Consider the following 571,043-nt stretch of genomic DNA (forward strand, 5'->3'; position numbering starts at 1 on the left):
GCAGACAGGAGGCCGATAGCAGACCTCCCGCACCAGCGAGTCTTCCCATCCTCTTCGCAAGAGCCGGGGACAACACAAAACCTGCCCAATATAGAACACCATCGAGTTTCCTCTCACCTGGCAGTGAGTGGACCATGAGGGTCGACCTGGGGAGACAACTTCAGTTTCCCAGGGAGATTGCAGAGACCACGCTCCGACCAGACCTGATCATGTGGTCAGTGCCCCGCAAGACCATCCTGCTGGTGAAACTCACCGTCTCGTGGGAGCAGGGAATAGAAGCTGCCAATGAGCGTAAGCGCGCCAAGTACTCAGACCTGGCAACCGAATGCAGAGAGGCTGGATGGAAAACCATCACATGCCCCATCGAGGTGGGATGAAGGGGATTTATCGGGTCCTCGGCAGTTCGCTTGCTCCGCGACCTCAGATGCACTGGAGCTGAGCGTCAGAAAGCCATCAGGGAGCTTGCAGAGGAGGCAGAAAAAGGTAGTTTCTGGCTGTAGCTGAGGAGGAGAGATAGTGGGTGGGGGCCTAACAACTAGGGCATCAGTGGGGATCCCTGCCATCGCTCCGCCACCAAGAGATGTACTGGGGTTAAAGGAGTGAAACATCCATGACTGGTGGTTCCCAGCTGATGACCCGCTCAAGCCTAGGGGTGTGCTAAGCACACTTGCTCAAGGCACTGGTGAAGGTGCGTCAGGCAGCAATGCTTAGCAGGTAGAACATCAGCATGTATGTTCAAATGAAATATAGGAGGCAAAAAGAAAAGAGGTGTGTCCAATAATTCCAGTCAAGTACTAATAGCTGGCTTGTACTTGGGTTCCCTCAGGCTCAGGACAGCGAAGTGTTTTAAAATAAAAAATGAAAAGAAAATTGGCAGTAAATGATAAAAGGTTCATTTTGCCCCAAAATCTAAAGGTCCACTATCTTCGGTGTAGAGCTAATAGTGTGTCCTGATTTGGGGTCCCTGGGTCACGACAGGGAAGAACTAGGAATACTGACGCTGGCCTCTCTGATGTGAGCCTGTCACAGTGACCTTTGAGTCTCACTGGACTGATGTGACAAATTTGAAGGAATTCCCTCAAAGCCCGGCCTCTGGCCTCTGCTGTCAGTGGCACAGAAGCAGAAAAATAACCCTCTATTTCTGTAAAACATAACTTCTCAAGGGATTCCCAGTATCCGAAGATAATTCAACTTGTTTATTCATTTGCCAAGGAAGCTCAAACTTTATAAAGAGTGATCAATTAACAGAGTGATCGAACCCCATCCACTGGGACTCAAGGACACGTCGTAGAGGTTGACAACCAACATGTGCCAGTTCCAGTACATCCATCCATTCATTCATTTTCTTCTGCTTATCCAGTTAAGGGTCATGGGAGGCTGGAGCCTATCCCAGCAGCCTTCAGGCGAGAGGTGGGGTTCACCCTGGACAGGTCACCAGTTCATCTCAGGGCCAACACATAGAGACAGACAACCACTCACAGTCACACCTACGGTCAATTTAGAGTATCAATCAGCCTCGTCCCCTCTTGATGTCTTTGGACTGTGGGAGGAAGCTGGAGTACCAGAGAGAACCCACACAGGAACAAGGAGAACATGCAGACTCCACACAGAGACCCTGTGCTGGAGCCCGGAACCTTCTTTCTGTGAGGTGACAGTGCTAACCACTGCACCACCGTGCCAGTTCGTTTTATATTAATTTTAAGGCGTTAACCCATGACTAAATCATCCTTCCATTATGAAAATTCTACAAAAAAAAAAATTGTTTCAATCAAGAAAGTCTTCCACTGCTTCTGAAAAAAATTATCTACGAAAAAAATTTTAATTCTAAGACCAATGAAACCATAATAGGTTCTTTTGCAAATTTAATATGAAAAACTAACTTTATTGTTGTGAAATCTTGCTGACAGTGACAATAGGAATCATCACCTCTGTGGAGATAAGTAAACTCACTGCATCAAGTATTTTCTACGTTGGTGACAGTGTTCATGTGTGTAATGGTATTCTGGGTCAGGGTGATCTTGATGGCCTTTAGAAATAATGGTTACTAGAATGAAGCGGGTCTGACAGTTTCATTAATCCATATTACTGCTATCATGGTGCAAATTCCTATAGAAGTTCCGCTGCTTGTCAACCTAAATGTAATGACCTACACTCTAGTCATTGCAGGCCCCCAAATCTAATAAGAATCAGTATCATGATTTAATCTTCTAACTTCTACATTAGGAGCACTAGTTCACCAGGTGTGACTTGTCAAAGTGTGAAATGTAATTTAATGTTTTAACTCAAATTCAGATCCCACTGCTGACAGTAGAAAGCTTCTGACATGAAAACAATTCGTCACTTTTCTGAAAACAGCTTTTATTTTCGTAGCTTTTCATGCAACATAGTGCCCATTTTTCTACTGTGGGTAAATAAAAGTTAACTAAATGGATCTTTTAAAAAAAAAACAAAAAACAAAACCTGTTCCTACGTAGCCCAGAATGATATATTATGTTCAATCACACCCTGCCGGGCAACCAACATGATCACTGGCTTAAAGACCAAGAGACAAAACTGGAACTTGTTTATCACATTTATTTAACCAAAAATGTGTCTTTTAGGAAGAGCTGGAGGCGGCGACTGCAGCACGTCTGGGTTTGGGGGTGGTGCCTTCTCGGAAACCATTCCTGGAAAAGAGGACAAATACAAAATGTCACCAACAGCAGGTTTGACTCAGCAGGTCTGGGGAAGTTAGTCACTCGAACTGCGATTCCAATAAGATGCCCACTGCTATAGATTGATTCATAGATGTGTTCCTGATGGAAATATTGAACCAAAATGTCAACTACTTCGATCAGAAGGAAATTTCTGGCTCAGTATCAGGGGATCAAACTGGGGACCGCCCAGTAACAACTGTGCTTCTCTAACTTTAAGCCGGTGATAATTCTTTAAAGCAAATCTAAAATATTTATTTCTCAGTGACTTGTTATGACAAGAGGACAAACAGCATGTCGGTTGTGTGTCTGGCAACACTTTGAAGACAAATGTCATTTCAACAAAAAAAGTCTGAAGCACAAATATTGTCTGGAGGGAAAAAACAGGGGGATAAATGAGTTCTAAATGAAGAGATGATGTTGATCACACCGCTCAGTATCACTAATAGCTCGTTCTTTAGCCACATAACTAAAGCTGGTGGAATGACCACTAAGTTATACTTCAGTGTCCCAGTTGACAAGCAAATTAGCAGAGCTACACAGGACGTGCCAATTATTCAAGTACTGCACAAGAGGGCATATTGAGGAAGACGAGCAGACACTCCACTTTACTTACTTTTAACTTTTTGTGGGCAAATATATAAAAAGGTGGCCATTGCAGGTGATGGAAAAGCATCGACACCGCATCATGGATTCAAATTGGCTGAATTTACTCATCCACTGCGTCGTTTCAGTGGCGAGAGCATTGAGATGACAGTCAACTTCAATATCTAATGAGGACGATAAGATTTTGCTGCCCACATGTGATCCATTTGCCATCTTTCTTTACGCTCCGTGTTGACCCATCCTGTGTTCCACTGCTGCTCACCTCAGAGAAAACGCTGATATCATGCTGTGATCATTTGTTCAGACATTTATTTCTACCATCACTGGTGAGCTGCATTCAGGAGTCAAATATCAGGGTTGTGGAAATGTTGCTACCAGAACACAAATGTTTTGCTTGGCCGCTGACTCAAGTCCACCATTGGGTGTTGAATGTAGTGGTGAGCTTCCAGATGTGTGTGATCTATTAACTTGGACTATTTTCCTTCTCTTCAGTTCTCTACAACAAAACAAGCAAGCAACCATGTTTACTGTCTCACAGTATAAAGCTGCATTGTTGGATATTTTCACTCCAACCAGCAGTATTAGGAGAGGACTCTTCTCTGGCTTTGTAAACATCTGTCTGGAGCGTTTATGTTTGGGAGAGAATACATGATATTTGTTCATGGTGCAACATCAACATTGTAGGATGGCCAATTGTTAAAAGGGGGCATAAACTAGCAAAGTTAAGACTTCCTTTTGCCATTTCAGGTCAGACCACTTACACGAATACAACTAATGGGATTTTTACTTTTATCAAATGTTTGTAGTGAATATTTGACAGTCAACTTACACCAGAATCATGATTAAATAAAAGCATTGCTCATGTCTTCATGTTTTGGAAAATAATTCTTGGTTGTTACATAAAACTCTAAAAGCATTATTAGTGTCATCAAAGTGACATTCCAGCGTCTCTTCCTAATTTGAAGGCTTTCAACTAAGATGCAGTAAGTTGTGGCAAAGACTGACAACAGTTTTGCTCAGTAGGAATTAGGGCTCGACCGATTATAGCCCGTTTGAGAATAATCGGTAATCGGTCTAAACTGGCCGATAATCGCCGATTTTTTCCCCCCAGAAATAAAATGCAGGGAATAAGACATGGTTTCACTTCGAAAGGAAAGGGCTTGTGAATATTTTAATTTTGTTCTCATAATTCTTGCCCCACACTACCTTATTCTTTTGCAGTTGTTTGTTTCAAAGATATAAGATGAGCAAAACAGTTGTACGTTAACTTTATTGTTTGCGCTTTATTTTAAAAACAAAACAAAAACACCACCACCACCAATGGTGCCTTGACTTTCACTAGGGGCTTGTGAATATTTTAATTTTTGTTCTCACAATTCTTGGCCCACACAAAATACCTCATTCGTTTGCAGTTGTTTTTTTCATTGTTTGTTTTCAAAGATGTGAGATGATGAACAAAATAGTTGGATGTTAGAATTACTGTTTTGGACATTATTAATGTTATTCTTTTAAAAAGCTAATGGTTCATAGTTGTTGGCCTAAAGTTAAGGAAGGTTATTGTGTTAATTTATTGCTTGCTTCAGCAATAAAAAGGATTTGAAATTAATTTTCTGCCTCTAATTTACATCTTTGTAGAAGTCTGAAAAGCAGCCATTTGTTATATATATATATATCCTAAATCAACACAATTTTAAAATTTAATTAAAAAAAATCGGCCAATTATCGGAATTTTTTGCCCTCCAATAATCTGCATCAGCTTCAAAAAATCCATATCGGTCGGGCCCTAGTAGGAATAACCAGCATCACATCAATGTGTAAGTGTCATCCCTCTGTTTCAGTCAGAGCCTGATGCTGCTTGTCAGAAGTGATCAAGTGTCAACATACCAAGTTGTTTGGAGGAAGATCACCACTGCCATGATTTTAGCCTCCCTGCTCGCTGTAGCCTGGAGCTCCCAGTCATGATGCCATGTTTATAGTGAGGCTAAAAACATGGTGTCTACATAACTTGACATGTTGAGGCTTTTGGACACCTGGGACACTTCAGACAAGCACCACGGTGGAATGACAGATCTTTTATGTATTTATTGCACATGTAAAAGTTGATCACCATTCCCTTTAATTATCTGGGAGATAGTGCAACATTTTTTTCCTGTGAAACTCCACTGTTTTGTACAAAACCTATTAGCATTTTTATCTTGAGGGGGAATGATCCCTTAAAGATGACAAGAAAAACAAACAATAGTCTACAACACAGGGAGTAATTCCTGTATTTACACTTGGCTCCTGCCAAATCAAGATTTTCACCTCGGTAGTGACACATTCTAGCTCACTTGGATTTTTCTGTGTAAAAACAAACTATCAAGGGTGGAGAACGCTCAAGTTAATGAGCTCTAGCTGAGTAGATCAACAAAGGTTAGGTGTGATGAGCACTCTTGGAGAGCTCACCTGAATCTACGGTAGACGACCTTCAGGTGTCTAAGACGGCCGGTCCCAGTGGTGTTCCTCCTCTTGGCCTTAGCGCTCCAGTTGTCTGCAACAAAAGAGTAATACGTAAACATCAGAGCAGCCCAGCCTTTCAATGCTGAACAGTAACTAGGCAATACCTGCATTGGCATGGGCAGTTTCTCGTTTTTTAGAGCATTCATATATTATATGGATCCAAATTTCATTGACGTACTCTAAAGACATATTTAATACAACATGCCAGCTGACATTTACTGCTTCAGTACTTATCTTCCTCCCATTCTCCCACTGTTAAGATAAACTCATTAATGAAGATACTTTTTTTTGGTTTAATTTCAATGTAATATGGAACCAAACTGCTCAGGAAGCTAACAACCCATTGAATAGGGCGTTTGTTAATTTTTAAACCACAGGAGGGTTCATTTTTAGTTTTATTCTATGTAAAATACCATGTTAACATTTCAAATTAAAAGGAGATACATTGTCTCAAAAAAAAAAATGTAGAAAACATCCTTGAAAGATGCCCCCCCAAAAACAACAATCAAGTTCACATAATCCTTTTACCTTTTCATATCAGAATTGAAATGTCAGTCAAATTTAGATTTAATCGTACAGCCCTGCTCTTAACATCCTTCTGTTCACATATGCACTCGCACTAATACCTGCATTTTAACCACATACATTAAAAACGCTAACGCAGTGCACTCAGTATAAACATAACTACAAGTCGCGGTCATGACATAACACCAGAAAAACAGGGCAAGATAACAAGGACTTGTCATGAGTGACGTACACTTTCTCTTGCGCTTCTCAGGGTAGCCACATTTTCCACAGGTGGACTTCTGAAGATGGTAGGCCTTGGACCCACAACGACGGCACAAGGTGTGCGTCTTGTTCCGGCGCTTACCAAAAGATGACGTCCCCTTGGTCTGAGAGGTGAGAGGTGAGAGGTCAGGCGCAACTCACCAGGACTTAAACACACATAACAACTAACAGTCTTGTCTCAGTAAGGAGGTTTGAATCACAGTAAATCATTTGTTCAGACATTTGTATTTTTAAACATCACTGACAAGACTCAGACAGTAAACAGTCAAATTGATGCTGGTGTGAAGGCAGCAGCAACAATAACCATCGCTGCTTCTTGACATTTAAGACCGGAAGACTAAAGGAAAAAAATCTCAGACCGGAATCCCCGCCATTAAAGTGTCACAAGGGACCGCTCATAAGTGTACAGAATTCACCCCTGGTACGGTTGCAAAGCAATTGCATTCTGTGCTACATGAAGCAACTAGCCAAACATGCTAATTGACGCGCTACGCTGATTTTAGTCAGTTCCTGATTACGGTTACTAAACGAATAACCGCGCATGTTGAGCAACAGTCGGTAAATAAACGTAGCAGAAACAAACTCAGACTATATGGCAGTTCTTAGTTAGCTTCTGTAGCGTAGATGTTAAGTTTTCACCAGGCGCCGGCGCTACAACGGAATGCTATGTGCCGAATGGCTACACCAGAAATAGCGTTAAAGTTCACTAAAATTAGGCCTCATCTACAAGAAATACCGAAATCAAACGATAACGAAGCCTAACTAACATCAAAATATTAACGATCCGTGACACTTAAACGGCAATTTTTTAAGATGTCAAGAGATTTCATTCAGCCAACGTTGCTACTTACCATTATCGTCCAGTGGCTGTGGGAAAAGAGACCGGAAGGGGGACTTGCGCTGCATGAAATTCCATTCGTCTTGCTTCCCGTGTAACACCGTAAAGTTTCCCCCTTGATCTACATTGATATCTTCATCTACTCATGATTATCATGGATGGTTGGATTGAACAGAAGTTTAATGCGTTTTCTTCAGACCTAAGGATGTTTCTATTATTTAAAGTTACACTTACAATAAAATATATAATACATTACGAGAAGGCCTACTGTTCAATGTTTTTTTTGTTTTTTGTTTTTGAAATGCAACTACTGCATCTAAATTCTTACAAAGCCATTACACCACTACTCTTCCGGTGTTAAAATGGCCAGAATATGGACATTTTTCTTTAAATGAAGTTTAACTGCTGGACACAAGATGTCTCTGTGGAGGCTTCAAGCTTCTTCATTCTGTAGGTGTGTGTTTTAAATGTTGGACCAGGTCTGGACTCCAAACTATTTGTGATGTCATAAATTATGTTTTCAAGGCTGCTGTTGTTAAATTAGTACAGTGTTTAAATACAAATTTTGAAACATCCAATACCTGAGTGTGTTATTTTTTCGCAAACACTTTGCCATGGAATAAAACATCAAAATATCTTAAACTAGTGTTGCACAGGCCTTATTGAAAGGGAATTAACCAAAAAAACATTTAAAAAAAAAACCTCTGACCATGAGCTGAAGGAACCAGATGCTAATTTATTTCACAAATCTTGCAGAATGAGCAAAGGGGAAAGAGTGTCCTTTTCAGCAGATGTTAAAATAGCATCAACATCTGCATATAGGCAGTATCATTTTGCACACTATACACTATATTTGTAAGTGCAGGGGCATTACAATAATTATTCAGGACTTGGCTTTCACATGCATGTATATGGTTAAAAAAAAACTATATAACTCTTGCAGTTTGGTGCTACAGTGAATGACTGCAGAAAAGTGCAGGCAGTTTGGTTCAAATGGATTCACTAGCAAGTCATGCTCAGCACTGTCATGTATAAACGCCTGAATGTAAGTGTTACGATTCATGTTTAGCTCAAATTAATGTGTTTGTGTATTACTGAGCAAATGGCTGGATAGGGAAGTTATGGATTATACTGATGATGAACTTGATGATGAATCATTGTAAATTGACATTTAAGGGCAGTTTTACTTTTTGTCAGCTGCAAGTCACCTTCAAGCTAAATATATGTAGCTGTCTCTTCCTGCTCTCTGGAGTCACAAAGAGGTGACACATGAGGGAAAAATGTCTTTGCAAACTCCAGAAACAAAGTTGTGAGTGTGTGTGTGTGTGTGTGTGTGTGTGGGAGGGGGGGCACTTTTTAGCTGAAGTATTTCCTCTAACAGTTTTGCAAAGTACCCCCTCAATTGTCTGAGGTAGCCTGAAGTGAAGTGTACATTTCAAGTGTGTGATAATCTGGAGAGGCACCTTTACTATTTGAACAGCCATGTGCTATTTCAGGTTTTTCTTCTGTCACTTCTGCCCACAACTCTGCTGCTACAACGCATTCTGTCAAAGAAACCCATGCACCAGATGGGCATTGGTGACATTCTGTCAAAAAGCTGTCAAAGAGCACACACTAGTGGAACAAATAAATGACAGTGATATAGTTATCACCCACAGCGGAAAAATAAGACATAAGCTGGTTGCTTGGCTCCTGTCAATATCAAAGTGGTTTGTTTTTTGAAATTAACACACACACACACACACACACACACACACACACACACACACACACACACACGGTATATATATATATACCATGTGTGAGTCATGGTTACATCAAATAATGTGATTATCTCGAGTATTTCTTAAAAATAAACATGGCTGCTACACTACTACTCATATATATATATATATATATATATATATATATATATATATATATATATATATATATATATATATATATATATGAGTAGTAGTGTAGCAGCCATGTTTATTTTTAAGAAATACTCGAGATAATCACATTATTTGATGTAACCATGACCTTGGTGTGGTTGTGGTTAAATAAGAAGCATATGAATGGACGGCGGCGCGCCCCCGGCTGCCTGGCTGAGAAAAGGCGCATCCTCCTTTCATATTTCAGTCACGCAGCTTTGCTCAGATTTGAGATGGAGCATGAGGGATGGATAGTTGTTTTCTGTCGCAGCTCACATCGGTAATTTAATGAAAAGCAGCGATCTTTGCATCGATGCTTTATCAGATTTAAACATTCCCGGATTGATTTTAGACAGGCTGCCTTCTTATTTGCCGCGTTATTTTCTGCATTGCCTGCCTCTGATTGCGCTACGTCGACGCTACAGAAATCAAGACTTTCCCTCGGGTTATTTCCCCGCTTCTAGATTGCAAGACACACATTTATTTTTGGCAGATTAATTGAGATTATCATGATGCTGTGGTACCAAATGAGTAAAGTAGACTAGAGAGGTGATGGATAATGTCCACTTTAGCGGGTTCAAGACACCTGCGCTCCTGGTCCTGAATGCAACGGAGAGAGACACCTAAACGGGTGTCACCGTCAGCCCTGGATGCTGCGCCGAAGAATGGGATACGCCGACCCATCGTCGGGTAAAGACATACTCGGCAATAGATCTCTATGTTTCATATTTATTTGCGCATTTGGACTCGTGACACTATTACAACAAATTCTCTATGGGAAGAACTACATTAAGAGGTAAGTGATGATTTGTCATTATGAAGCAATTAGAGATCCGGCTTGTTTATAATCACAAATAATCAAGAATGAATGGTTTAAAGATAGATAAGGAATGCTCAATTGATTAAATGTTCAGTATAAATGCTAGCGTGGATGAACTACATGTCGGGATGCACGGGGGTAAACAAGCTTCAATGGCTGGAGAGAACAATAGCAATTAACCATCCATCTTTTTTACCAGTAGCATAGAAACAATTTCCATTGGATTTCTTTTTCTGAAAATGAAGCATCACACATTCATGCCATACACAGTGTTCCCGCTGTGTATGGTAATGGTTTCCCTTTCTTTTTCCAAAGATCTTTATTTGATTTTGTTTCAGTCTTCTTGACTGGTGGTAGCCTACATCTTACAGAGGCATCCGATTATCATAATGTAACTGAGAGCTATTGGAGCTGATGATGATGATAATGATGAGCAAGGAATATGTCAAAGATGATGTGTATTTCTTATTGGTTCCTGTTAAATAAATCATGTTTAAGCTGCAGGAAGTGCACATCCAGCCACTGCAGAGCCAGGTTTTATAATACCTCTGCAACATTATCGCTTGTACATGCAGGTCCTTGAGCTGAACCCTGGTTGAAAGTTGCATTTTAAACCATTTAAAAACCCCTTATGTTTATGAAATTGTAGAACCACTTTTTTTCCTCTCCATTCTGAGACAAATTTCAGTGTGAGACGAGCAGATGTTGAGAAGCCGGGATGTCTGATGGTTCAAAAATGTCCTGAAGAACACCAAATCTCCCCCTAAATAAATGAAAAATCAGAAAACCTTCTCCCCACCTTCAGATATTTTACAGACAGCTCATATGTTTACTCCAAGGCAAACATGCATGTGCTGCAGTCTCAAATCTCCCCACAACGAACCCCTCCCCTGCCACCCTGCTGGGCTAGACTATGTGGATTCATGGCATCTGAACCTCTGCGGTCAAGATGCATGAATTCAGACCTGAACGCACACCTTCTTCGCCTGTGCCCCCACGCTAGATCCTAGCACTCAGCCAAGGAGAGTGGGGGAACAAGCGACAACGGAAACCAGTGGGCTCAGCGGCGGCAGCCATTTTGCTACAGTCTGTCTGCACACACACCTCAGTGGGGGAGAGAGAGGAAGGAGACGGCCAGAGGGGGAGGCTGAGGGAGTGATGAAATGACTCTGTGTGTGTGTGTGTGTGTGTGTGTGTGTGTGTGTGTGTGTGTGTGTGTGTGTGTGTGTGTGTGTGTGTGAAACAGAGAACAAGGGAGAGAGAATGTCAGTCAGAAGTCAAGTGTCACCCAGCCTTAGACCCTAGCCCACAATGACGGGGTGTTCATGTGCTTCAAGGAATCAATGGAAGCATCTGTACAAACTGCCCTTTTGGCATGATCATCTGCAGAGGAGGCATTTGGGTGCAACTGTGGAGGTCATAACATCCTCTTCCAGCTATAAGGAGGCCAACTGAAGTCAAACTAAGCTGTTAGCATTCTTTGATAAATCTGGCCATGAGTTATACAGTAGAATTCCAAAATGGCAGTGCAGGACCGAGATTGGATCCTGATACACCGTCACAGTGAGTGACACCCTTTTTTATTTGCATTTCAACTCTGGTTTACTTGAAGAAGAAAATCAAAGAATACTTGAAGTGAAAAAGAGAGCTGGTTAGTAGCTTTGATTCCATTCATAGCTGCAACTGATAGTTTCCTTCATTAAACATCAGAGAGAGACGAGCACCACAGTTATCTAGGTGATGTTTTCAAATTGCTCATTTTGTCCGGCAAAATTTCCAAACATACATTTTACAATGGTGAAAAAATAAAGACCAAACCCCAAAAGAAGTGAGCTCTTATTGATGCATGATGTACTGTGAGACACTTATGCAACGTTCTGAGTGTCGTTCTTTGTTTCCACTTCCTGCGTGCATTTGAAAGAGCTCTACTGATGCGCAACATGGAACCTCACATCCACGATTAAAGCCATTTACAACATTTATTTTTCAAAGTTAATGAAGAGAGGAAATGAGAGAGATAATTGAGTGGAATCTGTTCAAGACAGTGAAGTACCTCCCATCATGTTGGAGCCCTTATGGGAAGTACCCACACTAAACCATCTCTGGCTGGCCTATGCTAAAAACCCACAGACCCACTCACCAAATCCAATAATATAAAAGTTCTTCCTGCTGTCGTGTCCCATTAACAATGCCCAAGGCCAGAATCAGTGTACCTAAGTGCTGTAGAGCGACTCTGTGCTTGTTCTTTGCCTGATCTAATGTTTGGATCAGGGCTTGAACTGTCCTCATAATTGAGTCAGTGGAGATTAATGGGCTCTTAATGTTTATGTTAAAGACGCCGGATTGATCTGTGTGTCAGAAGTAGAGATTGAACAGGGCTTCACTGGTAGCCACAACATTTGAAAAAAAAAGATCGGTTTTATATGATTTAAATGTGCTTTTGATCCACCCACAGCACTGTAGAAGCTTCAATATTATTACGGTGATGATTAAGCTCTATCTTTTTACGCTGCTTTGAGTATATTAACTGTACTGTTTTGCTCTACAACATATCTGTTACTGGGATGTTGAAGTGACTCCTATGAGAAGCCAAATGTCCAAATGTTCCTACACATCAATATTGACATGAGTACTCAGTGATGAATGCTTGATCACATAATGCACTCAGAAAGGCTCTTTGAGTTCAGTCTCACTGCTGAATTTAGCCCAACACCCACAGACCCATCACAGAACTGAGCCTCAAATGAATACTTGTGTAATAATCAGCCAGATGAGAGGACTAAGTCACCGTCGAGATATGTGATTATAGTAAGGAAATAAGTTTGAGGCCTTCATATTGGGTTTGTTTTGATTGTTGTTCTCGACCTGTCTCTGAAGAGGATCCACTCAAAAACCCCGATCGCATAGAAAAGCCTGAAATGACTGCGCAGTAGTTACATGACATCTGTTAAAATGACCTGCCAGTGCTGTGCAGAGAAGACACCTCGCTGCCTGACACCTCACAAGATGATTGCACCCTTACGTTTTTAGCTTCCTTGTTTGTGCATCCTGTGCAGTGAACAGTGACCTGCACAAAGCAGATTACAAAAGTAACGCAGAAACAATTTCAATAGTAAGATAATTAGGATTTTTGGACAAGTGGGAACACAAAACACATTATTCAATAGAGTAAGGTTATGGGTTATACTTGACTGTGCATCTATATGTTAGCGCCAAACTGGCATTGTCAGAGTTTCTTAGTTTTTAGTTGCTGTTGGTAGCCATCACTTGCCATTAGCTGCATGCAAAATATTTGTGGCTGTCTCTTTCTGCATTTCTGGAGTCAAGAAGAAGTGATGCAGGAAGGTTTTGTCAGCTCAAGACACATATTTGTGAGGGTTTGGTTCAGTATGGCTTTAAAGTTGTATATCACACCGCTGTGATCCGGACTCAAACTCATACATCTCCTGCTTGAATTTTGTGCCCACAATGAAAAAAAGTCCTAATAAACTAACAGTGGCAATCTATGTCACCACGTAATTATTGCGCATTATGTTCCACTATTACATAACGAGTTAAGATGTTGTGGTCACTTCTTGTCTTTCCTGTGAGGTCGCTGTAGTCTGAAGCCTGGCATCACTATTAACAGCCTGCTGCGCCTCATTTCTGTTGTTGGTTTATTTAGAATGCAGCTATTTATAACATCTTGTTTGTAGAGCTATAACCCAGTTGCACCAAATGGCTTCCTCTGACAAATTCACATTGGTATTCAGTTGCATGATTTTATATTCCACCTTCATGAAGTCGGGAGGGAGAAAGAAGACAGATTTGAAAAAAAGTTGTAGCAGTAGAGGCAAGCTAGCCTCACTTTTGTCCTTCTGTATTCATTTCTGAGAAACTAAAATGCTTGACTCTGATTCCCATTATGTCCCAGTCAGTAGAACCCCTGATCACATCACCTAGGTTCTATTTCACAAAGCTGTCACAGAGCCACAGATGGAGTTTAGCGGCTCAATAATACTCCCCGAGATGAGTAAACTGATCTATTTGTGTAACAGCAGGCCTCAAATCTAACTGAAAACAGGGTCTAAACCAGTTTTAATGCTCTACATCTGGACGATCTGTTGGTATCTCCTCAGTAATTACTCAGAGGTAATTAGGCTGTTACATTGGCACCAGTTCTTCTTCCCTTAAATCACTTCTGTCACTAAAATGTACAAATGTGAAAGCCAATATTGAGTGTGAATGTTGATGTCAGGGTAGTGGCCATCAGCCCAACAGAGGAAACACAAACTGGTGTCATAAAATGCCTAGAGAAGTATTCTAAACATGCTTGACTGTTTTCTTGAGCCAAAAAGCTCTTAAATGTATATGTGTGTGAGTGCAATTTTCCTCGTGTGAGTGAACACATGGGCTTGGTTGTGTATGTCTGGCATTTTAAGGACAATAAATCCCAAATAAACTGACTCATTTTCTTACTAGTGCGCAACAGTTTAGCCGACTCAAAGGGGACGAGACAGGAAATTGGACCGGTCCTGTTAATTTCTCGGATGATGGATCTCTGAAGCCTGCCAGAAATGGAAGGAAAAGGTATTCCAGCGTGACTGACTGCACAACACCTCTGAGAAAAGAGAGTGAGATAGAGTGACACAAGTTTCAAATCCATCAGTAGTGACGACCCAGCCCTGCATGTGTGGACTGGGCCGCTCATTTGTCCACCTGTCTCCTCAGATACTGTAGAAAGTACACAAGTTGCAGGACATTTACTCTTTGTTGATTCAGGGATTTAGCAGGGGTGATGTCATAGGAATACAAAACACATTTAAATCTAACTTAACCTGTCTGCATGTTGACAGATGTTTCCGTCAGAATTTTCAGCCAGATTCACAGATCTCCGTAATAGTCACACCCTGCCTAGCCGATATTAAGAAGAAAAACAAACGCTCTCACAGGTAGGCCAGTTTGAAGGCATTTTTTAGTACTTTCACAGAAACCCAAGAATGCCTCTTTCTTTTTCATTGGTCTGAAAGGTATATACTCATATTTTTTTCAGTGGTGGTTGCACTTCAGATTTGCTCTTGCATGTTGTCTGATCCAGTCCACCTCGTCCCCAGATCCCCAAACCCCACCCCCACCCCTCTTCAGAAGCTGGTTGAACCACGGCCTCCTGTTGATGTACTGGCTTCTCTTCGTACCTCTGTGTCCCATCAAGCACCCATCTCCAAATGCCTTGTCCTGCTCAACCTGTGTCTCATGTGTTCTGCACAGCTCTTGTGTGTATGCCATGTACATAGTGTGGACACGTCTCTCTGCTCCCCCTATCTCCCTTCTCACATCTGCATTGTCTCTCTCTGCGACCTGGATTTACCCCTTTTTCCACTTTACCGTCCTTGTTACAAGAAGATAGGAATGTGCCAGATTCTTTCCCTCAAAGCTTCAAATGCTCAATGCACTGGGCAGTAGATATCTGTGGTAAAATGCTGGTTACTCATCCTGGATTGGTTTCCAACCAGCATTATACAGATAACCTATACGGAGATGAAATTCATCTCACGTAGTGAATTATTGTTTTACAGAACTAAACAGGGAACACTTGCAAAGGTTTTATCATCTTAGCTAAAACAAACATGACTGGTTAATTTACAATATGAAATGTATCATATAAGACAAATGCTCTTCTCAGGAAAATGTTCAGAAATACACTGCATCATCAGGTGGATGTAGACAACCAGTTTCATTCTTTCTTCCTTAATTGTAATTCCATCCTGCATCCTTTTCCTTTAAAACGCACCATTCTGCATCTTTTTACATTAATACATCTCTCCATCATAACGCCCATGATCCCATGACCTTTTTTTAAAAAAAATTACGTCTAAATTACGTCCACAAATATGTTACAACATATCTTAAAAAAATACACAATTCATCATCCTCACAAATACTGCACAATCAAAAGTCATGAAAGATACATATTATGATTGTATCCCTCCACCTTAATTCAGTTGTTAAACATGCAAAAAAAGACATGATTATAAAAAAAAAAGATATGGATTATTTTCATTCAGAAATACAATAGAAAAGTGTGTTTACTGTCAGTCCATTAAATGATTAACATTCTGTTACTGTTAAAAATGCTTAGAAATGTACCAGCAGGCAAGAAGGTGCATATACTGACAAACCATAAGATTAATGACCCTTTCATGATTGCCTTTCAAAAGTCTGTTTTAAAAAATCCTGATGTTTTATGATGAATCAAGGCCATGTGTGCTAACTTGTGCTATACTGTGGTCTCCTAATCTGAAGTCTGGCCATTTTCTTTGGTCAGGAGAACAGAGCAGCTGTCAGAGGGTGTCTGTCCCTTGGCAGGCTGGGTAGGGCCCTTCTCAAATCTACACTCCTGTTTATTACTGTTAATGACTATTTAATGGCTTGATGATATCCCCTGCAGGGCATCACTTGTTGTCAGCAGAGGGAGGCATTTTCTGGGAAAAAAGTTTCTCTGCTGATCAATATCTTTATTTATTTAAAACAGGCCATATGTTAGCAGCCAGAGAGAGAGAGAGAGAGACCGATGACTGCAGCTTGATGCCCCAACCTAAAAGGAAAATTATGGATCGGGGCTAAATAGAGCAACTCTCTGGTTGTGATGCAATTTACATTTGGATGAGATTTGTTTGGCTGATGTAAAAACTGATGTATACTTTACAAATTTTAGAACCTTTGCGTTGTCTCACATTTGTGGAGCAGATATTGAAAGTTGTCATTTCTATGTAAGTTTAAGTAATATTCTATTTATATACTGAAACCGTCATCTGGTTTCTGGCAACTGAATCATCTAAATATAATATGTGAATTAATGTGGCTTGATTTAAAACATCTGTGACGATTGAATGGAGTCAGAATCTGTCACCTTTGTTAACATAAAATAAACTCATATTAGCACAGCAAGCAAGACTGTTGCAACAAGAAAGGGAAAAAAAAAGAATGTAATGAATTAAGGAAGTCTGTTAAATAGCATAAATTCCACTTAGAATGTCCAAGATGAAGTCTGGTATTTCTTTGTGACAACATTAATTTATTTTTAACATAGTCTTGAAAGTGATAATTGACCTGAATCAAATATTCCACATGTATCCTTTTCCAGAAGGGCAAAATGCAGTAATTTTTTTTTCTTTTTACAATTCTACAATTTCATTTGGCAGATGGTTTTTCGCCAAAGCGACAAAATGCACATTAACTTGATCAAAACAATCTCAATCAAAACAAAACAAAAATTCCTAATTTATCCTTTCAAATGCCTTGATATCCCCACTCAAGAATACCCAGAAAACACACAGACACACACACACACACACACATACACACACGCACGCGCGTGCACACACACACACACGCACATCCAGACTGCACCCTGATTGCATATAAGTACAATCTTGTGCTGCAAGATATGATGATGCACATATGCCAAAATAAGTGTAAATGTGTTCTTCATAAGTTCTTTCAACTATTATTGGAACATTTGGTTAAATCTATGCCAAATTTATAACATACTTATTTGTGAGTACATTAATGTTCCTGTTACTGCAGAATACTTGTTTCAAACGTGCACACATTTCTGTTAATGATTTGTTGCTCTTCTGTTATTACTTTAGCACACAAATTACTAAAAAAAAAAAAAATCAATTTGTCAGCCAACACACGACAAAGCATTTACTGAAGATAAAAATTAGAATATAAATCTTTTCCTACCTCACAGAAAAGCATAGACACTCTCATATTCATCTATGCTACTGCCTCTTTCACACTAACTACACAGAACACACATGGAATTCTAATTTAAGGAATTACCAGAGTTAAATCATATGAATTATGTTTCTTTCGTTAGTTTATCACATTGGTTTAGACTAAGATGTATCAGAATCTGGTGCAAGTGTCCAGTGATATGTATACAGTAATCCTGTTTGTGACACCTAAAGTCACTTGCATCACTTCTGTCATTTGTCATCCCACTATGCTAAACTGATACTCTACTGTGTCATGAAGTCAAACCATTCTTCTGTAAATATAAACTATTCTTTATTGTGCTTCTTTTATATATATATATATATATATTCATATATTGCATTGTATCCTGTTTGTATTCTGTTGTTTCTTCTGTGTGTGGAGCACTTTAGCTGGAGGATGACTGTGTATATCCCTCCAGGTATCTGGAAAACTATGATGGCCCATTTGATTACAACTCCACTGCATGCAGGGAGCTCAGGCAGGAGATTATGGATGTCAAAGTCCTGACAATGTGAGTGTTTATCTATGACAACATTTGTGGGCAATGACCTAATTTAGAACGAGATCTTTTTTCTAAGCTGATCCTCACACACCTGTCAGGTAGGTATAATACAGCCAATTTATGTATTGTGAATTCTACTGCCGTTCCCAAATAAATATTTATATTTAAATATTTGGCTTTTGGAAGACGAGGATCTGTTTGAATCCTAAATTGCAAACAAAAATATTAGCTTTGGGACTGTCTGTAATAGTAGTAAGTCTGTTTAGCTTGGTGACTCCATATTTATCAGCAGGGTTTAAGGATTAGGACCACAAAAAAAAGAGAGTGAAATATTACATGTCTCTAGGCTCTGTAGGACTACACTCAGACTGGAGGTGCTTTTAGATAAATGCTGACATCAGTATTAAGAGTGCAGATTGGACAATTATATACAATTATATTTTTTGTGAATAACTGAAAGCCATTTTTTTCCGATGAAGTATCTCATCAAAAGTATCTCATCATCTCCACTGTGACTGCAGCCATAAATTCACATTTTCAAGCAGGAGACTGCAGTTTTACTGTGGGTCCGGCTGCATCCACCGTCTAGGTGTTGCATTCAGAAACTGTCAGGAAATGAATACACCAGCACTAAGCAGGACGTAACTAAGTCTGACTCAAATTAATGTCTTTGTCCACTCCAAACCTCCAATGTCAAACCCATGGGTTTTATCCTGTGGGGACCATGAATGTCTGTGTAAGATATGGCAGTCAGCACTGATTATAATATGGCAGTAATTGTGCTTTCTATTAAGCTTCACAGTTAATGAAGAATTTCATAGCAATTATGACTTTTAGTTCCCAAATAATTTATGGTAATTACAGACCATGAAATACATGCATGTTAGAATTCATTTTTGCTGATGAGCAGTTTTTGGCTGAATGGAGCAGAGATTAATCTTAATTGATTTTGTGAGTCTTTTATTTTCTTTTACAGTTACAGAGCACATAAATAAGCAATTTTACTGTGTAACTTTAAAACAAACAGAGAGAATAACACACGGATCCTCTCAAAGCTACATCCCGTCATTTCGTCTTTCACTGCGTGTGACAGCAGCTCACAACAGCACATTCTTACATCATGATGTAGATGAATGGAAAGACTTACTACGCTACTACAGATGAGCAACGTTCTTACTCGTGCATGAATCAGAACATTGTCCAGTGACCCTTAGTGCTTCTTCCTCAGGCTGTTAGACTCTTTTTGTCTCTCACATTTTTTGGCACTTGCTGAGGAGTACTGAGCCAGAGAGCGTCTGCTGTCACTCTGCCAGATAGTATTGGTGCCGCCCGGCCTCCCAGAGCAAATCACTTCCGCGAATCATCTCCAAGGAGATGTCAGTTCAAGGACAGCTATTTACAGACACGCGAGATGAAGCTGCTATTATTGAATTCCATTGGTATCAGTACCAGAGTAATCACTGAATGTTGCTGCTCCATTTGAGTCCCATTGTTTGTTTTTGAGTTGATTTTATGATGTTTTTTTTCCAATCTACTACCCTTGTAGAAACATAGCTAGTCGGAAAAGATATGGCCATGGGTATCCTTCCTCACCCCACAAGTCTCTCTGCCTGTCTGCCAGGGTGAAAACCTCAGAGCTGTTTGAGAGATGGCGAAACCTGCAGGTGTGTAAGTGGGAGCAGAGCAAGGAGGAGACCAGCAACTTCAAGTAAGCATCGCCAATCACAGCAAATCGATTGATTTTGGACTTGATTGTGCAGGGTTTTTTTTTTTTGGTGCTTTGTGCAAACGTGAGAAACAGCACATAAACCTACAGCAGGTCCTCACAACACAAAAAAAAAGAAGAAATGATTTTGACCTTGAGAAAAGTCACACACTTGAATCAAAACAAGCTTAATATATTTTAACTATATGTTCTGTGGAATAGAACATGTCAGTAAATAACACAACAGCAACTTTTGATGCATTTATATCTTAAAAACACCAGTTGCAAGTGAGCAGTTCAATGAGACTACAAAAGTCCTCACACCAAGAGCAGCAGAAGAAGGATTCTGAATTATGGGGATGTTTAACTCATAATTAATGATTTACAACTCCTTAAGCAAAGACAGCACAAAGTTTGTCTCCTCGTCTCTGCAGAAATGCATCATTTTGCTTTCGACCGCCATGATGATAGCTCCCTTTATAAACAGGAGTGGGATCAAGGGAAGATGCAGAGAACACCAGGCCAGTTTGGGCCTGATTGGCTTGTATACATGCCAGAGTACTTCGATTCCCATTCATATTATTATTCACATTATCAAGTATGATTTCAGTCAGACTAACGAATTCAGACATTTGGACATGCATGGCAACATCCTTCCTCATGTATGTTTCTAATCATTGATTAGTGACTTTTTGTAATTGTTCGCATGTTTACCATTTAGCAATCTCATTACGAAAGTCACATATTAGATTTTACTGGACTAGTCTCACTAAACTATGGCTCACTCTTGTTTGTTGTCCTCCTACAGGATGTCTCTGTCTCGCTGTTGTAACGCTCCCTCATTTCTGTTCACCACCAAGAGGAACACTCCTGCGGGGACCAAGCTTAGATATGAGGTGGACACAAGCGGCATCCTCCCCATTACCACTGAGGTTTTCAAGATGTTCCCAGATGTAGGTTAAGGCATCATTTATGTTTATGGATACTTGCTGTATGTTCTAAAATATTTCCTTTTTCTTTACTCTGCCAGTAGCCTGGTGATACTACCAGACCCACCTTCTGTGTGCCATTAACAAAACATGTCTGTCTCATCCAGGATATGCCGTATTCCAAATCACAGTACAAGAAATGTGCTGTTATTGGAAATGGTGGCATCATCAAGAACAGCAAATGTGGAAAGGAAATTGACTCAGCAGATTTTGTGTTTAGGTACACTAGATGTAATCTTTTAGTGTTTTTTTTTCTGTGAGGGCTGCACAATGATAATCACAAGGATGAGAATGATGGTTTATTATGACGGCGAAGAGAACAGTATTATTGCAATTCTCAGTTTCACGTTGAGATCATAGAGCTAACAAGCAAACACAATAGGGTCTTCGCCTGAAGTACCTTCCGGCTCAGGCCCTAATAAGAAGACTTGAACCGCTGATAATTATGCCACCATCGCCTGCAGTCTCATGGAAAAACAATCACATTCCCATTTCATTACATTTGCCCGTGACTTCAGTTGGTATCACTTAAAAAAAAAACCCAGTACTTTCAAGCTCTCACAAATAGGTGTCGTGAGGTCCTGCAGACATCTTTCCCTTTTGCATCATTTCATTGTGACTCCAGAATGCAGGAAGAGCCAGCCATGTATACTTAGCATGAAGCTAATAGCCACAAACTACAAAGAACAGCAAAACAATGTCAATAAATGTCTTTAACGCTCAAGCGCATCCTTCAGTATGGCTCAATGAAGAAGAACCTGTTTCCTCAGCACAGGCACAGCTTACAGAGATAAACAGTTGCATATTTACATTTTCACGTCCTAATCCTAATCTTTTCTTGATTTTTTTTTTAAACAATAGGCCTTTGTCTCCGGCAGAGTAAGACAAAAGTTGGCTTCTCATTTTATAATGACTCGATTTGCCAGCTCCTATTTCTGGCCCATTTTATCAGCTGTTGGCTCCATGAATTTGTTGAAAACTCCATCCTCAGATGACTTTTAAACCTCTTCCCATCATGTGCCATACAAATCTGGAAAACATATGACCCCGCTTTCCCCTCAGTACTTTGTCACCCTCTACAGTTGCAAGGTGTTATTTGGGAAGTTTTTACTTTTTATTATTTTATTAAAGAGCTATTTGGCCTAACAAAATACCAAAAGTTCCGACAACCACTGAATTGAGGAGTCTGAGCATATTTTCACTGTGATAACTGGACAAAATATTGGCTTCGGTTTTTTTGTTTGTTTTTTTTTCCAAACAATTCAAAGAAAATTCTTAGTAGAAGGACTCACTGATGCATCCAGCAAACATGGGGTTTGTGGATTGTAAATTCAACATGGTAGAGAGAGAGGTTTTTTTTTTAAACAATAAAACTGGATGTAACTGTTAGGTACTACTGTATTTTTGTAAGATAGTTGGCAAGCTTCAGTCTTGTTCGACTAGACAAATTAACAGTTCCTTAGACTTTTAATCTTGTATCTTTGTTTTTGGAAAGGCCTGAAGTCATACTTTACCCCCAAAAAAGAGCGTTATCTTTCAAGAAGTTACAAATAGGTGTCTTGAGCTCATGAGAATATTTTCTTGCAACTGCATCAATTCTTTGTGACTCCAGAATGTAGACGGAGGTAGTAACATACAATCCTGGCTTGAAGCTAATGGTGAATGACAGCTAACAACACCAAAACTGTCTAAAATTGTCCATTTACAAACTTTCAAGAGCATCTCCTGGTATAATCCATGTCCTCTTGATCTAGATGTTTGCTCCGTGTCCAACAAACACTTAGATTTGAGCTACAAAAATAAAGAAATAAATAAAGGATAATTCTTTGGGTTCATATTGCTATTATTAGCCATTAGTCACCAGTGGCTTCAAGCCATAGGTGGATGGTACTTTCTTCATTCTGGAGTCACAAAGAGGTAGGGCACGAGGCAAAAGGAGGGTGTTGTGAGCGTGAGACAGCTATTTATGACAATTATAAAGGCACTACACACTTTTTGGGTAAAGTATCAATTTAAAGCAATGCACCACCATGTGAACCACTGATATATGGAGTCACACTTCTCATACAACCACATGAACATCACTACGGTGTGGAGAGAAGTCCATAGCTTGATAGGCCTGCTGAGCTTAGTTACAGCTGCAGTGCAAAGCGATGATTGGACAGCAGCTGCTCGGGGGAAAGGGTTGAGTAACAGTCAATTGAGATTGGACGCCTTCTCCTGACCGCTTCTACAGTACTATGTGATTAATTGTGCAGCTCTATATCATGTACCACAAGCATGCCTAGTTTAAAAAAAATCTAATTAATTAAATGCGTAAGGAATTCCTTCAATGGCTCACTCTGAATGTTTCTTGTTTTGTAGATGCAACATACCCCCTATCAATGAGAAGTACTCAACTGATGTTGGCACTAAAACAGATCTGGTGACAATAAATCCGAGCATTATTACTGAGAGGTACTGTATATGGCTACTTTGTCAAAGGGGTGATCAGATCTCCCTCCCTTTAAGCTTTTGTCATTTTGTATTTCACTTTCTTCTGCAGATTTCAGAAGCTGGAGAAATGGCGGCGTCCATTTTATGAAGTCCTCCAGAATTACGAGAACTCCTCAGTGGTTCTTCCTGCTTTCTACAACACCCGTAACACAGACGTATCCTTCCGGGTCAAGTATATGCTGGATGACTTTGACTCTCAGAGAGGTGTCTTCTTCTTCCACCCACAGTACCTGCTTAACGTGCAGCGATTCTGGGCGGTGCAGGGCGTCCGGGCTAAACGGCTCAGCAGTGGCCTGATGCTTGTGACGGCTGCCTTAGAAATGTGTGAGGAAGTCCACCTCTATGGTTTCTGGGCATTTCCCATGAACCCCTCTGGCATCTTCATCACTCACCATTACTATGATAACGTCAAGCCACGACCGGGCTTCCACGCAATGCCACATGAAATTTTCAACTTCATACACATGCATACCCGTGGGATCATTAACGTTCACACAGGTCAGTGCACGTGATCCCTCATTATCGCGCTTTAACGTGAAACATTTTTAGTTTGTTTTTATTTCGGTGAATGACACGGTTCACTCCTGTTTAAAAAGAGAGTTGGCTTTCTCTCATGAATTCAACTACATGTTGAAAATTTCTTGATTTAATTGCCAACATGTTTCTCTTTTCGATGTGCACCTTAAGTTGCTTTTTTTAGTCAATCACATCCTTATATGATCCTATCTGACTCTGACCATAGGATGCTTATTTTCAATGTGAAAAGTGGTCTTCATAGTGATGTTGTTTCTGTGAAGTTTTCTAGTGGCTCTGCTGTACAAAGATGTTGTTTTCTATCCAACATTGCACAGATAGTATGCTGAATTAGGGCAGTGATGAGCCCCTCATTCCCCTTCTTCTTCCTCCTCTCCTTCTCTTTTATCTCAGACACTCTGTGCAAGTGGCAGCTTTTGATGTTTGTGTAAAACTTAGCCTGCACCTTGATATTAAGGTGATATTTGAAAAAAAAAAACATATAAAAAGCAACATCCAATTGTCTACTTTTGTAATATATTTCCTATTCACCTCATTCACTGGGTGAATATTTTAAACTACTGAATTGGCCTGTTTTCTGTGGCCTTTACTTCCATTTGAAATTTCCTCTGACGTTTCTGGTGAAAAGGTGTGTGTGTGAGTTGAGGCAAGGATGTTTTTCTTTCCTTTTTGGCTTGTCATGGTTTTGGACAGACGTCCTGGAAAATTTTTGCAATGACACCACCTCAGCAAAACTTTCAAGGCTGTCCAATTCGTAAAGAAACAGAGAAATGTTGAGTGACCCAGCCTCTTGCTTTCATTCATGTCTTAAGCCATGCTGCCTTATAAGATACCAAACCCCCCTATATTATATGCAATGCACACATGTGCATTGCTTCATGTATATAGTCAGACCAAATGAGTTTGACTCTCAAAAGACTTTAGGCAAAGATCTTTGTGCAGTTCTCAATTTATAACCTACTGGATTAGTGAAGTCGTTCTCCCTGTAAGTCATAATCATGTAATGCTCTGCATGACGTTACTCTTAGCTTTGTGTGTGCCTGCTTCAATGATCACGGAAATATGTTTACACTTAAGCCTCTACTGACACTCACAGTGCTTTTGGAGATATTATCTTAAGATTGTTCAAAAGAATTGTATTATAGTGGATGCAGTTCGCAGATGATAATAGATGCACGAATGAAGATGGTTGCTGTCCCTTTGTGAAGTGCAACAACACGTATACTGTATTATTTCACCTTCCCTTGACTTGTTCAGCTTGCACTCTAAAAAGCATCATGCATTTAAACAGACACGTTGTTTCTTTCGGTGACATTTGGAGATAAATACCACCAATGTAATTAAATATTTTGTCATGACATTCCTCATGCTCTGCTGTGCTCATGTCCATTTTTATCTTTTATTGCAGTGCAAAAAAGATTTTTAACATAACTGGTTCTTTAATCATTTATATGAGTTAAGTGATTATAAACCCCCCCAAAATGTTGGCTTGACCACTAAATTGTTGATATAAATGCAACGATGGAGATGCAATGGAAATGGTCTGTGTACTGAATGGAGGTATTATGTATGCTTCTTAACTGACTCTGGATCTTTCTTTATACTTGTATTGTGTTTGTAAATAAACTTCTTTGGATTTTCTCACTTGTATATTTGTGGATATTAATCATTATTGTGTATTGATGTATCACTGGGATGACGGTGGGATACAGACTATTTGAAGCCTCAGTTAAAGGTGTTTGGTGCAGTGCTTGCCAACTTGATTAGCAACTGACAAAAATAAACTCAACATATCTAAAGTTATGATAAAAATGGCTGTTAATTACTATGATTGCAAGAAATAGCATGTAAACTAATAAGCTGATACATTTGCTTAAAGTGATGTTTGACGTACTGTAGCTAACTTGAATTATAGAAATAGCTACAGTAATGGATATGCTAGCTAAATAGTTAGCTATCAATAAACAGTTGAAATAAGTCATAGCACCGGCGCTGTTTTTGGTGTCCGGAGTATAATTACTGTAACCGTCAAAGTTTGTCCGATTGGAAAAGTTCTAATGGTGTTTGAAAGCTGAGAATTATGGGTGTGCAATTAAGCACTTGATGGATCAGACATGGTGACCTTCTTCTCCATTGTCCACCCCTTCTACGGCGGGGACATGGTGGAATGCTGGCAAAATACAGGTGAGCAACACCGGAGAGTCTCTATCCCCAGACCCACAGCGGTGACTGAATACAGCAAGTATATGAGAGGAGATGACACCTCTATTCAAATGCTTGGAATCCGATCAGTCCACCACAAAATTAAGAGGTGGACCGTCACAGTGTTCCATTATCTTGTGGATATCTGTGTGACCAACAGCTTCACAATCCACAAGGAGGTGTGTGCTAACCAGCAGCAGGCACACATGACCCGGCAGCAGTTCCAAGAAGAGCTGACTGTAACCTTACTTGGAACACCACTGAAACGCTGTCCTCCTCCTCCACCAGCCACTCAAAAAATGACCGGTTAGATTATTCTGAACAGGTATAAGTTCACATTTCAAATGTCAAATCAAATCAAAACTTCATGAGTAATAACAAAATTTGCTCCCATAAAAGCCACGAAAAAACAAATCCGTTTTTGTGTTTTTCTTCTTTTAAATTGCTGACAATTCCATATAATGTGCAATAATCATTAAGCAGATGTTGAAAAGTCACGTTCAACTACTCCTAGGAAAAGGGACCAAACCTCTCAGACTCTGGGCGTTTCCTGACCATTTTACAGCTGTAATAACAACATATGTCCAAATCACCATATTTAGCCTCAGTAGGTAAAGGGTTAAATTGTTGGTCTAAAGCTAAAAGTAATGCTTTAGAAATAGTTGTCAAACTGTGAAAGAAAATTGATTGTTGACTGTAAAGTCATAAACAGGCAATATAATATTTAGTTTGCTCAAAGTAAACACAGATTGGCATAATGTTGAAATTGTAAAAATGTCTGATGTTTTTTATGACAGTATATTTTTTATGGTGACAAATTCATCCAGTTAGGAACAAGAAGCAGGGGGTGACAATAATTCAATCTGAGATTATGAGGGTAGAGATATATATATTTTTTAAATTAGGTAGCACAGTGGGGATTAATGACCTGGCGGTATTATGGAGTGATGAGTTTGTTATGGGCGTCGTCCTAGGGTGTCAATTAGAACACACAGCAGTCAATTAAATAAAAGGAACACGTTAAGATGGGTGTTTTATTTTGGCTGCCTGATTCCATCTACTGGATCCGATGAGGTTTGACCTTGCTGTCATCTGTGAGTTGGGTAATTTGATGTTGAAAGATCAATATAGCCAAACTCTGCCCTTGATGGCTACATCAGGTGTCAGGTGGCAGCAATAAGGCTAATGGGATGATTTGGCTCGCCATCAAGTGCAGATGTGTGTGCTGGTGTGACTGGGCTGCAACATGAATTTTAATAGAAGAATGCTATAATATAGGAAAGGAGACGTATTAAAAAAATCTGTGCAATCAAAATATCTTGCAAAGGGCTTTGGCAGCATTGTTCTTTGTATTGTTTTTCACTCACAAATAGAAAAGAGCATCTATGTCATTGTTGTGAGTATTTCATGGATATTTCTAATGTGCATGCAGAGGGAGGAACACAGCCCATTTCAATATGTTTCGATCAGGAAAATTGACTTGTCTTGAACCAAACAAACACGCTAAATGAAACTGCTCTGGATTTCATTATGTATTTCAGGAATTAACTCAACAAATAATACTTAAAGGAGAACCCAGAGGTCAGTAGTTTAAAAAATAAAAAAAATTCAGTGCACACACAAAAACATATACAGTATATATATATATATATATATATATATATATATATATATATATATATATATATGAGAACGTTCATGTCCAACAACTGCACTAATGGAGGTGTAATGGACTTCCCCTTCTTACAGTTACTACATCTTAGATAAGCCCTTTAAAGATATAGTATGTCAATTTGATTAAATATGACATAAAATTGCAGTTAAGCAATATTGCAGCTTTGGATCAATCTTGTTACTTGGCCTGAAATTAATATCAAAAGTTATGTAGTTATTTACATTTAGTAAATCTGAGGACACAATGTTGCAAATCACTTACTTGACAGGACATTTAAACTTGTTTGATATGAGACTAAAACGCACTTAAGTACTTGGTTATAGCAAAGCAAATTAGCTGGAGGTGTGTGTGTGTGTGTGTGTGTGTGTGTGTGTGTGTGTGTGTGTGTGTGTGTGTGCGTGTGTGTATACGCGTGTTTGCGTTTCTATCTATCTGCCTGCGTGTGAGTGCAGGTTAAAGCGAGACACCCCCGGCCCGTAAAGCGATCCTGACACCATGAATAATGGAAGGTGCCGTCTCTGCACAAGGCTCCCTTTTCACAGGGCTTTCTCCCGTGGGTCACGTGAGTGCTGTAATTTTTCATGAGTAGTATGTGTTGGTTGTATGACCATACTGCACATGTAAGAGACGATCAGGGAGCTGTCACTCCCTCTGCATCCCCACAGCCGCACACACCCAGGCCGCTCTCATCCCCACAATCCTAGAGCCTCCTCACCGCCAAGGGTCAAACGAATTGTCTTACACTATTAGAAACTCAAGGCAGCACTTACGAAACTAAAAGCCAGGTGAGAGGATGAATAAAAGATGCCAGTGAAACAGAAAAAATCCACAGCTTCAGGGGAAACCGAAGAGGTTGATGACGAAGTGGAGGAAACGGAGCCAAAGTTAAAGGAGAGGAGCAATGGTGTGACCCGTGGGGACACCACAAAAGGAGAGACGAGTCGGAAGAAACTCAAGAGCGCAGAAAGCTCTGACAATCAGGGGGCTCCTGAAAAAGACAAGAAGAAAAAGGAGGGTGAAAAGGTTAAAAAGAGGAAAAAGAAAACAGATGATGATGCTGAGGATGGTACTGTGATTGAAAAGGAAAATGGAAAGAGTGAGCAGAACAATAATGACCCTGCCACTGATTCCAAAAAGGAGCTATCAGAGAAGGAAGAAGTGACCGAAGGAGCAAAGGAGGAAAAGAAGAAAAAGAAAAAGAAATCCTCAGAGAATCCAGAGGGACAAGAGGAGATGGGGTCCAAGGACAAAAAGTCGAAGGACGGCAAGAAGAAGAAGAAGTCAAGCAATGATGATGAGGAGCCCTTGATAGAGGGGCACGAGGAAGAGGAGGACCCGAAGAAAAAAAAGAAGAAGAAGACAAAGAAGGGATCTGCAGACAGTGATGAAGATAAAAAGAAAAAGGGGAAGAAATCCAAAAACAAACAGGTGGACTATGCTGTCATGTACCAGGACGAGCTGCTGAAATACCACACTGACTCCTCTGACGGATACGAGGATGAGTACTACAAAAAGAAAGGTGATGTACCATTGTAGTGCAGCTATAGAGGCCTCGTTGCGGGCTCAGCCTGGGTAAGTCACGGCCATACAGACAAAAAGTGAAACAAGCAAGTGGAGAAGCACCACAGGGAAGATTTGGTAGCTCTGTAGGGTTGGAGTCTGATTAAGGTCATCAGAAAGATTCATTTATTTATTTGACAACGTCTTCTTCTGGTGAATATTGGATTATTGCTGTCCATGTGAAAGCATTAGAAAGCAGCGCTCTCAGCCAGCATCATCAAAACATTAAATGATCAATATCTTTTGAGGGAGTGGTGTTCACCCCCTCCGGCGTATCACTTGGTCAGTACAGGTTTCAGCTGAGCAGGAGCACCCGCGGGAATCCCTCTGTGATTGTTGTTGGGTGAAAGCTCAGTTATGTTCCACATGATTGGAGTCTTACAGCAGCTCCAGGGCAGACAGGTGCTGGGTGCTGTCCCAGACCCAGGAGCCAGAGGCCAGCAAGGGGATGTAATAATTACTCAAGTACTGTTACTGCACTTACATTTGAGTTTCCTTTACTATACTACTTTACTCTTCTACTCCAGCTTCCTCCCACAGTCCAAAGATATCAAGAGGGGATGAGGCTGATTGATACTCTAAATTGACTGTAGGTGTGACTGTGAGTGTGAATGGTTGTCTGTCTCTGTGTGTTGGCCCTGCGATGGACTGGTGACCTGTCCAGGGTGAACCCCGCCTCTCGCCCTTAGCTGCTGGGATAGGCTCCAGCCCCCCCCCCCCCCCCCGTAACCCTTAACCCTTAACAGGAATTAGCGGAAGACAATGGATGGATGCATGGATGGATGGATGGACTTTTCTCTTCTATACCCACATCACACAGTTATAAGCTCAGTAATACACAAACTAACTATTATCCGTCCGGTCTGACGCAACTGAGCAAGTAAAAGCTGGTTGGTTGAACTGAATACACCACCTGGTTTGACACCGTGCAAATTCCCAAGACTGGAGAACAAGAGTTGTTATGCTTTATTTAGTTTGAGTAGTAAGTATCATTTTCTGGAAGGGATATGTTTGCTACCTCATTGGCTCACTGAGGAACTTACTAAAACTCTGCTTTACCAGGCCAGTGTCTATCTGATCTTATCAAGGCCCTTTCTTTCCCTTTAATCAGCTTTTATTAGCTCTGCTCACTGTTAATTAGATCTCCATGTCCCTTTGGTCAAAGTGCTCTTAATCAGGTCTCTGCCTCTCATTTTCCTCTTCTCCTGGATGGTTTAAGACAACTCGTCAGTGCTTGCAGCTTTGTGTGTTTGTCCATCACTACATTTATCCTCTCCTATCCTCTTTATGCATTCCTTGTTGGTTTTTTTTTACATCGATCTAAACATATTTCAATGTGTGAATCCATTTACCTCATCTCTTTTCTTTCCTTCTTAAACAATACATCAAGTCTACAACAATACATGCGATTAAATCAACCCTTTTTTGTGTTCACATCGTACATCTATTTATCCTCTAATTAACTTTGTCAGCGTTAGGTCCCCACAGAGTGTCACATGTACATTCCAGTCTATATCTTGCATAACCTCTGGGGAGAACAGTAATGCAGCAGGACTATAGAGTTTCTCTATAGGAGGCCTGCCCGTCGAGTCAACAGCTGACTAATCTCCTGCTGAACATTTAATGTTGTTGTAACTCAAACAACAGCAGTTTGACAGTTGCGACTCTCCTGGTGTACAGTTGAAGGTTAGCCTCTGTGAGTCCCTGTGTGATTTCTGCTGAGGAGTGACTTCTGGTGTGCAAAATTCCAATACACAAGTGAGGTTGATGTTTCAGGCTGTTCCACTTCCTTCCGTAGAGACTTGGTCAGAAAAAGACACACATTTGTGAAACGTGATAGAAGCTTGGCGGGTGCATCAACATGGATTCACGGCAGATTCGCCGCATTGAGTTCCCTGGTATCTGAGCATGCCAGGGAACATAATCCCTCCTAATGTCTATAGATTTCTGAACACTGTCAGCAAATAAAACTTTGGGCTTATCCTTTTGATTTCACTCCTGAAAAGTTTTGTGGGATGCTACACATTTTCTGTCTCCCAGTCATGGGATTGTGTATTTCAGTATTCTCTCACTTTTTTTCTTATGTCCGTTTTCTTCTCTGTTTTAGTGTACGAAGTGGTCACTGTCACTGGTGATGTAAAAGGAGCTGGCACTGATGCAAATGTGTTTGTTACCCTTTTTGGAGACTTTGGTGTCACACCCAAGGTTCACCTGGCAAGCAAGTGAGTTCTGATATGGATCAATGTTGGTGTACCAGTGAATTACAGAATGCTTTGATAGTTCATCTTTAATTTAGAGGAGAATGAGCCAGTTTGTGGGTTTTTTTTTCAACTTATTACATCTTTTTTTACTCTGTTGCAGTTGGTATAAGTAAGCACAGCAAAATCATTTCAAGGCCAATATTCTCTATTATCAGCTGTTAACTGTTAACATTTTCTATTCCTCTCTGATCTTTCAGCACAGAAAAGAGGTATTTTCCAGTCAACCTGCTGAAGAATGGTTATGACTCTGTCTTTGTGTTGGGTTGTATTGTGCATATACTGTACAGTAGCTGTGCGTTCAGGGAGCTGGTAATTGGGAAAGTTCTTATTTGATAATATTAACAACAAAAAACTGACAAGACATTCGCCCACTGCATATATGTTCTATTCCTACTGTCAGAATACAGAAAAGTGACAAACACCCTCTTGATCCTTCTCTGCGGAGCAGCTTTTCACATCAGTCACCTGTCGGGGTTAGATCCAGTTCTCTGAGCTCTAAAAAAAACGTCCCACTTTCCAATGGATCCCAACTTTGTTCTGAAAATCTTCCAAGAATATTGTGTGAAATGGTCTAAATATGAATATTTTTAGTGGAAGTTATAAATCATTTTCAAAATCATTCTTACTTAAGGTGGGAAAAAAACATCATGAAAAAGGTTAGAAAAGGATCCTTTAACAACATCCACAGAATATTGCTGTTGAAATGTTTTGTCTTAGTATACATTGAACCTTATGGGAAAATTATATGAATTATTAATACCTTAAAACTTTACTTTATGGGCAGCATGGCTCAGGGGTAGAGTGGCCGTCTAGCAACCAAAGGGTCGCTGGTTCGATCCTCGATCCCGGTGACCATATCGAAGTGTCCTTGAGCAAGATACTGAACCTATAATTGCTCCTGATGAGTAGGTTGGTGCCTTGCATGGCAGCCTCCACCATCAGTGTGTGAGTGTGTGTGTGAATAGGTGAATGAGATGACACTGTAAAGCGCTTTGAGTGCCGCTAAGGTAGACAAGCGCTATATAAAATTGAGTCCATTTGAGTCCGTTTACTTCACCAAAACAGTTTTTTTTTTTGCCTTTCAGGTGCTTGAGCAATGTGTCTTAAGCTAACAAGTATTTTTTTTCCCCCTTTTGCATTACAATACTTCTTTGGTAATCCAGAATACAGAAGGAGCCAGATATGTATATTTAGCGTGAAGCTAACGGTGAAAGCTGTAAAACAGCTGAACTGTTCATTCACAAACTCTCTCTTGGATTATCTATGTCTTCTCTATCTAGCAGTATGCTCAGAAATCCACTTTCTCAAATATGAACGACTATAAACGTGCAAGCTGGTTACACTCAGTGCTAATGTGAACATGCGAAAAACAAGAGTGGGAAAGTACTGTAGGTATTTATACATCTCCTGCTAGCTGGGATATTGCTGGTTCAACTCTTAATAGGATGGAACTTTCCCACTTCCCTAGTGCTCATGAACGAACTATCACTGTATGAGAGAGCATTCCTGTTCAGCATGAACCCAAAAACCCACTTAACTCCATTTTCATTCAAATAATCTTTTTTTTCTTGACTTGACACTGGAAATTCTTCCCGGATCACCTGTTTTACAGAGGATTGCTCATGCCGCAGGAATCTCTCTGCTATACAGTTATATACAGTATCAGACCGAATATCTGGAGTAAGGAGGAACTATGTGACATGGCTGGTCTTCATTTCCATTCAGAGGCAAATGAAAGAAGACCACGATGTCATTTCTGTGGATGATCAAATGACTCTCAGGGCATCTTGTCAGCAGCAGGCTCCTTTTATCTCTAGACGCATTGATTGACAGATAGGGTTACTGAGGATAGGATAGGATATACCAACTTATTGTAAGCCACATTGGGCCATGTCACCCACACCTGGTGGTGGTCTCATTCATCCACTTCACTCAGCATCAGCATGCCATGTATTCAGTATCTCCATACTGTGACTGCGGTGATGGAATACCATACATGGACACTGATGAGTCACTGTCATGTAATAACTAGAGAACATATGAAGGAGTTTCGCCTTACTCCAATGTATATTAAGCCCTGCCTGTATTGTGTAATGATCCAAATAACACAGCATGATACAGGTACAGGAGGGTTGATTCAGTCACATTTGCCTGAACAATCATCATAAATGCAACTCTTTGGAAATTCAGTGTAATTATTTCACATTGCATGGATTCCAAAGTTTGTATTGGGTTTGTTTTTCTTCATAATCAACACCTACCCATCATTCTCCCACAGGTAACTATGCAGGGAAACAGAATTAGGGCATGCATTCATGTGCATTGGACCGTATTTAATTCTTGGCAGTTTTTGTAGCATACGACACCATGCACCTTAATTATACAAGCCTTGGCATTGTCTGCCAGTTGAATATTGGAGAGAACAGATGGATATGTGGGTCAGAGACAAAGCCAGGTATTGTCTTTTAATGGAAAAGAGGGTGTCTGATTCACTGAGGTTGGCAGAGGGGGTCGGCTGTGTGCGCAGGCTTGGTTCAGGGGGGTGGAAGTACACAAGGGAGAGGAGGAGGTGTTGAAGTGGCTGAGGCTTAGAGGTTTCAGATTATGCCACTGCCCTGAGACCACCAAGCCGGATCACTCATGAGATGAAATTTACTGCGTCACAGTTCTTGTTTGATCGTATCTCTTCACCACCACCCCCACACACACACAGTAATCTCTTGTTCAAATAGAGTATCTCACAAATATACTTTCTACTCAAACTGAACTACTGACATTTCTATGTTTCCGTTTTTGCAGAAGCCGAACAGCATTTGAGAAGAATAAGACGGATGTTTTCCGAATAAAAACACACAACGTGGGGCCCCTGAAGAAGTTGAGGTAAACTTACTCGGGATGAAACAGCCATTTGTTGTTTCCTGTCAGCAGGTCACTGACAACGTCCCAGCTTATGCCTCATATGCTTTATAGTTAAGTGGACCTCACACAGGATAACAGCAGCTTACAGGGTCACATGGGAACTGTTCTCACTTATTTTACAGCTGTGCAGGCCATCAAAGGATTTCACTCAGTGACAGAAGGTTAAACCCCATCTGTTGTTTGATGATAATTCTTTACTCTGGAGGTGTTACATCGCCATCGCCACCATGAGTTCATAGACAGCAGTAATTCTACTATGGACCTTATTTTTAATTCAGGTCAATTTCCTATAGAATTTGCCATTCATATTCCCAGACTCATGATGTTACATTTCTACATTCTACATCAGAGCTCTCTTCCAGAAATGACCTGAAACCATTTTTGTCATGTTGCATCCATGGTACGTTTGTATTGTTCTTGTGCTGATACTGCAGAGGACTGTGCACAGAGGCAAGTTTATAAGACTCTCTGGAAGCTGACCTGTGTTTTTTCTGAGGCTTTTTCCTTCAGGAATATTTTAGAATTTGCTCTTCATCAATCTTGACCTTCAAAAGGCATTTTGAAAACAACCAAAGCAACAATAAATCCTAAGTAAATGTACTTACAAGCTTTTTTACAGAGCTTTCAATCATTTCAAAATCAATCAATAAGCATTTCTGTCTAAATGTTAAAATTAAGATATATGATATTTCTTCGTTAAAATATGACCGATGTGATCCGTTCTACTGAGTTGCTCCAAATGTTTTCAGAACAAAAGAGATCTCCATTTCTCTTCAAGGTAGCAGTGCCGTTTGAAATGACCTCTGTAGTTGTGGTAACTTCATCAAATTTTTAATTTAGTACTCTGTAATATAAAATGTCCTGTTATCACTGAAATCTAGCTCTGCATGAAGATGTTCCACATGTTAGCGGTCAAGAAACAGACAAATGTACCCTTTCACCCCAGGCTAATAGCCAGATGTTCTTAATGCCTTTAGGGGTAAACTCTGTGTTTGTCCAAGAAAAAAAAGAAAACAAAGCCAGATATCTGTATGAGGAAAGAAAGTGTAATTCCTAAATTCTACTCTGCTTGTTTGTCAGGTCCATCAACTGAGCAATTATGCAAAATCCCTCTGCAGATGAAGACTTTCTGATTGAGTGAAAGCTTCATAAAATGAGAAACACGTTCCTTTTATCAATATTCCTTCCAAGGTCAATAATGAAGTTTAAGGCTATTAACAGAGAGAGAAGAATAAATTTGGAGGACATACACATGGGTTTCTGTTTTTCTGAACAAGTACATGGTGGGGTACTAAGTCTTATTGCTCAGTTCAAACATATAACCACTACTGTAGAGTATACATGACAACTACTACTGCACAGAACTACAAAACCTTGTTGACACTGAATCAGTGTACTTACAACATAGCAGCTATTTGCAATTTGAATGAATTATTCATGGAGTTACTCTACCCTGTGTGACTGTAAACAGTGCCAACATCCAGTGAATTCATGGGTTGCAAGTCTGGGTGAATGTATGTCACACTAGGACTCTTGATTTCTCCAGGATCGAGCATGACAACACTGGAATGAACGCCAGCTGGTTTTTGGACCGGGTCGTGGTGACTGACATGAACCGGCCGCATCTGCGTTTCTATTTTGCCTGCAGCAACTGGCTGAGTCGAGAGGAGGGTGACAACCTGTTTGTCAGGGACCTGCTGGGCAGCATGAACCCCATGGATGTCCCAAAATGTAGGTTACTCCAGGACAAATGCAAGCAGACGCAGAGGCTCTAGGTTTATAGACTCAAATTAATCATCATATCTTTGAAAATAATTCAATGAAGCTTCAGCTTACATCTCATAGTTCTCTGGCCAAAGCTGTTGCCTCTGTCTCCTAAAATTATTCACTTTAATACTCTGTCCACTCAGTGATATACAGTAATGGACCAAGTAAAGATTTTTTTCTTTAAATCTAGACAGCCTTTAAAAGATGCAGTTTTGTCAATATCAGCATGTGGATCACACAATATAGGTTCAATGATACTTAGTCCATGATATGATTTTATAACAATATGTTGTGATGATGCAATAGCTATTATGATACTGACTGACTGAAAATGTCAAAATAGAGCTTCAAGTATAACTTCCTGTGTACCACTTGAGTAGATGAGCATCACATTGAATTGACAAACTGAGGGGATATCATTTCATTCAGAATGAAACTAGTGAAGTTGTATAGTTACAGTACCATTAAAGATAGCTGCCATACAGTAACATCTTTTTGAAAATAAAATGCATATAAGTTCTACATGGGTTGTATGATTGAAACACATTATATTGCAATACGATATCAGTACTGGAATATCAATGGAGTATCGTGAAAAACAGTATTGCTATATATCACTGTACTGCTTTCATTGCACAGCCCTACCAGTAACACCCAAAGGCACATGCTAGCCTGCAGCTCTTAGGATTGTAATTAAATTCCCACAGGGTGTAATTGTCAGGCAAAGCAGCACATGTACCGTCGTTGCAATGTGATCCAACACCTCAGTACCTGCAGTCAGTCAAGCATTGTGAAGCCGGTGCACAGATAAAGACAGGCTGTGCTGTGAGGGAGTGGTCAGTGCAATAAAGCTGTAACAAACACAGCACATATACACACAAGCTCATGAATATTTAACCTGGAGAGCATCTGCGTGTAGAGTAGCAAGGAACCTGCCTAATGACAATGTAAGTCAACTGGTAATAAATGACGTGTTTATGTACGTATGTATCGTGTATTATGTATTGGTCCTTGTTCTGTCACAAGTACTGTTATTGATCATCATACGCTTTGCTTTTCATAATAATATCTGCTTATTCTACTTGTTTTGCAGTGAATAAATACATAGTGAGTGTGTTCACTGCAGACATGAAGGGAAGTGGAACTGATGCAGATGTCTTCCTGAATATCTTTGGAGAGAACGGTGACACAGGTAATACTGATTCACTGCCAGGGTTGGAAATAAGCACCCACTTGCTCATACTGTAGTATCGCATGAATTTGCCCAACCTACTGTCGCAAAGGCAAATAAATAAAAGAAGCACGAGAGCATAAATATATGCAATCGATGATTGACTTGTGACATTCTAAAATGTAGACAGGGACACAAAAAAGTTCATTTCCAACCCTATTTATCACCCAGCTTGTTTTTGCTTAGATGTGACAAACATGAATGCAGTAGTTCCCTCCCTGATTTCACTCCCTCTCCAAAATGATTATAATGAAAGGAGAGAGACGCTTGGACAGTGACAAGGACAACTTTGAACGTGGTTCAGAGGACAAGTTTACGATAGAGGCTCCGAACCTGGGACGGCTGAGGAAAATCACCATTGGCCACAACAACAGAGGTTCATCAGCTGGATGGTTTCTAGATAAGGCATGTGCTCTCCAAGATCCTAGACACACATTTTACTGTATACTCGTGCACACGTACAATAGAGGTGACCTACAAGTGAAAGGAAACATGTAGTAGCAAACACAGTTATACTTTTTGCACTCTATTGAAAGTCATTCTTCCACTTAAAATCCTTGGCAATTGCAGTGAATAGCAGTGATTATCCTGTTACAGTGGCAGCTGTCGGAAAGAGGCATATAGAAGCAGTACGTGAACAGTCAGATCTTGAAGTTGATGTTTAGAAAAATGGGCAAATGTAGGGTTCTGAGTGACTTTGACAAAGGAAAAATTCTGTTTGCTAGATGACAAGGTCAGAGCCAAAATAGCAAGTGGTGGGCAGTTGTTTGTGTTACCAAATGTGGTCCATGGAAGGTAAGCTGATAAGCTGGTAAGCTGGCTAGTTTAACCTCATTGATGAAGTGGTGGGAGCGCAAGGTATCTCGTCTGATCTGATCCCAAAGATGAGCCTTTGTCTTCATGGTGTATTCATCCAGGTCCTTCCTTTAAAATGACATATACCTGTGCATGCACTGGTTGTGCTATATTTGTCTAGGTGGTGATTGATGACATGGGCAATAAAGAAGTGTATGAGTTCCCAGTTAATCGCTGGTTTGCTATGGATGAGGACGATGGGAAAATACAGCGAGATGTGTTGGTTGGTTCAGTGCAACCGATGGGTGAGCATTTACATCTACATCGTAGGATTGATACCGTTCACAGGAATTTAACATATGTTGCTGTTTTCTGCTCCTTGCGTGTGTAGGAATTGTATACAATGTCCAAGTGATGACTGGAGATGTGAGGGGTGCAGGTACCAACTCTAAGATCCACATGGTCATGCACGGATCCAAGGGTTCAAAGAATAGTGGCAAAGTCTTCCTGGAGGGCGGTGCTTTCGAGCGGGGACTCATTGACATTTTTAACGTGGAGATTTGTGAACTCATCAGCCCTCTCAGCAGGGTCACCATCGGACACGATAATGGTGCTGTCGGTGCAGGATGGTACTGTGAAAAGGTAAATCATGCCCAGTATAACACCTTGATGACTCTTGATGACTTCATTCACCCAGCAAGCAGCAATGTCTCTTCTAGGTGGTGATATATTGTCCATTCACGGGAATTGAGCAGACGTTTCCATGCGGGATGTGGCTGGATGAGGATGAGGGGGATGGACTGATAGAGCGGGAGCTCTATGAGATGGTCTCTCTCAGGCAGAAGAAACAGAAAAGCGAGTGAAATCCCTCTTCTCACACGTCTTTGCTAGAGAGTCAAATCAATCAGTTCTGTCAAATCACTTCAATTATATTAGGGATTTGCATTCAAAAATATACAAATAACATAAGCCAGAAATTGCCAGCAACACCTCCTTTCGGTTTTTGAACATAAACGGACAGCTTTTGAGCAAAGTACTGCCCCCTTCTGACAGTATCACCAGGTCATTTCACAGAGGATTTGGCCAAAGTGAATGAAGTGGAAGTAGCATTTTGCTTGTGTACTTTTTCATTTTTAAATAGAAGAAATACAAATTTAAGACGGTATATTGTTTCAACAAATGTGTCTTTTAGCTGAGCAGTTGTTACAAGCGAGTTATCATTGAAGTACAGTGAGAAAAAGGGATTACATGTGAAAAGGATTGGTTGAAGGCCTGATGGTAGAAGCAGGGAGCCCAGCCAAAAGGACACGGTTCAGGTGGGAGATTACAAGTGGCTGCACCAGTACCTCAGCTGTTATAGAGATGATGGCTGCATGCACTCTATTAGATTAATTTATGCTGTAATTAATATTTGACTAGTTAACATTCTCACATTTCCCGTGAGGGACTAATAAATTAGACTTGAATTGAAATGAAAAATCAAAACCCATCCTGATAGAAAAATCAATCAATTAAACATCTCACAGATATACATCCCAATTTCAAGATGAGCTGGTTGAGAAGATTTCAAATGATTTCATGTTGCTCTGTCACTCCAGAGTATCCGTGGTCCTTGTGGATTTGGACCTCAGATGTGAAGGGGGCTGGAACAGATGCCCAGGTGTTCATGCAGATCTACGGACAGAGAGGCAAATCTGATGAGATCAAACTGGAAAACAACTCAGACAGTTTTGAACAGGGCCAGCTTGATAAATTCATGGTAAATTCATTGCATTTCCTCTCCCTTTTCATTTAGTATTTAGATACATATAAAAATAACAGGTACAAATTCAGAGATGTGTCCTTTTAGTGATTATTTTACTTACATTTCTGGAACTTTTCTAGGTTGAAATGCCAGATATAGGAAGACTGCTGAAATTGCGCATCTGGCATGAAAAGAGACATCCATTTTCTGGTTGGCATTTAGGGAAGGTGAGACCTGTGGCTCCTGCTCTTTTAAGTGCTTTCACTTAAAATTAATCCCACACCCGATCTCTGAAACAGAGAAAGGAAACATGTGTAAATTAGGCTGCTAAGTAAATTATTTCAGTCAGATAACCTATCTCTTTGTGTTATTATTATATGAGAGTCAGAAAGGTAGAGGATGAACCAGAAATAAAGATGTGTAAAAATGTACGACTGTCATTTTTGCAGGTCACTTTGTTGAAGACTCTGACATCAGAGAAATACAATTTTGTATGTGGCCGTTGGCTGGATATCAACGAAGACGACAATGAGATCGTCAGAGAGCTGCCAGCTATGGGAGCCCTCAATGATGAGCCGCTACCTTGTAAGACAAAAGACCGTTTTCAATTGTTGGTCCTAAAAATGCATTGCACTGTAACTAACAGTTAGGCTAAATTCACAGTCTATATGGTAAATCAATAGTTTGATAATTTGACAGGGCATCACTGTACTTGTCAGGTTATTGTCCACTCAAAATCATCCATCAACAATTAAACAGCGTGTCATAGCTCAAGACACACATTTCTGAGTCCCCTTTAAGTCTCCCTTCTCTGAAATCCCACTTTCTGCTGATAAAACACTTTCTGGAAGCCAGCTGAGGGGCAGCGTCCCTGTGCTCAGCCTGCAGCAGATGACCTGTACTCAGACACCTGTGATCAGCTGACGTCAGTTTCACATGAAAGTAGAAAATACCAAGCCGGAAACCAAATATTGAGATCCTTAAGATTTGTTTAGAGGAAATATTTTCCAAGTTTGCCTTATTACTTGAAACAAGGATAAACATAATAAGAGCGAGAGAGAATGTAGTATCTGTTCTGTCATTCAACTCTGAATTAACAAATGTCATATGAATATAACAGTGTGTGAGTGTCTTTGTTCTTCAGTGATTAAGTATCGCGTCACCATCTGCACTGGTAACGTCAGTGGCAGCGGCACTGATGCCAGTGTCTTCCTCAATGTTATCGGTGACCTGGGTGACACAGGGGAGCGGCTCATGTTCATGAGTAAAAACAATGTCAACAAATTCGAAAAGGGCAATGTGAGTGTCATATTAAACCTTCAGCGAATAGATAAATGCTGTACGGGGGATGCAGTCAAACCAAGTTCACTCTCTGTTTCCATTCAGCATGACGAGTTCCTTATCGAGTCAGTGTCCTTGGGCCAGGTACGCAGGGTACGTGTTGGTCATGATGGTCGCGGTGGAGGCTGCGGTTGGTTTCTTGATAAGGTGATGGTCAGGGAGGAAGGCCAGCCAGAGTCTATGGCCATTGAGTTTCCGTGTTTCAGGTAAGATGCAAATATCTAAGAAATACCTCCAATACCATACCTTACCTCCAACTGGCTGCCTGCTAGCTGTAGCATGTGAACTAACATTCAGGTATGATGTGCAAGAAAGAGATACAACCCAATTCTGACATCGTGCACCTATTCATTTGCTGCTGGTTGTACAAACAGTCTTAAAAGCCTCATCAGTGGTCCTGCTTTGTGTAGGAGTTCTCTCAGTGGAATGGGTTTAAGCAGTTAGGCAGCTGATGGATGAGTTTCCCATTACAAATAGGGACTAAATGCACAGTGGTGAGCCAGCTCTCTCCTCCAGTAACTGGAACCAAGGCTCAGGTGTTGAGTTACGTCTGGATGGAGGCTCCTCCAGTCGCTGTCCCCTTAAACCTGATGCAAAAACAACTTAGGACATACATTTCATATTTTAATGGTTTGTGCTATTTGTATGTCCTGTTTCAGTAGTATTCCAAAATATTGTTGATTTTTTTAGGGCGGCGGTGACCTAATTTCCCTCCTTACATCAAGAATAGGTACTTTAAATAATTACTGGAATGGCAAATATGATACGTCAATGTTCCATTGCTTTGATCAAATCTACTCTGTTTTTGTATGAGTTAGTTTATTAGGACACTAAAAATGTATCATACCATACACCATACAACAATACTGGTAAAATAGAAGTTATAAATGAACAACTAATTCTTTCTTCATAATTCTTCAGCTGGTTGTTGAATATTCAGGTCAATTTCATCCTATATGTTTAATGTTCCTGGATCTAATTATTGAGTTTGACTTTACCATTCTCCAGGTGGTTGGATCGTAATGAGGACGATGGGCAGATCGTCCGTGAGTTAGTTCCAGCTGGTGATGGCCTTCGTCTCTTTAGTGAGTAAATAAAATGTATTATTGGCTCATAAAATATATAAATATTATACTATACTATACTATAATATTATACTTATACTATATAAATAATATCAATAGATGATTACTAAAGCATTTATTAAACATCAGTTACAATGTTGTAATAGTCATTCAGATTATGTTTATAGACTGTTTACCAACTATTACTAAAAATAACAACTATATTAAAAACACCAGCTCAATCTATTTAATATTTGTATTTGTTTTGCAAAGATTTTTTGAGGTTAATAATTCATTTGCTGATCATTTTTAAATATTCAATGTAATATGTTATCTGTGTAACAATAAGCCATCTATGCAATTTAAACGCTTTATATTGTTATTGCCTTTTTTATTACAAAATATTTTAATGTTGAATTACATAATCACACAAATGAACCATTAAAAGTACAAGTAATTTCATTTTATTGTTCGTGAACAATAACGTGCTTATTAAATAAAGCTTAACTTACAGTCATTTTGCCTTCTATTAAGCGAGCTTTAAGTTTCTTTCCATGTTCTTTTCAATTTTACTCCTCCTCAGATGTCAGCTACCACATAGCGATCAAGACAGGCAGCGTGAATGGCGCCAGCTCTGACTCCAGGGTGTTTGTCAAGCTGTATGGTGAGAAGAGTGACACAAGCAAGATGATACTGGCGGTCTCTGACAACGACCTCAGGAACTACTTTGAGACCGGACGCACCGACATCTTCACCATTGAGACCAGTGACATCGGAAAGGCAGGTTCTTAAATGCACACCTCTCTTGATTCCTAACTTTAAAGTGGTTCAGATATTTGCTTGACTCTACTTACTCCATTTTCATACATGTGTGCAGATCAGCCGTCTCCTCATCGGTCACACCAATGAAGGGCTGCGAGCTGGATGGTTTCTGGACAGTGTTCAGATCTCTGTTCCTGTTCATGGGTTGCAGTACATGTTCCCAAGCCACCGCTGGCTCTGCAAAGATGAGGCTGATGGGAAAGTGGAGGTGGAGATCTACCCCAGTGAGGTCCTGGACATCGAAAAATGTAAATGGCAACGTTGTGTGGTCAAAAATTCATAATTTAAACCCTTTTGTGTTCTACATTTCTCTGAGCTTTTTGTGATTTTACGGCAGTGATCAACTATGAAGTAACTGTGGTCACCGGGGATGTGCGGGCAGGCGGCACCAACGCCAACGTTTCCTGTCAGATTTATGGAGATAATGGAAAAACTGAAGTTCTCACTCTGAAGAGTCGCTCCAACAATTTTGAACGTGGCACCACTGAGATTTTCAAGGTCTGTATGGAAACTTCCTTGTTGCAAATCAATATCTGTAGATTGAATTATGACCAGAGTTTCATAACTACAACACAGATTGAGGCTCAGGATGTGGGCAAGATATACAAGCTACGGATCTGTCACGATGGGAAGGGTATTGGAGATGGCTGGTTCCTGGAAACAGTGGCCATCAAACGACTGACGATGGCAATGGTGCGAGTTGAGGTGAAGAAAGAGGAAACCAAGAAAGACAAGAAGAAGGACAAGAAAAAGAAGAAGAAAGAAGAAGAGGAAGACGCAGTGGTGGAAACAGTTGAGGAGCTACAAGAAGTGGTGGAGACATTCAATTTCCCATGTAATCGCTGGCTGGCCAGGGATGAAGAGGATGGGGAGCTTGTGGTTGAGCTGCTGATGGAGGACAATGAAGACCTGGAGGGTGAGACGAGTTTGAGGGTTAATCATCATGTGCAGTATGAAAATGCCACTGATGATGTTGTCGTCTTAGTGAACTTCTATGATGTCCATGTGTTCACTGGGACTACATGGGGGGCGGGGACTGATGCCAACGTTTACATCAACATCTACGGAGAGATTGGTGACACAGGGGAGCGACGGCTGAGGAAGTCAAACAACTTGAACAAGTTCGAGAAAGGCCAGGTGAACTTCGTCAGTGCTACATATGCTTGTCCTCATTTGATCATCCATCTAATTCTTGACTTGAAAGCAAAGTGTATTTCTTACCATCTTTAACCTCTTAACTTTGACCAGAAATGCACACCATGTCGACAAACTCAAGCACAAATCTTACTGAGTGTATCTACTTTTGATCACTGGTGCTGATTTGGCTTTTCGTCTGTTAGCTGGATAACCACAGGAAGATACGGAAGCATGCTACAACTTACGTTGAGGGACATTTAGTAAGATTTAGTCATATCAAGTAAACCCAAAGCATAGCCAACTTAAATTTAAAATATTTGTCATTTGATTTGAGAATGTAGTCACATGACAAATTGCATGAATAAACTTACGAGTGGACAAGGTGAGAAATTACAGATCATGCTTTCTGTCAGCTCTTTGTTAATTAATCTCATTCATGCAATAAAGTTTAACCCACCTAATTTGCTCATCCATACCCCCATGTCACCACTCTGAGCTTGGAACATTGCCCAGAGTCTAATTGAACTCATTACATTATCTTTTCTTAAAGTGGTTTTGGCCTCTGTGGTGGCCTCCCCCTTGCTGTGTTTTATACACTCATGTTCTTTTCATTGATACTGCTTTCTTGGCTGAGCCTCAAACACATGTTGGGGATCTAAAGAGCCTTTCAGGTTAAATAAAGATCAAATAAATAAGCAATGAGATTCCCATGGACTGCTGGACCTGTGACATTTCTTGACCCATTGTCAATGGCTTGTTGTTTCGTTACCCAGGAGGATGTTTTCGGCATCACAGCGGTTGACCTTGGGACCCTGAAGAAGCTGAGAATCCGACATGATAACAGCCAGGCCAGCGCTGGCTGGTTTCTTGACCGGGTGGAGATCGTTGACAACAAAGATGACTCCACGTAAGTCATAACTATGCCAAAAAGAGAGATTTATTCATATTCAGCACCACGTCTTCAGGCAGATCATGCGTAAGAGCAAAAAGTCAATCATTCATAGACAAGAAATGGTAGGCAACGTGCTGAGTCATCGACAAAATCAGTGCCTCAGCTTTCAAATCATCCTACATAGCAAGCAGAACCTTTTACATTAAAGACCACACAGTGCCACTGTGTGGTGGGAAGTGGTACTGCAAATATTCTGTTATGCCACAGCCAGACTGAGGAAACTTGGGAACAAGATAGACATTTTCTCTAAGTATTTTCGGACATGATATGCATTCAACCAGCCTAAGAGGGAATTCAGATTTAGATATTTTCCTCTATCTTTGTTATGTTGTGTTTTAGGTACTTTTTCCCCTGTAAACGCTGGCTGGCAGTGGATGAGGATGATGGACAGCTTGCCAGGGAGCTCGTTCCTGTGGATGAGGCCTTTATGAAGAAGAGGGATGATGACGATGAGGAGGAATCTGAAGCCACGCTTGGGCTTGAACAGAAGGGTGAGAGGAAAATGATGATACTCTTGAGAAGGTGATCAGTTGAACATGGTACATATAAGCCTGTGGAGGAACATGAACGTACTCTGATTTGTTCTCATGACAGCCATGTCAACAACATACACAGTAAGACTCAAGACTGGTGAGAAGAAGTACGCAGGAACTGATGCTGATGTCTTTATGATCCTGTATGGCACCAAGGATGACACAGGTGAAACTGCACAACATTATACGACTGTACTTGCATGTGTGTTTAGATGGTTTAATGATGTTATTATGTACACATCTGCAGGAATAATTAACCTGAAGGCTTCAAAGACTCATAAGAATAAGTTTGAGTGGGGTTTGATTGACGAGTTCACGGTCGAAGCTGTGGACCTTGGACCTCTGAAGAAGCTACGTATTGGACACAACAACTGTGGTAGGACAGGCTCCCTGCATATATACTGTATAACACAATTATTCTCAGAGAAAAGTAAAATATTTTGAAGTGATTTGATAAGATAGAAAGTTGTGACACAAATACTGTCCATTTACCATATTACGATTGTTTCAGGAGGAGGATCGGCTGGCTGGTTTCTTGACTGGGTGGAGATTGATGCTCCATCTGTGGGACAGAAACTGCGCTTCCCCTGCGGCCGCTGGTTGGATAGAGGGGAGGACGATGGCGCCATCGTCAGGGACCTTTTCCCTAATCCTCTTCAGACAGAGTTGTATACACCATGTAAATCGAACCACATCACTCTCACAAATATTAAAAACACATCATGCACATAGTAGGTTAACACTTCACCGTAAGGACACATTAATAACACTTAATTAATGCTTAGGTATGTATAAGATTACTAAATAGTCATTACTTAAGCTCAATTAACCAATTATTAATGCTTTTTCTGACACTGATTAAGTTTTCCCTCCATCCTCTCCATAAACACCACAAGTAAATGATTGTTAGAAACATTAGTTAACAGTTAACTAATGGTTAACTAAGTTTTAACTCACCTTTATTAATGTACCATTATGGTTAAGTGTTAACCATAACTGTTTGTACATTTATTTTTATTTTGTAGTTGTTCCTTATGAGATTAAGATCTTCACGAGTGACGTGTTTGGAGCCGGGACAGATGCAGATGTTTTCATCGTGCTGTACGGCCGGGATGCAGTTTGCACCCAGCAGAAGCGTCTGTGTGTCAACAAGAGGGAGAGGAGGATGTACTTCGAAAGAGGAGCTGAGGACATGTTTATTGTTGAGGTGAAATGATGGTCTTGGGTGTAAACAAGTTCCCTGATTCTGTATAGAATAAATACTCAAGGTCAATGCAGTACACTAGTACTTTGTGTCACTGTATCAACACAACTTGAGAGTGCAAAAAGTCAAGGATTGCATTACACACATTTAGCAACTCTACAATTTTTTTTTTTTTTCCCGTGAAGTTAGAGGATGTGGGAGATGTGATTGAGAAGATTCGTGTAGGCCATGACAACCGTGGGGTCAACCCGGGCTGGCATCTGGACCGAGTGGAGATCAGACGTCTGCTCAGGAAAGGAAAGGTATACATCATTACAGTTTTGCTTGTTTTTGTTGCATTGCATTTGGAGTCCAAGATAACATCACATTACATTACCCTCCAATTAAATAGGTATGGTAAGAGCGAGACAAATCAAAATATACAGTATATGTAAATATAATTTCATTGAAAAAAAGAAAAAACACACAATAGATATAGGGTTTACATCGTTCATCACAATGTTATCAAAATTGCAACATGGCCCAATGCAATTTTCAAACTGCAGGAAGGCACAATTTTGTGTAAAAATACCATTTCAGATTAAATACTGTGTCCTTCTCCTGCCTAAAAATCATATTATTTAGTTTATGAAAAGCTATTTGATACAGACCCCATCAAAAATCATACTATTGATGTCAAGAAACATTCCCTCTAATAACACAAATCATATTGCAACTGCAGTACCACTCAAACGAATTGCACTTTGATATTTTTCTCAAATTCATGCAGCTCATAACCAATCCACAAATCGACACTCATATGAGGATAACTATATCACCACTGGACATCATCAATCATTAAATTAGACAAAAAAACAAATGTGAAGAGCCGATACTGTTAAATAAGATATGAAAAATAATTCACAATGATTGTTACTTCAATACTAAATAATTACTGCTGATGACTCCTGATACTACAGGTCCTATCACTGGTATGAGACAAGCTCTACTTTTGGTCAGTAGGTGGAGATGTTCTCCTCACAGATTGATGAGGGTTTTTTTAGAGATGTGTTATTTTTGATAGCCAAACAAGAGCACAGGCTCAGAAAAAGATGGGACACCGTGTTCACCAATCCTAACAGCCACCATTATTCTATCCGTAGGGTTCAGAGACGGTCATCTTCCCGTGTGAGCGCTGGCTCGCCAAGTCAGAAGATGATGGAGAAACAGTGAGGGAGCTGGTGCCCTCTGATATCATCACTGAGAAACTTTTGCGAGACGGAAGTCTGAAAGTCACTGAAGTGGAGGTGGAAGATGCCCTGGAGAGTATGACGAAAATCAGTTTATTTAACTGCATTTATACACCGAAACATGTAGAGTCTGTTGTGTCCTGTCTGTTCTCCAACCTTTCTGAGCATTAGTTTGGAAGGAAGGGACAATTTTCCCCTCAGGTCCTCTCTATGCTGGTCTCTGTTATGACAGTGGCATCAAACAGTGATGGAAAATTGCTTTCTTTTCACTCGATTTTCTGCCAATTGCCTCAAAGCCATCCCCTGTGTGCTTGTCTGTGATCATCATCTCCGCTGCAGCTCACACATACACAGTGTCAGTGATGACAGGTGATGTGTATGGAGCCGGCACCGACGCCAACGTCTTCCTCACTATCTACGGGGATCTCGGGGACACTGGAGAGAGGAAACTCAGCAAGTCAGAGACCAACAGGAACAAGTTTGAACGAGGATCTGTAAGTGTAGATTGTGTGGCAAATATTCATAAGCTGTGTTTTCAAGCCTCTGCGACAGCCATGGGCTCAAGGTGTTGTTCGCAGGTCGTCCTTCTAGTCTGTTCTTCATAACGGGAAGTCTCAGGGGCGACTGAAAATACGTTGGTATCAAAGGTTACTTTCCCCTCACATCCACAATATCTGATCCATTCATGTTCTTGTTGTCTGCTTTAACATCCACTGGGACAAGAGGAGTAACTGAAAAGATTTTTGGTGGTCAAAGGTCAAGGTTGCTGCACCCGCACATGCACGATATCTGACTCATTATTATTATGACCTTATATCAGGAACATCTTGAGTACCTTTTTTTCAATTTTGGCACAAACTTGCAAAGGTAATCAAGGATTAGCTGAGAAGATAAAGGTAATTGCTCAAGGTCACAAATTACAGATTGCTTACAACTGCAGTGCTGTATTTCTAGTCACTCTTATTTGACATTTGACACAAAAAGAATCCTGAAATAACACATACAGCATTAAAAATACTCACAATGGCAATAAAACATATGATATTTCATGTTTTGTCTTCCCAGGTGGATAAGTTCACAATAGAGGCAGTTGACCTCGGTCAAGTTTTTAAAATCAAAATCCGCCATGACAACAGTATGATGAGTGCCGACTGGTACTTGGACCAGGTGGAGGTGGTTGATGTGGATACAGAGGAGGTCTTCCTCTTCTTATGTGAACGATGGCTTTCCAGGAAGAGGGAGGACCGACGCATTGAGAGAGTCTTTTATGTCAAGGTAGCATGGAAAAAAAGAATTCTGTAATTAGGGCGAACTAAACGTAAAGCGCATTTACAGTGGATTGTACGAATTGCTATCATCTTAATGGCACAATGAATATTTTATTGTCGTGAACATCTTTATCACCTAGACTTTGCGTGTTGCCACCGATTGTATCATATATCTATGTTAATATTTGATCTCTGCCTGCCTGATATCCTCCCAGGGTTACGAAGGAGTGAGAGAGAGCCTGAACAGTAAAAAGAATTCAACCTTGAAGAGTGTTGACAGTAACATGAACAAAAAGAACAAAAAGAAGAAAGAGGAAGACGTGGAGCTCCCGAGTAAGACGACTCAGAGAGAATTATCATCAGTGCATGCCTGATTCATCTGCTCAGTGGTTGCTTGTCATGAATATGCTAACACAGACGTAATCTCATGCTCTCGTGAATGAATAAGTGCTTTTCCTGTGCAGTCATACCATACCACATCACCATCTGCACTGGACTGGAGCGAGATGCGAGCACCACCAGCAGGGCTTATGTGATCATTATTGGGGCCAATCACAGCCAGACAGAAAGGTTGTGGCTGGACCTGCCAGATGACAGGAAGGGCTTCAAGGCCGGCTCTTTGGAGAGATTTGAGTGCCACGGTGCAGACGTTGGGGAGATCAAAAAGGTCGAGGTGAGGGAAGAGGAAGCTGTTCTCTCACACTGACAAACACACACACATGAACACACAGAAAAATCCACCCACGTTCCTTGAAGTGATTGTTGCTCCCTCCTTGCAGCTCGGCCATGATGGGGCGACTCCTGAGAGCTGCTGGCTGGTTGACGAGCTTGATGTTGCTGTGCCAACCAAAGGGGTCAAATACATCTTTTCTTGCATGTGCTGGCTGGCCAAAGATCGTGGAGATGGTTTGACTTCTAGAGTCTTCAATGTCCTGGATGCTGAGGCAATTTCCATCTGCCAAAAGGTATGTAAACATGGAGAAAAAGCTTCAAGTGCCTCCATAGGAGGCATCACAGTCTGATCAAATGAATACAGAGTAGAGAAGATGACATCTTTTCTTTTGTGATCGCTGGAAATAAATTTAAATTTTAGCCAGCGATAGAGCGTAGTCCTAAATTGGCATCACTCAAAGTCAATGAATTCTTACCTGAAATAAACTCTGTGCTGCACACTAGTTTTATGTGTTTGTTCTCAGGAGTGACACACACCAGTAAAGACTTCCCTCATGAATTTTGAAGTCGTGCATCCGCGGTGTAGTTCATAACAGAACTTTATACCTCTGATGATTGCATGTGCACTGTGATAATCATAAAAGAGATGTTCTTTGAAAAGATTATTATGTGCAAAAAAATGTGTACGTCTCATAAACAATGAAAAAATGCTATGGCTTCGGACAGGGGCTAAGCTAACTTCTGGGCCCCCCCCCCCCCTTCCCCCCCCCCCCGGCAACAGAATCTTCTTCAACCCAAAAATTCAATCTGACAAATCTAGTTTTGACTCAGCTGGAACTTCAATTGAATTTAATGAGTAATTTTTTGAGTACATAAAAGGATCCCTCCAGATAGATTGCAGACGCTGTTACAGAGCATGTGTTATTTCTCCTCTTTTGAAATAAGATGTGATTTATAGAAAGATACACAGTCCCTGTGTTTTGATGCTTGAATCTGTATTACCACTAACATGAAAGGTTTTGCTCATGCAATTGATATGTAATTTAAACAAAACAAAAAAAAAACATTTATGGTAGAGTTACTGCAGATTGCATTTTAATTGATAAAAAATTAACATTTTGAATAACTCATGGCCAAACAATAATCCAGGTTGCATATATCCTGAATAAGACAGAAGCTGACATTTGCTGGTGCATTTTTGATGACAAAAAAGATCTGGACCTGGATTGTTTACAGCATTTTTTTTGGGGGGGGGGGGGGGGGGGCAAAACACCAAGACTTATTCTTTGTTTAGTTTTACAGAGGTCTCATGTGATGCAACTGCTCAAATAAATGTTCATATATTTTGATGGCTCCTTAATAGCTGTTAAAATTCCAAGAACAAGATGAACAGAATAAGATAAACAATTATGTTAAACTGGTTTCCCGCTATGTGTCTACCTCTGTCAGGGATAGACATTTTAAAAATGAAGAAAACATCTACAACATCTTGATCAAACATTTTAATCTCATTCATTTGTAAATGTTCCTGGATGTATTTCAGCTTCAAACATATGAAACTACAGTAAAAACAGATTTTTCAAATAACAGTCATCATGGATGATTACAGAATTGCTGTCACACCTAAAAATATGTGCATGTAATTAAAAATCTCACCCTTGTAGACTGATAAATGAGGCAGATGGATATGTGAGGGGAAAATGTGGTCTTTCTTACCTCTTCCCGTCAGATCATTTACGAGGTGACGGTGATAACAGGAGATGTGCAGAATGCGGGAACAGACACTCAAATCTACATGTCTGTGTTTGGGGCCAACGGCAGCACTGAGGAGATGCTGCTGCAGAAGAATGAGGACAGGTAGCTTCTGCTCACACACGTTATGTGTCATTTTGAAGAGATGGGAAGAGGATTAAGAGGGCATTTCATTGCATTACAGATTAAAGAGCTGTGTTATGTTTGTGGGGGATTACAGGTTTGAGCGTGGTCAGGAGGATACCTTCAACATGGAGATTGATGACATTGCCCCACTGAGGAAGATGAGGCTTCGTATCGATGGCTCTGGCAGTCGACCTGACTGGTTTCTTGATAAGGTCAGCATACTTGAGAGCCATACATCGTGTTTTGTCAGGATTAACTTCAAGCTAAATATATGTGGCTGGTTCTTTCTGCAGTCCGGAATCCCAAGGAAGTCATGCAGCATGGAAGATAAACTTCTTTATGAGCTCTAGACAACTATTTCTGAGTACTTAAAAGGCACCCCTTTTTGGGTTATTTCTTGAAATAACTTATATTATTTATTGTATTTATTTAGTATTTTGAAGATGTTTAGCTCTTCGGAGACTAAATGTTACTAGAAAAGGAGGGAGATCATATGAAGACTAGTTGGAGAAAAGGAAACCAGATCTCCTCAACAAATAACCCATGAAAGCAGGTGATTAAAACATTGTCAGTGGTACATATCAGACACCAGTTAGTGTTGTCGCCTGGTTTTACATCCTGTAGGAATCATTCATGCTATTGTATGACAGACAGACACAAACACAGATCTATGGCTGCCTGCATGTGAACGCTCAATGTTTTGCCAACCCACAAAGACACATACACTTATACAGAACAGAATTCCTGGAGTGAGCATATTGACCCATTTTACAGTGCTGTTGTTGATGGCATTTTACACACACACACACACACACACACACACACACACACACACACACACACACACATGCAGACAAACAGGCTCAGTCATGGGTGCTGTGTGTCTCAGTAGAATGATAAACAGAGCTTTATACACCCTGCTGAAAAACATTTTGCATTCTGTGTGAATTGGTGTGAATCTTGTATGCATAATTCTGCACTATATTCAGCTGCATTAACATTCGTTGCCTCCATGAAATGGCAAAGTCCTTTTTATTTTTCTCTGACCCTGTGAGGGCAACATCACCGCTCACCTCTAAATTCAGTCTGATCTCTCCGGCCGACTGCTTTGATGAAATAGAACACATTTCCTTTGCAAATGTCTTTTCTGGTAACGGCACTGTGCCTGCAGAGCAGACGAGCAGTCAGGAACAATACTGAGCCCTGTCTGTCCGTGCCTGGGACTCAGCGACTGCGAACATCTCCTTGACGTGACCCTGCACAGAGCCTTGTGTGTTCAGCATCCCAAGCAGATGTGCTGCCTGTGTGGATTGCTGGCTCTGTGTATTGAAATAGACACAACAGTGCACCAGGCAGACTGCCAGCATGGTAATCTGCCCAAATAAATATGCAGAGTGGGGAGCTGTTAGAAGTGTGGCTGACTGAGCTGAGTCTCTGCCCCCCACCCAACCCCACCCCAACCTCCAGGATGAATGTTCAGATGCTTTGAATGAATCTGGATTTATCTTCATACTTGTATCGTATTTGTGTCCAAAATGTCACAATGTCTGATGCTGAAATCATTTTTGTAAAGTTTATGTCAACTTTGTCCAGTCAAATGAAAGTCGGAGTGCAATTTGTCACTGAATTTACAACTTTCCGGTACACACATGTAATGAGGGAGGGACTTGTTGCAGATAATGATTGGCATTTACATTATCCAATAGCACTGAATGAGAATAGCATCCTCCCCATGATAGAAACTGTGCATCATCGAGTTGTGCTTGCTAAACTGGCCACTTCTGTCTCGCTCTCTGCTAATGAATGTGGATGAATAATTTGATTGTGGACCTCATCAGACATTCTAAATAGTATCAGACCAAACTGATGACATAACTCAAAGCATTTTCTCCTCTGCTTTATCCTAAATCCTACAAACTGCTCCTTCATAGGTCAAAAATGCTTTTAACTTGAACGTTCATAAATATTTCAATCGTGTGGCTCCTTAAGTCATTTTTGTGGGTGTTGTGTGAAGCTCTAAATAGTTTATCAGCCGCTTTTCTCACAATGTAAGTCTACAGGGGAAAAGTGATGGATGGGGGCGGGACATAAAAATCAGAGAAAGGATTTTTATTGAAAGAAATATTAGGACACGCCCCTAACTGTGGGATGAGTCATCATTTTTTGTTGTTTTTTTTTTTGCAGGAGGTAAACAGATGGATTTTGGTGGGGGAAAAAAATCTGATGAAAAATCAGATTTTACATTTCCTTGGCATTCAAGAGATAAATGAAGAATTTGAAAATTGTGTTTTTTAATTTCTTCTTTTTTTCTTTTTGCTTTACTTGGATAATTAAGTCATATTTTTTTTTGTTCCATAGAAGTTGACATAACTGTTTGTAGCACTATAGATCATATGAATTTTCAAGGTTGCACTGGGACAGTTGATCAGAAGACTTGATGTTGGGATGACATTTGTAAACCTGAAGAATTTTCTTTGTGTATCAAGGTGATCATGCGTAACCTGACAACAGAGGAGGTGTCCGTGTTCACATATGAGGAGTGGCTGTCCAGGATCCGTGGACCCAAAAGAACCATGATCTGTGAAATGGCTGCTGTTGTGGATGAGGAGATGATGGTGGAACTCACTACTTACATCATCCAGGTTAAGACTAGTGATGCTGCAGGTAAGTCTTCAACACATGCAAGTTGATAAGATTTAGGATTTCTCTGAGATGTTCTATTGAAATCCTGTGAATTAACACACATCATGCGAGACTGTGCCCCACTGATGTTTTCCTGTGAACACAAAAAATGCAATTGACTCACAATTGTATCATTTTAACTTGGAACAAAGCAAACAAGAACATGCTACATGTTACACATCATGAGCTAATTGACGCAGGAGGTTCAAATACATACGTATATATGGATATAGATATAGATATAGATATCCAACCAAAGAGTGTGTTTCAAGTCTATTAACGTTTCTTCTCTGGGTCAAAGTCAGGTCAGACAACAGCATCCTCTCAGTTTTTCTGAGGGAACTTGCCCAAACTGCATTAGAGATTTAATCTGTCCATTGGCTCACTCCCCCCCCCCCCCCCCCATCTCTCAGCAGAGCACTTGCACCCAAGTCCTGGAGGTGATAAAAATCAACAGCAGTAATAAACTTCTTTCTTCCTGCACATGGCGGCACAGTGATGGAGTGGTCAGCACTGTCGCCTCGCAGCAAGAATGTTCCGGGTTCAAGCCCCAACTCGGGCACGGGATCTTTCTGTGTGGAGTTTGCATGTTCTCTCCCTGTGCCTGCGTGGGTTCTCTCTGGTACTCCGGCTTCCATGACATTCAAATGAGGACCAGGTTAATTGGTACTCCAAATTGACCGTAGGTGGTCTCTGAGTGTGAATGGTTGTCTGTTTATATTAGTTGGCCTGTGATGGACTGGTGACCCGTCCAGGGTGAACCCCACCTCTCGCATGAAAGCGGCTGGGATAGGCTCCAGGCGCGCCCCCCCCCCCCCCCCGACAACAACAGCCTCGTAGAGGTGATTTGTATCTGTAATCACATTCTTGCAAAAGTTTAAGGCTGCGTTGGCTGAATATGATCACTCCTCGTCCTCGCATCACCTGTCCTTGTGTAGAGGATTGTGTGAAGCTGACAGAATAATTCATGTCTTACTGCAACGTGGTAATGAAAGAAATCCTCTTCAGAAATCCCCACGCAGCTTTGCTCCCTCTTTTCTTCATGGAGTGTTTTCTGCGGCTCAGTACTGCTGCTGATCAATACGATAGCTTGGCGAGGAGTCTGAGCCGACTTCAAAGTACCGCTCGTTGCCCTTGGCGCTTACTGGAAGCTAAGATGTAGTCCTGCACCACCACTGAGGCTGTGGGAGAAAATAATGAGCTAGGCTTACACACACACACGCACACACACACACACACACACACGCAATGCAGAGCACAAGTTAATGGACTACTTTGGCTTTTTATAAGAGAATCTGATTAATTATGTGAGGAGGCACGTTAAGATTTTAGAGAGGTATATGACATAAAATCTATTACTTAAGGTAAACGGTGTTCTTCATAAAATACATGCAAACGCTTCTTATGCTGCCAGTATGTTTATGGTTTGTTGTGATTTGACATTTTGAATGATTTTGTGCTCCCTGTCACCTCTCACACATTCATGAAACCGCTGCAATATAATAATAAAAATCAGAGGGAGGAGCTGATGAATAACTTGAAGCAGTCTTGTTATATACCTGGCAATTCAATACCGTAATAGCTGAGTAGTTTGGAAATACATGCAATTATCAATTTATACTCTTAAACTGTTTACAGATGAGGTCAAGTGTATTTGTATGTCAGGATAATATAAGAATATGATTAGAAATGACAAAGAAGTTCATCGAAACACTCTTGTGTATTGCTTAGATCACAGTTGTCCACTCACAGTCCCTCTAGGCTAATAAGTCTTTTTTTTTTATTAGAAAATTGAAGCTAGACACTGATGAGGTTGTCTAAAAAACAAAATCTTTTTTCTATTGATCTGTTGTTTGTCTTAATGGGTGATTCTCTCTTGTCTCCTCAGGGGCTGGCACTGATGCCAATGTGTGGATCATCATTTTCGGGGAGAATGGCGATACAGGGACGTTGGCATTAAAAGAAAGTCATAAGTCCAACAAGTTTGAACGCAAACAGGTGGATACGTTTCGCTTTTTGGATATCCTAAGCCTCGGAGAGCTCTCTAAAGTCAGAGTCTGGCACGACAATACAGGTCAGACACTCAGATACATTAATAACTGATTATATCTGCACTTTGAAGGTTCAAGTTACAAATAAATGCATAATATTCTACTGAACAGGAGATGATGTAGAGTTTCTATGTGTCTGATTTGGATAAAACCTGAATGGAAGCTGCTGTTGAACAGTAACAACTGCTGCATGGTTATTCATGCAGCTGGGAAAAGGGAGATTTCTTTTCAAGTTTTTTGAAAACTCCCCACATGTTCATAAAACTGAGTTTGTGAAGTCGATATTTAAATGATTTTGAAGACAAATTTACAAAAGTAAAATGTGAGGTCACAAACACCGACACTGATGAGAATGTCCCAAATGAACTCGGAGCAGGAACTTTTTAAATCTTTCTTCTCCAACTTTTCATGTTGAGTGATGTCAAACCCACTTGTCTAAACTCTCAAAAACATCCATCCCACTTTCCTTTCAGAACATTCAGAGTTCCACTGACATCTAGAGTGTTCTCCCACCTCAGAGGTTGGATCTTTCCCAGTTGTTCACTATTAGTCTAGTTTAATGGAGATCCAAACATATGACACTGATTGGCCCAAACGGTCTGTGCATGGTTGGCCATTCTTAGCAGTTTTTGTACTGATATTGTCACACGCAGGTCCTTCTCCAGGATGGCACCTGGACTACATAGATGTGAAGGATGAGATCATGGACAAAACATTTCGCTTTCCCTGTGATCGCTGGCTTGCCAAAAATGATGATGATGGACAGATAATGAGAGAACTGGCATGCGCTAACAACGAATACTTAGATCTCGATGAGAAGACCAGTAAGCCTATTATGATAAATAGGATTCATTTGATTCCAGTTATCCAAAACACTACTGAGGCAATCACCACTACCTTTGTCCATATTTCCTCTGAAAGAGTATGAAATTTGTGTCTCAACTGGAGACACAGCTGAAGCTGAAACCAAAGAAAATGCCTGGATTGTACTTGAGGGAAGGAAAGGCCGATCAAAAGAATTTGTAATGGAGAACTCCTCAAAGAAGAAGAGGTTTTTGCGGTAGGTACTTGCTGCAAGATTAACCCAACAAGCTGCACACTTTGCATGAAAAAGCTTTGAGAATTGTGCTTTCATTCTCTTGAATTCTCGCTTTAAACTTGTGATGATACTCCCAACGATCCCACCATCCACTATCATTACATATTGAACATTAATTCCAACTCAGGACAAATTGGCAAGGACGTGAATTTAAAGTATGTCTGCCAATCGTATTCCTCTCATTTTAGGGGAAATGTTGACAAGTTTGACTTTTCGTCGAAGAACCTGGGCGACATCGTTGGCATCTGCCTGGGACATACACCCAAGGATGGAAAGAAAGTGAAGGGGGAGTTTTACTGGCACGTGTTGGAGGTTGTAGTCACTGAAAAAGAGCTGGGAAACAAGTAAGCAGTTTTGTTTTGTTGTACTATTTGTTTGTATCTACAGACTACAATCCCACTTCTCTGCTCCATCACTAGGTACATCTTCAGTTGCAATGCCCCCATCCCTCTGTCTCCAAAGAGGGATGATTTCTTGACCTTTGAGTGCACCAAGGCCATTGAGAGCTTCGCCAGTAAAGCTAGAAGCTTGGTGCCAGTAAAGTATGAAATCATTGTCATCACAGGCGATGAGAAGGGAGCGGGAACAGATGCCAATGTCTTCATCACGATCCACGGCTCCAATGGAGATTCAGGCCGCCGGCAACTGCGGCAGAAGTTTCGCAACCTTTTCGAGCGTGAGCAGACGGATCGTTTCTTGTTGGAAATGCTAGACATGGGAGAACTGCAGAGAGTTTGGGTAGAGCATGACAACTCTGGCCTAAACCCTGGCTGGCTGTTGGATCGTGTGGAGGTCACCAACACAGCTAACGGGGTCACCACTATCTTCCTGTGTAAGAAGTGGTTGGACACTAAGAGAGCTGATGGGCAGATAGCTAGAGTCCTCTACCCAAAATACTAAAGAAAAGTAATATTTTCCATCATACAAAGCTCATTTCTGCATGTTGACCAAAGATTATGAGATTCTGCTCTGGCAAGTTTATTTCTCAGGAAGTGCAACAGTACAAGTTTTACATTCATAGCTTTTTAAAAAAAAATATTATGCTACCTTAGAATATATCCCGTAATGAAATACTGTGACATTATCCGCCTTAGGGAAGCTGTGATGTGCCATTCTTTTTAAATTAAATAAGTCAGGGATGGTTTTCATTCAGTGGCTTTGTTATAAAGGAGGTTTTATAAAAGAATAAACTCATTTTTAGTTCTCAAAATCTGCAGCTGTGTCTCTCACTGATGAGTCCCGACGACATCAAAAACTCAGAGCGTTAGCGCTTCAAAGCTGGACAAATGAATATTTTAAACAAACAATGGATCAAACATTTTTCATCTTTCAGTGCTGGTTTATTTTCCCACAACTTTACTGTTTAGGTTCATAGGCTGTTCTTCATTCATTTCCTGCAATAGGCAGTTGTTTTCAAAGCCTGGATAAACCAGACCATCAGAAAAAAAAATACTAACAGCTATTCTACATTGGTGACCACTTGATAATGTTGGCAACCAAAACCAAGCTATGTATTATTTTTTGCTAGCTAATATGAGATAATGCTAATTTTGAGCTGCACTGAATGAATATCTCTATTGCCAGTATGCTAACATGTTCTTGCTAACAACTATACTGTATGATGTTGATATTCATATTGCCATAAAGTTAACTGCACATTTAATGGCTAATAAAGATGAAAAACTTTCCAAGAAAATCAAAAATGGCAAGGCTGAATTACAGAAAATTTCAGCATTTTTACTGTTAACGCCAATTGCAGTTTCTTGTGTTTTGCTAACAGTTCAGCTAATAGTCACATTTGATAATTGAGGGAAAGCAGAACAAAGAGACTTGTCCATTTTATCCAATTTATTACAAAAAGAGCACATACAAAAGGATAATATACAAGCCATGAAATAAAATTAAAAACAGAAGAGTTTGGGTTTAGCAATGCAACTTTTGAAATCATTATCATTATTATTAGTAGTAATAATAAATAAAGTACAAAAGTCCACCACATGTGAATCTAACATTTATCCATAATATGCTCATCCATATCTTCATCAACACACTCATCACCATTAATGCGCTATTGCTTTAATATTAATGATAAATAGTTCTATTTTCAGATAAAATACCCTATATTGAAAAACATTGCGCAGTCACAGCTAAACAGCAGATTTTCACACGAGGATGGCGGCAGCCCTTTCACTGGCACTTTTTGGGATATTTTGTCTTCAGTTTTGTTTTTCAAATTCAAGCAGCAACAAAATTTATATTTTTTTCTGTTATATTCTTTGTACATATTTTCACCATATACTATTAAACCACTATTGAAACCTGAGAAAACATGCATTTTTAGAAAAAGGTTGTGCTTTATAATCCTTGCCTTCCTTAGTCTGTGAAAGGAAATGGAGGATAGACTCTGAGAGGAGGGATGGACGGTACAAGTGAACCAAAATGGAGAGAAAAACATGATTGAAGTGAACTAAGAGGTAAGTGGAGTAGTTGTAAAAGTGAAACATGCCTCTTTGTTGTCAGAATTATTTCCACATATGTCACGCTTGAGTACGCTTGTGAGGATAATGGCTTTTGTAGCTCCTTCATGACCCACTCGTTCAGTTAATTGTGCAACCAATAAGGCATGGTGGCTTCATGGATTGATTGTTATCGATGGTTTCAGTCATATGGAAATATCTCCTAACACTAAAGCGAGGCACTTGTTATGCATAAGTCTACAAACTAATCAGAAAAAAAGGAACATCCAGAGAAATTAAATATAAGACGGGTACAAAGAGTTAAAGCAAAGAAACAGCACAGATGATCATGATTAAGACCCATAGTGCATCGTGAGAAGAAGAGCATACAAAGTAATAATTAGTGATAATTAAAATATCTAAACAACATTTTGTTGCCAGTGAGAGGGTTCCCATATTTAAAACAGTGAGTGCAAAACTAATAACTAAAACCAATTCACTTCATTGCAGTTTGTTCACTACATCACAGCATGGGGGATCAGAGAAATTGCATTGAATGGAATGTAACCAAGATCCACAGCACCACATGAGAGACAGAAAGAGAGAGAGAGAGAAGGATGGAAAGAGAGAGAGAAAAAGAGAGAGAGACGGAGAGTGGGCTCAGTTGCTCAGCCTTGGACAGTAAACATCGCACAGCCAGCGTGTGGAGATTTAACAGCAGGGCAATTTTTTTTTTTTTTTTAACATTAATGTTCCAAAAAGTACAACTGCATGCAAAGCATTCCCATTTAAAACAATGCAAAAATGAGGTAATCGTTTTTCATAGCATTTTTGTGTTATTTCTAAATAAATAAATTCAACCCCCCCAAAAAACTATATAAAATTAAATACCACAATATCTACAGTTAGTAATAAATTATGATTGTTAAATACTTAAGGCATCTCAACTGACAACACCCTGTGTAAACTATGAAAACTTCATCACAGATGGCTCCACTACAGGAGGAGGCAATGTCAACACTGGCAGTGCACAAGACAGAGACTGATGGTTGGACCACAAGTGTCTCTGGGCCTATCATTTACTATCACAGTGCATAGGACAGTGAGGGTCCTAAAGGCATCCATTGACACGGTCCTGTGGATCTAGAAAAAACAAAATAACTAATTAAATTTTAAAAAATACAAATAAAAATTCAAAACTGGTAACAAGTGAGTGATCCCACTTGTTTTAACAGTTGTCCTGCTGTTGTGTCGTCTCATGTCTGTGTGCACTGTGAGAGAGAGGCTGCCTCCGTCGTATCACATTCTACTTGTTCTAGCAATACAGCATAGCAACCAGCATAGCAACCACAAGGGGAGGTCTGTCACACGAATACACAAGATCAAGACAAGCTCCTCTCCCTGCTGAAACACTGCATGAATCTATACCTAAATATAATGCAAGGAAAAACTTTTGTTGCTATCACTATTGTCACATGTGCTTGTTCTTTAGGCAATAAGGTCAACATCAAAAAGAGGATCCCATCGTTGCCACCAAAAGGGACAGGATGCTCACACGCTACACGTCAGGGGGGACAGCCACTGACACATCTTTTTCTTATACTGTTTTGTTTGTTAGTGTGGAGAAGATAGTCACAGCTAACTAAGTCATGCACAACCGTCTCTGTACCGTTATAAACTGAAGAAACGCTACCAAAGCTGACAGCCTGAGGCGATGATGAAACATGCAGTTTTAGTACACACTATTCTACCACTGGCCCAGCGCCAGATTAAGATACAGGTACAAGAGCAGCTAAATCTTCCTCCCACCTTCCCCTGCAATGCGTGATAGTTCCTGTTTCTCTCTTCTTCTTTTTTTGGCTTTGTGTTATATAAGCATTCCAGTGGCTATGCTAGTAACCCAACTACAGTAAATTAGTGTTAAGTGTTGCCTCCATCCATTGAAACACACTTGTTAGACACATTCTGCATACAGCACTGCAGAGCACGTCAAGCTACACTGTGACAAGATGCATTTTGGCAAAACACTATTTTGAATTGGACAACTGGGCTCCGCACCTACCTACAACACCACCTCACAGACACCAACCCAAGGTAAATGTACAACTGTATTGCAAAAAGTCAAAGCTGCATGATAGAATCAAAACACTCACTCGGTGCTTGCTCTCAAGAAGTGCACCAGATTTCACTTGTTGGTTACTGCTACTCTACTATGACCACAAATGATCTTTAGGTAAACATGGCATCGGAGATTCTGTTAAGCTTCCTTGTGTGGCAGAAGGAAAGGAGAGAAATATTGTATATAGCTATATATAGAGAAAGACAGAGAAAAGAGAGAAAGTAGCCAGCTCAGTGTGGGGGTTATGTGTATTCCACTCTCAGGACATTAAGTCATGGCTTTAAGGACATGCTACACAGCCTGAGGCTACCTACAGTACAACACCACAACAGCAACAGCACCCCACTTATAACCAGCAAGCTACAATTAAACCCTGTTTACATGAGTATGTGTTTGCGTGTCTTTTGCTTCCAGAAGGATGTGCTTTTATATACCGATAGTCCTCTGTGGCCTCTCATGCAGTGAGTTATCCTGGCTTGGCTCAGTGAAGCGACAGTCAGAAAGGTGATGATGTCACATGATGTCTAGAGACATTTGGCAAAGCACCCAACTGGGAGAAGGGCCGGCAAGCCGGGGTGGAAGAAAGCAAGAACCTCACACGGGTGATTGACAGGGAGAGGGTGCATTTTAAATCTCATCAGCTGTCAGGATTCAGCTGTGTTTCGATGTCAACTCGACAGATTGGACACTTCCTGCTGGTGGCCAGCCATTGGTCCACGCAGCCCTGGTGGAAGAGGTGCATGCAGGGTAATCTCCTGGGGGGAGGAAAGCAAGAGAGACATGAAGTTAATGTAAATCTACATTGGTGAGTTTTACTTTGATTACACTTATATGCATGCAAGACGTTCTGACGCCAGCAGGGACTTATTTTAGTCCGTTCAGGCATATAGAGACCACCTCTGATGAGTCAGCAATCCTACAAGGTTCTTAGACAGCTGAGGCTTCATATGTCATAAACCGAGCCCACTCCTCTGTCTCCAGGAATTCACTCCACTTCTACTTGGTTTTTAAAATGTGCTTATATCAGCTGTTAAGATTTTGAAATCTCTCTGGGATGAAAATATTTGATTCTGGGATTACAGTATAAAAGAGTATTTCTGACCTGACATCCTCTCCGTCCTCCAGCATTGACAAACAGATGGTACATTTCTCATCCACGTCTGTTTCCTCCTCCTCCCCAATCTTCAGCTGCAGGGGTTTCCTCTATTAGCAGGTCAGATTGCAGAGCAACAAAAAAATGAGCCATCAGAGCTGAATCGGTAGATAATGTGTCATCAACATCTGCTGGCTTCTGTTTTACCTTTTTGTATTTGTGTGGGAAGGTGAATCTCTCTATGGTTGTCTGAACAGCACCTCTGCTGACACTCCCCAGCCGATCCTCCAGCTGCAGCAGTTCCTGATGAAAAGGTAGACAAAGAGTTTGGAATATGAAAGACCACTGAGACCAGAACGGCCACAAAAAGGATCTGTCAGTGAGATTGTAAGTGTGTTTCCAAGGTCAAGAGCAAATTCTGAGTGTCCAGTTTTGAGCCAAAAAGGACAATAAGGGGCACTGTGGGGGCTAAATGTGCATTTCTGGCCTCTTACAGGTCAATTGTACCTTTGTGGACACATTCTTCAATAGTGTACCTGTAATTACAGAACTGATCTTGTCTCTTACCTCTATTACAGAGTGTGTGAGCAGGTTTGATGTTCTATTTATATGAAATTATTATTAACATGTAGATTTACCTCATAACTCTCTCGCACAGCAGTAGCATGCCTTGATGGATTTAGACTTTGCAGTGCCAGCAGGTGCAGCTGAGGGTACGGGTAGTTTCTGATTTCGTGCACAACCTAGCAAAAGAGAATTCCCCGTCATATTACGGCTCTAAACTGTCATTATAGATAGTTGTTAGAAACACAAACCAGTTTTGAAGAACCCTGTAGGTGACACAGTAGCAATAAACATGCTGCAAACTGGTGGTGCATTGGCAGTGTATGTTTAACTTACATGAGACCTCACACTTAAACAATTGAAGTGAATGGTAACCAAGTGAAAATATATATATTTAAAGTGCATCCATACTGCTTGTCTAATATAATGCAAGTGTCCTGCACCTTTGAAATGGTTTAAAAAATATCATTGACGCCATGTTTTTACAGTTCACTGTAGCCTGTAGCTTCCAGCCATGACGCCATGTTTTTAGTGAGGATTGTTGCAGTTCTGTGGGAGACTACTGCAATGCCTTTTCCTGTGAAACTCCAGCAGTGTTTTGTGGACATATCACATGACCTACCATCAGCTCGTGAATTAGGAAATAACTGAATTTTCATTTTTAGGTGAACTATCCCTTTAATTATGAACACGTTGGAAATAGTGTATAAAAATAAATAAGATCACATACCACTTGTGCAGAGGAGGTGTTCCGGGGGAAGTGGTGCATTCGAGGGGAGGCAAGGTAATGCTGATAGTGCTGCGGAAGCTGCTGGAGGTGATACTGGTGGTGAGGGAGGTTGGCGTCTACGCTGAGATCCCTGCAGGCGGACAGACAGGCAACTAAATCAATGCTGTCAGCTATGCTGCTCAGCGTGACAGACAAACAGATGGGGCCTGAGATGGAAGGAGGGGATGATTTCTCATCTCTACAAGACTCTAGTTAATCTCCAACAGTGACTCACTCACCAGTCAGTGCCTTCGGCCAAGTACCGCGGCTGCTGGGTCATTGGCTGGGGGACATGGAGGGGAGGCGAGTACTCATAGCCTGAACGCAGACGGTGAGGGTTCAGGGGGAGACGCTCCTGGGTTCTTCTATGTGAAATGATAAATCACATTTCAGATTATAATGTTTGACTGTTGGGTTTATCTGAATATGCATGCAGTCATATTTCTACCTGGAGTGTGGGAGAATCCGGCGGTGCTGAGCTTCGAGAAGCTGCTGCTGGATGAGGTATTGCTGGTGTAAGGCCTGAGGTAGGAATGGAGGCCCTGGCACATCCTGGAACTGAGGGGCTGCAGGCAGGGCAGTGAGGGGCGGATGATGTGCAGGAGGAAGGTGGGTGGCCAGGCCCGTTTGAGGGGGCTGGCTGGCGTGTCCTAGAGGGAACTCAGCTGAGATGGGCGCCTGAGGTGCGCCCAGATGAAAGTGTCGGCAGGAGGTAGCATGGCTGTGCTGATGCCTTGTGAAGTGTGCTCCTATGAGAAATATTGGCAAGTGATCAGAACTGAGTTCTTGATTAATTTGATCCCCACAGAAAGACACACGTCATGAAAAGACAGAGGTGAAAACATGATGGTCTCTCACACATTCAAATGAACTGCCAATCAAAAAAATATGAGACCTGGCACAGGAAGAGAGAACAGCAGATGGAGGACATTGAGACTCCTGTGGAGCATCATCTGAACCCAGTGGCCTGCATCTCAACTTGCCCAGGTAGAGGCTGCGGGAGGGGTGGACCCTCTCTAAGAGCTGGCTGTGGCCCTTCCCTAATAATGGCTGCCATTTCAAGAAATAAATATTACACTTTCTCATTAAAACATTTCACCATTTCTCACATTTACCACCCTGTCTTTCCTAACAGAGGGGAAGGAGAGATGATTGTGTGGTTTCCCACGCAATCACTTCAGCACTGAGTTGCACAAAACAATCAATAGGAATTACTCAGTGCTAAGAGAAAGGAGGGCTGTGAGGGTGCTTATGTGGGGTCAAACACTCTCTATTTCAACTTCCAATTAGAACCCTCTATCTCTCCGAACCATCACTCAGACGGCGGGGCCAGGAGGCAGGGATGTGTATAATGAAGTACATGAGAATTGTGTTTTTCTTGGTTCTGAAACCTCTACACTTTCAAATTATTTGTCGTTTGAGGGGGAGGGTGGTTGTGGCTGCATGTTTAGCATTTATGTCAAATTAAATTCACAGCAGATGGCTCACTGAGTCCAGATCAAATGACAAACGACAAATGGTCCAATTTGAAATAAAAATTCAAAATAAAATGTAAAACATCCCAAGCATTCCTTACATGAATGTAATTACTGCTGATATTAAACATGTCCTTGCTTGTTGTGGTTATCCCCTGGGGACATTGGAAGCCAGTGAGCCTTGAGAGCCATGAGCACACGGAAAACAACATTTGGCTGAGGAAGTAGAGCAGAAATGGCAGTCTTCTGGTTTGGACTGTTTTCTGAAAATCCTGTGACCCAGTAAGACTAGACTATTTGGCTCTTCTACTGCACAAACCTCTGATATTAATATTTGACATATTGCAGTGGTGCAGGCAGTAACAGACCTGATGTCATTATTGTTTTATTTCTGATCTTGCTCTGACATAAAATTCCAGATTGGTGCAGAGCAGACCCCCACCCATCCACACACAGACTCCCATCAACCTCTCCTCACCCCTGAGCTACTGCACACACCGCCCCTCCCCCACGGTGAGGCTGCAGCATGGCGTCCCTGTGTGAGTGACAGACTGTAAGCACCGCCTACCAGCGACTGCACCAGTCTGACACCCCCCATCCCCACCCCCACCTCCATCACTGCAGCTTTACAATTGCACCTCCTCGCTAAGCATAATCCTGCCGTCTGCCTGGTCCAGTCGTCTGCCATCATGTCTGAGCAGTGTGCGGGGTGTAGTTTTTCTTTGCAACCCATTCATCACTACATCAGCTGAAATTATTTATCAGGGTGATATAAGCCACTATGTTGTGCAGCTTGCATTATAATGTGCATTCAAACGTATGAAGGCACATGCCTGTACACCACTCAGTGACCTCAAAGCTGCACATCAGTCAAATAAGGACAAGATGCTTAGTGGAAGATGAAAAATGTGACATTAAAGATGGCTGCAGCAGTATGGCACGCTACTATAGACATGTGCTTTTGTGCTATTTAAAGGTCTGTTGCTGTCGTTTTTGGAGAAAGTTGCTGAGCACAGACAGCTGACTGCCACACAACTTGTGTCTGCACAGAAATAGCCGTTAACTTCCTTCCCAGCTCCACCCTCTTGGTCACTTCTGGTTCCTAAAAAAAAAAAAAAATCAAGGTGGCGACAGACAAGAAGCCAAACGCGAGTTCACAAACAGGTGACATCACTGCGGTTACATCCCAGGAGTGTAACTAGGTCAGTTGTCCCCAGGCAGGTTTAAAAGTGCCCTCTAACCTTTAAATAATCTGCTACTTTGTCAAAAAAGTGCACAGGGAATCATCTTATTCCCAGAGACTCAGCAGGCCACATCCACTCCACCTTTAATGATTATTTTAAGATTAAATTATGAAATACTTAAGATTTATGACACTGGAGCTGTGCTGCAGCTTCTAACCCTTTTCCCCAATTTAAATGTTTTAAAGGTAGCAAATGATTTTTGTGGATTTCAAGAGAGTAAACTTGGAACCAAATACTGAAGAAAAAAAAAAAAATCAACCAGATAGTTTTCAAGTCCCGTCTTTGTACACACAAAATAAAGAATATGAATGTTACTTACTGATGATAGAATATTATCTTCCAAACTTTTTAAAGCATTTGATTCCTTGTTAAGTATCTTGATGACTTTAGAGGTAGGGTAGTGTTCACAACTGAACCAACACTGGTACACAATGTTACTTTCTCTATGATCCCAAACATGTAAGTTTCCAGCCGTGCTACCAACTTTAGAAACTCAAAATCGGTCAGTTCCTCAGCTTTTAGACATATTTTGTGTTGGAGCAGGTGCTTCCTCTGGTTAGGCACACCGCGGAAAGCTCTCTACGTCAAGACTTGAAAACTAACCACACTTCAGACTGCCTTCGGCTGGCTGTTACCCTGACTAAGTGTTGGATTTGAACATATCAAGGTCTCAGTCTCTCCACTGTATAACCAAGAGGTGCTCTCAGCTCTTTGGTGATTCATTAGTCGTGAAACAATATCTGTAATATCTGTGTAATTCAGTCGTTACCATTAAGAGTTGGGTACGAAACCCCAATGATTGTGTTATTGCTCTCTGCAATACAGATTAAACATAGTGTGCAATAGGTCAAAATACCAATACTTCAGTGTATCCTGATACAACTACTTGGCATACTTTTTCAATAACTGATAAAAGAGTGAAAATGAATATAAAACCATAAGCTGCTAGCTTTTCCTTATATTGAAACAGATTGTTTATCCTGTCACTTTGTGTAAAATTATGCTAGACAGAGTTTCAGATGATAATACTGTGATAAAAACATAATTCCTGCTTTTTTCCCCTTCGATGAAAGATATGTTGGATCATAGTAATCGTCTTGCTATGTTTCTATTATCATAGTGACATCAAAGTATCATCTTGTGAGTTACTCTGATTCCCACTCCTAGTCTTTAACAGTAGATATGACAGAAATACACACTTGAACCAAACCAATTTCTCAATGTGCTTCACATTTAAGGACACTTAGGGAAACCAGAGGACAGAGATGAGCTTCAGGAGAAGAATTTAGCCCAGTGTTTGAAATCTGTAACAAGGAGCGATTTAAATCGACGCTTAGGGTTTTGATGCTGCAACTCAAATTAATGTTTGGAGATAATTTACTGGGTAGACTTTGATTAAACTAGTATAGTGTGTCATAGACTTCAGTTTATGTTGCGAGGTTATCTTTAAGGTGGTGCCGTACTGAGTTGTACTGAGAGGTGGTCCTAATACCCTGCTTTGTTTAAAAGGAATGGAGAAAACATCAGGAACACCACTAAGCAACACCCGACTCTTAAACCTCAACAAAAACTGTTATCATTCATTTACAATCCTTATAAACAGAACAAAACTGGCAGGGTTGGTGCATTAGTGTTATCGAGGCATTCCTAACATATAAAGTGGTCCCATTGTAGAACATCCAGTTCTCTCTTCTCAAAGTCAATGACATTTCCAAATGGGTTTTTGGTTAAAGGCCTGAAATACTCCTTGGTTTACAACAGCATAAAGCATTCCAATATTGTGTTCTATGAGATAAATCATGAGTAAATATATGGCTTTTGAATTCTGAAGCGTTCATAAACTGGTGGTTGCTAATAAGTGGCTTAACAACACAACCGGCATCATCATGCCATGAGTAACAGTAGAGAGAGACGCTAATTGTGGTGATGCTGAACTCACGTTTCTGTTGCGTAGGTCGTACATGACGAAATTTAATTCTCATAAACTTCTTTTCTTTTTTGTCACAGAGATTATTTCCCATTAGCTGTTGGTCCGAGGAACCCATGTTGTCTTCGCTACGGCACTCTATTAGCGAGCGATTGCACCGTGAGATGATTCATTTCCATATCGTTAACAGAATCACACGGAGAGGCCTTACCTCAGCCAAGGTGAATCAAAAACATCACCAACTTGACAGAGGTAACAACTGTCCGATATCTTTGGTTGAATATTTAGGAAATATAATATTTCTTTTGTTATATGAAGAAAACATAAATTCTGATCAAGGAATTTTATCCAAAAATATATTGAGCAGAATTGGGAGGACATTGATCATATGGTACAAGACTGCACGTACCCCTGACAGAGATTTTGTTTTCCAACATTAACACCAATGAGTGGATGTGAAGGAGGCTGTTTTGCTTTCTAAACTGGATTAGGAGGCATGATAGCATGTCACAGGAAATATAAATGTCAGTGTATATCAGAATAAACATGCTGGTCCTTTTTTTTTTCCTTCTGAAAGGACAGAAAATTTGATTGCCCCTACTCCAAAGTAAGCAGAGCAGCAACTTGAATAAAGTCTGTCAAAGACAGCTGAGAAATGAGCGCACATACAGAGTGAGGGGAAAATGTCTCAGTGACAGCACAGTGTGGAGGGAGGAAGGGGGGGAACACATGGAAATCAGCAAAAAGCACACTGAAGGTTAGGAAGAAAACTACAGTCTTTATTGGAAAATATTAGTATGTGTGGCACTGTGTGATAATAGTAATAATAGGAGTAATTTATCCTACATAACCAGAATAATACCATGCAAATAAAGACCAAAGGCAAGGCCTGACCATGCTCTCTGTAGGGTTAACAGAACAGAAGCAGCATCCAATGAGTAGATGTGTATGCTTACAGCACATTTCAGTACAGCAGGGACATCTCTACACAAAGATTACATTGGAATCTGCTGTTCAATGTGGAAAAACATAAAGTATAAAAATGACCATGCATTAGGATCTAATACAAGAACATAAGGTAGAAAAAACCACAACCAAAGAATAAAAAAAGACATTTTTGATTCTAAAAAAAAAAAAAAAATTGAAAAAAAAGGAGTTCTACAGCAGTGCAGGATATACACATCCCTGTAAAATGGATAGCATTCTGAAGTGCATGATCGTGGATAAAAGAAGGGGAATTTTTCACATGGCAAGATGAGATAGACCTGCCAGTTTGTGGTGACAAATCAATTTAGCTAGAAGGAACAAAGGCTTTCACACATGGATAGGATTATGAGCCATTTAGAGACACCACTAGAACGGGTGCAGTGGACCATCACAAGCAGAAAAATAAATAAATAAAAATGACTTGTGATTTTAGTATCGGCCAATTGGTGAATGTTAAAATAAACAGGATTACTGGGCAGAAATGGATTAGAGAAAAAAATGAGCATATATTTGCTTCATAGATGACAAAGGCTACAAAGTACAATGCACCTTTGCAAAATATAAGGGAATGGAGATATTGAGAGTTCGATCAAGCCTGGCTGTAATCGAATCAGGGAGGATCAAAATGTATCCACTTTACAGAAATTTACAGCAGAATGTAGTCTATCCACACTGAATGGGAGAATCACAATGACAGTCTGTAGTCAAATCTAAAGGCTACAATGGGTTATTCACTAAAGAGCAACATGACAGTTTAAATCAAGACAAACTGTTGTCTACAGAAGGTGTTATTCTTTAGTCGGTTACACAGAAGGATACGGTATGAGTGGGAACTCTGTTTTAATGCCAATGTCGTCTTCAGATGGAAAGAGGAAATGAGGAAGAAGGGGGTTCACAATACAGCTAGATGCAGAGAACAGGCAGAGGCTACGGCAGACAGCAGCAGATGATCGTTAGCTACACAATGGAGGGGGACAAAGGTCTGAGAAATGCGGAATGTAGAGCCAGCCTCGATACTATGGAACAGGAAAAAAGAACACAAATAAAAGCACAATGAAATCATTGGTGCTACTGCATGTAGTTTAACACAGAAGTACTGCTATTATTGTTATTATTATTATTAAAATTATAATATTATTATTATTATTATTATTAGTATTACATGATCATCACAGATAGCCTACTGCTGCAATGGATGATAGTGTGGTATTATTATGCCCAATTGAACGACTTGCAGGTTGCAGAACAACCTAGAGTGTAGGTTCCCATCTTTTAGTGAATGTCTGGGGCTATAAATGCCACCACTGGACAGCCTACTCACAACAGCCGGCTTCATCCCCTGATCTGAAGAGCTGCTGGCCGTTACATGATCTGTCTTTAGGTCGTTAAATGTATCGAGCTTGTTAAATCACGGCAACACAAATGAACGCATCCTCCACGCACACAAAGAGGGCATGTTATTTTGTCAGCAGCTGCTTGCAAACACATCTATGTGTCTTTCTATCTGTGGCTATTAAAGCTACACTTTCGACTATATTAGGCTCCTGCTGTGGTACCGTGACATTAGCTAGCGGCGTCGGTGCAGGAACACGGCGCAATAAACAGCTGAGGATAAAACCGGGGCTGCCATTTGACAGCTGCGGTCATTTGATGCGGCTAACAGCTCCTGAAACATCCAGCCATGAATCTTGTAAAGCATTTATAAGATTAACTTCGGTAAGAGCGCTTGAACAGACTCGAGTTCGGCTAAAATAAAGCGACGCTAGTTAGCCAGACAGCTATCTAAGCTCGTTATGAAGCTGCGTGTTTACTAGCAGGTGTCAGCTCTATTTACATCATTAAAAAAAATCATTTAAGAGACCGACCCCCCCCCCTAAATTATTGAAGGTTATGATTAAAAACAAGATAAAGCTAGTCATACCTCTGTTTCTAACAGAGCCGAAGACAGGGAGAACCAGATATCCAACATGTACTAACACCATCCTGGGTCCTCCTTTGTTGTGTGCGTAGCCAGTGAGACAGATGGTCCATGGAAATGATCCCCTCCAGTCCCCTGCACATTCAAACGGACAGGCTGCTCTGCCTGCACACACACACCCCAACAACCAATCACTGGACCCCGCAGATATCAGGACCCTCCGGCTTTGGCACCCAGCTCCACCAATGAGTTAACCGCCGGGGCGGGGACGTCTGTCCCGGACAGCCCGCCTCCCTCGTTTCGGTCCAGCAGCCTACGTAAGGTTGTGATAACGTTACAGCCTACACACATCCGATTAGATTTCTTCCCAGTAAACTGTATATATTTATTCACTGCTGGCACATTTACCTTAGAAATTGTGGCCTCAAATTAAATTGAAATCCTGATCTGACACAGTGTTATTTAGCATTTATATATATAACTTAAACAACGAATTAGCATGAAAACATTCATTCACTGACCTCACTACACATCATTCGTATCCAATTTGATACAAGACAGTGAATCATAACACAGAATACCTTATAACGCCTGTTTGACATTTGCTGCATTTGTTTCTTTGGAAATGTATTACTCACTCATCCACATCTCTGAGACAAATATTGTACTTTTGACTGCACTACATTGCTGTGAAGGTTTTTTTTTTTCTTCCTTTTTTCTATTTCAAGCATGACGCTTTGACATCAGCTGTTTTGTTTGTTTTAAGTGTAAATGGCTGCAAGCTGTGTTCTTCACAGGGAAATTTTTTTAATTGCATTTCTATGCTGAGGTTTTTTTTTATAGCTGTTTCTACAAGAACATCATTCACGGCAGTAGGTTCTTTTCAGGGAGCTACAGGGTTTTCATAAACGCAGTAATGTACTGATATTAAAAAAGAAAATGTGCTTTTGAACCCTTAAGTACTTTAAGAGCAACTACTCTGATTCTTTTACTCAAGTTAAAGTTTGACTGAGAAACTTTCACTTGTCCTAACATTCGACCAGGAGAATCATTACTTCGATTCAAGTGCTTGGGTTGTGTACTTTGTCTCCCAATACATGTGAAGTGAAGCCAGGGGGACCAAGCAAAACATTTACTTCAGTGCTTTAACCAGATTTTAGCGATGTCACTTTTGTATTTTTACTTGAGGAGGCTGTTTCACGCAGGATTTACTTGGTTGTCTATTTGGCAAAACCATATGGAAATATTTAGCTGTCATGTGATACACGCTGGAAAAAATGTCTTTTCCCTCTGAAGCTTACATTTTTAAAGAAGTGCCTGTGAATTAAAATTTAGGGACACAACCACTAAAAAATGCAGCAGCGACCCATCATTATTGGCTTTATTTGCTCTGATATCATTTTGACAGTCTAGAGGAGCTGCCCGAATGTTTGTACATATGTATATTATAAAATAATCGTATCCCAATTCAAGTTAGTTGGAGAAGCAAACTGACTCGACCAAAAATCTGAATGTTATTTGAATTTTCAAAGAGGTGTTTTAGCGCCGTGCATGGCTTTGCTTGAAATGTGAGAGTAAAGATGACAGCAGTTGAGGAGAGTTGTCTGACCGGATGGTGAACATTGCATTTCATGGCTTTTCTGACTGTTGAAGATATCTCATGTTCAGTCAGTTGCACAATTTCATACATACATTACTGGGATGCTTGCAAAGCTGTGAAATACATGAAGAAACAAATAATTAAGAAGTATGAGCAATAGCAGTATGTGCACTCCGAGCTTCGCCTCATGGGCCCATTGTTAAAAAGACCCGAGGAGTCAGCAGGGACTAGTGTTGGATGCTATATCATGTAAGCCATTATATATTTTTCAGCTAAAATTCCTCTGTGAGAAGTAAATTAACAGTTGTTCAGAAATATTGCTTTAATTCCACCAGAATTTATTTGAAAAATCCTCTCTTCATAAAAAATGATGCACCATTTTCCTTTAAATCAGAAAACTGTGTCCTGAATCTGCCTTGAGATATCAGCCTGAGGGGGGAGGGAACAGATGGACACGAAGAGGCTTGGGGGTGGGGGGTTAAAAACTCTTCGTCCCATATGTCCTCATCTTCAAGTTCCCATCATCTAAAAGCTTTAAAGGCCTGCAGTGCAACACAAAGAACTTTTTACAATGGTTCTCACCATCAGTGCAGGTTTTTCGTGGCCTTTAAATAAACTACCACATTATATACTACATAACGGTTGTAATACACAATTTATGGACCGCAGGTCCAACTTGAACACAGATCACCCAGCACCTACAGTAATTCTGATACCAGAGCTCATCTTCCTTGTATATTATCGTCATTAATGATTTGTTGCCATTATCTGTAAAGTTACGTAATGTGGCTGTTTGAAAACCTTACAGCACTTATTTAGGAAGAGACCCACCAATGCATTACAATGACGTATTTCAGAGAAATTTATTTCAACTCTAATGTGAGTGTGTATTTTATCCTGGTGTTTCAACTTTTACCTGGTAACTGTGTCCGTCTTCCACCGCTGAAAACGAATGAATCTGGAAAGAGAACAGCTCTCTTCTCTCACGCGTTGGCAGCTAATTAAAAGATGGATTGTTATTGTTAGGTGGTGATCGTTCAAGCAGACATCAGCAAGTTAGTTATCACAAACCTTTAACTGCCTCATCCAGCTTCTGCAAGGAGAGAGATATTTTGAGAGTGAGCCAGCACATTTGCTCCCGGTGAAGCCATGGCTGCCTTGTAAAATAAAAAAATAAAAAAATAAAACAAATTTGCATACAGCTGACGTTCTGCCCTGGGGGTGAAAAGAGGTGGCTCAAGGGCTTTGGTTGCAGAAAAGAAGTCCTGCTGACTGCATTGCTCCACTCCCTCATTGTCCTCTCTTCATGTGAGCTCCATATGTCCCCCTAGCGGCAGGTGTCACAGTGTGACCTATGACCTGGCAGGATACTTTTGTGGTTGAGGGTGAGGCTGTATTGTTCACAGTGAGAATTTTGTCTAGACTGTGTGGCCTCCGGATAAAGGACAACAATGAGACATCTCATTAAGTATTGCACCTATGATGCCGATTATTCTCATCCACAAGCACATACCCGCACAAAGCAGGCACCTCTTGACATTCGTAGTCATCAGTATTATTGCATGTGTGTTTGTGCTAGTTTTGGTACACGAAGCCGAAACACAGGCACTTTATGGCAAAAAAAAAAAAAAAACAGTCCCAATGCAAGCCTGTGTAAATCCATAACTACTGTAATGTTGGATCCTGTGGGCAAAGAAACTGACATTCAAGTTAAAACTCTGAGAATTAAAATGTTTGGCGTGTTTATGAGAAGAGACTGTTGGAATGTCCCCCTGTAGTTCTAGTCCTGATATTTTAAGTCATGGTTTTCATGAAGTTTTTATGTTTTACAAACTGTGACTTATTTGATGTTTTTAAAAATGGTGGCGCCCATGGACAAGTTTTAAAAAACATTTGGTGTTTAAGCTTTATCATTTTCTTAATTGTCCGTTGAAAATGTTGACATTATAATGGGCAAATAACGTTCAGTTCAGTTCAGTTACAAGCTTTTTAACACCATTTCCAAAGTTAGCCAATGTAAAAGCCATCTTACATTAATACTGGTGCTCATGTCTGAGTACCACTTTAACGCTAAGCTTTTCCTGAATACCAATTCATGACACAATTTCACAAGTACCATTTAAAGGCAGCATATGACTCTCTGAAGAGCCATCTTGGAGGCTGGAGGTGGCAGCCAGGGCCAGACCTAGCATATTTGGTGCCTTAGGTGAACTTTAATTATTGTTCTACTTCTTGCTCTAGCAGGTAGTCCACGCGGACTATGATTTGTTCATGACGATCTGGATACTGATTTGGCGACACTGATGTGTGGTTAGCTAGATAATCTTGCTATTAAACATGCTGTCAATTTAAAATCACATCCTCTCAGTCATACAAAATGCTATTTTGAATCTCGCTAGCATAAAATTAGCTTTCTTGCTAGTAGCTCAGCCATGGCTCTATGAGCTGAGTTTACGACCCTCTGGTGAGCTATCCTCTCTGCAGCTGAGCATCCAGCACACCACACTGATACCATATGCCAGTGTCCTCTCGACAGCACAGCAGTAGAAGGCAAATAGCAGCTCTTTTCCTGATTTGTTTTTCCTGAGTTGCCTCTGCAAGTGTAGACGATGTATCCACAGCTTGTATTCTGATCTTAAGAAGCAGAAACTACATTCAAAGGTTTACTTCAGAAGAAAAATAAAATTACAAGATTCACTTTTGAGCTCAAGTTGCCAGCAGGCAGACAATCCATTGACTGATTAATTCAAACTGAGAACTTATTTTTTTCTTCCCAAAAGTTTCAGTGTCATTTGACCAAGTGAGTAAACATATTTCTACAATTCAAATCACGACAATAACATTAATTTCAAACTTGAATTCAGCCAGGAATAAAACCCAAAAGACATGTCTCTTAAATAACTATTTATTTAGTTTTAAAATATTTTTGTTCTACAGACATAGGTTCAAGGAAGGTATGCAGAAGCAACAAAATAAACATTTTTTTTTGTTAATTTAAAATACTGACATTGAAATAAAACAAAAAATAACATAAGCAAGGCTAAATAACCGGTAATGGAGATAATATCAAGATGTGAGGTTAAAGATGTGACCACACATGCTATGTGCAACCATAACCGAGCATCACTGCTCAATTTATTTCAACTAAAACTCTAAAAAGACTTTATGCCTTCTTATATTTCAATACAACCCGAAGAAACAATCGTAAAATGGATTTTGCAAGCAAAAGTGGTCTTAAAGAAATGCCTTAATGGTGGAAAGAACTGCCTAATTTGGGGGAAAATATTCATGTCATCTCATTCACAACATATGCAATGACTTAAAAAAAAAAAAAAACTATTGAGGAACAAATTTACGCAAAATTCAAATCGGGAAAAGAACATGAGAACATTACTAGAACATTAATCCCATTTAGACTTTGGTATTTTTATTTTAGGACTTTCCCTTTCTTTGACTAGCAGAAGTCAAACGGCATCACTTAGGAAACTAGATTTAACCTATGCTGAAATGGTGTGTTGGGTCGCTGATTAGTTTACCAGCAGTACTGCATGAAAAGAGGAAAGACCACAGGGAAGAAGAAGAGCCAGCAACAGTTCATACGGTAAAAGTCTTCTCATAATGCCCCACACGTGGGCACAAACCACTTTTAGGCCTTTTTATGTACTCTAAATTCACATCTGTTATTAAAATATTAAATGTTCAGATAGCAAAATCCACTTTTTTTTAATACGGTAAAAGAATAAGCTTTATACGATTCTAAAAGAAAATAGTGCACATTTCAAGGCATTCAGGACATCTTGCTTTGCAGTATTCAATGGAAGATACATTTCCTTAATTATTGTAAAGGTGTCCACAGAGGTTCAAGGGAGTTGGCATTCACCCGGGAGAACGATGCAAATAGTCAGCACTGCAGGGTCATACATTCACCGATAACCACGTCGCCTGGCTGGGACGTCCTCAGAGAAATGTTACAAAAACAGGACATTTATATTGCCGATATGCCAGAAATTCTACTGTGGTGGAAACGAGTGGCACTTTTGTGGCGTGTGCTCCTGTGTGGCAACACACAGGAAACAAAAAAAGTATAACTTGCTGCCTCACTATAACGCATTTGTGGCTTAGATGCCTTCAGACATTACAGGTTCGATCAGTTTATTTAGAGGTAACAAAATATAACCTGTTCCCACAAATTAATCAAAGACCAGAAACAAGTTAGCTGACAAGCTACACTCGTGTTGCTTCAGAATAACTAGAAGGAACAGGGTAGGAAGGAAGTTACTTGTATCCACACAGCAAATAAATTAAGGGAATAAATTAGATTTCATGGCCTAAAAACAACAATTGTGGCAACAGGTTATATCTGGGGGTCACAAATTGTTTTCATCTGTCTTCTTAAGGGCTCTGCAGTGTTGCCATTAGATTTTAATCACTTTTTTTTTGGGGTGGAGAAATCTGTCTGTCGAGAGGAATAAATCTATTTTAATATTGTAGTCACAAACAATGGCATACAGCACCTTAGCCCTGGGTGGCCCAACGCTGGCCACTGCAGCAAAGCTATCAACACAGCCTGAACTATGTGCAACCAGTGGTGAGACTTTTCAGAATAAAACTGACCAGTTACAAGCACACTTATCCATCTATCTATGGTATACTGTACAAAACAAAGAGCACCAGCTGCCATTTTGTCTTGACCGCAGGTGTCTGCAGATTAAAAAAAAAAAAAAAGCAGGATACAGTCTGAATCTATGCCATTTTAAAGTCTGGGGTGAAGCAGGCCATGTTGGGATACTGACCTGCTCCCAAGCAGCATCTTTTTAACTGTACAGCTTGCAAGCACACAACAACAAAAAATGACCACCTACATCCGTTATCAGAAGGAACTGAGGTATCAAAAGAAGGAAGGATATTGCTATCATTGACAAATAAATCACTCTAGTACATTTCCATCTGCACTTGGACGTGCTGTGCCATTTTTTTCCACAACTAAATTCATAGCCGACAAGTCAAGAGAAGGGAATCGCTTCAACAGAATGGCTTTGATACATGTGATTGTTCGACAGTAATTTAAAAACAAACAGTGCTCTGTAGCAGGAAGAGTCCATCAACGGTTACAGGCGAAGCTGCAACACTAGGAAGGATTTTAGCCGTGACACAGAGGCAAGGCGAGAGGGGTGAGGAGTAGTAAGAGGAAGAAATAAGAGTCTTCAGTGTAGAGGTTGTTTAAAGTAGGTATTTGTGTCCGGTGTCCTCGTCTAGTGTGAGGTCCACCACCTCTGGAGGGGACACCCAGTTGGGCTGAGGGGAAACAGTAGTCCAGAGCTGTGGTTGATTTGTGCTGTTTAACTGCTCTACTGAGGTCTCCTTCCAGGAGGACAAACTCTTTATCACGCCTCCGCATGGATGGGCACATCTGCTTTCAAGGAAAAAAAGTTGAATTGTACAAGCTAAAAACATGCTAGGCAGACAATTCATATGATCAGACAAACAGAGTCCCCACTGGCACGCTGTCTTTACCGTGCTTTCTTTTGCACTCCGACTATTTCCACCTCACTGTCTGAGGAGGCAATGTTAATCTGGCCCTTGTGTTGAGAACTTTCCTTGTGCGACAGCTCTGCCTCCACGTGGCCTGAAACAAATAAAGAGGAGCATAGTCACACATTGTAAGAGTGGCCAGAGCACTAGAGAGCTTCAGGCCTCGCTGACACATGAAGACTGCAGCTGCTTTGACACAGAGAAGAACAAAACAATGATGAATCTGACACTTGTGTCTGAGAAGCTGACGAGACTGCATGAAGTGACACATTGGACAAATTGTGGAGTTTGTTTTCATGTTTTGACAATGCCAGCAAGTCAGTCATAAAAAGTCTATTCTTGAAATGAGGTAGCAAGACTTGTATAGCACCAGAAGCAAGCCAGCAGAATGTAGAAGGAAGGCAGTAGTGCTTCAAAGGCTTCTTGCTGAGATTAATAAGACCATTTCCCCAGAAACGATGATAACACCCATGCCTCTAAATGTCCTGTCTTCACTAAGAGGAGAGGAAATTATCAATTTGGATACACTGAGTTTGTAACTGACCTGAGATAGAGCCCAGAGCTCTTATACACCCAGAGTGAGCAGCCATATCCTGGCCTCTGTGTGTTTTTAGCTCATGCTTTATCACCGTGGGCCGGACTGTCTCCACATTCATACTCTCCTGGTTAGAATCAGTGTCTGAAATATCATAGTGACCCACTACTGGAGGCCCGTCTGCAGAAAACAAAGAAAACACTTCATTATTCAAATCATGTCTGGGAATAGCGACACTGTGAGACTGTGTCCCTCATCTTTCTATTGACAGCATCAACAAGAAATAACAGGAAACACCCATTTTCCCAGTTGCACAGACTAAAATCGACAGAATGCTACCAAGATGACATCGACTGTAGGCCAAAACAGAAGTTAGCATTGCTGTCTCACACTCCTCTTCATCCGCCATGGAGTGTAAAGCGTCACAGAAAAGTTTGAGGCTTAAATATTTTATTTCATAAGACAATATTGAAAAGTTATCCCTTTCACCATTTTTGAAGTGGAACTGCAATCGTTACACGTATGGCGCTAACGCTACGTCTGAAAAAAGCCGCATCTTGTTAGTTCGCGCTTCTTCTGCTTTCATCATGATTAATATCTACTATTGCTTAGCCACTTGTTACCAACCGCCGTTTGTGTGACAAACACTTTGAACTTCACTAGAGTGATATTTCATGATGGATTTTATGTCAAAGAACAAAATGTTAAAACCACATGCCTTATTTCAGACATTTCACCAAAAACCCATTCAAAAATCTCATTTACTTGACAGGAGCCGGCTGTTAAATGACACTAACTTCCAGGTCATAGGGCTCATTTCTACCCCACACTGTAAAATAATCATTTTGGCCTTTCCACTTTTATTGTACTAGTGCCATAAAAGAGGAACAATTCAAGAATCCTGGCTGTATAGATAAAGGTTAGTATTTTTCAACGCAACACTACTACACAGTGGTAGTATCTGTGGTGTATGAAAAGCCTTTTTGCAGAAGCCATTTTTCTCTCCATTTATTGCTTTTAAAATAATAGCCATTCACATAAAAACTACACTAAAATACAGTCATTACAAAACACATCAAAGTAATCGGTGAAAAGAAAAGCGGTTGGATAATAAAAGCCAAACAAAACACCTCTGGAACAGAGGGGACATGTGTCTTTGTTCTACCCTGTAAAAGGAGTCTCTAGGACACACTGCTGTCCAGACGTGTGTGTGTGTGTGTGTGTGTTGGGGGGGGGGGGGGGGGGTGAGCGGAGGGGGTTCATCTGGACAGTATGTACTGTTAGAGAAAACAGCCCATGAATAGATGATTGGGCTGAAAGAGGCAGGTACCAGGGTTACTAGAAAAACCAAGCACTTGCCGATGTAAAGGCCATGTGATAGAGATAGAAAAGGACTTGTGTAAACCAGGATAGTCTCTTTGGTAAACAATGGACTGTCCTTAGTTGATTAAATGCACACTGTTTGTGATTGTATGCACAAGGCTCCCTTCATTTTGTGGACAAAATAGTTGATTTAAAGGTAATTTCAGGTTTAACAAATGCAATACGGCAAATGTTAGATCCACTCTCTCTTTTTTTTTTTTTTTAAAAAAAAAAGGTAAAATAGTAAAGTATTTATGCACCATAAAACAATATTGACACAATTTGAAATAAAACTACTATGCCGAGAGGAAAAGATAAAATATTCCGTCAGTCAACATTTATCAGCATAAGCAAAACTTGCAAACATGCTGCTGAAGAAACTAATTTGGCTTTGCACATTCGATATATAAATCACATGCAAGCAGGTGGGGAGACTCAGCTTGGTAGAACTGACAGTCAGGGCTACATATACACATACAGAAAAAACATCCCATCTATAAATATGATTAGATTCCTTCATCAAGGTCAGTCATGGGAAGTATTAGCAGTGTTAATAACTGTAGTAGTAGTTTGTGGAGAGGGTTGAGGAGGAAGGTTTCCGCCTCAAAAGACCACAGGATATGAACCAGAAGCCACCTGATCACCCAGATCAGTCTGTTTGGAGGAAACCGGTAAACATTATCATGCATGCACTGCAGCTGCATTGCTACTGTTCGGATCTATAGGTTTTATGTCTGTGTTTCAGTTTAAAGTCAGGCTGTGAATCATGTAGTGCCAAGCCAAGCTGGCAGACCAGTGCAAATAAAACATTAACTAGACGAATATTATATCAGTAAAAATTTGAGGCTCTTGACATTGCGGCTAATAGCCACAACAGAGGAAGCCATGCTGATGTCCATAATCTATCCATAGGCAACTAAAAATACACACCGGGAGTCATCTCTCCCTCACTAGTTTCTTGTTTCTGCACAAATGGCAGCAATAGCAGCAAATGTAACAGAAGAGAGAACGATTATAAATGTAAAACACATCTAATCTAAATAGTAATATGATTTTAAAAAGCAAAGAGATCCTGTAAGTTAGTATATTGCGTTTATATTTGTAGGTAAATCTATGTTTTGAAGTTAGTAAAGCTATGCCACCAAAATAAAAAGGGTGTAAGAAGAGTTTAAAAGTCCTGAACCATTTACAAGCAAAGTGCTAGTTCAGAAGAATGTTTAGTGTTTTTAAACCTGATTCCTACAGTAAGAGTACTATTATGCTCGATCATTCTCAGCTTGAATTCAGAATGACAAGGCACATGCTATTATGCAGCAGCACCCCACCTAGCAGTGCACGGAGGCTGTCCAGCTGCTGTAATGCACATTCTGTATCAATGACATAATCATCTTCCATTTATGTGTGCGCACAGCTGGTACAGAAAACAAAAAGCCATACAGTAAGCAATACAATAAGAGCCCTGACTCAACATTCTATTGAGATATACCCAATGTCCATGTCACAGATTCTGCATTTTGATGGATTCAAAATGTCAAATCTCACAGTGATTCAGTGCCAGCAGATGTATCAGGCCTCAGGTCTGCAGTCATTTCAAATGACCAGCTCAGGCCCCGCTGCTGTTGATGGTTTATCTGTATGACGTTGCATTGCTTAACTATTAATACCAATTGCCGTGGTTCCTGTGTCATCTAGCTCTACACTTGGTAAGACCAACGTAAGAAACTGCAAGGAGTGAAGCAGAAGTGAAATCTAAACATTCAAGAGACCAGGGTCTGGAACACCTAGATTTCCGTTCTGCGTGACCACTTCAGGTAGGATGTTGTTGTTGTTTATAGGGGCGGTGGCGAGACTGTTGTTCTCCCGTGCCAACATGTAGGCAGCCATAGTCTCTGCGGACTCTGAAGATGGCAAAAAGGAACTAGGAGGAGATGGTCGCGCCCCGTGGGATGGATGCTGCTGCCCTTCTGGGGCATCACTTGAGCGTTTGGACGAATCGTTGTCCGAGTCGAGGTGTGCAAGCTTTTCCATCCAGATGCGGAAGCGCTCCTCAGTCTGGCGCTGCATCACAGCGATACGCGTCATGGCCTCCTCCAGTACACTGCTGATGCCGTTCCTGTCCCACGAACCGGTGTCCAGCAGCCCATGAATCTGGGCGCCCACTCTGGATCTCTCCGATGCACGTCTGAAGCCAGCTTTAAAGACATTGAGGCCAAGCCATAAGAAAATACAGTAGCACTTTCATGCTTCGGAGGTGGACTTTTGTATTAAAGAGAAAATGACAGTTGGTTTTTGGTTACGTGCAGATCGATTCTTTCATGCTGATGGACTACATCATGCAGTTGTAGCACTCAAATCTGTGTGCGGGATGTAAAAATGGTTGGATTTCCTGTACAACAAATCCCTAATGGAAGATAACTGGACGTGTCCGGCGACTGATTTGGTGGCTGTGGTTTAGAAAATGTGTTAACTGATGAGACTTTCAATTAAACACACCCATCTAAGGCAAATGACTCATGATGCAAGGTCATCAGATATGTTTCACTGCTCCTTGTAAATATGAGGAGGGGTTAGTATGGACCACAAAGATCTCTGGCAAAATAAAAGTGACCTTTTTAAAAGTTAATCAAACAAATCCTTGACACACCACACGCTATGTTCTCAATTTATAGGAAAACAAAAAGTAAGCAAGAACCAAGGCAAAGCTCCTACAGTGAGCGCATCAGAATTAAGTAAACATATTGGCTTTTCCTTCAACAGCAGCAGGTGATAACAGTCCTATCAATGCCACACTGCTAGCAGAGACTGCTGGATAGCTCAACTAGAATCCACAAACAGATTACCTAAGAGAACAAAAACTCATATTAGACCCAGTTTAGTTTCCAGCTATCTGCAGTCAAGAGTTGCAAATGGATGAAGTAATGACCTGACTACACATGACACAGCTCACCATAGTAAAGAGAACCACTGCTGTGCAACTCATAAAAACTTCATCACCTTTAGCGCAGGCAGAGTGAAGCATATAGACTGGGGTTGGGGGAATAATTGAAAACAGTTTTGATGAGAAAAGAAAGGATATAATTCAGTACCTTTTCTTCAACGAAACAAAAAAGATGAACTGCAAACTGATCCAATAAAATAGCACAATATAGGATTTTGAGTCTCCGGTACTCCACTACATTCCTACCACCACTCCAAGGCTGGACAGTAGTGAGGTAATACACCATTGTCTATGAACAGTAAAAGCTGGGGCTATAGCTGCCACACTTAGAGAATTGCAGAACTTGTAGGTCAGCTTAAACCAACTCTAGTACTTTCCATGAGTTGAAGAATGTTCACTAGACTTCAACAGCATGCAAATGGTTAGACAACACAAAGTATATTACTACATGTGACCGGGCACAGACCCCTTTTAACAGATATTCGAAATATCTACAGACAGAATGAAAGAAGACAGGTGATGAGTGAGAAAATGACTATAAATGACATGACTGGTAACATATACAAAGCAGTGCGAGTACTGGTCTGATATAACAAATGTTTTATATGACCCCATATGTTCACACTATATGTGGAAAGAGAAAAAAATTGATTTGCTTCAAATATTTCATGTCATGCAGTCTTTTAGTTGGCTCTTGAAGTCTACCCTCATACCTAATGAGTGTTTCTCTTCCTATGTGATAATGTTTTACATGAGATATCTGCAGTTACCCCTAAAGCTACTGTTACCCTGTAACCCTGGACCGTGGTAAACCCGTGTGGGAGAACTCCTGTGCTGAGGGGGTGTGTTTTGGGCAACGACCTTTACCTGGAATATCTGTCTTGATTGTCTTGCTACCTCCTGAAGTATCATCATCCTCGTCCTCAGAAGAGCTGGTGCTGGAGTCACATGTGAGCTCACTGTCACTTGTACTGCTGTCCTGCAGCAGGTTATACTTCTTCCGTGCCGCTGCCTCTCGTTTTTGCCTCAGCAGACGCATGCGCTCCTTATGTTTCTGGCTCCGATGACCTTTCCCTTTTGCCAGCTTCCCATTAGTTTGTTTTTCCTGCACTCCTGCTGCTGCTACCACAGTGGGCTGGCAGCGATTCTTCTTTGCAGCCATTGCATTCGGCGGATTCTCGCTTTCTGAACGTGACCGACGAGACTTCCTGCCCCCTGCTGCTGTGGCAGATGTTTGCTTCCCTGTTGCCTGGCCAGGATCATCTGCAGCTTCCATATTGCATTCTTCCTCTTCTCCTTCACCTACAGCTGGAGTAGCACCTTCTTCCCCTGAGGACAGTGTGTCTGAGTCAGCAAGATGGCCACTGGATGAGGGGGAAAGCATGCAGGGGTTTGAGGAGTCACTCTCGTAGACATTACGAGAGACAGGTTTGTCACTCCCTGTAGAGGCATGCTGGGACTCTGGGGAGTCTCTGCGGAGCTCCTTCATCAGGCATGGCATGGAGAGGAGACTCTGCTCTCCCTCTGTATGCAAGGGACTATCTGCCTCTTTTTCCCTCTGCGGTGAGCTGGTGCTTGTGGTGGTCTCAGTTTTTAGAGGTTCATCCTGCTCTCCCAGAGCAGACACTGTAGCTGATTGTGCTTCATCAAGGCACTCCAAGGGGCACTCCGCATCTACAAATTCCTCTGCCTTCTCTGAATCAGCCATCTTCATGCTAGTTGAGCCCAAAGCCCAATGGTCCAACAAATATGGACCAATGTGCCTGGACTGGCACACACCTGCAGGGATGAAAACATGATTGTTAATTTTCAGGTCTAAATATGTGCAACAACACAGGATGCCCAATGTCACATTATGAGTTGTGAAAACATCCTACATAATATCCTAAATATGATAATACAATGCCAACATGGCTTACTAGTTTCACAAATACTTGTAGATTCAAGAATGTGAATATATAGATTACATCCGATATTTACAAACATTAACAAATTCACCATTATAATTATCATGCAAGCCCCAAAATGGAACATTTACATTTTCATAGATCTTCATTTCTATGTGAATGTATAGATTAGTTAATCTTTTAATCGTTCTTTATTTTTAAAGCACAGAAAAAGTTCTACATTGCGCATTTTAGTGTTGTATCGAGGTGCTACCAGAGCAATGAAACATTTTAACCAAAATTATCATTTAACCGTATTATTCAAAAGCACGTAATATTTACTCGGTTAAACCAAGGAAATACACGTTAATTCTACATATATTATAAATCAAATATCCTTGCTTGCAACTTCAGATTTATGAAAAGAATGTGGCTGAAAATCTTGAGCAGATTGAACTGTGTCCGTGTGCACTACGGGACATTTAATATTGCCTGAATGAATGACTTTATTTAGTTGTAACTGTCGCTAGCAGAGGCTAACAGAACACTGGCTGCGCAGTGAAGCTCATCTCGGTCATAACCTTACACTCCGCAAACTTGGCAAGAAGGCGACAAGTCACGGAAAAATATTCAGGTTGCATGACAGCTGCTTTGCAAGATCCTAAAAATGGAACCAGTATCTAGCCAGCCAAAGGCATATGAGGCAGGATAATGTCTGCCGCTAACAGCTAACGCTATCTTGGTTAAAGCGATAGCTAACTTAGCATTCAGAATCGCCTGAGCTAGTTACAACTTACCGCTGTGTTAGTTATATTCTTCTTTTCCCAGTGTCAGACTTTTCAACATCTTCGTTAATTTGTTTTCTCTCTACCTTGCAAAGCATAAATACGTCACTGCCGATTATATTTTAATTCGTTGCAACTTGGAAGAATTTCAAATGTTTTGGCGCAGTGAGCTCGCACCTTTGCGAGCCCTTTTAGCAGTTAGCAGTTAGCAGTGTATATTTTAAAATGTCTCCATCAGCCTTTCGTCGTTCACAAAGCTACATGCGCCACTTCCGGTCTTTTTTAATATCCGAGCGCCTCTGCTGGAAAAATGTGGGTACTGCATGACAAGGAAATGAAGCAGGACAGCAACGGTCAGCAGGGGGACGCAAAGGCAAACCAGTAGTGTGAGTTGTACAAAGGTAAACTACAACTTTGAGGTCAAATCCACAACATGATATGATACATAAAATTTAAAAAAAGGAAACTCAACATACTGTCACCACGTAATGGCTTAAATCAGAATCAATCATATTTCATTGATCCCCAGGGGATATTCTTGTGTTGCTCCCATTCAAGTACAGAATTATAGAATAAGAAAATGTGAAACAGAAATGCATAGATTTGGGTGAAAAAAAAATAGAAATTTCTACTTGTACCGTTTTAAAGTAAGTATGGTGGCCTCGGAGCAACACATGTTCTAAATGATGCAATTACCTCATTCCTTTAGGCTCAAGTTGGCTTCTTTTGATGAAAAAACAATTTAATCAAGCAAATTAGCCCCTGTAAACTCAATGTGGGCTGATTTTATTTTTATGAAGTATTCCATTTCAGGATAAGGTCTGATAAAGCAGAACCCCTGTTGATATCGTGCTTAAAATTAGACAAATTACTGGGCTTAGGGGGAGCTGGACTTGGTTTATCCACAGAGGTAATCAACTTTAAGAGTTAGAGAAGAATCAATCTAAATATTTGAAAAGAAAAGGCGTCGTCGTGGATATTTAAGTACTTCCGGGTCAGCGTGACCTTTCTTTCAGTCGGTTGTGTCCGCCATCCTTCTCTCTCCTCTCCGGGAGCAGGACCGACCCCACCGAACACAACCATGCTGTCAGTACGCGTTGCAGCAGCACTTGCCCGTAGTCTGCCTCGACGAGCTGGATATGTAAGCAAAAGTGAACTCCGTGTTTGATTTTATTGGTTTAATTCACAAAAGCATGAATTCATTCCCAGGGTAAATCATAGCGCAGCTGTGCATGCGGGCGTCTTAGCACCGGAGGACGCGGTGCTATTTCCTGCCGTTAACGTTGAAAGACAAACGCATCATTACACTATTTAGATGACAAAACGGACTCGCTCTGTATTAATTATTTCTTATACTATTTTCCAATGACTATAAATAAGCTAAAGTGTAGAGACGCTGTATGTTATTAAAGGTCATGTTTGTCACACAGCATGCTAGCACCTGCTGACAATATAAGTTAGATTCATGTGTAGTCCGGTTGCATGAGTTGAAATAAACCAATAATGTGGATATTGAAGCTTTCTGTTGACTGTTAGAGCTGAAGGCCGCCCGGCGACTGCAGACTTCATGACCTGTGGTCCTTGTCAAACCTCGTCATGGGTTGCATTTATTGTCAGTGGTTTAAAAATATACGCATTTGTATGTAATTCATGGTTTTCGGTCACATATATTTACACTGCCTGACGATTGGAGACTTTGTCGACTGTGGACGATGTCAAAATACAATTCTCTAATGCGTCAAACAATAACCTTTAAATCACTGCTGAGTGGTATTAGTTGCTAACTTGTACAATTTCATCGAGAACAAAACACGTAACACTCGTGAAGACGTATTTTTGCAGGAATGATTTGTTTTCTTGCAATGGCTTTAAAGAGGTGTTCCTAATAAATGTTGTAAAAGAGAGGATTTTATATATCCATCCTTTTTATAATATGCTTGATTACGATAGACTGCACTTATTTGGAATGCGTTTAATTGAGTATTTTACTGTTTCCTGTTGTCATGAAGGTATCTAAGAACGTTGCTGCAGCTTGTGTGGGAGTCAAGAATCTGCACACTACCAGCCCATGGCTGCAGAAAACAGGTAAGTCTTTTGGAAAATGTTTAAAGGCCTGCCACGTAGGAAAATAAATATACTGTATATATATATTTTGGAAGTATATTTAATAAACACTTTGTATACATTAAAGGCACAGCAGAGGTGTCTTCCATCCTGGAAGAGAAGATCATGGGAGTTGACACCAGCGCAGAATTGGAGGAGACCGGCCGTGTGTTGTCCATAGGAGATGGTATCGCCAGAGTGTACGGTTTGAGGAACGTGCAGGCCGAGGAGATGGTGGAGTTCTCCTCTGGTCTCAAGGTGCGGCTGGTGATGACGTAATCCTTTCTTTTCCTGAATAGATTGATGCTGCAGTTTGAAGAGAAGGAAGAAAAGAAATAGTCTGTGGAAAGGCACTGACTCCTATAAATTACTGGTTATACTATTTATTTTCCTTTTATGGGCCAAACTCCTTACTGTTTCTTTTTTCTAGGGTATGTCTCTGAACTTGGAACCCGACAATGTTGGTGTTGTGGTGTTCGGTAATGACAAGCTGATCAAGGAAGGCGACATTGTGAAGAGAACCGGAGCTATTGTTGACGTGCCTGTTGGTGAGCAGCTCCTGGGCCGTGTGGTTGATGCTCTGGGAAATGCCATCGATGGAAAGGTGAATAGGAAAATGAACTGAATGTCTGTAATGCAGCTTTGTTAATGTGTTGGTTGTTTTTTTATTTAATATGTTAAAGGTTACATCATTGCCATCTTTGATCTGTGAAAAAACTCAGTATCAGGATCTGATTCCAGTATTTCACATCAAATATCCCATAGCTACAATTCATGTATAAATTAGACAGTATAGGAAGCTGAAAAGATTACGTTAGAAAAACAGGTCTTGTGATACTAATTCATCTTGCTTGGACAAAGAGAATAATATTAATGATTTAAGGTTCTGAGTCATCCACAGACTTCTGTCAGAACTACAGTTACATACTTCTTTTTTTAACAGAAGTTGGAGACAGAAGTATCATTGCCGGAACAGTGAGATACAGCGGGTTTCACCTACATAGCTATGACAGTCGAGTTCTGAATTGTTTCCAAGCTTGTGATGTCTTTTGATTCAGTTCTGATCAGGCAAATGAAAAGAATAGGTGAAGAATAGGACCCCTTATCCTTTCTGCTCGCAGGGTTCCCTCGGCTCCACGGTCCGCCGACGTGTGGGTCTGAAGGCACCTGGAATCATCCCTCGTATCTCTGTGAGGGAGCCCATGCAGACTGGCATCAAAGCTGTGGACAGTCTGGTACCCATCGGTCGTGGACAGCGTGAGCTCATCATTGGAGACAGGCAGACTGGGTAAGAGGACTCTGAGTGACACTTGAGTACTGTTTCACTGCTGTAAATGCTGATAAATACTGAAGTCTATATCATAATTATGCATTATTGTTCTTCGTCCATTTGCATTCTAGTTGTCCTCTGTCAACTGATGCATAATGAGATATAAATTTTCTCCTCAATCTAATTATTTTCAGGCCACAAGAAATAACTTTGTTCCCGTGATTCAATTAAGGGAAGGGAACACGTTATTTTATAAACTTGTGGCCTGAAGTAATTCATTTGAGGACAAAAGTTATATCTCATGGCCTCATATTAGTATTTGACTGTGTCCAAAAAAAAAAACTGACCTCTCCAGGTCTCCATCGTTTCCTTCTGTTTTTATAATCAGCTTTTTAAAGATATTTCAATATATTCCAATATTGTGCTCTGAAATTGAGAGCCATCCATGTATAACATGGAAGCACCTGGAGAACTGAAGTGTGTGAATGTGATTGCCAGCAAAACCGCGATCGCCATTGACACGATCATCAACCAGAAGCGCTTCAATGATGGAACCGATGAGAAGAAGAAGCTGTATTGCATCTACGTGGCTATTGGCCAGAAGAGATCCACCGTGGCTCAGCTGGTGAAGAGGCTAACCGATGCAGATGCCATGAAATACACCATCGTGGTGTCTGCTACGGCCTCCGACGCTGCTCCACTGCAGTACCTGGCCCCCTACTCCGGCTGCTCCATGGGAGAGTACTTCAGAGACAACGGCAAACACGCCCTGATCATTTATGATGATCTCTCCAAGCAGGTCAGCCTTTTGGTTCCTTTTCCATTAACATATTGAATCAAGTTGATGCACATAAATTGGACATAAACCTTGTGATAATGCCCCTGCAGGCCGTCGCCTATCGTCAGATGTCCCTGCTGCTCCGTCGTCCCCCCGGTCGTGAGGCTTATCCAGGAGACGTCTTCTATTTGCATTCCCGTCTGCTAGAGAGAGCCGCCAAGATGAACGACAACTTTGGCGGCGGCTCCCTCACTGCCCTGCCGGTTATTGAGACACAGGCTGGTGATGTGTCGGCCTACATTCCAACTAATGTCATCTCTATCACAGATGGACAGGTAATTGTGTGACTGGTTGTAATGTTTGATTTTATTTCAAATCCTGATCCTATTCCCCAAATTCTCTCTCCCTCCCTCTCAGATCTTCTTGGAGACTGAGCTCTTCTATAAGGGTATCCGTCCCGCCATCAACGTCGGTCTTTCAGTGTCACGTGTCGGATCTGCTGCCCAGACCAGGGCCATGAAGCAGGTTAGTTCTGCTTGTCAGGTCTGAGTGGAACTGTCTCTGCTGCGATTATGGCAATCAATTCTGACATTCACAACAACATTCGCCATCAGGTGGCTGGTACCATGAAGCTGGAGCTGGCCCAGTACCGAGAGGTGGCTGCCTTTGCTCAGTTTGGCTCTGACCTGGACGCCGCTACTCAGCAACTGCTGAACCGTGGTGTTCGTCTGACTGAGCTCCTGAAGCAGGGACAGTACTGTGAGTATTTACTGCTCGTTTTAGGCTGCTGAAAAGGTGTGTTGTCGTTCATCGTATCCACTTTGATCGCATCCTTCATCTTTCAGCTCCAATGGCAATTGAAGAGCAGGTAACAGTCATTTACGCTGGCGTGAGGGGACACCTGGACAAAATGGAGCCAAGCAAGATCACCAGGTTTGAAAAAGCTTTCCTGCAGCACATCCTGAGCCAGCAGCAAGACCTGCTGGCAGCTATTAGGTAAGTTAAACAGCTCCTAAGCAGTATAATCTTTCCTTCTCTGCTTTAGCTACTAGGAATGACCACAAGTAACGTTTCCCCTGATCGAGTGATTGAGGAATCTACTCCCCTCGAGTAATTTCTCCAGAGGGAAATCTGCTTTTACAACTCCATCTTAAAAACATCCAGTCACTTACCATTTGATATTGAGGTTTTTTCCCCAATATGTAATAGATTTTATCATAGAAATTTGAACCCCCTTTTCCATGCACTAATTTTAGTCAACATTTTTAAGCCATTTAGTGAGTTGATCACCTCAAAAATTAGCCCTTCACGTAAACATTAATTCCTCTGTCACACAAAAATCTGTAAGATGTGAGTTCATTGGTATGATTGTGTTTTGTAACCAATCCCTTTGCATTGCAGGGCTGATGGCAAAATCTCAGAAGCATCGGATGCCAAACTCAAGCAAATTGTGTTGAATTTCCTCTCCAGCTTTGAGTAACGCGATATGCGGTGTGGCCTGGTTGTTTTCATGTTTGCATAGTGCTGCGTCTGTTTTACTTTCTATGAAGTTCAGAAAATTCAAGTGGCACTTGATCTTTAATGTACAGAAATCTCTCCAAACAGAAAATAAAGTATTTCAACTGAAGGACCTGGTGGCTTTTTTGTTTGGAGCGCCCTCTGTTGGAGAGGAGCAAACCTCAAATATATTGATTTACCTCTAAACATTTTTTGGTACTACAGGATTTGTTTTTTTTAATGAACACTGCTCATGTACCCTGGTGTGAGTTGTTCAGTTTAACTTGACAGTTGTAGATTTTTATTTTGACGTATTAAAATTAACTTGTTTAGGTATCAAAATAGAATAACAGCAGGTTACGAACAACTGTTCAAATTAAAGGAAACTAAGAAAATACTATTAACTAATAATTAGGATTGGATGAGGGGTGCAGTAAACAAAATACTTCCTACTCTGAACCTGACGAATTTGACAATCTTAAATATTTTGTGTGTAATTTCTTTAACCATTTTGCACTTTTTCTAGGTTTGAAATAAATTCCAATGCCATTGAGTGAACTTCCCAAAGTAACTAATTGTGTGACAAAACTTTAAACTTTCCAAGTCTACTGCAATTATGACTAACTTCAATTAAATACTAGACAATTTAAACAACTGCAACAAACTTAGAGGGAAAAACTCACCTTACTAATCATCCTGTATTATTCAAGTCAACCCATTAGTTTATCCATACACCACTTTAGTATATCCATTAAATATAAAGAACATGATCATATGTAAAGTTTATTTGTTCGTGATTCAACTCATTTAAATCTTAGTGAATACAATGTGACGTAAAGTGGACAGGACAGAACTGTGATGAACTAAGAACATAGTTAGCTAGAGTGGCTGCCATTAACAAGTAAATATGAGAAGGATGCAGAGAAAGTAATTCAAGTGAGAGGTGCAGCCTAAATAATAAAGTGAAAAGTGAGGTAATTATTTCACTACTTGAGCAAATTCAGTGGAAGTCAGAGTGATCAAGTGAGACAAACTAAATCTTTCTGAAATACAACACATACATATTATTTAAATAGAATTAAATAAATAAATAGACATTAAAACTGTCACTGTTTAAACCCAGTACTGTTTGGTGTACACAGCAGGTCTATGTTTATGTTTGGGCACGTTATTCTGTTTGACGTAACAGGGGTCATAATAATCCCACTCCAGCGCTGAGGCCAGCACACCATTGGACAAACCGTCGCTGTCTGCTGATAAGATCCGCAGCGAGACGCCTGAAAGGAAAAAACAAAACAAAACACCCATTTACTTCAGAGATTTTGGTGGCCTTGTGGTTCCTACCACTGTCAGATCAAACTGAGGGGTTCTTCAGTTGAAACTGACAGTTCACCATGAGATGAGGGTAAAACTCTGGAGTATGGAGGACTACTGCTTTCTCCTGAGGAAAAAAAAAAGTCTTCTGAATTAATGACTTCATTAAGTCGCCAACTCCATCATACGTCTGATTAATGAGAAGGAGAACGATAAGAAAACAGTTGGGGAAACAATATTTCTTGTTTGAAGGATTTTTTGGCCCACATAAAAATTGTGGAAGCAGCAGAGCTGCCAGACATGCACCTGATCCTCATGTGAATGTGCACGGAAGTTAACGCCGTGTTGATTTTATATGGTTAAAGGGAAAGAAGAAATACAGATGGCACATGATGCAGCTGTGCCACATGTCCTATTTAATAGAGGTCTCTTTAAGATGACAGCTTGGAGGCACGGCTGTCTCATACTGTTTGACGCCTCTTTCTCGCCTCATCTTGGTCTCTGATGAAAGCGGAGGAGGAAGATGCACAAGGTGTCTCACACAAGACTGAGAACATGTGAAGCTTCTTTTGCAATTAGAGCTTCAAGCTTTGATTAACAGAATTACATTTCTCATTCCTTGTACTGGAAAGATCATGTTCTAAGACTGCATGCAGCTCCTTTGGGAGGAGTTAACATTGGTTTGCAGTGTGTGACTTTACACTAGAACAAGACTTCATTAAAGATGAATTATGTTTCTCTGTGGGGAGGCAACAACAAAGGCTGTTCTGATCAGAGTTATTTTCCCGCCCACATGCCTGTAATGATTAGGTTCAGGTGAAGGAGTCAGAACCAAACCTGCACTTGCTCCAAAGTCGCTGTCCAGCCCAGAACACACTGCGGATGTGTTCAGACAGGACGCCTCCGACGGCGGGTTGGTGTACTCGCACTCCATGTCTACTTTGTCAAACACGCGCACTGCAACACCTGGATTCACATCTGTCAGCATCTCATAAGCACTGCTGCGATGAATGTGACCCACATACTCCATCTCCTGCTGTGGGGAAAATGAAAATACTGTTAGGTACCAGAGATTGTATCATTTCTTTTTATAGTTTAGGTCATCACTGGGTTTTCTTTTTTGTTATTTGCAACTCACTCATCCTCTTTTCATCATAACATCATGTAAATTCAACCTGCAGCACTTTAAATACAACTTAAACATTTACTGCTCTGTGTTTGGGTGTTGAACTTGCGTATTACACAGTTCAAGTTGCTTCAGTACTAAGTATAGAATGATGCTATGCTCAAGTTCACATTTTATGTTTTGTATTGTAAACCTGCTTTGAGTGAACAACAGACTGAAGCCTACTGCTCCTCTGGTCTATATTTTCATGTTATTAAACCCGCATGAATGTGTGAAACGGCAAAGGAAACCGAGTCTAAAATTGGGCTCTCTTCTTCCAGAGGCGCTGACATGAAAGGCGGAACCAATATATGGCTCAACATTCCAGTCGAAGCCCTTAGAATGATACACTGCTACTCATTAAGAGTAGTTCAAAAATACAAACCAGCTGGAAGCGCGCTTCAGATCTGACTTAAACAAGGTTACCGTGATACTGGATACAAACTCAATATGCAGCACGTGGCATGAAATAATTTAATGTCACGTGATCACCAAAATGAAGTTTTGAAATCTCTCTAACTGTCAGAAGACATCCGAATATAAACATTTTGGATGTTAATTCTGAGCGATTTCTGTGTATTGTTCAGACTAACACGTGTGCTGAGGAGTTAGTGTGTACATTTGGTGGAATGGGATTCTGTTTGGCCTCCAGGTCTCAGTTCTGCTCGAGTTCTCTCCCTGGGGATGTTCGAGTGCAAGGGGGCCACTCACCATGGGAGAGTTGGGCGGGACGAGGTTCATCCTGGTTCCAGCCTCGGAGTCACTGGACTGTGGTAAAACCGGTGCGCTGTTACACCAGTCCGCCTTGCTGATGCTGTGCGGCCGTGACCCGGAGGGCAGGACCAGTCTCGGGGTGAAACTAGCCGCGGAAGAGGTTGCCCGGATAGTGCTTGGGGCCCTCGGGGAACCTGAGCCGGTAGCGCCATCTGGCCTCAGTAGCCGCATCCTGTGATCCACCCTGGCCCTCTCCCTGGAGGAAGCCCTGGAGGAGGTGACGGGGTGCGGCAGGACGGGCTCCGACAGAGACAAGTAGACTCTCCTCCCGTCCTGCGGCGGAGAAAAGGCCGCTTCTGACGCCAGTCTGGCCCTCTGCAGGGCGGAGTGCAGAAGCAGCTCCTCCGTATCCTCTCGCTTCTGTCTGCTCCTCTTTGACAGGATCAGTAATTTGTAACCCAGGAAGAGGCAGTTGAGCACAAGCAGAATAACAACGCAAGGTATGAGCAGAAGGACCACCAAGGTCAGGTTTGTCACGGGGTAACCTTCGGTCGCGTTTGATGGGGTGGTCTGACCTGCTTGCGACATTTCATTCCAGAAGATATAAAGGGCGAATATTGGAGAATTAGCTGATCTCAGTTGAGGTTTTGCGCTGTCTTTGTGTGCGCAGGTGCTTTGACGTGTCAATCAGGGAGGACGACTTTGAGAGTGAAAGTAGTTTTTCAGTTTCCTCAAAGCAGCCTGTTACTTATACAGTCTGTACATCAGCCTTGTCTTCACCATCGTAGACACACACGCATTTCACTCATGAAAACAAAGCACCAGACGCCTGTGCGACACAATAGACAGACACACATACACACGCGTCAACAGGTGGGGCTAATTACTTGAACATAGCAACCAATTACCGCTAGATGGTAGCAGTGGGCCAGACTCTGCAGCAGAAGGTACCCTGGAGGGAAAATATTCCCATGTTGAAGAATTGTTTTGGAACTCTCATTTTACAGACATTAAGTCCTATAAGATTCTTCATCAAAAACTTGAATGTTTTCAGATTTTTATATGTTGTCAAATGTATTTTTAACAAACCTGGGCAAGGCAGCTCCTTTGGCTAATCTACAGTTGTCCACATTGCGTTAAATTCTGGAAATACCTGAAGATTTATCTGTTAATACATTATATCTTTGCAACTTTATTTATTCAAAACATTTCATCCACTTAAAGTGTGTTTCCTAAAACAGAAAAGAGAACATTTCCTGATGATCCAGAGGGCTCAAAGAATGGAGGCAAGTCAGAGATGCACAATCCTTAAACCAGTAAGTGAGTTATTGACAAGTAATGCCTTTTTTCTTTTTAACTAAATTCCAATGCAAAGATCTGGCCGTTTCTCTCTCCGTCTTCATGTACCTGAGTTGCAGCATTTTGGATGAGCTTACAGCTGCAAAAGAGCTTTTTGTGGGGGACTGCAGAGAAGATTATGTCGGTAATTAAATCTGTTAGACTTGAAAGCATTCATTATTTTTTCCTTGACATTTAGACGCGTCTCCTCTAATTCTCGCTGTATTTTTAAGATGATTCTATGCAAAACAACACGTGATCGTAATTGAGTGGGGAGACATATTTTAGAAGGGCAACGTGTTTTAAGATGAATGTTTTACCTGAGATAACCTCCAGCATGCATATGCAGAGAGGGACGTCTCTAAGGCCTGGACCAGTGTTTCACGCTCATCATCTCTTGCATGTTCAGTTCCACATGGAGGCGGAGGTTTAGTCTTCCCAGATCCAGCAAAATAAAGATCGATCCTTTGTTCCACCTGTCATTGTTTATTTAAACAAGTGTTAACCCCTCTATGTCATCACATCCTTCACTTTGACTGTGTGGGATATTTGAATACTGTGTTGTGTAAAAGTTTGACCTTATCTTACCTTACCTTAGCTTACCTTACCTTAGATTACCTTAGCTTAGCTTAGCTTTCCTTCCTTATCCTTATCTGACTTTACTGCTTCTGTGCTGATGTTCATCCTCCTCTCCTCCGTTTTAGAAATTTCATATTCATAAAGCCAAGTTCCTTGACTCAGTCCTACATTTTAAGTAATTTTAGATTGAAATTGGATTTGTGCCTTGCATTAAATAATATTTGAAAAGGCCTGTCAGTTGCTAGTATTTACTCAGAAGAGTTAACCTTGAAAAGTCTGTCACTGGAACAAAGAATCTTTTTCGGTTGGATTTTTTGATTTGAATAATTTAAGATATATCTGCCTTTGCTGCCTTTATTTTTTCTTTCATGGATTTTTTTATCATATGAATGCTTATGTTTTTCCTTCCTTTATTGTCATTGGAACTATATGACATGACTCTTAATTCACATGGACACTATATATCAATACCCAGTAACTTTTCGTATTTTGAAGCCGGTTCGCACAGGCCAACTAGAAACCAGGAAAACACAACACAAAGTTAATTTTTTTTAAATTTTATTTTTCATGCCTCCAAATATACAAGAACAGCTGGATCAATGCAGAATATATACAAACATTTCATATAATGCCATAGAACATTTGACAAATGAATCTCTCTTAGAGACAATGTTTTTCTTTTTGTACACAAAGTAGATCTTTGTACACAAGTAGGCTTACTTGTAGCTATTGTAATAAATCAATGCAAAAGTCAGTCATATGAGCACCATATAACTAGAATAACATGATCTTTTCCCCGCCACGTTTCTAGCATTTAGGTTTAAGGAAGTCTATACAGACTTGGAATAGCACACTGATATCCTGCTGTAGGTATAACAGTACAGAAAAGCTTTTCATTCAAGAGAAATGCTCAATGGACGCCCTCAGATACCAAAGACCCCATTTGTCAGTTATCTCACTGCTCATGCGGCATCGTAGTTGTTGTGCGTGATGCCCAAAGTGTGCGCACCTGCACAGAGTCATCACCTCTGGACTCACTTCAGTGCCATTTTCCAAACACAATAAGAGGTTGTGAGTGGTTGTGATATTAGCACCTTGAGCAAGGCTGTGTTTGTGAATTTCATACACAGATAGTGACACTGTGTCTATCAGTAGAAAAGCAGGCTAGCACTGGGCCAGGCTGTGCTTGATGATTTCACGGGACTGAGGTGGGATCCTGTCAGGGAAGAGCACCTGGAACTCCACCACCAAGTCCCCTCGCTGGGATGGGCTCTTAGGCAGAGGTAGACCCTCACCCCTGAGCCGCCGGACAGCACCAGGTTTGATGACATCGCTGCATGGTAGAGGCATCATCCGGTTGTCAAGTGTAGGGACATTAACTGTGCAGCCACATAGAGCCTGGAGGGGAAAGAATAGGGACACATTTAGAAATCAGGACAGGTTTCATAAACACTTTCTGAATGAAGTACATTTGCGAGAAAAAAGATCAATTAAACGCCACTGCAAGTGTCATGTTATATAACTGATAAATATGGAGTGTCTGTCCTTCGTAAACGATTTTCTATGTTATGCAATGAACTGATGTTACAGATGTTATAATCACTGCTTTATATACTGGCAGTGTGTGGGAGTGAAGTGCTTCAGGGACTGAAAGAAGCCATCGGAAGATGGAGGAACTCTTTGAAATGCCAGTCTCTGTGACTGCTACCCAGCTAATCTGTGCGTGGGTTGATAGAAGTGAGGGCCAGAGACAGAGCGAGCCAAAAAAGCCGCCTCTCTGCATGCTTGATGGTGGCAGCGGAGTCTGCAGCATAGTAGTGGAGAGGGAGAGTGAAGTGCAGTTCGTGGGGGCGGTCAGTGCTGAGGCTAAATTTAGCTTCTGCTCTCTCTCACTCTGCAGGGGCTGATGAGGTAACGGAGGCTTTGGCAAGCTGCTGTTCTGTTCGTGGGGGTCTGTCAGCCTGTTCTAAGCTGCCAGCTCAGATGCTCATACCAGAACACTGTGTTCTGGCTTTAGAATACAATCAAAGAGATTACTGCCCTAAATCCGGCACAGTTCACAACTTCTGCCTTATACCTTGTTGATCAGTTATCGATTTTCTATGGTATTTTGGAGAATGCGTCATTCAGTAGTTACGTGAACAAACAGAATGGACTTAATCCTCTCTCTCTGAGTAGGTGGAAGTGGTTGGTCGTATATCTACGTATAGATCAGTCAGGTGTTTTGTGATATAACATTCTAAACGTGTGATTCATAGCAGCAATCTCAGGCATCTCACCTCTTTGAGGGTGATCTTGGCCGTGTAGATGATGTTGGACCCCTCTCTCTTGTACTGGGGGTGGTCCTTGTCCCTGAGAATGAAGGTGATGTCTGCTGGGGTGTTGTTGGGCGTTTCGTCTCCCTCCCTGGGGAAGGTGATCTTCGTCCCTGCTTTCCAGCCTTTCTTCACCACCACGTTTAGCACCTTGTCCTCAGATCGCAGGCTGCGGCCGTCTGAGTTGAGGCGGCTACGGGTGACTTTCACATGCTTGGTGCAGCCGTGCATCACCTCCTCCAGGGTCACTAGCAGGTCGTGCACCACCGCCTTGCCCTGCAGACGCCGCGTGCCTCTTCGCAGCCCGCTTCCTTCATGGCTGGTGAATCCACCCACATGGCTGAAGGTGAAGCGTCTGAAGGGGTTGAAGAGGTCATCTTCACTGTCAAAGTCGTTGCCAAAGAAGATGTCGAAGTGGTCGGAGCCATGAAAGAAGGAGGAGAAGGTGCTGTGGGGATCGCTGGGGAAATTATTGCGAAAAATGTTGCCTGGGCCCGCCATGGACATTCCATTTTTAAGGCCTGAAAACACAAAGAGAAAAAAAAGGAGGTTAGGCCAGTTCTTTTTTTTAACTCTGACATTATTTATTTTTTCATTATTCTGCCTCCTTCTGAAACATTGAGCTATTTAGGAAGTTTGCACCCTGAATAATTTATCAGCCTCACAGCTGTTTGTGCTGCACATCTTTAGCTGGTTTAATAAGGATGGGAGTGTTTTAGTCCCCATTCTCCTACCGCACCCCAGTATTATCCTGAATAGTTGATTAGCCTGATGGATGTGACCACAGCTTCATGTTACACTTTTGAACCACAAGATTTTCTCACCTTCTTCTCCAAACTGGTCATAGATGCTCCTCTTTTTAGGGTCAGTCAAGATCTCGTAGGCCTCCGCGATCTCTTTGAACCGATCCTCCGCGTCAGCATCACTGTTCTTATCTGGGTGGAACTTGAGAGCCATCTTCCTGTAGGCCTTCTTGATCTCATCTTCATTGGAGTCAGGAGACACACCCAGGACTTTGTAGAAGTCCTTGCCAGGGGGTTTGATGGACAAGCAGGGTGTGTCTTGTTCAGACTTGATGCTTTCCTGTAGAGACAAATAAAGCCATGCATTAGACCGACTCATGTCACATTATTTGCACATGGCATTTTATATGTTATATGACTCAACAAGCAAGACTGGTGCTAAATAAGCATCCATATTCATTCATAGAGCACACAGCCCTGATGTCCTGAGCATCCCCTTAACAAGCTGCTCTGTTAAACCCTCTTATTCCCAGTGCTGCTGCTGCTGTGCGACAGCATAGATTTGCTTAATTTTATAGGCTGATGCACAACTCAGCATGAGAGAAGGGGCGAAGAATCAGACAAAAGACTTCCCCCCAACGACTGAGATGCTCCGCAGCGATTGGCTGAACAAGAATCACGGACTTTTGCATTTGAATGAACCCACAGCAACAGAATATATGGTTAAAATCAGAGCAATGTCGGTTTATTAAATAGCTTTAAAAAAAAAAAAAACATTAGGCTACTTTTTCATATAAATCACGGTTCTACTATGACATTTATCATGCAGGTGTCCACAGAGAAGTAAATGATTATTAAATAACAAACATATGAAAAGCTTAGGAAATGTTCAGTCTGACTTACCGCGGATGAGGAGGATCCTGAGCTGTCTCCCCTGTGCATAACCCGCACTTTGCACCTGACATTGCCATTTTTGTGCTTGACACCGAACTGGGTCCAGATGAGAACCATGATGTTCTGTTTGAGATGAGAGGGTTGTTTGTGAGGCTACTTGTGTCGCTGTCCAGTCGCGCTGGTGCTGAAAAGACTCCGCTTCGTCCTGTTCGAGCTCTCCTCGGCTGTCTGATAAATACTGCCGCGGCAGCTCCTTACTATACGCTCATCCACCCACGCAGCGTGACCGAGCTTTCCCCGGCTCCGCCTATTTCCTGACGCACGCTAGGGGATGCCGGTGTCCTCATTTTGCACGCTGGAAAACGATTGGAGCTCCGCCGATGATCACGCGGATGTTGCAGCCTCTCTCTCCATCTCGAGGCTCGTTTCCGGAGATCTAGGAGGCAGAATTGAGCAGACAGTCACGACAAGGAGCAGAGAGACAGAAGAGATAATAAAAAAAAAAGACTCTGCAGGCTTCCCAGACAAAGTCCAGACAGTCAGCTGCGATCTTCAGCCTGTCCTCAAATGACTTACAAAGTAGCCTAAACTTACCTTTAGTAAATCGGAAGCTGGAGTTTAAAAGATTTTTGCCATGAAATGCACATTGAGATATTTTGTAGATGCCTTTTTTTGGATGCTGGCAATTCATCTAAAGTGGCACATTAATGCAAGCAGGGATCCGGTGGTGTCATTACTGCATAATTTTCTCTGCTGATTTTCGTGCGCTCAATTAATTTGAACTGACTAAAAATTGCACTATGAATATTAAAGTCAACTTCACCCAAGTGGTATACGTAGTCTTCCAGATGCTCACAAATCTTGAGCTCACAAATATTTTTTATCACTTCTTCGTAATTCCAGAATACAGACAGAGCCAGCTACATACATTTAGCTCGAAGCTAATGACGCCCCGTACCACCAACTGTGAACAACAGCAAAACTGTCAGTTTTCTAGCTCTGCACTGCAATGCATCATCCAGTGTAGTCAGTATCTTCTTCATCCAGCTGTATGCTCAGTAATCCATAAACACTTAAATTTGAGCTAAAAACAAACAAGCTTACTGGCCTGCATGTGGAAATTTGCAGGATTTTTCTAGACCTGCTCAGTTCTCTGTTAATAGCTGCAGTAGAATATGCTCAGAACATTTGCTTGCAAACAGGAACTTTCTTTGGTATTTGCCCTCTGGTTGTGGAATATCTGCCAAGCATGGCCCATTGTGGTTTCCCTCAACATTATTTTGCATCCTGGCTCAGCCAAACCCACAATAATTATAATTTTTTTTCTACCACAGTGCAATGATATGATGTGCTGCGGGGACGTCTTGCTGCATGGGACTACCACAGCTGTAACTGAGCAATAAGTTCCAAACGTCCCCCAGATCATCACCAAATTTGTCCACATGCTGGTTAAAGAGAGTAGAAATGGAGAGAAAATTCCCCCCCACCAAAAAAAGCAATTTGCAGCTTTATAATGATTATTGACCAACCATCTTCTGCATATGTGTCCAGAAATTAAACCTTCCTTCCCTCAAGTAGAGTTTTACGATTAACTGAAAGTCCTCAGTGCAGTTGCACTTATCTCCCACGTAGAAGTCTACAGTCCTGCAAGACAATTATGTAGAGTTATTTAACACTTGCACATTGAATGCAAATGAGTCATTTGATGGGCGCCAGCTGCATTGGTAATTGGCAGCATTGGTAATTGGCAGCTTCAAGTTATGCAACTGAATGTGCTAAAAAATCCATTTGATGTTCAGTAATCAGTCGTACACCTTCTTCAAGATTTCATCCCTGAAGCCTGTGGACTGAATAAATGATGCTGATTACATTCCAGGATCCATTGTTAGAGCCCTGGTTCACAGAAAAAAAACTGTGTACTTTCCTTTCAGGTACTCACAAATAAATGTCTTGATTTCACTAAGATGTTTGTCGCAGGGTTCATCCAGGACGGGTCGCCAGCTTGTTACAGGGCCAGTTGCTTCAAGCTCATTTCATTTTGCCGATTCCTTCTGCATTCTTGAGTCACAAATTAGTGATGAAGAATCAAGGGGGGAAAAAATTAGCACCCAGTAGAGAAAATACACTTTTTTGGTGATATACGGATAAAGAGTCACCTTTTGAGTTCATAATACCAACATTACATATTCTTTAAATGAGAAAAACTGATATTTGAGATGTAATTTTTAATAAAAGCTATAAATAGTTACATCCTGTTGACTTAATTCAGTCTGTTGATGAATATAACAAATCATCTGTTTGAGTTCTGTGCTCACTCACATTGAAGAAGAGTCATTTCTCCTATTTCCAGATCATTCTAAACGATCACTACAACAATTGGATGAGCAGCAGCCGGCAGTGCAGCTATGGATATGGAAATCAGCAGGCAGTGTACATACATGGACATACTTCCTCCAGTCGTGTGGTTCATACATCCAATGGGGGTTGGAGTTTCCTGTGGATTCTCCATCTCGTTTCAGGAAATGGAAGACAAATTTGGTTTGAACATGTTGAGCCAGGAGCGTCACGCAGCTCTTGCATACTATTCACAGGCTTAGCCGGGCTGAGTGAATGTGTTCACAGCATTCATCCTCGGTGCCCACGGGAACAGTCTGACTGTGTGTTTGGTTTGTTTTTTCACACTCATAGAACACTTACAAAGCTGCCTGTCAGTCTCGGAGACAATCATGCTAATTACAGTTCCAAGCTGTACTGGCAGTGTTATTGTTAGGCAGCCAGGAGGTGGACAACTAAATACAGCCTGGTGTTTTTGTACTGTGGGGTTGTTAGCAGTTGTTCTGACAGCCTCAGCGCCCACAGGTTTTGTTCTTCTGGCTTATTAGTAAGTCAAATGTAGACTTATCTTTAAGAGAGTCTAATGCTTTTGATATTTGTTTAGAAGGAAAATATATTCTAACATTTATATTCATGTCATTCAACCAGCATTTGATCAGGCAGTTTTATTGAGATAAAGAAATGTTCACTATCAGCAAACAGAAACAAAGAAATTCATCAAAACTGGTACAAGAATTTTTAAGAAATATTGGATCTTAAAGCTTTAAGAATTCTGTTGCAGGAGTGGTTTGCACCTGAATCAATTTAAAAGGTTTATGGGGGATACTGAAGGTTAATTATATCATGTAGATTGTAAATTTGAGAGGGAGAAGACATTTGCGACACTCTTCTACTTCTCTCTGGCAAATACAAGACATTTTGAAAAATATTTTCACACAGACGACAGCAATGAATATGCAATGTGTTGTTTGTGATCAAATAAACTGCAGTGTGGTAAACAGGGTTCAACTGCTGCATTATAATGAGGCCGAATTACAATACTAAATGTTGCCATAGGCAAGGACAGATGTGAATATTGACTGAACAATGGTTATACAGCTGGAAGGAACAGATACTTGGTTCCAATTTTTTTTTTTTTTGTCTCAAATGTTGAATATGAATCTTAAATGACAGTCTGGTGTCAAGCCAAATTCCTGAGTAGAGGCTGCAAGAGTATTTTGGGTGTCATTTAAAGAGCAAATGCCAGGATAGTCAGAGTCATCAGTGGGGGGGGACCATGTACTTGGACTTTTCTGCATTTAAAACCAATGGAAGACACATTGAGCCAGGACCTCAGCTGGGATACATAATGGTGTCATCAACGAAAAAAATGTTAACTGACACAGTAATTAAGAACAATTTAGTATAGTTTAAACTAAGACTGGACCCCAGTGATAGGCCCTGCCTGCTGGTAAGCAGATTCAGTTAAACACAGCTTAATCTAAACCTGCATTTGATCCGAGGATAAATTCGATAATGAAAAAAAAAAAAAAACACCACATAAAAGCCAAACTGAACAGATGGAATTTTATTCAAGTTTAAAAATACCAACAATTTCAGCTCCTCTTATCAGAAAGTGGTACTACAAAAATAGCACTCACTTTTCTGTGCTTGTTCACTCTTTCAACTGTGGCCTATAATGATGTGTGACAGGCTATTTTTAAATTTCAGACAATGAAGTAAACAAGCAGTCGGTGCTGCATTATTAGCACCTCCCTTTGTCTCGTCCTGAGTGCAGGTTTCCATGTGGAGAGGTTTTCAGCAGTGGTTCAGGTCCGTGAATCACACTGACACAGGGTGATGAGACACCAACCTCATCTCACTTCTTCTCCCACTGCTAACACTTATCCTGTCCTTCAAAGGTCGCTGGATGAATCAACATTGCGTATAAGGCCAAAGAAAAACTTCTGTCTAAGGTCACTTTTATCTACAGGCTATCAGAAAAAAAAACAAAAACAGGAAAAGTCTTCCTCTCTCGTTACATCGAGCAGAAAACTCTTCTAATGCACATTAGACATTCAAGAGAGAAAAACAAGTCATATTTTATCACCCAGCGAGAAAATGAGATGTTCTCATTTTCCACTTGGTCCCCTTCCCTCGTCTGGCACCTTCTCACCCCTTTGTGCCGCAGCTCCCACACATGTCTGAGAGTGTGACAGTGTCTTATGAGCGTTACTGGCTAGACTTAAGCCATGTGCGTCGGAACACCACACACACACACACACACACACACACACACACACACAGGCAGATGGCACACATAACACACTGATATACTCCTAAAAGTAAATATAAATGCAGACAAGGACCCAGACAGAGCTCCGTGATATAATCAAAACAAAGTCCTCTCAAAAAGGTTGAAGAAGACAGATAGTACAAGAATATGGAGTTGGAGAAAGATAAGAAAAGAGTTTATAAAAACTGAGGAGAGAGAAGACATGCACAAGAAGTACGCTGAAAGAGAAGCTTGGAGAAATGATGAGAGGAAAGCAATAAGACAGAGGGGAGTGATGGATTATGCCTGGCAGAGAAGGCTGGTGTGTGTGTGTGTGTGTGTGTGTGTGTGTGTGTGTGTGTGTGTGTGTGTGTGTGTGTGTGTGTGTGTGTGTAAATATATACTGTATGTATCTGTATATATGTGTATGTATATGTTTATATACAGTGTATATATACACAGTGTATATATATATATATATATATATATATATATATATGTGTGTGTGTGTGTGTGTGTGTGTGTGTGTGTATGTGTATAAAAACAAGAAAAATAGCAATTGTTTAACTCATACTCTTACACTGCAAAGAATAATAAACATTTTCAAAAAGGGTATTCATAAACAAATTAAAAGGAGATATTAACATAAAACAAATATTTAATAAAAAAATGCTATTTCTTAAAGGATATTGATAAAGGTAGATTCTGAGATTTTCATTCAAAACTGTGGTTATCTTTTCTTGTAAAGTGCTGCCCTCTGCTGGGTAGAGGAAACGTGCTGCGGAGGAAAATATCGATGAGATATTTCTCACCACAATGGCAGACATGGTCATATAACAATTCTAATTATGCAAGAGGTGAAATACTGCAATTATTTCTGACCGTGCCATTTCTACATTTCCTGCAATTAGACACTGAAGGGGGAAAATGTCAGTACAAAAGAGCATTTCCTCTAAACTTGCAAACACACTGAGACCCTCCACCATTACCAAACACACATTTGGCCCCTGGAGCTTCTTCTTCTTTGTCTTTGTGGTTGCTGCTTCACTGATTGAGACTTGTAAAGGTGGTTTAATGGTGGTTTTTTCCTTCGATGTAGGAGGCCACAGAGAGGGGCAGGCTGCAGATGGCTGGGATCTCAGAGGAAACAAGGAGGAAGATGAGAGCTGACAAGCAGAAAGGCCAGGTAATGCAAACTGAAAGGGGATTTTATTGGTGAGGAGATCACGACACGTGACATCAGAGGTATGTTTTTCAAATTGGGTTTATAGGATTTGACTTGAGAGGAAAGTTCCTCTCTTACCGCAGACATTTGAGGCCCCTGAAGTCATGTATGGACAGGCAAGAAGAACAACGCATTTCATCATTTTTATCTGACAGAGCAAGTAAATGTGTTTTCCATGTTAAGACACAGACGAGACCTCTAATCCCAATGAGAATGTCCCTGCGAGACATATGAGAGAGCACAACATGCTGTGTGATATGTATAATCATCCCAGACTATAATAAAGCCCAATTTCAGAAAACATGCCACACTTCATTCACCGTAACGTCACGGTGCCCTTTTAAGATCCAAAGCTCCCGCTGTTGCCTCTGCAGACATTATGCATATTTTAATGCAAATAAGGGAGACTTCACTAGACAACATGCCAAGCAGCCGCAATGGCATGAAGACGTGTAGTGGGTGAGGAATGCTTCAGGGTCGAGAACTGCAACAGCTGCACTCCCGCCCAAGAAGAGCTCTCAGTGGAAAGCTTCCATGTACTTGCATTAAAAAAAAAAAAAAGATGTGATTTGGCTGGAAACAGCTGACGGCAATCAATATCCTTCCTTCCTTCCTTCTTTTTATGGAATCATTAGAAAGACTGGTCGCTGTTATTCATACTTGCTGTCACTTAAGTTGATCTCAGCTGTTCACATGAAACCTTCACACCTGCTGGATGGTGAATCCGTCACTTGGGGCTGCAAGAGCCCAACAACATTTTGAAAAACTGCATTGAGGTTGCACTCCTCCATGATGTGCACCTGTTACAGAGAGCTTTTACCACTGTTTAATGTTTGAAATGGAGTTTGCCAATGTTTGTTTTTAATTACATAGCCTATGTTAGCAGCATGCTAGCATGACATGTGACCATTGTTATTGAGAACATTTATTTCAGAACATCTTACTGACTTTTATCAGCTCCAGTCAAGGTGTTAGTGGAGATCAAGCTGGGTAAAGATGATGCTTGAGAGTCTTAAGTTGACATTTTTGGACAGTTTTGTTGTCGTTTGTAGTCGTGGTGATAGGGCGCAAATAGCTTCAAGCTAAATATGTGGGTGGCTCTTTCTACATTCAGGTGTCACATTGAAGAAATGTAGGAGGTAAAAACATCTTTTTGAGCTCAAGACTTTGTTGAGTATGTGGTAAGCTAAATTCATTCTTTGGATGATGTATAGCTTTAATGTTTTAATATGCATCAATGGATTTGTTTCAATGGATGAGTTAAATTTCATGATGGTTAAACAAACTGCAGTGAGACAGGGTTGAAAGTCTCCTTCATCCTCTTTACCGCCACACTTTTCCACTGCTCCTCCATGCAAACTGTCTCAGTGTGAGCACAGTTCCCTGAGGTGGAAACTGACGAGCGTGAGCTAAATTATAAACGTCACTGTCAGTTTACCCCGTTTGTCAAATCTTTCTATTTTCATCATTTTTTGATGGAGCAATCAAAGAGCTTCCCGCTGCGCTTGTCAACATCCTCAGTCACTGTTCTCTGCATGAAAGACTGTTTATGATGTTGCTCAGTAAACTGTGAACCTCTTGATGTCTCAGCTCCATCAGCATCAAACCTCTTCCCTTCTGTGCAACAAAACCTCCCAAGAATAAACATGGAAGGTAGATGCAAAAGTCTGTCCTAAAGTTTTTCTTAAACTACCTGAGAAAAATCAAACAAACGATCTCACTCATAATTTAAATGTTTATCCAGAATAATTCCCGTACTGTTGTGATGCCATCTGCTTTTAGACATGTAGATTTCTTGGAGTTGTTTGCTTAGTTGTTAACTTGTTACGTGCTCTGACTGAGGTCATGTCCTTATCCTTGGATCCAAGTTGCTGGGATGGATTTATCCAATTGTGTTTGGAGGGAAATAGCTTCCCTGAATTGTGGCTGCAGCTTGTTATGTCAAATTAAGTTTGAGTAAAATTCTGTTAAACTGTGATTTTGGTAGATTGAATGCAAAAGCTGTTATTTTCTGTTCCACTTTGTCTCCCAAGTCTCTCCAACTAGCTAATCACGTAACATCGGACTTCATTCTTAAAATGCTCTCATGCACAAAGTTGTCCCTATCCATTTAGGCCTTATTTTTGTTCAGTCTTCTTTTTGAATTCATTCTTATTGACAGGAAGCAAAGCCTTTTGTGTATTGTAATTCCTCGCCTCTGACATCTGCTGTTACCTACTTCTTTTAAAAGTCAGTCACCCAGACTTTAGTGGTACAACAGATGTACAATAGATGACAGGAGCAAGGAGATACAAAAAGACACCAGGCTTTACTTCCTGCCTTAAAGACAAAATGAAGGGCTGTTGTCCTATTGCATAAGAACAAATGTGTGTGTCATAACATGCCATGAAAAAGAGTCAGTGTTCTTAAGTATTTCCTGAAAATGCATCAAATACCCTATGAAGTAGGAGAATAACTTCAAGTGAATTTTGGATTACATAAGAAAAACATTTAATCGTGAAAAGGGCGGAAGCAAATGGCAATTATTCCTGATAATGACATTTATTATTATCCATACATAATAATGGATAATCAACTTGAATCTTTTGGTAAACTGTAAAGGCCTTTATTTCAGCCAAGTTTAAAACAGCATATAAATGAAATGATTGAAACCTCGAGCTCCAAATGATTGGAGATAGAAAGATACAATGAGCTTTAAGTTAAAACAAGATACTCAAAACCTGGGGTAAAAAAAAAAACAAACGAAAACAACACAACCTCCTTCTGATCACATCTATATGATTATAATGATACACAGAACCTGCAATTTAGGAGCAATATACTGTTGACTGATTTATTATTTGAAAACATGTAAAAAAAAATTGAAAAGCAATAAAGCAAACTTGGTCTATCTATGCTTAAATATAAATGATGCACTGATTGTCTGTAAAATGTCCATAATGAGCCATGTTGTGCTGCATTATGTTTTATAAAGTTTTTCTGTATAATTCCAGCCTTTCCTGTATCATGTTTTAACAGAACAAGCTGGGTTCATTCTGAGATGTTCAAACAGGATGGCATGTTTGTGAAATGGAAAAACTGACATGATATTATTCACATACAGTACAAAGATGGTGGTCATATATGCACAGAAACTGTACACGACAACACAAACACATAGAAACATACCCGCTCCCACAATTTCAATCTCACACACCCACACACCCACACACACACACACACACACACACACACACACACACACACACACACACACACACACACACACATCTCTGCACACAGAGGCTTTTCTTTTTATCTTTTTTTTTTTCATGGAGCTCCACATCCATGGTGTCAGATTTTAGTTGGACATTAGAGCGAGTCGACGCCATGCTGAGTGCTGAACTCCTGGAAGTCCTCAGGGATGGTGTCTGTGGAGGAAATGGGAGGAAGAATCAACCAACTCAAACTTTGAAACCAGTGTGAGTAAACTAGATTTACTGGTAGATCTATTGTGGAGGAGTGCACAAACTTTTAGCAGAATATTCTTGTCTGTCATGTTTTCAAAAGCCTGATAGAAAGATGGACACTTCTTTCTCCGCTGTACTGCATCAGAGAGCTCAGACCCACAAAGACTGGCTGCCCGCTAGTTAGCTTAGCACAATGAAAGGTACTGGAGGGGCAGGTTAGCAGCATGCATTGCCTGCTTTACCAGCTTTTAAGTTTTTTGCTATAAAGTTTAAAAACTGAGAGAGTTTAGACTCAATTTTAGAATCCAATACATGCACAGCTGGAGCTACGTCCCTAATTGGACTATAACTCAAAACTTTAACCGGCAACACCAAACGTTTGAAGAGCGACTGCTGCTACTACTCATGGCTGGAAAAACAAAATTCCAAACCTTATCCATGTGAACCAGACGAAGACTTACAGGGTTGAGTTATGCTAACCTGCTCATCCACTACCATTCATTATGCCAAGCTAGCAAGCGCTCAGTTTTGGGTCTCAGCTACTTAATGTTCGCTCAGAGTAGAGAAAGGTACATATCTTCTTGTCTGACTCTGATGGCAAGTTATTGATTGAATGCAGAATAAACCCTTTCTGCCTGCAGACAAAAGCCACAAGATAGCAACTGTGTTTTGACCAGTTAAAACTTTATCTACCAAAGACCATGTTCAACCTACCAGACAGAAATATGTAGTAAGAACACACTGGTTTCAGACACTTCTCCTTACCATTGCAACGGTATTTCAAATTGGACCAGATGATGTTCTCTTGTGAGAAACAGAACACGCCCAGACGTCCTCCTCTCATGGTTGTGTCAATAGTCACGCCAGAGTCTGCGACCAGCTCAGTGCCCTCGTAAAATCGAGCCCTGATCAGAGCATAAGAAAAGATTTGATCATTTTATCCGATGACCTGAAATAAAACACAAATGAAGGGACGCAGGGAGATGTGGTACCTGATGTATCCAACCTGTGGGCGGTGCTGCAGATACCAACGGTAGGACACCTTGTCCTTCCACCCAACATTTCTTGGATCCTTCCACAGCAGACGGACCTGGTCTTGGGTGTCTCCGGTGTGCCACAGTGAGTTTCTCAGATGCTCTCCAGGGCCTGATCGTGATTTCACAGCCTGACAAACCAAGACAGAGTGGAACAGAGAGTTGAGAGATGACAACAATAGCACTGGTTAAAAATAGTATGAATCTGCTTCAGGGCGTTTGTTATTGCTTATTCACCTTCAGCTGGATGCCGGGTTCAGCCACAGCTCTGAACGGTGTCGCCTGCCAGTAGGTCTGTTCAGTCTGCTTCCACATAACCACATAAAAGGAGGATGAGTCTTGGTACCCAAAGATGAAGCCGGCGTAGTCATCGTCAGTCACTGTATTCACATGAAACGTTCCCTCAAAGTCCACGCCACTGAAAGCCGTGTAACCTGACAACAGAGAGCACAGAATTCTAGTAAATTAGATTTTTTTTTTTTATTTCAGAAATCAACTCAAAAGAGGAAAATTGTCTCACCAACAGCAAGTCCTGGGTCACTATTCATGGTCTGAATTATCTCCATTCCCTGTGTGTGTGTGTGTGTGTGTGTGTGTGTGTGTGTGTGAGAGAGAGAGAGAGAGAGAGAGAGAAAGAGAGAGAGGGTAAATGAAGCGTACACTCACAAATTTGTAACCTGCATACATAACAAACCTGAGGCCAGTGTTGTCTCACCTGGTTCAAAACAACCCAGTTGGGGTCAATCTGAGCATCGCCTTCAGGGTCCAGCACCACCGTCTGATAGGCCCTGAAGTCAGTCAAGGTCACCTCAGCATTCTCAGGACAATTATCAATCCTGTCAATCACTTCGTCCTGGTCAAAGTCCGACTCACACACGTCCCCAATTCCATCATCTGAGGGACAAGAGAGGATGTTGAAGTTGTCTCACCCTTGTCTCTCGTGCGTTCATTTAAAAACAATCACAATGTTTGCTGTCTTGTCATGATTAGGAAATTTGTGGGGAGCCCTCACAACTAGTTCCCTCAGTTTAATAAATTAGTGGCAACGAGATATATCTTGTTCCCTCAGTTTAGTTAGTTTGAGGCTAAATGTTTCCTCAAATTGAAACAGGTTGTCTTATTATCACTTTGCAGAAATATAATTAAATTGAAGGAACGAGGTATATCATGAGGCCACAAATGAATTTAAAGCATTGCCTCACATTTGGTCACCTCAAAATATATATTTTTAAACTCTAAATGCCTCTAAATCAAACTATACCACAGAGCTTCAATGCAGGAATGTAAAATATCCCAATTGCAGCAAACATAGTGTCATTGTACAAATGGCATTTGACTGCACATCAATTTGATTTGATTTTGGTTTTATCTCCAATAAGGTGAACAACCTTCTGACAACACCAAACTGTTGAGCATAAACAAAGAAAATTCCTCAGTTTCTTCATCATGGTCTCAGAAGAACACATAAAATCAAACATTATAAGGATACTGTTGAATGTACAGGTCTAAAAAGCCTCATGGTCTCTCTTTGCACCGCGTCACTGAACTCTCCGTCAGGTCTAGCTGTCCCCCTGAGCACATTTTCAATCTACTAATGTCACGATGAGTCACAAATTTGCCAAATGAGTAAAGACACAAAAACGGTGCTTTTAAATCTCCTGCAAATTGCCACTTCAAGGTTATTTCGCTTGATCTGTGTGGGTGTGAAATTGGGATCAAACTGCACGTAACACTCGGTTCATCCATTGCATTTTACGCTGAGTTCAGGAACATTTATAATGTGCAGCTCAGGGGATCAGCGGTATTATTTACAGTACATGTGTGAGTCCTGGTACTCACTGTTGTCATCAGTCTGGTCAGGGTTTGGAACCAGGCGACAATTATCTGGTCCAGGTGGAATTATGTCCGGGATTCCGTCATTATCATCGTCATCATCGCACTCATCGCCCACCCCGTCTTTGTCAGAATCCAGCTGGGAGCTATTGATCACGAATGGGCAATTATCCTTGGTATCTTGGTGACCGTCGCCATCACTGCAGGGGAAGTGACATCATCCCATGATGTGAAAGAGATACAGAACTACAAATTTCCTTTTGTAGTTTTATGGTGTGTTCTAACAGAATTAAGTTAATTTGCTTAAATTGCATGTCCAAAACATATATTTTCTTAACAAGGAGTTTTGTTTGTTTTGTCTGGAAATCCAGGACTGGTTGATTGATTGAATAGAGCACAGAGGCGGCATCAGTACCTGTCTTGGTTTGTGTCACAGGAGTCTCCGACCAGGTCGTTGTCAACGTCAGACTGAAGGGAAAGCAAGGAGGTTGCTAAAAAAACATGTTCTAACGACACACATCCATCTGTCTCTCTGACAGTGACTGACCTGGTTTGGGTTGGGGATGTCGGGGCAGCTGTCGCAGGCGTCTCCCACCCCGTCTCCATCTCGGTCCAGCTGGTCTCTGTTCTTGACACGCTGGCAGTTGTCCAGGAAGTTCTTCAGGCCTGCCCCCCGATTACCCAGACAACATGGTTAGAGTTTGATTAAGCAAGCGAGCTTCCTTTTAACGCTGGGTAGACATGTTGTGCTGAAATTGAATTTTAAGTCCTTGTAGTATTTCATTCTTAACAATCTTATTTAGCCTAAAGTAACATTGTAAGTATTTCTTTACATATTAACATTGAAATATGATTATTAAGCCAGTGTGTTAAATGAATGAAAGTCAGAAAGACAAAATTTAGGATTGCATCTGTTTTGAGATCAGCCGGATCATTTTACAGCATGTTGTTCATCATTTCACCACTGGGACACACTGTTGCACCAGCAATGTAAGTGGATGGATGCTTTCTTTTTGTAACTCATGGCAGGGAGGCAGCATCAGCTCTATAAATGCATAAAGGTCAAGGAGTAGCAGTACAGCAAAACTATCTTCTCTCCTGTGGGGGGGATTTAAGGTGTAATCATCATGCTGTTCAATGATCAAAGCCTGGGCTCTGCTGACTTTTTTTTTTTATCCGCTGGCTTATACAAACATCCAACGGAGTGATGTGTTTCTACATGATTTGGAGAGACTGTCAAACCTGACTATATGAGAGCCATTCTTCTATAATTTGACGTCAGAATATGGTAGAAATGTGAAAGAAAGCAACAGCATCATTAGTTGAAACAGAGTGTGCCTTTAGTGATGCTAGTTATATAACATGAACGTCAGTGTTAGTGATGTAATTCCTCTCCATACCATCTCCATCCATGTCGTCATCGCACTCGTCCCCTTTACCATCGCCGTCAGTGTCCCTCTGGTCGGGGTTTTCCACCAGGCGACAGTTATCACAGGCGTCACCGTGGCTGTCCTTATCGCTGTTCCTCTGGTCCACGTTGGGCTTTAACCAGCAGTTGTCCTGAGACAGACGACACAAAGGTTCCACTCACAGCATGAGTGTTAATGAGAGTGTGTGCCAGGGTCAGGCTGTGAGCTTGTGTGTGGTCCTATATGTTGATGTTGAGAAGCGATTGTCCACAAAAAGTACGTGCTTCACAGCAGAAATGTTGACTAGTTGATCCAACAGAAATCTGCCCACCAACACCTCTAAAGCTCAGTAATTAGCATCTGGTTTGTTTAATGTGCACAACTGTTTCATGTAGGTTATATTTGCAGTCTCAGTGACTTCCACAAATTGTTGTGTTTACACTTTCCCTTTTTGTGCAGATTCAACAAAGGACATAAAACTGGTTAACTAATGAGCTCTAAAGGTGCCTGTTTGCAGTTTTTTTTTTTTGTTGTTTTTTACAGGTAGGTAGTTTTCCTCCAGTTACGGGCCAATTTTGTCTATCTATAAAGCATAATCAGTAGCAGACACAAATAAATCTCTCAACATGCAGTACAACTGTGGGTCAATTTGCCAATATTTATTATATGCCTCATTTCACATTTAATGAAGCACTCCACCTTGACCTTCCTGTACCTCTGCATGCTCCATTTACACAACATCACATAAAGTAGCCATCCCAAGCAAGTAAGCAGCTAAGAGAGCTAATGTTGCTAAGTGAAGAAGCTTCATCCTTGTTCACTAGCTATCATTGTGTCAAGCAAAATTGCAACGGGGTTCACATTGGTTACTGCCTCATGCTTCCAAGTTCCCAAAACCTCAAGTTTTACAACTTTGTGTTAGGTTAAGCTACGCTAAAGAAAGAAACGCTAAGCTAGCTAGGTTTATGGCAAACAAACAAAAAAATCAAGACTATTTAGTCAGCTAACTTGACGAAAGACGACTTTCTCAAAATGATGAACCTCTTATTTGAATGTAGAAAAAAGGAAGCTAACCTCTTTTTGAACATTTTGTTCAATGAAACAAACAATCACGGGTGTCACATTGACCTTAAGTGACATTATAATGAGTTTTTTTTTTGTCCCTTTTCTCTGGCCTTTTTAGACTGATCAAGTAATGGAAAAATCAAACAAATACTCAATACACAAAACAGCTCATAAATGAAATAATTAATTGCATGCAATTGTTAAAAGACTTCCAACAACCTGCTCATTTGGAATACCATCACCATCTGCGTCAGGATCACAGGCGTCTCCCTGACCGTCCCTGTCAGCATCCTCTTGACCCGAATTAGGGACATAGACGCAGTTATCCTGTGAAGAGACATTAAAACACAGTCATGAAAAATGCCTGGTTATCCCTGGAAAGTTACAATTGCTGACAACTTTTGTCTTTGTTACCTTTCTACAGCTAATGTCCTTGCACTTGAGTTTCTCATCTGGATATCCATCAATGTCAGTATCCTTCCCGCACAGGTATCCATTACCGGCCCAGCCGATTCCACACTGACAAGATAAATGAAAGTCTTCAGGAGCTCTGACAGCATGTGTGAGTTGTGCTTATGTACAGTATTGTACTGTTTAAGGCTGTGTGAGAGATGTGGAGCCCTACCTGACAGGAGACAGAGCCATCCCTCTCTACGATACACTGGGCGTTGATATCACAAGGGTTGGTCAGACTGTTACCACAGCTGATCTCTGGTTTACAGCCCTTCAGCTGATCTCCTGTAAAGCCTGTTTTACAGTTGCCACAGTTGTAAGAGCCCTGTGGGGGAATGAGGACATCTGGTTTCTTTGGACTGGAATTGGAAAGTCATCACATCGATGGAATAAGATGCCCTACTTGTACGTGTGCCGCGGTCAAATAATTTGCTAACTTACCACAGAGTTGTGACAGATTGAGTTCGCAGCGCAGCCTCCGTTGTTGGGTCCTTTGCATTCGTCAATGTCATCACAGACCTGAAATGTTTCATATGAGTCAAATTTAAAGTGTGAAATCATCCAACATTAACTTTTGTTGCACTTCAACTTGTCACCTTCCCTCCAGGGCAACCCGATCTCACTGAAACATGTGAAATACCCACCAAAATGACCTCTAACACCACATCATGTGGCGCTGGTACAACATCTGTTAAAATTAAATGGCAACAGCATGGAAACAATGTCAGTAGGATCCTTTTGTGGCGGGCACACGAAATTCCTGGATAGTTGATGTTTTCTTTAAGTTTAGTGAACCTGATGTCATTGCTATCCACTGACGTCTTTATCGAATTCCACATTTTTACATTCTAACCCATTCTGAGCCATCACCACACAATGCAGTCATTGATTCTCATATTTTCTGTAAGACTGCCCAGCTTCCATGTCCAAGAGCTTGAGCTTGCAAAACTTTTTGTAGCCCATAAAGAAGTGAAACCATGGTTCTACCTGTTTGTTGGTCTGAGCGAACAAGATTCCAACACCCTCCACTGGCAGCCCGGTGAAGCCCAGTGGGCAGGCTTCACAGCGGAAGCCCGGGGCTGTGTTGACACACTTCACTCCAGGGAAGCAGGGGTTAAACTGACACTGCAGAAAGGAGGACACCAACTCTGTTGAAGTTGCAAAATGTATGTGGTTCTCACGGGGCTTCTCCCCAAAAGCTTTCAGGTTTGATGACACTTTTGCTCATGCAAAAGAGAGAATGCTGAAGGGTTCGTTAGTAGAAAAGGGGTCAGTCACTACAAACACGAAAAGACAGACAGGCAGACACACATACACATCCTTGTACTTCTGTTCTTGTGAGGACCACCACGGACAGCAGTCAACTACCAACTAAACTACTTTAACTTGTAGCTTTAGCTCCTGAACCTTACGATGACATACTGTATTTGCTTCTGTTACGTGTCTTTAGACTTTGTGTTCCATTTAAAAAATCCCATTGGATTGTGTTTCTAACGCATCAAAAAGCCATTCTGTCAAATTTTATAATAAACCTTTTGGTGCCTGGTAAAACGCTGTTCTAAAATCCAAATGGTATTTAAAGTCCTATGTTACCTCACTCAGAACTCAACACAGAGAAAATAACCTCCCCACAGACATGAGTCCAAATAGGATTTTTTAATCCATACAGCACTGAACATTAGAGTGTGTGAGGTTAATTGGCAGACCTTCCGTTTAAGATGCACATGTACTGTATCTGTGATTATAACCACTTTGATTCTTGGCTGTGGACGTTACTTGCATGTCATTCCCCCAACTTCAAATCATTTCCTGTCACCTCTCTGCTGAGTTCACTTTGAATGATTTCAAAATGATTCAAAATTAACATCCCCCCCCCCCACACACACACACACACACAAACACCTTTTTCTTTTTAAAAGAAAAAAAAAAGAAAAGTTTATAACAACTGTCTCACTGGCAATTGGGAATGATGATAATTGGGGGAAAAAATGCTACATTTTAAACATCATCCTCCATCAAGGTACTATGTATCTACCTTTTGGCACAAAAATAAATAATACATGGGATTTGTTATAAGTAGACAGAATATAATGAGTTTACACTTCTTTTACACACAGACTGTATGCTTAAATGCCAGATGTGTGGCCGGCTGTGTCAAGTTTCATGCTTTGCCGCACAGATGCTCCATATGTTTCATCAGGGTGGATATTATAAGATAGCGTAAATTGGTTCACGTTTGACCTCACGTCAGCTCTATCTGATGTTTGCAGTAGTGCAAAGAATGGTAGTCAATGGTTGTCCAGTTCAGTGTGAAGTCATCACATTTGCACAACATCTGTTAGAAGAGAAATCAGCAAATTTTTCAAAAAGTTGATGAGTTGCTTGGAATACAAGTACATACATAGATCTCGAAAACACGTGTGGATCACACACTGATCTCACACACACACACACACACACACACAAACTAAAACTAACCTCATCCACGTCATCACAGTTGAAACCATCTCCAGTGTATCCATCCGGGCAGGGTCCACACTCGACTCCATCTGCTGTCTCTGTACACATGTCATCACGGAAACAGACACCTGGACCACACCTTGGTTTCACCACTTCAGTTCCACCCAGACCTTTAAATGACCAAAGAGACAAAAAAAATTTACTCAACTGACTTAGTTTGTTTTGTACAACAATAAAAACGTGGGCACCGGTGACGTGACTGTTACTGGCAATTATCTTACCACACGCCTGACACTCTGAGATGGTGTTTCTGAGAAATGAGGTCTCTTTGACCTGGAAAGGGTCAAACATAAACAAGTTTATATAGTGTGGCAAGGTGTTAGGCAGATCAGGGGTCAGCAGGCAGGGTTTAAGTGGCTCAGAGGAATTGTTGAAGGTAGTTACCTGCTGAATGAGGACGTCCTTCAGCTCATTTATCACCTTTGTTAACTCCATCATTTGATTGGACAGCTGCTTCGTGTTGACCCCTAAGAGAACAGGGCTGTTTATTTAAACTGCGGAGGGGGGTTCTCTTAGCTGTCAACTCATTTTTTCCTACGGCTCTGATTGTTTTCCTGGGAAATATTTGGTTGTCTGACTTCCACAGAAAGAATCTCACCCAGTGTTTGGACAGAGTCTCTTTGTTGGAAATGGCAGTCTTGTAATGAAGCAACATTCTCAAAGGAATCTCCAACCACCAGCTTGAGTTCGTCTAAACTCTCCTGTTGGAACGGAATTTCACAATTCAGCCATCTGTAAAACTACTCAACAGAAAAGTATGCATTATTGTATGGAAATACAGAATGTGATGAGTCACCTGCTCTTTGGTTGGCATGGTCTTAAGCTCCACCATACCGTAGCCTGCTGGCAAACCCTGGAAGGCAGCAGGGAGATCCCTGACTGTCTCCACCAGCCTGCAGTCCAGATGCAGCTCCACCTTGCCTGGCCCCTGCTGCTGCAGCCCCCTCAGGTGGAACAACAGTTTGTGGATTTGGCCGTCTGCCAGCACCAGATTGTTGAAGGTTACTGAGCTCATCCTCTTGTCACTCCGCAGGTAACGCAGCACAGCTATGGGGGGATAGGACCAAGGACGGCAGGAAAAAAGAGAGACAGAGAGATGAAAAAGGTGAATAGGAAGCATTGGCACTAAGAAAAACACTATATAACTGCCTTGAGTGGAATCATATAAACCTGATTTTTTGGTTTTATTTTCTGCCCTTAATGCAATTTCATTTTTTTGTGTTCACAGCAGTGCATGGTCCTTCAGCTGTGAGCACTAACACCTAAATTGCACTCTTCTCTGTTATAGTGGTGTAGACTAACGTTTTGAGAGGCAGACATCTGAAAACCTTCACAATATAGCTTGATATCACAAAGGGTTATTTATCTAATCATGCCTCCCCACTCTCTCGTAAAAAAAGAAATTGTCATGGTGTGCAAAATCCATTAGGGCACGAGAGATACGAAGAGATGATTAAAATGAAATTAAAAAAATCCAATGTGACCGGCAGAGGAGGTTAGCAGGAGCAACCAAAAACTAAACGAAATTAAACCATCTGCAGGAATGTAGATTTCTGAATTCGAAACACCCTGTTTTGTTGAAATATGAAGCAAATTCATCAAGACATAGAGGAAATATTTCATCACCTTCTTAAAATAATCGCCTAAGTCATTTTTTTCAGGTTTTTCAGAAAACACACACAAAAAAAACAGGAGACTAAACATCATAAGGAGTTGATTTAGGCAAAAAAAAAAATCTTTGTCAAAAAAAAACTTAGGCAATTATGTTAAGAAGGTGAAAATTTGTAGATGTGTCTCAATTAAAATCCAATATGGCTGCCACAGGAGGCAACAGCCACCACAACTGATCAGGGAAGCAGAGCGACGAGCAGTAGAGATTACAGTAGCATTCAGTTCATGTTTTTCCCTCTCTCAAGTCAATATCAGCAATGTTGATTAATTGATTTTTCTGTTGTATAATAACAGAATATAAAATTAATGATGTATGCAACTTTAAACTGTAAAAATGGCTCATTCATACCTCTGTTGTGCGACCCCATCACAGTGAACTCCAAGTATTTGCTGTTGTCCCTGGGGTTGTAAAGGCCAAACACAGTAGTTCCAGTCTTGGGCCTCAACTTGAAGGAGGTGAGGATGAAAGCCTCGTTCACCCCTTGCTCAGCCAGACCCCCCTGAAGCAGGTCTGGCAGGCAATCAGGCGAGGTGAGCAGATCATAGACTGTTGACAGGGATGAGAAGGGAAGAGGCGGTAAAGCACATGAGTAATAGATGCTGAGAAGTGAATATTTACAACCTGCAGCCTCACTCAGATCCCGAGTAAACACATCCTGAGTCGAGAAAAAAGATGATGATGATGTTGGTGTGGTGTATGTTGCTCTTGTGAGACGCCGTGTCAATCAGTCAGCACAAACTTGGCAGGCAGAGTTGGCTCAGAGGATGGGAATTTGAAGGTAGAGATTTGCACTGTGACTACACAGTGTTTTTCATTGTGACTGAATTTCTGGTAAATGGTTGATAAAATATATGTGAGCTTTCATTTTCAAGGCAGAATTTAAATGTCTGGCTGCTTAGTGGCAGTGAAAGACCAGAGAAGCTGTACACTTGTGGTTAGTCCTCCTTTAATAAAGTGACTGGAGAGCTGGGCAGGCACGAGAGGATGTGAGGTGAATCTCTAGTCCACCAAGTGCACACATCATGAATACATAAGCATCCTAAAAGCAGACTGCTGGGCCATCCTTCACGAGGGAACAAAATTGCTCCCAAATGCTTGAAACGGATTGCTTGGCATGATCTTCATGTGAGATCTGTCCTCAGATTTCTCCACTGGCCACTGTCCCATCTCTTTCCCCTGGCACGTGATGTATTTCAGCACAAATCTACTTATATGATACAACTGTGACAACCACTGCGACCTCTAATTATTAGGTTAAGCAGGCCATGAGGTACGCCCCCTTTTTCTGCTTCTCTTCACCATTAACAGCTGCGTATGAACATAGGAGGAAGTATTTCAATGCTCTACCTGATGTTCATTCTGTTTTCTGAACTAAGGCTAAGACTATCAACAAGTAGGACATTCCATAGAAGTACGGCTGTACCAGAAATGTTCTTATTAGTAACCAGGAACAGTGGTAAGGGTCCTATCTGAGGAACACAGGCAGCAGCGAGGTTGCAATTAGTATGTTTAGGGAGGCTTTTAAAAGGAATTTGGTGAAATTTTGAATTAAAATTCCATACCCTACAGGTAGCTAGTGAAGTGTTGCAAGTATGAATATGTTATGTTCTTGTCCAAAAATTTGTTTAATGTTAGACGAGAGATAGCTTTGGGCTAGAGTATTATAATCACAGAGATGTGATCGAATAAAAGCACGGCTGACTCCCTCAATATCCATTTGAGACAGAAAATGTTTAACATTTACAATGTTCCTAAGCTCCACAAAGCAAGATTGCACAACCATCCTGAGTTGTGGGTCCAAACAAAGCTCAAAATAAAAAGTCAGTCCACTCCCAGAAAAGAAACCACATATTTGGCCACTTTTACTTTACCGTGTGAAGCAGCTGGTTTCATGAGATCACAACAACTCAAGATCAGGCAAGACAACATACAGTCAGGCTTCAAATTTCCTGTCTGAACCGTCAGTGGTTTGGTCCAAACAGCAGCCTTTGAGGGTTTAACTATAACAATAGCATTAAGTGACTGCTCATTCAAAACAATGATGGTGGCTTTGGATGATGTTTTTATTGCATCAGTTATATCAGAACTTCTTTGAAAGGAGAGCTAAGAATTGTATGGAAGGCTTTTCTCGATGGAAGGATATCCCGCTGTTCCATTCATTTTTACTTTAATACAAGGCATAACAGCACCGTAAAATTGCTGCATTCAGAGGGCTGTGTTGGTGCTAGAGTGAGATGAGCAATAACTTGAGAAATGTTCAGCAGAACATAAAGTTGTGTGTCATAATTTATGCCTACAGATTATCTCACCAAAAGGGAGCATATAAAGCACTGGGCCAAGAATTGACCCTTGGGGAACACCTCATAAGAGGAGGGCTGTAAGGTGAATGGAATCTCGTATCAGAAAAGAGAACAATTTGTTTGAGAGCTATAGGCAAAACCAAGTGAGCACATTGTCCTTGATACACTGTTGTCAACACCATTTTATCAAAAATAAGATGCTTTTGATATTTGGACATCTTAAATAGTTCAAAATCATCGACATAACTGAAAAAAGTGCCTTATTTTTGACTCAATTGTGACTTGGAAAGTCACAAAAAGATCAAAATCCAAAGAGAAAATATTCATTTAAATGCAGATTTCACATTTTAGGGTTAACACACATACACACACACACACACACACACACACACACACACACACACGCGCGCACACTCGCACACACGCATACATGCACGCACACAATTGTTTAAAAGCACAAGGTTGCACTTTTCATAAGTCTTCTGGACAGGGGGCTTTGTGGGGGTCAGGCTTGTCTTACACCAGAGATCCTGAGAAAGTGCCTCATTTCACCCAGTGATTAACCTCTGATTTTCAAGCTTCATGCACTAGCTGAAAGCTGTAGAGTAAACTGGTGTCTTGTGCTCCCTAGAGCCCAAATCTATCATAATTAATTAGATCACTATAAAACATAAAAAGAATTCACAGTTGAATTTGCTTTGTTGTAGTTTGATTAATGGAGGCTGCAGTGGTTCCATTTGACTATATCAATGCTTTTGGTTCTTAGTTGACAGAAACAGTGAATTTCGCATTTTTATATCAGTCATGAGTTTTGCTATCAGAGAAGTAAAGGGGTTCTATTTTGTGATGTACGATAGGATAATTATGATTATATTGTTGTGTAAGTGACATTGTAAGATGTGCTCTGTCCCTTAGAGTCTTTGCTCCCTGAATAGACAGTGAATTTTGAATTTCAGTTGTCATTTCTACCCGTGAAGCCATCCTTGAAACACTAATACTGACCAATAACCCTTACAGAGACAGAATGGCTGTTTTGTGTTACTAAAGTCCTACTTACTGCGGCTTTAAATTGGTCTCACTTGTTTTGAGCACAGTGAATACGAGTCATTTTCTAGAGAAATGATAGACAATGAACTCCATTAATCTGGACTTGTTTATGGACTTTTCATTTGGCATGTATTGCCAAACGATTGCAGGGATTAATGGGTTCATGAAAGGTGTCCCATCAATCACCACAAAGATTTGTAAGAAGCTGTAAACACCAATATTTCCACACGTCGTCTACAGCTCCAGTTTATGTCTGACCTTCATAAAAAAATGTGTGTGTGACTGTGTAGGTCAGAGACAGAGAGACAGAGAGAGAGAGAGAAGGCTCTGTGTGACTTGAGTTCAATCCTGCGCCCACATCATCACTGATTACTTCCATGTGTGTGACCTAGCTGGAACTTACTTTAAATTAATATGAGCCAGAAAGCTAAACCTCCTGGGCAGAAGTCCGTCAAGACAATTTTGCTTTGATGGACAAGAAAAGCGAGGTTGACTTAACTTCAACTGAAAAAATGGTGAAACTCTTCAGTTGAAATCTTTGCAAAATAAATAATAATTATAATATTGCACTTTTACACGTCATGATACATATCATGTCTGATTCCTCTTGTTTGTTGGGTCAGCATATGATATTCCCCTTCACAGTATCATCCACGATGCATTCAAGTGTATTAACAATGTTGGAGCATTTCAATGTCTTTTGATGGCTAATGAAAATGAAGTGTTATGTTACAACCAAAGAAATATAGTATTCAAATAACAACCGAAACATTTTTGAGTATGAAAATCTAAATAATACACATTAAAACCTAAAAAGATTATTTTGCCTTCCCAGCAACAGCCAGCAATATTGTAATTCCTAGTATGACACTTTATGACAATTCTAATAATTTATATAAAAAAAAAAACAGCAATTTTAATCACTCACCCAAAGCCTGAGCTTCCACGTGTGAGCTCAGTTTTAATAGCATCTGAAAGGCCAGTATAAAGACCGTCCACACACCCATTCTGTCCTTCCAACTGGTCAGAGATCAGCAGTAGTGGCTTATCTGTGTGTGACACAGTTGCAGTTTCCGTTATGTCTGCGGCGAGAGGTGAGTTCTGTTCCCTTTTCAGAGTTAAAAGTAAGACATGCCTGTCCTATTAAGTCTAATAGAAGCTCCTCACAATGTGAATTTGGTGTGAATGTGAAGAGAGGATCACAGGAGTCGTGCTGAGGGAGGAGCATCAGGGCCAGAACCTGCTTTTAAAACTTTCCTCAGACGGCCACATGCAGAGAAGGAGTGACCTGGGGAAACTCTATTGCATTGGCTCCCACTGGCTGCTACCACTTCCCACAGACTCTTTCACAAATGTTCAGTACATCAGCAGCTTGGCCACTGCTTTAACATAAACTACCCTGGATATTTGTTTGATTCATTCATAAGGTGAATGACTAAAGGAATTCGCACCTCTAGCGATCAAACTATTGTTTATAGTTTCACACTCCATTTGAAACACATGGATATTCTTTCATTTTCCTTCCAGGGATCAGATGTGACACCCTTCCCATGTGTCCTTGTCACCCCCATCCCACCCCCACTCCCTCCATCCCAGGGCAAAGTCAGGAAATGAGCACTCTCTGGAGCTATTAAAAAGCCACGTTAACCAACCAGCAGACAGGCAGGCTAACACGGCCTGCAGGTCGTCAGCGTGTCTGGCAACTTGCTACTTGCCATATTTGGCACCAATGAAGAGGCTCAAGTCTTAATGATATTTGTTTTTCCTTTTCTCTTTTCCTGCTACAGCTTATTTTTTTTAAGCCAGCCAAGCCTTATTCCATGGATGAATAACTGCTATTAAGGATGAAGAAATACCGAATATGTATTAATGATGTTGAATCACCCCTAATTCAATAAAAGCAGAGTCTCAGAGGCTGCAAGCCACTTAAAAGGATAAACACAAGTATCTATATCAATGAATTGCTGTTAAATGAGTCATAGTTTCCGTACATCCTTCACAGGTACCCTGGTGGTCTGTGCACTGCTTATCCAGTGTTTTGGTGTGAGCTGATATGGCCTCTATCCAGAAACTGTACTTACTGACAGGATGGACTTATATTTGCCCTACAGATTGGTTTTCAAAGTGATCCATCCCAGGAGTTTGGGTTCTGGATGAGAGAAAGCCCCACGGAGCTCAAAGCGTGGTCTGCAGCTGTGGCCAGGATCTCGATATACCACATCGGTCTGCTGGAGGACCCAGGCTGAGTCACATCATAGTGTGGCTGATGAGGTCAGACAGTGAACACTGCAGCTGGTTTAAAGATTAAAAAAAAACAAAAAACCCAAATGTGTCTGACAACATCTCCTGACTATTTTTATTAGTGATGCCGATACGACCGAATCCTGAGAACCTGATCTTCCGCACTTGTAACTCAGCTTCTCTTTATATGGTTAGTTGGTGAAAGACATTAAGGATTACAGCATTGCTGTAACCACACTGACAACATACCAATGAGTAATACGCAGCCGACCTAGAAAAATACTTTATTCAGCATTTGGGGAGAGTGGGTTGGTTTGCTCTCAGGGAATAGTAATTTTCTAAATCTTTGAACCAAAAAGTAAACAAGACAAACTAGTCAGACACAAGAATGATTAAAGGTTCATAATAGGAAGCCTGTGGTACATTAATAACAGGATGAGGGACGATTTGCAATGTAATCCAAGAAAAAGAGTTTTATTTAGTCTACAAAGTAAATTCTTGTACATTTACCTTTTTTATATACCCTCTCTTAAGAGTATTTCAAGTTTCTTGGGAAATGATCAATCCAGCTGGCACCAGTTGCAGTACAAATAAAATTTAGGCATTAAAATCCAACATTTGACTTCAAGTGATATTACAGATTTAGTGTTATGGGATTGTATGAGGTAGTCATTAATCGTTCTCTTGCTCAGCGGTGAACTGCTGAGGACTTAGAACTGCAGAAAACTGTATTTTATTCACCAAACATCCATATAACTTCCTTGTGTACCTACAGATGCCAAACACTCATTACTCCACAGATTAATTGGAAAGCTGAGCTTCAGCTCCAGGCTCTCTGCACAGAGGACACACTGACCCGCATCTACCAAGGGTAAGACCCTTACTACGGACAACTATCTCAAACAACCCCAATTCACTCATCAAATATCCCTTTCAGACCAAAAAAATTAAATGTCAAGATGTTTCAAATTGACATTAAAGATAAAATTTGTAGCAGATCTCAACAAGCTGTAGAAACAAATGAGGGAATGCTAGCTTTAGCATTAGCTGAGGGTGAAATTCTCAATTTTACCGCTCAAATTTGTATTCCAACCCTCACCGATGGTCACAAGCTTTCGTTAGAGACTGAAAAAAGGACATTGCTGACTTTCTTTTATAGCTTGGGTGTTCTGGACTCCAGCTAGATTATTGAAATGATGATGGGGAAGAGCTTCAGAAAGTGATTCCGTGAGTACAGGCACAGACCTCTGGAACAGCCATGACAACAGTGTACCAGTGTTATAACGGTGAGGAGACACTGATCTGCTTACAAACAGTATCTTTAACACTGTTAGCTTTGAAAGGCATTTAATATTTGTAATGTTAAACAATAAAAATAGCTTTCACAATAAACAACAGCAAATTAACACTGACGTTAGCGGCCCCAACAATTGATTTTAGTTGTCTGATGTTACTACCTAAATTCAAAAGTATCAATGTGACATTTTCTGTCATAACTGAGGAAATATTCACTATTTACTGGGACAACTGAAACTGACATTAAGCCAAATACAGTTAAGAAAATAATAGATTTACTTTAAAAAAAAATATGCCTCCATACCAGAAATTCTCTCATAAAATGACTTACTTCAGAATGCTTGTGATTAAGGGATGGAAACAGACTTTACCACATAGCAACCCACAGCTGGAGGTTACCAAAAGTCTCCTCACTAGTGTCCTGAAAACCCAAGTGTTCATTAAACTGTGGGACTCAATGCCTTACAAGCTCTGCACTGTCCTACCTGATGAAGTTATGCAGCAGCAGCAAGTCAGAGAGGTCCGATCCAACACTTCATTAAATCCACTGCATCTATCAAAACCTCACCCCTGTCTGGTGGAAAGGACTCAATCCAAACCAGAAATTACAGCAATAAATTGCATGAACTTCTGGTATTAGACAGACTATAACACAGAACCCAAGGCAGCTTAATAAATCCACCCACATCCTGCAGCATATTTAAAATGCAAACTCTTGAGCCAAATTGGTATGTCATGGTGGATGAAGCTGTCGAGTTTCCTGGAATGGTCTAACACAGCACAGAGTGCATGAATACAAATTATACATTAAATGTTATAGATCCAAAATTAATCAAAAAACTCATTGTGAGCTAATATGGAACGGAGCATGCTTAGCTGTAGTTTTATTTCGACCTTGGCTTTGAGGTTCAAACCAAAGTTGATCTCACAGAAAATATGCGAGGTGACTGCGACCTCTTTACACCACATTGTGTGGTGGCGGCAGCATTGGTATGTAATTTGTTGAAATGACATGGTAGCGCCACAGAAACAATGCCAAAAAACAATCAGAACAGTGCTTTTTCAGTTCCAAACCCCGCAGCAGGGGTCCTGTCTATAACGCCATGTCTCACCACATTAACCTAAATGATTATATTTTAAATATATATATATATATATTTATTTTACTTTAACCAAGAGGTTTTTGTCCCTTAGCCTAACTTTGCAGTGAGAGACTCTGAGTTTACAGAACTGCATTTCAGAAATTTAAACCGAGATAAGATATTTTACAACCCACCGAAAAATAAATCATTTGTTTATCTGTTACTCACCATCTGACTTCTTGGTAAATCCTGAATTCAGAAAACGCGAGCCACAATCATAGAGAAAAACTGAGCAAAGCTAAATAAAATGTCCATTTATAAACTTACCCAAATGTCCCCACGATTTGAAGTAATCTAATAGCAAGTAGTTAATACACAAATGAAACATAGCCAGACCTTAAAACTCACACATTGTAAAACCCTATTTCCATTTTATTTCAATAAGTTTTCAGTGAATAATGATAAGATCCATCCATCTTCAGTTGCTTATCTGAAATCAGGTTGCAGAGGTAGACGCTCCAGCAGGGAACCACAAACTTCCTTTACCGTAGCCAAATCAACCAACTCTGATTGGAGGATCCTAAGAAATTCACAGGCAACACAGTCCCTCCAGAGGGTCCTTGGTCTGTCCCTTGGCCTACTCCCAAGTGGACGTGCATGGAACACTTCCCTAGGGAGACAATCAAGTGGCATGCTAACAAGGTGGCCAAACCAACTCAACTGGCTCTTTTCAGTTTGAAGGAGCAGCAGCTCTACTCCCGAGTCCCTCAAGGAGGACTGATCTTCTCTCTTCATCCATAAGGGAGGGAACTACCCTTCTGAGGAAACCTACTTCGGTTGCCTGTATTCATGATCTTGCTGTTTCAATCATGACCCATATTTCATGACCATGTGGAATAGAAACAAAATAAAGATTGACTGGTAGATTGAGAGCTTTGCCCTTGAGCAAACACATACCTGCCCCCGCCGCTCCGATTCTGCGGTTCATCTCACACTCATTAGTCCCCTCACTTGACAACAGGACCCTGAGATACTTGAACTTTTTCACTAGGGAAAGTAAAATGCTAAAATAAAGTTTTCTTTAAGTTTCCTACATTACAAAAACACCTGCACACTTCAAGGTGGAACCGGATTTCCCTTGTCCACAACTAAAGGATACCAACTGAGTTCGCGTTGGCATTGTTTCCATGTTGCTGGCATGTCCTTTTGATAAGTACTGAAGAGGCTGTGATCATTTTCATGGTCATCTCACATATTTCCTTGAGATCGGGTTCCAATATTTGCCCGAGTAGAATTTGAGCTAAATTATTATAAGTGCATTAATAGAATTTTTCCGATCATTCGAAACCAAACGGTGGAAAATTACTGCAGGCTGATGAAAGCATTGCGAAATTTGTTCAATTCCATCTACCTGACTGAATCACTTGCTTTCACATGCTTCTGTGAAATCATTCAAAATGGTTGTGGACTCTGTAACATAAACCTGAACACCCTTCTTGGAAAAAATGGTTATTACGCTGGGAGATTGATGATAGTTATGCAAAGATTTTTTTCAGAATAGCCTCACTGCGATATTGTTTCTAAAACAACAACGTGGTTTCAGTGTCTCACTACATTTTCACAGAATTATGCAATGGTACTCAATGAAGGCCCCCGGAAAGTAGCCGGTAGAGGTTACCATTGATGGTTTTACCATGTGTGAACTAAACTGATTCTCAAACCATTTCAAGCGATCCATCTGCTGCTTCAGTCACACACAGGCAAGCTGCATTTACGCTCACACACTCCATGTCAGCGCATGTGTCATGTACACCTACACACCTCATATTGTAGACTGAGAGTGCTGTAAATTATCATGGATACACGAAACGAAGTTGGTCACACAGCTCAATAAATCTTTCTCTATTTCACACTTTTTGCATACCATGGGGATGACGTATTTTTGCAGACCAACCTGGAAGTTAGCATCTCATAGGTTCCCTTGACCAAAAGCCAAGGTGATTTTTACATAGGCTTTTAGATATTTGCAGAAAATATCGTCTGAAGCAAACGAAGGTTGATGACAAATTTTGTTCAGTAAGGTAATATCAAATGATGTCCACTTTTGAAAATTTTCAGTGTAGTGCTTTCAAGTACAAAGCTAACATTAGGCTAAACAAACAGCACCATTGTTGGATGATTCTGCATTTATTCTGCATTCATTCTAAATAAACAGGAAGAGCTCTTGTCATGCTTTGCCACATTTTTAATGTAGTATTTACTGTTTGCTGCAGCTTGCACATGAGATTAGAATGCACCACACTCACTAACTCACCTGTTCTTAACCAGTTAGAGCCGGTTTGGCCACACATATGGAAAAATACTGATACACTATGAGGATGCGCCCCCCCCCCCCCCCCCCCCCCCCCCCGTGCGGGTGAGCCAAGAAAGTTTAAAAGACTGTGTGACCCGGAAATCAGGGCTTGTTAAGGTGGTTAGACAGAAGTCAAAGCGCTGACTCTGTTTCTTTTCTCTGTGTGCCAAAATAAATATTATTGGACTAGAGATTAGAGAAGTTGATGAGTATTTTGTTAACCTTTCCACTAAGCTATAACGATCCTGGGCAAAAGGAGAGGCATTAATTCCTCTTTCAACACCATGGATGTAAGCCTTCAACATCACCACTGCTATGCTCCTCAATTCTAATTACCTCTTCAATGAGATGACTTTTATAACCTTGACTGCAATTTTATTTTTGGGCAAACTATTCCTTTAATGCCATGGAACAAAATGTAAAATAATCCTCCCTTATTTCAGGCATTTTAGCAGGAACCCTTTGACTTTGAAAAAAAAGACAAGTTCAACAATCTAACTTACTTCCAGGTTTTAGGACTCATTACTGCATCTCTCTATTCACCCCAAACACAACCTTTTTCTGTGTTTCTGTTGTCTTTCTCTTTTCACTTTCATTTGTTCCTCTTCGCTATGTTGTACAAACAAACAGTGTAACAATATGGCCTATTTATTTCAGCCCAGCATTAAGAACGGATTCTTCTATTCATCAAACAATCGCTTCAGGATGTGGGGACAAAACACATCAACTGTGTACTAAGCAGCTTGTTTACACAGTACGAACAGCGCTGCATTGTACTCTATTGAGTCTTATTCCAGGTGTTCTCATTAATCCTTCATACTTCTGGCACATTGCGTTCATGCGTGTCTGGACTAGAAAGGTCCACAGTGGGAAACAGCACATAGTGGGGGAGCACACTGGGTCATTTGTTCAGATTCAGTCAAGTTCACAGACAGACTAACCCCGCGTCACTGGGAGGAAGAAGATAGTAATGTACTAAAGAGGAGACATAAAAAAAAAAAAAAAAAACACCTGGAAGCTATTATTACCCTTTCCCGGTGTGTAATCTAGCAAAGCGGATACAAGATGACATGCACATGTTTGGGTACATGACAGCAGGAAAAAAAGCAACTCTTGAACACACAGGAAGTTATCTGACTGCCCCTGTTACACCTCTGCTCTGTGTCAGATATGCAGTTGATTAGTCAAGTTGCTGCTGCATTCTGGAGAATATGAAAAATACAAGAATCCGTGTTTAAAAGTGTTACCGTGAGGTTGTTCTGATAGAAATCACATCTGAAGAACCGCAGTGATTCAAACGCTAATTCTGTGTTTACTGAAGCAAATATGAAACATCACATATATCAAATTTAAACCTCCAGAATGCAAATTCACTAAAGAAGTGTTCTGTTTTTGCGTAGGAGGGCTCTGGTTTGGTGAGCTGTTCGATATTATGTTTCTGAATTTTTGAGTGGGTGTACGTCATTCTGCTATGTGTAATTTTAACCTATTATTCTTTTCAATACATTTTTCATGAGGGGGAAGTGGGCCACATGTGGTAAAGCAAGGATACTTGAGATGGGGGCTCAAATTAGCGACCCTGTTTGAATGTTAGGCATGGACACTATGCTAGTTCAGCAGAATCCTTTTGTTACAGACAACGTTTTTTGAAACTTTACTCTTTGTTTCCTGTTTATCAGTATAGGAGCAGGAAGATAATGTATTTCCCAGACAGACAGATGTCAGATCTCTACAGTGAAGTTCAGGAAATGAACAGATTTCTTTCACACGGTCTTCGGACTCTGTCTCCTCTCTCTTCAAAAGCTACAAAAGGACGAGGATAGGTTTTAGATTCTCTAACGTGACACCAAATGTTGAGCCCCACTCTGTATTCCATTCCTGTATTCCATGATAAAAGTGGGCAATTTAACTTTTACACTTGGACAATCACATGTGACATTTAGGGCTGTTGTAATTGTGCCTGTCTCAGAGAGGATATTACAAGGTTGACAGATCTTAACACAGTCCCCCGCTATGGAGAAGTCGCCATGGTTCACTGCAACAGTGTGAGAACATGGTGATTTACAGCCTATCCCACCTGTGACTGCCTGTTTGCTCCACGCTGAGGATAAATGTTTGGCCAGTTGAACCAAGGACAATCCAAGAGCCAAAATTCTTAGTTTAAAGGATATTTCCAGTGTAGTATAACTGAAGTCATAGTTTTGGCATCCATATCTACTGATTATTCTAACATTGTACATAATAAAATTTGGAAATTGAGATCGGGAACTCTGTGATGTCAACAAGAAAAAAAACAACCCTCTTTAACTAAATAAGTGACATGTAACGGTTAAGTTTCTCTTTTCAGTGTAAAATTCTGGTGTTACACTGTGACATTAACTAAACCTGTCAAGTGTTTAGTGTAAATCACACGAGACGAGTCTGCTGTGGGTAATGATGCTGCATTCTCGTGCTCCTAAGATGGTCCCGTACTGGTTGTTCAACTTTGGTGTGCTTTCAAGTCAAACTGTGGAAGCAAAATAGATTTATTGTATTTTATTGCTTAGATATTATAAATATGCACCCCGCCCCACACACAGTAACACACAGTACATAGATTGTTTAAAAATTTCTTATCATTAACGTTTTCATCCATCATGTGTCAGCATGATGTCACAACTCATGTATTAACTTTCTCACCAACTCGCCAAGTTGTTTTTCCAACTAGAGTCAGTGTTAACACGCATTAACCCAGTCTTGAATTTATTTTTCCCAGTTACTTTGAAAGCATGTGACTGGCACGTAGGCCTCTAGGGATTCTGTGAGCTACGTCACTACTAATCATGGTGTTACTGCTTTGTTGAGAAATGAACACAGGTGTTGCACCATCTGGATCCAGAGGAAGTTATAAGTGTACATAAATGACTAAAATTGGTGCAATGTTATTGTTGATTAACATTAACTAACATTACAGGCTAATGATAGCATCTGGCTGCAGTAAGCCTTCTCCATAATGCTAGCTAACATTAGCTGTAATGTTGCACAGCGTTCAGTGCTATGAAGTTGGGGAGCTCTTTGCCAGTGTGTTCATGGTGTATTATTCCAGTCATTAAAATAAAAAGTAGGGTAAATCCAACATTTCTGCTCCTGTGTAACTGTGTATAACCACAAGAACTGCAGGCATGAGGGTCAAAGGTTGGCCGACAGTTGGTCTGTAAAAGGTAGTGGACTAGAACAGAGTGAGCATTTTACAGCCTGCCTTCAATTTCTCTTTTAAATCACCAAGAGGAGCAGGTTGATATGCCTAACTTGCTGATGTTTGGTAGGTATGTTTAGACTGTTTTTCAAATATGCTAACATTTCCTAATTAGCGTTAAACACAAGCTGCAGCAGATGGGAACGTCATTAGTTTTGTAGATATTTGGCTGTAAATCAGAGTTCGGACATTTAAAAGGTGAAACAACTGATGTTGCTACATTAAACTATGATGATTACAAATCATCCTGAAGGAAACAGGAGAGTAAGTTTCATGACAATCCACCCAGTAGTTCTAGAAACATCAAATGTCATCTAGTTAAAAAAAAAAAAAAAAAAGACAACCTGAGATCATGAATGTCTGGACAAAATTTGGCCTATCAATCCTGTGGATTTTCCACTGGATGAGTGAAAACTGCTGGTGGCTGGAAAATAGGTCAGGGGATCAGACTCCATCTTTAAGCTACCATGAATTTCTGTACCAAATTTCCTGGCAAACTGTGAGTCAGAACGAAGGTGATGGACTGATGAGCTGGGTGTTTACAATAGAAATAAATTGGGAAAAGTTTAGAATCTAATCATTCAAACCTTGAATGGCAAAGAAGAAAGCCTTGCTGGCAGCGAAGGATGATGAATGGACATTTCCACAGCATGTGCAAATCATTTCATCTACCAACAAAGTAGTCCTTTTATTCTTTGTTGTGTAAAATTGATGCCAAAACATGTACTAGTAACTAGGCATGGTTTGCATGTGTGCACGAGGGCCTGTTACGTGTGGCTTGTGTCTGTGAATGGAAACCAGGTGCTTTTGTGTTCTGCCAGGGCTGGCTTGTTGTTGCATCGTCAGCTTAGTGTGTCTAGAAGTAGCTTAATGAGCTCAACAGGACCCCTCACATCAAACACTCTGCTAATGGCTGATAAACTCATTGGGCTTGGTCAGACCGGACAACAAATGGGCACATTTACATCCAAGGCTGCTGGCAGCAAAATGTGTGCTTCTGAGGCCCACCATTCAAAACCCAGACCAGCTATTTTCATGAGATGTTAGGAGGAAACGGGTCTCCGGTTTACGGGAAAGCAATAAAAGTCAAATCCTTGACTGGTCAAAACAGCAGCTTGTTAAAAAAAAAAAGAAAGAAAGAAAAGGAAGACTTATGTGAGGCAACCAATGACAAAGGCAGATGGAAAGACAGACTGTTCTAATGTCATAATATTTCTGCATTCGGTGAGACGACAGGATGGAGACAGTTGAAAAAACATCAGTGAAAATCACACAAAGTCCCTATCAGGTCAGAATGACAGAGACGTTTGCAGCGATTAGCTTCTTATGAAAACAAGAGATGGTTTCAAACAGATGTTGTGGTTCATTTGCAGGTTGTTAACAGCACGGTAGGTTGTAAAAGAATTTCCTCTGAGTGTTCCATGATTGCTTACAAATAATTTCTGGGCAACCAAACCCAAAACTTTAGTAGGAATGGGCTACACTTACAAATGTGCTTTGAGGCAGAAACACTTGCACGTTCTCTGCATTTTGAAAATTAAAATACACCAGAGTAGAGAGAAATAAAAACACAAACAGACACGTGAAGGTTTCACAGAGTGATGTTTAATGGGATCGTGATTGTCTTTGTCAAAGGTCAAATATTAAATTGGTTTATGGGACAAAAAGCACAACCAGAGCCACTCCTACATTCACTCAGCCAGCTAAAACTCTACATTAGATACACCATCCAAGAACATGAGCTTCTTTTAGCAGCTCAGCTCACAGAGGGCCATTACTTTTGACAAATGACAGACATTTAGGTTTTTTTTTTCAAAGGTTAGGCAGAGGGCTACCACATATTATCTTTCTCATTTCATCTCAACACACTGTTCCCGACTAACCATTTTCATCTCGTCCTATCAAAGGGCGTTTATTGTTCTGGCCGGGTAAGCGGTTCTTATTCTCTTTTATCGGGGCAATCTCTTCACTCTGATTGTGCTTGAGATCAGTGTTACTCTCCCAGTGAGAAAAACTGACCTCAGCCTGACTTGTTGGTCACCATCCATCCACTCCCCCGGGCCCTACAACGTGCACACACTGACAGAAAGACAGACTGCTGGGTAGACAGACGGACAGAGAAACAGATACAGACAGGCAAGGTACTATAGTTGCCCCAGGATGAAGGAGAAGGAGGCGAAAAAATGTGGTAGAGAGGGCGTGACCTTAGTGGCCAGACTTTTAACCACTGGGGGCGCTGGCCTAAAGCCACAGTCACAGTGTGCTTGTTGTGGAAGCAGCCAAACGCTTTCCTATGTAGATTCTAAAAGAGAAGAGAGAAAGCAGAAATGAATAAACACATTGCTAAACTCCTCCCCTAAACAGGGATTGTCTAATCAGTGCTTAGCAACTCTATCTAGGCACAGCAGGCCTGTCAAGCTTTGCTCTCCTCAACATGGAGCAGTATGGCTGTTGACAAGTTTGCAAAGCCTTCTAAAAACCATAAATCATGCTTGAAATGGATAACCGTGGCATTTATCTGCTCTAATCTGGCTAACTTCTTCTAAAGGGCACATCATCAGTAAACTATATCGTTAATTTGACATTAATCTTTGGGGTTAAAAGTTATCAGGTTTATGCTAATGTTAGCACAGGTTTATGCTAATGTTAGCAGCTTTGGCCTGCTCTATATTGGATTTGGTGACTTTTACTCCACAGAAATCTCACCAGTTTCCAAAGAAAGCATAAGGATATGCTATTTAAAAATGCAATTCTTATACATGCTAAGTAGAGTAACGTAACAACAGTGTATTATCCTTACACCCACTTGCTCTACATTCACTATGATATGTTGTCTTCATGTATTGTTAAATGATAAGCACTTTTTGTCTGAGGCCTGTAGATTCAAAAAAATATTTGTCATTGCGTATTATACTTGAGACCCAGAATTATTTAAAAAATCTGCAGAGATTACAATTTAGCCCAGATGACAAAGTTAAAATTGGTTTAATTATCTAGAAAGCTAATTGCCAAAAGCTACTTGTGACATGAAACAGTGGTTTATTGTTTTGAGAATGGATCCTTCCCATAAGTACTGTGAGGGACTAATAATTAGCTGATCAAGGTAGGACTAACGTTTTAGTATATCCGTGCAGCATTCTCAATTTCACCACTCATAATTTTTTTTTTAATTTTGCTCTGCTCCATAATTAAAACCCAGTAATGATTTCAGTTTTCTTCTCGATTTCTCTCATTTTATTTTGTCAAGAGGAAGGAGGTAAATCTTCAGCTGTCATTGTGGTAAATTGCATATATGTTGTTTAAGAATGGACATCAGTAACTGCGGTGTCATTGCCCCGCAACGTGAATATCAAATAGATGTCTCACCCAACACCAAGTGTGAGGAGATGTGAAGCCAGAAGTGATGGAACAAGGATGAGGAGAACATCGGATGAGAAGATTCCTCTCTTCATCACATCTGTCTTCCGAACGCTGAGGGAGCCCTGCTGTTTGGGGTGCTGGAAGACAAACTCTCTACAGAGAGGAGAGGTGGGTGAGGAGCCAGAGAAGGGAGACAGGGTGAATACGGAGGACAGAAAGAGGAAAAAATGAACAGATCTAATGGGAGAAAAACACTAGTGCTGAATGAAAGATTAAAAAAGTCAAATACTGCAATGAATAGTAAAGAAGGTGCCTGGCACTTTTCTCAACATTCAAAAGATAATTAATCAAAACAGACACTCCTTAAATCATAAGATTCAATGTTTTGTGATTGGTTGTCGTTGAAAGATACCTTAAGGTTGAATTATTGGCAAAAAATGCTGAGTTACATCTATTATCCTTTCATTTTGAATGAATTTATTTGAAACATTGCGCATCTGGCTATTTCTTTAACAGAGGTATGGATATCATTCTATCACAGTAAGCATAATAGAATGAAATGAAAGCACATAAAAGAAGCCGGTCTTACTTTGGCGGCATGTTTTCAGGTCTACTGGACCAGTCCCAGACCCAGTCAGTGTCCCCTCGCCGCTCACTTTCCTCCTGCTCACAACACAGGGGAAGGAGAATGATCAGTAACAAAAGTAAAATACAACGAAAAGAAGAAACAGAAGAAATTTGCAGAAACAGTAAAGATTATGTTCTATCCCTGAGGATCAACTGAATCCTAAAACTCCTTGTACCAGGTAAACAGTAACAATAGACAGTAAGTGTGCCAGTCACATGAAACAAACATAAAATAAAGATGAACCTGTATGGTGACACAGTCGCTGTCGTGCTCACTAGGGGGTCTTGGGGAACCAGTGGACTGTGGAGTCACCACCTGTGGGGGACTGCAGGCAATGAAGAGAGAGTTAAATCCTTTAGTATTTAAATATTGGGAGATGTTCTGTTGCAGATGAAAAAAAAAAAAAACACTGAGAAAACGTTGCGGAACATCGAAAAATCAACTGCTCCCTGAATGAACCTGTGCAAGCAGAGCTGGAACCCTCAAACAAAGCAAAAGCCTCCATCCAAACAGGTCACATCATACCTGTCTCTACTCCTCTCACACTCCAGCTGTGCCTCCAGAAGGATTCTCTCCAGCTCCCCCTGCAGGGCAGAGGAGATGCTGTCCTGGGGCCCCGTCAGACTCTCCCTGCGGCTCACAGCTGCTATCAGCTCCTCCAGCTCAACCCAGGAGCCTGATGACCAGACAGTGGTGTCATGATAATAAGGTGCTGGACAGTACAAGTGATGATGAGAGGTGAGAAATAATTCCAAATTACTGACTTCACCTTGAGACATATTGCGAGAACACGATCCAATGGTTCTTTGGAATATTTTGCCTCCAGTATAAAGATACAGATGCTTGAGTGTGACGTAGTTTGGGGGCAATGATCCTCATTCACAAATGTATTCACCTCTGGGTGCATCTGTTTGACATTCTGGTCCAAACTATGAATGTCTTTCCTTAATGGCTTACCCAAAATGTTTTTCTGTGTCTGTCTTTGGCTTCAAAACCAACATGGAATATTACAACATGTCTCCTTTAAATTTGATGCAGTGCAAGTAAAATGGAAATATTGCAACCATTATTGCATGGCAGCAATACATAGACAAGGAGCGGCTGTTCAAATTTTCCAACTGGCAACTGTCAAACCACAAGTGACAGTTGTGGATATATTAATGCAGGTGTGTGTACAGCAGGTCCAGAGGGCTCTGGGTTTTTTTTTCGTTTAAATGAAAACAAACATGGAAGTGTGTATTGCTAAAAAAGAATATCAAATCACCAATTTGGGATTGCTTTGTTTCAAACTGGACACAAGCCAAAGCACTTAAATCATTCTGCAATCTTTGCCAACGTATAGTGACGGCTACAGATTCTACATCCAGACTAATACATTTCATTTTAGAATGAAAGCAACCTCTCATCACGAAAATGTGTTAGCACCGTTTCAGAAATAATCAAGCTGGCAGGCTGTTGACATTTCTTTTCTTCTGGAGAAGGGTCATGAAATAAAAGTTGTGATGAATCAGCGAAGGACACTTTGTGACTAATAAGAGCCAGAAAGGGGGAGAACGTGGGTGTCTGTGTCATTTCCAAAAGTCTCCAAAAAGCATGGAGTTTTCAAACTAAACAGGGGTCCAAAAGCCTCTGTAAAATAACTAAACTGAGGGAAGAAGTTCTATCTTGTGGTCAATGATTAATTAAATTGAGGGAACAAGTTATATCTTGTGGCCTCTAAATAGATTTTTTTCTCTCTATACCAACAACAACAACAAAAAATCTCTCTTTGCCCACTTCAGGGCTTTGAGTTCTCAACCACATCAAGATAGGGATCTCTTAAAGATGTGAGAGAGAGGTATTTCCTTCTAAAAGCGTCTGATGGTGTGATCAGCGAGTGGACAGGTGCTTGTTTTTATACGTATTTTGTGACGTAAGCCCCTCTTCAGGTGTCCTGACATGACATCGGATGACCATGACGGTGAATAAATGAATGAATGCGTGAGCACTCAGGTTCACTGGGTGCATGAAGAGATTTACACAGGTGCACACATCTGAACACATGCATGCACAGCACAGTGGTGTGTGTGCGTGTGTGTGTGAGTGTGTGTGTGTGTGTGTGTGTGTGTGTGTGTGTGTGTGTGTGTGTGTGAGATGCATAGAACACAAATAAACAGTAGGGCAGGGCTAACTCAGACTGACAGCATGCTTGCTTACGTAAGATCTTATTTCTGGTAGAGATTAGCCATTCACCCTCTCACTTCCCCTCCTTGTTTCTGCCTCTCTTGTCATGCTGTCTAGATCACTTTCTGACATAGGCACCATTTACAAAACATCAACATCTCATCTGCCTTCCAAAAGCACCCCTCCTCCTCCTCCTCCTCTTCATCTTTAATCTTTGTTTTTACTGGGTGTATGTCACTGTGTACTCACATTAACAGGAGCATGAGTGGGCAGAGGGCTGGATGGATGGAGGGAGGGAGGGGTGGGTGTGAGGGAGGGCAGAGTGGGGAAGCTGTGCCATTGCCCTAGTTATTTCTCTACAGAGAGTTATGACATAACAACTGCTTTGCTTATCTATCTGTCGCCATCCTGCAGCACTGATTTGGTTTCTATGGTGCAATCCTGTGCACATTCATTTGCTCTGCTGCCAAATCAGCTTTACGTAATGTGGACAAGAGCTGGATGCTAAATGACTCAATGAGCTGCAGCAGATTCTTTTTTTTCTCTCCCTGTGTTAGAGTTATGAATGACTCCCTCCAGTTACTTCTGGGTTTGAATCCAGCAGCAGCAGCATCCTATGTGCTGAGCAAAGTGCAGGCAGCATACTGAAGCTATAAGCGTCAGGAAATCTCCACAGCTTAATTGGCTTACAGAGATACAAACAGGTGAGTCAGGGAATCCGTTTACACAATGAGTCAGTGGCAACAACAATGACAACAATTAAACTGACAGTGCTGGTTTATCTCTGTGGCGTCCTCTCACACCTGAGTCTCACATATTCATAGTGTCTGATGAGCAGCTGTGGATATTTGCATACTAGGAACAAACTAACTCACTCATGAATGGGGTCATGTTCTATTGTTTACACATGATGGGTATTTGCCTGAGCTTAAAAACTCTGCAGCTACTGTCATAATCTCTGTTTTTTAAGCTACATGAGAGCAACAAAAAAAAATAAAAAAAATCATTGCTGTATTCATAAATAGCTAAATGTAATGTTACGAGAGCGGCCTGGCCCGTGTCCCACCATCACTCACCGTAGAGTCCGTCCTCTGGTGTCTGCGAGCCGGGCAGAGACATGCTTGAACGCCGGGGGCTGCTGGAGGTCGGAGGGATGCTGAAACTGACCGAGAAGGACAATCAGGTGAAAATGAGTCTCTGTCCTGTATGCTTTTCTCCCAATCACTGTTGTGTTTGTTGTTGTCGATAAAAAGGGCACCGGTCACCGACGCTGCGCTAATCCGCCTCCCCTCCCTCTCCGCACCCCTCCCGTCCCCACGTGTCGGGAGGGAGGAGGTAAACAAAACAAGCGGAGAGCTCAGCAGGTAAAACAAGCGCAGCGCCAATGTGTCTTCGTCACAGTTTTTTTTATTATTATTTAAAAAAGTGGATTTAAATATGAATGGGACAAGTGGTTATTTAATGCAAGATGATTATTCAAAAAATTTCTACACAGCAAATGTGAATAAACTCTTTTGAGTTTAAGATTATTATTATTATTATCATTATTATCATTATCGTTATTATCGTTATTATTATTATTATTATTATTGAAAACATGATAACTGTCAAATACATAATTACTAAGCTGCACATTTTAAGATATTTTTAAGAATATTTGCATCCACAACAAGCTACGAACGGTCCACCGTTATGATCTTGTAATACCACTTTGCTCCTCAAGAGGAGCCGTTGTAGTATTAAAAGATCCACAGTTGTACGCCGACGGGCTCCACCCCCCCCCCCCCCCCCCCCCCACCCCCTTAACATGAATGAGCAGAAGAAAATGCATTGATGGATGTTAGCCCATAGCGTACGCCGACCTCTCCGGGACAATAACCCGGCGGCAGCGGGGGAAGCGAGACATACCAACTGCCCTGATCTGTCACAAAAAAGGAAGAAACTCACCAATGTCATGATTCCAACCGAAGCTTAGATCATCAGTGAGTGTTGTGATGTACATCTACTGTAGTAAACAGAAAACGTTACCTTATGCTCATTCTAAAAAAGCTAGCATGATTCCTTTTTCTTCTTCTATGTTTTATGCCGCCAGCGCTTTTGAATTTTCTGGGAATATGCTGCCCCCTATTGATTTGGAGTGATTAATGAAGTGCTAGCTTGTTTACATCGGCGACAAAGTCTGCTTAAAATTAGATGTGAGTACCTAATATGCCATTTTTTTAACCCATGTGTACCATATCCGGTGTTGGAAGAAGTAAACATTCCTTTACTTAATTAAAAGTAAAAAAAATGAAAAAAATACCCACAAAAATAGTACAGTGGTAAAAGGAAAAGTCTTCGTTCAAAATTCTGGTGTGGCAGTAGTGACTACAAGCTTCATGCCATGTTCATAATTACAGTAGCCTAAATAAATAAGTGATATGTTGCTAATATTTGTAGCTATAATAGGCATATTTTTAAATGGGCTTCCACTGTTTGAAAAAAAAATGCAGCTGCAAATATTCTTGACTTATATTGTTATTTCAGTTTTTGTGAGTCTGTTATATCGTCTCTGCAGTACCAAAGTAGTGAATACAAAATGGTATTTTGTCACACAATCTAGCCTTTGACAAAAGGAATCGCAGCAGGGAAAATTGCGATTTTTATTAAATTTTGATTAATTGTGCAGTCCTATTTTTAAAACTTTTTAATCATCAAACTATGGCCCTCTTCTCGTCAAAAGATTTTAACACCCCAAACGTTTCCAGTTTTCATTGAAATTTGCCACTGCGGTGATAACTTGTTTCTCCAGATGGGCCTCATTTTCACTTCTTCAATGCCAAACCTGCAGCTCTGAGTCTGCTCCTTCACAGTTGGAACTGATACTTGCTGACATGGACAGTGTTGAGATGGTTGGAGCTGTTGTCCTGTTGGCCGTCTGTCTTGCGTTTGTGTTGTGACTGTGGGTCAGACAGACCTCTTCCTGCCTTCGTTTCTCCAGTTCCTCAAAGGACTGTTGAAACTGTCCATATTGAGACCTTGGCTGGCTTTGTAATTCCTTTAAAGTAGAAGCTACCGCTTTTAATGGCGGTCTGCCTTTGTTAATAGCCTTTTTTTCTGGCCATCATGATGCTATTATTGAGTGCTGCGGGGATGAAGTATTTATTTATTTATTTATTTGGCTAACCTGAAAGTTAGCGTCCCCATGAATTCCCACAATCGAAACCCAATGGAATTTTTTTATACTGGCTATTGGATCATAACCAAAACTAGGGTCTGAAGAAGTTTATGAGACTTTTACATTATTTTGTTTTTTATTAGATAATCACATATGAACACCATTTTTATGATTTTTTTTAATGTAAATTCAAAAGTAAAAAATGAACATGAATGTCCAAAACTAGCTTTGCGCATTATAATGTTTAATGTCTAACACAACCTCTGTAGTCTCATTTAACTACTTGTTTGCATTTTTTAAGACACAAAAAAAAAACCTTCAAAATTGACTGGCATATTTCATTGCTAGCGTGAACCATAGGCTTTATTTCAGGCATTAAAACAAAAACCCACCAACTTTGAGATGAGGAACCAGAATACGTCACAGTTATTTCCATGTTTTAGGACTCATTCATGGGCCACTCTATAAATGACCCCTATCAGTGGAATATTGTCTAGACGATGTTTTAGAGGTTTTAGTAACAGACGCTGCTTTTTATTCAGACAGCTTGTAACTCAGTTGCAGGGATCATTTTCATCAACTTTCATGGTTTCATTTACTTTCATTGCAGAAAAGCAGCAGTGTGTTAACCTTCTGGATCCATAAGAATTCATTTTTTCTGACTCCTGAAATGTACATGTAAAAAAAAAAAAAGCAACCTAAACCTTTGCTGTCAATAACAACAGCACGCCACCTGACAGTACATTTGTTTGTCATCATTACAACTTAGTGGGTTTTGTATTTACTTTTTTAGCCTTGCCCAACACGTCTCGTCTACTGATTGTAGATCTGTATGCAGGATTATTAAAATATCCACTTTAATATCACGCTGTTATGAAAGTTATGAAAGGGCTTTAGGTTAAGATTGCTGCCAAAATCGAGCAATGTTCAAAAAAGCACTACCTTTTAACCTCTGGCTGTGAAATATGCTTTGATGGTTGCTTTTAGAACATCAAATAAAACCCACTCAAGTGGATCCAAAGCAAATTGGGTTGTTCATAGTTTTTGCATCATCATCTTTTCAGTATCATATACCCGGAAACATGTGATTGGGATCAATATTACACCCCAGATTTTCCTGCTTGCGTTTGTATCAAATGAGCTCTGAGGTCAATGATTCATCTATTTCTGCGGCATTCCCTAGAGACGTTTGACATTAGTGACATCACCAGCACACAGACGCAATGCCGGGTTTCAGTCATGTTGCCAAGAGCAAACAAAGAACATCCTTGACAAGAGGATGCGCTCACAAACAGCGCCCTTCATCTTAATGTGTTTAACCTTTAATGCTTATATAGTGTATTCATAATGTGGCCAACACAAAATCAATAAGCAACATTTGAAAGGAAATAGGTCTTTTTTTTTCCCCCTGAATTATTTGAAAAGTGCTTTGTGTAACAACCTTGCCAACAATATGAACAACATCACCACCTGGTGGAGAGAGCTTTCCAAAATGCACCCTTTCCTGAAACAATCTGATTTACCCGCATCTAAATTAAAGCTGTTACATGTTATTCAGTTTGAGGCATTTTGTAAATCCCTTTTTAAGCATTATTTGAGTAGGACAAACAAGCTGAACATTAAAACTGATGCACTGTGTCCTCTTCTACATAACACCAGCCAGAAAGTTCTCTACTTTCACACTCCAGCTCCTCACCCATTTGTTATGTTGCCATGCAGCATTCCTCTTTGACCTCCAGCTTTGTATCGAGACAAGAAGAGACACAGAAACTCATTATTCAACCCAGAAACAAAGGAGGAAAAGTTCCCTCATCCATCAAAAGAACTTAAGATATTTGACAATGTCCTGGGCCCTGCTCGGATCAAACAGCGAGATGCCAGCTGTTCTCGGGTCCAGCAAATGGCTGCCCACCTTGTTCATCCATCATGCTGGAAACTGAGATAGCAAAATAATAAAAACCTTTTCAGGTAATGGCCACAGTTAGATCTCACCATTAATCACGGCTTACAACTTTGTTCTGACTATGATTGATGGTTTGATCTTATTGTACATTAAAGGAGCTGCTTAAAATTTGCTTTATGTAGCCAGTCAGACACAGAGACAGATTAATGAGTGCCAGTGAAACTCGTGGTGTTTTGGTGGCTCTGTGGGTGCTGTGAAAACACAATCTGATTGGATGTATGCTGGTAGCCTTTGGATTCGTTTGATTAATAATGATTCTTTATCCTGGGTTCACCCCGAGAGGATAGAACAGACTAATAGAGAATACAAAGAGATTGGATATGTTCATTAAATATGTGTGAATATCATCTGCTCCAAAAATCCAGATACATGGCGAACAATGAAATTATGTCACAGGGATTAGCATAGTCTGCTCATTATGTGATTTTGCTAAATATGGAGAGGCTTGTTTTGTTTGTTTTTTCTTGGAAAAACTGATTTAATGGTGCGCGTGATTTTTTTTTTTTGTTAAACACGCTTACTTGCCAGACAAGAAGATATGTACCCTTCTCCTCTCTTCGCTCTCTGTATGCATCAGGGAGCTAAGACCCACAGTTTACTGCTAATTAGCTTAGCACCATCGATGGTAGTGGATAGGAAGTGTTAGCATACCTTTGTGTAAGTCTTCAAATGAAGATGTGGGATCCTGGTTTGTCCAGGAGTAACATCCCCTCTTAAAAACCAGATGTAATTGACAGGAACATTTACTCTTCTAGTTGTCAACAAATGTTTTGTTTTGTGGGATTAAAAGTGCTGCATGGAATCACTGCGCTATTTTTGCCTTAGGGGGGCTTCAGACTCTGTACAAGGTTTGACACCCTCTGTCCTTAGACCCTCCATTTGAATGAGGAAAACGAACCTAAAACCTTTTATAACAGGGACAAAAATGTCAGATACCTCAGGGAGAGCCTTAGGGAAAGGATCCCTCTCCCAGATGAGACAGACATGCATTAGATCCACAATATGTACTCCATTTAATGACACAAATTTATGATATGAGATAGATTTGGACATTGAGCAAATTCAGATGTTGCCAAGTGAGCCCTGAGCCATACCCAGCTGGCCACCAATGCTGATATTTGGCTGAATGTAGGTTATAATGTCAGATGACCAAAATTCAATGTCAGGGTACTGTCTGAAGGTGAGCTGTTCCTGCTGGGATAGAACCTCCTCTCCACTTAGGACACACAGCTTGCAGTCGGTATGCATCGTGCCACGCAAAGAGCAAGAATTTTCAGGTATAAAACTGTTACCATAAAAGTTATTTCTAAAGCTATTTTTGATTTCACTCTCAATGCAACCAAGTCAACAGTTGAAGTCTGTTGTGGCCTATTAGCATTCTTCTTTCTGTTTCATGTCACAAAGCGATGTGCCGACAGATTCTGTGTCTCAAAGTCTCTAAAACTACAAAGAACTGCTTTTTAGCTCTCCCAAGATGCCTTGACCTTCACACAACTCCTCCGTATCCACCAGTGGGATAGTTGAGATGGTGGAGCGCTTCAAACGTCGTCAAAATATCAAAGAAACTAAACTCCTCCACCTTCAAACACTGCTGGCAGAAGCTCTTTATTGTCTGTAAACTCGTGTCACTCTGTAGCCGTTAGACTGCTCACGCTGTTTAGGAGCCTCATAGAGTCTGTCCTCCTTTCATTACCCTCCATCTGTTTCTTCACTGTCTCTGCAACAGCAGCAAACATGCGTCCTTCCAAAGATCACTCGTCTTTTAGCTCTCGGTGGAGCACATGGCCCTGAATACCCCCTCAACCCATATGTGTCACTCTTCTTCTGCAGGTGCAGATCCTGGGGCTTGTTCTGAAATGATTTGGATAACTTGTAAACATGTAAGTGAACAGCAGATTTTTTTTTAAGCCGATGTATTCTAGATATTTAAACAAAGATGTCAGTAATTTTGTTTCTAGGAATTGACACAGGGGTTTTCAGCCAAACTTAATTTATTAACTTTCTAAGATACGTTATTTTATGGGGTGGCACAGTGGTGTTGTGGTCTGGACAGGCAGTTGACGATGGATGGATGGATGGATGGATGTTATTTAAAGGTACAGTGCATCGTGCTGTGATTTCATAGCGATGGGTCTACCCTTGGGCTTTTAATGTTGTCAGACCAAAGCAATCAATTTCTGACAGCGAAACGAGCCATTTTGCAGGGATTTTTTGACTCTAAAAACAATTTATCCACCAATTTACAGCGACAACACTAACAACAAAGAAGGCTAATAACAGTGCAAGCTACTTCTTGTAAGCCCTCTGCTAACTTGAAAGCAAATAAGTAATTTAGTGTTGCAGCTCAAATGTTCTCAGACCAAATTGATCAAATTCAAGATTGTGACATAAGTCATTTTGAAGGAGTTGTGAGACACTCAAAGTAATTTAACCGGTAGCTTCATGGTGGAGCCTATGACATAAGCACATGTTGACAGTCGTTTGCAGTGAGTAATTCTGCCAGAAGGTGGAAACAAATACTATGCACTATAGCTTTAAACATTATTGCTGTAAAGCTTGTAATAGACATACATGGTTCTCTGATTATTTACTGTTGTGATGCCATGAGGTTGAAAATTTGTGTTTTTGAGTTGAGAGCTTTATAAATTAGCCTCCATTTGTCATTTGACACTGGCATTCATGCCCCCCTCAGGATGAATTTTAATAACTATGGTGACCCTTCAACTAATTCTCTAGTGCCACCATCTGGTAAAAGTCTAATACTGTATCACATAAACATGCATTGAAGCTTTTCAGTGCTTGACCACGTATGTACACAGCATATTGTCTGTCCATAGATTTACCATCTCATTACTGTGGCCAGTGGCATGTTCAGCTGCTGTCACTGTTAATTCTGTGGAAATAATTGTCATCTGTCCATGAAATTATATTTCAAATTCATTCAAATGATGATTCCCAGAAATAGGGTCTGAAAGTGCAAAAAGTAGAACATCCGAGAGATATAAAAACAAGATCCACAGAATGTTAATGTAAGTCTGTTAGAGAGAAGGGAGATGGGACAAGATAAGTGATCAGAGCTGATAAAATGGGATGGGATGTCTCAGCCCTAAAGGCATTTAGGTGTAGCCTTTATCTCTCTATCTGTGCTGTATAGAGTGGTTTCTACTATCCAGCCTCAGGTGACAGCAGCCAGTGTGGTGATGATGACGTCGATGTGAAACAATAAGAAAATACAACAAAAAATCAATTTGTTCTAGTCATCAAGCCTGGACAAAAAAACAAAACAAAAAAAACATGCATGCCAAGCTCTGAACTTCAGAGAGAAGTCAACCTGAACAAATCTGAACGTAGAAAAACATGATTCTGTCTTTTATTTTCATGCACGGATGCAAATGTGTTCATTTTGAGCAGCGTGAAAACACTGTTTAACCTTCGACGAGTGTCGATCTGCCTCTCCTTCAGAGGGCCATTGTCCATGTGTCTCTATTATCCTGCTGGTCACGGTTCCCCAGCTCTGCCCCTGCTCATATGGGAGATATCTGTAGAATAATTCTACCTGTCTGTTCCTATCTCCCTCTTCCTCCTTCTCCCTTCCTCCCTCTCTCTGTAGATGACCTTTCTGCATTCCTCTACAGCTGACCTTGGTGTCCTGTCAGTGCTGTCCTTTTCCCCACCTCACACCACTAGCTGCTCTCCACCAACCCCCCTCCAACCTCCCCGTGCCCCTCATTTCCACCCCTTCTTCCCTCTCTCCGTCCCTCGGTTCCGCCCCCTGGATCACTTTGCTCCCCTCTCTCCTCCCCTCACTACCTCCCTCTCTGCTCTCTGCAGCTGTACATACTCTGCTTTTTAATTAGACAGACTCACTAGCTCCACCTCCCCCTGCCGCCAACCCTTCAACCCCCCTCCTCTTTTTGCTTAAAAGAATAGGGCTTGCATGGCGACACCGAGAGGAGGTCATGATGGAGAGATGGATAGAGGAAGGGGGGGAGGAAAAAAAGAGCGAGACAGGGAGAACTGAGGGGAGCATCTGAGAGGATAACTGCCTGTTTGCTCACTCTTGTCTTCGTGCTCCCCCTCCTGTCCATTCACTTTCACTCACAGCACAAACGCTCAGACAGCTAGGTAGACACAGCGGAGCTCCGAGCTCTGAGGGATGGATAAAAAGGTTCCCACGTGAAAAGACATGAATCTACGGCTGAAGAGGAGGGTGAGCTAGAAGAAGACACAATCCAGAGAGAAAAGGGAAAAAAAGAGGTGAAGAGGAAGAAGAGACAGAACAACAGATGGACTCTACACAGAGGAAAAGAAACAGTGTGAAGCTTGCCGAGCAGCAGTGACAGAGGTGGCAATAAAAGCAAACATGAATGCCAGAGGGATGGAAGAATGGGAAGAGGAGACGTGAAGGAATAAGCAGCAGAGAGGAGCGTGCGTTTGTGGGGCGAAAAAGAGAGACAAGACAGAGGAGAGATGTGGTATGTGTGACTCAGTTCTGTGTCCTGATGGAAGAGAGTGTAGCAATCTCCCCATCAGCCTTCTCTCAGCATCACCATAGAGATAACCAAGTGAGAAAGATGAGAGCACAGGACCGATGTGTTTGGATTCCGTGCAGTTGATTAGCGATGAGTGTCCTTTACTTACTGTTTTGTTTTGACTCTTTTTTTTTTTACACTCTGCAGAATTTTGCAAGCAAGCTAGGCAGAGTATATCCCTGCATGCGCACACACACGTGCATGCATGTTGTTTATGTGTTTGACAAGTGTGTATATAGATATTTGTTCCCACAAAGGAGGGAGGGGGCTCATATGTTCATGGTGCTCCCATGTTTGTTTATTTGGTGTGTGCGTGCGTGTGTGTTTGTATGTGTGTGTGTTTGCATACTGGGATTTGCTTGACTGCAGGTGTGGGAGTTATTTTCCAAGATTGCGCAGCTTTATGAGAAGCTTTAAAGAGTGAGAAGCTTAGATTCGTCTGTCAGTGATGTAGCTTTGCAGATTCCAGCAGCGTGCTTTCATTGCATATTTGTCATAAGGACTGTGGGGGGGGGGGGGTCTGAGGGGGGTGTATGCAGAAAGTTTGAGGAGGAGGAGGAGGAGGAGGGAAGGCTCTGAGTGAGGGGATTCCATTTGTATGGAGCCGTGTGTATTTCGTGAGTTTTTAATTTTGTAATGTTCAATCAAGTAACTCATCAACTGTGACGCATTTAAATCATTTTATTATGCTTCAAATCACAAGAATGAATTTGAGTGTATATTTGGACAACCTTCATGTTTCCCAATTAACTTATCTCATAGTTATCTTTAACATGCATGCATGGACATGTAATTGCATTTTCATATGCATGCATGCAGTTCCATACAAATGTATGCAAATATGCACTCACCATCCACAGCTGTACATTTTCAGTGTGAAGAAACGATACTTTTAAGTTAAGAGACACTTTTTCAGGCTACCCACTGATGTTTTATCTCATAAGTGTGTCTTTTAAGGGTCTCCAGATTTCTGCTTTTGCCCAGTCTACCGTCTTAGCCACTTAAATAACGCTCTTTATTTAACAGAGTTTCTCTCACTTTCATTTTCTCTCTCCTTGCTTTAAGGATGTGTCTGTTTGCTGGCCAGGGGTTTTCTGGCTTGACAGCAGCTTATGTTTATAAGTAACACAACATGATGTACTCTCAGGACATTAGTTTGGACAGGAACATTGCAGCACGACAGCCCAGGAGAGAGCAACCCTCAGGGAGTGAATTGTGCTATATGGATACGTAGTGTGCCGCTATGCACTGGACACGTCAGTCATACCACCTGCACCTGCTCCAACTATTTGAATCCCAAATCTCGAACAAGGAAGAGAGACAAAAAATCTCAAGTTTTTAAAAAACTAACCAGCCAGAGACAGTTAGACTGCAGAGTGAGTCAACGACAGTGTTGACTCTGGATTTCTTTCACAGATACCCAACCATCCACACATTTGCTCACAGTTGTTTAAGTATGCTTATCACAAACCAGTGGCCTACATACAGTGTAGGGCTTTGATATTAGACAGAGGATTTTGGTCAAAAGAGGACAGATGGAACAAATCATTTCTGGCAGTCACATCCTAAAAGTTAGAAGCGATCCAGCCATCCTTCAAGGAAACTGGAGCAAATAGGGTGGCTACAATGTGCTCTTTAGCAATGAGCCGGCCTGTGATTTAGCAGGTTTGAGTGCAAGTGCTTATTAACAGCTGAAAAACCTCGGGATACATAAGTTTACGTATTTAGTACATTTCCTACAACAGGAATGGACTCAATCTGAACAAAAGAATAATTTCAGCAATACAGTAAAAGATGGCGAGGAGGATTAATCATGATAATTATAAAAAAAGATTTACTCTTTTAATCTAAACTGCTCAAATAAATACTTGACAAAAAGAAACATGAGTAAGCATTATTATAGGGTTATTATTATTTTTTAATTGTGATTAATCATACAACTATAAAGTATACAGCTCTGACAATTTCAGATTTTGATGAAGACAAATGAATCCAATTTTATGCCTCTTAATGGCATCCACATTTTTTCCCGAAATCCAAAATATTTATTACATTGGTATTTTTTTTAACAGAATTTATCATAAAGGCTTAAACCAATAAGCAGGAACAGGCTCTTAACACTGACATGTATGAAATCAAACAGTGGCCCCTTTAGACATCCTGCAAATACAGAGAGAGGTTGATTTGGAATCCAAGCTGAAGCAAAATTTGACTTTGTATTTTCTAACATGAAATATTTTTTGAGAGTATTGTGGGAGGGGGGCATGCTTGATACTTAAGCAACAGCAGACTTTCTCATGATTATCGGAGATGAAGCAGGAAAAAAAACCCATCTGGACGTGACTTATTTCAAAGCTCTGCTGCAGCTATAGTGCTTGGAGAAATATGGCTTGCTGTGATGGCTGAATGTAACTGGCCAAATTGGATGCCAGTACACAGTCATAAACAAACAAACCGGCGTTTACCTCTTGTGCCTATTGCATTACTGTCCGATAGGAATAACAAGGGCTGTGTTCACTGTGTTGCGTTGGATATGTAATAAATTAAGACCCACAATTTAATTTGCGTTTGTTTCAGTAATTCGATTTGTTTTTTTAAGCATGATCAGGCGTAAGATTTCATCAGTCTGATGAAGCTGCACACTATTCCCTGCTTTTTATCTGTGCACCCTTTTGCTTTAATCCTTAACGTAGCTCAGATTTCTTTTCACAATGTGCAGATGATGTTGTGACCCCTGTTTTAGCATTTTATATGTATGCATGCGGATCTGTTTACACAAATACCTCCTCTTCCATTGTGCCCACTATGTCCTTTATGGGTTTACATCTGCATTTTTAATATGCTTGCTGGTTTTATTGTATCAAATAAAAACCACCCCCCGTTTGAGACATGGCTGTGCAGCGCTACACGCAATGCTTACCTAACAAAATATTAATCAACCTCAGGGAGTTGTTCTTGAATGTGAGATCTCTTTGGACAAACAACAAAAAGACTCATGCACAATACATCTATCCTGTGAGCTGACTGTGCTGTAAATTCCTCTGACAGAGCACAGGTATAACTCTTACACTCCCTTGTGCTCACAGGGCCAACAACTGATCATATAGCTTTTCTTAGTTCCTCTCCAGTTCCTCCTTAAATGCCCTGACACGCTGATGCTCCTGATTTACCACTTCACTGAACCCTAACCATGACATTTCCTCTGCTGCTGGGGGTTGTTCCCTCCTGCTTTGCTCCCTGTCCCCCTACCTCTGCCTGTCTGTCTCCCTCCACCCCTTCTCCCTCCTGCTTATTCCTACTCCTCTTAGTTGTGTCTCATAACATCTCTAAATATAACCAAGCATGTCTACCTCCTCTCCTTCCTCTTCCTCTCTCTGCCTCCTCTTCATCTCGGTCCTGTCTGACAAATTTAAGCGTGCCTAGACGATCTGATCTGACATGCTTTTACATAACAATTCAATCCACAGTACCTTCCACCTCCTCAGCACAGTGAGACCCCAAGGTGTGTTACTGGCATGGACGCAACATCCCTGATAGAGAATATTATGAGATCTGTGCAACCACAATCCCGGCCTCTTGTATTTTAAATATATCTGATATGTTTTGCGGCTTTGCACAGGGAGATCAGATGTGACCTTAGCATTTTCATCTCACGCACACGCACACGCAGAGGAAAAGAAGATAGAAACCTATATTCACTGTAAAATCTTCTCACAGAGGTAAGCAGCTAGAGAGGCCATAGTAACGCTTAAATAATAACCTCAAAGAGTTATTACCCTTGCTGGCATTATGCCGTTGCACACCTTCTTCCTCCTGCTTGGTGATTTATCTCCTGCCTGCCAATAAACCTCAACATGAAAATGTCACATGTGGGAAAAGGCTGGGCTCAGCCACAAGCCCATACAGCATAAAGAGCATCTAGATTCATTAAATTGTCAGTGTAAATTTTGATCGGGGGGTTGTTTGCAGACTGAGAGGGAGTAACTGTTGAGGGGAGGGTCCATGGAACAAACAGAATGAAATTGCAAGTGGTGTTGGAGGAAGGAAGAAAGCTACGAGTGACGAGGGTGGAAAGAAAAAAGGAGAGGGGCCAGATGGAAGAAGATTGAAAGAGGCTAGGATCAGGATGACACTGCGAAGAATGAGTAAGGGTAATGGCCCAGCGACTGGTGGATGAAGCTCAGAGGAAAATCTGTCAGGGTGAAGGTTGAAAGTAGAGTGCTTTTTACAAGAAATGGGTAGGAAGACTGACGACCTGAGTGAAATGGGATATTAATGAAAAATAGGAGGAGTGGAAACATGGTTTTATCCAGGGAGGCTCAAGACAGAAAATCACCATCTAGGTCAAAGGACAATCTATGTTAAAGTATTTCTTATTTATATTTGCTTTGGGGATTTTTTTAGCTATTGCAAGACTTTCATGCCTAAGTGAGTGTGTACCATTACCTAGAATGTCTTGTGTTTGAATCACACTTTGGCGGGTGACCTGCACACGCTGAGAAAGTTAAACGAACAGGAATCCCGCTGATTGTTTCTAAATCAAATGATATATCTGAGAATGGGGTATTTCCCCTCAAGCCTGCTGTGACTTTAATCACAATTAATCCCAATAACCATTTTTTTTAAGGGGTTGACGATGGGGGCTGCAGTTGTACCAAAGATCCTCCACATCATCAGCTAGAGAGAAACAGTGGACATAAATAAAACTGGCAGCCCCTCGGGTATCTCTCTCCCTAAATAACCTGGGAGCTGTGAAGGAGTCACTAATTACCCCTCCCGCCAACGAGAGGGGAACAGAGTAACGGCCAGTCACACTCGCGCACAATCAGCCCAGGCCTGTCAGTGTCTGAGGCTATCAGAGGCAGATAACAAGGCACAGATCCATAGATCTTGTAAAGCGAACAACAGCATTACGCCTGACTGCCAGTAGCACAGACAGGAAATGGAAGTGATACATATACGTAACAAGGCCATAGATTGTCAAAAACAGACTGCAGAATCAGAGTGACGAGAACATACTACTAACTACAGCGTGGCGGACAGACTGTCACACAGTGACCAGATGAATCAGAGAGGATGTCACCATGGCAGATCATCATGGACTGATACGTAGCAGGGCCACAGACTGTGCGGGAGAAGGAAAAAATCTGTAAGACACACGCATATGAGGAATATGATAACAGTCACATTGTGTGCTCATGAGAGAAATACTCAACACAACCAGTGCTTTTGCTATCTAAGTCATTTAAAATCCTCTTCCAATGTGTGTGTGAGGAATGAGAGATATGGGTAAAAACTCAAAATATCTATATTTTTCACCAAATACCTTGATATTTTTGCACTAATTTAGGGATGACTACTGTTTTTTTTTAATAAATATATTTAATAAATGATCAGCAGTAATGACTAAGTAGATATAAGCAATAGAAAAGATTGAAGAAAATAATTACTTTCCTTGTATTTAATATCAAAATATAACGATATCCAAAATCAATTTCAATATTTGTCTCCAACTTCTCTGAAAAGTCCTTTCTCAGTATTTGTGCTCTGGAGGCTTTCCTCCAGGTCTGGCCCTTCAGAAATACTTGTGATGTCACAAATCCTGCTATTATAAGCTCCCCCTTAAAATCAGATTTTCAAGGAGCACAGAGAAAATGTACTATGTAACCGAATGTGAAAACAGATGCAGCATTCTAAACTCTGCACATCATTCTGCTCAGTGAAACATTCAGCTTGAGGAAGTTGACCAAAAACACACTTTTGCCTTGAGGGGGACTTTAAGAATACTGTTAGTAATACCTACACTTTAGATTAATATCACACAGATGTAAACTAGAAGTATGCCCTTCAGCTAGTGTGAGTGGATCTTCTTGTTTTTCACTTGTTTTGAAGGAGTATCCCGCTATGGTTGATGATGTACCCAGTGTTTTCTCCATACGCTGTTCCTCTTTTGCCACCTCTGTCCTTTCATTACTTTTTCTGATTGATCTTCACTTTTTCCTTTCTGTGTTGACCCTGTGCTCATGCATTTTTAAAATAGCTGCCTATCTTATATCTTCTTCATTACCCAGAGGAACAAACACATTGTGTTTCAATGGAAATGCAATAAGATGGAAACAATTACAGTCTCTTACACCTCTCCTTTCTCTCTTTGTCTTCCTGCTCTCTTTAGGAGCTCACACTGTCTTCAACCATGAGAGAATGAGTCACTGAGAGTGCTGCGAAAAGAAAAGAAGATTGAAAGCGCGTGATAAAAGGAAGGAAGTGAGAACAAAAAAGTTGAAAGAGATAGGCCATTATGGGGAAGCATGCAGGCCCATCCTGTACTTTGGCCATCCAATCTTTTAAGGGCCCAGGGGACAAAACAGGTGGAGAAGAAGACAAGCCAATGTGATGGACGTAGAAGGGATGGACAGGCTGCATTCCCTTCCACCCTGCTTATTGGCTCGTAACCTCTCCGGTTCCGGAGTTAACCTCCCTGGAAAGTTACAGAAAAACTAGAATCAGTAGCAAAATGTTCAACTTCAGAAGACCCAGAACAGTTTGGACACAACTCACATGCGCAATTTGAAGAATATTTGATGCTGCATATATTTATTTTTGTACAAGTGTAAGTGTAAAGAAAGACCCATTCTTTGGGCTAACATTTATCACCGTGATCTATACCTAATTTTTACTTGCTCTACTTAATATTGCTTCATCTTGAGCCGTAATTATCGGAATTCATCTTTTCTTGAGGACAATCTTCATTGCAAAGTTGGTCCTTTGTGTATAAATCTGTGATAACCTGCGCACAATCCATTAAAGAGAGAACGAGCAGTATTGAGTTTGCTCTGGGATGAAAGCGGAACTCAGTCAATCAATTGTATGGATTTCTCACAGTTGTAATGAATATATTGCAAGTGGGAGATTACTTTACTTGTTGACACACTGACTGACACAACTAGGCCTTCATAACATCAAACTGCCTGCAGAGCCTTTGGATGTTGGGGGACAGAGAGAGGCAAAAGAAATGGTGAGCAAAGAGCCCAACCTCTTGCTCACAGGCCAAACCAACGGCAAGAGCACCTTGGCAGATAAACTGCCAGGAACAATGACTGTGCGCTCTGTGCTGCTCAATCGAGACTCCCCAGATATTGAGAGTCGTCTCAAGCGACGACGTAACCGCACCCACCAGGTCCGCTTTAAAGACCTGGAAGATGGTAGCAGCAGCAGCGGCAACAGCGGAACAGGAGAAAACAATAGCCATCAGAGGCCTGCCACAGACTGTGACAGCCCACATCCTCTTCGTAAACACAGCAGCAGGTCCCCCAAGCCTTGGACTGAGAGGGATGGACCACTGACTGATGATCTACCTGGTCAAACCTCTGTGGTGGGGGCAGTGCGTGGGGACATGGCAAGTACTATTGAGGTGGTGGCTGCTTTTTTAGCTAGGGCCCCTCCTCATCCATTAACACCAGGTCCTACACGTCGATGCTGGGCTCCACCACAGACTAACTCCCTAACTTTGCCAATGACACGCAAGCCCAGTACCAGCACCAGCACAGCCATCCAAACCTCCCCATGCCTAAAAAAGCCCCAGTCCCTTTCTTCCACCCACGCACGTAGCCACAGCCTTGGGGACTCCGTTGGAATAGATGGGGATGATGAACATGACTCTCAAGATGAGTACCTTTCACATAATCATGTGCTGCTGCCTGTGTCCAAAGATCAGAACGGTCCTCCTGGGCCTGTGGAGCGAACTGTGGATCGAACTGTGGTCGAACGGAGGTCCAAAGTCTCTAAGACAGAAATGAAATCGACTGTTGCTGTCATAAAAAACTCAAGGCACAGCTGTCCTCCATCAGTCCTTCACAACACTGAGCCATGTCACTGTCCCTCTGTATCCTGCAGAGATGGCCCCAAGCGCCAGGGAAGCATCACTCCTTCATTGGTCAGGAGGAGAAAGCGGCTGAATAGGACAACAAGTGATCCTGGAAAGGAAGTGTACTACTGCACCACACCCACTCAGACTGAAAGCCCCAGTCAATCCCTGCCTCCCTCAAATACCAAACTCTGTACCACTCAAGTTCAAACTGAAAGCCCCTGCCCACCTCTAAATTCAAAGTATTGCACCACCCAAAGTCAAACTGAGAGTAAACGTCAGATGCCACTTCAAACTGACAAAAAATCCACATCTCAACATCACACCGGAAACTCTCACTCATCATTACCATCAAATGCTGAACAGTGTACCACTCAAGTACAAACAGAATCTCTCCATCACTCTTCTCCTAATCATCAACCTGGCACTACTAAGACTCAAACTCACAGTCCTTGTGCTTCCCCACCTCTGACGGTACCACCCAACTCAATACAAATTCAATCTGATAGCCCTCAACCCCCAACCACAACACAAGAGCCCACCACCACCCAAATAACTACTGTGCCTTACTTTACTGCTCCACCAACTACAAATGCACCAACACCAACTCCTGAACACTGCGCTAAGCCATCTTGTTCCTCTTCAGCCAGGCCAGCTTGTGCCAGCCCACCTCCACCCATCGTACTGCCCGTTCCTTGCTCCACCTCTGCATCTTCTGTTATTCAACATCCTATCCCTTATTATACTGTTGTGTTGCCACCAACAACGACCAGCATGGCTGTTGTCTGCTCCAGTTCTTCCTTAGCTGCACCATGCCCTACTCAACATTCCCCTATCTCCAACTTAGTATCATCAACTCCCCTCACCTGTTCAACCCCAACCCCAACTGTAACCCCCTATGTGACTCCCCTTGACCTTATAAGACTTCGAACCCCTACCCCAAATGTAGAACAGCAATCAACACACAACGCATCTAATGCTGCACCAAATTTAACACCATGTACATTTGTTACTCAGACTGCCTTGACTTGCACCTCCATATCATATTACACCACAACACACCCAGTTGTCCCCCCTCACCAGAATTCTGCTTCGCCTTCTTACGCCACTCTCATACAAACTGTATCTCATTGCAATATCCCATGTCAAGCTCTGCAAAATACCTCTTCTGCCAGCATAGGCATAACCCCTTACTCCTCCCCAGTCCCACAACTAAAATCTTGCACTTCTCCGCCTCCACTTGTGAAAACGTATCCGTCTGCTCTTCCAAATACACAACCTTGTGCAACACCAACTAAAGCTGTTCCTCTATACTCTTCCAAATTTCGTGCTGCACCACCATACACCCCCCCCTCTCAGACCCCCTTCAATTCTCAGGATAAGAGGGGCATTCGACTTCCACCTCCTCCCCCACCACCTCCACCATACACACCACGTAAAAAGGGAAATGATCCTCCAGGTCCTGCAGTCCGAACACCCATGCTCAGGGCAGACAGCAAGGCCACAGAGAAGGATAAAGACAAGGAGACAGAGAAAAAGGAAGATATAAAATGTACAGACTCACCAAAGCTCTGTGAGAGAGCCAGCTCTCTGAAGCACAGAGCTCAAACTCCGCCAGTTTCTGTGATGAAGGGAGAAAAGCAGTCCTCCTCATCCTCTCCTGCCAAGGCCTGTTTTAAGCCCAGCTGTCTCAGCTCAGCCCAGGCTCAGCTTGGGGCACTACACAAAATGCTCTGCTCAGGAGCCAATGCCCCCAAAAGCCAACTTCCTCTTCCTCCAAACCAGCAGGGCTGCTCTGGAGCCAGAGGTTGCTCTGCTTCCGAGGAGAGGCCTACCGCTGGACCCCTAACTGCCACCCAGGCTGATACACTAAGACAGGTCCAGGAAATTCTGGGAGGATTAGTGTCTGGAGCCAGGTGTAAATTAGACCCGGCCAGGGTAACAGAAAAGCTCCTGAGTCCCAATGGGCCTTTGCGTGATATTCGTAGCCTGCAGAACCAGCTCCACAGCCTGGAGGGGGTCCTGGAGACTAGCCAGAATACCATTAAGGTCCTACTGGATGTCATTCAAGACCTTGAGAAGAAAGAAGCTGAGAGAGATGGGTGAGGCAATATTTCATTTCAGTAGTTTACATTGCAAGAGTGAAAAGTTCATGCCTGCAAACTGAGTTTAGCTTCAAATCTGTTTTAACCAAAAACGATCAATCAGGCTTTGGTAAGGTCATAATGTTTACATAATAGCATACTTACTCTATTATTAAAAGATTATCGTCAGCCAACTGCTGACATTAGTTACTTTAAAGGCTTTTCATAATTGCATCTAATTAGCCCTGCGCTAACCTAAATTCCAAGTCTTTAAAGGCTTGTTAAACTTTGTTTCACACTAAGGCCATATTCAGAGAGACAAGAAGACTGTGTAGAGTCTGGGGTTCTGAATACTAAAATTGTAATGTGATCAAAAAAGGGCACTCAATGGGTGCTAGAATAAAATGCAGCATCAGTTAAAAAACCTTTGTGGTACATTCCAGTGTAACATTACCACTGTGCTGCGACAGTTTACTTTGCGAAGCAGTTATTTTCATTATGATTTTTTTTATTCCACTCATCTTTTGATTGATCAATTTAATTATCGTGACTATGTTCTTAATCACATTCCCCCACACTCTATTTTATAATATTACATTGTTTTGATGTCAGAAAACATGTAAAACCCCCAGATCTGTTATTAAATGATTTTGTCTTTACTTAAAAAAATACATGCTGCACCAAAGCAGGATTTGTAGTTGATGTGCAGCAAGTTTTCAGTGTTAAATTCAATGCCCAAGTACCCACACAAGGCACACAGTGGCTCTGTCACAACTTGATTGGGAAATTAATGTACCTTTTTGGATTTCCATGTTGTACTAAGTTCAAATGTATTTGGGAATAAACCTTGTTCACTTACTTAATCTCCATGTTACTTTGACCGACTTTTTCTTGGTCCATACCCCGTTTTACAGACACATCATTGGGTAGATGACCCAGGATCGCCCCATTTGTTCTCTGCACCATTTCATGTTCAATGTAGTGTTCAAAGGTAGCATTAACAACAGTGTGAAATGTTGCATAGCCCAGGGTTAAATCAAGGGTTTGAAAAGGGTTTGTCTGGGTTTCAATGTAGTGTGAAAGCCCAAGGCCAAATGAGGAGCTATCCCACATTTGAAGTTGTAAATGTGAAATGACTGGACGCCTCGGGCCAATGGCGCTGTAAACCCTGGGCTAATAGGGGCTCTCAGCTCAGGGCCAAGTGTAGTGTGAAGAGCCATCTGTTTGTCTGCAGCCAACTTTAACATCCACTGTTCTGTTAACATTTATTGAATAAGAAAGATAGACAGATAAGAAAGACAGCGACAGAGGAAAGAACAGTGGGAGCTGTTTATACCAGGTGTCCAAAATAACATGCGCTCATAATTGAGAAGCTGGGGTTTATGCCAAGTCAGTAAATTTCTTAATTAAGAATCTGGTTTCCACCTCATGAAAACAAATAAGGGGAAACTGTGAGAATATGATCATAGCATTCTTTCCTGGAATGGAGTTAACAATGGTTGTTTTGGGCACATTAATCTCACCAAATATCCACACAACTTGGCGGTAATAACCTCCTTGCATCATGTGCTGTGAATATTATAGATAGTTGTTGTTCCTAAGCTTTACTGAGATACAGCTCCTCTATTGTTAGCCAATCCCAGCATTACAATCACCGTAAATATTATGTGAGTTTGATAAGAAGGCAAGAAGTGGCGAAAATAGCAGCAGAAGAAAGAAAAAAGCAAAAGACCAGATTGAAAGCGAAGCAGAAGGCAGGGGAGCATCTGTAATTATTTCGATGAATTCACATGTCAGTCATGCAACTTTCAACTCTTGATATGCTAAAGAATTTATGTCATGTCAGACTGCGGGGGGCTTTTTGGGAGATTGGTCGCACCTATTTTGCAGCAGCGCTTTTTCTTCGCACATGTATGCAGCAGGCGGCGACAGATAGAAATCGGCATTTGGCTGTCATCATATTGGTAGTTTCAGATGCTTCATGCCTCTTAGTGTAAACCCTCTACTATCCTCATCATCATTTAATTAATCTTCTGTAAGCTGCTTAGTAATTTCTCCCACCTTATCATGCCAAAAAAAAACATGATGATAAAACTCAAGGATAGGACAGGATAGGCACAGATGGATGTGTGCCTGTGTATCCATGGTGAGGCTTGACTTTTATCTGAGCAGCGTAATCCAAATCACAGTTTTAACACTAATACCAACACTACATTTTGCAGACGTTTCAACATGGGACTGCACAAAATTCTGTCTCATAAAGTCACTTTTTCTGATTGTGCGTGTTCCAGCATAAGAATTTAGTGATGGGGCTAAGTCTAATGCATGCAAACTTGACTTTTACCTCATAAGCATTATTTTATGCCTGGAGTGAAATAGTGAGTCATGGTTTACGTAACAGCCGGAGCCTGTTGGAAGAGGTTTCGTTCATTAAAAAATGATCAGGGGTGATTTCAGAGAAGGGATTGGAATATCTGGGGTGTGTGGGCTAAAACATCAGTTTAACAAGGGAGAAGATAACCTGAATCTGTCTTTTATTGGTACACACAAACACACATTCACACACATTTACTTAAGTCACATTTGGGGTATTTACAGACACTTGTATTCATACTCTGGAGACTTACCCTAACCACTACGTGTTTAACCCTAAAACTAAGCTTAAATTAGCATTTAACACAGCTTTTGTCCTCAACTGTTCTCCAGGCTGGTTTGTGTCCCCAAAAGTGGCTTAATAATACACACACACACACACACACACACACACATACACGCACAACATTACTCTTGTACCCCTGATATGTCATCTCCGTGCTTCTCAACAGAAGACATTCCTACAGGACTGGACAGGACATTGAGAACTGTGGGACCTGCAGGGACTGTGCCTGCATCATCTACAGGTATGTCAGTACATGTGTGTGTACATTTACTGCATATTTACTGCTTGTTTTACATTTAAGCATTGAGGGCACATTGCGTGTCTGGGTGCGCAGTTATGTGCATCATGCTGTCATTTTGAATCACATCAGTTTTGGGAATTCAGTTTTATGGCTTGGTAGGATTGTCATTCTGCTCTGTGTGACAGCACAGACGGATGCAGCACTTTGAGTATGGCCGGTCGCTGCGCACACAAATACTGCTGCAGGTTTGATCACTGAACACAGTTATGACAGAAAGATTTATCACACATGCACTCTCATGCTCTCGCCCTCAAATTTAATGAGGTGAGAAACAATACAGACTTCAGTTGTGCACTCGTTTGCCCACTTTGTTTCTTCACTCCTCTGTTCTCCTCATTTTCTACCCTCCTTATCTCTCCTTCACACACACAGATGCACACAGGCAAATACACGCACTCACACACACAGGCAGATCTACTGCATAATAATTCTGCTGAGATTTGAATTGAAATCAATCAATTAACAAACATGGTTTCACAGTTTACAGGAGGGTGAAGACAGGCAGAAAGAAAAGTGGGGATTGCTTTGAAATTTAAATCCCCATCTCATCGTTGTAAATGTCAAAATCACACAAAAAAACAGGTTACTTGAAGAAATAAATCTTGCAAAGGGAGAGGAGAAATCAAGTCAAGTCAAATTTATTTCCTTAGCGCTTTTAGGAACAACATAAGCTTTTCCGAAGTGCTTCACAAAACATTATGTAAAAGTAACAGAAGAAATCATAAGAAGGACCTTGGTTTTTCATCTGCAGAGCAATAAAAAGAAGAGGAAAATAAACAGAAGTATTATCTGAGAATGAGTCAAAGTAAAATCACTAAACAAGTAAGAATAAAAAAAATGCTAATTACTAGGACTGTGTTCAAGCAGTACTCTGATTATCAAAACATTTATGGAAACACCTGAGACGGGTTATGGAAGCAAATTATGTCATAGATCTGACAAAGCATAAACAAAGGAACTGACTAAGATTTATCATTGCTATTTTGTATTTAAGAATGGGACCTGGGAAATATGGCAGGTATGCAACATCGACTGATCACTTTTTACTAATTAAATTTTTCTTCTCATTTATTATGAATCAGCGCAACCAAAGGCTTCCTGCGGCTTCATAACACGCTTGACATCAGCCTGATCATCAAGCAAATGTCATTATTCCTGATGTTGAATTACTGTAAATTACATAAATGATTCAGTCGAAACCATTATCCTAATCTGGTTATTCCCGTTAATTTATTTATAACCTGATCAATCAAGGCGCAGAAGAGGAAGAAAGGCATTGAGGGAGGAGAGAATGATCTGAGGGAAAACATCGGAGATTTAGAAATGAAACAAAAGAGCGAGAGAGAAGAGGCCCATAAACAAAATGATTCATCGAGAAACTAAACACTGCTTCATCTTGAAAAGACTACATAGAGGAAATGTCAGCGTGAAGAAGCTCCTCATCTTGAAGAAAGGGTATAAAAACAAAGATGCAGACTTTACTGAGAGAGAAGTTTGCCAACAGTTCTTGTATTTTGTGTTTTCTTGTGTTTCTCTACATAATTACACCGAATATCACACTTTGCAGCTGACATAAAAAAGCTGCTTGTTTTTACGGTCAGATGAGAACTTATCACTCCATCACCTGTCAACTCTGCATGCTTCTTTCATGTGTGACAAGAGGATTTTCCCGCTTTGAAAGAGGAGATTTTCTTTTCTTTGAGGCTCAAGTTGAGCCGAGTCTAAAAGGAGAATTTGGCAGTGGTTTAGAGAAAAAGGTGTTTGGGAAAGAGAGAGATAAAGTGAAGGCTGGGAAAAAAGGAGTGAGTGATGGAAAAGCCATAAAATCTGACAAGACAGATTCCATCAATTAAAAAGCTTCTTGAAGGAGTCTTAAGTCCTCAAAGAAAAGTACGGCTCAGCACAGCACACAATATCAATCTAGATGAAAGCTCTGACAGGAATGTGTTTAAAAAATGCAAATAACTTCAGATTTATATATTGTCCTCATGACCTGGCAGGATCAAATACTACAGAGTTTTATTTAAAGTCCTGTAATCAATTTTTTATATTATGGATGGATGAAATAATGACGTGTAATGGAAAAGCAACACACTCATTTCCAAGTCATCAATGTTCGATACTGACCCTGTGCTTCGAAAGATGACGCGATAGGTAACCTGCATTTTAGAAATACCTCCAAAAAAAAAAAAAAAACAGTCTTCAAAGAAATATGTTGTATGATGTGTGAATGTTAAAATTGAGTTCAGGTTAGATTTAGGCACAAAATACCCTTGGCTAGAGGTTCAGTTCCACAAAATTTGCACATACTCAGGCCCGGAACCTTGACCAATGCATTTTCACACGCTCACAAAAATGAACAACAAGAAATAAATACATCTCAACTTAGAGATTTGGTGTTTAGGTACTGAAATTTAGTATTGAATGACCAGGCCATACCCAGTCCTACCCAGCCCAAGGTTCAATACCCGCTCCTACCATTCCATAGGTTTAATACCCAGACCTACCGTTCCCTAGGTTCAATACCCAGGCTTACATGAACATGAGTGAATATTTAGATAGATCTGGTGGCCGTCTGGACCACCTGTGGACAACAATTCGGCAGACTGTAAGGGGGTTGTGTGGCCTGGCATGGGGCAGAACATCGAGGTAAACATTGCTCTTTAACACACCAAAAGACTTCCACCAGCAGTTAATTACTAGGAAATAACTCTTGATACCAGCAGTGGGCAGTAGTCTGTATTCATCATTCAAAACAGGAAAGTCCTTGGACTGGGGATGTAAATAAAACTGCATTTCCATCATGTCCATTTTCACACCATTCTTGCTTTATTTCGTTAAAAAAAGATTCTTCTAATCAAGACTTAGTCTGATGAAAATTTGCAAATGGCTCTCGTGTTGTCAGGAATAATAATACTAGAGGACATTGAAGGCTTTGTGCATCCCTTTTGATGAAACTCTTGCTTCTTTACTCACTTCTCATTGCCTTGTGCACTGATGCTGAAGCTGGCCAGCCAATCAGAGTGATTTCTCTCACCAGCAGCTTCACTGCTTATTCAGCATGCTCAATGGGCTGGAAAAGCTGCAGGCCAGTGCCAACATGTGGGACACAACGTAAAGACCAGTGACACAGACGGTCACCAACGGCCCGTCATTGACCAGCAGCTGACCACCAGCCAGGTGTGTCCAGGATTTTAAGGTTACATGACTTTTGTTGTCATGGTTATAATGATAACTCACAATACTGTATTTGACAGGTATAGAGACAAATGAACAATGGCCTCATGTTGCAAAGTTTGGTGGTTCAAAAACAATCGTAACTCACCATTGAGCTGCAGTCAGTTGCAAAGTCTATAGTTGTAGCTCGAATGGTCTGAAATGGCAAAAAGTGACAGCAGGATTAATTCCCTCTGCAGGTAACCGTAATTCATAAAATAGAATGGACAAAATATAAGGATTACCCCCCCCCATATATATATATATATATATATATATATATCCCTGCACTACAAATTGCAGCTTTCAAAATAAATACACCTTTCAACAGATTCAATAAATGTGGACATTGTAATCCTCATAACAGGAGGATTTATTGCAGGGCTTTTGTAGTATAATGTATTAGTTTTATCTAATGTACCTAATATTCACAGGGTAAATGCAGTTCAAGTACTGTCCTGGGATTCCCCTCTATCCGTCAAAGTTGAAAATCAAGGTTGAATGTTGATGGTATGAACATATAAGGGTGATACACATGTGCTTAAGTGTGAGTTCTGTGTTTCAATGTTTTGTTCTCCAGATACTCAGGATAGCTATCAGGGCACAACTTTTATAACGATGCAAATGGAACTTTGCATGCAAAAGTAGATACTAGATGGTTACAGAATGTAACATTTTGAACACTTTGTACCAAACCAAGACTCATAAATAAGCACTTCATTTGTTCTGCTTTTAAGGGGCCTCGTATTACAGGAAGAATAATGCATGAAGTAGATTATTTATCCAGCACCAATGGCACACTAACTGTATATTAATGTGTGAATCCGATTGTGTGGCCATGCAAGAGAGTTAATTAGTGAGCGCTGTTGTGAACCGCCCCCACCCCAAACCCCCACCCCCACCCCCCTCCATCATTCTTTTTGCTAATGGCGTATGTGCTGTATGGAACAAAGTCGGGAGGTCTAACAAGGAACTGTTGTGCTTAATCCCCGTGGAGTGTGCGGAGACAGCTAATCAGATCTGCTCTCCGCTTTATCTCTGCTACACTTCTGTCTATTGCTCGATCACGTATTTTGCTGCAGGAGCTCAAAAGGCTGCTACTTTCCGATGGATTAATGACTCTCTGGACCGTATGTTTTGAGCAAAACTACAAGTCCACTAAGACTTTTTTTTTTGTTGCTTTTTTTTTCAAAGACAATCCGTCATCACCTTCGCTGAACAGCAGATAATTGAGAACAGGGTTGCTGAGGAAGCATTCTTGCTCTTTCCTGCTGGCTGACTGTTATCTGTGGGGATGCCACTCATGCTTGTTTGATATCTGTACTGTGGCCTCATTTCTCTCTGGTTTTGTTTTCTCCCATTCCCTCTCATCTACAGACTGGACTGACTCTCTAAGGCTCCTATTTTTCAATGAATGCCTCTTCACATCACTGATATGAATATGCATGGTGTTGGTAAAGTGAACGATTCCTTTTCTGGGTCTCAAAAGCATCATAGGATGAGGGCAATAGACTCACCCTAATCCATCGGGAGGGCTTGAGATGAACATTTTGTGACAGCGCCTACAGTAACAGCTCATCACTCGCCCATTCTCACCACACACCCATCATGAATCAGCACTTCCTGACGCACATCTCCACTGACACAACATTTCACGACAGGACTGGATACTCACACGCTGTCCTTCGATAGCGATAGACCAGAGAGTGAGTTGGTGGAGCATAAGAGACTCCAGAGAGTGGGCATCGGGAAGGAAATTGGGATGTCTCTTCGTGCATCTTAATATCTCAACTTTTTTGCCTTACCACTCATCCGGTCCCTCTCTCTTTTCCTTTTTTAACAAATGCCAGTGAAATATTCATCCCCATTAATATTTAATCACAGCAGCTTTAAAAGATTTTAAAAAGTAATAATAGTGTTAAAGGACACCTGGAGACAACTCTGTTTGGTTGGGTGTGAGTGAAGGATTGATGCCAGGCACTTTACCCAGACGTGTTTCAGAGAGAATTAATTAGTTATGTTGTGGAATTTTGGCAGGAATTACAGGACATTTTATATGTCTGAACGGGATGTGCAGAGAAACAAGTACTATAAATTGGAATTGAGTACGGCAAAGTGTAGACACTTGTAAGAGCAATCTATAGTGTCTCAACTGTCACTCAAGGCTGTAAAGAGCTGTGGTGCATGCAGGCCTCATTCGCACTGCGCCTGCCCTCTGTAATGTGCTTCTGTCTACCTCCATGTCTCCAGAGTGGCACTTCTCAGCTTGGGATCACGTTTCCTTACACCACCTTTGATTCACTTTCTTATGTGGCTCAGAAGGGCATAGCAGTCCGATTCAAATGCTCTCACCGTGGTCCCAACGCTGGCCCAAGGCTACTGACGGCTGCTGGTTGTCCTAGATTTATCCAGAGGAATGTGGTATTTTACAGACATCAGTAAGAGGAGCCTGTTCCAGTGTTGTCACTTCCTCTGCTCACTCCCCCCCACCCTACACCTCTTCATTTTCTGTGCTTTTAATATAAATACATTTCACACCTAAATAGGGATGAGGCGAAGTGATGCAAACTCCCACCTCTGGAATGGGTACAGGAGCAGCAGGGAAGAGGGGTGAGAGGAGCATCAGACAGGTTTGCATATAGGCAGCTACTTACAGCTTTGCTTTTCCCTTCACAGCCAAATGAACCAGAACCTGAAAGGGTGTTTCTGCGCTGCTTATTGAGGGAAACCAATGTCTGCACTATACATACAGTATTCAAATAAGCAGAAAGATGTCCAAAAGAAGAATTGCACTTAGGCTGGGCATACACTCCTACAGTATGAGTAACCATCAGCGATGTGAAGCCAAAGCTCACGATTTATGTTGTTGCTTTCTGCAGTCCGGTCAAGACTGCTTAAGTCCTCACACTGTGTAGCAGGTATTGATAATTGCCAATAAAAAAGCTCAGAGGCAGGTAGGAGTTTGTTTACTCGACTAGCAATAACGCTAACAAGGCAACACTTGATTAATCTGAGCCATATGTGTGCTGAAATTTCAACGGTTATTTCCTGCCAACATTTGTCTAGTTCATATTGGTCGTGCAGGTGTTGGAGGAGGAAATTTCAAAAATTCATGCAGGTATGATTTTACCACAGCTTGACCAACCTGGCCTCAAATCTGTGGCACTTTCGGACTTTGTGCTGGCACAGAGAATAAAGGAAGCACAGACTAGTGGCTCAGCCTCGACTGAGCGTGAAGTCAGCCAACAAAATTTTCTGATATTTGAGAAATTCCTCCGAGGCCAGTCAGAAGCAGCTGACTGGTTCCCCCTCCACAAAATGCACACCAGCAAATGCCAAAGAAAACTGACATTTTTTCCAACTCTAAAATGTGTCTCAGAAATCAGGTTGAAAACAGGTTCAAATCATACAATGTATGCCCGGCTTAACCAGGACTTTTAGCAAAGCTGATAACCCCCCCCCCACACACACACACACACACACACACACACACACACACACACAACTGAAACCATCATTATGTCTGGAAGTGTTTCTAAAAGTATCATAAATATGCCACATTGTTGTATTTATCAAAGTCCAAGTAAAGTCAGCTGAGAAATTCATTAACATGACTCAATTTGTCAGATTAATTTAGAATCCTACCAAAAATTTTTAAAAAATCCCAGATCGAGCTGCATTGCTGCAGGGGTTTTTGTGCAAATTTGTGTTTAACTTTTTGCGTTAACAAAATCGCACAACCTCTTTGGCGTAGATTATAAATCTAAATCCGAAGTTTGTGCACATGTAGCTGAGCTCCTCTAAAACACAGTGATATGTGAGCAAATTATAGATGAACCTCTCATGCTCATTGCCACAAGGATATTTCTGACCTTGTATCAAGCCTCCAACCATTCATTAAACATTGACCAGTCTCTTCCATTACCATAACAAGAAGGTGAGCAGACCTGACTGAATAGAATATGAAATAAAGGAAAATACAGGTTAAAAAAGGGAGGAAGGGAAACATACACATTGAGTTGAAGAAGAAACAAAAAAACTAAGATAGATAAAGGATTTTTTTTTCCTGTTTCCTAGATTGCTGTTTGCGATGATGATTACGGTATGTCCAATGTAAATGTTCCGTGTCAGTGCAGGAAGTGTCTGTGCTCATTTCTTGCTCTTACATAGGAAGTCAGATCCTGTCGCCTAAGCTGGAGTTTAGATTTTTCTCACCAGCCGGAGCCACACTGGAGTTACATTTCAGTCTTGGATGATTTAGCAAAACCTTTGGTGTCCTGAGCCAACATGTCCTTGGTAGGATCGACAGAGCAGCACCTTGCAAGCCAGCTCGTTGATACCCTTTCTGCAGTGAATGAATGAACCATTTATTGGTGATAACGGTGTTCAGTTATTACCATGTTTCCTTGAAGCTGCATTTAATTCCAACCAGTGGAGACATTCAGCAAGTATGTCGTACCTGTCTTTGCTCACTAGTACATATGTGCATTACTTGTCTTGACCTATTTTATTCCTAATTTTTCATCCTTTATAATTTTATACTATTCTATTCTCACTCTCGAACTGCCATTGTTTTTCTTGTCTGTCTCTGTATCCTTTATATTGAATCTAATCCCTCCTGTCTCCTCTCATTCTGTTCCCCTTGTTTTATCCTCATCAGCTGTTACTAATACGACACCTGAATTTCCCCCTGGGGATCAATAAAAGTTGATCTTATCTTATCTGAAGACTAAATATGTGTGTAGTAACGACTGCACACATAAACCAACTCAATAGACTCGGAGAATCTCACCGTTCTGCACAACTTTTCCACCCAAACATATTTCGTTGCTGAAAAATTATTAGTATTTTTATTTTGTTTAGCAAAGTTCTCAAGCCAAGCAGTTGCCTCCTGATCCCCTGTATGGAGGGTGAATCATCCTCCTTTAATCTCTGGGGAGAGAGAAAGAGAGAGAGAGAGGGAAAGAGGGGGCAAGTTTAGATGATGTGTCCGCTCCCCTCCACATGCCCACTTGGTGGGCTCGGATCGCTGCCCCACCTCTGAATGCTTGCTAAGCAGGGGCCATGTCCTGTTCTGAATCTGAAGTTATTAATTCATAAACATAAAAGTTTAATTTCCTGTGAATACCTTTTGGGTGGGTTCATCCTTACAGCACTGGTGAGGCAATTAGAATGAAAACAGCCATAAATATAGTATCAAAAAAGAGCATTGATATTGTAAAAAAAAATCTCATACTAAATTAAAAATATTTTTAAATGTTTTTTCAGGTGAAAAACTACACTCCTTAAGCCCTAAAGAATCCAATCAGTCAATACATCTATTGATTCCTGCGATTAAGGCTGAAGCCGGTTGACATCAAGACATTCCGACTGCAGAGCCTGGATTTGTACTCCTCTAATCTTTCAAACACCCAGGTTCTCCATATCTGACTGGACATTGATCTGCGCACGAACACATTCCTTCCTCCCTGTGTATCTTCAACCAAAAATAGAGAGGGAGAGAGAAACAAGCGAGAGACAGAGATAAAAAGAAACTGATAGAAAGACAACATGAGAGAAAAATAAGAGCGGGTGTGCTTTCAGTATAACTGGATATGAGAGGCTTTCGTTTCTCTATAGAAAGATTTGTCAGATTCTTGACTTTGACCTTTTTCTAACAACCCTGTCAGAGCTTTCAGACCTATGTGCGCGCGTGTGTGTGTGTGTGTGTATGTGTGTGTGCTCCGCTTCCCCCGTGGATGAGGCAGATAATGGAGAAGTGGTGTGTATGAAATGTGTAAAGGGCAGGGCAGGCAGTTCTTCTGCAGTAATCCATCTTTACTTCAGGGCTGAGCTGCGGAGCAACAGGCACCTCACAAGGGAGAAGACAACACACTGCAGGCATCACTCTTATTCATATGAACGTGCACAGATGAACTGTTCAGCCAGCAGGAGTAGAAGACTTAAACAGCAAGAAAACCAGAAAACAGAAATGAAGCGTATTATTGTAGTTGATGTGTGCTCTGTGTTTTTCTCAATACAACACCATCAAAGAAAAAGTGGGCATGTCGCGGTTTATACATCTAAAAACAGCTTCTAGTCTCAAACCATTCACTGGAAACTGGAAACTTGAGATGCATCTTTACAAAAGGTGGATCTGTGCTATTGTTTGTGTGAAGAAATGACAGATATAGTGGTGGGTGTGAAACCGAGGGAGAGTGAGAAGCCTTGTTTTTGCTGCTTGGCAATAATCACAAACCCAAAATGGTGCCAACAGTGAATGCCAGATGGTGCCCATCGCCGTTGTGCCACGTCTTTGAAACAGGGAGGAGAGAGGAAGATCAAGAGTGGCATGTGGAACAGGGAAGCGCTGCCTCATGTGGATGATGTGTCATATAAATACTAATCACACCAGGATCACACCCACAGCTAAATTAGATCCCTAAAGCTCTGTCACTAGCGCCCACTCTCAATCCTCTCCCTTGTTTGGCACCGTGCATATGTCTTTATCAGACATGATCAGTAAATGATGGGAGAAATATTTCCACTACAGCTGGTCTTGAATTATGGAAACCTATTATTATATAGACACGTTTTATAATAGGAGTTTATTAATGGGTAAGAGATCATTTATAATTATGTATAAGCATAGATTTGTGTTGTCAGGTTGTAAAAAATCCTTCCAGCTATCATCGCATGGGGCTTGGATGCTTGAACAGCCACAGTTAAAATTAAAAGCTGCTACAAACACAACTATTAAAAAAATCCCTCCAACCCTGTGCACAATGAAAACATAACTCAACATAATTAGGAAATTTATCTCTCACTACATGCTCGCATGACACAAATGTGCCTTTTTAGTTTTTAGAAAGTTTCCGAACATATTTGATGACACATTTCGTCAAGATTTTCAGTTACTCTCGACTTTGTTGAAGCATTGTCCTCCCAGTGGACGAAGCAGAGAGGTTTTAAATAAATGAAAGCAGTTAAAATGATTTATATTCATGTGTAAGTGGCTGATGACATCAAGTTGTAATTATTATCTTGTAATTGTGACCACATGAAAGTAGGAAGTCACATGATGTAGATACAAGGAGGAAAAAACTCTGTATACAGGACAGTCATTTTGGACGCACGGGTAAAACAGGAATAAATTAGTGAAATCACGCACTTACTCTGATAAATAATTACAAAAATATCTCTGCAAAAAGTTTTTCACTCTCACATTAGCCACCCACCAGCTATTTTAGACATTTAGCCCCAACCCTGCAAAGCGCTACGTAGGGACAATGGCCCATAATGTGGCAACTACATTCTTTAAACTCATCATTTGTATGGTTTCAGGCCAGTGAGGAAAACTCTGGACATCCTAGAAACCCTGACCTGCAGTGTTTTCTTTTCAGCCATACTGTAGAAAAATATCTCGCAGCAATCTTTGCCAGATCATTTTGCATAATAAACAGGAGAAATGGTCTGGTTTTCCAGGTTAGCTATTCTCCCCACAGCTCACCTTAGCTCTGAATCATTACCCCCGAAGTCAGACAGGAAGAAAAACACTCACGCCTTCACATAAGCGCACGCGCGCACACACACACACACACACACACACACACACACACACACACACACACACACACACACACACACACACACACACACAAACAGCTCCAGTATGTTAATGTGTGTTTATGAATGGGCGTGACTCAGACAAGGATGGATTCAAACTGCCAGTCGATTCTTTTTTTTTCCAGGTGGCAAACTGCCACCCTGCCGTCGCACCTTTCTCGCTACCTCTCTCTCTTTCTTTTACACACACACACACACACACACACACACACACACACACACACACACACACACAAACACACTTCCCCGACAGCTACTCATCCATCTGAACCTTCCACTCCAGCAGCCATCACTCAATACCTCAGTGGTGCTGAGGACAAACAGGTACTGCGGGCAACCTGCCATCGCCCTCTGACTTTTAATTCACCAGTACTTCTACCACGATAGTACCTATTACAGTCACATATATGCAGTAGATCTTTAGGGGTGTATAAAAGTTTCAGTAGACGAGTGGTAGCAGGTTAAATAATCAGAATTGTTTACACTTGAGATCAGAGGGACTGAAAACTAAATGACTTATAAATGATTCAGTAAAATATATTTACACATAGCAGATGAGGAGCAGGCCTCATTCACTATTGATTTGATTATGAATATTTTATATTTCTCTAATTTTGTTGTTGGCTGACAGCATATTCTTGATGTTAACATAGTATTAACCAAGTTATACTTATTTTTTGTTAATGATTTTTTTAAATTATTAATTAATATCTCACTGAATATATCGGAGTAAGGCTGCAGCCTCTGTCTACCCATCACTGAGCTTTGGATAAATCAACTCTGTGGGCGAATGCTGAGAAAAAAAAAAATCCTGGCTTGAATGTTAGGACAGACTGGGTGAGCACACCTCATCACATATGTTGCACTAAATTTGGCTCACAACAGCCCCAGGAGGCCGAAGAGTAGATTTTAGTCCAATTTCCTCAATACCAACACTCCACACTGATCGATGCAGACTCCGTTTTGACTGCGTTACTGCACTTCTGTACACAGGCTTTAACTGAATGGAAACGACTTTGGCCACAATAACAGGAAGGATTTACCATGCAAGCTCACACTTCTCTGCTCTTGGAACGCTTTAATGATAGTCTTTTATTTGTTCTTTTATTTTTAGTCTTGAAATTGGGTATAGACATATTTCAGGAAAATATCTCTCAGTATAAATTTGACTTTTTTGGAGCACATGAAGAACCTAATGATTCTTGAAAGATTGTGTTTATCACATCTTCCATATAAAGTTGTTTTTTTTTCACATTTGCACATATCTTTGATATTTAATTTGATACTCGATTTTGCCCTTTGCAGATTCTGAGATGCAGACACTTCCTTATCAGATTATATTTAGTCTTTGGGCACACAAGTGGACTGTAATTTCTTTTTTGTTTTTCCAAAATGGTAGAAAATACCTGAGAATAAGCAATGCAAATGTGGGGATTTCTGTCGTTTCATGAGTCCTTGTCAATTAGTTCCAGTAGGTTCCTATGATTGTCAGGATGTATGTCAGCTTTGGTGTGGTTTAAACATTTCTACAGATCTAAGTTCAGGTAGGGACAGAAAACACCTTCATTAAAGGAAATTCAAAATATGTACATGTAGCATTGATGGTTTAAAACCGGATCATTATGTGTGTAACTCATAGAATCAAGAGCCAAGAGTAAGATGTTCTGGATTTACAGATGTTTTTATTCTTTTTTATTTTATTTGAACCCAAACCATAATTTTGACTGTACTTTAAGTACAGTGCTTCAACAACGATATCTTAGAATATGTCATTTTCCACTGTGAAGAAAAGGGGAGTCCGATGTTTTGCTTGAGGTTTCCATGACAGGGACTTAACATCCAAGTCTAATGTTTCCCTTGAGGCTTTTATCAAGTTTGAACTCATTACATTCTGTATCCCTTCAACCTAGTTACCAGCAGCAGACAACTGTTTTCAAAAAAGAAAAAGGAAAAGCTTTAATCGTATGTGTAATATGTTCCCAGCATCAAACAGCAAGCGAACCAAGTTATTGATTAGCTAGTGGAGCGCTCGGGGCCCAAAGATCCAGACATTTCCCTCAGAAAATTGCAGAAAACAAAACAAATCTACAAAGGAGAATTAAAACTTTTGTCTTCGCCAGATGGCCAGAAACAAATAATGATACTGTTGCTCCATAACTACCATTTCAGTGAATGTGTATGTAGAAATTGAGGAACCTTGGTCAGGGGTCTACACCGTCCTTTATTGTTCCTCTGTGACAAAGCATTTACTAATCAGGTTGTCGAATGCTCCTGACAGATGCAGTGAACAAATAGCAGCATACACACACACGCGCGCACACACATACACACACAAACACACACACTACACTCTCAAAGGACACAAGTGATTAGTGTGAATTCAGAGTGAGCAGCTTTTTTCCCTGCAGAGCAGATCACGGATGCCCGGGAATGCCAGCCTTGCTTTTAGCTGCCAATTCCGCGTATGTAAACTTGTCTACACACTTTGTACAGCATCTTTTCCTGGTACAATCAGCAGCTCTGTCGAGTAAACAAAGCACTGAGACCACAATAGCGGGTCAAGTCGTAAACTGGTACATGCTGTCGCAAGAGGGATTGTAAACTCCAGCTTTTATTTCCTCTTCCTCCTTCCTCAGTGATCAGTTAACCTCACTTGTATGAGAGGCGATATGATGCAGGGTATTTTCTCTGCTCTTTCACCTTCCACCTTCCTCATCTGCTCCCTCTGATAAACAACATTTTGTGTTATTTATTCATGGAGAAGAAGTAGAAACCCAAGAAAAACAATGAAAGCCCCGTGGAAAGTGCCAGAGGTTACTAATAAGTTCTACACGGGTAATTTCTGGGAGAAACAATGTAAATATTGGGTATTCGTTACTATGCAATGGTAAAAGACACCAGAAGAGATGGAAAAAGAGTTGATGGTAGCATCAGTTACCCAAGGTTATGCTGTTTTATATAATCCACTACAGGTTTGTTTAGTTTGAACAGGTGCCAAGACTTTCTGCAATCAGTCGTGAAGCCAAATAAATCGGCCTTGAAAGGCCTGAACAGTTTCACTAATGGTATGTTTTTGTGTCTCGTGGCATACATGACGTTGCGGTGTAACAAGATCTGACTGCTGGTGATGTACATTTGTGCTTTTAGCATCCTATGATTAGCATGAATTATATCGCGGAGCTGACTCCTGCCGTGGATTGCATAAATCATACGATGATGTATCCGGAATTAGTCATGTTTCGAGTGTCAGCGTCTTTCTTTCCCTGCTCAGTCACACAGTCCCCTCCGAGCAAACCGCGCCGTTCTCAGCTTGTTGCAGACATCAGTTTCAGTCGGCTGTTGTCTGAGTCTTCTGTCTTGTCAAGTAAAGCCTTCTGTTTCTTCAGTATTTCTACAGACTTCTTTGAGTTTGATGGGAGGATGTTTGAATACGCTAGATTTTATGGATGTCTGTGTTTTTTTCCAAATAAAGATCTCCATGAGATGAATCAGTCAGTGAAATGAGATGAATCAGTCAGTGAAATAAGACGCCTCGCCCAGCTGCCAATTAGGGATCTGACCTCAAAACTGGATTTTGACGTATTAAATCTTACATCTTGATTATCTCATCATCTTTTGTTTTGGAGCGCTCACCCTAATGATACTAATCTAATCTTATTATCTTGAAATTTTGGACATTGTTTGAGAAAACTTGCTTCCCTACAACGATTGGATGCATTTCAATGACATTTTACTCACCAGTTCATGGTTCCCAGAAGATGCATCTTTATTGATCTCAACTGATTTCTCAGCTTTGCTGGCTTTTTCTGGCATCGTCATGAGGTTGATACCTGAGGTTCTTTCCATTCTGTTCAATACAGAGCGATGCTCCTCAAAAGCATAAGAACTTTGGAGATTCTTTGAGTTATGGTCTATTATTATCATCTGGTCAAATTTGTCTAGAATGCTCTGTTTGAAAAAGATTCACAAATCAAAAAGAGAGCAGTGATAAACAGCAATATTAGCATGCTAAACACTAAAACTACAGTATATACAGATATACTTGCAAAAAAATTCAAATTTTTTTGCAGCCAGTTCTCCTCAGATGAATGAGCAGATAAACTGTAAATTAGGCTGGCAAAAACACCTTATACTCATGTTTGAGTGACAGATGCCACCTAGTGGTTGTAGTAAATATGCCCACATGAAAGTAGAAAGTCGCATGATGCCAATAATAGGGAGAAAAATTGAATAGCGTTTGAGGGAAGAGATTGGTTGATTGAAGAGACTCTTGTTTGAGGCTACTAGTGAAATACAAGAAAGTTTTGATTGAGCCCCTCAAGGTGATTTGAGATTTTGGGCTTTATAAATAAAATTGGATTAAATGATTGTTCTGCAACTGTTTGTATGGAAATTTAATTGTATTTTGTCGCCGCTTTGATTTGTGATGGGAAGTGGATGCTGCATTGAGAGCCAGCTGTTGATTTTTGTGTCACCCTGAGTGTGGGCTTCCTGTTTCCACCAAAACAATGTTCATTTTAACTCAAACCATAATCTTTTCACAATCCCAACCAGGTGTTCTAGTTCCCCAACCTAACCACGCAAAATGTGTTGTATCAGAGGGATGCAACAAACAACTCATTTAGCTGCATGGTTTTGGAGGATTTTTGTTCTGAGAATCATTACATGTGGACATTTGCACTGCTGCACCTGAATGCAGCCTTTGTTTGTTTGAAAGCCGTAATTTCTTGTTTGTAGAATGATTACACACTTCACTCCCCCCAGATCAGTTCTAGCTGAATTTTTATGGGGGTAGCACAGAAGTCGGTTTAAGTCTAGATTCCATTTCGGGACCCTGACAGCTGGTGGGACCCTCTCAGAATAATAGGAGCTTGTAATACCTCAGGGAACAGCCTGTTCTCTTGATAGGATGGTGGATGTGTGATTGTAAGGGTGCTGTGTGTGTGTGTGTGTGTGTGTGTGTGTGTGTGTGTGTGTGTGTGTGTGTGTGTGTGTGTGTGTGTGTGTGTGTGTGTGTGTGTGGACAACACGCACACTTATCTGTTGCATTGGATGTTGGCATACGTGCATCGGTGGGTGTGAACATCGATTCCCTACAGAGATCAACTGCACATGTAATTCCCACTGACATAAAATGTTCTCTTTTTTTAAGGATATTGAGCCTATAGGGGAGAAAAATTGCAAATATATTTCCAGTTGATTGCATTTGCGCTGCTATATTTCTACCCAGAGTCTCTTCTCCAATTTTCAGCAAAAGCAGAGTGACGGAGGAATGATGATCTCCTGCTGGTGGTGTTGTATGAATGTTTTATAGATGGGAGGATGAAAAAAGAGATGAAGCCCTGCTCAACCTCTATGCTTACTTTATTTTAAATGTAATACTGTGATAAATATAGTTTCCAGCTTGTCAGGTGGGTTTCCCAGATCCAATATGACTGCATTTCATTTACACAGTATGTGAGCATGTTGATCTCTGTAGACCTCCCAGCACGCCTGGCTCATCTGCCAGCAGTGAAAACATTGTTATCGTCAGAAATATGACAATTACAACCGATACTGTAGATAATATTTCTAATGTTACTTGACAGTTGAGTAACCTTGAATTCCAGGCAAATCATGCAGTAACTTCAAACGTGGCGATTCAATCCCTTCTAGGAGATGTGCTCACTGTTGGGCAAGGTCGTTCTCTCCCAAACTGAATGATTAAAAAGAGTTTTATACAGTAAATCTCTGAGGATGGAATGACATGCACAAAGTGAGGTCGTACAGGGGGAGTGGATGATATACTGACACAGTTTTTATAGAATAACTTTTTCAGCAGTCCTGTAGTTGACATTAAAGTCACTTCCGTCCTCTGAAGCCAAATTTATTACAATAAAGAAAATTAGGTCCAATATCCATGGGTGCAAAAAAAGAACCACCGCAGTTATTATGTCTTAAATGGACATACAAATCTTTTTTTTCTGATTTTCTTTACAAAATCAAGTAGCACATTAATAACAACCATGAGAACAATGAATAGAACAGTGTAGGTTATGAATCCGCAGATTTTGTTCACATCAAATATTTAGATCAACACGAGATGTCTCATAGTCCCAAAGTTTGCTCAATGTCCTGCTCATTAGGCCCGCACCATTTTTGTTTCTGTTGCAGTTCTTGTTTTTAAGTTTAGTTTACGTTTAGTCTTTAACTCATTCAAGGTAAGCACAATGAAACAGCAGAAAAATTAAAAAACCATAACATCAAAGTCTGCAAGTACATCGTTCTAAATAATGATGTGCAAAAAGCCACGTGAGTAAAATTTGTGAAGCGTTTTTGAGTTAAGGGGCAGTTTAAAGCAAAACTTCACCAGAAAAGTATTTTTGCCGCGAATAGGTGTCTTAAGCTCACAAAAGTATTTTTTTTCCCCCAAAGTTTCTTTGTGATTCCAGAATGCAGAAAGGGCCAGCCACGTATATTTAGCTTGAAGCTAAACCATTAAGCATTAACAACAGCAACAAAACAACAACAAAAATTAGTTTACAAACTCTTAATCCACTTGTTCTTCATTCAGATGTACTAAAATACTCTGATTTTAGCTACAAACTAACTATAACCCTTGCAGCTTTGCTGTCTTAGCCTATAGTAACATAAACTTCAATCTAAGCACATGTAACTGTTGGTCTCTGCTTTCTGGAGTAACAAAGATGTGACGGGGGGGTACTTTGAGAGTTCAACACACCTATTTGTAAGTGCTTGAAAGGCATATACATGTTTTGGGTGAAGTATTGTTTCAATTTCTCACCCGTCTATATGGTTTTCTTTTTCTAGAATAACACTACAAATTTACGCTGCTCCTCTCCCTTTCAGAGACACCATTTACTGAGATGATTTGCACCTCAACTACCGTGTGGGTCATTCTGTAGTATAGCCTGCCTCACGTCTAAAACTCATTTAATTTGTCCACAGGCAGGGCATGCGGAGGGTTGCAGCCTATACAAATGACAAAGGCAAATGGGCTTCGTCAGTAGCAGCTTCTCCACCTTTACGATACTCAAAGTGCTTTACAGTGTTGCCTCATTCACGCTCATGGCTGCGGCCGCTATGTAAGGTGCCAACAAGCTCATCAGGAGCAAGTAAGGGTTCAGTGTCCTGTTCAAGGACTTTGCCGTGGTCTCTTGGGAGGACATGGAGAATCGAACCACTCTACCTCCTGAGCCGTGGAGAGGAGAAGTGAGCAGAGGAGAGAGGAGCAGCGGTGGGATATATGTTGGGTTCCCAACCCTCTGCCTGCCAGAGTTCCTGGGCTGAGTGTGCAGATAATTAAGGCTGAGGGTGGACAGCTCCCTGCAGCGTCAATGTGCCTCGGTCACGCAGAGCTGTGGACCGGGGCTATTCATTTTTACAAAGAGGGAACATAGCAGATGAGAGGCAAGAGTCACTGGGGAGCTCTATAGGGAGCTGAGCTGTATGGTGGCGAAAAGGGAGGCAGTAAACATGTAGCCATGGAGTCCTTTATACGCTCTCTTCATATCAGGGCAGTAGACTCCACCACTTTCTTGCCTACTCATTTTACACAGCTTTGGAGGTGTGTTTCAAGCTGTGGAGCAGTCCCAGCTGCCTCAAAAAGGTTCAGTTCAAGTGGCTGTTTTCTCCACCTGCTGTAAATATTGCGGAGGGAAGAAATCCTCTCCACTGCTTTTTGTACCCACTCACTTTTTACTGTTTACTCATCTGTACCCGGTGCCCGCACAGTGCTCCTGTCTGGAGTTTGATGTTTCATTTGTTTTTCTGTGCATTTGAATACCAGTGGGCATCCAGAGTGAAGTGGATGAGTGACTGAGGGAGTGGGTGTTTTGAAGCCAGATGGAAATGAATGTGAGAGTCCTCATTGTTCTTGCATGAAAACTCCAGGCCCTGTTGCTGCCGAGCTCCGTCGTCCTCCCTTCTTCCTCTGCAGCACTTCTCTCTCTTCGTATCCTCAACCAAGGGAGTCCTCTTTATTTCCAGCATCTGTGCTGTGATGATGAGAAACACAGGCTAACTAGGCCACTGCATAATAAGCAAGAATACCAGCAAAGTAAAATAAAGAGGGAAGAGAACCAGATCACGAGGGGAAAGCAATAATATGTATCTGCTGACAAAAGTAATTCAGAAAGCAAATATTGTCCTTTCTTTACTGCAGATGCATCCATTTATTATTGCTTACCTTTACCTATAGTCTCTGCAGAGGCGCATCAGAGTTCACATCTCATTTCGGCAGTGAAACCCCTCGGCTACACTCTCATGTGACTGACGATGCACCTTGCTTACTCTATCCGGTGTATCAACTGCAGTCCTCTTATCCCTCCTGGCGCTGCAATATTTTTGTGACACTCAGCATTTTATCTCTTGATTCACTTTGTCAACAGCTTCATTATTGTTCACCAGGCAGATTCACGAGTCTTCCCTGCTTCTCTTCGCCGCTTTTCATAGCTTTCTTGCGACTTACGCTGTACAGAGAATCCTACTGTACATATCTGTGATGCTTAAATGCATCGTGACTCATTATTTTCCCTGCTTTGTCTCTGTCCCTCCCCAGTGTAGAGCACGACTTCCGTCTGCAGGAAGGGCAGGTGGTACGCACATGGAAGGTAGGCGATCCTCCTGAGGGCTCGCCCCAGACCTCCAGTCCCCAACCCTCCACACCACACCAACAAGACTCCCCTCAACTGGTGCGTCCCCCTGCCACCACCACCAAGAAGAACAGGAAGAAATGCTTCTGGTTTCTCTGAGTTCAAGAGGATCAGGGAAAAGACATTTTGATACTGTAATGCACTGCATACCCTTCTCAAAACATACAAAAGATTACCTTTGGATATTTGATTTAAAAGCGAGAGTGGGATGACCTGGAGAATTAAAATGCAAACATAAAACTGTGGGCAGAGAGAGAGCTGTACAACATTTATGATTTTCACTCCTGCTGTTCAGAGTTGATAAGGATTGTTTGACAGTTGTTAAAGCTCCCAAATGCCTCTTCAACACTTACAGGCAGAGGTGGCAAAGGTATACGTTCTTTATCTACGTAAAAGTACCAAAACTTCTATGAGAAATAAAGTAACAGAACTCAAAATATTCATGAACATAAACCGCGCTTCAGGTCTGAAACAGCCTTAAACGGAGCGGTTTAGATGTCGATGGTGTCAGATATGCACTGATGGTTATTGTTGGATCCATTTTTGGTTTAAATCAGTCTAGATGGAACATAATTGTGCAATAATAATAATATTAATAATAATAATGTTGCCAATTCTGCTCAAATGCTTTAAAACTCAAGTCTTAACCCAGTTAGTGATGGTTACTTTCCACAGCATCTTGAGTGTCTCTACTATTGTAAATGATGTCATCAGACAGTAAGAATGTTTGAGTTTCTTAAACTTTCTTGGTGTATTCCTTGGTAGACCTTCACAAACATTTATGGTGTTCTGGGAACATTCAGGGAATATTTTAGGAGAATGTATATAGGACGTTTCCTGCCGGGGTCCTGCAGAAAAGGTTGGTGGCAACATTCTGGGAAGGTGATGCAAGGATCTAAATAAAATGATTGATTAATTCCCTAAATGTTCCTGTAAAGTCACTATAGGTTCTGCAAACATTCTTGGAACATAGAAGGGATAGCCTATATATGTTCCCTAATCAAATCCATTAATACCTAGAACATACAGAATGTTCTGCCTCTGCAAAATAACATCCCCTACTCTTTAAAGAACAGTGGAAACAAGGAGATGTCCTTGGCACCTTAGAACATACTCAGAACATATTGGGAATCTTCAAGTCTTGCTGGGGAACTTTTCCCTCTCAAAAAGCCCTACAGGGAAATTTTTCGTAATAACTATAGAAAATGGGGAACGTTTTGTTTTCATCCTAAAAGTCCTAATGTCCTAAAAAGAACTTTGAACTGCAGGACTGTCACACCCATAGAGGAAACTTACAGAACATCTCAAAGGTTCAGGATGTTCTGCACCTTTACAGAACCTTTAGAAAACATTATGCAAGTTCCCAGAAATGTCCCTGCCGTTGGACAAATAAAGGATTATTTATTATATCTTAATGTTCCCTCCTATGTGGGAAGTCTATTTTTAAAATGTAAGGAGAAGAAGGTATAGATATTTGTGCAAAAATGAAGGGAGTCAACATACAAAGTTTTCAGAAAAATAAATGCAAAAAGTATTTGTTCCTTCCCACCTCTGCTTCGAGGTTTGATCCGGGCGCGGGAAGGTAAATGTGCTGAGGTCAAACGGAGGCAGAAGTTCATCGTAAGAAAGCAGTTATGAGATATAAAGAGAATATATATAGTAAAATATATATCAGGTCAAAATGGGGCAATGAGGCAATACAGCGGGATGGAGCTGACGGTTTATCTGAGATGATTAAAATTTATAGAAAAAGACATGAAGCTACAGAGATAAATGATTCATCTTCATTAATGGACTAATGAGGGTCAGAACACCAGCTTTTATATTCATTTGAAGAAATTATTAATGACCTGTATTTAAAAAGAAAAACTTTTAATATTGTAATTGTTTCGGGGGAGTGTGTGTGTGTGGGGGGGGGGGGACTGCACACATCCAGAAGCCTAAACAGCACACATACGTACACACACACACACACACACACACACACACACGCACACACGTACACACTCACATACAAACAAACAAATGAACTGACATATTACACAAATGGCATATTTAAACAGAGGACATGAGTGAGTTGAGTTCTGTACATTTCAGAGCTGTTCTGCTTGGATGCTACAGTATATTTCAGATATGGATTACTGCTCTATAAAAGTATTTTACCACAGGTGATTGGTATGTGTCGTCATTTTGGGGTTGTAGCAAAAACTGTTTAAATTATTGTTGTAGATGGAGTTCTTATAATCAGTGAATTAATTCATGTCAAAATACTCCATTAGTGGAAGTATTAAAAATCCTTTCAAGGAGAAAGGCATCACTCTACCTCATGACTTACACAGACTAGTTTGTTACTCTCTTCTAAGGACTCAGATGTCTGAGATAAACCTGCACTGGATTCTGACATCAGCAAATACCAAAAGACATCATACTGTATGTGTCTTATTTTAACCTAAACTCTGGACTTTCCATCAACGATTTTCTTACATCTAAACCTAACTGGTCCTTAATTATATGGGGCATTCATGAGCAGCTGAAAAGTGGGAAAGTTCCTCCCTCTGAGAACAAACTTGAGTGCCTGTCAATCTCTGAAAATCCAACTGTGAATGTTGTTAGTTTCTGATGTAATTGTGGTCAAAGATGTGAAATGTACTTGCTCCAAGCCTGAGTAATTCTCATTTTTAATTTCGGTCATACATGAAAGCCTTAGGAGTTCAATTTGCCTTTGTTGCGAAGCTAGTCTCTGTGTGGATAACGCCATGTTAGCCTTCTAACCAGCTGAATAACATTACCTACAGTAACTGCAAGTAACTGACAGAAATCATTGATTGATGCGGATGATGAGGTTGTTGGTTACCTTTCTTGATTGTGACAGAAGAATTAGAGCACACGTTGTCTGACTGTTTTTATTATTGAACATTGTTTAATGGTATATTGACTTTCTTTAAGGCAGCCGTGTTTCTTCTCCTACAAAACAGTATTTAAAATTTCAAATTTTGTTGGTAAATTACCTCAGAACTATCAGCTGACAGATAAATGTAACAGAGTACAACATTCCACAGAATTTTACATCACAACACTTGCTCACACAACTGGCAATTATAAACATACATTTGATGATTGTCAATCTCTGGAAACACAAAACATTTTGTGTCACAACCCAAATACCAGTCGCCAGACCTCAATCGGCGACTCAGACAGCCAACTTTCCAGGACACTCCAGGGCAAGTCTCAAGAAATTAAGCCTCAGCTGTTTGATGGCTGTGAGAAGCCCCAAATATTACTACTTAGTAATTCATGACACACATGGGCTGCTTCTGTGAGGCTCTGAGCTGGTATGAGACCCCGGCCTAATTTATTACAAACTTCATAAAGTGTTAGCTTTCAGTTTGTTTGCCTGCTTGTTTGCATTTGTGTAACTAACGTTGGTTTGCCTCAAACAAAGCAGCTAGAACCAGACTCTGTTTTGTTGTTGTTGGGAGGTTATTGAAGGGGAAAAGACATTTCAGGCATCCTTGTCAGGCTAAAGTGCACAGTCCCTTATGATCTGGACTTTTTATTGCTGGGCTCTCAAAACAGAAGTACACAACCATGCATGTACACACATGAGGGTACAAACACACACCAACCTAATGTTCACTGACTGTGTCCTGCTGCGCTGCACGAAGGTGTAGAAGGTTTTCTGGCGCTCAGCTTCAAATTAAGCCACACATTATCGACAAACAACCGCATCGCACAATCACAATTCCACTTCACACACACAATTGCACAGATAACATATTGTTCTCAGACCAACACAATGCATTATCTCCCCCGCAGTTGTTCCTCTCTCCTTTACAACCAGGCGTATATTCCCTCCTAGTGGCTCTGTGTGTGCCACGCACTGGAGAGGAGTGTAGAGTTGTCAGTCATTAATCTGCGACAGTGCAGCCTGTAATCCTGATGACAGAGCGGAGTGGGCTTACAGAGTGCAGAGAGGATCTTAGCCCAGCCTGGAGTGGCGAACAAAGGAGCCAGAGAGGACTGGTTTTGAATCCATAAAGAGAAAGGGTGTGTGTGTATGTGTGTGCACTTGTACAATTGGATTTTGGAGTGAGGTAGGTAACTATTTTGTCAGCAATGCTGCAGTGCTATTCAAGAATACTGGCACATGCAAAAGTAGGAGCAGAAACCATACATGCAGAACAGTATTTACCCCATTGAAAAATCAGGTAAATGGGTCCAGTCTGGTCATTAAGGCCTGCATTTTGAAGGATTCTTCAAAGAAACATCAAGGGTCAAAGTTGGCTCACGCAATTCAGAGCAACATCAGTTGACTAAAAAAGAAGGAGAAAAAAATAACCATGTCTCGAGGCATCAACAAGCACGCATAATGGGCATGTGAACACTACAACAGCATGCTGAGAGGAGGCAGCACGGCTAATACTGCATGAATCATTGAGTTTAGGCTGCTTTAGAGATATTACGTTTCAGTTTACCACGTTGCAGATGAGGTCATTTCACAGTCATTCAGACTAAGAAGTCAGAGGCTGGAGACATAACCTGTCTGCCAGTCCAGCAGAAAAGTAATTTTATTTGAAGGCAATAAATGATGCAACATAAAATGTGTCTCCTCTTGATGACTTAATAATGACACAGATAAACAAGCCCCAAAGTTGCAATGATACTTGAAAGAAATCTCTTTTTCTTTGAACTGAGATAGGAGACTCATTAGTGACCAAATAAAAGAAAAATATGGATTGAATGTGGACCGGGGGATTAAAATATAAACCCACACATGTGCACACACTCATACAGATTGAAACAATGCCTGGGTCCATGTTCTGACTCTAGATTTCAGATGAACACACACACATTCTCTCTCTCTCTCTCTCTCTCTCTCTCTCTCTCTCTCTCTCTCTCTCTCTCTCTCTCTCTCATAATGTGTGTGTCACTGAGCCATGTTCAATAATGAATTAAAAAATACCCATTTCAAGACGACCTGCCAAGTTTCTCAGGCATCTGTGGTAGCTGCATATTGATTTAATAAAATATGAGCTAAATTCTCCCTTGACAGTCGCTGGGCTGAGAGGAACACTGTAGACTTGCTACGCCAAATGAAGTGTGTGACATGCATGTGGCAGGCTGCGTGGACAAAAAAAAAAAAAAAATATCCAATGTGCTGAATTTGGTGATACGTTGCAGAGGTATTGATTTGTGTTTTGCCTTCACAGTAAACTTCAGGGTAAGCAAGAAATATTCCAGGCTAGAGCTCAGAGTGGGACAGATGTTGGAACCAAATGTACATAATTGGTGCTTCAGAGGAACATCAATGCAGCAGCGTTGACACTGTGCTCATTTCTTTACTTGTGCATCTGTTTAGGCCTCAGATGCACTTGTTTATTAGTCACCGAAACTTAAGATCCTTTGTGATCCTCTGAGCAGCTTGTGGGAAAACCAACACATACTCATATGACACAATAAGTCTCAGGTATAATAAGGGAGGAGCTGCGAGTGGTCAGGCATCTGCTCTACAAACGCAGGGAGTAAAACAGGAAATGGAAAGCCTAAAGGGTCATAATTTATCTCATTTTACCAGTGTTTGAAGCACCGTTTTAATCACCACCGGGTGTTTGATAAGCACCACCAGGCAGCCTAACAGATAGGGCCGTAAATACAAGTGGTGAAAACGACCTATATTTATGTGTAAGTGACAGATGTGGTCGTAGCAATTATGACCACACAAAAGTAGGAAATTAATCAGTCAATCAAACTTTATTTAGAAACAAATCAAGTCAGAAACCTCAGGGAAAGCCATGGAGGAGGGATCATTCTCCCAGCATCAGCAGGTGTGCAATAGATGAAGCAAGTGCAGAGCGGCAGAATCACTGAACGTACAAAAACTGACATTATGTGATTACAAAAACAATTGGAGCCGGGTGAAATCACATGTCAGCGATAAAAATTGAGAAACGTCCATATAAGGAGATGGAGGGAGCGGTAGATAGATAGTGGCCACTGCAGAGCTGGTGACTCATGTAGGAGGCTACTGAGTGAAAGCTGTTGTGATGGTCACTTCTGTTGAATGCGCTTCTATAAATGTACTGGTGGGACATTTGGATAGAGTGCAGCCACTAACAGGGAGGCTCTTGATCTGGCATTGCCAGTGGTGAGAGTTCCCTTTCTGTTTGATTTTGATGCTTCTGCAAGAACAACAGACATCCTGCCGCTGGCTGTGACTACAGCATGTGGTTAATTATAACACTTTTGAATGTAAATTTTCAGTATCAAGATAGCTTTGAACCTGTGTTGTCAGATTGTTATTAACAGAGCTCGCCTGCAGGAGCCAAAGGGGGAGTTTGTTTGATTTTTGGAGGCGTGGAGGAGGAAAAATGACATTGTTGTTGACATCAAGATATGTTGTTCCATCAATGTAGTTATAATTTAAATTTGAACAGGATTTAAATTGAGGGAACAAGACATATCGTGTCTTTCGAGAAACTAAAATGGAAACCAAGTTATATCTAGTGGCCTTGATATGACTAAATTAAGGGAGCAAATAATTATGCTTGGCCTCAAAATAGAAATTATCATTATGTCCAAAATATTCAAAAATTAAAGATACATTTCTCCTGGTTTTCCTCCATGATTTCAGGTGTACCATGATAAGTTGCTGATGATAGCAGGCATAACATAGACTTATAAAACACCACATGAAGGCAGAATCTTGGTCGTACTGTATATGGAGAACTTTCATCGCCTCACCCTAACATGTCATGGAGCACATCACACGGTGCCAGACAATAAAAATGTCCAAAACAGCAAAACATTTTGAACAAAGAATGAACAAGGGCTCATGCCTGTGCTGCCTGCAGGCCAGTCACCATGCTCAGACACACACTTGACAATTATTTCCAGGGGAATGTGTCACTGGTTTGAGAGGAGTTTTCTCCACATCAAAGACTCTCTCTGAAGACATGTTAGATAACTTCAAAGTCCTATGACTGCTTCGCCGAGAGGTGGTACTTCTGCTTCTTTTGTTTTCTTCAACTAGTTTGTTTTCAACGCCACTGTGGAGTAGATGATAGAGTTTGAGTGCATATTGCATCATCAACCTGTCCTTCGTCATTTACAATTCATTGACGCAGGGAACATTGAACATGAAGTCTGGTATCCTAGCAAGGAACATGAACAAACTGGCATGCATGGGTCCTTCATGATTAAAAGCAGCCTTACTGTCATTGATGCTCCTCTGATTACCATCTGCACTTGCACTTATTAAAAAGATGAATAATTGTTCCTCACGGCACTTTACCTTCCTCTCATCTGTGGTTCATGTGCAAGTCTTTGAACATGCTTGTGGTTTCCACTGGCATGTTTTCTGGAACACTAATGAGTTCAGATCTGGTCAACCAGGAAAAACAAAGATTACAGTCACCTAACTACATACATACTAGGGTTCTGCAATAAAAGAAATACAACAATAACATTTGTTTTCACAATACTGTGTTGATATTCCAGTCCCCAGTCGTGATAATATATTACGTTACACATGTGATTTGGCCCATGTATGTTACAGCAGCTATATCTATTATATTTGTGTACACAACATGATAAATCTTGTTCTGATAAACTGAAAAGGGAACTTAGAATAAAACAGGTCAGACTCCATTCCCCCCTTGAATTCTCAATATAATGGGATGTACATGTTTTTGACTACCCAAGAGGTACACAGCATGTTGTATTTTCAGCTCGACTTTGAAATTTTCTGTAAATTATATAAAGCATCAGAATGTGTTTGATATCATATCACAATATTTCATGGTAAAATCGTATCACAACCCATTTTTTGGTGATTTGTAGAGTATCATGATTTTTGGGGGGGGGGTCTGTCCCCCGCCCTAAAACGTACCAAAACCTTCTGAAGGTTTTATAGACATTCAAGGTATGAAAAGCAGAGGTTACTACCAAAACATTTTTAACAAATTGTCAGCATGCAGGTCCACTTGTTAGATATATGCAGGGTTGAATTGGAAAATGGTGACATCTGGCACTTCAGAGCGCCAATCACAATTAAAAAAGAAACTGACAGTTGGCTGGGTTGTTTACTTGAGCTGCCAGACCACTGTCGATCAAATCTGATCAAACCACTCTCCCAAAGTCATGAAAATGCAGATTAGTTGAGTTTTTGAATGTTAAATTCTTAAAAATGTGATACTCTTTGGGAAATATGCTTTATATACAGTTTCTGTTCTCTCTCTCTCTCTCTCTCTCTCTCTCTCTCTCTCTCTCTCTCTCTCTCTCACACACACACACACACACACATACACATAAAGTTAGAGCTCATTACTCATGTCTGTATGTGTGTGTTGCTGCCATCCCATATGAAGGGCAGAGCATGTTGTTTTGCAGTGGAAGGCTTCAAAGCGGAACGTTGAAAAAGCAGGTTTCTGGGAAAGAACATGTACAAAAAAGTTTTAACCACAAGATATTTCAAAGAACCAACTGAAACAACCTTTAAAATTAATTTATCTGATCTGCATGATAGAGAAAGTTGAAAAAATATGAGGCATCTTTTATTAGGCCATCCTGACGCTGTAATAAATTCAAGATTAAAAATTCATCTATTTTATCATTTTACTACAGGGTTGCATAACTAGGAGTGTAATGGCGCACATATTTTGTACCCCCATATACTTTTATTCAGCCGCCCCACCAAGCGCCCACAAACCAGAGCTTGAAGACTCTTTAGTATCATTTAACTGTGCTGTTTGTTTGGTAGCCCTGAGAGATCAACACACTGAACACATCAACTAAGAATTAAGAGGAGCAACATTTGAAGTATTATTTCTGTGGAACCAAAAACTCTGAACACAAAGCTCATGCTTTACTTTCATCTCTTCAACTGACAAGAACAGTGTACAGCATTGTACTTCCAAAGGTATTATATCAGATGTTACTGGTGACTTTCTTTTGACCGTAATGTGGAGTAATGAGATACTAAATACACCACCAACATTTATGGAAAATAACTGCAGAAGGATGCAAAGGCTACTAAAGGAAAGTGTGTAATATTCTTTCATGGCTATTGCACAACTTCAGAGACATACATAAATGTTCACTCTTGTGTTTCTCTCTTTTTCCTGTGTATATATAAACTTGTATGCTGCAGTAACATTTAAGGGATAAATAAAGTATTTCTGCTCGCGAAAAGGTGTCAATAACCAAACTCCGTTACCCGGGACTCTTTGCTTTTATTTTGGCTTCCTGAAACAGCTCTGATTGGCCGACAGTGTCACGTGACACATAATGGCGTCATCAACAGTGGATGAAGCGGTAGTGTGCTAAAACTCGCAAAATATTTTCTAAATCATCATGAATTTGTTGTGCCAAGACTGCAGTGTCGATGGAAGTTGAAGCCCCTGACCGGACCGGAAGCAGCGCACTGATCGGAGCTTTTCCGTGTAAGTTAATTAGTTATTAAGTTATAAATTAAAGCCGTAATGAATAACAAAAGGGGTCGTTTCGGGTGGCAACACATCACTGGACACAGTTACTGTACAAGCAATAAGTCACTGTAACATGTCCCTTTTGTAACGGTTACCCCCAACACTAAGAACAGTTACATATATGTAGGGTCTTCAGGCGAAGACCCTATTATTATTGTCTCTTTATCTTTGTTTCACAATTGAGGTCAACATAGATAACAGCTGACAAATTTATTTTAATTCATACAAGTTACCATAAATGCATTGTGTCTGAAATATGATGCAATAATGCCCCCCCCCCCCCCCCCCTCTAATAGGAGATTGTCTATTTAATTAAAATGCAGTGTAAAGAAGAGCCTGCACCTGACAGGCATTTTTAGCCGCAGCCCACAGCTCAGATCCTCCTGAAGGACACTCTTCAGCTGATACCTGGCTCCCATATTGAAACAGTAATTTGATATCGGTCCCTGTGAAAGACAGTCAAGTCCTTTTAGTTCTACCTGGCATGCATCCTTCCGCATCTGCAGAAACGTCTGAGGATACCTGTTGACTGGCACAGTGTGCACACTAGAGGACTTCAATTTGTGACTTTCCACGATGACGTCGACTTACAGGGACATTGTGTGAAACGCCCGAGTTTGATCTGGAGGCAATTATCATCACCTCAGCAGTTATGTTGCAGTTTTTCTTGCTGTGGATTGGAATGCTTTTCCAGTTTTGCCATGCTACGACTTACACCAACGACTGGGCCGTAAGAATAAACACAGCCACAGAATCTGTGAACCGGATAGCAGAGCGATATGGATTCACAAATATGGGTCAGGTAAGTGTGATATTAAAAAAACAACAACAACAAAAAAAAACCTTGACAAGGTATTTTCATTCATGATATTAACTGTTGTGAAAGTCTGTAACGGTGAACTAAAGAGAAACATAGTAAACCTTATGTTGAACAAAGCAATATTCCTTTGAAAAATAGCGAGAAATAAAAATGTAGATAAAATGCAGATGTACATCATATAGATAATCTTAACTAGGACCATTGCCAGAAAAAATCCACAGTGTCATAAAAGCTATACTTTAAATATCCTACTGAAGAGTTCACAACATTGTAGTGAGTAAACCAGTGAGTGAGCTGGGGCCCTAACCTGGGGCCACAGCCACTTGTAGAATAAACGTTGCTGCACGAGGAGGGAAAAAAAAAAACAGAGACCTGCAGCAGTAAAAAACAGATGTAATGTGTGGAATCCACAGCAGTGGATAAATACTTGTTGAGGTACGTGTCACCTTAGTGAACTTTTCAAAGCCGTGACAAATCAGTGGAGGGGATGTTTGTCGCTGTGAGGACACTGGAGCAGTGAAAAAAATCACATTCTGTTCTCTCACCTCTTGCACCCATTTCATTACCCTGAACGTAGAATATTAATTATTCAAATAATAAACCTTGAAGAACCCAGTACTTCACTTCATTTATAGTATTTTAATCAAGTTTGTAAAGAATTGGTTGCTGCATAATGTAGGTTTTGACAAAGACATCAAAACAGGAATTCATCCAGGGAGAGGAAAACTGGCAAAATAAAAACTGAGCGAGTTATACCGTAAATTTAACACGCTTGAACACACCGAATGTTTCACCGCAGGTGAAATGACTACATTTAAGTAAAGAAGTCAAAGTCAATATTTGATTTAAAGATTGTTATTTATTTTTGTCCTTTGCAGACACTTTTTATTGACCTTGATGAAATTATCCGGAGTTTCTCTTTATAAAAATCTGCTGACGTCATAACACACCTGTGGCAGAAGTGTGGTTGCAGTCTCGTGGCTCAGGTTGCCTGAAAAACTATCACAGGTGTCCGGTAACCGTCTTAATGAAGGATACCAACAGCAGTTCCATAATTTAACAACTCATTAGTGCAGAGACAAAGCAGCACAAGCAGCAAACCTTCACTTTACCACAAATGAGTTTAACTGATTCTGTGTCCGTTTTGCCAGATTGGAGACCTGAAGAATTATTACCATTTCAGCCACCGTGAGACGGCGAGGAGCTCCACAAGCCCCAACAATGAGGTGACTGTTGGCATCTCCAAGGAGACTGAGGTATAGTAACAGGATCCGAGGAGAGCTGGAAGGTTGTACTGGATTATTAATCAGCTGCATATCCCCTGCCTACCTCCAGATGCAAACAAATGAGCACACACGTATGTTCCTGTACCACCCCCGCCTACACACACACACACACACACAAACACACACACTCACATATGTACACTCTCACACATACATATTCTTCCTCTCTCTTCATACACTCCAACACTAAACGTGTAGTTTTAAGAGCATCCCCGTGCCCTGGATGTTCCCGGAGGCAGCCTGGCAGCAGCTGCTCCAGGGTTATTAAAATCGCTGACAAAGCTCAGTCTGAGAACTGAGGGGTCAGCAGGGTAAATGGAAAGGCGTACGGGAACATCCTGAACCATGGTCATGAATGCATCCGTTCCCACTGGAGGATTGTCCCTCTCACTCTGAATAGACCAAAGACCATGCGTCACGAATTTCTGCATGCATCAAACAGATCCACCTCAGGTCTGACGAACTCGTCTCTGTCTGTCAGGATGGAGGATTCAGTCCTCTGGTTGGAGAGAGACCGTCTCCTGTTCAGTTAGCTGGGAAAACACCCAACACAGCAGCCATTTGGCTGTGTTCAAAGACGAGACCATGCACCCCTCCTTGGTGATTTATGGAGGCTGCAGTTGCTGCCCATGGGGATCCACACATGCTGATTCTGCAGCCCCGGAGTCCAGTGTGTGTTGGTCAGCTGATCTCTGCTCCGTTAATATTTACGGCACAGGAAGTTGATAATGTACCTCACATTCTAATAATTTAAGCATCAAATCAAAAAGCTCTTGAAACCGCTGCCATTGTAAGAGATGAACTGCAATATAACTCTGACTATCCGAGGGCTTCAGCTGCCCTCAAACTTGACTCCTGCCTTTGTTGTCAACATAAACAGTTGACTAATATTTAGAAAAATCGATATTTGAAATTATTGAACTTATTCATAATCTTCTTTAAGTGTGTCATGATGCATCTTAGAAATGTGACATTTCTACACCTCTAACTGCAAATGAATGCACCGAAAAATCAATAATTGAGGAATACACACTTCACCTGCAAACGTTGAGAAGGCAGAAGCCGTTTTGTTCCTACTGACCTTACTGATCAAGCACAGCTGTGATGAGTGTGGCGAAGTGCTGCCTCTTGGGAAAAAAAATGCTGAAATTAACTTTGGATGGCAGTGCTGTCCACCGACGTCAGTATTTTTTGAGGGCTTCACCCAATTGTACCATCCTGCAGTCATACACCAAAATGTCTCCAAGTTTCCTAAAGTCTGCCTGCATCCATCTGAATTAAGGATTAAAACAAAGCTAAAATATACGGTGAGCATGCTAAGAGGGCCACAAACCCACAGACAGATAACTTGACTTGATCACATTCAGCTAAGATATCAGCTAATGTCAGCTCAGTTAGTTGTCTTCTAAATTACTTCTGAATCATTTGCACATTTATTTTTATTTGCAACAATACAGATGGCACTTGGAAAGGTGATTTTGATTTATTGTTCCTGTATGTTTGACATTTTCCAAAACCAAATCGTTCAATTTATTGACGTTGTTTCCACCAGACGGGGTAGAAGTCATTCCACCAAAATTCCAGGCATTTATGTGGTCGGCTGAGATATTTCAATTTTCATTTCTGATTTATGTCATTATTTTGTCTTGGACAACTGCTGTTCTTAAATTGAAAGTTGCCTCTAATTTTGGACCCAAAAAATAGAGGTATTATAATTTTGAAGTTGTGTTCCTGTTTTAAGGTGGAATGGCTCCAACAGCAGGTGGTACTGAAAAGAGTAAAGAGGACCCCCAGAGCCAGTTCTGCTGACACCAGGGCCACACACACTCCCACTACCCATCTTCAGTCTAACCACACTCTGCACTTCAATGACCCTGCATGGAACAGCCTGTGGTACATTGTGAGTTCAATTTGTTTTCAAGTCTGAAACACATAAACCCGGACAGACGGAGCCTAAAATAGGCCCCTGATTTATTTTTTACTCCTAAGGGCTGAATTGGATGTCCCACTGTTTGCTCCACAGTTCTGCAGTGATGAGTCCAAAGGCTGCCAGTCTCACATGAACATTGCAGGGGCCTGGAGGAGAGGGTATACTGGGAAGGGTGTGGTGGTGTCTGTCCTAAATGATGGCATTGACGGAGAGCATCCGGATTTGAAGTCAAATTATGTAAGTGCCCCGGGATGGAATGCTCTCCTCGCTAAGGGGACATTAATCATAAGCAATTTGGCAGAGCTCTTAGAGTAAGAGCACATAGCTGAGACAGATATTGCAGGCTGAGCTTTTGGGCCAAAGGTTTGGAAAGGAGTATTGGATTGGACATTAAACGTCTGATCCACTTAACTATTGAGTGGAATGGTGAATAATACTCTTTGTGATTTGTCTGATGAAACAGAGACAGATAGCTGCTGGCATCTTGTTATGCGTTGCTACTTACTATCCATCTGATTCAGGATCCTCTCGCCAGCTATGATGTGGACCGACAAGACGAAAAACCTCCTCCCAATAATTACAACAATGCTGCCAACTAGTGAGAACTTGGGATTTTTCTTTATGCCTGTTTTGCAGTTTCCTTTTCCTCGATATGCTTCTAACTTTAATTAATGCACACTTTTCCTTCCCATTTTTCAGTAATTACATGCATATATGGATATGTAAATTCCTCAGTTTGAATTCTGTCTTCTCACTGGTTTGATGTAACGGAAATAGCCTGTCTTCTCCTCATGCAATATGCATCTAACCTCATGTTCTGATGTTCTCCTCCTTTTCTCTGAAGCCATGGGACTCGATGTGCAGGGCTGGTTGCTGCTGCTGCAAATAACTCTCAGTGCACGCTTGGAGTCTCTTTCCACGCACGGATCGGCGGTGAGTCCATGAAACTAGCATGCCGAAGGACTTCTGGAGGTCAGAGTTTTTCCACATAATGGATTCCAACATTATCATTGCAACCTGCAGGTGTCCGTATGCTGGTTGGAGACGTGACAGACATCGTGGAGGCCCAGTCTCTGAGCTTCAGACCACAATATGTTGATATTTTCTTAGCTAGCTGGGGCCCGGAAGATGATGGGGCCACTTTGGAGGGACCAGGGCCTCTGACTCGCTTAGCTTTACAGAATGGCATTCAAACAGTGAGAATCTGAAAGAAAAAGCATGTCGCACCTGCGTTTGTGTATTCACTTTACTTCACTTCACTTCTTCTACTCATTATTAGAAAATTAACAACCTCTGTCTTCAATTAATCCCAGGGGAGGCATGGAAGGGGTTCTGTCTTTGTCTGGGCAACAGGAAGCGGTGGTCAAAGTGGTGACCACTGCTCCTGTGACGGCTACAGCAACAGTATCTACACCATCTCTATCAGCAGCAGCACTCGGCACGGACACCCGCCAGATTACCTGGAGAGATGTTCATCTACGCTGGCGACGGCCTACGTTGCTACAGAGACGGAGGACATGGTCAGTAGAAACATAAGAAGTAAAATTCAGTATATGTGCAGATGTGATCCAAAAGTTGCCCAAGGAAATAAGAAGGTGTGTGACATGCAAAGATCTGATAGTAAAATAAAGACAAGTACATAATTAAACTTGCACAAAGAATGTTTCCCGTAATATGCTAAAAATGATAAATATTTAGTTTTTTTAAAAAAGATCTGTCTTTCAAGGACATTCCTAATTTTATTTATGACTTATGAATATATTATTTTGTGTCTTTCATATATTTAAATATGGATGGAACACCTGTAACGTTGAACACAAAAATATGTCGACGCGATGATGGGGTTCGCTCCATCCGTCCCAAAATACCTGACATACATCTGATCTTCAAGCAGAGTTTAACAGAGATCGTTAAGGTTTGTCCCTGTGAAGCTTAAATGACTTAAACTATATACATACGAGGTTCATTTAAACACGGTTTTATGGTATCGATTGGCCTTTCAGGGATGTTTTAGAAGTCAAGAAGTGCCACTATCACACCAGCTGCTGAAAGCTGGAACACATTTGGTAAATGAGTCGGGGGCTCGGGGTGGGGGAGTGGGAGGATAGTGTTGCAGGCAAACAGCCGCGTTTGAGTGTGATAGCTGGAGACACCTGTCAATCAAGCAAAATCACCCCAGACATACACTCCTGAACATTTTTTTCTTGGGAGAACAAAAACATTTTCAATTCACTGAGGAAGAAGTAAAAGTCATGTCAGATGAGCTGATTGTGTAGATTTTAATATTAATATAAAATATTGGGATATTGGTATGATGTTTCAAATGATTTGATTAATTATACATGATTTCATTGGTGATTGATGACGATCGGTGATGAATGATTTCATATTTTGAAGTTTTTAGGAAGTTTACATTTTTTTGGTTGATGCATACTTTGGATGCCTTTAGTTTTTTTTAAAGGATCACTTTAAGCCACTTTGAGATTCTTTAAGTTAATTGTATAAATAACTTATATTAAGAGACATAATTACCTGCTTTTATTTGCTCAGATGGATAACAAATGCTTCTGTCACTTCCTGCTGAGGTCATGGATAAACAGTGTTGGGGAAACTCTTCTGGTGATCTCACTCAGGGGATTTTCCATTTTCTGATGTCACAATCAACAATATGCAAAGAACCCACTGTGTCCTTACTTACTCATACAAAAGTAAAACTGTGACACAGCAAAATGTTAAAAGTTGGAAAGATATTCTATTTTGACAGGTCACGTTGGGTCCTCAGCAGAGCTGTGGCCGGGCTCCATCAGGACCCTCCGTCTCCACCTCCATGGCTGCAGGCGTCATCGCTCTAGCTTTGGAAGCCAAGTACACTCATCTCCATCACATTTAAACCACGCCAGGTAAGATAAGGTGATGTGAGTTTGATGATTTCTCTGCTTGACCTTTCCTCAGCTCCCTGCTAACCTGGAGGGATGTGCAGCACATTATTGTCCGAACATCAAAAGCTCATCATCTCACGGCCTCTGACTGGCTGGTGAACGGAGCTGGATATCAAGGTATCCTGTTGTCACACCAAACCAGACCAACAGTCATCTACTTTGGCTACTGTGTTTATCATGAAACAGTCCAGTGTCAGTTGCTGACAGTCGATTGCTTCTGTTCCTATCAATGCTTCAACACACAGTTGTTGTAATTAGTTGGTTCCATCACTAGTAGATGTTGTGATTTTAAAGCGTTTCTACTATTGCTAATGTGTTGTAATGTTACATATGAATAAACATCCCTTGTATTCAGAGTTCACACACCCCTTAATTAGTATCACCGCCACCAGGTAAATCTCTTTGCATTTCCCTCCACACCACGGAGGATGCAGCAGAGACTTACTCCGACTTAGACGGCTACTTCCAGTTAATCCTCTGCTAACATTAATATGGATGAATAATTTAATCATACTTTATAACTTTGTTTTATTAGACCAAATGGATTCTGATTGTAGTTGTGTGACGCTCAAAGCTATCCACCACTTCACAGCTGCAACAACAGTGTAGGCTACGGCTGAGCCTATGACATCAGCACGTGCCATCAGTTGATTATAACAACTGTCACTACCAGTAGAGGGAGACAGAGCTGCTGCGCTATAGCTTTAAATCCCTTAAGCCAACTTTGACGTTAATAGTATCACTAGTAAAGATAGATGACCCAATTTGGAGTGCCCTAAGTCCCACAATACCTTGCGTTACACTTCTCTAGATTGGTGCCCCGGGGTAATGCAGTTTAAATAGTATTGGCAGCTTTTGAGAAGTGCTAGTATGCGAGAAAAATCAGGTGGGCGCCAAAGAAAACACATAAAAGCGCAGTACTTGTTAGTACCGGCCCACTTCCAGCACTGACACTATCAGATTGCTGCATCCCAATTATTTATAGCTTACATAACTTATGCCCCATTAAATCTCTGCTTAATATCTGAATCGGTACAGTTTTACTTTCAAGTATTTGCCAGCACTTAGGAGAAAATGAACAATTATTTATGTATTTCAAATGCAATCCTCTCAGAGAATATGAACTGAGATGACTTTGGCTGATAAGCATAAATGTGCTTGCAGCTCTTTTTAGGGAAACTAAAACACAGTGAGCATACAAACTAATGAGATACTGCGAGCAGAACAGTGATAAACGCCTACAAAGTCCCAGGAGTATGTGAACTTATTATAAATCCTCTTTTATCCCCCAGCTAATGTGGTATTTGTGCATGCCTGCTTGCTGATGGGTGGGGTGTCTTTCAGTAAGCCACCTGTATGGTTTCGGCCTGCTGGATGCTGAGAGCATGGTGAAGCAGGCAGAGCTCTGGAAACAAGTTCCCTCACAGCATGTGTGTGTGGAGGAGGCTCCCATTCAACGGAGCAGGTATCACATCAATGGCGTTGCAAGAGATCTCCGCTTTGATTCAGGGCTTCCCTTGATTCCTTTAATACACTTGATCTGTTTCTGTCTCAGCTCTCACATGGATTTCTCTCACACACTTTAATGGGCGCCAATTTCATTTACTTCTCCTTCCCTTGTAACTCGCTCTTTCTGTTTTCTGACTCTCCTTTCATCTCTGCCACTCACCGTGTCGCTTTATTCTTTTCTTCTCTCATGACAGAACAATTCATCCCGGCACTGCGCTGACATCCACCTATCAGACTACAGGCTGCTCTAACAAGGCCTCGCAGCACGTTGTTTATGTGGAGCATGTCATTGTCCGTGTCACCATCATTTGCAGTCGTCGCGGCGACCTTTCGATCACCCTCGCCTCCCCTTCAGGCACTGTGTCACAGCTTCTAGCTAACAGGTATCTAGGACCACTCACCGACAACATCATTTGCAGTAATATATGTGCATCCTTTTTGTTTAAAACACAACACAAAACCCTAGGTTGCTAAATTTGGGGATAAAAAGGTGGTTTTTGGCAAACACAACTGCAAAATCAGTTGTGCTCATATGGTGTTTCAAGGGATTTGGTTTCTTGGCAAGTTTCCTAGAAAATTGATTTCTTTCCATATGTGGTGTCTTACGTTGAGCAAACTCAGCAATGCCAAAAACACAAGCGAATACTCAGTTAAAGGTTGTGTTTATGAGATCTTGAATATTAATATACGTTCATACATGCCAAGCTGGAAAGTCAGTGTATGTGACAGATTTTCCACTATTCTAATTGCTCACAGGGAATCATGCAGCTGCATGCATTAGCACAGTCGCACTAACACACAATGAACAAAGAACAACGGGATGCTTGTCTCGGTGTGCATGTGACATCAATGTGGAACACTTGATTGTTGAAAACACTGAGGCAGAATCAGCCACAGATGTTGATGTTTGCCAGTCCCAAAACCAGTGACAATGACTCAGCAGGTGAATAAGTTGCGCTTAAAACTAAAGCACGACACCATCCACCATTTGCCAGAAACCACCACTTCTCCGAACTTTAGCCAATTATTTGTCGGGGCAGTATAGCCATGAAAAACCTGAGTTTACCTTGACTGTGGAGGTTATGTTTTTGACGTAGTTTGTCCTTCTTTCAGTATAATTACGCACACAAAAAAAAAATCACAAAGCCAATTTTTGTGAAAGTTGGTGGAGAATCGGAGCTTGAGCCAAGGATGCATTAAATTTGGGGACAGATCCAAATCATGGGGCAAATACAAGAATTATTGATATGAATTTTCAGAGGCTACAGCAGGTAACATCACAAACACAGGGTGTTAAACTGCTCTAGACATCTTGGAGCACACATAACTCCGCCAAGGTGACCTCAGACAGTCCCAGATTAAAAAAAATAAATAAATAAATAGTTTTTGTCATTATGTTAAACAGATCCACTCCAAAATTCAGGGATCCATCTATACTTCTCCACTATATTTGGTGAAATTTGGCATCAGAGTTCTTGTGTTATCCTGCTGACAAACAAATGGCACCAAAAGTATTACTTCCTTGGCAAGGATAATTAACAGTAGATGCTGTAGTTCCCCACAGTGTTTTTGTGTCTGTGATTTTATTATTTTGTTCATTATTTTATTATTTTGGTTCTGTGGTTTGTTGTGTTAAAGCGATACTTCACCCAAAACATTTATTTTCAACATGTTCGTGGTTTAATGAGCATAAGGCTTGATAATGTTGTAATGTTCTATGCTGGATAATGTCCTTAGAGGTTTTGGGCAATTTTTTGGCGTTGTTGTTAGCTGTCCAGTTAGCTGTCCATCACCATTAGCTTCAAGCTAAATATACATGTGTGACTCTTTCTACATTCTGAAGTTATCAAGTGGTACTGCAGGAGAGAAAACAGCAGTAGGAGTGTAGTTGTCCCCCCCTCCAGAAAAAAACGCGATTATGTGATCACATAATTCACCATGTAACCAGCCAAAGTCCACACATTTATGTGGGGGCCACGTTTTTTTCAGGGACGCCACATTTTTGCTGTATAATTTGCCGATTTCCACGCAAAATGCACGAAATATGCAGGGCTTGCATGATTTCATAATCCCTGCATTTTTGTTGTAAAAAGTCACACATATCTTCACAGAAATTTGGAAAATGCTGCATTTACCTCACACAAGAGAAGCCATTTTCCTCCTGTTGCCTTAGGAACATTGTGAAGTGATGTCAAAGCTGCAAACACCACGAAGAAGACATGATGAAGTCTGCAAATTAGTCTCATTTGCCAACATAAATATGCTTGGAACTTGTTTGACTCATCAAGGTTTTAAAAGTTTGAGCCATGTGTTTATTGAGGTTTGAAATAAAACAAGATGAGAACTTAATCATTCCCGGCACACAGATGCAGTACGTTTGCCTATCATAGGAGGGCATTAGAAATGACTCTTAACATTAAGGTGGTAGGGGGGGATCCCTTTTTTTTTCTTACTTATCAAAACGCAGTTTTTTGCAAATTCTCGCAATTTCATCACATAAAATTGCATAAATATCCCACGTATTCCATCGCATTTTTTAAGAAAACTTGCCACATAATCAATCAAGCACACAAAAAAGTCCGCATTTTTCTGGAAGGACTGTGCAGTAATTGGTGTAGAAGATATATATGAGTGGTGAAAATGTGATTTTGTTTAGACCTCTAGACAACTCCACTGAGGGATTTCATGACTGGGAATTCATGACAACTCACAGCTGGGGGGAGCAGGCAGCAGGGGAATGGACCTTGAAAATCCTGGATACTCCCTCTCAAAAGAAAGAAAACGCTGAACTAGGTCCGCACTTTCTCTTTTTAACATCTCTGTATCAAGATTGAACAGTGCCAGTCTCCAGGGACAAGCTCTTATCCTGCTCTCTGTCGCTGTGGGTTCACAGGGATGCTAAAGGAGTGGTCTCTGGTGATTTATGGCACCGCAGAGCAGCCGTACCCTAAGCATCGAGAGCGAGCCCGATCAGCTGAGATGCCGATGGATGGTGACTTCACGGAAGAGTACAGTGGTGAGTCACGTCCGTGGCATCATGCTGGTATAAGCTGCCCTTTGTTCCAGCTCAGACCTCTCAGAAAGCAGCTAAATGCACAACAACACACATTTACAGTGTCTGTTGTGTTTATGTAAATACGGAGTAGATCAGCAATAACTCTTGCTGACACGATGGTGCAGTTACTTTGCGAATATTTGCCCTTCCAAGGACCCTGCGACCCAGAATGCAGTGACGATGGTTGTGAGGGGCCCAGCCCCAAGCAGTGTGTCACATGCTCACATTTCTTCCTCAAGTTCAAGAACAATACAAGGTTAGTTTGATTTCACATCTAGAGTGCAGCATGCATGTTCCCGCAGAGCTCATACTGCATTGAAAATAATCAGCTGTAATTTAGTCTACATTTTTGCAAATCCACCCTGTAAAAACTGTGAGAATTCATTCTCCTCACTTCCTTTCACTTAAGAGTTGCACTTCTTGTCCTCTATGTGCTTTGGTCCGTGTCCAATAGGATGTGTGTATCCGAGTGTCCCAGGGGATTCTGGGGCGACCGCCGGCGTTGTAAGAGGTGCTACTCCTCCTGTGAGAGCTGCACTGGGAGTCGCAGTGACCAATGCACATCCTGTCAGCCTGGTCATCACCTGACTGAGGGGACCAATACCTGCACAGCTTTCTGTGGGGATAACTACTACCTGGACTACGGTTGGATATCTGGCCTTGGCCTTGTCTCTATGAATTTATTAATAACTAAAGTATTGAGAGAGCACATATAACTGCCAAGGAGGAAACAAGGACACAGAATACAACAAAATCACAATCACAAAATATGTGAATTTTCTTCCCAACGACCAAAACGAGATGTTCTGGATCCAATTTTCTCAGGTATCAACCATTATTTAAATAAAAAAAAAAATCTGTCTTCGGATTACAGTTCCAGTTGAAATTTTCACCCATTTCACATGGGCTAGAAGAATTTGTTCAAAATTTCCCAGAAGAATATTGCCAATAGCTATATATAGTGGCCAAGAACAGTCTTCAGGTCCTTTTTTCCTTTCATTGTTACCACCAAATCTATTCAAAGTCTTCCATCAGTCCTGATGACGAACAAAAGAACAACGCTACAAAAAGAAAAATGAGAGGGTTTTGCCAAATTTCCCATTTAATAGTTTAATTTAAGATTAAAGAATCCATGATTTGCAGAATAGTTTGAACAGAGCTGCATAGGAGCCTACTAATGAATAGCCAGTTTTCGTAACTGCAGTTGAGGGGTGTGAGAGTAAGACTGATTAATACACTCTGATGTGTATTCACTGTCTATTGTTTTATTTCCCCATAGATGCTAATATGTGCAGAAAGTGCAGCGAAAACTGCTTGAGGTGCACCTCCTACAGCATCTGCACAGAATGCAAACCAGACACGAGGTGAATCAAATTCTCTGATGAGGCTTGAATTAACTGCTCGGGAAACACTGCTTCTTCTCCTCCAGCCGCTGAGATTACAGATACTCCCTGTGCACACACCCTCTGTAGCATCCTAACAATTAGTGAAAGAGTATTTTTAGCGCTGTATCCTTCTGTTATCTTCCACTCACAGCTAAATATGTATCTCTAGTTCCATTTGCAAAATCATCTCTAACAAATTCACAATATTGTTGAGTTTCATGAATACAGTCTTTACTGGCTCAGTTTCCCTGGTGCTGGTGCTGGTGGCTGTGGGCTGGAAAAACTGGGCCTGCAGTCCGATGGCGATGAGTCATCGTTATGGTGTCACATGATTGGCTTCATGTGTCACAGTGCCACATGCTCTCTCCACCCTCTCCAGTCTGCAGGGGAATCGGTGCCAGAGGAACTGTCCACCAGGATTCTACCATGACATGCAGGAAGGCCCGTGCAAACCTTGTCACAAGGCCTGTGCTACTTGTGCAGGTGAGAGCAGAGGTCAAGGGTCACAGTCTGTGGTAATAAAGTAAGCCATTAAAACTCCATTCTGTGTGTCCAACATGTTATTGTCCTCCTCATGCGGCATCAGGTGCAGGTGTTGAAGCATGCAAACACTGTGCAGAAGGCTACTTGACGGAGGAGTGGAGGTGTGTGCCCTCCTGCAGTGCCGGCTTCTACGCCTCAGAGCCAAACCCGGAGATAGCTGATGGGCAAAGGATATGTAGGAGGTGAGCTCACTGGTGTGTGTTCAGGTGTGGGTGGCTTGTTTATCTGCTGATGGCAGGCCGTGTTCTGGTGGTTGGCTCCAGTGTGTGTGTGTGTGTGTGCATGTGCATGTGTATCATATTTGTGGAGTCTGAAATCTGGAAGCCCACCATCCAACATGATTTGCAGGGCCAAAATGTCAGACCACACAAGTTTAAAAGGCTGGTTTTAAAGTCTTTTAAAAGTTGTGTGTTTTTTTTTTTTTTTAGTGTTATGGTCTGAGGTGTACAAAGAGTATTTATCTTGCTGACAACTTTTACTCCCTTCATTTCAACAGAAATATCTGTTCTTTCTACTTGTTAAATGATCAAACCAGGCTTGTTACTTTGAATTTTAGCCTTCCCAACATCAAGAAACATTTCCTCAAATTAAACAATACAAAATAAAAGACTATCCTTGGCACTCTTCATCTAAACCCCCCTAGTTTAAGGCTTCATTAGACCTGAAGTGTGCTTTCGTGTTAGTCAGAATATTTCAAGCTCTCTATCCTGACATTCAAAACTGATTTGAGTGAAGTTTATGTATCATTTTTGGTTACATTTTTTTAATCGTATATTATATAACAGGGTCTCCCAGACTTCTACAGCCATATACATTGAGCTCCCTGATGTGTACCTTCTTTTCCTCCATCAACGGAGGCAACATAGATGTTAGCTCTGTCAGACACAGTACTGGAAGCAGTCGGGATGTCAGCTGGTGCACTGCGTTAGTCTGCTGCTCCCGTGGGTGTTGGGGTGAGGTTGCTGCAACCATTTTTCCATATTTCAGTCAGTAAGCCAACATATTGGATGCTAAAAGGCCTTGTTTTTCTGACCCAGGTGGAAATAGGCCTCCAGGGTCTGCATCCCCAGAAGACCTGCCTGCAACCCAACACTGCCTCTGATTGGCTAGTACATGTGGGGGGAGAGGGATCAGGGTCAGAGCCCATCAGAGGAAGAGAAGGAACGGGGATTTTTTTCTGATTTATTTTTCATGAAGGAATTTGAGGGGATACCACAGATTTTTTATGATGTACCCCTTATGCCTGCCCCGAGGTGCACACGCATCCTAGTTTTGGAATTTTTGGATTACTTTGACTCTGTTAGAGATTATAATGCTCCCTGGATTAGCAAGGCAGCACACTACCCTAAAACAACCCTCAGCTGATCATTTATGACATTCGTGTCCTGCGTGAACTAACTAAAATATTTTAATTTCAAATGCATTGAATCTTGATGTCTGCTTTTACCACAGTCTTTATCTGTACCCCCACATCCATTTGCCACATCTGGTTGGCATCCGTATGTGTGAACATGTGTGCTCGCTTCTTCAGGTGTGACGCCAGCTGTCTCACCTGTGCGGGGCCGAGCCGGGGGAACTGCAGCAGCTGCTCCACTGGTCACAGCCTGCAGGAGGGAGTGTGTGTTCTTAACAATGTGTGCGCAGACGGTCAGCCATCCATCTTCTTCCTTGAAAAATATATATACGGCTCACTTCTCCTAGATAAGCAGTCTTGACACATTTCAGCTCCTCCAGCTTTTTAAACTAGTCCATATATTTTTGAAATGAGAATACAAGAGCGTTTTATGGACATTCTATGGTTGTATATGAATATATTTGCAATTTGATAGTATGTATGATTATCACGCTTCCTTTTCAGTTATGAGAGTTAACCTCAAGTCAGCCGTGTTTATTTGTAAAAAGTCCTTCCATTGGTGCATGGTTATTTATTTCTGAGTCAGTGCGGTTCTTTTGCTGTGTGTCTATCAGGAGAGTACCAGGACGGTAATGGGAAGTGCCACGCGTGTGATGCAATGTGTCTGAAGTGCACAGGCCCGCAACATGAAGACTGCATCAGCTGTGTTTCTTCACGGTGAGTTGGATTTTGCTTTTTAGATTCAGGGTCAGAGGGGAAATGAATCCATCATGCTGTTTCTCTGAGTAAGAAACGGTGTGCCACCATGATGTACAATGACGCTTATTAATATTTCATTAAGATGTTGATACAGTCAAGATGCTTGATCATTTCCTGTGAAAAAATAAAGAACTGACCATATTTAATTTCTTGTCTTGATTTATTTACTTTTAATAAACCATCTTTCTCTTCCCTCTGGGTCAACAAACTCAGTTTACTGACATAGTTCTGACATATATTTCATGCTGCATAGACATATGTGTTGATTTTGTGCTGTTAGCAAAATTTTTGTTTTTGGGCTGCAGGGTTCTGGATCAGGGCCGCTGCCTGGCCGAGTGTTCCAGGGGTAAGTTCCAATCAGGGGGCCGATGTCACCTGTGTGACCACACCTGCGCCACATGTGTCACTTCTGGACCTGCCAACTGTACCAGCTGTGACACAGGTGAGGATGGACCACAATAAGTGCGCTGTGTTTGTGAGTGTGTGTACGTAAGAGCTGGATGATACAAAAACATGAACAAAAACAAATGTTTCATATAATTTGACGAAACGTCCTTGAGCCAAACATTTTTCTGGATGAAATCATAAACTCTTGGTCTTCCTCACTCACTGAAAGAGAAAATGAGATGAAAATGAGACAAACCTGAGTCTGTCTTCCTCTGTGGTTCACACCTCTTCAAACCACAACACACTGCTTCTCCTCCAGATAAGTTTGGAATGGAGCGATACTTGTATGAAGATCAGTGTCTGGACGCCTGTCCTGAGGCCTTCTACCACACCAAGGAGCAGAGCTGTGAGCCGTGCTCGGATCATTGCAGACTGTGCACAAGCTCTAGCCGCTGCCTGAAGTGTAACTCCTCCTACTACATCTCTGATGGAGTGTGTGTGAAGCAGGAGTGTGGTGAAGGTAGGGGCCCAGCATCAAGAAAGCCCTTGAAGAGCATTGATTCTTCTTGCTTTATCTCTAACCCTCGTCCTCTGATTTCTTTTCGTCCGTGCATCTTTCGTCACACTCTCTCAGGGGAGGTGGCGGATCCGGATTACGAATACTGCATGGCCTGTGAGGAGGGCTGCAAGCACTGTGTCTTGTGTAAGTCATGGCACTGTAGCTTTTTCCCAAAAAAATGACCCCTACCTACAGCAGGCCAAGCTCTCCTTTCAGTGTGTTGCCAGGTTTTTCTTTCTGGTAGTAGTTCCTGTAGGAGAGCTGAGTTTTTTGTCTGCTTCCAACAGATAACCCCAGGCATTGCCTGTCCTGCACTGAAGGCTTTTACAAGTAAGGCTGTGTGCCTCACTGTCGCCATGTGTGATCTCGCCTCTCTGCACCCGCTCTGCCTTTCAGTTCACTGTTATACAAAAATGAAAAGGCTCTTTTTGCCGTGAGAGGAACATTGATTTTTGTGTGTGTGTGTGTATGCGTGTGGGAAAACCACAGGTATCGACTGCTAGTGTTGTCATCAGTTTTCAGGACAGCTGCTACAAAAACTGCCCGGCTAAGACTTACAGCGTGGAGGAAGAGATGACCTGCGTTCCATGTGAGGACAACTGTGTGAGCTGTGATGAACATGAGTGCTACTGGTGTGAGACTGATCTCTTCTTATCAGGTAAAACTGCCCCACGGTTAGGACAAGCATTTAACACATTTACAAGTTATTTTCATACTGTTTTACATGTAAGGTGGATTTAAATGTTACACAGGATTGAGCTAATTGTTGAGTGATGTAATGAAAATGTCGTGTATGGACGGTTTGTAGTGACACCCCTTTCTAATATCTGGTACTGCTTAGGAGTCTCTAGGTCATATGATATTTGAAATATGTGGGGAAAATGATGAATTTGCATGAAAGAATAGGTCTGTCCTTTATTTCCAGTCAAGTAGTAATATCAAAATAACCTAGAAGTAATTTCACCACACTGAAAACTTTTTGAGACTTGGGGCCCCTGATGGTATGAGGCCGCAGGGTGGCTGCATGGTTGGTAATAAAGCCTTAATATAGCTGTCAAATAAATGTAATGAAGTGAAACTTTAAAATACATCATTCAGAAATATTGTCATGTAGAGATATAGAGCAACATAAAAAGGAAAAATAGTACCACCACAAAGTCATAGTCAAGTAAATGCACTTTAGCAGATGCTTCCCACTATTTATGAGTGTGTATGTAAGCTTTCTCTTCCCGTGCGTGCGTGCGTGCGTGCGTGCGTGCGTGCGTGCGTGCGTGCGATGTGTTTGGTGTGGGTGTGTGTGTGGTGGGTTGCCTGAATTTATAAACCTGCCCGGCTAAGTGGCTTCTATATGATATTAACTCAGAGGAGAAACTTCTCTCTTGTTATCCCCAGAGGGGAGGTGTGTTTCTGTATGTCCTGATGGTTTCTATGGTGACGAAGACACCAACGACTGTGAGGAGTGCCACTCAGACTGTCATATGTGTAGCGGCCCGGAGGACAGTGACTGTGTGTCTTGTGAGGAGGGCAAAACGCTCGAAAACGGAGAGTGTGTATCTGATCTTGACGTCTGTCCCAGTAGGACCTTTCACAGTGGTGAGACTAACACTTACGTATTCCAATAATCCAGCTTAATGAATCAGGGATTTGGGCACTTTCACAAGGGCAGAAAAGAAATCTTGGAGGGTAATTGGTCTGTGTGCAACTGTCCCTGAACCCTGTGCCGACTTAAGTACTCACAACAGTCAGAACTACTGAACGTTGGCCAGATATGGACTTTGAAATAATTGATTATATGTGCTGAACATTTAGTTTCCCCCCTCAAGATTTAGTTGGACAGACCTTAAAACAACATATAGTAATTAGTGGGAGACAAGACATCTTAATTATAGGAGCTAAAGTAACTCTGAGAAAAGTACACAGGTTAATACAAGGGAACAAAGAAGTAAAGCTATTCTTAAACCCTGAATTCCTGCAGAACCTACAGTTAGAGTAGCACAATATTACAGGATGCTCGCAGTCTCAATGAGGCTGGGATGAACAGATTTAAGCAATAATCTCAGTTGTTTTTCTTTTGCTGACATTTTGATAAATACTTATTCACATTCTCGATGAGAATTAGAAGATCGATACTGCCCTCGTGTCAGTAAAGCAAGCAGTCGATTAGCTGAGCTTAGCACAAAAGTAGAAGCGAGCGGAGCGGGCAGCCAACTGACTCTGCCCAATGAAAATTATTCATTAACCAGTGATATTCCGTCTCATTTGTTTAATCTGTGCTGAAATCAAACTATTGCTTGAGTGGGCTGGACTAGGTTTTTGTCTCACTCTCATTAGTCAAAACTAAAAGAAGACTCAAACACTCATCAAATAGAGTTCGGACACATATCTTTTACAGTGTAAATGTTAATTCATCCTTTCCTTTCAAGGCTAAGATGTAACAGAAAATATTCCATCAGTGAATATGTCAAAAGAAATTCTCCCTGGTGCTTTTGTCAAAGTGCATACGTCCCCTTAGGGTGATAGGAACATCGACTGATTAGCCCGTGATTAGGCTACATTTTGACACCTGCACGTGTGGAATATCTGCATCAAACCCCTCACAGATCAGTGCAGAGGCTGCAAAAGCCTATGATTTAGCTCCCTCAGAGCCTGCTACCTTGTTTTAGCACACCGGCCCTGAACTATCCAAATGCTGCAGCCAAATTTGGTTCTAAAGTAAAGACAAATATGGGACAGAAAATAAATGGAAGGAAAGGCTTCGCAAACATATGAGGGCAGTGAACAAAAGAAAATAATGGACTTCCAACTGTATTGATGGATTTACGTGCCCCAAGTATACATAATTAAAAATGTCACTGATTTCTCTGTGGATGAGGATAACGGCCCTCTGTATGCAAGAGTTTTGCTCTTGTCTCTAACTTGCAGTCATTTCGCAGATGCGGTCAAACTTATTTGCTCTTAATATTGGATTAGTCCCATTCACTTTGGTCCCCATTGATTATTTCAACCAAAACCTGTTGGAAAATATCAGAATTTCCCTTTACAAGTCAAATTTAGAATTTATTGTTGGAGGACTCTTTGCAGGGTAGCAGAGCCAAGCTAGCTGCTTCTCGTATTTTTTGTTAGAGCTGCTGGCTCCAACTTCGGCATTTGAAATTAACTCCATGAGGAAAAAGGCAGATAATTCCCATAATGTCAAACTATTCCTTTAATGTCAGTTCCAACCATGTAATATGAAAGATGGTGAAGGATTTCCTTCTCAAGCTGACTGGCCTGCCCATCAGCAGCCAGTAGTATTACTGCAATACAGCTTACAGCATCAGTTATCCTGCTTTAGAAGTCACTGAGAAGATTGCTTACTAATTAGTGTGTGTTCATATTTTCAACATCCTTCCATAACACATTTACTGCAGCCCTCTTGATTGCTTTGGCCATGTCTTCTCCCACAGCTGATGGAGAGTGTGAGGCCTGCCACTCATCCTGTCAGTCCTGTTCAGGAGAAGAGAAGAACCAGTGTACCGAATGTCCAAAAGGTCAGTTAGAATGCAGATTTCCCTGCAACATCATTTTCATATTTCCATGGCTAGACCACAGCACACCTGGCTCTTTCGCAAAGATGATGTTTACTCTGTCGTTCTCCTCCAGGGCGGTTTCTGACCTCACAGCAAACATGTGTGTCAAAGTGTCCGGGGGGTTTCTTTGCCAGCCGACTGAGCGGTGTGTGTGAGGTCTGCCCCGCGGGCTGTTTGCAGTGTGTTGATGCTCAGCACTGCACCCGCTGTCAGAGCACACGGAAAGCTCTGTTCTTTCTGCAGGATGGACAGTGTGTCCAGCAGTGTGTCAGGTCAGGGTTTATCATCCCTCTTTTTCTATTTATATGCAAGTTACATAGTGCGACATGACACAATGTCTGAAAACTGATTTGACCCTGCTGTTAAAATCATAACTTCTGAACATCAGGTCACACGCCAGAGGCAAACCACAAGAAGTCAAAAATAAATTGTCATTGACATATTTTCTGGCCATGATTTTGACATTTCTATCTTGACATTTATGTTCAATTTAACTGTGACATCCTTGAGACTACAAGCACGCCATGTCCTTGCAGAAGAGATCCTTGAAGCTCCATTAGCGCTGGATGACCATGTTTGATTGACATGACTCTTGGACCATAAGAGCTTTATCTAACATTTCATTTTTTCTTCGGACCAGCGAGAAGCTTTTGTAAGCAGTACTTAGGTGTTACAGGGTTGTCTGCATTAATTCTTATTTGGCCCCTTATGCCTGAAGCAGTGCAGAGCAAAATGTCAGTTAGTGTTTATGCCAGCAGCAAGGCATGCATTCATGAAAGCCAAATGATATTGTTTACATGGTATGAATGTATTTATTTATCCAAAATAATGAAAGTATACACAACTTGATACACAAGGACAGTTAAACAATTTACTACCATACATAATATAATATATCACTATTTATATACTTTGCATATGCTAACGTGGATCTCTTTCATTTTGTGGTCGCTGCTGCTACCTTCCTGTGGCAGCCATATTGGATTATGGATTTTTACACAGTCTTAAATATTTCTTATATGCTTCAATGAATTTGCTTCATTTTAGTCAATTGTGTTTCTTAATTATGATCTGACATTTCCCTGTTGCAGCCATATTATTTTTTTTGTTTTTGTTTTGTTTTTTTCTTGTTTTTGTCTTTCACAAAATCTTTAATATCTCTTTTAAGCCTTGATGGATTTGTGTGCTATAACATTTTATTATGGGCTGCACGGTGGTGCAGTGGTTAGCACTGTGGCCTCACAGCAAGAAGGTTCTGGGTTCGAGTCCCGGCTCGGGCACGGGATCTTTCTGTGTGGAGTCTCCATGTTCTCCCCGTGCCTGCGTGGGTTCTCTCTGGTACTCCAGCTTCCTCCCACCGTCCAAAGACATGCGATTTTGGGGACGAGGCTGATTGATACTCTAAATTGACCGTAGGTATGAATGTGAGTGTGAATGGTCGTTCGTCTCTCTATGTTGGCCCTGCGATGGACTGGCGACCTGTCCAGGGTGAACCCCGCCTCTCGCCCGTTGACGCTGGGATAGGCTCCAGCCCCCCCGCGACCCTTAATGTGTAGGAATAAGCGGAAGATGACGATGGATAACATTTTATTATTTCACTGGGGAGCAGGGGGTGGAGGTGGAATCATGATGGGAGAATGAGTTTGCTGCAGTAACACTGACTCTCACTTTTTTGTGGTTTAGAAACATGGTACTGTGGGTGTTGATTAATGTTGTTTTGTAAGTTAGAAAACATATTTTATCTTAAATGATTTACAACAGCTTCTTGAAATGAAAAGCAAGCCCCAATTTAGCTGCTCCTGTTTTCCTGTGTGTCCGCTAATTGCACTCAGGGGTTACCCTGCCGGCCAGGTGTGCCGTAACTGTGCAGCAGGCTGCTCGTCCTGCGAGAGGAACGCCACCCACTGCCTCAGCTGTGAGGAGCCTCTCCTCCTACACAAGCACCAGTGTGTCCAGGAGTGTCCTCCAGGGCACACTGCCCGGGACATGGAGTGCCAGCACTGCCCTACAGCCTGTCAGGAGTGCAACCCACTCGGCGAGTGCACAGGTACCAGAGCACAATGCCTGATTAGATTTGGATTTATGTGTAAACATCCAGCACCCATAAAACAAAGAACTCAACCAACCAACAAATACATACCACATGTGTGAAAAGGAGCAGGGGAAGTATCAGTCTGACTTTTATATCAGCCCAGTTTTACTCAGTTTTTTCTTTGCTTATCATTTTGTCTATGACCAGGGAACAATGTGTTCTTCAAAAGTTCAGATATCAGCAAAAAAAAGATCCGATATTGTGCATCCCTAATTGATTCCTCTGCTTCCCTTCAGCTCTTCATCTCCCACTTTCCACAGTTTCAGCACACGATATGAAATACTCACACTTTTGGGAACACAGTAGCTATCTCTTGCTTTATAAGAATAATTGTGCAGTCTTAAATTCCACCAGGACAAACTGTGCTGATGAAGCTGTTTCAGTCTGATCTGCATTGTGTTTTATAATTCTGTTGTTCTCTTTGGACGGTATTGTAAGACCTGGACGTCCCACAGACTCAGTTGTCATAGTTTTGGTGATCCTGTTCTTGTAGCACCATGAACAGTTTTAATTTGTTCAGGACTTCAGATCAGCAAAATATTTGCAAAAACTAAATGGCCACTGGCCTCAATTCTTCTCTTTGTGTGGTTCAAACTTACTAATATTGCATTAACACATGATGATATCTGCATGACATCAGATGGTCAGCATCAGCAGCTTTTGTTACTTGACCAACTCCATTGTGTCTTTATGAGTGTAAGAAAAAATAGTTCAATTTTACTGCGGTATTTTGATAGAACTCAGTGCTTTTAATTCACTTTCCTTGAGTCTATTTTTCATTCATGTCTTGTCTCGTTGAAATCTCTACCCAGCAGAGACAGGGCTTTTCTTCCTCTTGCTGTCCTGTCTACAATTTAAGGGGTTCTCTGTATAGTTTCATTCACTTCTTCTAAATTATCTTTCCATTCAGTGCTAACAGCTTTTCTTTACACAGTCTGTGAGGAGTATCACTTTCTCCACGAGGGCTTGTGCGTGCTCGACTGTCCTGAGAGGTTCTTTGAGGACAAAGAGGGAAGGGAATGTGTGCATTGCCACCCCGACTGTGACTTGTGTGACGGCCCAAACAGTAATGACTGCGATGCTTGTAAAGACCCCGAGGCCACGCTGCACAATGGAGCGTGTATTGCAGCTTGTCCTTCCAACACCTACATGGATGCCTTGACAGGAGAATGTAAAGGTATAAATTCCTCACATGGTAAGAAAAAAAAACACACTTCATCTGCCTTCAAACACCAGAAGGAGATTAGTACAAGCAAAAAAATGCACACAAATTAAGGCAAAAAAGATTTAATTTTTTTTGTAATTTCTTCTATCCTGTCCTGTTTAGATAACAAGGTCAGAAATGCTTCCTTCATGCTTTTCCTCAGTCATTTTCTCTACTATGCCTGACTCTGTTTCCCAGCTTCAGCTCAGACTAAAATAGCAACGCTCTTCAGACGGCTAACAGGCAGCTGTCAAACCTTGAAAAGAGAGCTGAGATGCCAGAGACAGTTCCCTGGAGAAAGACACGCACACACACACACACACACACACACACACACACACACACACACACACACACACACACACACACACAAAAACACAGAGGCTGGTGTATTTTTCCCAGGAAAATGTTGTAGGCAATGCCCACATTTGTCGCTTCACTCCGTTGCTGCCAACAGTGGAAACTTTAAAAGAAAGTACATTGCTGTACAGCAAAGCAGACACAAGGTGATGTCTACTGTTTATATTCATTCCAACTCAACATCGTAGAAAATGTTTCACAGACCAGACTTTCATATAGGAATAGTGGAATAGTGTGTTACTACAGCAAATAAAGAATGACTCACAACTTTGAACTGACAGTGGTGAAGTATTAGCATAGAAGGCATCAACAGATATCAAATCTGTAGCAACACATATTGATTCTCCTAAAAGGGACACACCAATGTTTTGGGAAATACACTTATTGCCCATTAATTTTAGAGCCAAAAGAGCTGATAGGTTCCCTTTTCTCTTCTTTATGAGCGTTACAAAGCTCCAGACCCCCACCAGACGGGTGACTACTGACTACTAGTTAGCTTAGCTGCAATGAATGCTAGCAGTGGCACAATAAAGAAAGCTGAGCTGATAAAACAGCACTATTGTAGCATTTTCAAGATCTTTTTTTTTCTCAGCAAATATTAAGCACAACTCTTGTTCTATTACTGTAGGCTAAGAGACATCTGGAGAACAGTGTATTTGATAACTTCTGAGGCAGCTTTTCTGTAGTGGACCCACTGCTAGCCTTCATTGCAGCTAAGCTAATTAGCAGTCTGGTGGGTGTCTGGAGCTACATAATGCACACAAAGTGGATAGAAGAGCGTTTATCAGCTTGTTTGGCTCTGAAAATAATAGATAAGCATGTTTACCCAAAAACTTGATCTGTCTCTCTAATGCAGACATACATGCTGCTAAGCGATTGATGAATGGATGCCAAGACATTGTTTGTTGACATTTGTTAGTGCATGTTTATGTAAGCAACGGGTCGTATTGTGTTTTACAAGAAATAAATCGTGAGATGAATTCAAAGAAATAGATTTTGTTTTGCTTTTTCTTTGCAAGTATTATCGAGTAGGTGAGCAAGGTTCTGGGCTAAAAGGGTTAAAAAAGCCTTTTTCTCTACAGCTTGACTTTAATTAAATTTCTGAGTCTCCACTGCACACAGTATATTACATCAGTCTGGACTAACCTGGATGCAATCAGACTGGTTGGCGGAGGCATCCAACTGTGAGATAGTAATTCTAGTTTACTTTTATTCCCAGACTGCGATGCATCTTGCCTGACCTGTATCGGGCCCCATGCTGGCTCCTGCATCAGCTGCAGAGAGGATCAAAGACTGGACAGCCACGGCCATTGTGTGTCCTCCTCTAACAAGTGCTCAACCCATCAATATCCAGACCAGGACGGGGAATGTCACCCATGTCACAAATACTGCCACAGGTGTTCAGGTCCAGGCAAAAACCACTGTATAACCTGCAACCAGAGACATCTCCTGCTCAGTGAGTTGAGCCGTTGTGAATTCTTTAGAAAGCTCTTCTGGCATCTGTGACTGTTTGCATAGCTGCATGATCACGTGTGTTTGTTTGTTTGTACAGATGGCACCTGTGTGGATAAATGCCCGACAGGCTCCTACGAGATCGAGTCGAGACAGAAATGTGAAACTTGCCATCCTTCCTGTGAATCCTGCATCGGGAAACACAGCCACGAGTGTCTCACATGCAAAAGTCACCTTTTCCGAGAGGGCAAAGAGTGTGTGGAGACTTGCCATCACAGGTAGCTTAACCTGCTCACCACCCAGCTGTGCCCGTCATCCATCACATTCAGAGTGGTCATACTGCTGTCATTAATAAAAGATCAGCCTATTCATGTAATGGCATTGTGGACATTAAGCCTCTGCTTTTTTAATTGTTGGACAGAAGAGATACATGCTAATTAGAGCTAGATTTAAATGGACCTTCATGTGCCGGGTAAAATGCTAATTAGGCTTGTTGGTGATTGAGAAAGTTAAATTGATTTGCAACTTAATATTTGAGAAAAATGCATAAACGATATGAAGGCTCTTTATTTCTATGACATCCCACCTTGCATATTTCCCGTCTTCTGTAAAATCGATGCGGTAAATATTAACATCTTTTCCTTGATGGTGCCAAAGCTGCCCTCTCTCTCCATCATGAGCCTGTTTGACTAGTTGTGTATTTCCTTTGCAGGGCAAACAAAACTCTAATCTCATTTAGTCTACTCTTAATCTAATCTATTTTAACTTCTTCACCATCTATCTGGCAGTCACTATGGAAACACAGCCTCAAGGATGTGTGAGAAGTGTGACCCGAGTTGTGGCGAGTGTATTGATGGCGGGGAGTACAGCTGCCTGAGCTGCGTTCAGGGTCTCATCTTCTTGAGGAAAGAAGGCCGTTGCATTCCCTCCTGCCCTCAGGGATACCACCACGACACTGCTCACCGGACCTGCGAGCCTTGCCACGCCAGCTGCAAAACATGCTCGGGTACGGATGTCCACTCAGCAGTAATTTAATGTCGTACACACACAGATTGTGTGTAGGTGATTAAATATTGATGATGCAGTTTTCTCAACGGGCTGCAGATGTGGAAGAGAGCTCGGACTCTTTTTCTATTCTATCAATATAGGCTCATGCATCCACGGCCTCTGAAGGCAGAATAAGAATTCAGCTATTCATCTAATATAATGTTCATTTGTCATATACCTGCAGGAAAAACTCCCCAATCTTGTGACTCATGCCAGCCTGGATACCTGCTCTCAGACGGCATGTGTGAGTCTGTGTGCGACGTGGGCCGGTATCCTCTAGTAAAGGTAACAACAACATCCGCAACACTTTTCTTGGTTTTAATTTTATAAACATTAACTGTCTCTGAGGGGGGGAAAAAACAGCACTTATCCCGTCATTGCTTCACCAATATAATTACTACTAATGTTTTGGCCCCAGGTATAATGTAACTCAGTCTGACTTATTATTGCACCGGGAGAAATCTCCAACAGCAGAGAGAAAATTATTACTGTCACTGTTTCTAAATAAACCTGCTGGCTCATGCTGGGAGGCGACTGACTGAGACATTCTGACAGGTAGATGTATATTAATTGATTAAGCTGGGAGGCAGTGCATGGCTCACACCTGAGGAAATGCAAGTTTTCAATAACTTTATTAAGGAAGTAGCTTCGGTACGAGTGCATGCAGAAGATCCTCTCTGCTATGATTTATTAGGGTTCCACTCACACCTGTGAAGAGTGTGACGGCTCCTGTCTGGAGTGTCAGGGGCCCGGTGTGGCCAACTGCACCACGTGTCCTACTCAGGCCATCTTAGAAGCTGGAGGGCGCTGCCTGCTTTGTTGCCGCCATGAAGAAGAGGAGGACGAGGAGGAGGAGGAGGAAGAGGAGGCCACCAGACAGCTGCAGGATTGCTGTAACTGCACTGAAACCAGAGGTAGACTGGATACTTAGAATAATTATAAGGTGATAAATTTGACAAGAGTAAAGAGGCGGATGACAAATTCTTGAAACATCATCTGGAAGTAATGGCTGTCCTCTCTCCTGGTGGTTCTGAGGAATCATCTGTGGTTAAAAAACTAACTACAAAGGACTGAGAAAATGTTAAAATACTGGCCTGGAACAGTCCTCAGAATCCAGGAACTACAGTCTGATCCAGACCGCCTCCAAAGGTTTATCATTCACATCCTGGAGTATGAGTTATATTTCTGCTAGATTTCGTCCAAAATAGCCCAAGACTCCAAAGGTTTGCATTTTCTTGGTATTTATAATCTGTTGAAAGGTTTTTCAAAACATCTATTGATTTCAAAGTTTGTATTAAACTCACTTTGATAGAAAGAAAAACCAACACATTCTCAGTTTAGTCTACAACCACTTTGGTTGATGCTTCATCTTGATAAATCAATAATAGATTGATTATTAAAATGTTTTTTTAAAGGGGAGGACAGAGATTTAGTATCGTATCTCCATAAAATTGGGCAACTTTTGGAGATTTTTTATTTCATTTTTATTTGTTTTTTTCACAACAGTCAGTGACACAAAAGCTGAGTTTCTTATTTGGGTGGAGCTCCAGGATCTTTCTGTAGGGACAAATGTTTGTTTCACATTCTGGAGCCATGTTGGGATCATCCTTCAGAGCCTAAAAAGACCTGATACAAGTGTTTTAATGTTCGTGTGATGTGTGTGAAGGACTTTGTGTGTAACAGTAAATCAGTGGGAGGCTCCTTTCGTGTTTCCATTTGTCAAACCAGTCTGACGCTCTTGCATTAACATCTTTCCCCCATGACAGTAACTTCCTGTCTTACATGTCCCCGTGGTTGCTAGGAGAATGCATCCTCAGCACCAACTTTGCATTCAGAAACGAGGAGGAGGAGGAGGCCAGAGGAAACCTGACCATCTTCATCATTGCCTGCATTCTGCTAGTGCTGGGACTGGTGGCCGTCATCTTCCTCATCAAACACTCTCTCTCGAAGAAGGCCACCCCTGACATACCTCCCCGTGGCTACGAGAAGTTGGGCTCCAGCGGGGAATACGGCGGCGGCAGCAGACATGGAGGTTACAGCTCCGCCTCCAACGCGTCCTACAGCGGCCGCGCCAGCTCCTCTGGTGGTCGCTTCCAGGAGGCGCAGTTAGTCGACATCAGTGGATGCCGCTCTGGTGGTAAAGATGATGATGACAATGACGACGATGATGATGATGAGGACATTGTTTACATGGGCCAGGACGGTACAGTGTATAGAAAGTTCCGGTACGGACAGCTGGGAGAGGACAATGAGGACGAGCTGGAGTACGATGATGAGAGCTACACTTTCAGATGAAGAATGAAGCTGAAGAAACACTCCTCCTGCTCGTCACTCTGTCTTCCTACTCTGTGCTGTTTATCTGCTGCCCTGAAGGACAAACTCATTTACTCCTCAGTGAAAATGAGTAAAACCAAATGAGACATGAGAAGCAGTTTATAACGAGCTGTGTTTTCCAACTTCCATCAATTCACCAAATGAAAAATTACATGTTGCCCAGCATTCCCAAGGACGTGATACATCTTGGTTTTCTTGGCTTTGTATGGAGTATAATGACTATGTACTGTATCATAAAACATCGTATGTACTTGTTTTGACAGTTTCATGAATTGTTGTGGTGTCAGGTTAGCATTTAAAATTTGATTTATCATTGTGGTTCGGTTACGTTTCTATATCCCCCATTTGTTTGCTGACATTGAATTACTGTTTGAAAATGTGTTGGTTTTCTGTACAAATAAATTTGAAAAGAGTAAACTATAACTTCACAAGGCTAATATGTCATTTCACAACATTTACATGTGGTTCTGAAACAACAAATAAGACACAAGGACCGAAACATTTGGACTTGAGTCAGTTTTTATTGAATTACTAGACAGTGACCCATCGTTTCTGTCCTTTATACACCATAGAAGAAGAGTCATTGGTAAAAGGACAGTCATTTAACTAGGAGTACATGCACTGATGCACAAACGCACACCTACACACATGCGTCTGGACACACACACACCAAAGATATTGTGCTTTACAGAGTCCATCTTTGTTTTCGTCTGAGGTTACTTCCTGATTATTCAGTGGAACTGAGGAGATGATTACAAGTTGATGTACTTGAAAGACACTGACTGAAAACACACACACACACAAACACACACACACACACACACACAGTTCGCATGTCAGCAGAGGAGAAAAAAAAAAGATGTTGGAATCTGTACTTACATTCCTAATCCGTACATGCAGATTTGTAATCTGTGTTGTATCATCGTCATCAGTGTCCCAACGTTTGCGTGACTCTGAAGTCTGTAAATTTCACAGAATGCGGTGAAACTTCCGATACAAAACAGGTGTTAAATTTACCCTTAAATCTGTGTAAACAGGTCTTGCTTGGCAGATGGCGCCCTTGTCAGGAGAAAAAAGGGGTTTTAATTGTGCTCAGATCTGCACATGGTGTTTACATGGACTCTCTTCTCCACTGCCAACTCAGTGCCAAATGATCAAAACACAGTCGGGTTGAATTTGTGGGAAAGATGACAAAAAGTCACATAAGTTAAATATGTCATAGCAAAATACATCGTTTTATGCGTACATCTGAGCCGCTAAAAGCCAGGATTCAAAGGAGATTCCAACTGCAGAAATAAAAAACATATCAATAAAAGGCAGATGTGCACGGTTGGGTGTAAACAGTGGAAAAAGGGCTCACAATTTACAAATGTTTGTCCAAAATAACCCTATTTTATTAACTATACATACGGATTTGTAGACTGAGTGAACTACAGATTTGCAGGTCTCTTAGTTTCTCAGCTGACCGCAGGCTTACTCACTCCACACATCTGTCAAACATAGAAAAACAGGACATGCTTTCACATTGCACTTGATTTCATACCTCAGTTCTTCCTCCTTAGATTCATTTTGACTATAAAGCTAAAATATCTATATGGTGAGCTTATTTCCAAGTTTTTGAACAAGTATTAAAACAGGGGATTGGATTGCTCAAAAGCAGAAGTTGGTCTAGGTTGTTTTGGTTCTTTTTTTTGGCTGCACCTGATGCTGTTATTGTAGACTGCTGCCACAAAAGTCACCCCTTTATCTGAAATACTGCGACTGTGTAACCGGTAAAGGGTGATATTATTGCTTCACTGCTTCTCATGCACACAACCACAACACTATAGGCTCTACAAATGGATTTGTGCAGTGCACTGTCGGGTGTGTAATTGCATTTCCTACCCTACCTGTGAACAATGATGCTACTCTGTAGGTGCTGCCAAGCATCACACTTGACTCTATAGAAGTGTAGGGTACAGTAGACGCAACAGCAGCCATAAAGGGATCTAACTGAGTGTTAACATTTATTATTTGAGTTTTCATATTAAACTCTGGTGTCTATTTGACAAGCACTGAGACACAGACACACAGACACAACACACACACACACACACACACACACACACACACACACACACACACACACACACACACACACACTAGCTTAACAAGGCTTTGAGTCTGCTTTCCAGCATCACCCGTACGATACAACAGTGAATTCTGTAAATTGAGGTGACCCATCCGGTTGGGATGTTTGGGTTTAAGAGCTGCTGGCACCGGCTTCATCTGGTCTGCTGGGAAGAACAAAACAGGCTCATTAAAGACGAGTGTGTTTATGTATGGCTGACAGACGGCGGACACAAGACTGTTTCTCTTTCATCTGAACTATAGCGGACTTACTCCGTTCTTGCTGCTGCTGATGTTGGCTCTGGTCCACTCAGAAAACTATTCACCCTGGAGTGAAAGAAACAAAACAGAGAGAGCAGCCACGTAAGCGTGAGAGGCAATTCACTTTTTGTGTATTTGAGGACAGATACAACTTTTAATCTAAAGTTAAATTAACCAGCAAAAGTTTAGCACTTGACTGCTTAGTTCTTACTTTTATTAGCGGTGTAATAGATCTGTCTGTAATAAGGACTGGCTCATTTATACTTCTGTAATGATAAATGAGATGAAAGCCATGCAATTAGCATCTTTAGCAACTTTTTTTCCCCGTCTCCTCCCTGCAACTGCAACTAGAGCCAACTCCAATTGGTCCACATCCAGCAAAAGAGTCCCTGTGATCTAAAAGTGGACCATCTGATAAATGAGTGCTCCAGCCAAGGATAAAACTGAGGCAGGGGCCACTTGTCCCCACAGAGGGAAGTAATGAGAGGCAGGAGAGTTGATGCTTACTTTGAGTTCTCTGCAGATTCCTTCAGTTCTTTGTCAAGTCTAGAGGTGAGAGTTCAAATGACAAGATGAATATAAAGTCATTTAAAAGACAAGTCAGCCTGGGAGGAAGCGGGGGCGAGGGAGCGTTCGGGGTTTCGAGAGACTCACCTAATGATGCACTCTGGGATCTGGATGTATTCCATAGGGATGAGCTCCTGCAGCTCGTCCAAACTGTTCACGTACTTAATCTTACTGCTGAACTTGGTGCTGTGACACATAAATACAAATGTGAGTGCAATGACAAGCAAGGGTGCGTACAAGCCAACGCGCAGTGAAGCTGCTCGACATCAAAGGAACTCAAACCAGGTCTTTCTCTGTTTACACAGCTTCAGGAGCGCGAGTGTGATATTTACCTGATGAAGGGCTTGGTGATGGCAAGAATGGTCCTGATGAACCAAGAGGGATGGAGAATAATGAAGGACTTCAAATTCTTCCTGAGCCTGAAGACATAATGTGTGTTAGCTACATTGAAGTGGACTTCATTTGAGGCAGCGATGGACGCTTTTACAGTGTAAAAGAATGACAGGATTGTCACGTAACAGGTTTAAGTGCATGAGACAGACCTTCTGTCAATCATCTGATAGCATTTCTTCAGCCAGCCCAGGCCTGGCATTCTTCTGTGTGGTGTGGCTCCATTCAGGTAGACAATCATGTAGTCCTCTGCTACCATCAGCTCCAGCGTGCTGATCACATAACTGATGACATACACAACATCAGATAGAGCCTAGTTTGTGATAGATAATCCATACTTTTTTCCTGTAATACATAAATGAGGGACAGTATGTTTGCATTTTGGCCAAAAATGTATATAAAAAAATGCAACACTGTAAAATTGTGTGCCCTTCATCAGCTAATAAGACTACAGTTTGCAGCCATGCTTTGGCTAAAACATGCATTTTTTTCCTACTCTCATGTATTCTAATGAGTAAAATCCCCCAAAACAAATGAGAAAAAGCAGCATCATGAAAATATTACTTTTTTCAAAGGGCTGAAAGGCAGAATGTCACCTCTATGATGAAATAGAAGACAAGTCTTACCCTGAATTTGAAAACTCAAGACGCATTTTAGAAATATTTCTCCTTTCTGAAGTTAACTGAAACTCATACAAATATTGCCTCACAGATGACCTGTTATGCTTTGAATTTCTCTTTTTCTTTTTCCCAAGCATCCATCTCAGCAGCTCAATCAAACTTCCAATACTCGGATTCTGACACACACGCACAAACCACTTCTCTTTTTCTCATTTCTATCCATCTTCTCAGTCAGCAGGGAACTTCTTTGTCACGTTTGAAACTAAAGTTGACAGTCTCCTTTTTTCCCCCTCAGCCAGTTCTTCTAGTCTCTGCAACAACTTCAATAACTTTTTGCTCAGTGTGATGCTCCTCCTGATCCAATGTCCTTCTCCAGCTTACAAACCAACACTGCTGATCCACTGTGTTTCTCAACTACTGTAATCATCTCCCACTGACATCAAGCTGCATACCATTCGCTGCCCGTCTATACTCCTCCTCGCAAAGATTCAAACCTCCAGCCATCTGGCATGAAAAACTGCAGACACTAGGGTGTACATCCTTTCATTTCTATCCAAAACTCTTGGATATGCCAGCTTTCTCAATATCTTTCACAGAACAGCCTGTGGGATCCCAACTACACTGTCCAAGCATGAAATGCAACTGTGCCAGCTCAACATTAGAGATGTGGACATGCAGGCTAGATCACGTTATCTCCATCGTTCTATTTTCATACATAATTCAAGGAGTTAAGACAGCATCCTTGACCTGCTAACGATGCTACGTGTCCTCTTTACATTTTCTAGGTGTGTCGGCGTGTTGTTTTAAAATGACAGGGAAACTCAAATGAGTCTGAAACAAGGATGCATTACGCTAAATGTCAGCATGAGGATGTTCAGAGAGCATGGTAACCATTTCAGCTTATTAGCATGCTAGTACTTGCTAATTAGCACCAGAGAAAATGCACTGAATGAAATCTAATTCACTTCCTGTGTCCCACCACCTCATTTCTAAGAGTGGTAATATCCATTTTACTTCAGTTTCGTGTTTAAATCCTTTAAAATTTCTGTTTATGTGGTTGGAAAATGTCAGCAGCACTGCAGTGACACCAGACCAATGATTCAGCAGCACAGAGAGAGATAGAGAGAGAGAGAGAGAGAGAGAGAGAGAGAGAGAGAGAGAGCGACGGCGTGTATCTGAGATAGAAACAGGTCATGAACAAAGTTAATTTTCTCCTGATTTGACCGTCTGAAAGGCATCTTAGTGTCACAATGTTTAGAGGATATGTGGCTTTTTCCAAATGGATCCAATATTCACTTGGATAGCTGAGGCTCACTTTGATTAGATTTTCAGTTATTTGATCATAAACCAAATTTCAATTTTGATTTGATGATGACTCCTTCATCCCAAAGTAGACAGGAGGGTTTTGACCAAATTTTACTGCATTCAAATTTGGTTATTTTATAATGAAAATCAAGAGAGTCAACTTCAAAATAGGGAAATAAGAAAATCATGAAAGTCTACAGGTTCCATCTGCAGCAACGTGCACAAATGTTCATGGAAGTTGTTGAAAAGTTTCAGTCTAGAAAAGTGAGTGTGGGCCCTGGTGGGTGGGAGACATATTGCATAAGGCCAGTGAGGTCATCTAAAAAAAAAAAGGGCAAAATTGCCATAAAATATCCATCCATCCATCCATCCATCCACCCATCCATCCATCCATTTTCTACTGCTTATCCTGTTAAGGGTCACAGGGGGGCTGGAGTCTATCCCAGCAGCCTTCGGGCGTGAGGCAGGGTTCACCCTGGACGGGTCACCAGTCCATCACAGGGCCAACACATAGAGACGGACAACCATTCACACTCACAGTCACACCTACAGTCAATTTAGAGTATCAATCAGCCTCGTCCCCTCTTGATGTCTTTGGACTGTGGGAGGAAGCTGGAGTACCAGAGAGAACCCACACAGGAACAGGGAGAACATGGAGACTCCACACAGAAAGATCCTGTGATGGAACCGGGACTCAAACCAATGACCTTCTTGCTGGGAAGCCACAGTGCTGACCACTGCACCATCATGCCATAACATATATCTGACTAAATATATCATGTTGATATAAGGTGGGAGATTGAGACATTTTCTGCATGAGTCATTATTATCCAAATGCAAAAAGCCAGAATTCAGGTGTTAAAATTCACTACTTGCACTTAATTTCTTGAAGTTGTTTCTTATGTTAATTGAAACACTTCAGCTTAACTGCTTAGCAAAAAATATACAGGCCAACACATGATTTTATTCTTGTGTGTTTGATTAAAGAGCTGTAATTAAAGGTTTGGGTGGGCTGTGAAGGATTTTCAGATTTAAAATCGGGTTCTTCATTTTGGGAAAGTCTGTTTTGGACCAAAGTGGTGGAACACACCCCTAGCTTGGCTCAAAAGCAAATGAATAATGCATTTGCAATAACTGTAAAATCCCTCTGATGAAGAAATTAAAGAAAAATCTGTTTTGATGAGGGACTGTTAGTAGATTCCTCATGGAACCGAGGCTGTCTGTATGAACGTCAGCGCGGTCTACTCACAGGAAGAGGTTCTCCATGATTTCGTGGTAGTCGTCTCTGTCACTGTCTGGCAAGAAACAAGCAGCAAACACGATGATGGCATTCACTCCGTTGCCATAGTATCCTGGATAAAAATACATAAAAATAAAAGAAATAAGTTAACGACCTTGTTCTATTGTTGGTGAGCATAGCCTTAATTAGCATAGTTTTCATCATTTGATTGCTCTCTTATTCTCTTCTTTTGTTGTACTTATCTGTCAATCAGAAAGTCTTTTGTCTGTCTGTTTCTCTGTCCTGGTTCCACTTTCTATTTTTTTTTCCCAGAATCACGTAATTTCCCATTATTCACCAAGCCATTCATCACCAGATTTGCTGTCACTCAGAGAGAAAGTCCTTCAACTGAAGCCTAGAGTCTGGCTGTTTTTACTACTTCGATGAGGGTTTGGTAGGTAGTTTAAGGAGACTGGTTAGGGATTTGGTTATGGTTTTAAGGGGTTTCGTTATTGAGTTTATTTTCATAAAGAATATTTTTTGCTATTTATTAAATTTTGCAAAACATTATTTTGAAAACAGTACTGTACTGTGTGCTTTTTTTTTTTTTTGATAGCCAAGCAGGTAACCACTTTTTTATTGTTTTGAAATCACAAATTAAAAAATACTGTACACCATAACCTAAAAATGACTTTTTCAACAAATCATGTGGCCCTAGTACGAGTCCCACCAGTATCTGCATTTGATTTTCAGTGGAATTTGGTTTGAGACTCAGATTCTTAAAACAAATTTTTTTAGGCAACTTCCTTTGTATCGATGATGATCAGCAAGTGTAACTTTTTTTGGCTCAGTGTTTGTGTTTAGAACGACTCAACACTACTGATGGGGCTTGTTGCCCAAAACACTGTGTTTTCTGGTGCTCCCTCATATCTCCATTAAATCCTGTAAAAAAAAATAAGATTCAATGTCGTACTGTGTAACTCTTATATGAAAGAAGCCTGTGTGTGTGTGTGTGTGTGTGTGTGTGTGTGTGTGTGTGTGTGTGTGTGTGTGTGTGTGTGTGCTTGAAAACTGCTTGGTTTGATTGATATACGTCATGATGTCACGCAAAAGCAGCTCTTTAATGGTCACCTCCGTGGGAGATGACTCGCATGTAGGGTTCAATGATCTTCATGTTGATGCGGTGCTCCTGCTCCCCGATGATGACCGTCCTCCACAGCTTGCCGTCTTGACGCTCCTCCTCAGCGCTGTACGTCGGGATCGTGTTGTAGGAGTCACTTGTCCTTCCCCTATTAGCTGTTTTGGGTTCTGGTTGGAAAAAAGACCAAATACTGTTCAAGTGAGTTTTGCAAGGAGCTTAACTGCATACTCAGCATGAGAGGTTTTAGAGAACTGCAATATCTCTGACATTTACATTTGATATTACAATAATCTTCTAATTTAAATTCTGCACTGCAACATCTGGTGCACGTTTTCTTTATTTTGCAGAGTTCATGATCAGGGTCAACTGACATTGTAAATTCTGAGTGACCCACCTTCCCAGTCCATTTCATGGTCCGTGTAATCGAGGTAATCCCCCTCATCTGGAGTGTCGAGGTCATCCACATTGATGTCAAGATCATCTGGCGTCTCCCCCAAGTCGTCCTCGCTCTGGTCCAGCGACAGGCTGATGCGAGGGGCAGAAAGCTTTTTTCTTTGGGTGGGACCTCCTTGCAGAGGTAGGGAGGTGGGAGGGGCTACAAGATAAAGTACATCATTTTAAAAAAAATAGGTCTTTCTTTTCAGCTGTGAATGGTTCCTGTGCAGAAGTTTACCTGGCCTACTTTCACCCCCCTCAGAGTTCATTTTATTCTCTGACACCAGGTCCATCCCCTGGAGGACCTGTGAGAGGATAATTACGCACATTAATTATGGACTCTTGTGATAATACAACAACAAACCTGGAGAGTACAAACTCTGGCAAGATCCATCCACTGTGAATTCCTCGATATCTACTGATGTGCAAACAGAAGTGAGTGCCCACGAATGGAAAATTAGTCAAAGCTTAATAATTACAGATACCTGTATCTAAGATATATCAGAATGTAACTACAGATGCAATTTGAGTACATTGGAGTGCATAACTTCCCGAGGAGAATTCCTTTCATTATTACAGAATTGCTACTTTGACCTGTGTAAAAGATGACAATACTTCCCGCACCACTAAAAAACTAATTTCTCAACTTTTGTTACTTTGTACAAAAACTTGATGAAACCTGGTATAAGGCTTCTACTGCCTGCTCCTCGGTCACAACCAGGAATTGAAATTCATATCATTTCCACTTCCAACACAGACTATGTGACTTCTGCCTCCAATGTCCTCACTTTTGAGAACACAAATTACGTTATAGTTTGAATCACTGTGAAAAGATTCAGTCTGGTTGTGTCAAAATGCATCATTTTGATCATCGATTATGGTTATTTTCTTTGTGCCTGAACAAAATGAGTTGGAGCAGTTTTTGCTTTATTTGTTGTGACATTAAAAGGTGCATAAACAGACAACATAGGCTATTTCTTATCAAATGTTCTTGATAACATTAAGCGAGTTGAGCTGTTGTGGTTTGAACTACTTAAACTATAAATGCAGCATCTTTATTTACACTTGAATTACTCTATTTCCTTTTTCCTGTGTGTGTATATCTTTACGTACGTACATACACACACTATGGTTTCACATTTGAATACAATGCTTATATGTTTACTTAAATTTGATTTGTTACACATTGTTGTAGATTTTACTTTTTTTGTACAAATATTTATTTACTCTCTATTCTTTACATTTCTGCATAGGTGAACAGAAGAACCTGCAACATGAACAATTTCCCCCCAGGGATTGATGACTAAATGGGTCACTGTGATTATGAAGCATCTCACTGTAAAAAGTATTAAGTTTGACTAAGAGGATTTAAATTTTGTCAATGACACCCACATAAAACGTTACACTGTGTATCCTCATCTACAGGGACAGATTTCTATCATCATCTATGAACAGGGGGAGTAAAAATAATAAGAATTTATCAGGGGGGGAGAGGAGAGGAGGGGATGAAAGAAACGAGAACAATTTTGAGGTTAAAGGTCATGTTGTTCTATAAATAATCCTTCCATTCAAACAGGAGGAGGGGGAGAAGCAGGAGAAGGAGGAGGAGGAGGAGGACTTATTACATCATGACAGGCCATTCCCCTCCTCGCTGCCTGTTTCTAGGGCCGATTCAAATCAAATGTCTGCATGCATGACCGAGCACAGATTGGGCAGAGATGCAAATTCGCAGTGAGTCACATGTACTCATTCACACGGAAAAGAAAATTCCTTGTTCTTCTTCTGCCTGGAACGAAGGAAATATGATTACATTAGCAGGTTCCACAGATAAATGCTGAATGAGAGTAGTGTCATGCTGATGTTACAGGAGTGTGTGTACAGTATGTGCACACACATTTACAGATTACACGCATAACACAATAACACACTCTTGCATAGCAGAATCAATATCAACAGTAATGTGCATCCTCAATGGAGGATGCTGATGACAGCAGCAGACCCTCCCTCACTCCTGCTTCCTGTCTGCTTTCTGAGGAAAACAAGAACACACCCCCCCCTCCTCCTTTCATTCTCACAGAATAAAGAGCATCTACTCACCACTGCTGGCGTATCTATGTCCTTCTGTGTCTCAGATCATGGATGTACTTCCAAGTTGCCGGTCTATTTCCTGCTCCCAGCCTCTCGGTGGAGATGCTCAGCTTGCAAACAGCTCACAGCTTCCACCATTTTGTAGTCACATGATCTGGGCCATTACCAAATAAGGACGATCACCTGCTACCACAGGCTCTCTGCACAGCAGCTTCCCCAGGCGTTTGCAAATGAATGGGGATGTAGGATGTTATGTTTGTGTGTCATTATCCTCAACTGGAGGGGATAAGCTGCATGTGTGTGCAGATGTGTCATTACTACACCCGAGGACTGCTATTAAGGCATGACAGCATATATGTTACTCTGGCTGTGCAGCTATAAGATTTTTATTAGCCCTTAGGGTACAACTATCACAAACCAGAATATTGTCATGTGCTGATAATATTCACAAACTGGTAGAAAAACAGTGACATACACAAAGTTAATTTCTAAATCTTACATACCACTGTCTAAAACTTCAAATGTGTCCTTTATATACTGCATAAGCCATGAACTTTTCAACCCTTGAGCAAGCATATGATAACAACGGAGCAGATAAAATCAATAGAACCTAAACAGACTCTAGTTCTGTGTTGAAACGAGCATTGTTCTGTCCAGCAACACTGAATGCCTCTGTCCACTTACCACGATTCAGTTCCGGCACTTGAACAGGAAGACTACACCGTCAGACCTTTGAAATTGTTGAGCACTGTTCGGTACAAAGGTTGTTACGACTGCTTGCCAATTAGTGTGACCACGCCTAGAGCTCCTGGACAGAGACGTCCTGAAACAGCCTTCAGTGTGTCAGTGCTGAGCAGCTGCAGCCATCTGTCATTAGTTGGATTGAACATTTCAGAATTAAACCGAATCCAGGTTAGTGTAAACCACAGATGAAGGAACTTTTCATGTATGTGAGTACATGATTTCTTCATATCTTGCATAGTTGTCACACATTAGTGTAAAGATAAACTCAGACACTATTGTTCCCTGCAGGCTATTGTCGTTCTTCCTCCTCCCAGAGCTGCCTGGCAGGGCTGGTCACATTTTTACAAGAACTTGGTCAAACCAGTTTGATACCAGTTTTTAATTCTCTGGCTAACATGTAGCTGGAAAAGTCCATCCCTCTCCAGTAGCAACACTTGGAGCATTCATTATGGGCTGTTGTAGAAACGGGCGCGGGATGTCTGGGTGTATCTTACCTGCAAAAGTTTCAAACAACCAGCATATTACAGATAAAATGTCCGTAACCGTCTTAAAACTTGCGAACAGTGCTCTCGCTCCCTTATTCCAGGTTGAACTTTTCAAGGTTATCTCTGAAGAGAGTGTCTTTGACGGCTTTGAACACAACCCGGATGTTTTCTGTGTCCGTGGCACAGGTGAAGTGCTTGTAAAGGGGTTTATGATGCCCGCTGTGGTGCGCCACATACATCTTCAGGATGAAGTCTTTCGCAGGTCCAGCCTCACATTGAGGCCCTGTGGGAGAGAAAACAGTCAAAATCAGAGGGCGTGTTGTCTATTATAAAGAAATTAAATCCTGAGAGTTCATTTAACATGCGGCCTATTTCCAAAATTAGAACTTTGTTTATTCAGTCAATAGCTGAACACAAATAAATGTTATCACTACATGTCATCACTGGTTCCCACCACCATATCATACATGTATTTACTGCAACATGTCACACTGGAACGTCACTGGATGGTAATAACAGTGCTGAGCCTGAGATCTAAACAAAGAAAGAACGTATTTTGTGGATTTACAATATAATTAGTGGCAATGGATCATTCCAACTAATTAATTGGCAGTATGTTATTTTGAAGCAACCGAATTAAATCAGAAAATCTGCATCTCATGGCCATAAAGTAATACAAATTGTGGGAACAAGTTATACTACTACTACTAAAATCTTCCACACTGGGGCTCTGTAAATAGGGTAGAGGAAGCTTTACCGGTGTATGCTGGGAAGTAGTTTGCCAAATGAGACTTTGCAATTTTCTCCTCTAGCAAGTCTGTTTTGTTGAGAAAGAGGATGGTGGAGGACTCCTGGAACCACGAGTACGAGAGAATGGTCTTGAACAAGGCGAGGCTCTCTTCCAGTCGATTCTGAAGAAGCGGAGAAAAATCAATGTGGACAGTAACAGTGAAAAACAGTCACTTGATCAGAAAATGCAGAGTGTTTCGAAGGAGTAATTAGACAGCAATTACTTCCAAGGAAAGATGAATAAGAAGCCTAATTCCAAAGAAAGAGAGGATTTCTAGTTTACCTCTTTTTTGTCCTCATAAAGGACCTGATCGTACTCGCTGAGGGCTGCCAGGAATATGATAGATGTGACATTCTCAAAACAGTGGATCCATTTCCTCCTCTCTGAACGCTGACCACCCACATCGACCATCCTAGACGCACAAGACCAGAAAACATCAGAGTTGATGGACCGAAAACATCCTAGCGACCATTAAGGGAGTAGTTCAGCACTTTCAGAAACACAACAGAGGAGAGCAAGATGAGAAGATTGGCACCACACTCATGACATACCCTTGAGTTTAGCTTAGCTCACAATACAGAACAAATGCTGGGGAAATGTCGCCCTTGCACTTCATCAGTTTAAAATACAGAAAATGATGTCTTTTTCTTAGTTTTTTTCCTCGCTGAGAAGAAAGAGCTACCCCCAAATACTCTGACCTAATTGACTAATAGTTAAAACAGGACATCAATACGTGGCAATGTTGATGTTGGGGCGAGCTGCCACATATAAATCAATGTAAGGGAGTGTGTGAGACCACCATTACCAAGAAAAGAATGGTAGCTATTACAGACTTTAGAAATGAATTCACAAATTGTTCAGGTAGTCTCCTGGCAGGTTGTTTCCACGGAACCATTACCACATTTGCCAGTAATAACAGACATCCTGCTTTGTGCAGGTGCTAAATTTTATATTCTAATAAAGGTTCTGTATTTCCTATTCTTTAATGCAGCACTGTGTTAACAATATTACTCATTCTTTCTCAGCTTTGCAATTCAGAATGTGAATAAATAACACATTGAACACAACTGGTTGGCTAATTGACTGAAATAATGACATCTAATCAACTAGGGAAATATTCAGTTGAGGGGCAGCCTTAAATCAATATACAAGTGTGTATTTCCTAAAAAGTCTATTTCTTTGACAGACGCCTCCAACTTTGTACAGTGCCACATAGTTTCCACAAATCCCCTAATTTCCCTGCTGACTTCAAAACCATCAGAGAGCTAGAGGGGGTAGTTTAGGTCACTGCAGGGTGTCATACAAGATCTTGGATTCTTGTGCTGTTTTAATCAGGAAAGAATTTTTCACTTTTTTTCAGTAGCTAATGAGGTGTGATACCTTACCTGAAGATAGCTTTGGAAAGGTCAAAGGGGTACTCGATGATACCCGTGGTGGGGACCCTGACCCTCAAGATGTCCTGTAGAGTGGGTATGTATAACGGGACTGTGATTCTGTCCAAGTCACTAAGGTAACTGTAAAGTTGACAGTAATAATTCCAGTTCAATATCCCAATACCTGACCGGCTAACTTCAAACATAACACAGAAAAGTCAACTTGGTTTTAAATATGTTTAAACGACGCAACTTCTGATGAGTGCAAAATTCCGCATTGTGATAGCTGAGGCTCTCAGGAAGAGCCTTGAGTTTATCTTAATGCTTTCATCAGAGACATATAAAAGTCTTACTATTTGGCAGAGTCAGATAATTGGAATTCCCTTCTGCGCTCGTAGCACCTTTGAACACCATGATCATTCCACACTCTTCTAATGGCGTTCACCTGCCAGGCCTCCAAAGTGGACACCTGGGCTGCCTCCACTTGGCTCAGCTCCTCTGCATGGCCCTGACACATACAAAACATCCACAGGGAATTAGTTCAAGCACAAACTGTCTATATTTGACTGACACAAAAACAGATCTTAGAAGATTGGAACGGTAAGAGAACTGCCTCTAGAACAAGGTGTTCAAAAAGACTGAGGTAGGAAAAGTAGGTGAGAGATGCTCATTTTAGCCCTGACAGCAGCCTGGTATGCATGAAACATCTAGACTTCAGTTCATTTTAGTTTCAAGAATATTTAACACAATGACTTTTCCTCTGCTGTTAGTCCTCTAAATGACCTGATGCTCGCCGGTACGCATTTTCTTCTTCGGCGTACCGTGATATTTACTAGCATAATTAGTCACAAGCTGCCAGGAATCTATAAACTGAGGGCGCCAATCAAGATGTCAGCCAAGTTAAGTGGCACACGGTACTGTGGGTCTTAAGGACACTCCTGACAAATCTAAAAGTAGTAAGAGCAATTTATTGCTCATGTTGTGGCTTGATGCTGAGGATACATCAACCATCTCTCCACAGCAAGGAGTGGCGTTAACTCAGCTTGCTGCTCCCAGTTTGTATCACTGGTTCTAGTTGAAGCTGAGTTGTGTTGGCTGACTCATGCTGTCAGTGGGGCCTGCTGATTACAGGCAACGTATTTGGCATCGGTGTTTCTTAGTTACAGATGTAACAGTGCAACATAAACACAGAAATGATATATAATATAACATACATATTTAATAATTGATTATATACAGGTAAATACATTATTACTAATATATATTACATAATCAATCGTTTGGAAAATGGTTTCATTTTTGAGTATCAGTATAATCAGTATCATCAGTTATATCTCCTAAAGAAGGTGAAATCAATTACCGGTAAATTCGCTGATATTGGCCAGTACACACACCATCAGGAATAAGGGGAGTACTGGCACAGTTTCTCCTCCTTCAGGCTCTGTCTGGTCAAGTGCCATAATGACAGACATTTTGGATTTTTAGTGAAATGTGTCCTTAACTACTTCCCCAGGTGAAACTTTTAATTTAGTGACAAAAGTAGATAAAATATCCAACATTTTAAAACATAACAAAGATTCCTGTGAGGTGAATTGCATTCCCCTCAGTTTAAGCAGTGTATGGTGCTAATTAGCTCATGTTAGCATCCTAACATGCTAAGCTAATATTATACCTGCTTGTCACTACCCAATTGGCATCACACATTCATCAGTGGGTCCGCCATCTTGGACAGCTACAGACGGCAACACCACTTGGATAAACCAATTGCATGCCACCTTTCACTTTGGCTGAGGGTAGAATTTCATCTATTGAGCGAAATAATGAGTAGTAAGCACATAAAATCATGTTAGCAAAAGCTGAAAGTTAGCTGTTAGCTAACGTGTGTCTGTAAACAGTAAATTATGCAGTAAAACCACAATTCTGAGCTGCTAGCAACACCGTAAACTTTTGCATGTTTTTGATTTTCTTGACATGTTAGCATGCTGATGTAAGCATTTGTCAGTAGAAGCGCTTGCAGGGCTGCGAGTTGGCCTTGCTACTGCCCCAGTGACCTCTTGACGTGTCACACTCACAGTGTTCTTGTCGTCGACGTATTCAATCTTGAGCGTCTTCATGGCGTGGACGAGCGCCTGGATGGCTGTGACAATGTTCTGAAACACCAGGCGAGTGAATCCCTTCCTGTCAGCTTCACTGTATCCGGTGCCGTGGATGATCCTCATCTGTTTGATGAAAGTGCTCTTCCCACTTTCACCAGTCCCTACGCAAACGAGATGAATAAAACTGAAGGATGAGAAAGGGAATAAGATTAAAGCAACGCCAGAAGTAGGTCACCTGTGATATGATATTTTAAAAAATCCCCTGAACATCAATCAGTCGCAGCTTAACGGGAAAGAGCGACTAAACAACAACTGGAAGGCTCACTCTCAGGAGCGCTAGAATATTTTCAGGAATTAAGTTTCATGAGGTTTTAAACATTAATTTTTCAGTGAGGATACATTTGAAAATAAACCTGTCCTTGTTAATGCATGCCCTAAAATAAACTAAACTGAAATAAAGTAAAAACTGCAAAATGTCAGCTCTCATTTAATAAAATACAACAAATTAATTTTTAAGAAAGTTGGTATTAAAATTGTATGAAGTCACAGGAACACGGGAGGTTTGTATTTGATCCCCACGAGTCAAAGGTATCCTTCAGTAAAACCTTGAGCTGCTTCCTGCCTGCAGGTTGTAAATTACTCTCGATAAAGATTGTCAGCTAAGCACCTAAAATACCTACAAATGTTAACCATTACACTGACCTTTGCTGCAGGTTATTGTTCTCCAAACAGACTAACTCAACTTGAAGTTTAAAGTAGCTCTGACCTTTAAAGCAGAGTTATTCATGTGTAATGTATTGTTTCCAGCACAAAATGGTCTGTTTTGTTTAGTCTGGGTCATGAATGACACATTACATATTTCTGTGTTTTGTAACTTCAGCTATGTCATTTATTTTGCCTAAATACAAATTAAGAGAAACCTGAATGGGGTTTTTTTATGTTTTATTACAACATTAGAGTCTTGTGAAACATGTTTTGAATGAGGATATTGACTCATCAAGGTTTCATTTACTATTTGAGGCCTAGAAGTACTACGACGGAAAAAGTACATAGAAAAGAAATCCTTGTTAGAAGCTCAGCGGTTTGTCAATCCCGTCAGTCACTCTTTGTTTCCTGGATGAGTCAGTTTACCATAATGAGCAAGCACACAATGGAATCTTGACAGATCATATTTAAACATTCTTTTGTCCATCAGATTGTGATGATATTTGCTCAGATGATCATGTTACCCCGAGGAGGAAGTAGATCGCCCACAGTGGCCCCCTTGAACTGATGGCTATGACATAAAAAAAGGCAATAGCTTGCTTTAGCGTCACTGGCGTGACCATTAGATCCATTACACTAGATTTCATTACAATTTGATAGAGAAATTTTATTTTTTCATGCTGAACGCTTAAAAAAAAACAAAAAACAAAACTCCTCCTCCGCTTATCCGGGTCCAGGTTGCAGAAATAAAAATAAATATCTTAATAAAATAGAAAAGTTCTATTTTATTAAGATATTTTTATTTGTCAGGATGTTCATATTTACCCTAGTGTACTGTTTCGAGTGTAATTGTTCAGAATACAAAGTTTCCACCTGTTAATTTTACCTTCCTCTATGACAGAGCCTTCAGTTAGGACTGGTTCAGGTAGCTCTGAACCATCGATAGCTATGCTGCTACAGGCTTAGACTGCTGGGGGACGCATCAGGTTACATGGAGCCCTTCCCTCCTCTCCTCTCCTCTCCTCCTCTCCTCCCTGCACATTTTTGGAACTGTCACTACCACTACTTGTTGCACTTTGTAGTTTGGCCTTGGTGTCTCGCAGTCTCTCTGTGTTTCCACAGATCCACCAGAGCCGCAACCGCCGCCTGCATCGCCCCCCCCCCCCCCCCCCCCCTCTTATTCCCTAATGTTACACCGGCCTGCGCTCCCCTTCCATGAACCAGTCTGCCATCCAGTCCCCCATCAGGCTGGCTTGCTCTTCCTGCCTCCCCTACCAGAAGCTTCCTTCTTCAGCTGTTAACATTTCCATGTTTCCCACATTTTGTATTGTAAACTGTTTTCTTGTCTGTAACAACATCTACTGCACGTCTGTCCGTCCTGGTGAGGGATCCCTCCTCTGTTGCTCACCCTGAGGTTTCTCAGATTTTTCCCTGTTAAAAGGGTTTTCTATGGAGTTTTTCCTCAGTCGATGTGAGGGTCTAAGGGCAGAGGATGTTGTTACGATGCCATGTGAAGCCCTTTGAGACAAACTGTTTGTGAAAACGGGCTCTACAAATAAAATTGCCTTGCCTTGCCTTGCCTTAATTTAATGGTGGACTTGTGTTTGGGGTTTGTATCGCTGTAGATTTTGGCGCAAAGTTTTTTCAACCTCAAGTATCAGCGATCGGTGACCCTGATGTAGTAACATTTGATATCTACCCTGAAAGACCAATATTAGTCCGTTTCTATTCTAAATGTCTTGAGTGCCACGGATGGGCAGTACAATGTGACTACAATGCTTGACATGTTGCCACTGCAGAGACTTGTCAAGGTTGCATATCCTGAGGCATTTCCTGATTTACTGACTATTATTATGAGACCATAAATACATTAAGGAAATGTTGATGAAAAAAATACACCAAGACTTCTTTTTGAGATGAGACAACCTCCTTCATCATGATCAGTAGTAAGAATGCAGACTTGATGCAGGTTTTGCTTCCCCAAGAGCTTCACTTCTCAGACTTGAAGGCTACTTCTACTATGATTACACAATTTATTAGCAATGTTAGCATGGTTGCTAGTGTGGAGCAGTAAAATATCATCCTCTGTACCTTTGTCGCCGTAAATACAATTTTAGGAATTGTAATCGAAATTAAATATAAGCTGCCAACATCTGCTTTTTCAAAAGCAACAGCAGAATCACTCCTAACATTCGAGATTGATCTGTATGTTGTTAATGTTAGCATCCAACGGAAGCCCTGAATGGCCAAACTCATATTTATATAATTTTTTTTAATTACATGAAAAAACAGAAACTCTTGGAAACTCTATTACATCTAGATAATGAAATTATGAACTGTTTGTCACAAGAAAACAAAAGATGCCAACTCCCTGGTCCTTCAGGCCAACTTCTTGTACTTTTTAATCTACTTTTCAGCTTTGTATTCTTCCTTACAGTCGGGTTGCTGAAGGCTGTTATAGAATTAGATCAAATAAATGAGACTGAAGCACACAATCAACTATTCCATGATCCCATGATTTTAGGAAACCCCCCTGAATTAAGAATCAGCTACTTTATCTGTCATGAATAATTGCTTAATTATCCAGACATAACAAAGCTAACTTTCTAGAGATAAGGGGGTTAACTGAAGAAAAATATATTTTGCTGTTTTTTGTTTTTTTAGATAACGGAATACTAACTCCTTATGAAGAAGCTTTGTTATTGGGGGGTGGGGGGGGGACCAGATATGTGAGCCTTTCAGGGCTTCCAAACCTGTGCATACAGAGTGTCTGTCCTCTATTCTAGAAGAACAAGGATGAGGTTGAAGGTTAATTAAGTGCACCTGCTCTGCAACAGTGTCCTCCAGTAAACTAATTAATTATAACAAACTGTGGCACCAACATTTTTAACTAATGCCCAACTGTGACCGGACATCTTGTCTGTGCGCGTTAGTTAATTCTTGTCCAAACTTTTCAGCTGACTGCACACTTTAATTATAGAGACGCAGAGACACTCACCCAAGAGCAGCAGCTTCAGCTCCCGGCGAGAATCTCGTTTATCTCGTCGCAGTTGTCGCTCTATTTCTCGGTGTATCCGCAGTTTGTCCACTTCCTCACCGGACAGGCAGCATTCGTCCATTTTCCCAATAACTCGGAGCCACAAGCGGTTCCACGACCACACTCTGGACCAGGGGCGGAGGAGTAAATGGCGGAGGGTTTTTTGCTATCTTGCAGGTGAACTCCTGTCCTGGGACAGGTGGGCCGGCGGCTTTCTGCCCTCATTCTTCCTCGTACGGGACTCTGATTAGGTGCGTATCGCATTCCTGCCGTGCAGGGGAGGCGGGCGCATGGGCAGGTTCTGAGAGCGAGAGGCTGCCGGGAGTATCAGGTAGGTATATAGTCCCAGCCAGCCAGGAGACGCTGAATCAATTCACCACAATGGGCTGGAGATAATAATGGCGGGTTGCTACAGAGTAGAAAAAAAACAAAGAAAAAAAAAAAAAAACTTATTTGAAAGCCTGAAAGAGACGGAGGCCTAATTTGGTTCCGAAAAACTCGAGATTGTGGAAAGAATCTATACTGGAGATCAGGGGTGTCCAAAGGTTTTCCCTTGGCGGGCCAAAACCACAACTTAATTGTGGGCTCCAAGCCAAAATGATGCCAATCCCAAATTTCCTTCAATTAAATATTATTTAGGCTTTTATCAAGTCGAATAACAACTTAACACCAAGTGTTGTGACAATATATTTCTATAAGATTCTTCTATTATTTTACAGGTCAAGTGTCACTCTGTTGCCTGGTAAGGTTATGAAAGATTTTAAGTCTTGAAAAAGAAAACTGTATTTTAAAAAAATGGATTCGCAGCATACTTTAATTTTTTTTTTTAAAGAATAAAGCCTGCTATGACTATTTTCCATCTGGTGGACCAAATCGAATATTAGTAGAAGTAATACTCATCATTTAAAGTCAGCTATTCAGGCAATTTCCACAGAAATGGCCTCTTTTGCAGTTTTGCAGTGTCCTTCAGAATACTGTTATAAAGCTGAATAAAACATTGGGACGTTTTCCTGCTTTTGCACTCGTTATGAACTCAGAATGTACTCTGTTGTTTCAGATAAGTCATTTAAATGTGTAATGGCTTTGAGAAAATCAAATTTCTGTGGCAATATATCAAAAGGTAATAGACAGAGGTGAAAATGCAATCTAATAGTCACTCTATTACCACAGTGCGTTTGTCTGAGATGTAGAAAGACAAAAATGAGGTGGATTCGAATCTTGTATATTTTTCAGCCTCCTCACTGCTTCAGTCCATCCCTGCAGAGTATGTTCTGTTACCACATTACTGTCAGTGTCTCCTCTACTACATACTTATATATATATGTGTGTGTGTGTGTGTGCACCAGCATGGCTCAGAGGTAGAGTGACCATCTGGCAACTGAAGGGTCGCTGGTTCGATCCTCACTTCCCCCGGTGACCATGTCAAAGTATCCTTGAGCAAGATGCTGAACCCCTAATTGCTCCTGATGGCCCTGTGGCCCGTCCTGGGTGAACCCAGCCTCTTGCCCAATGTCAGCTGAGATAGGTTCCACCCCCTGCAACCCTTAACTGATAAGCAGTATAGAAAATGGACGGAGATGCATGTGTGCGCTGCTGCAGGCTCCAGACAGTCGGATGTATCAGGACAATGTCAGACAAGCTGATGGAATGGTCAAAAACAGAAACAGGGACAGCAAATGAACATCAACATATCCGTTTATTCAACCAATCACATTGAAACACTTAGACTACATAACATAGACATCTGCAGAGACAGTGAAATGTAACCATAAATTAAAACCATACAAATTAGACTAATTACTTCTAACAAGAAGACAGAGGTTGTGTAAACATCAGTGCCATGGACGCTCCAATTAGCTTTTTATTTCATACCCTTAAACAGCATTGGAATTAAGATCAAGAATGCACAAGTTTAATGCCTGAGAGATCATTTACCACGTCTCCCTTCAGCTATTAGACTTCCCCTCAGTCAACCGGGGGAATTACTGTACCATGTGATATCCACATAAGCTAAAGCCATTTTAACTTTTTTTTTTTGGGGGGGGGGGATTACTTTATAAAATAAAAACTGCTGAATGGAAAAAAAAACATGACATTCTATGACAGAATCTGATATGATTCCCTTTGAAATGAGAGTTCAGTTACAGAAATGTTAGATGACCAATTAAAAATGGTTAAAACATTGAACAATGCCTTCGCTGACAACACCTAAAACAACACACACGTACAGAATATTGTCACAAACACAAATTTTATGAAAAGTGTGCAAATCAATAAAGTAAATGTGTCATTAGTGTTACTCCTGACTTGTTTTCCCTTTAAGCATTGAAGAGTGTTCTACACTGTTTAACTACAGCCGACGTGTGTTACTGATGTGAGCTGCTGCATTGCAGTGAGTTGACATTAATTCCACAGATTCCCTGAAGGATAAACCTAGTACATTACTAGTCCTCCGGGGCCACTAAAGTACTCGTACTCCCTTGTAGTCCTTTCACGTTCATTTATACTGTAACTGCTTAAAAATGTTCACAAAGAGCTCCATAAATTTCAGAGTGCTCACTAGAATAGACTCCTCACTTTAATTGTCAGGACACGCTTCATTATAGCTGGAGACATCCATTTTCAAAGAGCCTAACGGGAAAATTTGAAATGCATCAGTAGTACAGCCATTTGGCTCTGAATCTTCGCTATTTCCTGTTTTGGATTACAGAGTTCAGCAGCAGTGTGAGGCTAACTGAAGCACCGCACAGCTCCGCGGACAGCCAGCTGTACAAAGCAGATAGAGTTACAGCGGCACCGTCACACTTTTAAACCAAGTTGTAACCTATCAGGTTGCCCTGTAAGATGTGGTCTTTGACTGCACGGAAGACAAATCGGATGTTGTTTGTGTCTGTGGCACAGGTGAAGTGGTAGTAGATTAACTTTTTCCTGTTGGGATTGAGACTGACAAACATATTTAGGATGAACTCTTGTCCTGCTTTGACATCCCGCTGAGGACCTGGAATAAAGAGGGCAGAAAATACAGGTGTAAATTCTCTTGTTCAATTAAAGATTAAGAATACAGGCAGGCTCAGTGAAATCAAATTGCTTCAGGACATTACAGTGAGACTGTCACACTGGCGACTGCGACAACACCAACGATGGACCCCTGGCCCTCTTACGCTGTTAAAGCTTCAAGTGAAACCCATATTTTTCAACATGGAGGCTAATTTCTCATGTGGGTCAAACAAATCTTAATCCTCATCTATGGAGCATGAGATTGGCCGGCGAACCGCAGTGGCAGGGGCAGTTTTGTGTTCGTTTCGCAGCACTGTTGTGATAAAAGGGAGCTGAGCCTCAAGGGAAAGCTCAGGTGAGTCTTAATTCCTGCTTTCAATTATGGTCATACCCAAAGTATGAGGTCATGGCTACAAGCTGCCGTGTTCCACACATCCAGTCCAGCAGACAATTTATTTCCAAAGCCACGGAGGAATATTCAGTTGATTTCCACACGGATGAAGTGTTGAATGTGACGGCTGTCGGTATTTATTCGAGCTGAAGTAAACTAGAGAAACGTACACTACACTTCTTCACACCTTTAAGATGTTCCTTCAAAATAAAACATGTCTGAATAAAGCTGGAGGAGACAGCCAAGACCAGAGGGAATGGGAAACCATCCATCCAGTAAACAAGCCAGATTTCAGCTGTTTTCCTGATCATAACGCTGTGGAACAAGTAAGTTTGGTCTCAAATGATCACATGGAAAATACAATCCAGACTGAAAAATATTATAGAATTTCCCTCAAAGTTTGCAAACATTAGCCACCATAAGCTACCGCTCCAGACCAGAGCGGATGAAGCTGGAGCAGCAAAAGTGTGCTGATGGGTTTATTTAGTTCATATTTTCACTTGTGACGGATCCTGTCATTTCTTCCAAACAGATGATTGTGTTTTTAAGGTATAAATGCCTCCAAATGTTCCCTCTCACCGTCATACTCAGGGAAGTAGTCGACCAGATGTGAATGCATGATTTTCTCCTCCAGCAGGTCAATCTTATTGAGGAACAAGATGACCGAAGACTCCTCAAACCACTCGTAGGTTATGATGGTCCGGAACAAAGCCATGCTCTCCTCCATTCGATTCTGGGAGGAACACATGATTCAAACGTCTAAGTAGGAGCAGAATTATGGTTTCAAACATTGTTCCAGACAGCAGTACTTCAGCTGAGATTGTATGTGTGAGCAAATTCAATTGGCTGGAATCTCATCAGGTGAACAAGCCTTACTGAGAGGTGCAGTTTACTGAACAGAGTGACTAAAGAGCTCCCCCTGCAGATGAACTTTGCATACTGCCACAAAAGAGGGTCAAGATCCAGTTTCTCACTGAGACCAAAATGAGGGAATGATAGAGAAACCAGATTAGTGCTGGAAAATAGAACAAATCTGGGTCAAGCATTTTTGTGTGTGTGTGTGTGTGTGTGTGGTTTTTTTCTATCTTTTCCCTTCTCCAACTCTACTTCTCTGAAAAATTTTAAAAAAGGATCTCACCTCATGGGCTGACTCTATGAGGACCTGATCGTACTCGCTGAGCGCAACCAAGAACATGATGGAAGTCACGTTCTCGAAACAGTGAATCCACTTCCTCCTCTCGGAACGCTGACCACCCACATCCACCATCCTGCAGCCACAGGTTTCACACATTTATTAAAAAGGACTGACTGCATGATCCAGTCATACACAGTTGTATTCTTAGCATTTAGAGCATTGATGAAAATGTAAAAAACATATATACCAATGATATCATAAAATTGATAATGGGACCCTATTTTGATTATGTCAGAAGGTAAGGAAACTATTGAATGTGTGAGAAAGGAGGTTAAATTGCATGTTAATAAGCAGGTAATGTGAATATAATAATTTGGTATTGTTTAAATTTACAGCATCAATTTGAAAACCCGTAAAAGAAAACATTTAGGCTGAGTTTTAGATAACTATAGCAGTGCCCCCCGCCCCCAACCCCCCCACCAAGCAGACAGAATCATAAATTCCATTTTGGCTTTACTGGTTTAGATTTATTGAAATGGCTGTCAACACATCTACTTCAGGCCTCAAAGAATAATAATGGAAAGAAATACATTCTCACAGTTACTGAGGCAACTGGGTCTGTTCCATGTCAAAATAAAACCGTAGCCTTATAGATACGTCAGGCCTCAGATTAGGATCCGCCGACATAGTTTTCAGTTTGTACTACTTTTAGGGGACGGAGTACTGCACGCCCTGTAAAAGCTTTCAAATCACAAATACTTTGATCTAATTATTTTCAGGAAGCCCATAGAGAGAGAGAAAAATCAAATATTTAAGTTATTATTTTAATTTTAAAAATGATTCAACGATATGTAGATATACTTCATATGAAATAATGTGTAATATTAACAAGATACAAGTTGTGGAGTGACTTGTATGAGATACTCACAAAATTCAGGAATAAGTTAAATCTTTTGGTCACAAAATAGTTTTGGTCACTTTTGGCCACTCTGGATCTCCATAATTAATATATAAATGTACAAACTATAAAAAAAAAAAACACCAGCATATTTGAGAAAAAACAATGCGGAAACACTTGGCAGCACATTAAAAATGTGAAAATAATCAGGATAATTGAAGTTTAATTTCAATAAGGAACTTTTTTAACAATCACAAGATAGGATGACTACTAATTCTGCTATTTCTGCTGATGTTTTAGCTTTTTGCCTTGGTTTCAACACAACACTATGTCAGGTCCAACCACAACAATGTGTCATATCAAAAGAATGTAGAAGACAAACCTGAAGACCACATTCTCCAGGTCAAAAGGGTACTCAATAATCCCCGTGGTGGGCACCCGGACCCTCAGCACGTCCTGCTGCGTTGGCAGATAAGCAGAACCGGCAATTCGGTCCAAATCACTCAGATAGCTATGAACACAGAGATGGAAACGTGAGCGGTGAGACTGAAGAACCAAACACAGAGGCAACATTGATGATAAAAATAATAAACAGCAGAAAATTCACAGGTACTGTCTGTTTTTACAGCGAGTTTACGCTGTGTTTTTATTGGAGTCAGTTTGTAATCAACAACCTCACACAGAATAAACACTGAACGTGACCTTACTGGGCGCATTAAAGAGACAACTGGCACAAAACAGTGGAAAATATCTGGCAACGTCAGCAGGAATTATTAGTCTGTTTACACTCACTATTTGGCCGAGTCGGAGAGCTGGTATTCCCTCTTCCGACTGTAACATTCCTGAATTCCCGGATCACTCCACAGGCTCTTGATGGCATCCACATATGGATTTGTTAATGTTGTGACTGTCTCCACATTAACCTCACCGACAATACTGGCATTGGCCTGCAGACAAGGGACAGCACTGGCGTTAAAGCGTCACCATCTCATCCCATTTCATTTATTTTTGTTTTCAGCAAACTGAGCGACAACATATGAATACAGCAGCTGTTACAAACAGCGCGCGGACTAACAACACTATCATGAACCTGCGCTGCAACTCGTTCATCTAATGAAATATTGCTATGTGACATCTGCTTATTGACGGGAGGTCATCAGGCAAAATACAGCTGATCTCCATGACAATTGCAATTTCCTGAGATTAAATCATAAAAACGCTTTCCTTTCCTTCCAGCCTCATATGTCACCTGTCCTGAAGTCCCTACACTGGCTCCCCTCGTCAGCTTTAGAAAAGACTATAAGATTCTTTTGTTAGTGTTCAAATCCCTGTGTGGACTAGTGGCTGATTATTTGTCAGACATTCTTTTAAGGTACGCTAAGTCTAGAGTCCTCAGGTCCACTGATGCTGGCCTTTTAGTTGCTCCCTGGGTGATGACTAAGAGGAACTGGGAGTCAGCATTTAGCGTCTATGGCCCTCCAGTCTGGAATAGAAGAGCTCAGCGCATCACAAGTGCCTGAAATCTTAAAACATACCATTTTAGCTTGGCATTCTCTTCATCTATTTTATTGTCATCTACCCTCTTTTACGACCGACTGTCCCCTTCCTGGATTGCTCTTTGTTTTACTATACTGTTGTGTGTTTTCTGATTGTGTATTGTCAAGCACCTTGTATTGCAATTTTGCACAAAAAGCATTTTGTATATAAATTTTGATTTAATTTGAGCAGCAAATAGTCACCTGAATATAGTCAATAAAGGTACTATTTCCTCCTGTGGATGCAGCAGCCTCCGATTACTCACCACTCCAACAGAAAGTGCTTTCTAACCCTTATTGTGATGCTCAGCATCAATCATTACTGCACTGCATCTATTTTTGTCCATTTAAATGCATTCATAGAGACTAAGAGCAAAACAAAGTGCAGCGGGTGTTCCGGTGGTGGGCTGTTACGGTCGCTCTCTTCTGGGTCAGTAAATTGATCCTCAGTGTCTTCTTATTGATAATGAATATTTCACTGGATGCAAATCACGTGTGGACTTGTAGTTCAGCCAGGAAAACTGGATTAAGATGCATGAACTCAGCAGGTGACTGATTACTGTTGCATTCATGAACCGATTCTTACTTTTCACCTTCTAACGGTCACTTATAGCAGTGCAGTGAAGGGAGAGTTGTAACTAATTAATAATTGGAATCAGTGAATGAGAGGCTTGTCAGAAAGACTAGGGGCGGAGCTAGAGTTTGCCTACTTAAGTGTTATTTCCTTAATAGGACTAATAACAAGAATCTTTTATTGTAATGATCACTGACGAGTAACGAGTATGTTACTCTGACCCAATGTGCTAGCTGGTCACGTTCAGGGCTACAGTGAACAAGCACATAGCTGGTGTTAGCAGTGGGTAGCCATTAGCTTCAGAGTAAATATATGTAGCTGGGTCTTTCTGCATTTTGGAGTCACAAAGAAGTGATGCAAGAGGGAGAGGCCATATTTGTGAGCTCAAGACACCTACAGTATTTGTGAGTAGTTGTAGTACGTTTTAAACTTTATCCGGACATTCAACGGAGGTTAATTTTTGCCAATTTTTCTACATGTCAGGGGCAGCGGTCCCCTCAGGTGACTTTTCATTTTCTGTGCATCTTTCTCTTTCCTGTGGGGTAAACTCCACCTTATCTTGTGAAAATAATCATGCTGAGTCAGTCTCTGTGAACACTTCAAAGGGTCTTGACACGCACATGGCCTCCAGATACAGGAAGTGAACTGTTCCTCCCCCTGAGACACAGCCCTACCAGCCACTTTTGTAGCGCTGTTATGTGAAAAAGCATATTTGTGTGCTGAATAATCTCCTGTGACCATATTCCTGCGTGATTAACGAGAACTTCCTCGTCTCCCTTCCTCTTTTGTCTCTCACTTGTGTTTGTCCCAGGAGTACCTGTCCTCACATGCCAGCACAGTACCATCATATGTACATGCCATACTTCCCCTGCTCAGTCCGCAGGCACCACGATTGCACAACTAAACACAGCTGCAAATTACCAGAAGTACTTGAGTGGGCATAAACAGTAATAAATACTGTGGAATCTTGTCAGTGAGAGTGTAAACCGTGAAGACACTTAGGTGGAAGAATATGTGGCAAAACAGAGGAAGGCAGTCTAGGATCTCCAAAATATACAATAAAACAGTATTCAACAATATTTGTCAGTCAGAAATTGTTCTCTCCGTTGTGTTTCCTTTCACAGGAGAAAGCAACCCTTCTTTACAGTGTGCGGTCCAACTTCTGCTGCAGTCTAAGAGAAGGAACGCTCAAAGAAACCACATCTTGACCTACCTTGTTGTGTTCATGCTTGTAGGGGATCTGCAGTATCTTCATGGCCTGGATCATAGCCTGCATGGCTGTGAAGATGTTCTGGTAGACCAGCCTGGTGAAGCCCCTCTTGTCCTCATCCGAGTACCCACGGCCGTGGATGATCCTCATCTGCTTGATGAAAGTGCTCTTCCCACTTTCACCAGTCCCTAATGGTCAACCCATACGCAACATTAATATCCAAAAACATCTCGACATGACGAATGATCAATAAACCCCTCAACCATAATGTGTTAGCTGGGCTCTTTAGTCGGATGTGATTCTTCTTACACTATAATATATAGCTTCAATTTATCAAAGAAGCCTTCCTGTAATTGTAGTTTTTAACACATGGTTCTGAAACCAGACTGGATAGATTTGTTTTGGAAAGTTTTTTTGAAGCAACAACTGACTGACCGACCGTAAAACTGACCCTTTATCTTGTTGGACACCAACAGAGCTCAGCGACACAGAGAAGCATGACGTCACGGCGGAGCGAAACTTCTTCATTTAACACTCATACAGTGTGAAATGTTGTCCTGCGTGTGTATTCTACAGTTATGGCCGCATCGCTGTTTTACCTACATCTTTAGCTTTGACAACCGACATCGAACCAGATCATCCTGGAGTCCGAGAGAAAGTTTGAGTCACATCCCTTGAGTCGTCCCAGAACTGTTAAATACACAACCCAAAGCTCAATACGTGTCTGAAGTGCAATTTTCTGGTATCATAGAGAAAAAAGTAGCATTAGAATGTACAGATCTGCTGTAGACAGACTAATTAGCTCCGCCCTAGAGGAAGTGACAGATAGTTCCCACTGAATATCAAAAAATATTTTCCGCTGGAAAAGCCAATCCTTTGACTACAGGACATCTGTGTGAAAAAATGCTTTTCAGAATACTTCAAATGTGCTCATCGCGACATTTTCAGTAAATTATTGCAATACTTGTTATACTGCAATATCACAATAAAACGGTGTTTAATCATAACGGCCTTGCAATTACCAAATGTAAATGCAGTGCTCAAATGTTATTAAATCATGAATGCATCAGCAGATGGGGGGGGGGGGGGGGGGGCGCACCCATTAGAAAGTAGGTCCATGTAAAATGACCCAGTGTGCCAATGTGTTAATACGCCGCGTTGGCTAGTCCAGTCATTGTGATGAACGTGAGAGGCTGCAGGACTCCAGCTCATTACTCGGAGTTGCACATGATGAAACGATGTGTATAAACAATAAGCAAGAATGAAAGTTCTGCAGAAATGTTTGACGACGTTGCTCTGCTCTCGGCTCTGAACGTCCGCCTGAAACACAGTTTGGTAACAAGTTTACTTTATGACCATCTTCAAGTCTAAATAAAGGAAATAAAATAAAGATAAAATTCCAAATCTGATTATACAGATTAGAAGGTAATCACTGGGGTGTTGCAGTGCTTCTCTCTGGCAGGCTCCACTCTGACCACACTCACTTGCATCACTTTCACACAGCAAACCACAACACATTAACCAGTTACACCCCGGACCCCAAATTTACTCTCCAGACTAGTTAAGTTCATGATGTTCGCTGTTATTTCCTTAATGGAAAGCTGATGAAGAACATTATGTATTGGTAAAAGTAGTGAAGTAAAAGTAGAAAAATTAAAATGTCTCCGTTTCAGCTGAACGTCTTGCGCGGTGCCATTTGAATAACCGTTTAAAGCCGAATTTGCCACTATTTAGAGGAAACAGAGACTCGGAGAAAAAGGGCCAGTTCCTCTCAGGACCTGTCGGATTCATCCTTCTCATTGGTTTGAGCACAAGAAAGAAACACTGCTTACACATAGCTGCATCAGCATTAATGACGTCATAATACATCAGCAGCACGAGTTGTTTGCAGGTTGTTTTTTTTTAATACTTCTATTTTCTGATTATCCTTCAGTGCTTTTACTTTAGTGGTAGCAGGACTTCTGTTTTGTAGGCTTACATCCTCACTGAAGGACTAAATATTCCACTGTTGCTGATTAGTTAAATCTATCAGATTTCTTTTTTTTTTAACAATTTTGTTTTAAATCTGGATGAAGACAAACTATGGGGAAGGGTGAGGGTTGAAAAACGTTATTACTCAAATAAAGTAACAACTAAAGAACACTACTTGAGTAAATGTACCTCGTTACATTGTAACTTACCGTTAACAGGCAAAGTTAGAGTAAGACTATTTATGGTCCTTTACCGAGCAAAAGGAGCTTGTATTCCCGTCTGGCGTCCCTCTTATCCCGGCGTAGCTGCCTCTCGATCTCGTCGTTGATCCTGCGAGCCTCTTTGGCCTCCGGGCTGAGGCAGCACGCCCCGACGGAGCTGAGGGTCATTTCTCACGGTTAACGCTTCACCTTGCAGGACACACACAAACACACACACACATGCTGATGGGAATGGAGGAAAAGCAAAGCGGTGTGTATCCTAAAACCACAAATCAACGCGAAACTAAAACGGTAAACTCCTGAGCCGGAGACAAGGGTGTAAAAATGTATTTAAGGAAGTAAAAGTCTACAGGCTGCTCGTGTTACCTTGTTCCGCTCCTGCGAACAGGAAATTAACTTTATGCAATAAGTTTACAGACGTGAAGTGGAGCGAGTGTGTTCCGCTGCTGGCTAAGCTCCGGGCGTGGTGGGCTGAATATGGCGGAGTTTCACTTCATTGCGCCGCAAAATGACACAAAAACTTGACCGAAGTCGCACATCGCGGTGAGAAAAACACTCCCATCTAATATGTTCAGTCTCAGCTGGAAGTGAAAGTCAATTGTCCTCTCCTGCGTCCAGTTTTGCACGATGTGTGAGGCGCTCCGGTGCGCAGAGACCAACTGTGGCGCATATGGGGAGGGCTGAGCTCTGATGGGAAACCGTGTGGGCTTTCAATATTACATTATGGCAACTAATTTCCGGTGTCAACCAGACAGCTACGGATGCATGTGACAAAACATTACATTCACTTCACAGGAAAACAATGGCCACCAGAAGAGCGGTTACATAAAAGTTCTTATTAGAAATAAACTGCAAGACACGTGGTGTAACACGGTTTATTGACCCAACACCTGCATTTACTACAGATAGACAGAGATACAGATGTGACTGCGCAGGAAACGCCACTCATACTCAAAACCCTCTAAAAAGATCCTTTCAAAATTCTTGAAAATGCTTCATTAATAGAAACAGGAGTGGAGTCCATTTTAGTGAGTGGCTAAAAAAAAAAAAAAAAAAAAATCAATTTGAGGAAAATAATTACCAAACCCTCAACATGACCAAATCTCTTTCTGAGAAAGGAGAATGTAAAAGGTCATTATTTCTACTTGTGAAATTACAGCTACTATTTAAATATATACACACATTTTTACAGCTTTGTCTTTCCATGAAAAACAAAACCAAAAATCTAAAAATTCTTATTTTTCAATGTATATAATCACATTGGCACATTTATCAAATCTTGAGGCAAAAGTGTGCCTTTTTGGGAGACAATCTTTTGTTTTTTTTTTCCCTCAAAGTGTGAGAAGATAAATACTTTTGTGGTTTTGTGCAATAAATACAGGATTAACAACCTGCAGCTGGCTCGTGTAGCTTAGCATAAAGACTGGAAAAGGCAAACTTGCACCTCTAAAACGCTGTAAAAAATAATTCTGAATTTTTGGTGTTTTAGAAATCTGTTAAAAGCACAAAAATTTGCATGATGTTGAAATGGTGAGTCTTTGGGGCATTGGTGGGTTTTATGTTTGCTTTGGCTAGGCTAAAATTTTCTTCCAGTTTCCAGACATTAATGTTAAGCTAACTGCTAATAATTGTCGCTGCATTATCCCAGCCAGCAGCTGGTGAGTTTCACAGAAAAGTTTAGAATTTGGGTGAAACAGGCCCAAACTTGTACCTCTCAAATGTACGGATTCATACTTTAAAAAAATGTTTTAATATAGTTTTTGGAAGCACTGTTTGGTGGATTTTGTTAGTTTTATGCCAGCTATTTCCTCCAGTTTCAAGGAATTATGCTAAGATAACTGCTATTTGTGTAACTGATGTGAGAAAAGCATTGATCTTCTCATCCCCCTCTACACCTAAAAGAAAACCAGCAAAGTTCCAAAAATCTCCAACTATTCCTTTCAAGCCCATCTTACAAAAAAAAGCACTTTATTTTTACAGTGTAAAAGGCTGTAAAAATTAAAGTCTGTTTGATGGTTCTTAAACCATTCTGAGATCATGCATTTTACTTTGGAGAGTGGAAAAACTAAAGATCACATTAAGTCTGTTACAAAAAGCTTACATTCAGCATGCTGTACTGTAAATGGGGACAAAACGGGCCTGGGATGGCTCACAACACAGAGTTATCACAAAGATGAGTTTACTTCAATTATGTCACGAGAATCTCCTTTAAAAATAATTACACCAGCACAGAAACATGTTATCGACACCTTGTTTGCTGTTTGACAGCTTAAGATTTTTCAAAAATAAAACTTTCAGTGTGCAGATAGATGTCATCATGTGTGATGGTGAGGAGATGCAGCACATCTACCCACAGCAGAGGAATGTAGGCTCTGAATAGAAGGAGCAAACAGTACGGCAGCATGGCTTCACTCTACTTCTTTACTTTGTCTTCCTAGAAGAATCGACCCGAGTACTGCTTCACACTGAAATAAGACAAATGACAGTGAGACTATTAGGATTAAGTCACTGAACCCCCTAGTTAGTATGTTTTGACTCGTTACATTTCTTTCATCACTTCTCAGCTATGTAAAAATTTCTAAATTAATAATGATCCCAGGTAGGCTCAAATGTCCACTGGGACTTTTGGTGGTGAATGGTCAAAGGGCACCGTCACCGTTACCTCACTTGCACCCTGATCTCATTAATATGACATCTCTGGAACGCCTTCAAGAGGGAATTTCTCCAAATTTGGCACAAGCATTCACTGGGACTGCAGAATCACCCGAATAGTTTTTTTTTGTAGTCAAAGGTCACCATCACCTCACATGAACACAATACCTCAGGAGAATCTTGAGGAAGTTTCCACTAACAAAGTACAAGCGTCCACTGCGACTGTGGACATGTTGGTGGTCAGAGTCACTATGACAGGCACACATGGTGGAGGTATACAACCATGATGTGCCAATTCTGAGTTATATTACATATGGATTATACTATAACATTAAGAATATTTGTGTCAAGCTTCTACTCACTTTTAGACAACAAATCAAGTTAATTTCATCATAGAGGTTGTTTTTAAAAGTAGGCACGTCTGAGATCATGTTGTCAACGTTCTCAGAAAACACTACTGTATGCCGATATACGCTACTTTGTCAAAACCTGAAATGACGTCTTCAAAGTTGATGTAACTGCAAAAAATAGCACATTGTAGCACTACAAAGACATGCTTTCCATTTTTGCTTTAAAGATGAGTTAACATCAGTAAACAATTTCCAAAAACTGTCCCATCAAGTTCCCTGCAGGTTTCACGAAGCAAAGTTAAAAGACCTTTAAACTACTTTGGATAGAATTTTATGCACAAACATACTGGCAAACAAGTATAAAGGAAAAATTATGATGACAGAATAAATCAGTCATACAAGTACTTACAAAGTAAATTTCTGCACAATTGTATGCGATTACTGGTTATATGTTGATTTATCTCCACATGCCCAAACCTTCACCTTATATGTGGAGATGAGACATCTTTCCCCCAAACATAATCGAGAAGGTAATGCTACACTGAGTTTACTGCCAAAAACTACTTCATAAAGACTCGTATGCCTGTTAATTAAATATATGACTTGAAATTTTTACTTAATTATTACTTTTACAACTTTTTTATACTTATTTCACATGATTAATTTAGCCTTGGGCAGTTTAAATCTATTGAATGGAGCAACTGTTTACTCGAGCCCATCAGAGGAGACGGTGCAGCTCCAGTGTGATGGTTTTTGTTTTTTAAAAAGGAGAGATCACAGGAGCACATGCCTGTTCTGCAGCAGGTACTGGGCGTTCTGGATCTGGTCCTGTGTCCCTGTGATGGTTATGATGCGGTCCTCAGAGCCCTCTAGTGGTTCATCAATCTTGATGGATGCCCCAGACTCGTGGCGGATCTGTTTGATCCTTTGGCCGCCCTTACCGATGATGGAGCCAGCCAGCTGAAACACACCCACACAGACAAATTCGAGTGTTTCTCTCTTCCCTTAATACAAGGCTCATATTTTTCAGTGTGAACAGGCCTGGTACTCACATCTTTTGGGATTGTGACTTGCGTGGTAATGACTGGGCCTCCTAGATCACCGTATGAGCCTCTGCCACCTGAGAAGAGAGTATATTTGAGGTGAAGTTGTCTTAACTACAGCCTGGACTTCACAACTCAATGTGGAACAATCCCTTTAGGTTAAGAAGTAATAATGATCCATCACCACTCACCAGACTGAAAGTGCTCCCAGGAAGAATTGTTGTCTTTGAAAACATCGGAAAGGCAACAAGACAGACAGAGAGAAAATACACACAGGGTATAAACAAGTAAGTAATACAACCACAAGCTCCCAGTTTCACTTCAAAATACTCTCAAATTAATGGGGTTCTCTGCATCGTAGAGACAAAGATGTTTCAACCCCCAACAGTCACAGTTTTACAACCTCGTTCAATGAGGCAAATAATACAAGATCTCAACTAGGCTGATGTCTGTTTAACCTAATTATCCAAAACCTGGAGGACTTAAAATAATGTGCTGTTTAATATCTTTAACTGTTATGCAATACTTTGTAAAACTATGCACTTGAATGATTACCATAATCACATGAGGATGAACCAGGAAAAAAAATGGGTCAACAACCTCCTTTTAGACATTTTGGCTCCCAACTTTCACATCAACCTCTGTGTTTTTAAAGGGTGGTTTGACTTAAGGAGGCGGCAAACCAAATTATCAATTTGTTTTTTGTTTGTGGGTTTATTTCCCTTTTTGTACCACACAAAGAAATCTTCATTGTAAACAGAAAACATTTCCGTCTTTCAGCACTTAATCAATTTCTTGGAGTGAGCTCATATTTAATCAAATGAATCTTATTTGCACGTACATCAATGGCAGTCCGCAAGGCCGATACTGGTAAATTGGTACATCCTAGTTGTATGATGTAATTCAGTGTAACATTGGCATAAATATCAACACTCACCATAGCCGCCTCCACTCTGCATTTCGGGGAGAAAAGGACAAAAAAAAAAAAGATAAAACAAAAAACTGGTTTAGTTGAATAATACTGGGTGTGCACTATCAGCTCATTTCAGCTTTCTACATAATCTCTCTCTCTCTCTCTCACTCACTCACACACACACACACACACACACACACACACACACACACACACACACACAAGACCTGGCTAGATTTCCTAGCTGGTCTGATCAGACATGGATCCAGCAAGGTCCTGCAAATGTTGCATGAGGATCTCAGTACGCGCTGATTCCTCTGCATTAAGCAGTCTCAGCACATATTCTGTGACATTCATGCTACAAATATCCCATCTCACTTCATCGGAATGATGCTTTATTGCTCAAAAATCTGTAGGACATTATTTTAAATCTGGAACTGTCAAGCCATGATAATCATAATCTTTCCGGAAGTGTTAGTTTAGTGCCTATCCTGTAGTATTTTAGGATAAATAAATCCAAGAATACCGATACTGGTTCCTGTGAACACTACCCAGCTCTAAATGGTGAATGAATTTAAATATATGTATATTTCTATCATCCATGAAAAAAAAACATGGGGGGAGCAACATGGTTTCTACCCATGTTGTATTGATAAATATCAAGTGTGACCAATGGAAACACATCAAGATGGAGCAGTTAGCTGATTGTCTTACAGTCTATTAGAGGCCTCATGACTGACTGAACAGCCATGACTTCCTGTTAATGCTGATCTGGTTTCTAGCGCAGCCGTTTCCCTCTTTGTTTCAGAGGAGTCGTTACTGTTTTATTATTGTGCAAAGCAAAGCTCAGAAATCTGAAGATTTTAAGGCACAGATTTGTGACAATAAGCAGCAAAGTGGTGACATCATTTCAGACATTCAGGGTTCATGCATCATAAATTTCCATGAATTTTCTATCCTCAGTGAAAATGTTCAATGTCTGTTTACACATGAAAAATGAACAGATATCCACATAAATGTTTACCAGCACATGTTCAACTAAAATTGGCAAGCTAATTGGTTTGATAAACATTTATTAAAGGCAATCAATGACTGAAAATCATATACTCTAATATTCAGTTATTTGTGAAGCAAATTTCCACAACTTTTATTTTATTTTCAAAAACTTTTTTAGAGCTAGGAGTTGACATTATCGAATTCCAAGGGTTTTCCAGGGTTTCTATGACTGTATGAACGCTCAGATACACCACCTTTCAGAATTTACTTTTGAATTTATGGCTTAAGGCACTGAGTTAACCTCGCATCAAGGCTCAGTCAGTCTTAATTCATTTCCATTTTCAGAACCACAACCAGAGCAATCTTTACGGCTATTCATACTGTTCTAACCCCACCATTTTGGACTAAAATCTCAGGCATTCTTTGAAATTTTTTGACATTCTGTACTTTTTGTTGCCCGATTTGGAAAACACACAAACAAACAAAAAAACATTAGCTTGCAGCTCAGACCTGAGGGGAACCTGTTCACGATTTGCTTTGGTTTCAGTTCAAGTTCATTTGCTAGCCTGGTGGAGCTCTGGACTACGTAGTCAGCTGCTCTGTGGTAACCAAGGAGACAACTGTTGCCTGGCAACAACAGGCCTAGATCAGTGTGCATACACAGCGAAAAGCATCACCGTCTCCAAGCCTCTGTGCTTGTACTACACTCAAACTAGGAATTCCAATCACAATTCTCAGAGATCCCCGACCCAAAAGTAAGAGACTACAAACAGCATCATAGCACTCACCATGCTGTCATAGCGGTCTCCCCCTCTGCCTCTTCTGTCACTGCAGACACACAAGTTTTGCATTTATTCACTTTCTAGGACACCCAACACTACAACATCACACAGATCGGTGCCATTAGATTGGTATTTAGAAAGCCGTGAGCGTGAAAAGCCACGCAAACTCTACAAATGACCTGTGATCAGACTGAATGAGGGGGTGTGGGCTGACATTTTACTGTTAAGTAAATTTCACAGCCATCTCTCACTAATATTACTGGCAATTTTTACGCTGTGCTCACCTTGGTCGGTCATCCATGCTGCTATGATAGCTGCCATGTGAGAACCTGTCTCCCCTACAGTGAAAGGTTGGGCAACGTTATCATACAAGCCTTTAACTTGCAGAATCAGTTTGGCGTAAAAGTAAGAGTGCGCCTTCTCACCCTCCTCTTGGCGGTGGCGGTGGCGGAAGAGGGAGGTTACGTGCTCTGCTGCCCCCTCGTCCACCTCTGCTCAGTGGTGGCAGAGGCCCCCGACGTGGGCTCATGTCATCGTAGTCCCTTCTAGAGGGAGGCAGGGGTCTACTTCCACGAACAGGGGGCATACGCTCAAAGCCCCCACGCACACGAATGGGGAAGCCACCAATAGGCCGTCTGCCTCTCTCCTCGAACAGCATAGTGAAGCCTCCATAGTCATATGTTTCATCATAGAAATTTGGGTCATAGGGCTGAGCGCGACCTTTGATTGGAGCCTGTAAATTGGAAGAGTAAAATTGGACAGTAAAAATGGGTCAGAGCTACTAGGAAGTTAAGATTTCAACTTAACTAAGATAATCCTATGTCCTTACATTTTCACCAGAGGAAAAAAATAACTATATAAAGTATGCTGAGACTTTCAACAAGTCTCAGAGTTAAAAACTAACCTCGGACACCAACTCCAGGATAACTTTTATACATTCGATGACACGTTCTGGTTTTCCTCCCACCAAGACAACTCTGTCAGTGGAGTGTGGGCAGCACTCCTGGAACAACTTGATAGTGGTCTGGGTGTTCTGGTGCATGGAAACAGAAACATGTCCAATCTCTGTCAGACAATTACACTCACCTTTGATTGCTTTGCTAAAGAAGCTGGCAGAATAAAACACTTCTACAGTATATCAGGTGTGATGACATTACAGCTAACGCAAAAAAAAAGCTCCTTTCACATATTTAAGCTTATTTAGACTTCACTTGTAGATGCTATATTTAATTTAATGACAGATTGAAATCTGCGACGTGCAATCAAAGAGAACCCCTATGATCAGATGATTACTGACAAAAAAAAAAATTCTAATTTGTCAGCGGGCACGGTTTAGAAACCGTTCTTTCAAGATCATAATCCAGCTGCCAGATTGTGCATTCATGTGTGGAGATAGATTCATTTGTTAATATTTCTCCTGACTAAACAAAAATGGCAACATGACAGTTGTTTGATCGATAGTTTGAGTATTGTGCATCATTGCACAACACTAAAATTGTCAGTCAAAATAAACTTTTTATCTTCTGTATTATACATGTTGTCAAACATTGTATTCTTCATTAGATTGAGCTGAAAAGAGCAACTTGAAAAAAAGCATCCTGGTCAATCACCTGTTGTCTGCTATATGTATTGAAGGGAAACTCCAGATAATGTATGGAGAACTATCAGTTACAAACACTGTTCATATGAGAAGAAAGCAAGTTTGGGAAATAAAGAGGAGGGATCATATTCATCATTCAAAAATAATACTCCAAAAATACCACATCCACATTTGAAATTCTTATAATTCATACACTGCGCCTCACGGCAAAACCCCTGCGATTCCGGACTTTGTCCTACCTCTCTGAGCTCCTTTATCTTGGTACCTTTCACTCCAATGATGCCCCCCGCTAGGCTCTGATGGATCAGCAGGCGAAGCTCACAGTCAAAGTCAATCCCACTGTAATGCTGGTACTACAAACACACAACACAGGATCAGTGGAGTCAGAAGGACATTAAATTATTCCCACTGTTGTAATGAGATGCTAGTAGGGCAAAACATAAGACTGGTCCCTCTATGTCAAGTGAATTTGGGAAGTGCTGCAAAAGAGGAAATGTGAATTTGGAACATTTGGACAGAATAATCTGGGCTATGCAATGTGCACTTCTGTCAAAAGACTGCAACAGTATTTGAAACATTAAACATGGTTCTCTTAAATAGAGTAGAAAAAGAACCTTGTCTCCAGTAATCTACCATTGAAAAATTGAAGATGTCTTCAGGGCAAGTTGTAATATTTTTTTGTGCCAGCTAGTAGCAGCGATATTGCGTCAGCCATGACGAAGACCAAGGTTAGGAATATCCAAGAAGACGTTGGAAGTGGAAACAGTTGATGAGTCACAAAAGTAATAATGAAAAAAAAAAAAAACCTCTTGAAAAAAGGTTTTCATTTGTCATTTTGTATTTACTTTTTTCAATAAGGAAGAATTAATCTGCTCTTTGCTTTAACATTTTCTAACACAATACTTCAAAACACACATTTAAAAAAAAAAAAAAAGCCACTGAAAACACGCCTGGAGAATGACCACTTCATCACTTCCAAAAAGGTGGCGTTATGGCTGAGACAAGGCTTAGCAAGAAGTCACTGTCCACAGTAAAACGTGCACAAAACACATCTGCATATCTGAGACCAGTAAAATAATGCAGTTAACATCCCCAAAGACCTACCAGGAAATACTGAAAGTATTGATGATTTACATAGTTCAAAATTTTTAGTATGTACGGACTAAGATTTAATGTATGCGTACAAACCTTTCACCCGTTTGTATGTATCACATAGGTAATAATGAGGCAATGATTATCTGTCAAATAATCCTGGACTGTCTTCATTACCAAGAGAACTGTCATGGCGTCTTACCTCCTCTAAAGTCGGTATGATTTTCAGCAGAATCTCTCCAATAGTGTCAATGCTGGCGTTGACACTCAGAATCCTGTCAGGAACCAGTGTGGCCAAAAGGAAGCAAGGCATTACAAAGAAGACAAAAACACTGACAACAAAAGTAAAAACTGATTATAAATCAATCAATAAATAAATAAATCAAACAAACTTGAGAAGCAGTCCAGCTTACAGTCACAGAGAGACTTACGTAAAGTTCGAAACTAAAAGTAAATATGAAGACTGCGGCATACTACGCACAATTTGAGCTTTTCCCCAACACTAGACCGATTAGATAAGCAGCTGGCATGCACTTAATCTAGTATTTTCAAAGTAAGAAGCCTTGGGAGGATGGGCAGCTTCAGATGGGCTAAAATTAATGTGTGACTGGCCACACAGACTTGGGGGAGGGGGTGTGAAAGAGAGAGATCTTCTATAACCATCCCACCACCAGTAAGTTGGGGAAAAGAAACGTGACAAACTGAAATAATAACTCGCCATGACAACTGCGCCACCAGCACACCTTCTCGTTGTGACCAGGGGATTGGGGAGGAGGGGTGAGGTGGGGAGGGGAGGTTTTAGAGCTGGGGGTGGGGGGGTGGAAAGGTGGAGGGGGTGGGGGCAATGTGGGCAGTAGAAAAGACTGTCCAGAGTAAACCTGGTATCAGGATGCGCCCTGAGAGAGCCGATCACAAGTGGACAGCTCTGAGTCCAGTAGTGAACCACATTGGTCTGGGCCTGGTCTGGGTCATGTGTGGCCACATTATTTCAGCTATCTGAACACAGACGTTCTGGGCCACAAGACGCTGTCCAAATGAAACTGATTAGTGCATTAACTGTGGCGTACCAGGATTACACAACATCTGACAGTTTTGAGAAGTCCATGGAGAAATACTGCGAGAGTTTCAAACATCTTGAGCTGTTTGGTTTTCCAGGAACGCACACAGGAACAGACCTAGAGTGTGTGGTTTTGATTGCTCCAAAATATGCTTTTAATTTCTGACTGACATGAAAAATAACGCTGCATTGCCCTCTCTCGTTATGTGAGCTCACCCATAAGCTGATTTCTCTCCCTCTCTCCAATCAAGAACAAATAATAAACCTGACAGATCTAAAACAAGCCAGTAGTTCCTTAATATATAGAATTTAAATGTCCGTACACACGTTTACTAATTAATTTCTGTCTTTTTCACACTTTTGAGGAAAACATTTTTTTCAGACCAAATATTTGTTTACAAATGGCAGTAAACCAAGACATCCAGATTTTGCCATATTCAGTAAAATTGATAATAGGCTACATGGTTTGATATGACATAAATGAACATCAATCAAAGTAAAGTGATATTCACTGAAACCGAAACAAGTTTTTTTCTAAAGTCAATCATAACTGAATTTACTGTAATATAAAAAGGTATTTGTTTAGTCCTTCTTCAAAAACTCTGAATATTGTCATTTTCAATTTTTGTGACTTTTCCAGGTTTTCCTACCAACCATGTGCACTGCAAAAAAAAAAAAGACAAGCACATGATATGATACAATGTTTTGATTTCCACTACAATTTATGCAATAAACCTCCATTTGTCTTATGTAATAAACAGAAACAATTACACGTAAATACAAGGCTTAAAAACTTGCAGAGAAATACTGGCGGGGTACAAAACAGGGAAGTGAGAACGGATCACAAGTGGCCAGTGAAGACACGTGCTAGAGGTGTGAACTCACATTCTCAGCTGTCCACTTGTGATCGGATCACTCCGGATGCATCTTACCACCAGGTCTGAACAGGGCCACAGAAAAAAGGGTTGAAGTGGGGAAGGAAATGTGAGTGGTTGCCAACTAGTTTTTGTGGCACAGGACAGGAGCAGGTGTCGGAGGGTCAGAGGGTGGGGTGGGGAGGTGGGGGTTATGAGAGGTTTAGCAGGCAGGTCTGATCTGATGTGGCCTGAGAGATATTTGACAGAAATGAGGCAGCACAATGAAATAAAGAGACAACATGAATGACTGACAGCAGGGGGGAGGGGCTCCAGACAGCGCTCTCTGAGGTAACATGGATGCTGAGAACAGTGGGGTCGGGGAGGGGGTGGGGATAAAGGGGCCAGGTTGGCCACAGAAGACAGAGAGAGAAGAAGATGCCTGCTTTCCACAAGTTTAATTTCACCACAAGGAAAAAAAAAAAATCTGTGTTACTGACCATCAAATATCAACTGCTTGGTTGTGGGACATCAATGAACCTCAACATGGACGATAAACTGACAACAGAGTCCGTATGAATGGAGATGCTTAAAATGCACAGAAAAACCAAAGGAAGGAACAATACACGTCTCATAAAAGTGGAGGCGGGGGGGTGGGGTGGGGTGGGGTGGGGGGTAAGGGGACGGTCATGTATATAAAAAATGTTAAAATAAAAACAGAAGGCACGTTATCAAAGACATGTGTTTCACTGTTCTTATCAGGCAGTGAGGCAATAACTGGTGGGACATACCGCTCTGGGCCACTGCTGTCTGGGACTGATACACTGGCATTGTACTGCATGGGCCGAGGAGGAGGAGGAGGAGGAGGTGGTGGTGGTGGTGGTGGTGGTGGTTGTGGTGGAGGAGGTTGGCATTGGGTGGGGGCATTCAATCACAAGATGACAAGTTAGGTGCCCATTTAAGGAGGGGCACAGTTTATGGGCAGGGCCAACCGGGAGTGTCAGGTGGAGGGCGGGCGTTCAGGGGTGGGCAGAAGTTGGGCCAACGTCAAGGTGGGCAACGCAGGAGGGGCATGTCGATCCAGTACATGGGCAACGGAGGAAGGTGGCCAAAAATTAAACAAAAACAAAAAAGTAAAGGAGAGGGGAAGAGGGGGAGAAGGAATACATTTTTAATTGAATACATGCTTTACTTTGTCCCAAAAGTGAAATCAGAGACTTTGTGGTGAGTGAAGAAGAACAGGAAGTGTGACCTGCTCAAAAAAATATTTCATTAACAGTCTGAAGCCCTACAGACATGTATGTCCTTGCAAAAAAAAAAAAAAAAAAAAAAAAAAAAAGACATGTCCACTCTTACAGATATGTGTTGTCAATAGCAACATCAATGACTTCAAGCCTCTGAGAGGAACATGAGCATGTTTGGAGGTAAAATCTGTAAAAGTCTGTATTCATATCTGTTGCACTTGGTTACCTTGCTCAAAGATATCAACGGTGAAAAGTCATTTTGTCAAGTTTGGTGTGTGTGTGTGTGTGTGTGTGTGTGTGTGTGTGTGTACGTGAGTTTTGAAGAGGCTCCAAGCTCAGGCTGCACACTTTGATTTTTCACCTCTGTTGTCTTTCAAACTGGCACCGCAATGCCAGACACAAACACACAGTTCCTGATTTTCAGGATTATTACTCATCTAGCTACACATCTGTATGTATTGTTATTAAATGTCTATTGTAATTTATTGTAGCATTATTGTTATCACGAGCAAAGTCACGTGATTGCATTGTATCTCGAGTTAGCCTGAATTTCCCTGCTGAGAGCTCAATTAAGTTTTGAACTCATCTTCCCACCCCTAATTAGGTCTGCATCATTTTTACAAAAATATCAATTGCAATATGACTTGCATTAAGGTAAATGTTATTTTTTCAGATTATTTAAAATTGTCATTTTCATAAAAACCCCATTAAAATGATAAAGTTTTATATTCATGGTGATCTGTATCACACAAATATGTTTTCTTAAGTCAGTACAAGATGTGGGCAGTAAATCCCTGCAGCACAACAATATATTATGTGAAATATTAATTTGACACACAATCAACCTGCAACAAATATTGCACGTTCCTGCCATTTGAAAATCATAGTATATCATACCGCAATTCAGTACTCGTGCATTTCCAAATATCCTGTTGTGAAATATTCAAATTCTACAGGTAAATTCAGGGCCGCTGCTATGCAAAACAGAGGGTGCACAATTAGAACTATATGTTTGGATAAATACAAATTAAAAATCTTTCAGCAAAGATAACAGACAGCACAGTTTGAGGTCCAAACAGACCTTCTGAAACAGAGGCAGTATTAGCAAACAAAATGTTGCAATGCAAATGCAGCATTTTATGTGTTTACTCACATCTGTGCGCAGGGCTTTTATGTTCTTTCCACCCTTTCCAATAACAGCACCAGCATTCTGTGAAACAACAGGGGTTGGGTGGGGGGGGGGGTTATTCTCAGAAGAAAATAGAAATTACTTGAAAAACAACAGTGTGATCCACTGGCTTTACTTTGCTCTGGAGCAGCACGCGGAGCTCCACCATCTCGTCTGTGTTGCGGGAACGTTTGAAGGCCTGCTCCTCATCCATGTCCTCAGCTGGGCGTTTACCTGAGGGAAGACGGTCCAACAAGAAGACTGTATCAGTTGTCCACATCCACACCACTGTGTAGAACTTGACTTTGAAATATGAATAACAACATTTGAGCCTTCAGTGTTTTTCATGTTACATCCCATTTTTACGAGCCAATTACTGTAATCTTGAAAAACTGCTACACAGTGGCAATAAATTGTTGCTTTATGCCTCCGTGGAACCATCTTAACACTACTGGTAGGGCTGCGCAGTTAATCGAAATTTAATTGAAATACAAGTTGCTGCAATTTTCAAAGCCATATTTGTTAATGGCTAATTGTTCATCCAAAAATCATAGCAATTTGAATAATGTGGTGCTGCAGAGATCTTCTGCCAACACAGCATATTCTACAGACGTGAGAACGCATCATCAAATCACACTATAAAAACTGAGTGTGATTTTTGGATGAAAATGAGATCAATGGTGTAAAATATTAACATTTCCCTCTAATATTGCAAATCACATAGCAATATCAGTCAAATTAATTTATTTTTTCTTCTTCCCAAAATCGTACAGCCCTATTAACAAACCACCGCCACCGATGGCTTGCATGGGAGCGCTGCATGTTCCACCACAAGAATGGAATTCATTGAGCAGCCAACTGTATCTGGAATGAAGCCAGATCCACCATGTACCTTTCCTGGATTAAAACGTGGGCAGATCTGTTCAGGACCCACACAACAGCAGTATCTTGGACAGGAGAACCCCTCAACCATCTGACATGTCCGCATGCTATGTAGCACCAGCCAGGAATGCTCTATTTTTTTTTAATTTTCTCCACCCTCGAGTGGACAAATACATCTACAGGCAGGCTGTAGCACAATTCATTCATTTCATCTGAATACTTGAATTTTTGACAGAAAATCAGGATGTGAGGGATCTTACCATTAGTGTCAGTATTGCTAAATGTAATGTCTTTGTCCTGCTGTTCAATTTTCACCTCCATTGTCTTGCACCTGCAGTAGAAAGCGAACAGGCTCCTCTGCTTGGATCTGCTGAAGGGGGGACAGTGATACAATCAGCCTGACTGGTGCTAATATACATCCAGTGCACGAGGATTGCAGTGGTGTGAGAGTTCACAATTTTATTATCATTGTTTTACGTTGCGATGACGAAGAAATGGTAACAAGACTGGAATGTTACTTTCTTATAACTGAAACTTCACATCATCGTGAAAGGAAGTATGTAATTAAGTGTCCATCAAATGTATCAAATTTCAAATGAATTTTCAGAAATTCAGCCATATTATATGCGTTTCCATCCACAGCTGTCATGCAAAATATGGGGGGGGGGGTCTGTTAATGGATGTACGGAGTCAGTGTCAAACCTCAAATAAACACGGATACAAAGGAAGGAAAACAAAACAACAGGATAAAGCTTGCTGAAGGACTCTGGAAAACTTTAAAATAGCTGATTGTAATTTTGTTGGTTGAGTAACTGAACATTAGTGTCAACTCTGAACCGCTTCTCAATGGGTTTCAGATAACTTCAAAATGTGAAACTTCAAAATACACGTCAAACATAATATAGAAATGTGTAAATATTGGCCAAAACAGTTGAAAGTAATGGCACGTTCAATATTGGCAAAAAATATATATATATATAAAAATCCAGTGTTGTGCATCCCTCGCTTTAACAATCATAGCTGACAAAGAGGGTTAATGATGACCAGTAACATAAAGGCAGAATATTGTCTGTGCAATTCAACCATATTACATTTTAATCAAGACAAGGCACTTAAAATCTTAAGGCCCCCTTCACATCTATTACGTCTGCTCAATTTAGTCCACTAACCTTGAATGTAATTGTTGATTTTAACAGTCATGACTAGAGCAAGCACATCATTCCTGGGGTGAGGCCTGCTAATTAAAAAAAAAAAAAAAAAAGTATTAACTGGTTGACGCCTAAATATCTTCAGTAGCAACCGTCTTAACCCTGCTGGAATTTTACACAAGGAAAAAAATATATATAAATACGTATTATATCCAGTTGTAAGGAAAGCTCACATTCTCAAATGAAGCCTGTAAAATGTCGAAAAAGACAGGGAGCAGCTTCCAGTGGGCAACAAATATGTAAAGAGGAGACTGCGCAATGTCTTAAAGCGTTTCTGTCCGCCAGCTAGCAGAAGTTAGTTAGCTAGCTCCTTCTCCACTGTGCCTAAGTTGACATGACTTTGCTAAGCTAACAGGTCTGTGCAGCTAGCAGTGTGTTTGGTGAGGCGTCTCCCACCTACAGTGAACACGTTGCGACTGTAAATGTGAAATTTACACGAACCCTCTTACTGACAGCGGGGACATCTGCTTCATGTCACTAATAGCTAATGGCGGGGTTTCATGTCGAGGCGCAATATTACCGAAAAATAGCAGCACGGAGTCAAAGGAAACTAACCTGCAGTAGAAACACGTTCACTGTGTTCCTCCACGGTTTTCTCACCCTTCAGCACGTTTTCAGCATGGAGAGAGGAGACAGGAGTGTGGGTGAGCTCGATTCGTCGCCTTTGAGTAGGTGCCGTGTTTCTTACATATCAAAGGGCAGCACGAGCGAGCGGGTTACTAGCAGATTAAAGCTGGCATACAAATATGGACACGCGGGACATTGAAACAAGCGCTCCCAGTAATAAAAGGGCGTTCTTTTCTCGAGTTTGGACTCACAGGTAGCGACTCACCGGTAGCAGATAGATATATATAAATATATATACATTGCCCTAAATTTTGACTGTCAGGTTAGCCTATAAGGCGTGAAGGTCGCACCCGATTGACAAACACCGAGTAATACCACCTTTTTTTTTTTTTGACTGACAATAGGAAAATGCCATATAAATATATATGTGCGCACAATAAGTTAGCTTAATTGTCCGTATGATGTTACTATCTACCTGGCACAACTTTGGGACCCACATATGTCACATGGCACAAGTGCAACAGTTCAGTTTCTCCCTGATCCACTGCGCCCCCAGCAGTGCCAGCAGAAAAGACGGAGAGAACCACAGGGGGTTTCGTGTAGATGTCATTCTCTCAGACAAGACAAGGGGGTCCACTTGTGCTCTCTGGCCTTTTTCAAGCACATAGCCTCTCTTTCAGGGCAGCTCAGACAAAGATGGAGCCTGGTGAGACTTTAGATCTGTGCCCCTTAAGTAGAAAAAAAGCTCTGCTCATCTGTGTCAGTGACAAGTGTGTGGGATCAATAAAAAAAATGGTGTGCTCTATGTTATTAATTGAGTACTAATACCTGACATTGTTGGGTCACATGACATAAACTATTTAAAAAAAAACATGAACTTTGCACAAAAATCTTTATATGAATTAAAGTAAGTAATAAAATGTAACAAAAAGGAGGTCCGTCCGTCCAGCCATCCATTTTCTTCCCCTTATTCCTGTTAACGGTTGTGGGGGGGTTGGAGCCTATCCCAGCGGCTAGTCCATCACAGGGCCAGCACATATAGACAGACAACCATTCACACTCACATGCATGTCCACCATCCAATTGTATGTCTTTGGACGGTGGGAAGAACCTGGAGGACCAGAGAGAACCCACGCAGGAACAGGGAGAACATGCAGACTTCACACAGAAAGATCCCGTGCCCGAGCTGGGACTCGAACCTGGAACCTTCTTGCTGTGAGGCGACAGTGGTAACCACTGCACCACCATGCCACCCAAAAAGGAGGTGTGCCCTATATTTGCAGTTCAGAAGTGATATGTTGGACTGATTCGGCATTCTTAAGTCACGTGTCATTGAAGATTATAGGGGGGAAATGGAGTATAATGGAAAGGACAATGAACCTTGTATTGAAATCATAAAAAATACAGGAGACGATAAAATACAGTGTGTCCTTTAGAATAAAAAAGTGATGTCCCTGAATGCATTCTAGAGTATCATTTGGACATTCCCTGTGAACTCATCTAACCGCTGCTGCACATACAGAGCAATGGGCCTCTTTCATGTTCTTATACATGAATTTGTTTCTTGTTTTAAACCCTCAACTTCGTCTAACAGACAGAGAGCTAAGCCTGATGGTTATTTCTAACCCCTGATTCCCGACATCTACTTTGCACCTCTAGTAACAGCACCTCTGGGTGATGCCAGTTACAAGAAGACACACAGTAGATGTCAGTAGCAGGGAGTTACAAATAGCCATCAGGCTTAGCTGTCTGTCTGTAAGACTAAATTGAGGATTGAAAAGTCCTAAGAACAAATGTGGATAAGAGCATGTTATGAATGAGGACTACTGTTATTTGTATTTGCAGCTCCTTGTCCAAATTACTTTTGTTAAGATGCATTTTGATGTTTTTTTTTTAACAGTCTTGGGGGATAACGCACACATCAGAACATCTCCAATAAAATTCTGCGATGAGAACTTAATACCTGACTTTGTACAAAGGAAACAGCCTTCAGAACTTAAACACCTCTGTCACAGTTTGTTAACTATACAACCCCAGTTTCAGGAAAAAGTTCAAACTCTTGTACCCTAAAAAGAACCTGCAACCAGACTTCTGTAAAAAGATTATACCATAAGTCTAAGTATGTTGAGTTTAAAGTCTGATTTCTGCACCAAGACTTCAAGGGATTCAAAACTTTAAAAAAGCAAGAAAACATGTTGCAAAATGACGGTTTAAAATGTCTTGCAAATGATTTTTCTCATTCTCAAAAGAAATGACATACTTTACCAAGAGCCTGTGATATTTATGTCATATTCTGACCTGATATTCTACAACCTGTTAGACCTGCTGAAACATTAGTCCTCAAGCACACTCGCACATTTACTGTTCTCAACCTGGCCAGATTCTCTCTTTTTTTCTTGTTTCTTTTTTTTTTTTTTGCCCCTGCACTGATAACATGATAAGGCCATGAGATCAGACTTATGAATCCAACATCACCCACCAGAGCCGCCACCTCACTGCCCAATTATTGCAAATCAAGAGCCTGAATTATATCCAAATTTGATCCATGTCAAATATTCTTCTTCTTCTTCTTCTTCTTCTTCTTCTTCTTCTTCTTCTTCTTCTTCTTCTTCTTCTTCTAGTTTTGTCATGCACCTTCAGATATAGGCAAGGATCTATTGCAAAATAAAGAGCTCTCTTCCCTCTCCTATACTCTGAGGTTACCATGGAGACAGATATAATTCAGTTCTTGATGTTTCTCGTGGAAAAAAAAGAAAACCTGCGTACATATTTTCATCTGCAACCATGGCGACACTTGACATTGTCCGCGCTATTTGTAAAAAGCAAGTCACCATAGCGACACTAACCATCCAGACTGTGTCATAGATCATGTGTCCTGACTGAGTATGCCTCCTAATTATGAGTGAAATTTAGGAATCCACTTGTAAACAGGGTTTATTTGATTATCGTGGAACATATTTGATGTTTAGCTTTAAAAACAGAGCAGTTGGACTTAACAACAGTAGTTGTTGCCTTCATTTGTGGAAGGGGAGCACCTTTAAATATTAATAATAATTTTAAAAAATACCCCATTCACATCTGTCCCTCTCACGTGCACTGTTTTTTCCTGCCTAATTTAATATTTAAAACGTGTTTTTAATCACAATAAAAAAGATGTACTTCCTTATGTGAAAGGAAAACATCATAACATGTTTCCAATTCCGCTCCTGTCTCTAACGCTGATCACTGCCTGGAGTGAGACCCATTTGAAGCTTGCAGACATAGTATAGGTAATTATTTTTCATAGATGCACCCCGTCTTGTGCGTCAACCGTACGTCACACTATAGGCCTAATGGCCAAGCGTACAAGTGTTGGTGTAGAGAACGCGCTGCTCTCATCCAATGCATGGCTCCAGAGTAACCAAGACACATCACGACACCAGAGTTCACATCCATGTTTGTTGTTGCGCCTCACCGAGTTGTGCGGGTTTTTTGATAAAAAAAAGAAAATAAATAAATGAGACATTTAATAATAGAATTCCTAGAAATAAATCTCCAGGGTATCAACTATAAACTCTAGACCAGGGATGGCTGGAGGAGATGCGCTCGTCCTCGGCGCTAATCGATAGACGGATGCAGGTAGCCTTCCTCCCTACACACGCAGCAGCAGCATCACCACCACGCATCCTTACTCCTCTGTGCGGTCGCTCTCTTTTCTCCCCATCACCCTCACATATGCTCGTGGGGGCCCTGCCGCCTATTGATCTCCAAACATCTGGAACACGTCATATTTGTTTTACACGACAGGCAGAGAGGCGAGCAGCAGCGGCGGCGGCGGCGGCGGCAGCAGCAGCAGCAGCCGAGCTAGAAGGAGTGAGACAGCAGCACCAGGACGGACCACTTGACACCTTCCTCCACGGCATCGATATGCTGTAGTGTGATAGCAGCTCTGCGGAGAGCTCGGAGGAAGGCCAGTCCATGGCACCTTGATATTACTACCGTGGGCTCTGCGCATTCCTCACCGTCGGCATCGTCTTTTTTCTGCGGAGTCGAGAGGATTAACTTGGCCAGATAACGGCGGCGAGGGAGAGAATCTTGATTCAATTTGAGCAGTTTTGGGGAGAGATATCAGTGGAGCTGCGATGGACTCCAGCGCGGGGGAATATGGCATGGCTCGTCTTGGATTGTTTTTGGTTTTGATGGGGCTGTGGAGATTTAGCGATGCTTGCCCCGCATCCTGCACTTGCACAATCCCAAGGATTGTTTGTATTGATTCAGTACCGGGGATCGAGGATTTCCCTGTCCTCACGTTAGATGACATGGAAAACATCACCGAGATGTAAGTGTGTGACCAAAAAAACAAACCCCCAGAAATGATCGTGAACTTATTAGGATGCAATGCGTAAAGAGCCTTTGATGGCAGCTGAAGGGTTTAGGGGTTATTATGATGATTAAGGTGCTATTTTAATGAGCGGCAGCGTTAATAACAGCAGGCCCGCTATTATTTCCCGCCTGTGGATTGAAGATCAATAGAGATCAATCCTCCACCTTTAATGTCAAACAGCAGTTTTGCGATTTTATGTTAATAAGCAGTGGGTTTGTCAGATCATGTAGCCTCGTGTGTGTGTATGTGTGTGTGTGTATGTGTGTGAGTGTGTATGTGTGTGTATGTGTGCGCGCGCGTGTGCGTGCGTGCGTAATGGCCGTGCAGTGCGTGCCAGGCTTATTTGGATTAGTCGGTGTTTCCTTTACAAAACAGCTCCAGAGGTAGTGATGGAGTAAATCTTTAGGCCCAAACGCAGCCTCCGAGGTGTTAATACGGCTTTTATTTTTTGGGGCGGCGGTGCGAAATTGTCTCAATATTTTAAAATTACCACATTGTTGATTCCACATGAGATCAGTTGTATACAGCCGGGGATAGGCTGCCCACAGCCCTGTAGCCTTATCTGCGTCAGTGTGTAGGCCAGGGTACCTGCTACAACCCTGCACAAGCATGCCACTGAACGGCATCTCCTGGAGATGGAGAGCAGTCTGGGTGAGTTTTCTGAGGCTGGCAGACTGATGTGAAGGAACCAAAACAGTTTTGTGTTCTTTTTTTTTCCTCTGGTGCTCTCCTATTATGGTAGTCTTGACATCATCCATTATCTCTCTCCAAATGAATCCAGTAGTTTTTATATGTAGAAAATAAAAGAAACTGTCAGGAAAAGTATATAAGACAATAACAGAGACTTCAGGACTTGCCAGCCGCACCTTAAAAGAAATCTCATACCCCCGTTTGTAGTGAATCAGAGTAAATCTGACCTTTGGCAGTAAAATGCTGAATTAATGCAACTTTTAGAATAGAACGGATGTACTGCAATGAAGTGGACAACGTGTGTACTGTCAGTGTTTTGGAAGGATGTAAAAGGTTTGTTAACTTTAGTACACAGCTAAGATAATTTTAGTGAGCTAAAAATGTATTTTGTAATAGAACATGCTAGAAGTTTGTAACATTTCAGGATACAAAACACTACTGGCATTTCATCCGCTGATCAGAGTATCAGACACATTAAGGGTCTCCTTCTTCGCTCGTCATCTGTGGAGGCAAATTTTAGGATTTATGGGCTTTTACAAGTATTTTTGAAATAAATTCACAATGTTAACACGTGTTTTCAACTACGTACATAATGTGAAATATGTATAAACTTGTTTTTTTTTACACTGATAATGTCGACATTTGTCAGCGATCAGCCAAATCAGTTGGAATATGGGAATATTTGCAAAAAAAATCTTGCATTTCTGTTAAAATATAAAGTTTCTCCTAAAAAAAATTACATTTTCATTCATGTTTTCCAAATTGAATAATTGGTTTAACAACTTTTGGTGTAATTTTACCAACCCAACAAAAACAGAAACAGTCCATAAAAGACCATAAAAGTGAGTATACTTTAATTTGTATTCCGCATCTCTTTATCATTTAATATCAGACAAGCATATGAAAGGAGAAGAACCCTGTCTGATACTCGCAAAAAAGTTTATTGAATGTTCAACGTTTCAGTCCTTAAACTTTTCTGCAGTTATCGGACAGTGTGTGGGATTCTTCTCCGCTCATCTGTTTGTACTCCTTATCCTATGCATCTGCCCGTGAACTCTTGAAGGTGTGCATTAGCCTTGTAAGTAATTTTGTATACAAAAAGATATGGAAAAAAATACCAGCTGCGATTCAACGCATCATCTTTGTCACCAAACTTAACCAGCGAGTAAAGACACGTGGTTGTGCTGGTCTCAGTTATATTGGTAATCAAATGTATTGTAGCCTAAAATTTCCTTTAACGAATAGCTCTAGCAGCTGTGCGGGCAGTTTTATATATAAAACTAATCTGACTATGTCAACTCGATAAAGCTGTCAGATTAAAACAACAGAGGATCCAGCTTGTTTTACACCGCCAGTGTAGTTGTGCATTTATAAACCTCAGTTCCAGCACACCTCTAGCCTTTAGCTGACCACTGTCACCTGCAGAAATCCTAACTTTTTTCCCCGTCTTCTGTGTTTCTTTACAGATACATCGCTAATCAGAACAGACTGTTTGAAATCAACGACAACAGTTTGAGGCACTTCATCAACCTCAGAAACTTGTAAGTATCCTACATTTAGTGTGCGACGTTGAATTGCAGCCCAAAAAAAAGTCACCTGCAAACTTTCACCCTCCAACAGAACAGTGATGAGGACCAAATTGACGTCTATATCATCAGATGCATTCTTCAACAATACAAGACTTCAATATGTGTAAGAAGTCTTTCAAAGATGCTAAATTTATTTCATTGTAGAACGCATGAGTATTCTTATTTGGATTGTTTTTGTTTTGTTTCTTTTGTTAGAAATCTCAGAGACAATAACCTGTCAACGCTGTCATGGAGAACCTTTCAGAGCTTCAACACAACATATTCGTAAGTGCCTCTTGTATTTAAAAAAAAACAAGCTATCTCCATCAGAGCTGATCTCATATGTTGCCGTCTTCATTTTCCAGGCTCCTACTGTCTGGAAACCCTCTTGATTGTGTTTGTGAGAACTTTTGGATCAAATTGAGGCTCCAAGAGGAAATTGAGAGTCAAGAGCTGAAATGCACCGACGATAGAGGAGTAACAAAAGCCTTTGCCACCCTCACCCCACCTGACTGTGGTAACGTGAAACCAAGTTATAATAAGCAACACTGTGTATTTAGTATTGAACGCTGAGAGAGCTTTTATGAAGCCCGGAAACAGACAGATAGACAGGAATCTAGACACGAATCAATGTGTCTAACTTTTATATTTATTCACGTTTAATTTTGCTTGTCTCCCGCAGTGGCTCCCCAAGTAGAGGTCACCCCCACAATAGTGACAGAGATGCAGGGGAGTAATGTCGAAGCTGTGTGCAGCGCCTCTGGTTCCCCTCCCCCTGAGATCCTGTGGAACCTCGATATGCTTTCTACTCACTACGAGGTGAGCCGGCCTCCCCGTGTAAACCTCTGGTGCAGCTATATTCCACCTTTGACATATATATATATATATATATATATATATATTTTGGCTCATGGGGTGGAGCAGAAGATGCGTTAACTCTTAGGAACACCAAGTTCATTGTATTCAGACAAACTCCAATGAAGTTTCTTGTGTTATTTTTTTAGAAATTGCATATGTTCGTAATAAGTTTTTGTACACAACTTTACTAACTTGTAAATTTTGGGCCACAGTAGAAAGAAACTGATTAAAGGTCTACAATGTTCCCATCATAGTATCAGTTAATATACAAACATCTAGAACACAAGAGTGCACTGGGAGTAGGCAAGGTGATGGGGTTCTACGAGGAATCATTTGGGAATCGAATATAAACTTCCTACTGACACATTACAAGAACGATGAATATTCTACCACTTGTTTAGAACAGCAAAAAAAAGAAAAAGAAAAGAAACATGACTAGACTTGTGTCAGCTGAGGTTTTAGCTTTTCCCCCACATTGGTTATTGTACACTGAAACCACATTGATCTAACATAAATATGACAACGATGTAAGTGATACTTGTATGTATACAGATTGATCCACTGGAAATGAAGAGCAGCCTCACCTTGTCAGGCCTGTCTCCCGATGATAACGGCAGGGTGATCATATGCAGTGCGGAGAACATGGTCGGTCAGACAGAGGCCACGCTCCTGCTGAACATTCTCTGTAAGGCATTTCACTTTTCTGCTACTATCGACCGTAAATGTTAACCATCTGTAGCATAAATTGTCAAAAATGAGTTTGGTGTCTCTATCTTTGATTTGTCTAACTTCCTCTTTTAGATGTTGTTTTTGTCCAGTGGAAGCAGAGGGCTCCTCACTCTGTTATCATCACTGTCTCTCTGCAGATCTTATTGACTCTCCGTGTTTCCTGCCCATAACTCTTCCTCTTGTGAAGCTCCTCATGCGTCGCCATACTCCTCTGCTTGTTTAGTGCCACATTTCCCTTCTTCCATGTTTTCTTGGTGTCACTGTGCAAATGTTTGTGATCAATCTCTCTCCCATACTTTTAACCCCAAACTGCATCTCCTTTCTTGGCTTCTCCCACTGCCTTTTTCCTCCTGGTGTTTATTTCCTCTCCTGTTGCCTCCGTGTCAGTTGCCCCAACCATCCAGCAGCTGCTGGGGCCAGAGCGAGACCATCACTGGTGTATCCCCTTCAGCGTGACAGGGAACCCCAAACCTGAGCTGCAGTGGTACCACGATAACCAGACTCTGCAAGAGCAGGACTACATCCGTACCATGATCCACCTCTCTACCGAGAGCGAGTACCACGGCTGCCTGCAGCTGGTCAATCCCACGCACATCCACAACGGTGCGTACAGGCTGGTGGCGAAGAATGAGTATGGCCGGGATGAGAAGACAGTGTTCGCCCAGTTCATCGACCCTCCGTACAATCACACAGGTCTCATTAGATGTTCTTTCACAGGTCATTCAATCAGGTGTCTTTCTTTAGTATGTTTGCTAACATTTACATGTTTTCTTTTCAACAGAAGAGACCTTCTACTACTGTAAGTAATCATTCACTTTGATAAAACCCAAATAAGCTTATATTTGTTAGCTTGATTATAATTCACACTTAACCCAAATACACAATTTGGGCTCCAAAACAGACTTTTCTCTCCTGCATCCATTTGAGACTCCAGAACGCTGAAAGAGCCAGCCACGAATAGCTTGGAGGTTATGGGGACTAATGGCCAACAACAGTGACTAAACATTAGCAAAATTGTGTTTTGTAGCGCTCATGAATGTGTGGACGTGCACATATGAACTGGCCCCGCAAGCTGGTTGTGCACTGTGCTATTGTGAACGAGCACCGAACCAGACGGGTTATATTTTGTTCATTTTTAGCTAGAATCCATGTGTTTGTGGATTATTTGGCACAAGGCTGGATAACAAGGATATGGAAGAGGATGACGTGCTTCAGGGTTTGTGAACAGACGTTTCTGTGGGCAGCTCTGCTATTGTTTTTGTTGTAGCTGTTGCCATCAGTGGCCATTAGCTTCAACCTATACATATGTACGTGGCTGGCTCTTTCTGCATTCTCGAGTCACACCTCTTTGTGAGCTCAAGGCATGTATTTGGGAGCACTTGAAACACTTTTCGAGTGAAGTATTGCTTTCACAGCTAAATGATTCTTACCTTCATATCCCTGTGTTTGCTCTCTTTTAATCCGTGCCGGCATCTTTCTTCTTCCAGATACGACTGGTATGTGTCTAAACTTTTGGAACTTGAAACTCATCAGTCAGCACAAAATAGAAAAGAATGTCAGTCACTTGTGTTAAATATGTTTTATTATTTTCTGATTGACTAGATTTTGTGAGTTGTTTTTTTTTTTCCAGACTCGCCACTCCCTCCGTTAGATGACAGTGTTGCAGTAAGTGATCCTTACTTGTCCCAACGATCCAAAGCAGCCTTTCCAAACCTTCAAATAAAGCCACTTGTTACCCTCGGTCACTCCTAGCATGTTAGCAGTTTGACAACAATAGTTTTCTTGCTCTGTTTGAGTATTTTTCTTTTGAAGATTAGAAATGCCAAAAGTGTCTAGTAAGATGATGTTGCTGTTCCTCTCAAATATAAACTCACAACTTTGAGGATGGAACGTTTTCACCTGTGTCTTTTCTTCCCCTCTTTCCTTCAGGTGTATGTCGTCGTAGGTATCGCAGGTGTTGCACTGACCGGCTGTGTTCTGATGGTGATCATTCTAAAATATGGAAGAAACTCCAAGTTAGGTATTAAAGGTGAACTCATTTCCTTAAATCACAAGTGTTGATTGGACACTGCTTCATTTTTTTGTTACCAAATTTGATGCATTTTTCTAAAAAACAACAACAAAAAAAGGGCTTTAAGTGTTTTGATGTGATTTCATTATCATATTTATTAGGAAAACTTACTTATGAAAAGTTCATGAAGTTTTTTTTTTAAGTCATGAAAACGCTTTTATATTTCTCACAGCTGTCCAATATCATGCTATTTATTTTTCGTTAACTATTTACACACTGGTTAAGTTGCTTCATTGGAGGAGTTTAACTATACATAATAAACATGTTTACTTCTGTACTAAATTTCTAATAACAGCTAATGGATGGGTTAAAGATGAGTGTGGTTGAAGGCTGGAGGATTGTGTGAATGTGTGAGTGCTCTCACGTTTACTCAGGATGACACCTGCCCATCACCATCATCTCTGGACGTCTTTCTGTCAACCCTCTTTTCTTCTCCTGTTCCTCCTCATTCTCCTCTATTGATCTCTCTTCCACCTCTCCTCTTCTCACTTCCTCTCCCCTCGTCTCTCCTTCCTCCTCTGTGTCTCCCTAGGCTCCTCCTCAGTCATCAGTAATGACGATGACTCTGCCAGCCCTCTTCATCACGTCTCTAATGGCAACAACACCCCGTCGTCCTCTGAGATGGGTCCAGATGCAGTGATCATTGGGATGACAAAGATTCCTGTCATTGAGAACCCGCAGTACTTCCGCAACTCTGGCAGCATTCTGAAATCTGACACGTGTGAGTTACCGCCGTACTCGACAAATGTCTGGTAACTCGCACCTTTTCGGATAAATCCATGCTTGATGCCTATTTATTCCGCTGCATTATACATGATCGTGACTTCTTCTAACCTTCAGATTATATTCCGTTTCTGGCTTTGAGACACATGTAAATGAAAATGTTAGAAGTATTTTCGCTGCTGAAAAATTAAGTTAATTTGTCAATTGATTTGTTGAAACAAAAAAAAAAAATGCCAGTCAGCTGCTGGTTCTGTTTTAATGACATCATTGTTAATTGGGTGCTGGCAAATACTTCCTGATACTCTACAGACAAATCCATGCTGAGAATAAACTGGTTGTAGTCTTTGTCTAACTTTATATGACCAACAATAAAACTGCACATATCTACATAACTAAGAGGTCCTTGAGCCTAAATATGTGTGTCTTTCTATCTCAAAGTTGTCCAGCACATCAAGAGACACAACATCGTGCTCAAGAGGGAGCTGGGAGAGGGAGCGTTTGGGAAGGTCTTCCTAGCCGAGTGCTACAACTTGACACCAGACCAGGAGAAGCTTCATGTGGCAGTCAAGGTACCGATCAGGAAGCTGCTCGCTCAGAGAATCAATGAGCTTGTCAATCAGTTGGTGAATTCTATCGACGTACGTACGCACGTACATTCTTACAGATAATGTTTCTCACGGTTTGTCCTTTAAGACTCTGAAAGAGGCCAGCGAGAGTGGGCGAGCAGACTTCTATCGAGAGGCCGAGCTTCTCACCAACTTGCAACACGAGCACATCGTCACCTTCTATGGAGTGTGTGTAGAAAGCGACCCGCTCATCATGGTGTTCGAATATATGAAACACGGTGACCTCAACAAGTTCCTCAGGTAAGATCGTCCTGCATAAACTGAGAATTTTATTTATTTTTCTGTTTTTATTTTTCTTTTGCTAATTTGATCTTTAGTACCAGAAGTCAGTGTAACAAGAGAACAACACTGGATTTAATATGATATGGGAGAGATGTTTCATTTTAGTTGAAAATCAAGTTGATGTTCAAATCCCAAACTGGATTTATACCCAACAACATATTTCAAATTGCATGGACACTCATTTTGAGAACCCCTGAGTTAATCGAGCTGCTTGATTCTCTCTACTTGTGCATTCACACTACACTTCCTTCTATCCAGGGGTCACTGTTAACTGAAGTGTTTTTTTTGGTGGTGGTGGTGGGGGGGGGGGGGGGGGTTGCAGGTCTCACGGTCCTGATGCAGTTCTAATGGCAGACGGTCAACACAGCATCCTGGTGGAGCTCACCCAGTCCCAGATGCTGCACATTGCCCAACAGATTGCGGCTGGCATGGTCTACCTGGCCTCCCAGCACTTTGTCCACAGAGACTTGGCCACCAGGAACTGCCTGGTAGGAGAAAACCTGCTGGTCAAGATAGGAGACTTTGGCATGTCCAGAGATGTTTACAGCACAGACTACTACAGAGTGAGTCCAATTTTTGCCCAACATATCTTAACACACATACACACATGTACACACTCATAACCCTCTGATACATACATGGGAATGTGGAAAGGCACCCACATTCACACAATCTCAAATATGTGATTAGAATTTTATTCCAGTTTTGGAGTGAAATAAATTTGTGTAGCAGCAAAAATGATTATTTTAACCGGAGCTATTTTATCTGTTTTTAATACCATTTAAATGCAAATTCTATAATCTGCATAAAATTACTGTTTCTATGGTAATAAGGGCCAACAGTGCAAAATGTATAGGCAGAATTTTTTTTCCTTGGCCGTGAAGATAATACGTCCCTCCCCTCAACATGAAGACGCCCTTATGTTCAACAGTGCAGTTATATGCACATCTGAAAGACAGTTGATAATTGATAATTGTAATCTGTAAAGCCATGTTAGGACTACATTTTTTTTATGAGCGTTTGATGCTTTATTAAAGGCTGAATGAGCAAAAGTGACATAAAAGAGCAAATGGAGGTATTTTATTTCCTTTATATTGTGTCTCAAGTGCCCATTTGAATCCCACAGTGCCCTCTGCTGTTTAAAATCAGAAGTCTAAACACAGTTCCACCCAGCACTTGGCTGCATCGGTTCACCATGAAGACAGCCTGTCACCACCTCCTGCTATCACATGTTTTTATCAGATAGAAGACAGAATTGCCGCATCTGCTGCACTTTTTTTTTTTTAAATCAAAGGGGATCTGCCAGCAAAATCCATATTACATTACATTTATTTAGCAGAAAGTTCATGAGATGTTGACCACAGAGCAACTGGTCTGGACCACGGGGACCACAGACCAGAATATTAAACAACTGGTCCAGATCTCAAGGATTACATAACTTATCATTTATCAGCTGGTCCAGACCAAAAAGGCCACACATGGTCTGAGACACAATGTGGACACGGATGGACCACAGGCATCATGTGAGGGACCACTGGGCATCTGTCTGGACCGCAGTGCCCACTGATGTAGCACAAGTGCTGCAGCAGTTAAGCAATTAATGCTTGAAAAGTTTATGACTTTTACATTTTAAAGTTTGTCATGTTTATGCCTCCGTAAAAGCAAAAACTTAACGCTGGAGGCATAATGTGTTTCCATACATTCCTCTGTCCGTATGTACATCCTGGTCTTCTTACTGGGATATCTCTGCAGCTCATTTAAGGTAGCTCTTCAAATTCAGCTCGAACGTCCCCTGGGACACAAGATAAGCTGTAAGACTTTGATGGTCATAGGTCAAAGGTCAAGGTCACCATCATCTCACTGTAAAATATTGCCTGATTCGACAGCCATTCTCACCAGCAGTTTCCTTGTATCTTCTCTTGCTGGCTTTTTGGTCTCGGTCTCTGATGGAGACCGTTCTCTATCTGCAGGTGGGCGGTCATACGATGCTGCCAATCCGCTGGATGCCCCCAGAGAGCATCATGTACCGGCGGTTCACCACGGAGAGCGACGTGTGGAGCCTCGGTGTGGTGTTGTGGGAAATCTTCACCTACGGCAAACAGCCCTGGTACCAGCTCTCCAACAATGAGGTCAGCGTCACAGAAGGAAGAAAACTATTCCAAAGCGATCTTAAAACTTCAATTACTAGCCCTCAAATCCATCCATCCATCCATCCATTTTCTACCACTTGGGTTGTGGGGGGGCTGGAGCCTATCCCAGCGGCTTTCGGGCGAGAGGCGGGGTTCACAATGGACGTGTAGCCAGTCCATCACAGGGCCAACACATAGAGACAGACAACCATTCACACTCACAATCATACCTACGGTCAATTTAGAGTATCAATCAGCCTAGTTAGCCCTCAAATATTAAATATATTTTAATATAGATACAAGTTTGATGGAAAATGAAAACATTTTTGTCCAACTCAGATTTTGCATCAGAGCAGTTGAATGGCTCATACACAGGACCAGCATAACCAAGCACAGATGAACATCCAGGTTTATAGCCCTTAAGAAAAATTGATTGCTGTATCCTGAAGTGTTTGAATATGGGCAGTAAGTAGGTTGGATACTCTTAGCTGATGCCTACAATGTCATGCATTTAGTTTTAGATTAGAAATTTACCAAATGCAGAATATATTTTTGCAGGCAGCGGAGTTTTAGAGCTGTGGCAGATACAGTAGCAAACAGAAATGATCCTGCAGAAATGATTCAGTATAGATTTAAGCGTGTTGTACCCTGCAGGTGATCGAGTGCATCACCCAGGGCCGTGTGCTGCAGCGGCCTCGCACCTGTCCTAAAGAGGTGTATGACCTGATGCTGGGCTGCTGGCAGAGAGAACCCTACATGAGGCTGAACATCAAGGAGATCCACAGCATGCTCCAGAGCCTCGCCAAGGCCTCCCCTGTGTACCTGGACATACTGGGCTGACACAGCAGCGCTGGTGTATGTATGTAGCGTGTGAGAGCATGCATGTATGTGGGTGAGGTATGAGTGTCTGTCTGCACATAGTGAGATGGTGAGGAGGAAGGAGTGACTGCGCGAGTGCCTGTGTACAGTATCTGGCTGTAAATGTCTCTGTAAATGCTTATCATCCGTGTCCTCATTACAATGAGAAAAAGCCTTAAATTTTGAGTGATTTTACGTTGCTCCCCTTTCCCTTAACCATTTGTACACTTTACAAAGGCATGTTTAAAAAAATATATATAAAAACCAAAACGCATATGGGATAATGAGAATTATCCAAAACATCAACACTCCTATATGCTAACAGCAGAAAAATAATGAAACCCAATGACGATTGTTGGGTAATTCTGGCTCTGTGGGAAATCCACTGCATTTAAACATCACTCTCCTGTATTTCATATTAGCTGGGAATGAACAAAGGGAAAATGATGTGTCTCTCTATAATGGACATTGAACGGACACAACTTTGTAGATAGAGCTTTGTCTTCTTTCAGCAGTGTCACTCAAAGCAACATAACGGATTTAAAACAAAATAATAAAAAAAAAAACATTAACTGAAGCTTTTTCTTTTATAAGTCAAGGACTATTTTAATATTTGTAGAGTTTATAAATGTCGACTCTGTTTTCATACCAAGCTGTTGATTTGAATCTGTGATTTTGAGCCATCCGCAGAACCTGCTTGTTCTCATTTCAAATATGTGTATATGAATGTATACACATTTAAAAAAACAAAAAAATAACAACGACCCATATACAGTTGATTCCTATAGATGCCTGTCTGTGATATGAATAATGTCCACTGAGGGATTCCCTGAGTACAATCAGTGTTGAGGATTTAAAACACAAGGGCATATAAGGTTTAACGCCTGTTTTTTTTGTTTTGTTTTCTTTTATCATTTGTCATATTTTCTGTAAATATATTTTCTTACACAAATTACTCAATGCCAACTAGATTTACGAAAGTGGTGTTTTAAATGTCATTGGGAGTGCTCCCCCCCCCCCCTCCATTTGATGTATCTGAAGCACAGAGAACGAGGACTCTGCGATGTTGAGCTGTGCCTGTCTTAAAAAGAAAAAAATAATAATAATAATACTAAGATGAGCACAGTTTTTTTTTTTTTTTTTCATTCACCAGCAACGCCATATAGCAAGTCTTTGTTGTTCGGTGGCCCATATCTGTGAGTGATGTGATTTCGTTTGCAGGTTTTGAATCATTGTGAGTGAGGTTGTGATTATGATTTCTGAAGAGAGATTCATGGAGTATTTTTGCAGGGCATTTTGGATGCAGTTTACTGTGCGTTGTTCTAGTTGGAATCGGTTTACACGTGTAATATTTCGGGGGATTTTTTTTTTTTCTTTCCGTGCGCTGAAGTCGCTAACTGTTTATTTATTTATTTAGATTGTACTTTTAAAGATCTAATCTTAAATTCTATATTGTTGACTAAGTGAAATGGGTAATTAAGAGTGTGATTGCCCTGAACGTGGCCCCGGGGAGCTTTCATCTCTCTCAGTGGTGGTGCCTAATGCTGCTCTTCTCTCTGGGCAGACGTGAAGCATTTCTAAGCTGGATGGAAGAGTTTGATGCATTGAAGTGTTTTAACTTGTAACTTCCCTGATTATCTTTATAAGGATGATTAAAAAAATAATAATAAAAGCAGTTGGCAAGCGTCTAGTACAAATATAGTGTTCATATTTGCAAAATAAAGGTACTTTTTTTTGTATCTTGGGCTGGGCAATATAGACAAAAAAGAATATCCTGATATTCAGTATCACTGTTTCATATCTGTTTCAGTGTGAGAATCAGATCACGATAGTAGATGTTCATCAAACTGGCCCTACATTGTGATTTTTTTTTTTTTAGTTTTCCTCTGATATTACCAACATTTCAGAAATTATTTCACAAGAAATCTGAGAATATACAATTGTGTATGTTTATCATTTATTGATATTAAAAGAACAGACCAACTTTTTGGGAAATAAGCCGTGTCTATCCTTCCCGGAGCCATACGAAAAGATGGATACCCATGCATGGTAGCTGAGACTTACACAGATCAGCTGACCGCTAGTTAGCTTAGCACAATGAATGGTATTGAATGGGAAATGTTAGCATACTTTTGCCTTGCCAGCTCAACTTCTAACACCTGTAGTTCCTCTTCTGTGGTTTCTGATTCAAATAGAGCAGGTCCAGAAACTTGATATGTCCAGAACTAATCCTCCTCATCCTCTCTTACAAAATCAACTATGATTAGCCGTAGTCACTCTTCTAGTCATCAACAAATGGTATTTTCAGTTCAAATGATTCCACCCTGCAATTTTTGTCAGGAAATTAGTTCTGGCTATGTGTTTGATGTTATGCTAACTCTGGTAAATGCAGGCATTTTGGAGAGAAGTGTATTTGAAACCTTTTGACTGAGGTATGCTATCACTTCCCATAGACCACCATTCACTGTGCTAAGCTAACTTTTAGTCAGCTGGTCTCTGTGGGTCTCAGCTCCATTAAGCAGCACCGATGAGAGAAGTGTATCGATCTTCTTGTCAGGCTCTGGGGAGGACCGTAAAGTGTATTTCCCAAAAAGGTGTTGTGTTTCTTTAACAAGAACACAATATCACAGTTAGACTATATTTGATATCGATATATTTTCCAGCCTTACTAATAACCATTGTGTAGTCCATATGGAGGCTCTTTGCTGAGATAATAACATGTTAAGTGCACTTTGTAGCGTTACTTAACCCCCAAATGCACAAGCTGAGCTGCTGACCACCCTCCACCTCACTTTTAGCTGCACTTAATAAAAAAAAAAAAGTAATCTTTACTATGCTGGCCATTAATGAAGACACATAGTCCTCAATGAAAACGACAGTTTCTATGTGTTTGTTTTTATTGTTGGTTCTGTATAATAGTCATGTGTCTGCTGTACATAAATTGCTGTCCATTCTGTACAGTTCTGATATTTGTCTATATGAATAGTAGGCTATGTTTAATAGTATAATCTGTTTTAAGCAGGTATCATGTCAAACCTTTGTGACATCTATTGAAGACAATGTGTTATGGGCCACTGGCAATACATACTACGTGTAAATACGATTTTATTTGCAACATTGTACAATTTCTTTGTGCTCGTTCATAATACCAGTGAGAATACAATCCTTTTTTTGGCGATTATTGTTTTTGATCTGCAGAGAACTTTCTTTTATCCTCCGATGAAGAAGAAAAAAAATTAAAATGATCTCCCCTTTCCTCTCCACTGTGATGGGGAGCTGACAGAGGCTGTTTGAGATACTGTCCGTCTGCAGGAGGACCATAGACTCTGGATCTGATGAAACATCAGGATCGCTCCTCGCTGACAGGCGTCCCAGCAGACGTGTGGCCGATGGCAGGGAGGTCAAAGGTTGCCTCCTGGCCAACCGCAACCTCTGACTGACTGTAGCCTATTTTGTTCACTTTCAGATGAATAACTGTGACTTTGCATCATGAATAGTATATTATTTTGAATGTAATCTAGAAGGGTCAGGACCTTTTTTGAATGTAATCAATCTTGGGGGGGGAGGGGGGTTACAGATTTTTTTGTAAATATATGGTAAAAGAAAAAAAGATGACAATTTTCTTTAATGTGCAGATAACAAATTTTACTTACTGGGTGAAGAGAGTGTGTATGATGTGTATGTATACGTGTGTGCATTTGCACATACAGTTGGATGCAAGAGTGTGTGTGCGTGTGTGTGTGTATGTGTGTGTGTGCGCGCGTGTTCTCCTGGCAGATTTAATCCTTCTTTAATCTGTCAGTTCTATCAATCAATTCAATGCTTTGTGCATCATGTGAGTAGCTTATCCACAATTAATGGAGATGTTCCTTGTGATACTGTGCATTTAATAAAGGTGGTATGTCTTACAGTACCGTTTCTGGTCTCTGTTGTATCTGAAATGAATTTGACCGGATTAAAAAACAGGATGTTTATAACTTGAAAGTAGATGAAGAACAAATTTAACGCCATCATTGTGTTTTGTTTTGTTTTTGTCATCGTGGCGTTTTTGCATTTTCCCTCACCTGTTGTGTCTTTATTATGCTGAGAGGCTGTAACAACATATCTGACTTCTGTAAACTGAGCAAGTGGTGTGTTTTCTTTAGCTTTAGCGGTGCTAAATGCCTCCACCTGATGTTGCTCATGCATGTCCAGTAAGCACATATAATACAAAGTATATCAACCCCTGACTGTTCCACATGGGCTCATTGTCCTTTAATGTGTGACTGACATGTATGTTTGACTATGCATGTCAGTCACATGACTACTTTAAAAAGCACCTACTCGTGTCATGAAAGGCATCCCATGGGCACCATTTGTTTCTAACATTAACTTCTGAGAAGTGACAAGAACAGCTGCCCTCAGACACACACACACACACCAAGGACAAGTACCAGTCACAGCTACCAGTCTCTGATGATGATAGTGTTTATACGTGTCAGTTGAAATTTAAGAGCAGAGAAGTTCTCAAGCTGTGTGGTACCAACCTTAGTGTACAGCAGTGAAGCAGTTAAGAGCTCCACCGGGGTCAAAGGTCAGTCCATCCAGGGCGTCATCGTCAACAAATGCAGACAGAGCTTCAGTGTTTCGGCTGCAGGAAAAATAAACACCAAACACACACTTCTGATTTCCTTAAGTAGGAAGAAGTTTTGCTTCAGTGTTTCATCATGCTGACTGACTTTGTTTCTGTTCACATACTTTCAAGTGTTGCTTGCTAAAGTTCTTGAGATTATCAGAGCATTTCTGACAAAGATGACCTGAGTTTCCATTCAGATGCTGTTCAACTATGGAGGCTCATTTCCACCAGTAAAAGCAGAAAAAAGTGTATAGATTTCAAAACAGTTGAATAGTAAATTATACTTGAGATTAAAAAGTTGTCATGATGTAAAAAGTCAGCCTGGTGATTAAAAAAAAAAAAAGAAAATTATTTTTATCATATGTCATTATAAGTTGAAATTGACATTAAAAGGTCAGTATTCCAAATTGAGTCCCTTTGTCTTTACGTGACTTTCCCCCTTCCAATGTACTTCAAAAAAAATCTCAAAATGACTTCATCTTTTTCTGCTCCTTTCCACCATTGAACATGTAGTTTAGGTTGTTTTGATCAAAATCTTTTTTTTTTTAATGTTTTGCCATGTAGAAACTAAATAAAGAGACAAGCTCAATAATAGTTTTCATCTAATTCTGATCATATATATATTTCTATTAGGACTATGTTCTTGGTTTTTTTTTTTGTTTAACTGGTGGAAATCCAAATCTTCTGCACCGCCAGCATGAAGTTCTTCACACTGATATGAACCTTTCCACCACCACTGGTGCTTAGCCGCTTAACAAAAATATCTCTGGAATCACAACACAAAGTGCAAAGATGTGACGGTTTCTTGGTTTCGTCAAAAGCTGTGCGCAGTTAAGATTTATTGTATTCTAAATTTACATTAAAAAAAAAAGTCTGCCCATGTCTGAGAACCATTATGAAAGTAAAACCCACAAATTCAATATACATCTTAACTGTATTTTTTTTTTTTTTTTTTTACACAGGAGGGTAAAAGTATAGGCATGGAGGTGGCATCATGATTTAAATCAAGGCTCAAAAGACTCAGAAACAAACATGAATAAATAGAAAGTGCTATTCTTAGCAGAAAAAAATAAGAATGACTTTAAAAAAACAAAAGCCTGAAGTGTAGAAAGTCTCAAGCTCCCGTTACCCAGCAAAGCATGTGGTCATGAGAAGAGTGTATGTCAGCCGAAAGGAGCGATGGACAGTTGGGCGTCTGCACTTATCTATGAATGATCAAGTTTAAGGTGTCTACACAGTTGCACTAAAATAAAAGTCTAGGAAAAAAAAAAAAATCAGAGGGAAGCTCTTTCTTTCTTCTTTGTTGTAGCTCCACCAGCATTAGTGCACACAAAGCCAGGTTTCTTCAGACGTTACCGTAGAACGTATAAAGAATCGTTTCCTCTTCATATAAACTCCAAAAGACTAACAAAATATTTTGTTAGAGTTCAAATTTCAGCACGTCAGTTTAGTTACCCATTAGCGATGCTTATCCAAGTCTGAAATAACCATTTAAAAACAGTTGAAAGCTTTGGGATCTTCAAAAAGTCTTTTTAATGACAAGGTCATTAAAAGTCATGCACGCTGCAAATAACTGCATGCAGTAGTTATGGTAACCCATCCAAGCACTTTTTATTAATTAATAGTCATAAACACACACAGCAGCTTCATCAGAGGAGCCTACGCCCTCTTGACTTTTGAATGTGGAGTATTTATACGGAGAGCCATTTGCATGTCACAGGAAGCAAAGGTCTGCCACAGCTGCCTGTAACATTTAACTGAGAAAGAAAAACGTTATGTGGATTGATTATCAACTTCATATATATTTTATATATATATATTTATAGATTTCTCTTCTCTCGCTCACTCAGTTGCTATTGCGCACTCGCACATTTATCCCACTTGCTCTCGTTTATTTTTGTTTACAATGTAACAAAAATGGTGACAGGCCTGAAATTACAATCACCAAAAAAGAAACTCGGAAAATCGGAGGGAGACAGGAGGAGGGTGAGGCCAGGGAGGACTGCCGCTGTTCGCTGCCCATCACTGACAGTTGCAGCAAAGAGGACACAGTCTGCTTGATGCTCGGACATCAAAGAGGAGGCGGCGGAGGCTCCTTCCCCGTAGAGCTGCTCTCTCTTAGCTGGAGGTTCTCCAGCGCCACATCTAAAGGCATGATATCCACGCAGCCCATCGCTCCGAAGTCGGCGAAGTCTCGGCGTTCGTCCTCGTCAGAGGAGGAGCTTTCTTCGTGCATCAGCGTGGACAGAAGCAGCTCCTGGACAAACAGGCTGCGGTCTGCGCGCTCTCCTTCTAGAAACTGCCGTTCTGCTTCAGACATCTTGGGTTCATTCAACCTGCAGAAACATGAATTTTAAATAGATTCAGGTGACACACTTCACAACAACACATCTCAAGCTCGAGGTTTTTTAACTCTCAGAGTTACTCAAAGTGTTTCTGCACATAAAAACTAGAATAAACTGTTAACTAAAAACTATCAAAAGAATTTATGAGGCAATACTGTTTTATTTTTTCCATGTTAACTAATTACCGCCGTCGTATCAGGATATATTTCTTGTATGCCTACAGCTGATATGTTGATTGAGATGGTGCAGTTACAGGAAACATCCAAATTTTACATTATTTATTCAATCTGTCATTGAAAAATTGCCAGGAGGGGGTCAGGGGTCGTGAACTGAGTTTGTGAACAAAGAAGTTTCTGTTTCTTCTTGACATCAAACAATGCACTGATTATGGATTTACAAGAGAATTCCTTCTGACAGCAAACGTAGTTATGAGCAGGTATAAAGCCTGCTGATGGGCCATACTCACCGTGCTAATAGAAACTGGGAGCTGTGGGACGAGGATGAGGGGTTGCTCTCTCCCGTGGTGGCGGTGTTGGCAGAGGCTGTGCTGGGGGGAGGGATGGTGGTGCCAGTGTTGCCTGGGTTGTTGCTGCGTCGTGTGGCGTGGCGACCCGTCTCCACTTGCTGTCGCGCAGCCTGAGCCTGCTGCCGCTCCAACTGCAGTTGCATCTGGAGCTGCTGGAGCTGGGAGGCTGAAGGCCCTGACGAGTTTATTTGCCCCCCTGCTGCACGCCGCACACCTGACAGCTGAGACAACAACTCTGCAGGGGACACAAACAACAGGCTTTGTAGTTTCTAAATAAGTCACAAATACACAATGGATAGCTGGAGGAAGAGATTAAAGACAGAACACAGGGAATTCCTCAGATGTGATCAGAGATAACTCTTTGATGTAATCAAGTACAGCATGACCACAAGGATTCATTAAAAAAATGCTATTACTACAGCCAGGCATTGTGGTTTTAGCTGATATCTTGTCTGATTTTTGTTATTCAATTCAAGTAAGTGTCACTATTAACAACATTCTTGTGTGGCGCAAAATTAGCACCGGCCAAACACTGGTACCGACCCCATTTCTCCTTTTTATTGGTTATTCAATTAGGTATTTGGTTATTGACTCCTCTATTTTTGGATTCTCCTCGCCAGCCTTACAGCTCTTGCATCACTCTCAGCTGTGTCCCTCCAGGGACAGATTATCTTTTTATATATGAACTCCAGTTTAGAGAAGGGACTGAGAGGATGGGCAGGGGTAGGGATTAATTTAATTAGCACAATGGTAATCTATTGAGTGGAGGTAAAATTTGGAACATTCATTAATTCATAGTCATTTGGCCATGGACAAAAAAGTTAATTATAAACATAATAAAGGCTTTTGTAATGATATCACGACCCCATAATAGAAAAGTTAGAATATAAAGAAGCTTCCATTAGCTCTTCATGAATAGTTCTCTGCATGTGTGATGACTATTTTATGCAGAGAACATCAGTTGACTGACTGGGATGCAGGGCTTAGGATGGAAGGTGTGACTGTAAGGAAAATTTAGGATTTGTGACGTTAGGCTACACAAATACAATGTGCTTTGATCTGCCCCTGGTCCTCACCTGCGATTGGGTCCATTGCTTCTCTATTACTGGGGGTGTAGGTGGAGCTCTGTGACGAGGAGGATGACAGTCCCCCCGTGGAGCCACTAGTAAAGTGCATATTCGTCCGTCGTGCTCTGGGACCTCCCAGTCCTCGTCCAGGGTGGAACATCCTGCGTACATGCCGAACACTGCTGGACTCATCTTAAACAAGGGCTGTTAAGGGTTAATGCAGTAATCTGGTTCAAACAAGTCAACAGTGAATAAACACATCTAAATGCAGACACAGGTGTGTGGAGACATGGAAAGGATATTAAATCTCGTGGAGCTCTGTGTTCAAGTGTGAGGTGAGCTGTAAAGTCATCTGTGACGTGGTTGGGGTCTCCTCCTGGCAAGGCAGCACAAATTGGACAGATCTGGAACGAGATACAGCGAGAGCTTCTAAACTGTCCAGTGGTCAACCATACAAATCTGGATATTGTCACCTCTATCTCTCTACACTGAAGAAATACATTTGTACTAACCAATATGGTCATATTTTAATAATCAAGTTTCACATTAAATATTAATCAGTGTGCAGCATCTTTACAAGTATAGAAGTGCTAGTTCTGCAACAACCAATGAAGGCACTTAGGAAGAATAGTCACGATAAACAGAAGAACAAATTACTAGAAGGTATCACAATGGAGAGTGACGGCAGGTTTACTGAACAACATCTTAGATATACAAGCACTCTTTGATTTTATGTTGCTAGTTACAAATATCGAACTGTAGTTAAGAGTGACTGCGTTGTCAGATGGATATATAGCCAACATGACTTCATAAATTCAGACAAAGACAGCTTCACCTTTGTTCTCAACAAGCATGATTGTACTAAAAATAAAGATTTTAGGAGTGCAAAGTGTCATTGTGTTCTCATATTATCCCAAAGTGTACCAAGATGCAATTTCAATTTTATACAGGAATCTGTGATTGATTGGAGACAATATATGCTCATCAATGCCATAAATCACATTCATATGATCAATTCACACAAAAAACAACTAAAAATTGGTTCCACAATTTATTCCTGAACTCTGTTGATGAAATCAGGAACATATAATGAAACGAACACCAATCTATTCCATTTGAAAGGAAACAAATAACGCCCACTGTGGAGCTATGGAGTAGATAATGGTTTGCCATGAGAATTTTAAAAATCAAAGTGCACCAAATGCAATATGGATCAATAATCATATTTAGCATTAATAGACTTTATGCATTACTGAACTGATACATATCATTCCACCCCCTAAAGTAATGGCATTTGATGTTGGCGAGAGGCTGCTTGAATGTCATGTGGAGCTGGTTTCTACTCTGCTGTTATGTATTTGTACCAGGGATGTTCTCTTAAACAAGCCTTAATTACCAACAGATAAATTGTTCAGTTGCAATGACCAACTGGCTCTTTTATTAGCTTTGGTCCAACCCACATGTCTTTGCCCATCATCTGTGATGTTAACCAAGAAACCTTAATGTTCCCACAGCAGACCTGGAAGAAAGTATGGGATCTTCTAGCGTTGGTTTATCTCAGTTTGTGGATTCTTAGTGGAACACATGAACAAACAACATCTGTACTTCTGAGAAAGTTCTGAATTAACTTATGTTCTGCAAACCAAAAAAAATTGCACATGCAGTGATAGTGATTGAAACAAAGCTGCATTGCTTCAGTACATGTAGTGGGGGGGCTGTGTCTCTACAGCATGGAGGTTTGAACTTTGTTTCCTCTGTTTCAGAACCATAACAATTGTTGCCACTAATTCCCACCACTGTGGGTTCTACACCCTCATACAGCCCACCCCTGGGTAACCCTGCTTCATCATGAAAGTGATACAGGACATCTGCACAAACCGAAATTTCACAACAAACGAGTCCACTACAGACCATTTATTAGCAGGACAAACCTGTCCCACAGCACCTATATAACACTATCTGTTGTGCACCATGTTGTACAGATGATAACACACTACCTAATACAGAACATTAACTTACTACATGGTAAACATGGCAACAAGTTATAGAAACCCTTCTTCAAGGCCATTGCAGTTTACTCTGAGCTCATCACACATACGCTGTCCTACTGCTGTACACACTAGATGAGCCACTAAATGTGCATGAACCCACGTCAGAAAACAGTCCCTCAGAAAAGCATCATTTACTCCAGAAATGTTTGCTAAAAGTTCTCTGCTGATTAAGTAAATTACTTAGTTGTTAAACAAAGTCAAACAATATCATTGAGCAGATTTTAAAGGCTTTCATTTTCGGGAACAAATGTGGTTGAAGGTGAAATCATTGATGAGGTAGGTAAGTCTTAAAATACTCAGAAATGGACTAACACAAAGAAGGTTCAAGTCTTTACATGAGATTTTTTCATGATAAAAATGGAGGCAGATGGCAAACAACCAAGTTCACCTGGGTTTTGTTTACATCAATGCTGATCAGAGCAAGAGCCAAGAAACATTTGTAGCTACCGGAGATCAATGCCGATTCTCATTGCAGACAAAAGCCAGATGTTGGCAGGTGGAAAAAGGTCCGCAGTAACTAGGTTTCACTCTGAATGGGTGGGCAACCAAAGAACCAAAGAATAAGTCAAGTCAAGTCAATTTTATTTGTATAGCGCCAAATCACAACTAAAGTTATCTCATGACACTTTACAGGTAGAGCAGGTCTAGAACCACGCTCCTTCAATGAATTTACACCCAACAATTCTCCATGAGCAAGCACATCCTGCAACAGCGGCGACGAAAACCTTCCTTTTAACAGGCAGGAACGTGGAGCAGACCCAGGCTCAATGGGGACAGCCTTCTGCTTTGACCAGTGCTAGGATACAAGGTTCTTTTCACTTTTGCAACTGACTACCTGCTTGTCAGCCAAACAGGTGCCAGCACAGTCAGCAGTCACCCGACTCTTAGCCTCCCTTTCCTCACTTAACTGAGCAGTAGACAACACTCATTAAAAATGCACTCTGATAACAAGTAATCAAGGAAGTCAACACGAAACCAGTCTGAACTGTGGTGATACTGCGGCAGAATTAAAAAAAGGCCCCTACAGCAATACTGACAACATTTGCAAATATGGTTGATATTACTGCAAATTTGTCCCCATTATTCATGGGTTAGACTGTATTTTCCAATGTGTGCAGTATACCCACCACCTCTGTGGAAGTCTCCGCATGCTCTGAGGTAACATGCTCCTGTAGGGACGTCTCTGTGTAACCCATCTTCCCACAGTAAGGACATGTGAAGGACTGGGGTTGCTCTACTGAAAAAGTGTCTCCTCCATAATATAAGTCTACAAAAAGAAAGTTAACAGAGCAGCCATTACTGTTTGTTAATACATAATTTAATGATTTACTAGTTTTCTCTAGACTCATTATCTTATCATGTCTGCAACAAAACAGTCGATAAACAACAGGGGAGTCATAAAGTGTAATAAACATGAGTTTGTATAATTAGTAAGCAGCACTAAGTTTTGTCAAGTCCTTACCATAGTCTACCCTGGTTAATATACACTGCATGGGGTGCTCTGTGGTGTGTCTTGTTGTTGTGGCTCCACTCTCGTAGCACGATGCACACAGGTCGTAGTCGTAACAAATTAAACACTTGAAACGTCTTCCTCTAAAGTTTCCTTTTAAACATGCATCACAGCTCACACCTGCCAAGAAAAAAACAACAACAAAAAAAAAGATTTTTATAAGTCAAACATTCTGCACTAACAATAAGGTTAGAAATTCCTTATAACTGAGTGTGTGTGAGGCTGACTGCTACAGGGCTATTGCTATCTGCTGGTCAGTCTCACTCACATGTGTTTTGGAGTGGCACCAACCCACAAGTGCCAGCAATGAACAACTCTGGCATTCCAGTGGACTTCACAGGCAACGCAAAGGCATAACACAAACAAGGAGTTCAATGCTTTTTTTCATTACCCAGTCATATTTTTCTCTCCGAGCACATTCCACGCATTTTTTTTTTTAGATTCATAATTTCATTTTGGATTCATATAAAATTTTCATGAGACAGACTGTAAAAACAAGAATAACAAATTGAAATGCAGCAAACCAATACAGTGGACATAATGTAAACATTAATCAATAATTTACCATGTACCAGTACATTGTATTATTACATCTTTGTGCTTTTGCACCATTTAATCTGCGACTACACTGAAAGCATTACCACTCAGGTCCTATCAGTTTTGTATATCGTAAATATAAACTGGATAACATATTGAGAATATCAGAATCGGATGCGGATACTGGTGCTATTCCCACAGTAGATATCGGAATGATGGTGCTGATCCACATTTTGATCCAGATTCCATTTCATTGCTTGCGCTGGACCTTGAAATGTAACATGGCACATTTGACCAATTCATACATAGAGTTCAGATAAATCTCTGGAAAACATTTATATTTAATATGTATATTATTTGTTCTCTTTAGTAATAAGAAGTTGTTGATTGACAGCCTCACAATAAAACCTTAAAATAATGTCAACATGAGTAATATTAAAGAAAAATAGCTCTGTATCTGAATCACAACCGGCAGGTAGGTATCAGAATTGGGACTAAATGTGTTTGAATTAAACTGGATTGAAATTGTGGATCAGTTCACATTAAAAAGTCATAATCTCATTTTATTAACATTTCCAAAGAAATGAAAATGCCTCTGGGTTCTACTGAAACTGATCTGATCTTTTGCTTCAAAAATATGTACAAAAATGAATCAAAAGACCAAACACAAACCTTGGATAACCAAACCAGAATAAACAACAGGCTTGGTTGCATCCCAGAAAGTTTTACAGTGACTGAGCCGCAAGTTTTACAGAAAAATTCTGAGTCCGTGAATGCTCTCCCCATACACCTGTCTTGAAGATCATTAAGTGACCCTATCTTTAAATCAGTTGGATCACTTTGAATAACAAAACAGTCGTCGTCGTTCCCCCAGGCAAAATATAAACAAGAACAGGTTAGTTAGGTATTACTTTTTATCCTTCTGTGGCTAACTAACCGTGCTTATGTTTTGTTACAAACACCTTGACTTCTGAGGTAAATCGGGATAACCTCCTGGCTGGCGCTCTACATCTCACATTATGTGATGCTAAAAGAGAAAAAATCCACACTCCCATCTGGTTAGAGGTGAAACATACCGATTACATGGTCAGAGTTTGAGGCCTCGGACTTTCTGTCTTCTTCTTGATGACAGTGCATTCGCTAACAGAAGGTAACATTAATGTGACAACACGGGACAGTATGGCGCTAGCATTGGAGCAACGGGCTCTTTCATTAGGAAATTACCCACATGAAAGCCACACGTCTGTTTTCTTTATCAGAGAACACCATAACATATAAGTAACATTTTAAAATGGCCCATGCGAGCAACGTGAAGTTATAGCAACACATACACTCCTTGTGTTAGCATACAGTAAGTTAGCCTGCTCAGCTAACGTAAAGTAGCGCAGCACCTAGTAACGGCTAGCTGCTTAGCTCCGCTATGTTGCCGTATCATGGCGAGCAAGTTGAGGGAATTTGCACATGTCTACCTCGAGTTAGTAGACATGGGACAGGTATGCACACCGGTACTGCTGTCAGACACTACATATGTATTGGGACAAGCCTGAACACAAGCCGCGAAAAGCGCACGTATCCCCTGACCAGAATAGCAATTAGCACAGTTAGCTAACGAGCTAGCAGCTCAGGTAATGTAGCTACCAAGCACGGCGCTGTTTATCAACTCACCCTCATGTCGGGACATTCTACAAACAGCGGCACAGCCCCTCCTCGGGCTCCCCAGCGCGTTGAACAGGGGACGAAACAGTATTTTGAGATGCTAAACTGAAAAAAGGCTTCACCCTCGCCTCTTTTTCGGGCAAGATGGATCCCCTGGCAGCTTACAGTTTGTTCTGCTTCCCCTCCCAGTCACTTATCGCTCAGTGCTGTGAGTGAACACCAGGCGGCGCACTCCTACATGAAAATCAATCGGATTCAGCTAATCCACGGGTATTCTTTGCCCTCATTCATACCTCACAGGAATCATATTTTATCTAAATGGCACTTCAATACGAAATATCCTCTGCAAATTGTGGCTTCATTGATTGATTAACTTTAAATAGCTTGAACAGAAAAGAAAATTTAAAGTAGAAAAACACACTTCAACGCTAATGCCTGTGTTACTGAAGATGTTGTAAATTTTATCAGGAAATTAATTTACAGATGCATAAACTCCCCTTTTATACCAGATTTTCATGACTTATTATTAAAATTTGGAGTGCACCAACTGGGATAATCATAAGTTTGTTGAATTAAAATCAATGTTTAACTTGACTATTTTTTGACTTGACAATTGCTCCACATTTCATGAAGTCACCCGTCTTGTGGTCATTACCTGTCAGGGTTGCGATCATGATTGCAACTTGTAATTCCAGGACATAAAATTTCTTTTGCTTGATTATAAAAGTGAGAAAATATTGAATTAATCAGGGTCTAAGGTGACTAATTCAAGGTGCCCCTTGAATAACCAGTCCAAAACTCAAAGACAATATAAAGTGCAAAATAGCAGCAAAGTGCTATCTGAGAGGCTGGAATATAAGAATTTAACTATTTTCCTGCATGATTATTTCATCTAATAGTTATTCAAAAAGTTGAGTATTCATTTTATCATTTAGTTGTTAAAATATGCCCATGATTTCAACAATAATGTGTCTTATTTTGTCTACTTAAACATCAAAATTTTCTTTTAATGTCTGAATATGACATAATAATATAGTGTGAACCTGAAGGAAAACACTTCAAAATGATGAATTTAATTCAGTGTCTGAACATTAGAGCGATTGACAGTGAAGCACCCATCCATCCATCCATCCATCCATCCATCTATTGTCTTCCGCTTATCCTGTTAAGGGTCATGGGGGGGCTGGAGCCTATCCCGGCAGCCTTCAGGCGACAGGTCGGGTTCACCCTGGACGGGTCACCAGTCCATCACAGGGCCAACACATATAGACAGACAACCATTCACGCTCACAGCCACACCTACGGTCAATTTAGAGTAGACAGTGAAGCCCTTCTTTGTAAAAAGTCTTTATTTTTGGACAGAAGAATCAGTTCAATTCTGTGCTGATGAGGAAGCATACAGCCTGACAAACCAGTGCAATACAACAAAGACTTCACAGCAGTGTAGAGGGCCCGGGTGGAGCTAACAACTCTCACATCGAGCCCACTCTGTTCTTTTTTTTTATCATTTCAGTTTTTAATCAATACAGGGTATGATCCAAGACCATGTCTTTCTATGTAAGTAGATAACTCCACCCTGGTGCATAAGCCTGATGTAGCCACACAATCTCAAAACGACACATTCCATACATACGCTTTGTGCTTAACAGTGAAGAGTGAGCGCTGAGGAGCGTCGTTTTCTGCCTCCTCTTCTTCCATCAGCTGTATTATAAGACATGAAGGGAAAGAAGAGGCACAAACATCATCTCCACAGTGTACAATATAATCTCTTAACGTACTGTGTAGCTGTGCAACTTCTTGAAACAACAAAAAAATGAGACAAAGAACCTGAAAAGAAGGTACTGTGTACTGCATATGGGGTCACATTGAGCCACTAATGCTTTGTGTAGGTGTGGGGGCTTCTACAATACAAAGCTTCTAACACTGAATCAGAGAAAACTGCTGGTGAACGGTGGCACATATCTCTAACTCCATTTTTGTTTTGCAAAATTTAAAGTCTGAATGTATATGCTTCTGTCGTGTTAAAGCTTCAAAACATACGGATATTCTTCAAACATCACTTTCAATCAAACTAAAATACACTTACGTAGCCAAAGTAGTGGATACAAACCCTACCTTTTTTGCATATTTTCTCAACAGAATACATACATTTTTTTGTCATCAAAATACAACAGCATGTAATATTTACGCTTTTGCATCTGATTTTTAAATTGGCCAAATCATGTCCTTCCGTGTCGAATGTTAATGTCATCATTCATGATAGCACCTGAGCAAAATCACCTTCTCTGACAACAAGAAAAGATACATTTATTGATAACATCTCTTAAATTACATGAATCATAGCAAAACAATTATGTACATTTTAAGCTTTATATTTTTGAGCATTTATCTATATTTACAGTACAATCAAAGGTTGTTGAAGATGCAGCTCTCCTTGTGTCTGTCACACAATCACTGAAGTTAAAGGGAAATTCTGGTATTTTTCAACCTGGGACCTATTTGGTTTGTTTTGACTGTATTTAATGATAGGGAATATAAATATTCCCCCCCAAGGTATAGAAAAATAGGGCTGGAAAATACCAGAATTTACTTTTAAATGTAGGGACATGATTGTATCTTGTACAAAAAAAAAAAAAAAAAAATGCTGCATCTTTGTTTACCAAAATAAATCTCATGTTCCGGACAGTGTCTTTAGCCAACATTTTCAAATAAAAGATGTAGAATGTGCCATGTTAAATTGCTAAAATTCTAAAAAAAAAAAAGAAAAAAAAAAAGAAAATGCAATGATTTAAATGCTAAAAAAAATACAGTGTTCAGTAAAAACGGATGGAGCAGACAAGCGCTGAAGATAACAAACACCTCGAACACACACGAGTTCACATAGTGTGTGTCTCAGGAGGAATTGGACCTTTCGGTGTTGGGGAGACTTTGGATTTTCATACCAAAATACCTGAGTATTTTCCTTTAAAGCTGGATTGCGGCTGCTGAAGCTCTGAAGGTTTCGTAAAACTGCTGTATGTAATACAGATAAATGCTACTTTGCCGACAGATGCACAATCAGTGATGGCTTCTTCTTCCTCCCTGACTCCTCTCCAGAAGTGCTTGACTCGATGCTGATAGCTACGAAAAGGTCTGGGACTAATAGTATTTGCAAATACACGGTATACAGTGAGTGCCAAATCAGTAAATGAAAGTGTCTTTTTTTTTACACTCAGAATTGTGTAAACCCCTGTAACACAGTGCCTAAAGCAGCAAAGGACAAGGGTTAAGCAGTATGTGCAAACATTATTGGACCCAGGCCTGCGAGGGAAACAGTGAATGCTAATACAGGTAGTCACTGTGTCGTAGCACTGAGGTGGCTGTGGGTCTTGTGGCGTCTCCTCTGTGTGTCCGACTGTCTCTTTAAAAGTCTGCCCGTCACTTCGTGTGACCTGATGGCTCTCGAAGCAGTCAGTCACAGAACTAATTGCCGCTGGCTGGCTGGATAACTCAGTCCATCATTTCCTCCTTTGAGTAGTCCCTGGATTTTCTTTTGAAGAATCCCATCTGTAGGCGCAGAAACCTTAGTTACAACATGCACACAAAAAAGTTATGCTGCACAGATGTTCATTGCCTGCATCAAACAAAAAAGTTTGACATGTCCTTCTTCTTGACAAGAATTAGAATAGAAGATTAACATTATTCGAAATCTGCCAGTTAATCATTAAGCTGCAGGCAGGAGTTAAACCATAATAGTAGGTATGAGCACCACAGTTCGATCCATTGGACCAAATTTTGGTGCAATTTAAGAAACTTACTCCGTTCCATCAAACTGAAACTCGTGCAACTAATTTGTAGTGTAAAAATCCTTAATCACCCAAACATTTGGGGCAGTTACAGGAAGCTGAAGTCAGCTATAGTCCCCAAATGTAAATAATAGAAGAAGATACACAAATGGGGAAGTCACAAGGAGGCACATTAGCACCTAGAAATATGAAGCAATGAGACAAAGGTCAAATTTGTAAAGTTAATCGGTGGAATCGCAAAATTGCAATGTAAAACCACAACGAACCACATGAAATGTCACTTCACATCACAATTGTTCAATCTACCCAAAATCCAAAGTGTGAAAAACACAGCTGTGGTTTTAAGCAAGGTGTGAATTTCTGAAGTGATTGCACCCAAGTAAGATCAACACAGGTTACGCGTGAAATTAAAATGACATTAAAGCTTCAGCTTCAAATTCAGCTGTCAGCTACCACATGAACGTCACCCGGAGTTTATCATCGAACTCTCGGCAAGGTAGCATAGAACCATACTTCCAAAATGTTTCACCGACCCAAATTCAAGGTATCTTTTGTGCACTATTGTCTAAGGAACCGATACCTACCTTCCAGAGAGCGAAAATGACAAGCGCTAAGATCAGCAGACCTATCAGGATGCTGAGGATAATGATCCATATAGGAATTCCTCCTGAGCTCTCCTTGGAAACCTGGATCTTTACCTGATTGTCACACACATACACACTGTAAATAAATGCACACGCAAACATGAATAGAAACTCAAATTATTCCTCCAAATATAAAAGACTCACACTTCTGCTGCTGTCACTGCTGCTGAGTACAAACAGGTCTGTGCTTCTGGTACTCAAAGTGGCATTCACGAACATGTGTAAACTGGGAAATTCGGCCTGTAGGACAAAGTGTAGTTTCCTGTCTGTATTCTCATCTACGCAGAAGGATCGAAGAGGAGGTAAGAAAAGCATCTTAAGCCTACCTTGATGAACGTTGGTTTCCATACTCTGAATGTAACATTGACTTGGCTGAACTGGGCCTCAGGGATGAAGCAGCTAAATGATTTACAGGGGAGGTTTTCACAACTCTGCAGAGAAAAGTAAACACACTCAGGAAGACATGAACATCGTCAGTCTTTAGAAAGTAAAGTCAGAAAGTCTGAAAATATGAGTCCGGCCTCATCACGCACCACCAGGAAGATGCTGAGTGTTTCCTTGTTCGGATTGTTGAATTTTGGGTTATGAGGTTTGATAAGACCTGCTGTATCACATTTAACCTGCAAAGAGAGGCGAGACAGATTAGAAAGGTAGCCTGCCTGTTTTTGTCAGCGTTCCCATGTGTTCAGGCTATACCTGGGGGCTGGCGATGACATGTGTCAGGTAGAGTAAGTTGTTATTACGAGGAGATATCTGAGGATAGGTGACTTTAAGGTCAAGTGGTGGAGTCACCATATCAACTGCCCTCTCAACCTGGGAAGACATTAAAGAGAGACATGTTTCCTTATATAGGTTTTATATCTACAGATCATCAGGTGTGATCTCAGTTAGCAGATGTTACCGTGAAGCTGATGTTGACCTCCTCTCCAATCATCCTGGTGTCATTAAATACACTGGGATACGTTTCCCCCTCTTTTATTACGATGTGTTCATCCACAGGTTGCCTGAAAAATGTGTATTTAAAAATATATATATTTTCAGATTTCAGATCATTCAGATCATAGCTGCTAATAAATGCAGATGTTTATAATTCATAGATGAAAATAAGGAACTATGAACCCCCAGTGCCTGAATAATATCTTATTAAAGCATATACATAGTTATCAAACATTGATAGATTCTTCAGCCACTTGGAGGCAGCATTTACATCTCCAAAAGTGAAAGAGACCCTTTTTAATTAAGTGAACATCATATATTTGCTTTCCATTAACCTGATGTTGGCCTCTTGTCTGATAAATGCATCTGCAGTTTGGCTGTACAATGTTGGATAAGTTGTTTTGAGTGTTAAACAACGCCTGTACAATGACACTTTTGTAATTACAATATCCTTTTCTGGTCTGATAACACTTGGAAAGTCTAGAAGATCTACATGATTAAGTTATCCATCTACATACAAGTTAGCAGAAAGCTAACTGAAACTAGTAAGAACCCAAGAAGCATGGAAGTACCGACATGCATTCCCTACAGGCTGTGAAATGGAGAAAGATTTACTTGCAGGCAACGAACGGGCTAAATTAGTGTAGAGGGAACTTGTTTGGTGAGGACTTGAATGAAAAGGACACCCATTTATATGTAACAGTCTTTCACTATAGCTCTGACTGTGTTTCTCTGCTGTTTGGTGCTGGTGATGTGGCATACCCCCCCCCCCCCCCCCCCCCCCCCCCCATGATCAAAACTTGTATGGACTCAGTAACAAGGAGGAGAGAACCAACTAACACAGAAACTCACACTGAAAATATGAGTCCAGCCTCATACTTGACAGGAATGGAGATCTGCACCGAATTGTCATGGAGGGTAACAGGTAACTCTTCACTGTCACTGTAAAAACATATTTATATCAGTAAAATACAAAACATGGAAACTTAATTTGAGCAAAACTTTGTGTAAAGCTTACCTTGTAGCTGTCACATTGATTTGAATATTCGGATGAATGTGTTTGGGATTCACTTCGAATTTCACTTTGAAAAATTCCTGCGAATGTGAGAGCTTGTCGTTATAGAAGATCATGTACAGGAAATGTATTTAGGTCTGTGCTGAACAGATGAATGACAGCTACCTCTACGTTGTTGCCCAGGAAGGGGTATCCAACAGCACACTCCACTTTGGTGTGATTTAGGGTGCAATCCTTCTCTGGCTGATAAAATGAAACGCAAACTGCATCATTACACACACACACACACACAGCTTCAATCCACTGACGATAAAAGAGAGAGCCAAGTACCAGAAATCTCACCTCTACTTTAACATAGTTGATGTTTGGTGTGAAGCTGACGATAACCTTGGTGTTGTATGCATTGTCTTTGCTGTTTTTAACTCGGATGTTCAAATCGATCTTCTCTTTGTTTGCTTTGATCACCATGCTAAGAGAAAAGGAAAAAAAGAATAGTTGGATGCAATGCACATTTCCTCCCACAGGGTGGCAGTCCTTCATTGGAAGGGCATGTGGTTACTGATCTCACTACTTCTGTGTTTTCAAAGTGAAAAATGTGTACAAATCAATGTTAGGTTCCATATTTTTCAAGTCCAGCTGCTGGATTTGTTGCTCCAGTCTATAATGGGTGTGCAGCTATCACTCTCTAATGCAGTTACCCTATGAATGATGAGGGACAAAATCCAATGCCCTCTAAAGTTGAGACAAAGCTAAACTGGGTCTCTTCCAAAGTCACAATCTTTTTAATTGGATAAATCTATTTTCATCCATCTCGCTGCAGTTGTGGCTGATCATGTCTGGCCTCGTCAGCGTCTAGTTTAGGTGTGACAACAGACAGAAGGGTAGCGCAGATGCTGCTATTGCATCAGAACTGAGGTAACTCTTCATTGAAAAAGGAGCAGCTTTGCTTGATGATAACTGATGGCTCATCCGTTCAAACCGAAGCGGCTGTCCTCTTCCAAACAATGTCAAAGGATAACTTCACGGGTGCTTTTGTGCGTCAGATCAGAGGATATAGCCTCTTGATTTGTCTAACTCGGATGTCTTGAGCTTCAGTTTAAGTGTGAAATTCAAAAGGATTAGGAATAAACTAAATCTCATTAGGGAGGAGTCATTGCAGTCACGATGGACTTCCTGGAAGAACCAGTTTCCTCGTGGCTCAGTCTTTTCTTTCTTTTTTTTATTTTGTGATACATCAAGAGAAAAATATCATTTAAGGCAGTTTCTTACCTTTTTATACTAGGCTCTGCTATGAGAGAGAGGTCAGCGATGCACTTCTGATTGCCACCACAGTCCACTAATGGAATCTGCAAGATAGTCATGAAGTTAGAAAGTGAAACTCACACAAGGATATTTTTACTCACGCCAAAAAGCGAATGTGATTGGTATCATTTGTTTATCTGTTAGCATGATTATATAAAACCCCTTGGTGGAGGGGTGTAGCACGGGTCTTTCCTGGGTACAATGGGTTTGGCAGCAGTCGCCTTGGTAGAGGGTTGCATTCTTCTGTTGCTTTCTGCTATATTTTGACTTCCCAGGCCAGTCCCATGAAGGAGGAAACTCATTTGGGCCATTTATCAGTAGCCTTTTACATTCAGCCCCCCCAGTTTGTGACCTTAAGTGACTGTTGGAATATAATGAACTGGTGAATTGAGAGTTCCATAAACAATTTTGTGGGGAAAAAAAAAACACATTATAAAAGACACATCATGCACATATATTTTTCAGACTCAAGTATTTCTATGTCCTTTTTTAATTTCCTTATCATTATTATTATAAGTCTGGAGGGATGTTTACTGGCTCAACATGAGTTTAGGTGTCTAAACCGCCTCTATAGAAGAGGGCAGAGATTTAATAGAGAAAATAGGCTGCAGTTTTTTATTTGTTTGTTCTCTTAGTTAAAGGGTGGATTTATTTGACCTTCATTTCCTCCTCCCCCGTGTTCGTGGGTTACAATTTTATTGGTTCCCAATCTCAGTGTTCTCCCATTGGCCCAATGACATCAAGAGTCTTTTCTCCCAAGAATGGACTAGACAAGGATACTGTAAGCAGAACAATGTCAAAAGAAAAACTGCAGCGTCAGTTTGATGACTTCCCCTTTCCATCTGTGTCCCTTCTCTTCCTTTCAATAACAATAACAGGAGAAGAAGAACACTCATCAGTAAGCGCTCTGTGCATCACTGCTATGATTCTGACACCGACGGGAGTCAGGATGTGTCAAGGCTTATAAACACCTTACAAATGTTACTACTACTGGGTGTTTCCACACACCTGATAGGTCATCTAATTTAAATGTTGAGGCTACATTCCCATATAGAGAGGTTAGCATTTCCCCGTCTTTATCTGGCAACATCACTCATTACACCGATGATTTTGGAGCCCTCTTGTTAGAACAGCTATGCACGTGGGAGTGTGGGAAGCCTTTTCTGACTGCTAGTGTTGAGGGACTAATGCAGTCTTGAGGAAACACTGAGCGATGGCAGTCAGCTGCTGCAGATGCTAATGTAGTGGAACAGAAAAACGTCTGGAACCAGACAAGAAAACTCCACTTTCTGTTCCTGTATGCTAAAGGCCGACAGATGGAGGATGTTTAAGACGAGGTTCAAATCCTTCCTGTCTGTGACTCTAAATCTATTTGACGTTCCTTGGCAACTAATAGTTTCTGAACTGAGAGAGACCCTTGTAAGTGATATAAAACAGCCTTACTGTCTTATTAATAGATGTGGGAAGGTTTTCATCCAATACTGGGCCTTCGTCTTTATTAGCTAATCCAAACTCCAAAGACACCATGAGAGGGTCTCGGAAATCCAGTCGGGCCTGGTGAGGACAAGAGGGAAGGGGGTCACAGCAAGGAGAATGAGGAGACAGAGGGAATACAATTCAAGTTAGATAAGGAGTTAAAACATAAACCACCTGGATTGTTTTAAATATTTGCCTGATGGACTTCCTTTTTTAACCCCTGTTTTCCACCAAGCCAGTTTGAGGGCCAGTTCAGCTATGGCGCCTAATCTCAAATGAACTTTTTGCAATTCAGCAAACAGAAACAGCTCTCAACTACAGTGACAGCAACTATTCTCGATCATGAACCAAAAACCACTTGGATAAGAGGTTTTGAATTATTGGGACTAACTGTAACCCTTGGAATAACAAGTGTCCACCATTAAAAACCCAATTGCGGTATAATTTACAGGGTACAGTTTTCTGGTACCAGTCAGACTTTTCATACCAAATCCATGTCCATGCAACATGAGAAGCCCCTTGTTTAGCTATTTTCTCCCTGTTTTCTCTTGGGTCGAGTCTTGCTTATGTTCTGTGACATGATCACTCTTCTCCATGCTTGTTTGACTTTATGCAAATTTCCTGTCTGCACTGAAGAAATGCTAAGACGTCGTCTAAATGAGCAAACATATCACTGTCAGTAATGTGATTTACAGCACAATGAAATAAACAATCAAGAATAATAATGAAATAACAAAGGTTCTGTTTGTCTTGTATAGCTGGACGTGCAGCAGATACAGAGCAACTGCAGCGTTCACTTAAAGTCTGTCCGATAATTTTACCAGAATCAAATATTAACTCCACTTTAATCTCTGCTTTGGTCTCCACCAAGTCTTGACAAAAAGGGCTGTGGACTCCAGCTCCTGAAAATGAGGCTGATAGTGAACTAAAACAGCTGCAGGATGAGGAAAATAGGAACAATAAGAAAAGCCACCCCGGAAAAACTGTATCAAGCTGCACCACAATCTGAGCAGCCCCTCTCACATTACATGCAGTTGATAATTGCACATCTAATTCAAAAATATTGACAGCGGACGCTTTAAAATTATGTTAAAGAATCATTGTTACCTACGAAATATAATTAAGACCAGAAGGCAACTACACCAGTTTTACATTGCCGGTTTAAACCAGGTTACAACGACTCAAATAACCCCAGTAAATATAATTTGAGTGACATGTCTGTGTTGTATTTATTTGAATTGAATAAATATTGTAACTGATACTAATGTGGAACAGGAAATAGATCTTTTGAATGTAGCACTTGAAGGCCACTTCATTATCAATGGTTTAAATGGTTTGGAGGTGATTATAGAAACAGTAGAATCTCCAGCTGCACTCGCAGGATAATGAAAAACGTTACGACCAAGACTTTTCAACTTGGATATCATAGCAGTGATAAAAGCAAACTTGCCGTCATGATGTAAAACAAACTGGAGGCTTTTAATTGAGTATTTCAATGATTTGATTAATTAGAGACGCATGTCCCTATCAGGTCAAAGAATTGCTGTGATTTTTTTTCTTCTTCTGAATGGGCGCCTCCATCTTGGATAGTCACATGTTCTTTTTGTGTCTGGTTACATGTATCAGACACTTAATGGCATTTAGTTGGTTGTTATTTCTGAAAAAAAAGAGGCTGGTATACTAGAACAGAGCAGGTATTCATGCTGAACACACACAACAACAGCTGTTTCCACTGATTAGTTCCTCTTTCTCTTGCCTACAGGGGGCTCATCAAAGAAATCCACTGCTGTTGCTGGAACGAGAGACTGCACACACATGGCTCGAAATGTCACGGCGCAGAAAAACTTGAGGGTATTCAGTAGGTGGTGCAGTTGTAAAGTACAAACGTTCCTGCAGAGTGAGAAACAGTCTGGGATGTGTTTTTAGATAAATTCCTTGACCCGGAAGGTCATTTTAGCAGATTCTCTAAACTCTTTCTCTTTTTCTTATTCACTCTTTTGTTTTCTCATTCTTTCCGACCCTGCGGGTGCTTACAGATAATTTATCACTCAGAGCAACGCTGTGCTGGACTTGGCATGCTTTGATCAGGATGAGCCTGTGATCTGTGTTGTACTTAATACTCTGACTTGTGGGCTATAATTTTGGAGCTGATTCCTTGCAGGTAAGAAAGCCCCCGTCCACACCATAAAGATCAGAGTACTTGCCGACATTATGAAGACCTCTTCCGTACAATGTGCATCTCTGTCTTTGATGTAGATGCTCCTGGTGATCCGACGATCGCTTTTATTTTCCAGGTCAATAAAAGATGCTCTTGCTTTTGCACGCAGAGCATCCAGAGTCAAATCAAAGCGTATCTCTGCAAGAAGCAAGAGATACAGGGTCAAGCTTTCCATTAAAGCTGCAAGCAGAAATGACCAGGCCCTCATAATCCCACCACGGCAACACTATTCATGGAGGAAACACTGTTTTCACTATGTAGCATCAAGGAGCTTTTTCTGAACAAACGCAGCTCAAAAAATTACGTCATAGCTTGAAATTTTGGAAAAAGGCCAAGTGGCCGATTGGCACAAAATATATCCAAAGTGCACTTAATTCACACTAATACCTTGATTGCACTGCTCAGCAGCACTCAGTATTATCCTGCTTGTTAGTTTAATAAACAACTAAAGTCTCTTGGAACATTTGCTATCTGTTATGATGTCACATGTTTGCTTGTATGATGTGTTTTTGCTCTGTTTTCTACCCACTGCTCCAAACCAAATTTCCCCTAAAGGGATAATAAAAGTCTGAACTGAACTGAGCTTCAAAGTGGTAGAAAATAAATTGAAAAGAAACAGAAAAGCAGAGGTTCATGTCAATAGGAATGAAAGAGAACATGCAACATTTCCTGTGATACACTGATCCTTTATGACTTTTGCACATTTTAGATGATCGAAATTTGTTTGATAACATTTTTAAACATAAACCTCCAATTACTAAATAAACTACATGCGCAGTTTAATCCATATCCAGCCAGCAACACATTTAAAAAAATAGGTTTTTCATTAAGCACAATTTGCATAAGAGCGTCACCCAGTGGGCAACAGGAGACAAATTCTGCAATTGCACCCACCTACTGGGGGATTGGCATGCATTACAAATGAGCAGAGTTTTGTTGTTGGCATAACTGGCAACACTTCTTGTTTTTCCTGAATTCTATAGGAAGTTGTTGTTAGCAGTAAGTTATTTTTTGCAAGAACGACAGTTCATTTAATAACTTCATGTAATGCGAGTCCAAATATCGCACAAGCAACATTTCACTTAGGTTACAGAATCTGGCCTGGTGCACCAGTTGGTGATCAACGTTAAGGTAGGATGTTGCGGGGCTCACCTGCTCCTGAGTTTAAGTCCTGCTTGTCAGATTTGACGTTGTAGGCGAGACACACCATAGTTTTCACACACACAGATTTGCGCCCCCCGTGTTCACAGAGAGACTGCTGCAGATTGATTTTCTCAGTATCAAAAGTCATGTTGGCTCGGAGCTCTGCAACATCTCTTGACCTAATAAAACCACAAAAACATACCAACATCGAGTTGTAATTCCAGTTGTCATTGGTGCATTATGTTTGCAAGCATGTCTCAGAGGAGGGAATAAATACATTTTGAGAATAACATTTGGCCTCAGTTCTTTCTATCTAAACACTGCGCTCTCTGAAACAGTGTGAACAGTCAAGGGAAGACCTCTGGCTGCTGCCAAATCCCATTTAAACTTTAAGCCTCTTGGGAGATGGAGTTTTCACACAGCTAAGCTGAGCCTCTGCCAGTAGAAACTGTGGGAGAAGGTCTGCCTGGGAAGTTAAATCATGGTGTGAGCTTATGTTTCAAAAACTTGTGGGCTGAAGTTTGTAGGCTAGCCTCCAACAGTGGAGTATGTAGCCGTGGGTTTTCAAAAGATCATTAGGAAGTTGTTGGTCTCAAGCCTACAACCCCACTGGGACCTGCACAGCTGTCTAAACCGGCCTAAAACAATGTAAACGGACATGTATGATGAGGTCTGAAGGATACAAGGCCTGCTGCTGCTGCTGGTAACCATTCAAGAGGAATGTGTAGACTCAAGAGTGGGTGTTTCTATACGAGGATGGGCCATGTCTCACCAGAACAATGAAGCCCCTCCCAGACCTCCTATAGTAACATCTGTAATTCCATCTCCATTGAGATCCATGACTCCATGTATGGACTGACCAAAGAATTTCATCTTATCTCCATCCCCACCTGCTGGGATATGCTGAAGAGACAAAGCAGAACCATGTTTGTCTGAATAAGTAGTTATAGTTCATTGAAAGGTCTCTGAGTGGCAGTCTGATCTCACCTGTACAAATTTCTCCTTCAATGACGTCTTATCGCCATGATAGATGTAGACGGCACCCCTGTGGTCATTCTCCAATGGAGCACCGATAGCGACATCATTAAACCCATCCAGGTTGAGATCTGAAACAGCTGCAATAGCTGTACCGAACCGAGCGCCACATGGTTCATTTTTATTAGTGCAGCTGGTTGAGTGGGCGATGCAGCAAGACTGATTGACAGGCTTTAATGTGAACTCATACTCAAAATGGCCGTCCTGGAAATAGGGGACAACAACAGATAGACAGAGATTATCACCACATGCATCATCAGAATCCTCTCAGTGTATGTCTGTGAAGGTGTGACTCAAGCTCTGTCATCAAACATCTCCGGTACCTGGTTGAGTTTGTAAACATAGACTTGACCCTGCTCGTCTCTGTCTGTGCCCATGTACATCGGTGCACCGACCAATAGGAGGTCAGTGTAGGAGTCCCCATCCACATCAACAGTCTGCAGGACACTGCCGAAGTAAGAACCAATCTGTGTATAGTGGTCAGAAATCACTATCAGTGTTGACTCTTGATGTACACACATGGACTCATCTGAATCTACTGATTTTATTCAATAAAAATCATATCAAATGAATAGACTTTTTTACCCTCCTAATCCTATATGCAAAATTCACCCCACCGATCTGTCCTAGTTGTTGCTGCGCCCCCTCTGTTGCTCTGGGGTTGCACTGTAGACAACCACATGCTTCTGCTGTCTCATGTGGGGTTGTGTGCCCCATCTTTCACCTGATAGCTTCTACCAGGGGTATGTCGCTCGTGGGAGGATCATGCTATCCCCCCATTCCCCTCTGCCCTAAATAGATGCCCTGACCGACCAGAGGAGGCACTAGTGCAACAGTCCCTTGTTGGTCACCAACAAGGTCACTGCTTCACTACTAGAGTGCCAAAACTTAAGACTCCAAGGATGAAAAGTGTTTTTTCAACTGTAGCCATGGCCAAAATGGTTGATCGTGATAGAGATGGAGGAATTACAATGGTGACAACAGTACGACCAGCAAGCATATTTGGCTACAACTAGCATACAGGCGTGTGTGTTTCTGCAACTGGCAGACTGATTGTCATTATCAGTGTCTGAGAGCATCTTTGAAAGGATCCCTACTGAGACAGATGGCCAACATGTAACTGAAATCCCTCAGGAATCTTGTGTTCTTCCTTTTTTTCTTAGTTTCCCATGATCCAGTCTGGTCTGGTCTGGCTGTCTCTTCCTGTTTATTTTGGGTTCATTAGAGAACATCAGGGTGCTAAGTTGTGCTACATCCCAGTTCTTGTCACTGCTAGACTAATGCAGATCACCAATATAATAACACTTTTTATGGTCCTTCTCTGTGGGCATCAGATCACTGCACCCACTGAAACACCACCAGTTTCACAAGCTCCACTTTGACTGGCTCTACTAAATATAGATGGTTGTCACATTAAAATAACCTTATCCACATCAAAATCGGAGAAATATTCATCCGTGACTTTTAAATTATATGCAGCAGTCCCTCGAGGTCACAGGCAAGTACATGCTCCACTTTAATAAGTTTCCGAATGACATCTCATGTAAACAAACTACAACTCTCCCTCCAGAAGCATGGTGCATAAAGTGAAAGTGAAACTTCAACAGACGATCCTTTAAACGATGTAGTCAAAAACAAGCACAGTTGTCAAATAACATTATTTTGCAGCTATTTCATAGCATTCCCACTCACTGTTATTGAAACCATCCCAATCTCACAGGTTTTTACAGTGAGCCCACATGAAGAGAAAGACATAAAACTTTTGTTATCTTTCTATAAATAAGCGTCATCATTTACGGTGATGGAAGCAGAGAGGCGCAGTAGAGCAGACGCTAACCTGTTCTCCTTTCAGTATTTGTGAGACAACAATCTTCTCCTTCTCCAGGCGATAGATAACAACACGGCCAGTGTGGTTGTAGCGTGGCGCACCTGAGATGTATAGCTCTCCATCTGGGGTGGATGCTGACTGAACATCATAACCTGCGGGGGAAGCACTCCGTATTACGTTATGGCATAATCAAGGACGCGTGAACACATTTACACACTTCATCACATCATTTGAAAACACTTGCTTTGTGAGATAATTTTAACTGCTTCTGCAGCTGACTGTTTACATCCCTCTGTTCAGAGGGAAACAATTAAACACCACTGGAACAGGCAGGACAATGCACGCACATACTCACACACAAAGACACGAAGGCATGTCTGCAGATGGACCATTATGAGCGTGTGCCAACAGCTGAGTTTACAGAACATGAACCTGGACCCAGCAGCGCTCTTCATAATGACATGATGATTAAATAGCTTGATATTAAGATTCTGTGGTTGCTCTACAGGCCATAAAAGGCATCAGGATGGAGAGGACAGACTGTGTATATGTGACACACACACAGAGGCATCTACTGTCGAAGTTAGACAGCAACTTTCCTTCCTGAAACGGAACATCAACAGAAAATTTCCCTTGATCTCTCGAAAGATCTTGCTCCAAACACACCGAGCAATTGTTTTAAAAATAGTCAAATTGATGATGGAGGTCAAACCACAGCTACGATAGCAACCACAGTGGCCAACGACAGCTTTGTTATCACTTTCAGAGTGACAGAAAGTGGATCAACATCCATTCCTAATTTCCAAGGAGCCACGTTCAACACAGGCAGCATGGGGGTGCTGTGGGTTCCCCCCCACCCACAGGTAGGTGGATCTGTGACTCTAAATTGTGTGGCTGAGAGAGTGAATGTTGGTTTGTCTCAATACATCAGCCTTGTGCTGGACTGGCGACATCTCCAGGGTGTAGCCCACCGCTCACCTAATGGCAGCAGGGATTGGAAAACCCGAGTAGAATAAGCAGTCTAGACAATGAATGAACGTTCATTATGGTAGTTGACTCATCAGTGAGTTTCCCACATCCATCACCAGCCAGCTTGTCATGGTGGAGGGTACCTATTCGGCTGAAAATCAAAATCGAGTTTCATTTTCAGAAAACAGCTGAAGAGTAACCACAGTGCTCTGCGTCTTTCAGCACCAGAGAAGGGAGAAGAGAGAACAGCTGTGCACACAGCTGGAGCGAGCAGCATGTGCAAGGCGCCACTGTTCACAGAACATGATCGCTGATCAGCGACGATGCTCACGTCGTTATCTTTCTCGCCGTGAACGGCACTTTGAAGGGAAACACTCTGAAGTCAGACAGATGCACATTCATATATGAAAAAGGCTTCAGTCTGTGTATTCCAGCTCCCCACAGATGTTTTTGCTTAAGACGTCAACTCACCGAGATAGCCCGCCAGTCCTTCATACCCCGCCTCGATTTCTGAGTCATAGAAATCAGTCTTCTTTGGAACGACTGTTCCTCCAGAGATATGCATAACCACAGTCCCATTCCAGTCATAAGCTCCCACAGCTCCTAGTAACATGCCTCCCTAAGAGAGAGTTGACATCATTAACATCAAGTTGAGAGCGCAGCATTTGTTTGTGAGTGAGGGACTGTAGTCCGAAAAAGTGATAAAACAAAAGTAAGGTAATCCAAAAAAAAAAAATTGCTATAAAGTCAAAATCTGACTAATGACAAAATATATCCTAAGTGAAAGTGAAACATCTGTGCACTGGAGTAAAATGTACTATATCTGCTCAAAATCATAGTGCAGAGGAAGTATCAGTTTGTATAATACCTTGAAACAGAACTTGAGTACTTAAATAAACATACTATTATGTTTTTTCATTGTTTAAAATCGTGAATGATGGAATTATCAGAATTGGGTGCTTGGTCTTTTCCTGGCAATTTGATGTCACATTGTCCTCAAAAAACTGTTTGTATTTTAAACATGATTCAATCAGATTGAATTGTTCCAATTGTTGTTGTCTTGTACTCCTTAATTGCAATCCTAAATATAACCAATATTTTTCTTTTGTGCAGGAAACAGCGTTAGCAATAGGAAGGGGAGGGATCAGGCAGGACACAACATGAATCCTTTGTCACAATGAACTATGTCAAGAGGCTTTTTCCCGCTACTGACGGATATAACAAGGTGGTGAACAGAGAAATAACTTAACTTGTGTTAAATAGAATGAGCTGCAGAGGTACAATGATAAGAGGAGGGGATAAACATGAGCGGAGGCATCAGGGCAAAGCCTGTTTTTAAATAGACAAAGGAAATACCGTAACTAATGATTAAATTCAAGAGGCACGTGTAGCTGCAAAAGCAGGCATGCTGTTTTTAAAGTCATGAACAACCATCTGATTCAACCACCCACTCAGTCTCTCGTGCTGTTCATGCCTCGTGCTATCATGTACACTCTCTTGCAACCAGACAAAACAGCATCAGTCTGCAGCAGAGAGGACAGAGGGTCTGTGTCTGGAAACCTCTACTGACCGAGGTGAATCACCAAAGGCTTGAAGATGCACCAGAAATAACACTGAGGCATTGTGTCTGGACCAGTTCATCAGTGGAGAAGTTTACACACAAGATTCATTTTAAAGCAAACACCAACAGCTACTAGATGTGGACATCATGAAACACCCATGTAGACCTCACAAACTGGATAGATATTCAGATCCATCGCAAAATAGTAATTGAATTAATTATATTAATTTTAATTAAATAATTACAAAGCACGTAGGTTATTGATAAATTTACTGTATATATATTTGTAAAACATACATTTTTAAGAAAATCAGGCTGATATTTTTTGCATAACCCCACCGATAAATGAGCATTCTGAGAACGGAGACCCTCACCAACTGCAGAAAACAAAACAAGTTTGGTTTTTTTCCGCTATGGTTAATGAACTGGGCTCCACGTTTATTGGGATTTCCCTTGGCTAATGTTATACCCGTCCACCCAGTTCAGTTAAAAAAAAAAAAAAAGCCAGGCAGTTTTTGTATAATCCTCCCAACAGATGGACAAATAAACTGCAAAGTATGAGCCATGTTTGGCTCTTCTTTTTCAACAGTCCGCACATGTCACTGACCATGGAAACAAGCGCCACATTGCTGAGTTATTCTGGGAGTAAAATGACTAACTTTCTTGGCTTAATAAATGTCATTATTTTTGTGGAGCGGTCTAACATGCATCGGGCTCATCCAAGGGCAAACGTAATACTAGCCTCTTAATTTAGACCAGTCTTTGTGAAACCAGCTCCGGGTCTAGTTCAGTGATTTTTTCACTAACAGACATCCTACATCTAATATTAGGGTATTCATCTGTGATAAATAGTTGGATGAAGACTTACTTCAGAGCTATGTGCACTAAACCCAGCTTGAGACATTTCCATGCCAAAGGAGGAGGTGAAATTGCCAGTTGTAGCTGAGGAAGACAAAGTTCATTTTAACTACAATGAGTAGTATAACATGTTCCAGTACGTTGTCACGTGCAGTGGAAAACTATTAAACATACAGAGTCACTTTACAAAAAGACCTTTCAAAATTTGGCAAAAGTTGTTTGGTTTTTGATTCATTTTATTTTACTTTGCATACCTTCCAAGGCAAAAATCTTGTTTCCTAGGGTGTCCACAATGGTCAACAACGCCACTTCATCGGAGACGTTGAAGAAGTGGTCTCTCAGAGGCTGACTGGAGATGGATTCAATCTCCTTGATAAACTTTTGCACTTCTTCTGCACTTTTGTTCTGGCGATTATAGTCTCCCAAAACCTGGAAACGAGATAAACTGAATAAAGTAACTTTTTTTTGGAAACATTACAATTGACAGGATTTACATGACAAAATTACCATATTTCTCATGCCTGTAAAGCCTAGTGTTGTCCTACTTCAGATTTTTTTGTGATTGAGCGGGCAGTTAGCTTAGCGTAGCATAAAGACTGATCATGGGAAACAGCTGGCTGGGCTCGGTCCAACTGTCAGAGAAAAATTGGCTCACCAATGCCTCTAAACTTTTTAATACATCCTTTTGGTTATTTTGTGCACACACACACACACACTCAAAATCAAGAATAACATTTTGTGGGTTGACATTTGGCTTTATTCCTTTTCCCTCATTCTCTTTTTTTTTTGTTTTCAAACCAAGCTAAGCTAACATGCTAGTAGCTAAGTAGCTGTAGGCCAATCTGATAAATTCAAGACGACTTTGGGCTGAGGCCATTGGTGTTCTTCTCATCAGTGAGGGTAAAAAGGATTATTTCCCAACTTTTACTGCTAATTTAACATTACAGTCACTAAATAGCTGATTTATGACCTTAATATCCCCCCAAAATAAAACAATTGTTAAGAAAGATGTTTGACTTTTTATTTTTTTTAATTAACACTTTACGCAATTAACTGATGAGGTGACTGAAACGATTTTCATACTGCACAGTCACAACAGTCAGAGAAACAAATTCATTTTTATATAGTATAATCTGCAGACTCCAACTACCATACTGATCTCATACAATAATCGCGTTTGGATTTATTATCATGTTAAACATACAACTTAGCTTGCTTATTCCGATGAGAAACCACGGTCATCTTAACCTCTGAAAAGGATATGAAAGGGGTTTGTACCTACAGCAATGCCAAACCTCTCGATGCCATCTTTGTCACAGCTGTCGATGACTGGTTTTAGGTTATGGAAGTCATGTGACTCTCCGTCAGTCACAATCACCATGACCTTCTTTGCCTCTGGTCGTGCACCACGCTCGGGCATGAAGGCCTCCTTCCTGATTGGCAGAAATGGATATTATCTTTTAATACGTGACTTGTTACCTAAATAACTCCAGTTTGACCAGCTCTGTGCTTAATCTGGTCAAACTGCTGTTATTTTTTTTTTAATTTTTGACCTTTCTTCTTGAGCACAAAATGCACATGTAGCAGCCTTCAAGCCTCGGATCTCATTTCTTTATTTGTAATTCATACTTAACTCTTAGGCAGAGGTGTTGTCTGCGTGATACACAGGACCACGCAGGATTCACATGCTTCAAAAGCTCCAGGTCAGACAGAATTTTCACATGAACTCCTCGTGTAGAAACTTGCCATGTGGAATTGAGTTTCATCATTTGAATATATACACTATAGCCAGTGTTCCGGATGGCCTCCACTGTGTATACAATGCATGTTGAGTGTGTGTTGGTATTTACAGGAGTGGAGGAACTCATCAGAGTTTACCTACCTACTGCACTGAGGTTCAAAGTTGATTAAATGTGTATCAGTAATGATGACTTCATTTGGTTGGTATTAAAAATATTGAGTTTGGACCTATTGGGAACTTCTGCAAAAGTTTGAACCACTAAATTTCCACAGCTGGGTGTGTTTGGAATTTGCCCAAGTTTAGGAAAATCCAGCTGAAATCAGACTACAACATTGTGACCCACCGCCACACCTGAATGTGAGGGGGGGCCAATGAGTACCTGGCAGTGTCAATTCCCAGGAAAGTCATCGTCTTGAAGCCGGTCTGCTGAGGAAGCTCTTCGACAAATTTCAACAGATCGGGGGTGTTGTCAAACTGGCTCAGGTTGACACGGTGAGTCACGGTCTCACCATAGGACACTATACCCACCTGAAAAGAACAAAGAGACATTTTCCTTGTTAACATAATCCAACATTTAATTTATTTTTTAAGTTCTTCTCTTTACGGCTGCCCAATCCCAGACAGTCTGCAGAGGATGTGGTTGTGGGGTTGATATGACACAATGTTCTTTATACTGAAGGCAGAGGACTTCAACAGCCATGGAAGATGTGACTTACAGTAAGAAGACTTTCCAGAGTTTCTCTCTGGAAAACTCCACGTGCTCCAGACCAGATCAATGTAACCATAATAGAACTAACCACCAATTCACGGAGCGAAGTGGATAGAAATATACTGAAGGTATAACTTGCTCAGAGAGAAAGAGAGAGAGAGAGAGAGAGAGAGAGAGAGAAGAGAGAGAACAGCTTTAAGGCTTTACTAAAAGGTCAAAATATCTTTGGTTCATAAAATCTGCTTTATGATCCACATCCTACAGTTATCCTTACTGTTGCAAAATTCCACAAAAGATGAAGTCTTCAAAGTAAATAGAATATGAAAAAGAAAGTTGGCAGCAAACGGTCTTTCATCCACCCTTTTCTATACCCCATCTAGTGACTCATCTATTTATTGACATCTATGAGAGAAGCTGCTGCTCTGCCCAAAGAGACAAAAAGACAGGAGTTAACATTGTAGGAAACAAATGCCACTGACCTGAGAGAGTTTAGGCCCAATCTCAATTTTCTCAATGAAGCGCTTTAGGAAATCAATAATGCTGGTCCAGGGGTAGATACTGTTAGACCCATCCAGAACCATTACAATGTCCAGCTCCTTTGCACACTCTGCAACAAAGTCAAATGTTTATTACAAAGTATGTTTAGGGGTTACACTTATGTTTCCTTTCTGTAAAAAAATGCTAGATACATGCAAACGGTTTTTCAAAGATTGTGATTTCTACAATTAAAAAAACAACTCTGATTGGCTAAACATGGATTTTTGTAAAGTGAATCAGGACTCCTGTATTGTATCAAGACGTGAAAAAAATCTAATTTTGAAGGACACATCCTTCCTAAAATCAGAAAAAAAAGAGAACAAATAAAAACTTCCTGTTTACTTGCCCTGAGGGCAGATAAAACAATTTTAACAATGCAGAGGAAATTGGATTAAAAAAAAATCAAATTTTTTGCATTGGGGAGGTTGTTTTTCCTAAATCCAGAGAGTCCTAATATATATTGACATGGAAAAAAAACAAACCAAAGGGATCATTTTATGTCTGTTGTGGGTCTCTATGTGATGAGTCGGAATATGCACGTTTGTTTTTGTTAAACGAATAGCAGAGAAAATTATACAGAGAGAATCCACGTAAGAAATGTAGGAGAAAAAAATACAGCCGTTGTTCTTTGTGGGCTGTTTCCTTTCACGGAAACAGAATGCGGGGCCAGTAAACTGCCTCCTAACTTGGTCATACAACACAGCAGAAGGGCTGGGCCGGGCCAGAGAGCAATGGGGTTGCAGACAAGTTTACATTAAGAAGAATGCTCTTATCTTCCTCTTCACTTTGGGAGTTTGATGTCAGGGTTTTGGGTGTTACTGCTGTGAGGAGGAGATTACAATCTTGAGCAGACGCTGTCACGTCCTGTGTCTGTCTTATTTTGGCGGGCTAGGTACCTTGCACAGCTGGTGCCACGGAGTTGAGAATCTGGAAGGAAGAGCTGACATTCGCACAAACTCCTGAGATGTACTGCTGCTGACCACAAATGTAGCCATACTGAGGACCACACGCCTGTGGAGACACAAGTACATAAACAAAACAGAGACTCCAGTTGCTTGACTAAGTGAAACTTACAGGCTATGAATGGTTAGCTTTCCACCAGTATGAGGTCACAGGGGAGAGGAGGTTCTGGGCTACTGAACAGAGAAACCAAGAGGAAAGAACTACTCAAACTGGGGATTACTTCAAGACTATTAAAAACCACCACTGATCCCTTGAGACTAAACTTCTCAAGAGAGAAATACAGAGGAGGGAATCAGGAACATTATGACAATCACAGACAATAACTGGAAAATCGGACAACATCTATTAATAATTTGGAGTCCCGAGATTTCCCTACACGCTTTACAAAACTGTTGCTTTCTTTTAATTGGAAGGAATACAGAAGTTGTGTCAATAAAACAGAAACAGGGTTTTTCTGAATTCAAACTCAAGCAGTTCCTAAACATTTACAACTGAAAAAAATCTACATGGATCAAATTGTCTTCATGTGGTAGTTTTTAATTAATTCTCCTTTACTCCATGTCTGAAGACTTCAGCCAAAGCCAATGTATGATAAATAAAAAATTGTCACAATGTTAAACGGATCTGTACCAAAATGTAATGGTTTCTTCCATGGCACACGCTACACCCCTCCCCTAAGTTTAGTAAAAGTATCTCCCACATAGTTTTTGTTTAATCTTGCAAACAGATAATAAGTAACTCCACGGATCGTATAACCTGTGTGGAGGAGGTGTTACTGTAAGTACTTGCGTAAATTTGTTTACCAACTACTTGTCAGTTTTGTGTTCCATAATTTTCACTCAATGCAAATCAAGCAGTCATATAGCAGTAAAGTTTTACTGGAGCTCATAACCATAAAAACTGATGGGTCTCGTCATTTGCTACATACTTCTGCATTTCCTCAGTTGATTCATTTCTACAGTTGATTCACAGCATCCTGTTACATTCCCAGGACATGGAGCCTCACTGGGAAACAGGGTGGGTCAAGACTTCTGGTTCCAGAGCTGAGCACAAAGGTCTAGTACACTCAAACTGCCCAGTTTCTTAATGAAAATAACAACAAACTTCACTCTTTGTTGGTTTATGGTATGGAAAATGGTGAGCACTTTCATGTATCATAAAGAGCAACCCGGCTCTTACCAGAAAACCTCCACTGGGATTGGTCACAAGCGTGGTTCCCATGGTCATGTTCTCCTTGACTTCACGTAGGTTGGGAACTGTTGTGTTTTCTGAGGAGAATAAGGGTGAATAAACAGAGTGAGACAAACAGAGAGCAGTACAGAGGAAGAGCAGCTGGACAAATTCCTCGACTGCTTTTTCCCATAGGAAGAGAGAGATGCTCAGGCTCCTTCTATCCGTACATCTACCCTGAGATGTAATGAGCACTTACTTGGTTAAATATAGGACACTGACCCTCAGCGTGTAGCTTGCTACAGGATAAACAGCTAGAAAGGAAACATTCTGCTGCTGAACATCCCAGATGACTCAATTAGCTAATCACAACATGTGGCTAAAATTAGCCAAAACACTATTGCTTCAACATGGAGGCACTTGGATCTGCTCACATATTCTCACAGTAAGTAAAGCAATGGGTGTGACTCAGTTAAGTCCCATGCCATTTCAATTTTGAATCGGATTCTCAGCCAGTTAAGAATCTGGTATGCGTTCTCCTACAAACAGACTGCAGCAGACCTGGTAGTGGTTAGAACACACTCAAAAATGGAGGTACAAGACAAAAAAACGGTTCTGTACTCATGCCTTGTTTCCACATACAGATGTTTAGATGCCCATAGAAGATTAAAAAAAAAAAAAACATCTGGCATTTAATTGTTTGTTTTTTTTTCACCTAAATTGGTGACATATCAACACAGAATACTTCAGAGATAGCAAAAGCTGTTATTCAACTTACTGGTAGCCTCTTAGCTTGTATCTAACACACTGTCCACAGTCCATCTGAACTAAATGGCAAAAGTTCAACTTGTTCAACATACACAAAGAAAATATTGGATGGAAAAAAAGGAGGAGCTTTACTAAAAAAACGGAGATCGCAGGGCGTTCCACTGGGAATGAATGGACTGAAATGGAAGTGTATTAATGGATTTATAAGTCCCAAGCATCCATATATGGGAGCAAGGCACTACATTTTTGAAAATGTTCCATCACAAGTATAATATTGGTCTTTCAGTGGCATGAAGTGTGACTTTTTGTAGAATAGAAACAGTATAAGGTGGTTTAAAACTCATTGAAGGGCACACAATTGTCTCACAAAAGGTTCAGCGCCTCGTGACAGACGTTTGTGCCCTTTTATAAAAACACTAGTACTTCTATTTTAGAGATGAGAACTGAAGCTTTATTCTTTCTCTGAGTGGATTAAAATCTATTTGGTTCATTATGGTGAGAATTGATAATGTTCAATTTATTCTAAAAACAATTTATTTTTGTTACAGATATCTCCCCTACTCCGCAGTCAACTCCCTAGTGAGAGCAAGTTGCTTAAGAAGCTTCTTTTTTGATTTTCTGGACTGTCTGATCAAATAAGTAGCAGCAACTCATGATAAATACACAAGGGACTGAAAGCAGCTTTGTGGCGAAACAGGAGAATAAACACTCTGTCGGCAGTGAACTGTGAGTCCAGATAACAACCAGAACGAATCAGCTCCTGGTGTGGATGAACCCTTGAAATACAAAGGAAGTTCCGCTGATGTTGGGAAAAGCATTTTAACACCCAGTAGATATTTTTCTTTTACCGGGATGTTTCACGTAATAATAACCAGGGTCAGTGGAGGATAGGGAAATATCATATGTAGCATTGTATTTACATCAAACCCTTAAATCACACATAACATACATAACCATTATGAGTATTTCAGCATCTAAGAGATTACAACAGAAAACTTCCTCCAAGGTTATGACTGCAGACTGCAATTCTGAAGTTTTTGGATTCTGTTTGTATACAATTTTATTTTGAAAAAAAAATTAGTAAGCCACAGTCCAGGCTGTTAGACTGCTTAATCACAGCAGTGTAGTTCTAGCATAACCACCATTCAATTTTATTGTTCGGATGGAACTGTTATAAAAAAATGACACAACACAACAACCACCACAGTTTAACTCCACTCATTATGGTCTGGCATCTCTCTCTGCTGTGCTGGAATAGTGCGACATGGCTCAGACAGATCTGGCAACGAGAGACTGGGGTGTTGTCTGTGGCCGTAGACTGCAATCACTCTGCAGGGACCAGACTTCGAGGTGACTGACAGGCTCTTGGCTTCAATGAAAAATCAATATGAACATTTGCTGTTGGCTCATCATTGGGTTTTTGCTTTTTGTTTGTCAGAATCTTCAACTTAAATTTCCTCAAAAATTGGTTTCTGAATAAATTCAAGCAAGGAAGTAGCTCATGCAGCTATGGCGAGTTTCTTTAAATCCAAAATACACTCTTTTTGTTTTTGTCATCATGTTAACTACACCCAGTTGTTTGCAGAGTGTCTTGGCTCAGCTGTAAACTTGTCTCTATCACATTTAAGTCAGGGGCCGTGAGTCATTTAAGATGAAAACAAATACAATGCTCCCCAATGAAGAGTGGTGGAGTTATTCTAATTATTTTTAGCACTTACAGGCTAAATTTAGCAACAGCACAGTTGGTACTGATCAGTAACTGAGCATTAGTCTGAATAGTCCAAACAGTAAAGCTCAGCTCTCCTGTCTCCATAAACAAATAGAGGACTCACTGACTGCTTATCAGTGGGTATTCCAGAAAGTATCGGTGAACTTAGCCTGGTATAAACTCAGACATTATTAGTTTTCAGATCCAGAACGGCTTATCTGGTTTTCTAGAGTTCAACCAACTCAGAGTGTGTTCAGTCTGGGTTAAGCTTGTGCAGAGATGATCACAAGTCTTTTGCTACAAGTCCAAGTCAAGTCTCAGACGCAAGTTTTGGTCTCTGGCTTGTGGATTGCGAATGAAAAAGCCGTTATGTATGCAGCTCTGACTTTACGGTTTACCATGATAATAAGAGATTAGGCAAAGACTCAATTGATCAACCATTTCATTCAGTACCATCCTTTAATTCACCGTTTATCAGACAGAATCAAAGCCATGACAACTGAAAATAATTTATTAAACCTCAATTTGACTGGGACAACACAATACACACGAAAAAACGGTGTTTGCCGCCCCTGATACGCCAGGGATTTCAGCAGGAAGCAGCGGTGAAGGCGGAAAGCCTCTATCTCCCTCCTCTCCGAATCTACAGACCTCCTAAATCAGATGAACCCTTCTTTTGAAGAACTGAGGATCCATTAGTCTAGACCCCTCAACCAGAGCTAGAGGACCCAAAGGCTTCTACTGCTAGGCTAGTGAGGAAAGAATTATCTGAAGAACCAGGGGCCAGGAGCTGGAAATGGAAAAATTGGTGATTTAAACAATATTTAAACAATTTTCAGTAGGTTTTAATTATTTTACATTTCGGCTCAGCAGCATGCAGTGACGTTATACCTATTTATATGCTGAAAAACAGTAAAATTGGGCATCTCTTTTAAATACAGTTTAAACTTCATTCTGCAGTGGTGTCACAATCCTGCTCACTCAGAAATATTAACGTGTTAGAAGCCCTGTGCGTCAGCGCGATGAATCGCTTCATTTCTGCTATCAATATCCATTGATTTTATGTCTTAAGCTATTAAGATGACATATTATATGAGCTGTTCTAGCTTGACAACTGCACACAGACTGACAGTCACAGTGTTGGAAGGAATAACGTCTGCTCGTAAAAAAGGACGTGTCAAGATTCCTATCTGATCTGAGGGGGACTTCAGGCTGTTTAAATTGTAAGCATTTGTCAAAGCTAATTTTAGGTAGTATTGAGAAACACACTAATATCCACTTGGGATTCTGATTCCAACATCAAAACTCTGCTAATTAATGTGCTAAGATATGAGCTTTGACATGTATTGAATGAATGAGGAAATGAAGCAGACTGTCTGGCTCTGTAAGAGGAAAGAGAGAGAGGGAGGGAGAGAGAGAGAGAGAGAGCGAGAGAGAGAGAGAGAGAGAGAGAGAGAGAGAGAGAGAGAGAGGGAAAAACTCTGACTTTTTTAACACAGAGTGACACACAGTTTCTGGAACTGAAAGCCCAGAGTTTCCCTCATCGCAGGGTTAACAACGGTTTTACAAAACTCACTTTCTGGAATAGCCTTTGGGAGCTATACTGTGTTTATCTGTTAAATTGAGAAATAATTATGGAGGGATGAAACCATAAATCCTTGTTTTTTTCACTGTTTCCTATTCTGACACGCCTCACTTCCCAGATACACAGTGAAGTTACACACATAGTACAGGATATGTCCTCACTCGTGCATGAACATACTCTACAAACACACACACGTGCGCGCACAGGCTTTTGCACACAAACTGTATTCTTACTTGGCAGATCCAGTTTGACACATGTGTTGTTCCCTCTCCCCACAGGACATTTGTAGACATCTCCTGTCCGTTTAGCTGGCTGGCCCGACAACGGAGATCCAATCAGAACCCTGAAAAAATTTAAAACAGATGGGATTAATTGGAAGAACGACAGCCAACAACCACACAACAGTATCACAGTTTTATAGATGTGATAACAAACATAATTAAAAAAAATATTGCCAAAATTAAGGTTTGGCAGGGTGGAAGTGGTTCGGTCTTAAGCCCACAACAATTTCGATTTGCCTTAATTATACTTATGTAGTTAAATTGAACATACCAGCAGCTGATTGAGCTGTAAAAAGGCTTGTAAATTAATAAATTGCTGAAAATTGTAAATGAAATTGCTCAGGATTTAAAACTAGACAACAATTGCGGCTGTATGCCTGATTGTACCTGTGACCTCTGCCTACCCAAATCTCACAGTTTATCCTCAAATCCTAAACGACATTCATGCCAAATTTGAAGAAATTCCCTCAAGGTGTTCTTAGGTAGATATAGCTAGAGATATACATATAGATATATACATAAATAGATATACATATATAATTACAGATATAGGTGTAGCTAGATATGGATAGCATTCCTGAGATCAGGATATTCAGGCACACTGCCTCCCTCAAACCTGCCAATATAAAGGAATTAAAAGCCCTTATTACTTTTTAATTTTCACACAAAATGGTGCATAATACATTACAGATGTTTTCAGATAATTATCGTGTTTTTGAGCAAGGGAATGCAGTATATGCATGCTTGTGTTTGTGTGTGTGTGTGTCGACTGCAAGTATATACTACACACATGACTGCACACCTGCTTGCGTAACAAATCCATGTCCATATGTGAGTTTCATAACATCATGAGAGCCCTTCAGTAAACTGATGTTAAAAAGAGTTGGTCATCTGCCTCCATCTAAAACACTCAGCCTTATTAACATTCCTCTACTCTAATGAGCCCTGGTGAGACAGAGTGGAACAACAACACTCTCATCTTAGTAAGCTGCCTCAAAGAAACACACACACACACACACACACACACACACACACACACACGCACGATGTTATTATTCATCACTTATACTGAGCGGGGTGGAAACACTGATGGTTAAACTGATCTGTAAACAGGGTTTAAGTGAAAGATCAGAGTTGGTCACAAAACTAATCAATTATCGCCAATTAAGTGACTTTAATGTACTTCCTGCTTGCAGTGAATACAGCTGCAAAAAAGGGCAATCAAAGAAATTTATGTCTTTTAAGGAAGATTTAATCTTTTTTTAGCCAAGCTAAATATCCGAGTCAAGAAAAATGTAATCAAATTATTGAAGTTTCTTTCAGTATAATTGGTTTAGCCATGGTGGCAAAGCATGCATTTCTCTGGGGACAGCAATACTGGTCAGTCTGAAGGATTTCCAGAAGAAGGATTATCATAAAACATATTGCACAGACATTCATGGTCCCCAGAAGACTGACTCTTTCCCTGACTTTGGCATTTATGGTTTAACGTGAAATGCCTTTGATTCATTGACCAAATGTTCGGTTCAGACTTCTCGTGCTCACCTTAGGATGATTCATTTATTTGAAGGATCAGATCTATCATTTAGGTCTTGAAACATTACGGTTCATTGCTTATATGGACATTCTTTGAACACTTTTAATGTCAATAAGTGTTGGTTTTAGCTGTATTTTTTTTTTTGTAATTAAAATCTTTAGCAATTTCTGCACACTGTGAATTCACGTGGCTGCAATTAAGAAGCTTGCAACCACTTTTGTAAGTTAACACAGGGATAAAATAAAGCTCCACTAGGATTTTACAACTCATTCCTGTCTGTTACTAGACAGCAGCTCGCGAGAAGGCTAAAAATGATGTTGGCTAATAAGAAACTACATGAGCAGGACACAGTTACATACATCATATTTACATGAGGAACCTTGACTAGACTCAGGGTTGGCGGCCATCTGCCTACACTAGTTTGAGAGTGTGAGCATTCTTCGTTGTCATCCTGTGAATGCTCTTCAGTGGGACTTCTCCAATTGGGGAATTTTCCTAATTCCCAGCTGCACACAAAGACTTGAGTATCATCACAAACATCATAATCACCATCACTAATGAAAACGACCTAAATAAATGAACGCGTGCACCGCTTAAACCTAGCCTAGCCTAGCCAGTCAGTGTTGTTCTCCTAACTCAGATGATGGAACTTTCCTACTTCCCAGTTGCTCATGTACGAACTAACACTACCCCAGTTGCTGATTTTGCTTTCTCTAGATTTCTCACAATTTCTACAGAAAGAAAGAATCATTTAAATTTTTGGTGTTTCTGCAGTGTAGATAGCCCTCTCTGGGATCCATTCCATAAATCCTGAGTGGGAGGACAAACTCATGGTGAGTCAAAACTACCATGTGGACAGTTGTCTCACTAAATCATCTGTGCCACATGTAACACATTTTCTCGGTGCAGCTGATCCACATTTCAGCACTGATGAGGAACTGGGAGTGTGGAAGAGACATCTGCATCTAATCAGTCACCACCTCGATATGGCAACCCCAGTGTTACATCACTTCATGATCACTATCTTGTTTTCTCCATTATTTTCTCCCACTTGAACTCGCTAAGGCCTACACATCATTTCTAATTTTATCAACCTTCCCACTCATTTCCCTGGGACTCTACATCAGGTCTTTCATCTACTTCCACTCACTCCAAAAATCTCTGATATCCTCCCTCTGCCTCCCATTCTCCCCCCAAGTTGTTTCTCAAGTTCTTCAATCTGGTGCTTATCACTCCTCTATGGGCGATTCAGAACTTGAACAAAATGCTGCTATTTGGAGGGGGAACGGTGTGGAGGTTTGGTCACAGCTGGCTCCACGGATTAGCAGTGACTGAATTACTTTAACTCATCTCATATGAGTTTGATAAGATCATTACTGCCCAACAGCACCAGGTACAGCCTTGTGGGAAAGATCCAGACGCGGTGTTGAAACACGCTGAGGAGCAAACAGAGACATTAAGACTGAAAGATGTAGAGAGTGGGAGACGCAGAGCCATTAACCACACTCTATTTGCATTTAATGAGGTTTTAAAAAAATCATTGTGCCCGGGCAGTTATAGCGAGGTCCCACGGATGCTTGGTTTTGTTGTGTTTACAGGCTGCATATATGGATACTCTGGTGGGCAGTTTTCAGTTAACAGCTAAAGTAGTAAAGATCCTTGTCTTCACCTCATTACCGCAGCAGCTGTGCACCCCCGGCCCCTTACTTAATTTCACAGGTGAGCTTTTTTTCCTTTTTTTAACTTCTCCCCCTTGACATGGTGATTTAATCAGTGTCACTTCTCTTTGCCATTGCTGCTCCCACAACAGAACCAAACCACCAAATTAAACTTACTGCAATCATTTCTGGCTCCTAACTGAAATTAAGTTTGACATGAATGTCGCTCAGTCTGAGGGAGATACAGTGATTGTGAAATGTCTTCTTGATCTACAGGCAAAAAAAACCCAAAAAACCTAAGTCCACTAGCAACATTGCCACAGCTCCACATTTGTGCATGTGGAGCAGAAATGATACATGTTAAATACATGTGTTAAATTTGAAGAAATTTCCCCAAGGCGTCCATCAGATATCACCTTAATGGGTTTACGATACACCACCGGTCAGCTCAGTTTGCTTGTTGGTTTGTGCGATACATTTAGTATCAGCACCTCTTCGACTGATTTGACACTCACCATTTTCCCTCGCTGTTCTCAAACTGCTGGACCGTGTAGCCAAACATGTCCTCCAGTGGCCCATTGAATGATAACCCATTCTTCTGGTCCACGTTGAAGGACAACACACACACCAGCAGCACTGCAGGGACGAAGGAGGAAGAAAAGGTTACCCAGAGTCATTTCTGAGCGCATTACCCTTCTGAGCTCCAGCGTGCTTTATAATCTGACGATGAATAAATAAGCACACTCTGAAATAAGAGGCTTGTGTATTGATTTTGTCATATAAAAACGTAGAAGCTAAGCATTAACAAACATTCTGAATAAATATTTATGCCTGATTCAACCCAGAAATAATAAACATATGGCACTAAAATATGTATGTAATAAATTACAAGGGACATTTTTTATGATTTAGCAATCGTATTTAATATAAGAAATGTAATATACTGCAAATAGATGTTACAGTGAGATGAGGGATGGACTGTGTGAACCGCATCCACTGTGTACACTTTCACACGGAGTCAATCTGGAGGACACTGAAGGAATTTCGGACATCAATGTGAAGCACTTTAGTCAGAAAGCCGTCTGACCTGCAGGACAAAGACTTCTTCTCTCTTCTCTGCGTTCATCTGTCATTGAGCTGCATATCACAGAGGCTCTATATAAATCCATCCATGCCCCGTTGTGCCTGCATGACAATAACACTCTTTATATCTACTGTGAAAGGGAATTCCTCCAGTATAATTTATTCGATTCCTGGACTTGAGAGGGAGTGCAGAGGAGTAGAGGAACAGTAGGATTACAAGAGGAACGTGCAGATGCAGACCACCAGGCCACATACACGGAAACATAAATAATAAGCAGTTAATTGTTCTTTGATGTTGATGCCTTGTTGCCAAATCCAACAAAATCCAGAACTCTCATGATGGAGTCTGGAATGTGTTACCATAGTAATTATAGACTTGGTAGCCAAGCTAGCGGCAAAGTTAGCCACCATCTTGGTCCAGAGCAAGAAACGTGGAAGAAACAGCATGAACTGCCCAGAATATGGATACAAACTTTGTATTTTGATGATTGTATTTGAGATTGAATTGAAATGATGCAACAACTTTTTGTTGTTGTTGGCCTTTTCCTCTTCTTTCCCTGTGTCAAAGCTCTCCTGATCATTTACACAGCTGATATGGGTACCACCGTAGACTACCACGTTGATCCTGCGCTCCATGAGACGTTAGGAGTTTCATCAGGAGGATGTAGTGCTTTGGAGGATCACACTACTCCCCCCAGTGCCCCCATTGACCAGAGGAGGCTCTGGTGCAACAACCAGGAAACATACCTTCATCTGTCTTCCCACCCACGTACTCAACCAAGGAGGAGGCAACATAGGGATTTGTACTCGTGCCCCTCGATAGACTGCTCAACCACATCAACAACTGTTGAATGGAAAACCTTGAAATTTGGTACAGACATTCATACCCCCACAAGATGATTTTTTTTTGTAAATCTGGTGATCCACTTTTCACCCACAGTTATACTTCATTTGCGTGCTTTCGAGAGCAGTAATCGTAACTTGGAATGAATCAAAACAGGCTCGTTCTGAGTGAACCCTAGTGTAGTTTAATTGAAGTGAGACCACAATCCGACCCTGATCCGACCCAAAAGCATAAAAGTGACCCAAAATACAGGAGATTATGGGCTGTCTGAATGCGGCATTTATTCTGATGTAAACAGTAGGAGGACTGGTTTTGTTTTCTACTGAAATACAATGTTTGCTAGACATCTGGGCTGAGAAGCTCACATTTCCAGTGCTCAATTTTTGACCATTTAGAGAGACTTACACAAAAACATTTCCAGCTCTGCTCCTTCACAAAGCCCCTGAACAAATATATTTGTGCACTGTCAAGCCAAAGAGGAAAAACAAGGCAAATGTATCAATTTCAATTTGATTCAATCTTGTCAAACAGACTGTAGTTGAGAAAAACCAAGACAAGTTTGGTACATTTAATGTGAAAGGGGTGTCTTATCAACATGTTTTCATTTGCTTCACTCTCATCAGCTTTTTTTCGAACCACAGCTGTTTTCAAGGAAAAGGCTCTGATAAACCTGTGTGAACTGCATCAGCCCACCACCAAACTAGACTCAGACAAGCTGGTTAGCATTTAGATCCAGATCTAGGAGTGGACGGAGAGCTGAACAAGGATAAAAAGAGCATGAATATCGGATTCAGATCTGAATGGCGGAAAGAAATGGAATTCAAAGGATTCAAAGGAATTCTGGCGTGGCTTTAAAGCTTGTAAACAGGCAACTTTTTGCAAAGACATTAATTATAAGATAAATTATTCAAGCTTCACACCCCAGTTACTTATGAGACAAACTGCTGAATATACAGTATAGTGTGTGTGAGACAGGCAGGGGATGCATGCTGTCCAAAATTCAAGGAGACTTCGATGCATGAATTAAATGTATACGGTCCCCACCCTCCACTGTCTTATAAACAGAGAATTTATAAAAACACACTTCTGCCAGTCATCATCTGCATAGATTACATGAAGGATTACATTTTATATTCCCCTCTGGTGAAAAGAGAAAAAAAGCGAGAGAAAACCAGGCCTCCATAGTCGTATTCTGGAATCCCCGCCAAGAAATATTATCCCCCCTGTTTTTCCCTCGTTCCTTTCTCTACTTCCTCTGTTACACCACACCATGTCCCAGAGAAGCACCATTTCCTGTTCCTATTAACCTGATTATAGACATCCCCCTCAGGTATACACACTCACATGCACACACACACACACACACACACACACACACACACACACACACACACACAGAGCTAATTTAGCTGATTTAACATGGCTTCAGGCCAATCATGCCTTTTCATTTATCAGATACAGTACTGAGCTCAAGTACAGTTCACAGTCACGCCTGCTGGAGCTGTGAATCAATCACTCAGGAGCGTCCATCTATTGGCAGAGAGGTCTTTGTGTCCCCTATCATGTGTACCAATCTCATTTCACTCCTCACGTCATTCTGCTTGAAAACAAACAAACAACCGAACAAACAAAAAAACAAATCTGACTGTTATGTAACTGAGTAATTTTGTGAGACGAGGAAAAGAGGCCAGGGTCACCAGCGAGTTTGTTAGCAGAATAGCATGAGAAAGTAATGGACAGATTTTGATGAAATCTGGTGAAAAGATAGGAAGCACTACAACTAAAATTTAATGAACTTTTGGAGGCGATCCGGATCCCATTCTTGATCTTAGATCACGAGGACTGTTCGAGGCCACCGGCTGGATGTACTGTAGCTATTCAATGTATTTTTCGAGATATATCAATAATGAATTCTGATCAGATTTTATGAAGCTCTGAAATGTTGAAAGAAATTTTCTGGAAATTGTTTTGATTCTATTCTGGATTAGGGAGAGAAGGTGTATTATTTGATAAAATGGCAACAGTAAGAAAAATCCCCCCATTCTTTTGGTTACCAGTCTGACACATTTTCAGAGTCACTGGCACCTTCCTGAAAAGTTCAGCGATTTTCAATTCAGTTTTATTGCAGTCATGTTAAAACAGAAATGAGGAACTGGCATCATTTATCGAGGGAAAGAAATCATATTTTGTTCACCAGAAATGTTTAATCAAAATCATGTTCGAACAGCACCACCTGAAGACGAGACTGCATCTGCGTTCTGTCAAAACTACGTGGTCCTGATTGATGCTGGCAGTCCATCAGCCTCGTGAACCCACAATAAAAGCCTGCCGCCTTCAACCCGTCATCAAAAACCAAAAATGAGTCCAATTCAGCTTGTAACTGTTCTTCAGGACATCACACTAAGTAGCAGATCTGGTCAACAGTGACACAGATCAGCACCTGTTGGCCCGACAGACATCAAACCGGCTACAAAAAATGACCCCCAGTCTTCAAAAGTCTCATTCAGCTACAATAAAAGCACACATGTGATGAGCACCTGCTCATGTGTAACATATCCAGACGACTATAATCGGCTTTAAAGCTTAACACACGTCAACACCTGCGGGACACACAGTTGTTAAAGAAGCCTGAAACTGAACCTTAATCAGTGGTAGTGAGAAACACGTGTAAAGCTGATTTAGGTCAGAGAGTTAAAACCAACCCTCAACATTAAAGTAAGCAAACATCTGTGGTAGCTCGGGAACTGGGTCGTGTTAATCTTACATTAGCTGATGTGAAAGGATGAATGATTGATGATTTTTTTTTGGGGGGGGGGGTTCTTATTTCTCACAAGGGCCCTTATTTGACCCCTCAGTGAAACAAAGACAGAAGGGGCTTTGGGTGTGCCTTTGAGCCTCCCACCAACATGTGCTGGTGTTTAACTGCAGACACTGACGAGGTAAAGACCTTCATATTCTGGCATGGCCGAGGGCAGCCTCCAGCCATGACGAAGCTAGAACAGAAATATTTTCTCCTTTGTTCTTTTATCTTTAGCTGTTTTTCAACACAAAGTGTTTTTTTTTTCTCCTAGTTTCCAATAGTCCTCCTCCTCTATCTTTTTTTTGTTCTTCGATTTAATATCATTTGGTGCCCCAATATCCATCATTTCCCATCTAATCACTTGCAACGGTAATCACAAGATGAACTTCTGAGGGACTTTAGCTTGGCTGACTTTCACTTCATTTTTTTCCATTTGGCTCTCCTCTCGGGAGCTGCTCCGTTCTTGGCATATATGCAATGTGTGTGGGTGTGTAGTGGACACAGAAGGGCATATTTGTATGCAGCCAAGAGGCCAAATTCCAGTTCAAGAGATAATGTCTGAAGACAGGGGAAGATACAGATGTTAAGGCAAACTCAAATTAGAAAAGTACCTCCAGATATTGAGTGGCTGTTTTATAAAGAGATAGACCGATAAAATAAAGGGCAGGCATTTATCATCTTCATCAATGCTGTTTTGCTGTCTGATGGTTAGCAGGATTACACAAAAGGCATCAATTCACTTTCTTGAATCATTAGTTGTTGATCTGAGTAAAGGAGCAGATCCAGGATTTGCAGGATATCTTAAAAACTAATGGACTGATTACTTTCGCATGTTCTTCAAGAGATTCTATCTATTTTGAAGTGCATTTTAAGTCTTTTTTATGAATACTTTGCTAGCCTGTTCACAAATCTCATTATTTCATTCACATGTCAACTTTAAGGGGTGGGTTTACGTACACGGTTGCTATCAAGCTAGCTAGGACATCAAGTTTAAAACGATTTAGCAAGCGGCATACAGAATTAAATTCAAAGACTATTGAAAAAAATGGACAACTCCCGGCTGGGACCATGTCAAGCTTGCGTCCTTGTATTTCCAGAAATGTCTAGTTTTCGCTCTTCGTATTGGACATGATGATACCGCCCATTTTGACTGACAAAACATGCACTGAGCTGACCGAAGTAAGAACATGTAGGAATAAGTCAATCCCCATTCACTATAATTATACTTCAAAAAGTACAATTCCAGTCATAAAGCATGTTTTTAAAGTCCAGCTTTAGTTAGACTAACACAATAAATCAACCTTTTTCTAATATCAGGTAAACATTTTGCATGTTCACCTTTAAGCATGCTAACAGTTGCACCAAACACAGGCTAAAAGGAATGTATTCAGTTTAGCCAATTTGGGTTGGGTCATAACCAGACAGGGAGAGGAAAAGTAAGGGGATCTTTAAAGTGTTTACATTTCCCCCTGAGGGGACCAAGAAAGTGTTCTCTAAATTTCACGGCAATTCTTCACACAGTTGCTCTGATACTCATGTCTGCGTTAGCATTTAAGTCAATTTATAGTCACATAAACGATCAAGGCTCAACCTGACGCATCATTTAATCTGCTTCCTCTCCACTACCATTCACTATTTCACCCTCCCATTGCTCTGTCCCTCAGGAACATCCTCTGTCTCGCTACTATTCCATTCATCCTTGTCATCCGTCCCCCCTCCCACCTATTCTTGAAGAGCATCTCTGGTCAAGCATCTTCTACTTCATTGACTGAACGTGTTTGCTCTATGGCGCCACAGTGTCAGTTTCCCCTCTCAGGCACTTCCAGATGTACTCTCTAGAGCTTCCACCGGTGCAGAAAACATGCAGGCTTACAAGCTGAGACCAACACATGACATCATTCCCCCCGATGACTGTCAAAGCTTTTATCCCCGCCAAAGTCTCTCTCAATAATGCAGGGGTGGTTGACACTCTTCAAACCATATCCGTCGAACAGAAACAAGCCTCTAAATTTGCTGATCACTATAGTTTTAACATGCAAGGAGCCGCTGGGAGGAGGAGGGTACATCAAACAACTCCGGGGGAACTAAAAATACAAACACACGCACACACACACGCACACACACACACACGCGCACACACACACACACACACACACACACCCAAGGGTCAACCGCTGACCTTCCCCCAGAATCAATAAGCAACATGCAAAAAGAACCATGAGTGTTATGCAAGTTCTTTTGGGTAAACTCTGATAAGCTTACATCTCTGCAGGTTTGCTTCACAAAGGCAAGCAGAAACTGAGAAAAAAACAGATATACAACTGAGACTCAAATGAGCGGGAAAAGTAGACTGTCCTCGCTTGCTCAAGGCAAACAGAATTTCATTTCACTTAAATCTCTATAATGACTAGATATGCAATAAATTTGACATAATAATAACTACATTTCTCATTTTTAATAACAGGTTTGGTGTAATAAACAACGTACACTACAACTTTAATTATAGTTTCACACTGCTGCTATCTTTACCTTGTTTTTCAGAATCAAATGACAAGCAGACTGATCTACACCATCCACTGACATTTCTAAAACTTTAATGGGTAAATGGACAGTAAGTGCTCTGAGTGCTCTGCTTGAAATTTAAAGTTGACACAATTAATGCTGTGCTTATTTTGCCGTCAGGCAGTTCAGAGCAACACCTTCAAAAAAAAAAAAAGTGCTCTGAAAGGTCAAGGTGATGCTTTTTACTTCACATGAGAAACATTACTGAACACTGAAATAGATTTGTTGGTGTTATCATTGCATCTATTCATATTTGTAATTCACAAATGATTTTTTTTTTTTTTTGTAAGGTGAAAAGTGGTCAGGGAAGGTCATCAAATTCTGTACTTACTAACCAAATCAAATCTTTATCATTTTCACATTAAAACAATGAAAAGTATGTAAGAGGAAGACAGAAGGACCATGTGATGTCAGCCCTGCAAAATGCTCAGTCTTTGAGCAGGACATTATCTAAAGTCCAAAAAATGATGCAAACAATGCTCTGAAATATTGCAATGTACAATGTGACATGCCAAGTCCCCCACAGCAGCTGGAGCTAACGTTACCAACGCGCGTCTGGAATTTGAGAAGTTTGAACAAATTTTTTTTTACAATGCACAGATGTAAAATGTAACATGGTAAGCAGTGACAGCGTACTGGAGGATTTTCAGCTTTGCAAGAGGTCTGAGTCTGAGGTCTGTGCGCTTTTGCATTTTCAGTGTTTGAACAATAATGCGATTATACCTCTATGTGTGACAGTTCTGGTCATTATAATTGTGCCATGACACCGTTTCATTTTCAGTGTGTGAGAAAGGCAGCAATTTCAGTTACTTTTATTCCAAAGAAACTTTTGTCTGGCAGTAGAGCATCATGAGCTCTGTGGAAGTTGGTGCTGGCCTCCTGTTGTTGAGGTTAATGTGAACATGTTGCCTCAGGCAGACGCTGCAGCTCCTCTGCTCCCTGTATGATGCCAGTTTGATGGATAGCTCTGGCCTGCTGCTGGCCTGCACTGAGAGGGAGGGGGGCGGAGTGCTTGATGGGGCCTGGTGCACAGATGCAGCATTGCTCTGGCTTTAAACTCACACACACACACACACACACACACACACACACACACACACACACTAACCAAGGTCTGAGGCTATCAGCAGTTTGCAGATATTGCGGAAGACTGTGTGACTCAATACGTATGAGTGTGTGAGCAAGTGTATTACTTGTGTTTCTTCCAAAATATCAGAGGTCTTCAGGAACAAAAAAAACTGCTTTAAAAAACTTTGAATGTCAGAAAATTATAAATAAAATTGTAACATACGAGACACATTTTCATTACAAGTCAAAAAAATCACAGAAATATCAGAACCACAGTAGAACGCCACAGGAAAAACTACAGCTCTGGTTTTAAATCAACCAAGGTTAATGGATTGCACACGTGATTTATTGCTGTCGATTGCTAGATTTCTTGAACTTGGCACAATGTTCGTACATGGTCGAATTAAATGTAGCCAAATGTGGTTTGGGGAGACAATCATATAAAAGCTCAGTTGACCAGGAGTTTGTGGCTCATAATACAGAGCTGAGGAATAACATGAATTAGGTTTGTGGTTGGATCTCAGCTGGGAAAAACATTGTTTGAGGTCATTTTTAGATCTCCTGATCTGCAGATCATGGAGGTGTAGATGAGACCAGCTTCATATGTCTCTTCCTTGGAAGCAAACCAAATAGGGGAACTTCTTGGTTCTGAGAACTGGAGGAACTAGTCCCTTTCTTTGTGCCTACTGCAGGAAATAGTTTTGATTAGTAATTCAACAATAGTCATTCTTATAAGTAGGTTTTGAGGAAACGTTTTTCCACTTTATTTCAAGGAGGAAAAGGAAACTTGGAAATGTAAATGTATGTTGATTGGTCAAACAACCACCATGTTAGCCATGTACATAGCTGAAAAATGAAAAATGGAAAAAAACACAGACGAATGGACCAACAGTGTCCACAACATACAGACACCTCCAACTTCATTTTTCTCCATCTTGCTGCTGAGTTAAAAGCCCATGAATGTTCTTACAAACTGACTAGTCAGAAAATGTGCATTGGCACGTTCATAAGTGATTAAAGGTGAAGGATTTGATCCTATCGAACAACTCTGCCATGGTATTCTGTTTAACTTAAACTGCACAGAAAACACTGTTTCGCTGCGATTTTCACTGCAGTTCTAGTCGTAACTGTGTTAAAGATAGAGGTGCCAGATCAGAAGAAGTTTTGTAAAAATCATATGTCAAAGCGGTGAAAATGACCAACCTTGTTTCTCTGATAAAAATAACCATCTCTGCTTGTCTGTGTTCTCTTTAACCTCTGCACTCTTCACTCATTCCCTTGCTGTTACTAAAACTGGAGATAATGCAACCTCCCCCCCCCCACTGCAGATTTGCTGAAATTGACCTCCCATCTGACTTTCTGTCGTCTCGCTTGCAGCCCTCCTCTCTTCACAACCTCCTTTATACTTCCCCTTTTACCTCCCTTTCAGCCCCACATGCCTTATCCTTACTTTGTGGCCCTGATGTCTAACAACAAACGTGCCGTGCAAAAGGTCACATGGCTGAAAAATACCTCCCATAGTACCCGTGTTCCTGGAACGATATGCTCACCAGAGACAGGACTATGAACAAGTTTCTGTGTGAAAAACTGATATTCTGTGCGCATCTGTGCAAAGCAGTGGAGGTAAAAAATTGTCTGCTGCTTGACCACGATGGCTGGGGAATTTCATACGGCAGATGTAGCCATCCGTATTAACTTTTCAGTGTTTCTTCAAGATGGAAGCAATGTTAGGATTAGTGACAAAGTGTGAAAACACATGCTTTCATGTGCTCAGTGTGTGCCTGTGGGTGGCTTAACCTTCCTCTGAGGTTAAGACTCAAGCAAGCTAACATGATATGTGATTTCCCACCTTCATGGCTGTCTTGTTTATTTGAAAATCTTCTATGAAAGATATTCGCTTCTCTCCAGAGTTGTTGGGTGAAGTATGGCGATTATCTCACTTTTGTGCAAGTTTGTTTTTGAGCTTAGAGGCTACTTAAGGACAGATTTGATTCTCCAACAAACAGTTAATGGAGTCATTTATTCATTCAAGCTTATCACGCATTTCAAATCTGATATGCTCACAACGCATTTGCTGGATTTAACAATTTGAGACAGGCCAAGTAAAAGGCTTCATGTTACTGTTAAACCCATAAGACCCTTTGAGATGACTTCCCACTCGCGGTAGAGAAAAGAGAAGGGTTTGGAAAAAACGTCACCTTGGCAACCCACTCTCATTTCTCTCTGCTGTGATGGAGGAGAAGGAACATGATGGTTTATGGATGACTCAGTTCTGTGGCACAACCCAACCCTGGCGTGCGTCTCTGACAGTCATTCATGTGATAGTCATTATTCACTTTTATTTGATGCAAAAAAAGCAACTCATTAATTGCTGCTGTCATTGACGTTCATTTGCTTATTTTTCTCAAGAGGCTTTGAGGTTTCAATTCCACATGATTACCTCTGACTTCCCACTAAAGGTCTGGAGCCCCCCCAGGGTCGGACTGCCTATTCGGAAACTCTGAGATCACGGTGATAATGGCAGCTCCGCGCATCAGTATACACTTTTAGCAATTTTATGTCTTAATTGTGTCCCGTTAGGCCTGTCACACACACACAGTATTGTTTGTATCTGATCTGCAGCCATGTTGCTACGACCTTTATATGTACAAAGTACCGTGTACCGCAAGTGTGGTTTTCAACTGTTATAGTGAATTGGTTGCATCAAGAATGTGTGTATGTGTGGTTTTTAAAAAAAATAAAAACAACAACTTTTTCCCACTGCTTGTACTGGAACACAGTCAGGTAAAACAAGCTAAGCATGAGGCCAGCCCATGTTCTCATTGTGAACAGTAAAGGTGCCATGGTTCTATGTTGTGCCGCACACGGCAGCACTATGACAAGGCCCTGAGCGTTCAACTGCCGTTTTTTTCCTGGTCACTGTCCAATTTCAGGTAAAGGCAACACTTGCCATTGTCACTTTTTACCCAGCTCCCAATCACAGTGGAGGCAGGGCAGGACAAATACCAAAAAGACCAAACCATACATCTCACATGTTTCAGTTTTAAACTACATCAATGGAGGAGCTCTTGAACCAGATGATTGCACTTGCCAAAATCTCATCAGTCCACATGAACTGGCAGGTCTGTCTTCTATTTGTGGTTCAGTATTTATTTCATCCAGAGGAAAGAACAGAGGTATTTCACCTCAAGAAACCATTTCAGAAGCGCTAACACCTGGGTCGTACTGCAAACCTATGCATGAAGAGGCTATGCTAGATCAGCTAACTGTCATGACTCTGAGTAGCGCCATTGTTGGACAGCTACATCACAACTTCACAATACTAGCTTGGAGATGAAGTCCCGAGTGACATCTGACAACCTTGCAAAACTGATGCAGAGGAGACCTGAGCCCCAAAACATTGCAGCTGCTTCCTTGTTTGTGCTCACTCAAAACACCACAGGAGTCAGACTCTGGCTCTGGTTAGTGGGCTCTTAAGTTGGTTGCTGGTTAATGGGTGTGGGGCTACCAAAAGAACAATTAAACTGACATCTTTAGTCAGAACTGATGATATAAATATCAGCTTCAATGGACCTTGATCCCTTTTCACTTGACTTACAATTGTGTCATGATTGCCATGTTGCACACACAGCACAAGCAGCATTGCAGCTACACATGTGTGGGGTTTTGAGGCTGCAGGGTATGGAACCAAGTCATGTGGGTGGGCTTTGTGGTTTCACAAGCTTGCAGCAGAATCTTTGAAGATTCATTTCAGTTTCAGTTGCACAGATATTCAAAGAAATATATGCTCTTCTTTTTTTCCTTCATGGAGTATGACTTCCTGCCAGAGTAGCTTTAATCTAACATCGTCACATGCATCCAAGATGCACAAGCTCAACTAAATGACCTTTATGTAAAACTATGTCGCTAAATCAAACTTCCTTCCAAGTCAAGTAAAAATGATGACCAGGCAAATCTTCAACTGAATCTGCACATTCCATTTACAACCACACAAAAATCAGTCCAAGACAGATCATTGAATACATTTATGCGACTTTTGGCTGCAGGTTTTTAATAAGCACTTTTAGAATGCCGTTCAAATAATAATCGTGTCATCCCCCCCAGCTGTGTGATGTCTGCAGCAAGTCAATGAATAACAGAAAAGTCCTGCAGATGTGATTGACATTATGGCTCTTCAACTGTTATTTGTAATTCATCTTGAAAATAATATAAAGTGAAAAAGGATTAGTTTTCCCAGATAATCCTTTTAATGTCGCATTTGCTTTGGCCTTTTATGAGTGTGAGACAATCAAGTCTACAAACACACAGGGCATCAGGGCGGCAGCAGGATCAAGAAGAATCCAGGACTGCAAGTCTTTAAGTCCCGATACAAACACATTCTGACTTCACACATGGTTGTGTTGATACTCTATACCAACTGCTTGATTTCTAGCACACCGGTGATATAAAACAGATGAAGGTTGTGTAAATGAAGGACAACTTTGCTTATAACAAGCCAACCACAAACAGTTTGAGTTGTTCAATTCATGGAGAAGGCCAGCAGCCATTTCTTTCACTTATAGCTGAATACATGTTTGCATCAGCAGGGCTAAATTTGGTATTACCGCTGCAGCAGCATTTGTAACTGATGGCCTGAACATCTTCACAAGAAAAACAACTGGACAGGCAAGTAAATGCCTCCATGCTACAGAAAATGTTGTTAAATCTGATGATGTGTGTATATAGCAAGGCAGTATGAGTAGTGAGTTGGAGAGGAGCAGCAGGAAACCACTCTTTGATCCCTCTTATGAGCTGTGAGTAAAGATTCGTTTTGAGTCATGTTTGAGGTGAGAGGTCATTCATTTCTGCTTAAAAATCAGAAATATCCAACTTTTTTGCAACACAAATCTTTGGCCTCAGTTTTTAAGAAAACATGAGATTCTGGAACTGGAAACTGCTGATTCTCTCCAGCTCTGGTGACTTCTGTGACCTTGAGAACCGTGCCACGATGGTGCCGTAATCCTACCCAAGGGGATTTCTTTTGACTCTTGAGGGTTTGACAGACCAAATCAATTCTGTCATTTGAGCAACTGCCTCTATTTCTGTGCAGGCTTCACCTTCTCCAAGCTGTTGTGAATGGGTTCTCCCCTGAACAAGCCTGTTCTCCAGACTTGGAGGGACTTCTTAAAGCATCTCCTCCTTCAGAAGTCAGCTTGGCTGTCAGAGTTGTAAACCCCATTTAAGATGACTGTCACACTACACAGGGGAAAAAGTGTGTGTGCCTTGTCTAAAGAGGCTCATAGAAAGAAAAAAAAAAACACTGGCGAAGGCACTGGAAACACGTGATGGTGTCAGTGCCTGGCTCATGTGTTCAACAGATTGTGTTGAAATATCACCCTCAACTCTCCCAGCTGGGAGGAGGTGGGCTATTACTCTTTACGCTCAGAAATTCACTTTTCAGGTGAAGATTGATCACACATGAAAGTGCGAGGGAGTGACCAGGCTGTGCCAGCAATGTGAATGTGTGTGGTGGTGAGCCAGTGAGAGGAGAAGATGGAGAAGAATCGACAGGCTGAGATGTTCAGCAGAGGAGAGAGAGGTTGAAGTGCTGTGTTACTTCTGCTCAGATGATATGCGACGAATGTTCAACCCTTCACTGTTTGCAACGGCGGACCGGTCTGACCAGCACAAAGCAGCCATAGCCGGGGAAGAGGAAGGGACTCTAGATCTCCCCTCACTTCCAACCTCCCCCTCTGCCTGAACATTGTTATGCTGTGGAAAAACGATCCAAGACAGAATCCACTGGGACCTGTGCCCACTATCAAGAATCTCTTCCAAGATATCTTAAGTGAGTGTAATAAAAATGATTTGAGGAGGTCCAGCTCAGGCTCTGACAATGTATCCACCACCCAGTCCAGCCCCCATACCCAAGTGACATGATATAGCTGCTAACACAGCCACAACCTTGCAGACACTTCTGGACACCATCATCTTCTCTTATTTTCACATCACCTGCTGATGCCCAGGAAGATATGGGAGATTGTGATCTGACGTGCACCCAAACCCTCTTAGGAGGCTTCAGCTCCGAATTTTCACGACAAAACTAAAACTTTTTAAGCAAGAGGTAGTGGATGTTCACACAGAGATTTTCAGCTTCAGTTGAAACTTAGTTTTTCATTCGCTGCTGCAAACACACACTTGCTGTTGGCACACCACTGTACCAACAATAAATGCGGCAGCCTTCATCAGCACAAACGTTGGTCTTTCACCATCAAGAGCCGTTTATCCCCAAGTGCATGCACATCTGTTACTCTGCACTTCTGAAAGGTGTCTTTCATTGCATCCCATGTTTGCAGGATGTTCTGTTTCTGGTTGTTTTGTTTTTGTTGGAAATTTCATGAAAACATATTTCTTTGACATTTCTGGGCCAACAGGAGGAACCATCTTTATGTTTGTTATTTCTTCTCTGCCAACACACACAAAGGTGTTAAAGGACTTTTTTTATTCATCCACATTTCTGATCTCTCAAAAGGAAATCTTCCTCTTCTGTCTTTTGATGGCACCCAGGAAGGACAGCGAACATGAAGTGTAAACAAAGATGTCATCATCAGGTATTTCATTGAATAATATCAACCTATTAGCATGTGAAAATATAATGTTTTAATTTGACCTCGTCTAACCGCCTGATCTTCAGATTATCATTAGTTTACTTAGTGCTTTATCTCACCATTATATCAATTCATGTTACACCCCAAACACACCTTTAGAAACACTTTATTCTTCATGCTTGGCTGGTCGCCCAGGTTGTAACTCATTTAATTTGATTGGACACAAATGCAGACCACTTAAAGTTTCTTCATCCGATGTCTGACAGTGTGCGAAGGTCTGACACAGACTGATAAAGATTGTAACTCAGCCACGAAGAGGAACTGGAGGATAAGATCGCATGAGTGCTGTGAAAATTTGCACCTTCACCACAGATATGGGCACCAACCGGAAGCTGACACATACAGTATTTATGCGAACGAGCGTGCTGGTAAATGTCACCATCACCATCATCATCATCATCATCATCATCATCATCATCATCATCATCATCATGTCCAGTATATGACGTAAAGAATCCATGTTCTTTTGATATGAAATAGTTCCATGGATGAAGATGTTTGACTTCATCTGAGCTTCTTTTTTCAGGCTAGAGATCACATGCTCTTCCTCTCGCACATCGCAGCAGATGTCTCTAAGACATTCTCAGCCAAAACTGCAACATGGTTATGATTCTGATTCATGGAGGGAGACAACCAGATTGTGACGCTGTTTCCAGGTCCAGTCTGATCCTCGCTTATAAACTGGGATATACTGACACTTTTATTGATGTGGGGAAAATGTGTCTTAGTCTACCTCAGACTATTTGGGCTAATATGATGTCAAAATCAGTCTCCAGAGATGGTGGTATGGTGACTGGCTGGTGATAAAGTGAATTAAAGAGAGTAAATTACATTTTACTGTCACACTGTCAAAGGGTTCAGTGGCACTTGACAAGCAGATAAAATATGATGACACGTGTTCACGCCGCAAATCTGAAAAATTAACAAAAACATTAGGACAAGCCAAAAAAAATTAATGATTTCTTCTTAATCATCAGCTGTTCATTAGCAAAGAAGAGACTTGAGCAGTTAGGCTGATATATATTAAAAACCTGATCAGTACCTGCTGATACCTATTACTGGTACATACTCCAATCCTGATGACTCAAATTTCTGGTTCTGCCACTGCTAGCAGAAAGTTTATATATAATTAGTGCTGATTGCTGCAACCCAGCAAGGGAGTGAACTGATTGAAGTGAAAGATAGAAGAGATAGCGGACTGGGAGAAGGAAGAGTACACATATTTCTAATGACGCAGACGGCCGGGTTCACTTCTCAGTCTCGCCAGGCTCATAAATTCAATTGAGTGCTTTAATGTCTGAAGACTTACATCCCTTGACCTACAGCTTTCAGGGAATGAACCAACTGTCCGGGTCACCTACTGCAGCATTCCATGTCTTCCCAAATATGTGTGGAAAGACAAATTCTCAAAACTGTGATTCAAGAGACTACAGGGGAAAACCATCCCAGTCGTCGAAGGAATACGGAGGAGTTTAAACCAGTTTATCTCCTCTTTACATCTTTGCAGTACACATACAAGACTATAGCATTAAAGGTGCCATAGAGAGGTTGAACGGGGTATTAATTCTTGTTCTGTGGTGTGATATGTAACCCCACAAAAAAATGGTTGGGTCTGTAATGGCTCAGAACCTTCCTAAAAGGCTCTTTGAAACCGCTATGCTACCATGTTGGGTTTAGAATGCGTCGTTTGTCCCTATTGGCGTCGTTTCTGACCTTATCTGGCAACCTCATTATTTATGCAAGTGCATGAGTTGACGGCGATCGGTTACCGTTGTTTATCTGGCAACCTCATTTAACTACTACTCTGTGATTGGCCGCCCTCACTGTCACTGAAAAGAAAGTACTCCCACTTTCTCGGCTAACTGTCGCCGGGGCTAAGTGTGACTGCTACTGTCAATTGACAACATTCCATATCATACAACAACATTCGTAAGATAAGATACCAAGTAGCCATGGCCCATTCGCGGATCCAGCCGTATATGCAGTGGCGGGGTGGCCGTCGGGACAACCGGGAGTTTTCCCGGTGGCCTGGCCCCTTGGTAGCCTGCCTGGCTGGCGAGATTCCTTCCCCCTCAAGCCAGGCCAGGCCAGCTAGCGACAGACAGCGCAGATAAAACAAAGGTCTCAATTCCATCGAGGCCATTCATTCAATCAATCTGTTCAGTCAGTGCTGCTGCTGCAGTCTCCAGTTTTTGTTGTGCGAGCGAGCGACACAAGAGAGCGACACGAGAGAGCTGCACTCACTCGGCTCGCTCGCATAATCGCCCCCTCCCGAAATATGTCGAAGGGGCGTGTGTGAAAGGGCTGGGTTCAGTGTGTGTGAGTGGGGGGGCACTGACTGAACTGTGACGTAACACTTCAGCCAAAAACGCATTGGTCCATTTTCCCGCGGCGATTTAAAAAAGGGGAGATACTTCAAACAGAGGTTATGACACTGCCTCACACTGCGTGTGTATTCCCCACAACTGGGGGACGTTGAATAAACACCAAAAACATGAAAACGATGATTTTCATTCTAGGGGACCTTTAAAGACTCTTAAGTACAGTACAGTGAACATTTAGGTCCAAAGATTAACAGATTAAAGCACATGGTCTGCATTTGTGTCCAATCAAATCAAATGAGGTACAACCTGGGCAACCAGCCAGGCATAAAGAATAAAGGGAATATCATTTATTTCTAAAAGGTTTCTAAAGGTGTGTTTGGGTGTAACATGAATTGATATAAAACAGTAATTTTCCTTTCACGTCAACATAAAACTTGCAACTTCCTGCTTAAATGATGCAAGTTAGAGAAGCGAATGGTTTTCTGCTTGTCGGTCTAAAAAAGTTGAATTAATTTCCCGGGAGTGTTCCTCTGTCTTGTCGGTTTGTGTTTGCTGCGGGTATATTTTTACACACATGGAAGAGTTTATCATTGCTAATAGCAGCTTTTCTAATGGTTGAAGTAAATTGCTAAAAATAACAATGCATCACTAGGACACATATTGAAGAAAATCACGTGGAAAGCTTACATTGCTCTGCAGAATTGAGCTCAGGATTTATCAGGACAATCGACAGCTGCTTCACTCCAAACAAATGCTACTGTAGGAACCTGGACTGTAACCTTTTGGATGTGTAAAACAGAACATAAATAACTATTAGATCGATCCCGGCCGCCGACCTAATGACGTTACACTGATGTGTCTCATACATAAACGCTCACAGCGTCTTTCTAAACGGGGAAAAAAAATTAAAGTTTGTGCAGTGGAGGAATCAAAGGTGTATTTTGCATTTTTTTAAAAATAAAATAAAAATCCCCTTTTTTTCTCTCATCCATGGGAAAACGTGTCTGTTCATCTCAGACCCTGAACACTGCTGAATTACTGTTGAGTTGCTTCTATGGTTCCAGTGTGAGATCCTGAGCTTTAACCATAGTCAAACTTTGACCTCTTTCTGTGAGACTTCATCCGATTTCTGACAGTGTGCAAAGGTCTGACGCTGACTGATGAAGATTGTAACTCAGCCATGAAGAGGAACTGGAGGATAAGATCGCATGAGTGCTGTGAAAATTTGCACCTCCACCACAGATATGGGCACCAACCGGAAGCTGACAGGCCATGAATTGATGCAAACAAGCGTGCTGGTAAATGTTACCATCATCATCATCATCATCATCATCATCATCATCATCATCATCATCATGTCCAGTATATGACGTAAAGAATCCATGTTCTTTTGATATGAAATAGTTCTATGGATGAAGATGTTTGACTTCATCTGAGCTTCTTTTTTCAGGCTAGAGATCACATGCTCTTCCTCTCGCACATCGCAGCAGATGTCTCTCAGACATTCTCAACCAAAACTGCAACATGGTTATGATTCTGATTCTTGGAGGGAGACAACCAGACTGTGACGCTGTTTCCAGGTCCAGTCTGAATATACAATGTGATATACTGACAATATTATTGATGAGGGGAAAAGCGAATGCATTTCCCCCATTTGGTTGTCCTGTTATCAAACAAGCTGGACATCAGTTTTAACAGAGCCTACAAGAGCAGATCTACAGAAGCAGCAGGAGGCTCCCTGAAGTGGACCAGACATGATGTGCACAATAATAGCATTTCATGTACTTTTAATTGTTGTCGTTTCTACACGTTCCTGTTGCTGCGCATATCGGCTATTGACTGCAGATTTCATATTTGTTGGTCAATGACACAAACATTTTGCGGTGCATCAAGAAGAAATGTACAAACAACATGACCATTTCATTTGAAGAGAAAGAAACGCAGATTTCGACTGGTAATGAGGCACTTCTGGCAAATGCTTGAGGGCAGCGACCCAACTTTTATGCTGCTACAGCCACCACAACAAACAATGTAAAAAAATAAAATGGAAATAAAACACAGTCTTTTGGGCGGTTTAGGAATTACAGTTCAAAATTGTCATAGTGAGTCTATTGGTCACCATAACTCCTCTCTCCCCGTCCCCCAAAGTGGATCTGTGTATGCTAGATCAGAGGTCACATGCTAATGAAGCAAATGAAAATGGAAACGTGGTGTTGAAATCAAAAATAAGGAAAAAAGGACCAAAAAAATAAGAGGTCAGATAGGAAATGAAATCTCAAGTCGAGACTACTGAAAGGTCGAAAATAACCTCACTGATGATGGTGCAATGCAGCATCCTGCTAGCTGCAGGGTGTGATGGTGCAGGAAGCACACACAAGACAGATGACCAGCAGCAAGCTAAAATCCCGCAGTGAACAGGGGCAAAAGAGGAGGCCACCCACTGCTGAGGTCAAGGAACCTGATGACAACCTCCCAGGTGGTGTTTAGACCAGAACAGACAAAAATGCAGCATCCTGATAAATGGTAGGGGTCCAATCCTGAAGACGCCCACAAGTGCAAGGACGGGTGTCAGTACATGTTGCAAGTTGTCAATTGAAATTGTATCTGTCCTAAGACACACACACACACACACACACACACACACACACACACACACACACACACCAGGCCTTTGGTATTTATTCAATGAGTACACTGAGAGACATAACTACTGCACTATACAAGCAAAGTTCAGCTTGAGGTCTCAAAGCAGCCTTTATCTACTTTTAGACTATAATTATTTTGATCGAATTAACAATCATGCAGTGCAGTTGTCTCTATTTCTGAACATCGTATAGATTTAGCTTGATGATTACTGTTTAATAAACATTAGCAGCAGCCCTTGCTTCAGTCACTGGTGTTCATGCTTCTCACGTCCTTAGTGAGCTTGGTGACTCCGGTCCGGTACATACTGATTGAAGCCAGATGCTGCACTCCTTTGTGGGACCAAACTAAAACCACCTGTAACCCCATATCCATAAGGAATTTACGGAGATTAAATACTGCCACTACAATAACCTCATGCGGGCCTCTGAGGAAGGCTGAGGTATAGCTCCGATAGCACAACAAGGGATCTCCCAGTATGGTCTAAAACCAGATCGCTGAGGTCATACTGGAACAGATCAGAATCCAGGACTGGAGTTAGCACCAGAGCAACTGAGCAGGATGGGACATGACACAGAAACAGAACACTAACAGCAGCCAGACGTACTCACAAATTATCAGCGTGAGGATGCACAGACAGAGCCGAGGTCGGCGTTTAACAACCAAGATGGTGGTGTGTGTTTGCATGTGCATAAAGGAGAGCTGGAAACATCAGTTATCTGCAGGGACCTTATTGGAGGAGCTAAAACTGAGGGCGGGCAGGGAAAGAAACCTGACTTCTTGGTGTGATGATGGGAAGATAATGATAAGCTATGTGACCTTTAGTTGATCCCAGCGCAGTCCCAGCCACACGTATCTGTATCTCCATCTCCATCTCTAACTCAGTTCTCTAATGATCATCACAAGCCAGAATCACGTGTAAGCAAAGGAACCTACATTAAAGAGAGACATGCTCTGTTCTCTCTCTCCTCAGAGGAATCGTTCATCCCGCCTCACTGACAGACCCACTTATGTCTGATCTACTTGGATATGAAGCTGAACCTGCATCAGTGCCCCCCCACCCCCCCCCACCCCCAACACTCCTTAAAGGAGCATGATAAATTTGGAAATATATGCTTATTTACTCTCCTCCCCAGAGCAAGATAAGATAGATACCCTTGACTCCTCTGTTTAAACTGTAGGGAACTAAAAATCCACAGAGACTGGCTGACTGCTTGTTAGCTTAGTACAATGAATAGCAGTGGACGAGCATGTTAGCTTACCACATTAAAAGTAATTAAAGATGCTTTTCACCTATATCAATATAAACTGGGTTGTATATAACTTTTATTATGAAATAATACTTAAAAATCAAAACACCAATTGTTAACACAGCCAAAACAAAACAAAAAAACTTTGTGGAGAACCAGAGGAGAGAGAACCTAGAGGATGAGGAGGATAATTTCTGGATAACCCAAGATCTTCATCTTTATCTATTTGAACCAGAAAACACAGGGAAGGAACCGAGCAGCCAGACAGAGGTATGTTAACCTGCCCATCCACTATCTTTCATGGTGCTAAGCTAACTAACGGTCAGCCAGTCTTGGAAGAAGTCAGACACATGCACTTGTCTGACTCTGGGGAGGGTGGCAAATAAATGTATGCCTCCCAAAAGAAAGTTCTCTTGACCCTTCAAAGCTCATGCAAAGTATATATTAAGAATAAAATCTAATTACAGACCAGTCTTGAAACTCCCCTCTCCAGCACAGACATCAAATCAGGAGCATTTAATTTAATTTCACGCTTTGCAACAAAATTTCTGAGGAGATATTGTGTGGGGAGGAAAAAAAATCCATGACACCAAGTGAGATGTTTGCTTACAGTAGCAGCGACAAACCTTTTTTTCCATGGGAGGTCACCGGTGAGTAAACACTGACACTGAATGGGGACACTGACAGCCTGTATTACACGAGGCGACGCCGTGCCTCCAGGACCCAACTGTAGCACGTAGAAACAATTAAGCGCCCTGCGGTTTCCCACAGTCAGAATAAATAACATCTGGGCAAAACGGACGGAAAGTATTTAGGGGCACTTTACGAGGACATTGGTGCCACCACCTTCAATGGGCGCGCGTGTGTGACACACCTAATGGATGCTTTTAGTTGCTTTGGTCTTCAATTATGCAGAGCGTAATAATGATCGAAGCTGCTGCTGCTGCCGCTGCTGGCGTGTGCGCAAAGATGCGCTGGTGAAAGGGCGCTCTCTCTAAGCCTGTCACTCAGTGTTTAGTATCATATTAAGCAGGAATATGCATATTTTCCTTTGGTTTTATTATTACTCACCAGTAACTGCCGCTGTTATTAGAGTGAAATGAAGTCGCATCCCGGGCATCTCGCGTCTAAGGATGTCCGTATGTTCGGTTATTCCGCGGTCTTTCTGCTGTTTACGCCCGGCGTTCCGCAAGACAGGATGGAGGATCCCCGGGGAAGTAAAACAACGGCTGACTGATCAACAAGAGTCCATGTGACGTTTCATGTTCTGACATCTAGATTTGACGTGTCTGAAGTCCCGTTTCACTCTGATCCCGCAGCTCCGTGATGGGCTCTAGTAAATTGCGCGTCTCTACTGCTGAACTGAGTGGGACAGAAACAAGAGGAGGAGGAGGAAGGCGGTGGAGGAGTTGTAAGGAGTTTCTCTCGCGTACAGGACCTCCTGAGCTGAGCTACGTCTGCTGGGGCTTGGTCTGCCAACCCAGGGGAAAATCTTACCAGTCTAGAGACGGGAGTTACCCAGTCTACAGCTGTCAGGAGTTCGACCAGGATAATGTCATTCTAACCAGGGGCGAGTATAGGATCGACCGTTCGGGGGGCTCAGAAAATAACACTGGACAGTTTGATCACATCCTTATTTTGTTTGCGTTGCTGAATATCCATGTGTGACCACATATCTTGACCCTTATTTTCACAGTGAAACTCAAGAAGGAAACCTAACCCATGATCCCACCCATATGATGTGAATCCTTAGAACAAAGAGAAAGACTCTCTGCTTCATAATAGCATTTCTCAAACAGATTGTTACCCAGCATACTTTGGGCTGTAACATCCTCGGGACAGAAAAGGCGCCGAATCAATAGAAAGTTATTTTTGGTTTTCTGAAAACTGACATTTGTCTGTCCTCTTCAATTCGTAGAACACTATTTTAGCCATAGAGGGGGGAAAAATGTGAACTTTGATAAACCTGTGTCCATGAAAATTTGTTCCCAGGGTTTGATTAATTCGTGGCAACAAAATGTAACCTGTTCCCACAACTTGTATCAATAAGTGGTCATGAGGGAACAACATCCATAAAATATGTTTTTTTCTCTCTCTCTATAGCTATACTGAGTCCATAATTTAGAGGTCAGAACATATGGTTTGGGACTCATTATTGCAGCCTGTTTGTTCCAGGTCCTTTGTTAAATCCAGATGTTGACACCAACTCTCGTAGGACCTATATAAATAAGATCTTCCCCAGGAGCTGGTGTTCTTACTGGCTGTTTTGTGTTGAATGATGGGGGCACCATCCTACTTATATGTGTTTTCAATATCTGTGATTGCTGTCAGATGCAGCAACATCTGTCCTTCATTTAGGAACATTTGCATAATTGAATAAGTGAAATTACATGCGAGACTGAAATAAACTTTTGGGACTTGTTCTGTGGGACCACATGGGGGTTGATACATTTATTGAACTCTGATGAAACTACACGATTGTGTTTAACTATCAGTTCAGTTGCTGCAATTTTTTTTTAAAGTCATTCAGGCTCACAAATTCCTTCTTATTTTGTTTAAAAAAAAAAAAAAAAAAAAAAGAACTGACCAGTAACAAATGGAAATGTGATGCCGATTCCAAGGACCTACGTCTGAGGAGAGCTCGCAAAAATCCCAGTATGTGGACAATATTTGTTCAGGGGTGCCCAGAGCTGAGTCCTTGACTACAACCAAAAATCCCTCTGCAGCATTACCGTAAAGTGCTTGAAGTATCAGTAGAGAGGTTCACTTACAGGATAAACCTGGAGCCATATTTTCAAATGTCCATTCATTATCCTGTAATAACAACTTCCTGTTATTTAGAAATGCTCTTCAGATCTAAGCTCGCCAATTTTGCACTATTTTGTATGTTACCCCAATTACCTTGAGCTTTTTCATAGGTAAATCCTCTGATGGAAAGTTTCCAGCACATCAAACTGCTGTGGAAAATACCACAAGCTTCACTACAAGTGGGAAACCAAGTCACGCCATCCTAGAAACCTCTAGAATTTATACATGCCCACTGATATTTAGAAAGCTACTAATCAAGATAACCTTCAATTAAACAAACCACACACTGCCAGTAAAAAACACACTGTCATTTCTGCCTCTCACTTTAAACAATAAGTAAATTAATAGCTTGATGATATTGCTCTGTCCACAGTGTTAAATAATCACTGTACATCTATGAATTACATGTGTCCTAGGCACAACTCATGGTCATGTATGAGGAACAGATTCTAGATTTAATTATGTTTGTCATATTTACTCCCAGCAAGTCATTCTCATAAAATAGCTGCAAGTTAGTGTTTGCTAATGTTATGTCAACTCCTGTACTTATTATTCAATAAGTTTATAGCTAATGTAGCTGATGTTATATGGCAAATTCAATTGCGGGCCAGCATGGTGTGGTTATTTGTGCTCATAGACCTGTTTATTATGGCGAGTCCCTCAGTGTAACGCCCTCTTTATATGTAGTGCTTGAACTTTAAAACTGGGGTGCCAGGGTGGAGACAGGACTCAAATGCAGACAGCAGACAAGGGAAGTGCGAACGAAACTTATTTATTACAAAAAAAAGGCAAAGCAAAACACGGGGAGTGTCAAAGTCTAACACAAGAAAACAAAGTACCAACAAAAAGGGTCAACACGCTTAAGTCCTGGACACACTAGGAATCAAAGTACCAGCAAAAGAAGCACACTTCAAGGATGAGAAACCAAGGACTTACGAGAAAACACGGAGGAGCAAGGAAAAAGATATGGAGGGTGAACACAACAGGGACAGAGACAATGGCGAATAATATAAATATGGAATAAAATACTAATGTAGATGAAGAGTAGAAACAAAAATAAGAGTAGGACAAAAACACTTAAAAAACACGAGTAAAATAAAAGATAAATAAGTAGGTAGGTAAGGTGCAGTGGCAAAATGACAATGATACTGATAATAAAACTGATGATATGGTGGTATATCATATGTAAATGTTACTAATAATAATACAGTATATAGTATCATCATAATAGTATATATGGCATATAATGCAACAGGTATACAACAGTTAATATGGGTATAAGAATATGTAATTAAACTGTGCAAAAGACAGTGCAAGGTAACTAAAGACAAACCAAGATAAAAGGGAGCGCACAGGAAAACAAGACTCTAACCACAACATAAAACAAGAAATCAAGACATGGACCGTGACATGGGAGATCACAAAAAAAAAAAAAAAAAATCAAGAGGAAGTGTAAAGAGTACACTTTACAAAAAAAACCCAATCATGATTGTTGGTGGTGAGTTTCATAACTCTTTTGAGGATAACAAGCAAATTATTTCATTACATCAAGGGGAAAGGAAGCTATTTTCTTGGGGTTATGCCAAATTATACTAATATCAGGTTATGTGATAATGGGCTTTATTACTTTGGGATAATGGCATTAAAACTAAAACAATACTGAATTTCTCTCCCTCCATAATCCTCAAAGTCTGCACTGCACACATTATATTACGAGTCTGGACAAACACAGACGCAAAGTGCAACTGGACTGGTTGGCTGAGGACTGTAACTCTGATCGTTCTAAATTTTCCTGAGCTATTCCTAAATGTTCTACCTCTGGTTGAATTGGCGAAGCATAATGTCAAACATGGTTACTGTACTGCATGACTGTGTCACTGTGCAGATACAAACACATAGATGGATACATACCTACGAGCTTGTATACGTGTCAACAATCACCGAGAAGCAGCGCCACTATTGCCCTTCTCCGTTTCTGTGTCTAAATATTATGAATCTCTACATAAACAAAGAACTAAACACCAAGATGCCATCAGCTCATATACTGGACTGTGTAAAGTATATCCTCTTGAAGCATGTGTCACATAACTATGCGCGCACACGCATGTTCACTGCATGCCATATAGAAGACTAATGCAGGGCTGTGCAAGTTATGCAAACTACAAATACAGCGTACACACACCATGTACACACAGACATGCATCTGTATCATAAAGAATCTCAGGAACACCCAAAGAATGAGACAGTTTAGAGTCCTTCCTGTCTTCATATCTCTGACTGAGACTCAGGAAGGCTCTGATTAGTTTTCATGCAAACCACCCCCCCCCCCCCCCCCCCACACACACACACACACACACACACACCTCGGCCCACTCTTCTCCTCTAGTAACAATAGGGCAGTGGAACTCTGTGTTTTGATTTTTTACCCCTGCAGAATTTCCTCGGCTTCTCCTTCCGTCTCCTGCCTTTCTGTGACATACTGCATTCATCTATTGGCCATGGATGTCTACTCTAATGCGTTTTTCTACTCTCTCCACCTCCATCTGTCTGTATGGATGCAAGCAGGAGGACAGCATTAGGACAGGACGACCTACACGGCTCTCTGGCCCCAGTCATGAATCAAAGCATCTTCATCTACTTTCGCGACACTTCTTTAGAACACACTCTTCTAAAAATGAGCAGTGTAGCTTCACTCAGTTGCTGTTTTTTTGTTGGGTAAGGCTGCACTAATGTAATGAAGACAAACCGTGTATGCCCAGCACAGCAAATCCCTTTAAGAGAAGGAAATTAGCTTTCATGTAGTCTGACAGACAGTATTTAGAGGCAGACAGAGTTAATGTTTGAATTGTGCTGAAGCAAAGTGGTCTCCTCCCACAATAACAGCCTCCAATTTACAGTGAGCATCTAAGGAATTTGTAATGTATACAAATGGATAGTGCGTGAGTGGAGAGCTCACTTTTAACAATTTCTATCTATGGCACTCACCATATTAAAGACTGATTTGAACCCAAGAAATATCATATAGATAATACTGTATTAAATTAATAATCTAATATCAAACATATATTTTAGTATAAAACAAAGTAAACAACAACTAAGAGAAAGGCGAATCTTAACCTCTGACCTTTTCTTTCATTTCCTCTCGAGCCCTCAGCAAAGGGCAAACAAACTAGAAGAAAATGAACGCTGTGTCTGTTTTTTCCACAACTGTAAATCAAACTACAGTGGTCATTCTCTCATACAGTTTCTCTGTTGCTATGGAAACTGCTACATGCTACATGCTAAGTGCTACGTGCTGCTATGTAATCGTAAAGTGCTTTGTCCTGTGGACGTCTTCTGGGCTTATCTCTGAGATTAGAATTCACATTTCTCTGAAAACTGACTCTAGTTCAGTATTTCTGGGTAGTTTTGCAGCTTGGACTCATAACCTGCAGTGGCCGTTTTCATCTGAATGCAGCCTTATAGTGTCACATTGAAAACTATTAAATGTGGCACATTGAGCCTCCTTCAGCTCATGGATTTTTGAACCCTATTTCTTGTAAACCCACTGCACGCTACCTGCCCAGTGCAATCTGCTGGAGCACTTATCAGCAATAAGCAATTCTGCCTGAGCTGATATTGCCTTGTGTCTGCTCTTTAACTGTTTACCACATCAAACTTTAAAGGCTCATGTTTTCTGTCTTCATAGCCTTTTCTGCTGCCACCAAGAGGCAAAAATGCATTACTTTTTTTCTAAATCAAGGCAGCGAAACCCAAAATGCTCTTTCTGACCATAATATCAAGCTGCAGAAACCCTGCATCCCACACTTTCTGTGACATAACCAATCATTTTTTCATTAAACCCAGTCTGTCGAGCAAACGCCTTTCATACTCCACATGCTCAGTTTGCACCACAGGTTATTTATATAAATTTGAAGTTTCCGAGTCCAAGCTGAGATAACCATGATGACATCCGCTGTAGTTATTTTTTTACCAACTTGACAAAACTCCACAGAACACATCGAAATGTTTTCAGTGTCTAGTAAACAAACTTCTCTGAGTGCCTCTTTAAAGAGTGTTTTCGCTTGTACCGTAACACCTTCAAGAGCTAAATTATTGTTGTCTGAAGACTTGAACATGCCACAGTAGCCAGCTCTGCTCTCTGTTTTTTCTCTGCTGTCATCCATTAGAGGACTGCTACAGCAGCTGCTGCTATATAAGGGCAAGATAGTTCTGATACTTGTGTGGATCATGACTTCTGTTTTTAATCTCCAACAAACAGCGAAGACAATGAACATGTGCGATAAGACAGTTTTTCCCATGTTAATGCGGCATGACTGTGGAGCTCAGCTGGATGTAGCAGCATGGCTGATTGCTTTCAAACAGGACTGAGCAACACAGCGGTGAACTTAAAGGAAAGTCGTCTGTCAGTTCAGCATGAAACGAAGCAGATCCTTCCTTACTGATTCCTCCTTGATGAGAACAGTATTTGACATTGTTTTTAGCTCGAACATTAACCAGACTGAGAGGACCAAATGAACGGTGAACCAGTCCTTGTTGTCCTTGTGTAAACGCTGTGGTCTTTCATTTAGTTATTGTTATAAATACCAAATGTTTGGCTCATCATCAAGAAACAGGAAATGCCTCATAAAAAGAAGATGGAAACCAATGTGATAAGTGGATCTGTGCTTTATTTCCACTATATTAAGTCTTGCGCTGCCTAAGATAGTCAAAGGTCATCATACACCACCCTTTACACTCAAGCTTTACTTCCTTTTTTCATTCTAAGATGACATGCACACAAAAAATAACTCAACAAATGCTTTCAAAGCAACTTGACACAGATAAATGTCTGCATGTGAGTATAAATTAGCCCACTATCATCAAAGTCTACCTCTAATCTCCCTCAGGCAGGCGAAAACAACAATCTGACACACAGGCATCAATTAGAGGTCTCCTCCTTCCCAGGATCCATCTCCCTCTCTGTCTCACTGACCTGCAGCTTCACTTTTTTTCTACTAAGAGCCAACAGAGGGTCTCGACCCTTTGACTCAGTCAACACTGAGTCAGAGCTTCAATTACAACTGTCTCCCACAGACACACGGGGCACCTCTGGCCTCTGCTACAGCAGTGAAACCTTCCTGTCTGGTGAACATAGTCAAGCATATCAATTAAAATATTTGACCCCACAAGAATTAGCATGTAATATGCTTTATATCATCTGTTTTATATGCATCTATTTAATATTTCCATGCAAAAAAAATGAACGCATACATGTCCTCAAGGTAAAATAAATTGGGCTACTGTCAATTTGAAACATTTTTAGAGTCAGAAACATTCCACACTGAAACAAAAATCAATTGTGTGGTCTATGCTCTTAGCTTTAATGTACTATGTTTTACAGATTTTTCTTTCTGAAAAAAAATCAACAATTTCCCACAAGGGATTGATAAAGGAATTCTGAATCTGATTGAGATACACACACACACACACACACACACACACACACACACACACACACACACATATATTTATATATGATTGTAAATAAGATGTAGGATTATAGGATTTTTTTTTTTCACAGAAATAATTACACATTTTTCAAAAGAATAACCCCCAAAAAAGACATTCAGACATTTTCTAGTTCTGAAACATTTGTAAAAAGGTGCACCCTCAATCAAAACTGATATAAATGTTATTGGGGAAAACGGGGGTTGTGACTAACTGAGGGTCAACAAAGGGGTCCAGAACATGATTTTTTTTTTTCCTCGAGTAATTTACTGAGCGTCTATTCAGTGAATGAGAGAACAAAGGGGTGATTTCAGACACAGTTACTAGTGTCCTTCAACAAGACTAAACAGCTTTTTGAGAGAGCTGAGTCAGAAAGTGGAAGTCATTGTGTTGTGTGTGACTGCCTGGCGGACAATGATGGGAATGCGTGAGTCTTTCATCTCAGCCCTGATGAAAATGGCGTGTTTAAAGAAGCAGCCTCTACCTGCAGGCAGTTTTAAGTGAAAACGTTACAGCGTAGAAGGTTTGACACCGTGAAGAATCATGTGCAAATGACTGTCTGAGCAAATATACACCCTTGCATGAACAGCAACAGGCATGTAGGTACACATGTTCACACTCACGCACAGTTGTTTCCGGTATGTGACATCACATTCTTGGTATGTCACACAGTCGTTTTTTGAGGATAGCTTACTCTACAATAATTTCCTGACGTGACAGCTGACATGGAAACAGGAAGTGACGGACAAGATGTTCTAAGTTGAGTTGGATGCACAGCGGTTCTCTTAAAAACTGACCTTTGAACACTTGGAGTCTACCGAGATGGGGACAGTAGCTCGAGTCCTCCCGCCACTTATTAAAACTCATCAAGAATTGGAGATGAAGGTTAATCTTTAGTATAGTTCTGTATTTCTCAAGAAGACCTGCAAAATATAGTGGCTCTGCATTGTTACATAGTTTTAGGCATATTGAAAGGGTAATTGCTGGAAAAAAAATGTATCAATAAATGATGGATGAATTTCATTTGAGCAGTTGGTTTCAGGGTCTTTACAGTTCAACGTGCAAGCTAAACCCCACATTAATCACAGCTTTGTATGGAGGTCCTCCCAACAAAATAAGGAATAATTACGTCGAAATCGGACACAGTTTTGTCCATCTGACCTTTAACTGTCAAAAATATTTTAAATTAAAAATACAATTTCCTTGTCATTAATCTACTTACTTTAAATATTAGCATTTATTTCCGCTGTTTGTTTTAAAATGCCTATTAAAGACATCTGAATGTTAAATAAAGTGGTTTCTCTTAAGAAACTGCTACATCATATGCTTTTTGCTGTGTTTTCTCTCGTGGTTTCAGTGTAATTCGATAGCAACTGTTTAAATTCGATGGGCTATTCCTCTGACTTTTAGTATTTTATTTTAGTAATACAGCCTGTCAGTCCTACCCGGAGGCTCTGAGTAACAGCATTGAGATTTGTTTAACTATTGGCTGTCACCATGAGCAAAGTATCCATAACATCGCCATGTCAGGAACATTACAGCAGCATTAAAGTGATACTTTGCCCAAAAAGTGTATTTTTCTTTTGAGTTCTCACAAATAGGTGTCTTGATTGCACAAAGACATTTTTCTAATGTGCACCACTTGTTTGTGACTCCAGAATGTGCAATCAAGCTAGCTGCTAGTTGACCCAACTAAATGAGTTGACTGGTTATGCTTGGTGCTAATATTAACAAGCACTGAAGCAGAAGGCTCATATTTAGTTTGTTTAAGCTCAAATTGAAGTGTTTGTGCATTACTGAGCATATGTTTAAATAAGGAGCACGTGCATTGTGCCGGATGATGAACTTGAGCGCTTCGAAATGACCTTTTGGACAGTTTTCCTGATGTTAGCTTTGAGCTGCCCTTGGCTTCAGGATAAATGTACATGGCTGGCTTTATTGCATTCTGGAGTCACAAAAAAGGAATGAAGGAGGGGAAAAAAACTTACTTGTCAGCTCAAGACACCAGTTTGTGATTACTTGAAAAGCAAGATGTACTTTAGTTTTTTTTTCACCTGGCTGGCAGTTTATTGGTAAATGCGCATCTGTGAAAGTAAATGTAATTTCCCACAGGTTTAGTTTTGGTCAGGTTGGCAGGTTTCCAGTGGTGAACATGAATTCAGAGGGGCCGGTTTGGAGGGGGATCATATCTCCTCAGGTGTGTACTGTGATACTCAGTGGGAATACCTTGTGTGCGCGTGTGCATGTTGGTGCCGTGTGCATTTGACCCGTCTGTACTCAGCCTCCCCTTGAGTAATCAGATGATGATTAAGATCATAAGGTCTCCATGCTCCCTCATCATGTTCGACTTTGTCAACCTCGAGTCACATGTTTTGGGGTGAATATGAGTTGGCCTCTGCCCAGAACCAGCGATCAGCCTCAGCAGTCATCTGGTCAGGATTATCCGCCAGCACCCACTCACTGGCAGCGAACCAGGGTATTTACATCACTTGAGACACTATGATATTTTACAACTTTAAACTGAGCAAATGCTGCCTTGACAACTCAATTCATTCTGCCGCACAAATAAAACAAATAAGCGTGGGGTCAGGAGTGCTGCAGCTTCATCAGCTGTTCAGAATTTCTGGTGCTGAACATAAGTCACTTAAAAATGTCGGTCAACTGTCAAGAGCAGCTGTGGCTGAGGAAGGTGAGGAAGACCTGCTTATCTGGTGCTTTCTAAACCCTTAACTGCTCCTGAACCAGCATTATGTGTCAGTGTATCATCAGGTCATTGTTTTGCAGCTTTGTGGCTAGCTGTAAAACACTATGAGTGATGGGTTAGCTAGAATAGTGTTTAAATGCGTGTGTGTACTTGCATTTATAAACACGGTGACATGTGTGTGGAGTTTCTTACAGCTGGGTTCCACGACCTCTGGAGTGGTCCCATTGTTTAAGGCTTCCTGCAGAAATCTAGCAGGGAGAACAGAGGAAAGGGAGGATAACACGAATTTAGAGACTAAAAGAACTTTTTCATTATTCGCTTCAAATAAAAGACCGTTGTGCAAAACACAATAAGTGTTCCTAGACATGGTATAATCCCCAGAGAAGTCATTTTATTTTACTGTTACAATGAAAATGAAATAATATATTCAATTAACCTACAATATTAATACATCTAATGTAGACTTTAACTGATGAAAGAGTTTTTATTACCAAGGAAGTCATGTTTGTTGGTCTGTTTGTCTGTCAGCAGTTAAACAAAATTTTCACCAAACTTGGTGGAGGGTATGGGCCACAGAGCCACCTAGTCACAACAGGAAATTACACTTGGTGAAGGGTTAGTGTGAAGGCTGGGAGTTTTTGTTAAATGTTGTTATCGTGGCGAGGTGGTCGATTTTGATACTGCAGAGAAGGAAACTGTCGTATCTGGACTCCACATGGTCTGATCTTTTTCCAAACTTCACACATTTGTTGAGTGTCCCGGCCTGAAGACATCGACTAGCTGAAGCCATAGAACAGGAAGTAAGGTTGACTTGATAAACATCATTTGATTCACATCAATTTCAGTCAAATGAAAATGCGCTGCAAGTACTATGTAAAGTGCTCTCTCGCACTGCCCAGTGGACACAGGGAGTGACGGCCATGCATTAGTCTGCTCCTTTATACAAATTTCAGATATTGTCCGGGTTCACCTCCCTCTTGCTCTTTGCAACAGCCACACTCTGCAACGTGTTTGTGTGTGCACGGGCCCGAACACCGCTGCTCGCAGCTTTAAACAGGACCTAACAGTAGATTGTAGTTTAATGGAGGTCCGCGCTCTCTGACTGTCCAGTAGTTTTGAATCAAATTTTTTCCAGAAAGCTGCGAGTTTCCTTTCAGTTTCAATATCTAATCTGATTCTCAGACAACAACTTCATTCACCCACATTCGAGTGAATAAAACTTCCTCAGTCCTCTCACTGATCTGTGTTCCTGATACACTCACTCTTGTCTCTGCTGAAGAGTAAAATTACTTTCTGTTCAACTGCGTGATACACCATGGATGTATTGCCTCATAGTTATGTTTATGATTCATGTCACTGTCAACATCCTTTAATTGTTCAGAGACAGAACAGAGACCAATATCATTTTGCATTTTCAACTCTTTTTTTTTTCCCTCTTTCACTGTATTCCTTGTGCAGTATTCTCAGTTGGCCGGGTCTTATTTAGCCCACCAGTGCTCTTGTGTCCTTGTAACCAGCTTCTGTTTCACACCATCTCAGCACAGATTGATCACACGCAGCAAAATTTGCAGATGTAACCTTTTATTCTCCAATTATTTCCTAACAGCTGTGACTCCTTTCCTTTCTCGTTTCTTATTATTGCAACAATGTGTGAGAAAATTGGAAGGATCTTTATTTTTGATCGCAAAATTGTGCTCCTGCTTTTTCTCCGTCATTCAGTATTCAATTGAGCTTCTGAATATCAGACACGATTAAACATAATTATATTTTCTCAACCATTACTCTTGAGTGATGCAGCATATTTAGCAATTGAGAGATTTTGTCATTCACTTGCTGCTGTGAAATGGTAAGTGAATCCCCAAGTTCTCTCTTTGGGGGTGTTGTCTTAAAAGAAAGTGTGTGTGTGTGTGTGTGTGTGTGTGTGTGTGTGTGCGTGTGTGTGTGTGTGTGTGTGTGTGTGTGTGTGTGTGAGAGAGAGACACTGTTCTTGTGCATTTATATAGCGGGGGCACTATGGGTCAGCCCTTTGCCCACTCCTGAGACAGGAAATGGCTCCAATATGGGCCTGAGTGTGGCCTCCTTTAAAGCTCTGGGGAGTGATTTAAACTTCTTTTCAAGACCAGAACTCCAGGATCAGTGAGCAGAAATGTACGAAGTGAAAAATACAGATGTTTTTTTTTTTCTTTTCAAGCCATTTGAAACCATCCATCTCTGGTTGGCTTCATGGGATTCAAAGTTTTATTAATGGTGTCAGTGGGGTAGCAGATGATGAGCTGATATGTCAGGATCAATGCAAAGTGATAGAGGTTTTTCAGTGTTTGAGATTAAATTTATATGCCAAGTGTTTGTTATTTTGTCTAATTTTAATAAGTCATTGCAACAACATGGTTGAACAGACAATTTTGCTTGTAAATGCAGCATTAATGTAACAATAAAATCCTCTCTTGTGCTGATATCTGTACCGACATGAAGCAAGACTCAGATCTTTGTTAAATCTAATACTTGGACTGAGTGCAAATATGTTACCTAGATGGTCAGAGAGCTGGTCGACCGTCTTGGCGGTGCAGATGATTGTTTACACAGGGTTTCCAAACGTCTGGGGAATCATCTCTCTGAGGAATTTTTAGGATGAAACTTGGGGGCTCCTAAATGTCGGAAAAAAAGACAATGTTTGCTACTTGAGGGCAGAATTCATCTAAAATGAACACAGATTAGACAACCAGTTCATATGAAGTTTATTCACGCGCCACATTCAGGGAAGAGAAATGAAATTGTTTATTCACCAGCGGTTGAATCCGACTATGTAGCATTTATGCAAGTACCGTGGAAGATTTGAGTGAATAGGTTTTTTTTGCAGATTGCAAGCTACATGAAGTGAACACATGATTTTATCAAATAAAAAGTCAAATAATTAATGTAGCTCCACCTTGTCTACACACAATAAAACTTGACTGAATGATTAAATGATATAGCAGTAAATCTCATGGAGATATTAATGTGAAAACCTGATATACGGGAGAGAAAATAACAAATTCCAAGTTGCCACTGTCTATGTCTGTGTTTCTGCCTGGAAATGTTTCACAGCTGTGCAGACTAAAGCTCCTGATACCTGACGCAGCTGACCATAGAAGGGCAGCTACGCCTCCCTAGCGAGGGACGCCTCAGTCCTCACACACAGACCCACTGCTTACAACAGCAGCAGACATCCTTAGAGCTGAATAAGAATAAAGGCGGAGACAAAATCACATGAGTGATTACTACAATAAAAGCATGAGAAATAAAAAGTTATGGTACACCATCATATTAGGGCAAGTATGAAAAACTCTGTTGTCTTCTTGAGTCTCTGTGAGACTCATTTCAAAGGCAAAATACCCCTAATTATGAAAGAATATATTAACTCTGGGAATTAGGGGGTCACAAACTATGTGATATGTTGCTGCTTGTTTACTTGTCTTTTGGATTATTTCAGTAGAAAAGAACCACCTGCAGAATAATTACGTCTACACTCTTTAAAGCTATGCGAGACAATAGTACTGGCCACGACTGTAACCTGCTAGAAATACTGCACTGTCACTGCAGTGGGCACTCAGTACGTACTTTAATACTTGGATGTGAAACACATAAAAGTTGCACTCGTCCGCGACACAAATAGGTGTTATATCATTTCCATAAAACAGACCAAAACGGCACATATGAACCGAAACAGCGTATGTGTGATTTCAAAAACAGGAAACGATTACATGCAGTGAAAATAGCTACAGGGCCCGGGTGTTGTGCAGCCTGTATCATTCATATCAAGTGTCTTTCTGGCTGTAAATCAAAATATCTGTCACAAAGATCTTAAAGTTATATGTCATTCTTCCAACCATTTGGTCCAGTCAAGCCCCAGCACAAAGCAACCTGGATAAGGTGAAACGAGGGCTACATGGAGGAGAAGTGAGGGGAGTCAGGGCAAGTGGGGGACAGTTTATTTACTATGTCATCATCAAGAGTGGACTTCTGCCAAAGATGAAGTGGCTCCTCTACTTCCTGAGGCACTAAAGCTCAAGTGAGCAGTATAAAGCCTCAATATTCTGGGTTATAAAATCCTTTAAATTTCATGTGAATAGCAACATGAATGTACTAGTGGTTCTATTAATTTAACCTTTAAAATCTGTTGTCAGCAGTGTCAATTTTAAGTCAGTGGCTGCAATGTGTCCTCCATAACCCACCACCAACAACACAACATCCTCGAAGGACCTTACAGCAGCAGCACTTTTACACCAATCCTGCCACCTTGTGCTGAAAGCTTGAAGTACAGTGTCTTAACTTGAATCTCAGCAATTCTTAATCGATTTAAACTTTGATTTCATTCAGTCTTTCATGTAAATAATTTCAAACAACAAAAATTGAAGGCTCAACCAAAATGTAATAATAATAATAATAATAATAATAATAATAATCAATCTATCATTATTTATATAGGCATCTCAAGGAACATTACACAAAGAGTAGGTCTAGTAGAACCTTACTACTACTACTACTACGACTACTACTACTAATAATAATAATAATAAGAATAAGAATAAGAATAAGAATAAGAATAAGAATAAGAATAAGAATAATAACAATAATAGATTAAAACATCTACAAAATAAAAATGTCTGCCAGTAATGTGTTTTTAAGGTAGAAATGATCGTTAAATATGTAAACGTTTAAACATTTTTTCACAATTTGATCAGACGTCATTTCGTTGAGAGAGAAATACGGAATAAAACATGAGATAATAACTGCGGTACATAAACAGTTGGTGTGTTTGGTTTTTGGCCGCCAACGGCAGAAGTCTGGGCAGCCCTGATATCCGGGAACTGTGTGGCAGAAACAGGAAAAGGGCTGAAAAACATCCTTAATTTCACTAGATGGCGGTATAGCAATGTTATGGATGCAAACGGTTTGAAATATCAGAGAGGAAAAAGAAGAACGTCGCTTCACTGCCACCATGTTGGATCAGGAAGTGGGCTGAGTCTAAGCAGGAGTCCCGAGTCCAGCTTAAAATTAACGTCTGTCTTTACTCGATCGGTCAGCCATTTTACCATTTTCACCCATAACATTCTGATTATATGCTGGGTGGTCTTCTGACCGGTCGAGGTAGGCGCTTTCTCTGGATTAAACCGTTTTACGGTACTAGATATGACTTCTCTAGCGCACAGAACCTCGGGCCTCGTCCAGCGGAGGACTGAGGCCATCCGCAGCGCTGCTGCCGCCGACAAGGAGAAGGAGTCGGACGCCGATGAGGACGAGGCGCGCCGCGGGGAGGAGGACGACGACGAGAAGGGGGACTCGAAGGAAACCAGACTCACATTGATGGAGGAAGTGTTGCTGTTGGGCCTCAAAGATCGAGAGGTGGGCTGTTGTAATCCCATAACCGGGTTAGCGTCTCAGTTAGTCTCGAGCTACTTCCCCTTGATACGTCAACAGTCGCGTTTGCAAAAGTCAACAAAGCCAACTTTCATCCCCTTCCCTCGTGTTATTTTGACCATAGCCTCGTTACTGTCAATTTTCCTGACTCGGGGATTGTTCATATAAACCAAAGTTGGTATTGTTAGCAAGTAACAACGAAAAACACAATAACACCGCTTCTTTAAAAAAAAATTGATGACTGTTCGTAGCTGTTGTAGATTTGCGTGTAAATGAAAATGATAAGCTGAATCCTGCGAAACCAGTTACTCTACAAAAATTCACCAATTTGCTTCGCTACGTAGCCTTCGTTACCTTGACAGTTTTCTTGACAACTTGCCAGTATACGACTCCTTCTGGGCCTGGAAGTGCCTCAGCTCATATTGCAGAGCGACCCAGCAACACGTCAGCGTGGCAAGCTAACAGGAGCTACACCTTTGCTGGTTTGTCTGCTCGCAGGGTTACACGTCTTTCTGGAACGACTGCATTTCCTCGGGCCTCCGTGGGTGCATGCTGGTCGAACTGGCCCTCAGGGGGCGGCTACAGCTGGAGGCCTGCGGTGTAAGGAGGAAAAGCCTCCTCTCCAGGAAGGTGAGAAAGATTGTCACCAGATGAAGAAATCAAAAACAACAAAAAACAGTTCATGTTCTAATGTATCCCCACACCCTGTAATTAAGAGGCTCTGTGCTTCATTGTTGTTTGATTTACTCTATGTACATGTCAAAGAATGCGTTGATATTCCTGTTTATCCAGGGTGTTGACCAACACCAGGCAATCTGAAAAGAGTCAGAGATCAAATGTTTCCTTTTGTTTGTTCAGGTAATCTGCAAGTCCGATGCACCGACAGGAGATGTGCTGCTGGATGAGGCCTTGAAGCACATTAAAGACACCCAGCCTCCGGAGACGGTCCAGTGCTGGATAGAGCTGCTGAGTGGTGAGAGTCTTGCATCACCTGTTGATATGTTTCCATGTTCATAGATGTGCTGTTCCTGTCATCATCGAACTTTAGAAATGAATTGTTCCGATAAAAAAAAACAAAAAAAACATTGCACGCTGTCATGAAAAACCTGGAAAAGTCGGAATTTGAATACCGGCCTGCAACGTTTTTTTTGTTGTTGTTGTTTTGTTTTTTGATAAAAGAAAATTTTTGAAATTCAGATACATGAATATTAGTGGCTGGTTCAGTTATAAATGACTGAAAATGCTTTTTTGGTTATAGTGATATAATACATTCTTATGTTGAAATAAACCACATGGGTTCTCATTTATTCTAATGAGATATACTACAATTTGACAGGTGTTTGGTCTGTTTTTCCTGTATAAGCGGACGTTTCAGAGAACAGTCATGAATATTTTCTTCAGATTCATAGAAATGACAAATAAAATTTATTGATCCCCCCTGGGCAAATTCGAATGCCACAGTAGCACAAGGCAGGAGAACAGGTGACAAAAAGACATTAAATGGGAAAGAGACAACAATAAGTTAAAAAAAAAAACTGCAACACAATAAATAAATACTCAAAAGAAACATTAAAGTGACATTAAAAGCCTGACTAACAACTATTATAAAATTGTCCAATAAAACAAACTGCGTTCATTCATTATACCTAACACAAGCCAAAGTGATACGATGTGATTTTAACTCTCTATCTCAACCCCCGTCCTCCTGTAGGAGAGACCTGGAATCCCTTGAAGCTGCACTACCAGCTGAGAAATGTCCGAGAGCGTCTGGCAAAGAACCTGGTTGAGAAAGGCGTTCTCACCACAGAGAAACAGAACTTCCTGCTTTTCGACATGACCACACATCCGCTCACCAACAGTACAATCAAACAGGTAAATTACTGGGAGACGAAGTGATGTAGTTTATGAAGAGTTACCAGAAATGATGCTGAGACAGCTCTAATTGTCAGACACTGCTTGACGGAGGAGGGATTTATACGATCATGAACACATAAAAACTCTCCTGCATGCTCATCACTTTTATGCTCTGTCGGCACACAAAGACACATTTTATGAGCGTAAGAGTCCCGGAGGCACCTTGTCTGCAAGTCAGCAAGCAGCCCTGATGAAGTGACACTGCTCTGTGTCTTTTGACAAAACTGGAAATGATAATAGGGATCCTGGGACAGCAGTGGTTTGTTGTATTTCTATGAAGAGGAGAGAGGCTGCCGGTTTGGTTCCTCCCGTTTTATCAGACAACCCCACACACACAGCTTGCAATTTTGCACTAAGCAACCAAGCTTAAAGTAGTATGTGTTACCTTTTTGCCTACACGGTGGTCAAAAAGCTCTTAATAATGTCTCAGATGTAGCCTGCTGAAACCTGCAGGAACCCCAAATAATGTTTGTCAATGATTTAAACTAGTTTCCCCGTGTAAACGCATACATCCATATTGTTCCTTGCAGCGCCTTGTCAAGAAGGTCCAGGACTCTGTGTTGGAGAAGTGGGTCAACGATCCCCACCGCATGGACAAGCGAGTCCTGGCCCTGATCCTCCTGGCCCACTCATCCGACGTCCTTGAGAATGCCTTCGCCCCGCTCCAGGACGACCAGTACGACCTGGGCATGAAGAGAGTCCACACGCTGCTGGAGCTGGAACCGGAGAAGGAGAGCACAAAGCCCAACACCAATGAACTCATGTGGGCCGTGGTGGCTGCATTTACTAAATGAAAACACCGGAGTGCTTGGACTGGAAGATCTGGCTATGGTCTGTGTTATTTAATAGGTTGAAGGACTACACTTTAATGAGACAATCTATTTTTGGTTGGGGAGCCTGTTTGTGCATCTATTCCGGATGACATTTTAGGCAGCAGTCCATATTAACCCAGTGCAATCTGATTGGTGGCGGGCTTCACCCAGTAACATTTTGGTCGGTGGGAGTGTTCTCTAAATGACAAATAACTGGCTGCTTCACACTGAGAGGTAATTAGTCTACTGCTGCCAGGTTGGATGTACTTAACATCAACATGACAAACAGATTGGCGGGGGGGTGGGGGGTGGTTGGCTTCTGTTATGTTTGATGACATCTTAGAAGATGGCAGTGGTAGTCATGGTGAATATGAAGATTTTGACTGGGGCCAAGTTTCCCTTATTGCACCAAGGAAACCTCATCTCTTTCTCTCCTTCTGGCCAAGATCTGGCCAGAGTCACATCCCGGTATTGTCTCCTACGTCGAGTGCGGGGAAAAACGATAGCCAATCCTTGTGGCTGTTGGCAGTCTTTGCACTCGTGCAGGTGTCCCACTTCCATCTCTTCATTCCTACGTGTGTTTGGAGTACACACTGGTAGAGTAGACTGACTGAATGTCTTATGAATTTGAATTCTCCTTTCATCCTCACTCCATTTTTTTTTCTTTTTGTTGAGGAGGAGGAGGAAAGAGAGGCTTTATTTCAGTTCCTGCATCCGTCATACGTGAGCCAGCTGAATTTGGCCCCAAGAGACTCGAAATGAAGAATTCACTCTTGAGTCCTTCACAAAACTTTTATTTTTAATTAATTTCATGTTTATGCAACAGTCTATTTTGTGCTTACAGGATGAAACTAGTCTTCCGTTTATGTTGCTAATAGATGCTTGGGAATAGTTTGCCATTTATCAACTATTTTGCACAGTCAGTAGGCCTGTAGGTAGACCATTGCTTTTGGGGGGGGGGGGGGTTCTTGGGTTGACTGAGAAGCCAAATTTTGATGATGAGATCAAAAATTGTGGATCTTAAAATCCACACTTTAACAAGCAAAAAGTCTTTATCTAGAGCTGTTGATCTTTACTGATACTTAGCATTCCTCTCGGCGTGTTCTGCACAAGTGTTCCAGGTGCGACTCAAAGGTGTAAGGTTGTAGTGAGAAGCCTGTACAAGATTTACATGATCGGTATGATTAAATGTTGCTTCAGACTTAACAAGTGGGCTCAGAAATGCCAGGCTTGTTTCACGTGCTCAAGGGTCTGTTCATCTAAATTAATACAAAAGAAACATTTTCTCACTTACAGGTTGTAAATGGCTCCTTTATTAGCTCCACCAAGGAAGTCAGCAGGACCACGCAGGAACTATGAGGCCGAATTCCACCACACGTGGTGGAGGGGTGTAGCATGGGCCAAGGAAGAAAGTGTAAAATCTCGTGGCAGATTAGTTGTAGCAACACCTGGTGGCGACAGGAAATGTCATGTTTGCTTCGGGGTTTTTCTTATATTTTAATGCTGTCCCCCTGGTTGGTCGACCAGATCCATATCAGGTTTGGTTAGAAATGCTTTAAGAAATTGGCGGTGGTTTACTGAGAATACTGGGTTTTCGTTTAATTGTTTTACCATGGCGAGGTGACCAGTTCTGACAATGTCGCCAAAGGACACAAATCTGGAGAAACAGGACACGATCAGAACGTTCCCACAGATTCACACGGTTGAGAGTCCCGATCTGAAGAAATCTACAAATTAAGTGAGAGCACCACCTCATGGATGCAGGAAGTCATATTTACATCATAACCAAAATCCCACCCTCTCTCTACACCTTCCTTAGCTAATATGCTGGGGGGTGCAAGGGCCCACTCATCGCTGCATGTAGCTTTATTTCATGCCTGAGCATGAAAGTGTCAGGGGCTGAAAGTTCACCTTGGTGTGGGTGAGCACTCTCGGTGCTCTCCAGTTTAGGTTTTGAGACATCAGAGATACCAGCCTTTAATGCTGGAGATGATCATGAGGAATCAAACACTAGAAGACAACAGTTTTAATTTCTGTTGGGGGAAAAAAACAAAAACAAACTGGTCCTTCTCTGGATAAGTGAGAAAATGTTTATCTTTTTGAATTTCGGGGGAATTCTTTCCCCTTTAAATTGCTCCTGCAATATAATACATAATTCAGTTTGTCACATCATAATTGTTTTCTATCTAATAAGCCCGTTTGGGCGTCTTGTACTGTTTCATACATGCAGATGACAGCAGGGTAACTTTGGCCCCAGATGACTCAGTGTAAAAGGTGGAAACTGTCTTACAACATGCAATCCATTGGAAGGACAACACTCACGCTTTCGTGTGAAGAAGTCCTGTTTCAATGTCAAATGATTGTACGTGTTCTTGTAGTCTGATCTATGTGTGAAGTTACATTGCCTTTTGTTTCATGGCATACGATTCTGTCCTTTTTCTACCTGCAGAGAAGCCTACAGGTATGAAGAAGTGTTGAGATCTGTTTACAGCAAAGAGACCATGCATGCTATCGGTGGAGGGCCAGGGTACTCGTGGAATTTGCTACAGGAGAAGGCTTGTATGTACTTATTAGTCATTTATGTGTACGATCTAATGGAATTAAATGAAAGGGATCTTCTCAAATATCCTCTATAATTCTGTATGCTTTTGTATTACCACACAAAATAAAGTAAGGATCCTTTAAGTGCCTGAATTTAGCACCGGTTTGCTGTGGTGTTTTTTTTTTTTTTTTTTTTTTTTAATTTTATATTCTCTGTATATTTGTGGGTGAGTTTAATGAACACGTGATGAACATTCAAATGAAAGACACCGGAAAATGAAGGTGTTCCAGGTCAGATGGACAATTTAATCTTTTGGGGTTTTTTTTTATTGTCAGACTTTTATTTCATCATTAACTATTAAAATGAAGATGAATTGAGGTCCTGTACACACGAAAGTGTTGCTGCAAAATTTAGGTCACAGAATGGAGTTTTTTTGTTTTTTTTAACTTAAACCCGGCTAAATCTTAGTTTTAAAGTGCATGACAGATGATTGGATCTGAAGTGGATGGCGTTTAAGTTAAAACAGCCACAAACATGGTGACCCAGTTGCTCCAATCACTTGCCGAGGTGGTCTGGGACATATTTGACCACTAGCGTCCCTGACATGGACGTAACAGGAAATCAAATCCTCAATTCGGGACACGGTGGTTGTTCTGGTGACATACATGTACTGTATATTATTTCTTGAACATCTTGCTGCTTGCATGGCTAACTCATGGTAAGCAAATCCTGTGAAAGACTCATGAAAACTGTGAAAGGGGCCCTTTGACCTGGTCGTGGAAGTGGGGCGTCCTCCTCTCTTCTGCTATAAATTAAAGATTTCTTTCTGGATTCACAGGATGATTTTTACCATGTCTGATCCCATGGGCAGTCAACTATGAAGCTAAGCAAGCCAGTTATTGCTTTTACGTGACTTCAGGGTTCACCATCTACATGAAAACAGTCTGTCTTGAGTTATTTATTCATTTCTGACTCTTGGAAACCCCATTCTCACCATACAAGGCTGTTCTACATGAATTCAGTTTTGATAACTGATATTATGTAACCTCCTTGCAAGAGCCTTCTCAAGACAGGTATAAACAGGGTCATAGTTCATTGTGATGTCAAAACGAAAAATACCAAGTCAAATGTTACAACAAATGCTTTTAAAAATGTAAAACGGCTGAGAAACTACACAGAAAATGTTTTCCTTCAAACATAAAGCTCAGCAATAATATGCATTTTTTTTAACTGTGGTTTGCCGTCACCGCCGTTGTAGCGCACAGGAGCAGATACATGAATGAGGAACTTTTTTGTTGTTGTTTTCCTTCAACATAAACTGAGCCGTCTGCATAAATGTCCGCATATGTTATCAGGTATGCAGTGAGTCCATGTGACAGTCTGCATCTTCTTTAGAAAACCCCCATCCAGAAATCTTAGTTCCAGTCACACCAACTTCAATCTAATGGATCAACAGGCCACCGCGTGTCTCTGCAGAGCCGAGTCAGCCTTGTCCAGACAAAAATCCTGGTAGTTCTTCTCATCCATCCTTCTGTCAGGGGGTGTTTTCACTGGCTTGAGGGCCGCCTGCCTTCTAGAAGTAATCCACATCTTCTGTTGTGGCTCTGAATGCGATCAAGCTGCACTTTAACGTCGTGTCTCATTTGATTTTTGTCACGGTTTTGTAGTTCTTGATGAGTATTTTCAGCAGGCTGTACCACCAGTATAGTTCGTCTCCGACATGACGCAGCTCATGTGCAACAGTGGCAGCAAGATCTGACACAAGACAAGACAATTGATAAGACAGATTGAATTTTTACATACAAAAGACAGGAACACAAAAACACAATCCAATGGGTAAACCTTCATAGACACTCACCTTGTCCACTCATTTCTATTCCTGCCTGTCTGGAAGTGAAGAGAACGCTTCAGAAAATTCAGTTCAGTTTTTTTTTCCCCTCAGTTCCTATAAAGCTCAGTTGTTGTGGCTTCACAAGAAGGAACAAGTCTGAACTATTGATAGCAGCACAAGCTTACATACTGTTGATGACGTAACAGCACGCCTGAGGAATCCCCGTTGGTCGCAGCCAAGTACCTCCCACAAAAACATCATGGGTGCCCTTAATCAGTTGGCTTACATAAAATGTTTGTGCATTTTGTAGACCACAAAACGTACTGTTTGTGCAAAGTTGTGTACTTTCGATCATCATAAACATGCTTATGTGGGCAGATGACGGGAGGGGGGGGGGCATTTAAGGGTTATTTTACATAGGAAACTTTAAAATAAGCCAATGACAAATGCAGGACAGGTGAAGAAGGTTTTAGTGGTTTCGCAGGCTGTAATGTTTGGTCATATCAAACCTGCTCCAGATTACAGGTTGGACTGCATTCATTCACTTAACACTTAACACTTACATAATCCTGACGTAAAGTTTTATTACTTTTTTCACCCCTTCAAGAGGCTCCATGAGCATCAGTACCTGATTTTGTGTCCCAGTTTGCTGAGAGTGATAAGATATTTTCACATACTGGTTGTTATTATGTTATTTTACACACTTTTAAAATGACTCACCTGTGATAACTAAGATGTGTGCCTATGTACACGTGAACATGTATAAGACCCACACAGTGGTTCTTGTATGGGTAAAATGTACCCTTTGATTTTAACATTATTTTAATTGATAACTATACCCTTTAACCGATGTAATTCTGGTGCTTTTATTATTTATATTTTCTAATAAACTTCATTTGTTGTATTTTTTAATGAAACGATTACGATAACAATAACACGCTGTCATTTTTAACATGATGTATTTGGAAAAACGTTGGATATCTTTATTATGTGAAAGTATTTTATGGATGAGCCTTTTTTTGCACATGAAATGCGCACAGTTGAAGGTGGTGAAGTTGGTTCAAGGGCAGCTGGTACTAAGATAACATTTACACTCACAGAAATACTAGACAACAAAAGGAAAATATAGCCTGAGTAAACGCAATGAATAAAAAGTGAAAACAACATCCTGTGATTGTCAATAAACTCCTGCATTCATCCCAGAACACAGAAGCATTATTTCCACATCACCATTAATTAAATTACACGCTGCAGGCTGGTGACCTACATACAGCAGGAGCTCATTCAAATTATACAAAACAAAAGACACTTGTTAATATCCTTTTAAACAAGCTACGATTCCTCCAGCAAATGGACGTGATAATACAAAATGTCTCCAGTTTCTCTTCCATCGGCACACACAAGTCCAGGCCTGCCCTCCTGCAGCTGGTGTCTTTGAGGAAACAGGGAAGAACCCTGGAAATTACCAGCAGGGCTGCAGTCAGGTGATCTGCTGGGAGCTGAATCACAGTAATGAGTTCAGGATCGTTTCAGTGTGGCACAATAACGAGAACGAAAGAAAGAAGAAAGGGGAGACAAATACCAGATTTGTCAACACCTGACAGAAACATGGAGTTGATCTGTAGCACAGCGTGATCACAAGGTTCCACAACATGCTGATACCGCTGTTGTTAAGGGTTAATGCTCTTCCATTGCCATATCCTGATGGTAGTATGATGAAAGCTGGGCGTTTTCACCAACCACAAACACATTTATCAGAGTTACACTGTGCTTACAGTGTTGGTCATTCAGTCAACAAATGTTTATGAACTCCTTCCTCCACCTGTGTGTGTGTGCGCGCGCGTGCGTGCGTGCGCGTGCAAGCGCGCACGCCTGAATGAGTTATAAAACATTAGCTAATCGCTTCACAACCATGGTTTACGTTTTACCAAGAGTTCTTGTGGAACATGATAGATATTTTTAATTTCACGTTAGATTTATTAATAACACATCATCAATCTGTTCCAGTATCACATGACTTAAATGAAGAATAAGCTTCTGTCAGAAATTAAGGACTGAAACGTTTTTCTATCATGCTCTATGATAGAGTATTTGATTTTGGATTCTACTTTAACAATGAATTAAAGCTGTCAGATATTAATCATACGGACACACGTTTACAGCCAACAGGTCCTGAGACAGGCAGCCAAGATCATCAAAGACCCCTCACACATACTCCACTCTGCATTTGAGTGGCTCCCCTCAGGGCGACGCCTCCACTGTGTGGCCTGCAGAACTGAGAGGAGGAAAGCCACCTTCGTCCCCAAAGCCATTCTTTTCTTTAACTATAGCTGCTAACACCTTCCCCACACCAACACCCTACACACACACACCTACATACTCTCCCCGGACTACTCAATATCCTGTCTTCACTGTTACACTGTTTATACTGTTTACATTGTCTGCACTTTATTCACTCACTCCAGTCACCTTACTCTTCATTTTACATTGTGTACATACTGTATGTAGTATATTTATTGTATTTTTATCTTTAATCTTATTTTTATTCTCTTATTTATTCCCACTGTCATGTCCCTGTTTTTTTTCTATTGTTTTTTAATGTCATGCTGCTCAGTTGTACCGTACTTTAATTGTCCCTCGGGGATAAATAAAGTCATCTGAATCTGAATCTGAATCTGAATCAAGTTATAAACAACTGAGGATCTTATATGTTACATTTTATATGATTTTAGACCTCTTTTAAGACCTATCTTTTACTTGTAATTCAGATTGTTCTTGTCATGTAGTATTGTTGATATGTATCTGTCTATCTGTCTGTCTGTCTATCTATCTGTCTATATATCTGTCTGTCTGTCTGTCTATCTATCTAACTGTCTATCTATCTATCTATCTAACTTGAAACCATGAGGGTGGTTTATAAGTTTGTTTTTTTATCATTCAAATGTAAAATGATTTAAATGTAAAATATTTAGACACTCGGTCCAATGGTTTGTGTATATAACCGCTGGTTGGTCGATCACATTGCTGCAATGGGTTACTAATTTTCGCTGAGGTCACATGTTATTGTATTAATTTGTCTTTTGTAAAAAAAAAAATTAAAGGACACGACATTTTATAACTAACATCGTCAAACTAACGCTCTACACTCACATCTACATTTTAAAGAAATGAAAGTGCTGTAAGGATCGACAGCGTAGGTGATTGTGACGTCACGAAGGAGCGTCACGGTTGTCGCCATGCCCCGCCCACACCAGAAGTTGTAGCTACATTCCGGGGAGCGTCATGTTGAAACGTCCACTTCTCCAGAGTCTTCAGTGTGTTTCAGTTATGAAAAACCTTCACTTCAAAGATTTCTTTTGGGTGAGTTTATTTTTCTCTTGTTTTGCATTTATCATGAATAATTATTTGTATTTTTTTTTATTTTTGTCATAACGAGTGCGAGAAAGCGTTCGTTTATTTCTTTTTTGCATTGTTTTTTTTTTAATTAGGCGTCATTCCAAAAAACTTTCTAAGGAAAATTATGATTTAAAAAAAAATCACTTTATAACTATTTTATAGCCTCTTATAATTTATATGAGATGGAAAGTCAACCTAGTTATTTTGGACATGAAGATTACAGGCCCCAATGACCTAAATTATCAGTTACAACTCAAAACATCAATTTACACACTCAGTCAAAGTGTTTGTGTCTGTCAGGTTCCTGGCTGTGTTGGGAGGTGTAGAAATATTCGTTCTTCGAGGTTGTGAGGGGTCATGTGCAACACTGGCTTTTATTTAGTCTGATGGTTTGCTGGTTTGGCCAGATCGCAGATGTCGATATTATCTATCTATCTATATAAAAGAATACAAAAATGTCCCACTGTTCTTTATCTCCAAAGCATATGGGAAAGCTCATAAATCCTACCAATTTATTGTTCTGTTCCTGACAAACTAAGATGAAACAACACGAAACTCATTGGACCAATACTGATATATTAAAAAGGAAGACCAATAACTGATATTATATTTCCTACTTTTGAGGTTATAGTAGATGCATCATATCAATCCAGAACTGAATATTTTCCATCTGATGACAGAGCTCTGACTTGACCTGCATGGGAGGCTATGACGCCATTCTCCAGTATCTCAGTGATGGCAGGAGGATCTGTAAAGAGGTGGAGGAGTTCTTGAAAGCCAGGTATGTGTGCCGTCTGATACCAAGATCGATGCAGTAATATTTCCACGTGTTCTCTCCCTCGCCAGCAAAAAATGTAATCTGAATTACTTGACATTGACTATTGTATTCATTAGGCAATAAAATATAGAAAGGTTTGATATAAGTAACATGCCCTGGTAGTCCTCAGTTTGGTCAGGGTGTTTCTGGTGTGAGGAGACAAAGAGGAGAACCTTGTGAAATCGTTACAGTGAAGAGTTTCTGTCTCTGTCTTTTAGGGCATCAATTGAAGAGAAATATGCTAAAGATCTCCTCGGTTTGTCCAAGAAGGTGTGTGGACACAATGAGATGAAGTAAGCACCCTTGATGTTAAGATGCTCTTTGACCAGATCTGTTTACACTTAGATTTATGAGCGTGTCTCTGCAGGACTGAATGGTGCCTTTTAGTTGTATTCAAGAAGAAGAAGAGAGAGAGAGAGAGAGACAGAGAGAGAGAGAGAGAGAAATACTTCACAAATACATTACTTAAACACAGCCCAAATAATTAAGCAGGCACAGTCTAGTTCACACTGTGGTCAGGCACATATGATCAGGTGGGAGGAGGAAGGAAGATGAGTGGGGCTGGAGATAGGGTTTCACACCATTAAAGGATGTGAAGCTCTACAGGTGAGACGGTCGAATGGAAACCTTGGAGAGAGAAAAAAGGTTGATCTCATGGCAGTTGCAGCATATAATAAAGACTTCATGTTCTGCGCAGAAGCTATGCTCTACTTGTTAGTATTTCATATGTTAGCTTGGTATTGCACCTAGTGAAATTATAAAAGTGAATAAATAGAAATAAAAATAATAATAAATAATAAAAAATAAATAAAAAAAAGAATTGTGCTTACTGCTTGGAAACTGATGAAGTTTCTATGTGTGACACGCTTTTGACACTTTCTGCCCTTTTGCTTTTTAAGCACCTTAAAAAGATCCCTGGACATGTTCAAACTACGTAAGTCAGTCGCTGCCATCTTCTTGTTTATCTCGTGTTTCCTTCGTGAGTTAGAATTTAAATCACGTTTCTACCCCTCAGAGACCGAAAACGTGAGTCTGTCACATCTGCAACTGGCACAGAGCATGAGAGAGGAGGCCAAGAAACTGGAGGAATTCAGAGAGAGACAGAAAGAAGCCAGGAAAAAGGTTGGCTGCTTTATCTGCACTGTGGTGCACCGAGGTGATGTTGGCATCTTGTAAACACATACCAGGCTGCTGACTGTACACACACGCACACACACACACACACACACACACACACACACACATACACCGACTTCATGTCATTTCAGACAGAGCAACAGATGGACGTCCTGCACAAACACAAGTCGTCACAGTTCAAGAAAACAGTGGATGTAAGTAAAAACTGAAATGGGATTAAAACACATTCAGAGCTTCAGGCTAAGATAAATTGTATCATTTCTATGTTTTTTTTTTTCTTTTTCAAAAAGACAGCTTGGTGTGAAGAGGGTTGAATTTAAAAACAATAAATCTTGATTTTAAAGGTGTAATTCCAGTAAATGAAAACCCCTTTAAAGTAAATGACATATAAAGTACATCTAAGAGTTGGTCTTTGGGTGATTCATGTGAGAGGATTTTGTGTCGTGCCATTCCCTTCCTATCTCTACTCTTCCTCTTTGCGGGGGTAAGGGGTGGAAGTTCTGCTGACCCGTCTGGGAAGTTAACTGCAGGGTTTCAGTTGAAACCAAAAGTACTTCTCATATCTTTATCAAGTGAAAAATAAAACAAACTCTAGCTTCTGTAACTTTCTACAGCTCGGGTAACGTTTTCTGTGCTTCTGTCTCCAGTCAAAGAGGACCTACGAGCAGAAGTGTCGAGATAAAGAAGAAGCAGAACAGAACTTGAACCGAAACACCAACAGTGCCAGGCTTATGGAGAAGGTACGCGGACCACCCTGAGTCTCCTTACAACTGTGGTACACAAAAGGATAAATACTGACTTTGTTTCTTCATCACCATCTTGCTCTGGTTTTATCGGTGCGACTTCCTCCAACTGCTTTGTCTGTCGTTACATCACTTTTTGTTTTGATTTGTTCTTTTCTACATCATCTTCCAGCTCTGCACCAAAGCACAGCAGGCAAAATTCAACGCAGAAGAAGCAGGTACATTTGCAAAGCAAATACAGATCTACGCATCAGCAGGTGGTTGTTTGGTGACAAAAGAGACACATTTTAGTCCGGAAGATGCATGAGAAACATTCATCCCATCCATCCATTTTCTACTGCTTATCCTGTTAAGGGTTGCGGGGGGCTGGAGCCTATCCCAGCAGTTTTCCGGCGAGAGGCAGGGTTCACCCTGGATGGGTCACCAGTCCATCGCAGGGCCAACACATAGAGACAAACAACCATTCACACTCACAGCCACACCTACAGTCAATTTAGAGTATCAATCAGCCTCGTCCCCTCTTGATGTCTTTGGACTGTGGGAGGAAGCTGGAGTACCAGAGAGAACCCAGGCAGGAACAGGGAGAACATGGAGACTCACACAGAAAGATCCTGTGATGGAGCCGGGGCTCTAACTCGGAACCTTCTTGCTGTGAGGCGACAGTGCTGACCACTGCACCACTGTGCTGCCCCTTCATAACATATTTTTTTGTAAAACAGTTGTAAAATCCATTATATGTTTGCATGTCAGCACCAGACAACATACAGACAAGGTTAGCTGATAATATAAATCAGCTAAAGAGCCTGATACAGTATCGCTACCAGGTGTCGGTGCATATCATCAGAAATCAGAGAGCTAAATATGACAACTAATGCTGCTAATGTTGTTGGATTAACAACTTGATACCCAGAGAAGACAAAAAAAATCAGTTTGATAACTCTGCTGTTTGATTTTCAGAGAGACTGTACCGTCAGAACGTGACGTCGCTGGCAAAGGTTAGAGACGAATGGATGAGGGAGCATGTCAACGCCTGTGAGGTAGTAGGACTGGTTAGGACCTAACATTGACAAATCATGCACATGGCGTGTAAAATGAGCTGAATGTTTCCATGACAGCTGTTTGAAAAACAGGCAGTTGAGCGGATCAGTTACCTGAGAAACACAGTGTGGACTCACCTAAACCAGTTGTCACAGGAGTGTGTGAGTAGTGACGAGGTAAGACTCACGGGAAGTTGAAGTCACCAGCAAAGCACGAAAGAAAAACAACTATTTCATGTATGTGTTAGATAAATCATCCAAGCATATCTACTAAGACATTGTTTTACTCTGTGTGTGTGTGTGTGTGTTAATAGATGAATGAGGAAGTGAGGAAATCTCTGGAACAGTGTGATGTCCAAGAAGATATTGCATACTTCATAAACCTCAGACAGACTGGTGACAAACCACCTGGTAAGACTGCAAGAATACTCACTGACAAGTTTACTGAAGTATCAAAAGTGAAAATACATATTGGACATGATGTCTGTGTTTTGCCCACCAACCGTTGACCCCTAAAGGTCCTGTTAAAGTGTGGTGTGTGTGTGTGTGTATTCCCTGTAAGATGCTCCGATTATGCTCTCTTGAAGTTGGCATGCTTTAAATTTTTCAACAAATAATCTTTATCGGGTTTTGACTGATGTTAAAAAAGTGTAAAAAGTACAATATTTGTACATTTTCAGTGTTTCTTTGTGTGTCTGCAGACTACACAAAAAAAACACAAGTTCAGTTAATTGCGTTTGAGTTACTTTCCTCAACTGCACACAGAGTGAGTGAGTTAGCAGATAACACACAACTGTGTGAACAGTGTGTTCCTTCCTCTTCAACAGCTCCAGTGGTGTATGAGAACTTTTACAGTGGTCAGAAGACTCCGACAGTTCCTCCCCCTCGAATACCTCCACACAGGTAAATGAGGAAGGGAAGCCGCCTGTCTGATTTCCTGTTCCTTGCATATGAATGATTGTTTTGTAAATTTGCAGAAGAGGGCCGTTACCTGATCCGACGGTCAACACGAGTGGTATGTCCTCTATTTCCTGTCACTCTCAAGCATTTTCTCTGATTTTGTTGTTGCTGTTATTTAAATTGGAATCTGCTCCACCTCGATCATCGCGCTCTTTAGTTTCATCTTTGTTCTGTTGCAGGGGAAGCAGTCTATTCAACAGTGCAAGATGCGGGGTACAGTGTTATCCAATTCTAATACACACATCCTATTAGGTGCTACACCTTCTTGTTTCCTTTCACACCTTCTCTCTTGTGCAATTTCCTGAGAAGTGTGTTCTCACTAGGTACTGGTACATTTGTGTCATTATCGGGGCAGTGCCATTTTCAGTATTGGTACCTTTACAGATACTTTTGACTGTCAGATGATAGTTGATTGAATTGCATTGTATCTGTTTACTTGCGTCATATTTTCCTTCAAAATTCAGGTAGTGAACTTCAGATTAATATTCTGGTAATTCAAAAACTGCAAGTGATAACGGCACACAATCTTTTCTAAATATTTATGGGGGATTGTTGGATTTTCTGCATTTTATTTGATTTATGCATTTCAAGGACCCATAATCTGTAAAAAAAAAAAAAAAAGGAAAAAAGAAAAGAAAAACAAAAGAAATGCTACAAACTGATGCTAAGTTTGAAGCTGCAAATAACTGATTAATTCACTACTACATACTTGGTGTCGATTGTAAGTAAAAAGGAATGTCTGTCAGCACAGACTTAGGTCTTACTGCTGTGATCATGTCTAACTGGTGTTTCATGTTGACAACCATAACAAAAAATGAATACAGCTTTATTTCCACCATATCGGGCAGCCTCATTTTACAAAGGTTTTTCCTTATTTGATACAGGATATCTTATTGCAAATTTCCTTCAAAGGATCACAACACACTCCTGGTTAGTTCATCGTCAGGGTTCCCACATCTGCCAGATGTTTGAACAGGAAGCACTTAATCAGCAGGAGTAAAGATGCAGACGTATGTCGAGGAGAGTACAGTACGAGAGGGTACGCAGGTTCTTCAGTGGCACTGGGACTCAATCGATAATAGCGTTTTTCTACATTCGTGGCCCTCAAAGCGCTTCATGATGTCTCATTGACTGATGGTAGAGGCTGCCATGCAACATGCCAACCCACTTTTCAGGAGCCATCTTGCTCAAGGACACTTTGACTTCGGAAGGGGGGGGGGATTGAACCAGCAACCTTTTCATTACAAGACTCTAACTCCTGAGCTGTGCTGCAGTCTGATATCATGCAGCATGCTCTGATTTGATCAGGTCCAAAATCAGCTGGATGGTCCTCTCACCTGCAGCAGACAGAGCAGGTTTCATGCTTATTTTCAGCAGATAAATTTACGTAAAGCAACAAGAATACATGAATTCACATTCGTGAAGTTGCAGTTATGGACTATGCATATTGGATTATTAAATTTCACACAATTTGGAATATCTCCTACATGCGTCCATACCTTCACAGTTTACTCAAAGCAAGAAATGGGTTTTCAATTGAGAGATATATGATCAGCAAATTTCACTTCCTGTGGCTGAGCATCTAAAAATCCACATTTTGCTGTGATATAATCATCATAACATAATTGTCATTTGGCTACAACACCTGTTTTCCCATGCCTTGATGAATTTCAATGTTACACATTTTTCATTGATATGTGACGTTATGAGGTACAGTCATGGAGATGCTGAGAATAGGGTTTTTATTTTGGTTTACCCTCTAAATCCATCCGAGGGTTTTCCAGCTTCTTTTCAAGCAAAGAGTCCATGAGCTTCCTCAGGTGTTTGAATATCACACCAATCCGTACGGGAGCCTTTGAGAGGGGACAAAATCAAAGGTGTATCAGCCATTTGATTAGAAAAAAGAAAAGAAAACAAACAAACAAAAAAACAGGAGGGGAGAGATGAGGATGCCAATCCCTGAGCAACCCCAATGACCTCTGACCTGGAAGTGCATCCATCCATCTAGTGTGATGAGCCTCTCTCTGTGCTGAATATCTATGTCACCTCCAAACAGCAGCATGGGGAACGGAGACACCAGAGTTGTGTCTCGCAGGTAGATCTTGGTGTACTTCACCTGAAGATAAACATTTAGGAGTGAAAGCATGAATTACTGCAATGACACATCGACACGCGGCCTCCATCTTTACCTTTTCCTGGTACAACAGCCAGCCGTGCGTCTGCAGGTTGCGATTAACAGATGAGGGATGGACCTGAGCTTTGCCTTGGGGGGTCTCCACAGTGCAGGCCACCCGCTCAAGCACATCTACCGAGGTGGTGCATAAGATGCGTGCCACGCTGTCGTAGAGCCCTGCCGTCAGCACAGCATTGACGATGCAGATCAACAGCTTGGACATTGCTGGCGTCTGCAGCTTTGAGTGAGAAGAAGAGCGAGGTGACCAGAAACCTGCCTGCTCCATCATCTTCATCAGTTCCAGCTTCACATCCTGGATAGAAGATGAGTCAAACATGTGGGATTGAAGAGGAAGAAGATAATGTGTGTAAACATAAATAAAGAGAATGTACGCGTTTATGTGTGTGTTACCTCAATTGTAATGAGAGCCGTACGGTTGAGGAAGTGTTTCCTACAGAAGGACATTTCTGCTCTCTGTCCCTCCTTCCGGGAGTTCTTCCACCTGATAGTAGGACAAGTTCACAAAGGAAAAGAGGTCAGTAGCCCAAAACCGATTTTAACCTTTCATCTTGTGCAGTTCTTCCATCATTCTTGTCTGTTGTAGATGAAGTGATAGTGTGAATACGTTGCTATGACAACCAGCAACACTGAGGGAGTGCAGGGCTCTGGACTGTGGCGAAACTCTTAATCACAATTATTTTGGTCAACAACAACACAGTTACTCATTGACTTTGGAAACATCGAGTTTGTTGTTTGTTGCTCAGGGTTTTATCTTATTGACTAAAGGTTCTCTTTCTGTCATTAAGTTGCATGACATTACACAGTCCTACAATGCGGAATGCACTTTGAAACAAGTGTGTTAGCTCAAAATCCATTGTTGATGTTTAATTCACACCAAAGGCTTTGGGAAAAGACAGAATTTTTCAGAGAAGTCAGTACCCCAAATATGCATTGTATATGGTCAGGTGATCAGAGTTGGCCAATGCCAGCGAAGCTTTGGCCAAGTTGGCTTCCTCCTTTCTATTCATTGGTGTGGAAAAGGGTGACTTCTCAGTGATCGCTGCCGCTATAGTGGCCTGAAACAAATAGAAATAGAATACATCATGATGACAAAAACACACCATCATTAATAGAGATGAATTATTAAATCAGGAGGAACGTACGACGGGCTCCAGGCAGCCGAGGATGGATCCATAGATGAGCATCTTGCCGATCTTTACATTGACTGGCAGGCTGGCCAGGTGGTGTCCCAGAGGAGTGAGGAGGTGACTACTGAGGTGGCACGCGCCAATCTTCCTCAGCAAGTTGACAGCGTTACTGACTGACTGAGGTTGAGGAGCATCCAGTGCACGACCCAGGAAGTCCTCCGGGGAGCCGTACTGACATTTCTATCAGAGAGGAGAGAGAAGGACATCTGAAACCGAAGCCTCTACAAGACCCTTTTTTGCAGGGTTCTTCCTTGGCCCATCGTCCACTAAGATTGGTGAAAATCAGCCAGGTAATTCTGGTGTTATCATGCTGACAAACAACAGCACTGAAAAACAAAGAGTCATTTACCATGATGTGAAGACAGAGTTCCTCCAGGGGAACCCGCAGTATCTCTGGGATGGAGTAATCCATGAAAGCGTCAAACCTGAAGTGAAACAGGTTCAAAAAGAACAGACAAAAATAAGATCCACGACAAGAAATGTGAATCTGCTTTGATAAAAATATTTCTCTATAATCATCAGCTCTTCCTTTCATGGACTCTACTCCTTCCCACCTACCTGTATTTCGGGTAGAGTCTGAAACAGAAGCCGTTGCGGACTCGTCCTGCTCTCCCCTGTCTCTGGAGGGCGCTCGCTTTAGACACAAAGGTTTCCACCAGGGAACTCATCTGGCTGCTCTCATGGTACCTGAACCGTAAAATTAAAAGAGTTATTACTCTAATTCCTTTCAAAGCAGCTGATGGGTTAGATATTTGCCAAGGCACAGTTAATAATGCCTCATCAGAGAGAACAAAATCTAATAATGATCTTATCACATTGCTCTCGTCATACAGCTCATCAGCCCTCACTTGTTTTCTTTGGTCTTCCCAGTGTCGATGACAAACACAACGTCAGGAATAGTCACACCTGTCTCAGCGATGTTGGTTGACAACACAATCTGAAAGAGCAGAGCAACATGCACTTGAAGGACATTTCAAAAGTAATGTATACATCATCCGAGAGAATGAACCATTGCCTAAAGCTTGAGATCAGAAGGAAGGCTGAGTTTCTGAAAATGGTCTCTAGTTTTACGAAAGGTCCAGTCGTTTTCACACAAGTCTGCGGACAATCAATCAACCAAAGCAACAGATGCGAGTGAAAACATCGACACTTTGGTTGTAGTAATACTTGCAGTAGTACCTTCCTAACTCCAGAGGGGGGCACTGTGAAGGCTGCAGCCTGGTCCTTTGAGGAAAGAGTCGAGTGGAGAGCAACTATCTTGTACCTGACAATTAAAAACAGACAGCTTTAAATATACAATTTGTGATTTTTACCATAATCTATCATGAGTGTAGGACAGATTGATGCATTTGTGTGTTTGAGTCACCTGTTCTTGTCTCTGAACCTCTTATCTGAGGACAGCAGGTCATAGAGCTGCTGAATGTGAGCGAGACCGGGGAGGAACACCAGAACGGCACCATCCAACTCTGCAAACTGTGGAGATTTATCTAGCAAAATAAAATCATAAATATATTTAAAAACAACAACAACAATGTATTCACATGTACTTCACACTGTCTCAACCAATCACAGTGTGTGTGTTATACCTAGATAATCGATGAGATCAACCAGCAGGTCCATGTTGATCTTATTAGGGTTCATGTACTGCAGCACCTGACGAGTCCTGCTGCTGAAGTGGTCCAGGTCTGGACCCAGATCCCAGCCAGAAGACGAGTCCCTGATTATCACTTCCTAAAACACATAATACACAATCACTGAATTTTATAATGAATCCTCCTGGAACCGTCACCTTACCGTGGTGGAGGAGTTTGAGTGCCCTAGTGACCCTAGGAGCTATGCTGTCGGGGGCATAGGCAGACTGGTCCTAGGCGAAGGGCCAGACAAAGAACGGTTCAACAGACCCTTCATGGAAAAACCAGCAAGTGCTACATGTACCCTGCCCGGAGGGGCACCGGGGCCCCGCCCTGGAGCCAGGCCCAGGGTGGGGGCTCGAAGGCGAGCGCCTGGTGGCCGGGCCTTGGTCCGTGGGGCCCGGCCAGGCCCAGCCCGAAGAAGAGACACAGGCACGTCCTCCCTTGGATTCACCACTCATCGGGGGAACCGGAGGGGTCCGGTGCAATGTGGTTTGGGTGGCAGTTTCAGGCGGGTGCCTCGGCTGTCTGAACCACAGACATGGAAGCTGGCTTTTGGGACATGGAACGTTACCTCTCTGGTGGGGAAGGAGCTGGAGCTGGTGGAAGAGGTTGAGCGTTACCGGCTAGATATAGTCGGCCTCAACTCGAAACATAGCTCTGAGTCCGGAACCCGAGTCCTTGAGAGGGGTTGGACTTTCTCTTTTGCTGGAGTTGCTCCGGGTGAGAGGCGGAGGGCGGGGGTGGGCTTTTTGGTTGCCCCTCGACTCTCTGCCTGTACGTTGGGGTTTACCCCCGTGGACGAAAGGGTTGCATCCCTGCGCCTTCGAGTCGGGGAACGGGTCCTGACTGTGGTCTGCGCATATGCGCAGAACACTAGTTCAGAGTACCCACCCTTTTTGGAGTCCTTGGGAAGGGTACTGGATGGTGCCCCGGCTGGGGACTCCATTGTCCTACTGGGAGACTTCAACGCTCACGTGGGCAACGACAGCATGACCTGGAGAGGTGTGATTGGGAGGAACGGCAGGCCCGACCTGAACCCGAGTGGTGTTCAGTTATTGGACTTCTGTGCAAGTCGCAGTTTGGCCATAACGAACACCATGTTCGAGCATAAGGATGCCCACCGGTGCACATGGCACCAGGACACCCTAGGTCGCAGGTCTATGATCGATTTTATAGTCGTATCATTTGACCTGCGACCGCATGTTCTGGACACTCGGGTGAAGAGAGGAGCTGAGCTGTCAACTGATCACCACCTGGTGGTGAGTTGGATCAGATGGCAGGGGAAGATTCCGCGCAGACCTGGCAGGCCCAAACGAGTAGTGAGGGTTTGTTGGGAACGCCTGGCAGAAGAACCAGTCAGAACGATCTTTAACTCCCACCTCCGGCAGAGCTTTGATCACATCACGGGGGTAGTGGGGGACATTGAGTCAGAATGGGCCATGTTCCGCTCTGCCATTGTCGAGGCGGCTGCTGTGAGCTGTGGCCGCAAGGCTGCTGGGGCCGGCCGCGGGGGTAATCCTCGAACCCGCTGGTGGACACCAGAGGTGAGGGGAGCCGTCAGGCTGAAGAAGGAGGCTTACAGGGCATGGCTGGCCTGTGGGTCTCCAGAGGCAGCCGACAGGTACCGGCAGGCCAAACGGTGTGCAGCTGTGGCGGTCGCCAAAGCAAAAACTCGGGCGTGGGAAGAGTTCGGTGAGGCCATGGAGAATGACTATCGGTCGGCTCCAAAAAGGTTCTGGCAAACCATCCGTCGCCTCAGGGGGGGAAGGCGGCAACTTGCCCACACTGTTTACAGTGGGGGTGGGAGGCTGCTGATGTCAACTGGGGAGATAATTGGGCGGTGGAAGGAATACTTTGAGGAACTCCTCAATCCCACCAGCACGTACTCCGTGGAGGAGACAGAGTCTGGGGAGTGCTTGGGGGGGGGGTCGTCCAATCTCTGGGGCAGAAGTCGCCAAGGCAGTTAAACAACTCCGCGGTGGCAGAGCCCCGGGGGTGGATGAGATCCGCCCTGGGTATCTCAAGGCTCTGGATGTAGTGGGGCTATCTTGGCTGACACGTCTCTGCAACATTGCGTGGACATCGGGGGAAGTGCCTTTGGAGTGGCAGACCGGGGTGGTGGTCCCTGTCTTTAAGAAAGGGGACCAGAGGGTGTGTTCCAACTATCGGGGGATCACACTTCTCAGCCTCCCTGGTAAGGTCTACGCCAGGGTACTGGAGAGGAGGGTCAGGGCGATAGTCGAACCTCAGATTGAGGAGGAGCAGTGTGGTTTTCGTCCTGGCCGTGGAACCATGGATCAGCTCTTCACCCTCGCTAGGGTGCTGGAGGGGGCATGGGAGTTAGCCCAACCAGTCCACATGTGCTTTGTGGACTTGGAGAAGTCTTACGACCGTGTTCCCAGGAGCATACTGTGGGGGGTACTCCGGGAGTACGGGGTGGATGGCCCTTTACAAAGGGCAGTCTGGGCGCCAAATGCCTCCTGGGCGCCTCCCTCTGGAGGTTTTCCAGGCATGTCCAACTGGGAGGAGGCCTCGAGGCCGACCCAGGACACGGTGGAGGGATTATATCTCTCGGCTGGTCTGGGAACGCCTCGGGATCCTCCCGGAAGAGCTGGTTGAAGTGGCTGGGGAGAGGGCAGTCTGGGCTTCCTTGCTGAGACTGCTGCCCCCGCGACCCGGACCCACCGGATGAAGCGGAGGACGACGAAGACGAAGACGAATTAAGCATGAAGGAAGGAAGTCGGCTAGTTGGTCACGTGTATTTTCTCAGCAAAACTTTGTAGGTGAGTCATCACCGTCACCGAGTCTCAACATTACCTGGTGCTGTAAGGTCTTTCCACCTTTCTGGGTGACAGAGATGCTGACCTCCTCTTCTTCTTCCAGGATTTTCTGGCTATACTCCGAGTCCTTCTCCAGGACGTACCCCGTCTGCTCTACTATGTCTTCTAGATGGAACACCTGGAAATAAACCCTCAGGTTTGATTACAGTTCACTTTCAGTCTAACATCCACAGCTGAGTCAGTCTCTGTAAAAAAGTGACAACGCCTGAACCACTCCGTCTCCTCTCACCTCCACTGGGAAAGTCCTGCCAGGGATGTTGATTACTGGGCAGCGGTTGAAATAGTTAGAGAACTTGTTGCAGTCCACCGTGGCGCTCATTAGAATCAACTGCAGGTCTGATCTTCTCAGGACAACGTCTTTCAGGATAGTCAGCAGGAAGTCGGACTGGACGCTGCGTTCATGCACCTGAGAGGATGGAGGTGAGGAAGTACTAAGAAGGGATGCAAACAGAAAGTATCAAATAGAGAGTGGGAGGAAGACTCATGACATTTCTCAGACACCATCAGTACCTCGTCTACGATGATGTGCGTCAGGGAGCTGAGGTGTCGGTCGTGCTGGAGTTTCCTGAGAAGAACCCCAGTCGTACAATACAACAGGCGGGTCCACTCCCCGGACTGATTCTCCATCCTGATTTGGTATCCACATGGAGACGACTGAAACATGGTCCCACATTATCAGTAAAGAAAGTTAAGCCCTTCTTATTCATCCTTTTTTTAAAGGCAATCACAGTGTTCCATGTTTTGAAGGTACTACGTGTCCAATTAGACTGAATGAAAAATTGCCACACAAACAGATAGCGGGAAGCGTATTACCAGAGAGTTGAGGAGTCTACCTCTAACCGATGATCAAGCAAATGCTTGTTTCAGCTTGGTGAAGACTATGAGGATTAAAAATGTATTTCATTCTAAATCTTTAGGAGACTGGGATTCCGTTAAGTTGCCAGACCACACACTTAGCATGTATCTGAATGATTTCTAAATGGTGAACCATGAACCTTGATGAGGCGGTACGGTCTGGTTTGCCATGAAAAACATTGATTTTTTTCACTCTGTTTGATAACTTTTGAATGTTTAAAAAAAACTGTAGTATCTTTACAAGTGCGTAAATTGTGTCACTCACCTTTGACCCTGGTCCGTCCTCACAACCCAGCTCCTCGCTGACCCTGCAGGCCAGACTCATGGCTGATATTCTGCGTGGCTGCGTTACGACAATGTTGCAGGGCTGTGGCTCTTTCCCTCCAGCCAACAGCTCCTCCAGGAGGAACTGAGGAATCTGAGTACTCTTCCCGCTGCCTGTTTCACCAGCCACTACGACCACTCGGTGCCGCTGCAGAGCCTCCAAGACACGATGCCGGTGTTGGAAGACAGGGAGCTGCTCTCGCTCTGCCTTCAGGGACAAATCCTTCTTTAACGACTTCAATTAATTTGATTCAGCTAATATACACACAATTGAATGTGAATAAAAAATGTCACTTGCTTCAGTGTACTTACCTGTAGTTTCTGGGCAAGAGGTGACTTCTTCAGTTTCTTTAAAAGGTCTCTGGAGGCCTCCAGGGCTCCGTCTCTACCACCTCTCCCTCCTCTTTTCTCACTCTTACCCTCCAGTTCTTCCTGTCCCTCCCCAATATCAAGAGCAGCCAGGTTCTCCCATGACTCTTCAGGGTCTTCATCCTCAGTGGTGCCAAACCCTGGCTGGCCTTCAGATCCAGACCCCTGCCCTTGGTTCTGGTTCTGCTGCTGCTTGAGTCTGGTCAGAAGTCTGGAGATGAACTGATCTCTGGGTTTATTGGCAGCCGTGCGGCTCTCTTCCTGCTGCTGCTGCTCACCGTCTCGCCATTCCAGCCAAACGTCTCTGTAGGTTGGTGGGAGCAGCTGGTGCACTGACTGAGAGGGAAAGATAAAGATAGATTAGTCAGTGGAAGAACATCTGAAGCAGAATTTTGGTAGAAATACGCTAATATGCCATCGTCCCCAGAGCCAGACAAGAAGACAGATGCTTTCTCGTTTCTGTAAGTGCATTCAGGAATTAGGGACCCACAGGAGACTGGCTGACTGCTAGTTAGCTTAGCATAATGAATGATAATGAATGGGAAGTGTTAGTATTAGCATACGTCTGTCAAAAGTCATCAAATAGAGAAGGTTTTGGAGAGAATCATCTTCATCCTCCCCTCTGCTCAAGCAGGCTAACCCATCCCATCCACTAACTATTCAATGTGCTATGCTAACTTGTGATCAGCAAGTCTGGGTCTCACCTTCCTGATGTGCGCACACACACACACACACACACACACACACACACACACACACACACACACACACACACACAAGCTGAAACACAGGCTAGGAGGTCATGCTAGGTTAGATTTATTACCTGTCCTTTAACCAGATTGTAGAGAGCCAGAGTGGCTGCCAGATGTTGAGCCTGCATGCTGTCCTCAGTCAGGATAGTTGGGCAAACCTCCAGAACATCATCTACCCTCTGAACACGAACCCTAAATAAATGAAAGACATTGCACTGTATAAAATGTTTCTAAATTCAGTATGAAGTCGATTATGGGCACAAATGATTGATATTACTGTAGGGTGTGCATGCTCAGAACTGTCATGCACATGGATACATTTGATCAAACAGGGTTGGACTTGGATTAGAAGGTCAAAATGTGTACAGTATATCACAAAAGACAACGAGATACTCACTTGCATCTCCAGTATCTCCCGGCAGCAACCTTGTGGAAAGCCGGTGGTGGACTTTTGGGCAGGTTTTTTCTGACCCAGTCTATGAGGAACTGTTTGGGCGACTTCCCAGTCCAGCTGCGTGCGGTGTAGTCAAAGTTACGAATATCCTTCGGCTCGTTCTTTTTCGCAACTGCAGAGAAATATAAGACAGCCATCAAACAAATCTCTCCCATACGGTGTTACTGGTGCCCTGGGAATCCGCTGAAAACTACACTTGGCTCAAAAGGTTCGAGGTGTACCTTTCTGGACCGGAGGATCTTTTTCAGCCTGTTCAAACAGGCTGAAGCTGAGGTCTTCTTTATCCTCACTGACAGGAAGTGGCTTCTTTTCCTTCTGAGGTACATCCACCACTTTTATGGCTGGATTGAACAAAGGATGAGACTCCAGCTGCTTCATTTCTAGAAAGAGTAAACAACTTTTCCAGGTAAACTGAAAGTAGAGGAAACAGTTTGATCTTTGGATGAACACTGAAGCAAACCTTGCACCTTGCTGTATGATGCGTATTCTGTCCTGAGCCATCCGTTGGCCTGCCTTATCTCCTTTAGTCTTGGCTGCAGCTGCCATTTCTTTAGTGTCATACAGTTGAGCCGTTAGCACCAAATACCTGTCATTCTACACAGCAAGAAATGATACATTCTATCAGAGGCAAAGTACACCTGATTCTACACTTGATTACAGGAGGAGAAAAAGAATATCTCAATAACACCAAAAATATCATTTTAATTTAAAAAATTTGATCTAAGTGCCATAAATTTGACTTACGGGATCAAACTTTTCCTCTAGTTCCGGATTGTGCACAGAGGTCTTCAATTCTTCCTCTTCCTCATCCTCACTGCTCTGCTCTGCATACCTTAAGATCCACTCCTTCATGCTTGCAGCTTCATCCTTCGTTGTGACCTAGCAAACATCGCACACACATAATGTTTGATGTTTGGCATCTTTCCACTCTGGACACAAGCGTAAACACACAAACCTTGGGCGCCTCTTTAGAAGGATTATTGAGTGGTTTGGGGCTCTGTGATCGAGGTTTCTGCTGGGCAGCGGGCTGGAAGCGGGGTCGACTCCTCTGACTCTCCTCTTGCATCTGCTGGCTGAAACCTTGTGGTAGCTCCTCTGGTAAATACACACATAAACAGTATTGAAGTTTGATAGAGCCACATCCTCAGGGGCCTCAGGATACCATCTCCTTTATTACCATCTTTAAGATTGAGGCAGAGCCAGTCGAGAGCGGAGTGGAGATCGCCACCATACAGCACACTGCTCTTCATCGCCTCCTCGATGTGCTCTCTCTTGAAGTTGAACTTCTGCAGAGCTGTGTACAGGTCCTGCAAACACAAACAAGCAAACCTGGAAATAGCTACGTGTGCTGGAGCTATGTGATAATATATGACTTTATGACAGATAAGGTGCTGTCTTTACCAATAGTTTCTTGTTCGTCAGTCTGCCTGAGATCGGCCCTTTATCCCCGTTCTCCTGTCTGAAGTCGTTGATCAGCTTGATGATTTTCTTCTCCAGGTCAGCTTGGATAGAAACCTGTGTCAGAAGGAAAGTTTGGGTGCCACGAGTGACATCATCTATCATGACGACACACACATTAAAATGGATGTGAATAAATGATGGATCCTTCAGCCTGCTGATCCTTTGGAGCAAAGTCACTCAGTGACTATATTTATATGCACACCAGCATTCTGAGTTTGATATGAACTTATCTTAACATTTTTTAAAAACAATTTTTCACAATACCCAAAGTTTTCATGACTGCATATTCTCTGAAATGCCTGTTTACAAATCCATGATAAGAAGAGAATTTACCAGGATATATTCTTGTATGGTGTTATATTACTTTTCCAAAAATGTCAGGCTTTGGCTACTTTTCAAAACCTTTTCCGAGCCTTAAAAATGCAATAGTCAAGGTTTCTCCTGACTGTACAAAAAAAACAGCAACTTAATCTTGTATGAATGTTTCTGATCATCTGAGTTCTGATGTGTCTTGATTCTTCATCATTTCTGCCACATATTCATAAGCTAACAGAGAATATTTGGAAACCTGGAATACCAGAACCTGGAAAACCTCATTATACTGTAGCATGAGAAAGATTCTGAAACCAATCAAGGTACACAGTAAAGATAAAGTACACTGTTAAAAGCTATGAAATCAATGGCTCACTTTAAGGATTGATTTGTCTGAAACTCCACCTGTGTCCACCTGGGCAGTGTTGGCAAGACTGTAGGTCTTTGGACCTGCAGGGAGGGAGAAAAAAAAAGATGGATGTTAAATTTTCTATTACCTCCCAAATGTTGTAACAACAAACAATGATTGTTGTTTATATTATTCCTTTTGATTGGAAATTGATACACTTAGAAAATGTATAATGTGCAGGCAGGCGGCACAGTGGTGCAGTGGTCAGCACTGTCGCCTTCCAGCAAGAAGGTTCCAGGTTTGAGTCCCGGCTCCATCACAGGATCTTTCTGTGTGGAGTCAGCATGTTCTCCCTGTTCCTGTGTGGGTTCTCTCTGGTACTCCAGCTTCCTCCCACAGTCCAAAGACATCAAGAGGGGACGAGGCTGATTGATACTCTAAATTGACCGTAGGTGAGGCTGTGAGTGTGCATGGTTTTCTGTCTATATGTGTTGGCCCTGCGATAAACTGGTGACCCATCCAGGGTGAACCCTGCCTCACACCCGAAAGCTGCTGGGATAGGCTCCAGCCCCCCCCCCCCCCCAAACGACCCTTCGCAGGATAAGTAGAAGAAAATGGATGGATGGAATGTGCAGGCAACTGTCCTCCATATTTCCAGACCCTCCACTATCTGGCAAGTAACCCACACAACAACATGGTACCCCTTCACTTTTGACCTTGTGACCACTTTTTTACCAGGACAGTTAAGAAAAATAACAATACCGTGAGACTCAATAGCTAAAGGTTGTCTGTACAAATCAGCTGCCTGACAGTTCATATGACAAGAAAACAGCACCACCAGAAACACGAGTATCGTTGACAACATGCACCGCTGGACACAATCTTTAATATAAAAACTACAGCTTGGAAATGCATAAACAATTCAGTGACAGTCTGAACCTGAAGGGAGACTCAACAGTGGACGTGTTCTATATCAGGGCACATTTAGTAACAGTTTAATAACTCAGGGCAATAATATAATAAGCGTTTGTTGCTGTGCTATATGAACGATATAACAATGTTTACACCATGAAGTGTCGCTGGCCTGCTGGTAGATAGCTAATACAACCTTTCAATTTGTTGTCTTTGGCTGATTTGGCCGGCTTGGTGCTCGGTGGTTGTTTCTTAGGCTCCTCCGCCGCGCTGTTCTCTGCTGCAACAGCACCAGCTCGGCCCGCTGATGCTGTCGTAGCTGGTGCCACCGGAGCAGCCACAGCCGCAAATTTCTTCTTCTTACCCCCCATGAAGTCTCGAAAGCACTGCCTGTCTATGCCTCCTTTGAGGTTATTCTGTATAAGCAGGTCGTCGGTTAAGTCCAGAGAGTGTAGGAAAGATCATAAAACACGCTAGGGGTAGCGTCACGTCATTTTCATGTGAGGTTAAATTTGGACCACACGGCCACCATAGCGAACGTACTACCGGATTCACATTCTGTTGCATTGTGGGAAAAGAGCCCATAACAATCATGGCGGACGCCTTTGGAGACGGTTTGTTCAGCGTGTTTGACGATGAGCAACAATCTACCACCAGCAAAAAGACACCAGCCTCAGTTGTTACGGAATTAGGGTAAAATTCAGTACCATTTATTTTGAAGTCTTAATGTTGCAAGTCCAGTTATACGGAAAATACTGACAATAGCTACGTGCGTTTTTAGCAACTTTAGCGTTAGCCGGCTAAGAGCTAACTTGACCAGCAGACACCAGACACACCAGAGTTTTCTGGTCTTGATTCTGTTCTAAACAACGTTACATCTAATCCGTATACAACACGAGTTCAGGACAAATGTTGGTGAATTTCAGCCATTGAGTGTGTGTATCTATTGAATCGTTTCCAGGAAAACTCCCAATAAAGATATTAAGGATGCTGGTCCATCACCTGCCAGGGGCAAAAGGGAAGCAGAGGCTGACGCTGGAGAGGAGGCGTTTGGGAAGAGACCTCGAAATGAGCCCATTTCTGCCAGTGACCTGAAGTGAGTTGAAATTCAACTGTATTTCGTAGAGCTTATGTGCTGTTATAACTCGTATTCAAATACCCAACAAACTGCTAACTAAGGGGTATATCTAACTATTGTACTAAAAAGCATTGTAAAGTAACCTGCAATTTATCGAAATACCGGGATGTAACTTGTGTTTTTGCTTGTCATTAGCTGAGCAGTGAAAGTTTTAGTTTCATCATCATCACAATAGATGTATCAGCTGTACATGTTCCAATACATACCGTGCTCAAGGAAGAGAGAGATCAATTTAGTGGAATTAAAGCCAGATACTCTTGTTTTGCTTGTTCTGCTTCAACAGCCCTGCAGTAAATCTTTCTGAATGGCTACAATGTGTTGTTGGAGCTGGAGTTTTGCTGCTGTATAATAATGTGCATATTGTAAGAAACGGGGTTGTGTTTAGCCTGTTGTTTATGTCTTATCGTTGTTGTCGGTTAAAGTTGCTTTGTTTGCTTCAGTCTTGCAGAGTTTATGCCCCAAGTGAAAGTGGAACAGGTTGAGACAGTGGAAGGCTGCTCGCATGAGGTAAGGAGAGCCAATCAAAAATCTCCCTGATTTCAAAAGATAAAACTTTAATTTTTGATATTATGGCTTCCCTTCACAGGTTGCTCTGCCTTCTGGTGATGAATATAAGCCTCTGAGTCCTAGAGTTGGGAAAGCAGCCAAGGTATATTGAGCTTCTGAATTGCGGGATCCATTTGTTATTTTATATTTAAAAGGTCAGCTTCAGTATGACATGTTAATTGTAAATAACTGTTCACAAAAACCCTTTGTCAACCCCGGTCATCTCATCTTGAGGGCATAAATCCACTTTTCTTCTTTAAAGTCAGCTCTACATAGTGAATCTGATGAGTCTGGACAAACATAAATGTGAACTGTAACCTGGTGGAACCATACAGTTGAGGTGCGGCCCTTGTAGTCCTCATTTATCCAATTGTCTTGCAGGAGTACCCTTTTGTTCTGGACCCCTTCCAGCGTGAGGCCATCTTGTGTATTGACAACAACCAGTCTGTGCTTGTGTCTGCTCACACCTCTGCTGGCAAGACTGTCTGCGCTGAGTGAGTAGCATCAGTGGCGCTTGCGTCGGCCCACTTGGGACACATTTTAAGAGTATATAATGATGTAGGCACAAAGAAACGAGACAGAAAGTGTGTTGATTTCATGAACAATTAAAAACTCATTTGTTCCTTAAACCTTTTCTTTTACTTCAGGAACTTTACAGGCAAAATCAGTTTCCGGCTATTTTTGGTTTGAATACAACATATATTCAGTGATTCGCTGATGGCAGCTTGGGTTGGTGATACGTACATATTTGGATCAGCTCCTCTAAGAGGATGGGGGCGGAAAACCCCTGCATCATTAGGATGTGTGACTCAAACCTTGATATCTAGTATGTTTGGATAATCACAGTCCTGTTGACTCTTTGAGGAGTTGATTGTACTGGGTGTGTGTGTGTGTGTGTGTGTGTGTGTGTGTGTGTGTGTAAAGAAAATGGCTTTTGACTTGTCAACAAAATTTAAGTAAAATAAGATCTTTGGAGAATCTTGAAATTTCAATTGGCCGCAAAAATCAAAATATTACTTCTCTGACTTGGCTTCACTTCAGATTAGTGATCTGATCTGCTGTCTTCCTGCAGATATGCCATTGCGCTGGCCCTCCGGGAGAAGCAGAGAGTGATCTTCACCAGCCCCATCAAAGCCCTCTCTAATCAGAAGTACAGAGAGATGTACGAAGAATTCCAGGATGTAGGACTGATGACTGGTGACGTCACCATCAACCCCACTGCTTCCTGCCTCGTCATGACCACAGAGGTGAGTAACAATGTTATCTGGGATAATATTTCATATAGGAGCAACAAATTCTTATAGCTATTTGGTCCGAAAGCTCCTTATTTCAAATATTTGTATCAGAGGGGGGTGTCACTCAAGGAGAGGAGGCTGACAGTACAGTGGTGTTGTCTTAGATTCTGAGGAGTATGCTGTACCGAGGCTCTGAGGTCATGAGAGAGGTGGCGTGGGTCATCTTTGACGAGATTCATTACATGAGAGATGCAGGTGTGTGAAGAACCCAAATGGCACAGACGTACACTCGGTGGTGTGTAAGACTGTTGGTAACATTCTGCTTTCACTTGTGTGTGCGTGTCAGAGCGTGGTGTGGTGTGGGAGGAGACCATCATTCTTCTTCCTGATAATGTGCATTATGTCTTCCTGTCGGCCACCATCCCCAATGCCAGACAGTTTGCTGAGTGGATTTGCCACCTACACAAGCAGGTGGGCTGGCATAGATGTAGATTTCCTGTGGTGTATTGGCATTCTGTTTTCTTAGTTATTACAGGAAACTCAAGAAGTTGTTAATTTATTTTGCACATATTTGTGTTTTCTATCCCTTTTTGTGTGTGTGTTGTATAATAAATTATACTTCCGTCCCTTTTGGGTCCTGTAGCCGTGCCATGTTGTCTACACAGACTACCGTCCCACACCACTGCAACACTACATCTTCCCAGCAGGGGGCGATGGACTCCACCTGGTGGTTGATGAGAATGTAAGTGCGCTCTGAGAAATCCTGCAGGCTGACATATTTTTCCAGGGCTATTAAGGCCTGTTTTTTTTTTTATTATTTAAGATGTAAGGGATCATCTGAGTGTTGGTGTTTTGCATTTGTTCAGGGAGACTTCAGAGAGGACAACTTCAACACAGCTATGCAGGTTCTCAGGGACTCAGGGGATTCTGGGAGCAGTAGTTCAGGAGGCAAGTGGGACCCGAGAGGACGCAAAGGAGGAACTAAAGGTGAGCGTGTACTTATGGAGTTTAAATAATGTGAAAGTTTTAAGGTATCACAATAACATGGTGTAATTGTATGCCTCTTCAGGTCCCTCTAGTGTCTTCAAGATCGTGAAGATGATCATGGAGAGGAACTTCCAGCCTGTCATCATTTTCAGCTTCAGTAAGAAGGAGTGTGAGGCCTATGCTCTGCAAGTGGCCAAACTGGACTTCAACAGGGGTATGTGCTTTTGGTGTTGGTTCCTGTGGCCAGCAGGGGGCGACTCCACTGGCTGTTTCATGACATCAAGATTGTTAAAAAAAAAAAAAAAAAAGCTCTTGGCTTTGTGAACACTGTATCTCAGTGACATCTCAGGGGAATGATTTCATATTTTGCGCAAACACTCAAATGGACTACAGGATGAAATGGTCAAGGTCACTGGGACTGGAAAAAACAGCACTAAATTCACATGCAAAAATGTTAATATAGCATGAAATGATGACATTCTACATCCCAAGGGTAATACTTTTCTGTAGTTTATCCAGTTCCTTCTCAGAAAAGCCGCCAGGGACCGATAAGTCCCATTTAGCTGAAAAAGAGACTGAAACTGAGCATGATATGGCCCATTTAACAAGTTCATTCTGTTTATTAACTGACATTGGAATATTTTTATGGACAAAAAGCTCCTAGTTACAGCTCTGCCACTTTGTCACACAGTTGGAAACAGCCAGTTTGAACTCAAGCCCCCCCTTCTGAAAGGCCCACTCTGTTGTGACTGGCCAGCTGCTTAGAGCGTGTCAGGCACGTCACGCCCCCCCTCACCATAACCAGAGCTATCCTGTCAGGGCAGCTTGAAATGAAAACTCCCTCAGTGCTGGAGTATGAATCACGAAAGCACCTTGTGGTGTGTTGAGGTGCATCAAACCCGACTGGCTCATGAATCACAAGACTACCGAGCCCATCAGCCTATATCACAAGAAGAAGGTTTTCTTACTTTGCAGTTTAGTTGTTAGTTGGCACATCAAAGAAAAACACATTTTTCACATGACGTTCCCTTTCAAGCCTGTTATAAAACCTCTTGCAAGTCGTTTCTACATCAGTATATCATGAATCTAGACAAACATAGATGTAAACTGTAGCTGGATTTGTTGGCAGAGGTGTTCAACCACAAGGCAGTTAATTCTAGTTTGTATGGATAAAGTAGGAATTGTGGTGAGGACTGTGGTGAGGAAATATGGCACTCTACAGTTGCATGGAAAAAGTTGATTTATATCCATTGTATCATAAACTTCTGTTTGTAATATTTTCCATCTCAGCAACTCATCATTGTAGATTGTTTATTTGGCCGAATGTCATGAACATCATTCATCTCTTATTAGCTAAAAGTGTTTGGTTGTTGCATCTGTCAGCTATCTGGTATAAAGGTCACTCTATCAGCGTATGGAACAATGCGAATATTGTTCATCAGGTTAGGAGTTGAGGGCAAGATCGTCTCTACGCACTGAAATGCCAGAGCACTTTTTTTTTTCCTTTAAAAAATTTTCTGGGATAGTTGAAATTATGCAGACAGAATCTCTCCAGAATGCCGAATTGTTGGAATGTGAAGCTGAATCCTCCCCACTGAGTGGATGTTGTGATGAATATGGCTTATTGTGCCAGTGGGTTAGCAGTGATGCTGCCTCACCAGGACAAGTATCTGCATGATGGGAGATGATCCAGCACTGGATTGATCTTGGCTCATAATTTTGGCCGTCTCAGGTGTTTTCAGTGAAACAAACATGCTTACTTTGGAAATATTTTTCCTCCCATCATTTCTTAGCATGCCCCTTAACATTCATATAAACAAGGTGATGGTGTACACTTCATCAACCTTTTGTCTGCCAGCACTACATGTATTATCCATATTGCAAGGAAAAAACACCAAAAAAGAATAAATTCTTATCAAAGATAATTTCTCAGTTCAAGAGCAGTTTCATGCGTTGTGAGAGTTTTCTTAAGCAAACTTTCCTTGAAATTCTGGCAGACGCTATCTGGTAATAGCATTCACATAATTCAATCACTAAACAGGGAAAAGCTGTTGAAGTAAAATCTAATATCTAAAGGAGTGAAATTATCCAGATGTTTAAACAAATCCGTAGCTTTCATGATAAAAGTGATTGTTAGTCATGGCTGCAGGAACGTTGCATCAAATATTTTAGCTCTGATTTCATATGACAGCTGAAAGAGTCGGTCCAACACTTAAAATGCAGCGTGAGTTTCACTTGTGAAAGTCTTTGTGCTTCTTCCTCACAGGCATGGTTTTCTTTCCTCTCTAGTAAAACTTACACTTCAAAAAAAAAAAAACCTGTGGCGTGTGTGTGTGTGGGCAGGTTTTTTTTTTTTTGGTGGTATAGAGTTACTCTTTTTTTGTGTGTTTGTGTGTGAGTGTGTACAGGAGATATGGTAAGGAGAGGGAGCAACGTGGCTTCTCTGGTTCTTTTCCACCTTTTTTTTCTCTTCTTTGTGCCTTCTCCTTTCCATCCATCATTTTCTGAGCCCCCCGCTCCCCCCCACAAAGTGATCTGTGACACTAAGTAGTGTTTGTGGACTGGATGAGCCCTGTTGGAGTCAAGGGTCCTGCTGGGGCCAAAACAAAAAGCGAGTGACCGAGTGCAACTGACAAACTAGAATTATAGGCTATTACATGGAAATACAGGCAGGTGAACTGTCTTGTTGTGTTGTTGTTGGCTCCTACTGCTGCTGTTAGTTCTGCAATGTCACCATTTGATCAATTCTCAAGTATCCCAGAATGTACTCGCGGGCTTACCTCCCTAGCAGGGGTACAGATCATTAGTTTCATCACAACGAGATCCAACAGTTAACCTTCTAGTAAACAAGCCAATTATTTCCCATCAGAAAACTCCCAAAGTGTTGCAATGTGATTCATACGCAACACTCAGTACAGTGTGTGAAATAAACTCACATGACAGTACATGTAGTTAAGTGGTAATTTCTTATGAATTGCACAAGTTATTGTTGAGAAGTGCTCATGCACATGGCTGGACCACTTAGATGCGTCCACAACACAAGTAAAATAATGTGACAACAGGACGCGTTAGTCTGCAAACTCCAGGGTGTAAAAATCAAGCCGGTGAAACAATGCCGGTCACGCCCACTTCTGTTAGATACTAAATCAAAACCACCAACCAGATTACTGTCACGTTTAAGACCGAAGCATCCAACACACTCTTCTTAGAAGGTATGGTGATAGACCTTTATTTAGATGGCTGCTTATTGGTGAAATTCCAAAATCCTTGGCAAAGACGTCGCATCCTAAAATGGGGCTGAGTCACAACCCCAACTGCAAAAACTTCCTTCTTGACATTTGCTTTGTATACTCAGGATCCCCAGAGGATGGCTCTTAATGTCTGTTGTGATCTTCTGACATTCCCCTTCCTGCCAGGAAAAAAAGGTCCAGTTGTATAAGTACACTGGGCAGATTACCATCACATTTATGGAGACTACTCCATGCTCTCAAGAGGGAGAAACCCACAAAGAGCTTAAAGGAACCCTCTGTTCCCTCCACAAATCGAAGATTTTTTTAGCTCATGGCTGCCCAGAGTGTAAAAATATCAAACGAGTGTGTTAGTATACGTTCACACGTGCAAGTACCCTCAGTGTTTGTGTGTGTGGTGTTTCTTTATTCTTGTATTAAATCTTTGGACCTGCAAAAGAAAATACTGGGCAGCCAAATGTTGACATCCTATTACTCTTAATAGATGAGGCTGAATTTTGCCCAGAATGATGTCATGAATAAAGATAGACCTGTGACTAAGTTTCCACATGGCTAATCCAACCAGCCACAACAATGTCATGTGATTAAGATAATAGCAAAACAGCAATGGCGACACATGACTTTACAGCTGACAGAAACGATAATGAATCAGGTACATATATATTATTCATATGTCTGAATGTGTCAAACAGAATTAAACTGACAAATTACAGAAGTAGAACAATCTGTGTCTTTACGTAAGATCATGTAAGTAATGCAGATAAATCACTTGCTTGCTCACCTTCTGTTTTTTTTTTGTTTTTTGTAAGCAGTTAAAAAAACAAACAAACCTGTCTTCACATCGTCCCTGAATAACCTGCACATGTTGAGTGAATTGCACTTATGAAACATTTAAAATCTCCCCAAAGCACTTGTTAGAGCAGACCGAAGCTTTATTTTTTTACTCAGACTTGTTTTCTGTCAGCTGTGGGAAGGTGTTGATAAGAACAGGAACTTTTTGTTTTAGATGAGGAGAAACGCTTGGTGGAGGAAGTGTTCAACAACGCTGTTGACTGCCTGTCAGACGAGGACAAGAAACTTCCCCAGGTGAGGCGGTCTGGTGCTTTCCCACCGTTTCCCTTCAGCTCACACGACGTTTTATTACTGTCTGAGACGGTCCCGCAGAGTCTCCTTCACCGCAGTTTCCTTCAGCGTCATAAAGCACCCTCAGTATAAGTAGCTGCTCACTTCATGTCAACATTGGCTGCTGTTTTACTCTTCTGTGTTGAGTCACTGAATGTAAATCAGTCTTGTTCAGCCCTGAGATGTTAGCCTGCTCTAACACAACCAGCAGAAAGGTTGTGCTTGAACGTCTTTGGTGTTTTATGTTTTGAATTTAACGCTACGTGCCCGATGATGCTCTCTGCCGGTCAGGTGGAGCACGTGTTGCCACTTCTGAAGAGGGGGATAGGGATCCACCACGGAGGTCTGCTGCCCATCCTGAAAGAAACCATTGAGATCCTCTTCTCCGAAGGGCTGCTGAAGGTGCCGCTGTCTCTGCGTCAAGTCGCTCATCAGAGCTCAATAATCTGTTTCCGCACACTCAGGAGGCTCACGGCCGTGGTTTGATCTGTTAAAGATTGGTTCACATTCTTTATATATGAGGTTTAATGCACTTCACTTTCTAGGCACAATATAAAGTAGAGACATTTATCGCCCTCTGAGCCGTCGCCATTGTGAAATCATTACACCGCACACGGGTCGAGTCACAATCTCGACTGCTCAATAAACCTTTCGCTAATGAAATGTCACAATTTAATTTAATTGAAAATTCTCAGCTCAGAACAGATTATTTTCTCTTGGATTAAAAAAAAATCAATGATGTTTTATTTTTTAAAGCTATAATTGCTCCTTGTGCCTGATTTACTGAAGAGCTTTTTTAAAAATTTAATCACAGTTTTGTTTTTTTGTTTTTCCAAATCAGCCTTTATTTTAGTCTGGAAAACAGTGAAGTAGAGAACCTCATTTAACAGAGGCAATAACTGTTGCTATGCAACGAGGAAACTGAGGGAAATTAGATAAAACTGCAGTAACAAATACAAATGGAATATCAGATCAAAGGAAGAGGACTTGGGTGCTGATACTGGTTTCATTCCAAAACACAACATGACTGATAAGTATATGCAACTTCATTAAACTAATTTGGAATATATTTAAATTCAATATGTGTCTGATTACTTTTTGCTCTTGTAATCAGTAGTGCTGTGTGGTACAGACTTGTTATGCTATAGTAAATATAGTGGCAACAATAACACTGATAATATTATTAATAGTCAACAGAATGCTGATATCGCAAGTGTGTATGGAAATCAGATTGCAGCGGGAAAAAGTTCTCTTTCACTGTCAGTATATCCTGGCAGCACAGTGGTGAAGTGGTTAGCACTGTTGCCTCACAGCAAGAAGGTTCTGGGTTCGAGTCCTGGCTCGGGCACGAACATGAGTTTGCATGTTCTGTGCCTGTGTGGGTTCTCTCTGGTACTCCAGCTTCCTCTCACAGTCCAAAGACACCGTAGGTGTGGCTGTGAGTGTGAATGGTTGTCTGTCTCTATGTGTTGGCCCTGCGACGGACTGATGACTCATCCAGGGTGAACCCTGCCTCTCACCTGAAGGCTGCTGGGATAGGCTCCAGCCCCCCTTAACAGGATAACCGGTATAAAATGGATGTTAGTGTTAGTGTATCCTGATTGTGTCAATGATGGATTTGTATTCTCATCCCAGGCCCTGTTTGCCACAGAGACGTTCGCCATGGGCATCAACATGCCAGCTCGCACTGTGCTCTTCACCAGCGCACGCAAGTTTGACGGCAAGAATCACCGTTTTGTAAGAACACACACACACACACACACACAAAAGCAGTGATTGCCACTTACATGCTGTCCTGTCACGGGAAAACTCTCTGTAGCAGCACTGGATTTATTCCAAAATCCTGCATTTGATGCAAAAGCCAGAACAAAGGTTTTGCACGTATAGATTATATTTGTCAAACTTGGCCTCCATCTTTGGAAATATTTCTGTTATTTGATGGGAGCTGCTGCATGGTCCGGAAACATCCAGTCAGAGAACTAACGGAGGCTTAAACCTCTGCTCGTGTACCTTCACTGAGCAAACGGTGCTAGCTCTTTAAAGCTTGGTGTGGAGTTGTCACTCCGTGTGTTGCTCATGAGGCCTTTATAAGGTCTTAAGAGCTGCGGCTTGCATCGCCACATAAACAGCCACGTATTGTTTATATGAGCTGGGGGCTGTGTGTGTGGGTGTGTGCTTGTGTGTGTGGGTGTGTGCTTGTGTGTGCACGCGTGTGGGGCTGCCGTCACTCCAGAAACAACCTTCATCTTCAGTTCATACACACACACACAAACTTGAGGAGAATGTGAGAGAAGAAGAACACTGCTCTCCAAGAGATTCATCAGGAACATCTGGTGACTCTGACGGTGCCAAAGCTCCACGCAGGCACTCGAATACACACTACTCTCATTCCTTCACTGCTGTGTTTCAAATCAGGACCTGATCCCATGGCATGCCTGAAATGAATATCAGATCATTGCAATGCAAGAAAACGCTTACCTGCCTTCAGTTTTCTTCATTTTATTGCTAAAAGACCTGGGGTTAAATGGGAGCCATGTGCGGCGCAGATAATAGCCCTCAAAGGCCTGTGGAAATCTGGTTCCGTGTCTTCCTCTCCAGACGGTTGCATCACCCACACTCGCAGTCGCACAGCCTTTTCTACAAAGATCACCTACAATGTCAACAGAGAGCCTGTAATTATGCTGTCCAATACAACAAAACATCATGTCAAACTTACCGTAGCTCATCAACTCTGAACTCCATTCACAAAACAAGCATTCTAGGAGTTTGCTTGTCATGGAAAAGGTGAAAGAAAAGTGCCTTTTCTTCCTTTGTGTTACAGTTGATACGATTCTTGAATAGGTTGAATTAAATGCCTCAAAATATGGTCAGTGGTTCACACAAACTTAAGATATTTAAAAGTTGTTTTTTTTTCTATGGTTGCTAACAAAACTACAAACGTCATCACGTTGAACTTGCAAAGCTTCATTGCGGTGATATCAAAGTCATGTGTTGACCGTTCACTCAGATTAACTTGCAAACCTTTGCAAATCCAATGAAAATCTCGCATTGGCTGTTGGTCAAGAGAAGCTCTGGCCTAGCTAACTACCAGACTAGCTTACAACAGCAGGTCATCCCTGCTGCCCTTTACACTTGCTAAGTTATCACACCTCATTCAGGAGGAGTTCAGCAGACCTCAAGTTGTCTCTACTACTGCTTACGGTGAATCACTTTTCACTGCCCCTGGACCAGACATGACAAGGTTTCTTTTTCCAACTGGACTTAGGATTTGGTTACTTTGGTCATAGTTTTATCTCAGTGCGTCTTATACCTTGTTTTGAAATGCCTTCCCTCTGTAGTAGAATGTACTCTTGTAGTTGTCAAAACAAGACATATGTATTGACACAGGTATAGTAAACATTGTCTCAGAACCTCCCTCCCTGTCTTCTAGATCACTTCAGGCGAGTACATCCAGATGTCTGGGCGTGCTGGACGGAGAGGAATGGACGACAGAGGAATTGTGATTTTCATGGTGGATGAAAAGATGAGTCCAGCTGTGGGCAAACAGCTACTCAAGGTACCATGAATCTGGCTCCTGTCAAGTGCCGTTCTTTACACTGCAGTTCATCAGTTGCTATTCATCCATCACGTCGACACAGACCTTTTCAGTGCTGTCTACATGTTGTCATCAGCAAAACACTTTTCCCCGATTTTTCCGCTGAGAATTTAATGATTGAATGGAACTATTGAGAGCTGACTCATCAGTGATTCACACTCCGGATAATCAGGCCGTCAAAGCTGACAAGCCAGACACTCTCAGTCTGTAGTTTTTGATTTGACACTTTTATAGATGTGCTGCTATAAATATGAAGCTGCACTTATTTTGAAAGCGTTTGCATTAATTAAAAGTATTTATTGGCACTGTCCCGCTGTTTATGGTGGATTGGATGTCGAGCACACATCTGTGCTTCAGATTTTGAAGTCCTCATCTGTGTTTTTATTCTGGGAATTCAAACTGCATTCATTATCTTTCTTGACACACTTGCAAAAAATGAATAAACTTCCAAATTAGATGATTACGTTTCCTTTAATTTGTCTGATTCTTCTTCTTATTTTATTTTGCTGTGCAGGGCTCAGCGGACCCTTTGAACAGCGCTTTCCACCTCACCTACAACATGGTGCTGAACCTGCTGCGCGTGGAGGAGATCAACCCGGAGTACATGCTGGAGAAGTCCTTCTACCAGTTCCAGCACTACAGAGCTTTGCCCGGTGTAGTGGAGAGTAAGCACTCATCTCAGAGCCGTTAATGAGAAACAGTTCTGACATACTACAGACTGAAGGTGTTTTCACGCCTCATGTTTGGCGGTGTTCATTTTTGGGCAGGTGTGAACGCAAGGCAACAACACATGCACCTTCTTCCTGTGTTGATCATCTTACTTCCACCCTAAACACATCTGTCTCATCAACAATCCCCCCAGGGATGTGATTGCTGGCTTGGATTTCTCTCTTTGTGAAACCATAAGTAGAACGTTCCAAATTTACAAATTGAAGACATAAACTTAATCGGAACGGCGCAAATGAACAACAGGTGTGAAAACACCCTCAAACACATCTTTGACAATTATCACAGCAAGTTTGTTGTGATTCTACAACTATGATAAAATTACCACGGTAAATATTTTCGCTGCCAATTAGCTGTCGAGAAACGTTGAGCGAAGATGTCAAAAAGAACCATATCGCCCGCTTCTGTGTTTCACTGCAATTATGTCTCATTTTCCGCACAGGAATAAAGAAGCTGGAGGAACAGTATCACACTATTGAGATTCCCAACGAAGAAGGTGTGGTCACCTACTTTAAAATCCGACAGCAGCTAGCCAAACTGGGTAAAGAGATTCAAGAGTTCATCCACAAACCCAAATACTGCCTACCTTTCCTGCAGCCTGGACGACTTGTCAAGGTAGAGCTTCATACGCCTCCTGCACGCATGAATACAGAACAATAATTGTGTATTTTGACACGTTACTTCATGTCTTTGATGTCATTTGCACAGGTCAAAAATGAGGATGCTGACTTTGGCTGGGGAGTTGTTGTAAACTTCAGCAAGAAGGCTAACGTGAAGGTGAGTTCAAGATGTCACTGGGTGTTTGAATCCATTTTCATGTGACTGTGATTAAACCCCACCTTCTTCAAGCAGACCACCACTGACATGGAGCCGCTGTACACGGTGGAGGTTTTGGTCCACTGCAGCAAGGAGAGCGCTAAAGATTCAGCCACCGAGGCTGCTAAACCTGCTGCCCCTGGAGAGACCGGAGAGATGCAGGTGGGTGACGATGCACGTGACTAGTACGACCACACGTGTCCGTGTACGGGTGAGTGAGTGTGAAGGTTTTGTCCAGGTGGTCCCGGTGATGCTCCACCTCCTGACTGCCATCAGCTCAGTTCGTCTTTACATCCCTAAAGACCTGAGGCCCTTTGACAACAGACAGCTGATGCTCAAGTCTATACAAGTAAGTAAAAAGTACGCATCTTGAAATGAAGGGAAACAGAAACAGAAATAAAAACCTTTTTCTTTGCCCCTCCCCAGGAGGTGCAGAAGCGTTTCCCAGATGGCGTTCCTCTGCTCGACCCTATCGATGACATGGGCATTAAAGACCCTGCGCTGAAGAAGGTCATTCAGAAAGTGGAGGCCTTTGAGCACCGCATGTACTCCCACCCTCTGCATAGCGACCCCAACTTGGAATCGGTCTATTCTCTTTGCGAGAGGAAAGCTGTGGTGAGGCCTGATTATTTTGTAGTTGTGTTTACAGAACCGAATGGCAGACCATTTCAAAAGTCAAACGGCAAGCTCCTATTTAAATGTTGATAATTTATCTACAGGATGCAGTTGTGCACCTGTGATTTATTGATATCTCATGTACCTACGTTGGTGGCTGACCCTTCACGTGTTGTTTCCTGCCAGACTGGTTGGCTGTGTCCGTATATAGTCATGTAGACAAACACAGGAAGACAGCAAGAAGACCATTTCTACTGGGCCTCACCCTAAATCACGTAGCTGGACTCAGCCTCATGGGACCACAGCAGCCGAGGGGAAGAAGAAATGAAACGTAGATTAAGAATCTAGGTTGTGGATGAAACTAGAAGAGTTTTGAAGCGTATCTTGTTTCAAGGGAGACTCTTAATCGGAAACCACAGCAGCATGACTTAACAGCAGTTGTGGAGAAACGTGGCATGTTGTGTTGAAACACCCAGGCGTATCTTTAGTTGTGTAACACCAACAATAAAGTCATTAAGCTTGGTGTCAAAGGGATGTTAGCTGCACTGCAGCTCCACTACACGAGTGGCTCAACAAACGCCTTTCCTACTGAGAAGATCTGTCAGCGAAATTAAAACCTCGAACAAAAAGTTACCTGTGTGGAAAGGAACTCACAATTTTTAGTAGGTGAAGAAATTTTGAAGCAAAATGTAAGGAAATTTAGTGTAAACATTTGACGTACAAATATACCCGTAGTATTCATGGAAGGGTGTGAAAACAGAGAAAGTGTGAAGTTGACCTCTTTTCAAAGAGTATCACCTGAGAAATCCACGTAGGAGTTTTGGATACGTTCCACCAACATTAGCTCAGTAATATTTGTTAGCATTTCTCTCTTTTTTTTTTTTCCATCTTCACAAACACCACTTTTATGATTTTATTTCATCTATGTCATTTAGCCTCTTGTTAGCGGCTCCTTTTTTTTAATAGACGTAAAAAGGTTTGGAATTCCTGGATGTGTTATTCACTGCCGTATCTTATGCCTTCGAACAAAAATGTCTCAAGCTTTTGTGAATCAGATCTTATTTCAGGCGTTTAACCAAAAACCCATCGAAAACACTCCATTGACGTTGAGCCGAGGGAAGCGAATCTTCAAACTGAGTTCCATTTTAAAAGAAGAGCACCACTTTGAGACGGACGATTGGACCGTCTGGTTTCATGTTGGATGGAAATCTGTCTGATTGGGACAAATAATCTCACTCACTGGTCTGGAGACTGCTGATCGTTTCTTCTGGCATCACTTCTTCGAACGTTTGGCATTAGGAAATCTCTGTTGTCATTTTCAGTGTAGCCAGCAGTCAGAACTTTGATGACTAAACCACATTGGTGCCTGCGCTTCCTCTGAGGTGCTCAGTCACTATGAGGGTTAGAGTTTAAGTCGTAATGGAAAGATAAAGGAAAGCTGAGCAGGACAATTTCAAACTGTTGGCCGACACCTTCAGTACTCTGCTCCTTCACGATGACGGCGTGTGTGTGTGTGTGGGGGGGGGGGGTGTTTAAAATCAACTTTTGCAAGGCTTTGGATGTTGGGCTTCACCGCGTCATATGTTTTCAAGGTGCTTTTGGTAAGAAATCCGTGTCCATGTGCTCTAGATTGCAGCAGATGTCCGAACAGCCAAGCGAGAGCTGAAGAAAGCTCGGACCGTTCTGCAGATGGACAAACTGAAGTGCAGGAAGCGAGTCCTGCGGCGCCTCGGCTTCGCCAGCCCCTCTGATGTCATAGAGATGAAAGGGCGGGTGGCCTGTGAAATCAGCAGGTAGGACCCAGCAGCATGGAATGTGACCGACAACTGGCTCATCAGTCCTTTTGTTGACTGATAATCATTTTATCTCTCCTTCTTGCAGTGCCGACGAGCTCTTGCTTACTGAGATGGTGTTCAACGGCCTCTTCAACGATCTGTCGGTCGAACAGGCCACTGCCCTGCTGTCCTGCTTCGTCTTCCAGGAGAATGTACGAACAAATGCATCCACACACAAACACTACTAACTTCCATAATTCTCCACATAAATACACATTGTCCCTCCTGACCACTGAGATAAACATTCCCTCACATCTGAGCTCGAATTTGCATTCCTGGCCTCGTCCCCGTGCGCTGCAACCCAAACAGAAACCTGACATTGACGTGTGTTTGTCCTGCCTAATGAAGCCTGCTCCCTGGCTGAGGCAATTCACCGTCACGTGGTCTACCAAATCTTTTCTTTGGCTCCGCATCAGTTCAGGCCACGGAACAATTTGCGGCTTAGCTCAGTCATGACTCCCACTGTTGTCCGTCTTTTTTGTCTTCGTCAAACGCGGAGCAATTGTCATGTTTACATACCTACACCAGACAGCTGCTAAGTGTTGGTAACGAGCACCTGCTGCAGGCTGATCCACCCTGTGTCTGTCAGTCTGTCTGTCTGTCCCTTCCTTCCAGCCTTCCTTCCTTCATCTTACTGCCTCAGTTGGAGTTTTACCACAATGATTTAGTGGGTCATTCCCTCACTATCAGAGCTCTGAATGATTCCCGACCCTGTGACATCACAAATGTTTACTATGAAGCAGACTGACATGGAAAAAAGAAAATTATTTAACTCTCATGTTTGAATTCTGGCTTGTTTTTTAAGTGTATTCCAGGAAAATGTCTGTATTAATCAAAAGAATGGTAATGACAATGATCAATTGTGTGTCTGGTTATTATAGAAACACCAGAGTCTAAATGTCCAACATTGCCAGCCTCAGTGTGAAACATTTAAGTTTGTCAGGGTCACGTTACATTTTCCTGTTAATCTGCCAGAAACGCTTCCTTGAGGTACTGAATCTGGACTGGAGAACTTTTTCACCGTCTCACTGATAAAGTATCCTTTTGCTGATAGCGGCGAGGCTGCTGCATTCACTTATAACAGCTGACATTTTAAGCCGCCCAAGGTCATTTTGACTGGATTAACCATCGCGTGATTAATTAAACAGAGACAGAAGGATCAATGGTTAGAATTAGCGGCAGCATCCGTCTGTTGATCCCACTTCAGCTGTTAATGCGCACAAATTCCTCTAACCAGCGTGAAAGAAGGAAGGAAGGGAAACTGTTGATTTCTTCTCCGTCGCACCAACATGTTTGAAAGTCGCTTGCACAACATAAACTCGTGCATTTCGTCCTCCAGGCCAGTGAGATGCCAAAGCTGACAGAACAACTTGCTGCACCGCTGAGACAAATGCAGGTGAGGTGTAGGAATGTACCTGATGGTTAAAGCAACAGTATGAAAATGATTCCAGATCATCCTGATTGTACTCCCACTCACTGGTAGCGGGGAGTTTCCACACCCCCCCCCCCCCCCCCCCAAACACACACACCTGCTCCAGCAGGGGAGTGTCACAAGGTCCAGTCCATGGAGATCCAGAGATCACTGATTTTATGACACAACAGCACAGTTTGAAATGTGGCGTAAGGTAACCGCCATGTTTGGTTTGGATTGGATACCACTTTATATGAATTGCAAAAAATGTGTTTGAAAACTAATAAAACATTTCGATTCCTATTCGACCATGAATCACTGTAAAACAAAAAGGCCTGATTTTGTTTTCAGAACTCAGGTGGAACAGTGTTGACGCAGGAGGATCCTCCTGTCACTCCTGTGATTGCAGAACCTCTTCAGTTTTCTTCAGGATCTTCTGAACACTCACTTGAGTAGTTTTCTGATCGTATCGCAGCATCGTGATGATGCAGCGTCGGCCTCGTAGTCTTGGTCATTATTCTCTCTTTCACCAAAACCTCATTGGTCTAGCAATGGCAGTGCTGATTTCATCAGGAGAACAGTGTCGCATCAACAAGCGTCCAGGATCAGCTCTCTCCTGGTCCACCCCCGTGTCGACTCCAGCCCTGTAGCGTTACACCGCTGCTGTCCAGTCGCTTGCAAGCTTTAACTAAGGCGACTATTTGAATTGTCTTTAAACATGCATTGGTGCTGAAGCCTCACCAGACCTCGACCATAAAGCTGATACGATGCAGCAACGTTAACGAAGGGTGTCACAACGATGAAACTGCCATTTCCTTTCTGAAAACTCTCACTGCACCCATAGCAACGGAATGCTATGCATCAGCGATTATGAGTCGCTGCAGCAAGAATCTGGCAGTAAAATCTAAGGTTTGGTATAAACGTGCGTGCCGTTGCTCTTTTCAGGAGTGTGCGAAGCGGATAGCCAAAGTGTCTGCGGACGCAAAGCTGGAGGTGGACGAGGACACCTACCTGGGCCAGTTTAAGCCTCACCTGATGGATGTGGTCTACGCTTGGGCCAACGGCGCCTCCTTTGCTCAGATCTGCAAGATGACCGATGTTTTTGAAGGTGTGTAGCTCCTATGAATATCCAACGGCTCCTTCTTCTTCTCCAAGCGTTGAGGTCGTTAATGTCAACTCAGGTTTTTAGAATGAGATTGTGATGTTAAAATGTGTAGTGAAGTGAGCTTTGAACTGAAGTTCACCCGAGCACAGCATGGAACCCACAAATCTCACCTCCACTACAGTCTGGAGCCGTCTCAGAGGTTCTGATTGATTTATGATGAGCTTTGATAAGAATCCAGGTCCAAGAACTTCTGCCTCCATCTGCCAGGAAGATCTCAGCTCGAAAACATCCCTCCAGCGTCATAACCAGGATGTAATGCGGAGTTGGGAAACAGGGGAGTAGTAGGCCACCACCTCCTTGTTAGTGTTGGCCAGTACAGAAACAAATGACCAAGAAATTCTGAAACCAACATTGAGGGTGTGTTTTCACATCGCTTTTCTTGTCTTTCTACCAGCTAAACACTAAAAAGTTGGTTGTGCTTTGTTAAAGTTAATAACAGAAAAATCTATGGTGAAAATGATCAGAAGTGAACTGAAACTGAAATGGTGAACTGAAATATCCCCGTGTCGTAGTAATTGGTTGTCTTTTTATTTTGAAAACCCTGACACTGTAACTTGCTCTGCGGTAAATGCCTTTGTTTTATTTTTGCATAAAAAAGTGACAGAATTGAATTTTGTTATTTCACATACTTTATTGGGTGTGTTGGGATTAAGTTCATCATCTGACTATGTGAGCAGGTTTATTGTGTGCTGAGTGCACTATCTTTGAGGTTTGAGTGCAGTATTTGTCACAGTCTTGCCTTTAGATGTTTAGCAAGTGCGGTGTGCATTGGGAACAGGCAGACTGGTCCCTGCTGCTGATCCTGGGTCAGCCATTACTCAACAGCCAAACAGCTATGGTGGTGTTAAATAGATAGCTGGTCAGCTAGTTACTAGATAGCATCCAGAACAGCACCTAAAATTGGAGTGCCCCTGTATTCTCATTTGTACGGTACGTGCATGGAAACAGTTGGGAAAGCTGCCAGGGACGGAGAGCAACAGCTGACAGTAAAGATGGCGGCCAAATGTGGAAATAGATAGTGGGACAGTGAGCATGTGTGTTCACTTCCATGTTGCTTATCACATGTTCCATGTATGTGGTTAATCACAATCAACTTGATTCAATTAATTATTTCACAGCCTGTTTATTTTAATTATCATTCGAAACGCTATTCTCCATTAAAATTGTATGTCCAATGACACTGGACCTCTACATCTATTAAAGTGATTACCGTCAGTCTTGTGGAAACATGGTGACAGTAATAAGTACACCCAGGAAGTAAGTTTTGTATGTGACACATCCTGCGATACAGAACTGCGACTGACTTCACCGAAAGGATTTAAAGACCTCTTTGTTTTCATAGTATGAAAACTGTGTGTGTCTCTCTCTCCCTCTCTGCCTGCAGGGAGCATCATCCGCTGCATGAGGCGTCTGGAGGAGGTACTGAGGCAAATGTGCTCTGCTGCCAAGGCCATAGGAAACACTGAGCTGGAGAACAAGTTTGCTGAAGGTAAGAAACCACACAACTCCTAGGGCCCGATGTCGTTTACTAATGACAGCACGGATGTTAAGACATGTTTATAGGGGTGAGATCAGCTTAATTCAAAATACTATTTTGACAGTATTTGAAAAAAAACAACATCCTGTGGCTGTTTCATGGTATTTTTTCATGTCTTCATTTTTTGCAGCTAATTTTGATGGTTTGGTTCATTTAGCGTTGCACCTTAAATGCATGATGTTGGTGATTCCTCCTCTCTCAGGGCTGTGTGGAGCTCTGATGGGTGAGTGATGATTCCGTCTTTACTTCTCTGCAGGAATAACAAAGATCAAGAGAGACATCGTCTTCGCTGCCAGCCTTTACCTGTAGTCACCATCCCTCCTCCATGATGATGATGATGCCCACAAATTAATCAAATTTCTTACTTCATGCTCTCTAGGGCCGGTCCAGGGCTCCGTAGTTCCCTTTTTAAGGGGTCAAATTGAGTACCATTGGTTGAATTTAATACTTAGTTCAGCTAAACTGTTCTGGTAGGACAAACCCCCCCCCCCAGATTATTTTTCCAGGACATTCATGACAAAATCTTGTAACGTTGAGTCCAGGATCTCCATAGTTGAATGAAAAACCAGTTCCAGGATACTTGAAGTCGGCCCTCTGTAGCTTCTACAGTACATAGCAGGAAATGACACGCTACCACTGAATGAGCCAAATAATCTGAAAACAAGTATTTCTCTTGAAAAGCAGTGCTTGAGTGTGGCCAGAACTCATTTAACAGTTGTTTTTATTTTATTTTTGTCACTCTCCTCAGCAAAGGATTACTTCAACATGTCCAACAAGATCAACACAATACATGTTTTAAGTTTGTGACAGATCATGACTTCGCATGTGTGTTCATGTTAATAAGTAAAATGGCTTTATTTTTCCTTTTTTTTTTTTCTTTTAGACATTTGTACATATTTAACTTTTTCAAAAAAAATTCTGTATGGTGTTTTTTTTTTTCTTCATACAGATGATACAAAAGTACATACTTGTCTGTTGTCTTTATATTAGTTCTTCGATACACAGGGAGCTGTGGTAGCAGCAGCAGTCCAGCAAAGGCAACACGAGACTCAAACTGACCGTCTACTCTTCGACGCTCAAGCGTGACACAACAAAAGCCGCCTCCTCCTCGGTTGTATTGGGTTAGATGGTTGAAGAGTATGACGCGCGGAGTCCTGGAGTCAGCAGCATCACCTCCTCTGGTCAAGGATCAGCTTTAGTTTTGAACACATTCTATAAATGTACACTTAAAACTATTAAAAGAAAAGTTCTGAAAACCTCTGGCTGCTGTAGATACACGAAGCTAAATCAGATCCTCGAGCAGACTGACTCCCAGGAAGGAAAAGCACAAGGCAGGCTTACATTCACAGGTTTCCAACCCTCCTCTCTCAGCAGTGGTCAGACCCCTTAGTGGGTGCATGCAGTTAAATCTTCCCACTGGCTCAGTAGATAAATACATGCTATATGGTTCCCATCCAAGCTATCTCAGTAAACGCACCTTTAAGGGTTGGACAGGTTGTCTTTGAAATAAAATTACATGTCTTTGGATCTCTAAACAGGCCTGAGGTTTTTCTTCCAGAGTTTCTGGAGTATCTTCTTTGGGATGGATCCAACCGGATCAGGTAGTCGCCACACTGTAAATCCATGCAGGTTACTGGATGAGGATTAGCGTGAGGTGAGAAGGCGAGAGAGCTGGGACTCTGGACAGAGCCGAGCTGTCCTCCCCACGCTTTGCTTAGTTGGGACTTTCAAAGTGGTTTCCATTTGTGGGGGTCTCCTGAAGGCTTGTATGGGGGATTTCTGCCTCTTTGTGGGAGTCAGCAGGTGGCTTGAAGAAGTCAGAGACAAAGAATACCTGCAGGATAGGAATGAAGAATTTGAAAAGAAAATGCATGAATGCAGCAGTCTCGATTTGCAACTGCTTAAAAAGAAACATTGGAACTTTTTAGGAGAAGCATTTTAATTAAGAGAGAGGACTCATGTTTGTGTGACTTCACACTAGACGAGGGTTAGGGTTAGCTATCGTTTTACATATTACACCTTGAAAACTGCACTATTTTAGCCTTGATTTTCCACTAGCGGACAAGTTTTGGAGCTTGTCAACAAAAGCCTGAGATCAAGAGACAACACAGACACAGAGGTGCAGGCTGTGTGACCTATTCGAAGACGATGAATAGCTGACACATTCCAGCTGTCTAGCAGGAAAAATATCTGGATAAATCTGATGAGGCTCAGCAAGATGACCCAATCAAAGTAAAAGACACTGCGCTAAGGGAAACCTGCGGGAGGGGTCACTTGGAATAACAGCAACTGTCACTTAAAAATGTGCATTTGCAGCACAAAAACCCTTTCCTAGCTCCAGGACATCAGCTGAGAATGTAGTGAACATTTTGAGAGACGCTTGTAAATACCAAAATACTGATCGGTGTTTTTTTCTCTTCTGGCAGCTCACAGCAAACTGGTGCGAGTGCAGAACGAGTCGTTGCTACGCTACACTAAACAGCTGCAGCCTCTTCACCAAAAATAAAGCAGACATCAGTGTGCTGGTGTTCTTATCAAACTCAGCAACAAATGACATTTCTTAAAATGTCTTACGACTAAATCATCCCTTAAAGATAATTATTTTACTGACCAACCTTTGTTAAAGATTAAAACTCATTACTCACCACCAGGATTGCCATCAGGGCCCCCTGCAGGAGTCCTGTCAGCACGTCACTCCAGTGGTGTTTATAATCCGAAACCCTCGACAATCCCGTGTAGACTGAAGCGGCAATCAGGAAAAACTGGATTGTGGGTCTCAGCAGCCTTGCCCATTCAGCCTGGAGTCGAGCTTGCAGGTAGAGCTGAAACACACAAAGACGTTCAGGGCTGCATGATACGACCTTGGCCCTGGGTGAGCTCCCAGAGTCAGCAGCATTCCTGCAGCAGGCAGGAAAATGAGCAGTGGTTTCCAGATGATTTGGTTCATTTACATTTCCACTTCCATGACCACGTTACAGACGTATCTGCCACACAGGAAAATACTGTAAAAGGTTCTCGCATTACAGAAACATGCTCTTTTTATGGCTTAAATGATCTGTTGTACTGTCATTTACTTCCTACGTCCTTCAAATGTGAGAACTTCAGCAGTTTTAACACATTTATTAGGTCACATTTGCCTGTCAACCAGGTCTTGAAATAATTAGCAGCACGAGTTCTCCATAATCCACTCTGATATTGGAAATGCCAGTGTACCAGTTATCATGGAAGGATCAGCTTGAGTCAGCTGAACATGGTGTTCTTCTGCCGCACAGACCAGACACTTCTTCTGTTTCTACTAAAAACAGAGGGTGTGTCTCTGTTGTTTCAATCAAGGACAAACAGGCAAGCCGCTTCATCCACAGCCACGATCCTCTTCCTGTTCTACTTCAGTTCTGAAACATACCGTGTCATGTACTTTGCGTCAAGAGGAAAGAAGAGCCCTCCAGGGTTTGTAGGTAAATGTTTAAATGTCAACGTCTGTTTCTTGAACTTCCTGCTCATGCAGAGGGAGAGGGCTTTATGATGGTGCCAGGACTTTGTCCCTGTGTCTATTTATATCCTCTGGTGCTGGATGAATCAGCAGCCCATTAGGTTTATCGGGGCTAGGCAGTCCATGTAGCACTCAGGGATACTCCAAGATGCAGCAATTCTCTGGTCAAACGTTTCCAAGATGATACATGAATGAATTCTAGTTTGATTCATTCATGAAGTAAAATTAGCAGCAGTGACAGCAGTTCTGACAAATAACTGGATAAAAAAAACTAATTGACTCTGACTAACTATACACAAATGCATGAAAAACAAACAAACACAATTACTCACAGTAGAAATGAAACAATCTAAATGAGTGTCACTGCCAAATTAATGTTTTCTATTAATTTTGATTTATATATTATTAATTAGATTGATAGTCTGAAAATTTGGCTTATGATATCAAGCACAACTGTTTTGAGTGTCAGTGTCTGATAAAGTAGTATTCCGACCAGTAGCCTGTTTTGTACTTCCACTTTATCTTGTGATACCAGTTTGTACCACAAAAGACAAAAGTGAGCCACGGCGGTATTTTGGCTAAATGGTTGGGCCTGTTGTGATACGGTGACTTCTTGTCATCCATTGAGGAACAGAGTAGTTTTACAGGACATAATGAACCCAAGCTGGCTTTTTTACGCTCAAATATTCACTCACTAATTTGCTTTTCAAGCAGGAGTTTCGCATGTTTCTTTGCTTTCTTGCCAAGAGTTTAATGAAAAGAGGTTACGGTTAACGCTACAGTCAGTAGCTGTTAGCTTAGCATAAAGACAAGGAGCATGGGGAAACTCCTACACTGGCTTTATGTGAAGGTAACAGATTAATCTACAAATACTTCTAAATCTCACTAATTAACATAGGATATCTTTTGTACCTTAGTACAGCTAAGGTAGGCATTTCCCTACTTCCTGTCTTTATGCTAAGCTAATAAATTGCTAATATCCTGTTATTTGATACACAGGACAGTGTTGATTTTCTCATTCGGTTCATCCAGAGAGAAATGAAACATGCAAATTTCTAAAAATCTACCAGAACGTCATCTTGATTTAAAGCAGTTTATCAATTGCAATTGATCAGAGGCTACAAATGCATGAATCAAGAGACTTTCGGGTCCTGCTCTGCACCCTGCTTCTGAGCACAGTCAAGACTAATATATACTGATTTATGAAAATGGAACTGGTTTTGGTACTGGTTTTGGTACTTACAGCCAGGAACAACATGCAGTACATGGAAAAGGAGGAGTGGCCAGAATAGAAGGATAGCCTGCAATGGAAAGACAAAAGCATGACTCAGCACTTTCCTGTGTCCTTGATTAATTCATAGAAACTTCAAAAGGAAAATTAGAGGATGGAGAGATGCTTTGTTTTGGTAACAGATAATTAATAAGTAACCACACAACATCCTGACAAACCCATATTTGGGGTTTTATGAAGAGTCAATGACAGGTATGAGTGTTTGTAGCTGTGTGTGTGTTGCTAAGGTGGCTCCACGTTTTGATGTTGATGGATGTGTACAGAAGCATCGCGGAAGAAGCAGGTCCTCCTACTACCGTAGTTACTTCCTGTTTATAACAACAGTGCCACAGCGTGCTGTTTTTAAACCGTCCACACCGACGTGAATTCACACATACTGCACTATAACAGCACACCGTCTCACCAGACTGTTATTCCACTCTGGGGGTGAGGCGTTTGACTCGAAATATTTATTTCAGAGTCAGATGCCACCGTCGATAGGCAGCTTGTTAGAAGGAGCAGGTCCACGCGCCCGGTTAGGAGTCTCTGGGCCAATTTTGGCTGACTTCAGGCTGCTGATACCTGGCCAGATTATCGGTGTATAAATCGGTCCAGATGGGGTCATAGCATCCCAGTGATATTTTAGCAGGCTACATCAGGTCTGTTTACCTTTGATTCAACAGTCATACTGTGAAGGAGCCAGACTTAGGCCATGGAAACAGGGCCAATAAAACACCAGCACACTCTGACCAAACTCACAGCAAACTTGCTAGATGTGTGACTCAAGACCATCACTAACCGGTCAGAACCTGGATTTGTTGAATAATTTGGAAAGAATTTGCTTATGAGCAAAACTAACTACACTATTATTTGGCGTTAATTAGCTTTTGTTCACACACTGCATTCTAACATGCAGATATTAGCATTTAGCTTAGAGCACAGCTGTACATAAGAGCACTCACATGACAAAAGAAACGGCGGTACATAATCAGACACGACTAAGTCGCTACCCTGGAATTATAATTACTATTTAGGGTTTCATTCAGAAGTAATTTGGTATAATTCAAGTAATCGCTAAGTCTTCCCCATCCAACAAATACTCTAATTAACACCCGGATCAAGTTATTTATTCATTCTGTCTTGATCAACTTCAATCAATAATCTATCAAACTAGTTCTTACTGAACAACACAGGCTGATGTACCAGACCTGGGCAGAAAAACCAGACGGATCAATAATATAACAGTGCTGACCTCCTCAATAGAGGCAGATTAAAAGCGCTCTGTGGTCTCTGTGGTAATCATGTAAGTTCTGACAAAAAAATATGAGCTTCTTATGGACTCCAGCCTTCAAAATATCACACAAAACCTTTGTGTACTTCCTGCATCTTTTGCCTCTTGAATACAAATATACAGCTCTGACAGTGGACCTCGTCTCCCAGAGAATTTAAACTAAGCTGAGGGGGAATCACATTTCAGTAAGATGATCTCCTCCCTGGCTGCACTTATTTGCTCTATTAGTGATCAGTAGACTGGCCTGAACACACACACAAACAAGAGGGAAACGTCCGGATATTGAATCTTAAAAAGCTTCTCTTATCTCCCTTGAATCAATTCTTTTGGTCTGCTGCTGATGATGTTTGTCGCATTATGATACACGATAAAGCTGCCAGACTGCAGAGCGGTCGAGGGGCTCCAGGAAATATAAACAATCGGGTGCCACACCCTGTAAATGTAGAGGAGATAAGCAGAGCGGGGTGACATTTACACTCAAAGGCTGTGGCTCAGGCAGCTATCGGCTCTAAAAAGGGACGAGGGGAACGACATTCAGTCTATGAGGAACAAAAAAGTGAACAGAGAGGCACAGAGTTAGAAACAATATATTCAGAGCTATTTAGGCTTCTGTTTCTATAATTATCACCAGTCTTGCTCGGTGGTCACGGCTGAGCCAGAACGAGAAGTGGATATCCTCTCCTATACTTCCATCTGTTCTGAGCTGATAAGGACTTCGTCCACGCCAGTTAACATTCCTGTGATCACACTCAATCGCATCGCTGCTCGTGTGTGCTGCACATGTTTCAAAGTGCATCTTGCTTTAAAGAAAATAAAAAGAGCCGTCAGAAGGGGGTGATTTTTGGTGTCACCATTATTACATAACTACTGTGTGGAGAGACAGCTAATCTTTAACCTTTAAACCAGGAGTTACAACACAGTGGAGCCCCCCCCAAAAATCGGATCTTGTTAATCTGTATCAAAGCAGCAATGAGCCCAGCAGCACATTTCAACATCTCATGAATTCATTCCTGGATGAAATGAAAATTTTTTACAGAAACGTTGTGACGCCTACCTGCCCTCGTTGACCATGGTGGGGTTTCCAGTGCAGGTGAACTCCTCAATGTAAACACCTGATGAGCAATTGATGGTCTTCCAATCAGGTTTGCACACATCCAGGAAGTGTGGCCTCAGCCGGCCAATAGAATACTTTGCTATGTCGGTGAGCGACTGACTCATTGCAGCACCGAACAAGAAAGTACCGATTGCCTTGTAGACACAGGCAATGTAGCTGCCGAAAGAGGACTTGGATTTGAGGCGCTTTAGATAAACTGAAAGGCACTCGCCAAAGATCATCTGTGAAGGGAAGGAGGGGGAACAAGTTAGACGTCTGCGCAGAGATACAGGAAAATCATGATCGTTCTCAATTAAATTTCTCAATAAGTGCATTTCTTTTAGTCTGAGAACAGAAAAAAATTAACAGTGACAAATTCATTTTAGAGGATGTCCACTTAAGTAAGATAGTTATTGACAGAGGCCAGATTTTGATGACTCACTTCATAAATGCTTATTATTCATCACTGAGCAGGAGATGGAATTCACTCAAACTATCAACTGTGTTAGTTTGAATTAAATCATGCTTCCTGAGGGTAAAATATGTCTTGCCTACTTCAGCTTGTTTATAGGAAATGTAATTCACGTTCCTACTTTGTGTGTCAGATGAGTGACTCATGAATTCCTCCTGCCATGAATGGCGTGTTTTCAGGTGCACGTGTAGATGTGGCCTGTTTGGAAACAGTGCTAACAGATAACAGGCCCAGGGGGCTTCTACTCATCTGTCAGAAAGGCTGTTGGCGGGTTCTCTCTGCTTTCTGTCTTATCTGTATCTCTGTATCCACTCTTGATGAATCACTGAGGATTGAGGAGGTTTGTTTTTGCAAGTGCTGACTGACCTTTACTCCCTTCAGAAAGTCTGTTCTGTGAGGTCACCATGCAGGCTTTGGCTTTATGAGAAGAATCTTCCTCTATGGAAACCGTTTTTGTGTCAGTGGGCCATTCCCCGGAATCAGTGCCATTTGCATGTTATCATTTCCCCCTCAGCACTTTATGAAATATTGAAGCACATTCTACTTTTCGACATGGGTACTGGTGTATCTGAAAACTTTTATTTTTACAGGATTTCTCAGTGGGTTTTTTTTTCTCTCCATATAAAAAGCAAAAATAAAAGTTCAAAAGAAATCTAAACCTTCCAAAAATAGCTTTACTGACCTAACATTTTAGATCATATGGGTAACAGAACTCAAACTTTAACCCTCGATCCTAGCAATATGACAAAAACAATTTTAACCTTCAAGGGCCAAAAATGATGCAACTTTCTGTTTATCAACGGGGCTTCTGGACTTTTTCCCAGTTTTTTTAGAAGGGTTAATATGTCAGGATGACAGAATGATTGAAATGGCTATTTTAAACCAACTCTATGAAGACTTTTATAGTGATGTGGCTGAAAAACAATTTCTTCCATTTCATAGGTAGTTCTTACCTCTTACAGCTTCATACAGTAATCAGAGCAAAGTGTAAGACATGTTGCCTGATTACACCAAGTAAAACACAGACTCTTCCAAGCATAAGATGGAGGGAGGACATCTGGTAATCTGAGGGTTGCTAGTTTGACCCCTGCCTCTGCTGGAGAAGGTATCAACTTTGAGCAAGACACTGAACCACTAACTGCTCCTGTTGAGTCGACTGGTGCCTTGCACGGCAGCCTCCACCAACACTGTTTGACAGGGGGAATGAAGCAACATTGTAAATTACATGGAGTAGAAAAGCTCAAGTGAATGATTGAGTCCATTTACCATATTTGTGCATGTAACATCCCGGCGACATGAAAGGCACTGATTCGGTGAACTGACCCTGGTCTTTTATTCTCAATGTTTATATACTAAATCGACTGGCTGTCTCGTAGTACTTTTAGTGCCTTTTAAAAATCTTTTAAAAACTTTTTAGGTGTCTGGCAAGTTTTAAAAGAAGGCTCTGCTGCTCGCCACTTTTCTCTCTCACCTTCCAATGTTAAAGTTTTCTAAACATGCCATAGCAAATAAATTTTCAGTTACTTGTGATGACTTCACAAGCAATTAGAACATAAACATAATATAACAGAGGGATGTATATAGTGGCAACCATGCATTTAAGCGTTAATTCACCCAAAATGTTTTTTTGTACCTTTCAAGTACTCACAAATAGGTGCCAAACTTACAATTCTCTATCCAGCTGCATGTTCACTATGATTTGAGCGAAACACTAAATGTGTTGAAATGGCAAGGTTATGGATGGACTTTTTTTCAGCTCAAATCAATGAATTTGCAGATAACTTAACATACAACAGGATAAAGAAGATCTGGATTATACCAGATGATGCACTTGAGCTTGTAAACGGAGATCTTTGGGGCAGTTTTGACACTGCAGCTGCTGTCAGCCATTAGTCACCATTAGCTTCAAGCTAAATGTGTGGCTTCACGGCTGGCTCTTTCTGCATAACGAAGAAGTGATGAAGGAGGAAAAAAATTGTCTCTGTGAGCTCAAGACACCTATTTGTGGGGTAAAGACACTTTCTGGGTGAAGTAACAGTTTAGGTGAAAAGACAGAGGAGAGTATAAATGGACCAGGATGAGCAGTGAGGTAGAAGAGGAGAAAATTTAAGGAGAATAATAAATGGTAAAATAAACTGTTAGCAGAAAACAGCTGCACTTACAGTGAGTACTGTGACTGGAATCATAACACCTCCTAACAACTGATAGGAAATGGTGTCTTCTTTTAGTGGGTACTTGATTGTATCATCATTACAGAAAAAGCCTCGCCGGAAAGGACTGTGTTGCACATTGAGAATTACAAATGGGAGTCCGGCTAGCAGAGAAGCAACAAGAGATAAACAAAAACAAGGAAAAATACATTAAATAAGTAGGTTATCAGGTCATAACCCTAGACCTCACACCAATACCCATAATGCAGCACTGTGTAGTACGCGAGATGATCACACACACAAGAGGGATCCTCTGCAAACTCTTGAGAAAATTAGATTATTAATGCGTTGGCATGGAAACAAACAGTTAAAAGAGTGGATGTTAATAAAAGTTAAGAGCATATAAATGATGTTTCCATGCAGCTCTCATTCTCCCTCTGTGACGCTGTGATAGGTGCAGCAGTGAGGTTAACTTGTTACTGAACTCTCACTGACGGACCCACAGCCAGCACTCAAATTACCCTTCGGCAGAGCCGCACGCTTTTCCTCTCTTCCTAAGACACACCTCAGACCGTTCTCACATCTTCATTTGACAAACAATGAAATGACATTTCCAACACATAAAACAAAGTGTAGGGATTGGATTTATGTTGACTAATAACAACGGACTACAGATAGACATCACGAAACAGTACCAGCAGACACACACACACAAGTGACACCCACCAACACCAGCAGCGTTTTCTGCTTCTGTCATTCTCCAAAAACAATCCGTGCTCCAGAAGCGCATACCAGCTATTTTAAGGAGTAGAGGGATCTGCATGTCTAATTAACAACAGGGACTGAGAAGTTCAACCGGCAGATTAACACCAGAAAGCCTGACCTCACTTTGTTTTACCGCCATTTTTAGGCAGACGGAGGAACAATTACTCTCATTCTGAATATGACGAGACTGACTGGTGGTGTGAGTTCCAGTAAACTGATTCAAATGACTTAGACTGAAAGAAGAATCTGCAAATGCTGGTGTGTTTTATTTAAGTGGACATCCTCTTTTACTTTGTGGGAGTTCTTATGGTTGGTGAATATCTCCTATCATGTCATTACGTGGCACAAGCATCAACGCAGGGATAAAAAAAAAAACTGTTTTAGAACAAAACAAAGTGCTCATTTGATTTCGATAATTGCCTGCAGGTTGTGCTCTGGATCAGATCTCAGTCTGGAAAGCTGAGATTTGATCTCAGTGGAGATCACAAAAACACATTAAAGGAACATAGCAACTTTTTGGGAAATTATTTGCTGTCCTCTCCAGAACCAGAAAAGATGAGAGATACCCTTCTCTGTTTCTGTGTCTATTAGGGAGCTGAGACCCACAGAGACCTGCTGACTGCTAGTTAGCTTAACTCCCTGATGCATCCCAGAGGAGAGAAGGGCATCTATCTTCTAGTGTTGCTCTAGGTGGCCAATAAGCTAATTCCCCCAAAAGTTAAGAGTTCCTTTAAAAATGCCACATATGAACACAAAGTTGAGATTATATCCTTTATTACCCTGGTAACATGACCTGATCCCATTTCAATAGCAGGTCTAAATGGGGTCTTAGCCGATAACAATACTGGCTGTTCTCTATGAAGGTGTAGCAGTAAGTTCTATGTGGAACCTGCCTGGAATGAACCCTACTTACGCAGCTAATGGGCAGACTGAAGCCCACAGTGTAGAGCACTGTGGAGGTGACTGTGCTTTGGTGGAAAGGGTACTTGATGCTGTCGTCACTACAGAAAAAGCCCCTCTGGTAGGGGCGGATTTTACCCAGGTTAAAGGCTGCCAGGGGCAGACCTCCTGTGGATGGAGAGATCAGGGGAAGTTAAGAGGTCAGATGTTAAAAAAAAGAACAGAAATGATGGTGGGGCAAAGGGTTGAGACCTTCAAATCTGACATCTTTCAACTGCATTCTGTGAAACAATGGTGCTTATTAGCAGAGCTGGGTAGCATCCACATACAAACATAGAATAAACACATAGAATACGTCCAGTGTCGCTACACTTGGGACTCTTAAAAACTCACCATCGCCCTGACTGTGTATTTGGCTTGACTTTAGAGACGACATCACATGTCGTTCTCTCTCAAGTGAACAAATTTGGTCCCAAAATCCCAAATTTGGTCCCAAAATGTGGAGCAGATGCTGACTGATACTCCAAGTGTAGGACAGGCAGTATGATTTGGTACTCAACCTTACATATTAGCTAATCAACGAACTGCATTGGTGACAGAAGTGAAAAAACCCAAACATTTCAAGGAGTTTTGTTTCACGGATAACATCAACATTATTCTACATTTCTAGTTGTTGTAATCAAATCCCATGAAGGAACATGACATAACTCAATGACAGACGTAGACAAAACCCCACAGTTAACAACACAGGACGAACACCACATTTTCCACTGCAAATAAAGGTGAATATGGTTCGTTAGATAACATTAACTGTGTAGGAGAGATTAAAAAAATTGGTTGAGTTCAAATGCATTTTCAAAACATACCATCCGTGCAAGTGTGTGACTCACTGCTGTGTTTGAATGAGATTTGTTTGTCTAGACCAGTGGCTCTCAACCTATTTGAGTTGTGACCCCCCAAATTTATCATGTTGGCTGTTTTTTGCCCAATATAATGACAATGTATTAAATTTCCTTTTGACATTTGTGTTTGTAATTAATTTAAATAACTGCACTGTCACAGCCAACGTGATTACCTTAGGGTTAAAGAAAGCCACACATTCTAATTTTACTGTGGGAACTGGGCCTGTTCATGTGTAAAAATAAATTAGTGTCGACTTGTAGCTTGCGTTTGAGAACCGTCTACACAGTAGACAATGTTAATACTAGTTTGCATACTTTTCACATGCAGACACAATTTAACTCTCACACACCACTGGACCACCCAAAATCTTGCAACCCCCGAACCCCAGGTTGAGAACCACTGATCTATGTCACAAAGAAAATCAGCCTTTACAAATACAAACACATATTTAAGAGGCATGCATCATTTCGGGTTTTGGTGTTTCTCAATTACAAACGTCAGCCAGCTTTGGAAAACGTGCATTATCGTGTGTTATTACACACTTAACAGTGACTTCAATCATTACACAAAAAACATGCTCTCTTAATAAAGTTCTTCAGGAGGCAGGATTGAGAAGGTCATAGCTAATCACTACCCATAGATAAAAGATACCAGATTATGCTAATAGGTTTTGACATTCCAAGTCTGGCTATAATGCCGCTGTCATTCTTTGTCAACTCCGGCTGTTTCAGCTGTTGAACAGGAAGGTTAAGAGCGTCGTTCATCCACTTGAGCAGAAAGGGAGGCTCTATGATGACGTCAAAATGCACATTAACAAGGCCAGCAGACAAATGGCAGCGCGCACAAACACGTGACATCACACAGTTCATCCACGTATTCTCTCAGGCTGTCTGTCGTTTCTACAGCTGTGTCGTCATACTTGATTGGCTACAGCAGCTGGGAATGCTGGAATAGTTAGCGCAGAAACACACATAAATACACACACACACACACACTTAAAACGAACAAAAGCTGTATGAAAGACCCTCAAATCACTTTCCAACAGCAGCAAGTGTTACACTTCCTCCTAGCAGCCAAAGGCTTCCAAATACAAACACGCTCTTAGGAGGAAAGATGTGGATGTTTTAACACAGACTGAAATAATACAGTAAATCTCTCTGTAAATACCTTAACCAATCAGAATCAGCTGTGAATGTAAGCAGAAAAACTTTCTGCCTATTGTGCACTTGAGAAAATCTTAAAGTTCTCACATTTATCAAGCTGAACATGAGGTAACGCTGCAGGACTGACATGTTTTGTTGGCCAACCCAGAAGTTAGCATCACCAAAGATTCCCTCCACCAAAAGCCAATGGGACATTTATGATTATTACAGGAAATCAGCTCCTATCACACATTTATTAAGAGTTCTTCTGGGAGGCAGCCACACATGAACATCAATATTATGATTTTCAAAGCTTGAATGCAGCTGTTAGCAACACAATGCAAACCCTAAAGAAATGAAACAGACGTAACTCAAGCATCAGGAACCAGCTCTGCGCTTGCTCTGCTTTTGGAGTGATGACATTTAATGTCTTCTACAAACTTTGTAGTCTTTTTAGCCTCGTTAGCAACGGTCATTCACAAAATACATAAAAAAAAGATTTGAAATTCACCAGTGTGGCATTTACAAACAGATTTTATGACCTGGAACTAATTAAAGCTTATTTCAGGCATTTAACCAAAAAAGGTGCCCATTTTTAGGACTCATCTACTCTAACACGCAACTTTGCATGTCTGCTGGTAACAGCTTTACTGCAGTGCATGCTTTGTTATAATTTAATTGTCTGAGCATGTGTGTGTGTGGGGATGTGTGTGTCATTAGCTGAATAATCCAGTTTGCTTCGACATTGGTTCACCCAAAGGACTTCTGTTGTAAGTCAAAGTTATGCAATATCAGATAAGTATGTGGCCCTGGGAAAGACTTAAAAAGAAATTGTGCAAAGCTTCTCTCAAATTCCAAAACACAACTGTGTAATTTGAAGAAACATCGCCGACTGTGGGAGGGCGGCTATAGCGTTATGGTTTGTACCAAACATTCATAATCAGATTTGAAAGACCCATAAACCCATAAGTAGCATCTATGCTGACTCTACAAAATTGTATCTGTACAGCCTTACACAATTATATTACATATAATATACAGATTTAAAAACTGTTCGAAGTAACTGGGGATCCAAATGTGTCGACAACATTAAAAAAAAACACCTAAATGTTCAAACAGATTGCTGTACAGGGGGTGTGGCTGGACAACGTGAAGATATAAGCGATACTAGATTAGCAATTTGTCTGCAGGTAGAGATCTGACAGCTGTTTCTACCACGGAGTCATGTTTGAGTCGAGGTATGACGCAGATCAGGGCTGGATATTTATGTTATCTGGTAAATTCTGATTCCTCCCAAACATTTTCTTTTGACATCAAGAATGATCGGACACAATTTTGCCTTGTCTCTGCTCAAAAAGCAAACATTAAGACTCTGCAGTCTTTAGACTCCAAATATGGTGTCTGAAATGTCGAGAGAAAATGACCGTTTCAGTTGCTCGTATCACGCCTCTTATCACCCTCCCTTCACATGCCATGTAACCACATGGTAGTTTTGGACTGTCTGAGGGGGGAAAACATGTAGCTGCATGAAATACGATGTGAATGCAGGTACCTGGGATTAAAACCTGTATGATATTTTATGCCATTTATGACAGAATGGAAGAATTCTGTCAATTGTTCAATAAAACAGAATAGACGTGCAACAGGAAAAAAAAGTTTCAAGAGCAAAACTATTAATATTTCAATCAAAAAGATGTTTGTTGCGGGATTATCAGAACGACAGCTTGGTTTAAGACCGGCCCTTAGAGATACACATCCTTTAAGATTCTGTTCAACGGCAAGTTTTAGATTCCACACAAAAAAATTGGGATTATACATTTCTGATCACAAAAGCATGTGACTTGCAATAAATGAGCTTTTGTCTTCCAGTATCAATAGGTTCATTCTCTACTCATTTTTCTGATTGCAAAACTCTTCTGTTTATTTGCACAAAGCAGATACAAAAGAACTCCATAGTCTTTGGGTATAAAAACAAATTAAGCATTAAAGAGAATTTTTTGAAAAAGCTACGAAACAAAGCGTGCACATCTATATGAATCCACCTTGACTTTTAGAGTGAATCAATGAGTCACACGATGTCCTCGGGTGACAGCGTGTCTTCAATGCAGGAACCACATCAGGGTGAGACAAATTATTGATTGTGCATCTCTTGATATACTTTGGCACCAAATATCAACGTTTTTATCATAACAGCTGGTGTTATAATATTCACTTGTCACTACTTTGACAACTTTGTGTGTGTACATTCAAGAGCTAAACTAGAAGTACGCACTTTGATGGACATTGTGTCCATTCAGCAGTTGTCAAACTCTTTCAAAGTGACACCACAATGAAGTATATAAATATGTAATTCCTTTTTTAAGAGCCTTTCTCCTTCAGTTATACAGATATGATGATGTTTCGTAGTTTGTCTTACAAAATATAGATTATCCCAGATTTGCGATGTTGTATTAATACTGTAATATCATGACAATATCATGAGCTACTCTGTGTAGCCCCTAGTATCAGATGATAAAGTACTGCCTGTAGGAAGTACTCCAGGGTTTTGTTGCACTCTCCAAGGCAACTTCATTAAGGTCCTGAGCAACTGTAATCCATTAACAAGACAATAGAGTGACTAATCTGCATACAGTGGACAAAGGAACAACTAAATCTTCATTGTTCTGGAAATTATGACATAACGACTTGCAAGTCGCATCAGTTGTTTATGTTGGTTAGTGTTGAAATACAATGAAATGTGAAAATAAAAATGCTTTCAACATTTATTAGGTCTCAGGAAATGTCACTTGTGGGCAACAACGTTTCCACCACTCCCTTCACGTGATGGTAGATTGTTAATATTACAACATTGAGGGTTATACAGGTCACATTACTGTCATAATCACAATTTAGCAGCAGCAAACACTGCACATTAGTGAGCAAAAATGACATACCTAGAATCAGACAGGCTGCGTCTAGCAGGACAAAAGGGAGTCCTCTGGTCTCGAACATGTTCTCTCTTGTCTGTCTCCGTGTCGAGTCCCTGGGTCGTGCTGCCTTCTGTGCGGTAATAAACACCAGGGGGATGCTCCTCCTTGTCGCTCCTGTTGCTGCGGTTGTTTCCGATTTAGCGTGAGCTCTCTCTCTCTCTCTCTCTCTCTCTCTCTCTCTCACACACACACACACGTAAAAAAGGCAAATAGTATAAAAACACAACCCCGCTGAGAACCGCAGCTGCGACACACGTCTCAGCAGAAATGCGTTTCTCTGCTGTTCGCGTCGGGTAAAGTTGAACCGCAGCAGAGGTGACTCCGCCGACTCCTCATGGTGGCATGTAATAACAGCTCGCTTCTACAAATGGACGACCATCCGCACGGACACCTGCCCACAACCGACGCCTATTACCCGTGAACAGTTCGAAGGACCCGAAGTGCACCGAATGCAAACCTAGACAGGCCTCGTGCCACCTTCAAATGCCAGCAGAAATGTCGGAAATACGAAAATAAACGTCCACTCACTTTCACCTAGAAGCGAGCTTTAGCCACAAGGGCTAACTGTATGTCGTCGAATTGTCCACTCAAAACACAATATATTTATATCTCCGGGGCGATACCGATGCTCAATATCACCGTTCACAAAGACTTGTTTCAAATAACAGTTACTTTATCAGACGTAGCAGCGACACGAGGAGAAGTCACCAGGGAAACAGTAATGACTATAAATATTATTTCACCCCGAGCAAAACTGTTTTTAAAACTCCTGAAAAAATTAACCATTTGTTTGCTGAGTATAAAGTATATCATATGGGGCTACACGCTTACTAAGCTTATTAATAACAGGTTTAAATTGTAAAATCCCTCCCAGAGCTAGCTTGCTAGGTCTTTCTGCAATTACTGAAGTGACGTCATGTGACATACGAGGCGTTCAAGGGTCAAAAAGGAGGCAACCCCTTCTTGATATGTACTTAGATTATTGCTTTCATAATCTCGATGAAACGTGCAATGCTGGTTAATTATTGTTTCGCATTGTTTTTCCTGTTAAAAAAAGGTATCTTGTAAACGAAAAATGAATATACATGTCACGCCATTTATAAACCAGTGATTACAGTCATAAATTCCTGAAATCAATTGTCCAGGAGTCAAAGTTTCGACATGGACTGAGATTTAGTGATGCACGATCACGTATAATGAACACAATAATATCGATGTGTATTTTTTATTTTTGAAGGGTGTTGTGATCAGAGCTTTAACATTCGATGGCTCAGGAGCAGAGAGAAATGTAGCTAAACCTCGGCTCACTGGCGCCATCTTGTGTTAAGGAGGTTAACTTACACAGAGAAAAAGAAAATCTTCACGTTCTCCAAGAAGTTAACGCAATACGAAGAACATATTGAGAGCCTATCACTCCAAACTTTGTCCCCAGTATGAGTACATCTTTGGGATTCACGGGTGAAAGTTCTGACTTTTTATTTATTTATTGCTCTCTTCAAGAGCCTTATGAATAACCTGACCACAGTCTGATTTGATGTCAATAATTACTGGCTAATAATTTACTCAGCTTTCTAATGAATCTGATGGGTTTTTTTTATTGATGGCACCAATGGATTAACATTACTGTCGTCTCACAGATAATCAAATTTGTATCTTCATATATCGTGATTAACAATGACCCTGTGAAATTAACGAGTCACTGGCAATGAACAACAAAAATCTTTTTTTTAATTAATTTCAAGCTTATTTTTGTTTGTTTTGATATACAAAAGTTATTTCAGAAAAATGTTTTCATTTGTTTACTATTTCTTCTCTTATACATATCCCTGAGTATAGATTATGTTTAAATAATGAAAGATAAATAAATTATATACATGTATTGATATAGACTATCCAAGCAGGCTAATTTTTATAAAACACTACAAATTAGCACATATGCATGTTTAATTAGTATTTTTTTGACAAAATAATCAATAAATATTTGTCCTAAATATGTTTCAAAGGGTGCAAACTATAATTCATTTATTATATGTTCATATACTGCTTATTAATGCTCAACATAAATTGTGTTAATACTCCTCAGTTCCTTTCAATAACTCTACTGATTGATACCTCTTAAATTCCACCTGACTTTTATAAGTGACTAGCTTGGCACAATGAGATATACAAAATTCACAAATATGTTTTATTCTACAAATTCGCACACAGTGGAAAAAAAAAAGTCACTCAATTTTTCAAGAAATGTTTTGATGGTAAACAATAATAAAATGAATCACAAAGTGACACTTTTCACATCTTTGGTCATCCACCGTGATTGCCTCTGTGGATTGAAGTGTTGAAGCATCACTTCAACACAGAAACATGTTGCTTCGCTATGCACAACTGAATTCACTCAATTAAAAAAGTAATCATCCGAGCAGTTGATAGAGATGGATTTATGTCTGTAAATCAACTGCGTCACCAGTTACAATGACAGCTTAGTATTAGTTTCAACAAGAGCTGTCAGAATGCAGAATAAAAATGGACAAACCTAAATTGCATCACAGAGCATAAAATATATATAATAAAAGAAATGCTAAACAATTTATTTTGCAAATTTGGTGAACACAAACAACCCCAGAGTGCATTTTCAAACAATGATTCACATAATTACATCATCACAAATCACATCAAGCACACAGTGTGAGGTCATGCTGGACAGGTCTGACCTAATTCACACTTAAATACTCTGGAGAGTAATACAATTCAAATTTGAATTTTGAATTTTAGACATATTTACTGGTGAACAGAAATAAACCATAAGTTAGAGAAGTTTTAGCCTGTTTTTGGGGGGTTCAGTAATACGGAGACAGACCCTGTAAGGGCTTTTGATGATTACATCAAATCTGGATGCAAATAAACTCTTCGTCATAATGACCCTTGATCTGCACCCTGCTATCGATACAGCTGATTGTCATATTATTCCACACTAATTGGATTACATTTCCTTCTGCCTGAGAAATCTTCATAGCAATTGATGATCACTTCTCCAAACATGATGAAATGCCTTTTGGGGTTCCACAAGGGTTTATTTTTGGGCCACTACAAAACCAACACCCTGGTCTTTCTGATTTTTAAGGTCTTACCTTCACAATGCTTGCCAGTTAAAATCCAACTCATCATCCAAGCTGTGAGAGGTGGAGGCAGTTAAAGTACAGGATTGGCAGGCAGGGTGAATTATGATGGGTGGTCTAACAACCAGGGCCACTATAGTAACCTGTCTGGATCTTCCTGGAAACCAGCTGGATATTGGGGCTCTGGTTACGCTAGGTGGAACAAACCTCAGCTTTGTGGAATTAAAATGATTACAGGAACATTCCGACAAAACCTAAAAGATAACTCATGGACGGCCTTTGCTCTCAAGAGCAAAAGAGTTGAAGTAAAATAAGTCAAGGGAGAATGCTTGACAATTCCAGTACCAAACAAAAAGACATCAGCGGGAGTCAGTGGATACAAACCACAGCACCCACACTGAGGACACACTTTTTATGTTGCTGTGTCTCCTGGAGGCAAAGCACTAATTAACACTCTTTTTAGATGCACAGATGTTTTCAAGGTTGAACAGGATAAAACTGATATTTTCATTTTAGGTTTTAAGGCTAAGCGAGTGAAACTCGACTCAAAATAAATACTGTAGGTAGGACTAACCCTGGTCAGGCAAACAGGAAACATTGATGTTTTCTGGGACTTGGAGCTAAACCTGAGGGATTGTGAGAAACTTGTCACCAAATTTGCTTTTTATCATGTCAAACATTTAATAAGGGTGGGAATGTTCATCATTACAAGTGAACCAGAGACACATTCACTTATTTAGCTGGATATATTACGCAAATGCCAATTGATGTGTGTAAAAAAAAAAAAAATCATAGATCAGTTGCAGGTTATTCAGAATTCTGCTGTTCAAGTGCTTTCTGTTTTTCTATTCTTTTTACTCATTTTTAAAAAAATGTAACATTCAATTTTGACCCTTGATTTTCAAGCGATTAGCACCAGCTTCTCAAATTCACTGCCACAAGTTGTTCCAAAGTACAGGACTAAAACATCTGGAAGTACAATTTTTAGTTTTTATGTTCTCAGCTGTGAGAAAGATGCAGAAACTATCCTTTAAAAATGAAAGAAAAAACAACAACCTTTTATCATTGTAATTTTTTAAATGGAAAACTTTATATTTGGGGTTTTATTATATTTTTAAAATTTTATTTGACATCTTCTAATCATTTGCATTTGACAGATTTTTTTTTTTTACTCTTTGCATTTCTTATGTCTAATTATCATATTGTCATCGTCTGTAAAGCACTTTAAATTGCATTAATTCACACAAAAAGAGTTGATTGATTTTTTGTTTCATAATTGCCTTCTGGGCCCTGGGTGAACACACACAGCAGTAAATACTACATATATTTAACAAAAAAAACTCATTCAGCAATTATGATTGAAAGAAAAAAGTTTTAAATCCAGCTGGCCCATTCTGACTTGTCAAGTCATTGTCCATGTCTACAGTGAAATGTAACTGTTTTTTTTATAATTATTATTCAGAAATTAATTACATGACAGAAATGACAATTAAGTTAAAAAAAATAAATTTATATTGTGGGCATAGATACAGGTATTAGACAAATAGCTATAATGTAATTTAAAGCAGGTTTTTACTTCATTATGAAAGTGAATGGTCCACTCATAATACTGTCCAGGCATGACATCAGAAAAAAAAAAATCATACTTTAAAAAGGTGACATTTATGAAATGATAACAAACATAAATAAAGGAATGATGATTAATGCCAATAATTTACATAAAAAAAAAGTGTTTTACAGGCCTTACATGGCTTTTAAAAAGTCCTTCATCATTTTATTCACCGGTTAGTATCCATCAGCCCCAGTCTGAATCCACTAGGGGGATCTGTTTCCCTGCATATGCAAGCAATGTAGCCGTAGTTAATATTCCCGCTGGGCATCCCGAGGAGACAGTGTTTAGGTTTCACTCAAACAAGGCACACGGTTGTGAGACTTTCAGCTCCAGGGTTTCTTTCTGAGAGGCCTTGCTGCATTTACAAAGAATTACACCACCGAACATTCAGTTAGAGATGGATATCAGACAATAAATATGAGGATGATTGTCCAAAAAAAATAATCAACTGTTATGTAGATGACTAACTCATTTAAATTTCATTGTCCTTTCCAGAGCAACAGCAGAGCGACATTGTGCTCTCTGTCCTTGAAAAGCAAGAAGTCTTTAATTTTTGTCCGGTAGGAATTGTTTGACATTTGGGAAGTTTGTATCTTGCCAACAGTTAGATGAATATCACATTTCTGTACTCTGATTATTAAGTCAAAGCCATGACATGGCTATTAGCTTAGCATAAAATCTGGACACAGAGGGAAGCAAATAAAAATTTTTTTTTAAAAAAGGTTCAAACTTTGACTCCGTCCTTTGAAATGTTTTAACTGGTTTGTATAAATTGAAATGTAAATGCGGCAATTTGTGCAAGAGTTGTCCCAAAAAAAGATAATTTGTTTGGACAAAACAAGGCAAACTGTTTCCACTTTGTATTTACCAGATAGATGTCCTGTCCATATGTTTAGCCACCCCCCCAACCCCCACCCAAAAAAAATTCTGGCATGTATTTAAATCTTGATGTAGTTCACGTCAGCCAAATTGATTTTAGTTCACTGGCTGCAAAACCTCACGTCTTCTTGTGATTTGGGTTTTGTTGTTTCTGCTTGCGGAGGTGAGCTTCGATCTCGTGCCTGAAGAACAGCATCCCCAGCTGGCCATGCGAGGCCTCGTTCATGGCCTTGGACTGCATGCACATGCGGTACTGGTCTGGAGGGAGCTCATCAACACATTGCTTCTCGTGCCACAGGTGGAACAAGCCTCGAGACGGCGCTCGGACCACGAGGAGGTTACTGTGGAGGTACTTTCTGTAGAGGTGGACATCTTCGCCGCCCCAGCCTTTGATATCAATGTCAAAGCCTCCTAGTGATAAAACAGTGGGATTACACTGTAAAATATGATTTAAACTCCACATAAATGTGTAAGGAAAGTAGAGAGATGAAATCTGTTTTCAAACACCTCATATTTCAGTGTTCACGACATCTTAGAGGAATGCTGATTATGAGTCCTGATTAGAGTATACAGCATGCGATCATAATCAGTTGTTCTTTCTGCACAGCCTGGTTTCTTGTTTCATGAGGGGGCATAGAGGACATGTTCAACTCACGCTGTGACAAGATATGTTTACACCTGCGGATGTACTCAAGCCCTCATTATGATAACCAATTACAGATTAATGTGGATGATTTTATGTTTCCCTGTTTAACACACTCCACAGCTTAAAACAGAAGAAAGAAGCTTGGAAATACTTTATTTTACGTCTGACTCAACTTGACAAATTTATTATGGTTTTAATGGAACAGGTATCTTCACATTTAACAAAAAAAGAAAAAAAAGCATCATTTCTTGTTTTGTGAGTTGAGAACATCAATATCACTCTTATATGTATGATGGGAAAGAAGCCAGGAGACAATTAGCTTAATTTAGCTTAGCATGAACACTTGCTAGCCAAAGGCCATAAAACAAGTCTGCCTTCTAGGTCTTCTAAGGCTAACCAATTAGCATTTTACATATTGTTGATGCAATTAGAAACTGCGCTCTTTAGGCTACAGCCTACTGTAACTGTCATTTAGTTTCTCTGGGCCAATTAATTCTCTGGCACATGACCCACCTGTAAAACCACAACTTGTCCTTTTTGCTCTCTGTTTTTTGTGTGACTTTAATATGAGACATAGCATTATGATTTATGAGTGTCAGTGGTACTTTTTATCTTCGGACAGAGCCAATCTAGCTGTTTCCAGGATATATGCTAATCTAAGCTCCTCTGCTACCGTCTGTTGCTTCATATTTACTGTACAAATATGAGACGGATATTGATCTTCTCATCTAACCGTTGGCAAGAGAGCGGAAAAGCGAATTTATCATAATGTTAAACTATTCCATAAGAGCATACCTCTTGGAGCCTTATTAAGTTTCAGTATATGCTTGTGTGGGCCCTACACAATAAAACACTCTGAATTTTACTATTGGCCTCAAACTGATTTCACTTTGGAGGGAAACTCAAGTGATGTAAATCTGTCTTGAGAGGCAATATTCCCCACAAACAGACAAAGAGGACACGAGGCTATGAAATATGCTAATATATGCTGCTGCTGCTGCTGCTGCCGCCGCTGCTCTAAGCTATTCCATGCAGACTAATGTAATAAAATCTCCTCCAAGTTAAGAAAAGTAATGCAATATTGAACCATTTGTGTTTTGGCGTTTTTCATATCCATTAAGCTATGGCACCATTAACATAGCAGAGAGCATATTTTTGTCGGCACAAAAGAACCCCATTTCATCCTACATTGCATAACACCTCGGCACAAATAATCAACCCTCAAGAGCAACTCTTCCTGCATGATATGTTCGATCTGCCTCTGCAGCATACTGCAGTATAAATATCACAGTTTTATAATATTTACCTATGTTGATAAAGTCTGACCTGTACTGGCAGGTCATGCCGAAACCAAAGTCCCTCCAGAAGCCAGTGTCTTTCTTGATCACCTGAGGAGAGAAGAACTGCAAGTCTAAGATTGCTGTGAATAGAAATACTTCAACTCAGGGGAGCTACTTCAATAGGAGCATGCTCCTGTGGATTTGTATGCCTGGCAGCTAGTGGGGAGGCATGTTTCTAAACCTTCATACATAGAAAAGCACTGAATATATTTCCCACAAGTGGTTTGCGGAGTGTTTGAAAAAAAAAGAAAGAGAATAAATTTGATTCTATTACCAGCTGTTGCTCCACAGGTGGGATGTGCTCAGGACTTCCATAGATCAAATTGGGGTTGTACTGGCTGAATAGCACGGGGTAGAACACCTTTTTTCCTGAGCGGCAGAAAAACAGTCGTGTTAGATGGCAAGGCTGTGATTACATGGGAATGTGTGTGCATGTGTGTGTGTGTGTGTGTGTGTGTGTGTGTGTGTGTGTGCGCGTGTGTGTCACCAGGCTGCGTGTTGAGTCGACAGGTGTTGAGGAAGTCAGCAGTGAAATAGATGTCCACATCGCAGAAGAAAAGCAGCACGTTGCCTCCCTTCCAGGCTCGGGCCCCAACATCTAGACCTCGTCCTCGAGAAAACTCCTCGTCCAGCTGCAGCAGGGTGTAGTTTTTAAAGTTAACTTCCCTGCAAAAGAAAAGAACAGGTGGTGAGAGGCTAGCAAGAGTTAGACAGAGACCCAGAGGCCCTTTCGTTATCCTTAGCGGAACTGGTGAAGGAGAAAAAGCAAATCATCCTCAAACTCACAACCACATCCCTAATATTGAGTAGGTCCCCTGCAAACTCGAGATCAGTGAGGTTTCAACTCTTCAATCTCTTAAGACATCTGAATGTTCAAGCGCAGCACTAGTCCTATGAATTTAAAGTTTGGCCCTCTGTGGACCAGACTTTCATGCCGCATACCACAGATGCTTAATTGGAATGACATCTGTGAAATCTGGAGCTTTAGTCAACATCTTGTAATGTTCATCAAGCCATTCCTAAACCCTGACTTGCCGAGTGGCAGGACCTATTATCCTGCTGAAAGAGGCCACTGCCATCAGGGAATACCGTTGCCATGAAGAGGTGTACTCTATCTGCAAGAATGCTTAGGTAGGTGGGTGGGTGTCAAAGTAACATCCGTATGAGTGCCAACATTTCCCAGCAGAACACTGGCCAGACCTTCACACTGCCTCTGCTGGCTTGCCTTCTTCCCATAACTTATTCGTCTGCCATCACTTCCCCAGGTTAACGGCATTGTAAAAGAAAACATGATGCACGATTCATCAGATCGTGCCAACTTCTATTGCTCCCTCGTCCAGTTGGTGCTTTTCGTGATTGACAAGGGTTAGGGTGAGCACTTGTAATGTTCTGGGCAACACACCTCAATACACAAGCTGTGACAGACTGGTGTTTTGACACTGTTCTTATCCAGCCAGCGTTAAATTTGTCAGCAATCTATACTACAGTAGTCGGATCAGAACAGAAGCACATCAGTGAGCTCAAAGTGCCCATGACCTCGCCGCCGATTCTTGGACTAATTTTAGTTGGTTGCATAGGTGTATCCTGCATAACCCCATTCTGGAGACGCTCATCTCTACCCAGTCATCCGTGGCCCACGTCAACTCAGATTCTAACATTTGACCCATCCTTAACTACCATTTTGCTGCCAAACATAATCCCATCCTGTCTTTATTCTATATTTAATGTAAGTGTCCATCTTCTTTTTATTTCTTATTACTGACTAGTTTCTTTCTCAGTAACCTATTTAAGTGTCCTGGGTATCACAAGCTGTGAATGTGATTAGGCCTGTTTGGGCACATTGTTTTTATAACAACGCCATGCCGATAAGGCTTCATTTAACCAAAATGAACTGCGTTGTTATAAAATATTTATTTCAGAATTATTTTAAAAAGACAGAAGAGAACAAATGGAAGAACGGAAAAAAGCAGACACACGATGTTAAATGCAGAGAAACTAATAAGCATTTCACAAATTGTAGAATAAAGTTGAAGTACATTTATTTAATCTGGGTGCTGTGATGGGCCTCCAAAGCCATTACACTCCCTGATTGTGAGATGTAGGCATATCAGCATGAAGAATCATAATTAAAATTCCAGCCTCAAGGCTGCACAAATCAGACACAGTGAGCCACTTAGATAACTGTATGTCATTCAGTTAATTTGTCGGTATGTTTGATAGAAAAATGCACCATTAAAATATTAACGGTAAAAAAATTAGGACCCCGAGGGAGCTGCTGCAGTTTCTGGGGTTTCTGTCAAGATGGGAAAAGCTGAGAATTATATTTTATTTATCCTTTTTTAATTGTGGGTCCTAAAAATAACTACAGCTGTGAGTAATGTCTGTGTGTAACAATGGCTGCTTGACCTCTGCAGGTCCTTTGCTCTCAGCCTCAGACAATTGATAGCCTTTGTTTTTCTCACTAATAAAACTTTGATCCGATCTCCTCTATTTCGCATTCAGTAAAATTGCACTCCTTCTTTTCTGTTGTTCTCATTGTCATGTCTTATAACTTGTGGTGCAAACAGCAACATACCCAAATGATTCATGACTCCACTCATGGCTTAAGCTGGAAGGGGCACCGGGCCTCTAAAGAGCGTTCATGATTTCAGGATGATTTAGATTAATAAGAGAAGCATTAATACATCAGACTAAAATGCTTATTCCCATTTCTGCCTTTTAGCCATGAATCTATGCATTTTCATGTATGTCGTTGCAGCGCCAGCTCGTGTGAACTAACTTTGCACTGCTGCTTGTTTTTAACTTTTGCTCTGATTCTGGATGAGATACAAACCAGCTTCAACCAAAACCCAACATGAATCACACAACAAAGCGCCCTCAATAAAGTGGATAAACAGCTGCATCCAGATGTAGACAGCTGTGGCTTTTTCCTAAACCGTAACAATTCCGACTGTTAGTGACTAATGCTTTACTCATGCATGTCTTGTGTGTCCTCATCCAAGCAGAACAAATGTCCTCCTTCATTCATGTGACATCAGGTGACATCACACATGAAAATTGGAGCGAAGACAGGTAGCCAGGGGCGGGAGTACATGGCTTTGTCAGAGGAAACCATGACCTGAGGGAACACGGTGAGTTTGTTTTTGCCAGAGGGAGCTTGAGTCATGCGCCTCACATTTCCATGTTTCGCTCCTCTCTGTGCTAATGTTTGCAAACGGTCTTTAATAGCATATTTATTCATGCTTATTGCATTGTAATCAGCGGGTGTGACTGCCTTAGACTCCAGAAAACAAATATATCTCCTCTCTTATTTGACTGTTTGAAATCTCTGGCAGACCAGCTAGCCCAGATAACTATGTCATCACACCCAAAAAATGTGTGATGACCACAAAAATGCCACATTCTCAGACAATTATAAGATGACTGTGTCCATGTGTACAAGTGTACGTAAATTTTGTGCCACTAGTCAACAGATCAGTGCACAGTCAAGTATTCATGCCTGTCTAAAGTTTATGAATCCAAACAGAGTCAGTCTGTTGAAGTCCCAGCGTCCCAGGAGAGGTGGACCCACCCGCTGGCAGTAAACTGTCCACAGATGGTAGAGACAGAGTACAATAACTCTGTTCTCTAACAATGTCACTGTAAGACACATTCCCATTTGGATTCAGTTTCAACTTTAATGAAGCAGGAAGAGATGAAAAGAACAGTTCTAAAAGAATCTCGATGTTTTATGAAACCAATATATTGTTTTTCATGTAAAACAAAAAGCAGTGTTGTTTGGCTAAAGAAGAGAACATGAAGTTGTCTTGCTGTTTAAAGGAATGGTGTAACATTTTTGGAAACATGATTATTCATGCAATTGGGAATATTTACTCATATGTGTGAAATATGGAGGTAAAGAACAATCTTTGCTAGCTTAGCTTAGCATAAAGACAGGAAGTCAGTTAGCTAATCCATACCAAACTACATAGAAGCAGCTTTTATGGAGGCACGAACCCTGTACAAGAACAACTTTGAAGTTCTGTAATGATATTCCACCAAAAGATGTCATGTGTAGTGAGCTTTTGTGGTTTTAGTAGGTGTAAAGAGTCAGGTTAGCTGTTTTCCTGCAGGTCCAGTAAAGCCTAAACAAGACGTGTATTACACTGGATGATGGTTTGAGAGTTTTTAAATGATCATTTTGCGTGTTTTTTCTGTTAATCATTATTCTCCATTAGCTTTCAACAGCGACTATGAGGATAATGATTATGCTGAATTCACCACAAAGTCATTAAAAAGATCTGATGACAACTATTTTTAAAAAAAGATTAACGTTTTGGGGTGAACTATTGCTTTAATATACAGCGGTAATGAGGTTTAACTGATCCTTGAACTGATCCCCATCAATTTTCATCAAATTCAATCTTCTCATATTGAAAAACTACGATTATTCAAATTATATTACATGACATTATTTAGTAGACAACATTATTGTGTCTGTATCATTGATTCATTATTAATCCTGGTAAGTGCAGTGTGTGTGTGTGTGTGTGTGTGTGTGTGTGTGTGTGTGTTTGTGTGTGTGTGTGTGTTTGTGTGTGTGTGTGTGTGTGTGTGTGTGTGTGTGTGTGTGTGTGCCCATTTGTGCTATATTAATCTCTCAGGCGTTTGTGTGAATGCGTTTTGTGTGTGTTTAAGTTGGTTCCCTTCCTGTGTGAGTACAGCCGAGCTATTGTGTGTCAGATGGAAAAAAAGTCCAGTTAAATCCTTGTTCTCTAAATTAAATTTATATCCTGCTTCTCGTCTTCTTCCTTAAACCCCCGCAGGCATCAGCAACCGTATCATAGCCTAAAATAGTCTACTTGTTTACTGTAGGCGTGATGGCTGACACCTAGGAGAGGCTAAATTGTAGAAATTGTGTCAGAGTAAGAAGCCTGTAAAGAGCTGTCATGTTGTGTCTCAGCACCAAGCCTGATCCTGTTAGTTCTGCTCAGTACAGGGAAGGAAGACCTGAATTTCTTCTCGGGGAAAATGGGTTTTTGCACAAATATTTGTATTCATTTCCTTGAGTGTGTTTACAGCTCGACTTAATACTACTTCCTCTGTCTTGACTGTGAGCACCCAATACATGTGGACACACCCAGGCGTCTTCTTCATACATTTCTGAGATACCAGGGGAGCAGATTTCCTCATTCAACCATTTCAAGGAGCTGCTTCCTAACATCTCAATCTGTTTTCTTATGTAATTGCTGGTTAGTGGCACTGTTCTGCCTGTGCTTCCATTATGCCTGCAAGTCATTTCAATCCCAACACTTTTCTTGTGTCACTTGTGTGCTGGTACAGTCTATTAACTACACTAATATAGTGAATTATTACAGAGGGAATGACAGTTCAACAAACACAGAACAACTTAAAGGAGTGTGTTAACTCCAAAAAAAAAAAAGCTTATTGACCATCTCGCCCAGCACCCTGAACTTTATCTATATGAACCAGAAACTACAGAGGAGGCACTACAGGTTTTGAAAGCTAAGTGGAGAAGACAGAGTTATGCTAACGTGCCCATCTACTACTATTCATTGTGCTAAGCTAACTAGCAGTCTCAGCTTCCTACTGCAGGAACACAGGAGAGCAGGACATCTAAACATATATATATATATATATATATATATATATATATATAGAGAGAGAGAGAGAGAGAGAGAGAGAGAGAGAGAGAGAGAGAGAGAGAGAGAGAGAGAGAGAGAGAGAGAGAGTATATGCATGTGTTTTCTTGAGTTGCACTGTATAGTATACAGTATTCAGCTCTGTAGCCACGGGTCCAGTGTAAATTTGAGGTCTGTGCAGGTAAAGATGTTGAAAGCTAAAAACCTGTTATGATCACTCTTGGGCGCGGCCCTGAATCAAGACAGCTTCATGAGTTATTAACACTTAGTAATGTGTAGACTGGGTCTGTATTGGCGATCCACAAAGATGCGTGATCTCTGCAGACAGCTTCCAAACTCCTCTGAGATTCCCTTGCACTCAACATTTAACCCCTCACTTCATCAGAGACTCTTCAGAGAGTTGTTGACCTGTCTCTGACCTGAATGAAATGCCCCAATAACGTGAAAGCGTGGTTAGAGAGAGTGATGCTGGTACAAGGTTGTCTATCAGAGTGATTGCATCCTTTTCCTTCTACTCTATTTCCTTAGAGATCCTTCTTGACCTCCTTCTTCTAATTTGAAAATCTGTCTCTTTTAAGTTTCCCGCTTTCATCTCATCTTTAGACATGTCCTCTTACTTGCTATCTTGTTGTTTTCCCCCTCAGCCGTCTGAGGAGCACAGCAATTATTCATATGTATCGTCTGGTATCTCTTCTACACAGATGACTCAGTCTTCTTCCTCTTTCACACACAGTCTCCCTCGCTCCCCGATCTTTACCTCATGTTGTTTTGAATTATTATTCCTCAGCATGTAAGGCTCTGAAACTTGCATGAACCCAATGGTTTCAGAATGAGTTCAGTCTTTGAAGTACGGTGATATCAGCAAGTGATCCCATCTATTTTAAATGATATCCCTGGTGTATGGCAGAATGCTGGAAAACAGCAGCTCTGATTTGCTCGTGTACCTCTTTTTTTCTCTCCAGATTTGACTGTTATTGCACAAGAACTGGTTCAGTTGTTAAATATACACCCATATTAGCACCTGCAGTAAAACCACATTTCTACCCTCAATTCAACCTTGTAGAGGGGGTGATAGGGGTGAGAAAGCAGGTGGGGATCCAAGGCAATTTAGGTCTCAGTTTATGCCAGCTGGGCCCTGACAACCATTTCAATGAGTGAGGCTCGTGGGAAATTTACTGCAAGAAGCTCAAATTGGCTTTTAAAAGTCATATAAATACTTTTTTGGAAGATATCAAGGTGGTTTACTTTACAACTAAATGCGTGGCTGCATTTAATTTAAGAAAAAAAAAAGGGGTTATTAGTACCAGACACAAACCAAACAAAAGGTGGGTTTAATTTGTGTGGAATCAGATCATTGATATTGATTTGTGTGGGAGAGAACAATGAAATGAATTTCAGGTAAGAACTGAATACATTCTGGTAAGCATCAGCTAATTAGTTTAACTCATGTGGGTCAATGAAGAGCAATTGTGATGACTGACTAAGGCTTTGAATTATTTATCAAGATAAAGTTGAATTTACACAACAACACAAACTCCGACATGAACTCCCATAAACTTCGTGTTTTGGTTTTTGTCTTTTTTCTGTCCTTTTTTTTAAGTCTTGGCAGCAAGTTGGACAAAATATGCATATTGTGTGGATATTTTTCACGGCTCTGGTAACCTGAGATCATTTATCACGTTAACAGATTAAGAAATTATATTTTTCATCTAAAACTTCAAACGCAAACATGCCTCAATGCACTTTTCATCCATGTTTGTCCAGATTCCTTTAGTATATTGTGTGTAGTTTAGCCATAATACATATATATATATATATATATATATATATATATATATATATGTATGTGTGTGTGTGTGATAATAATATATGTAAATTATCCATCTTACAACCTGAACAACTACACATTTTGTGACTCTTTCTTTGCTGATGTGTATCTGTATCAATGTGGATGAGTCTGAGGTCCTAGATAAAGGAACCGCAGGTAGCTCTGCTCCATAAATGATTCCCATTCATTTCAACCCCCATCTGAACACCAGACAAAAGAAAAAACGAGTTGATTACAGGCTCTGATTCAAACCCAGATACGCTGCTACGTAACTGATGAATGTATTGTTCAGCTTTTAGAAGAATACGAAAAAACTGAAAGCGGCAGAACTGCTGCTCAAGCAGAAAAATGATAGGATAATGTACTTTATACAACATTCGTCTCGCGTTGACTTCACTTACTTCTGCTTCTCCATTCAGCACCTCTCTGTTACAATCCGCACTACAAAAATCAATAATCGTGAAGTTTGCTCGCTGTTTGTGCTATTTCCAAATTCACCGGCTCTGATTTTGCCTACTTCACTCTTCATGGCTCCTTTTCAAGTGTATTTATGTCTTCCTTTTTTTGTAATCTTCACAGTATTCCTCCCGCAATGACAGCAGGAGGCAGAGTGCTACTGGAGATAGTCTGAGTGATTCAAGGCCACACAAAAACCCTCGGGGACGGGAATTGACAAGCATCACCATAGCAACCCCCTGAGGGAATCAGCAGCTCGAACTGCCGTAGATCTGACTCTGATCAGCTAACACGTATCGTCTCCAGGGGTGTGGGTGTCAAGGTCCGTGTAAAAGAGTGGCATGAGTCAGGGATGATCACAAGCATGTCGTAATTTATCTGTGTTGGCTATAGTGGAGGTGGCCGAGCTCTCAGCTCCGCAGCACGGGTGGCACACTGCTCCATTATTCATCAGGTAGAGATGACTGGCTGCCAGGAGGTGTGCTTTATTTGTGTGTGTGTTATGAGAAAGAGACTGCAAATGTGAAAAGAGGAGATTCTGATGAATGTTATGGAATGTTTTTCTTTTTTTTTTTAACTGTGCTTGTCTTGCATTACTGCAGCCTTGTTTATTTCATACTTTTTTGTTTTTTCTTTTTTGTATTTGGCCTCTAATTCAAAGATCTGATCTTGGCTACAGTTTCAACCCACCTGGATGTGTTCTCCAGAATGCTGTGTACTTCGCTCATCTGCTCTTTCCCAAAATACACCACCGTCAGATGGACCCGTCTGTCCTGACGCACGCAGACTTCCCTGTACATACACAGAGACAGACAGAGGAAGGGACATAATGGATGAAAGCGTTCTCAAATCGTGCGGGGGTGGTGGGAGAGGGAAGAAGAGTGGTGATCAAATGAGGGATTTTGGAAAAAAGAGGACCTTGCACAATGATTACAATTCATCAAAAAAAATGATGATTGCTCTCAAGCGTAAATATTTGCTTGCTTTTTTTTTTTTTTTAACATTTTAATATTGATGTTATAATTTGATTTCTTTGGGTTTCAAGCTGTTGACTGAACCAAAAAAATGTTTCAAAACCATTTAGGGATATGAAAGATTGCGATGACATGTTAATATATATATGTGTGTGTGTGTGTGTGTGTGTGTGTGTGTGTGTGTGTGTGTGTGTGTGTGTGTGTGTGTGTGTGTGCGCGCGCACATATATCAAGCCATAATTGTGTTACCACCGAGGAGCTGGATATTATATTGCAATGAATTATAAGAGCAAATGTGACAGAGGCAAAAGATTGAAATGACTTAACATTTAATTAATAACTTCTACAGACTCTCCTCACTCAAAACCATGTTCAGGCACTGAGGGATTGAACAAAGAAGAGACTTGGAAAGAGATGCCTGCAGGCACTTTGAGGGAGACGTGTCAAATACAGCACACACGCGCTGAAGACAACTCCTGTCCCACCAGACGCACAAGCAGCCATGGATATTTCTGCAGCCATCTCTGTCAGAACATTCATTAATTTGTTCCCTCTTACAAAACTGAACCTAGCCCCTATTCTGACCTCCATCCTCACCTCTCCTTTGAAAGTGTCTCAGAAAGTGTGAAATGTCCCCTCAAAGACAGGGGAGGTGCACTGTCAGGATTTTCCTGGAAGCAAATGTCCCAAAAACTTCTCATAAAACTTGACAAGATGTTTTGAACAGACTATACAGTATATGTGCAGAAGCTACTGAGCGCTTATGGCTGATGGTGTGGCGTTACTAATAGATTTAAACAGATTTTTAAAAGTCTAATCATGTAGTAATAGCAACATTGACTTTCTTAACTCCACAGGGTCTGAACATATTTGCATTTTTTTGTGTGAATTCACGTTTTATCTCTCTTCTAAACTGGGGAAGCATGTCTGAGTTATTTTCCAGGTTAACACACAGTTACTCACTTTTATCACCCCCCAAACACACACATACACACACACACGCACAAACACACACGCGTGCACGCGCGTGCACACACACACACACGCACCCATACAGTTTTAATATGGATGAGGGTAAAGTGTTTGCTCAGCAACTCAACAACTCTTTCAAGTAAGTACACTTCTTGCGGTGCTGTATATCAACTGCTGCTGTTCAGCCCAGGAGGGCATTTTAATGGGCTGAAACACTGCTTCTAAGCAGGATTTACCATGTAAAAAGAGATGTGATAAGCAACAGCCCCGGCAGCAGTGAATCACAGACATTACAGAGGAGGCTTCTTCCTCTCCTGACGCTGACAGACTGCAGGGCTGAAGCGAGCAGCTGATGAGCTTTGACTGCGAGTCACAACACGGATTTGACTTTCTTAAAAATGACAGTAGTTGGTCTTGACATTTCCTCCCTTTCAGGTCTTTGCTGACAAAAATTCCTCTCTTTATGCTGTTTTGTCAAATTATTTTTTATCTCATTCACATATTAGTCTGGGTCTTGGTGGGATGAAATGGATGTAATGCGATATATTTGAGGGGATTAGCCAAAAAGAGAAAATTGACTTTATTTTAGCTTGTTTTCATAAGGTATTACTTGCTCCCTACATTTGGTTATTTTAAGGCTATGATTTGTTTCCCCAGTTTCATCAATTTGTGGCCACAAGCAATAACTTCATCCCTGAATTCAATTGTCACCATCTGATAAAGGCAGTTCCCTCAGTTCAATTATCACACACCACAAAACGTATCTTCCTCCACAGGAATATAAAATAACCTGCTCACACACAGACAGCCTGTTAATTTGTGGGAACAAGTTAGATTTTGGTGCCTTTGAAAAATGACATTGAGGTTATGAAACATTGTGCTCATGAAACATCTAAATCAAAGGAACAAGTAATATTTTGTAGCCAACAATCAATTAAACCGAGGGAACAAGTTATATTCCAGCCAAAATTTTTTTTTCTCAGTGCCATAATTTTTGCTGTACTTATCAAACAAGTGTAAAATCTACTTTTTCCAGGGGTCACATGACCACTGATAAAATATGACCCAGGGTCTGTAAGGTCATCTTTATTCATGTTTCTGTCTGAGTTATTTGAAACTTAGATTAGCTCCCTTTCTGAGTATGCCTACCAGCACCAAAATAAATTAACTGATAATACATGTGGAGTTTGCAGATGTTAATTAGAGGTTCCTTTAAAAAAAAGGGAAAATAGCCTCTCTGATGTTAATTTTCTTTGCTCTAATCTCCCCCACTGTCCCTGTCTGTCTAATCCTCAATTAAAATTAAAACAGTTTAAAAAACAGAGGATAATTTTTCCTGAATGAACTACTTGTGATAGCAAGAACCCTCCCTGAATTATTCAATAAGGCTCCTCTGTTTTAAATCACATTTAACAAAATCGTCTAACCTGAAATTTTGCATGAACTGCTTGAACTTGTCCGTGCGTCTGGAAAGCGGGACGATGATGTTGATCGGGATGTTGGCTGTGTCCACACGCTCGTTTTTCACCTTCATCAGCGGTCCAAAGGGACGGAAGAGGATCAGGCGACTGAATTCATTAGTGGACTCCCCTCTGAAAGTCAGCTCATACAGCGTCCCCTTGTCCTTCTCTGTACGCGTGATGCCTGGTGGGTGGGACGAACAGCTATGAACTCATGACCAAACAAACATGGAGACATTGACGGCCCATAGTGACGGGCTTTAAAGTGAACTTGCATGGTATTTCCATACAAACGAACATCTCTTACATTCAAGCCCTTGATAAAGGAGCTCTCACAATGCTCATTCAGTTCATTGTCGCCACTCTTTAAAGTGGCCTACTTCTAGTCTACTTCCAGTTAGCTCTTTACGAGCTTAAATGTGGAAACATAATGTAATTATCTTCTAACATTCCAGATGTTACCAGACTGCGTGGATCAAATTCTGATAACACTGTTTTGTATCTACTGTTTTATAGCCGTGATGATGGGTTAACCTACTTTTGACAAACCAATGTGGCAACAGTTGATTGTAATAACTGTCACTGCCAGAGGATGGTGACAAAAGTTCCACTTTATAGCTTTAATTCCATGGCATGCCATGACATTGAGGCAGAGAGGAGAGCTCATATATATTATGGGCTGAAAATAGGGAAATTAATTTTTTCCCCTGGCCCAGACATCATGTACTTTATCGTGCACTTGCTATTTGTCAGTTGTTACACAGTGATTTAGTTTTTCATGTTTTCTATGTGCCGGGGCTCACATTTTTCCTTAATAATTTTTTTAAATCATGCCAATTCAAACATAAATGTTAAAAACAACAATTTTTGAAGATTCTGAGCTGAGAGAGTCTCATTTAATCATTATCTCTCTGTAAATCTCACAGACTGATACTGTGTGTGTGTGTGTGTGTGTGTGTGTGTGTGTGTGTGTGTGTGTGTGTGTGTGTGTGTGTGTGTGTGTGTGCATTTATGTGTGGGGAACCATCAGAGATCTGGTCCATCTTTTCGCCGCTGGGAAAAGAGCCATAACTGCACATACACAGACTATTCTGGTTACCCAGACCAATTTCCTTGTTGCAGGCCTTACGTCAGCCTTTTCCTCTAAAGAGAAGCTGTTTTTCAATTACTCTGCTATTACCAGGATTATTACTTGCAAATTGACTTACTGAGGTTGACGAGGAGAGAGAGAGAAAAGGGGAAATGGCCTTTAGAAAGTGAGAGGTGAGAGAATTCAAATGGGCAAGGAGGAATTGAGGGGGAAGAATGCACTTGACAGGGGAGGAATATGGTCATCAAAGAGAGCTTGGATGACAAAAAGACTTGTCAGATAGTCCAGACAGAAAATAACAGAGGAAGAGGGGGAACAGACAGATCTACAGTCTGATAGCAATTGGAATTAAGGCCTTCCTGTCAAATTTGCCAGCTTCCTGTGATGGGAGGCCTCATGTCCCAGGGGGACAGAATATGCTTTCATTAAATGAATATGTTGAATAGCAATTTAGACTAAATGCCTTGTTTCTCTGTCTTTAGGACACAACTCAGTGGTTGCATACCGGTAGTGGTGTAATCCAGCCCAAAGGCTGCCGTAAGATGCTTTTGTCAGCCTGGCCATCTAGACTGCATCTCACTTGGATAAAGAGCTGATTGTTCAAGATTTTGCTTGGAATCGAAGCCATTAAGGGACATCACCTTTCAAAATAAGAGCTGGAGTGAGTCACTCTTTCATTCTAAGGACTCTCCTGCTGTCCTGCTGAGGATTTGTAGAGTCTAAGAGTACACCCAAATGCATTCACATCTATCAAGATCAACCTCACACAAACACACACATTAAGACCACACAAGCTCGTACGCATGTCTCCGTACACCTCGTGACCTATGGCTCATATCCTCTGCCAGGTGCACCCATTACTCACTCTCAAACCGCCACCCACTCACACGCTGGAGATGTTGACCTTCAAAGACCAGATCACACACACACACACAAACATACACACACAAACACACACACACACACACACACACACACACACATATATAGTCTAAAATACCATGTTTGAGGAGATGTTCACTGTGAATGAAGAGCAGCTGTGTTCATTTCCTGTGGTTGTGATCAGAGCAGAAAAATCTAGCCGGATATCCTGTCTCTACATGTACACAAACACACACAAGCATGTCTGACCTTCCAGGGATTTGAGTTTAAAAAAAGCAGTGTTCAGATTTAGAAAAAAAAAAATCCAGCTTCTTAAATGAGCCACTTTAATGTTCTGTAATATCTTTGAATTTTGGACTGTGGGTTCTAACAAAATGAGACATTTTAGGATTTCACCATGGGCAATTTTGCAACATTTTAATATTTCATAGATATCATTTACCATTAAAGCTATGGTGGAGAACATTTGCCTAGGCTGCTGTTACTATTTCGGCGAGAAAATGGTGAGGAACTTGGGTTGAGTGTCGAACAACTCTTGCGAAATGACTTGTCACTCTCACAGTTTAATCCTTTTAGTATGATAACATTTTGAAAGTTAGAAAAGTTACAAGAAAATTAGCAGAGGGCTGATGTCATTGCTGCTGCTGTTTTGGGAGTAAAATGGTAGAACAACACACAAACCCCCAGTGACTCGTTTTACAATCAGAATTTGGTCATTTTGGTCCAGTAATATTTGTGAAGTCTTAAGAGTCGTATGATTAAAATATTTATCCACAGTGAAGTTTGCAGATAGCTAACCTGAAGAAGCCACCTCTCCTGGCAGTGCGTGCATCAGCAGGAGGAAGTTGCCCCATAAATGAACATCATAAAAATGCAGACAGATCTGGCCATGATGAGCTTAATGATCCTTGTGTGAACTCATTTGGAGAGGGCTTGGATGTAAGGAATGTTCATTTTATATGAAAATATGAGGTACCTATCGATTAATTGATCATGAAAATAATCATTAGTTGCAGTTTGGTGCGTTCTCACCTTCTATGAAGTCAGATGGCGTGTAGACTTTGCTGGTCTTTTCTGAGGCACCAATGCCCTCCTGTAGGGATGATGGTGTGTTGAGGCTGTGCAGTGCTGTCTCCAGCACCTCCCCCAGTTCCTCCCTCTTGTCTCTTCTAACAGGCTTCTCCTCGGGGTGTCGTGTCAGTCCCATCTCCAGTTGGTACACCCTCTGCAGGGTGAAGCTCTCAAAGGGGATCACTGCATATTCACTTGACAGCTTGGACCCGGCTGTCACCTTAGCCTTTGAAAGCTGGCTCCTCAGGAACTCCTGAAGGTCTGTCTGCTGGCTCTTGGCTCCTTGAACCTCCCCAAGTCCACCTCCCTGGGATCCAGCTTCATGACCCTCTGCTGGGACTGCAGCTCTCTTTAGGCTCTCTTGAACTCCTTTCAGTTGCTGGCTGCGCTCCTGTAAAGCCTCTTTCAGCTGAGCTATCTGCTTCTTCAAGGAGGAGATGTGGAGGCGGTGCTGCTCCTCTCGCTCCTGCAGGAGCACCTGATAAGATTGGACTCCTGGAGGCCCACCATTTTGAGCAGGTCCAGCTCCTCCTGTCCCACCCGCACCTACTCCAATCCCTGGCCCTGTACCCCCCATGCTTGGGTGGTTTGGACTTGCGTGGGGTAACGCGTGACTCCGTGGAGGGTCATCAGAGTGCGGTGGACTGCAGGTCATGACATAGAGGAGTGACAAGGAACAGCAGAGGAGCACCAGCCCACCACCAACACGGGAGACCCAGGCTAGAAGCCCACGGCGCAACATCACTGCATGAAGCAACAAACCTCACCTCTTTGTGTTAAACAGCCATCCACTCACACACTCACGCATACACGGAAAAATCATGTAACCTCACACACTCCTGCTTCAATGATAAGAGCCCATTTGTGATTATGTTCCATCACCCAGCTACTATCAGTGTGAGGTCATTTGATCTGCACTGCTTCTCCGCTTCCTGAGATGGGAGCTGCTTCTGTCATTGGCGACGTCAATAAACGAGGCTGTGAAAAAGCACTTTCTCCCTCCCTGTGGGTTGAATTAGCTCCATGGTCTGCTAGAAGACTCTTTCCCAGACATTGTTACGTCACCTATCGCTCATGTGTGACTCATCGGTTCACATGTACCCTGACTCTCCCAGTCAGTCCTTAACGTCTTCTTCCTGTCTGTCTTCCCGTGTTACCGAGTGCTTAGGTGAGGCATTTCAGGGAAGCTCTTGGAATAACTGAGTACTCAGCCACATCATGATGCACGAAGCAGAAATGCTACGTTCCATGAAAGAGTAAACACTCGGGAGCCAATGGCGGTTTCTTCATGTTGTTTTTCTTAGAGCTCTGAGGGCACAGAGAAAAGAAAGGACAGAAGTTTTTCACTGGAGACAATCAGCCTTCACATCTAGACCTTGATCCCATGATTCATTACCCTTGTCTTTAACGCATCACTGTTAGTTATGTCATTTCGAAGTGTAACAAATCAGAAAAGTTCCAGACTACTTTGACATGTTGGTTTAAGATGGCAAAGGATTGAAGTCCCGTCGCCAAACTAAGCATTCCACCACCTCTGCAGATCCTTGAGAACAATGTTGTCACGGATGTGCGACAGTATGAGGCAGTGATATGTGTGTTATTGCGAGTGTGTGTTCACTGGATACAGAGTCAAACACAACACTGAGTAGTAATACTCCCAGACTGCTTTGCATCTATTTTTTCACCTTATTTAATCACAGTAACTCTTGAGGTACATTATCTATTGGGAGTGCTGAAATGATGTACTTTCCTATTTAAAACCATTACGTCCTGTATGTTTATTTATTTTTTTTTAAAAAGTGGTGTTTGAATGACTGATAGGATTTTTTTTCTGTGAGATGGCTTTGTTGTGGTACGATTCCAAATTCTTTAAATTAATTTTGTTTTTTTGGAGATGGTTAGCAGTATATCTCTTGAACTGGTTGATTATAAGAGACTTGGGTGGAAACACAGATAATATTACATGGAAAAATTGATTAACTTTTGGAGGAAATCTGGAATTTTGGAGAACCGTGATCCCAGAGATTGTTCTAAGCCATGTGCAGGATGTAACTATTCATGGAATTCCTGGTCCTGGAATTTCTTTTACTTGTCATAGATAAATTTCAATCGAAATCCTCTCAGACACTCTTGTCCTCTTAGACCCTAGATCCTAAGACCCCCTTAGAGCCCTGACTTCAAAATTGGCACAAACAAAGCACACAACATTTCTGACGTCAATAGGATGAGAAGGGACTCATAAGCATAGATACATATTTTGCACACGCACGCACACACACGCACACACACACACACACACACACACACACACACACACACCCCGTTTTGGGTTGGACCCCAGCCTATGTGACTAAACGATAAATGGATAGATGGTGTGATGCTTGAAAAAGCATTTAACCAGAACAGAAGAGACTCTAGGGATCTAAAAACGTGCTGGGCACATTTGCCATTTGCCTTCTCTGATTGATCTCATGGTTGCTTATTTTTGGAATGAAGCTTTTTTGAATTAATAACTGACTGTGTCTGTGTCATGTTTGTGGGCCTGGTTTGTGTGTGTGGCTTCCATACCAGCAGCTGGGACTCCTCAAAGCATTTAAGCTGAGAGCAGATAATACGTGATGAACTTTTTTGACCTTTTTCCGATTTAATGAGAAGCATGAAAACACTTTCATGCTTGTCTCTTCAATATGAAGGTAAAGTCAGGCAATTGCTAGCATATCTTAGCATACAGATAAGTAGAAGTGGGAACAATTTTGTTTTTCTAAGGAACACAATTATTACAATTCCATGCAAGTGACAGCTGTTGGCCAGACTTGGGGCTTCAGGATGTCTTGTAAAGGTTTTGGTGGTCAAAGGTCAAGGTTATTGTGAAAGACACATATTGTGGAGGTATGCAACAGCAATGTAGTACTTCTAGGATATTTTCATCCTTACAGGTGCCCCTTTAAAAATCCAAAAAGTCTAATAATGAGGTAGCATCATGTGATCATTAACCAAAACAGCCCTGAAAATAAGAATGGTGAGTCAATTCTATATCTAGCACATTCCAGAAAAGGTGGGTGACTGAGAGGTGTAATGTGTGAAAGTGAGTCTTGAGTGAGAAAGTGGGTTCCAGTGTTTGCATTACTGTACGTATCTGTAAATGTATCTCTGTGTGTCAGTCTTGGTCTCTGTCGACTCCCCACACAGTCAGCTCTTTGACAAGCCTGCCTGAAGCTGAGCCTAATGAAAGGATTAGTATGTGGCAGGAGTGAATACTGGACTGTGCTCTAACTGACGGCTGGATCAGCAGAGACAGGGCGTCTCTCTAGAAGGACCTCCACCGACGAATTACAAGATATTTGAGGAGAGGGTGCTCAGGGGAAAGTGGGTGAGTGTTGGAGAAGAAAATAGAGCTGCTGCCACGGACTATCATCATTTCAACGATGGAGAGATCATCAGAATCCTCTGAAAATAATGCTTAAGTGCTTGTGGTTAAGAAGCAGCCTTCATTAGTCTTTTAACCATGTGATCAGAGGCTGAGAATCTCCTTTAAATAATGACATCATTTCTCACAGATGACTTTGCTGGTTTTATGACTTCCTGTGACACACAACTGTGGAACTAATGGCAAAAGTGACCATGAGCCATTCACACATATAAAAACATGCGCTTAAGTTTGACACTGTGGATGTCTGGCCTCAGGGACTCATGCCTGTGTCACCTTATACAAGAAGGATGTAAAATCAATGTATTATAATTACTGCTTTATCAAAAAATTGGTGTGAACAAAACACAAAAGGTTTTAGTGAGCTCCCAACTCAAAGGAACCAATACAGCAAAAAGAGTTGCTCCACCCCCGACAGTCAGCTTCGTTCACATGGGAGGCAGATGGTGCAGCTGCAGGAACTCCAGCTTCGGGCATCAGGGCGCAATGACTGTCCGGAGTCACGAAAAGGCGATATGAAGCACAGCGAGTGGGGATGATTACTGGGACTGAAGCCAAATGTTCGAATTGATGCACTAATATCCGCTTCACAGTATTGTGCAGCTGAGAAATCTTCCATTGCCCCTTTCATCTCCTTTTTTTTTACACACACACACACACACACACACACACACACACACACACACACACACACACACACACACACACACACACACACACACCTCTCACCTCCTTGTCTACTTTTAAGCATTTTTCAACAAAATACATTCGGCGGAGATGGCTCAGTGTGGGGGGGATGAAGAGACTCTTTAAACATTTTTGGCTTGAAGCAGCTGTGCAGTCTGACCAAATCTAGCATCTAAAATTAAAATTGTAGTTTTGTTTGCTATTGCTTGATAAACGACTTGAATAAGCTATAATTTTTCTTTCAAGCTTCCATTTGATTATTCGGTAATAAATGATATTGAAACAATGATTCTTTGCATTTGACAGCGCTATAAATCTTTCTGTGGGACTTTGCTGACACATGTTGCATTTACAAACAATTATCAAATACATCACGAAAACAATTAGAGGTAAGATTCCCTCGGTGGCAAAGAAATCAATCGCTGCAGCAAAGTAATGAGAGGGAAATTCATCAGTATAGAAAAGGAGGCTGTTGAGACCGAGATTTAGAGGCACAGACTCACAGTGAATCCACTTAGTCTCACCGGGAATGAATGTGTTGATTCAGCCCTGGTTATTTGACTCCCCATGGGGATAGGCATGGCTGCAACACAGGAATACTGGCGACTAAATCATAATGTCTGATTTCATTGGTGCAGGGAAACAGGCCTAAGTATTTTCCTGTTTTCTGTTTCTGCACGTGTCAAGATAATATTTATTTGCACTTTTGAAAGATAAATAATTTTCCTATTCCTTTTCTAAATGAAGAATCAATACTGCACTAGAAACAATTAGGATATTTGTCCTAATGGCTTTTAGAGAGGGAGATGTTTGGATGCTAGAGGATTAGTCCTCCTTCAGTGTTCTGAACTGGAGTGGACTGATTCAAAATCATGGTTCCTGGAGGATGATCCCCAACAAACTTAATGATTCCCTGACTTTTACTCTAGCGCCACCATGAGACTAAGTTTCGAATTATTTCAATATTTGCAAGATTAATTGGAGTCTTTTTGATTCAAGTTTCTCAGCTAGGTTCTGCTAGAGAGGACAGCTGGAATGTAGCTGATACGTTCAACCAGTACAGAGATCTGAGCTGGTGCCGCTGAAGTGGGGATTTTACCAGTTAAACATGAAATAAGCAGTAATTCTCCACCTATAACAGCCCCCCCCCCCCCTTAGCAAATCATGACAAAATTTTCCATTCTATGCTGCGACGTGGCTTTAAACGTATTCGTTCTTGTTAAAAGAAAGGAAGATTTGAATAAGACGTATCACAACACCACACGCCCAGCTGTGTGTAAGTTGCACTGTTACCACACCCACAGGGCTTCTGTTGCCTAAACAGGGTGACTCAGCAGGGTGGAAACTGGTACTGTACCCTCCATCCATCCTAGTACCCTCAGTACAGGTTGCATATAACACCAGAAGAAGACAGTTTCCCCCTGGCAAATCTTATTCCATTTAAGACAAACAGGGTCAAGCGGATTAGTAGAATTGTTTCGTTTTTTTGTTGTTTTTGTTGGAGCTCATTTCAACAGAGGCAGAACCCACAATGAGTTTGAGAAACGGATTTTGAAAGCAGTTCCTGTTTCATCTTTGGGCTTCCTCTAATTCATGCAGGAGCATCACCTTCCTCCCTCACCTGTTCATCCCACTCAGACTCTCATGGATTTATACGACGCAATAGAACTAATAAAGCTCCATGTAACGTCTTCACTGTGAGGCTTGTGTTCAAGCAGAGAAACAAAGCAGAGGATGAATTCTTTCCATTTCCTGACTCGTCTACCAAATCACATTTTTCATTCTCTCTGTTACAAATTGAAAAAGAGCCGGAGGACGGAGAGATGGTTGGACAAAGACAGATGAAATAAATAATCAGACAGTCATGAAGAGAAAAAAAGAGAGAGATGAGAAAGGAAATGATTTGGTGGCAAGCTGAGCTGTGGTGCAGAATCTGGTTCAAGTCTCTAACAACATTTCCTCCTCTCCTGCAACAGCTTCCTGCCTGCAGGACATTTGTGTGTGTGTGCGTGTGTGTGTGTGTGTGTGTGTGCGCGCGCGCTCCAGCGTATCTATGAGGGAGTACATGTGTGTCGGCTATCTGTTTCATTTGGAGTGAAAATATTAATCTTACCCTCTTAGCACTTACAAGTGGTGTGGGTATCGCTAGGTGAGTGGGAGTGAGTTGGCCGTCAGCTACGGGAGAAGGATGTGTGAGATAATTCAGTGAGGAGCAAAGTTTGGCATCTGAAACCAGAATGAATGAATGAATTTTTCTGGAGTCTTTTACGCTTGACAGTCACACTGGTGTAGCAGAAGTCACACACAGCTGATAAGTTCATTGTGTGTGTGAGGCGTTCTCTGTACTACAACGCGCACAGGTTAACCTTTAAATGTATGAGGCATTTGAGAAGCAACCTCATGACCCTTTCATCACGACAAACGCCGCACCTCAGCCTTGCTGTCTAAATCACTGTACAGATTTTCTCTGCTGGTATTTAATGTATTCAAGCTCAAATAGGCCAGAGTAATGTATGCGCTGAGAACATGGTGTTTTCAAAGGCAGCAGGACTTTGCAGATGCCTCAGAGAGGATGTGAGTGTGTGTGAAAGTGAGAGTAATCAATTGCGTGAGAGTGGCTATTTTTACATGCTCAAGAGATTCAGATTTCAGCAATTACTGCTGCTGGGGGTGGGGGGGGGGGGACATCATTTTCCATTATTTTCTTCATGGTCTGAAGACGTCATAGCAGATTCATGAAACTTACTTGAGTTTCATTATGATTACCATCAAGTCTTTCTTGTCTTGCAACGTTTTTTTTCATGGTTAAATTGATACTTCTCACAAAAAGCGTTTCAAGTCTTCACAAATATATATCGCGGAGCTCACAAAGATGTTTCCTTCCCCTCTTGAATGACTTTTTTTTTATCATGTCTTCTTTATCCAGTTGTATGCTCATTTATTCCCAAATGTAACACTTCCAGTTTGGTGCTACGAGCTACGATGGGCAAACGGTTCATCCAATCACATGCCAAGTATCGGCTGTGAAAAATAACAGTGCAACAAACCATCTGATGCATCAGCTTATAAACATGACTTATAATCAGGACTTGAATGAGACTCAAAACGCCATCTCCCAATGCAAAGTCTGGTCCCTCCCTGTTGGTTCCAACTACCCCAACCAGCCCCCTCATGTGGGCTTTCTTCTGTTTTACCGACATGAACTACTGTCAGTCACATGACATCAGGGAATTTGTGTACCCACCACAATTAAGGACCCTGAATTTATTTACATTCACATATTTCCTGTGAGGTTGGCGTAGTTATGAGAGAGCGCATGGATGCATTAATCTTTTAAACAGCGCACCCTTCTCGGCCGACCTTCCCCTCCCTCACGCTCTCAGTAAGTGATCATTACAAGCAACCTGATAAGCACCACAACAGCGCATGTTTACACTTTGTCCCTCTATCTCTCTCCCTACATCCTCCCCAGGGTTGCGTACGTGTCATAGGTCAACGCACGAGAACGCACTGGCGTCGATGAAGGTCAGGGTGTCTGTCTAAACCCGCCCCCTGGCTATCCCACGGCAAAAACATGAGGATTGTCTGAGAAGAAGAAGAGATTAATAAAGATACATTTTAAGAATGAGAAGGAAGGCTGGGAACGTGTCAACTGTGCCCGCAGTTTCCTTGAACTATTTAGTGAGCCGATCAGATATGATGTAAGACGACGATGGAGAGCCGGGAGAAGTCGGTCTAGAGTGATCGAGAGGAGGGGTGGAAGGAGCGCGAGGCAGAGAAAGGTTTCTTTGATGTCTCTTGTCCCCTCAGGTGATTCACCCTCCCAATCATTAGGGGCCGGTTTCCCTGAAACCTTCCTGTCGACATGCCATCTGGAAGGCCCTTAAATTAGAAAAAAACACACACACAAACTCAACACTCCTCTGCTTCACTATAAGTGCCCTGTGTTAGCAGCACCCCCGCCCCATGTTGGTCCCACTTCCTCAAAGTGTTGCATTTCTTTCACAGTTAGATTGTACCAGATGAAAGTTTAATGGCCCCCTCGGGGGAAAATAGGTCATGGCAGCTGCAACAGTAGAAAGACAGACAGATCTTGAAAGTCATAGCAGACGATTACTAGAACGTGATAGACAGCACTGTAAAGCTGCTCATATCAACCCATGTGTGAACGTCAGCGTCCTGTTTTAAAGTTCGTCCTGGTTTACAACATTCTCAGAAGAGATCAGTCTGTCTACACTGCATGGATCGCACGTTACTCGTGTCCTACATGGTGGTTTTCCTCGTTGCTTCAAATTCAACTTTCATCTGGTACAGAGATTTACAACCTTCTCCTTTCTACCAAGACTCTAATCATCTGACTGTCTTAATTCCCCCAAATCTCAGCATCTCAATTGTCTACAAAATATGTTCAGAATCTGGAATCAGGTTGTTTACATCATGCATTATTCAGGTTTCTCCAAACCAGGATATTATAAGATGCACTGATTGTTAAATTCTGGGCTGATAACAACTTTTCCAATCATAATTTGACCTTTGCTGTTGCCGAAACTGAAAGACTTTTTTTTTAAACATTATTACTTCTTGTTGTTTTTTTGTCAAACTGCCATCAGTGAACACCATCTTGGTGGCACCGGTAGAAGGTATACACTCCGAAAGCCTGCTCATAAACAAAGCACTGATCCACGTATACGTGAACTTAAAATTATATTAACTGAGTCGTATCAATAAAAGAGAATTATCACTGAAGTTCACCATCAGCTCTACGGAGCATTTCAGTGTCTTTAAGCTCGAGAAAATGAAGTCTTTAATGTCATTATACAGATTAAATGAAATGCATCCTCTGCCATTAACCCATCCTCTACGGGGCAGTGGGCAGTGACGTGCAGCGCTGCCAGCGGAGTCCACTTGCTTCTACATTGCCTCGGTCAGAAGCACTTACAGGAAAATTAACTTCTTGCTGTGAGGCTAACCACTGAGCCTTTTTTTGTGTAATGGTGTCTGTGCTCTCATTGTTTTTAGCATCACAGGCAGCTGTTTTCAGCACCAAAATCTGTGGTAAACCAACTGTACGCTGCCAAACAGCAAACAGACAGAATTAGCACCTAGCTGGTGAACAAAGTGGTTCATTTAACCGCAGAAGAGGCAGATATTTTTCCTCAATATTTAGACAACAGCTCTATCACTTGAGAAAATGACTCACTGAACTGAGCAACAACTAAGAGACAACAATGGAGGGAATCTTCTTATGCTGTAACTGTTGATAATAAAATGTTCTAGTGCAAAACTCAACACAACAACGGCCCACACTGGGCTGAGGGGATTCGGGAATTCAAAAACAATGCAGCACTTCTGGATTTTGAGAGAACCAACATTGATTTTTCAACTTTGTATGTACCAAATATCTTGGTCGTGTGTTTTTTGTTTTGGGGGGGTTTTTTTTTGCTCTATTTTCTTGTCCTTATCAGAGAACTGAAAAAGAAGTGAAGAGAAATGGAGCGAAAACAAAACACAACAAAGGTCACCGGTTGAACTGTAAATGAGGATGTAGCAGTTGATGGTTGATGCGTTACGCCCCAAGGCCATCAGGGTAACAGCCAAATTTAATGCATCTTACCAAAAATATTTTCCCTTTTTGACAATCCAATCCTAAAATAAGTCAGATTGGTCTCCTCTCATCTGCTAAAGCGACACAGGCTTACTAAGTTCTTGTCAAATTCTCATCAAACGCGAAGATTTGCTTGTTTCTCTGAATCTGAAGCAAAGAGGAAAACGACCATGTAGGATACGAGTAACGTGCGATCCACACACTGTAGACGGACCGATCTCTTCTGCAAAGCACTGACACCACAGCTTCCATCCAACCCTACAATGTCTTATATGTACGTGTGTTTGTGCCGTTGGGGAGATATGTGACACTGGAGCACAATGGAAAAACCACAACATACTTTTCACAGAGTACAGCTCTTCTCTGTTATTATGCTGTCACAGACAGTAAATTTCTGTTCATACAATAAGACACTCTTGATGTCCCATGTTTACAGTTGTCGGCGGTAATTCTACGTGTGGAAGTTATGGATCGCTGATTGAAAAGAGATGAAAATAGAGCAACTGACACGCTGGTTATCTCTACCGCGGATGTTGTGTTTTGTGTGTCTGTATATTTGACTGTAAGCAGAATTACACGCAACCACAGATACCAGACTCGCGGTGGAGCAGGGGCTGAGGACAGCAGCCATTGCAACCTCTGAGTAACAAGACAGAGTCAAAGAGGCATATTTCAGTTTAATTCTTGATCTAGAGACTATGCAGTTAGCATCACCACGGCAACCTCTAACTGCAGTTGAAGGCTCCCTGTTGATTCAGACTCGTGTGTTACTCTGACTGACTGACCTGACTCAATCGATGCATCCCACATCTTCATGGGGGAAAAAAATGCTAAATTCAGAAAAAGGCCACACTCAGGAATAGTGGAATATTCCTGTGCAGGTAGTCAGATCACATCTCACAAGAGTGCACTTCTACATCTGTTTATCTCAGCAACTCTGCATTATCATATGAAGGAACCTTATAGCAATTCATGTCATGCCCTTTATTGTGTAATGGATATCCTATACAATTTTTCAACAAAGACGTTAAGCGTCAGCCAGCTCTAATCAGGACCAGAGTTCATTACTTCCCCTTTTCTGTCGAGAGCCACCACACAGACGTTACCATGAGGCTGAGCAGTGTTTCTCAACGCAAAGGTACAAAGCCGTGGTGTTTTAAAATGGATCTTTTGTGGTAATCATTGTTACTGAACAAGCTCCACCCTCTACTGTTGATAACTCGGTTTATGTGAGAGAAACTGACAGTTATCTCTGGAGGCAAAATACACATTAGAGCCATTCATAAGCTCTCCAATTAACAGATTTTCATAAAGTCACATCATCTGAATGAACAAACACTCAACATGCTGCGGGGATGTTGCAGTAGCATCACTACACGTCACTGGGGCGAATATCCTGCAAGACTCTGTTATCTGATCTGTGAAACATGAGAGTTCATGCGGTTTAGAGAGAAAACACACATATACAGATGAAGAGAGCATCTCAATTGGGGCAAATTTATCTTCCAGGGCACATGTCATCATGTATCATGTCATTTCTTACAGTTAAACAATCACATAGGGTAAAAGCATCTCTAGTCATTTACCCTCAGCGTGTTTCCCCACTCTTCAAAGTCAGCTTGCTAAACAACCTCAAATCCCACATAATCTTCAACCTCATTCTTCCAATATGCGAAAAACAACTCTGGCAGCTCGCACACCAAATATTTCAGGGTGCTAGGTTGCTTGTTAGTGAGCGCGCTAAGCAGGATTAGAACCATTTCCCTGATAAAAACCTCTCACTGTGCTGCATGTGTGAACACAAATGCTGTGGAAAAGAAACCTGTACTTGCAGGGTGCATGAAATTTCATTATCTGTGTCTAGTAACCTGAAATTATTGAGGGAGGCTTAATTTTTCCATGTGTTTCTTATAAATAATATCACGCGTTTTCTGTCTTGCTGCTGTTTAAAATGATGAAATATCTATTAAATAAATTCCCAATGGTGCATTTAAATTTCTTCAACACAATTCAACTTTCAAGTACACCTTTGTTACTGGGTAAATTTATCTACCTCGTGAGTATTTTGCAAGTATTTGCTATCATAATATAGGTGTGTCTGTAAAGAGTGTTAATGGAATAATATATGGTTTCATTTTGGCTTTGCATTTTCATTGGTCAAAAGTTAAACTGGCAGGTAAAAGGTCACTTCCACTGACATACACCAACAACAATATCAGGACTGACAAATTAATTTTATGCAGTTTTTCAAGCTTATAGGCTACCTCTTGTTCCAGCGGTGTTTCGTTCAGTCTAGCCTGAGTGAAGCTTCTATTCTGTCCCGGATGGAGCAGCAGTCCCGTCCTGCAGCCTTCCGCCGGTCTGTAGCCGACACTCAAGGAGTGCAAGAGAGGGTGTGAGCGTTTGTACCGCCTGGCTGAGACAAGTCAGCCGCAGCGAGGCGGGTACGACCGGAATATAACGAGAGCTGCTTTCACAATAAAATACTACACTGGGAACACTTTCCTTATGTCAAAATTGCACTGGATTCTGGATGATTTAGCACAGTGGTTCTCAAACTTTTTTCAGTGATGAACCCCCTTTGAAATATTTTTTACTCAAGTACCCCCTGACACGCGCAAAACATTTTTGGTAGAAAATAAAGAGGTACAGTGCTGTGCCATCAGTGTCTGATTTTTTAATTAAGTAAAACAACTTATAGCAATGATCTGCTAGCGTTGGCTAATTGCTCTTCGCAAAAAAAAAAAAAAAAAACAGTGCTTTGGGTGCCTACTTTCGGTACTTCTTCGGTTCTGGTTTCGCCGTCTTTTTCACTTGTTTCTCCGTGTTTTCAGCAGCATCACTGCTGCGCTTTAGCCACATCTCCATCGTGACAGCGCGTCGTCATGGCAACGGCAGGCTATTGACGAGTGATGCTGGATCAATGGGTCAAACTAACTTGGTTTGGGAAGAGTCAGTTTTTTTAAGGATATTAAAATTGAATACTGAATATAAAATTCAGTGTATGAACATACATTTGTATTTTATCGAACTTTGTATAATATAATTATTTCTCAAGACTTAATTATTATTAGGATTACTGTTTTTTTTTAAATATATATATTTTTGTAAAGCTTCACGTACCCCCTGGAGTACCTCCATGTACCCACATGGGTACACGTACCCCCTTTTGAGAACCAGTGATTTAGCACATATTTATATGGATTTTAACAGGTTTAGGGGGTATCATAAACCAAGAAAAGATACTTTACCCAAAAAGTTGTTTGTCTTTACTCACAAATAGGTGTCTTGGGATAAAAAAAATAATAATTTCCTCCTGCATTACTTTTGTGTGATTCCAGAATGCAAAGAGCTAGCTATATTTAACTTGTTGCTAATGCTAGCCGATGATTGACAACAGTTAACAACAAAAACGATAGCATAACTGCCCAAAAACATCTGTTTAAAAACTCTCAAGGGCATCGACAGCTATAATTGTTTTCTTTTCTTCATCCAGCTATGTGGTTAGTGACTCACAAACATTTTTTTCTGAGCTAAAAACTGACTAACACTTTTGATTTGGCGCGATCATGTATGAGCATAGAGGAACACGAAATGTCAGTTCACTAGAAGCTAAGTAACTTAGCGCTACTGTGAATGAAAGCGGAAATGATTTAAGTTTGTTTTGGTTCAAGACAAATAGTTTGTATATTACTGAGCATAGGGTTTGATAAAGAAGACATTGTTGTTATGAGAGGAGACTCATCACAAATTGAGAAAATATTTCAAATATTCTGGAAGTTAGGATGAAAGAGAAGGAGCATTTCAAGAATTTTAACGTGGTAATTTGGCCTGTGTTACTTTCACTGTAAAAAAAAAGAAAGAAGCCAAACACCAATTATCATATCTTTTAATGCATTTATTACAGTGTGGAAGGGACCGTTGAAAAGAAATAGCTGCAACATGGTTTGGCTGGTCAGTCATGGGAACTGTCACCTTATAAGCATTGATTTCGACCAAAAATGAAGACATTTACAGACCAAGTTGATCCAGTTCAACTTCTGCTTTATTAATATAGTGTAGTGTGTGTTTGCTCTCAATGTTTGGTGCCATTCTCAGGAATATACAGTACACCTCTTATGAACAAAATATATACATAAATAAACTCCAATAACAAAAGTCAAAATAGACATAGCTGGAATATTTTGAGGAATTCAATGGCAGTGTAGCCAACACTAGGTAACTTCAAAATCTATAAAAACCATGTTCTTCAGGTTAAAGCTGAAAAGCTCAGGCAGGTGAAATCTCCAAGACCTCCAAACAGACATGTCTAGCAGCATTCTTCTAACACCAACAGATGAAAAAAACAAAACAAAAAACAAAAAAAAAACAAAGATACCAAAGTTTATTTGTGGTAAAATTCTCGAAATTGCACACAAAAATATGATTCAATGACGTGGGCCTCTTATTTTGAAAGTGTAAAGCGGAAGTTGAATTCTAGTGCAGTGTTTTTGACAGGACGCTCCCTCGGAGCAGGTCCTCCCACCTCTCCGCCTCCCTCCATCTCTGCTCTCACATAAAGACAGCCTTGTTAGTGGTGTGGAGATGCCGTTAGAGTGGCAGGAAACACAGCCGCCTTTCATTATGACTGCAGCTAGAAGGCTGCAGATGTGAAGTCCACATAAAGATGCATCTTAACCTGACCTGAGGGGTGACGGGGACATCAGTTACATTTATTAATAACACGCAGCAGCCTACAAGCCCAGACATGACCCATTCACATGGGTATAGTTTCTTACAAGCCAGCCACTAAAATAACCAAGCAACTAATGCTTTACTTCAATAAACAATCAGCTCAATGACCAATGGCAACATTTTGAGGTTTCCAGGTTTGAAAAAAACACAAAAATTAAATGTCAGACATTAATAAATCATCATTTATTGGTCTCGATTTTCAATAAACCACCTGCTGAATAAGCTTAAGAGTAAAATAAACATTAGTTATGTGGGGTTTTTTTTTTTTTAATTATGTGACAAATCTTTAATGCAAAATGTTTAATTAATTGGTCGTGTGTGTATTGCAGTGCGGTGGGACTTCTAAAAAAAAAAAAGGTCAAAACTTCAAGCCACTCACACAACACCAAAAAGGTCACTTTGAAGGTTTCAGTGACACCTGGATAACAACTGGAAGAAATACGCAAAAACATGACACTTACGACTCCAGAGTACTACGATACCAAGCAATCACAACACATTACACACCGTTGTGATAAAACACTGCAAGACATTCAACTGAAATATGTTGTGTCTCCCCCAAGCACGCTCATACACCATTAAATAAGTTATAAAATGATTTCAAAAGGACTATAAATGAGGCTCAAGGACACACAAATTGTAGAACACTGTGCTTCAAAACTGGACCGTCCACCTTAAAAAAAAAAATGGACGTATGGCCATCCTACTTCAGTGGTGGGGGCGAAGCAGTGGGAGGAGAAGTGGGACTGACGACTCAGCACCCCAAAATAAGAGGGTCCTTGAAAATCCTGGGGTGAGAGATTGTTTGCAATTAGTAGAGTGTTTAGGATTCGGTGCTACGCCTGTGCTTGGAGGAGCCCAACCACAAAACCTGGCAACCCTGAAGCGGTTTTAATAAAAGCGTGACTGATCAAAGAAACCTTATCTAAATTAAGTGAAATTAAATTTCAGTAAGTTAATTTTGTGCTCATATTTTTCCATTACGGCGGCACGGTGGTACAGTGGTCTGTACTGTCGCCTCACAGCAAGAAGGTTCAGGGTTTGAGTCCCGGCTCCATCACAGGATCTTTCTGTGTGAGTCTCCATGTTCTCCCTGTTCCTGTGTGGGTTCTCTCTGGTACTCCAGCTTCCTCCCACAGTCCAAAGACATTAAGAGGGGACAAGGCTGATTGATACTCTAAATTGACTGTAGGTGTGACTGTGAGTGTGAATGGTTGTCCGTCTCTATGTGTTGGTCCTGTGATGGACTGATGACCTGTCCAGGGTGAACCCCGCCTCTCGCCTGAGGGCTGCTGGGATAGGCTCCAGCCCCCCCGCGACCCTTTACAGGATAAGTGATAGAAAATGGATGGATGGAATTTTTACATTACGTTTGTGTCATACACAGAAACAAGTTGATAATGAATTACTTTCTTAATTGCAATGCAACAGTTTGAGGCAAATGTAACACAAGAGGTCCCATTAGCATTAACAAAGCACATAAAGCCTTTCATACCTTGGAATTTTTATCTTTAGTTTTTGCTTTGATGTTTGTCACACAGACTTCATACTGACATTGAATAATTTATGAGGATTTGATTTGATTTTTCTGTACCCGGAATGTCGAGTTCCCACAACTTGTCTGTATAAACTGATTTATGTTCCCTGAAAAATACCTGGTGCACACATTCTACGGTTGATGGAATAATGCAATCATACACGCGCGCAAACACACACACACACACACACACACACACACACACACACACACACACACACACACACACTCAGCTAGCAAGAAAATGTTATTTCAGACATGTGATGAGATGTTACAGTTCCCTCAAACTGTGAGCACTGAAACATTGTGTGTGTGTAGTTTTTTTTTTGGACAAAATAAGACACAAACAATAAAAATAAAAAGGCCCAATCATTTTGTTAGAAATCATATTCATGATGTTTGTTAACAATCAAGAACGTCTGGACACAAGATGTCTCCTCCCCTGAGGTGCCACCATCTCTTTCATGTTTCCGAGTCACAGCTGAGTTTTATCCCGGATCGGGACTTTGTCCCCGACTACTTCAGTCACATATCACGCTGCTGCGTCTTCAGCTGAGATTCGAGGTGCGCAGAGAATGAACTTGAAAGCAACTTTCTAGTGTCAAACGGTTAAGATCAAACAAATTCAAGTGAAGTAAATGGAATATTTGAATACAGGGGGACTTTGCATTCGGCTGTGGAATGTACTCCTCCTGATGGAATTATGAATAACTTGATTATACTGCTGCTTTACTGCCAGAGGATTCATAAATGTGTTAAGCCAGGGAGTGAATGAATGAGCAAGTGTATGTTTAGGGACGCAGATAAAGAGAGTAGTAAACTAGTTTTCTCTTTTCATGCTTCTTCAACTCCATCACAGTACTCCTCACAGGGAATTAATGCATTTTTTTACTTCACCACATAAACTGTGAACGGATTGTGATATTTTCTTTCACATTTAACTGTTGACAGCTGGGGCAATCAGTCAATTTTACACATTTGTAGGAATATTAAATGATTCCACCATGACAAACGTGAAGATCAGATATTTGACCTTTGTCGTGTCCTGCTCACGTATTATGTCATTATTGTCCTGTTAGGTTTGTTGTTTGTCAAATTGCGACGGCATTTTTATAAAATTTACACCAAACAATCCTCGGTGTCATGGAGACAAGAGTCCGCAGATGATTCCATAGGAAAACTGATCATGAGATGCAACTGAATGAAAAGAAACGGTACAGAATGAATTCTTCCTCGTTCAACTACAGCAGTAAAACCCTCTTTTACTGCTAATGATAATCTAATGATAAAGTATTTGAACGGTTCAACAGTCACAGGAGACATTTCTCTGACTTCTAGTCAATTTTCCTGCGCATAACCACATACCTCTATACCCGGTGAACTTTTACCTCTTGTGAAGTAAAGTTGGTTGCTGAAACTTTTACAGTAGGATCTGTATTCTTCCTCCCAGGGGTTCTTGAACTTTTCAGCTGCAGGACCCCCAAAATAAGTGTCAAAGACTTGCAACCCCCCGCTGTGCCTGCAGGTGGTAGAAGCATACAAATACTGAGCAGCCAAATTTAAATTGAATCCCAGTATTTTTAAAGTAGTTATAGTACTATTTCTATCTTTAGACACAGTGAAAGCCTTTTTAATAATTCTTTTTTAAACTTCAGGGAATCATGCTTCTATCCCACCATCCCAGGCTGTGAAATCCAGAGAAACACACATATATAATCATGTAGTGACCCCACATGGCTGACTGTGAAACTGCAATTTCTCAAGTTGTACAAAGTGAAGCGCTCAAAGAAAGCAAACCAGAGAAGTTAAGTTCTGTTTCTTTTCAAGTGACGGCGAGGAATAGCTGATGTCAGAAGGACTGTTGCATCTCTGTCTGACATGTCTGCTGGAGTCTTGTACTTCCTTCTCTGTCTCTGTCTCCCGGAGTTGCATCATTTCTGATGAACTGTGAGATCTAGGAAGCATCTTCCTCTAGAATCCCCCCCGCCTAGATATCTCATGTTGTAAAACTCGGCCCTCCCATCTGTTCCTGTTCCCAGGTGACGCCTCTGGATGTTACCTGGGGTTGCAGAAGCTGCACCTTGATGAGACCAGCATGCACGCGCACACACACACACACACACACACATCCTTGTACTTATATCTTTGTGAGTACTTTCATTGACATAATGCATTCCCTAGCCACTCACCCTAAACCTAACCATCTCAACTGACAGCCTGACCCTGACCTTGACCCTAAACCTAACCTGAACCTGATTCTAACCTCGACCCTAAAACCAAGTCTTGACCTTCAAACGGCCCTTTGAAGAAGTGAGGACCGGCTAAAACGTCCTCACTTTCCAAAAATGATCTCACTCTGTTGGTTAATTACATATTCTAGTCCTCAATATATAGCAAGTAAAAGAAAGAACACACACGCACACACACACACACACACACACACACAGTAATCAGGTGAATGTGCTAGCATCTTGGAAACAACCGTCTCCTTGGGCGTCTTAATGAGGCCGAGGGGAAATCGCTTTGTTTGTTTGTTGGTTCGGAGGAGCGCGGTAGAAGCTCTTTAAGCAGTAATAAAGAAGCACAAACAGAAAAATAAAACTCACTCAATATACTTTTTTAATAATTAGAATCAAAATATAAAAATATACAGGTAGCTAAATAGAGCTGAAGAACGACAAATCAAACTCCTGACAGAAGACATCAGATGGACAGGCAAGATTCAGCCGTGTTTAGCTGTGACCGGTGTACCTCTACTAGCACGGGGAAAAGGAAAAGCTCGTATTATTGACAGTAAACACACGTTTCCTAACACAGAACACGTTAAACATGCCTGAGATTCCTCTTCAATGCATAGGATGTTTGTCAACCGCTAAAGCAAACTTGTGAGCAAGAGAAGTAGAGAAAGAGTTGTATAAAGATACATCCTTTTGTGTAGCAGAAGTACAACGTGTACATTTCTTTTCCTTACATCAACTCGTGAGCCTTTTCTTTGGTTTTGTTCGACGCGCTCGGTGAGAAGGCCAGTCACCATTCTCAGTCTTGCTCCTTTTTAACCGCTGAAGTTCTGAAAGATCTCGGAGGCGTCCAGCCAGGACCTGAAGCAGGCCAGTCCTCGATCTCGGATCTGTTTCCTGCCCTTGTCCGTGATCACGTCGCCGTTCTCCTTCACGATCACCAGTCTGGGTACCGCGGTGATCTTGTAGCGCTGCTTCAGCTCGCTGTCATGACAGAAAAGAGACGGACATCAACAATAATTAATAGAGATATTCATGCAACAAACCAGCAAGAATGATATCAAACTGACAGAATGAGAACATCCAAGATTTGAACGCTCACGTAATAATTATTCATTAGCAAAATAAACAAAAATGTAACCGTCAAGACCTTGACGATGAATGCTGAAAATGAAATGAGCTCAAATACAAAAATATTTAAAATATACGACTTCTATCATTCATACATTTCGCCAGATTTCAGATGGAAATATTGTATTCTTGACTGCACCACATTCATCAGACAACTACAACTTGTTACGTATTCATGTTCAATACAAAATTTGGGCTGAAAATGTTGTTTTCTTGTTTTGTTTTGTTTTTTCACCACATGGCAGTGTATTAACGTAACTTGAAAAAAGTCAGGTGTATTAAGCACATTCAACATTCAAAAAGCTTTTATACACGACAAGGAATTAGACGGTGGACTGAGAGTGACACTCAGCTGACTCCTCTCTAATTAAACCTCAGCGGGTGACCTTCCTAAGCATCTGACATAAGCAGGAGCTGCCTAATAAGCTCTAGAGACAACGGTGTTCCCTTGGTACGGCTATCATAGTGCCCCCGGATATCATAGTGCCCCCGGGCATCCCGACCTAAACCCGGTTCTAAACCAGAAACTCAGTCCTAACCCTCAAACTGACAAACTACGACAGCTGGGATGCAGAGTAATAACAGCGCGTCATCAGAGGATATTGGACATTTTTCACTATGTAGTGTCGTCTTCTTCGCTCATCATCTGTTTATAATCAAGAGATGTGGAGGCAATGTGGTCGATGTACAATTTATGGGCTCTTACAAATGTTTTATATACACACACACACACACACACACACACACAGAGAAATGTTCCATGTTAGTACAACTGTTCAGGAACGGTGGATGTACTAAAAGGTGCTGGGAAGGGAGTTTAAAACTTGAACTGGTCTCCACAAAGAAAGCTGATATTTACTTGATACACCCAAACTCCAAGCACTTTTCCGGTCCTGGTACCATTGCAACTCAGGCACACATGAAGAGAACCTAAACTAAACCTCCATTAGCCTTTATCCCCCACCTTAACCCCTGATGGCAATCCGGACACGGTCCTTGGAAGCTGGTGTTATTATTATCATTAATAAAGGTAATCATGTAAATATTGGTGGGGAAGTTACAGGTCAGGAACTGAGCTCTGGGAAGTTACAGGGGTCCTGCTCCTAAGAACCTTGTGGTCTCTACTTCAACCTGGTACAAAACTTCTGATGACTCTTGTTGCTCAAGTGACTTTGATGAGTCAGCAGGAACCATCTTGGTAACCCATGTTTCAGAAGTACTGGTTCTCTGCAAATTGCAGTCACTTGCTTCCTGCTTCAGTTTCCGAGTCACTTGGGTGTGTTCCCTGCACCATAGTGCTGTCTAATAGCACCTTTGGGTGTTTCTGGGACAGTTACTCAGCTCTGTCCACCTTGGTGTCAAACGGAACTAAAGAGCACCTGGTTAATGGATGAGGTGAAGGGGTGTCACCCTGACCCCAAATCAGGGTCGTCAATCATGCCAACATCCAAATGAAGACAGCTTCTGTCCCCATTCGAGTTTGCCGTCTCCAATTAACTGGTCTAAAGTCTGGTGTCCGGCAGCAAAGTGGCTTAACACACACATATACAAACACACACACACACACACACACACACACACACACACACACACACACACACACAGTTCTTTTTGTAAACTGACCGAACGAACCCCCAATGCCTTATACGTACTGTTTGTATTCGTCGGTCCAGGGCAGAGCCAGCCAGTCTCCGTGCATGTCGTGATAATATTCGACCATATCTTCGGTCGACTTGTCGGAGGAGACGAACACGAGCTCAAACTGAGCCGGAGGGTCGCTCTCCTCCACCAGCTCCGTGTAGAAGTCACACAGGATGGGTGTAAAGTCTCGGCATGGAGGGCACCATCCTGCGGAGAAATAAATCCCCACCACTTTGTTCCTCAGCGCCTCCTCGGGATCGACCAAATCCCCGTCTTTATTCACGAGTATCCGCCCGGAAAACACTTCAACCATGTCTGCTGAACTCAGACACATCCGGGAGGCTCGACGGTTCTCTACCCGCTCATACTTCCTCACGTCCGGTGCCGGTGGTCTCCAGAAGGCAATGTTTACCTTTCTGTAAAAGCTCTTTAAGGCCAATCCCGGTAATCACCGGCAGACCAATGAGGACATGGTGTCGTGGTCCATTAGCCACGTGGGTTTGGCACAGGAAGCTGCATTCAAACGCAGCTAGAATGTTGGTAATTTACAGCTCCACAGCAGCAGCACGACGTCTGCGACGCTTTCAGGCAGCGGATTGTCGTCATTCGAAGGCGAGGCAGTGTCATTACTATTCATGAGGACGTGCTACCTGATTGGTCGATGTGATGTTTCCGCGCCTACCTGCAAACCATCGCTACAGCAAGACAGGTAGTAGTTTAACTTGTCATGATTCTACAACACTGAACTGCTATATATCACAAAAAAACAACACCTGGAGCAAGAATGAGGAGCAGAAAATACATTAACATACCATGGTTTCCTTCTGCTCTCAATTAGAAATACCTAATGATGCTGTTTGTGGCCTCTCAGATGCAGATTTTATTCCAGACATTTGCAGGCATCATCTTAGATTTTCGGGAACTGATAAATGAAATGCATTGCTGTTGTGTGGCATGTCACAGTCCAAACGGTTCATTGATTGAAGAAGACAGTAACAAGCACACAAATAGTCAGTTGCAAACTTGACACATGCAGTATTAATAACGAAGCGTTGAAAATAATGATAATACTAATAATATTGCATTTGAGAACACAATTAAGATTGACAGGGGCAAATGTTGCCTTTATAAAGAATTCTTAAATAGATAAACATTTTAATTCTAGTCTCCCTGTTTTACTTGAACTCCAGCACTTGCTCTGTCATTGTAAATGATTATTTTCAGCCAAACCATTATACTCAGTAAGGTTCTTTTGTGGTGTAATCTTTACCCGGCAATAAACCTGGTTAAATTGTACTGAATTTAGCACCTGTGAGCTGAAAAAACAACAACAACAACGACAAATCTGTTTTAAATGAATATGTCTGACTATTTAGGCCTGTTAGTACATCTGGGTTCAGTTCATTTCACTTTTTGTGAATCAGGAACACATTTGGAGGCCAGTTTGTGTCTCTCTCTCCTCGTTGCTTCAGTGAAGTAGACTGGAGTCAGTCGGAAGGAAACCCGGCCATTGTCTCACGGCGAGCGTCTGCTGCCCATTAGTGGAGTCAACTGCAGTGCTGAACACACAGAGGGGAGTTTTAATTTCGAGTTCATCTCTCCTATAACGACTTCCAGCAACATGACCTCTAATTCCAACTTATCCAACATGCGACGGCTGGTAGAACAACTGAAACTGGAGGCCAGCGTGGAGAGAATCAAGGTGAGGACGACTAAGGATTTTTTTGGGGATTATATTCTTTCTACATACTATACCTTTTGATTGAGGTATAAGTTGGGGAAAGTATAGTTTTATTTTTATAGCAATTTTATGTATCATAGTCAAAACTGACTCTTCTCAACACAAAAGTCACAGCCAGACAAACCCGCCTGAATGCTAGCAGTCATTATTGTAAACCATGACAACACTATGCTCACTTTTTAATAGAAGTTAAAGCAAACAGACATGTTTATTGCCAATATCATAATGTACTTTCATAAATAAAGAAGTGTGCTAAAAGTATTTTGTAAATCGTTCACTTGTATCACAGAACAGTTTCCTGAGAACAAAATACAAGGTGTGAACTGTTTATGTATTCAAAGTTTACATCTTTTAGTAAGATTAATGTTCTCTGATACACATAGTGTTCATAGAACTATTGACGTATTCACTGATATTAGTTTTCTACATAAAACCCAAGGTTACTTGATTAATTGACCTTAAATGGAATGATTTTTGCATCTTATTTGCATTACTCCCGCTCCAGATCAATACTATGGCAGATTAGTGAGCTTATGGGCATCATCTAACACGATATACACATGTAAATACATACATTTATATATATTTGTATTTGCAGGTGTCCCAGGCTGCGGCAGAGCTCCAGCAGTACTGTCTTCAGAACGCAGGCAAGGATGCTCTGTTAGTGGGTGTCCCCACCGGCAGCAACCCCTTCCGAGAGCCCCGGTCCTGCGCTGTGGTGTGAAGCCAAAGCCACAAAGTTATCACACTTCATTAAAAACAACTTCTGCTGCATTGTTTTTTTTGGGGGGGGGGGGGGGTCACAAATGGAAAGAAAACATTTTCAGTTTTTGTACAAGATGGAACCAGAGCTCAACATGGCATCTCAACTGTTTTATATTTACTGTAGAATTTTTATACTTTTGTAAGAAAGCCATACTGTATGTCATCACATTTGATAAATATTAGTTCTCAATCAATTGTGTTACATTACTGTGTAGCAGATTGTGTTTTTGTATTTTAAAGATCATACAATACATTAAAAGGCAATTGTGTGATTCTGCTTCAACTTTGTTATTATTAAAGTACAACTACAAACTACTTCATATACTTAACAAACAGAGATAATCTATAGATTTTACAGAGCGGATGTTTATAGACGAGCTCTAAATTACCCCTGGAATCTCACAGCATCAGAGCTTCCTGATGGTCAGTCTAAGTTGGGAGTGCAAGCTCGGAGAGGAAACGGGGTCTTCCTGTTCAAAGCTGCAAAGGCACGACAAGTTTCTCTCAGTCCTTGAGCTCTTTAAAGTTCTTTCATTGTGTTTGCTAACACTGGTTTTAAACACTGATGAGGACCAGTCCTGATACATAGAATAAAAACAATTTTATAATTCCTCACCTCATGATTTTCGGTACTAACTGACAACTGAGTTACATCTCTCTCTCTATTTATTCATTACATACGAATGCAAATGTATCAGGCGAAAGAGAATCACCGTGTTGTGGAACCTGGATGTCGCCCGTTTTATTTCTGTTGATGCACCTTTTCAGTTTCTATTTGAATATATTGGACTTAACAGTTACTGCAGATGTGGACGGGCCTAACAGAGGTCTAGCCTGTCATGAGACACCTCTGCTTTGTCACTTCCTTTTCCTCTCAGTATGACATTCTTGGACGAGTCTCAATAGTGTTCCCACTGCTATGCTTCAAACCAACAACAACCTTTCCTTGAATATACACAAGCCACACTTTTGGAATCAGAAGCTCCTTCTTGACGCTCCTCATCTGAGAATATTGCAAACAATCTGAACTGAATTGACAAATCTCAGCCATGTATGATTTGAATTTTGCATTTTTTCCAACCTATGATCGTAGTATATAGGAGTGTCAAACAATGGAAAAATTACACTTTTGCTACCTCATACAGGGCATAAGAATGTTTCAAATTCATGGCCCACGTGTGGAAAAATATGACATTTTAAATTATGACCAAGGGAGTCAACATGTTTACCGGGTATTAGTTCTAGATAATAGCAAACACCTCTGTTTATCGCAGGGTTTCTTCATGCTCTTGGATGAATGAATGAAAGTGGTCACAGGTCAAAGTGAAACTCAACATGATGAATGTAACTGTAAGGAAATGATGCCATCTGCTGTCCATGTTTTGTTAAGAACTATAATCATCAGCATTTATTTCTCTTGAAGTTGAATTTCAGGTGTTTGGACATTAATAGTAGTGGACGAAGTTGTCAGTTTACGCTTACACTTATAACCCAATAAAGAAGTCATAGTCCTTGAAAGTACGTAAGCACAATATACCCAAAGTGATGAGAAGTGTAATTTTATAGGGTCATTATCACTGCAGCATTTATTATAGATGAATCAGACAAAAAATGTGTGGAGTCAGGAAATGAGAGAAGGAGAATGACTTGCAGCTTTTAATCTGGCCAGCCAGCGATATGATTTGCTGCTTCGGGCATTTTTAAAGCATACACATTTATTTTTACTTCAAAAGTATACTGATTGCACACCAGAAGTTAACTTGGGTTCATTTAGATGATTCAGTGTCTTCAGCAATCAATTCTGGACCGACAATTGGTCTACTGCAGCAGTACATGTTCAGTACCCGGATCCCTTAAACATGGCTTTTGAGTATCTCCTTAACAGCTTCGCAGTGGGGGTCCTTTACACTTTTATCCCATTTGAAATCAAAGCTCTGCCCTCTCCACTTCAACATTTGATGCAGTACAAGGTGTTATTCCTTCACCAGTTTGTTCTGTTTTAATAATAGTGAGTGCAATACAAATAGGACAGGAAACCTGTTCCTGTTATGTCATGTCTCAGTTACAAGCAAATTCTACTTATGGAGCTTAAATAAATTAGAAATGTCCAGCTGAATGACTCTGACTCCGGTTGTGATGAGTTCAAAATACTCTTCCTCCTAATTTTTTTCTACTGCTTGTCTGTTCAGGGGATTAAAGCTGGAGTGAAAACAAGGGAGGTCAAGCATTAGGCAAGTTTCTGACAGCACGTTAGCTGGTGTTGATTGTCAACAAATGCTCCACCTGCCGTCTCATTCTGGAGAGAGAGAATGTGAGGTATAAAGGTACACTTGTTCTTTGACAGGAAAATCACCTGACTAGCTTGAATGGATTCTCCTTTAAAGGTGTGGGCGGAGTGCAGAGAGGAGAGTTGGGTTTCAGTGCCACCCTCTTTCTATTCTCACACACACCAGAGTGCAAACCAGTCACAGTCCATGGAGGCACTTCAGCCGGTGTGAGTTCATGTGTATGTCTGTTTGTGTGTGTGTGAGTGTGTGTGTGTGTGTGTGTGTGTGAGATTTGGATTGCCTCACGCTTCCCTGGCTGATTATGGACTTCCATCACTGAGGAACCATGATACAACTCACCATCTGGGAACCTGCAAAGCCTGTCTTCAAAGGTTATGAGTAAACAAATTGTTTCGACTGGTTTTAATGTTGCGAGTGAAGATTTTTATCAACCATGGCCAAGGTGTACAGACTCTGCGTAGGAATAGTTACAGGTACTGTGACTCCTTCCCCAGATTTCTAGATCGTTAGAGATTCCAATCAAGTGTTTTCTTAACTTTTTCCATGCTGTTTTATAGAAGAAATGCATCTTCTTTGCAAAAACACCCATTATTCATATTCATTTGACATTGCTGGCACACTTTTTCAGACTCGGTGTAGTTTAAAAGCAGGATCTTTCTCTGCTATGGTAATTTGGAGCCGTTGTGTAGGTAAATGATTGAATGTAGAGCCAGCGCCAAGGCAATAAACCATCTGTGATAACTATTCGTTATCTAAACAGGCTTCCCTCATGTGAATGGCAATTGGATTGTCCTCATATGTCAGTGTGTTTACATTCTTGGTTTTTATGTAATCACCCCGATCATATGGTTGAAGAAATGAAATCAGAGACTGAAATGGGTGTGAATGAGAAAGCCTTCTTTCATCTTCTTACCTAAGAAGGACGGCTGTCATTATGAGTCAGCAGCTATCCACTGACAGTATCCCTCACCAGTAGATCCTGCAGGTGGAATGTGGTCAGAGATTTCTAGTTTGTGCATGGTGCACATGTTTATATTTGTTTGTTTTGAGAGTGTGTGTGTGTGTGTGTGTGCACGCGCATGCATGCATGACCAGCTCTTGTTTGTGTTTCTGCAGCTCTGGCCTTATGCAAATACTCTCTGGCTGATTGGAATGCCACCGAGGAGTCTGCCAATCGAACTGTGTCCCGATGTCCTCACCATGGCAACAGAGACAACTGCACAGGTAGATATGGACAGGTGGTTAGGGGCCAGTTCTTTCTGCGGTGTCATAAACGGTTATTTTGATGTAATTATGTGGATAAATCATGCAAACACACAGAGGTAAAGACACTCAGCATGGAAACAGGGGCATTTGTTGTGGTTGTACCCCGAGCTGTTCTCAGGAGCTTTTACTTCTCTGCCTCTCTGAGAAATAAAACAATACTTGTTGGCAGGTGAGTGCGATTAAATCTGCAGGGCAATCAAAATTCATCTCCTTTGAATGGAAACATTAAACATTTTCATTTCAAATCACTTGATGCAAATTCATTTTTAAAAGGTATTGTTTTGGGACGTCAGTGTAAAGTATATTTTCACATTGTTTTCATCTCACTCTGTGCAAGAAAGTGAATATGAGTATTAGTCAAACTATCCAACTGTCCCTTTAACTGTTGTAACGGGATATTTTTCTTTTTCTTGAGGTTGTGGCATCAGGCCCGCGCTCTAGTTTCAGCTGAAGCGCTCTCAATGATGTCACCTGACCAGCAGTATTATTTTACAAGCTGGTTTTCAAAGGTAATCTGATGGGAATGGCTAGTAAAGATAGCGGCAGCTTGTGGTAAGAAGAAGCAGCGGGATGGTCAGAAGTTCAACCTTATGGCTTACCGGCTCCTGGGTGTGTTTTAGTGTGTGTTAGTTAGTGTGCAAGATAAAAGAAATGGGGAAACTGAGATGCAGTGTATATATTACATGCTTTTATATTGTAAAGTATTGTCACACTGGACACGCGTGGGGAATGAACCCTTAATGACGCCAGGCTTTTCCCGGCTCTGATTCATCAGGCTTACACTCTGGATCATATTACAGTCTATTTATATACAAGCTGGAGCAGAAGATGGAGGTAGAAGTCAAGCTGACAAAGCTGCAGAAATGAACCCAAATTTTTGAGAAATGCACTTGCAGAGGGTTTCGATAAACATTAAAAAAAAGAAGAAGAAAAAAATAAACGGCTCAAACAAAATGTGTTTATATTCTAGTGATGAACCTCTGGCAGTTGTACTTATTAACTTCCATCAGGAGCAAAAGGATGATGTGAGGTTAATACAGAGCAACACATGTTGTACGAGGGAGGATGATCAGCTGGGAGCGGTGAAGACTGCTGTTCGTCTCCTATTTCCAACCTATGGTCAACGGTGGTTTCTTTTACAATTCTACAATTCTACAATTTTACAATTTTGTTTAGCGGACGCTTTTGTCCAAAGCGATGTACAATGCATGATCGGCCTCACCCTCTCACTGTAGGTGCCACGTTCTAACCATTACAATGATTTAGCTGTCATCATTAGTCTTTCCCTTCCATGTGCTGTCTGGTTTTTCCATTTTAACATAGCCAAGCATTAATGTTGCTGTATGTGTTTTAGTTCACGCATTCAACGCATGATCAAATCACCAGCATATGAAGAAGGAACCGTTTTGACGTTATGACAACGACTGAAAACTGATTTTAAAGGTCGTCTTTTCATGTTCCCAGGAGACACAATAGACACGGGGCAGTGGAGCGGCCACTTCTCCAAATGTCCAGAAGAATTCCTCCACTACTGCATTCATGGGGAGTGTCGTTATATCAATGAACAGAAGACGCCATCTTGCAGGTGAGAATCTTCTTCTAAGGTGGAGATGAAGTGGTGGAGAAACAAGAAGAGATGGATGAAAAACAAGATCATTTTAGAACCCCTCCACAAAAAAAGGGAAAAATTATTTGTTTGTATTTCCTAAACTCTGTGACATAAAATTCATGACTGTCTTCTTTGTCTCAGGTGTCAGTATGGTTACATCGGATCCAGGTGTGAGTATGTGGACCTGGATTGGCGGATAGGAGAGAGGCGACAAATCATCATCGCCTGTGTGATCGCAGGGCTGGTGATCCTCATTCTGCTCATTGTATTCCTCTTCATCTGTTCACAGTGAGTTTGAAAGACAGAAAAAAAACTGTTTCCAGACGATTCAAGGAGAATTTGAATACCACAGTAATTTCTGCTGGCTTAATATAAAGGTCAAATGATGACTTACATGTAAAAAAAAAAAAAGTCAATCTAGCCAACATTCATTCGTTCACTACCATTTAGATGCCTCGAATTTGGCCACCACCATTTTGTTTTGTTTTGTTTTGTTTTTGGCAAAGCGACCAAAGGTGATACGTAACCAGTACTGAAGAGCGCTTTAGACCACAACCCCATTAGGGGGATATTCATTGAGGTAATGAATCAGGTGAGGCATCGGGCAACCGACTTCTTTTGCAGCAGTTTGTTTCGCCCCCTGCTGGTGAGTCGACAGATTCTACCACATTGGTTGTACTGTTAAGACCTGGAGGAAACGCCGTCTTCTTTTAACATTCTTGGGGCTAAATTACAAAAAAAAAAAACAACATTGGTAGCAACCTGACAGTGTTAGATGTCAATTTGTACACAAATTATACGAAAAATTAATTGGCCTGTTGGCAGATTTCTTTAACTCCTGTCTGATTCAGACAAGGTGTTTGATCGCATTTCCAGTATTTATGCTAAGCTAAGCTAAGCTAATCGGTGCCAACTTCATGCTTAGACACATAAAAGTAATTTGAGCACTGTGCCTGACAAACTATTATTGTAAAATGGAAATGTGATAATTGAACTGTGACATGTACTTGAGGTGAACTTCATAACATCTGTTTCTCTGTCAGTCGTAGGTTCAGCACATGTCGGCAGAGGGGAAGACGAAGAGAGGAACCGAGGAACGGGACGGAGAAGCTCAGTATGATGGACACTAGTGCAACACACGCAAGTGTAATGGCAGACTCAGCAGAGCAACCACACACCAATGCTGTATGAGAGATGTGTGTGTATGCGTGTGAGTGCATCCACCAGTCCGTCTGGGAGTTGTTCGGGACAGCGTCCTTCATGTGACAGCTGTTGCCTTTTAGAGGGCCCTCTATCCTGCCAGGAATGTGACCCACTCAAAGAAAGCACGTTTCTAGAGAGTCAGCCTCTGGCTGTGGAACATCAAGCTGGGGCTCTGAGGAGTTTTTGCCCTTCACTTAAGGAGCAGCCCTGTCTGAAACGTCAAACAAGTGACAGAACAAAGAAGCTAAATTTCTGGATTTACGATAAACACAACTTGGACAACACTGCTAGACTGGTCCCGTTGGCTTTGCTCCACCATTGAGGAGCAACAGGCACTTTACAGGCTGTGCAGCACTGAGTAATTTGTTGCTATGTTGGAAAAAGCAGTGACAGCCGCTGGCAGCCGGTGATAACAGTAGATCAAGTTACACAGGGATGGAGACATGAAGATAATGAAGAATGGGCAGAAAGGAATGAGGATATACACTCCAGGTCTTATTCATGAAATCTTCTTATGCAGAAATTTGTACTTATAAGCTGTAGGCATTTTAACCCTCAATTTAGTCTTACAGACAGGAATCAATGCCTTTTATAACTCATTGCTCCTGAAATCTAATTGCATACCTCTTTGTCGGTCACCAGGGCTGGCAAAAGACTTTCATGTTACATGAGGTAAACGATAGATTGGGAGTACGAATAGCCACTGGACTTTGATTCATTTCTGTAAAACTAATAAAGGTCCTTTGATGAGTAGAAACAAATTTGTGCCCAAGGACATGTCATGAATTTGGTCTGTTTTCATTAATTTACTGTACATTAACCATTGAATGCATAGAATAATGTCAATTTCCAGCAACTGTTCTTTCATTTTATTCTGTACTTGTGGCCCGTTGCTACCCTGAGTAAGGGTTTATCTCGCAAAATCCCAGTTCTGCTATAGTATTCTAACATCACAAAATCAGCAGTTATCATCACCCAGTCATCGATCCACAGCACCATCCACATGTAGACTCCCACAGAATATTGTTACTCATCAGCATCAGCAATGCAAGCAGTGTCTTCTGTATATGAATGTTTTAGACTCCTCGGTTAGAGGAGGACAAGGAGAACTTGTCCTGGAGAATTTCTGATCCAGATTTTTGGAGTCGAGCAGCCTCCGAGCGACAGACGCAGAACAGCCGAGCCTGTGTGTGAGACGGCTCACCTGAGGAGAAAGTGCTCCACTGTATGAAACACTTTCTAAACCAGCCTTTCACTGGGATTTAATGTGTATCTCTTTTAAATCTGCAACTAAATATAGAATGAGGAGAGTTCAGACAAAGTCAGTTAGCTCTCCTGCTATTTAAGTGTCATCTATTTTAATAAACATGCCATGTGCTGTCAGTCAACCTTGTTTTTAATAATTTGCACAGTAAATATACCTGACAGCAGTTGAAGTTAAATCGTGTAATTGATTTCATGGTGTTTTATAAGAGATATTTCTCAATGTGATCTTTGCAGACTCATATATTGCTTTTAATCTTATCTCAGTTAAAACCTCTGCTGATTTGCACTCTTCCTTGCAGATTAATTCTGCAGATTCCCCAGAAAGCTCCATAATTAGATGAAGAATGATTAGTCTGTCTGACAGCACTTTGCTCGTATTGTGTTGCTATGTTGCTGTATTACCAGTTGGAGTCAGCAGTGGGATGTCGCTGGACCTGAAGAAACGCTGTTATAAGACAACTTTGGCCTTTTCCATCGGTTAGATCCTTTCATTTTAATACTTCTAAGGTCATATTACAACATTACAAGAGGATTTGAGAGTCAAAGAAAACATCCCCATATGTTTCTCTGTTGGTGACGTTTTTTCCTTTTGAGCATCAGATGAAGATGATTTGGAAAAATTCTGCAAATGCTCTGAGAAGGTGATAGCAAGGATGATAGGACCAAAACAGTCAAATGTTCTCAGAAGGTCAATGAAGGTTCTGCAAATGTTATGCTAATGTAATGCAGAGTGCTGGAACATCTCTCCTCAAGGTTGCCAGGTTATTTTGACTGTTCTTGGAGAGACAGCTGAATAATACCCCCCTACTCCTACCAGGAACTCACATTATAACCATCCAGGACTATTCTGCAATGGCTTCAAAGCTTCCCACCGGAGGGACTATTCACATAAAGTTTGCAAAACGTACGACGAGTAGCAGGGAAAGGAGTTGTAATACTCATCAGTAAGTTAGCATTGATGCTAGTGTGCTGTTTCCTTCTCTCAGAGTTTTTCTTCCCTTTTTTGCACCCAATCATCGCATTTAAGCTTCAAAACTAATAAGAGTGATGTTTATTTGGGAAATTATCTTGTACATCTTCGGTTGAGCGAATCCATGGCCATGCGAAGTATCGGGTTAAACTACAAGAAGACGTCACACCGGGTTTTGAACGGATCAAACGGCAGGTAACATTGTGAGATTGCTTCAGGCAGATTTAATCAGAACCGGCTTGCTCTTTCCCCCTGATATCTGTCTTTGTGCTAAGCAAAGCTAAATAGCTCCTGGTGGAGGCATTATACAGGTCTTCTAATGCTCAGCAATCAGAGTTTTCTCAATCCCTTTTTGCTGTTTTACAGTTATGTTATGCCAGCATAGTTCTGCAGCATTTCTGTCAATTGTTTTGGTCACGGCAGAACAAAATTTAATCAACAAAATAATTTTGCTTCCTCTCTTTTGCAATATGTCAACTTGATTTCATGCGCAGAAGCAGAAGGTCAACCAAACTTAAGAATCCTACCCCAGTAAGTATAAAAATTACATTTTTCGATGACTTCAAGGATGTGGATTTTATAAGACAGAACGTGAGGCTGGAGTGTTTTCATACTGGAACTCTTAGCACTTTTCTTATTGAGCAAGGAAATCTCTGTTTGTTTTACAGAAAAGATGTTAGGATCTTTGACCTTATTTGAGGTGGCCCGTGTTTCCGTCTGGCTTCATGAGAGTGACAGCCGTGGAATGCAGAGTTTCTATATGAGGGGTGTGTCCGCGCCACGATAAGAAAGACAGATACCAGCCAAACTGTTCTGGATGTTTGATTTGGAGCAGACTCCGTGAAATCGCAGTCACAGACCCATTTTGAAACACCTTGAACAATCAGTTGACAGCAGACAATGGATGAAGGGCAGATATGACTGCACGCTTGGTTAAGTAGAGCTTTCGCAGCAGCAGCAGCTAACAGCTCCATCTGTTCTCCTCTGGAATGTGTGTGAGATGTTGGCTCCAGCAGCTGCGGCTGACAAACTGTTCAACTGGAACGTACTACAACTCGTAGCAGAGGTGGCGAACACGAGTCACGTGACTTTAGTCGCAAATGTGAGGATCTGCCTGATAAACACAGGCTCGACCTGACTTTCACGAGTTATATGAGGCTTGATTTAGATTTATCTTGAGCTCTTTTATTATTATTTTGTTTATTTTATTGTATAAATATTATTCTAGTTATATGTCACTATCGAATACAATTTTGTGGAACGTGTAGATCAAATAGATTAAATAAATTCCAGTATTTCATTTTTTTGAGTGCCTGATGACTCGAAAGGACTTGACTTTTTCAAAAAAAGTGTATGCATTTTATTTGAACCACAATTTGGTGATTTAATTTCAAACATTAGTTTTCGTTTAATAATGTCTATGACTTGTGACCCAGGGACTCTGAGTCAGAGCAGATATGCTAACTAGATTACACAAATTTAATTTTAAATGAATATTTTCATGCAACATTTATACTTTTTTCAATAACTTCCGTGCCATTTGACCTTTATACTTCAAGTCAGTACCAGATATTATTAATAGTCAGGACACACACCCTTTCATTGCCTTTCATCCCCTCATCTGAGCCGCATATAAAATAAATGCAAAATTCATAGATTTTTCTTTTAACTTTTGTATCCTGTCTCCCAGGGACTCCTTATGAGGACTAGAGACTGAAGCAGTTTTGATTCTAAAGATTTATTAAAGGCAGATTTTGTTAAATGAGGTAAAGGGATTTGGACCGCGAGCTCTTAGATGGCTGCTTGAAGGCAGCTGCGACCGCAACAGCTCATATCCAGAGAGGCCAATAGGGACCTCTGCTGGTATTGGAACAGAGAACACAAACCTCATAGCAAAAAGCTGTGAGACCCCCTTGTTATAGTTCATCCAGTTAAAACCATGACACCGACTCCAGTCACTAAAGTTTAGAATTTTAACTTTCCTGCTGGATAACACACAGATCACCACTCGCTGACCTCTCGACGCCACTCGGGCCTCACACACACAAAAGATAGTCAAGTTAGGTAAACACAGACTTAAATTTAGTTAAGTATCCTTGAACTGGGTTTAATAACCTTACACATTTTGAAGCACCCATTTAAAACATATTAGTTTGCCAGGAATGTTTTTTATGTGGTGCAGTGGTCAGCACTGTCAACTCACAGCAAGAAGGTCCAGGGTTCGAGCCCCTGTTCGGGCACAGGATCTTTCTGTGTGGAGTCTCCATGTTCTCCCTGTTCCTGTGTGGGTTCTCTCTGGTACTCCAGCTTCCTCCCACAGTCCAAAGACATCAAGAGGGGACGAGGCTGATTGATACTCTAAATTGACTGTAGGTCGATAGACTGGTGACCTGTCCAGGGTGAACCCCGCCTCTCGTCCAAAGGCTGCTGGGATGCCCCCCCATAACCCTTAACAGGATAAGCGATAGAAAATGGATGAATAGAGTTTGATGATGGGCTTAATATACCACATTCTGTCTGCAGCTGTACCTGCACGGCTTAGTTCCACTCATAAACTCATAAACTTTTTTTTTTACAGATTTAACATCTCATGTGATCTTTCTTGGTGTTAGTAGGTGGGTTGTGTAATCTTTAAACAGTTCAAGTGAGCTGTCTTCCCTTGATGCATTAATGAGGCTGTTCATAACCACTGAGTGCTCGGTGAGCTCATTCCTCCACTAAGGCAAACTTCCAGCCCCTGCACATTCATGTTTGGGTCCTAATTAAAGCTTCAGGCTGCCCCAGCGGATCGTGGCAGTGCTCATGGCTGTTTGGTAGAGCAGATGGTGATGAAACCTGATCATAATTGGATTTTGCATGAAGCTGCAAAATAATGTGTGCACTGTGTATCATTTCTTGCAGCCCCTTGGTGCCTAATATATATATATAAACACAATATGATTTTAATGGAAATCAAATGTTCCGTCTGTCTGTTCCGTCAGACTTACACCCTGCAACGAATTGTATTGTAGGTTTGAGAAGGAGGTTCCCCCTTCCCCCTTCCTCCACCCCCCCCCCCCCCCGCCACAACCACTATCCCCACAACTCCCTCTCTGTGTTATGGAGAGTGAGGTGAAATGGCTGCTGAGGAGGAGCCAGTGCCCCCGGAAGGCTGCCGGCCGGGATTCTCTTTCCCCCTCCATCCTGAAGCACTGCGCAGACCAGCTCACTCCGGTGCTCACCAACATCGTCAACACCTCGCTGGAGCTGTGTCACGTTCCAGCATTCTTCAAGGCCTCGACCATCATTCCTGTCCTGAAGAAGGCGAAGGTCTCAGGCCTCAATGACTACAGACCTGTCTGACCTCTGTTGTCATGAAGGTCCTGGAGCGCCTTGTTCTGGTTCACCTGAAGAGCATCACAGATCCTGTGCTGGACCCACTGCAGTTCGCATACAGAGCCAAAAGATGCATGGAGGATGCCGTGAACATGGCTCTGCATTACACGCTGGAACACCTCGATACTGCAGGCAACTGTGCCAGGATCTTGTTTGTTGACTTCAGCTCGGCCTTCAACATTATCCTACCATCCATCCTGGAGCACCAGCTCTCCCTGCTGCCAGTGCCATTCTCCACTCGCAAGTGGATAACGGACTTCTTGACCAACAGGTCCCAGCGGGTGAAGCTGGGGAAGAACATTTCCAGCTCTAGGTCCACCAGTTCCCCGCAGGGCTGTGTCCTGTCCCCACTGCTGTTCTCCCTGTACACAAACAGCTGTGTCTCCCTCCAACCGTCTGTCAATACCACCCTGGTTGGTCTCATCTCCAAAGGTGATGTGACAGCCTACAGGAAGGAGATAGAGCGGCTGCGGAGTTGGTGTTGTACCTACAACTTGGAGCTTAATGCTCTTAAGACAGTGGAGATGGTGGTGGATTTCCGCAGAAATGCAGCGCCTCCTCCTCCCATCACACTGGGAGACACCCAGGTGACTCAGGTGGAGTCATGCCGGTTCCTTGGCATAACGATGTCTCAGGACCTGAAGTGGGAGCTGAACATCATGGCCCTCCTGAAGAAGGCCCAGCAGAGGCTGTTCTTCCTTTGGCAACTGAAGAAGTTCAGGCTGCCGAGGCTCATGATGGTGCAGTTCTACACGGCAATTGTAGAGTCCATCCTCACGCACTCCATCATCACCTGGTTCCCCGCTGCTGCTGCTAGAGACATCTCCAAGCTGCAGCGGGTGATTCGCTCTGCAGAGAGGGTGATTGGCCATCCTCTGCCCTCTCTCAAGTCCCTGCACGACACCAGGGCACTGAAGAGGGCAATGAAAATTATGGCTGACCCCTCCCACCCTGGCCACAGCCTCCTCACCCTGCTACCCTCTGGTAGAAGGTTGCGACTGCCAAAGGCCACGAAGGCCCGCCATAGAAAGAGTTTTTTCCCCTCTGCTGCCAAACTCCGTAATGACTCTGGCTTCCCGTCCACCATTGCCCCCTAGTGTCACCGGCACTATGTCACCGGGAACATTGTTGCACTACAAACTATAACTATGCACTTTGTATTTATTTCGATTACACTGTGTTGTCTTGTGTGCTTTTTTTCGTGGAAAAAAAAGAATGAATGCACTCATGTTAACGTCAAAACAAATTCCTATGTGTGTGACACAAATGGCAATAAAATGTATCTGAATCTGAATCTGAACCGCTGACTCTCTTGACTTAACTTCACCTCACAATACTCTCTGGCTCGTCAAATGTGACGCCTGGAAAAGATCCGACCACATCGAGTAATTGACCTCATCACCGCCATTTAGATAAAACCCCCCACAGTTGCTCATCACCAAGTTCTTGAAGCGATTTTGAGATTAGAATTAGAGATGGATGGGCGACCCAGGAGGAGATCAGTGTTAAAGACACGTCGTTTCCTGTGTCCACCAGGTGGCGCTAAGACCAATCTGCCCTCACAGGTGATGTTTATTTTTGGTTTTGTTGTTTTCTTGGCTCATTCTATTCCCCTTCATTAAGATCAAAGAAAATCAGCCACTTTATGGAATCCTATATAATATTTACTCTTTGGCAGATTTATCTTACAAAATGTACATGTGGTAGACTCATGTCATCGCGTGCTGACGGACCACCTCCCCTCTTCCTTCACGCGTGTCCTCCTCATCCTCACCTCCATCAAGGTGTTTCCTCTCAACACCTCCCCACCGATGTCACTGAAGTGGAACCGCTGTGTAAACAAGTGTAACTGGGCTTTGAGAGGCGACATACTTCAATTGGACAGATCCAAACACGTGTTTACCTTGTGTGTGTGTGTGTGTGTGTGTGTGTGTGTGTGTGTGTGTGTGTGTGTGTGTGTGTGAGAGAGAGAGAGAGAGAGCGAGATAGATAGATAGATAGCGAGAGAGAGAGAGAGAGAGAGAGAGAGAGAGAGAGAATTATCTCCATCTCAAAAGGTGGCGCGCAGTAGTGTAACTACAATTGGACACATGTTGATTGATATGGGAAAGTAACTAAGTGGATATGAAACGCAATGAATCTGAAAGCGGATCTTTGTTTCTAATCCAGTGCCAGATTGCGCCAGAGCCCTGCGTCAGGACGCTTTTGGTTTGGAGAGACTCGCGTACGAGATCTCAGGGGAAAACGCAAACCGAGCAGCTCTCAGACCTTTTGACATCATCAATAAGCTAACAACTTTTTAGATTCATAAAACGCAGATGGCGAAAGGATCTAAAATCATGTTGCGTCATTTTTCACGCTAGGAAACATCCGGATCTGGAAGTGGATATCATCGCGATTTTGGAATTACGTGGAAAATGTCTGGAGATTTTAGCGACACAAATTATGAAGACTCGACGGGGTTCAGTGCTACGTCCTCCTACAACCTCACCAACCGCTCCGGAGACTTCTTCCACCTGTCAGACTCTGAGAAAACTGACTTTGCGGGAGACGGAGCCGCCGTTGTGAGGATTATCATCTCCATCATTTACTCTCTAGTTTGCGCGCTGGGTTTGGTTGGAAACTTACTGGTCCTCTATCTAATGAAGTCGAAACAGGTGTGGAAAAAATCCTCCATCAACCTGTTCGTCACTAGTTTGGCAGTGACGGACTTCCAGTTCGTTCTCACTCTGCCCTTCTGGGCGGTGGAAAACGCGCTGGACTTCACGTGGCTCTTCGGTAAAGCCATGTGTAAGATCGTGTCCTACGTGACAGCGATGAACATGTACGCCAGCGTGTTTTTCCTGACAGCCATGAGTGTGGCGAGGTACTGGTCTCTCGTCTCCGCGCTGAAGGGGAAACAGCGGCGGCCGGTCTGCTGCACCGTGCGCTGCGTCACCGTCTTCATCTGGTGCGCCGCGGTCTCTGTCGCGCTGCCGCACGCAGTTTTCTCTACGACCGTCTCAGTTTCCAGCGAAGACCTCTGCCTCGTCAAGTTCCCGGAGACCAACGGGACTTCGCAGTTGTGGCTGGGACTCTATCACTCGCAGAAAGTGCTGCTGGGCTTCGTGGTGCCACTGGGCATCATCTCAGGCTGCTACTTGCTCCTGCTGCGCTCGGTCGCCTCCAAAAACATCAACACCGCCAGCGCCAAGAGACGCGCCAAGGTCACCAAGTCTGTCACCATCGTGGTTTTATCTTTTTTCCTCTGCTGGCTGCCCAACCAGGCGCTGACAGCCTGGGGTATACTCATCAAACTCAACCTGGCTCATTTTAGTTATGAGTATTACACCATGCAAGCGTACATGTTCCCAGTGTCCGTGTGCCTGGCGCACTCCAACAGCTGCCTCAACCCCATCCTCTACTGCCTGATGAGGCGGGAGTTCAGGAAGGCACTGAAAAAACTCTTCTGGCGGATAACATCGCCAACACTGACCACCATCAGGCCGATCACAGCGAGCACCAAACCAGGACTGGACGAGAGGGGACACGCCCTGGTCCCCATCAATGTGCGGGACGAGCCCGCGGTTGCATTTTACCCTCCAGGAGTTGTAATGTAGGATAAAAAAAAAAGCACCAAAAAAAACCCTTTAAAATGTTAAAGAGAGTCTGGTTCATTCTCTGTGGTTTGATGAGCGTGTATTTGAGAGATGCAATACCTGCTGCGGCTGAATTTTCATTAAAAATAACGAGAAAGCTCAGCCTGGCTCACAACAGGGGCTCAACACCCCCCCAATCTTTACTCTCTCCTGGAAAACCTCCGCTGACCCGGGGGCCATTTACACTATGACTCACAGATGTTGTCGACAGGGTTGCTGCAGGATATTGGCCTTTTTGATTTATGCAGATCAGTCTGCATAAATCAAAAAAAGCCAATATCCTCATCTGATATGCCCAGATTGATTTATTCATTAACTATTATTTTTGGCAAATATTTGATATTTACTGATGTATCTGTAAGTTGATATATTCACATTTTGTAAACGTAGTCCTGTGGCTATTATTTCCTTAATTCGTGTATAGATATTAAAATGTTTGTGTTGGTAATAAATAACAGTTCATGAAGTGAAAATATGTTTCAAAATGTTGATTAGAACATGTTAAACAACGGTCATTTCATAAAAGTCAGCGATAAAAGGGCGGTATTATTTTTAAAAACCCATTCATCTTTGGTTGGCGGCACAAACGTCAGGAAACCAGGTTTGTTTGCGGAGCAGTGAAGCATCTCTTTATTCGCTCATCTTTGAATGTAGGCAGCCGTAGCCAATCCTGTCCTCACGGTGTTCAGGTAGCTTAGCGTCACCGGTGTGCTTCGGCAGGTTAGCGAAAGGAGAGTATGCTTTATCGGCGTCCGAGCTGGATAGCTGTATGCCGTAAAAGTAATGTGAAATAGATGTAATGTAAGTAATGTGAAATGAATGTAATGTGCTCATCGCTGTTGTTTATTTGTATCGTGTAAGAACGAGCCGAATCGGTAACCGCTGCTAGCCTTTAGCTTAGCGTCCTACTAGGCTTTCATAGTGTATGTTATTCTGCATTGCAGTTAGCTATTGCTAATTGTTGTAAGACATACTGTAGAGTTTTCTCCATGAATAAGCCGGTAGCTTATATCCTCAGAGGAATTGTGTGATTCAGGACCGGACTTTTGCCATAAGAGGGAGACGGGAACGATAGTGTTGCTGCACTACTTGAGCGTGGTTTTCTGCGCTTTGTCGCTGCGCGCTCCTTTCCCTTCCATTGCCGCTGAAACTGCACCTTGCCATTGCCCCCACCCCCCAACTTCTTCTCTGACTGTGCGGATTGGTGAGTATACATTAACGCTTTTCACGTGCCTTTTTGTTTGCTGGTTGAAGACAGTGAAGCGGCCATTTGTTTTCAGCATCGACTGGGCCTGCAACTTTTGTTGTTGTTTTTTTTGTTGTTGTTTTAAGTCAATCTCCCAGTGTGTGTGTGTGTGTATGTGTGTGTGTGTGTGGGGGGGGGGGGGGGGGGGGACTGTGGACGCTTGAGTTTCCTCGGTCATTTCAGTTTATTTTACATTTACTAATTGGGTCCATCAGGGATCGTTTGTGGGTTGAACCTACCAGCGAATTAGATGAGCGTTTTGAATTAATGTTAACAATGCATATTTGAAGGTCAACAGTTAACAAGCTACCTAATTTGCAAATCCAATTCATGGCTATGTAATAAAAAAAAAAACCCTTCTTGTTTGAACTAAATCTTGTGTCATATTTCCAGAGGTGATACTTTTGGGATAAATATAAATAGGCTAAAGTGAACTTTTATTTTGAAAAGAATGTGGCAAATTTGTGTTTACTCCTTGGAACTCATTGGAGGCACCGCCAAGTTATTTTATATCACTATTACAGTTATCATGGGTAGGGCCAGACGAACTCAGGCCCCGTCCCACTGTACTACAACACTTCAATTATTTGTCAGTCAATATTCACTAGCTACATGGGACCGGGGTGACGTAAATACTGAAAAAATAAAACATTGTGAATTTCAAAGGTATTTTTTTTCTTTGACAAGTTAAAAAAAAAATCATATATTTACTGCTGTGGTTATTCATCAGTGTTAATGACCATGGAATATTTTGTAAGTGTACCAGTGTAAAATAGGATGACATGTTGAAAAAATCTGATATTATCGTGCCTTTTTGGATGATGATGATGATGATACTGTGGTCGATCATTTCCCTTTCCTAAGTCTCATCATTCTTCAGCTTGTCTTTATCCAGCTTTATGCTCAATAATCCACAAACACTTCTGCCTCAGTACTAGCGTGCTAGCGCAGAACCAGAAGTGTCATATTAGTTTCATTTTTTCTCTCCAAGCAAAAGTGTTAATGGATTCCTAAGAATCCTGCAGGATAAAGAAGACGTGGTTCAAACTGGACGATGTGAACGAGAGTTTTTCTGCTGCTTTGCTGTCTGCTGCCAGTCTCTTTCTGCTTTCCCGAGTCATGAAGAAGTGATGTAGGAGGGAACACAGCATCTTTGTGAGCTCAAGGCATCTATTTGAGAGTATCTTAAAGGATGAAATGATAAATGCACCTAAAAAAGGAAAACACATTTTGTGAAGGAGTATTTTTTTCTTTTTCTTTTTTTCTTTTTTTTTGGTACATCTCATGTCTGCCTTCAAATGTCAAAAAGTATTGTCTTTTCCAAGTAAATTTTGTGTGCAGTATGTGAGAAACTTTTTCTCTTTGTTCGGGATGAGAGTGTATAAAAAGTTCTTCAGGTGCTGCACGCTGCAAATTCGAAACAGTACGTGCACACCTTCACCCAGGGCACAGGCGTTCCTGTCCTCATCTTACCCGACAACAACCACGAGGAACATTAACTCATGAGTCGAGGTATTTGATTGGACATCAGAGGAGAATAAAACGAATCCACTGTCGTGACCGTCTGATTGCCTAAAAACTGCAATCATTCTCGTGCGTTGACTTAAAATTAGTTGTTTAAAAAAAAAAAAAAAAAAAACTCATTTAAAGATACGTTTAACCCAGAAATTTGCCAGTGTAAATGGCTCTAATCTTAAAACATTCTATTTTATACAATATCCAGTAAAGAAGAAGAAGAAGAGGAAATTCATAAATGTCCAGTTGGGTGCAGCTTGTGAATATGATTCAGGCCAGTTAAGATGCATTTAATGAAGTATTTTTACCCAGAAAAAAGTAAAGGATATATCATGTCATCTTAATCACTGTTAAATAAATCCTCTTCAACTTTCATCAACCTTCTTGTGTCACTCAAGTGTAATTATGGGGCTGCATGCTTAATTTCTGATAATTCTAGTGTCGTTCCACTTTAAAATACAACTGGAGAGCAACTAAACGTCAGGGATGTTTGGAAAAGGGATCCTGCATATAAAGATGCGTTAATTAACACAGACTCGTCACTAAAAGACAGTTTAAGTCATCGATTCAACCAGAAATAAAGAGCTGAATTATTCACTTCAGCCTGTGGATTTGGTCGGCATTGATCCTTCTCTTCTTGTCTCAACAAATCTGTGTTTGGAGTCTTGTGGTCACACTCACACAATCTTGCTGAGGTGAAACTTGTGATGGGTTCAAAGGTTTTGATTTTGACGGTCACATGTCATGGCACCAGGCACACTTTGTTAAGTCATACAATCAAAATCTGGTTTTCCAAAAAAGACACAACTGTCTGCTAAGATACAGATTCTGGCTGTTATTCAACACCATAACTCACCGAGGGGATTGCTACACATTTTAATGAATTCCTTTATGTCTTGCATTCAGCTCCCACCACACCAGGACACCACGTCTCATACAAATCAGTGGGCAAGAAAGGCAAAAGTAAACCAGCTCCAGAAGAAAGAAAAAGAAGGAAAATTGATCCAAAATAAAATAGATCACTATTGAAGAGCCAACCCATGCAGCATCTGACAGAAAATAGTGAATGGAGCACAAGACAAAACAAAACAAAAAAAGTCAATTCTTGACACATCATAGCTATAATGTTGAAAATGGCTGAGATGAAGAAAATTATGGATCGTTGTCAGGGGGAAGTTGAACGAAACTGTTGTCAGGGTGATTTCAAAAACCCTCTCCATCTTTCTTTATGTTCTGCTCTCATAACCCAAGAAAGATGACCAACCCCCTCAGTCACTTCCTCCTCCCCTGGAAATCATCTGTCGTTCCACAATCCATCAAAGACCCCGAACACGTCAAACCCATCAGCCTCCTCAGCCACATCGTTAAACTGTGGGCCATCTCTGCGTGGCTCCATTGGACTCCTGTGTTTTACAGATTAATCACTTATCAGAAACAGCTGCTTCACTGTTAAGTCTTCCTGCTAGAATATTTCCACTCTGTGAAGGCTGCAGAGAGGGTTACAGAACCTGAGACAAAAAACTCCAAATATCACTTCCCTTCTATGTTGAAAGGTAGTGCTTTATGTGGTACATTAGTTTGTCTGTTAGCGCGATTACACACCACCTTGGTGGTGGGTAGCAGTTTGGGACAAGGAAACACCCAGTACATCTTGGTTGCATCCATTTGTGAAATCCAGTTTTTTATTTTTGTTTTTTTTTTTTTACATTGGATTTGGTTGGGGCACCATGGTGGTGCAGTGGTTACCACTGTCGCCTCACAGCAAGAAGGTTCCGGGTACGAGTCCTGGCTCGGGCACGGGATCTTTTTGTGTGGAGTCTGGATGTTCTCCCTGTTCCTGTGTGGGTTCTCTCTGGTACTCCAGCTTCCTCCCACCGTCCAAAGACATCAAGAGGGGACGAGGCTGATTGATACTCTAAATTGACCGTAGGTGTGACTGTGAGTGTGAATGGTTGTCTGTCTCTATGTGTTGGTCCTGTGATGGACTGATGACCTGTCCAGGGTGAACCCTGCCTCTCACCTGAGGGCTGCTGGGACAGGCTCCAGCCCCCCCGCGACCCTGAACAGGATAAGTGATAGAAAATGGATGGGATGGGTTTGGTTGAGTTCACCTCAGTATCTTGCTCAATATTTCAACATGGTATTGAAGTATCTTTGAGCAAGATACTTCAACATGGTCACTGGGGGAAGTGAAGATAGAACCACTGACCCTTCGGTTGCTAGACAGACACTCGACATCTGGGCCATGCAGCCCGATCCTTCCTTTTATTATACATTAATTCATCTCACGCACGCAACCAGTGGTTCCCGATCTCTACTTTTCCATCAAGCCAAGTAACGAGTGGAACTATTCCATTATTCTAATTTACTATCGGTGGGGTTCAGATCTTGAGAGAATCTCAAAAACACAATCAAAAAGCCACAGCCCTTGTTGGTTCATGCCCTTTGTTAGGGCAATAAAAATTTAGAGCAGCGTCTGGTGAGTCACACTCTCACACTTTGTGAGAACACGAAGCAAAAACAAGAAGCTTTCAAAGAAAAGAAAACAGTATCTCTGCGATTGAATACCTCCAATCTGTCAGGAGCAGAATCAAATCCACCAAGTGTCCATCAGCCTTATGATGACACTAACAGCGAGCTGCAGCCCAGAATAGATGAGAAGAAAACACAAGCTGAAGTGGGAAGAGCTCAGGAGGAGGAACGGAGGGTTTGAGGTTAAAGCGCAAAAATTTTGCTGTATTATTTGAAACTACGAAGTCAAAAATCTGAAGTTTCTAGTTACCAAAAGCTTAGTTCAGTTGTTTGAAGATGGCACTGTACTCTCAGCCACATCTGCATAAGTACACCTGACTCACAAGACATTTTAAAGGATTTAATAAAGAATCTTTATTTATGAATACAATATCAACAATATATTTGCAGAATTATTCAACATATCTTATAAAGAGGGCGATGAAGATGCAGCCGAGCAGGGACACGGTCGAGGCCGAGAGCACTACTACGATCACACTTCCTGCCAGGTTGACAAGCGCACCGAGCCCTGCTCCCACGATGATCTGAGCCAGCTGGACCATACATGTGAGCGCGGCGCAGTCCACGCCGGTGCCTCGGGGGCTTCCGTCACCTCTTTGAAGCTTCAATTGTTCCTGAAAGCACAGCGAGCTGAGTGAGGGCAATCAGAGGGTGAGGAAGGAAACGAAGGAAGGAAATATAGAATGAGGTTTTTTTTTTTTTTATGATTAGAAGTTTCCATGGCAGCGAGCAATCAACAGATGGGTAAACAGATTCAGCTCTGCATAATATTGAAAGACTGTTTCATATACAATTATTGATGTTTTATTGTCAACTCAGCAGCTCCCTCCACTTTGATGCTGGATCTTATCACCTGATTCAACCCAATGAGGTACTTACTGGCTGTGGCGCCCAGGTGGAACATGTCCCGTCACCCCAGAGGTCCAATTATTGTACCCACCACGAATCACTCGACTGGTTATGATTCACCACTTCCGTATTTCTCTGAACCATCCACCTTTTCCAAAGCAATTCCTTGTTCCACATGGATCACGCTACCCTCTTAGACATATTCTGTCTCCTCCTTTTGATGCGCAAAGAATTTCAAAGGAACCTGGTGGGAGGGCCTTTAAATTTGAAGCGTCATCTGACTGGAAGACCCCGCCAAGCTCCCTCAGATCCATCTCTTCAGGGCACATGTTTAAATCATCACTACTCGCTCAACTTAAAACAACCTGTTTCTCTTAGTACTTTTATTCATCTCTTGTTTATGGTTTAAGGGGCATGGGCGGGTTGGAAGTGATCCGTGTGCGAGTGTGGGTATTTGTCCATGGGTAATTTTACTTGTAGAACTTTGTAAATTTGTTATTTGTATCTCGGATTATATTATTTATTTTTATGATAATTGTGTTGCGCATGGGCTGCACGGTGGTGCAGTGGTTAGCACTGTGGCCTCACAGCAAGAACGTTCCAGGTTCGAGTCCCGGCTCGGGCACGGGATCTTTCTGTGTGGAGTCTCCATGTTCTCCCCGTGTCTGCGTGGGTTCTCTCTGGTACTCCGGCTTCCTCCCACAGTCCAAAAACATGCAATTGGGGACGAGGCTGATTGATACTCTAAATTGACCGTAGGTGTGACTGTGAGTGTGAATGGTTGTTCGTCTCTGTATGTTGGCCCTGCGATGGACTGGCGACCTGTCCAGGGTGAACCCCGCCTCTCGCCCGTTGACGCTGGGATAGGCTCCAGCCCCCCCGCGACCCTTAATGTGTAGGAATAAGCAGAAGATGACGATGGATGGATGGATGGATGGATGGTGTTGTGCATTTGCAAAACAACCTTAAGCAGTTTACACACAGGTATACAAACAAAATCTGTGCACGATATGTGCATATTTGTATATTCCAACTATTTCCCCCTGTTCATATCACTTGTTTACTGATCTATTTCAGTGTATTTTTTTGATTAATGCGATTAGTTATGTTTGTATTTCTTCTTTTAATTTTTTGTCTCTTAATCTAATCAGCTGTTGCGGTCTGCTCCCCCTGCCTGTGTCTCAGTCTGGTTTCTCGGCTAGTTTTTTAATTTTTGTTTTGTGAGTTTAGTTTAAGTCTTTTGCTTTGATAAGTATTAGGTTCATCTGTTTCTGCCGCCTACCCCCTCACCTTTTTTGACACCATCTAGTTCAGCTGATGTTTTAAATAGCAGAGGAGTGTTGAGAAAATGTCAGCATACACAAGACAGAGGGGGCGAATGGAATATTCGCCCAAAGACAAACTTATACCCATGAAATCGTTCAAACCAGACTGGTGATATCCAACTCCATTTGCGAGTGACGCTGCCGAGCCTTTACTTTACCGTCCAGAACATGATTTGCTGGATGTCTCTGCAGCCAGAAATGCTTCAGCTAAAAGAAGCCTCAATATCATGGTGCCAACATCTGAAATGGGCTACAGGGTCTTGAACTAGCAGGGTCTATTTCCGCGACATTTGCTAAATCCTTGTTATGCCAGTGAAAAATGTTTTAATCCAGGAATGTTTGAAGAATGTTCAATAATCTAAATATGATAACGTGTTTTCTCTGCAACCTTCTGAGAATTTTTTGGGGTATCTTGTTAACTATTTAATCTATAATCTGTTGTCATTTTCTACTGCTTGTACTGCTAAAGGGTCGGGGGGGGGGGGCTATCCCAGCAGCCTAGTTGGACTAGATTGCTCATCGAAGCCATTCCAGTTATCATGGAGAGAGGTCAAACACAGTCATCAGTAGGGTGTCAAGGTTACTTCTGTCTTGTTTTTCTTCTGTCAAATAATGAAGCTGTCATATATCAGCCGCAAAACCGATGCATTTGCACCAAGCAGGGACAGAATAATTAAAAAAAAAACCTCTCCTATTGAATTATCGGCAGTGTGGGATTCTGTTTGTTTTTTATGTAGATTTGTTCAAATATGTCACCCAAATATATGAAATAATAAATCCCTCTGTGTGTGAATGAAGGAGCTGAGAACCACAGAGAGTGGCTAACTGCTATTTAACTTAGCACGATGAATGGCAGTAGGTGGGATGTGTTAGCATACCTCTGTCAAAAGTCATCAAAAGCAGCCATGATGAGCAGCAACCGTCACTGTTCTTGCTGGGGCTTTTGTACTGCCATGATTACTTATTTGTACCAGAGCAAACACAGGAGGAACTACAGCTTTTGGAAGCTGAGGGTAAGATGGTGCTTTGTGCTTAGCTAACTAGCAGTCAGTTTGGCTTTGCAGGTTTCAGCTCCCTAATGCACGCACAGAGGAGAGAAGGGTATCGGTCTTCTTAAGTCACCCTGGGGATGCTGGTAAATAAGTTTGTTTCCAAAAACGTTGGTGTGCTCCTTTCAATAAAACATACGCCGCTCTATTTTCTTGCATCATGGCCATACAAACTCTTACCATTTCTTCACGTTGATACTCGGCTATCAGGTTGAAGGGGATGGTGTAGAGTGTGCTGGACATGACCCCGAACACGCTGCAGAGGATGAGCGTAGCGGTGATGTTGGGGAACAGGCCGATCAAGCTGGTACCCATGCCAAACACAAAGTAGCCCATGAAGTATAAACCCTTCAGACCGATGTAAGGGAGGAGGAAGCGCTGTACATCTGGAACAACATGAACATCTACAGTTAAGCATGAACACATCCAGACCATGAACTCATCAGGAGGTCAGGAATCAAGGGAGTAAGGCAGTCATTTTCTTGTAGAATTTGTGTTTTCCATGATTGCCATTGGCCACTGGAAATATCTTGATGTTTGTTTTTTTTCCTAGTAAAACTCTGCCAACTGCTTTTGTACTTCTGCATTTTTTTAACAGGTTTTGTATTCTAAGTTTCCTTTGTGAATTCTCTGGATTTCTTTCAAAAAATGTAATCAAAACATTCTGAGAAATGACTCAAAAAATAATGTCGATGTCCTGACCTTTATTTTGCAAGCGCAGTGGTGGCCCTCTACTGGCCATTATGAGGCACTGCAGGTATAAAACATATGCTTCACTTCTCTCCCACACATTTTTTTGAACAGTTTATTGTGTTAATCCAAGTTAGAAATTTAACTAGGGGACTTATTATCACAACCCACCTCTCGACCATGTTTTCGCCAACATTTCCAAACTCAGCAGAAGTTTGAGTTGGTTGGACATTTGAATGAAGCTATTGTCAGAGAAGCAATGACAGAAGACGTGAGAAGATAGTTTTCTACTGATCCAGACTATGAAAACAGACAATTTTGCGAGTGCACTGTGACAATGCTCCGGCTCATGTGTGGAACAACTTTGATTGCATGTCGCACAATTTTTCTCTCCCTTTCAAGTATGGCAAGCTTCTTTCCTATCAAGGATAATTGGCTTCCACTGCATAAAAGTAAAAAACAAAAAAACATCGCACTTTGACCCACTCCCACTAAACCATACTTCCACGAGTCGAATTGTGAACTAATAGTCCTGACGGTGGTGATGCTGTAACCGTCTGAAGCTTATAAGTGTGAAAATCAAAATGTGCGCAATTTTGGACAGAATATTTGTATCTATCACCATGGCGATGATTGGACTAATTGGAAGTCGAGCGTCTCAGAGATATCTTTGTTCTCTACTCAGATTCTGAGAATATTGCGTTGGTAGATGCTTTTTTTTTTTTTTTTAACTGTAGTTTGATGGCCTGATTCTATCTGTGAATCCATCCATCGATTCCTCACATGGCAGGTGGCTCAACAAGATCTTGACGTGCTTTTGGTGTCTGCAGTTATGAATTCACGCTCCAGATCATATAAAATAAACCTTGAAATGCCTTTTTAAAGATTTTTTTTTTTTAATGGACTCCCTCCGTGTTTCACATTTGTCTTCCAATTTTTTCCTTCTACACGACACTGCGGTTATAATTGTTTCTTTTCGAGCAGGTGTGACTCGGGATTTAAAGGGTTAATGTCACACATGCAGGCTTCTGACAAACACATGAACTTCATTTTTGCAAAAGCCGCTCATGAAAGGCTGCAATATGAATTCAAAAGAAAAGGAAGTGGGAATTCTTGGCTGCTCTCCATCTCCCCGCGCAGCAAGCTCTCACTGACAGATGAGCCAATTATGTCAGCAGACATTGTAAAGTTAACATCTTTTGGCTGCTACAGGAATGTAGAAATTATTCCTCTCCCCCTCTGCTATTCATCTGGGAATGTCGTCATTTGACTTTATGGGAATAAACGTGTTGCTAAAGTAAATGTACTTACATGAATAGAGAGCAGAAGATATGGCATTGATGCAGAGCCCCCAGCAGCCCACCTCCACCCCGCGTTCATACGTTATGTATGCTGGGGATGTGTGGTTGGCATAAGGGTTTCCCTTGTATACAATCTGCAAATAATAAGAGAAAAAACATTAATAATGCAGTGATAGAGCAAAACATCAGGGCAGAGTCGAGCAGCTTCTCTGGTACTGACATCAAACACTGGTCACTACACTCTTTCATCCGCCATTTCCCATGTAAAGAAGCGCAAACTATCTGATGATGTATGCAAGGCCTGTAATTATAGTTTTCGCGTTGGTGCATTGATTCTTAATGCGCCACACTGATGAGCCATGTCCAAAATCCTTTAGTTTGGCAAGCACATTGAACAACAGCCAAGCATTTACATGACAGGTTCACAGTGGATAACACACTTCAACACACTCTGTCCCTCCTCTTCTTCCCTTTAACCAACAGGAATTAATGGAGGCAAGGAACTTTCATGCATTTATGCAGCACAAGGGCACTTTTCTTCACTGCTATATTCTTGTAATTCCCCGTAACCATGCCGACTGGGTGGGGCGACTGCTCCCTGCCTCACCATTTAAATTGTCACAGACTGTTCTTGAGCATCATTTAGCACTCCAGGGACCAGAGGGATTCCACTGATCTGGACTTTTTGGTCTTTTCATTTTTCATTACAAAACTAAAGAGTCCATTTCAAGTCATGTACCTGCCTGTGTAAACCCCAACCGTGATTTTTTTGCTCTTAATTGTGCTCATTTAAAAAAAAAAAAAAAAAAATCCCGACACCAAGTACATCAGTTCAGGCACAAGAGGAATTGCGCAACCAGTAAATCAACTCAGTAATTTAGGAGTTACAGACACAAATGTGTTCAACAAGCATGCGACTACAAAGTTCCCTCTGCTACTGTAGCATTCAAATTCACAGGAGAGAAAGGAGTTTAAAATCGCACCGTTGCCAAGTTGGAATATCGATTAATACACAACAAAACCGCAACTCTTGCCCACTGACACCAAGTCCACGAGCCCGATGGGTAGGGACCACCTGTGATGCCTTCACATGTCAGGGGGGCTTTGAACGCTGGTTGAAGACACTCAGCTGCCTACCAGGGATCCTTTTAGCATCTTATGAAAACATTTCATTTGAATCTTTATTATTAGTTTTTACGTGGACCGATGTCTCTCATGTAACGAAGAATCTATCTATGAAAAATTAATAAATACTAGCCGTGTGAAAGTGGTATCTTTCTTGGACTTTTTTTTTTTTTTTTTTTACACAAAAAGGATGTTGAAAAATATTTTTTTCCTTCAAAAAGTTTTTATATGACATTGAGATAACATTTACACCCTATTTTTTTAAAGGCAGTTTTACCAAAAACATACCAAACAAAATGTGGAAAACAAATTAAAGTAATTTTTCCCGATTATTTGATCAGATGCTTTATATACAAAATGTTATTTAGCAAAAAAGAATAAGGGTTACCTTGAGGCTGACATGTAGGAATTCATAATATTGGATTTTTTTTGTGGAAATCCAATAAAGTGATATTTTCCCACTGATTTGGCTTAGAGCTGATTTCTACAGATGCTGATATTCGCCATACAAAAACAATTTTAAATGACATTCACTGACAAAAAAAAATGCATGTAGACATTGTGAATTTGCAAAGAAGAAGAGAACTGAAGAAAACTGGGACTTCGACATATGCTGCCTCTGCCACTTCTGATTTGCAACACCCACCATGCCAGTCCAGTCTCTCTCCTCCCCTGATTTACTTACATCATTCTCTTTCTCACTCTCCATCTCTCTGTGAAAAATGTCAATCAGTTGAAAAGCTGGAACAAGCAAACGGCTTGGCAAATGACTGAGAGAGCTTAGTCAATAACACGAATACTGTAACTGTTATTCAACTTCAATGCGCATCGACAAGCTGCAACAAGGATAGTTCAGATTGCCAGGGTCGAGTTTGGATTTTCTTTTGGTGTGCCGGGTATTTTCATTTTTTTTTTTTTTTTTTAAATGCACGGTTGAAAAGTATCACAGAGAGAAATCGGTACCTGTCCCATAAAATCCGTGAAGAAAAGCATATTGCAGAGGAAGGCCGTCCACCCCAGCAGGTGACTGACACACAGGTGACGGTAATGGTTCGGCATGTCGAGGACGGCTTTCAGCAGGGATCGGAGCGTCATCCTCCTCTGCACCTGCAGGTGTAACACAAACAGCTCACACACGGCCGACCTGGAACAGCTACAACAGGAAAACAGCTCCTCTTCTTTTTCTTTCTTAGCATTTGATGACCAGTTGCGTCAAAGCACCCTGACTGCTTATCAAGTCCGCTGCATTCATTAATTAGTGTTCTTAGGATTCAACCTAAAGAATTCGATCTAAAGAGACCCATTTTAAGGCTCCAGATCTAAAGGAATGATGAAAGACGCCGGCGAGGCAAATTAAACACCAAAAGGCTAGTCCTCGACACATCCATCGTTCTAGTATCATATTTTGCTTAGACAGAGGACTTCAAGCACATCAATGAAGTGCGACTTGAAATGGCATTTCCAATGTCTGCTTTCATTTTTCTCATATCTTCAGAAAAAAGAAGAAAAACAAACTCTTGTTATGAACGTACAAAATAAGCATGAATTTGCTCTGTGAAACCAAAGATGGAATGAAAGTGCCTTCACATTCCCAGCCAGCTACAGAAGTGGGCTTAGAGGAGATCTGAACTGTTGAACTCCTCCCTCGAAGATGAAGCCCATCTTATGGAGTTGTTTTCTCTGTTAACAAATATTCATGAATGTAAAAATGTAAATATGTACAAAAGATACCTCCTTATCTTCTTGATTTTCTATTTTTTTCTTTATTATATATCGTTCATATTTCTATTTTTGAGATTGTCATTTCTATTTAGCTTATTTCATCTATGTCTTCATTAGGTTACTTCCTTCTTATTTATCCTTGCTGTGAAATGGAGCAGTGCAATCAGACAATTTCCCGCAAGACACGAACAAAAGATCTCTGATTCTGATTCTGATTTCAGACATGTTTAATAGATCGGCATCTTTTTGATCAGTGGCTGTGTTGTGTATCCACTGATGGGCATAATCGATGAGTCTGGCTTGAAGCTCAGCTATTACGTTCTGTATTCTCTCTCTGACTGATTCAGAGCCACACGGCATGTAAACCTTTTATCAGTGCAGATTCAACTGTTTTTATTGATTTTCATCATTATTTGCTGTCACTTTTGCTCTAAATGCTCTCAAACATTCAGTGCCAGCAGGCTGCGAACTCAGAATCATTGTAAATAGAACTGCCATGTTACATAAAGAGGATGAATGAATTTAGACCACTGATTAACAGATATGGCGGCACGGTGGTGCAGTGGTCAGCACTGTCGCCTCACAGCAAGAAGGTTCTGGGTTCAAGTCCCGGCTCCATCACAGGATCTTTCTGTGTGAGTCTCCATGTTCTCCCTGTTCCTGTGTGGGTTCTCTCTGGTACTCCAGCTTCCTCCCACAGCCCAAAGACATCAAGAGGGGACGAGGCTGATCGATACTCTAAATTGACTGTAGGTGTGGCTGTGAGAGTGAATGGTTGTCTGTCTCTGTATGTTGGCCCTGTGATGGACTGGCGACCTGTCCGGGGTGAACCCTGCCTCTCGCCCATAGCTGCTGGGATAGGCTCCAGCCCCCCTGCGACCATTCATAGGAATAAGCGGAAGGGTGGATGGATGAACAGATACATGGTCTATTACCTCAACGTACCTCATGTGGTACATTGCAGATGGATTATTTACCTCTTTGTTTGGCTGCTTGGCACTAGAGGTCACTGAGTTAGCCTCCCCTAAAGCAGAGAAGGACCTTTGCCTGAGGTCTGGGGCCGATGCAGGAGAGACAGGTGAGATGGGCTCTTTAGTCAGGGCTCCGTAACCGTTGCTGTGTGAACCCAGTAGGCGGAGGGCACTGGAAGGTGAAGCCTGAGCTGGGTCTTTCCTCAGGGGTTGCTCAGGAATACTGAACAGGTGGACGATGAGGAAGATGCTCCACGTCAAAGCTGAGAAGAAGTAGATGACTTGGTACTCCGAGCCCAGCAGCTGGCCCATTACAGAGTGGCCCCAGTCCATCGCGCCCACCAGGTAGCCAAACGCTCCACCCAGACCTGGAATACACAGCACACTGCTCTCAATTACCTGCAGAGTTTCACCAATGTTCTTGTAAAAAAAAAAAAGTTTTTAACTGTTCAAATAAAAAAAAAGAGAGTGAATGAAGGCAAAAGTGCAGGAGTTTTAAAAATGTTTTTATTTAGTTATTCTTGACAATTCTTTTAATTGAAGCAGCTTAGAAAGTGATAAAGCACAGATCTGCTCTCAGAAATCACTCATTGGTTCATTTACCCTCTGATGCAACACACAACCTAGATTCTCTAAATGTGTCACATAGCAGTTTTTGTCATTTGCATTCATGACTTATTTGGTGTTTTTGTTTTTATTGTTTGTCTCAATCTAATTGAACCAGATACATAAAAGGATGTGGTAAACTCAGCATCCAGGCTCTGGATTTAGACTCCGATCGAAGCTGTTAGTCACTCCATTAGGGCTCGCCAGTGTGCAGGAAAACATCTGCTCCCCCGAAGTGTGCTGAAATTCTGAACCTTTACATCGAATTTCACCTCCTTTGTCACATCTCCTCTCCTTGGGAGGATTTGATGGAGAGGTGATAAATGATAAATCAAATGACAACAGGCGTATTAATGATCCATTTTGTCTACTGTCAGTCCTTGATGAGATGAAAAATACTTCAACATTTCAGTAACTGTCAGATAAAGTCAGAACCATTTGAGGAGTCTCACATCATTTGTGTCCACGTAACTGGAACATCATTGGAACTGAGTCCTAGCGTGTTTCTTCCTGTCCCTGCTAAGTCAACACTCTGAAAATACACACTGCATGATTGAAAAAGAGAAAGGGAAGACATTTGTTATCAGGACGTCGTAGCGTGAGCTTAACAAGCCATCAGGTAGCTACCGATGCACAACATGAAACAAAAATGGATCAAGTTGATTTTTACTGGCAAAATGAATCCCGGCGATAACAGATGCGTCAAGACCTTTGCAAAACCGTGCACAAGGGGAGAGTTGCAGTTGAGCTTTGTTGCCATGCTTTTGTCACCGTAAACAAGACACGAAGGAGAAGGGCAATAACAAAAAAAGAAATAATGTCGGAATCTGCATCAAAATTGAATGGCCAAAGAGGCGTGCCTCCGCCAGGCTTGGTGGAAATCAGCTAGGTAGACGAAGGTGAAAACCTCTTGGCGGAGAGATCATTAGGGTTCCTCCTCTGAGCCAGAGAAAACTTTATGATCGAAAGTTGTCGTCAGGATGAAACTACCGGTATGTCTAGTTTTAGAATTATTCAGTCGGGATTACAGTGGTGCACCAGCAGATACATTATTAAACTAGAGATCAGTCAAAGCCAGTGTTCCGCTTAATTGTCCAGCTTATTTCACCTGCTCCTGTAGAAAACAACTAAGCTGTGTAAATTACCCCTATTGCCATCTGAGGGTACTGTTAACATGGCTGCTCACCCATTCAAGCCTCTCAAACGATTGCATACTTCCTGGAGCCTCATATTAAAGTACATCAATTCCTCCTCGTCAAACCTCACATTCCAGCAGAGGCAAGAAGAAAGAGTCATGTGCCTGGCCTGTGTGTCTCTCAGCCCAGACCCATGACTGCAGCACATGACTAGCTAAGGGCTGGATTACTGCCTGACTCCCATGCTAACACCACCGGGGTCTGCTGACAGCTGAGCACACCAGTCACACTCACCCTGGAAACCTCATCTCTCCCTCAGACGGTGAATGAAAAGTCATGTGCTTGAACCTGCCTATCATTACAAGTCTCATATTTTGATCATTTGGTGGAGGCCGCAGTGTTTTACAGAGGGACTCCTCTACTTTCCTAATCAGTTAAAATAGTTCGTCAAAAAAGCAAAAAAGGTCAGGCGAATATGACTTCATATGTAATTCCTGTCAATCTGAATTGAGTAAAGACGAATAACCATTTCATGGGAAAATAACATCTCATGGCTGTCCACTGAATTGCAGAACTTATAATTATAGTTGCTGGCTGTAAATATGAGATAGAAGTGTGAAAAACTCAGAAACTGAAATGCTGTATCGCACGCACACAAACGCAGATACAAGATCTGCTGGTTTGGGTTTTTTTAATGGGCAAATTTACAATAAATTTATTTCACGTACAGTTGTGAAAGGTAGTTCCATTAAGCTGAAACATGTTTTTGCTCAAAGCAAAAAGGGGATCTATTATCAGTGAGTGCTGGTGTTGGTTTGTGCGTTAAATAAAAAGCAACAGCTCTGTCATTTGAATTGCTCATCAGGTTTAAGGGGTGCACCTATCAGTCTGACATAGTCATGAGAAAAGAAAACACTGCTCTCTTCAGAACGCCAACATTTCCAATTTGATCATGAACAAAGTCTAGAATTTTCCAGAATGTTACAAAAGGCGACTGCCGCCTTCTCCGCCTTTTATTTAACCTTGATTTTAACAGTGAATTGCAGCAGCAGATGAGGAGGCACGACAACCTGAACAAGGAGAAAAGTAACATTGTGTTGTTGGGGAACAAGAGACATTTCACCGCATCTAAACTCGCCAGTCGTGGCTCGTATTCAAGACTGATTTAAAGGCCAGACAGGCCAAATGTAAACGTAGGAAAGCGTTTGGTTGCTTTTGATTTTCTGAAACTCAGAACCAAGAGAGTTGGGCGAGGAATTAATCAAAAGAGTTCACGTGTGAAACTTGGATCAAGAGTGATATTTGTGCATTCTGCGTTTCTACATTGATCCGTGTTGTGACATGTTTAAATTGAAATTCAGTTGCAAATGTGCAGAAAAAATAAGCCTCTAATAGCTGATGCTAATCCAATCCCATGTACTGTAGCTAAAATTGGAGCAATAAGAAAAAAAGACACACACACACACACACACACACACACACACATATGTATTTATATAGAGAGATCCCACAGTGCTCAAGTATAGATTTTTATCTTGAATGTATAATCAACCTAACTTGGTTAAAACATTTCAGAAGTCATTGTGGAAGAAGGGTTTTTTTCCCTTTCAACTATTAAAAAAAAAGGTGTCTTGAAGAGCATTTTCGTCACCTTTAGTCACTTCTCTGTAACTCAGAAATGCAGAAAGAGGAGCCGTGCATCTTCATATTGAGGCTAATGGCACCTGGTTGCTCACAACAGCAAAAACGTCCAGAAATGTCCTTTTACAAACAAGCAAACTCGCATCGTCTGTTGTTTTAAATAAATGACTGTTCCTGCTGATCCCCTATTCTTGCATGTTTGTTTTATATCTTCATCATCGCTACATTAAAACCTTTTTCCAGGTCAACTCAAATAAAAATGCCGTGTGAGGTGTATGACCACTGTTTCTGACCTTGATACCAAAGCCTGTGTCTTTATCAAAAACCAGGCATCTTTCCCTGGAGTCTTACTGTACATGTAAACAACATGAAGACAGATGGAGCTGCTCGCATAATCGTCGGTACAGACGTTTCCACCCACCAGCTTTTATCTAGTTCAACAGAAATGTGGAAGGGAGAGACGAGGATCTACAAGAAGGCCGACTCACAGCAAGATACAGTTATCATCTTTTGTGAAAGATTGGCAGCTACAAGGTGCTCATGAAGCAGCTCTTATTGCTGTAATGACAAATGCCATTTTATTCCCTACACACCCATTCAGACATCAGGAAGCAGAAATGTGTGGTAGAAATATGGTGTTCATCTAGAAGCCCCTGTGTTGGTACCTGTGAGCAGAGCGTGGTAGTGGAGACCTCGTTCCTTGTCTTGATGTGAGCACACATCAAACAGGTAGGCCTTGATGGGCCCGTCGATGAAGTCTGCGGCGAAGTCGAACAGCACGACTCCGACCATCACCACCACGATGGCCCATATACTCCTCAATGACGCGTCGCTGACCAGTGCTGCAAGACACAAGCAAGCATCTGATGACTTCAAATACCCTGCAACAGATACCATGTTGTTGCCTCTTCATAAGTAAACTTAAAAGGAGTAAGATTTGCATTTTATTTCATTTGATGGAGATAAACTAAAATGAGGGAAACACAATCCATGAAAACATCCTTTTTTTTCCCGCGTTACATGTACCTGCACGCATGTAGGTTTGTTAAACCTGCGTAAAAATGCTTTGAAAAAAAAAATCAGAAAACGGCATGGAGGGCAGTGATGGGATTTCGGTTGTTACAGTTTTCTTTTTTGTCTGTCCTACACATGGCGACTGAACAACATCAGAGTTCTTCTTGAATGCAGATGGGTTGACCAAATGTCACAGAAGTTATCATCCTTAGCAACAAGCTTATATTGTCTCCATGTTTTTGTATCAAAGACGTTGGCTGCAAATCATCTCGTTCCCCTGGGTTTGTTTACCGCGACGCAGATCAGAGCAGGTATCAATCAATGCCCATGTTTGCTGCAGGGTCATCACTATCCAAATAGCACCCTTTCAAATTACAGACAAAAGCCAGATGTTGGTGAGCGTTAACAGGAATGTGTGTTTGTCTCAGTGCAGTCATTTTGAAAAAGGCCTGAGGTTGATATCACTGTGGCAGCGCGAGAGCGGGGGTCCTATCTAAACTAGGATTCTTTGCGCGATTCTTCTTCCCTCATACGATGCGCCTGCTTGTTCTGAATCTCATGGCGTCAAAAAGCTGAAAATATCAACTGTGTGGTGACGCAAGAAGTCGCCGAAAACACTAGGATGAATCCTCTGGTCCTCGTGAATACCTGGTCGTTTTTATATAAAAGGATATTTCAGTGGGGAATGCGTATTTCAGAGTGGCGGCCCATAATTGTTGTTCATAAAACGTCAAAATAGATGAACCCCAACGGAGAGAATAACCACAGGTATTTAAAAAAAAAAAAAAACTGAAAAGGCCGTAGTCAAACTGAAGGTGTTCATAGTTGGGTTTTTTTTTCTCTCTTTCTTTCTTTGACAGGGCAAAGCAAACAGTGTCACACAAATCCCCTTTAACTACAATCCTGTGAAATATAAAAAGCTAATCTGCTTATCAGCAGTACGTTAGGTGGGAAAAAAAGACTGTGCCTGAGCCTGTTTAGTAGAAAATCAACGAACAATTGGAGCATTCAACAAAGCAGAAGTACTTTTGAAAGACCTTGATCCTAGTTAAATTTGACCAGAAGCACCAGATCTAAAGCAAATGCTTTTACTTGCCTAGATCTGTATTTAGGTTCCTGTACGCATCAGCACAAATGAAGACTGAGATCCTATTGTCCTTAAGTAATCATAATCATTTGCATAATAAATTCCCCTCTAAAACTTAGTTTCCCTTAGTTTTTAACGATGAAATAGTCCAGTTACCCTCAGGTTTAAGTCAGTTGGTGTTCGTCTCTAAAGAAATGGTCTCTACAAAGGGTCACTGCTCGTTTTTGTGCAGCGACGCTGTCATTCTGCTGCCTGGAGTCTGGCGAATCCTGATGAAAGACAGTCTCAGACGGAATGTGACACTTTCCTCAGTCAAGTTGTCGTCCGTCTCTGCCAGCAGGCACCGTCTCAGAACCACCCAAACAAGTGGCACATATAACTTCATGAACAAGTTTAAACTGAGAGCAGAAGAGCTGCTCAGCACCTCAAACCCACACATTTAACAACTCTTTTTTTTTCTTTCTTCCCGCCAACAAATCTGCAAGCGAGTGAGCGAGCAGACAGTTCAAAGCCTCCCGAGAGTTGTGCAAGTTGCGGAGATAAGAGAAGGTACGAGGGAAAAAAGGAAAGGTTATGATCATAAACGTATCAGGTTGAAAACAGACGAAACAGATCAAAATGGCGGATAGTAGATACAAACAGAATGTGTTATGTATACAACCTTTATGGTTTGACGAGACTTACCCACCTGCATACATTCAATTTGGATCGAGGGTCCAACAGGATGTTCTATCTGAGTTCTGATCAGTTACTCTCTTTTCCCTTTTGATTTGTAGGAACTTTAGCTTATTCATCTCCTCAACTCTTCCTCACATTCTCTCGCTCATCCTCACCTGAGATGACAATATCTCCATTGAGGAACAGGGTGAGTCCTATCAGCATCAGGATACCCAAGGCCAGGATGTAGGGCCTCCGTCGCCCCCACGATGAGCGACAGTAGTCGCTGGCTGAGCCGATGATGGGCTGGAGCAGAAAACCCAGGATGGGGCTGATCAACCACACCAGGCTGTACAAGCTCCGGGGCAAACCAACACTCAGCAACACTGGTGTGACGAATGCTGCTTCCACGGCGTAACAGAATTCCCTTCCAAACATGACCAGGCCATGGAGGATAAGGCGTCCCCGCGAGCGCCTGGGGGGCTCCACTGCCCCAAATACCGCATTCTCCTCACTGTCCATGAAGTCCTCTTTGCAGCCAGTGTGATCTGTTGAGTACTCGTGTAACGAAGAACTGATATGTTTGCCAGGCTCGGGGAGCCGGCAGGGCTGGGGCCTGACAGACTGGTCGTCTGATAAAAGGGTCATGGTGGAGAGAGGGGAAAGGGGGTAGAAGGAGAAAGGGAGGAGGAGAGAAAGAAAGAGAGAGGGACAGAAAGAATGTCTCTCTGAGCCAGCCAGGTAATGGTTGAATGGCTAAATGCCCAATCCTCGCATTGGTGCTACGCTTGGATTACGTCTCCTCTCTACTGCATAGCTGAGCAATGAGATCCACGCAACTTTATTTACATGAGAGTTTGGCTCCTGGTCCGGCCGGAGCAGAGAGAAGGAGGGAGAGGGGAGGAGAGAAAGAAGTGGGTGTATTTATAAGACGTCTGAGCGTCTCTTCCCTGCAAGTCCTCAAAGTAGCATGACCCTGGGGCAGTTCATGGGAACGTGTGCGAGGGATTAAATGCATGTGAGCGTGTGTGTGATTTCGTAAAAAAAGTCCATTAATTCCTTCGTTTCTACAAGCACTAACAATGACACGGTCAGATTTATACGCTGGTGACCGAAGGGGTTTGCCCCTGCAAATAAACAGGTGAATAATTGAATTCACGTGCTTTTGAGTTGTTTTTTTTAATCAATTCAGGTTTTGATTTTAAGATTTTTTTCCCTCAGAACATCATGCTGCTCCATTTACTTTCATTTGTATTTTAATGACTACTTCTTTTGTGTTGAACTACTAAGTGAAATTACTCGGATGGCTTGAGCCTTCACAACTCTGCGGTGGGTGAGAAGTAGCAGCAGTTAGAGGAGTACAGATGGATTTGTAATGGATTTGCAAAATGAAATTGTTCGAAATGAGCCTAACCTCTGGAACAAAGTGATGTCATCCTGTGTGTGTGTCTGTCTGTGTGTGTCTGTGTGTGTATCATGTGGTTTATTTCTGAAGGGAAACTCAGTCTTGTGCAGAGCTGAGTCTTCAGGGCTCCAGAGAAGATAAGTACACATCAGTAAAGTTAAAGGTCTGTCTGAGCCTCTTGCTGTGGATTGTGTCATCGGATCGTCATGTGCTAGTTTGAACAAAATGCAGCTCCGCGTCTTCCGAACCAATGAGAATAAGACTGCTGATGTGCTTCAAAGAAATACCTTCAAGTCAGTAATAAACTTAACTCGGGGGCACGAATATTTCAGAGGGTGCTAAAAAATGTCCAGAAACAAGAAATCAAGAGGCCCAATAGAGAACATTATTAGTTGTTTTTTTTTTTCTTTTTTAAAAGAAATCTGACTGAAATCCTGCATGGAAGTAACAGCAATGTAGTACTGACCAGAAACACTACCCACTGAGAGCAAGCTGATCCAGGAGCATCACTATCGCCTCACAGCAAGAAGGTTCCGGGTTCAAGCCCTTGCTCAGGCACGGGATCTTTCTGTGTGGAGTCTCCATGTTCTCCCTGTTCCTGTGTGGGTTCTCTCTGGTACTCCAGCTTCCTCCCACAGCCCAAAGACATCAAGAGGGGACGAGGCTGATTGATACTCTAAATTGACTGTAGGTGTGGCTTTGAGTGTGAATGGTTGTTTTTCTGTATGTGTTGGCTCTGAGATGGACTGGTGACCCGTCCAGGGTGAAACCCACCTCTCAACTGAAGGCTGCTGAGATAGACTCCAGCCCCCCCACAACCCTTAACAGGATAAGTGGAAGAAAATGGATGGATGGATATTCTGATTTGCTCTAAATGATACCACAAAAATAATCTGATAATCAAACATTCTGAAATTACAATAGGTTCCTTTCAAATCAGCATACGCCGTCACTCACTGTGAACTGCAGTCAGGTCAAAGCCAAGTGACCTGGTGGTTTTCTCAAAAGTTAAGGCTGAGGTCAGGTGTCTCTCTCTGAATCATCAGACCAGTCCAGTAAATCACAAGTATATCATCCAGAGTATGTGAGCAGGAAGGAGACATAAAAAAGTGTTTTGTCCATTTTTATCACCTGTCTTTCTTCCACTACTTCAACCTTTCCTCACTGACTGGCATTACGGACTTAATAATGCTCCAACTGAGCACCGATTCAGAAACGTACGGGTTCCTTCCTTTGACAACTCCTCCACAAACTTTGGTGCATTTGTGTGTGTGTGTGTGTGTGTGTGTGTGTGTGTGTGTGTGTGTGTGTGTGTGTGTGTATAGATAGATAGATAGATAGATATAGAAATATATATGCAGAAAGATGTTAACTCCTTTCCCGCTAAAGGTGACAAACATGGAAAAGCAATGCTACAACCTTCATACAGCTAAAGGTCAATAGTGAGTCCAGCCAATTCAACCCTGCTTATTTTTTTTTTTTTTTTGGACCACTTCAGTTATGCTATTTAAGAAGAAGATAAGAAGGAGCGTGTCGCTCAATACACCAAAGACAGTGAACTCACAGCTTCTCAACAATTATGTTTAATTGTGCTTCAAGAGGTGTGAATCAGTCTTTTAAAAAGCAGCGTAAAAGTGTATGGAATAGTGTGTTCCATCTCTTGCTATCCCTCCTGAAACAATGCTCGCTCGTGCAGAACGAGGTTGAATAGCTGTGTTAACACAAACTGCTGTAGCAAAAGTAATGGTGCTTAGTAAACCGCGTCATTGGTTTCTTGTAACAGCTTTTTCTATTCTGATTTTCAACACTGCATTCAAAGAAAGACTTTTTGTCATTAAGTCACAGGAGAATAACAGCACAAAACATGGATCGATTTGTCACATTGCTCAAAATTAACTGCCTTGTTGTCGCAGTAGCTGCAGAACAAAAATGGAACTATATTTCTTACAGCTAAAGCGTGATTTCTTTACCCAAGCTTGATATCAGCTGTCTTCTCTCCAGGTTCCTTTACAAACATGTTTGCACTTCCTGAGTAATGACCCTGGACTCTGCTTCACTTGGAAAATTTGATGCTGCAATTGCATTCCTTAATTTGATGTTGTGCAAGTCCCGACTGTCAAAACTGCCTGCTCTGGAGCCCCCACAAACATGTCTGACAGAGCTAGCCCTGTTAGCAGTGCTAGCACAGCCACTGGTGGTGCAACACTAAATGTTTCAGGCGGTTCAGGGCTTTCTGACTGATGGCCAGTCTGTGCTATTGAGCAATTTAGTCACAACAAGGCGTTCCTCTGAGCGCTGCATTCAAAGTTTAAATTATTTGAACTTTTACCTTAGTTGTTGCTGACCTCTAGTTCCACCAATGAGCAGCATTTGAGCACAAACTTGCCTAAAATTGCAACTTTTTTGTCTGCAGTCTTTGCTACCTAGAAACTCGGGGCAGCTTTTGGTGACATATTAACGGCTTTGCCTCTGCCCCCGACCTTGTGAAGGAGAAACGGCTTTGTTAGCATGTTAGCATGTAGAAAATGACAATGCTATAATTGGATGAATAAATGGTGTCATATATGTCATTCATTTGGAAAATGTTTGGTCATAAAATATATATATAGATATATATATATATATATATATATATATATATATATATATATATATATCAGACAAATATGAAACCAATTCTTGAGGAAACACTTTCAATCCATCCTGAGTGGGACATTGACATGCACACTACATTCCATCACTGCCACCTTTAAGCCTCAACCTAAGTGGTCATCCACATCAGTGCTGTTTGACAGGTTAGCATCCCATTTCATTAAAAAAAAAAAAAAAAAATCCCACTTTTTTATCCCCTGAAGACAAATGTAATGAATAAGTTCTTTCCTTTCTGAAGGTTTGAAAAGTTTTGATGAAAAGCAATTACATTTTGCACCAAGCTGTCAACTGAAGGAAGCCGCTGTGGTTATCTCCCTGTCAGTGCTGCTGGAAAACAAAGAGTGACATCTTCATTCTGTCATTGTTGTATAAAGACATCAGTCAAATGTGTTAGTTTTTTTTTTTTTCTCTTCCCAGATCATTAGTCACTCTGGTGACATCTCCCCAACAGAATCACTTTCGGATGGATTAGCTCTGCCTCTTCTGCATAATAACTGAACGTCATTAACTTTGGTACCTAAGAAAAAGTCTTGTTTGATATGGTATTTGAGTTATGATTTTTTTTAAAAAGAAGAAAAGCATTCATGGATAGGAAAAATTTCATGGGTATCAAAGGTGCCTGTCGACTAATTTACAACAAACCACCGTCCCTAAATAAAGATACAACATATACAGTTGAGACAAAAACTACAAAGAATAAACAGTAAAAATGTTGGGAGTGAAATAACAACTAGGGTTGGATTGCGCGCTCAGTTTTTCCGTTGATGGTTCATGAATATCCGGTTTTAAGCCTGGAACCAAGTCATCCAGTGAGCAGATTAATCCTAGCCATGAAATATTGAATAAAGTAGAAAAAACAAACAGCAAATTTACAAGAATGCTTACATGACAATCTTAAGAGTTGAGGAACAACTCAACCTTTAAGCCAGTGAAAACAATGTTTTGGATCCAATGTTTAAAATGATTACATTTCGTGACGAGCTGACTCTTTTTGCTGTTGCTAGTTAACTTGTCACTGATCTTGATGAACATGTCATATCAAAATGGTTAACGCACAGAAATTTGCGATTGATGGAGATCCATCCAGTCATATTAGCTAATCCTGTGACTTAATCTCCATCCATCGTCATCTTCTGCTTATTCCTACACATTAAGGGTCGCGGGGGGGCTGGAGCCTATCCCAGCGTCAACGGGCGAGAGGCAGGGTTCACCCTGGACAGGTCACCAGTCCATCGCGGGGCCAACATAGAGAGACGAACAACCATTCACACTCACATTCATACCTACGGTCAATTTAGAGAATCCATTCAGCCTCGTCCCCAATTGCATGTCCTTGGACTGTGGGAGGAAGCTGGAGTACCAGAGAGAACCCACGCAGGCACGGGGAGAAACATGCAAATGCCGCACAGAAAGATCCCGTGCCCGAGCTGGGACATTGAACCCGGAACCTTCTTGCTGTGAGGCCACAGTGCTGACCACTGCACCACCGTGCAGCCCTTGACTTAATCTCTTTTGCTGTAAATAGGTGACAATTGTGGTTTTATATTACAATTTTCTGCATGAATTAACATGAAATATGGTGGAAAGGTTGTTTGTTTTTGGTCTTTTTTTTTTACATAACTGTGTGGAATTACTCTGATGACTTTTCCTTTTAGCTACGCAAATGAAAATAATGCATCTACCTCTTGACTAAATAAATGCAAAAGAAATGACATTCTCTGGTTGTTCGTCTCTGTATGTTGGCCCTGCGATGGACTGGCGACCTGTCCAGGGTGAACCCCGCCTCTCGCCCGTTGATGCTGGGATAGGCTCCAGCCCCCCCCGCGACCCTTACTAGTGAGGAATAAGCGGAAGTCAATGAATGAATGAATGACATTCTCACTCCGTTTTGTATCGTGCTAAATAGCAAATTTTAGACTTTCTGCAGACTTGGAACCATGCAAGTTTAAGTGTACTGTGCTAACATGCTAAAAGACATGAGCCCTTAAACAGCATGCTAAGTCTCTCACTCTCAGTATGTTTGCTTTGTGATATTAACATTTAGCCATGGGCTCAGCAGCCTAAGAGTTGCTAGCTGGGATGTGCTCGATCAATCTGGACCCTTAGGAAGCAACCAGAAGGTATCCAGGGATTTTGCATGGTTTACTGGCCGTCGCTCCAATATATTTAAACTTCTTATCCACCACTTAGGGAGACAGGATTTAGGGAAAATTCTTAATCCCTTTTATAAACCAGTCAAGATGCGCAGCGGACCACACAGACGTTTTACTATATTAAGACTGTTTTTGCACTAGTGGTTAACATTCAGTCATTAGTTAACTGGCCTCGCCGCCAAAACCTCTACACCTTTAATGACGATAAAAGAATCTCCCGGCCCCTCGGCCCATCGTTTCCTCAGAGATGAAATCACAAAGGTTCCTCTGTTATCAACCTCAGCAGTATTTGATTCTAATCAAGTGATGATGCATGTGATGACTGAGGAAGGATGTTGATCAGAGAAGGTGGGAGTGGTGAGTGAAAAAGAAGGAAGAAGGATAAGATCTGCTTGTGCTTGCTTATTGTACGTTGTGCGTAGAAATGATATTTCTGTGAAAAAGAAAACACATTCATCACCCCTGAAGCTGCTCGAAGTGCAAACGGGCGTACGCATGCACACGAGTGCAGGTTATGTCCTGCACGCATACACGCCCCTGAGCATCATCACTGGCCTCAGCTCATGTACATAAAGGAGCAATACAGTTCTATTAGGACCTCCAACCAAACGCTGCTTCAATCATCTGAGGATTTAGCTTTTATTTTCAGTAAACTAGAATCTTGCATCTGCTCATTTTTTTCTCCTTAACTTGTAATGTTCCATTTTCTAGTTGAACTTTTCACATGTACAACCGTTTTAGATCTTCTTCTTGATGTTATGTGGGTTTTTTGTCTTTGTTTTTTTTGTCCGTCTGCCAAGAGACAACAGATGCAAAAATCATTTTAACAAACTCTGGTGCACTTTAAATTGTTCACTGCCACTACAAAAACAAAACTTTCAATTATTCATATTGTTCCTGCATAACGTTCCCTCGCACTGATTTAGACAGCAAAACTTAGGATCACAATAATAATGAAAAAAAAAAAACTCACTCTGGGTTAAGTCAGGGCGAAAGTCAGATGTTTAAAGTCACACCATCGACATTCCTCACATACCTGCGTGCCTTCACAACTTAAACAGCACTTTGTAAATTAAGGGGAAACACGGCGACATGAATAAAGCTGCCAACGTATGCGACCCTCGTCAGCATTTTTGCCATTAGAGACCACTCCACAGGATGCTTCGTGACCAGCATGCGCTTTCCAAAGCTGTACATAACAATGTCTGTGGTGCTTAAGTCCTGGAATCCAGTTGGAACTCTCCAGATCACGCTCATGTCCATCTGTGAGAAACAGCGCGGAACCAGGAGAGAATTTATTCTGTTTAACATGAGGACCAAATACCGCTTGGTTCCAGTGTCCGTATTAAGCTGATTTATGGGCTCGGTGTAGCACGAGAGCGACATAGTACTAAATGTACTCCAAAAACAATATGACAATATGCTAATATTAAAAAGAAAAAATGTACTTTGAATACTAAAGCACTTCAGCGCTTTAACTCAGACCAGGGGTATCACAGTTTCTTACTTTGGCGATACACAAAATAGCCTGTGTGACTCTTAAAATTGTGCACTGATACCACCAATGTGATGGAAATTGGATTTTCAGCTAAAAGCATTGGAAAACTAGAAAGAAACTCAATGCAGATGTCCACCAAAACAGATCCACCCCAAGATTTTGGATGGGGTCTTGAGTTCCCTCATCCCTTTCCTCCAGGGATTATGAAAACCTGCCCAGTAGATTGTTAGGGACTTTGCCAACTAACAGTAAATCGACAAACCTGCACAGTGTGAGAACTATTTGGGGAGTTAAATACAAAATTCAAAGACACGGAACTCATTCTGAGAACACAAGCAGGCAGAGCATGCATCTACCGCCAGGCCCCACAGCCACAGGGGCCCTCAAGGCTCCAGGCTCACTGCTTGTCAAGAGGAGTTGAAACTGATTTGATTAAAAATATGAAACTCAGGGAAAAAAAAAATCTTACGAAACCAAAGCCTTTTCTCTCTGCTGCTACAAAATCTAAAGCTATGTACGACTGAAACACATGGACACCGACTATTGCATCTGCCTCGGAGGAGTTGGGGACTTATCTGCTGCATTATGGTGTTTTTTAGAAATTGGCAGGCAGAAGAACAAAAATGTCTGTTATTCCTTTTTGTCAGCAGATAAAGGATCCCTATCTGAACAAGGCCAAACACTGCTGCGAGGCAGTCATGAACAACTGATACTTTTGACTGCATAGCTGTTTAAATTATTGTAAAGTGACCATTGCTGATGAGGATTCAATAGTTTCTTTAATTCGTAGAGAGAGAGATTAAGTTTAAATTGATGCTTGATGGATGGGAATATTCTCAGGATGTAGTGTCTCTTCTATGAAGCAGGTAACTGACGGGGTGTGTTTTCTCACAGCCGGGCTCAATAATCCGCATCGATCCTGGTTCCACCGAAGAGCTCTCAGCTGTAGAGCCACTCTGAATCTCTGATGATGAAGTGCGAATTCTCATGGACTTTCACGGGTTTATGACAAATGAGCTCATGACAATAAGCATGGTGGGATTCATTTTTAATTGGCATATCCTATTATCTGATATACAGAGCTGTTCAAGTCATTCCAAAATTTACTGTTCATAGTGGGTGATCACACAAAATCCATCTCACATTTCATGCATCTGGAACAGATTTGCATTTGTATGCTTAATGTAAGCTCCACTTTACACACATGACATTTCATCTGGGCAATTATCCCCGTGGGCGGTACAGCCCTCAAGCGGTATCTCCAGAAAAATTAATAAAATGTACACGTTATAAAAATTGTAAGAAATCTTGCCGGAGCCGCTTCTACCACCAGCGGGTATCTAATCTTTCAGGAGCTGCAGTGAGGTCCTGGAATAATTACTGAAGAGATTTGGCCACCATGAGAGGCAAGTGCGTAGTGATGAAGACGGTCTGGCGCATGCTACTATCTCCCTGTCGTCCCTGCTGCATTTGATTCCCCCTCTGACAATAACACCTGAGGAATGAGCTCAGCGCGGTCCTTAACACACACATATTTGATGGTGGCCCGTGGGGAGCAACACGGGCGCTCAAGGACATTTCAACACAGCCAGAGATTACCCTTTGATTAGTGGATTATATTAGGATTATGAACCCCCCAGACAAGATCAACAAAACAAGAGTGTAGAGACACAGAGAGATAAGATACTGATCTTTAAAATAATCATCACTGAGAAATTTCAGAGGAAGATGCTGCACCTCTGAGCCCTGAAGACTGTTTATCAATGTAGGCATGCGGAGCGTACAGTAATCGTGTTTCTATTGAATTATCAAGTAAATCTTACACCGTCTGCGGATGTGTTGCAAAAAAGGAAGCGTACATTCGGTGGGTTTCAGTCAACTGATTTGAAATATCGGGGCTGCCAGAAGATGGCAGTGTAGAAAACGTTACATGCTGAGAGTCCAACTAGAGGTTTGCCATCTTCTGTTCTGCATTTTTACTTTCTTTTAAAAAAGATGAGAAAAATACCACACGCATCAAAATTCAAATCCAGGGAGTTTTGTTTTTTTGTTGTTTTTTTTAAAATATGCAGTTTCCATCAACTACTTCTAAACCGGTAGTGTCAAAATGTGCATTAACATGAGTTGATGGAAACACGACTACTGCCACTCAAGAACCGTCATGTCTTCCCCTTTACCAAACCCGGAATCCCTCAAGCACGGTCTGTTACGTTAAGATCTTGTGTCTGAATGTCAGTATCAGTTACGTCAGGATCCATCTCTTCTGTCACGAATCCTGAATTCTCAACATGGTCGGTGAGCGTGAACTTCCTGAACGGTCTTGGCCAGTGGTCCTTCACAGTTTCGCCTTGACAGCATTGCACTCTACAACCCCAGCTGCCAACATCTGGTCTATCTGCGCCGAGTCATATCCGTAGTCCTCTAAGACCTCAACTGTGTGTTCTCCAATCACAGGATCGGAGGCGATGCAAGGTTCCGCAGGAGTCCGGGAGAGAACCGGGGCTGGTCGAGGGCTTTCTTCTCCACTAGAATCCTTCAGGAAAGAACCTCTTTCCTGGTTATGTGGGTGTGAGCTCACCTGGTCAAAAGACAACACAGGCGTCACACAAGCATCCGTCCCATCGAATATCCTCGACCACTCCGCCTGAGTCTTTGAGGCAAAACATTCTGTGAAGATCCGTCTGAGCTCTGGCCAATCAGGAGAGCTCATCTGAGGGGGTAAATTCCCGGCATCCAATTCTAAGCCTAGAAACAAGAAAAAAAAACAAAACATCAAATGTCACACAAAAGACAGTTTATAGAGATGGTTTGATGGTGGGGTCTTTCTGTTGGGAGGTAATTTGTTCGCTTGCAAGACTATTGTGATTCTTCTCTCTCTGCTCCATGCATTTATTGTTAGCTCAAGGACAGCCCCACTCGCTGCTCCTCACACAAACAGCTTGTATCGGCGGATTTCATCTTCAGCTCTGAGCCCCGACCACGTGGTGCACAAGTGAGAGAAGAAGCCAGCAGGAAGTGCTATTCACGAAGGTCTCACCGAAAACATCATGACGCATTTGGAAATAAATATATTATTATGGAACTGTATCAGAAGTTATTAGAATGGCCCACTCATGCGGTATCTGCCGTCCTCAGCTGTGTATTAACAAATTAAATCCTTTCTTGAGTTCATTAAATCACTGCAGCCTTTTGCATGCTGCAGGAGAAATATGCTAACGAAAAGAAAGCTGCCACCGACTTGACCCACCATCAAGCACTGTTTACTGTTCCTCTGTTCATTTGCTTGTCTAGGAGTTATACTGTTTATAGGGATCGACCAATATGGGATTTCTGGGGGCTGACCGGCAAAATAGAGCAAACATAAATCACTGATATGTGCAACCAATATAGTGAATCTTTGTGCTGGAGAGAAAATCAGCACTTTCTATGTTCATAGTGCATTCATTTTATACCCATATAATTATGGAAAGGTATAAGGCTACTTGACATATAACTTCCCTCATACTAGAGTGAGGCGCCAGAGCGCTCTCTGCCGGATACGCCATGTTACATCATTTTTAATTAACCACAGACATAATTTTTTGCATTGTCTGTGCTGTAAAATGTGTACATACATACATACATACATACATACAGACAGACAATACACCGTATGTGTGATCGGCCCATGATAGGCCTATGATGAACCGGAATATCAGCCAGGCCTTGAGTCTCATCTCTGAACAAGTCAACATGCTGCAGTGTGCTGTGCTCAAGTCATGACACGCCGCGTTATTCAGAGAGGAGGCAGATTCTGCATTTGCTGAGCTTTTAAAGTCACACGTCCCAGTGAGAAAAGTTGACATGCTCTAACGTCACTGTACCTCAAGAGTAATTTTCTACTTATTTGAGTTAAATCTGTATGTGTTTATTACCCTCCAGTAGCCGTTTGTAGAACTGTGGCTCTATGGCACCAACAGCCACGTACTGTCCATCTGAAGTCTGGTAGGTGTCATAGAAGGGCGCTCCGCTGTCCAGCATGTTCTCTCCTCTGGAACGGTCCCACATACCAATGCTCTGGGATTTCCATACGAATGAACCCACATACGCTGCTCCTTCCACCTAATGAACACAATTTCTTTACATCTGCATAAATGATAGAAATGATTTTGACCACTTGTAGGCAGCAGAACAAAGTTAAACAGCACTGACAGTAAAATAGTCCACTGAGAGGAACTTTTGAGATTGAAACAGATGCTAATTTACATATCCAGCAGATTCAGAGCAATTAGCCTCATCATACCAGTCATCAGAGATCTCTGGCTGACAAAGTCTGGAGATTTCTGAATGTAAAATGACAGCTTGGACTGAAGCTACAACCTTGAAGGACACGCCAGATTGTTTGCTGTAGAACCACCTGGGGAGCCCTCCGTAGAAACTGTTTGGAGACGAGCTGACACATTGAAGAAATAGTCCGCAGCGGACAGGGAGAACCGTTTATTGATCACTGCATACTGTGCCAACCTCAACCAATCAATCCGCAAACTAACGTGGAAGCCGAAGCCGCTCGGGGAAGAACAAAAATATCTTTGCCAACGAGAGAGTCCTTGCTCTTCTTCTGCAGACCAAATATTCTCCAGCTCTGACATAACCAATGCTGTAGCAGTGTCTATGCTGACAACTCCATGAGCTGAGTCACCTCCACAGATGCTTATCGCCATTGTCGCACCTAAACCACGCCTGCAGCAGACAGTAGCTCCTTCGAGGAAGCTTGGAAGCCTGGCCTTCAGTGACTCGCCTGGGCCGTCTGACAACACCCGTGTCTGGGGTGAAGGGCTGTTTCTTTTATAGCTCTCTAGTTGTTTCCGCCCACACCTCGCAAACAAAACCTCAGAGAGCGTCCGCAATCTCAGGCAGCGAAGCGTGCAAGGACTGACAACAGAGCGATTTCAAGCCCAAGATAATGAGAGTGGTGACAGCCACAACAGTCAGGGTTCTGGAGGACACCTAAGCATTGAGCTGAAGGTCCAGCAGTTAACTGTGATGACACAATAAACTGCTGGGTCATCACTTTCTGCAACATCGCTGACACTCAAGAAAACTGATTCCTACTTAAGTGAGTCAAGTGCCCATGTGATAATGTGTTTATTACTACTGCTGCTGATGTATGATAAGATCTGATCTGAAGTGAGGCGAATGCAGATCCTGCTGTCATCCTGCGGCACATACAAGGTCGAACATCCCAGTTAATGTTACCGAGAAGTAACTTCTCATTTATATGAGCAAACAACAGCTTGACAAACAAAGGAGGTTTAAATATTTGGGGAAGTAAAACATTACATAACCGTGTTCATGCCGGCGTCTGCTGAGATGATCTCTAACCAAACTGCTGCTCTGAGTCATCAGGAGACGGAAGCAGTTGTCTCTCTTCACAGCTTTACTTACTTTAAGAGCTTTTTATTATTGTTTGGTTGGTGGATGGTGATAGGATTGATGACATGCTTCTGACAGAAAGGGCTTCACTGATGTTATTGTTTGTCAGCACAGTTCAGGGAAAAAAGAGATGTCATGCCTTAAATGGTGGCTCTTGTCACGGCGGTTGGAGCTGAAGGATTAGGTGCTCTGCCTCCGTCTGAGCTGGCGAGTACCAGGCGTTACAAACATCACGGTCCAGAAGAGGTGTTTCACTGAGGAACACACCGTGGTAGGGGCTTGTGGATAAAACGCTACAGCTGTTGTTCAGTAACTCTACATCACATACTGTACATAATATATTTCACATTCCCGACGATTACTTGATGGCTGGTGTTTTATTTTTATGCAATAATGCAAAAACTACGCAGCTGATGGTCACCAAACGCGGCCAAGGTTCCTCCTGCTGGAAGTATGAGCTCTGTGAGTGCTCGCCAGTGCTGGGAGCTGAGTCATTTTGCTATAATGATTGATGTAAGTAGTACTAAATGATATGTTTGTTCAATACAGTTGCCCGTGTTGCAATGTAAGTATCACACCTGAAATAATAACTCTTGGCATACGACACAAAAACACATTTTGTTGGTGTTTGCAATTAATTTGGACAATAAAACTGTACGATTTGCAGTCTTGCTGTTGTTGTAGAGTGTCGCCCGGCATCATTGTTTCGCTCTGCTCGACAAAACTACCCAGTCGCGGGACGGACATTTAAACACTCACAACCAAATTTCGGCATTTATCAACCGGATTTTTGAGTTGATGCGATTGACTGAAATGATCTGCATCCAACTCCATCCACTAAAATTGCTTGTTTTGCCTCTGATAAGCTGAGAAATCATTACTTGCAGCATCTGACAGCATCATTGAACGAATTCACCATGTTATTACAGGGAGGCTTTCAGCCGCCCGCTTGTATTTCAGCATCTCTAAACTGCTGAATCTTAACAATCCAGCTCTAGCATTGCCTTGATGGAGGGCTGTTGTCAGGATAAGAGTGCCCATTCTCCAGAAAGCGATTACGTCTGGCTGCAGTTGGGTTTCCAGTGTCATTAGTTTGAACCTGTTTTTGAGGACATGATGCATATTTATGACGTAGAAAGTGGTTTTCTGTCTGAGCTTCTATCAAAAGAAGGTGGTTTGTCAGGCTGCAGACTGAAAAGTGCCAGACTGCATCTTAACTCTTACAATAATATGCTTACCATGCTAGCATCAATGATTTGTCCTTTCCCTGACGTTGTCCGCTCCAGCAGCGCTAAGACAATCCCCATGGCACAGGTGAGACCACCACCAGCAAAGTCAGCTAACAGATTCAGCGGCGCGTACGGCTTCTCTCCGCTACGACCCAGCCTGGATAAAAGCCCTGTGACGGCAGGGACGAGAAAAAAAGTTCAGGATTCAAAGTAAATGTGAGAACTGCTTCTGAAGTTTTCATCTCTGGAGGTGAAATGAAATAAAGTATTACTGGAATATCAGAATGAAACCAGCAGACTCCTTTGAACTTAAAGAATGTTCTCTGACGGCAAAAAAGTTCACAAGGCTATTTTTTGCCCAAAAGAATTTCAACTCTGTTCAAACAGATTGTTACCTTTACACAGCAGCTCTTATCCTTTTCCCTTTTTTTTTTTTTAAGAATTTTACAAAAAAGCGCTTTGAAGAGGAAGACAGGTTCTTACGAGCTGCTGCTTTCTTTTCCTCAACTCTAACTTTGGGAGGTCAATATCCATTCAGAGAGATGGACTCTCCTTTACCAAGGTCACCTTTACAGATAGCATCTATATTTTGGCCTGACGCATCAATGGGCTTTATTATAAGAGAAAATTCTAGAGTGGTGCTGGGAGGACTTAGGCTTCTACTTCACCAACCCAGAAGTACGCATTTTAATGTGTTCTGTTCTGTATTACTGAAATGTTTTATGCTGCAGAACAAAACACTAAAATGTCTCACAACTGTGTTAATCACAGAGTTTATTTCTAACTTTTATCCCATTAAAAACCCAGAGAGTGCGACGGGGAACCCAGACATTTAACAATGCTTTAAAAACTTAGTTCCAGCCCTGGGGTTGAGACTGTTGGTCATCTGCAGCAAATTTTAAAGTCATAACATTCAACGTTTTTGCCTCGACTTTCATTAGCGACACCTCTTTTATTTCCTTTTTGTTTTCAAAAATCAGAATGCTGGTGATTATCATAGCACCCATGTTGAATGAAATCAGCTGTTTTATCAGAGCGATAAATCCCTGTTCAAATCCTGACAGCTTAAGTGATGTAAAAAAATACAAATTATTATAAAATGGAGTCATAAAGGCACACAAAGAAGGACAGAAAAGGTATAACGTGCGGGCAGATTTAATATTTTTATTCATGAAACGAGGGCCATGCTAAGTGTCATCTAGCAGACGGACGAATGGAAATTAAACTAAAAATGAAGAGGACTGAGTTACAACGCTCACAGAATTGGGAGTTCAAGGTTTTCTCCCACAATTTTAAAGTGTAATTTCATTACCTGACATGGCCAAGTAGTTGATATCATGTCCAGCTGCTGAGGCGTAAGATCCACTCTGTCCGTACCCGGTTAACCGAGCATAGATCAGACGAGGGTTTTCCTTTAAGAGCTCCTGTGGACCGAGGCCCAGCTTCTCCATCACACCTACGAGGTCAGAACAGATTTCGTTTACACTTTCATCATGGGAACCCTGCATCTCTGTCTGCTCATTGTCTGTCTGGCTTTAAGTGAAAACGCCTTGACCTTTTGATGCTGGAAGAACAAGCGTAGAAAACATGATCACAATGATAAATGTTTAAGTCAAGAGGTTATAACTGCACAGTTATATCAAAAAATACTCTTTACAGTGTATTGCATTAATCTTTAAGACCTCCAGAGAGGCCACTTCCTCAGGACAAAGGCCTTGGCTACTGGGGAATGTTAGCGCTACCACCTGTATGAGTTAACATTTCTATTTCCTTTCCTTAATGCTGAATGACTGTGACTGTAATTTTAAATACAAATTCATCTTTCTCTCTTTTGCTGAGAGATGCTGGTCTGACCTTTACGGTACGGCTCCAGGACCACATCAGACTGGACACAAAGCTTCCGGAGCAAGTCTACACCCTCTGGTGTCTTCAGGTTGATGGCCACAGATCTTTTCCCCCGCGCCTGCGTGTCCAAAGCCATGCCAACCTTGGTCCGATCCACACGGATCACCTTGGCTCCGAAGTCTGCCAGGATCATTCCGCAGAATGGTGCTGGCGCCAGGCCCGCCAGCTCGATGACTCTCACCCCGGCCAGTGCCATGATGGAAGGGCTACAGGAGGAATATTACACACAGTATGATACTATTACACACCTCTCAGTACACTGCAATACACAAAGCACCTGAGACAGAAGGTTCAGTTCAGTTATTAGGGATTCCATCCAGTGGTGGGAAACATGAACCATAACAATATTGTCACAATAGTATATAGTACAAGGGCGGCGTGGCTCCGAGGTAGAGTGGCCATGTAGCAATCGAATGGTTGCTGGTTCGATCCTCACTTCCCGGTGACCATGTTGAAGTATCCTTGAGCAAGTTACTGAGCCCCTAATTGCTCTTGATGGCGCTGCGACAGACTGGGCGACCCTTAAAGGATAAGCAGTATAGATAGAAAATGGAGGGACGGAGTATTTCGTATAATAGTAAAGCTACTTTTCTCATGATGACAAGCTAACGCCTGTCACAAGATAATGGGATACTAAGAGTTGCTCGTAGGATCTTCCTCAGCGCCACAGTGTTGAGACTAAATAAGGGTTTGGTTTCTTTTCATGACACATTTTCAGACGCAACAGTACAGACATTTCACCTCATCATTTAAAAGCCAGGACTCTTTGTATCTCCCGGAGCTCGGACCAACGCTTCAAAATGGCCCTGCTACTAAATCTGAGGCTGCATTCAAGCTGGTAGTTGAGCTGGGCAGCTGTATAGGTCCCAGCCAGAAAAGGCTTTTTTTAATTATCATTATTAAAGATTCTCCACACCACTTCTCCACACCAACATTCCCACCCGGTCTCTCAGGTCTTCCTCCTCCATCAGCCTCAATGTCCCCTCCTTCCGTCTAACCTCCATGGGGGCTAGAGCCTTCAGTTGCTCTGCCCCTCGCCTCTGGAACTCCCTCCCTCCTGACATCAGAAACATTGACTCCATTGTCACCTTCAAAAATAATCTCAAAACTCACCTTTGTAGACAGGCATATGGCTGAATGCCCTCTCTTGTGCTCTCCTAGGGACTTCTGTTGTTGTTCTTTTAAATCGTGCATGTTTTATTTTATTTATTTATCTATTTTAAACTGTTGTACGGCGACCTTGAGTGCCTTGAAAGGCGCCTTATAAATAAAATGTATTATTATTATTATTATTATTATTAAAAACATGCAAATAGACAATTCACTTTCCAGGACCCCCTGACCTGTTGGTATTAATACATTAACTCAAGTTAATGGACTTATGGATTATGTGAGGATTTTCCCTCGCATCATTTAAAGATTAGAGGGTAAAAATCATCATGTTGGAAAGAAGCACCACCTGCTGCATTACGACCATGACCTGATAATCAGCAACCTCCAGCCGCACAACGGCACTTAGACTTTGGACTTCAACAGGCATGGATGCATCTGTAGGGTCCAAAGTGACAAACCTTCTCAAGAAGCGTTACCAGCCAGCACTTTTGAATAATTTACAGTAAAATGTCTAACTTTAATCTCAGACATCCTGTGAATTGGCAGATCTTAAATCCCCGGAACTGTCAGGAGACTTTGACCCAAACAAACTCTTTAACTCAATCGTTCGGCTGACGAACTGACAAGAACGACAATAGCAAAGGAGGCTCGAGAGGCTTACCTGCACCAGTCTAGGACACTAGTTTAGCCTACCTTTAGCGGTCGGTCAAAGGGAACACAATGTTTTGGCTTCACGACGGTGTGCCGAGAGATCCAGGTGAAAGTTAGTTAGTCGCTTACACTCAAAGGCGCCTGCCGGTGGATCACGTGACATGAATCTTTACAGACGAATCATAAACGCAATCAAGCATAAAGAAAACCACTACTATCGATGAACCAAGAATTACAGTTCTATCCTCCTGACGGTAGTTCTTACTAAAAGAAGCCGGATTTCAGCAGCTGTGTGGTACAGACTTGCCTCGGCGAACACTGGTGTTGTTTACAAACCACTTCCTGGTGACCTCGGTGCTACGGTCGTAGGAATTCTGGGAAAAGGAGTTCTTATTTGGCTGGAGCAGGAAATTGGATGTTTTTTTGTTTTAGTGTGTGTGTGTGTGTGTGTGTGTGTGTGTGTGTGTGTGTGTGTGTGTGTGTGTGTGTGTGTGTGTGTGTAGCAGATTGACCAGGCTTGGAAAAACGCATTAAACATTTATCATAGAGTTTACTTAAAGATGTAAAATTGAATGCGTATTCATAGTTTCTTCATAGCCTTCTCTCACATGTTCAAATATGAAATTGATTAGAGAAGGCTTCTTTTACGTATGGATTAATATGCATCCAATCTGAGGCAAAACCAGTGAACTACAAAGTATATCTCCTTCATTTTTTGTGCCTCCACTGGCTCATGTTGGGTAAATTTTTAATTTCATCTATTCCAGTTCCCACTCCGCAATTCTGAGATTCTGCTAACGATTACAATAATGATTCCGACTTATTGATTCCTACTTGGAACTGAATTTTTGATTTACACCCCTATCATTAGGTTACTTTGACTAAGACTTTGTAAGTGACGTGAAACTAGACATTTCCTCCAGCGATGTGCAGCTCACTCAGAAGCCAGTAGTTAGAGTCTGCGATTGGCTGACTGGCCTGCATGGGACCAAATATCACCATTTCTCTTAAGTGCCTCAATCACACACTGCTTCCTGGCTGCAAACATTTGAATTCCATTTAAATATAAATATCAACAGCCACATTATTATACAATGCTGGAGATGTATAAGTGCTTGTATATCATTTTGTCCAAGACCTGAGCAAGAAAAGTAATTTCTGTATGTAAATGTGTAGTTATGTTAATGAGAATTTCATTCATGTGTATGTATATTAGCAGTTCTAAAACAACTGAAGATTGATGTTTTGATCTCACAAAGCTGTTCCACCAAGAAATAATGAATGATAACGCTAGACAATCTTGCCAAACAGTCCGAGTGGCTTTAATTCATTTCATTTTGGTAAATCAGCAGATACAAGAGAAAGTAGCTGAAGAGGCTGAAGGCTTGAGGACATTCTGGGTGTCACAGAGAAGGAACCACTCTAATGCAAATCTATTAAATGTCTTGGGTGAGTTCTAGAGGATCTTTGTGGCCCTACAGCACTCACACTGCTCAAAACTGAATAAACACACACAAATGCACACACATGCACGCACATGCACGCACACGCACACACACACAAAGAGAAACACGATTTAAAAACAAATTTCTCACTTTATTTCAAAGGGATGTGTACGACATATAGACAAGCAATTTTATGAAAAATTGTTGATTTTTCAGTAGGAGTGTCCAGGAAGCAGTCAAAAAATTCTAAATAAAACACTTTAGAATCAGTGACTAAATGATAAATTCCCCCAAAAAGACATGAATGTTGCAAGAACTAGGCCTGACAGATAAATACAATGAGATATGATCATTTATATCTATCTGTTTGGGGGGGCTGGTTTTGTCTTTTGGTTTTGTTTTTGTTTTTTTAAAGTTTGATATCCTTTACATTTTTGAAAATTCCAACTGTTATTTTAATTTTATGTTTATACCTGGCTTTAAATGTTTGTTGGTCTTTTTAAAAAAGTGGCAATGACTTCATGTGACATTTCTACATTTAATACACAATGTTAGTTTTTATTTTATATTCTATATTCTATAATAATTATGTGGAAAAAGTGGATTGTGTCCTTGTTAATGTTGCCATATGTGCAGCAACTGTGTTTAAGGGGCCTATCAGTCACGCTTCTGTTGTTGCCAGCATCATGACGGTTAAGAGTCACTGTCAGATCAACAGTCACGCTGAGCCGGGGGTGTAAAATGTCAACATTTACACCACCTAGATAGTATAGATGGCCACTGGCTCCAGGAAAGATTTATCACCGTCATTTCATAAATGTCAAAAATAAATGTCTTATATTGAGCATACGGGTTGTGATATATAAAAAGAGATTTATTCCCCTCTCTCTCTCTCTCTCTATATATTTTTTTTTTTTGAAAGGGAAAATCGCTCACCCACGTTGAAGAGCAACATAAAGCTAAATTACATGAGTCATTATATAAACACCATACAAACCCTCCCACTCAAGTCATGACATCAACAACATCAAAAGAAAATCTCAATCAATGTCTGCAGCAACTTTAAATAACTGTATCCTCCATCAGCCTTTGAATTCTCCTCAGGCAGTTTCTTTCTCATTAGCTCTTGTTATCAGTTGAATTATGTCAGCGGGAGGTGAAGGACTGCTTCCAGTATATAAATGTGTTGTGTAAATCTGACCCTGATGCTCTTTCTTAGTATTATCTAGTTGCTACAAGCCAAAGAATCTGACACATTTATCCTTGTCTGTTTACTAAACCTGGTTTCAATACAACTCCGCTTCTGCAATTACAGCTGGGCTGTGACTTACTATTGTTACCATAGCGCTATCATTCAAACAAAGCAAACCTGAAAATATTTCCATTGAGAAGTGAAGATCATCGCGTATTTTAGAAAAACAGACAGCTGCTGGTCTTTTAGAATGCTGCTGAAAGAGTCATCACTAATTTTAAGGAAGTGGAGAATGTTGTAACACATTATTTTATATATATAAATCATACGTCAACTCGCAAGGAGCCAAGAGGAACCGAATGCAGAAACTCAGGAGAGGCAACCTGGAACTAAAGAATTGAAGATGGGTGCAGGAAGTAGTTCTAGAACCTAGACACAAGTTTGCTTTGTTGAACATCCACTTCCCTCATCTCGAAGTTAGTGGGATTTTTCAAAGGGCTTTTGGTTAAATGCCTGAAAAATGTGAAATGTGGTTATCAGTTTCTTAATATATATTATGGTTCTACGTAATAGAACTTGTGGTGAAGTCATGCTGCCACGCTTTGGGTCACGCATAGCATCTAACCTTAGATTTCTACATCTGACCATTGCATTTACGCTTCAAAAACCACAAAAGAAGGGTGAAATGGTCAGGATTATCAATGTAATTTTGTACAAATTAAAAATTCAGTGTTGGCCTACAAAAATGCATCATCAAACCAAGAGAGAATCTACCTGTTGTCTTTTAAAGGTAATTTTAATATCAACTTGATGGCTTCTTTCTATGTGTCTGCAAATGCACATTGCCCCTTGATTAAAGTGCTTATACACAATATAATAGAAAAAAACAAAATTGTTATGAGTTTCCACACTGCAGCCCAGTTTTAAATATCTAGGATCTATTGCTCCGCGAGATTCACATCAACAAAGACACATTGTTATAGGTTTTATTTAAAAAAATGTTTTGATGAATTCAAACACATGCTAGTGTTTGGACTCAGGAAGTTCCCTGGCATCTTCGACTGCATCGGGTCTACTTTTACTTCAACAAAATACACCTAACAACTACATCCAATCCAACAGCGCTCATAGTCTCCCATTATCAGGCTAGAACCCTTCGCTCCCAGGATGCAGGGTTACCGTTGGTTCTAAAAGTAGAACGGGAGCCAGAGCCTTCAGTTGTCAGGCTCCTCTTCTATAGAACCGTCTCCCAGTTTTGGTCTGGGATGCAGACACCCTCTCTATGTTTAAGAGTAGACTTAAGAACTTTTTTTTTTTTTTAATAAAGCTTATAGTTTGAGCTGCGAAGGCTAGCCCCTAGATATGCTACTCAAGGCTTTGATTGCCGGTAGCTCTCCCATGATGCACTGGGCTTCTCTCCCCTCCTCTCTGGCTTCCTGTACTCATTCATACATGCTTGTTACAAACCCGACTTCTTCTTATGAGTCTTTGTGCTGTCTCATGTACCAGATCCCTGCAGCTGCAGCTGCAGACCTAAAGAGCCTCAGGCTGCCACCCTTAGCATCAGTATTAGTATTAGTACCCATTGTATTCATATTAGTATCTCAGTACTGTACTAACATAAACATCACAGTTGTGTTTGTATTGAATTTCCTATCGCTTAAATCCTCACATTTGGCTGAAGTTGATCGCTTAAGGAACTGGTGGATGTAATTATTGGTAGTAAGTTTTCAATTATTGCCACTGTTGTTGCTGTTATTGTGTGTTGTGCATCTGTCTTCCCTTTCCCGTCCCTCTGTCTTTCTCTCCACTCATATTCATTCCCATTGTCATCACAGCTGAAACACATCAAAATTGGAGCAGACATGATGTCAAGAAAAAGGCTAAACTACGGCAAAAGTGTCAGGTTTTCTGAAATGGAAGAGTGAGTTAGATATATAATTTGCTACAATTGGTTGCACTGACTAACAAGACCTTGACAGGAAGGGATTTTTGAGGGCAAAAGCAGCTCCCTAGGTTTAGAAAGCTGAATGACAAGAAGCCAATTGCAGTACGTCCATGTATACCACACAGGTACACATATTAGGTTCTATTTGGTAGTGCTGAAAGCTCTAATTGATGGATCAGTTCAGTGAACAACAAGTGTCCATACTTACAACAGACAGTTTAGACAGGTTTTGCAAGTGTACTATTCAGTATTGTGTGTAGAGTGGTGTAGTAATTGTATTTTTGAAAGGGTTTTTTGTTAAATGCCTGGAATAAAGTCAGTCGTTCATGCTACTTAAAGACAATTATTTTGTTTTACCAGAATTTCTCAACACTGCACTTGAGTATTTAGGCATTCATGTGTCATAAAAACAACTGCTGCTAACAAGAGGCAACACAAGAATGCAAATGTCATGTGGACCAAAGAAGCCTGAGGCTTGTTGCAGTGAAATCAGCAGAGCAGTTCATTCACAGCGTAATGTGAGTTTATTTAGGGCAGTAATCCATGATCCAAAGTAAAAATCCCATTTGTGCCTGGTCAAGGAAGCCCATGGTGATGCAAACACCAAAAAAAAGTCATCCCTGCAGCACGCTTTTTGAAATGTAATGCAGGCAAACATGACAGGCCATCAATCAAGCAATCAGACTTATCAGCATAGCTTCCTTCTACCTTCATTTATATCCTGGAATTTAATGAAAGGATGGAAGGAGTTTTTTTTTCATTAAGGAGGTGTAAATGTAGATACTGCAAGAGCTTTATTAGACACAGGTTTATTGATTGATGTGTCACAGGAAATATCTGTATGTATTGCATGGATCCATTATTAGCTATACTACTATGCAAGATTCCTTCAGAAAACATCCACAAGTCTCTTTGCTTGGCCTCATCTGATCAGATGGAGTGAGAAAAATGAAGGCTGCCAGTTGAAGTTCATTTTGTTCAGCTGGGACGTGCTGGAGGGTCAAGTAAAAACGGCTCAATAGCAGCTCTGACACAATCGTCTACATTTTCCCTGGCAATGCTGGCATAATTGGCAGCAGCAGAAGATGCACAGACTAAAAAGTTGGAATCCATTCGATAATGGCTCTCATAAAAAAGTGCAGTAAAATTGGAGCTCAATTTTTCACCTTTTTCTTCAGCCAGCAAAGCAGGGCCAGTCCACGTGAAGGGAGGAGGGACGATGCAGTAAGACTCTGCTGCCCTCTGTTGGGTGAACAAGTAAAACTGTGATCCAGTATGAGATATGCATGTAGGGGAAATGTGTAAGCTTCTTTCTAGCTACTATTGCTGCACTGTGCTGTTGCATTTGTGGGTTCCTCATGTCTATATTACTGTACCTCTGGCTGTTCAGACAAACTTCAACGCTCACTGTGAAACGTGTCTGTTTTGACATTACATAGACTGAAATTCTTGAAAGAACTTTAAGTGTTCCCTCTTTTAAGATTCAAAAATGAAGAGAATGAATTTGAGCAAGAGCTGTGGACTGATTGGCAATCATGCTTATCAGAATCTTTTTTTTCTTTTTTTGCAGAGTTGTCAACTCAACTGGTCTGAAAACATGATTTTCAACAGCCTTCAGGAAGCTCAGGGGCCAACTGAGTCAGCTGATCTCCTAAAGTAGCATCTAACTCATCAGCTGTGGAAAGTGCAATAACCTGCCCCACTCATTAGCTGATGTCAAACTCATAAATTATATTTTGCCATTATATTTCCCAAGATTTGGCAGTATGGTGGTGCAGTGGTCAGCACTGTCCCCTCACAGCAAGAAGGTTCCGGGTTCAAGCCCTGGCTCCATCACAGCATCTTTCTGTGTGAGTCTCCATGTTCTCCCTGTTCCTGTGTGGGTTCTCTCTGGTACTCCAGCTTCCTCCCACAGTCCAAAGACATCAAGAGGGGACGAGGCTGATTGATACTCTAAATTGACTGTAGGTGTGACTGTGAGTGTGAATGGTTGTCTGTCTGTATGTGTTGGCCCTGTGATGGACTGGCGACCCGTCCAGGGTGAAACCCTGCCTCTCGCCTGACAGCAGCTGGGATAGGCTCCTTAACAGGATAAGTGATAGAAAATGGATGAATGGATTTACCAAGAATATAAATAAAGTTGCACTTACATTCACTTTAATCCTGCAGGTACTGTAGTAAGCATTCACTAATTTTAAATTAAAGACTTCATCGGTAATGTCAGTCTGAAGTAACAGAGCATAAAGAGATAAGTTCATTGGCAGAGAACTCCAGCTGTTGCATGCTAGGACATTATATCACTGTGTAAACACCACAAATGTAATTACTGCAGCACCACACCACCTGTCATCATGGACTTTGGCCAGGAGGAGAAAGAAAATAAAATCCTGTGCACAGGGAATTCTGTGATGAAAAACACATACTTCAGTATCTTCATACATTTTACACCAAGTAGCACCTAGAAATGCATTTAATTGTTTCATATAAACTATCACATTTTAAGTCAAGTTCAAATCAAGTCAGTTTTATTTGTATAGCAAAAGTTATCTCATGACACTTTACAAGTAGAGAGGTCTGGCACCTCCCTCCTTCAATGAATTTACACCCAACAATTCTCCATGAGCAAGCACATCCTGCAACGGCAGCGACGAAACATTGAGCAGATCCAGGCTCAATGGTAACGGCCATCTGCTTTGAAAAGAGCAGGAGAGTGAAGCGTAGATAAATAATGGAAAAAGACAGACATAGAGAAGGAAAGAGAGGGGCGAAGATAAAGAGAGAGAGAAAGGGGGGAGAGAGAATGACAGACAGAAGGGGACATGAACAGGCTGGAGGGAGAAGGACGGAAAACAATAACAACAACCAGTTTACTAAGCTTTATGATTTCATCTCAAAGCTATAACCTATTTTGAGGAGTACCATTTAGAAATCTTGAGTTTGATATCGTGGCCGTTGCTTACTTATTTTTTAGAGCCAGATGTGACCATATTTGGGCGAGGGAGTGGACTGAGATTGAATGACTGACCCTGTAGTTGCAGCAACTTGTCGCACACGTACCGTAAAACATATTCTGATTTATCACTGACTTTTGCAACCATACCATAAAAAAAACTTGCAAAAAGACTTGAAGTTGGTGATTGAGACCATAAACTCGGTGGAAATGAGGCAATAAATCCAGCGACAAGGAAAGTACATTTGCCATTACTTACAATATGTACTGTATGTCTATTTGATTTGTTTTAGCGACCGGTCGGGTCACCCTTGCTGGCAATCAGAAAGTGCAGTTTAAGGCACAGTTGAAGGCTCTGTCCATTTTTTAAATATATCATCTACCCTCATTAATAGCATGTGTTATTAAAAATGTCCATGTAAATGGAGACGGTATTTCTTGGTACTCAGGAAGGTTCCATGGACAAAGCTAAAAACAGTTTGAATAAAGACCTGCTGACTTAACAGCTATACGATATAATGAAAGGTTGTTGGTTGATCTTTTATTCTTTGTGTCCAGAAATTTGTTCAAGAGTTAAAAAACAACAACAATAACAACAACAAACAAACCTGAAGTTAAAAAAAATCAGAGATTTTTAAGGGGGCAAAGCTGGATCACAATAACTCTGGATAACCCCAACTTCCTCTTCCTGCTCTGTGGTACAAAATATCCCCAGTAACCGAGAGTAACCTTTCCACAGCGAGTGGTCAGAAAGAAGAAAAAAAATAATCGAGCAGGATGTAGCTCTTATTTTTTAGGAAATACTAATGGCTCGTCATGAGGTATCATTAACTTCTTTGTACTGCATACCTTACAAGTAATTTGCAGTGCCAATGCTGAACTGTTTCCTTGATATTCTTTCCCTTGTTTCTCTATTATTATCTTTTATAACAAACATCATCATGATGTTTTTGTTGTTGACGTGCATGTAATTCCCATCATTAGTAACACTATTACGTAAGCTGGTAGTTACTTTGATATTCTTGAAGTTTTTGTCTGGAACAATCAGTCTACTTTTCCACTAAAGTGGAAAAACAGATCCCCTTTAACAATGGTGGTGGCCATTAGGGGTGTTGGTGTGATCTCACAGCTGTGTAGAGACAAAGGTGAGGTTGAGGACAATATCACCCTCTGAATATGCAGTAATAAATGATCAATTTTTCCTTTCAAGTACAATAAATTAGAACTAGAAATAATCACATACTCATTTATGTACATTATGAATCAATATAAACATGGAGAACTATAAGGAAGGATTTGTGGTCTTAAGGCGCTGAGCTGATTTTTTTTTTTTTTTTTTTTTTTAAATCTGTCTGGTGGGTGGGGTGGTCTGTGGGGTGGTCGCCTCCAATGTTTCCCATCCTGTATCCTCGGACCTTGTGGAAAAACAGCGGGAAGTGAGATTGAACATAAAGATCCTGGCCAAGGATTTGGCACATCCTGTCCAGTCGACGATGAAGACACAAAAGAGACAGACATATGGTCGACTTCTGTAACTCAATGACAAAATGTCTCTGAAGAAGTTGAGGTGTTGTGGAAGGAGCTGCACGGATGAACGAATAACAAGCAGGCGAAAAAATAAGGAACTGTCCGCTGATGTTTTGAGGGAATTCCTAACTGATAGACACATTCTTGTACAGTTAATGGTGTCGTGCAGATACACAATGTTACAATCTAACAATGGCTTCTCTTTCTTGGGAAATCTATTTCTCCATGCTTCTCAGCCCTGATAATGAAAGAATTTGCATAGACTGATGCCTGAATAATTTGTAAAGGAAGCAAGACTGTGACATCCTTTTTCAGATAAAAGTAAATTTAAGTTGTTTTGACTGTTCCTCCACTCAGACACTGCGTTCTCCAACAGTCAAAACACAAGAATTGCAAATGACAAAATGTTAATGTGAAACAATTTTGTTCTGGCGTCAAGCCTCAAGAATTAATTCCCACTTTTTCTTACTCGGTCTCATCGATCAATACAAATTATTTCAAATTTTGCATCACTGTGATCAAACATGCTGTAATTGAACCAAGCTTGACTTTAGTGTTCAGCTCTTCATTCATCCAAGTTAAAACTAGCGGAAGGAATTAATGCAATCATTCTTGTTTATGTTTTACTTTTTCTATCATTCATTAACAAAATGTATGCATTATTTTGCAAGCTCTAGTTTGAACACGTTAAAAAATATGTTTTTGCGTGAACTTGTACATGTTTCTGCTCAGCTTAAAGGTGAGTCAGGCTTCATTTAGTTTTCTCTTTAGGTTAAAGGTTCAGAAAAATACCTTCAGCATCCAAAATATCTAAAGAGTAGAAGAATGACATAAACTTAAGACATTATGTCACATTTTCCAGGGGAAATAATGCCCTTAATTCAGTTCTTCATTTACAAAAAACACACGAAAGCCATTCTTGAAATAGATAAATTTTTAAAAAATGAGTTAATAAATGACATTTTATTTCAAGGATGATTATTTTTATTACTTATTTATCCAATTTAAGCCTGTCTTTGATCCCTTTTTGCAAATGATCACCTCAATATAAATGAGGGGGGAAAAATGATTGGCAGATTCTCAATTTTCTAACTCTTTTTCATGTATTAGATGACATCCTGTTGAAAATCACTGCGGTGTCCATCAGCATCTTAAATAACTTCATTTTCCAATTAAAAAAAGGTTAAAATAACAAAATAATGACATTTCCATCCCATATTAACCCTTGCTGCTCGCTGACAGCCTCAAGATTCAGCGGTGAATCAACAGCAAAGACGAAAAATAAACACAAAGAAGGAAGTAAGAGGACTAATCTCCCGGTCATGGGTCACTTATTTCCTGAGGACTTTGAGTTTTCCTTTGCTTTGCTCCTGTACATGTGCCAAACCCCCAACCTGAGTGACCCGGGGCGTAAAAGTGGAGGAGATCAAGGACATGAAAATCATCCAACTCGAGAGCCACTGAGATGAGGTCAGTAAAGGAAAGGTGAAGTGAGAGGCCTATAGTGGGAAAAAAATGTGAACGTACGCATGACTTTGTGCTGATTAAGTTCACAGTCGAGATCATCAGCAAAAAATATCTGACAGAGTGGGGCGATTTCCTAATGTCATTGTGGTCAAATTTCATTTCCATTTCATTTCGTGTGCTACAGCACAAACATGTGACTAACAAATGGCACGTGGTACCTAATCAGAGTTCTGTATAATCTTCAGCATGTTGCCCAGTTTGATTTGATAGTATCGTTGAACCATGAAATGCTATACAACAGTCGTCTCCCTCATTTTTCAACAACTATAATCTCAGCTAGCAGGGAATGTTCCCACATCAACTAACATTACTGTTTCAAACTGACAACGGAAATATATTTTTTTTAATGAATATTAATCAATTCCACAATGTTCTCTAAAACTGAATATGTTGCCTGAACCAATTTGCTTTAGTATCTGTCAGGAACATTCAAGGAAAACCTTCTTCACACAATAGCAGTTCAACTGAGGTACATCCTATTGAAAGTGCATTTTCCTGTTATGGGTATCACAAGATTCATGTTTATAGATCAGTGTTTCTAGGGCCTCTACTGTAAACTACAGGGGGACGGTGTGAGACAATGGATATATTTCCTATAACCTATTAATAAAACTAGGACAGCACATGAAAAAGGCTCTTGATTTTATTCTTTGCTAGCTTTGTTCTCTGATGTCATAGTATATTTTGACTACGGCCAAATTTGCACCTGTTTACCAGCTACAGTATTTCAATTCTCAAAATTACCTCCGCTATAAGACAAAACAACATCCTCTGGATTTTTTTTAAAAAAAGGGGGAGTGGTGAAAATGTATAAGGTCGGAACCATTCCCATGACCCTCCCCCCATGCTGTGACCCTCTTCAAGGTGACTCCAAGTTTTCATTTCTAAGGGCCCAGCAATCCCCCCCCCCCCCTTGCTTCCAGTGTAGGAACTGTGGGAACAAGTAAGCTCACTAAATGTTTCTACAGCTCAATAGAGGCCTCATCAAACATTCGCTCTCACAGTAACTCTATAGTCCAGAGCATGAAAGCTAGACAGACCACAACTATAACAAAGTTAGAATGATAGTCCGTGTTCAAGTATGTTGATGTCAGTGACTGTTGACTGGGATCAGGTCCCAGCAGGGTTAACAGCATTGAAGCGTACTGTGTGCGTCCACTGGATCACCACCAGTCACGCTTACAGCGTGCACCGAAAACTCTCGCAAAAGCAGAAATTTCAAGATGATTCACTTCTTGGCAGCCTGACTTGTGGGAGGAATCTAGTGGTTGGAATTATTTGCATAGTGCTCCTTTCACTGAGTGACTCAGTTCTCTCTTCAGATAAGGACAGAATGACAGTAGCGCCTGGTGGGTGGACTCTCAGCAGGGGTCAAGAACAATATAGATCATTTACTGTATGGGTTTTGTGTATATCTTTATCACAACTTATGTTCCAAGATGATACACTCTATGCTTGCTGAACATTCATTTCTCATTGTAGACAGTAAAGTTAGGTGATGTTGAATTAAATATAAACATCAGTGTACAATGCAGAGTGCCGTACTTTTGTGGGGAGCTGGGATTGACAAAAGGCTGAATTCAGACCAAATCAGACACTCTTGCAGTTGTGCAGTGTGACTACTTGGCTTGTTTGCGTCATGACCAACTTATGTAGCAATATAACAGCTTGTGATTGCATACCAGTTTACATCTTTTAACAGCTTGGAAAAGGTCGTCACAGCAGTCCCTTGTTCAAGATCTCTGCTACTAGCTGCTACACTGTGATAAAAATAAGTCAGTGCTGCTTCCCCCGGAGTGTTCTCTGGTCTGATATCTGTCTTATGTGATTGTGAATAAAGTGAATTGTACTGTATGTGCAATGTGCAGTCATGGGAAAGAGAAAAAAAAGTCAGTTTTTGTTGAGGAATCCGATCGCATGAGGAAAGAAACTCCTCCTCATCCTCTCGGTGTTGGCCTTCAGGAACTGGTAGCGTCTCCCTGAAGGCAGTAGTACAGTGTAACAGTTTATTACAAAGGTAAGTGGGCTCTCTTAGGATTTTGGTGGCCCTGGATCTGCAGAGTTTGATGTAAATGTCCTGTAGCGTGGGCAGGGTGGTTCTGATGATGTGCTCAGCTGAGCAAAAGCTAAGTGGGAGCTGCCCCACACGCAGGTGATGATAGGACCCGAAAGGATACTCTCTACGGTGCAGGTGTAGACGTTCTTGAGTATCCTGATGGGGAGCTGGAAGTCCTGCAGTCGTCTGAGGTGGTAGAGACACTGACGAGCCTTCTTCACCAAGACGAAGTGTTTGGACCATGCAAGATCCTCTGAGATGTTGACCCCAATATATCAGAAGTTGTCCACCCTCTCCACCGGTGTCGCACTGATGGTGAGCAGGGTGTGGCGCCTCTACTGGTTCCAGCTGAAGTCCACAATCATTTCTTTAGTTCTGCTGACATTCAGTTAGAGGTTGTTGAGCTGGCACCAGTCCTCCAGTTGGCATATCTCACTCGTGTTCGCCCTCTCGTCGCCATTGGAGATGAGACCCACCACAGCTGCAAACTTGACAATGATGTTGTCATCAGATGTGGCCAGCAATTTTGGGTGTAGAGTGAGTATAGCAGAGGGCTGAGCACACACCCTTGAGAGGCTGTTGAGGGTGAGGAAGGGTGAAGTTTGTTTGCCTGCACAAACCAGTAGTGGTCTGCCAGTCAAGAAGGACCCACCTGCACAAGGAGCAGTTCAGTCTGAGGTCACGCAGCTTAGTGGCCAGCCTGGAGGGAACTATGGTGTTGAACACCGATGACCTAACCCCTATAACACTACCCCAACCTCATCCAGGTTTTCCATGACCTGAATGTAATCCTGAACACCATTAATGAATAATTTCTAATAAATACATTAGTTAACAAAGTAAATACACTAGTTAACAAACAGTTAACTAAGCATTTAATAGCCATCACGGATGCACCCTTATTATAAAGTGTTAATATTATTGTACCATTAAAAAAGTGAGTCTAATGTAAACATATGAATCTATAGGTTTAGAAATGTAGCATTTATCAGCAGCTATGCTGCTACAGCTTTTTATCCATGTACTACAATGTCACCTCATTGTCAAGCATAATCTCAAATGACACTACATGACAAATTGCACTTCATGTTTGGAAAAAGTGGGGCGTTTCCACATACTGCTCTGATAAGAATTAAATACTTCCACTTCACTAGTTACTCAGTGTATACTGTCAGTTTGATGTGGTGTTTTTTTTCCCCTCTCTGCTGTTTCCTCACTAGCGGGCACTTATTCCTCAATACTGTCAACTCGCTGCTGAGAGAAAGATTAAGCTTCCATTCAAATGTAAAGAGCTCAACTAAGAACACCCAAGTTGTAATAATACACTCCATATACGCCTTTTTTTATAGGGCCTGAGTTGTAGAAACTGCACTTAACGGGCTCAGCGTTGAAAGAGCAATAAAGTTTTAACCGCACTCACCGTCCTTGAGGGCGCGCTCACTCACTCCCCTTCACGCGCTCACTCACTCCGAGTCATGCTAACGGCCCAGGACCAATCAGCGGTGACCTCGCGCGCGGGGAGGGAGCGAAAGACACCCACCCGCCGTACAAAAAGTCGGAGATTCGTTTCTGCGTAACCTAAATCTAGCGGACCTCCTCGCTCAGGGGGTGTTTTAGCTGTTCTCCACTGTTCACCACAAGTAAACAGAATAACGCTTTCTAAGCTCATAGATAAGGAGAGGGAGCTAAACTTGTCCTTCCGTTAGTTTGACAGTTAACTGCGCGTCGCTTTCATTTGGGCAAGAAAGTTTCCAACAGCACAAAAGATAGAGAGAGACTGAGAAGAAGGCGAGGACCGGGGGGAAGGGGCTTGTTTGTTAAAGTGAAACAAGTCAACCACGTCGTCTCCATCTCACCGTCTCACCTCACGTACAACCAAGTGCGTTTGCTTGCACCTGCCAACATGACGCGAAGATCCTGCGCCGTGTACACAGTCGGGATCATCTGCGCTACCCTGCTGGTGGCTGGGATTGGTTTAATGGTGTCTCAGGTTTTCCGTAATTTCATGCACAACCGTCTGAAGAAGGTAAAGAACCCCACCCCCCTCCCACTTTCATCCTCTGAACTTGAATGGATTTTCATGCATTTTTCTTTTGAATGCACAGCGTTGTATGAATATTCTGACACAACTTCTACTGTTCGCAAACAATTAGATGATGCTTTGATGGGCTGCAAGATGGTTAAGTTGGCTCACCGTATCAAACAGGAATTAGATCAAACTATACCATCATACAGTTGCTCTGGTCAGAGGTTGCATGCCGCATTTTGAACTGAACTTTTATGGCCTGGTGTTGCCTTGCCTCTCAGAAGGAGTGGTACTTCTAAGTATCTCAGCCTCACAGAAATTGAAGAGCAAGATGTGTCATTACGGGTCCAGGCTGTAATCTGTACTTAATCAGCACTCTCTATTTGCCACAGTGACTCATCCAATTTTACTGTGAGTTCAGTTCCTCTTTTATATATATATATATATATATATATATATATATATATATATATATATATATATATATATATATATATATATATATATATATATCATTGTGTCAGGAGATGGTTCAGAGTCAAACTTCAACTTCACATCCAAGACTAAGTAAGGGCTGGGTCACTGTCTTGTTCTTGGTATTGGATGGTATTTTTAATGCATGTCACATGAAAAAGTGGAATCCGATTCTGAGAGCAAATAGGCAACAAAAGAATGCTTGAATTTATGAACTCAGGGTTGTGTGAGCTGATATTATAGAGGAATGACTTAATTATAAGGAGTGCTCTAAAGAATAGCCTCATGTAAAGGACTTACTGTCATGAATGTTGAAGTATAATTGTGTAGATTGACGCTAAGGTCAATAGAAAGAAAGAGTCAGAGGAGTGCAGGGTTCTCAGAAGAGGTCCTCAGCTTTGGTCGTACATCTTGAATCTGGTGCAGCCACATCAGTGGCGTTTACACGCTCACTGCTGTTCATAAACATCAGTCTTCTCACGCTCTGCAGAATACTTAGTTATAACACACACACACACACACTAAATACAAACATCTGTTCTTATTCTTTTTTGGCGCATGAGTGAATTTTTGGTGAGTGGTGTTTAACATAATTCTGTTTTGTTCAATTCATGTAGTTGCTGTGCAAATGCATGTCAGCATTTTTTTTCATTTTTTGTCTGAAAAGATTAATATCACAGTTAAAACAAACCAGAGCACTAGCTTGTTAACAGAGAGCCCATTTAAAAAAAAAAAAAAAAAAAAAAGGTTACTGCCATTAACAGTGTAAACATGTATGACAGTTGTGTAAAATGCTAATATTTGGATTTTGCATAAAAGACTCATGTGTGCACTGTGGTGCGAGTAACACTTCCTGTGTCCACTAGTTGGCACATAACAACAACATGGTGTAATTTTGATGTTTTTAAAATTAAGTTTATCACATCAGGCGTATTTCCCATAACCACATATTGGCATTGTGACTATGGTTTACATTCTGCTAGTACATTTCTTCAGGCCGGGACTCTCATCAAAAAGATTACAAAACATCTGATCATGTGGAGGCTAGTTTCAAGACTTTGGTGTTAAATGGCACAATGGTAAAAATGACCATGTCGCCAAAGTATCAACGTTTAACAAACAATGCTTTTTCACAGTGACTCATCACCAAAATCTCAAGGCATGCCTAAAAAAATTTGAAATTGATCTGGTGAACCCACTGGGTGAAATTGTGAAAATGTAAAAAAAAAGAAAAAAGGAAAAAAAAGTCTTCCAGTTGATGGTAAGAAGTGCTAATTGCCTTGGCAGGCCTCATTTGATATCTCTTTGCTGACTCATTTCACACCCCTCCAAGTCTGGCGATCAGCTTCATGTAGCCCTCGGACATCGCAATGCTCTCCTGCTGTCTTTGAAATAACATTTGTGACGAGCTTAAATGTCCACCCTTGGTTTATAATTTTTTCCATCCATCCATCCATCCATCCATCCATCCGTTTTCTTCTGCTTATCCTGTTAAGGGTCGGGCCTATTCCAGCAGCCCTCAGGTGAGGTCTACCCTGGACGGGTTGCCAGTCCATTGCAGGGCCAACACATACACAACACTCACAGCCACACCTACAGTCAGTTTAGATTATCCAATTATCCAAGCCTTCTGTTGCAATCAGGTATAATAACACAACAAATTTTAAATTCATCTAGAGAGTCATTAGCATAATACTACCTTTTTTCTTTTGTTGTGGGTGATACATTTTTGCCCTATCATTATCCTGTGAGGATGTTCTGGAGTGGATTGAAATGGTCTGTAGGCTGGTTCGGTTCTGGACTTTTTGCTTACGCTAACCTGAACTGGTGCTCAGTGGCTGGCAGGTCAGACTGTGGTTGTACTGACTACATTTCTAACAGCGAGACTCCTCTAAATAAAAGGTTAAATAGTTACAGTATGGTTAAATAGTTTAAAGATTTTTTTTTTTTAAAAAGGGTTTATTCCAAGTAGTTCTCATAGTTTTGACTGTGTTTGAGTTCAAAATGTTCCCAGAAGGTTCATTTTACTTTGATAACAGTGCACGCCCACATTCTGTGTTGACTAAGTTAGTAGAGTGTAACACTCGTTTAACCAAGATGCATTTATGGACTCTTCAAGTGCTTTCTGTTGGCCCCATCCTGCACAATAGAGGGGTGTGCAGATTTTCAAATAGGAAATAAAGTTACTGAGGTTACTAAGGTCAAAGGTCTTGCTAGGGGGGGAGTGATGACAGATTGGTGGGGGGACCTTTTGTTTTTTCCTTCCAGATTTTGGTGGTTTCATGGAAAAAGCATTTCCTAAGTAGTTTAAATGTGTTGCTGCAGTGTTTAAAATGTTACAGTTACAGAATTTGAGTTTTCTCTACCTTGTTTGGTACCAACTGCTAATGTTTGTTTAGATAGATGTAAAGAATCTTTAAAGAATCTTCTGTAATCAGACATGGGTTTTGTCAATCATATGTCTATTTTTGTTTTGAGTTTGCGTGTAAGGAGCTGTTTACTAAGTAGTAATACATGTTGGCATTTGCAGAAATGGACTCAAACGCAGTGGCAACTAGATAGAGCTGATATTTTAAAGGAACAGCTGCTTATCTCATTACAGGCACATTGATATTATTTAGCTGGAAAGATGCCTGCGCTACTCACCATTCCACTTGATTACATGTCAAGTGCTGTCACCCTGCAGTGCAAGAACAACACAGACAAAACACTGTGAGCGCAATACTCAGTATTTCTTAAATCGTTTTATGTATTTATGATTCAGAAATTGTAACCACATAATGCCTTAAATGACATTGAATCAACATGGAGAGAAATGGAGATATATTTACCAAAATTGTGATGGGGGGTCAAAGTTGAAAGTTTCCTTTTCAGTAGTATGTGTAACCCTCATTTGCATTGCATCACTCAAGGCTGCTGCTTCACAGAGAATGAATGAGATTATTGATCGAGGCTTGTGTAATGTTGTCCAGTTCCTGCACAAGAGCTGTGCAGAGTTCATTCCAGAGACAGGAGCACGCCAACGTCCCTGACGTTCCAGGATGTACCCTTGATGCAAAGTGAAGGACATGCCAGGTGAAGAGGGAGGCCACTGGAGAACAAAGATGTTTTAGGCCTCCAGAAACTACATGCACAAACCAGCGACATGAAATGGAACACAGCCGTGCCATTATGTTGATGGACTAAGACAACAAATATAAAACTATAACTGGAACTGCATTCGTATGTCCTTGGATAACCTGCAGTGGGTCTGATGCCCATGAAATATACCACCAAAGGTCGTGACTCCAGCAGCACCACAGGTGACTCTGCGGACAACACTCACATCAGCAAAGCACTCACCAACTTGATGACACACATTTCCCACCATTTTCCTTTTTGCGGTGAAAATGGCATTCATCAGTGAAGAGGACAATTCTCCAACATTCAGTAGCCCATGTAATCAGCTCCAGCCCACTGGTGTCTGGTGCTATGCCATACAGCAGCCAGGTCAGTGCCTTCATATGGACAATAGGCATGTAAGCAAGCTTTTTATGCCTCTGCGCCTGGGATAGTCAAAAGCCAGAGGTTCAGGAGCGTCCACTAGGACTCGATGATGAACTGAAAAGATTTTGGTGATCAAAGTCAAGGTCACTGTCACCTCAAATTAACCCAACATCTCTGGAGCGCCTTGAGGGAATTTCTTCAAAGTTGGCAAAAAATTTCTACTGGGACTTGTGAATGACCTGGAGAGATTTTGGTGGTCAAAGGTCACTGTGACAGGCACACTTGGGAGAAGAATACCACTGAAGTATGGTATTGGTAGTTTTCAGGTATTTTTGAACTTTATGTGCAGAGATTCTTCAGCTGTTCAAACTACACATGAGCTGATCTTGGATGCCCCTGCAGTTGGCTGCTCAGATCGTGAACTGGAGTTGTGACATGTCCCACATGAGGTCAAGCGGCTGTTGTGCCAGATTCCTGGAACCAACTTAGACAGAAACTTGCTGAAAAAGGAACATTTACAGCTGCTGGAATTTTCTGAATATGAAATGCAGGGGTCTCAAACTGATCCAGTAAAGGGCCGGTGTGGCTGCAGGTTTTCATTCCAACCAAGCAAAAGCAACACCTGATCCAACAAATGAGCTGTGTGGACACAGCTTGATTGATTTAAGTAGAATCAGGTGTTGCTTTTGTTCAGTTACAATGAAAACCTGCAGCCACACCGGCCCTTTACTGGATCAGTTTGAGACCCCTGATGTAGTGGAAGAAACACTCACAGTGATAATTAACTAACTTGTGGGCAAAAAAAATTGACACAAATAAGAGCCTTGCCTATTTTTTTGTCCTTACTTTGTCCTTTCACATTCATGTTACATAGCTGAATGACAGCAAAGGGAGAGGAGAGTCGACCTACTAGAGTGACAAAGGAGAAGAAGAGCTTCAATGTGGAACAGGAAGTAGAAAACAGTCTGAGAGGTTTATGAGTCACAATGAACTGCCAGTCTTTGCCAGAATGTACAGCATATGTGGGTGGAACACATATGCACATTTATTGAGGACACACAGTTATCTATTAGCAACTGGCAGAATGATTTATGTCAGGCCTCTCAAGTTACCCCTCACCCCAGATGCACCAGTGTGAAGGATCTCATTCCATGGATACATTCCCAGCAGTAGACTCTCTTTGTGTGCTAAGCCTCTTTCACACTGCTAGGGTTATTGGGAAACCAGTGGGTTGTGGTGGTTTGGCGGCTCCTCAGTTTGATGTGTGAGGTGGGGTCAGTATGCAATGACCTCCTGAGGAGGCCGTGCTGAAAAATGATGTCTCTCTGAGTAGGAATTTGGGCATTTTACATAGCCGAGCTTTGACTCAATAACATCATAGTCTGAAAGTTTCCTCATTTGAACACATGAATAGCTATGCACAGTTCGTTTTTATTATTAATATGTTTTTATTATTCTCTTATAAGCTGAACAAAGCTAAACCACAAGCTTTAATTTTTTCTACCTGGTAACGGCACTGATGGAAAAGGAAGGAGGATTTGTAAATTAATCTCAGTTCATTTTAAGAAAAACATGAATTTAATAGACATATTGGGAATCTATTTAAGATTTGTTGAACTATTCACTCAAAGCCACAAATGCGAACTTCATTTGCAAACTGAAGGTATCACTACAGGTCCTCTAGATTCAGGGAGGCACGAGTCTTGACCCAAAATGGGGTTATAAAACTGGAGTAGGAATGAGTCCAAAAACATGGAGGTTTGCTTCAAAAATCATAAAAGTGGTGTCCATTTGTGACGATAACGTCGCTGAATCCAACCTAAAAGTGCCTTTGAGCCTACAAATGTGTCATCCCCAGATGTTAGTTCTTAACTGTTGAAATAATTAACAGATGTCTGAGAATTTTGACTTGAGGCTACAAAAAAAAGTCAGGGGATCATCCAAGTCCATTAGGATTTATCCCTGGGGACCCTTGCACATCTTCATGAATTTTACAGGCGATTTAATTGATATTTGCTGAAACATCCTGGACCAAAGTGACAGACTAACCTCCAGAGCTGCGTTCCGCTGAGCAATGCTACACCTAAGAAAAAGATACATTTGGATGAATGCTTGTAATGATTTGTTGGTTTAAAATCTATGCAAGAATCACACCGTCTATCTTTGATCTTTATATTCAATAAGGAATCGATGTAAAATTGAATGGACCTTAATATGACTGATAGGCTAGTTCAGCTGACAATGACTAGAGGATTTTAAAAAAAGGCCTCTTGCTGTGCGCAGTGTTGTTCAACTCTACGTATTTGTGAGTCTCAACATCAAAGCAGTAGCAGTGTGAGTATTTGTGTATTCCCGTGCTAAATGTGTTTTCAGACAGGGAGTGGTGTAAGAGTAGCGCTGGCAAGTACTGAGATAAGAGGGTTTCTTTCTTCCTGTTTTCCACGCTGTATTTCAGGGGGCATGCTGAGAGGGTAACCATACTGATTGTGTAAAGCATGAAAGGACAACATACAGAGATCGCGCGGGAGTTCTCGGTCTAAGGTGACAGCTTTATTGTCCTCGACCACTTGGTACGTTTTTGCCTCTGAACAAGTAGAATTGACCCCAGAAGAGGAGGGAGCCTGTACTTCCCTGAAATAATGGAAGTCTTTTCTTCTTTTTGGGATTAATTTATAATGAGGTAATACTTTTAACTTAACACAAATCTGACACAATTAGGCCAAACTGAGATTTCCACTTCATGTGTGGTTAAAAGAAAGACTAATCCTCTCAGCAGCTTGCTTCTTCTTCTTCTTATCACCCTCACTATGTTTTCCAATTCCAATCAAGGTCCCTGCAGTGAATCAGGGTATCCTTGTTCGGAGGCGCTGACATACGTGGTGAGATCTTTGTTGTGTACAGCGTAATGAAACAAAAGGATAGTATAGGTCTGTGCCTGCTCTGCAATGCCAGGGCCTCATAAAGTCCTGAGGAATGTGGCCCAGATCATTAAAGTTGCAGTCCTGCACAACCATTGGGCATCCAGCCTTATGCATCACATGATCTGTCAGCTACTCTCCCCAAGTACCCGTTGTCAATGGCAACAGCTGACAATGGAACTATGGAAGGGTCCCCCCCTTAATGCCATTCATGTGCATACCCGATGCTCTTGTCTGATGCTCAGACAGCAGCTCCCCTCCACGGCCCCCCAAAGATTTTTTTTGTTCTCGGGTTGTTTTTACAAGGAGCCAACTAGAGTCTCAAACATGTGGTCACTTCTGCTTAACTTGTTCCTTTGTTGTTGTTTTTTAAGAAAAAATGCTGTCAGTTACAATTAAATTGCAATAAAATGATTCAAAAAGAAGTATTTTTTTATTTTTGCATATTGTCACATGTAATTATTCCAGAGCTTTGTTATGAATGTTGCACTGTAATCCTGTTTAGATTTAAGCTGATTTAGTTCATGGATTCCTGAAAAATCTGGAAAAGGCATGGGAGAAAATTTTCTTAGCTTGGAATTTAAAAAAAAAAAAATGAATAAAAAGCCAGAAAATTTAATGTTTAAATGTCCTAGAAACTTATTGATAGAAAATGTTTATGAACCTTGTGTTACTACTTACATTCTTAATGTCTCAACAGGAGATTGTTTTGGTCGAGGGCAGCCGCGTGTTTGAGTCATGGAAGAAGCCACCACCTCCTGTCTACATGGAGTTTTTCTTCTTCAATGTCACCAATGTGAATGAGTTCATTGCCGGGGCCAAGCCAGTGGTCAAAGAGATCGGACCCTACACTTATAGGTAGGATATAAAAGCACATAAGGGACACAATATGCTCGTGCTCAGATTCAATTTTTAACTTGCCATGGATGAAGATGATCATAATAAATCACAACAACAAGTAGGCGTGCAGTACTCTCCAGTGGCACCCCTGGAGAAACCCCTGGAGTGCATTACTGTCCAGCTGCAGGCCTGGAGAAACCCCTGGCCCAAAAACAATGGCACTGTCTACCAAAAAAGTGAGACTACAGGAGGAACGTGTAATAAATTGAGTCCAACTTGCAACTCCTTTTTTCTTGTCTGAGACAGGATATTGAGATTTGATTGTAAAAAGTATTTTTTTTATTCCATTTCCAAAAAGTTTTACGGCTTAAAAATGGTATTTTGATTTAGATCTTTTTTTATTATATTTTTCAAATACATATACTTTTTAGTTTAATGATCATTAAAAAAGAAGCCTAACAATGTTGGAAGGTTGTTAACAAGCTTCTTTTTTGAAAATGTGATCAACGATTGTGAACACTGTTATTGATCAATAAGGAATCAAAAAAATTGATTGAATTTTTTTTTCACATCGCGATATACGAAACAAATAGTGTATTGATTCAATTTATCAATAAAATTGTTACAGTCCTATTATTTTACGAGTTATTGCTTGTATACTGTATTATCTCTTGTCCATAAACTTGCACTGCACCTGCTGCCACAGGAAAAAAAAGGCTTTGTAAAGACGGAAGTGAATTTTTAGTATTTCTTAGTTGAAATGCATTTATTTTTTGCTCAGTTTCCTGAAATGCTGTTGAAATGTGACTTATTTGCTCAGCTTATGTAAACTGAAAAAGGGACAGTCTCAGTTTGTTGTCTCTTCAGTCGCATTCTTTGTATGATAAAAGTCTCCATATTTACCTGTTTTATTACTTTTGATAGTTTCCTCTTACCTTAAAGATCAAATGGTGAGACATGCAGAATGCAGTGTGCTCAGCCACAGGTTTTGACAAGGACACTTCTTTTGGTCATTTTGATTTGCTGTTAATGCACCCACAGAAGCCCTTGAATAAATATCAAGGTTCACCACTTGTAACACAACCTATATTTAACCGTTTGTGTTACCTAATCCCTAGTGTGATGTTGACGTGGACGAGTTCTGAAGAAATCTTTGAATATCAGTGCAATACTTTGAGCTTTTCACTGGTATGTGATGTCCAAATGCAACACTGTAGCGACTCGAGAAAATTCACAACAGTATTTCGTTTTTGTCTTTGCACAGGGAGTACAGGTACAAGGACAACGTGACCATGATGGACCATAACAAAATGGTGTCTGCATACAACACAAAAAGCTTTGTGTTCTTGAGCGAGAGGTCTGTAGGTGACCCAGCTGTTGATAGCATCACCACTGTCAACATACCTGCGTGGGTGAGTCGTGAGTCTCAGATAAGAGAAAAATGGATAGCCAAGTGGGTGAGAGTGGATCATATATATAAACGCTTGGATGATGTCACAAACATGGAGTATTTCCTTCCACACTTTGTTAATTGTTTCCTCAATTCCACCCTACCATTCAAAAAACTCTTTGAACCTAATCTGAACAGTTTCCAATCAGGTGTTCCAACTCTTGTCTGTAGGCTGTAATGGACAAGGTGAAAGGGAGCTTCTGGAAAGCCTCGATGGTGTCCATCATGATGAACTCTGTTGGGAGCGGCCTCTTCACTACACGCACGGTGGATGAATTGTTGTGGGGTTACGAAGACCCCTTGCTGGTCCGCGTTGCCCCTTCCAGTCCTGGGACTGAGACGATCTTTGGGCTTATGTACAAGGTATATGCAGCTATGCAAATGATAAAAACACCCAATCATACTTTGTGCCTGCCTTAGAAAAAGTAATATTTATCCATATTTTGTTGTTAAACTCCTCCACAACATTTCATCGAATTTCATAATTGCTCTTTGATTTGAAAATTTGAAAATTAACACATTTTTAATCGAAATCTTTCTGTTTATTTGTGTAGAAAAATGGAAGCAACGATGGTGAATTTATTTTTCACACTGGGACGGAGAATTACATGGATTACGGCCGAGTGGAGACATGGAAAGGTCAAAGGTAACGCTGTTACTGTGCCACATCCATGCACAAACTTCCTTTGTGTCTTCATCCAGTGTGATGAAACTTCATTGGGTAACATTTGGTTTAAAGTGTTTTTCCAGACCTGCTTCCTCTTGCCAGGGTTCTGTATCTCAGTCTGTTTGTGTCTGGACTGTTGCCCTAAGGACAGGGGGGCGGGGCAGGACATTCTGATACTCTTAAAGGAATAGTTTGGGGTGTGCGCGTCAACAAATTCAGTATTCATTTACTTAGAAATTTTCACAGCTTTACTTTTCACAAACCTTTCTTTTGGCTCAAGATTTTTCAATTGTAGAGCTTCCTTAATATTCTAACGTGTGCCAGGCACTGTTGCGCTTTTTAATTCAAACAGATCTGTGGTGCTGACCCATAAGACCCTTACTATGGATGCCTACCTCACATAAACCTGCTTCAAACAATCCAGACTAGTCATTTAATGTCTTCTTAGTTAGCTCTCGTATCCCAGTTTATTGTCAGTTTCCTCACAGTAGAAGCACCCTTCTAAATTCTAGGAAATTTTTCCAGCTGCTACTTTCAGATAAAATGTGTTTGATCATCAAATTACTCCACTGTAATTTTCTGTTATTAAGATGTAGATGATAATTGTGTTGACTTTGCAAGTAAGGTTTTTGAAAACATGAAAGACAGCCAAAAAGTAACCAAAATAGTGTATTTAATCCATGTTTTTTCTAACTGATATACAATCTTGCCTGGAGCTATTGTTGAAGCCTCCAGGGAGTCGCATTAAAGGCTTCGTAAATGTTTTAGAAGCATTCAACCAGTGCCAGAAGAGATAGGAATATTATCCCCTTTATTTATGCCAGTCTTTCCTTTTGTTTTGCAGTCAGCTGACCTTCTGGAACAGTAATCAAAGCAACAGCATCAATGGATCGGACGGAAGTGCCTTCCATCCCTTGCTGGACAAGAATGAACGCATTTACATCTTCACTCCAGACCTCTGCAGGTATCAGCCATCTGCCCTCCTGCTGTCTGCTGTAAACACTGGGATATACACGATCATGAGGGACTGAAGACATTTTAGTAGTTGTTAATTAATCTACCAGCATGGCTCTATTGATGGCAGTGTTTGTCAGTTGGTTCACAGCTGTAAAATCTAACAACCACTGGAAGGATTGCCATAGAATTTTGCACAAATATTTGAAATCCTAATGATTTTGTTGTTTTGTTTTTTTTTCCTTGCTTGTCCTATTTATGATTTCACCTGAAGGCGGGGTCATGATAGGTCATGGAGTGATTGCTATTTCTAGTACATGACCAAGACAATAGAAAGCATACCACCATAGGGCTGGGTGGGGGCATTTATTGCTGGTATGGAAATGGTGTTTACAGGCCTTAGATCCTGTGGATGGTTATCATGACATCCTGATCACTTTATAAAAAGCACCACAGGTGTTCTCGGAGTTCTCACCAGGGTTTTACTACCTATATTGTGAGGGTGTTTTAAAAGAATAACATTATAGTTTCCAGGAAACTCTTTAAGGGGAAGACTTTTGGAAGAATGTTGGTCTGGAGTATAATGGAGAAAGGAGGCTAGTGTGGGAAGAGGAGGAAAGAAAAACTTGGAAGCAAGAAAGAAAATGAGGGAAAAACCCTTGGAGTATTTTATAGGTGATGAGACATATTGATTTGCGCTTAGCAAATACCAGGATTTTCATTTTTGCTGAGAAAAAAAATTGGGAAAAAAAATTAAAATAACATTTCCTTGTGATAAGCAGCTGCATCCATCTGGCAAGTATTATAAAATACTTCTCCTAAGTATAGACAAGATGTTCCCTTCTAATTCACAGAGGGACATGAGGGTTTTTGAAGATCCACTGGGATTTCAGTAGCAAGATGTTTTTTATTGAAAGCTCAGTTAATGTTAAAGAACGACCTCTTCCCCAGTGCCTTGAGGATGAACGTCTCCTTTGGGTTCAATTTCACAAATGTCAAGCCGTAGTTGCAGCAACATGAAAACACAAGCTTCACTGATGAAACTCATGCTGGTGATGCACGCTTCTAAATTAGAACATAACCTTGACCTGAAAAACAAGCTGCAGTGGACATCTTCCCTTTTTTGTTGTACGTGGAAAGAATCTGCTGGAGTGACATCCTGGTCCCTTTGACACTATTTGGACATGAGTCAAAAACCCCTCTCCCACATGTTTACAAAACACCTTCACCTACATATTCATTGCCATCCGGCAGGATAGTGGATGTCTGTCTTATTGTGACTAAAGGGAAGGCTCCCTCCCTGTTTCCTGTAATTTTTAACATAATGCAAAGAGGAAATGTTCCATTAAGTCATCCATGGTAAACTTTCACGCTAAAGTTTAGAATAGGCCTTTCAACCATAAGCTCCTGTAACAGTAGCTCACTGCTGATTTGTGTTTGAACATCTAAATCAGCATGACATCTGTAACGGACATGGATTTTAAAAATTCCCATCTGTGACTTGATGGGGTAGTGACTATGGTCCAGTTACTGACAACTGAGCCACAAAAATTTCAGGATGTTGATGAATTGCAAGCAGGTGTCATTGTTCAAATACCAACTGGCCCTTTGGTTTTGCCCGCGTGTTCCTCTAGCCACGGCCTTTAATCTAGAAGTCTCAGATTTGATTTGCTTTTGTCATTGATGGTCTATGCAGTACGCCCTGAAACATGGACATGTACAGAATTGAACTCTAAAAACCATTATAATTCTTAATTAGAACTAAATCAGTGCATTTGTACTTTTTTAATACTTTGTACCAAGGAAGTTAAAAAAATAATAATTAGAATGTGTGCAGCCACTGTGGAGCAAAAGGTAGAAGCAACTATACATTTAATTTTGTCATCATTTGATTACTGTTAGTGTCTGTGATTTTGCAGTCTTTTCCGGGGGATGTTTTTCTTCTGTATCATATACCAAAATAACTAAACCACAACCATGACCCAAAAACCAAAGTACAAGCCGACACAGCTTGCAGAGTCTTTGCACAATTTTCTGGTCATACATCCATTTCACAACTTTTTATTTTCTCTTGTATCTCCAAAATGGATATTTCAGTTTCACACATTCAGTAGAACTACACCTTTTCATAGTTAATATAAATGCAATTTCTGTTGTACACTTTCTTTTGTGCATACACTGCAGTACAGATCAGGGTTTTCGCAATCCTCCCAGAGTGAAGAAACACATAAGGCTTTTTACTTGGCTTGTCTTTGGAAGGTCAAGGGAAAGGTCAGTACAGTATTGTTGCACAATTGGTGGGCTGTGTAGCAAAGAGCTGTGTCCTCCTGGCAGGTTGGCAGACACTGTATAGATCTCTTTGTTCTTCCTGGGAATCATCAGGGTTCCCCTGGACTCAACAGAACTGTACATAGAACAAGGATGGAAGTACTCACGGAAATGTAATTGCTCTGGAAGCTGTAAAAACAACAACTGTTGAACTTTTAAGCACTCTTGATTTCCCTTTCAGAAAGTACTGTGCTGAGGGATAATAAATATTTCTTGGCATTTTATCCACAATGTGTTCAAAGTTAAAGAGTGCAACAATAAAGTCAGCAAAAGTCCTCCAGCTGCCATAAAAACAGTTCATCCGAACAAGTTCTCTTGACTCAGAATGTGATTCACCTTCAGTGTTCTTGTCATCAAGGAAACCTGGAAAGGCCTCATCACAGAGAGGCTGTTGTCTGTGAACAAATTAATGAGGCTATGTTAAAGCCAACTGCCACAGATAATGTTCCCCGCAACTTATTTCTGAAAGTTGGAATTCATGTTGCTGCTGGCAAAATGTGACGGGTTATGATCTTCAAGAGCTGAAGCAAATGAGGAAAGAACTCGTTGTGGATGTTCGGCTTGTTGATCCTACTGCTGATGAGAATGCAGAGGTGATGTGAAGTACATTGCATCGTACTTCTTGGAGGAACCAGCAATGCATGCACCAAGTTTGATGTTGATTGAGTTAATTGAATTGCAGACATACAGAAATATGTTGCTTTCTCGGTCCAAATCTTGGTGTTGACTTCTTACTTGAAACAAAAATCCTGAAGGATGAATGTCCTTTTGCTCTGTTATCTTGATGTCATGATGTCTAATTGTGCAAGAAACATTGTTTTGCTCAGTATTTTCTCTTTTTTTAAATGTTCATGTGTTCATAGACATAAACAGTTCACGAAGGCCGTGCTAGTGCAGAAAATAAGAGCATGTTTGAGCAGTGACTTTACATCACGTACAGGTTAAAGTTCTTTGAATTGATAATACAGTTTTAATTGTGTGCTAGTGAGTTAGTTCCGTTTTCCCTGGTGCCTGGAGCCAGTTCCAGAGTGATCCTATGCTCGTAAAGCTGTTTTTGTAATAAAGGGCAGTGTGTAATCAATGACAGGGCCTGTTATTTGTATATCAAAGTAAATGTGAACCTTTGATCGGCGTTTAGAAAATGAGTTAGGGGTTGAGTGAACTGGGGTTGACGGTTGATCCATGATGGAGAGGAAGCAAATAGAATGAGAGCGTACCCTTCTTTATTTTTATGTATCTATATTGTGCAGCTAATGCGCTCTATGAAATGTAATGCTTCTGTAATAAAGGTTTCATGGAAATTACATTAACTCACTCAACCTACAGCTATTTCAGAGACCAGTGGGGAAGAAATTTTATATTGAAACTGATTTCCCGTGAAAGCTGCGTTTTATTACAAAACCGGGTGTGATGCTGGTTTTCTTGCGAAACCGTGAACCTGTTTTGAAACAGTAGAATATGAAAATATTGAGCAACACATTGGTTAACTGATTTAAAGAGACAGTTATAAATGAGAAGGTTGAATTATTTAATTTTACTCGGCCGTGTGCTTGCTTACCTCTCCAGGTCAATCTACATGGAGTTTGAGAAAGATGTAGAGGTGAAGGGGATCCCAGCTTACCGCTTCACGCCACCGCGCTCTGTTCTGGCCAGCAAAGAGGAGAACCCAGCCAACACTGGTTTCTGCGTCACCCCACAGGAGTGCCTGGGAACTGGCCTTCTTAAAGTCAGTCCCTGTCGGAAAGGTAAACGTCAGCTTGTGTAAACCTTTTTTCTCACCCTCACCTTTCACATGCCTACCTTAAGCTAGTCTGCTGGTTCCAATTTAAACTTTTTTCCTGTACTAGCTCCGACCTGGGCCATCTAGCTAACATATGCATAAGTTTTTGTTTTTGTTGTTGCTGTTTGTTTATTGTCCTCCAACAAACTTTTAATCGTAACACCCAAACTGATAACACTTACAACAGCCTATGCACTGCTGAAAGCCCCCAAATGACCCATGTGATAAAGCTTTCCAGCCCTGTCTATGTGTTAGGTGCCGTCTGACTATAACTCTCCCAGAAGATGGGGGGTGGTAAGCCGCTGGAGTTGGTTCTGGCCTTGAATGAGGCCAGACGTTACCATACTGCCAGGGCTCTCAGACCAGTTGTCCCACGTGTCTCATAGATTGATAGCACCACTGTTTGACCCATTTAACTTTGTGTCTTGTAGATTCATGTTGGCATTAAAGTTAGGATTCTTAAGATTTCACTCCTGGCTGTGTTAATGATACGTCAAGTTACTGGTGGAAATAGTTTCCTGAATTCTGGGTGCAGAAAAAAAGAAAGAAAGAAAGAAGAACTTTTCTTGTTTCAATAAATTAGCCAGGCAATAATTGACCTTTTCTGTCATTCTTTGAGCAACAGTGATGTGAAATCATATTTTGTGCTGCACATGGCATGAGCCTGTTAACAGCAGCAAACAGTGAATGTAGATATCATCTCTTGAACGTTTGTTGCTGCAGCTGCAACTCTTAGTGCTGATCTGCTGTCAGAAAAAACACCTGTCTAGTTTGCACTTGTGCTGAATGTCAGGGGCATTTCCTCCGTCTGCTTAGTCCAAGTCAACATTGTGTGACCTCACTTAGCAATTAATTCCTTAAAACACTTTTATTTAAAAAAAATTTACAGGATTATTAGTTTAAGGTGCAGGTGTTTGGTTTGTTTGATTTTACTATTTTATTTTTTATTCAGTAAATGTGAAGACAGAGCTTTGGCAAATGCTCTCTGCTTTATTGCAGAATGTAATGCGGCTGGATTTGTGTTTTTTGGATGATTTTCATATTGAAATGAAAGAAAATCAAAGGCTACTGGTGATTAATATACCCGTTTCATAAATCAAATACATTTCTAAAACACTTTAAATGTTCATTAAAATAAAAGTGTTGATTTAGGGTCGTGCAATGGAGAATGTACACAGACATTCAAGTCCAAGTATGTATGTATGTATATTTGGGCTACAGTGACCTTTTGGATTGTCACGGGAACAATCTTTCAGGTGACTGTGGGTGTCTCATATTTTTGTTAAAGGACTGTTGCCAAACAAGCGCAGGAAAACTGTCACCTCTGCCCCACTTCATCAGCCCCCTCTGACAATGCTGCCACCATCTGACTTTGCTGTTGCTGCTGAGACACGTGGATCTGGCTGCTTTTTTTGCAGGTGGAAGGTAGCCAAGAATGTAGCACTTGACTGTACTCTCCCTTATTTTTTTTATGTCATCTTAGAACTCCTTGTATCCTCATGACAATATTAGGAAGGAAGGGACTCTAATTACCCCTACCAACAGGGTTGTAGCCCATTCATGCCACTATTGTTTATTTTCTGTGAGACAGCATCCTTTCGTGCTGTGTCGAGTGTGTAGTAACAAAGGTCAGATTTAATCTTGTCAATGTCTGTTGAGGATTTTTTCCCACATATTCCATTGTTTGTCCTAATTCAATTATGACTCAACTGATAATTTATTACTTTTCTGTTAATATGGATCCAAAAAGGGCCATTCGGTCTTTCTATCGGAGAAGTGAGAGTCTGGTCTGCGTTGCCAGCAGTAAGTCGGACTTGTTCGCGGTGAGGGTTGTACTCCGCTAAGGCTGCCCTTTGTCACCGGTTCTGTTCATAACCTTTACTGAATAAAGAATTTCTTTCGTTTTAGTTTTAGTCTTTTAGTTTTCAGAATTTCTAGGCACAGCCGGGTGGTGGAGGGGGTCGAGTTTGGTGGTGGGAGGGTGTCGTCTCTGCTTTTTGCGGCTGACGCGGTCCTCTTGGTTCCATCAGGCCACGACCTCCAGCTCTTGGGGCAGTTCGCAGCCGAATGTGAAACGGCTGGGATGAGAATCAGCACCTCCAAGTTTGAGGCCATGGTCCTCAGCCGGAAAAGGGTGGTTTGCCCACTCCAGGTCGGAGGGGAGGTCCTACCTCAGGTGGAGGAGTTTAAGTATCTCGGGGTCTTGTTCATGAGTGAGGGTAGGATGGAGTGGGAGATTGACAGGCGGATTAGGGCGGCATCCGCAGTGATACGGGCGCTAAACCAATCTGTTGTGGTGAAGAGGGAGCTTAGCTAGAAGGCGAGGCTCTCAATTTACCGGTCAATCTACGTTCCAACCCTCACTTATGGTCATGAGCTTTGGGTAATGACCGAAAGAACGAGATTGCGAATATAAGCAGCCGAAATTAGTTTCCTCCGCAGGGTGGCTGGGCTCTCCCTGAGAGACAGGATGAGAAAGTCAGTCATTCGGGAGGGACTCAGGGAAGAGCCGCTGCTCCTCCATGTCGAGAGGAGTCAGTTGAGATGGTTTGGGCATCTGGTGAGGATGCCTCCTGGACGCCTCCCTCGGGAGGTGTTCCAGGCATGCCGAACTGGGAGGAGGCCTCAAGGCCGACCCAGGACATGCTGGAGGGATTATATCTCTCGGCTGGCCCCGGAATGCCTCGGGATTCCCCCGGAAGAACTGGTGTAAGTGGCTGGGAAGAGGACAGTCTGGGCTTCCTTGCGGAGGCTGCTGCCCCCGCAATCTGGACCCACCGGATAAAGCGGAGGACGACGACGAAAATAAATAATCCATCCATCCATCCATTTTCTTCCACTCCAGCCCTGAGAGAGGTGGGGTTCACCCTGGACGGGTCAAGGGCCACACATAGAGACAGACAACCATTCACACTCACAGTCACACCTATGGTCAATTTAGAGTATCAATCAGCCTCGTCCCCTCTTGATGGCTTTGGACTACGGGAGGAAGCTGGAGTACCAGAGATAACCCACACAGGAACAGGGAAACATGGGGAGAACCAGGGGTCGAACCTGGAATTTTGTCTGTGTTCCGCTGTCTCTCGTGCCTCTTCATTTTTTGTTTTTACTTTTTCGTTTTTATCGTGCTTTGTCCTTGCTGCACTAGTTAGCTTAATGTGACCTGTCTAAAATATTAACTACATAAAACATTCCTTTACACCAGGGAGGTCGTTTTAAGGGCCTCTTTGTTATGTGGAGATAAATGTCGGCATGAGAATACTGACACATTAATGGCCAAATTCAAATTAATGATAAATATCTTGTTAAGGAAGCATGTAGTACCTTCAGTGTCTCATTAAACCCTAGGTCACATTAAACCCTCAACACTGTCATCTAGATGAAGTACACAATTTGTCATAGTTGACCTATGCTCTGCTAACTGAAATAGAAAGAACAAATGACAATGTGTGTCATTTACAAGCAGTAGAGATATCAGCCTTGTCAGCTTTATGAATATCCTCTCCTCTCCTTTCTCCTCTCCTTTCTCCTCTCCTTTCTCCTCTCCTTTCTCCTCTCCTTTCTCCTCTCTTCCTCTCCTCTCCTCTCCTTTCTCCTCTCTTCCTCTCCTCTCCTCTCCTTTCTCCTCTCTTTTCCTCTCCTCTCCTCTCCTCTCCGCAGGTGCCCCAGTCGTCGCCTCCTTCCCTCATTTCCATCTGGCTGATGCTAAATATGTGTCTGCCATCGGTGGAATGTCCCCTCAAAGAGAGCATCACCAGACTTTCCTGGACCTGAACCCAGTGAGCTATTGAGTCACAGTTTATCAACTCTGAGTCCCCTGCGTACCCTGCAGTTATACTTTGTAACATGGAGGCTGTAACTAGTCTTTGTTGGAGACAGGCTCAATGTAACATAGGCCGCATCAGTTCACCAGGGAAATGTGTGGCAGCAGAGCATCTGAGTGAAGACGTACTACTACACCACCTAGTGACACTCTAATAGTAGTGCATATGTCAATTTTTTCATGGGTCACATGACATTATTAACGCTACTCATTCATGAGATATACTGTGTATTCTGCAGATAGTCGCATAGGCTGAAGCTGATCTGATTTGATATTTTATTGTATTTTTTTCTCACAGACCACTGGCGTGATCGTACGTGCAAACAAAAGAGCACAAATTAACATGTTGCTCAACAGGGTCCCTGGATTCCCGTGGGTATCTCCATCCAACAGTTTTACTAGTCTACTTTTGTATGTATTTCAGAACTCTCTATAATTTTATTTCACTCCTTTTATCAATCCATAACAGAAAAACCAGACCTCTGAATGAGACAGTCTTCCCTGTCATGTTCCTCAATGAGGTAAGAAACAATCCAAAACACCGTTCTCTGACTGCTAACAGAGGGACTGGAAGTACAGGAGTCACTATCCAGTTGTTCGGTTTTAGTATATTAATAACCTTCCAGTTCTGCAACATAGGAAGCCAAAATCACCCTACGTAAACCTACACAGCTACTTTACACAGCTGAACACTATTAGAGAGTCACCCCAAAAGAAGGTTTGGTATTTGTTCTGTTAGTGGCAGCTCAGAAGATCCCATCAACTACCACACATTCAGCAGAGTAAATATTGTTGTCAAGCTGCTGCCGTGAGAGCGAATGAGACGTGGCGTGAAGGGATGACATCTTTAACCTGGGTTTCTGGATGTACATTTGCAACATGAACTAATATGTCTCCTAATACATGTGTTCTATTCTCTTGAATACGCAGAGTGTGGTAATTGATGATGCATCTGCAGCCAGAATTCATAAGCTGCTGCTGATAGTCTCTCTAGTGTCCAACTTCCCACTCATTTTGGTTGGACTGGGCGCCATCATGTTGGTGGTCTTCATAATCCTCCTCATCCGTGCCCGCAAACAGAAGGTAGGAACCAGAATTTTGCCTGATTTTATCCTAACCCGCACTGTTTGTTTGCTTGCTTGTCCTAATATGCAATGAGTGTTAATTTTTTGTCATTAATTTGGTTGCTTCACCACACTAACGGCACGGTGCATGTGTTTATCACTGTGTCTCCCCATTCAGAATGAAGTTAGGCGCATTGTGTTTACCAAGCCTATCTATGCTGTAAGTCTTTCTAATTATTTTGCTGCTGTGTTTGATTGTTGCTTTATTCAAACTTCTGTCACAAGATGTTTACGCATCTTGAATCACATTTAAAGAGTTAAGTCAAGTCCCATTTACCTCCCAAATTATGCATAATGTGCATATTGCGCGCGCTCATTAACAGCAAGAACAGTCTAGTACCAGGTTTTGAATGGGTGTGTATGTGAGCCGAGCTGCCTCATGTGTTTTGGTGGGGGCTGGGACACTGTTTAGTGTGTGTTTTTACTGTTTTCCGTGCTGCTACTGTGCTGCTCTGCCGAGAAGTACCTTCAGGCTCAGGCCCTAATTAACAAGACATCGTAATTTTAGAATCAGATACCGAGGTGGAACAAATGCAATTTTCATGACTAGGTGCAGGGATTTCCGTGGCACTTCCAAGTTTACGTCAACAAAACAAAATGCTTTTAAATGACTAAGAAGAGCAACGCCTGCTTCTAATCATGGCCGACGTTGCTAGAGAGGATGAGGACAATTTCTTCTGGACAAACTTAAGACGCTGAATCTGATCTTTTTGATGACTTTTGATGGAGGTATGCTAACACTTCCCATTGACTGCCATTCACTGTGCTAAGCTAACTTGTGGTCAGCCTATCTCTAGGCCCCTTCCATATACACAGAGGATAGAAGGGTGTCTATCTTCTTGTACTGCTCAAGGGAGGATTATAAATAAATATACTTCCCAAAAATATGGGTGCTCCAGAGTTGCATTATGTCAAACATACTGTAACTGTTTAAATCTGAGCACCGTTCAAAAAACAATCTTTTTTTTCCCAAGTGGTTTGCCTGTTGTATTGTGGAGAGAGATAACAACTGGCATCATTATTTACTTATTTTGGCATCATTTACATTTACATATTGCTGTTTAATCACAATAAAATCTAAGTTTATGTGGCAGTCATTCAGATGAGGTTCCTGTAGATGGCAGTGAAACTCAATGCAGGGAACTCGCTGCTTCTCAAAACGAATCACTTTTGTATCAGTCCATCATTTTTACTGACTTCAAATAATGTTGCAGATCCAAGCATGACCATATTTAGTTTTTCTACTGGATTTGCACAGGGCAACGATGGTTGTTTTACCCTGTTTGTTCATAAACGCAGTCAAACGATAAGTTTCTGTTAATTTGTTAACTCCTTTTTTCATCTTCGATCTCTCTGGACAGGCCAGCTCTGAAGATAACACTTCTTACACTCCAGTCAACGACAAGGAAAAGGACGATCCCCAAAACGGAACTTATATTGGTTTGACACCAAAGATCGACGCACAAACTTGAAGGGGCGTGAGCGAATGGACAGGAAGTGGCTTTGTACATTCGAGCTTTCAATCACAAATAGCGATGTAGTACATCTTTTTAGGAGAAGTACATTGAAAATATCCCTTTTGAAATTGGAAATTGTATTTTTAACAATAAGGTGTAAAGCATCCGTTGACCATGGAGAGCCACAATCAATTTAATTTTAAGTCTAGACACTGATACCCCCCCAAAAAAAGTTCAACATTTATTTGACTTTGGTTCAAAGCTGATACCACTTCTGACAACAGGTCCTCTCTAGACTGGAGGGGGAGTGTTGCAGCGGTGCAAACAAAACACACATCTTTAAACCCTGACAACTAGAATAGAATCCAGTTATTTTTACTGCTGTGGCCTTGCTTCATTTTCTGTTTGGTCAGACTCGATTCAAGTCTAATTCCAAACAAACGTCAGTGACGACTACTATGTAGGAGGGTGATTAGGGACCAGGGTAATGAAGTCCATAAACTGTGAGGTTCTTTTTTTTGGATACCATACGTCACTCTCAGGGCGCCTCTGTTTGGATGTTACCAAGCATTATTACAGCAGAAATGTAAAGCACGCCTTCTGTTTTTGAAGACATTTGAAACAGTATTATTATAATGTTTGTGTTTCATCCTAAACTGAATGTTACAACACTGCTCATTACTTTCTATCCATGCACTACATTTAGGGTCACTCTGCGCACGCCATTGTTACTATACCAGAAAAACCTTAAGACACATCAGAGTGAGATGTGCTGAAGTGCTTATGTTCCTCTCAATGTGGGATGGGAATGAATACCAGACAAAATGTTGTATATTTTGGATACCTTCATGTTTTTGTAAAATAAGAAGTCCTTCTCATTTTTTGTAAATGTTACATGTAGAAATGTTCAAATGAAGAACATGTTTAGTTTCCCAAACGTGCCATAATGAGGTATTGTAGCCTTTCATCATCCACATAAATCCCTGAATGAAACAGGATTTTAGATCATGTGATTCATGCAGTACTGAATATTTGTGTTGGTAGCAGTTTGACCCTGTTAAACAGCTTATACTAACTGATATTTCTATATTTATTTGATCTTATAATCATTTCAAAATGTGATTTGTCATGGAGTCAATAACCATTAATGGAATTGCTTTTCAGGTTTTACATCTTGCTCTTTAGATGCTGTTGTTGAAGGTCATTATTGGTGCTGCCTGACACCCAACAAGGCTTTCAAAGGAAGGAGATTTCATTTCAGGCGTTCAGCCTCTTGTCTTTTCAATTGGAAGAAATGCTGTAGTTGAGCCATATCTGTTTTGCTGCCTGCCGTGTGGTATTATACTCTAAAGATATGGAGTTTTTTTGTTTTGTTTTGTTTTTTTCAGACACCAATCTGATCATAAAACCATTTTTTAAGTTCTTGCATCACCAGCAGCGTCAAACTGCACTTCACTTAAAGGATAGCATGTTGTACAGCATTTCAAGGCTGTTGAAAATATAAGTTTTCAAGTGCCATAACACGTCTCTATAAATGCCTTTGATGTAATATAAGAAAATGAAAAGAAAGAGCTGCTCAAAAATGGATTTGAACACTGCTGAGCCCATCTTTTTAAGCATTTATTCTCAAGTCCTAACATCTGAAGGACAGCAATGTGGACAAGTGATATATGAGACATTTGTGAAGATGGGTTCTTTAGAGATTTTAGCAGCCTTAATTTGATTTTATTGTTTGCATTTTGTTTAAACTTTAATTCAAATATATCAAATAGTGACAATTCATGGAGAGTGCATCCTGTAGTCTTGTTTTAATTCATGGGAAGTTAAATGAATGCATAAATCAACATTTCTTTGATGCAGAAAAGGACAATATTACACAAAATTGTCGTGGTTAAAGAGGATAAATTATGTTATGTTGTTAAAACCAAAACACAAAGCGCCATATGGACTATACACAGAGCTTAATTGTGCCATATTTTGATTACAGACTGCACTTAATGAAATTTTTGTTACTGCTATAACAATATATTCTTGTAATTGCCAACTTGTTTGAAATGTCGACTTTTTACTGTGTACACGAAAATAAAAATAGTTTCAATAAAAGTGTCTTCTTCTCATCACTAATGCATTGTAAACATTTTTATCATACCTCCAGCAAAGTTATGTTGATTTTATAATGCGGTATATCTTGGAAATGTAAATGAAAATTTGAATCTCTAATTTCTCAGGAAGGTGAAATGTGTTACTTGCCAAACAGGGAAAAGGACATTCGTATATTATATCATTTACTGCAGAAATGATTAGAATCTTGACAGAATGTTTTTATTCATCGGGTCGTTTTATAGTTCTCATATTGTATCAGCTCACCAGACCAAACACTCCTATTTTTGTGTCTGATAACGTTTTTCATACAATTTATATCAATTTAGCTTAGTGAATGTACACTGAAGGAGTTGTGCAGACTAGAGGTGATGGAGTGAATGTTCCTGACACGGTTTCACCCCTCATTCATACTCTGCTGTCATGTCATCAATACCTAATACTCTCCTAAATTAGTTTTTACACATAGTCCACACATATGTCCCAGTTCAAAACACCATGCCTATGTTGTAATTTTTTTTTCACACAAAGATGGATACCATCAAGTAGCACTTTTAGAGACGTATGATTTGTTTTTTGTTTGTCTTTTTTGCCAAGGAAATGCACAAACGCATTAGAGTATGGGCTCGATGTGAGGCGACAGTGCAAACCACTAAAACTACCACACAGTATTGCATCCCATCAGCCTGCCGTCCCCAAGCCCCGACAGCAGGTGTCAGTAATGCGCCGTGTTGAATGTTAACTGCCCAATAACGAGAAAGAAGAAGAGTGTGACAGTCAACATGGCGTTCAGTTTTGGCGGTGGTGGCACCGCCGGTAATGCAGCAGCAAGTAAGGACATTTCTATTTGATTTGGAAGTGTTTAATGGGCCAGTGAGAAAGCAACAGGAACAGTATTCAAGCATGATTCGGTTTAGGTTGTAGGTTATAGCCCAATAGTTTTTTTCTGCATCGAGCTAGCAAAAATGATCGTCTGCCAAACGGCTAACGAGACCGTTAAACCTCGTGTGAAATGCAGTTACACCAACAGTGAAGTATCTGACATGTTTGACTCTCTTTAATATCAAATTAAATGAACGCAAGACATTTACCTGAATGGTCTTAGACGCGTTAACGGTCATTTCTACACGTGCTAGCTTTTAAGCCTTCATGAATGCTCAAAATGTTTACCAACGTGTTTGTTGGTGTTAAACTTTATGATATCCTATGCTCACCGTGCTCATCACATTTCACTCATTTGAAGGTACGGCTGGGTTCTCATTCGGTTCATTTGGTGCCAAGACCACCGCATCGACGGCATTTGGCTTCGGTACCGCAGCCACCACAACTACTGCCTCATCCGGATTCGGAAGTGAGTCTGAAACTGTGACCCACACTCAGAGGGGCACCTGTCCTCACCCATGACCTACATGATCACACCACTAGCCATTGTTGTATTCGAGTCTGATAGTGTGTCAGTTCAGCTCATCGCCTGTCTTGTCTCTGAAGCTCTTACAGCTCCCAGTTTTGGGGCTGCCACCACCACTGCTGCTGCACCGGCTACAGGATTTAGCTTCGGCTCCACCAACACTGGTATGATGATGTACTTTTTATGCATTTATTTATCTGTGTATTACAATTATTCTCTATTTAGTCTTTGCTCTTGAACTTTCATTTAACCCCTTCATGTCATTTTCTCTTTCTCACTGCCTGCCTCTGCTGGCTGCAGGATTTGGGGGGCTGGGAGCTGGAAACACCACGGCTGGTGGGTTTAGTTTTGGGGGGTTTGGTTTAAATGCCAACCCAGCAGCAGTCAGCTTTAATGTGGGGTGCTTTGGTACAGCAACCACCACTGGCACTGTTTTCAATTTTGGTAATAGCCTGGCTAGCACAGGTAGATGACCCTTGTGATTGATTAATCAGTACAGTCTGTGTCTGTAAACACACATCTTCATTGGTTTTCACATCTGTGTGGTGCCGTGCTTCTTCATCTACTATGTTGACTCGTCTCATAAAACAT

General features: G+C 41.4%; 34 protein-coding genes, 1 long non-coding RNA gene and 2 other non-coding genes across 72 annotated transcripts in view; 15 read left to right on the top strand and 22 right to left on the bottom strand.

The window, feature by feature from the left end:
• Positions 1-2,558: 2,558 nt before the first annotated feature.
• Positions 2,559-7,561, bottom strand: rpl37 (ribosomal protein L37). Its single transcript, XM_086187647.1, has 4 exons — positions 7,439-7,561; positions 6,556-6,691; positions 5,745-5,829; positions 2,559-2,666 (listed from the first exon to the last, which is right to left on the bottom strand). The coding sequence occupies exons 1-4, from the start codon at positions 7,439-7,441 to the stop codon at positions 2,597-2,599; spliced, it is 294 nt and encodes a 97-aa protein (XP_086043773.1). The 5' UTR covers positions 7,442-7,561; the 3' UTR covers positions 2,559-2,596.
• Positions 3,555-3,632, bottom strand: LOC147243820 (small nucleolar RNA SNORD72). The gene has a single exon (XR_015110510.1). It is a non-coding gene; the product is annotated as a small nucleolar RNA SNORD72 (small nucleolar RNA).
• On the bottom strand, positions 6,758-6,837 carry LOC147243821 (small nucleolar RNA SNORD72). The gene has a single exon (XR_015110511.1). It is a non-coding gene; the product is annotated as a small nucleolar RNA SNORD72 (small nucleolar RNA).
• Positions 7,562-9,517: 1,956 nt separating the features above from the next.
• On the top strand, positions 9,518-25,801 carry st8sia5 (ST8 alpha-N-acetyl-neuraminide alpha-2,8-sialyltransferase 5). Of its 6 annotated transcripts, none has more exons than XM_086186889.1 (9): positions 9,520-10,137; positions 14,623-14,730; positions 14,997-15,092; positions 18,344-18,436; positions 19,974-20,135; positions 20,941-21,085; positions 21,229-21,341; positions 23,486-23,578; positions 23,667-25,801. In XM_086186889.1, the coding sequence occupies exons 1-9, from the start codon at positions 9,992-9,994 to the stop codon at positions 24,127-24,129; spliced, it is 1,419 nt and encodes a 472-aa protein (XP_086043015.1). In that variant the 5' UTR covers positions 9,520-9,991; the 3' UTR covers positions 24,130-25,801. The 6 variants fall into 6 exon arrangements, with proteins under 6 accessions (XP_086043019.1, XP_086043015.1, XP_086043017.1 ...); XM_086186890.1 differs by having other exon boundaries at positions 9,523-10,137; positions 20,049-20,135; XM_086186891.1 differs by lacking the exon at positions 14,997-15,092.
• Positions 25,802-28,575: 2,774 nt separating this feature from the next.
• On the top strand, positions 28,576-59,542 carry loxhd1a (lipoxygenase homology PLAT domains 1a). Its single transcript, XM_086186690.1, has 41 exons — positions 28,576-29,547; positions 31,696-31,810; positions 34,649-34,729; positions 36,315-36,499; positions 37,629-37,727; positions 38,023-38,171; positions 38,743-38,866; positions 38,953-39,203; positions 39,281-39,416; positions 40,160-40,320; positions 40,446-40,532; positions 40,755-40,890; positions 41,450-41,604; positions 41,692-41,852; positions 42,655-42,731; positions 43,294-43,490; positions 43,588-43,780; positions 43,870-44,030; positions 44,109-44,448; positions 44,518-44,669; positions 45,443-45,576; positions 45,961-46,112; positions 46,216-46,320; positions 46,402-46,530; positions 46,666-46,833; positions 47,180-47,361; positions 47,544-47,660; positions 48,501-48,663; positions 48,927-49,081; positions 49,653-49,862; positions 50,071-50,188; positions 50,320-50,528; positions 50,635-50,820; positions 52,257-52,384; positions 52,500-52,617; positions 54,892-55,069; positions 56,976-57,161; positions 57,792-57,962; positions 58,060-58,198; positions 58,426-58,581; positions 58,657-59,542. Exons 1-41 carry the CDS (start codon positions 28,833-28,835, stop codon positions 59,135-59,137), a joined length of 7,260 nt encoding a protein of 2,419 aa, XP_086042816.1. The 5' UTR covers positions 28,576-28,832; the 3' UTR covers positions 59,138-59,542.
• Positions 59,543-60,077: 535 nt separating this feature from the next.
• Positions 60,078-73,056, bottom strand: ark2ca (arkadia (RNF111) C-terminal like ring finger ubiquitin ligase 2Ca). 3 transcript variants are annotated; one of them, XM_086186689.1, is made up of 8 exons: positions 72,793-73,056; positions 65,687-65,987; positions 65,478-65,600; positions 65,200-65,329; positions 64,544-64,648; positions 64,113-64,208; positions 63,915-64,015; positions 60,078-63,567 (listed from the first exon to the last, which is right to left on the bottom strand). In XM_086186689.1, the coding sequence occupies exons 1-8, from the start codon at positions 72,851-72,853 to the stop codon at positions 63,450-63,452; spliced, it is 1,035 nt and encodes a 344-aa protein (XP_086042815.1). In that variant the 5' UTR covers positions 72,854-73,056; the 3' UTR covers positions 60,078-63,449. The 3 variants fall into 3 exon arrangements, with proteins under 3 accessions (XP_086042815.1, XP_086042813.1, XP_086042814.1); XM_086186687.1 differs by having other exon boundaries at positions 65,478-65,603; positions 72,793-73,052; XM_086186688.1 differs by lacking the exon at positions 72,793-73,056 and adding an exon at positions 66,134-67,190 and having other exon boundaries at positions 65,478-65,603.
• A 4,230-nt stretch (positions 73,057-77,286) lies between these two features.
• On the bottom strand, positions 77,287-87,671 carry ark2n (arkadia (rnf111) N-terminal like PKA signaling regulator 2n). Of its 3 annotated transcripts, XM_086187744.1 has the most exons (5): positions 87,440-87,671; positions 85,624-86,535; positions 80,466-80,636; positions 79,904-80,015; positions 77,287-79,799 (listed from the first exon to the last, which is right to left on the bottom strand). In XM_086187744.1, exons 2-5 carry the CDS (start codon positions 86,468-86,470, stop codon positions 79,610-79,612), a joined length of 1,320 nt encoding a protein of 439 aa, XP_086043870.1. In that variant the 5' UTR covers positions 86,471-86,535; positions 87,440-87,671; the 3' UTR covers positions 77,287-79,609. The 3 variants fall into 3 exon arrangements, with proteins under 3 accessions (XP_086043870.1, XP_086043872.1, XP_086043871.1); XM_086187746.1 differs by lacking the exon at positions 80,466-80,636; XM_086187745.1 differs by lacking the exons at positions 77,287-79,799; positions 79,904-80,015; positions 80,466-80,636 and adding an exon at positions 80,644-84,010.
• A 758-nt stretch (positions 87,672-88,429) lies between these two features.
• atp5f1a (ATP synthase F1 subunit alpha) lies at positions 88,430-93,205 on the top strand. Its single transcript, XM_086186635.1, has 11 exons — positions 88,430-88,568; positions 89,437-89,512; positions 89,619-89,788; positions 89,961-90,134; positions 90,652-90,818; positions 91,299-91,599; positions 91,689-91,913; positions 91,996-92,103; positions 92,193-92,337; positions 92,424-92,574; positions 92,980-93,205. The coding sequence occupies exons 1-11, from the start codon at positions 88,509-88,511 to the stop codon at positions 93,056-93,058; spliced, it is 1,656 nt and encodes a 551-aa protein (XP_086042761.1). The 5' UTR covers positions 88,430-88,508; the 3' UTR covers positions 93,059-93,205.
• Positions 93,206-93,848: 643 nt separating this feature from the next.
• On the bottom strand, positions 93,849-97,128 carry hwa (huluwa). Of its 2 annotated transcripts, none has more exons than XM_086187387.1 (3): positions 96,266-97,128; positions 95,227-95,422; positions 93,849-94,352 (listed from the first exon to the last, which is right to left on the bottom strand). In XM_086187387.1, exons 1-3 carry the CDS (start codon positions 96,854-96,856, stop codon positions 94,189-94,191), a joined length of 951 nt encoding a protein of 316 aa, XP_086043513.1. In that variant the 5' UTR covers positions 96,857-97,128; the 3' UTR covers positions 93,849-94,188. The 2 variants fall into 2 exon arrangements, with proteins under 2 accessions (XP_086043513.1, XP_086043512.1); XM_086187386.1 differs by having other exon boundaries at positions 95,227-95,425.
• Positions 97,129-98,748: 1,620 nt separating this feature from the next.
• LOC147243828 (dnaJ homolog subfamily B member 5) lies at positions 98,749-102,361 on the bottom strand. The gene is made up of 4 exons (XM_086186809.1): positions 102,147-102,361; positions 101,325-101,583; positions 100,465-101,021; positions 98,749-99,583 (listed from the first exon to the last, which is right to left on the bottom strand). Exons 1-4 carry the CDS (start codon positions 102,252-102,254, stop codon positions 99,350-99,352), a joined length of 1,158 nt encoding a protein of 385 aa, XP_086042935.1. The 5' UTR covers positions 102,255-102,361; the 3' UTR covers positions 98,749-99,349.
• An 8,091-nt stretch (positions 102,362-110,452) lies between these two features.
• Positions 110,453-126,011, bottom strand: thbs4b (thrombospondin 4b). The gene is made up of 22 exons (XM_086188526.1): positions 125,661-126,011; positions 121,734-121,931; positions 120,510-120,760; positions 120,312-120,414; positions 120,098-120,180; positions 119,935-119,986; positions 119,672-119,823; positions 118,181-118,318; positions 117,635-117,712; positions 117,366-117,518; positions 117,155-117,259; positions 116,960-117,067; positions 115,667-115,826; positions 114,814-114,932; positions 114,682-114,734; positions 114,273-114,466; positions 113,149-113,327; positions 112,954-113,002; positions 112,671-112,867; positions 112,392-112,564; positions 112,165-112,304; positions 110,453-111,360 (listed from the first exon to the last, which is right to left on the bottom strand). Exons 1-22 carry the CDS (start codon positions 125,737-125,739, stop codon positions 111,302-111,304), a joined length of 2,823 nt encoding a protein of 940 aa, XP_086044652.1. The 5' UTR covers positions 125,740-126,011; the 3' UTR covers positions 110,453-111,301.
• Positions 126,012-136,525: 10,514 nt separating this feature from the next.
• On the bottom strand, positions 136,526-143,146 carry LOC147243830 (BCL2/adenovirus E1B 19 kDa protein-interacting protein 3). Of its 2 annotated transcripts, XM_086186996.1 has the most exons (7): positions 143,038-143,146; positions 142,167-142,252; positions 139,453-139,603; positions 139,171-139,252; positions 138,889-138,962; positions 138,306-138,452; positions 136,526-137,241 (listed from the first exon to the last, which is right to left on the bottom strand). In XM_086186996.1, exons 2-7 carry the CDS (start codon positions 142,207-142,209, stop codon positions 137,193-137,195), a joined length of 546 nt encoding a protein of 181 aa, XP_086043122.1. In that variant the 5' UTR covers positions 142,210-142,252; positions 143,038-143,146; the 3' UTR covers positions 136,526-137,192. The 2 variants fall into 2 exon arrangements, with proteins under 2 accessions (XP_086043122.1, XP_086043121.1); XM_086186995.1 differs by lacking the exon at positions 143,038-143,146 and having other exon boundaries at positions 142,167-142,396.
• Positions 142,951-185,290, top strand: LOC147243831 (uncharacterized). Of its 4 annotated transcripts, none has more exons than XM_086186992.1 (5): positions 142,951-143,072; positions 148,041-148,090; positions 156,915-160,708; positions 163,516-163,590; positions 183,032-185,290. In XM_086186992.1, the coding sequence occupies exons 3-5, from the start codon at positions 157,755-157,757 to the stop codon at positions 183,222-183,224; spliced, it is 3,222 nt and encodes a 1,073-aa protein (XP_086043118.1). In that variant the 5' UTR covers positions 142,951-143,072; positions 148,041-148,090; positions 156,915-157,754; the 3' UTR covers positions 183,225-185,290. The 4 variants fall into 4 exon arrangements, with proteins under 4 accessions (XP_086043118.1, XP_086043119.1, XP_086043117.1 ...); XM_086186993.1 differs by lacking the exon at positions 142,951-143,072 and adding an exon at positions 143,270-143,285; XM_086186991.1 differs by lacking the exons at positions 142,951-143,072; positions 148,041-148,090 and adding an exon at positions 150,155-150,685.
• A 6,970-nt stretch (positions 185,291-192,260) lies between these two features.
• Positions 192,261-209,470, top strand: LOC147243832 (proprotein convertase subtilisin/kexin type 5-like). The gene is made up of 26 exons (XM_086188237.1): positions 192,261-192,565; positions 193,117-193,412; positions 194,582-194,686; positions 196,458-196,616; positions 196,740-196,883; positions 197,168-197,244; positions 197,491-197,579; positions 197,670-197,842; positions 197,960-198,166; positions 199,411-199,511; positions 199,599-199,702; positions 200,930-201,050; positions 201,289-201,477; positions 203,751-203,887; positions 203,988-204,110; positions 204,303-204,405; positions 204,604-204,794; positions 205,429-205,513; positions 205,914-206,017; positions 206,121-206,259; positions 207,609-207,724; positions 208,046-208,148; positions 208,496-208,632; positions 208,897-209,097; positions 209,212-209,280; positions 209,424-209,470. The coding sequence occupies exons 2-26, from the start codon at positions 193,263-193,265 to the stop codon at positions 209,468-209,470; spliced, it is 3,174 nt and encodes a 1,057-aa protein (XP_086044363.1). The 5' UTR covers positions 192,261-192,565; positions 193,117-193,262.
• Positions 209,471-209,490: 20 nt separating this feature from the next.
• Positions 209,491-221,580, top strand: LOC147243833 (proprotein convertase subtilisin/kexin type 5-like). Its single transcript, XM_086187753.1, has 12 exons — positions 209,491-209,794; positions 210,529-210,729; positions 212,583-212,666; positions 212,779-212,977; positions 214,538-214,752; positions 215,732-215,974; positions 217,581-217,817; positions 217,914-218,091; positions 218,602-218,819; positions 219,045-219,145; positions 219,555-219,774; positions 220,662-221,580. Exons 1-12 carry the CDS (start codon positions 209,605-209,607, stop codon positions 221,153-221,155), a joined length of 2,580 nt encoding a protein of 859 aa, XP_086043879.1. The 5' UTR covers positions 209,491-209,604; the 3' UTR covers positions 221,156-221,580.
• Positions 221,581-223,237: 1,657 nt separating this feature from the next.
• On the bottom strand, positions 223,238-231,482 carry prune2 (prune homolog 2 with BCH domain). Of its 2 annotated transcripts, none has more exons than XM_086188110.1 (11): positions 231,339-231,482; positions 229,480-229,546; positions 229,201-229,401; positions 228,797-228,973; positions 227,696-227,798; positions 224,674-224,805; positions 224,464-224,550; positions 224,219-224,317; positions 224,072-224,110; positions 223,577-223,630; positions 223,238-223,467 (listed from the first exon to the last, which is right to left on the bottom strand). In XM_086188110.1, exons 2-11 carry the CDS (start codon positions 229,532-229,534, stop codon positions 223,437-223,439), a joined length of 978 nt encoding a protein of 325 aa, XP_086044236.1. In that variant the 5' UTR covers positions 229,535-229,546; positions 231,339-231,482; the 3' UTR covers positions 223,238-223,436. The 2 variants fall into 2 exon arrangements, with proteins under 2 accessions (XP_086044236.1, XP_086044235.1); XM_086188109.1 differs by having other exon boundaries at positions 223,238-223,470; positions 231,339-231,481.
• A 257-nt stretch (positions 231,483-231,739) lies between these two features.
• Positions 231,740-240,916, bottom strand: LOC147243835 (guanine nucleotide-binding protein subunit alpha-14-like). The gene is made up of 7 exons (XM_086188107.1): positions 240,521-240,916; positions 236,794-236,978; positions 235,075-235,229; positions 234,734-234,862; positions 233,631-233,760; positions 233,316-233,469; positions 231,740-232,841 (listed from the first exon to the last, which is right to left on the bottom strand). Exons 1-7 carry the CDS (start codon positions 240,639-240,641, stop codon positions 232,651-232,653), a joined length of 1,065 nt encoding a protein of 354 aa, XP_086044233.1. The 5' UTR covers positions 240,642-240,916; the 3' UTR covers positions 231,740-232,650.
• Positions 240,917-242,242: 1,326 nt separating this feature from the next.
• On the bottom strand, positions 242,243-252,181 carry LOC147243836 (guanine nucleotide-binding protein G(q) subunit alpha-like). 4 transcript variants are annotated; one of them, XM_086188102.1, is made up of 8 exons: positions 251,858-252,181; positions 251,524-251,680; positions 249,303-249,487; positions 246,773-246,927; positions 246,363-246,491; positions 245,086-245,215; positions 244,527-244,680; positions 242,243-243,557 (listed from the first exon to the last, which is right to left on the bottom strand). In XM_086188102.1, exons 2-8 carry the CDS (start codon positions 251,657-251,659, stop codon positions 243,367-243,369), a joined length of 1,080 nt encoding a protein of 359 aa, XP_086044228.1. In that variant the 5' UTR covers positions 251,660-251,680; positions 251,858-252,181; the 3' UTR covers positions 242,243-243,366. The 4 variants fall into 4 exon arrangements, with proteins under 4 accessions (XP_086044228.1, XP_086044230.1, XP_086044231.1 ...); XM_086188104.1 differs by lacking the exon at positions 251,858-252,181 and having other exon boundaries at positions 251,524-251,841; XM_086188105.1 differs by lacking the exons at positions 251,524-251,680; positions 251,858-252,181 and adding an exon at positions 251,480-251,500.
• Positions 252,182-252,350: 169 nt separating this feature from the next.
• hnrpkl (heterogeneous nuclear ribonucleoprotein K, like) lies at positions 252,351-268,022 on the bottom strand. Of its 6 annotated transcripts, none has more exons than XM_086188099.1 (17): positions 267,888-268,022; positions 267,294-267,361; positions 266,385-266,491; positions 265,379-265,476; positions 265,228-265,284; positions 263,622-263,665; positions 261,122-261,194; positions 260,067-260,180; positions 259,132-259,260; positions 258,653-258,960; positions 258,512-258,565; positions 258,234-258,273; positions 256,474-256,489; positions 255,728-255,760; positions 255,546-255,613; positions 255,284-255,453; positions 252,351-253,956 (listed from the first exon to the last, which is right to left on the bottom strand). In XM_086188099.1, the coding sequence occupies exons 3-17, from the start codon at positions 266,443-266,445 to the stop codon at positions 253,926-253,928; spliced, it is 1,296 nt and encodes a 431-aa protein (XP_086044225.1). In that variant the 5' UTR covers positions 266,446-266,491; positions 267,294-267,361; positions 267,888-268,022; the 3' UTR covers positions 252,351-253,925. The 6 variants fall into 6 exon arrangements, with proteins under 6 accessions (XP_086044225.1, XP_086044223.1, XP_086044224.1 ...); XM_086188097.1 differs by having other exon boundaries at positions 266,385-266,494; XM_086188098.1 differs by lacking the exon at positions 267,888-268,022 and adding an exon at positions 267,506-267,592 and having other exon boundaries at positions 266,385-266,494.
• A 3,474-nt stretch (positions 268,023-271,496) lies between these two features.
• Positions 271,497-286,805, top strand: ntrk2b (neurotrophic tyrosine kinase, receptor, type 2b). The gene is made up of 18 exons (XM_086187440.1): positions 271,497-272,217; positions 274,419-274,493; positions 274,573-274,644; positions 274,737-274,805; positions 274,886-275,037; positions 275,203-275,339; positions 275,931-276,063; positions 276,495-276,800; positions 276,889-276,906; positions 277,595-277,603; positions 277,738-277,772; positions 278,037-278,136; positions 278,711-278,899; positions 279,340-279,470; positions 279,595-279,767; positions 280,132-280,372; positions 281,780-281,938; positions 282,593-286,805. The coding sequence occupies exons 1-18, from the start codon at positions 272,021-272,023 to the stop codon at positions 282,776-282,778; spliced, it is 2,382 nt and encodes a 793-aa protein (XP_086043566.1). The 5' UTR covers positions 271,497-272,020; the 3' UTR covers positions 282,779-286,805.
• Positions 286,806-288,289: 1,484 nt separating this feature from the next.
• Positions 288,290-297,315, bottom strand: kcmf1 (potassium channel modulatory factor 1). The gene is made up of 7 exons (XM_086186982.1): positions 297,113-297,315; positions 294,863-295,030; positions 294,528-294,667; positions 291,652-291,753; positions 291,359-291,542; positions 290,223-290,517; positions 288,290-289,747 (listed from the first exon to the last, which is right to left on the bottom strand). The coding sequence occupies exons 1-7, from the start codon at positions 297,126-297,128 to the stop codon at positions 289,483-289,485; spliced, it is 1,170 nt and encodes a 389-aa protein (XP_086043108.1). The 5' UTR covers positions 297,129-297,315; the 3' UTR covers positions 288,290-289,482.
• Positions 297,316-298,453: 1,138 nt separating this feature from the next.
• On the bottom strand, positions 298,454-366,666 carry itga1 (integrin, alpha 1). Of its 3 annotated transcripts, XM_086186678.1 has the most exons (32): positions 366,505-366,666; positions 363,280-363,398; positions 360,946-361,001; positions 329,046-329,166; positions 325,288-325,397; positions 321,003-321,091; positions 319,757-319,871; positions 318,803-318,930; positions 317,994-318,142; positions 317,156-317,306; positions 316,128-316,302; positions 315,884-315,957; positions 313,926-314,073; positions 312,495-312,637; positions 310,981-311,124; positions 310,610-310,861; positions 310,395-310,525; positions 309,632-309,801; positions 308,466-308,617; positions 306,229-306,339; positions 304,753-304,829; positions 303,826-303,952; positions 303,649-303,726; positions 303,487-303,563; positions 303,321-303,410; positions 302,434-302,536; positions 302,229-302,345; positions 302,066-302,152; positions 301,859-301,963; positions 301,677-301,772; positions 301,473-301,586; positions 298,454-300,649 (listed from the first exon to the last, which is right to left on the bottom strand). In XM_086186678.1, the coding sequence occupies exons 4-32, from the start codon at positions 329,090-329,092 to the stop codon at positions 300,593-300,595; spliced, it is 3,417 nt and encodes a 1,138-aa protein (XP_086042804.1). In that variant the 5' UTR covers positions 329,093-329,166; positions 360,946-361,001; positions 363,280-363,398; positions 366,505-366,666; the 3' UTR covers positions 298,454-300,592. The 3 variants fall into 3 exon arrangements, with proteins under 3 accessions (XP_086042804.1, XP_086042805.1, XP_086042803.1); XM_086186679.1 differs by lacking the exon at positions 360,946-361,001; XM_086186677.1 differs by lacking the exons at positions 360,946-361,001; positions 363,280-363,398; positions 366,505-366,666 and adding an exon at positions 350,823-351,218.
• On the top strand, positions 365,708-371,574 carry LOC147243841 (Golgi phosphoprotein 3-like). The gene is made up of 5 exons (XM_086186680.1): positions 365,708-366,135; positions 366,649-366,780; positions 367,009-367,123; positions 367,862-368,022; positions 368,595-371,574. The coding sequence occupies exons 1-5, from the start codon at positions 365,923-365,925 to the stop codon at positions 368,856-368,858; spliced, it is 885 nt and encodes a 294-aa protein (XP_086042806.1). The 5' UTR covers positions 365,708-365,922; the 3' UTR covers positions 368,859-371,574.
• A 920-nt stretch (positions 371,575-372,494) lies between these two features.
• LOC147243842 (uncharacterized) lies at positions 372,495-373,398 on the bottom strand. The gene is made up of 2 exons (XR_015110312.1): positions 373,277-373,398; positions 372,495-373,173 (listed from the first exon to the last, which is right to left on the bottom strand). It is a non-coding gene; the product is annotated as an uncharacterized LOC147243842 (long non-coding RNA).
• A 3,107-nt stretch (positions 373,399-376,505) lies between these two features.
• Positions 376,506-384,090, top strand: pstpip2 (proline-serine-threonine phosphatase interacting protein 2). Of its 2 annotated transcripts, none has more exons than XM_086187321.1 (14): positions 376,506-376,609; positions 377,326-377,426; positions 377,681-377,755; positions 378,362-378,396; positions 378,478-378,584; positions 378,731-378,793; positions 379,247-379,339; positions 379,515-379,560; positions 380,300-380,379; positions 380,458-380,556; positions 380,694-380,790; positions 381,207-381,282; positions 381,357-381,394; positions 381,519-384,090. In XM_086187321.1, exons 1-14 carry the CDS (start codon positions 376,532-376,534, stop codon positions 381,572-381,574), a joined length of 1,044 nt encoding a protein of 347 aa, XP_086043447.1. In that variant the 5' UTR covers positions 376,506-376,531; the 3' UTR covers positions 381,575-384,090. The 2 variants fall into 2 exon arrangements, with proteins under 2 accessions (XP_086043447.1, XP_086043448.1); XM_086187322.1 differs by having other exon boundaries at positions 380,473-380,556.
• On the bottom strand, positions 381,784-395,523 carry dhx29 (DEAH (Asp-Glu-Ala-His) box polypeptide 29). Of its 2 annotated transcripts, none has more exons than XM_086187317.1 (28): positions 395,179-395,523; positions 394,098-394,171; positions 393,350-393,463; positions 393,126-393,255; positions 392,904-393,043; positions 392,693-392,827; positions 392,416-392,542; positions 392,170-392,328; positions 391,892-392,060; positions 391,566-391,686; positions 390,686-391,078; positions 390,315-390,581; positions 389,705-389,848; positions 389,424-389,600; positions 389,172-389,312; positions 386,307-386,451; positions 386,087-386,207; positions 385,900-386,005; positions 385,569-385,657; positions 385,279-385,407; positions 385,070-385,145; positions 384,676-384,900; positions 384,452-384,588; positions 383,924-384,014; positions 383,529-383,825; positions 383,324-383,455; positions 383,096-383,192; positions 381,784-382,676 (listed from the first exon to the last, which is right to left on the bottom strand). In XM_086187317.1, exons 1-28 carry the CDS (start codon positions 395,351-395,353, stop codon positions 382,621-382,623), a joined length of 4,167 nt encoding a protein of 1,388 aa, XP_086043443.1. In that variant the 5' UTR covers positions 395,354-395,523; the 3' UTR covers positions 381,784-382,620. The 2 variants fall into 2 exon arrangements, with proteins under 2 accessions (XP_086043443.1, XP_086043444.1); XM_086187318.1 differs by having other exon boundaries at positions 381,786-382,676; positions 385,900-385,984.
• Positions 395,523-416,433, top strand: mtrex (Mtr4 exosome RNA helicase). The gene is made up of 27 exons (XM_086187320.1): positions 395,523-395,675; positions 395,944-396,078; positions 396,561-396,627; positions 396,707-396,769; positions 397,048-397,160; positions 397,739-397,913; positions 398,066-398,156; positions 398,248-398,372; positions 398,545-398,643; positions 398,768-398,888; positions 398,971-399,102; positions 403,143-403,222; positions 403,550-403,660; positions 404,894-404,995; positions 406,689-406,814; positions 407,368-407,518; positions 408,022-408,194; positions 408,288-408,356; positions 408,432-408,557; positions 408,634-408,744; positions 408,822-409,010; positions 410,640-410,803; positions 410,892-410,997; positions 412,185-412,241; positions 413,202-413,364; positions 414,806-414,910; positions 415,215-416,433. Exons 1-27 carry the CDS (start codon positions 395,575-395,577, stop codon positions 415,265-415,267), a joined length of 3,108 nt encoding a protein of 1,035 aa, XP_086043446.1. The 5' UTR covers positions 395,523-395,574; the 3' UTR covers positions 415,268-416,433.
• plpp1a (phospholipid phosphatase 1a) lies at positions 415,789-432,300 on the bottom strand. Of its 2 annotated transcripts, none has more exons than XM_086187324.1 (6): positions 431,368-432,300; positions 424,737-424,888; positions 422,064-422,344; positions 419,692-419,749; positions 417,604-417,780; positions 415,789-416,792 (listed from the first exon to the last, which is right to left on the bottom strand). In XM_086187324.1, the coding sequence occupies exons 1-6, from the start codon at positions 431,423-431,425 to the stop codon at positions 416,673-416,675; spliced, it is 846 nt and encodes a 281-aa protein (XP_086043450.1). In that variant the 5' UTR covers positions 431,426-432,300; the 3' UTR covers positions 415,789-416,672. The 2 variants fall into 2 exon arrangements, with proteins under 2 accessions (XP_086043450.1, XP_086043449.1); XM_086187323.1 differs by lacking the exon at positions 424,737-424,888 and adding an exon at positions 426,403-426,557 and having other exon boundaries at positions 431,368-432,298.
• Positions 432,301-433,594: 1,294 nt separating this feature from the next.
• Positions 433,595-466,079, bottom strand: csgalnact1a (chondroitin sulfate N-acetylgalactosaminyltransferase 1a). The gene is made up of 9 exons (XM_086187427.1): positions 465,861-466,079; positions 465,352-465,460; positions 453,330-454,676; positions 450,293-450,509; positions 447,610-447,711; positions 439,481-439,659; positions 439,268-439,362; positions 438,960-439,041; positions 433,595-437,418 (listed from the first exon to the last, which is right to left on the bottom strand). The coding sequence occupies exons 3-9, from the start codon at positions 454,108-454,110 to the stop codon at positions 437,126-437,128; spliced, it is 1,749 nt and encodes a 582-aa protein (XP_086043553.1). The 5' UTR covers positions 454,111-454,676; positions 465,352-465,460; positions 465,861-466,079; the 3' UTR covers positions 433,595-437,125.
• A 5,875-nt stretch (positions 466,080-471,954) lies between these two features.
• On the bottom strand, positions 471,955-474,885 carry nxnl2 (nucleoredoxin like 2). Its single transcript, XM_086187262.1, has 2 exons — positions 474,379-474,885; positions 471,955-472,579 (listed from the first exon to the last, which is right to left on the bottom strand). Exons 1-2 carry the CDS (start codon positions 474,699-474,701, stop codon positions 472,411-472,413), a joined length of 492 nt encoding a protein of 163 aa, XP_086043388.1. The 5' UTR covers positions 474,702-474,885; the 3' UTR covers positions 471,955-472,410.
• A 967-nt stretch (positions 474,886-475,852) lies between these two features.
• On the top strand, positions 475,853-477,129 carry gng10 (guanine nucleotide binding protein (G protein), gamma 10). The gene is made up of 2 exons (XM_086187067.1): positions 475,853-476,069; positions 476,707-477,129. Exons 1-2 carry the CDS (start codon positions 475,989-475,991, stop codon positions 476,830-476,832), a joined length of 207 nt encoding a protein of 68 aa, XP_086043193.1. The 5' UTR covers positions 475,853-475,988; the 3' UTR covers positions 476,833-477,129.
• A 2,211-nt stretch (positions 477,130-479,340) lies between these two features.
• On the top strand, positions 479,341-484,679 carry btc (betacellulin, epidermal growth factor family member). The gene is made up of 5 exons (XM_086187234.1): positions 479,341-479,634; positions 480,278-480,385; positions 481,892-482,012; positions 482,178-482,324; positions 483,080-484,679. Exons 1-5 carry the CDS (start codon positions 479,595-479,597, stop codon positions 483,225-483,227), a joined length of 564 nt encoding a protein of 187 aa, XP_086043360.1. The 5' UTR covers positions 479,341-479,594; the 3' UTR covers positions 483,228-484,679.
• A 6,266-nt stretch (positions 484,680-490,945) lies between these two features.
• On the top strand, positions 490,946-493,824 carry rxfp3 (relaxin family peptide receptor 3). The gene has a single exon (XM_086187110.1). It carries the CDS (start codon positions 491,268-491,270, stop codon positions 492,447-492,449), a length of 1,182 nt encoding a protein of 393 aa, XP_086043236.1. The 5' UTR covers positions 490,946-491,267; the 3' UTR covers positions 492,450-493,824.
• Positions 493,825-498,171: 4,347 nt separating this feature from the next.
• slc45a2 (solute carrier family 45 member 2) lies at positions 498,172-513,795 on the bottom strand. The gene is made up of 7 exons (XM_086187196.1): positions 513,131-513,795; positions 510,862-511,038; positions 506,820-507,181; positions 505,084-505,227; positions 503,006-503,129; positions 501,185-501,390; positions 498,172-498,395 (listed from the first exon to the last, which is right to left on the bottom strand). The coding sequence occupies exons 1-7, from the start codon at positions 513,600-513,602 to the stop codon at positions 498,174-498,176; spliced, it is 1,707 nt and encodes a 568-aa protein (XP_086043322.1). The 5' UTR covers positions 513,603-513,795; the 3' UTR covers positions 498,172-498,173.
• A 7,908-nt stretch (positions 513,796-521,703) lies between these two features.
• Positions 521,704-531,330, bottom strand: amacr (alpha-methylacyl-CoA racemase). Of its 2 annotated transcripts, none has more exons than XM_086187946.1 (6): positions 531,015-531,330; positions 529,158-529,414; positions 528,616-528,759; positions 527,313-527,473; positions 524,577-524,763; positions 521,704-523,407 (listed from the first exon to the last, which is right to left on the bottom strand). In XM_086187946.1, the coding sequence occupies exons 2-6, from the start codon at positions 529,402-529,404 to the stop codon at positions 522,998-523,000; spliced, it is 1,149 nt and encodes a 382-aa protein (XP_086044072.1). In that variant the 5' UTR covers positions 529,405-529,414; positions 531,015-531,330; the 3' UTR covers positions 521,704-522,997. The 2 variants fall into 2 exon arrangements, with proteins under 2 accessions (XP_086044072.1, XP_086044073.1); XM_086187947.1 differs by having other exon boundaries at positions 531,238-531,323.
• A 13,843-nt stretch (positions 531,331-545,173) lies between these two features.
• On the top strand, positions 545,174-569,043 carry LOC147243854 (lysosome membrane protein 2-like). Of its 4 annotated transcripts, none has more exons than XM_086186517.1 (13): positions 545,174-545,643; positions 553,222-553,379; positions 554,626-554,773; positions 554,983-555,174; positions 555,366-555,457; positions 556,323-556,442; positions 560,327-560,505; positions 564,201-564,319; positions 564,662-564,735; positions 564,833-564,884; positions 565,294-565,446; positions 565,606-565,647; positions 566,849-569,043. In XM_086186517.1, exons 1-13 carry the CDS (start codon positions 545,521-545,523, stop codon positions 566,957-566,959), a joined length of 1,563 nt encoding a protein of 520 aa, XP_086042643.1. In that variant the 5' UTR covers positions 545,174-545,520; the 3' UTR covers positions 566,960-569,043. The 4 variants fall into 4 exon arrangements, with proteins under 4 accessions (XP_086042643.1, XP_086042644.1, XP_086042646.1 ...); XM_086186520.1 differs by lacking the exon at positions 545,174-545,643 and adding an exon at positions 546,886-547,640; XM_086186519.1 differs by lacking the exon at positions 545,174-545,643 and adding an exon at positions 549,024-549,419.
• Positions 569,044-569,739: 696 nt separating this feature from the next.
• The window catches only part of nup54 (nucleoporin 54), a 6,748-nt gene continuing 5,444 nt past the window's right edge, over positions 569,740-571,043 (top strand). For 2 of the 4 annotated variants that reach the window (XM_086187898.1, XM_086187900.1), the window contains exons 1-4: positions 569,740-569,875; positions 570,288-570,395; positions 570,533-570,616; positions 570,753-570,788. In XM_086187898.1, the coding sequence (XP_086044024.1) occupies positions 569,827-569,875; positions 570,288-570,395; positions 570,533-570,616; positions 570,753-570,788 (277 nt within the window). In that variant the 5' untranslated portion in view covers positions 569,740-569,826. The remainder of the gene's footprint in view (positions 569,876-570,287; positions 570,396-570,532; positions 570,617-570,752; positions 570,789-571,043) is intronic. The other 2 variants (XM_086187899.1, XM_086187901.1) reach the window with 1 other exon arrangement.

Source organism: Aulostomus chinensis, chromosome 19 (assembly GCF_037954235.1).
Source record: "Aulostomus chinensis isolate RoL2024-O1b breed Wild chromosome 19, RoL_Achi_v1.0, whole genome shotgun sequence".
NCBI classification, from domain to species: domain Eukaryota; kingdom Metazoa; phylum Chordata; class Actinopteri; order Syngnathiformes; family Aulostomidae; genus Aulostomus; species Aulostomus chinensis.

What these genes read in the sequence shown, in the direction of transcription:
- btc (XM_086187234.1), top strand. Translation starts at nt 479,595, where the DNA reads ATGGCCAAGGTGTACAGACTCTGCGTAGGAATAGTTACAG. An exon ending in CAACAGAGACAACTGCACAG is followed by an intron (nt 480,386 to 481,891) that starts GTAGATATGGAC and finishes TCATGTTCCCAG; the next exon opens with GAGACACAATAGACACGGGG. An exon ending in TTCCTCTTCATCTGTTCACA is followed by an intron (nt 482,325 to 483,079) that starts GTGAGTTTGAAA and finishes TTTCTCTGTCAG; the next exon opens with TCGTAGGTTCAGCACATGTC.
- LOC147243828 (XM_086186809.1), bottom strand. Translation starts at nt 102,254, where the DNA reads ATGGTTCTCATCTGGACCCAGTTCGGTGTCAAGCACAAAAATGGCAAT. An exon ending in CAGGATCCTCCTCATCCGCG is followed by an intron (nt 101,584 to 102,146) that starts GTAAGTCAGACT and finishes TTGTCTCTACAG; the next exon opens with GAAAGCATCAAGTCTGAACA. An exon ending in CCAAGATCACCCTCAAAGAG is followed by an intron (nt 99,584 to 100,464) that starts GTGAGATGCCTG and finishes TTTCCCCTCCAG; the next exon opens with GCTCTATGTGGCTGCACAGT.
- csgalnact1a (XM_086187427.1), bottom strand. Translation starts at nt 454,110, where the DNA reads ATGTTGCGCCGTGGGCTTCTAGCCTGGGTCTCCCGTGTTGGTGGTGGG. An exon ending in CAGTTCATGCAAAATTTCAG is followed by an intron (nt 447,712 to 450,292) that starts GTTAGACGATTT and finishes GTGTATGTACAG; the next exon opens with GGAAGTCTGCGTGCGTCAGG. An exon ending in TCGACTCAACACGCAGCCTG is followed by an intron (nt 439,363 to 439,480) that starts GTGACACACACG and finishes TCTGCCGCTCAG; the next exon opens with GAAAAAAGGTGTTCTACCCC.
- ark2ca (XM_086186687.1), bottom strand. Translation starts at nt 72,853, where the DNA reads ATGGTGTTAGTACATGTTGGATATCTGGTTCTCCCTGTCTTCGGCTCT. An exon ending in CGGCTCTGTTAGAAACAGAG is followed by an intron (nt 65,988 to 72,792) that starts GTATGACTAGCT and finishes TATTTCTCATAG; the next exon opens with GAGCACACTTCACAAGGCAT. An exon ending in CTGTGCGAGAGAGTTATGAG is followed by an intron (nt 64,209 to 64,543) that starts GTAAATCTACAT and finishes CCTTTTCATCAG; the next exon opens with GAACTGCTGCAGCTGGAGGA.
- LOC147243841 (XM_086186680.1), top strand. Translation starts at nt 365,923, where the DNA reads ATGACTTCTCTAGCGCACAGAACCTCGGGCCTCGTCCAGCGGAGGACT. An exon ending in TGGGCCTCAAAGATCGAGAG is followed by an intron (nt 366,136 to 366,648) that starts GTGGGCTGTTGT and finishes GTCTGCTCGCAG; the next exon opens with GGTTACACGTCTTTCTGGAA. An exon ending in CCAACAGTACAATCAAACAG is followed by an intron (nt 368,023 to 368,594) that starts GTAAATTACTGG and finishes TGTTCCTTGCAG; the next exon opens with CGCCTTGTCAAGAAGGTCCA.
- st8sia5 (XM_086186889.1), top strand. Translation starts at nt 9,992, where the DNA reads ATGCTGCGCCGAAGAATGGGATACGCCGACCCATCGTCGGGTAAAGAC. An exon ending in AAAAACAAACGCTCTCACAG is followed by an intron (nt 15,093 to 18,343) that starts GTAGGCCAGTTT and finishes ATATCCCTCCAG; the next exon opens with GTATCTGGAAAACTATGATG. An exon ending in CCGAGCATTATTACTGAGAG is followed by an intron (nt 23,579 to 23,666) that starts GTACTGTATATG and finishes TTTCTTCTGCAG; the next exon opens with ATTTCAGAAGCTGGAGAAAT.
- pstpip2 (XM_086187321.1), top strand. Translation starts at nt 376,532, where the DNA reads ATGTTGAAACGTCCACTTCTCCAGAGTCTTCAGTGTGTTTCAGTTATG. An exon ending in ATTCAACGCAGAAGAAGCAG is followed by an intron (nt 379,561 to 380,299) that starts GTACATTTGCAA and finishes TTTGATTTTCAG; the next exon opens with AGAGACTGTACCGTCAGAAC. An exon ending in CCTCGAATACCTCCACACAG is followed by an intron (nt 381,283 to 381,356) that starts GTAAATGAGGAA and finishes GTAAATTTGCAG; the next exon opens with AAGAGGGCCGTTACCTGATC.
- gng10 (XM_086187067.1), top strand. Translation starts at nt 475,989, where the DNA reads ATGACCTCTAATTCCAACTTATCCAACATGCGACGGCTGGTAGAACAA. An exon ending in CCAGCGTGGAGAGAATCAAG is followed by an intron (nt 476,070 to 476,706) that starts GTGAGGACGACT and finishes TTGTATTTGCAG; the next exon opens with GTGTCCCAGGCTGCGGCAGA.
- loxhd1a (XM_086186690.1), top strand. Translation starts at nt 28,833, where the DNA reads ATGCCAGTGAAACAGAAAAAATCCACAGCTTCAGGGGAAACCGAAGAG. An exon ending in CAATGATGAGCCGCTACCTT is followed by an intron (nt 40,891 to 41,449) that starts GTAAGACAAAAG and finishes TTTGTTCTTCAG; the next exon opens with TGATTAAGTATCGCGTCACC. An exon ending in GCTTGGGCTTGAACAGAAGG is followed by an intron (nt 46,113 to 46,215) that starts GTGAGAGGAAAA and finishes TTCTCATGACAG; the next exon opens with CCATGTCAACAACATACACA.
- LOC147243854 (XM_086186517.1), top strand. Translation starts at nt 545,521, where the DNA reads ATGACGCGAAGATCCTGCGCCGTGTACACAGTCGGGATCATCTGCGCT. An exon ending in ATCGGACCCTACACTTATAG is followed by an intron (nt 553,380 to 554,625) that starts GTAGGATATAAA and finishes GTCTTTGCACAG; the next exon opens with GGAGTACAGGTACAAGGACA. An exon ending in CTGTCAACATACCTGCGTGG is followed by an intron (nt 554,774 to 554,982) that starts GTGAGTCGTGAG and finishes TCTTGTCTGTAG; the next exon opens with GCTGTAATGGACAAGGTGAA.
- ntrk2b (XM_086187440.1), top strand. Translation starts at nt 272,021, where the DNA reads ATGGACTCCAGCGCGGGGGAATATGGCATGGCTCGTCTTGGATTGTTT. An exon ending in GCTCCTGCTGAACATTCTCT is followed by an intron (nt 276,064 to 276,494) that starts GTAAGGCATTTC and finishes CCTCCGTGTCAG; the next exon opens with TTGCCCCAACCATCCAGCAG. An exon ending in ACCAGCTCTCCAACAATGAG is followed by an intron (nt 281,939 to 282,592) that starts GTCAGCGTCACA and finishes TGTACCCTGCAG; the next exon opens with GTGATCGAGTGCATCACCCA.
- mtrex (XM_086187320.1), top strand. Translation starts at nt 395,575, where the DNA reads ATGGCGGACGCCTTTGGAGACGGTTTGTTCAGCGTGTTTGACGATGAG. An exon ending in TCATTACATGAGAGATGCAG is followed by an intron (nt 398,157 to 398,247) that starts GTGTGTGAAGAA and finishes TGTGCGTGTCAG; the next exon opens with AGCGTGGTGTGGTGTGGGAG. An exon ending in GCAAGAAGGCTAACGTGAAG is followed by an intron (nt 408,357 to 408,431) that starts GTGAGTTCAAGA and finishes TTCTTCAAGCAG; the next exon opens with ACCACCACTGACATGGAGCC.
- thbs4b (XM_086188526.1), bottom strand. Translation starts at nt 125,739, where the DNA reads ATGGGTGTGTGGACGGTCTTTATACTGGCCTTTCAGATGCTATTAAAA. An exon ending in AGGACGTCCTCATTCAGCAG is followed by an intron (nt 119,987 to 120,097) that starts GTAACTACCTTC and finishes GACCCTTTCCAG; the next exon opens with GTCAAAGAGACCTCATTTCT. An exon ending in TCGCTCAGACCAACAAACAG is followed by an intron (nt 117,713 to 118,180) that starts GTAGAACCATGG and finishes GAAACATTTCAG; the next exon opens with GTCTGTGATGACATTGACGA.
- prune2 (XM_086188109.1), bottom strand. Translation starts at nt 229,534, where the DNA reads ATGGACCTGGTGTCAGAGAATAAAATGAACTCTGAGGGGGGTGAAAGT. An exon ending in GGGGGGTGAAAGTAGGCCAG is followed by an intron (nt 229,402 to 229,479) that starts GTAAACTTCTGC and finishes TTTATCTTGTAG; the next exon opens with CCCCTCCCACCTCCCTACCT. An exon ending in ATCATGGAGAACCTCTTCCT is followed by an intron (nt 224,806 to 227,695) that starts GTGAGTAGACCG and finishes GTATGTCATCAG; the next exon opens with TTATGTGATCAGCACGCTGG.
- LOC147243833 (XM_086187753.1), top strand. Translation starts at nt 209,605, where the DNA reads ATGCGTGTGGGAAAACCACAGGTATCGACTGCTAGTGTTGTCATCAGT. An exon ending in GCCGGTATCCTCTAGTAAAG is followed by an intron (nt 219,146 to 219,554) that starts GTAACAACAACA and finishes ATGATTTATTAG; the next exon opens with GGTTCCACTCACACCTGTGA. An exon ending in TAACTGCACTGAAACCAGAG is followed by an intron (nt 219,775 to 220,661) that starts GTAGACTGGATA and finishes CGTGGTTGCTAG; the next exon opens with GAGAATGCATCCTCAGCACC.
- hnrpkl (XM_086188099.1), bottom strand. Translation starts at nt 266,445, where the DNA reads ATGGAGGTGAAAATTGAACAGCAGGACAAAGACATTACATTTAGCAAT. An exon ending in GACAGCAGTGGCCCAGAGCG is followed by an intron (nt 261,195 to 263,621) that starts GTATGTCCCACC and finishes GGTTCCTGACAG; the next exon opens with GATTCTGAGTGTCAACGCCA. An exon ending in CTGGGAGCACTTTCAGTCTG is followed by an intron (nt 255,614 to 255,727) that starts GTGAGTGGTGAT and finishes CTCTCTTCTCAG; the next exon opens with GTGGCAGAGGCTCATACGGT.
- slc45a2 (XM_086187196.1), bottom strand. Translation starts at nt 513,602, where the DNA reads ATGACCCTTTTATCAGACGACCAGTCTGTCAGGCCCCAGCCCTGCCGG. An exon ending in CTACCACGCTCTGCTCACAG is followed by an intron (nt 507,182 to 510,861) that starts GTACCAACACAG and finishes TGTGTATTCCAG; the next exon opens with GTCTGGGTGGAGCGTTTGGC. An exon ending in AGTATCAACGTGAAGAAATG is followed by an intron (nt 498,396 to 501,184) that starts GTAAGAGTTTGT and finishes CTGTGCTTTCAG; the next exon opens with GAACAATTGAAGCTTCAAAG.
- LOC147243831 (XM_086186992.1), top strand. Translation starts at nt 157,755, where the DNA reads ATGGTGAGCAAAGAGCCCAACCTCTTGCTCACAGGCCAAACCAACGGC. An exon ending in AAAGAAGCTGAGAGAGATGG is followed by an intron (nt 160,709 to 163,515) that starts GTGAGGCAATAT and finishes GCTTCTCAACAG; the next exon opens with AAGACATTCCTACAGGACTG. An exon ending in TGTGCCTGCATCATCTACAG is followed by an intron (nt 163,591 to 183,031) that starts GTATGTCAGTAC and finishes GTCCCTCCCCAG; the next exon opens with TGTAGAGCACGACTTCCGTC.
- atp5f1a (XM_086186635.1), top strand. Translation starts at nt 88,509, where the DNA reads ATGCTGTCAGTACGCGTTGCAGCAGCACTTGCCCGTAGTCTGCCTCGA. An exon ending in AGTTCTCCTCTGGTCTCAAG is followed by an intron (nt 89,789 to 89,960) that starts GTGCGGCTGGTG and finishes TCTTTTTTCTAG; the next exon opens with GGTATGTCTCTGAACTTGGA. An exon ending in GACCTGCTGGCAGCTATTAG is followed by an intron (nt 92,575 to 92,979) that starts GTAAGTTAAACA and finishes TTTGCATTGCAG; the next exon opens with GGCTGATGGCAAAATCTCAG.
- LOC147243832 (XM_086188237.1), top strand. Translation starts at nt 193,263, where the DNA reads ATGTTGCAGTTTTTCTTGCTGTGGATTGGAATGCTTTTCCAGTTTTGC. An exon ending in GGAACAGCCTGTGGTACATT is followed by an intron (nt 196,617 to 196,739) that starts GTGAGTTCAATT and finishes TTTGCTCCACAG; the next exon opens with TTCTGCAGTGATGAGTCCAA. An exon ending in AAGTTCAAGAACAATACAAG is followed by an intron (nt 204,406 to 204,603) that starts GTTAGTTTGATT and finishes CGTGTCCAATAG; the next exon opens with GATGTGTGTATCCGAGTGTC.
- ark2n (XM_086187744.1), bottom strand. Translation starts at nt 86,470, where the DNA reads ATGAAGATGGCTGATTCAGAGAAGGCAGAGGAATTTGTAGATGCGGAG. An exon ending in AATCAAGACAGATATTCCAG is followed by an intron (nt 80,637 to 85,623) that starts GTAAAGGTCGTT and finishes TGTTTTCTGCAG; the next exon opens with ACGGGCCTCCAGTAGTGGGT. An exon ending in GGAGTGCAAAAGAAAGCACG is followed by an intron (nt 79,800 to 79,903) that starts GTAAAGACAGCG and finishes CCTTGAAAGCAG; the next exon opens with ATGTGCCCATCCATGCGGAG.
- LOC147243835 (XM_086188107.1), bottom strand. Translation starts at nt 240,641, where the DNA reads ATGGACGAATGCTGCCTGTCCGGTGAGGAAGTGGACAAACTGCGGATA. An exon ending in GCTGAAGCTGCTGCTCTTGG is followed by an intron (nt 236,979 to 240,520) that starts GTGAGTGTCTCT and finishes TCGTTTGCGTAG; the next exon opens with GGACTGGTGAAAGTGGGAAG. An exon ending in ACGTCGACGACAAGAACACT is followed by an intron (nt 235,230 to 236,793) that starts GTGAGTGTGACA and finishes TGTATGTGTCAG; the next exon opens with GGCCATGCAGAGGAGCTGAG.
- hwa (XM_086187386.1), bottom strand. Translation starts at nt 96,856, where the DNA reads ATGTCGCAAGCAGGTCAGACCACCCCATCAAACGCGACCGAAGGTTAC. An exon ending in TCCCGCCCAACTCTCCCATG is followed by an intron (nt 95,426 to 96,265) that starts GTGAGTGGCCCC and finishes TTTTCCCCACAG; the next exon opens with CAGGAGATGGAGTATGTGGG. An exon ending in CGACTTTGGAGCAAGTGCAG is followed by an intron (nt 94,353 to 95,226) that starts GTTTGGTTCTGA and finishes TTTTCCTTTCAG; the next exon opens with GCGTCTCGCTGCGGATCTTA.
- nxnl2 (XM_086187262.1), bottom strand. Translation starts at nt 474,701, where the DNA reads ATGTGTCTGAGTTCAGCAGACATGGTTGAAGTGTTTTCCGGGCGGATA. An exon ending in TGGACCGACGAATACAAACA is followed by an intron (nt 472,580 to 474,378) that starts GTACGTATAAGG and finishes CTGTCATGACAG; the next exon opens with CGAGCTGAAGCAGCGCTACA.
- LOC147243830 (XM_086186996.1), bottom strand. Translation starts at nt 142,209, where the DNA reads ATGTCTCTGCCCGGCTCGCAGACACCAGAGGACGGACTCTACG. An exon ending in TGTGAGAGGAGTAGAGACAG is followed by an intron (nt 139,253 to 139,452) that starts GTATGATGTGAC and finishes CATTGCCTGCAG; the next exon opens with TCCCCCACAGGTGGTGACTC. An exon ending in CTCCTCACACTTGGTGTTGG is followed by an intron (nt 137,242 to 138,305) that starts GTGAGACATCTA and finishes CTTCTCTTTTAG; the next exon opens with AATCTACATAGGAAAGCGTT.
- rxfp3 (XM_086187110.1), top strand. Translation starts at nt 491,268, where the DNA reads ATGTCTGGAGATTTTAGCGACACAAATTATGAAGACTCGACGGGGTTC.
- amacr (XM_086187946.1), bottom strand. Translation starts at nt 529,404, where the DNA reads ATGGCACTGGCCGGGGTGAGAGTCATCGAGCTGGCGGGCCTGGCGCCA. An exon ending in CAACTACTTGGCCATGTCAG is followed by an intron (nt 527,474 to 528,615) that starts GTAATGAAATTA and finishes CTGCCGTCACAG; the next exon opens with GGCTTTTATCCAGGCTGGGT. An exon ending in CTACAAACGGCTACTGGAGG is followed by an intron (nt 523,408 to 524,576) that starts GTAATAAACACA and finishes TCTTGTTTCTAG; the next exon opens with GCTTAGAATTGGATGCCGGG.
- plpp1a (XM_086187323.1), bottom strand. Translation starts at nt 431,425, where the DNA reads ATGTTCGAGACCAGAGGACTCCCTTTTGTCCTGCTAGACGCAGCCTGT. An exon ending in CGCAGCCTGTCTGATTCTAG is followed by an intron (nt 426,558 to 431,367) that starts GTATGTCATTTT and finishes CTCCATCCACAG; the next exon opens with GAGGTCTGCCCCTGGCAGCC. An exon ending in CCCTGATGGCAATCCTGGTG is followed by an intron (nt 416,793 to 417,603) that starts GTGAGTAATGAG and finishes CCTATCCTGCAG; the next exon opens with GTATTCTTTGTCTCTGACTT.
- kcmf1 (XM_086186982.1), bottom strand. An exon ending in ATTAACCAGGGTAGACTATG is followed by an intron (nt 294,668 to 294,862) that starts GTAAGGACTTGA and finishes TTCTTTTTGTAG; the next exon opens with ACTTATATTATGGAGGAGAC. An exon ending in TCCCAGTTTCTATTAGCACG is followed by an intron (nt 289,748 to 290,222) that starts GTGAGTATGGCC and finishes ATGTTTCTGCAG; the next exon opens with GTTGAATGAACCCAAGATGT.
- rpl37 (XM_086187647.1), bottom strand. An exon ending in TGAGAAGCGCAAGAGAAAGT is followed by an intron (nt 5,830 to 6,555) that starts GTACGTCACTCA and finishes CTTTTGTTGCAG; the next exon opens with ACAACTGGAGCGCTAAGGCC. An exon ending in GTCGTCTACCGTAGATTCAG is followed by an intron (nt 2,667 to 5,744) that starts GTGAGCTCTCCA and finishes CCTCTTTTCCAG; the next exon opens with GAATGGTTTCCGAGAAGGCA.
- dhx29 (XM_086187317.1), bottom strand. Translation starts at nt 395,353, where the DNA reads ATGGGGGGTAAGAAGAAGAAATTTGCGGCTGTGGCTGCTCCGGTGGCA. An exon ending in CTTCTAAAGAGGCGCCCAAG is followed by an intron (nt 392,828 to 392,903) that starts GTTTGTGTGTTT and finishes GATGTTTGCTAG; the next exon opens with GTCACAACGAAGGATGAAGC. An exon ending in AGATCCTCCGGTCCAGAAAG is followed by an intron (nt 392,061 to 392,169) that starts GTACACCTCGAA and finishes ATTTCTCTGCAG; the next exon opens with TTGCGAAAAAGAACGAGCCG.
- itga1 (XM_086186677.1), bottom strand. Translation starts at nt 350,871, where the DNA reads ATGCCCGGGATGCGACTTCATTTCACTCTAATAACAGCGGCAGTTACT. An exon ending in TGTCAAACTGGATCTGCCAA is followed by an intron (nt 321,092 to 325,287) that starts GTAAGAATACAG and finishes TATTCTCCTCAG; the next exon opens with AAAACACAACAGTTCCCAAC. An exon ending in AAGAGGTCTTCATAATGTCG is followed by an intron (nt 306,340 to 308,465) that starts GCAAGTACTCTG and finishes TGTCCTCACCAG; the next exon opens with GCCCGACTGGATTTCCGAGA.
- LOC147243836 (XM_086188102.1), bottom strand. Translation starts at nt 251,659, where the DNA reads ATGACCCTCAGCTCCGTCGGGGCGTGCTGCCTCAGCCCGGAGGCCAAA. An exon ending in ATACAAGCTCCTTTTGCTCG is followed by an intron (nt 249,488 to 251,523) that starts GTAAAGGACCAT and finishes GTTGACCATTAG; the next exon opens with GGACTGGTGAAAGTGGGAAG. An exon ending in CTCTCCGACTCGGCCAAATA is followed by an intron (nt 246,492 to 246,772) that starts GTGAGTGTAAAC and finishes CTGTGTTCATAG; the next exon opens with CTATCTGAGTGATTTGGACC.